Source organism: Lactuca virosa, chromosome 1 (assembly GCF_052849685.1).
Source record: "Lactuca virosa cultivar CGN04683 chromosome 1, Lactuca_virosa_CGN04683_v6, whole genome shotgun sequence".
NCBI lineage: Eukaryota > Viridiplantae > Streptophyta > Magnoliopsida > Asterales > Asteraceae > Lactuca > Lactuca virosa.
In genome coordinates, this window is record NC_136426.1 from 306117780 (window position 1) to 306694495 (window position 576716).

Here is a 576716-nt window from a genome sequence, read left to right on the forward strand (position 1 = left end):
GGTTTTGGGACCAAGTCCCTTGGAGTTTACGGTCGTAAACCCATGTGTTTACGGCCATAAACTCATGGTACTTCTACCATTTTGTGATTTGAAGCTTTATAAGTCATAAGGAAGCATTTTACTTCAAGTCTAAGCCTTTAGGAAGTGATTGTGGCATCATTTCACCCCTTTGTGGAGTTTACGACCCATGGACCATTTCTCCATGAGTTTACGGCCGTAAACTCATATGGTTCATGGTCTTTTTGATGTTTAAGGTCCTAAGCACATCAAGGATGGGATCTAGACTAACATCCAAGGCTTGGTAAGGGACTAGGGCACACAATGGCCCCTTCATTAGGGTTTACGGTCCAAGAACATGTTGGACCGTAAACACCTTTGATCTTGTGTTTCCTTGTGTTTTCTAGTTGATTAAGATGTGTAACAAGCCTTATAACACACTGGGGTAAGAGTACTTACAATAAGGAAGCTTGAAAGGGTGTTACAAGTCTAAGAACACTAGTGTGTGTTCTTGGTGAAACTAAGAACACTTGAAGATCTACACAAATGGAATGATTTCACGGATGGAATCATGTAAGATCACTAGATTAAGTAAGATATCAACTTATTAGGGCAAGAAACACTTACAAAGTTGAAGATCAAGAAGGAAAATCGGATGATACTTGAGAGGATTTGAGTTCTAGTTCTTGAAAATGTGAAAAAGTGGTAAATATGACTAAGTGTCATATTTATACCCCCCCCCCCCCCCTTAGGGTTTACGGCCGTAAACACCTTGTTTAGGCCGTAAACTCCAAAATCTTGGAGTTTTGGGACTTTATTGTTGCACACTAAACCCTAGGGCATCCTCTCTCCTGGTATCTCTTGAAGTACTTAACTGTAAAAACACTCAAACTGACTCCAAAATGCTTGAAAGTTAGGAGAAACAGTTCTGACTTCTATTGAAGTGAATGATTGTACATAATAGAAATTTAGGGTTGTCACAAGATTTCACATACTTAGAGAGATTTGAGAGAGATTTCACATACTTAAAGAGATTTGGGAGAGATTTCACATACTTAGAGAGATTTGGGAGAGATTTCACATACTTGGAGAGATTTGGGAGGGATTTCACATACTTAGAGAGATTTCTCATACTTAGAGAGATTTGGGAGAGATTTTACATACTTGGAGAGATTTCTCATACTTAGAGAGATTTGGGAGGGATTTCACATACTTGGAGAGATTTCTCATACTTAGAGAGATTTCAGAGAGACTTTGTTCGTGACCTTTGCGAGTGTTTTAACTTCGAAAAGCAAGGTTTGTAAACCCCTTTTTGCCTTGTTATGAGCGTTATATGCCCCCGAAGGGTATGTATTAATGTTTTATTGAGTTGATCCATCAGTTACACTGATTAGGGTTTAGATTTTCTGAACACAAGGAGACTTAAAGTGATACTTTGCATAAAGATAGTGTGTTGTACAATAGTAAGCACGATGTAAACCCTTTTATACAAAGATTAATTGAATTGACCGGTTTGACTTGTTGACTTTATTTGACTTTGACTTGACCGGAAATTGACGGTTGTCACATCATCCCCCCGTTAGAAGGAATTTCCTCCCGAAATTAGCACTTTGACCGGGACTTCGAGAGTTGTGGAAAGATGCGGGTATTTTTGTTTCATCTGGTCTTCGCGTTCCCAGGTGAACTTGGATCCTCGTTTTACGATCCAACGGACCATCACAATAGGGATGCGACTTTGTTTTTCGTTCTTTTGATCTTTCGATCCATGGTTTCTATCGGTTTTTCCACAAAGTGGAGACTCTCGTTGGTTTTGATTTCGCTAGGCGGTATCACTAGAGTCTCGTCAGACATACATTTCTTTAAATTTGACGCGTGGATGGTTGGATGTACATTATTAGGTTCTTGTGGCAGTTGGAGTTTGTACGCAACTGGGCCAACCCTGGCAAGGATTTCGAATGGCCCGCTGTACCTTGGATTTAGTTTCCCATGTTTACTGAAACATATCATTCTTTTCAACGGTGAGGCCTTTAGCAGAACTCGGTTACCATCCTCCAATTCTGAGGGTTTGTGCCGCTTATCTGTACAACTCTTTTGTCGGTTTCGAGATGCTTTCAGCCTTTCTCGAATTTGTACTAAGTCATAAGTAATGACTTCTCCTCGGAGTGCTGCATAGGGCCTGCTTTAGTGTTTCTCATTTGATTAGATCGGTAGGGAGCATATGGGTTTGGTTTATGTGACTAGACCTATTCGGATGGTAGAACGTTCACTCGTACTCCTGGGTAGCCTTGTCCCGCAGTTCTTGGTAGGACTCGTACCTGGTCCATCTATCTTTAACTTGCACATAAAGGTCGTTTGTAATTAAGGTTTGTAAGGCAGTTGGATGGGTGACTCTGCCCCAAGTCCACAACCAGATAAGGAACAGGAAATAAGGCGGAAACACACATCCAATGTCCGTAGAATCTTAATTATATATTGTCCTCGTGTATACAATTAGTAGTGATAGACTAACCGTATTCGTCCCAAGCTTCTGTTCTTGATCTTGACCTGCTATACGAGTGATATTCTCGAAGCGTCTTCTGGAAATACTTGTGGAAGGGTTTCGGAAGGTATCATACTCCTCTGGTGAGTGTTTTTGGGGTTTCTAAACTAGAGATGACCCGGAGGTCCGTGCCGGATTTGCGTTTATGAGAGGCAAGGGTTTCGATATTTAGTGGGTTAGGTGAAGGGTCTTTTCGTAGCCGTTTAATCGGGAAGGCGAGGGCTATACCAATCGAAATCGAATGACGACAACAGATCTTTTAGGTAAAACATGTGTTAAGTTGTATTCGTAAGAGATATTCGCTAGAGTAATAGTGCAGCCTGTGCTTCTTTTCAGTGTGTTCCGTTTTGATCGGTGTTATTGCTACTGCAAATGATTCATACCACAACAACTAGTACTAGTAGTAAGTGTGTTCTGATAGCTAGTAATGATAATTTATATCATGATCCCCGACAGGTCACTCTATGATCGATCAGTATATGCAAGTCGTATGTAAATTGGTATTGATGAAACCATCGAGTGAGTGGTTCTACCCTAATCCCACTACTAGACATGGAACATGAATTATTCGCTTTAAGTTTGTAGTATTTTATTTATAATTAACCCTGATGTATACACCAAGTCATTACAGCTCACCGGTAATGATCCTAAGGTCATATATGAGTGTCTTTGATTTGATTGAACAAGAGAGTATTTTACTACTTTTTGAAAGACGGTAATTTTAGCATACATACCAAATTCATTACAAACATATGGTACTTAAACGTTTTTGATGTTGGAACATTACAAAAGTCCGAATAAGGTTCCTTGTTGCTCCTGCTGGTTTGTTTGTCACATTCCTCCTGTTCCCCCCTCATTCCTCTCAGTTGGACAGTCTCTCTTGAAGTGTCCCATTTCCCCACATAGGTAGCATGCTGTGCTTACACCGGTATTGGTGATTGAGGCGATGTGCCGAGTCCGGCTTCTGCAGGAGCGGGAAGTGTGCCCATTCTTGTTGCAGTTGTCACAGTGCAACACCTGACAAAACCCATTGTGATGATAGCCACACTTGTCACACCTTGGGAGTGTTCCCATATATTGTCTGACAGGTGCTTGGGCGATAGACGTTGTGGTTAGTGTCGATGCATGAGTAGTAGCTACAGTTGTAATTGCAGGGGCAGCCACGGGTTGTTGTCTTCTAGCGAGTTCTTGAGATGGGTTGCGCTTGTTTTTTTCCCAAAACTTCCGTTTCTTGCTCTTAGGATTGTGGTATGAGGCATTTCCGTTGGTAGACGTCCGCTGGTGTTATTGATTGTTATTGCGGTTAACATTCCCGGCACCGCCTTCACCTCTGTTGGCATTGTTAGCATTGAGTTGGGCCATGACGGCTCTCACGGCTGCCGTGACCGGAACTTGAAAAGTAGCAGAGTCTATCTGCAGGATTGTTGCCTTGCTTGTTGGCTGGATACCTTCTTGTGAAGACATAAACCTGTTGCATGGGGAGAAATGATGTCGTGAGTGGGGATGATTATCTCTAGTTATATCGTTACCATTTTATTACACATATATAAATTTTACGCTTTACTAAACTATTCTCGATGTTTCTTTTAGCATTCCTAAAACGGAGTTATGGTAGTGGGTAGAAGTAGGTTTTGTACGGGCGTTAAGTTTTTCCCATCCTAGGATTATGTTTGTCCAAACACATTTAGCCGAGGAGTTCTGATGGGATCCGGTGCATTAGTGCCGGTATGGTCGCACCCTATAGGTCTACGAAAAAGGCACCTTTCAACTATGAGGTTTAAAAGGTGAGATGATAATGAGTCTTGAATAAGGGCTTGTACGTCGGGAGTTATCTCACTAAGTTTATCTTAGTCCTGAGTGTATCGTGCTCCAATTTTTTATGGTGTTTTGAAAACAATTCATAATGAGAGTCTATATGAAATAAACTTATGAATTTTTGGTAGTATTTGCTCCCAATGAAATAATACGCATGCCTATTTCATTTGTATGTTTCTAGTATATTTAGCTTTTAGAGAAAAGTTTTGAGCCTGATGCAGGTCTACACCACATCATTGCAAGGAAAAGTTTGGACCGCAACTAAATCTCTCGACTAGTGTAATTACTAACTCGTAGGGTCGGGTCTACACATGGAGGGGAGTAGCACCAACGCATACTCATAGACCTAATCTAAAAGGTATTGTGAGTAAAATGAACTCGGCTCACGACAATACGTCCCCAGTGGTGCTTGAAACGAAGCCGATGCCTCCTGTAGTTCTGCCAACCTATGCTCGACCACTCTCTATTCGAGTGTCGAGTGTCTATCCTGATATTCCTTTGCCTTCGCCTGAGCGGCGATTAGGTCCTTAATGAGTTGGTCTCTGAAATAACAGTCTCTTTCTAAGTGTGGAGTTTGTGAGATGGTAGTGTCTGTAGTAGTACGCAGTTCCCGAACTCGATTCGCAGTCTCCCTATTTTGGCCCTCGATGGTTGAGGTTACTGCACCTTGTTGGTCCCCGAATGGCGATTGCTATTGCTAATGGGGACTCCACCCCTCGATCAATGCTGCCCAACGGGGCTGAGGTTCGATGTAGTCGAAACAGTTCGCGTGAGCCCTGGCTATGTAAGGAGAGTTATCGACCTCTAGCTCCACTTCAGACTCTTTTCCTAATCACCCACTAACTCTCCCGGTTCAGAAAGTAGGGGTCTCCTGGTAAGTAAAATCTTCCCATGATGTCCGTGCGAGAATAGGGGTGAGGTAAGAGGCATATGATAATCATACTCCTAGGCATATTTATAGGGGTTTGATCCTGTTTAGTTATTTCTATAATGACATGATGCATACCCGTTACATATAACAAAAGATATGATACACCTTCGAATAAGTGATCATACTCCAAAAGCACAACGAAACAAGGAATAGGAAGTAAAGCAATGATCACAGATTCTAAGTCTATGATATCTAAGTTATATATAATCTTAGCGTATCCACTTAGTGATTGCAGACTTACTAGCAAGAATCTGTTTAGTTTTCACATAAGTTATAGCACCACAAAATACTCCTATAGTATTTTAAATGTTATGTTTGGTTCTTAACGATTTTCTTGTATGGGTGTTGGTAAGTTGACAGACTTGTTGTCCACTACGACTATCCCCCGGAACATAGTAGTCACTTCTCGGACGAATATAGTTGATCAGACTATATTCCTCCGAGACTTGATTGTATATCCCAAGGCATATTTACATTGCGCAACTCCTCTATTTTTAACTTTTGTATTGTCCTAGATATGATACTACACTAGTATGTATGCATACACTCATACTTTTAACAAGAAAGTATTTATTTCTAAAAGTATAGTTATTTGAAAATGTTTAATGAGAGACTTTAGTCCCAATGCATTTATAGTTTGTATATCTTATGTGGTTCGATATACTTAGTAAACTATAAACAATGCTCTGATATCAATCTGTCACACCCCCAAACCAAGGATGGCGGAAACGTCCGGCGGTGGAGGACTTCATGTATAGTATCACAACAATGAGTATAATAGTGCTCAAAGTAAATACAACCATCATAAATATAATTGAAAAAGTTACACCATAGTGTGTGTTTAAATGTTTCAAATCAATTACATTATGATGACAAAATGAACTGTTTGGCGATTTCACGTCCCATCCTCAAGATGTTGTTGATTTCCTGTTTCACTGATTTCCTGAGAATACAAGTAGTTTTGAAAAAGTGTCAACAATTAAGTTGGTGACTTCATAAGAGTTTTCTTTGAGAAAGAAGCCGTTTTCCTTGTAAAATCGATAAAGTATGATTCCAGAAAATCCAATATTTTCTTTATTAAGTGTGGAATGAAAGCTCCTATGTTATGCAATAATGTACCCTAGAAGGACCCGTAGATTCCTTCTATAATCACCCAGTGTATATAAGTTATATAAAATTTAAGTTAAATAAACCGTCGAATATAATGGGTATGCCCTAGGTACACAACCAAACAAGGAACAGGAAGTAAGGCGGGCCCACCAATTCTAAGTCGATTGTGACTAGATTCTTATATAACTCTAGAATATACACTTAGCAATTATAGTTGAAGTCTAACAATTCTAGATGAAACGTAGTTTTAATATCATGAAAGCCATTTAGTGTAAACCTGGTAATTTGTCATGTATACTTCAAGAAAATCCCTTATTTTCCATATAAAAAGTTATGTAGTCTTAAAAGTCAAGGCCGAGATGTACAAGTATTTTACCATACTTAAATAATTTATGCAAGTTTAAATCAACATAAACTCGTTTAATTGGAAGTAACACCCGTAAATCTTATGTTTTGTTAATACCCCATGTGAGTTATTATAACCATACTATGACTCAGACGGCCTTGTAATACGGCGTTCTTCAGGCGTCGCAAAGTTAAATGACACTTGTCACCCCAGACCTGCCGGTCTAGCTGTTGCATGCGGCTAAGGTGTGGGTTTGTCAGACCCAATATCGATCTATACACAACTATCACGCTCTCCCTACAAGAGACTCTGGTTACAATTACAGGACTTTTGATTTCATTACTTTGGAAGTAACGTGAAGCGAATATCTCACAAATTTATTCATTAACAGATTTACGTGAACTGAACTGAAAACCTTTGGTAAATGAATTTGAAATGTAAATGAAACATAAACTATCCCTATTATAGTTTAACATAATTGTTTATAATGTACATGAAACATAAACTATATCTATTATAGTTTATCCAAAACGTTTGTAATGTAAAAGAACCCTTTTCTATGTAAGTCGAATGTTTAGCAAAAATATAACTATGTTTATCATGCCTTGTCTTGTACTATTGGTAATGATGGAGGATTCTTACAAATCAGTGAGTGGTTCTACCCTAATCCCACTACTAGACATGGAAGATGAATTATTCGCTTTAAGTTTGTAGTATTTTATTTATAATTAACCCTGATGTATACACCAAGTCATCACAGCTCACCGGTAATGATCCTAAGGACATATATGAGTGTCTTTGATTTGATTGAACGAGAGAGCATTTTACTACTTTTTGAAAGATGGTAATTTTAGCATACATACCAAATTCATTACAAACATATGGTACTTAAACGTTTTTGATGTTGGAACATTACAAAAGTCCGAATAAGGTTCCTTGTTGCTCCTACTGGTTTGTTTGTCACACTCCTCCTGTTCCCCCCTCATTCCTCTCAGTTGGACAGTCTCTCTTGAAGTGTCCCATTTCCCCACATAGGTAGCATGCTGTGCTTACACCGGTATTGGTGATTGAGGCGATGTGTCGAGTCCGGTTTCTGCAGGAGCGGGAAGTGTGCCCGTTCTTCTTGCAGTTGTCACAGTGCAACACCTGACAAACCCCATTGTGATGATAACCATACTTGTCACACCTTGGGAGTGTTCCCATATATTGTCTGACCGGTGCTTGAGCGATAGACGTTGTGGTTAGTGTCGAGGCATGAGTAGTAGCTGCAGTTGTAATTGCAGGGGCAACCACGGATTGTTGTCTTTTAGCGAGTTCTTGAGATGGGTTGCGCTTCTTTTTGTCCCAAAACTTCCGTTTCTTGCTCTTAGGTTTGTTTTCTGAGGCATTTTCGTTGGTAGACGCCCGCTGGTGTTCTTGATTGTTATTGCGGCTAGCATTCCCGGCACCGCCTTCACTTCTGCTGGCGTTGTTAGCATTGAGTTGTGCCATGACGGATCTCACGGCTGCCGTGACCGCACCTTGAAAAGTAGCAGAGTCTATCTACAGGATTGCTGCCTCTCTTGTTGGCTGGTTACCTTCTTGTGTAGACATAACCCTGTTGCATGGAGAGAAACGATGTCGTGAGTGGGGATGATTATCTGTAGTTATATCGTTACCATTTATATACACATATATAAATTTCGCGCTTTACTGAACTATTCTTGATGTTTCTGTTAGCGTTCCTGAGACGGTGTTATGGTAGTGGGTAGAAGTAGGTTTTGTACGGGAGTTAAGTTTTTCCCATCGTAGGATTATGTTTGTCCAAACACACTTAGCCAAGGAGTTCTGATGGGATCCGGTGCATTAGTGCGGGTATGGTCGCACCCTATAGGTCTACGAAAAAGGCACCTTTCAACTATGAGGTTTAAAAAGGTGAGATGATAATGAGTCTTGAATAAGGGCTTATACATCAGGAGTTATCTCGCTAAGTTTGTCTTAGTCATGAGTGTATCGTGTTCGAATTTTCTATGGTGTTTTGAAAACAATTCATAATGAGAGTCTATATGAAATAAACTTATGAATTTTTGGTAGTATTTGCTCCCAACGAAAAAATACACATGCCCATTTCATTTGTATGTTTCTAGTATATTTAGTTTTTAGAGAAAGGTTTTGAGCCTGATGCAGGTCTACACCACATCATTGCAAGGAAAAGTTTGGACCGCAACTAAATCTCTCGACTAGTGTAATTACTAACTCGTAGGGTTGGGTCTACACATGGAGGGGAGTAGCACCAATGCATACTCATAGACCTAATCTACAAGGTCTTGTGAGTAAAATGAACTCTGCTCACGACAATATGTCCCCAGTGGTGCTTGAAACGAAGCCGATACGTCATGTATTTCTGCCAACCTATGCTCGACCACTCTCTATTGGAGTGTAGAGTGTCTATCCTGATATTCCTTTGCCTTCGCCTGAGCGACGATAAGGTCCTTAATGAGTTGGTCTCTGAAATAGCAGTCTCTTTCTAAGTCTGGAGTTTGTGAGATGGTAGTGTCTGTAGTAGTACGTAGTTCCGGAACTCGATTCGCAGTCTCCCTGTTTTTGTCCTCGATGGTTGAGGTTACTGCAACCTTGTTGGTCCCCAAATGGCGATTGCTATTGCTGATGAGGACTCCACCCCTCGATCAATGTTGCCCAACGGGGCACAGGTTCGATGTTGTCGAAACAGTTCGCGGGAGCCCTGGCTATGTAAGAAGGGTTGTTGACCTCTGGCTCCACTTCCGACTCTTTTCCTAATCACCCACTAACTCTCCGGGTTCGGAAAGTAGGGGTCTTCTGGTAAGTAAAATCTTGCCATGATGTCCGTGCGAGAATAGGGGTGAGGTTAGAGGCATATGATAATCATACTCCTAGGAATATTTATAGGGGTTTGATCCTCTTTAGTTATTTCTATAATGACATGATGCATACCCGTTACATATAACAAAAGATATGATACAGCTTCGAATAAGTGATCATACTCCAAAACCACAACCAAACAAGGAACAGGAAGTAAGGCAATGATCACAGATTCTAAGTCTATGATATCTAAGTTATATATAATCTTAGCGTATCCACTTAGTGATTGTAGACTTACTAGCAAGAATCTGTTTAGTTTTCACATAAGTTATAGCACCACAAAATACTCCTATAGTATTTTAAATGTTATGTTTGGTTCTTAACGATTTTCCTGTATGGGTGTTGGTAAGTTGATAGACTTGTTGTCCACTATGACTATCCCCCGACACATACTAGTCACTTCTCGGACGAATATAGTTGATCAGGCTATATTGCTCCCAGACTTGATTGCATATCCCAGGGCATATTCACATTGCGCAACTCCTCTATTTTTAACTTTTGTGTTGTCCTAGATATGATACTACACTAGTATGTATGCATACACTCATACTTTTAACAAGAAACTATTTATTTCTAAAAGTATAGTTATTTGAAAATGTTTAATCAGAGACTTTAGTCCCAATGCATTTATAGTTTGTATATCTTATGTGGTTCGATATACTTAGTTCACTATAAACAATGCTCTGATACCAATCTGTCACACCCCCAAACCAAGGATGGCGGAAACGTCCGGCGGTGGAGGACTTCATGTATAGTATCACAACAATGAGTATAATAGTGCTCAAAGTAAATACAACCATCATAAATATAATTGAAAAAGTTACACCATAGTATGTGTCTAAATGTTTCAAATCAATTACATTATGATGACAAAATGAACTGTTTGGCGATTTAACGTCCCATCCTCAAGATGTTGTTGATTTCCTGTTTCACTGATTTCCTGAGAATACAAGTAGTTTTGAAAAAGTGTCAACAATTAAGTTGGTGAGTTCATAAGAGTTTTCTTTGAGAAAGAAGCCGTTTTCCTTGTAAAAGCGATAAAGTATGATTCCAGAAAATCCAATATTTTCTTTATTAAGTGTGGAATGAAAGCTCCTATGTTATGCAATAATGTACCCTAGAAGGACCCGTAGATTCCTTCTATAATCACCCAGTATATATAAGCTATATAAAATTTACGTTAAATAAACCGTCGAATATAATGGGTCTGCCCTAGGTCCACAACCAAACATGGAACAGGAAGTAAGGCGAGCCCACCAATTGTAAGTCGATTGTGACTAGATTCTTATATAACTCTAGCATATACACTTCGCAATTATATCTGAAGTCTAACAATTCTAGATGAAACGTAGTTTTAATATCATGAAAGCCATTTAGTGTAAACCTGGTACTTTGTCATGTACACTTCAAGAAAATCCCTTATTTTCCTTATAAAAAGTTATGTAGTCTTAAAAGTCAAGGCCGAGATGTACACGTATTTTACTATACTTAAATAATTTATGCAAGTTTAAATCAACATAAACTCATTTAATTGGAAGTAAAACCCATAAATCTTATGTTTTGTTAATACCCCATTTGAGTTATTATAACCATACCATGACTTAGACGGCCTTGTAATACGACGTTCTTCAGGCGTCGCAAAGTTAAATGACACTTGTCACCCCAGACCTGCCGGTCTAGCTGTTGCATGCAGCTAAGATGTGGGTTTGTCAGACCCAATATAGATCTATACACAACTATCACGCTCTCCCTACAAGAGACTCTGGTTACAATTACAGGACTTTTGATTTCATTACTTTGGAAGTAACGTGAAGCGAATGTCTCACAAATTTATTCATTAACGGATTTACGTGAACTGAACTGAAAACCTTTGGTAAATGAATTTGAAATGTAAATGAAACATAAACTATACCTATTATAGTTTAACATAATTGTTTATAATGTACATGAAACATAAACTATATCTATTATAGTTTATCCAAAACGTTTGTAATGTAAAAGAACCCTTTTCTATGTAAGTCGAATGTTTAGCAAAAATATAACTATGTTTATCATGCCTTGTCTTGTACTATTGGTAATGATGTAGGATTCTTACAACTCTCAAGTCATCACTCCCACCAAGGGTAAGGACCCAGTCCTTAGTCCTCCGCAGGTACTTGAGAATGTTCTTTAACGTAGTCCAGTGAGCCTTGCCAGGGCTCCCCTGATATCTGCTGACCATGCTCAAGGAAAAGGCCAGATCAGGATGAGTAGAAGTCATAGCATACATGATAGATCCTATAGCGGTACTCGTACTCTGAGTCTTACTCAATATGGCGTTACACTAGATATGTAACTCTCCCTTTTTGGAATCCTGCATGCTGAACCTCTTCAGCACCTTATCGAAGTAGGTACTCTGACTAAGTCCAATTAGTCTTTTACTCCGGTCTCTCAGAATCCTTATCCCTAGAATATAGGCAGCTTCTCCTAGGTCTTTCATAGCGAAACACTTCCCAAGCCAGGACTTCACTTCCTGTAGGGTTTGAATGTCATTTCCTATGAGTAGTATGTCATCCATATACAGTACCAAAAAACTAACTATACTCCCACTAGCCTTGACATACACACAAGATTCATCTTCACTCCTCGAAAAGCCAAACTCTTTGACTTTATCATCGAAACAAAGATTTCATCTGCGAGGTTCTTGTTTCAATCCATAGATGGATTTCTGAAGCTTACACACTCTATTAAGGTACTCTGTACTGACAAAACCCTCTGGCTGACACATGTAAACATCCTCAGCCAACTTTCCATTAAGGAAAGCGGTTTTGACATCCATTTGCCAGATTTCATAGTCATGAAATGCAGCAATGGCTAACAATACCCTAATAGACTTAATATTGGCTACTAGTGAAAAGGTCTCATCATAATCAACTCCTGGAGTTTGAGAAAAGCCCTTTGCAACCAGTCGCGCCTTATAAGTGTGTACATTACCATCCATTTCGGTCTTCTTCTTGAAGATCCATTTGCACCCAACTGTCTTACGACCTGGTACATTGTCAACCAAGTTCCAAACTTGATTGTCATACATGGATTGTATCTCGCTGTCCATTGCCTCTTTCCATTTAGCATACTTGGGGCCTGTCATGGCTTTCGTATAGCTGTTAGGTTCATCCAGACTTACCAGTGTCTCGTCACTAATAAGTGTATCACCTTCCACAGTAATATGGAAACCATAGTAATGCTCAGGTGCATTCCTAACCCTTATGGAACGCCTCAGAGGTACAGACTCTTCTGTCGGATCAACAGGAGTTTCCTCCTCAGGTTGATTGCTAGGGTTTGAGGTTCCTTCACCACTTGACTCTTGAATTTCGTCAAGGTTAATTTGCCTCCCACTGTTTCCTTGGCTTAATAACTCTCTCTCTCTCGAAAGACACCCCTCCTTGCTACAAAGACTACATTCTCACTAGGTCTGTAGAAGAGGTAACCAAAGGATTTCAGTGAGTAGCCGATGAAAATACACCTTTCACTTTGAGGTTCGAGCTTATCATGAGTCTCGCGTCTCACGAAAGCTTCGCAACCCCAAATTTTGATGTGGGCTAGATTAGGAACCTTTCCAGTCCACATCTCGTGAGGTGTTTTGACAAGCTTCTTTGTAGGGACCAGATTAAGGATATGGGTGGCAGTATCTTCTTATTTATCTTGTTTTGAGATTTGTTTATGCTTATGTTGTGCTGTGTATAGGTACTTTTCTTGTGAGTTATGTTCCTGCTTTGGTGTTATTTGACTCGGGTGCGAGTCGATCTTTTGTGTCCTTATCCATTAGTCGTCACATTAGTGTCAGACGCGAGGCGTTGAATCGACCATTGATGGTTTCTATAGCCGACGAGCATGCGTTTTTTGCCACTGATGTATTCCGGGGATGTGTATTTGATATTTTCGGTGTTGAGTTCCCGATAGATCTGGTGCCGATAGCGATGGGTGATGTATGTGTCATAGCGGGCATGGATTGGTTGATCCGGTTTGGAGCTCTGATTGACTGTGAGCGCCAGATGGTAACCATACGAGACCCTAGTAGGGGAGTGCTTACTGTATATGGTGAGGGGACTAGATCTACATTAGCTTTCTGTTCTGCCGCCACAGCGAGGCAGAGTTTAGAGCAGGGATGTATGGGATATTTAGCATATGCGACGGATACGAGAGTTGCCACTTAGAGGCCAAGTTCTATCTCCGATGTTTCGATTGTGAGTGAGTTCCAGGATGTTTTCCCCGAGGAGTTACCGGGTGTGCCTCCCGAGAGGCAGGTGGAGTTCCGAATCGATTTGGTTCCGGGTACCACAACTATTGCTATGGCACCTTATCACCTTGCACCGCCCGAGATGCATGCGTTATCCTCCCAGCTCCAGGAGCTGCTGGGGAAAGGTTTCATTAGACCGAGAAGCTCACCGTGAGGAGCGTCGATCCTTTTCGTCAAGAAGAAGGTTGGTTCACACCAGATGTGTATCGACTACCGAGATTTGATCAAGGTGATGGTCAAGAACTGTTATCCACTACCGAGGATCGACGATTTATTCGATCGGTTGTAGCGGGCGTCTTGGTTTTCCTAGATTGATTTGAGATCTGGGTATCATCAGATAAGAGTTTGCGAGGAGGATATCCTGAAGACAGCCTTTAGGACTCGTTATGGGCACTACGAGTTTGTGGTGATGCCCTTCGAACTCACCAACACACCGGCAGTGTTCATGGATCTCATGAACCGGGTGTGTAGGCCCATGTTTGATTGGTCGGTGATCGTGTTCATCGACGATATTCTGGTATACTCGAGGTCCAGAGAGCAGCACGAGGAACATCTTCCGGAGATTCTTGGAGTATTGAGAACGAAGAGGCTTTACGCTAAATTCTCCAAGTGCGATTTCTGGTTACTAGAGGTCCAGTTCCTAGGGTACCTCGTTAATCAGAATGGGATTTTGATCGATCTGGCCAAGATTGAGGAATTTATGCGAGGGGAGGTGCCCGAGCAGCAGGCCTCATTCGAGACTCTTCGCTAGATTGTTGTTCCTCTTACTAGATTGACCAGGGATTTCTCCAAGATTGTTGTTCCTTTTACTAGATTGACCAAGAAGTGTGTTACTTTTGCCTGGGGCCCGAGCAGCAGGCCTCATTCGAGACTCTTCGCTAGAGATTGTACGAAGCTCCCGTGTTAGCCCTTCCCGAGGGAGTGGAGGACTTCGTAGTTTACTATGACGCATCTATATCAGGGATAGGTGCGATATTGATGCAGAGGGGGCACGTAATAGCATATGCATCGAGGCAGTTGAAGGCTCATGAGACGAGCTATCCCACCCATGATTTGGAGTTGGGGGTGGTGGTTTTCGCCCTCAATATCTGGCGCCAATATCTCTGTGGTGTCTGGTATACCATATATACAGACCATAAGAGCCTGAAGTACCTTATGGATCAGCCCAACCTGAATATGAGACAGAGGAGGTGGTTGGACGTAGTGAAAGACTACGACTGTGAGTTATTCTATCACCCTGGCAAGGCTAATGTCGTAGCCTATGCCCTGAGTCGTAGAGTAGTAAGAGCTCCGATCCGAGATGTATGCATGAGGATGACGGTGATGACTCCAGTCTTAGATACCATCCGAGAGGCCCAAGTGGTGGCAGCGAGACCGAAGAACTGTAAGAGAGAGCGGGTGATCGGGCAGATTTCCGAGTTTGGGACGAATAGTCGGGGGCTTATGACTTTCCGAGGGTGGATTTGTGTGCCTCATATAGGCGGAGCTCGACGTATTTTGATGGAGGACGCTCATCGGTCTAGATTCTCAATCCATTCGGGGGCCACCAATATGTATTTATATTTGAAGAGAGATTACTGGTGGCCCTGCATAAACAGAGATGTGGCATGGATAGTTGAGAGATGTTTGACCTGTCGTCAGGTCAAGGCGGAGCACCAGCGACCACATGGCCTGTTGCAGCCTCTAGAGATTCCCCAGTGGAAGTGGGAACAGATGTCCATGGATTTTATCACCAAATTACCAAGTACTGCACGAGGTGTCGATACAATATGGGTGATTGTAGACCGGTTGACGAAGAGTGCTCACTTCCTGGCTATCAGTGAGAGCTTTTCTGCGGAGAAATTGGCCGAGATCTATGTGTGAGATGTGGTGGCACGGCATGGAGTGCCGACATCGATAATGTTAGATCGAGATGTCCGCTTTACTTCTAGGTTCTAGAAGAAATTTCATGAGGAGTTGGGTACCCGATTGCACTTCAGTATCGTATATCACCCACAGACTGACAGGCAGAGCGATCGGATGATTCAGACACTCGAGGACATGCTATGAGCATGTGTTTTGGACTTCGGTGGAAGTTGGGACACTTATTTGCCCTTGGTTGAGTTTTCATACAACAACAGCCATCATTACAGTATTGGTATGCCTCCCTTTGAGCTCTTATATGGGAGGAGGTGTCAGACTCCCATCTGTTGGGGAGAGGTAGGGCAGAAAGTGATGGGGGGCACTGAGATAGTACTCAAGACGACATATCAGATCCAACAAGTTAGACAAAGGTTAGTGATGGCTCAGAGTCGTCAGAAAAGCTACGCCGACCAGCACCGTTTAGAGCTAGAGTTTCAGGTCATAGATTACATACTCCTGAAGGTATCCCCATGGAAAAGGGTGATCCGATTCAGGAAGCGGGGTAAGTTGGGCCCTAGATACATCGACCCTTTCAGAGTGATCGCTCGAGTGGGTAAGGTAGCTTATCGGTTGGAGCTGGCTAGAGAGTTGAGTCAGATTCATAACACCTTCCACGTGTCCCAGCTGAGGAAGTGTATAGCAGATGAGACGACAGTGGTTCCTTTAGAGGACATTCAGGTTGATGAAAGCATTAACTACATTGAGAAGCCGATATGGATCTTTGACAGGAAGGTGAAGGTCTTAAGGAATAAAGAGGTGCCCCTGTTTCAGGTCCAGTGGCAACATCAGAAGGGATTTGAGTGGACTTGGGAGCCAGAGTCTGAGATGCGGGAGCAGTACCCAGAGTGTTGGATTAGTGTCTAAGTCCATAACTATATTTGGTATGTACTTGACCCGACTGTCATGATCCATTTGGGTTGCATGGCATCATGCATTTGGATAGACTAAAATGAGAGAAATAACAGTTAATGTTTATTAATATATTATAAGTTCTAATATATTAATAATATTATATAATTAGTATTGATCAAGAATTAATTTGGAATTAATTAAGTGATAAAAAAGGAGACTAATTAAATATATGGGTTGATTGTGTAAGTCATCCATACTTCTATAGTGGGCTAATGCTCCATGGATTATCAAGTTGGGCTAAAACCCATAGGATGCTCCATGGATGCTCCATGGTGTTTTTGTACCCATGGATCATGGAAATGAAAGGCCATGACATTTAGGGTTTACATGGTGTAAACCTAATTGTGACACACTATATAAGCATCTTATTCTTCCCAAAAATTGGGACTATGAAGGAATGGTGAGGGCTAGCCGATTTCATGAAGTGTCTCATTTCTCTCAAGTTATTCTAAGTGTATTTGGTGTTGTGTGAACCATTTGAGGTGTTACACTTGGGGCACTAGGCTCTTAAGCTTCATCGAATCAAGCTACAACAAAGAGCTATGTTATTCTACTAGATTTTATAGTACATATGATTGTATGCTAGTTACGATAATACCTTGGAAAATTGATATTTGCATGTATAATAGAGAAAACATAGATCCAAGGTATTTAGGGTTGCATGTACACCTTAGGAGTGTTAGAATGCTCAAAACCCAATAGTGGTATCAGAGCCTAGGCTTGTTTTCAATTACACTTGATGCAAATTGCTGAAAAAAGCTGAAAAAATCGATTTTCTGGCTGTCTGGGCACTGCACTCGCCGAGTCCACTGATGAACTCACCGAGCCCATGAAGAAATTCATCCTACTCGTCGAGTAGGTTCATACACTCGACGAGTAGAAGCCCCTGACAGCATATTTTCGACTTTTAAGGCTGGAATTGGACTAGGAACATTACCCTGAGCTGTTTTTGAACTTATAAACCTGTTTTTGATGTGGTAATGTTCATGCTAATCCAATTTCAAAGATAATCGTCATAATTTCATGATTTGTATTAGTTTTATGTTCATGCTAATTTCTTGAAGATTGGTGATGTGAATTATCTTCTTCTTATGAGTTAGCTTAGATTAATAGGAAAGTTATGAGATAATGTGTTTTTAATCCATATTGATCTAAAAGTTATTCATAAAATGTGTTTTTGTAACTTGTCCTCAAGTTATATGAAAAGCCACATTTATGATTATTAAAACTCATAAGATTTCCATGAGTTATGAAAAATGGAGACTCTCATTTTTTAAATGTTTTAAAGTCTTCCATAACTTGTCCTCAAGTTATGGAACTTGAAGTGTTTTTTTCATTAATACTACTTTAAACATATAAGTTATGGAATTGAAAAGTTTTTGAATAGTTTCAATACTTGCCCTCAAGTTTTGGAATTTCTAAAGTTTTGCTTACGAATGCTTTAATTCCAAATCAAACCCTAGAATTTTAAAAAGTTTAAAATTCAACCCTTATACTATTATTATAATTTTAATTATATAGATATGTATAAGATAAAGTCAATCTTACTGTTAGTAGGCCTCATTCACGAAGCCGGTCTATTAGGGGGGTATAAGGTTACTGCCTATAAAATGGCAGTTTAATGGGTGTCCACTCTCACCCACTGCTTCCTTGATTGGTGGAGGGTACTTAGTCGAACGGGTAGGATAAGAACTATAATTCTCCCTTCATTAAAAGTATAATGATAAATACTAAGTAACTAAACACTTATAAATTCCCAATTTTAGTTACTTAGGAAAATGTGAATTTGGTGCTAACCCATGGAATTACACTTTTCACCTTTGTAAAGTCGTTAGTGAAGCGTGTGTGGTTAACTGGCACACTAACATGGGACTGACAATGTGTGGTGAAGGGTAACTTAAGTTTATCATAGATTGGTGGAGCGTGTGTGGTTAACCGGCACATCAATTAGGTGATAAAGTTGAGTTTACCAAGTCAATTTGCATGGTTATTCACACCTTGTTTGTGATCCTCGGCATCCCAATCACAAATTTTAGAGGGCAGAATTGAGATTCAAACATGCCATTGAAAGTTCAATGTATCTCAAAAGATCTAGGAGTTTCTAATCTAATTAAAACTTAATTATATTTCGTTTTCATGGTGCAAATTGGTAAATCGTCATTTACCTACCTTCAACTATTTTATAGCTTGGATTACGACATCTCTCTTCCGGTTATAAATAGGTTGTTGGATCCTAGCCTTAATATTTCATATTGGGTTATATATTAAGGACTTTAAATCAACTAAACTTGAATTTCTTCCATTATAGATGTCTAGTTAAGACAACTATGGTCTTCCCAAATCTTTAGGAACAAGCCTTCCCAATGAAAATGATATCCCACATGGCAATCAAGGTGAAAGATTAACCCTTTGTTGTGCATTTGTAACAATGTAAATTTTCAAAACAATTTTTCATTTTTTTAAACATAATTTCATTCATAAGATATCATAAGAATCCATTGTATCACATGTCATCATAATAAAAAAATCCCAGGATCTCTAATACATAATCCCATCAGTATGTACAAATCATGCCGACGCCTTCCCGCGATCCTCACTGGTACCTGAAACACATCACACAAATACTGTAAGCATAAATGCTTAGTGAGTTCCCCAAAATACCACATACGCACATACGCCACTCAAGGCTATAGCTCTACAAGACCTTCCGGTCCATGTGTCTCAGGGGACTTCCATCCCACAATCCTGGTAGACCTTCCGGTCCTACCCATAATGACCTTCCGGTCCATATCATAATGACATTCCGGTCCATATCATAATGACCTTCCGGTCCATACATACTACTCATATCATAACATAGCATATACATATTAAATAAAAACATACATCACATACTCCTCATAACACATAAGACCTTCCGGTCACACATATTACCATTCCAGGTAAAGTATAGTGAGAAGACTCACCTCGTACGATGTCGGATAATCTCTCTTGCTTGATAACTCGACCTAGCCTCCTCCTATTAACATAATAACATTTCTAATCAATACGTTCTCATGTCCTTACTTATAAAGGATGGGTAGAAGACCATTCTACCCCTCCCTGATCTCTCATGAACCAGCTTGACCAAAACCCTAATGGGCATGACCTTCCATATTCCTTAGGCTCCATGGGTTTAAACCTCCATGGATCATCCATGGGTTGTCATATGGGTTTAGCCAACCTAAGGAATCATGGATCATTGGCCCACACCATAAGAATGAATGATTTACCAAATCAACTCCTTATATTTAATTAGTCTCTTTTGATCACAAAATTAATTCCAAATTAATTCTTAATCAATATTAATTAAATAATATGATTTCATATTAATATATTAACACTTATAATATATTAATAAATCATGAATATCCTCTTCTCAAAAGTCCATCCTCACAAATTGTTTTGGTGTCATGCAACCCAAATAGACCATGCTACTCTTGGGTCAAGTACATACCAATTATAGTTATGGGCTTAGACACTAAATCCAACAGTCTCCCACTTGGATAAGTCTAATAACCATAACTGCAAGTACGACTTAAAACGCCAACTAGCAATCATAGCTTTTAAAAGCCTCTGTCAAACTGAGACGCTCCATTTTAGATAAGTGATCATATAATCCTCTGTTCTCAAGATATCAGCCGGAAAAATACATGGAACAACATCATACTTATTGTCCAATAGTTTGTTTCCCGATTGTCGATTTGTTTGATGTAGAACTTAATCAAACACATCAATTTAGTTCTGACCAGTCCCGACACATAAGTCAAAACAAAATCATCGAGGGGCCCAAGATATCGCTTTTAATCCTCGAAGGATAAAAAGGAACAGATAAACTTCGAATCATATGCTTGTACTAACTACTCATCAAATTGTACACAACAACACGTTTTATTGCATCAAGTTACTGAAACGGTTTCCTTCTATCAATGTACAACCAACTCATAGTCAACAACTCATATCTCTTTGTTTGAAGACTTATATGATATTATCGTGTCACGATCACTCGAGATTAATTCCATGAAGTGATACACGTGAGTGTGGGTTTAATCCAATACTCAGACCTTATTAGCACTCATGAATGTTGCAGCAAACTTTGCTATGTCTAATACAATTCAGAAAAATCTACAAGCCAAATTCATGACAGTCTTGCCTCAATACCTACTTCCAACATATGATCGACTGTGGATAGTTTGAATAATATAATTATTCTGTAAATCAAAACATGCAAAGCGAAACAATAGTAAATGATTGACACAAGATAGTAACACTACTTATAAATAAAAAGCACCTTTTATTTAAATCATCAAATGTCAATTACATTTCAACTGTTACAAGTTTCCAAAGCTATCAAATCATTAAAAATAATATCATCCTTCAGCCCGATGTGCCTCGCATGCTGTAAGTGCTTAACCCTACTCAGTCCCTTCGTGAGGGATCTATTGGGTTCTCCTCTGACGATACCCTCTTTGGTACGATGAGTCCTTCTTCTATCTGATGTCTTATGAAGTGATATTTTCTATCGATGTGTCTGGTTCTGCCATGATCCCTTGGTTTCTTGGCTAAGGGAACTACACTCTCGCTATCACACAAAATCCCCATAGGCTCCTTTATAGCTGGTACAACTCCAAGGTCTCCGATGAAGTTCTTCAACCATATAGCCTCCTTCGTTGCCTCGCTTGCTGCTACGTACTCTAACTCGCATGTTGAATCAGCTACTGTCTCCTGCTTGGAACTTTTCCAAGTTATTGCTCCTCCATTCAAGGTAAAGATCCACCCAAATGAGAGGGGAAATTATCTATGTCGGTCTGAAAGTTGGCGTCGCTATACCCCACCAGTCTCAAGTCATCACTCCCACCAAGGGTAAGGACCCAGTCCTTAGTCCTCTGCAGGTACCTGAGAATGTTCTTTACCATAGTCCAGTGAGCCTTACCATGAATCCCCAAATATCTGCTGACCATGCTCAAAGCAAAGGCCACATCAGAGCAAGTACAAGTCATAGCATACATGATCGATCCAACAGCGGATCCATATGGTATTCGACTCATCTCAGCTATTTCAGCCTCTGTACTCGGACTCTGAGCCTTGCTCAGTTTGGCATTGCTCTGGATCGGTAAGTCACCTTTCTTGGAATCCTACATGCTGAATCTTTTCAACACCTTATCCAAGTAGGTACTTTGACTAAGTCTAATTAGTCTTTTACTCCCTTCTCTCAATATCCTTATCCCAAGAATATAGGCAGCTTCTCCGAGGTCCTTCATATCGAAACACTTCCCAAGCCAGGACTTAACCTCCTGCAAGGTTGGGATGTCATTTCCTATGAGTATTATGTCATCCACATTCAACACCAGAAAGCTAACTATGCTCCTAGTAGCCTTGACATATACATAAAACTCATCCTCGCTTCTCGAAAAGCAAAACTCTTTGACTTTCTCATCGAAACAAAGACTCCATCAGCGAGATGCTTGTTTCAATCCATAAATGGATTTCTGAAGCTTACACAATCTATTAGGGTACTTTGCATCGACAAAACCCTTTGATCGCCTTATGTAAACATCCTCAGCCAACTTTCCATTAAGGAAAGCGGTTTTGACATCCATTTGCCATATTTCATAATCATGAAATGCAGCTATGGCAAGCATAACCCTAATAGACTTAATATTCGCTACTGGTCAGAAGGTCTCATTATAGTCAACTACCGGAGTTTGAGTAAAGCCCTTCACAACCAGTCGCGCCTTATAAGCGTGTACCTTTCCATCCATGTCGATCTTCTTCTTGAAGATCTATTTGCACCCGACTGTCTTATGACCTGGTACATTGTCAACCAAGTTCCAAACTTGATTGTCATACATGGACTGAATCTCGCTGTCCATCGCCTCTTTCCATTTAACAAACTCGGGCCTGCCATGGCTTCCTTTTAGTTGTTAGGTTTATCAAAATTTATTAGTGTGCTATCACTGATAAATGTATTACCCTCAGATGTTGTATGAAACCCATATAACACAGGTGAAACACTAACTCTATTGGAATGCCTCAAAGGTACAGACTCGTCAATTGGGTCAACAGAAATTTACTCCTCAGGTTGATCGCTATTGTTTGAGGTTCCTTCACCGCTTGACTCTTGAAGCTCTTCAAGTTCAATTTGCCTCCCACTGTCTCCTTGGCCTATGAGCTCTCTCTTGTGAAAGACTCCTCTCCTCGCAACGAAGACAACATTGTCACTCGGTCTGTAGAAGAGATAACCAAAGGATTTTTGTGGGTAGCCGATGAAAATACATCGCTCACTCCAAGGTTCAAGCTTTCCGTGAGTCTCACGTCTCACGAAAGCCTCACAACCCCAAACCTTAATGTCGACTAACAAGGGATCTTTCCCTATCCACATCTCGTGAGGTGTTTTGGCAACCTTCTTAGTTAGGACTGGATTAAGGATATGGGTGGCAGTCTCTAAGGCATACCCCCAGAATGAGATAGGTAACGAAGCTCGACTCATCATGGAACGAACCATAATTAACAAGTTTCGATTTCGCCTCTCAGCCACACCATTAAGCTGTGGTGTCCTAGGTGGCGTCAATTGTGAAACAATCCCACATTCCTTAAGATAGTCTAGGAACTCGATACTAAGATTCTCACCACCCCGATCGGATCGGAGGATCTTTATCTTCCTGCCCAGCTGATTCTCCACTTCTTGCTTAAACTCTTTGAATTTCTCAAACGTTTCTGAGTTATGCTTGATTAAGTAGACATAGCCATATCTACTGTAATCATCAGTAAAAGTCAGATAGAAGCGGTTAGCATCCCTTGTGGCGGTTCTGAATGGCCCACACACATCGGTGTGTATGAGATCCAACAAACCTTCACCCCTTTCACAAGAACAAGTGAAGGGTGACTTGGTCATCTTTCCAAGTAAGCAAGATTCACAAGTGTCATCCAAACTTAAGTCGAATGACTCCAAAACTCCATCCTTTTGGAGTTGGCCTATGCGCTTCTTGCTGACATGTCCAAGACGACAGTGCCACAAGCATGCCTTATCCAATTCATTGGAAGAATCAATGCACAGCACATTATTTCCTAAGTTGTCTACAACCATCACAGTTTCATATACACCATTACAAGGTAATGCTTTAAAATAAAAAACACCATTATAATAATAATTAATAGCACCAATTTCATTATCAAATGAAAAACTAAAACCTTGTTTGTACAAACCATGAAAGGAAATAATATTTCTCGCCATTTCAGACGAGTAGCAACAAGTATTCAAATATATTTCTAACCTACTAATAAGCAATACAGATTAAACTCCAATCTTGGCGACAGGTGAAACCTTCCTATTCCCCATGATCATGTTTATCTTCGCGTGCTCCACATCTTTACTCCCTTTTAGGCCCTGCACATCAAAACAAATGTGAAATCCACAACTTGTGTCAAGAACCCAAGAGTTAGAATGTGATGAGTTTTTAGATAGAATAGTATAAATACCTGCATGGGTGGGTTTAACCTTCCCATCTGTGACAACCCGAAATTTTTTTTGCTTTTAAAGCTCAGTCAGTCAACTCAACTGAGTGTTAGACTCATTGGTAATGAGTTCTAGCCTGGTTAAAGGGCATTCTAAGGAGTTTTAAGCCTAGTACACTTGAGGAATGAGTGTTAGAATGTACCTGCTACAGACACTGTACAATGAATCAAACCCTAACCTCTTCACTTAGAGTTCACGGCCACAACACTTGAGTTTACGGCCGTAAACTCAAGGTGGGCCGTAAACTCCACCTTATACCCTCATATTCTTCAACTTTCGATCATAATTTCATTTCCAACTCAAGAACACTTCCAAATCTTCTGAAGTATCATCGAGTTCATCATCTTAGATCATCAAAAGCGTAAGTGTTCTTTCCTTGATTTGTTGTTACACTTCATCTCCTAGTTACACTCTTCGTTTTCATCCATGAAAACATTGATTTCAACCAGATCTTCAAATCTTCAAGTTTCACCAAGAACACACAGTAGTGTTCTTGGCCAAAATCGACCATATCAAGCCTCCATATCGTAAGTACTCTTCCTTATACTTGATATCCAGTTAAGGTTCGTGTTTAGGACCTTGAAAACATCAAGAATGAAGGACCAAAAGGAGTTTACGGCCAAGCCATCTCCCATGGCCGTAAACCCCTATAAGTGTGCCATTTGAGCCTTAAACTCTTCCTAAGGCTTGGACATGAGGCTAGAACACTCCCAGGTGCTTTGTAAGACCTTGAACCATCACCAAAATCACCATTTAGAGAGTTTATGGCCCAAGAGTAAACACCCTTGGTCGTAAACTCCAAGTATGGTCAAGTTTTTGATCTTAAACACATCTAGACTCTTGCTAAACCTCAGGACACTAGAACCCTTGAGACTCCTTACCTTTAAGAACCTAAATGTGACCAATTGGAGAGTTTACGGCCAGGAGTAAACTCCCTTGTCCGTAAACACCTCAACACTCTCCAGTGAGTTGCTCTTTCTCATCCATGTGTAGAGCAAAATCCCCTCAAGCTTCCCAAGCCTTCAAACACCCTAATTTGCATCTTTGACCATGAGTTTGCGGCTGTAAACTCCCTTGGCCGTAAACACATGGTCGTAAACACCAAGCTATGGCCTTAAACACCCTTTAGATGAATCACATGTGATTCCAACACTTGGTCAAAGTGTTTCCTAGTCCCGTGAGGTGTTTCCTTGCATTTGGTTGCTTCCAAGCACTATATTTATGCCAATATATGTGATTATATGTCAGTTAGGACTTGTTGTGTCTCGGGACTTCATTCGTGGAACTTCTCATCCTTACGTGCGTATTCGTTGAATCACCCACATCAGGTGAGTTCATACCCCGTAATGACTCTTTTAACTGTTTTCAATGTTTTAAGGGGGGGGATACAAGTTGAACACAATGATAATTGTGTAGATGTTTGTTATAACATTTTCAAAAGATTACTTATGTCATTTATAAGTTGTCAAATCATTTCAAAAGCTCTTTTCAAGTTATGCTACTTTATAGTTTAACAAAACTCCGTTTTTAAAGTACAAGCGTAACTTAGTGGTAAACTGAGTATCTTCAACAAAAGTTCAAGTACATTACTATTAAACTATAATAGGTATAGTTAAGGGTTCAGTTCATACTTTAACAAGTATATAGAGGAATATACTATAGCACGTACATAGAAGAACGTACTATAACAAGTACATAGAGAAACATACTATAACAAGTACAAAAGGGGAAACATACTATAACTAATATAGAGAGAAACACACCATACTAAGTACCAGGGAAAAGCACACCATACTAAGTACCAGGGAAAAGCACACTAAGTACCAGGGAAAAGCACACCATACTAAGTACCAGGGAAAAGCACACTAAGTACCAGGGAAAAGCACGTAAAATATATCTTCTCAGTTACATACGAGTTCATGTTTAAACCTTTAATTAACCAACTTGGTATTAAAGACAAAAAGAATCCCCGAGGTGTATTATCCATTTAATACTACCTGGAGTCTGTATTTTATTACTTTAGACTCCCGGAGGTGTATTGTACATTTAATACTACCTGGAGTTTGTATTTTATTACTTATAGCTAGCAGTGTCACTGCTGAGGTAAAACATTATTTTCCCTATTACATTTACTTTGTGATATTCTCACATATTCATTAATGTATAAACTATATTTAGTTAAAAATAGTCTCACTTGGGAAAATACACACCAATACAAGAAACAAACTTACATAACATTTGATGCCTTGGTATAAGGCTACGTTTAGTAGAAAGGGCCATAATGCTAACCTTATGATTCCTTAATGTATACATCAAAGGACACATATATATATCAATAGGATCTGACAAGTAATAGGATATGTGCTCTCCGTTTCATTTCCTGTTCCTTGTTTGGTTGTGGGCTTGGAGCAGATTCACCCAGTCTATTATCTATTTGATTCTAGATATATATGTACAGTATACATTGAGTCATCATAAGGGTACCAGGTATGGGTCAAGTCATAGGACACAGAGTCAATGCATAGTTTTCTAGTACAGAACATTACCTTCCATATCAGAACTTTTGGTATTCAACACTAGAAACTCACTAGTTAAGGGTTTAATCCATTTTATTAAACCAGGATAAACTTAAAGGACCTTAGGTGATTAACTCTATAATACTTTAGTTTATACAGCATGGTTATATATCATTGATACCCAATAGTTAGTTGGATGTGTGCTTTCGGCCTTACTTCCTGTTCCTTGTTCGGTTGTGGGCTTAGGGCAGATTCCCCCAATTAACTATCTAATCGATATTAGATCATATATAGCCAGTATAAACTAAGTGATTATAGAAGTAATCATTGTGGTCACCATTTTATTATGAGAAATAAGGGTTTTCTTAAAGAATCTTTTCATTAAATATAAAGGAACCATTACAATTAACTCCACGAGTAACAAGTGAACACGCCAGAGTTATATATAACAATGATCTAACAAACAATGGGATGCATGCTATCCGCCTTACTTCCTGTTCCTTGTTTGGTTGTGAGTTAGGGCAGATGCGCACAGTCGATTGTTTGTTTACTCTGAGTTTTATATCACTTGTATCCATTTAGTACTCGTAGAAAGGATTGTAGAATCATTTTTACGTATGTTTCATCAAAGTAGAAAATATAGGATTTTCTAAGAGGAACAGGCGAACTTTTCTAAACAGAACTGACAACTTACTACATTTTTCAACTAAATTTTCAACAACAGTTTACCGCAACATTTTACAACTTACTTACATCACTAAAATCTTATGAACTCACCAGCTTAATTGCTGATCAACTCTTTCAAATAACTTGTATTCTCAGGAGCCTAGTAGACAGGTACTCGCACTGGGATTCAGAAGATGGAGCAGTATAGCTTGAAGTCTTGTTTGTTATTTGCTTATGTATTCTATGTTTCGTGAACAAACACTTTGTAAACACTTTCTTTCTAATGAAATGGTTGTTCATTACTTTGCTTACTATAATGTGTGACAACCCAAAATTTTCCATTGCTTTGAAAGCTCAGCCAGTCAACCCAAATTAGTGTCAGACTTATTCCTGCTATCATTTAGCACAATTTAGAGTCTGTTAGAGCGTTCCGAGCCTTGTACACTTAAGGGATAAGTGACGGGGTTTATCTGCCGAAGCTATAGTACAACGAACGAGCCTGAAACCCATTGACCTGGAGTTCACGGCCAGCACATGGGAGTTTGCGGCCATAAACTCCATGTGGGCCGTAAACTCCACTTTATATGGTTGAAAGTTGGCCATTTGTTCATTCCACCCTTTCCTTTGGCTCAAATCCTCTCAACTATCATCCCGTTCTTCGTCCTCGATCTCCAAAACTCGTAAGTTTCTTATCCTAACTAGTTGATATCCTACTTGAACTAGTGATCTTACATGTTTTCATCCATGAAATTCATGTTTTCATAGATCTTCAAGTTTCACCAACAACACCAAGAACACACACTAGTGTTCTTGGCCCAAACCGACCATTCAAGCCCCTAGATCGTAAGTACTCTTGTTCTAACTCGTTGTATACTATGTTTAACATGTTTAGGGCTTAGAAACATCAAGAATCAAAGGATGAATGAGAGTTTATGGCCAAGGCATGTTCTTGGGCCGTAAACTCCCTTTAAGGGTACAATGATGCCCTTTCTTCTTTCCTTATGCCCAGAACTGAGCCTAGAACCAACCACCATTGAACTAGGGACCTTAAACATCAAAGAAACCATGTCCACATAGAGTTTACGGCCGTAAACTCATCAGGAAATGGTCCTTTGGCCGTAAACTCTATAAAGGGGTGATATTGTGCCCCTAACACCTCCTATGGCTTGTATAAATGACTAGAACCTTGCATGCTTAACCTAGGAACACCAAAACACGAAATGGGTGGGCAAACATGAGTTTACGGCCGTAAACTCATGTGTTTATGACTGCAAACTCCACCAAGGGTCCATTTGGAGCCCTTGATTCGAGTCTAGCTTAATTCCTTGAGTGGTTTAAGACCTTAGAACACCCAATGGCACCACTTCCATGAGTTTGCGGCCGTAAACTCATGGGGGAAGTGGTCCAGAAACCGTAAACAACCCTAAGGGCCACCATTTGAGGAGTAAACTCCAATGTGAGGCCATAATCTCTTTATATGCAACCCTTGGTACTCCTAGCACTTGTATCAAAGTGTTTTCATGCATTAGGATGTCCTTACTTGCATAATTAGTTATTAAATGACTAATTAGATACCTAAATGTATCATTACATGTTAAATAGGATTCGCGTGTGTGGTCAAGTCCTCACTTGACACTTAGCATCCTATACCATCCGTTCATCCGAATCACCCACGTCAGGTGAGTTCATACCCCTGAATCAACCTTTTAAATGATTTTAAATACTTTTATGGGGGGGATACAAGTTGAAGTAGAAGGTTATTAGATCAATCACATATGATTAATAACTGCCTAGCAAATAGATTTCTACATGATAAACTGTTTTTATCCAGCTAAAGGTTTTCAAAGCTTGTTTTATAAACTGACATCAAGTCATAAAATCTTACTTATAAGTTTTCCAAAGGTTTTACCAAAACTTCTTTTTATACTTTTTATATTGTCAAATGCATGCCTGTATATGTATAGTTATATAAGTAATGTTTAAAGGACTTAGGAAGGCTAACTCGCTTTAACTCCTTTTCCTTGTTTGGATGTGGCTTTAGGGTATCGGTTATCCGTCCGAAGGTCGTTTAAATATTAGTTATATATCATGTATACATATATAGTCATAAAAGTTCTATCAGCCAGTTCAGTACCTTTGGGTAGCAAAGGCATCCTTCCATTATTCATATACCTAAAATACTAGTAACTATTATAGGAATAGTTAGGAGATTCTATTTACTCTTTCTAGTACGAAGAATAATACTATAAATAGAATGTGACGTACTACTTCCCGATACGACGCTTCCTAGCGCTATCACCTTCTAACCAGAGTCTCCTGGAGGGAGAGCGGACATCATGTGTATAGATCTATACGGGACAGACACTCCCACATCCCGACTGCTAGCTACAGTCCGAGCCGACTAGGCCCAGGGTGACATAATGTCACCATACTACGCGTGACCTGGAGGGTCATCAGGTATTCGATCGTCAATCAGCATGGTTACATACGAGTTCACATTCACCCTTTTATTTATTTTAGGCTTTGCTAGGCGTCCCGCCTGGAGTCTATGCTTTATTTATTTTAGGCTTTGCGAGGCGTCCCGCCTGGAGTCTATGCTTTATTTAATTTTAGGCTTTGCTAGGCGTCCCGCCTGGAGTCTATGTTTTATTTATTTTAGGCTTTGCTAGGCGTCCCGCCTGGATTCTATGTTTTATTTACCTTTAGGATTTGCGAGGCGTCCCGCCTGGAGTCTATGATTATTTACTTTTAGCCAGCAGTGTTACTGCTGAGGTAAAATATTATTTTTCCCTATTACTTTTACTTGTGATTTTCTCACAATTTCTTTAAAGTAAAAACTATAATTTGATAATGATAGTACCTTTAAGGGAAATTCCTCTTTAAACATAGAACAGTTGGGTCTTGGTAGAAGACTGCTTTTAATAGAGAAACTCACTTGCTTAAATATAAAACATTTATGTCTTGGTAGAAGACTACTTTTATTTAGAAAATATAGGATTTTCTGGAAAGAATTCTAATACTCTGTAAATTCTAAACCACCATCTTTTATGAGATTATTTTGAAGAAAAACACATATTTATATCAATGTCATTAAATACTTATGAACTCACCAGCATTAAAATGCTGATACTCGCTTTCAAAATAACTTGTATTCTCAGGTCATAAATAGACAGGTACACTCCGGGAGCTTTTGCGCAGTCAGCCTAGTACCAAGCTGCATCTCATGTTATTCTCTGTATTTACTTTTGATGTTGTTGCTAAATGTAACCTATGTAAAATTATTACTATTAATGCAATGGTTGTTGTACTTTGATTACTATACTACATATGTTGTGATACTTGACATGACGTCCTCCACCCCAGAACGTTTCCGCCGTTCCAGTTTTGGGGTGTGACAGATTGGTATCAGAGCATTGTTTATAGTGAGCTCAGTATATCTAATCATAAAAGATATACGACCTATAAATACATTGGGATAAAACACTCTGACCAAGAATTATACTTTAAAATATAACCATATTTTACAAAAGTATAAGAAAATCCAGAATATAAAACCCGAACAAAGTATCACAAGAGGAACAAGAATAAAACTCTTCGGATGTTGACCATTACCGTCAAACTTGGGCAGTTATGTAATCGTAAGCTGGAATAAATATAACCTGATCAACTATATTTATTCGAGATGCGAATAACGTGTGCTTGGGAGTGATAGTGGTGTTACAACAAATCTGAAACTTACCAAATAGGAATGCTAGAGCCGAACATGAAGTTTAAAATATTATGGGAGTATTTTAGGATACTAAAAGACTCACAATAAACTCAGAAGCATGTTCAAAAGTTAAGAATCAAGCATGTAATTAAAATACCATAGGGGTATTTTAGGAACCATAAATAACCTTGCGTGAGAACTAAAAAGATCCTTATTGATAGACCTATGATTACAAAGTGTATACTTCCAAGATTATATATAGTAAGGATCTCATAGGCTAAGAATGTGTGGTTTCGCTCTACTTCCTTTTCCTTGTTTGGATGTATATAGAGTAGTATCACATATTCGAAGGCCTATCAGATCTAAGTTATATATGATTTGTGTACGCTGTGTAATAGCAGTAGGACTCGATATGGATCACCCAGTGAAATGTTTTAATAATCTCTTAGGATTCTTTAGACATTTCCATTCTCGCACGAACCCCTTTAGAAAACCCTATCCTCTTCAGTAATCGGCAGAAGAGTCGATACAGACCCGAAAGAAATTCATTGAGAAGATTTCCAATTAGGAAATAAATGAACAGGGACGAGACTATTGAAACCACCATGTGCCTATACCTTTTAGGGACATCGGTGGGAAATTTGCCTGAACTTCCAAGATTCCAGTCATCCATTATGAGGTGACGACACTCAGAGTCAGAAGCAGAAGTAAGGCGGAGCAAAAATTCAATAGGTCTACTAGAGAAGAGAGCCCTAGGAAAATACCCGAAGAAAACCAATGCCCATTCCAGTCAAGGATAAGAGGTGGACAGAGGGAGCCAATACATGGAACCCGAGAAGTGTCTTTTCCTCGTTATCGTCACGCTAATAAATCCATAAAATAATACAATTTAGTGAGTTAGTGATTTCACTACTCACACTATGTGCTAGGTAAACCGTCTTTCCCGTCGCAAGTAATACGAATAGATCGGATCTAAAAACCTCGATTGAGAGTGTTTAGCCATAAGTTTTTCATGAGCCTTTTCTTCTGTGATCCTCGTTCCGAACTTCTCTCAAATCTTTTCAAAACCGGAGAGTGAACCCCTCCAGTATGAAGATAACTTAGTAGGAACGACTCCCATTTTATGGCCTTCCGATACACTTACTCCCACCCTGTTACCCAGACTACATCATAGGGATGTAGGTCGGCACTCAGATATCCATACATCAAGGCGCGGGAAAATTTGTGCCTATCATAGTAAAGAAGATACGTCTAGGGTTAACCACCGTCTCTCATCAGCTTGTGTTCCATTTCGTGTGGGAAAAAACCATGCCTCCGAAGAAACGTAACCAACCCGCAGGTAAGGCACCGATCCTTCAATTCGATGAAGCTACGTTCCGAGTTGCAGTCTCAGCAGCCGTAGCAGCTGTCATGGATCACCTGAATGCTAACAACGCCGATGTTAGCAAGAGCCCTATCGGGAATCCCGATCTTAGCAATGGACAGCAGCAACCAACACCTGTGTACCCAACCACCCAAGAACCCCAACCAAATCCACTGAAGAGAAGGTTTAAGAATGATGAGGGAAGTACCTCGACTCAAGGACCTTCCAAAGGGCAACGAGCTGAGGTAGTCAATACCCTAGGAAACCTCCCCCGTTGCAGCAAGTGTAGCTACCATCATCATGGTATCTGTCGAGAATTCCTTTGCGGCAGATGCAACAGGAAGGGGCATACCTCTCGTATCTGTAGAACCCCGATTGAGTTCATTACATCAACCACCAATGTTGGGACCAGTCCAGTATGCCACTTATGTGGTGAAATTGGGCACTTCAAGAGGGACTGCCCCAACTGAAAGAAATGACAAAGGCGCAGGAGGAGTTTAACCCTAATGCCTAGGAGAAGCACCAAGGAACCCGGTAGAATTTTGGTACGTCTCTCGACCTTAAGTAGCTAACCGAGAACTTTAAATAAATCAATTCTAGTTGTAATTACTCCCTCGTTAAGGCGAAAGTCGCAGCACTGTAGTAAGAATTCAAAAACCCATTAGGTAAAGCTATGATGGCTTGATATATACGTCAAGGCCATTTATAATTAAGATTGATAGACCTCGAGTGAGTGAGGCTTCCTATTCTCCTGTTCCTCGTTTGGTTGTGGATTTAGGGCGGAGTCGCTCAGTCAACAGTCCTTTTAATCTTAATTATACATGACCGGTTTATACTAGGCGATTATAGAGAGGCCTCGTGAGAAATCCATTCAAGAAAAGTACATTACTCCAAAACATAAGGACCCCCTAGAGTTCCGCGTCAATTCTATCGGTCCGAGTATCCACGATAGTGATACCATGGACGAAACCCGAGACGCTAAGAACTTGTGTGCCCTGTTCAACACATGGTCCTATCAATCTCGATTCCATATCATGTCGATGTTTGTTAAATTCGACACTGCCGTCAATCATGGTTCGACTTGGTGCGACCATGTGAAAATTCCTAGTGCTGTGTAAAGAGAACTTTCACCATAGTCTATGCGTCAAATAAAGGTTCTTCCGAACCGAATAAGAAAACCTAATGCGAACCGTCAGTCGTCTCTCTTATCCAAACCTTCAGAAGTACCCAGGAGAGGGGTACCGCGCGCTGTTAACCAACCCCTCTTTCGTCATCAAAACCTAAAACGAAAGGTACTGCAGATATTCCAGAAGACAATAACCGCTCGAAGCCTACTCAGTGAATCCTCCAGAAAGGCCATCCGCACCGCACAATCAGGTTCGTGAATCAAGAGAGAGAACTCATAGGATTAACTTACTACTACTAAGTATATGCATTAGAGTGGTATATAATTTAGATCAATAAGATTTAGGATGTGTGCTTCCTCCCTACTCCCTGTTTGTGGGTCTGGGGTGGGGCCACACATCTGAACATCCCATCAAATCTCAATTATATACGACTTGCATACACCGAGTATTAGTGATTAAGCCGAGTATGAGGTCTACCACGAACCTTATAATAAGACCCTTCATCCTATCCCATAGAAAAGGAGCTGGAGTCAAGAGAACCACTGCGGGTTGAGCTACTAAAATGACCACCAATTCGAAATTTTTTGTCATACCGGTTAAGCCAGCATAGTAGCTAACACCCTCGGTTGGGAAAAGTAACTCAAGTCGTAAGAGTCAAAACATTGACTACGACCATCCATTCACGCTTAAATCCCACAAACTAAGCATCTCAGCAGGAGACCCAGAAAACCTGAGAGATGCGACAGGTTAAACTCTGGGGAGAATGGATGAAGAAATTAGAGGTTCTGTGTAGCAGAATCCATTTCTGTCTAGATTAAATCTAAAATGTGAATCCCGGTAACACCGGAAGAGTAGTTGCAAGGGAAACTCGCACTACTCAGGCACTTCGTCCATCAAGTTACAGACGAATAGTGCCTAGGACCCACCGCCTCCTCATGCGAGAAAAGTCACCGTCGCCCTGTAGACGATAGACTGCATTCTCCAAAGTTAATACTAGGACGCTAAGAACCACATAACCACCTCCGCAACCAAGAATACTTGAATAAAGTAAAATGGTATGTTGCGTTAAGCCTTATAACGCGGATTATAAAGAAATTGTAGACTCGACACCAGTCTAGGTGATTAGTCGATGGGTGATACAGGAACACGCGCTTCCTACAAACTGGAGGGAGCTAACTCATTGAGAATAGGGCATGTCGTAGAGATTTGTTGGACTACTAGGTGTCCAAGGAATACTATCCCTAAGGAGATAGTAGAACCACCTCCTAAAATAGTCCAGCACTCTAGAAAATCTCTAAGGGCTAAGATAGCCCTGACCAGAGACTGTTATCCATGAAACAGCAAAGCGAGTAAGAGAATGATTCTTTCCAGTTAGGAATCATACTGTGAAAGCAACGTCTGGTAAAACCCCCCTATCACACCGACTTTGAGAGTTTCTGTTAGAAACACCTCAAGAGTCAGAAGTGCAGATCCATTTTGCACTAGGTCGAGATAGATGTCACATAACCAATAGGTACCAGTATATAGCCATTACCTCCGATGATCCAGAAAACCTCCGAAAGCCAATCAGTAGGAGATACGAATCCGAAGACGACCTGAGCCTTCTAAGAACCAACCCGGGAACTACACCCAGTAAGAGAGAACTTTTGGAACTTCAAAATGGCGATCACGCCAAGTGATGATCTAACCATGGAAGTACATTATGTTCTAAATACTGAAACATCCTATCTTCCCAAGAGCTTAGGACCACCGGAGATTCTTGACAAGAATCGGTCCCGCTTCCGTCAGACCTCGGCTACTTTAGGAATCCCATAAATTCCACCCTAGTCTATTCACGTCTCCAACATGGACAAAGTTCTTGTCCGACGTGACTCGTATAATCCCACTCATTTAGATAGAAATCATTGAGAACCGTAACTTCGTAGAAGAACCTGTAGAAATCATGGACCGAGAGGCCAAGCGAACGAAACGAATCCGCATCCCAATCGTGAAGGTTCACTGGAACGCCAAGTGTGGACCGGAGTCACTTGGGAGCGCGAGGACCGATCGAATAGGAAGTACCCTCATCTCTTTACTCGATTGTTCATACCTACTTCCTAGCCTAAACTCTAATTTCGGGACGAAATTCCCTCTAACAGGGGGATGATGTGACAACCCAAAATTTCCCATTGCTTTGAAAGCTCAGCCAGTCAACCCAAATTAGTGTCAGACTTATTCCTGCTATCATTTAGCACAATTTAGAGTCTTTTAGAGCGTTCCGAGCCTTGTACACTTAAGGGATAAGTGTCGGGGTTTATCTGCCGAAGCTATAGTACAACGAACGAGCCTGAAACCCATTGACCTGGAGTTCACGGCCACCACATGGGAGTTTACGGTCGTAAACTCCATGTGGGCCGTAAACTCCACTTTATATGGTGGAAAGTTGGCCATTTGTTCATTCCACCCTTTCCTTTGGCTCAAATCCTCTCAACTATCATCCCGTTTTTCGTCCCCGATCTCCAAAACTCATAAGTTTCTCGTCCTAACTAGTTGATATCCTACTTGAACTAGTGATCTTACATGTTTTCATCCATGAAATTCATGTTTTCATAGATCTTCAAGTTTCACCAAGAACACACACTAGTGTTCTTGGCCAAAACTGACCATTCAAGCCCCTAGATCGTAAGTACTCTTGTTCTAACTCGTTGTATACTAGGTTTAACATGTTTAGGGCTTAGAAACATCAAGAATCAAAGGATGAATGAGAGTCTACGGCCAAGGCATGTTCTTGGGCCGTAAACTCCCTTTAAGGGTACAATGATGCCCTTTCTTCTTTCCTTATGCCCAGAACTTAGCCTAGAACCAACCACCATTGAACTAGGGACCTTAAACATCAAAGAAACCATGTCCACATAGAGTTTAAGGCCGTAAAATCATAAGGAAATGGTCCTTTGGCCGTAAACTCTATAAAGGGGTGATATTGTACCCCTAACACCTCCTATGGCTTGTATAAATGACTAGAACCTTGCATGCTTAACCTAGGAACACCAAAACACGAAATGGGTGGGCAAACATGAGTTTACGGCCGTAAACTCATGTGTTTACGACCGCAAACTCCACCAAGGGTCCTACTTCCTAATAGGAGTTTACGGCCCCTAACACCTCCTATGGCTTGTATAAATGACTAGAACCTTGCATGCTTAACCTAGTCACTTCCTAAGCCCTTGATTCGAGTCTAGCTTAATTCCTTGAGTGGTTTAAGACCTTAGAACACCCAATGACACCACTTCCATGAGTTTACGGCCGTAAAATCATGGGGGAAGTGGTCCAGAAACCGTAAACACCCCTAAGGGCCACCATTTGAGGAGTAAACTCGAATGTGTGGCCATACTCTCTTTATATGCAACCTTTGGTACTCCTAGCACTTGTATCAAAGTGTTTTCATGCATTAGGATGTCCTTACTTGCATAATTAGTTATTAAATGAATAATTAGATACTTAAATGTATCATTACATGTTAAATAGGATTCGCGTGTGTGGTGAAGTCCTCACTTGACACTTAGCATCCTATACCATCCGTTCATCCGAATCACCCACGTCAGGTGAGTTCATACCCCTGAATCAACCTTTTAAATGATTTTAAATTCTTTTATGGGGGATACAAGTTGAAGTAGAAGGTTATTAGATCAATCACATATGATTAATAACTGCCTAGCAAATAGATTTCTACATGATAAATGGTTTTTATCCAGCTAAAGGTTTTCAAATCTTGTTTTATAAGCTGACATCAAGTCATAAAATCTTACTTATAAGTTTTCCAAAGGTTTTACCAAAACTTCTTTTTATACTTTTTATATTGTCAAATGCATGCCTGTATATGTATAGTTATATAAGTAATGTTTAAAGGACTTAGGAAGGCTAACTCGCTTTAACTCCTTTTCCTTGTTTGGATGTGGCTTTAGGGTATCAGTTATCCGTCCGAAGGTCGTTTAAATATTAGTTATATATCATGTATACATATATAGTCATAAAAGTTCTATCAGCCAGTTCAATACCTTTGGGTAGCAAAGGCATCCTTCCATTATTCATATACCTAAAATACTAGTAACTATTATAGGAATAGTTAGGAGATTCTATTTACTCTTTCTAGTATGAAGAATTACACAGGAGTCAGTTCATTCATCAGTCTATACCATTACTTTAATACTATAAATAGAATGTGACGTACTACTTCCCGATACGACGCTTCCTAGCGCTATCACCTTGTAACCAGAGTCTCCTGGAGGGAGAGCGGACATCATGTGTATAGATCTATACGGGACAAACACTCCCACATCCCGACTGCTAGCTACAGTCCGAGTCGACTAGGCCCAAGGTGAAATAATGTCACCATACTACGTGTGACCTGGAGGGTCATCAGGTATTCGATCGTCAATCAGCATGGTTACATACGAGTTCACATTCACCCTTTTATTTATTTTAGGCTTTGCTAGGCATCCCGCCTGGAGTCTATGTTTTATTTATTTTAGGCTTTGCTAGGCGTCCCGCCTGGAGTCTATGCTTTATTTAATTTTAGGCTTTGCTAGGCGTCCCGCCTGGAGTCTATGTTTTATTTATTTTAGGCTTTGCTAAGCGTCCCACCTGGAGTCTATGTTTTATTTACCTTTAGGCTTTGCGAGGCGTCCCACCTGGAGTCTATGTTTATTTACTTTTAGCCAGCAGTGTTACTGCTGAGGTAAAATATTATTTTTCCCTATTACTTTTACTTGTGATTTTCTCACAATTTCTTTAAAGTAAAAACTATATTTTGATAATGATAGTACCTTTAAGGGAAATTCCTCTTTAAACATAGAACAGTTGGGTCTTGGTAGAAGACTGCTTTTAATAGAGAAACTCACTTGCTTAAATATAAAACATTTATGTCCTGGTAGAAGACTACTTTTATTTAGAAAATATAGGATTTTCTAGAAAGAATTCTAATACTCTGTAAATTCTAAACCACCATCTTTTATGAGATTATTTTGAAGAAAAACACGTATTTATATCAATGCCATTAAATACTTATGAACTCACCAGCATTAAAATGCTGATACTCGCTTTCAAAATAACTTGTATTCTCAGGTCATAAATAGACAGGTACACTCCGGGAGCTTTTGCGCAGTCAGCCTAGTACCAAGCTGCATGTCATGTTATTCTCTGTATTTACTTTTGATGTTGTTGCTAAATGTAACCTATGTAAAATTATTACTATTAATGCAATGGTTGTTGTACTTTGATTGCTATACTACATATGTTGTGATACTTGACATGACGTCCTCCACCCCAGAACGTTTCCGCCGTTCCGGTTTTGGGGTGTGACATAATGCATGTCTTGTGATACTAAACATGACGTCCTCCACCCCAGAACGTTTCCGCCGTTCCGGTTTTGGGGTGTGACAGATTGGTATCAGAGCATTGTTTATAGTGAACTAAGTATATCAACCGATAAAAGATATATACAACTATAAATACAATGGGGCTTAAGTGCTCTGGATAATGATATATTTTAAGAGTATAACGATAAGTTATAAAAATATACCTACTTGATTATTCATATACATACTAGACCAAGTATCACAAAAAGAACAGAACTAAAGTATTTAAAGGTTGAACACTGTCGTCAAACCTGAACAGTTATGTAATCATAGCTCGGATCAATATAGCCTGATCAACTATATTCATTCGAGATGTTACCGACATTTGTTTGGGAGTGATGTGGTGTTGCAACAGTCTTAAAACTTACCTAACACCAGTCAAGAGAATACTAGATCAAGTACATTAGAGTTACAATACTATAGGAGTATTCTATGAGACCATGGTTGGGTTTTGGTACAATAGAACATCCTATGGTGCACATACAACCCTAAATACCTTGTGTGACAACCCGAAACTTTTATCTTGTGCAATCGATCTTTATATCAACTTTAAACTCGATTTCGTCACCTTTTAACGTAAATTATGGGTCTATATGAGTGTTCTAGGCTTAGTATAACATGGATATGAGTCTTAGGAAGGGTTAGAAAGTGTGTAGCATCACAAAATTGGGCCAAACACATCAAAGAAGGTGTGTGCGGCCGCACACCCGTGTGTGCGGCTAGCCAGCCGCACACCCAACCGCACACACCCTCCAGCCTCACAGCCGACCCTATATATTGGAGGACACCCCCCTTCATTCACTGTTTTCCTCTTTTGGCTGTACCCTACTCTCTCTCTCTCTCTACTTTCTCTCTTTAGAAACATCATCCAAGAACACTCTAAGGGCCTCAAAAACGTGAAGCACTCCATCATTCAGCTTGTTATAGTGGTAAGACACTTGAATCTAAGCTTAAAACTCATAGTGTTCTTCGTGTTCTTCATCCTTTGAAGGTGTACGGCCACACACCTTCATAAGGTGGCCGCACACACACTAAACTCTCCAAAGTGAAGAGTTTTGGCCTTCATTTACTAATAGGACTTGGTATTAGCACAAGAACACCTCGAAAACACCTCAAAATCGACATTTCGGACACAAACGAGGAGTGTACGGCCGCACACTCCTGTGTACGGCCGCACACACCCTCTGTCCGACCGCACACTCCCGTGTGCAACCGCAAACGCAGCCTGGCCGTACACCCTGGCCGCACACCCACTCAAATGGTCGTACACCTCCCTTATTTGATCATATAGGGTCCCGACAAGCCTTTCCAAGTCTTTAGGGTGGTTTCCCGTCATGTTTAGTCATGAAACACCCTAATTCTAACACACATAAGTGTTATCACATGGTAATAGGATCCACTCGCATACGAAACATCGGTTGACACTCAACACTCGTAACCTATTGTGCTTTCGGATCCTACGATAAACAGTGAGTTCATACCCCTATACTTTTCCAAGTTTTTCATGTTTTCAGGGGGGAATACAAGCAAAAGTACAAGGAAACTTGTGCTCAAATATATTATTTTGTTTAAAATAATTACATGTTCAGTATGCTTTCAAACACAGAAAACCGTTTTACCATTCGATTTAGAAATCAACTCGTAGAAACAGTTTTCAAAACTAAAGCACGGAACTTATGAATCTTGTCATAAATTGTGATGTTTTACAAAGGATTCATACCAACCATAAATAGGGTTTTCTGTATTATTACTTGTAAATTTGTTAGTATAAGGATTGGAGACACGTCCTTGGTAACACTCCACCGGATTCGTGAGTGTAGGACTACCCTTGTAGCCAGAATCTCTTGGAGGGAGAGCGTGACTATTGTGTATAGATCTATACGGGACTGACTATCCCGCACCTCGCTGCTAGCTATAGTGGGACCGTCAGATCTACGGGTGACAAAGTCATAAAATGATACTGGCCACCGTACGTGCCATATCCAGTTTAATGTATGGTTATGAAACTCGCAACCTAGATAACAGAGATTTACTTTGGTAATAATGAATCAAGTGAACTAACCTCAAAGTAATAACTGATTTGATTACTAGAGGGTATCGATAATACCCTTAGGATCTAGTTCACTACTTACTTTATTAGTTTTATTTATGTAATAAGGCTAATACGACTCTCAGCGATCACCCAAGGTTTTCAAGGAAACTACATCTATCGATACAAGTATGGTAGATACTTGTACATCTCTTTCAGAATCGATAACCAAACATCTTTCATAAGAAAATATGGGATTTTCTTGGGATAACTCAAACTTTCATAAACAGATGGTTTATCATATAACTAATAGGAAATCAAACATCTTTCATAAGAAAATATGGGATTTTCTTCGTAAACACTTTTCAAAGGATCAAAGAAACCTTTCTTTCACCAGAACTAAACGCATATGAACTCACCAACTTTATGCTGATATTCTTTAAAACTGCTTGTATTCTCAGGGCATCGATATACAGGTATTTCTGCCGACTTTTGAGAAGACGGAGCGTTTCGGATTCACGTCTTTTACTTTTTCTATACTGTTATGTATAAATCATGTTTTTGAACAATGTAAATATTCATATTATAATGTAATGGTTGTGTTTACTATGCTTGCTATGATACTGTTGGGTTTTGAGCATTCTAACACTCCTATGGTGTACATGCAACCCTATAAACCTTGGATCTATGTTTTCTCTTTTATACATGCAAATATTAACTCTTCCAAGGTTTCATCCTAACTAGCATATTATGAAGCACCTATACTACAAAGTTCTAGTTAGATGACATACCTTTTGATGTAGCTTGATGTCTTCAAGCTTTAAGAGCTTAGCCCCAATAGTGTGGAAGCCTCAAATGGAATCACAAATCACCAAAACACCTTGGAAGAACTTGAGAGAATATGTATGCACACTAAAATCGGCCCACTCTTATTTTCACACACTTGTGCCAATTTTGTGAGCCAAGGACCCCTTTATATATTATGGAGGATTAGGGTTACATCCATGTAAACCCTAATACCCATGACCTTTCATTTACATAGGATCCATGGGTTAAAAGCTCCATGGACCATCCATGAAAGCTTAGCCCAACCTAAATGAACTTGGCCCATTCCATATATATAAGAGTCCATATTTAATTAGTTCTTTTTGATCACTTAATTAATTCTAAATTAATTCTTGATCAATACTAATTAAATAATATGATTCCATATTAATATATTAGAACTTATAATATATTAATATAAATCATAAATATACTATTCTCAAAAGACTATCCATATAAATTGTGCCGGTGAAGTGCAACCCAAATGGACCATGCCGGGTCGGGTCAAGTACATACCAAATATAGTTATAGACTTAGACATTAATCCAACAGTCTCCCACTTGGATAAGTCTAAAACTATTATTGAGTATGACTTCAAAACCTAACTGGCAATCGTAACTCTTAAAGCCGCTGTCGAACTCTGACCTTGTCAATGACTTGTCCATTAGATAAGGGATCATATATTCCTCCATTCTAGATATCATATGGACTGAGACATGGATTATAATCATTCTCTCTGTCCATTTGTTGTTTACCGATTTTCGATTTATGATGACTGACTGATTGAACAAATCAAATCAGTCCTGGCTTGGCCAAGCACTCACATGTGTCATCGCAAAATCATCGAGGGGCCCATAGATATCGCTTTTATCCTGAAGGTAAAAGGAATGGATAAACTTCGACTCATATGGCTTGTTCTACTACTTGTTGAATCATATATAAAGGCACGTTTTATAACATCGAGTTACCAAATGCGTTTTCGTGCAATCAATGTATAACCAACTCATAGTAGCAACTCATATCTCTAGGTTTGAAGAATATAAGATATTATCATCTCATGATCACTCGTGATAAAATCCATGAAGTGATTCAAATGAGCGCGGGTTAAATCCAATACTCAGAACTTATGAGCACTCATGAGTGTTGTAGCACCACTTTGTCCACCAACTTGGACCTCTACAAACCAACCCATGACAGTCTTGATTCATATCTACTTCCAACATATGACCGACTGTGGATGGTTTGAATAACTTAATCATTCAGGAAGAGCGACTTAGTTATTCTGGAAGTCAAAACATGCAAAGTGAAACACAAGAATAAATGAATCAAATATGGTATCAAACCATATGAATATAAATAAACACTTTTATTTATCACCATACTGATTACTCATTATTCATTGTTTCGGTTTTATCAACTTTATACTTGAATTAAAAACAGTAGTTGTCGCATGCTCCAAGCATGTACACTATGTTTTTCTTAAACAATAGCTTTGCCATACACCAAGTATGCACTCTATGTTTGTCTATGATCCTTACTTTGTGAAATAAACCAATTGAACATAATTTCAATGATTCTAATTTCACACTCCCAAATCCTTATCAAAAAATGTGAGAATTTCAAATTCCTATCATTTATCGAAATCTGTTTAGATTTTAAACTTATATGCACTGACCCTCCTGTAATGAATATGTACAAAGTCACAAAGACTTGTCAACAGTCATTATAAGGTATTCCAATGGAGATCAACTCCATGGAAACTAAGTCTCATATTCAAAGTACATTGCTTTGGACATGCTTCTTGCATTAAGTTTTCTAATCTTACACATATAACTTCCACCTATGGAGACAACTCCATATTCTCATTTTGACTATCACTTCTAAATAAGAGATGCCTCTTTTCAGAATATGTCAATATGGTCCTTCCAAAATTAGCACTATACTTCCAACTGTCCCTGAGCAACCAATCTTTGGTAAACCTCAGATTGTCCTCGACAATTGCTTAATAATTTTAGTCATATCCAATTCTAGACCTTTTCCCTTCTTAATGCCTCTGGGCATTTGGAAAAATTTAGAAATGACAAATATTATAGCACATGCAATCGATCCTGTACCCAAAGCAAATGGTACACGATTCATGATGTCTCACATAAAGACATGATTCTAGACCAGTATTTTGCTACAATATTTTTATTTGCCATGTTCTCAAAATTTGACTATGAAGAGGGATGCCGTAATCATAATCGAATTTTGAGAACGCAATATATAGAATTTCCTTAAGTTGAACCAATCCAACATGAAATTCATATATATATTCTTGACTAAAGATGATTAAGGTCTCAATCTAAGCCTTTAGAACTGAAATGAAGTATATCCTCTCCCTTAATTATAGAAAAATAACTTTTTCAATCCCTGCAGCCTCACGAATTGAAACTTTTGTTTTCTATAATTAACATTGCTAACTTGCAACACTAGCAATAATTATCATGCTCCCACTAACATGATGATTATTAGCATAACACTTATGCTCCCACTAGCTTTGACATATACTCAGAAATCAGCTGGACTTCTAGAAATCAATACTCTATTGACTTTCTTACCAAAGTTCAGATTTCTGATACGAGATGCTTTGATAAAACTTTATCAAAATCATACACCTTTCCTTAGATAGCATGCATGTGTGTCTAAACAAATTTCAGAACTATGAAAAGGGATGCCGTAATCATAGTCTCAATTGTTTAGACCTTTTGCTATCTGCTTCAAATCTACTTGGTGGAAGTGTTTCCTCACCATCATTTTCATGAATCGGAGAGAAACCTTATGACCCTTAGATTTTATGGTGTATGTGTTTTTATCCATGTGAATCGTCAAAACCATAGTCACAAGACAAGGATAATGACAAATCCAAACTCATATGGACTGAACTTATGCAATTTTAACATCTTGCCACCTGGCAGTACAGGGCCTGCCATTGCTTCCAAGTTGTTATGCAACCAATTGAGAACTTTCATAACTCCTATGCAAAGCCAACTTTAACTGGAATGGGCACAGAATATGTCAACACGATAGGTTATAAACCTCAAGTCGTGTGCTAGTGAAGAACCTCAGGTTTTATTCTTGATTAGTTCTTGAAATTCTTTTTAGGATCTTTAAGACTCCCACTATCCTCTTGACATATAAGACTATCTTGCTTGCCATTATGTGACTTCATCTCTAAGATGTGATCACACATAGACCTTGCTTGCCATTAGGGCTTGAGTGACCTTGAATTTGTGGGTTAGGGAGAATAATTGGAGGAGGTGGAGGAAGAGAAGTATGACTTCCATGAGCCAAACTCGGGAAGTCGTATTCATTAGTAAAGCTTGGTTTGGGAAGATCATTGTTGTCTAAACCAGACATCAACAATGGGAGAAATTCACGTAAAGTTGATTTAAGTCCTTAATATAACACCCAATATGATATATTAAGGCTATGACCCAACAAACTATTTTATTACTTGGAAGAGGGATGCCGTAATCCAAGCTATAAAATATTTGAAGGTAGGTGAATGACGATTCACCAATTTCCACCAAGATTCATTGAACTTTTCAATGGCATGTTTCAATCTCGAGTGTGCCCTTCAGGTTTTGTGACTGGGATGCCGAGGATCGCAAAACAAGGTGTGAAGTAACCATGAAAATATACTTGGTACCCTTAATATTTACCCCTCAATCGATGTGCCGGTTAACCACACACGCTCCAACGATACTATGATAAATATTAAGTTACCCTTTGCCTACCTTGTTAAGTCCAGGTTAGTGTGCCGGTGAACCACACACGCTCCACTAACAGCTTAAACAAAGTGCAAAGTGTAATTTCATGGTTTAGTTACTTAGTATTTATCATTATACTTATAATGAAGGGAGAATTATAGTCCTTGTCCTACCTGTTCGGCTAACGACCCTCCACCGGTCAAGGAAGCGGTGAGTGAGAGTGGACATCCATTAAACTGCCATTTTATAGGCAGTAACCTTATACCCCCCTTATAGACCGGCTTCGTGAATGAGGCCTACTAATGGTAAGACGACTTGCTCTTATACATATAATATATTTAAACTTTTAATATTATAATAGTATAAGGGTGTATTTTAGACATTTAAAATACTTGGTGGTTTAATCTATTAATTAAACTATACTCTTAATTTAATTAAATTTAAACCATGTCATTATGGAATTATTATTTCTCTTTTAATTAAACACTTTAATTATCTATTAATAAAGCTCATAAGAGTTAATTGAATTATTCAATAAAAACATCATAATTCCAATTATAAAATTCAAAATTAAAACCATTTAATTAATTGTTTAAGTTATGAACCCAAGAGTTTTAGAATTCAATTCTTTTTTTTTATCATAAAAAACTTTTTCCAAATTCCAAAACTTGAGGGCAAGTTTTGTAACTCTTGAAAACTTTTGGATTCCATAACTTATGGAGTTAAATACTTGTTTTATGATGAAACTTTTCATGTTCCATAACTTAAGAACAAGTTATGGAATTCTTTAAAACATTAAGACCAAGTTTTGTAACTCCATAAAAAACTTTGAATCAATTTTTTTAAAAATCTTTTCATATCCATAACTTATGGAGGTTTCAAAAAACTCTTTAGATCAAACTTTTAAAACTAATAAAATAATCATATCATTTTATCTTTTACTAAATTTGACCTAATTCAACTCATATAGCAAATGATTCAAATTTTACAAATAATTAGTTTTTCACAAAAACAAGTAATTATCTTAAAATTTGACAAACGTCATGTTTTTTTTTCCTTTTTTTTTAACTTGAAAATAAAACATTTGCATCAATATAACATAAAACAACCCATGGCTCTGATACCACTGTTGGGTTTTGAGCATTCTAACACTCCTATGGTGTACATGAAACCCTATAAACTTTGGATCTATGTTTTCTCTTTTATACATGCAAATATTAACTATTCCAAGGTTTCATCCTAACTAGCATATTATGAAGCACCTATACTACAAAGTTCTAGTTGGATGACATACCTTTTGATGTAGCTTGATGTCTTCAAGCTTTAAGAGCTTATCCCCAATAGTGTGGAAGCCTCAAATGGAATAAAAAATCACCAAATCACCTTGGAAGAACTTGAGAGAATATGTATGCACACTAAAATCGGCCCACTCTTATTTTCACACACTTGTGCCAATTTTGTGAGCCAAGGACCCCTTTATATATTATGGATGATTAGGGTTACATCCATGTAAACCCTAATACCCATGACCTTTCATTTACATAGGATCCATGGGTTAAAAGCTCCATGGACCATCCATGAAAGCTTAGCCCAACCTAAATGAACTTGGCCCATTCCATATATATAAGAGTCCATATTTAATTAGTTCTTTTTGATCACTTAATTAATTCTAAATTAATTCTTGATCAATACTAATTAAAAAATATGATTCCATATTAATATATTAGAACTTATAATATATTAATATAAATCATAAATATATTATTCTCAAAAGAGTATCCATATAAATTATGCCGGTGAAGTGCAACCTAAATGGACCATGCCGGGTCGGGTCAAGTACATACCAAATATAGTTATGGACTTAGACATTAATCCAACAGATACAACTGTTGTGATACTACGCATGACGTCACTCCGCCCCGGAACGTTTCCGCCTTCGGTTTCAGTGTGTGACAGATTGGTATCAGAGCTATTGTTTATAGTGAACTAAGTATACCGAACCTTACATGGTATAGAACTATAAACACTAGGGGCCTAAGTGCTCTAAACTTAAAGTATACTTTCAAAATATAAGTATTTTTACAAAAGTATACAAGTATACCTACGTACCAGAAAACAGTATCCCGAGTAGAACAAAACAAAAGTATTTTGGATGTTGAACACTGCGGTTAAACCTGGGCACTTATGTAATCATGTCTAGGGTCAATATAGCTTGATCAACTATATTTAGTCGAGACATGACCAACATGTGCTTGGGAGTGACTTTGGTGTTGCAACAGGCCTAAAACTTACCCCGTATCCATATAACTTAAAATACTATAGGAGTATTTTAGTGAGAGCCGAATACTTCGTAGAAATTCATTCCAAGTGTTGCCACTCATTCCTCTTAGCGATAACTTACTTGCATCAATAATCTTTCTTTGCTTATCGCTTAGTAGAACACTCCAACCATCATAATGAGATATATATTCTTGCTTCATATCTCACGATTCGATTCCAAAGGACTTACCATCCTCTTCCTCCTGATTGGTTTTAGAACAAGATGCCTCCCCGAAGAAGAGCCATCAGAAGGAATGACGATGCTCCACCACCACCACCGCCCCCTCAGTTTGATCCTGTTATGTTCCAAGCAGCTGTTACTGCTGTTGTGGCAGCCGCGATGTCACAAATGAACCATGGCGGATCTGGTGGACAGGGAGGTGGTACGCATCCTCAAAATCATGAAGGTGGTCAGGGACACCAGAATGAGTGTTCCTATAAAGACTTCATGAACGCAAAACCCACATCCTTCGACGGCACTGGAGGTGTCATTGCCCTGACTCAATGGATCGAGAAAATTGAGTCCATCTTCGAGATATGTTCCTGTTCGGAGGTCAACAAGGTGAAATTTGCCGCTTGCACTTTCGCCAACAAAGCGTTGACCTGGTGGAATGCCCGGGTCAAGTCCCTAACCCCGCCAATAGAAAATGCTATGGGTTGGGAGAGCTATAAAGAGCTCATGCTTGCTGAGTACTGCCCACGGGGCGAAATCCAGAAACTGGAGCACGAACTCTGGAACCTAAAGATGAAGGGTTCCGACATTGCCGCCTACACATCTAGGTTTGAAGACCTAGCGCTTCTCTGCCCGGGAATGGTCACCCCGGAAAGCAAGAAGGTTGAAAGATACATTTGGGGGCTGACCTAACCGACCAAAGGAAATGTCCTGGCTGCTAGGCCAAACACCTTCGACAGCGCTAAGTGTTTGGCGCAGACCCTCATAGATCATGGAGTCGATCTCGATGAAGTGATAGCCACTCCTAAACCGGCTAAAGGGAAGGTGAGAAAAGAAAATTCTGGAAACAGAAGAAGGGCCAGTCTTCCCAGGAGCCCTCAAAGAAACAACAAACGGTAGCAGTCCAGGCTGCTACTACTCCTGCTGCTACTTGTGCCGTGCAAGCACCTACCAGTAAATATGCTGGTACCCTCCCTCGGTGCGACAAGTGTAACTACCACCATAACACCAGCCCATGTCGTGAAATGTCATGTTCTAACTGTGGCAAAAAGGGGCACACGGTTCGATTTTGCAAAGCACCAGCTCAACCAACCAACCAAACATCTGGAGCAGGCGTCGGTCAAGCCTGCTATAATTGTGGAGAAGTCGGGCACTACAAGAGAAACTGCCCCAAAGCAACAACAGTTGGTGGCACAAGAAGAGTACTAACGATGGGACGCGAAGAGGCAGTCGCTGATCCCACAGTTATTTCGGGTACGTTCCTCCTCGACAACTCTCATGCATGCATTCTTTTCGATTCTGGTGCTGAAAGAAGTTTTGTTAGTCATGCATTCAAACATTTTCTTAAACATAAACCTCAACCCTTAACCGAAATGTTTACCGTTGAGATGGCTAACGGAGACAAAGAGAGCGCGAATGACATATTCATAGGATGTACTCTTACCTTAGGCAACCATTCATTCCCCATCGACCTTATGCCAGTTTCCATAAAAAGCTTCGATGTCATTATCGGTATGGATTGGTTGAGCCCCAATCATGCTGATATCCTTTGTTACAAAAAAGCTATCCACCTCAATCTCTCCTCTGATGAAACTCTCATGATTTACGGCGACAAACCCAGTTCGAACCTCCGTATCATTTCATGCATCCAAGCCCAGAAACTCCTGAGAAAGGAGTGTTATGCGTTCCTAGCCCATGTCATTAACGAGAAGCAGGAAGTTAAAGACTTCGAGAGCATCCCCAAAGTCTGCAACTTTCCCGATGTCTTTCCCGAAGATCTTCCGGGAATCCCTCCTGAACGCCAAGTCGAGTTTCGCATCGACTTAGTCCCCGGAGCTACTCCCGTAGCTAAATCTCCATATCGCCTAGCACTAGTAGAAATGCAGGAGCTATCTAGTCAGCTCAATGAGCTGCTCAGCAAAGGATTCATCAGACCGAGTTCCTCACCCTGGGGAGCCCCGATCTTGTTCGTGAAAAGGAAGGATGGATCCTTTCAGATGTGTATCGATTATCGGGAGTTGAACAAGCTCACAGTCAAAAATCGTTACCCTCTTCCTCGAATCGACGATCTCTTCGACCAACTTCAAGGAGCCAGCTACTTCTTGAAAATAGATCTAAGATCAGGGTACCATCAGCTTAGAGTCCATGAGAATGATGTTCCTAAGACAGCATTTCGGACTCGATATGGTCACTACGAGTTCGTAGTTATGCCCTTCGGTCTAACCAACGCACCGACAGTGTTCATGGACCCGATGAACCGGGTGTGCCGTCCTTTCTTGGACAAGTTCGTCATCGGATTCATCGACGATATACTTGTCTATTCCAGAAGCGAGGAAGATCATCGACAGCACTTGAGAGCAGTGCTAGAAACTCTAAGGACGGAGAAGCTTTACGCAAAATTCTCCAAGTGCGAATTCTGGATTCGAAAAGTAACCTTCCTAGGTCACGTGGTAAGCGAGGAACGCATACACGTGGACCCCTCCAAAATTAAAGCCATAGAAAATTGGTCAGCACCGAAGACGCCCACAGAAATCCATCAATTCTTGGGCCTCGCTGGCTACTATCGCAGATTTATCCAGAATTTCTCCAGAATTGCCAAACCTTTAATCACTCTGACTCAGAAAGGAGTACCTTTCTGTTGGAATGAAAAGCAAGACTCCGCGTTCCAGACTTTGAAACAGGCCCTATGCAGCGCGCCTATCTGGTCTCTGCCCGAAGGGACGGAGGATTTCGTTGTTTACTACGATGCATCCAATCAGGGTTTGGGCTGTGTGCTCTTGCAACGGGGAAAAGTTATTGCTTATGCCTCGAGACAGCTGAAAGTACACGAAGTCAACTACACAACGCACGACCTGGAGTTGGGAGCAGTGGTCTTCGCATTGAAGATATGGAGACATTATCTCTACGGAACCAAGTGCACTATATTCATTGACCATAAAAGCCTACAACACATCTTCGACCAGAAGGAACTGAACATGCGACAACGGCGTTGGGTCGAGCTACTCAACGATTACGAGTGCGAAATCCGCTACCATCCCGGCAAGGCCAATGTGGTAGCAGACACCCTCAGCCGAAAAGAGTACTCAGGTCGCAGAGTGAAGGCACTAACTATGACTACCCATTCCCATTTATCCGCGCAAATCAAGGAGGCTCAGCTGGAAGCCTTAAAACCAGAGAACGTCACAGATGAAGCCTTAAGAGGAATGGAAAAGAACCTTGAAATCAAGGAAAACGGAGTCTATTATTTCATGGACCAGATCTGGACCCCAAAGTTTGGTGGTTACAGAGAGGTTGTAATGAATGAAGCTCACAAGACCAGATACTCCGTTCACCCAGGTTCGGACAAGATGTACCTCGATCTCAAGAAGTTATATTGGTGGCCAAACATGAAAGCGGAGATCGCTACATTCGTGGGCAAGTACCTGACTTGCGCCAAGGTGAAGGTCGAATATCAGAAGCCCTCAGGCGTACTCCACCAGCCGGAGATACCGGAGTGGAAGTGGGAGAGGATTTCTATGGATTTTATCACCAAATTACCCAAATCTCAGAGTGGGTACGACACCATTTGGGTAATAGTTGACCGGCTAACTAAATCCGCTCACTTCCTGTCGATCAGGGAAAACTTCAAAATCGAGAAACTCACGCGAATCTACATCCAAGAGATAGTCCGACTGCACGGTGTACCTGTGTCCGTTATCTCCGATCGAGATAGCAGGTTCACTTCGAGATTCTGGCAGTCCCTGCAGAAGGCTCTTGGAACTAAATTGGACATGAGTATAGCTTATCATCCTCAAACAGATGGACAGAGTGAGAGAACCATCCAAACCTTGGAAGACATGGTGAGAGCCTGCGTCATCGATTTCGGCGCGTCATGGGACATTCATCTTCCTTTAGTTGAATTTTCCTACAACAACAGTTACCATACCGGTATCAAGGTTGTGCCTTTGGAAGCTCTCTATGGCCGCAAGTGCAGATCCCCTCTGTGCTGGGCTGAGGTGGGCGACACACAGTTAGCCAAGGGGCAAGTCCCCGACAGCACTCTCACTGGTCCAGAAATCATTCGTGAAACCACAGAAAAGATCGTCCAAATTCGAGAACGATTGAAAGCCTCTCGAGATAGACAAAAGAGATACACCGACATTCGACGAAAACCCTTGGAATTCCAGGTTGGAGATCGCGTTCTGTTAAAAGTCTCGCCCTGGAAAGGCATAATACGCTTTGGAAAGCGTGGAAAGCTAAACCCGAGGTACATAGGACCGTTCGAGATCCTCGCCAGAATCGGTCCTGTAGCCTACCAACTCCGATTACCTCAAGAACTTAGTAACATTCATCCCGTCTTCCACGTCTCGAACCTTAAGAAGTGCTTATCCGACGAAGCTCTTACTATTCCTCTCGGTGAGATTGAAATCAATGAGAATCTGAACTTTCTGGAAGAACCAATCGAAATCATGGATCGAGAGATCAAACGAACAAAACAAAGTCGCATCCCGATAGTGAAGGTTCGCTGGAATGCCAAGCGAGGACTGGAATTCACTTGGGAGCGCGAAGATCAGATGAACCAAAAATATCCTCATCTCTTTCCTAATTCATGATTTGTATTCTATGTTCGAATTTCGGGACGAAATTCCCTCTAACGGGGGGATGATGTGACAACCCGAAATTTTTATCCTGTGCAATCGATCTTTATATCAACTTTAAACTCGATTTCGTCACCTTTTAACGTCAATTATGGGTCTATATGAGTGTTCTAGGCTTAGTATAACATGGATATGAGTCTTAGGAAGGGTTAGAAAGTGTGTAGCACACACCCTCCAGCCTCAAACCCGACCCTATATTTTGGAGGAGACCCCCCTTCATTCACTCTTTTCCTCTTTTAGCTGCACCCTGCTCTCTCTCTCTACTTTCTCTCTCTAGAAACATCATCCAAGAACACTCTAAGGGCCTCAAAAACGTGAAGCACTCCATCATTCAGCTTGTTATAGTGGTAGGACACTTGAATCTAAGCTTAAAACTCATAGTGTTCTTCGTGTTCTTCATCCTTTGAAGGTGTACGGCCGCACACCTTCATAAGGTGGCCGCACACACACTAAACTCTCCAAAGTGAAGAGTTTTGGCCTTCATTTACTAATAGGACTTGGTATTAGCACAAGAACACCTCGAAAACACCTCAAAATCGACATTTCGGACACAAACGAGGAGTGTACGGCCGCACACTCCTGTGTACGGCCGCACACACCCTCTGTACGGCCGCACACTCCCGTGTGTAACCGCACACGCAGCCTGGCCGCTCACCCTGGCCGCACACCCACTCAAATGGCCGTACACCTCCCTTATTAGATCATATAGGGTCCCGACAAGCCTTTCCAAGTCTTTAGGGTGGTTTCCCGTCATGTTTAGTCATGAAACACCCTAATTCTAACACACATATGTGTTATCACATGGTAATAGGATCCACTCGCATACGAAACATCGGTTGACACTCAACACTCGTAACCAATTGTGCTTTCGGATCCTACGATAAACAGTGAGTTCATACGCCTATACTTTTCAGAGTTTTTCATGTTTTCAGGGGGGGAATACAAGCAAAAGTACAAGGAAACTTGTGCTCAAATATATTATTTTGTTTAAAATAATTACATGTTCAGTATGCTTTCAAACACAGAAAACCGTTTTACCATTCGATTTAGAAATCAACTCGTAGAAACAGTTTTCAAAACTAAAGCACGAAACTTATGAATCTTGTCATAAATTGTGATGTTTTACAAAGGATTCATACCAACCATAAACAGGGTTTTCTGTATTATTACTTGTAAATTTGTTAGTCTAAGGATTGCAGACACGTCCTTGGTAACACTCCACCGGATTCGAGAGTGTAGGACTACCCTTGTAACCAGAATCTCTTGGAGGGAGAACGTGACTATTGTGTATAGAACTATACGGGACTGACTATCTCGCACCTCACTGCTAGCTACAGTGGGACCGTCAGGTCTACGGGTGACAAAGTCATAAAATGATACTGGCCACCGTACGTGCCATATCCAGTTTAATGTATGGTTATGAAACTCGCAACCTAGATAACAGAGATTTACTTTGGTAATAGTGAATCAAGTGAACTAACCTCAAAGTAATAACCGATTTGATTACTAGAGGGTATTGATAATACCCTTAGGATCTAGTTCACTACCTACTTTATTAGTTTTATTTATGTAATAAGGCTAATACGACTCTCAGCGATTACCCAAGGTTTTCAAGGAAACTACATCTATCGATACAAGTATGGTAGATACTTGTACACCTCTTTCAGAATTGATAACCAAACATCTTTCATAAGAAAATATGGGATTTTCTTGGGATAACTCAAACTTTCATAAACAAATGGTTTATCATATAACTAATGGGAAATCAAACATCTTTCATATGAAATTATTGGATTTTCTTGGTAAACACTTTTCAAAGGATCAAAGAAACCTTTCTTTCACCAGAACTAAACGCTTATGAACTCACCAGCTTTATGCTGATATTCTTTAAAACTGCTTGTATTCTCAGGGCATCGATATACAGGTATTCCTGCCGACTTTTGAGAAGACGGAGCGTTTCGGATTCACGTCTTTTACTTTTCTATACTGTTATGTATAAATCATGTTTTTGAACAATGTAAATATTCATATTATAATGTAATGGTTGTGTTTACTATGCTTACTATGATACAACTGTTGTGATACTATGTGACAACCGTCAAAATTCGAGTCAGTTCTAGATTTGACTAGACTTAGTTGCATATATAGGCACTACACATACTAGACTTAGTAACTAGAAGCTAAGTTATAACCTACTAGAAACTTGGAAACAATTAGAATCAATGGATAGTGTACTTAGATTTCACATTGATATGTGAATTCTACATCTACTGAGCTGTAGTGACTATCCATATTTGGGTCACTCTTTGACTCGAACAACATTTCATGAATCATATACACACATCATGCACTTGACCTAGAAGTAGAAGTTAGTTCAAAGTCTCATAGAAACTTAAGTCAAAGTTAAAAACTAGGACTAGTATACTTCATTCCTCCATTTCGTTTGAATCTCGGAGTCACTACATAGAATGCCAATAAATCAATAAAAATAAATTACAAACAATATTTTTAATTTGAATAAGAGTTATGAAACTCTAAAATAGTTTGAAGTCTCAAATATTCAATTTATTTTGATATTCAAAGTTTATTAAACTCCAAAACCCTAAAAGCCCTAAAACCTAAATTTTATAAAATTTAACATCAAGAATTTTATAAAATTAGTTATGAAACTTATAATATTATCTTAAAATAATTAAATTCAAGGAAATATAATCAAGGAAATAAAAGTTTAAGTCATTAACATTTACCCTTAATTTATAAGTCAAAAATCAATATTTTATGAGTAAAAACTATATTAAGGTGCATATTTTATAAAAATTTGGTGTTTTTATAAAATAATTAGAATTTTATAAAAATGGAAGAGTGAGGGAACCTCTCTCCTCATCAAAATTCGCCCCCCCCTCTTTCCTACGCACCCTCTTCCCAAAAATTTTAATCATTCACTTCACCCTCACACTCCATCTTCCCCTCTTCACTCTCTCTCACACTCCAACACCCACTCCACTCATTTCTCTCAAATCTCTCTCTAAACTCACGAAAATTATACAGCCAAGAACACTTCTCAAGCACAAAATCTTCATCATTTGATGTTATTCTTAAAGGTAGACACGAAAATCCTTTACTTTCCTTCACTTTTCTCTCTAGTTTTGAAGGTATTTCTTACACTTTCTCCTTCTTCTACTCCATTCTATGGTAAAATCATGAACACTTGCTCAAACTCACGGTTTTTGATGATGATGGTGGTAGGATTTCACCCAAAAACAACATTCATGTTGTAAATGGTGAAATCCAAGGACCAAAACCTAAGTCAAAATCAACATAATGCACCTTTTCTACAAGTTTTGGGTGAAAAACACCACATGCATCCAAAGTTTTCTATCAAAACCGATTTTTGAACATTTCAAACTCATGAATGGTCTTCAAACCAATATGCATGTGATGATCTTCAAGCTTAGATGCTTGATGATCAAAGTATGTTGTTAAAAGCTTTCAAATACGTTCGTGAAGGATTTATTTCCAAATAAATATCTAAAACTCCTTTTCTGACCAAATACGATTTTTCCTAGATTCCCATCAACAAAATAAGATGATCTGTAAATTTCCAGAAAATAATTCATTTTTCTAGAATTATTATAATTAATGCAAGAAAATAGGAAAATAAATCATATAAAATATTTTCTGGGGTCTATAAATCCTAGTTAAATTCTTGGACGACCCCTATGCTAAATAATGATCCCACATTAAATTTCATCGGTTTTTTGTTACTGTTTAATATGGTTTTGAATTTTCTTTTTGTTTAGCCCCAATAAATCATAAAACCGCTTTAGATAATTTGAAAAGGTTATATAATAATTTTCGCAGCTTATACTCTCCGTGCAAGAATTAGAAAAATATTTTCAGAATTTTTCATAATGTATTCCTATTTTTCCTTGATTTTTGTGTATATTATGGACAAAAAACAGAAAAAATAGTTCTGCTTATCCAAAATTCATAAAAATGTATCAGAACACCTTGTAGGACATTAGGATGCTACATAAAATTTTGGATGATTTTTCTCTTCTGTATACTATTTTTCTCGTATTTTCTAAGATTAAATACACTTAAATACACAAAATCGGATTTCAGTATATAAAAACCACATTTGGTATTTTTCCCAGATTATTTACTCTGTAAATGAAGTATACAAAAATTTTGGTAATTTACTTTAACTGTTTAATAATTATTCTCCAATTAATGATTATTTAAGAGGATAAAACAAAGAAAAATAGAAAGACTAATTGAAAAATATCTTTTATATTTTTCACAGCTTCTACATGTATAATAAAAGTGTTACAAAAATTTTGGGTAATTTTGGAAACTGTTTTCTATTTATCCCCATTTTTAATAGAATAAATGCATAAAAATCATAAAATTGGGTTAAACAGTTTAGAAATCAATTTGTATATTTTTCCCAACTTAAGAATGTTTAATAACAATATCACAAAAAGTTTGGGTAATTTTGGAAACTGTTTTCTATTTATCCCCATTTTTATTAGAATAAATGCATAAAAATTATAAAATTGGGTTAAACAGTTTAGAAATCAATTTGTATATTTTCCCCAACTTAAGAATGTTTAACAACAATATCACAAAAAGTTTGGGTAATTTTGGAAACTGTTTTCTATTTATCCCCATTTTTATTAGAATAAATGCATAAAAATCATAAAATTGGGTTAAACAGTTTAGAAACCCCTTTTTATATTTTTCCCAGCTTAAGTATGTGTAATTACACTATTATAAAAAGTTTGGGGTATTTTCGTAACTGATTTCTATTTTTCATGAATTTGTATCTATTTAGAGAATTAAATATGTGAAAAATGGTTATACATATTCATAATCCATGAAAATTTATCTAGAAGTCTTTTAGTACATTTAGAACCAAAATCTGAAGTTTGGTAATTTTTATTAACTGTTTAGTATTTTTCATGATTTTATGGTTATTCAAGAAACTAAAATCGTGAAAAATAGTCAGACAAATCAAAAATTCAAGAAAATTTATCTTAAGGTCTTTGACTTCAATTAAAACTTAAATGCAAAGTTTGGGAAAGTTTAGAACTAAATTGATTTAGTTTTGAATATTTAATCATTGGAACACCTCTAAAATGTTAAATATTAACATTTCAATAATGGAAATTTTCCACTTAAATTGTTATATAACAATTGATTCTTTAAACTTAATTTCCACAGAAAAATGTTTGTAACTTATCAATATTAAATTTTGACACATTATTGGCATAATTCTATTGTAGTAGTAAGTATACTAGTGTTAGATTTCGATTAGAGACTCACTAGCGAATACCATTATTGTAGGAATCGGTAGTGGTACACGTGGAACGTAGTTCAAGGCACCATTTGCATCAACTAAATGCATTGTGAGTATTCACGCACTCCCCTATTTTCAATTTTTTTTATGTTTTGGGGTGGAAAAGCATGTCCCGAAAAACTATTATTTGAATGTTGTATTTAAATTGATTTGTATCAAACATGATTGCTATTTTATTGCTATGTCTCTCTATGTATGTCTATGCAACACGGAACAAGAGAACTTATCGTATTAAGGCCCTTCCCTTATCTCTAACCATTAACTCTTTGAGCCAGTGGTCATTGTGGATAGCGCTATTAGGAATTGACAACTCCTCACTCGCCCTATTGCTGGAGTGCATGATACCATATTCATCTATGGAACGATAAGCATAGATCTTGATAGGGCTTCAGTCATAGGTTTGGTTGAGACTCATTGTTTGCTCATACACATACAAACTCGTTTCTCGTTATAGCAATAAACTTGTTATTAATTATAGCAATGAACTTTGTTTCTCATTACAACAACGAACTTTTATTACTAAAAACTTATATACATGTTTTAGCAATGAAATTGTTTGCTCCTTGTAGCAACGAAATTGATTGCTCATTTTAGCAATGAAACTTGTTTACTCGTTTGAGTAACGAACTTTATCTTCCATGAGAATATGAATGTTGCATCTTATTTGGGCAACATACCTTATCTCTCATGATGACAAAGAACTTTGTTTTTACAAACTTATTTACTCATTTTAACAATATACTTTTATTATTGGAAACTTTTATCAAAACTTTGATTTCAATTCATGGAACCAGTATTATTTAGTTTATCTGTGAGTACTCACCAACTATTTTTATACTTGACGCTCGTTTTACATGTTTTTTCAGGAATCATCGAGTAAGTGGCACTTAGGGACACTTCACTTTTAGGAGCATTCGTATGTGTTGTATTTCAATTTACATTGTAATTTCTTTTAAAAGTTCTTCAAACCCATTGTAAAATTGTAATCATTTTTAATACTATGGTTGGTGTTGTCTTTCAACTTTTGCTATGAAACCCTTTATACTGCCACGCCTCGTGTTTCCGCTTTAGCGGGGTGTGACAGAAAATGGTATCAAAGCCGAAGGTTATAGAGAATACCGGTTTTCCTTTGGAAAACCACAACTATAGCCAAAAAATTTCTAAACGTTTTTAAAATACTGAACATACTACTGGTATAACTAATTCGAGTACGCATTATCAGACTTTAATTAAGTATAGCCTGGCCAACTATGCTTAATTAAGGAAACTTAATGTGAGGCTTGAAACGGTTATAGTAGAATTATGTTCAAAACGATTTTCAACTTAAACTTTTGAAAAACAAAATTTTTCGGTGTGCGTACGGGCATTGCATATTATAGGCATTCATCTAGATACACTTAGAAACTAAGTGCACTTTTATAACAATGCCTTTATTTAGAAATATTCTTATCCCTTATCAAGTGCTAGGTTAACCACTTAGGTTATATCACTAGCCACTCTAGGAGCAATGCACTTAGTACTGAGAATGAGTATTCCTTGGTAGCTATTGACTTTAGATGTAAGGTTAGTAGCTAGATATACACTAGTAATAATCATAAGTCGAAACCTATACCAATTATTCCTGAATACCTCTTCATCGTCTTTGTACTAGAGTTACAACTATGAAAAAGTGTTTCGATATCGACACGAATGATAATTGGAGCATCACGTAAGGAGGTAGATGAGTCGCCACTAAGTAATCATTTGGATACCATTGGTGGGCATTCCAGATTCGACTCACGAGGAGACACGGAGGTTTAACCCATACGTGAGACCTTATTACTACGCTACGATTTAGCTCTAGGTTATTTCCACCTTGAGCTTAAAACTTAACATTGGATATCCCTTTGACCTCTATAAAAGATCATAAACTGCATAGACACCATAAAACGTTTTACTAACAAGTTTTCTTGTCTTTTATCTTGGGGAAAAGACATCAGTACTCGTCTTATACTCACCTTGTACTCGCCTTAGTATTTACGTACGATCAGCTACACTAACATACTTATTCCTTACTTCTTAACCTTCCATCGAAAAATTATTTCGCTTCATCGGTTTTATTTATCATCAATAGAATATTTCATAACCACTTCAATCAACTTAGTAGACATTTCTTAACAATGTAAGCCATATTCTCGCTAAAAATCTTCTGACAACTTGCTTTAACTTAACACTTTTCTTCAAAACTCAATTTAACCATTATTGGTTTTAACCTTGCTATTTCAATTTTATTTCAAATCCATTTCAAATCCATTCCAATGGATAGATGTGTTTTTAAGGGCATATAAACCATTTTAAACCTTGCTTACCATTTTGACACGTTTTCGAAAAAACTTAGAAACATTTTCTTTTATAAAAGTGTTTAAACTCTATGCTATAAAACTTAAACATATAACATTGAAGTCCTATTATATGTAAAAGCATCCTCGGATTTTCCAAACCACTTTTGCTTTGACACATTTAACCGCTTTCTCATTTAGACATTGTAATTTACTTTAATGTGTTTTCTCGAAAACACAACATGATATTTATGCAAATGTCTACTTCAAACATGTTTATAAGACATATCTAACACTTGTAATTCAAAACATACCTTATTTGTGTACTTTGCTTCAATATAGTTTTATAATCTATAAAGATTCTAAAATATAAAGCATTGCAAAACTTAGTGTTCACTTTTAAAGTTCCAGTGGCGCACTTTCGACAATGCACAATTATTCATCTAAATATGTTAAGTCTTTACCTTATCCGTTTTAAGCATTGTTGGACTCTGGTCAAAAAGGTCAAAACTGTCAGATTTTCAATTACAAGTTTTAGTGTTTCTTCTTTTTCACAAATGGAGTTTAACTTAATAGATAACTCGTGAATTTTTAGCAAACCTTAGAAAACACTTTAAAACTTCGTCATTTCTATCTAATCATCAATATACATCACATGTTGAAGTTTGAAATATATCTCAACCTGGTTTTAAATCTACCTATATGTATTGTTCTTATAATTTCAACAATAACAATCATTGCCGCCGCTACCTTCCTTTTTCTTTCCCCCGAACTTGATTTCTCGCTCTCTTTTTTATTTTAGATCTCGCACGCCCATAATAGTAACATAATACATTGTCTAACTTTGTTTCTGTCTATTTTGCTTCTCGTGGTATCATGTTCGTATACATAAAGACTAGGAGTCTACCCTTTTCGTTTTGAGCGATTTATACGTGTATAGTCGTGAGACATAATTTTGATTTAGTCAGCTCTGATATATTCAATTACACCTTTTATCATATACATCTTGTTTTTATTTTGAAATCTCTATAAACAAGTGATCCTTATTTACATTGCTCTTTCGTCCTAGATTCGGAAACTTGATTTAAAATGTAATTTTCATTGTATTTTTCTTACAATTAATACACAAGAAGAATACCATTGTTCTTATCATTTTTCTAAATCCATAAAATATATGTGAAGGATATGTTTCCTTATGTTTCTTTTTTTTTAAATACATCAAAAGTTTTGTATTTTACGATTATCTATTCTCTAAATGATTGTTTTTATAGAAACACTAGACTATGAATGCACTATTTTCAATGATCGATATTTTTACACCTTTCTTAAAATAGTATTTTACTTTGCAATTTTCAGTGAGTTCCTAAACTTTCAAACTTGTTTTCATAAGTATTCTGACTCCTCGTAAACTTGAATTTGTCCTGACTTTGACAATTGGACAATTTCTCAAAAGTTTAATACAAATATTTCTATACAAATTCTTTTAATGACGTCTTAAACCTTTAACCTTAATTAATCTTTATATTATTTCACTACTTTGTTGGATCGCCACACATGTATCTTCATTATCTTGGAATTATTACACATTTTGATAATAGTGAGATTAATTATCATTTCTAAACCCACATTTTGATAACAGTGAGATTTTTATCACTTCTAAGCACTTAAAATGCTATCTACACAATGTGATTTAATTTATCATAAACTTTCACCGCCTTCATTAGAAACAAGACTCTCTAATTATATATACTCTTCGAATATAGTTCTATTATTGTAAGAGTAACCGTAGTAGTAATTATAGCCTCGGAGATCCTCAATCATTTCGTAATTTATTTTGTGGACGACACTTAAATAGCCTTTACATTTGAGATGTACCAAAAATTCGTTGCCTACCCTTAGTACGTATTTTTAGGAACTTACCCTCGATCGCTTCCCTTGCATTCGTGCTACCCCTTCTTATTTCGAAATATATCTTTTCCAGAGGTAATAGCTAACCCGGAAGTGAACAAATTGTTCCTAATCTCTTCTTTACTAGGCGGCGAATTTACACTTAGTGCTAATTTAGAATGCGACTTAAGCATCAATGCGGATTTAACGCTCAGTGCAGTTAGTGCTTCAGCAAAACTTATACCGCTCTCTTAATTCAGATAATATCTAACTAGATGATCCTTTTCGACTAGGTCGCCATGGTTGGATCATGATTTCCATGATCCTAATTTCTCGCAATCTAGACTGTAGAACTCGAATTAGGGGAACATTAATTTGATTATAGCTAAAGAGTTGGGCTCTTCCCTTGAGGAATTAACCCAAAATAATCAAAGAGCTCTTCAAGTCACCACCTCTCTAACTATACAATAGTATTCGGCTGAGTTCTAATAGAATACGTCACGAATTGAATTTCGGGACGAAATTCTTTCAACCGGGGGAGACTGTGACAACCGTCAAAATTCGAGTCAGTCCTAGATTTGACTAGACTTAGTTGCATATATAGGCACTACACATACTAGACTTAGTAACTAGAAGCTAAGTTATAACCTACTAGAAACTTGGAAACAATTAGAATCAATGGATAGTGTACTTAGATTTCACATTGATATGTGAATTCTACATCTACTGAGCTGTAGTGACTATCCATATTTGGGTCACTCTTTGACTCGAACAACATTTCATGAATCATATACACACATCATGCACTTGACCTAGAAGTGGAAGTTAGTTCAAAGTCTCATAGAAACTTAAGTCAAAGTTAAAAACTAGGACTAGTATACTTGATTCCTCCATTTCGTTTGAATCTCGGAATCACTACATAGAATGCCAATAAATCAATAAAAATAAATTACAAACAATATTTCTAATTTGAATAAGAGTTATGAAACTCTAAAATAGTTTGAAGTCTCAAATATTCAATTTATTTTGATATTCAAAGTTTATTAAACTCCAAAACCCTAAAAGCCCTAAAACCTAAATTTTATAAAGTTTAACATCAAGAATTTTATAAAATTAGTTATGAAACTTATAATATTATCTTAAAATAATTAAATTCAAGGAAATATAATCAAGGAAATAAAAGTTTAAGTCATTAACATTTACCCTTAATTTATAAGTCAAAAATCAATATTTTATGAGTAAAAACTATATTAAGGTGCGTATTTTATAAAAATTTGGTGTTTTTATAAAATAATTAGAATTTTATAAAAATGGAAGAGTGAGGGAACCTCTCTCCTCATCAAAATTCGTCCCCCCTCTTTCCTAGGCACCCTCTTCCCAAAAATTTTAATCATTCACTTCACCCTCACACTCCATCTTCCCCTCTTCACTCTCTCTCACACTCCAACACCCACTCCACTCATTTCTCTCAAATCTCTGTCTAAACTCAGGAAAATTATACAGCCAAGAACACTTCTCAAGCACAAAATCTTCATCATTTGATGTTATTCTTAAAGGTAGACACGAAAATCCTTTACTTTCCTTCACTTTTCTCTATAGTTTTGAAGGTCTTTCTTACACTTTCTCCTTCTTCTACTCCATTCTATGGTAAAATCATGAACACTTGCTAAAACTCACGGTTTTGATGATTATGGTGGTAGGATTTCACCCAAAAACAACATGCATGTTGTAAGTGGTGAAATCCAAGGACCAAAACCTAAGTCAAAATCAACATAATGCACCTTTTCTACAAGTTTTGGGTGAAAAACACCACATGCATCCAAAGTTTTCTATCAAAAACGATTTTTGAACATTTCAAACTCATGAAAGGTATTCAAAGCAATATGCATGTGATGATCTTCAAGCTTAGATGCTTGATGATCAAAGTATGTTGTTAAAAGCTTTCAAATATGTTCATGAAGGATTTATTTCCAAATAAATATCTAAAACTTCTTTTCTGACCAAATCCGATTTTTCCTAGATTCCCATCAACAAAATAAGACGATCTGTAAATTTCCAGAAAATAATTCATTTTTCTAGAATTATTATAATTAATGCAAGAAAATGGGACAATAAATCATATAAAATACTTTCTGGGGTCTATAAATCCTAGTTAAATTCGTAGACGACTCCTATGCTAAATAATGATCCCACATTAAATTTCATCGGTTTTTGTTACTGTTTAATATAGTTTTGAATTTTCTTTTTGTTTAGCCCCAATAAATCATACAACCGCTTTAGATAATTTGAAAAGGTTATATAATAACTTTTGCAGCTTATACTCTCTGTGGAAGACTTAGAAAAATATTTTCAGAATTTTTCAAAATGTATTCCTATTTTTCCCTGGTTTTTGCGTATATTATGGACTAAAAACAGGAAAAATAGTTCTGCTTATCCAAAATTCATAAAAATGTACCTGGACACCTTGTAGGACATTAGGATGCTACATAAAATTTTTGATGATTTTTCTCTTCTGTATACTATTTTTCTCGTATTTTCTAAAATTAAATACACTTAAATACACAAAATCAGATTTCAGTATATAAAAACCACATTTGGTATTTTTCCCAGATTATTTACTCTGTAAATGAAGTGTACAAGAATTTTGGTAATTTACTTTAACTGTTTAATAATTATTCTCCAATTAATGATTATTTAAGAGGATAAAACAAAGAAAAATAGAAAGACTAATTGAAAAATATCTTTTATACTTTTCACAGCTTCTACATGTATAATAAAAGTGTTACAAAAATTTTGGGTAATTTTGCAAACTGTTTTCTATTTATCCCCATTTTTATTAGAATAAATGCATAAAAATCATAAAATTGGGTTAAACAGTTTAGAAATCAATTTGTATATTTTTCCCAACTTAAGAATGTTTAATAACAATATCACAAAAAGTTTGGGTAATTTTGGAAACTGTTTTCTATTTATCCCCATTTTTATTAGAATAAATGCATAAAAATTATAAAATTAGGTTAAACAGTTTAGAAATCAATTTGTATATTTTCCCCAACTTAAGAATGTTTAATAACAATATCACAAAAAGTTTGGGTAATTTTGGAAACTATTTTCTATTTATCCCCATTTTTATTAAAATAAATGCATAAAAATCATAAAATTGGGTTAAACAGTTTAGAAACCCCTTTTTATATTTTTCCCAGCTTAAGTATATGTAATTACACTGTTATAAAAAGTTTGGGGTATTTTCGTAACTGATTTCTATTTTTCATGAATTTGTATCTATTTAGAGAATTAAATATGTGAAAAATGGTTATACATATTCATAATCCATGAAAATTTATCTAGAAATCTTTTAGTACATTTAGAACCAAAATCTGAAGTTTGGTAATTTTTATTAACTGTTTAGTATTTTTCATGATTTTATGTTTATTCAAGAAACTCAAATCGTGAAAAATAGTCAGACAAATCAAAAATTCAAGAAAATTTATCTTAAGGTCTTTGACTTCAATTAAAACTTAAATGCAAAGTTTGGGAAAGATTAGAACTAAATTGATTTAGTTTTGAATATTTAATCATTGGAACACCTCTAAAATGTTAAATATTAACATTTCAATAATGGAAATTTTCCACTTAAATTGTTATATAACAATTGATTCTTTGAAACTTAATTTCCACAGAAAAATGTTTGTAACTTATCAATATTAAATTTTGACACATTATTGGCATAATTCTATTGTAGTAGTAAGTATACTAGTGTTAGATTTCGATTAGAGACTCACTAGCGAATACTATTATTGTAGGAATCGGTAGTGGTACACGTGGAACGTAGTTCAAGGCACCATTTGCATCATCTAAATGCATTGTGAGTATTCACGCACTCCCTATTTTCAGTTTTTTTATGTTTTGGGGTGGAAAAGCATGTCCCGAAAAACTATTATTTGAATGTTGTATTTAAATTGATTTGTATCAAACATGATTGCTATTTTATTGCTATGTCTCTCTATGTATGTCTATGCAACACGGAACATGAGAACTTATCGTATTAAGGCCCTTCCCTTATCTCTAACCATTAACTCTTTGAGCTAATGGTCATTGTGGATAGCGCTATTAGGAATTGACAACTCCTCACTCGCCCTATTGCTGGAGTGCATGATACCATATTCATCTATGGAACGATAAGCATAGATCTTGATAGGGCTTCAGTTATAGGGCTTCAGCCAATGGTAAAATCATGAACACTTGCTCAAACTCACGGTTTTGATGATTATGGTGGTAGGATTTCACCCAAAAACAACATGCATGTTGTAAATGGTGAAATCCAAGGACCAAAACCTAAGTCAAAATCAACATAATGCACCTTTTCTACAAGTTTTGGGTGAAAAACACCACATGCATCCAAAGCTTTCTATCAAAAACGATTTTTGAACATTTCAAACTCATGAATGGTATTCAAAGCAATATGCATGTGATGATCTTCAAGCTTAGATGCTTGATGATCAAAGTATGTTGTTAAAAGCTTTCAAATATGTTCATGAAGGATTTATTTCCAAATAAATATCTAAAACTTCTTTTCTGACCAAATCCGATTTTTCCTAGATTGCCATCAACAAAATAAGACGATCTGTAAATTTCCAGAAAATAATTCATTTTTCTAGAATTATTATAATTAATGCAAGAAAATGGGACAATAAATCATATAAAATACTTTCTGGGGTCTATAAATCCTAGTTAAATTCGTAGACGACCCCTATGCTAAATAATGATCCCACATTAAATTTCATCGGTTTTTGTTACTGTTTAATATAGTTTTAAATTTTATTTTTGTTTAGCCCCAATAAATCATACAACCGCTTTAGATAACTTGAAAATGTTATATAATAATTTTCGCAGCTTATACTCTCTGTGGAAGACTTAGAAAAATATTTTCAGAATTTTTCAAAATGTATTCCTATTTTTCCCCGATTTTTGTGTATATTATGGACTAAAAAAAGGAAAAATAGTTCTGATTATCCAAAATTCATAAAAATGTACCAGAACACCTTGTAGGAATTAGGATGCTACATAAAATTTTTGATGATTTTTCTCTTCTGTATACTATTTTTCTTCTATTTTCTAAGATTAAATACACTTAAATACACAAAATCGGATTTCAGTATATAAAAACCACATTTGGTATTTTTCCCAGATTACTTACTCTGTAAATGAAGTGTACAAAAATTTTGGTAATTTACTTTAACTGTTTAATAATTATTCTCCAATTAATGATTATTTAAGAGGATAAAACAAAGAAAAATAGAAAGAGTAATTGAAAAATATCTTTTATATTTTTCACAGCTTCTACATGTATAATAAAAGTGTTACAAAATCTTTGGGTAATTTTGGAAACTGTTTTCTATTTATCCCCATTTTTATTAGAATAAATGCATAAAAATCATAAAATTGGGTTAAACAGTTTAGAAATCAATTTGTATATTTTTCCCAACTTAAGAATGTTTAATAACAATATCACAAAAAGTTTGGGTAATTTTGGAAACTGTTTTCTATTTATCCCCATTTTTATTAGAATAAATGCATAAAAATTATAAAATTGGGTTAAACAGTTTAGAAATCAATTTGTATATTTTTCCCAACTTAAGAATGTTTAATAACAATATCACAAAAAGTTTGGGTAATTTTGGAAACTGTTTTCTATTTATCCCCATTTTTATTAGAATAAATGCACAAAAATCATAAAATTGGGTTAAACAGTTTAGAAACCCCTTTTTATATTTTTCCCAGCTTAAGTATGTGTAATGACACTGTTATAAAAAGTTTGGGGTATTTTCGTAACTGATTTCTATTTTTCATGAATTTGTATCTATATAGAGAATTAAATATGTGAAAAATGGTTATACATATTCATAATCCATGAAAATCTATCTAGAAGTCTTTTAGTACATTTAGAACCAAAATCTGAAGTTTGGTAATTTTTATTAACTGTTTAGTATTTTTCATGATTTTATGGTTATTCAAGAAACTAAAATCGTGAAAAATAGTCAGACAAATCAAAAATTCAAGAAAATTTATCTTAAGGTCTTTGACTTCAATTAAAACTTAAATGCAAAGTTTGGGAAAGTTTAGAACTAAATTGATTTAGTTTTGAATATTTAATCATTGGAACACCTCTAAAATGTTAAATATTAACATTTCAATAATGGAAATTTTCCACTTAAATTGTTATATAACAATTGATTCTTTGAAACTTAATTTCCACAGAAAAATGTTTGTAACTTATCAATATTAAATTTTGACACATTATTGGCATAATTCTATTGTAGTACTAAGTATACTAGTGTTAGATTTCGATTAGAGACTCACTAGCGAATACCATTATTGTAGGAATCGGTAGTGGTACACGTGGAACGTAGTTCAAGGCACCATTTGCATCATCTAAATGCATTGTGAGTATTCACGCACTCCCCTATTTTCAGTTTTTTTATGTTTTGGGGTGGAAAAGCATGTCCCGAAAAACTATTATTTGAATGTTGTATTTAAATTGATTTGTATCAAACATGATTGCTATTTTATTGCTATGTCTCTCTCTATGTATGTCTATGCAACACGGAACATGAGAACTTATCGTATTAAGGCCTTTCCCTTATCTCTAACCATTAACTCTTTGAGCCAATGGTCATTGTGGATAGCGCTATTAGGAATTGACAACTCCTCACTCGCCCTATTGCTGGAGTGCATGATACCATATTCATCTATGGAACGATAAGCATAGATCTTGATAGGGCTTCAGTCATAGGGCTTCAGTCAATGGTAAAATCATGAACACTTGCTCAAACTCACAGTTTTGATGATTATGGTGGTAGGATTTCACCCAAAAACAACATGCATGTTGTAAATGTTGAAATCTAAGGACCAAAACCTAAGTCAAAATCAACATAATGCACATTTTCTACAAGTTTTGGGTGAAAAACACCACATACATCCAAAGTTTTCTATCAAAAACGATTTTTGAACATTTCAAACTCATGAATGGTATTCAAAGCAATATGCATGTGATGATCTTCAAGCTTAGATGCTTGATGATCAAAGTATGTTGTTAAAAGCTTTCAAATATGTTCATGAAGGATTTATTTCCAAATAAATATCTAAAACTTCTTTTCTGACCAAATCCGATTTTTCGTAGATTCCCATCAACAAAATAAGACGATCTGTAAATTTTCAGAAAATAATTCATTTTTCTAGAATTATTATAATTAATGCAAGAAAATGGGACAATAAATCATATAAAATACTTTCTGGGGTCTATAAATCCTAGTTAAATTCGTAGACGACCCCTATGCTAAATAATGATCCCACATTAAATTTCATCGGTTTTTGTTACTGTTTAATATAGTTTTGAATTTTCTTTTTGTTTAGCCCCAATAAATCATACAACCGCTTTAGATAATTTGAAAAGGTTATATAATAATTTTCGCAGCTTATACTCTCTGTGGAAGACTTAGAAAAATATTTTCAGAATTTTTCAAAATGTATTCCTATTTTTCCCTGGTTTTTGCGTATATTATGGACTAAAAACAGGAAAAATAGTTCTGCTTATCCAAAATTCATAAAAATGTACCTGAACACCTTGTAGGACATTAGGATGCTACATAAAATTTTTGATGATTTTTCTCTTCTGTATACTATTTTTCTCGTATTTTCTAAAATTAAATACACTTAAATACACAAAATCGGATTTCAGTATATAAAAACCACATTTGGTATTTTTCCCAGATTATTTACTCTGTAAATGAAGTGTAGAAAAATTTTGGTAGTTTACTTTAACTGTTTAATAATTATTCTCCAATTAATGATTATTTAAGAGGATAAAACAAAGAAAAATAGAAAGACTAATTGAAAAATATCTTTTATATTTTTCACAGCTTCTACATGTATAATAAAAGTGTTACAAAAATTTTGGGTAATTTTGGAAACTGTTTTCTATTTATCCCCATTTTTAATAGAATAAATGCATAAAAATCATAAAATTAGGTTAAACAGTTTAGAAATCAATTTGTATATTTTTCCCAACTTAAGAATGTTTAATAACAATATCACAAAAAGTTTGGGTAATTTTGGAAACTGTTTTCTATTTATCCCCATTTTTATTAGAATAAATGCATAAAAATTATAAAATTGGGTTAAACAGTTTAGAAATCAATTTGTATATTTTCCCCAACTTAAGAATGTTTTATAACAATATCACAAAAAGTTTCGGTAATTTTGGAAACTGTTTTCTATTTATCCCCATTTTTATTAGATTAAATGCATAAAAATCATAAAATTGGGTTAAACAGTTTAGAAACCCCTTTTTATATTTTTCCCAGCTTAAGTATATGTAATTACACTGTTATTACAAGTTTGGGTAATTTTCGTAACTGATTTCTATTTTTCATGAATTTGTATCTATTTAGAGAATTAAATATGTGAAAAATGGTTATACATATTCATAATCCATGAAAATTTATCTAGAAGTCTTTTAGTACATTTAGAACCAAAATCTGAAGTTTGGTAATTTTTATTAACTGTTTAGTATTTTTCATGATTTTATGGTTATTCAAGAAACTAAAATCGTGAAAAATAGTCAGACAAATCAAAAATTCAAGAAAATTTATCTTAAGGTCTTTGACTTCAATTAAAACTTAAATGCAAAGTTTGGGAAAGTGTAGAACTAAATTGATTTAGTTTTGAATATTTAATCATTGGAACACCTCTAAAATGTTAAATATTAACATTTCAATAATGGAAATTTTCCACTTAAATTGTTATATAACAATTGATTCTTTGAAACTTAATTTCCACAGAAAAATGTTTGTAACTTATCAATATTAAATTTTGACACATTATTGGCATAATTCTATTGTAGTAGTAAGTATACTAGTATTAGATTTCGATTAGAGACTCACTAGCGAATACCATTATTGTAGGAATCGGTAGTGGTACACGTGGAACGTAGTTCAAGGCACCATTTGCATCATCTAAATGCATTGTGAGTATTCACGCACTCCCCTATTTTCAGTTTTTTTTATGTTTTGGGGTGGAAAAGCATGTCCCGAAAAACTATTATTTGAATGTTGTATTTAAATTGATTTGTATCAAACATGATTGCTATTTTATTGCTATGTCTCTCTATGTATGTCTATGCAACACGGAACATGATAACTTATCGTATTAAGGCCCTTCCCTTATCTCTAACCATTAACTCTTTGAGCCAATGGTCATTGTGGATAGCGCTATTAGGAATTGACAACTCCTCACTCGCCCTATTGCTGGAGTGCATGATACCATATTCATCTATGGAACGATAAGCATAGATCTTGATAGGGCTTCAGTCATAGGTTTGGTTGAGACTCATTGTTTGCTCATACACATACAAACTCGTTTCTCGTTATAGCAATAAACTTGTTATTAATTATAGCAATGAACTTTGTTTCTCATTACAACAACGAACTTTTATTACTGAAAACTTATATACATGTTTTAGCAATGAAATTGTTTGCTCCTTGTAGCAACGAAATTGATTGCTCATTTTAGCAATGAAACTTGTTTACTCGTTTGAGTAACGAACTTTATCTTCCATGAGAATATGAATGCTGCATCTTATTTGGGCAACATACCTTATCTCTCATGATGACAAAGAACTTTGTTTTTACAAACTTATTTACTCATTTTAACAATATACTTTTATTATTGGAAACTTTTATCAAAACTTTGATTTCAATTCATGGAACCAGTATTATTCTGTTTATCTGTGAGTACTCACAAACTATTTTTACAGTTGACGCTCGTTTTACATGCTTTTTCAGGAATCATCGAGTAAGTGGCACTTAGGGACACTTCACTTTTAGGAGCATTCGCATGTGTTGTATTTCAATTTACATTGTAATTTCTTTTAAAAGTTCTTCAAACCCATTGTAAAATTGTAATCATTTTTAATACTATGGTTGGTGTTGTCTTTCAACTTTTGCTATGAAACCCTTTATACTGCCACGCCTCGTGTTTCCGCTTTAGCAGGGTGTGACATACTACGCATGACGTCACTCCACCCCGGAACGTTTCCGCCTTCGGTTTCGGGGTGTGACACCTTGGATCTATGTTTTCACTAATTATACATGCAAATGGTTTCCAAGGTATTGAACCTATAGCTAGCATGCAATTGTCATACAAACTACATAAAATACTAGATATTGTAACATACCTTTTTGTGTGGCTGGAGGTCTTGATGTATTTGGCCTTAAGAACTTAGCCCCAATAGTGTGGAAGCCTCAAATGAAGTCACAACACATCAAGGACAAAGGTAGGACTTGAGATAGAATCTCCATGCACTCTAAAACCTTCATGAACTCCAAGAACATGCGCACACACTAAAGGGGTGACTAGGGGTGGCAGTTTTAGGTCATAACATATGTATTTATATGTGTTGAATTCTAAGAGTCATGGGTATAACCCAAACCCATATCCATGGATTTTATGATCCATGGTTCATGTGGCCCAACTCTTTATGTATCCATACATAAACTTGGTCCAACATGGATCATAAGCCCAACACATATAAATATAACTAATTACCATAATTAGTCCCCATAGTTTTAATTAGTCTCTTTTGATCACTAAATTAATTCCAAATTAATTCTTGATCAATACTAATTAAAACATATGACTTCATATTAATATATTAGAACTTATAATATATTAATAAATCATATATAACCTCTTCTCTCAAAAGTCCATCCTAACAAATTGTCCTGATGATATGCAACCCAAATGGACCATGCTACTCTCGGGTCGAATACATACCAATAATAGTTATGGGCTTAGACACCTAATCCAACAGTCTCCCACTTGGATAAGTCTAAAACTATTATTGCATATGACTCCAAAACCCGACTAGCAATTGTAGCTCTTAAAGCCGCTGTCGAACTCTGAACAAATCAATGACGCGTCCATTAGATAAGGGATCATATATTCCTCCATTCTAGATATCATATAGACTGAGACATGGATTATAATCATTCTCTCTGTCCATTTGTTGTTTCCCGATTTCCGATTTATGACGACTGACTAATTGAACAAATGAAATCAGTCCAGGCCCGGCCGAGCACTTACGTTTGTCATCACCAAATCATCGAGGGGCCCACAGATATCGCTTTTATCCCTCCAAGGGTAAAAGGAATGGATAAACTTTGACTCATATGCTTGTTCTTCTACTTGTTGAATCATACACAAAGGCACATTTTATAACATCGAGTTACCAAATGCGTTTATGTGCAATCAATGTATGACCAACTCATAGGCAACAAGTCATATCTCTAGGTTTGAAGAATATAAGATATTATCGTCTCATGATCACTCGTGATAAAATCCATGAAGTGAGTCAAATGAGCGTGGGTTTAATCCAATACTCGAATCCTTATTCCAGGAGTACTCATGAATGTTGTAGTAACTCTTACTATGTCCACTACCTTAGACATCTACAAACCCGATTCATGACAGTCTTGCCTTAATACTTACTTCCAATGTATTATCGACTGTGGATGGTTTGAATAACTTAGTCATTCGGAAAGAATAACCTAGCAATTCTGGAAGTCAAAACATGCAAAGTGAAACACAAGAATAATACTAATCACTCTATGGTCCCAAGCACCTTTGAGAGTAAATAAAACACCTTTTATTTAAACACCATATTGATTACTCATTATTCATTGTATAATGTTTCAAATAATCAACTTTATACTTGAATTAAAACAATAGTTGTCCCATGCTCCAAGCATGTAAACTATGTTTTCTAAACACTAGTCATGCCATACACCAAGTATGCACACTATGTTTAACTATGATCTTTACTTTGTGAAATAGATCAACTGAACATGATTCCAATGATGCTCATTTCACAATCCCAAATCTTTATCGCAAATGTAAGAATTCCAAATACCTACCATTTAACGAAATCTGTTAGATTCTAAACTTATATGCATTGATACTCTCGTAATGACTATGCACAAAGTCACAAAGACTTGTCAACAATCATTACAGGGTATTCCAATGGAGATCAATTCCACGTAACCGAAGTCTCACATTCAAAGTACATTCCTTCGAACATCCTTCTTGCATTAAGTTTTCTAATCTTACAAAGATTTGAAGAACAACTTCCACCTATGGAAACCTTTCCAGATTCCCATTTTGACTATCACTTCTGAACAAGAGTTACCTTTTTTCCGAATATGTCAATATGGTGCTTCCAAAATTAACACTTATACTTTCAACTGTCCATGAGCAACCAATCTTTGGTAAACCTCAGATTGTCCTCGACAATTGCTTAATCATTTTAGTCATATCCAATTCTAGACTTTTCCCTTCTTAATGCCCTGAGCATTTGGAAAATTTAGAAAGGATAAATATTATGGCACACGTAATCAATCCGATATCCGAAGCATATGGGACACGATTCATGATGTCTCACACAAAGACGTGATCATAGACCACTCTTTTGCTACAATATTTTTTTATTTGTCATGTTTTCAAAATTTGACTATGAAGATGGATGCCGTAATCATAATCGAATTTTGAAAACACAATATATATAGAATTTCCTTAAGTCGAACCATTCCAACATAAAATTCATATATATATTTGACTAGAGATGATTAAAATCTCAATCTAAGCTTTTAGAATTGAGATAAAGTATAATTTCCTCTCCCTTAATTATAGCAAAACAACTTTTCAACCCCTGCAACTTCACGAATTGAAACTTTTGTTTTTCTATAATTAACATTGCTAGCTTGCAATACTGAACATAATAATCATGCTCCCACTAACATGATAATTATCAGCACAACACTTATGCTCCCACTAGCTTTGACATGTACTCAGAAATCAGCTGGACTTCTAGAAATCAATACTTTAATGACTTCCTTAACAAAGTTCAGTTTTCTGATACGAGATGATTTGATAAGAATTTATCAAATTCATACACCTTTCCTTAGATAGCTCATATGTGTGTCTAAAAACTTTTAGAACTATGAAAAGGGATGTCGTAATCATAGTCTCAATTGTTTAGACCTTTGCCACTTCTCATAAGTCCATGTTAGTGTGTCGGTTAACCACACACGCTCCAGTAATGACTTAGAGAATGCAAATAACACAATTGCTATCTACTTAAAATCTACTTAGTGAAAGCATTTCCTCACCATCATTTTCATGAATCGGAGAGAAACCTTATGACACTTAGATTTTATGGTGAATGAGTCCCTATCCATGTGAATTTGTCAAACCACAATCACAAGACAAGGTTAGTGGCAAATCCAAACTCATATGGATTGAACTTGTGCAATCTTAACTTTTTGCCAACTGGCAGCACAAGGGCCTGCCATTGCTTCCAAGTTGTTATGCAACCAATTGAGAACTCTCAGAACTCCTATGCAAAGCCAACTTTAACTTGAATAGGCACAAAAATGTCAACACGATAGGTTATAAACCTCAAGTCGTGTGCTAGTGAAGAACTTCAGGTTTTTATTCTTGATTAGTTCTTGGAACTTTCAAGAGCTTTAAGACTCCCACTGTCCTATTGACATATAAGACTCTCTTGTCAAGAACCATTTCTTATCAAGGGTCAGTGCAGATTCTTATCAAGACTAACACTTCACATAATTGGCCTTAGTTGGTCTCTGTTTAACCCAAAACATCACAACTTACCAATTTCAAATGTAGAAGAATAGAGGCACATTTTACTCTTACACTTGACAAGTGTTACAAACCTTCCTTAAGATATGTCACTCGAGTTACAATCTTGGAGTATGACTCTAAGACTTGTTATGGAACGAAGTATGATTCATCTTTTTTATTTTAACCATTTCAACAATCCACGATTTTTCTTCTTAGCCAAACAAATGCACTAAGATGTCCTTAGAGAAACAATTGTGATATGGTTTCATAATCACTAAGATAATCATAAAATAAGATACTCAAGTACTCTCCCATCCTTTCAGATTGAGAAACTTTTATCTTTCTGCCTTATTTGATTCTTCTTATTCGTTCTGCAATACATTGAAACTTTTGCAATGTTTCAGCATTATACTTAACCTTGCAAGTATAATCATATTTACTAAACCTTAGTAATCATGACGAATAGTCTTATCGATCTTTGTGGTGGACTTGACCAATGCACAAGAATGTGTACTCGATCCCTTAGTCCTTCACTTGAATCACATATACATGTAAACAAGGAATTAGTCTTAATTTTCCAAAGTTGAAAATTCTCCTTCATCATACAACTTGCATGATTCCAAGTTTCTACCCAACTGAAACTTGGGTGATGAGGATCTTTCTTTATTTGGTAAATTATGACACTACCACAGTTGAAAGAATCAAATCCATTTTCCAATATTGCTATCAATGGAAACATATAGACAACAATTTCTCACAAATGTCACTGTAAGGATATTTTAAAATAAATACAATCAAAACTTTTCTTTTATTTTAAAACTTTGCGGAAAAACTTATCCTTACAATGCAAATGCATGTGAAAAACTATGTTGTTATGTATTCCTAAGCAATCTATCACAACTCCTTAAGTAACAACTCAAAATTCTTCCTTTAAGCTTCCTCTTCACTTTGATTCTTAAAACATCAAAATGTGATCTAGTCACACCATGTAATAAGAATCTCCAAATAGGAACTTAATAAAGTTAGATAATGGACTTTACCTGAAGTAGAGTCAAAACTTTTGACTTTACCATCCTTAGAGACTATCAAGTAAATTTGGCCAGCTTCGCAACCAATGCCCCTTCCTTTGGCAATAGAAGGTTTGGGATGTCGATCTTCTAATCAAATTTGCTTTTACCAGTGCTCAAAATCATTGCTAACTCAGCAGCACCAAGCAAATAGGTAAGATCATTAAGGGTCAAGTCATGGTCTATCATATAGTAGCTCTAAAGGAACTCACTATGTGACTTAGAAAGTGATTGAAGATCCAACTTTCTCAAGACTTTGACACCCAACTCTCCCGGCTTGTCAATATGTGACTTCATCTCCAAGATGTGAGCACACATAGACTTTGCTCGTCAATAGGGCCTGAGTGACCTTGAACTTGTGGGTTAGGGAGAATAATTGGAGGGGGTGGAGGATGTGAAATTCCAAGAGATTTGGGAAGATCATAGATGTCTAAACTAGACATCTACAATGGGAGATATTCAAGTTAGTTGATTTTTAAGTCCTTAATATAACACCCAATATGAAATATTAAGGCTAGGACCCAACACAATATTTTACAACTTGGAAGAGGGATGCCGTAATCCAAGCTATAAAATATTTGAAGGTAGGCGAATGACGATTCACCAATTTCCACCATGAAAAATGAAATAATTTATTAGGTTTTAATTGGTTTTGAAACTCCTAGATCTTTTGAGATTCATTGAACTTTTCAATGGCATGTTTTAATCTCGATTGTGCCCTCTCAAATTTTGTGACTGGGATGCCGAGGATCATAAAACAAGGTGTGAATAACCATGCAAATTCACTTGGTACCCTTAATATTATCACCTAATCGATGTACCGGTTAACCACACACGCTCCACCGATCTATAATAAACATTAAGTTACCCTTCGCCACTCTTACTAGTCCATGTTAGTATGCCAGTTAACCACACACGCTCCACTAACGACTTGGTAAGGTACAAAGTGTAAATTTCATGGGTTAACACCAAATTCACATTTTTCCTAAGTAACTAAGATTGAGAATTTATAAGTGTTTAGTTACTTAGTATTTATCATTAATACTTTTAATGAAGGGAGAATTATAGTCCTGTCAAACCCGTTCGGCTAACGACCCTCCACCAGTCAAGGAAGCGGTGGGTGAGAGTGGACACCCATTAAACTGCCATTTTATAGGCAGTAACCTTATACCCCCCTTATAGACCGGCTTCGTGAATGAGGCCTACTAACGGTAAGACTGACTTTTACTCTTATACATATATATAAATATTAAACCTATAATATTATAATAGTATAAGGGTTGAATTTTAAACTATTAAAATTCTAAGGGTTTAACATGGAACTAAAGTATTTATGGGGGAAAACTTTACAAATTCCAAAACTTGAGGGCAAGTTTTGAACAATTCAAAAACCTTTTCAATTCCATAATTTATGAATTTAAAGTAGTTTTAATGAAAACTCTTCAAGTTCCATAACTTAAGGACAAGTTATGGAAGACTTTAAAAAACATTTAAGGAAAAATAAACTATTCATTTTCATAACCTATGAGTTTAAAGTAGTTTAATGAATAAACTCTTCAAGTTCCATAACTTGAGAACAAGTTATGGAAGACTTTAAAATCATTCAAGAAAATAAGACTCTTCATTTTTCCTAACTTATGGAAATCTTATGAGTTTTAAAGAATCATAAATGTGACTTTTCATATAACTTGAGGACAAGTTACAAAAACACATTTCATGAGAAACTTTAAGATTAATATGGATTGAAAACAAATTATCACATAACTTTTCTCTTAACCTAAACTAACTCATAAGAACAAGATAATTCAAGTCAAACAATTTTCATGAAATTAGACTAACCATTAAACTAATACAAAACATGAATCTATTGACAATTATCTTTGAAATTGGTTTAGCATGAACATTACCACATCAAAAATAGGTTTAAAAGACCATAAACAACTTAGGGTAATGTTTCTAGTCCAATTCCAACCTTAAAAGTCGAAAATATGTTGTCAAGGGGTCCTACTCGTCGAGTGTACGAACCAACTCGACGAGTTGGATGAATTTCTTCATGGACTCGGCGAGTCCAGCACTCAGACAGCCAAAATTTTTGAATATTTAATCATTGGAACACCTCTAAAATGTTAAATATTAACATTTCAATAATGGAAATTTTCCACTTAAATTGTTTGATTCTTTGAAACTTAATTTCCACAGAAAAATGTTTGTAACTTATCAATATTAAATTTTGACACATTATTGGCATAATTCTATTGTAGTAGTAAGTATACTAGTGTTAGATTTCGATTAGAGACTCACTAGCGAATACCATTATTGTAGGAATCGGTAGTGGTACACGTGGAACGTAGTTCAAGGCACCATTTGCATCATCTAAATGCATTGTGAGTATTCACGCACTCCCCTATTTTCAGTTTTTTTATGTTTTGGGGTGGAAAAGCATGTCCCGAAAAACTATTATTTGAATGTTGTATTTAAATTGATTTGTATCAAACATGATTGCTATTTTATTGCTATGTCTCTCTCTATGTATGTCTATGCAACACGGAACATGAGAACTTATCGCATTAAGGCCCTTCCCTTATCTCTAACCATTAACTATTTGAGCCAATGGTCATTGTGGATAGCGCTATTAGGAATTGACAACTCCTCACTCGCCCTATTGCTGGAGTGCATGATACCATATTCATCTATGGAACGATAAGCATAGATCTTGATAGGGCTTCAGTCATAGGGCTTCAGTCTATGGTAAAATCATGAACACTTGCTCAAACTCACGGTTTTGATGATTATGGTGGTAGGATTTCACCCAAAAACAACATGCATGTTGTAAATGGTGAAATCCAAGGACCAAAACCTAAGTCAAAATCAACATAATGCACCTTTTCTACAAGTTTTGGGTGAAAAACACCACATGCATCCAAAGTTTTCTATCAAAAACGATTTTTGAACATTTCAAACTCATGAATGGTATTCAATGCAATATGCATGTGATGATCTTCAAGCTTAGATGCTTGATGATCAAAGTATGTTGTTAAAAGCTTCCAAATATGTTCATGAAGGAATTATTTCCAAATAAATATCTAAAACTTCTTTTCTGACCAAATCCGATTTTTCCTAGATTCCCATCAACAAAATAAGACGATCTGTAAATTTCCAGAAAATAATTCATTTTTCTAGAATTATTATAATTAATGCAAGAAAATGGGACAATAAATCATTTAAAATACTTTCTAGGGTCTATAAATCCTATTTAAATTCGTAGACGACCCCTATGCTAAATAATGATCTCACATTAAATTTCATCGGTTTTTGTTACTGTTTAATATAGTTTTGAATTTTCTTTTTGTTTAGCCCCAATAAATCATACAACCGCTTTAGATAATTTGAAAAGGTTATATAATAATTTTCGCAGCTTATACTCTATGTGGAAGACTTAGAAAAATATTTTCAGAATTTTTCATAATGTATTCCTATTTTTCCCCGATTTTTGTGTATATAATGGACTAAAAACAGGAAAATTAGTTCTGCTTATCCAAAATTCATAAAAATGTACCAGAACACCATGTAGGACATTATGATGCTACATAAAAGTTTTGATGATTTTTCTCTTCTGTATACTATTTTTCTCCTATTTTCTAAGATTAAATACACTTAAATACACAAAATCGGATTTCTGTATATAAAAACCACATTTGGTATTTTCCCAGATTATTTACTCTGTAAATGAAGTGTACAAAAATTTTGGTAATTTACTTTAACTGTTTAATAATTATTCTCCAATTAATGATTATTTAAGAGGATAAAACAAAGAAAAATAGAAAGACTAATTGAAAAATATCTTTTATATTTTTCACAGCTTCTACATGTATAATAAAAGTGTTACAAAAATTTTGGGTAATTTTGGAAACTGTTTTCTATTTATCCCCATTTTTAATAGAATAAATGCATAAAAATCATAAAATTGGGTTAAACAGTTTAGAAATCAATTTGTATATTTTTCCCAACTTAAGAATGTTTAATAACAGTATCACAAAAAGTTTGGGTAATTTTGGAAACTGTTTTCTATTTATCCCCATTTTTATTAGAATAAATGCATAAAAATTATAAAATTGGGTTAAACAGTTTAGAAATCAAATTGTAGATTTTCCCCAACTTAAGAATGTTTAATAACAATATCACAAAAAGTTTGGGTAATTTTGGAAACTGTTTTCTATTTATCCCCATTTTTATTAGAATAAATGCATAAAAATCATAAAATTGGGTTAAACAGTTTAGAAACCCCTTTATATATTTTTCCCAGCTTAAGTATGTGTAATTACACTGTTATAAAAGGTTTGGGGTATTTTCGTAACTGATTTCTATTTTTCATGAATTTGTATCTATTTAGAGAATTAAATATGTGAAAAATGGTTATACATATTCATAATCCATGAAAATTTATCTAGATGTCTTTTAGTACATTTAGAACCAAAATCTGAAGTTTGGTAATTTTTATTAACTGTTTAGTATTTTTCATGATTTTATGGTTATTCAAGAAACTAAAATCGTGAAAAATAGTCAGACAAATCAAGAATTCAAGAAAATTTATCTTAAGGTCTTTGACTTCAATTAAAACTTAAATGCAAAGTTTGGGTAAGTTTAGAACTAAATTGATTTAGTTTTGAATATTTAATCATTGGAACACCTCTAAAATGTTAAATATTAACATTTCAGTAATGGAAATTTTCCACTTAAATTGTTATATAACAATTGATTCTTTGATACTTAATTTCCACAGAAAAATGTTTGTAACTTATCAATATTAAATTTTGACACATTATTGGCATAATTCTATTGTAGTAGTAAGTATACTAGTGTTAGATTTCGATTAGAGACTCACTAGCGAATACCATTATTGTAGGAATCGGTAGTGGTACACGTGGAACGTAGTTCAAGGCACCATTTGCATCATCTAAATGCATTGTGAGTACTCACGCACTCCCCTATTTTCAGTTTTTTTATGTTTTGGGGTGGAAAAGCATGTCCCGAAAAACTATTATTTGAATGTTGTATTTAAATTGATTTGTATCAAACATGATTGCTATTTTATTGCTATGTCTCTCTCTATGTATGTCTATGCAACACGGAACATGAGAACTTATCGTATTAAGGCCCTTCCCTTATCTCTAACCATTAACTCTTTGAGCCAATGGTCATTGTGGATAGCGCTATTAGGAATTGACAACTCCTCACTCGCCCTATTGCTGGAGTGCATGATACCATATTCATCTATGGAACGATAAGCATAGATCTTGATAGGGCTTCAGTCATAGGGCTTCAGTCAATGGTAAAATCATGAACACTTGCTCAAACTCACGGTTTTGATGATTATGGTGGTAGGATTTCACCCAAAAACAACATGCATGTTGTAAATGGTGAAATCTAAGGACCAAAACCTAAGTCAAAATCAACATAATGCACATTTTCTACAAGTTTTGGGTGAAAAACACCACATGCATCCAAAGTTTTCTATCAAAAACGATTTTTGAACATTTCAAACTCATGAATGGTATTCAAAGCAATATGCATGTGATGATCTTCAAGCTTAGATGCTTGATGATCAAAGTATGTTGTTAAAAGCTTTCAAATATGTTCATGAAGGATTTATTTCCAAATAAATATCTAAAACTTCTTTTCTGACCAAATCCGATTTTTCGTAGATTCCCATCAACAAAATAAGACGATCTGTAAATTTCCAGAAAATAATTCATTTTTCTAGAATTATTATAATTAATGCAAGAAAATGGGACAATAAATCATATAAAATACTTTCTGGGGTCTATAAATCCTAGTTAAATTCGTAGACGACCCCTATGCTATATAATGATCCCACATTAAATTTCATCGGTTTTTGTTACTGTTTAATATAGTTTTGAATTTTCTTTTTGTTTAGACCCAATAAATCATACAACCGCTTTAGATAATTTGAAAAGGTTATATAATAATTTTCGCAGCTTATACTCTCTGTGGAAGACTTAGAAAAATATTTTCAGAATTTTTCAAAATGTATTCCTATTTTTCCCTGGTTTTTGCGTATATTATGGACTAAAAACAGGAAAAATAGTTCTGCTTATCCAAAATTCATAAAAATGTACCTGAACACCTTGTAGGATATTAGGATGCTACATAAAATTTTTGATGATTTTTCTCTTCTGTATACTATTTTTCTCCTATTTTCTAAAATTAAATACACTTAAATACACAAAATCGGATTTCAGTATATAAAAACCACATTTGGTATTTTTCCCAGATTATTTACTCTGTAAATGAAGTGTACAAAAATTTTGGTAGTTTAGTTTAACTGTTTAATAATTATTCTCCAATTAATGATTATTTAAGAGGATAAAACAAAGAAAAATAGAAAGACTAATTGACAAAAATCTTTTATATTTTTCACAGCTTCTACATGTATAATAAAAGTGTTACAAAAATTTTGGGTAATTTTGGAAACTGTTTTCTATTTATCCCCATTTTTAATAGAATAAATTCATAAAAATCATAAAATTGGGTTAAACAGTTTAGAAATCAATTTGTATATTTTTCCCAACTTAAGAATGTTTAATAACAATATCACAAAAAGTTTGGGTAATTTTGGAAACTGTTTTCTATTTATCCCCATTTTTATTAGAATAAATGCATAAAAATTATAAAATTAGGTTAAACAGTTTAGAAATCAATTTGTATATTTTTCCCAACTTAAGAATGTTTAATAACAATATCACAAAAAGTTTGGGTAATTTTGGAAACTGTTTTCTATTTATCCTCATTTTTATTAGAATAAATGCATAAAAATCATAAAATTGGGTTAAACAGTTTAGAAACCCCTTTTTATATTTTTCACAGCTTAAGTATGTGTAATTACACTGTTATAAAAATTTTGGGGTATTTTCGTAACTGATTTCTATTTTTCATGAATTTGTATCTATTTAGAGAATTAAATATGTGAAAAATGGTTATACATATTCATAATCCATGAAAATTTATCTAGAAGTCTTTTAGTACATTTAGAACCAAAATCTGAAGTTTGGTAATTTTTATTAACTGTTTAGTATTTTTCATGATTTTATGGTTATTCAAGAAACTAAAATCGTGAAAAATAGTCAGACAAATCAAGAATTCAAGAAAATTTATCTTAAGGTCTTTGACTTCAATTAAAACTTAAATGCAAAGTTTGGGTAAGTTTAGAACTAAATTGATTTAGTTTTGAATATTTAATCATTGGAACACCTCTAAAATGTTAAATATTAACATTTCAGTAATGGAAATTTTCCACTTAAATTGTTATATAACAATTGATTCTTTGAAACTTAATTTCCACAGAAAAATGTTTGTAACTTATCAATATTAAATTTTGACACATTATTGGCATAATTCTATTGTAGTAGTAAGTATACTAGTGTTAGATTTCGATTAGAGACTCACTAACGAATACCATTATTGTAGGAATCGGTAGTGGTACACGTGGAACGTAGTTCAAGGCACCATTTGCATCATCTAAATGCATTGTGAGTATTCACGCACTCCCCTATTTTCAGTTTTTTTATGTTTTGGGGTGGAAAAGCATGTCCCGAAAAACTATTATTTGAATGTTGTATTTAAATTGATTTGTATCAAACATGATTGCTATTTTATTGCTATGTCTCTTTCTATGTATGTCTATGCAACACGGAACATGAGAACTTATCGTATTAAGGCCTTTCCCTTACCTCTAACCATTAACTCTTTGAGCCAATGGTCATTGTGGATAGCGCTATTAGGAATTGACAACTCCTCACTCGCCCTATTGCTGGAGTGCATGATACCATATTCATCTATGGAACGATAAGCATAGATCTTGATAGGGCTTCAGTCATAGGGCTTCAGTCAATGGTAAAATCATGAACACTTGCTCAAACTCACGGTTTTGATGATTATGGTGGTAGGATTTCACCCAAAAACAACATGCATGTTGTAAATGGTGAAATCTAAGGACCAAAACCTAAGTCAAAATCAACATAATGCACATTTTCTACAAGTTTTGGGTGAAAAACACCACATGCATCCAAAGTTTTCTATCAAAAACGATTTTTGAACATTTCAAACTCATGAATGGTATTCAAAGCAATATGCATGTGATGATCTTCAAGCTTAGATGCTTGATGATCAAAGTATGTTGTTAAAAGCTTTCAAATATGTTCATGAAGGATTTATTTCCAAATAAATATCTAAAACTTCTTTTCTGACCAAATCCGATTTTTCGTAGATTCCCATCAACAAAATAAGACGATCTGTAAATTTCCAGAAAATAATTCATTTTTCTAGAATTATTATAATTAATGCAAGAAAATGGGACAATAAATCATATAAAATACTTTCTGGGGTCTATAAATCCTAGTTAAATTCGTAGACGACCCCTATGCTATATAATGATCCCACATTAAATTTCATCGGTTTTTGTTACTGTTTAATATAGTTTTGAATTTTCTTTTTGTTTAGACCCAATAAATCATACAACCGCTTTAGATAATTTGAAAAGGTTATATAATAATTTTCGCAGCTTATACTCTCTGTGGAAGACTTAGAAAAATATTTTCAGAATTTTTCAAAATGTATTCCTATTTTTCCCTGGTTTTTGCGTATATTATGGACTAAAAACAGGAAAAATAGTTCTGCTTATCCAAAATTCATAAAAATGTACCTGAACACCTTGTAGGATATTAGGATGCTACATAAAATTTTTGATGATTTTTCTCTTCTGTATACTATTTTTCTCCTATTTTCTAAAATTAAATACACTTAAATACACAAAATCGGATTTCAGTATATAAAAACCACATTTGGTATTTTTCCCAGATTATTTACTCTGTAAATGAAGTGTACAAAAATTTTGGTAGTTTAGTTTAACTGTTTAATAATTATTCTCCAATTAATGATTATTTAAGAGGATAAAACAAAGAAAAATAGAAAGACTAATTGACAAAAATCTTTTATATTTTTCACAGCTTCTACATGTATAATAAAAGTGTTACAAAAATTTTGGGTAATTTTGGAAACTGTTTTCTATTTATCCCCATTTTTAATAGAATAAATTCATAAAAATCATAAAATTGGGTTAAACAGTTTAGAAATCAATTTGTATATTTTTCCCAACTTAAGAATGTTTAATAACAATATCACAAAAAGTTTGGGTAATTTTGGAAACTGTTTTCTATTTATCCCCATTTTTATTAGAATAAATGCATAAAAATTATAAAATTAGGTTAAACAGTTTAGAAATCAATTTGTATATTTTTCCCAACTTAAGAATGTTTAATAACAATATCACAAAAAGTTTGGGTAATTTTGGAAACTGTTTTCTATTTATCCTCATTTTTATTAGAATAAATGCATAAAAATCATAAAATTGGGTTAAACAGTTTAGAAACCCCTTTTTATATTTTTCACAGCTTAAGTATGTGTAATTACACTGTTATAAAAATTTTGGGGTATTTTCGTAACTGATTTCTATTTTTCATGAATTTGTATCTATTTAGAGAATTAAATATGTGAAAAATGGTTATACATATTCATAATCCATGAAAATTTATCTAGAAGTCTTTTAGTACATTTAGAACCAAAATCTGAAGTTTGGTAATTTTTATTAACTGTTTAGTATTTTTCATGATTTTATGGTTATTCAAGAAACTAAAATCGTGAAAAATAGTCAGACAAATCAAGAATTCAAGAAAATTTATCTTAAGGTCTTTGACTTCAATTAAAACTTAAATGCAAAGTTTGGGTAAGTTTAGAACTAAATTGATTTAGTTTTGAATATTTAATCATTGGAACACCTCTAAAATGTTAAATATTAACATTTCAGTAATGGAAATTTTCCACTTAAATTGTTATATAACAATTGATTCTTTGAAACTTAATTTCCACAGAAAAATGTTTGTAACTTATCAATATTAAATTTTGACACATTATTGGCATAATTCTATTGTAGTAGTAAGTATACTAGTGTTAGATTTCGATTAGAGACTCACTAGCGAATACCATTATTGTAGGAATCGGTAGTGGTACACGTGGAACGTAGTTCAAGGCACCATTTGCATCATCTAAATGCATTGTGAGTATTCACGCACTCCCCTATTTTCAGTTTTTTTATGTTTTGGGGTGGAAAAGCATGTCCCGAAAAACTATTATTTGAATGTTGTATTTAAATTGATTTGTATCAAACATGATTGCTATTTTATTGCTATGTCTCTTTCTATGTATGTCTATGCAACACGGAACATGAGAACTTATCGTATTAAGGCCTTTCCCTTACCTCTAACCATTAACTCTTTGAGCCAATGGTCATTGTGGATAGCGCTATTAGGAATTGACAACTCCTCACTCGCCCTATTGCTGGAGTGCATGATACCATATTCATCTATGGAACGATAAGCATAGATCTTGATAGGGCTTCAGTCATAGGGCTTCAGTCAATGGTAAAATCATGAACACTTGCTCAAACTCACGGTTTTGATGATTATGGTGGTAGGATTTCACCCAAAAACAACATGCATGTTGTAAATGGTGAAATCTAAGGACCAAAACCTAAGTCAAAATCAACATAATGCACATTTTCTACAAGTTTTGGGTGAAAAACACCACATGCATCCAAAGTTTTCTATCAAAAACGATTTTTGAACATTTCAAACTCATGAATGGTATTCAAAGCAATATGCATGTGATGATCTTCAAGCTTAGATGCTTGATGATCAAAGTATGTTGTTAAAAGCTTTCAAATATGTTCATGAAGGATTTATTTCCAAATAAATATCTAAAACTTCTTTTCTGACCAAATCCGATTTTTCGTAGATTCCCATCAACAAAATAAGACGATCTGTAAATTTCCAGAAAATAATTCATTTTTCTAGAATTATTATAATTAATGCAAGAAAATGGGACAATAAATCATATAAAATACTTTCTGGGGTCTATAAATCCTAGTTAAATTCGTAGACGACCCCTATGCTAAATAATGATCCCACATTAAATTTCATCGGTTTTTGTTACTGTTTAATATAGTTTTGAATTTTCTTTTTGTTTAGCCCCAATAAATCATACAACCGCTTTAGATAATTTGAAAAGGTTATATAATAATTTTCGCAGCTTATACTCTCTGTGGAAGACTTAGAAAAATATTTTCAGAATTTTTCAAAATGTATTCCTATTTTTCCCTGGTTTTTGCGTATATTATGGACTAAAAACAGGAAAAATAGTTCTGCTTATCCAAAATTCATAAAAATGTACCTGAACACCTTGTAGGATATTAGGATGCTACATAAAATTTTTGATGATTTTTCTCTTCTGTATACTATTTTTCTCCTATTTTCTAAAATTAAATACACTTAAATACACAAAATCGGATTTCAGTATATAAAAACCACATTTGGTATTTTTCCCAGATTATTTACTCTGTAAATGAAGTGTTCAAAAATTTTGGTAGTTTAGTTTAACTGTTTAATAATTATTCTCCAATTAATGATTATTTAAGAGGATAAAACAAAGAAAAATAGAAAGACTAATTGACAAAAATCTTTTATATTTTTCACAGCTTCTACATGTATAATAAAAGTGTTACAAAAATTTTGGGTAATTTTGGAAACTGTTTTCTATTTATCCCCATTTTTAATAGAATAAATTCATAAAAATCTTAAAATTGGGTTAAACAGTTTAGAAATCAATTTGTATATTTTTCCCAACTTAAGAATGTTTAATAACAATATCACAAAAAGTTTGGGTAATTTTGGAAACTGTTTTCTATTTATCCCCATTTTTATTAGAATAAATGCATAAAAATTATAAAATTGGGTTAAACAGTTTAGAAATCAATTTGTATATTTTTCCCAACTTAAGAATGTTTAATAACAATATCACAAAAAGTTTGGGTAATTTTGGAAACTGTTTTCTATTTATCCCCATTTTTATTAGAATAAATGCATAAAAATCATAAAATTGGGTTAAACAGTTTAGAAACCCCTTTTATATTTTTCACAGCTTAAGTATGTGTAATTACACTGTTATAAAAATTTTGGGGTATTTTCGTAACTGATTTCTATTTTTCATGAATTTGTATCTATTTAGAGAATTAAATATGTGAAAAATGGTTATACATATTCATAATCCATGAAAATTTATCTAGAAGTCTTTTAGTACATTTAGAACCAAAATCTGAAGTTTGGTAATTTTTATTAACTGTTTAGTATTTTTCATGATTTTATGGTTATTCAAGAAACTAAAATCGTGAAAAATAGTCAGACAAATCAAGAATTCAAGAAAATTTATCTTAAGGTCTTTGACTTCAATTAAAACTTAAATGCAAAGTTTGGGTAAGTTTAGAACTAAATTGATTTAGTTTTGAATATTTAATCATTGGAACACCTCTAAAATGTTAAATATTAACATTTCAGTAATGGAAATTTTCCACTTAAATTGTTATATAACAATTGATTCTTTGAAACTTAATTTCCACAGAAAAATGTTTGTAACTTATCAATATTAAATTTTGACACATTATTGGCATAATTCTATTGTAGTAGTAAGTATACTAGTGTTAGATTTCGATTAGAGACTCACTAGCGAATACCATTATTGTAGGAATCGGTAGTGGTACACGTGGAACGTAGTTCAAGGCACCATTTGCATCATCTAAATGCATTGTGAGTATTCACGCACTCCCCTATTTTCAGTTTTTTTATGTTTTGGGGTGGAAAAGCATGTCCCGAAAAACTATTATTTGAATGTTGTATTTAAATTGATTTGTATCAAACATGATTGCTATTTTATTGCTATGTCTCTTTCTATGTATGTCTATGCAACACGGAACATGAGAACTTATCGTATTAAGGCCTTTCCCTTACCTCTAACCATTAACTCTTTGAGCCAATGGTCATTGTGGATAGCGCTATTAGGAATTGACAACTCCTCACTCGCCCTATTGCTGGAGTGCATGATACCATATTCATCTATGGAACGATAAGCATAGATCTTGATAGGGCTTCAGTCATAGGGCTTCAGTCAATGGTAAAATCATGAACACTTGCTCAAACTCACGGTTTTGATGATTATGGTGGTAGGATTTCACCCAAAAACAACATGCATGTTGTAAATGGTGAAATCTAAGGACCAAAACCTAAGTCAAAATCAACATAATGCACATTTTCTACAAGTTTTGGGTGAAAAACACCACATGCATCCAAAGTTTTCTATCAAAAACGATTTTTGAACATTTCAAACTCATGAATGGTATTCAAAGCAATATGCATGTGATGATCTTCAAGCTTAGATGCTTGATGATCAAAGTATGTTGTTAAAAGCTTTCAAATATGTTCATGAAGGATTTATTTCCAAATAAATATCTAAAACTTCTTTTCTGACCAAATCCGATTTTTCGTAGATTCCCATCAACAAAATAAGACGATCTGTAAATTTCCAGAAAATAATTCATTTTTCTAGAATTATTATAATTAATGCAAGAAAATGGGACAATAAATCATATAAAATACTTTCTGGGGTCTATAAATCCTAGTTAAATTCGTAGACGACCCCTATGCTAAATAATGATCCCACATTAAATTTCATCGGTTTTTGTTACTGTTTAATATAGTTTTGAATTTTCTTTTTGTTTAGACCCAATAAATCATACAACCGCTTTAGATAATTTGAAAAGGTTATATAATAATTTTCGCAGCTTATACTCTCTGTGGAAGACTTAGAAAAATATTTTCAGAATTTTTCAAAATGTATTCCTATTTTTCCCTGGTTTTTGCGTATATTATGGACTAAAAACAGGAAAAATAGTTCTGCTTATCCAAAATTCATAAAAATGTACCTGAACACCTTGTAGGATATTAGGATGCTACATAAAATTTTTGATGATTTTTCTCTTCTGTATACTATTTTTCTCCTATTTTCTAAAATTAAATACACTTAAATACACAAAATCGGATTTCAGTATATAAAAACCACATTTGGTATTTTTCCCAGATTATTTACTCTGTAAATGAAGTGTACAAAAATTTTGGTAGTTTAGTTTAACTGTTTAATAATTATTCTCCAATTAATGATTATTTAAGAGGATAAAACAAAGAAAAATAGAAAGACTAATTGACAAAAATCTTTTATATTTTTCACAGCTTCTACATGTATAATAAAAGTGTTACAAAAATTTTGGGTAATTTTGGAAACTGTTTTCTATTTATCCCCATTTTTAATAGAATAAATTCATAAAAATCATAAAATTGGGTTAAACAGTTTAGAAATCAATTTGTATATTTTTCCCAACTTAAGAATGTTTAATAACAATATCACAAAAAGTTTGGGTAATTTTGGAAACTGTTTTCTATTTATCCCCATTTTTATTAGAATAAATGCATAAAAATTATAAAATTGGGTTAAACAGTTTAGAAATCAATTTGTATATTTTTCCCAACTTAAGAATGTTTAATAACAATATCACAAAAAGTTTGGGTAATTTTGGAAACTGTTTTCTATTTATCCTCATTTTTATTAGAATAAATGCATAAAAATCATAAAATTGGGTTAAACAGTTTAGAAACCCCTTTTTATATTTTTCACAGCTTAAGTATGTGTAATTACACTGTTATAAAAATTTTGGGGTATTTTCGTAACTGATTTCTATTTTTCATGAATTTGTATCTATTTAGAGAATTAAATATGTGAAAAATGGTTATACATATTCATAATCCATGAAAATTTATCTAGAAGTCTTTTAGTACATTTAGAACCAAAATCTGAAGTTTGGTAATTTTTATTAACTGTTTAGTATTTTTCATGATTTTATGGTTATTCAAGAAACTAAAATCGTGAAAAATAGTCAGACAAATCAAGAATTCAAGAAAATTTATCTTAAGGTCTTTGACTTCAATTAAAACTTAAATGCAAAGTTTGGGTAAGTTTAGAACTAAATTGATTTAGTTTTGAATATTTAATCATTGGAACACCTCTAAAATGTTAAATATTAACATTTCAGTAATGGAAATTTTCCACTTAAATTGTTATATAACAATTGATTCTTTGAAACTTAATTTCCACAGAAAAATGTTTGTAACTTATCAATATTAAATTTTGACACATTATTGGCATAATTCTATTGTAGTAGTAAGTATACTAGTGTTAGATTTCGATTAGAGACTCACTAGCGAATACCATTATTGTAGGAATCGGTAGTGGTACACGTGGAACGTAGTTCAAGGCACCATTTGCATCATCTAAATGCATTGTGAGTATTCACGCACTCCCCTATTTTCAGTTTTTTTATGTTTTGGGGTGGAAAAGCATGTCCCGAAAAACTATTATTTGAATGTTGTATTTAAATTGATTTGTATCAAACATGATTGCTATTTTATTGCTATGTCTCTTTCTATGTATGTCTATGCAACACGGAACATGAGAACTTATCGTATTAAGGCCTTTCCCTTACCTCTAACCATTAACTCTTTGAGCCAATGGTCATTGTGGATAGCGCTATTAGGAATTGACAACTCCTCACTCGCCCTATTGCTGGAGTGCATGATACCATATTCATCTATGGAACGATAAGCATAGATCTTGATAGGGCTTCAGTCATAGGGCTTCAGTCAATGGTAAAATCATGAACACTTGCTCAAACTCACGGTTTTGATGATTATGGTGGTAGGATTTCACCCAAAAACAACATGCATGTTGTAAATGGTGAAATCTAAGGACCAAAACCTAAGTCAAAATCAACATAATGCACATTTTCTACAAGTTTTGGGTGAAAAACACCACATGCATCCAAAGTTTTCTATCAAAAACGATTTTTGAACATTTCAAACTCATGAATGGTATTCAAAGCAATATGCATGTGATGATCTTCAAGCTTAGATGCTTGATGATCAAAGTATGTTGTTAAAAGCTTTCAAATATGTTCATGAAGGATTTATTTCCAAATAAATATCTAAAACTTCTTTTCTGACCAAATCCGATTTTTCGTAGATTCCCATCAACAAAATAAGACGATCTGTAAATTTCCAGAAAATAATTCATTTTTCTAGAATTATTATAATTAATGCAAGAAAATGGGACAATAAATCATATAAAATACTTTCTGGGGTCTATAAATCCTAGTTAAATTCGTAGACGACCCCTATGCTAAATAATGATCCCACATTAAATTTCATCGGTTTTTGTTACTGTTTAATATAGTTTTGAATTTTCTTTTTGTTTAGACCCAATAAATCATACAACCGCTTTAGATAATTTGAAAAGGTTATATAATAATTTTCGCAGCTTATACTCTCTGTGGAAGACTTAGAAAAATATTTTCAGAATTTTTCAAAATGTATTCCTATTTTTCCCTGGTTTTTGCGTATATTATGGACTAAAAACAGGAAAAATAGTTCTGCTTATCCAAAATTCATAAAAATGTACCTGAACACCTTGTAGGATATTAGGATGCTACATAAAATTTTTGATGATTTTTCTCTTCTGTATACTATTTTTCTCCTATTTTCTAAAATTAAATACACTTAAATACACAAAATCGGATTTCAATATATAAAAACCACATTTGGTATTTTTCCCAGATTATTTACTCTGTAAATGAAGTGTACAAAAATTTTGGTAGTTTAGTTTAACTGTTTAATAATTATTCTCCAATTAATGATTATTTAAGAGGATAAAACAAAGAAAAATAGAAAGACTAATTGACAAAAATCTTTTATATTTTTCACAGCTTCTACATGTATAATAAAAGTGTTACAAAAATTTTGGGTAATTTTGGAAACTGTTTTCTATTTATCCCCATTTTTAATAGAATAAATTCATAAAAATCATAAAATTGGGTTAAACAGTTTAGAAATCAATTTGTATATTTTTCCCAACTTAAGAATGTTTAATAACAATATCACAAAAAGTTTGGGTAATTTTGGAAACTGTTTTCTATTTATCCCCATTTTTATTAGAATAAATGCATAAAAATTATAAAATTAGGTTAAACAGTTTAGAAATCAATTTGTATATTTTTCCCAACTTAAGAATGTTTAATAACAATATCACAAAAAGTTTGGGTAATTTTGGAAACTGTTTTCTATTTATCCTCATTTTTATTAGAATAAATGCATAAAAATCATAAAATTGGGTTAAACAGTTTAGAAACCCCTTTTTATATTTTTCACAGCTTAAGTATGTGTAATTACACTGTTATAAAAATTTTGGGGTATTTTCGTAACTGATTTCTATTTTTCATGAATTTGTATCTATTTAGAGAATTAAATATGTGAAAAATGGTTATACATATTCATAATCCATGAAAATTTATCTAGAAGTCTTTTAGTACATTTAGAACCAAAATCTGAAGTTTGGTAATTTTTATTAACTGTTTAGTATTTTTCATGATTTTATGGTTATTCAAGAAACTAAAATCGTGAAAAATAGTCAGACAAATCAAGAATTCAAGAAAATTTATCTTAAGGTCTTTGACTTCAATTAAAACTTAAATGCAAAGTTTGGGTAAGTTTAGAACTAAATTGATTTAGTTTTGAATATTTAATCATTGGAACACCTCTAAAATGTTAAATATTAACATTTCAGTAATGGAAATTTTCCACTTAAATTGTTATATAACAATTGATTCTTTGAAACTTAATTTCCACAGAAAAATGTTTGTAACTTATCAATATTAAATTTTGACACATTATTGGCATAATTCTATTGTAGTAGTAAGTATACTAGTGTTAGATTTCGATTAGAGACTCACTAGCGAATACCATTATTGTAGGAATCGGTAGTGGTACACGTGGAACGTAGTTCAAGGCACCATTTGCATCATCTAAATGCATTGTGAGTATTCACGCACTCCCCTATTTTCAGTTTTTTTATGTTTTGGGGTGGAAAAGCATGTCCCGAAAAACTATTATTTGAATGTTGTATTTAAATTGATTTGTATCAAACATGATTGCTATTTTATTGCTATGTCTCTTTCTATGTATGTCTATGCAACACGGAACATGAGAACTTATCGTATTAAGGCCTTTCCCTTACCTCTAACCATTAACTCTTTGAGCCAATGGTCATTGTGGATAGCGCTATTAGGAATTGACAACTCCTCACTCGCCCTATTGCTGGAGTGCATGATACCATATTCATCTATGGAACGATAAGCATAGATCTTGATAGGGCTTCAGTCATAGGGCTTCAGTCAATGGTAAAATCATGAACACTTGCTCAAACTCACGGTTTTGATGATTATGGTGGTAGGATTTCACCCAAAAACAACATGCATGTTGTAAATGGTGAAATCTAAGGACCAAAACCTAAGTCAAAATCAACATAATGCACATTTTCTACAAGTTTTGGGTGAAAAACACCACATGCATCCAAAGTTTTCTATCAAAAACGATTTTTGAACATTTCAAACTCATGAATGGTATTCAAAGCAATATGCATGTGATGATCTTCAAGCTTAGATGCTTGATGATCAAAGTATGTTGTTAAAAGCTTTCAAATATGTTCATGAAGGATTTATTTCCAAATAAATATCTAAAACTTCTTTTCTGACCAAATCCGATTTTTCGTAGATTCCCATCAACAAAATAAGATGATCTGTAAATTTCCAGAAAATAATTCATTTTTCTAGAATTATTATAATTAATGCAAGAAAATGGGACAATAAATCATATAAAATACTTTCTGGGGTCTATAAATCCTAGTTAAATTCGTAGACGACCCCTATGCTAAATAATGATCCGACATTAAATTTCATCGGTTTTTGTTACTGTTTAATATAGTTTTGAATTTTCTTTTTGTTTAGCCCCAATAAATCATACAACCGCTTTAGATAATTTGAAAAGGTTATATAATAATTTTCGCAGCTTATACTCTCTGTGGAAGACTTAGAAAAATATTTTCAGAATTTTTCAAAATGTATTCCTATTTTTCCCTGGTTTTTGCGTATATTATGGACTAAAAACAGGAAAAATAGTTCTGCTTATCCAAAATTCATAAAAATGTACCTGAACACCTTGTAGGATATTAGGATGCTACATAAAATTTTTGATGATTTTTCTCTTCTGTATACTATTTTTCTCCTATTTTCTAAAATTAAATACACTTAAATACACAAAATCGGATTTCAGTATATAAAAACCACATTTGGTATTTTTCCCAGATTATTTACTCTGTAAATGAAGTGTTCAAAAATTTTGGTAGTTTAGTTTAACTGTTTAATAATTATTCTCCAATTAATGATTATTTAAGAGGATAAAACAAAGAAAAATAGAAAGACTAATTGACAAAAATCTTTTATATTTTTCACAGCTTCTACATGTATAATAAAAGTGTTACAAAAATTTTGGGTAATTTTGGAAACTGTTTTCTATTTATCCCCATTTTTAATAGAATAAATTCATAAAAATCTTAAAATTGGGTTAAACAGTTTAGAAATCAATTTGTATATTTTTCCCAACTTAAGAATGTTTAATAACAATATCACAAAAAGTTTGGGTAATTTTGGAAACTGTTTTCTATTTATCCCCATTTTTATTAGAATAAATGCATAAAAATTATAAAATTGGGTTAAACAGTTTAGAAATCAATTTGTATATTTTTCCCAACTTAAGAATGTTTAATAACAATATCACAAAAAGTTTGGGTAATTTTGGAAACTGTTTTCTATTTATCCCCATTTTTATTAGAATAAATGCATAAAAATCATAAAATTGGGTTAAACAGTTTAGAAACCCCTTTTTATATTTTTCACAGCTTAAGTATGTGTAATTACACTGTTATAAAAATTTTGGGGTATTTTCGTAACTGATTTCTATTTTTCATGAATTTGTATCTATTTAGAGAATTAAATATGTGAAAAATGGTTATACATATTCATAATCCATGAAAATTTATCTAGAAGTCTTTTAGTACATTTAGAACCAAAATCTGAAGTTTGGTAATTTTTATTAACTGTTTAGTATTTTTCATGATTTTATGGTTATTCAAGAAACTAAAATCGTGAAAAATAGTCAGACAAATCAAGAATTCAAGAAAATTTATCTTAAGGTCTTTGACTTCAATTAAAACTTAAATGCAAAGTTTGGGTAAGTTTAGAACTAAATTGATTTAGTTTTGAATATTTAATCATTGTAACACGTCTAAAATGTTAAATATTAACATTTCAGTAATGGAAATTTTCCACTTAAATTGTTATATAACAATTGATTCTTTGAAACTTAATTTCCACAGAAAAATGTTTGTAACTTATCAATATTAAATTTTGACACATTATTGGCATAATTCTATTGTAGTAGTAAGTATACTAGTGTTAGATTTCGATTAGAGACTCACTAGCGAATACCATTATTGTAGGAATCGGTAGTGGTACACGTGGAACGTAGTTCAAGGCACCATTTGCATCATCTAAATGCATTGTGAGTATTCACGCACTCCCCTATTTTCAGTTTTTTTATGTTTTGGGGTGGAAAAGCATGTCCCGAAAAACTATTATTTGAATGTTGTATTTAAATTGATTTGTATCAAACATGATTGCTATTTTATTGCTATGTCTCTTTCTATGTATGTCTATGCAACACGGAACATGAGAACTTATCGTATTAAGGCCTTTCCCTTACCTCTAACCATTAACTCTTTGAGCCAATGGTCATTGTGGATAGCGCTATTAGGAATTGACAACTCCTCACTCGCCCTATTGCTGGAGTGCATGATACCATATTCATCTATGGAACGATAAGCATAGATCTTGATAGGGCTTCAGTCATAGGGCTTCAGTCAATGGTAAAATCATGAACACTTGCTCAAACTCACGGTTTTGATGATTATGGTGGTAGGATTTCACCCAAAAACAACATGCATGTTGTAAATGGTGAAATCTAAGGACCAAAACCTAAGTCAAAATCAACATAATGCACATTTTCTACAAGTTTTGGGTGAAAAACACCACATGCATCCAAAGTTTTCTATCAAAAACGATTTTTGAACATTTCAAACTCATGAATGGTATTCAAAGCAATATGCATGTGATGATCTTCAAGCTTAGATGCTTGATGATCAAAGTATGTTGTTAAAAGCTTTCAAATATGTTCATGAAGGATTTATTTCCAAATAAATATCTAAAACTTCTTTTCAGACCAAATCCGATTTTTCGTAGATTCCCATCAACAAAATAAGACGATCTGTAAATTTCCAGAAAATAATTCATTTTTCTAGAATTATTATAATTAATGCAAGAAAATGGGACAATAAATCATATAAAATACTTTCTGGGGTCTATAAATCCTAGTTAAATTCGTAGACGACCCCTATGCTAAATAATCATCCCACATTAAATTTCATCGGTTTTTGTTACTGTTTAATATAGTTTTGAATTTTCTTTTTGTTTAGACCCAATAAATCATACAACCGCTTTAGATAATTTGAAAAGGTTATATAATAATTTTCGCAGCTTATACTCTCTGTGGAAGACTTAGAAAAATATTTTCAGAATTTTTCAAAATGTATTCCTATTTTTCCCTGGTTTTTGCGTATATTATGGACTAAAAATAGGAAAAATAGTTCTGCTTATCCAAAATTCATAAAAATGTACCTGAACACCTTGTAGGATATTAGGATGCTACATAAAATTTTTGATGATTTTTCTCTTCTGTATACTATTTTTCTCCTATTTTCTAAAATTAAATACACTTAAATACACAAAATCGGATTTCAGTATATAAAAACCACATTTGGTATTTTTCCCAGATTATTTACTCTGTAAATGAAGTGTACAAAAATTTTGGTAGTTTAGTTTAACTGTTTAATAATTATTCTCCAATTAATGATTATTTAAGAGGATAAAACAAAGAAAAATAGAAAGACTAATTGACAAAAATCTTTTATATTTTTCACAGCTTCTACATGTATAATAAAAGTGTTACAAAAATTTTGGGTAATTTTGGAAACTGTTTTCTATTTATCCCCATTTTTAATAGAATAAATTCATAAAAATCATAAATTGGGTTAAACAGTTTAGAAATCAATTTGTATATTTTTCCCAACTTAAGAATGTTTAATAACAATATCACAAAAAGTTTGGGTAATTTTGGAAACTGTTTTCTATTTATCCCCATTTTTATTAGAATAAATGCATAAAAATTATAAAATTGGGTTAAACAGTTTAGAAATCAATTTGTATATTTTTCCCAACTTAAGAATGTTTAATAACAATATCACAAAAAGTTTGGGTAATTTTGGAAACTGTTTTCTATTTATCCCCATTTTTATTAGAATAAATGCATAAAAATCATAAAATTGGGTTAAACAGTTTAGAAACCCCTTTTTATATTTTTCACAGCTTAAGTATGTGTAATTACACTGTTATAAAAATTTTGGGGTATTTTCGTAACTGATTTCTATTTTTCATGAATTTGTATCTATTTAGAGAATTAAATATGTGAAAAATGGTTATACATATTCATAATCCATGAAAATTTATCTAGAAGTCTTTTAGTACATTTAGAACCAAAATCTGAAGTTTGGTAATTTTTATTAACTGTTTAGTATTTTTCATGATTTTATGGTTATTCAAGAAACTAAAATCGTGAAAAATAGTCAGACAAATCAAGAATTCAAGAAAATTTATCTTAAGGTCTTTGACTTCAATTAAAACTTAAATGCAAAGTTTGGGTAAGTTTAGAACTAAATTGATTTAGTTTTGAATATTTAATCATTGGAACACCTCTAAAATGTTAAATATTAACATTTCAGTAATGGAAATTTTCCACTTAAATTGTTATATAACAATTGATTCTTTGAAACTTAATTTCCACAGAAAAATGTTTGTAACTTATCAATATTAAATTTTGACACATTATTGGCATAATTCTATTGTAGTAGTAAGTATACTAGTGTTAGATTTCGATTAGAGACTCACTAGCGAATACCATTATTGTAGGAATCGGTAGTGGTACACGTGGAACGTAGTTCAAGGCACCATTTGCATCATCTAAATGCATTGTGAGTATTCACGCACTCCCCTATTTTCAGTTTTTTTATGTTTTGGGGTGGAAAAGCATGTCCCGAAAAACTATTATTTGAATGTTGTATTTAAATTGATTTGTATCAAACATGATTGCTATTTTATTGCTATGTCTCTTTCTATGTATGTCTATGCAACACGGAACATGAGAACTTATCGTATTAAGGCCTTTCCCTTACCTCTAACCATTAACTCTTTGAGCCAATGGTCATTGTGGATAGCGCTATTAGGAATTGACAACTCCTCACTCGCCCTATTGCTGGAGTGCATGATACCATATTCATCTATGGAACGATAAGCATAGATCTTGATAGGGCTTCAGTCATAGGGCTTCAGTCAATGGTAAAATCATGAACACTTGCTCAAACTCACGGTTTTGATGATTATGGTGGTAGGATTTCACCCAAAAACAACATGCATGTTGTAAATGGTGAAATCTAAGGACCAAAACCTAAGTCAAAATCAACATAATGCACATTTTCTACAAGTTTTGGGTGAAAAACACCACATGCATCCAAAGTTTTCTATCAAAAACGATTTTTGAACATTTCAAACTCATGAATGGTATTCAAAGCAATATGCATGTGATGATCTTCAAGCTTAGATGCTTGATGATCAAAGTATGTTGTTAAAAGCTTTCAAATATGTTCATGAAGGATTTATTTCCAAATAAATATCTAAAACTTCTTTTCTGACCAAATCCGATTTTTCGTAGATTCCCATCAACAAAATAAGACGATCTGTAAATTTCCAGAAAATAATTCATTTTTCTAGAATTATTATAATTAATGCAAGAAAATGGGACAATAAATCATATAAAATACTTTCTGGGGTCTATAAATCCTAGTTAAATTCGTAGACGACCCCTATGCTAAATAATGATCCCACATTAAATTTCATCGGTTTTTGTTACTGTTTAATATAGTTTTGAATTTTCTTTTTGTTTAGACCCAATAAATCATACAACCGCTTTAGATAATTTGAAAAGGTTATATAATAATTTTCGCAGCTTATACTCTCTGTGGAAGACTTAGAAAAATATTTTCAGAATTTTTCAAAATGTATTCCTATTTTTCCCTGGTTTTTGCGTATATTATGGACTAAAAACAGGAAAAATAGTTCTGCTTATCCAAAATTCATAAAAATGTACCTGAACACCTTGTAGGATATTAGGATGCTACATAAAATTTTTGATGATTTTTCTCTTCTGTATACTATTTTTCTCCTATTTTCTAAAATTAAATACACTTAAATACACAAAATCGGATTTCAGTATATAAAAACCACATTTGGTATTTTTCCCAGATTATTTACTCTGTAAATGAAGTGTACAAAAATTTTGGTAGTTTAGTTTAACTGTTTAATAATTATTCTCCAATTAATGATTATTTAAGAGGATAAAACAAAGAAAAATAGAAAGACTAATTGACAAAAATCTTTTATATTTTTCACAGCTTCTACATGTATAATAAAAGTGTTACAAAAATTTTGGGTAATTTTGGAAACTGTTTTCTATTTATCCCCATTTTTAATAGAATAAATTCATAAAAATCATAAAATTGGGTTAAACAGTTTAGAAATCAATTTGTATATTTTTCCCAACTTAAGAATGTTTAATAACAATATCACAAAAAGTTTGGGTAATTTTGGAAACTGTTTTCTATTTATCCCCATTTTTATTAGAATAAATGCATAAAAATTATAAAATTGGGTTAAACAGTTTAGAAATCAATTTGTATATTTTTCCCAACTTAAGAATGTTTAATAACAATATCACAAAAAGTTTGGGTAATTTTGGAAACTGTTTTCTATTTATCCCCATTTTTATTAGAATAAATGCATAAAAATCATAAAATTGGGTTAAACAGTTTAGAAACCCCTTTTTATATTTTTCACAGCTTAAGTATGTGTAATTACACTGTTATAAAAATTTTGGGGTATTTTCGTAACTGATTTCTATTTTTCATGAATTTGTATCTATTTAGAGAATTAAATATGTGAAAAATGGTTATACATATTCATAATCCATGAAAATTTATCTAGAAGTCTTTTAGTACATTTAGAACCAAAATCTGAAGTTTGGTAATTTTTATTAACTGTTTAGTATTTTTCATGATTTTATGGTTATTCAAGAAACTAAAATCGTGAAAAATAGTCAGACAAATCAAGAATTCAAGAAAATTTATCTTAAGGTCTTTGACTTCAATTAAAACTTAAATGCAAAGTTTGGGTAAGTTTAGAACTAAATTGATTTAGTTTTGAATATTTAATCATTGGAACACCTCTAAAATGTTAAATATTAACATTTCAGTAATGGAAATTTTCCACTTAAATTGTTATATAACAATTGATTCTTTGAAACTTAATTTCCACAGAAAAATGTTTGTAACTTATCAATATTAAATTTTGACACATTATTGGCATAATTCTATTGTAGTAGTAAGTATACTAGTGTTAGATTTCGATTAGAGACTCACTAGCGAATACCATTATTGTAGGAATCGGTAGTGGTACACGTGGAACGTAGTTCAAGGCACCATTTGCATCATCTAAATGCATTGTGAGTATTCACGCACTCCCCTATTTTCAGTTTTTTTATGTTTTGGGGTGGAAAAGCATGTCCCGAAAAACTATTATTTGAATGTTGTATTTAAATTGATTTGTATCAAACATGATTGCTATTTTATTGCTATGTCTCTTTCTATGTATGTCTATGCAACACGGAACATGAGAACTTATCGTATTAAGGCCTTTCCCTTACCTCTAACCATTAACTCTTTGAGCCAATGGTCATTGTGGATAGCGCTATTAGGAATTGACAACTCCTCACTCGCCCTATTGCTGGAGTGCATGATACCATATTCATCTATGGAACGATAAGCATAGATCTTGATAGGGCTTCAGTCATAGGGCTTCAGTCAATGGTAAAATCATGAACACTTGCTCAAACTCACGGTTTTGATGATTATGGTGGTAGGATTTCACACAAAAACAACATGCATGTTGTAAATGGTGAAATCTAAGGACCAAAACCTAAGTCAAAATCAACATAATGCACATTTTCTACAAGTTTTGGGTGAAAAACACCACATGCATCCAAAGTTTTCTATCAAAAACGATTTTTGAACATTTCAAACTCATGAATGGTATTCAAAGCAATATGCATGTGATGATCTTCAAGCTTAGATGCTTGATGATCAAAGTATGTTGTTAAAAGCTTTCAAATATGTTCATGAAGGATTTATTTCCAAATAAATATCTAAAACTTCTTTTCTGACCAAATCCGATTTTTCGTAGATTCCCATCAACAAAATAAGACGATCTGTAAATTTCCAGAAAATAATTCATTTTTCTAGAATTATTATAATTAATGCAAGAAAATGGGACAATAAATCATATAAAATACTTTCTGGGGTCTATAAATCCTAGTTAAATTCGTAGACGACCCCTATGCTAAATAATGATCCCACATTAAATTTCATCGGTTTTTGTTACTGTTTAATATAGTTTTGAATTTTCTTTTTGTTTAGACCCAATAAATCATACAACCGCTTTAGATAATTTGAAAAGGTTATATAATAATTTTCGCAGCTTATACTCTCTGTGGAAGACTTAGAAAAATATTTTCAGAATTTTTCAAAATGTATTCCTATTTTTCCCTGGTTTTTGCGTATATTATGGACTAAAAACAGGAAAAATAGTTCTGCTTATCCAAAATTCATAAAAATGTACCTGAACACCTTGTAGGATATTAGGATGCTACATAAAATTTTTGATGATTTTTCTCTTCTGTATACTATTTTTCTCCTATTTTCTAAAATTAAATACACTTAAATACACAAAATCGGATTTCAGTATATAAAAACCACATTTGGTATTTTTCCCAGATTATTTACTCTGTAAATGAAGTGTACAAAAATTTTGGTAGTTTAGTTTAACTGTTTAATAATTATTCTCCAATTAATGATTATTTAAGAGGATAAAACAAAGAAAAATAGAAAGACTAATTGAAAAATATCTTTTATATTTTTCACAGCTTCTACATGTATAATAAAAGTGTTACAAAATCTTTGGGTAATTTTGGAAACTGTTCTCTATTTATCCCCATTTTTATTAGAATAAATGCATAAAAATCATAAAATTGGGTTAAACAGTTTAGAAATCAATTTGTATATTTTTCCCAACTTAAGAATGTTTAATAACAATATCACAAAAAGTTTGGGTAATTTTGGAAACTGTTTTCTATTTATCCCCATTTTTATTAGAATAAATGCATAAAAATTATAAAATTGGGTTAAACAGTTTAGAAATCAATTTGTATATTTTTCCCAACTTAAGAATGTTTAATAACAATATCACAAAAAGTTTGGGTAATTTTGGAAACTGTTTTCTATTTATCCCCATTTTTATTAGAATAAATGCACATAAAATTGGTTTAAACAGTTTAGAAACCCCTTTTTATATTTTTCCCAGCTTATGTATGTGTAATGACACTGTTATAAAAAGTTTGGGGTATTTTCGTAACTGATTTCTATTTTTCATGAATTTGTATTTATTTAGAGAATTAAATATGTGAAAAATGGTTATACATATTCATAATCCATGAAAATTTATCTAGAAGTCTTTTAGTACATTTAGAACCAAAATCTGAAGTTTGGTAATTTTTATTAACTGTTTAGTATTTTTCATGATTTTATGGTTATTCAAGAAACTAAAATCGTGAAAAATAGTCAGACAAATCAAAAATTCAAGAAAATTTATCTTAAGGTCTTTGACTTCAATTAAAACTTAAATGCAAAGTTTGGGAAAGTTTAGAACTAAATTGATTTAGTTTTGAATATTTAATCATTGGAACACCTCTAAAATGTTAAATATTAACATTTCAATAATGGAAATTTTCCACTTAAATTGTTATATAACAATTGATTCTTTGAAACTTAATTTCCACAGAAAAATGTTTGTAACTTATCAATATTAAATTTTGACACATTATTGGCATAATTCTATTGTAGTAGTAAGTATACTAGTATTAGATTTCGATTAGAGACTCACTAGCGAATACCATTATTGTAGGAATCGGTAGTGGTACACGTGGAACGTAGTTCAAGGCACCATTTGCATCATCTAAATGCATTGTGAGTATTCACGCACTCCCCTATTTTCAGTTTTTTTTATGTTTTGGGGTGGAAAAGCATGTCCCGAAAAACTATTATTTGAATGTTGTATTTAAATTGATTTATATCAAACATGATTGCTATTTTATTGCTATGTCTCTCTATGTATGTATATGCAACACGGAACATGATAACTTATCGTATTAAGGCCCTTCCCTTATCTCTAACCATTAACTCTTTGAGCCAATGGTCATTGTGGATAGCGCTATTAGGAATTGACAACTCCTCACTCGCCCTATTGCTGGAGTGCATGATACCATATTCATCTATGGAACGATAAGCATAGATCTTGATAGGGCTTCAGTCATAGGTTTGGTTGAGACTCATTGTTTGCTCATACACATACAAACTCGTTTCTCGTTATAGCAATAAACTTGTTATTAATTATAGCAATGAACTTTGTTTCTCATTACAACAACGAACTTTTATTACTGAAAACTTATATACATGTTTTAGCAATGAAATTGTTTGCTCCTTGTAGCAACGAAATTGATTGCTCATTTTAGCAATGAAACTTGTTTACTCGTTTGAGTAACGAACTTTATCTTCCATGAGAATATGAATGCTGCATCTTATTTGGGCAACATACCTTATCTCTCATGATGACAAAGAACTTTGTTTTTACAAACTTATTTACTCATTTTAACAATATACTTTTATTATTGGAAACTTTTATCAAAACTTTGATTTCAATTCATGGAACCAGTATTATTCTGTTTATCTGTGAGTACTCACAAACTATTTTTACAGTTGACGCTCGTTTTACATGCTTTTTCAGGAATCATCGAGTAAGTGGCACTTAGGGACACTTCACTTTTAGGAGCATTCGCATGTGTTGTATTTCAATTTACATTGTAATTTCTTTTAAAAGTTCTTCAAACCCATTGTAAAATTGTAATCATTTTTAATACTATGGTTGGTGTTGTCTTTCAACTTTTGCTATGAAACCCTTTATACTGCCACGCCTCGTGTTTCCGCTTTAGCAGGGTGTGACATACTACGCATGACGTCACTCCACCCCGGAACGTTTCCACCTTCGGTTTCGGGGTGTGACACCTTGGATCTATGTTTTCACTAATTATACATGCAAATGGTTTCCAAGGTATTGAACCTATAGCTAGCATGCAATTGTCATACAAACTACATAAAATACTAGATATTGTAACATACCTTTTTGTGTGGCTGGAGGTCTTGATGTATTTGGCCTTAAGAACTTAGCCCCAATAGTGTGGAAGCCTCAAATGAAGTCACAACACATCAAGGACAAAGGTAGGACTTGAGATAGAATCTCCATGCACTCTAAAACCTTCATGAACTCCAAGAACATGCGCACACACTAAAGGGGTGACTAGGGGTGGCAGTTTTAGGTCATAACATATGTATTTATATGTGTTGAATTCTAAGAGTCATGGGTATAACCCAAACCCATATCCATGGATTTTATGATCCATGGTTCATGTGGCCCAACTCTTTATGTATCCATACATAAACTTGGTCCAACATGGATCATAAGCCCAACACATATAAATATAACTAATTACCATAATTAGTCCCCATAGTTTTAATTAGTCTCTTTTGATCACTAAATTAATTCCAAATTAATTCTTGATCAATACTAATTAAAACATATGACTTCATATTAATATATTAGAACTTATAATATATTAATAAATCATATATAACCTCTTCTCTCAAAAGTCCATCCTAACAAATTGTCCTGATGATATGCAACCCAAATGGACCATGCTACTCTCGGGTCGAATACATACCAATAATAGTTATGGGCTTAGACACCTAATCCAACAGTCTCCCACTTGGATAAGTCTAAAACTATTATTGCATATGACTCCAAAACCCGACTAGCAATCGTAGCTCTTAAAGCCGCTGTCGAACTCTGAACAAATCAATGACGCGTCCATTAGATAAGGGATCATATATTCCTCCATTCTAGATATCATATAGACTGAGACATGGATTATAATCATTCTCTCTGTCCATTTGTTGTTTCCCGATTTCCGATTTATGACGACTGACTAATTGAACAAATGAAATCAGTCCAGGCCCGGCCGAGCACTTACGTTTGTCATCACCAAATCATCGAGGGGCCCACAGATATCGCTTTTATCCCTCCAAGGGTAAAAGGAATGGATAAACTTTGACTCATATGCTTGTTCTTCTACTTGTTGAATCATACACAAAGGCACATTTTATAACATCGAGTTACCAAATGCGTTTATGTGCAATCAATGTATGACCAACTCATAGGCAACAAGTCATATCTCTAGGTTTGAAGAATATAAGATATTATCGTCTCATGATCACTCGTGATAAAATCCATGAAGTGAGTCAAATGAGCGTGGGTTTAATCCAATACTCGAATCCTTATTCCAGGAGTACTCATGAATGTTGTAGTAACTCTTACTATGTCCACTACCTTAGACATCTACAAACCCGATTCATGACAGTCTTGCCTTAATACTTACTTCCAATGTATTATCGACTGTGGATGGTTTGAATAACTTAGTCATTCGGAAAGAATAACCTAGCAATTCTGGAAGTCAAAACATGCAAAGTGAAACACAAGAATAATACTAATCACTCTATGGTCCCAAGCACCTTTGAGAGTAAATAAAACACCTTTTATTTAAACACCATATTGATTACTCATTATTCATTGTATAATGTTTCAAATAATCAACTTTATACTTGAATTAAAACAATAGTTGTCCCATGCTCCAAGCATGTAAACTATGTTTTCTAAACACTAGTCATGCCATACACCAAGTATGCACACTATGTTTAACTATGATCTTTACTTTGTGAAATAGATCAACTGAACATGATTCCAATGATGCTCATTTCACAATCCCAAATCTTTATCGCAAATGTAAGAATTCCAAATACCTACCATTTAACGAAATCTGTTAGATTCTAAACTTATATGCATTGATACTCTCGTAATGACTATGCACAAAGTCACAAAGACTTGTCAACAATCATTACAGGGTATTCCAATGGAGATCAATTCCACGTAACCGAAGTCTCACATTCAAAGTACATTCCTTCGAACATCCTTCTTGCATTAAGTTTTCTAATCTTACAAAGATTTGAAGAACAACTTCCACCTATGGAAACCTTTCCAGATTCCCATTTTGACTATCACTTCTGAACAAGAGTTACCTTTTTTCCGAATATGTCAATATGGTGCTTCCAAAATTAACACTTATACTTTCAACTGTCCATGAGCAACCAATCTTTGGTAAACCTCAGATTGTCCTCGACAATTGCTTAATCATTTTAGTCATATCCAATTCTAGACTTTTCCCTTCTTAATGCCCTGAGCATTTGGAAAATTTAGAAAGGATAAATATTATGGCACACGTAATCAATCCGATATCCGAAGCATATGGGACACGATTCATGATGTCTCACACAAAGACGTGATCATAGACCACTCTTTTGCTACAATATTTTTTTATTTGTCATGTTTTCAAAATTTGACTATGAAGATGGATGCCGTAATCATAATCGAATTTTGAAAACACAATATATATAGAATTTCCTTAAGTCGAACCATTCCAACATAAAATTCATATATATATTTGACTAGAGATGATTAAAATCTCAATCTAAGCTTTTAGAATTGAGATAAAGTATAATTTCCTCTCCCTTAATTATAGCAAAACAACTTTTCAACCCCTGCAACTTCACGAATTGAAACTTTTGTTTTTCTATAATTAACATTGCTAGCTTGCAATACTGAACATAATAATCATGCTCCCACTAACATGATAATTATCAGCACAACACTTATGCTCCCACTAGCTTTGACATGTACTCAGAAATCAGCTGGACTTCTAGAAATCAATACTTTAATGACTTCCTTAACAAAGTTCAGTTTTCTGATACGAGATGATTTGATAAGAATTTATCAAATTCATACACCTTTCCTTAGATAGCTCATATGTGTGTCTAAAAACTTTTAGAACTATGAAAAGGGATGTCGTAATCATAGTCTCAATTGTTTAGACCTTTGCCACTTCTCATAAGTCCATGTTAGTGTGTCGGTTAACCACACACGCTCTAGTAATGACTTAGAGAATGCAAATAACACAATTGCTATCTACTTAAAATCTACTTAGTGAAAGCATTTCCTCACCATCATTTTCATGAATCGGAGAGAAACCTTATGACACTTAGATTTTATGGTGAATGAGTCCCTATCCATGTGAATTTGTCAAACCACAATCACAAGACAAGGTTAGTGGCAAATCCAAACTCATATGGATTGAACTTGTGCAATCTTAACTTTTTGCCAACTGGCAGCACAAGGGCCTGCCATTGCTTCCAAGTTGTTATGCAACCAATTGAGAACTCTCAGAACTCCTATGCAAAGCCAACTTTAACTTGAATAGGCACAAAAATGTCAACACGATAGGTTATAAACCTCAAGTCGTGTGCTAGTGAAGAACTTCAGGTTTTTATTCTTGATTAGTTCTTGGAACTTTCAAGAGCTTTAAGACTCCCACTGTCCTGTTGACATATAAGACTCTCTTGTCAAGAACCATTTCTTATCAAGGGTCAGTGCAGATTCTTATCAAGACTAACACTTCACATAATTGGCCTTAGTTGGTCTCTGTTTAACCCAAAACATCACAACTTACCAATTTCAAATGTAGAAGAATAGATGCACATTTTACTCTTACACTTGACAAGTGTTACAAACCTTCCTTAAGATATGTCACTCGAGTTACAATCTTGGAGTATGACTCTAAGACTTGTTATGGAACGAAGTATGATTCATCTTTTTTATTTTAACCATTTCAACAATCCACGATTTTTCTTCTTAGCCAAACAAATGCACTAAGATGTCCTTAGAGAAACAATTGTGATATGGTTTCATAATCACTAAGATAATCATAAAATAAGATACTCAAGTACTCTCCCATCCTTTCAGATTGAGAAACTTTTATCTTTCTGCCTTATTTGATTCTTCTTATTCGTTCTGCAATACATTGAAACTTTTGCAATGTTTCAGCATTATACTTAACCTTGCAAGTATAATCATATTTACTAAACCTTAGTAATCATGACGAATAGTCTTATCGATCTTTGTGGTGGACTTGACCAATGCACAAGAATGTGTACTCGATCCCTTAGTCCTTCACTTGAATCACATATACATGTAAATAAGGAATTAGTCTTAATTTTCCAAAGTTGAAAATTCTCCTTCATCATACAACTTGCATGATTCCAAGTTTCTACCCAACTGAAACTTGGGTGATGAGGATCTTTCTTTATTTGGTAAATTATGACACTACCACAGTTGAAAGAATCAAATCCATTTTCCAATATTGCTATCAATGGAAACATATAGACAACAATTTCTCACAAATGTCACTGTAAGGATATTTTAAAATAAATACAATCAAAACTTTTCTTTTATTTTAAAACTTTGCGGAAAAACTTATCCTTACAATGCAAATGCATGTGAAAAACTATGTTGTTATGTATTCCTAAGCAATCTATCACAACTCCTTAAGTAACAACTCAAAATTCTTCCTTTAAGCTTCCTCTTCACTTTGATTCTTAAAACATCAAAATGTGATCTAGTCACACCATGTAATAAGAATCTCCAAATAGGAACTTAATAAAGTTAGATAATGGACTTTACCTGAAGTAGAGTCAAAACTTTTGACTTTACCATCCTTAGAGACTATCAAGTAAATTTGGCCAGCTTCGCAACCAATGCCCCTTCCTTTGGCAATAGAAGGTTTGGGATGTCGATCTTCTAATCAAATTTGCTTTTACCAGTGCTCAAAATCATTGCTAACTCAGCAGCACCAAGCAAATAGGTAAGATCATTAAGGGTCAAGTCATGGTCTATCATATAGTAGCTCTAAAGGAACTCACTATGTGACTTAGAAAGTGATTGAAGATCCAACTTTCTCAAGACTTTGACACCCAACTCTCCCGGCTTGTCAATATGTGACTTCATCTCCAAGATGTGAGCACACATAGACTTTGCTCGTCAATAGGGCCTGAGTGACCTTGAACTTGTGGGTTAGGGAGAATAATTGGAGGGGGTGGAGGATGTGAAATTCCAAGAGATTTGGGAAGATCATAGATGTCTAAACTAGACATCTACAATGGGAGATATTCAAGTTAGTTGATTTTTAAGTCCTTAATATAACACCCAATATGAAATATTAAGGCTAGGACCCAACACAATATTTTACAACTTGGAAGAGGGATGCCGTAATCCAAGCTATAAAATATTTGAAGGTAGGCGAATGACGATTCACCAATTTCCACCATGAAAAATGAAATAATTTATTAGGTTTTAATTGGTTTTGAAACTCCTAGATCTTTTGAGATTCATTGAACTTTTCAATGGCATGTTTTAATCTCGATTGTGCCCTCTCAAATTTTGTGACTGGGATGCCGAGGATCATAAAACAAGGTGTGAATAACCATGCAAATTCACTTGGTACCCTTAATATTATCACGTAATCGATGTACCGGTTAACCACACACGCTCCACCGATCTATAATAAACATTAAGTTACCCTTCGCCACTCTTACTAGTCCATGTTAGTATGCCAGTTAACCACACACGCTCCACTAACGACTTGGTAAGGTACAAAGTGTAAATTTCATGGGTTAGCACCAAATTCACATTTTTCCTAAGTAACTAAGATTGAGAATTTATAAGTGTTTAGTTACTTAGTATTTATCATTAATACTTTTAATGAAGGGAGAATTATAGTCCTGTCAAACCCGTTCGGCTAACGACCCTCCACCAGTCAAGGAAGCGGTGGGTGAGAGTGGACACCCATTAAACTGCCATTTTATAGGCAGTAACCTTATACCCCCCTTATAGACCGGCTTCGTGAATGAGGCCTACTAACGGTAAGACTGACTTTTACTCTTATACATATATATAAATATTAAACCTATAATATTATAATAGTATAAGGGTTGAATTTTAAACTATTAAAATTCTAAGGGTTTAACATGGAACTAAAGTATTCATGGGGGAAAACTTTACAAATTCCAAAACTTGAGGGCAAGTTTTGAACAATTCAAAAACCTTTTCAATTCCATAATTTATGAATTTAAAGTAGTTTTAATGAAAACTCTTCAAGTTCCATAACTTAAGGACAAGTTATGGAAGACTTTAAAAAACATTTAAGGAAAAATAAACTATTCATTTTCATAACCTATGAGTTTAAAGTAGTTTAATGAATAAACTCTTCAAGTTCCATAACTTGAGAACAAGTTATGGAAGACTTTAAAATCATTCAAGAAAATAAGACTCTTCATTTTTCCTAACTTATGGAAATCTTATGAGTTTTAAAGAATCATAAATGTGACTTTTCATATAACTTGAGGACAAGTTACAAAAACACATTTCATGAGAAACTTTAAGATTAATATGGATTGAAAACAAATTATCACATAACTTTTCTCTTAACCTAAACTAACTCATAAGAACAAGATAATTCAAGTCAAACAATTTTCATGAAATTAGACTAACCATTAAACTAATACAAAACATGAATCTATTGACAATTATCTTTGAAATTGGTTTAGCATGAACATTACCACATCAAAAATAGGTTTAAAAGACCATAAACAACTTAGGGTAATGTTTCTAGTCCAATTCCAACCTTAAAAGTCGAAAATATGTTGTCAAGGGGTCCTACTCGTCGAGTGTACGAACCAACTCGACGAGTTGGATGAATTTCTTCATGGACTCGGCGAGTCCAGCACTCAGACAGCCAAAATTTTCGATTTTTTCAGCCATTTCAGCAAGTATAACATGAAAACAAGCCTTGGCTCTCATACCACTGTTGGGTTTTGGTACAATACAACATCCTGTGGTGCACATACAACCCTAAATACCTTGGATCTATGTTTTCACTAATTATACATGCAAATGGTTTCCAAGGTATTGAACCTATAGCTAGCATGCAATTGTCATACAAACTACATAAAATACTAGATATTGTAACATACCTTTTTGTGTGGCTGGAGGTCTTGATGTATTTGGCCTTAAGAACTTAGCCCTAATAGTGTGGAAGCCTCAAATGAAGTCACAACACATCAAGGACAAAGGTAGGACTTGAGAGAGAATCTCCATGCACTCTAAAATCTTCATGAACTCCAAGAACATGCACACACACTAAAGGGGTAACTAGGGGTGGCGGTTTTAGGTCATAACATATGTATTTATATGTGTTGAATTCTAAGAGTCATGGGTATAACCCAAACCCATATCCATGGATTTTATGATCCATGGTTCATGTGGCCCAACTCTTTATGTATCCATACATAAACTTGGTCCAACATGGATCATAAGCCCAACACATATAAATATAACTAATTACCATAATTAGTCCCCATAGTTTTAATTAGTCTCTTTTGATCACTAAATTAATTCCAAATTAATTCTTGATCAATACTAATTAAAACATATGACTTCATATTAATATATTAGAACTTATAATATATTAATAAATCATATATAACCTCTTCTCTCAAAAGTCCATCCTAACAAATTGTCCTGATGATATGCAACCCAAATGGACCATGCTACTCTCGGGTCGAATACATACCAATAATAGTTATGGGCTTAGACACCTAATCCAACAACCATAACGTGATAACAAGTTTAAAACATACCAAGAAGATTACATTAAAATACTATAGGAGTATTTTACGCTCTATATAAACAACTTACATGATAACTTAAAGGACCCTTATGGATAGGTCTATAATCTTACAATGTATACTCCTAAGGTTTTATATAATTGAGATCATATAGACTTAGAATTTGTGATCTACGCTCCACTACCTGTTCCTTATTTGGTTGTGGTTTTGGAGTAGGATCACTTATTCGAAGGTCTATTTAATCTTAAGTTATATACAACTTGTATACATTGTGCAATTATAGGAGGACTCTGTAAGGATCACCCCATAAAGTTACCTTAAATCTCATAGATTCTTTTATTAACTTCCATTCTCACACGACAAGCCCAGATAGATGTAACCACTTCCTCATAGTAGACAACAGAAGAGTCCAGGAGGAACAAGAGCAAGTTCATGAGACGTTTTCAAAGAGGGATCAACCGGAGTAACCAAAACGTCTTACACGTCACACTAATAAATAATAATCTTCTTAACTCAATGAGCGAGTGGAAACACTGCTCACATTATGTGTTAGGATTATTTTTACATGCAGCTGGTAACAGTTATTCAGGCAACAGATATTCAGGCAACAGATATTCATTCGAGGATAGCCATTTCAAATTCTTAGAGTTTATTACGTATAGACTCTTTTATGAATTGTTTCTAGAACCCTGTGGAAGTCAAGACCCGATGCACTCAGAACTAGGATAACCTTGTCTTTCAGCTTTCAGCTTGTGTCCACTACTATAGACTTATTCCGTCTCATCTTTGTATTCTTTGAGCAAAGATGCCTCCTCGCAAATCGAACAGACGCACTATTCTGATAACTCCAACTCAACCGCCACTACCCCCGCCATAGTTCGACTTAGATGCTTTTCAGGCAGCGGTAACAGCAGCAACGATAGCCGCCCTAACCCAAATTCGCGCAAGTGGTATCAGTGGAATCGGTAGCGGTGCTCACCTAAACAACCACGGAGATACCCACGAACACCCAAGGGAATGTTCGTATAAAGACTTCATGAGCTACAAACCTAATTCCTTCGACGGAAATGGTGGAGTCATCGCTCTGATGCAATGGTTCGAGAAAATAGATTCAATCTTTGAAATCTGTTTATGCCCAGAAGGGAGCAAAGTCAAGTTTGTTGCCTACACCTTCTCCGGAAGAGCCCTAACATGGTGGAATGGCCATGTTAAATCACTGACTGTAACATTGGCAAACTCTTTGGGCTGGGAAAACTTAAAGGAAATGATGATGGGAGAGTACTGCCCAAGGGGCGAAGAACAATGGCTGGAACAAGAACTATGGAAACTCAAGATGGTTGGCTCAGACATAGTGGCCTACACTGACAGGTTTAGCGACCTGGCAGCACTGTGCCCCGGGATGGTTACCCCGGAGAGCAAGAAGATAGAAAGGTACGTATTGGGTCTGACTACCCCGACCCAAGGAAATGTGTTGTCTTTTAAAAAACTCAAGATCCAAATCCATTTCTCTCTCAAGTGTCATCCAAAAGTTTTTCAAAATCATCAACTTGTAAGTGTTTTTAGCCCTTTTAAGTTGGTATATTACTTAATCTAGTGTTTTAACACACTTCCATCCGTGAAAATGTTCCAAAAGGCTAGATCTTCAAGTTTCACCAAGAACACCAAGAACACACACTAGTGTTCTTGGACGTTTGGCTCATTTCAAGCCTTTGTCTTGTAAGTACTTCTATCCTAGAGTATCTTAAGGCTTGTTACACTTCCATATAACAAGAAATCATCAAAGAAACACCAAGATCAAGGTGTTTACGGTCCAAGATCTTCTTGGACCGTAAACCCTAATCCCTTGGTAACTAGCATGGATCCCTTCATTGATATGTTAAGAACTTGAAAACATCAAAATACCATAATCCATAAGGGTTTACGGCCGTAAACCCAAAGGGAAATGGTCTAAGGGCCGTAAACTCCATTTAGGAGTGAAATGGTGCCCTAATCCCTTCCATAGGCTTATACTTCAAGTGGAAACACTTCTAAGGACTTGTAAATCTTCAAAACAACTCATGGTCATGAAAGCTTGAGTTTACGGCCGTAAACTCATGGGTTTACGACCGTAAACTCAATGAGTTATGGTTAATAAAGCGTAAACTCATGTAAGGGTTTCCCTTGAACCCTAAGCTCAATAGCAATGTCCTACAACACTTAGATTCAATCCTTAGCACTTATAACACCTATATAAGGTGTTTAACTTGTCCTAGGATGTCTTGACTTTGTTAATTAGTTGTTTAAAGACTAATTGGATACATATATGTGTTATTATATGTTAACTAGGATCATTGTATGTGTACAAGTCTTCACTTGACACCTAGCAATCCTATTTCTTCAGTTCATCCAAACCACTCACTACAGGTGATTTCATACCCCTTAATTAACCTTTTAAATGTTTTTAAATGCTTTTATGGGGGGGGGATACAAGTTGAACAATTATAGTTATTATATCAATCACATGTGATTAATAACTACCAAACAAGTGGATTTCTTACTTTTCAAACTGTATTACCAAACTGTTTTACTTCAAACTGTCTTACAAACTCCTTTTCATGTCAAATACTTTTACTTAAAGTCTTTTATACTTTTATATTGTCAAATGCATGTCTATATATGTATAGTTATATAAGTAATGATTAAAAGACTTAGGAAGGCTAGCTCGCCTTAATCCCTTTTCCTTGTTTGGATGTGGCTCTAGGGCATCGGTTATCCGTCCGAAGGTCGTTTAACTATTAGTTGTATATCATGTATATATATAGTCATAAAAGTTCTTTCATTCAGTTCAATGCCTTTGGGTAGCAAGGGTATACAAACATGTTCATATATACAAACAACATTACTAGTAAGCTACCATAGGGGTAGTTTAGGAAGATACTAAAACTATTACTAGAACAATGAAACATACAAAGAGTCTGTTCATACATGAGTCAATACTATACAGAGTAGATAACAAACAATACCATGCAGAGAGAACATACAGGCTAGATAGAAGGAGAACATACAATACAGCTAGCACATTTATTACATATACATTATTACATTTATGTGAGCCACTAAACAGGGCATGGCACTACCTGCCATGACTGTTTTTGTATCCAGAATCTCCTTAATTAGAGAGCGTATGAGTTTGTGTATAGATCTATACTGGATTGACTATCCTACACCTTGCTGCTCGCTACAGTGGGACTTACAAGTCTACGGGTGCCAAACGTCATTTCTTACGACATCTTACATGGTCATTTTTCTATTGAGTCGGTAGCAGGATACAGGCCGATCACATGGTACTTTAAATAACAATTGATTTAAAGTAGTTAGTATAGCATTAGTTACTTAATACAACACCACAGTACTATAACATTTTCCCATTACATTTACTTTGTGATTTCACACAATAAACAATAATGTAAAAACTATATTTTTGGATAACGATAGTCGGATTTGGGAAAATACACACTCTTACAAGAGACATACACACAGACACTAGATGCCTTGGTAGAAGGCTACTTTTAGTAGAAAACATAGGGTTTTCTGGGAGAGTTCAAACACTTACAAACTTTTACAAGAACTTATACATTACAAGACTTACAAACACTTTCATATAAACACATACACTAATATACTAATGATCTCACCAGCTTTAAAGCTGATACTCGCTTTCAAAATAACTTGTATTATCAGGTCGCCAGTAGACAGGTACCGGAGCCAGGTTTTGAGAAGATGGAGTTCGTTCCAGACTCATCTCTTAATTTTGATGTATATATTTTTGGTGTCTATAGAACTTGACAAAACACACTTGTATGAAATTATATTATTAATGCAATGAATGATGTTGTTGCTTGTTTACTACTTTGCATTGTTGTGATACTGTACATGACGTCCTCCACCCCCGAACGATTCCGCCATTCCGGTTTTGGGGTGTGACAGATTGGTATCAGAGCCTTGTTTATAGTGAATTGAGTGTATCAACCCATAAAAGATATACGAACTATAAACACAAGCGGGATTAAAATACTCTGATAAAGAGTTTATACTTTTAAATAATAAAATATTTAACTAAGTATACATACCTGCATTCATACTAAAATCAATGTCACTAGGACAGAACAAAAGTATTACGATTGTTGGACAGCACAAGTAGACTTAGAGACATATGGTCAACCATGGGAAGATGTAGCCTGATCAACTACATTATTCGAGGAGTGACTAGCATGTGCCTAAGTGTGGTTGTGAGGTTGCAACAAGTCTAAAAACTTACCAACACTACTACAATGAGAACAGTAGAACAGAACATTAAACTTAAAAATACTATAGGAGTGTTTTGTGTTACTATAATTACTTATCTGAGAACTAAAGGCCTTTATTAGTATATCAATGGTTGTTTAGTGGATACACTAAGGATATATGCATCTGGGATGTCATAGACTTAGAATCTGTGAATCTTTGCTTTATTCCCTGCCCTCGTTGGGTTGTGGGATTAGAGTTAGAGTCACTTATTCGAAGGTCTATCCTGTCCCGAATACATATAACTGGTATGCACTAAACAAGTATTGAAGTAACTGATAAAGATCATCTTATAATTATCTAGTTAGTACGTCTATTTAGTTATTTCTTAGACCTCTTTTCTCGCGTAGAATTAATGGCTGGATTCCATCTTCCCGGAGACCCGTACTACCCCAACCACGACAACGTAGGATGGCTGGAAGAAGAACCAGAAGATGATCACCCAATCCCTTTGGATGATCATGAAGCTGAAGGCTTTTATGATGGTTCTGACTTAGAGCCTGAAGTCAACAACCTACCCCCAGCTACTCAAGACCCAAACCTGAATCCTCGTCCAGCATTTCAAGGACCCACTCCTATGTGGGCCACAAACTTGAATAGATGGAGTCAGGAACAGGGTTAACCCTTTCCCTACAATGGAGACAGAAGCTTCTACAACCTCACCGAGGGAGGTTCAGCTGACAGGGTCCTACCCATAATGGTCTGTAGGATTGCTCGGAACACTGAGCAAGGTCGAGCAGCTATTGACCTAGTAGTGGAGGTTGACGCCAACTCTGGCGTAAACACTGTCCGCATTCGCCAACTAGAGTCTTCTCATGAAAGGACCCAGGTCCGCAATGCAGTTCTACAGAGGGAACTTGCTGAAACCCAAACCGAAGTCAGGGAACTTCGAGCTCAGCAAGCAAGATCTGATAGGCGCATGAGGGACATAGAACGTCTTCTGTCGGATTCAAGAACTCACTCTAGTAGTTCTCGTCGCCGATAGAGTCTTATCGACTTCTCTTTTGGATATAACCTAGTTTGTGTAAAAACTCTAGTCTAAATTCCTATCTTTGAAAATCTTAGACCTGTTAGGTCGTGATTAGGTCGTAGTTCTGTCAAAATTTTCCCCATCTTGGTTGATGTAAGACCTACTTCTAGGTCATTTTTCCCAAACTTGTTACATCTGTAATCCCAGTATCTTTGACAGATATCTAATCTAATGGAAATCAATATCCAATTGATATCATCTGCTAGTACTAGATCATCCTTGAATCTTGCTATTTAATTTTACTATTGGGCTATGGAGAGTTAGTCCATGATTCATCCTCATCATTTCCTATTAAATTCTTATCATTGTCTTCATCTTTCTAAACTTATAGTTCAAAGATGCCTCCACGTAAATCAACAAGACACAATCCTCCCGCACCGACACCACCTGCTCCTCAGATCGATACGGCAGCACTAAATGCCGCTGTAGCTGCGGCTGTGGCTACAACCATGGCTCAATATCACTCTTCTGGTTCCACTGGAGGAGGAACCCCTATGCAGTCTATTCAGGGTGAAGCTCCCGTGCGCTCGAGAGAGTGCTCATATAAGGACTTCACGAACTGCAAGCCATTGTCCTTTAAGGGAACTGGCGGAGTCATTGTCCTCTCGCAATGGTTTGAGAAGACAGAGTCGGTCTTCGAGATTTGCTCATGCCCGGAGGGAAGCAAGGTCAAGTTTGCCACTTGTACCTTCGAATCAAAAGCCCTAACATGGTGGAATAGCCATGTCAAGTCACTATCTCTTGTGACGGCTAATGCTATGGGCTGGGATACTATGAAAGACCTCATGATTGAGGAGTACTGCCCGAGGGGCGAGATCCAAAAGCTAGAGGAGGAACTGTGGAGCCTAACCATGAAGGGCTCCGATATAGTCTTGTATACCGCCAGGTTCTGTGAACTGGTGACCCTCTGTCCCAACATGGTTCATACGGAGGGAAAGAAGATCGAGAGATACATATGGGGGCTGATGCCACTATACCAGGGAAATGTTTTGGCTTCACACCCCACTACATTTGATAGTGCCAAACGATTGGCACAACGGCTCATAGACCATGGGGTTCGTACCCCGGCCGCAACAACCACCCTGGCCATCTCAGAACCCGCCAGAACCGCTGAGTCCAAGCGGAAATTCTGGCGTGACAAGAAGAAGATGAAGGCTGCCAAAAAGCAGCAGGTCGTGGCAGTTCATGCTGCGATAACACCTGCCGCTGCTGCTCCGGTCAAGCAGTACTCTGGAAGTTTGCCTAAGTGCAACAAATGAAACTTCCACCACACAGGAGCCTGCTGGGAAATGCAGTGCTCAAACTGCAACAGGAAGGGGCACACTGCCCGTTTCTGCAAAGCTCCAGCGAGGCCAATCACCCAAGTCCCCGGCACAGGAGTGGGCCAGACTTGCTACGGATGTGGCGAGGTAGGCCACTTCAAAAGGAACTGCCCGAAGGCAGGGTTTGCCGGTGGAGTGACAAGAGTTCTGGCCATAGGCCACGAGGAAGCGGTTTCCGACCCCACAGTGGTCACTGGTACGTTTCTCCTCGATAACTTATATGCATGTATACTATTTGATAGTGGAGCGGAGAGGAGCTTCGTGAATCAAAAATTTTCTCATTTACTTAAGCAAAAATCACGAGCACTTAAAGAACCGTTCACTGTAGAAATGGATAATGGAAAGACAGAGCGCACTAGCATTATATACATAGGGTGTACCCTAACTTTAGATAGCCATTCATTTTCGATCGAACTCATGCCGGTCTCAATTAAAAGTTTTGGCGTCATCATCGGCATGGATTGGTTGAGTCTTCATCGTGCCGACATCATGGGTTTCGAAAAGGTTGTTCGCCTTAATCTATCATCTGGCGAAACTCTAGTAGTATATGGCGACAAACCTGGCACAAACCTTCGTATCATCTCGAGCATTCAAGATCAGAAATTCTTGCGAAAGGAATCTCGCACATTTCTTGCTCATGTGGTCGATGTGAGCCAAGAAACGAAAGACATTCCAAACATCCAAGTAGTACACGACTTTCCCGACATCTTTCCAGAAGAACTACCAGGATTACCTCCGCAACGACAAGTCGAGTTCAGAATCGACTTAGTTCCAGGGGCTACCCCCGTAGCCAAATCGCCCTATCGTCTAGCACCTGCACAGATACAAGAACTGTCCTGTCAACTTAACGAACTGCTCAGCAAGGGCTTTATAAGACCAAGCTTCTCACCTTGGGGAGCTCCAGTCTTGTTCGTCAAGAAGAAAGACGGATCGTTTCGTATGTGCATCGACTACAGGGAGCTCAACAAACTGACCGTCAAGAATCATTATCCTTTGCCTCGGATTGATGATTTATTTGACCAACTTCAAGGGGCGAATTTCTTTTCAAAAATCGACTTAAGATCCGGATATCACCAACTACGAGTGCTAGGGGAGGATGTTCCGAAGACAGCCTTCCGAACTCGTTATGGGCACTATGAATTCGTAGTAATGCCGTTCGGATTAACAAACGTGCCTGCAGTATTGATGGACTTAATGAATAGGGTGTGTCATCCTTACTTGGATCAGTTCGTCATCGTCTTCATCGATGACATACTAATCTACTCTCGTAGTAAGGAGGAGCATAGTCAGCATCTACAGCTAATCTTAGAAACACTACGTTCGGAGAAGCTTTATGCGAAGTTCTCGAAATGTGAATTTTGGATCCGACGAGTCGATTTCTTAGAGCACGTGGTTAGCGAGGAGGGAATACACGTGGACCCATCCAAAATCAAAGCCATTGAGAACTGGTCAGCACCGAAGACGCCTACAAATATTCTTCAATTTCTAGGCCTCGCTGGCTACTATCGCAGGTTCATTCAGAACTTCTCCCGCATTGCGAAACCTCTTACGACACTGACCCAGAAGGGCGTGGCCTTTGACTGGGAAGAGAAGCAGGAGAGAGCGTTCCAAACGCTCAAGCGAGCCTTGTGCACCACACCAATACTATCCCTCCCCGAAGGGATAGAAGACTTCGTTGTCTATTGCGATGCGTCAAATCAAGGACTCGGATGTGTTCTGATGCAGCAAGGTAAGGTCATCGCCTATGCCTCGAGACAGCTGAAGACACACGAGGTCAACTACACCACCCACGATCTTGAGTTAGGAGCAGTTGTGTTTGCTCTGAAGATCTGGAGACACTACCTGTACGGTACAAAAAGCATAATCTTTACAGATCACAAAAGCCTACAACATATATTCGACCAGAAGGAGCTCAACATGAGACAACGACGGTGGGTCGAGCTACTCAGTGATTACGAATGCGAAATTCGTTGTCATCCGGGTAAAGCCAATGTAGTAGCTGACGCCCTAAGTCGGAAAGAATACTCTGGTCGTAGAGTCAAATCAATGACTATGACTATCCATTCACACTTGTCCACGCAAATTAAGGAGGCTCAGCTCGACGCTTTGAAACCTGAAAATGTGGCAGGTGAATCCCTGAGAGGGATGGATAAAAACTTGGAAGTCAAGGGTGGCGGAGGCACACAACACTCGTTATTCCATCCACCCAGGTTCAGATAAGATGTATCTGGATCTTAAAAAGCTATACTGGTGGCCTAACATGAAAGCAGAGATTGCTACCTTCGTAAGTAAATGCCTTACTTGCGCCAAGGTTAAGGTCGAATACCAAAAACCATCAGGATTACTCCAGCAACCGGAGATACCTGAATGGAAGTGGGAGCGGATCACTATGGAATTCATAACCAAGTTGCCCAAGACAACGGGTGGACTTGATACCATATGGGTCATCGTCGACAGATTGACCAAGTCCGCACACTTCCTGCCTATCAAAGAAACAGACAAAATGGAGAAGCTTACAAGAACGTACATTCGGGAGATTGTACGACTGCACGGTGTTCCCATATCCATTATCTCGGACAGAGATAGTAGATTCACTTCGAGGTTCTGGCACTTGCTACAAAGTTCCCTAGGAACTAGGCTGGACATGAGTACAGCCTACCATCCACAGACGGACGGACAAAGTGAGAAGACTATCCAAACCTTGGAAGATATGTTGCGAGCCTGTGTGATCGACTTTGGGAAAGCATGGGATACTCATCTACCCTTGTCGAATTTTCCTACAACAACAATTATCACACAAGCATAAAGGCTGCTCCATTCGAGGCCCTCTATGGCCGAAAGTGCAGATCCCCTCTGTGCTGGGCTGAGGTGGGTGATACCCAGTTAGCTAAAGGGCGAGTTCCTGAAAGCACTCTCACAGGTCCGGAGATCATTCGGGAAATGACAGAGAAGATCGTTCAGATTCATGAACGATTGAAAGCCTCTAGAGACCGACAGAAAAGCTACGCTGATAAACGAAGGAAACCGTTGGAATTCCAAGTGGGCAACCGTGTTCTATTGAAGGTCTCACCCTGGAAGGGCTTGATACGCTTCAGAAAGCGTGGAAAGCTAAATCCAAGGTACATAGGACCTTTCGAGATTCTTGCCAGGATCGGCCCTGTAGCTTACAAACTTAACTTACCTCACGAGCTCAGTAACGTACATTCTACTTTCCACGTCTCGAACTTGAAAAAGTGTCTGTCCGACGAGACTCTTGTAATCCCACTCGACGAGATCGAGATCAACGAGAGCCGGAACTTCGTGGAAGAACCAGTATAGATCATGGATCGGGAGGTCAAGCAAACAAAACAGAGCCGTATCCCGATAGGGAAGGTTCGCTGGAACGCCAAGCGAGGACCTGAATTCACTTGGGAGCGAGAGGATCAGATGAAACTGAAATATCCTCTTCTTTTTACTTAGTTAATTGTAACTACTTATTTGCTTAAATTCTAATTTCGGGACGAAATTCCTTCTAAGGAGGGGATGATGTTACAACCCGAAATTTCTATTTTGTACAACATTTCAATTCATTAGAAGTCAAAACAGTTACTGCTAATTTTCAAGCTTTTTGGAATAAGTTTGAGTATTTTAGGACTAACACTTTAGGAGATATCAGGAGAGGGAATACTCTAGGGTTTATTGTGCAACAATAATACCCCAAAGCTTCAAGAGTTTGGAGTTTACAGCCTAAACAAGGGTGTTTACGGTCGTAAACCCTAAATGGGGGGTATATATATGACACTTACTCATTATTTACCCTTTTTCACAAAACTCAAGATCCAAATCCATTTCTCTCTCAAGTGTCATCCAAAACTTTTTCAAAATCATCAACTTGTAAGTGTTTCTAGCCCTTTTAAGTTGGTATATTACTTAATCTAGTGTTTTAACACACTTCCATCCGTGAAAATGTTCCAAAAGGCTAGATCTTCAAGTTTCACCAAGAACACCAAGAACACACACTAGTGTTCTTGGACTTTTGGCTCATTTCAAGCCTTTATCTTGTAAGTACTTCTATCCTAGAGTATCTTAAGGCTTGTTACACTTCCATATAACAAGAAATCATAAAAGAAACACCAAGATCAAGGTGTTTACGGTCCAAGATGTTCTTGGACCGTAAACCCTAAAAAGGGTACCAAAGTGTGCCCTAGTCCCTCCTAAGCCTTGGTAACTAGCATGGATCCCTTCATTGATATGTTAAGAACTTGAAAACATCAAAATACCATAATCCATAACGGTTTCCGACCGTAAACCCAAAGGGAAATGGTCTAAGGGCCGTAAACTCCATTTAGGAGTGAAATGGTGCCCTAATCCTTTCCATAGGCTTATACTTCAAGTGGAAACACTTCTAAGGACTTGTAAAGCTTCAAAACAACTCATGGTCATGAAAGCTTGAGTTTACGGCCGTAAACTCATGGGTTTACGACCATAAACTCAATGATTTATGGTCAATAAAGCGTAAACTCATGTAAGGGTTTCCCTTGAACCCTAAGCTCAATAGCAATGTCCTACAACACTTAGATGCAATCCTTAGCACTTATAACACCTATATAAGGTGTTTAACTTGTCCTAGGATGTCTTAACTTTGTTAATTAGTTGTTTAAATACTAACTGGATACATATATGTGTTATTATATGTTAACTAGGATCATTGTGTGTGTACAAGTCTTCACTTGACACCTAGCAATCCTATTTCTTCAGTTCATCCAAACCACTCACTACAGGTGAGTTCATACCCCTTAATTAACCTTTTAAATGTTTTTAAATGCTTTTATGGGGGGTATACAAGTTGAACAATTATAGTTATTATATCAATCACATGTGATTAATAACTACCAAACAAGTGGATTTCTTACTTTTCAAACTGTGTTACCAAACTGTTTTACTTCAAACTGGATTACAAACTCCTTTTCATGTCAAATACTTTTACTTAAACTCTTTTATACTTTTATATTGTCAAATGCATGTCTATATATGTATAGTTATATAAGTAATGATTAAAAGACTTAGGAAGGCTAGCTCGCCTTAATTCCTTTTCCTTGTTTGGATGTGGCTCTAGGGCATCGGTTATCCGTCCGAAGGTCGTTTAACTATTAGTTGTATATCATGTATATATATAGTCATAAAAGTTCTTTCATTCAGTTCAATGCCTTTGGGTAGCAAGGGTATACAAACATGTTCATATACACAAACACCATTAATAGTAAGCTACCATAGGGGTAGTTTAGGAAGATACTAAAACTATTACTAGAACAATGAAACATACAAAGAGTCAGTTCATACATGAGTCAATACTATACAGAGTAGATAACAAACAATACCATGCAGAGAGAACATACAGGCTAGTCAGAAGGAGAACATACAATACAGCTAGCACATTTATTACATATACATTATTACATTTATGTGAGCCACTAAACAGGGCATGGCACTACCTGCCATGACTGTTTTTGTATCTAGAATCTCCTTAATTGGAGAGCGTATGAGTTTGTGTATAGATCTATACTGGATTGACTATCCTACACCTTGCTGCTCGCTTCAGTGGGACTTGCAAGTCTACGGGTGCCAAACGTCATTTCTTACGACATCTTACATTGTCGTTTTTCTATTGAGTCGGTAGCAGGATACATGCCGATCACATGGTACCTTAAATAACAATTGATTTAAAGTAGTTAGTACAGCAGTAGTTACTTAATACAACACCACAGTACTATAACATTTTCCCATTACATTTACTTTGTGATTTCACACAATAAACAATAATGTAAAAACTATATTTTTGGATAATGATAGTCGGATTTGGGAAAATACACACTCTTACAAGAGACATACACACAGACACTAGATGCCTTGGTAGAAGGCTACTTTTAGTAGACAACATAGGGTTTTCTAGGAGAGTTCAAACACTTACAAACTTTTACAAAAACTTATACATTACAAGACTTACAAACACTTTCATATAAACACAGACACTAATATACTTATGATCTCACCAGCTTTAAAGCTGATACTCGCTTTCAAAATAACTTGTATTATCAGGTCGCCAGTAGACAGGTACCGGAGCCAGGTTTTGAGAAGATGGAGTTCGTTTCAGACTCATCTCTTAATTTTGATGTATATATTTTTGGTGTCTGTAGAACTTGACAGAACACACTTGTATGAAATTATATTATTAATGCAATGGATGATGTTGTTGCTTATTTACTACTTTGCATTGTTGTGATACTGTACATGACGTCCTCCACCCCCGAACGATTCCGCCGTTCCGGTTTTGGGGTGTGACATAAGATGTTGCAGACTTAGAGTGAGTAATTCCGCCTTAATTCCTGTTCCTTGTTTGGTTTAGGATTTGAGGCAGAGTTACTCAGTCGACCGTCTTATTCACCTTAAATATTCATAACTTGTATATGACAGGCGATCGTAGTGGTACCGAGGAGGATCATGATATAAAGTATCATCAATAGTTATCAAAACATATTCATTTGTATGTACTCGCTCGTCGCGGTATGATACGTAGAAGTATTAATATCAAAGGGAAAACCAAAAGCACTAGAACATTTACCAAGATTACACTATCGAACACACTAAGGGTACACTATCGAACACACTAGAAGTACATTGTCAAACGCACTAAGAGTACACTATCGAACGAACTAAGAGTACACTATCGAACGCACTAAGAGTACGCAGTCGAACGCACCAAGAGTACATTTTCGAGCACGCTAGGGATACATCATCGTATAAAATACATTCCTTTCCAATCGGCCAAACTTGGTTCAGTAAAGAGTCTGTTGCTATCATTCCTCATGAATTGGCATGATTCTCACCATACTAAGTTCATATGTTTCTATTGCCTCGATCGTCAAGCTCTCGAAACTTGCAGCATTCGTATCGACAGTCCGACCTAAACCTCAATTTTATCTTTCGTAGTCTAAACCCCGGAGTACTCATGCGAAGAGTACTTTGTCCTCTGAAACTTTATCATCAGATGTCCGCAGACCGTCACGAAATACCACTCATCCACCAGACTAAGTTCGAGCAGAGAGGCTATGGACGAATACAACCCACCTGTCACTATTCTGTATATACGCGAGGGTGGTATATGATTATCATTACGCGGATTTAGTATATGTGTTTCCGCCCTATCTCCTGTTCCTTGTTTGGTTGTGGACCTGGGGCAGAGTCGCACATCCGACCGTCTTACTAATCCTAATTATATACGACTTGTATACACAAGGTGATGATGGATGGACCAAGTACGAATCCTATCATGAACGCCAGGGCAAAGTTGCCAGGTCTACGAGTGGGTATTCTGCAAATCAGAGGAGCGCAACCCCAGTAGTACTGTAAGAAAGTTAATTTCGGGACGAAATTCCATCTAACGGGGGGATGATGTGACAACCCGAATTTTTTTTTTTGCTTTTAAAGTTCTGTCAGTCAACTCAACTGAGTGTCAGACTCATTGGTAATGAGTTCTAGCCTGGTTAAATGTCATTCTAAGGAGTTTTAAGCCTAGTACACTTGAGGAATGAGTGTTAGAATGTACCTGCTAGAGACACTGTACAACGAATCAAACCCTAACCTCTTCACTTAGAGTTCACGGCCACAACACTTGAGTTTACGGCCATAAACTCAAGGTGGGCCGTAAACTCCACCTTATAACCTCATATTCTTCAACTTTATATCATTATTTCATTTCCAACTCAAGAACACTTCCAAATTCTCTCAAGTGTCATCGAGTTCATCATCTTAGATCATCAAAAGCGTAAGTGTTATTTCCTTGATTTGTTGTTACACTTCATCTCCTAGTTACACTCTTTGATTTCATCCATGAAAACATTCATTTTAACTAGATCTTCAAATCTGCAAGTTTCACCAAGAACACCAAGAACACACACTAGTTTTCTGGGCCAAAATCGACCATATCAAGCCTCCATATCGTAAGTACTCTTCCCTATAATTGATATCCAGTTAAGGTTCGTGTTTAGGACCTTGAAAACATCAAGAATGAAGGACCAAAAGGATTTTACGGCCAAGCCATCACCCATGGCCGTAAACCCCTATAAGTGTGCCATTTGAGCCTTAAACTCTTCCTAAGGCTTGGACTTGAGGCTAGAACACTCCCAGCTGCTTTGTAAGACCTTCAACAATCACCAAACTCACCATTTAGAGAGTTTACGGCCCAAGAGTAAATACCCTTGGCCGTAAACTCCAAGTATGGTCAAGTTTTGGACCTTAAACACATCTAGACTCTTGCTAAACCTCAGGACACTAGAACCCTTGAGACTCCCTACCTTTAAGACCCTAAATGTGACCATTTAGAGAGTTTATGGATAGGAGTAAACTCCCTTGGCCGTAAACACCTCAACACTCTCCAGTGAGTTGGTCTTTCTCATCCATGTGTATAGCAAAATTCCCTCAAGCTTCCCTAGCCTTCAAACACCCTCATTTGCATATTTGACCATGATTTTACGGCCGTAAACTCCCTTGGCCATAAACACATGGCTGTAAACACCAAGCTATGGCCTTAAACACCCTTTAGATGAATCACATGTGATTTCAACACTTGGTCAAAGTCTTTCCTAGTCCCATGAGGTGTTTCCTTGCATTTGGTTGCTTCCAAGCACTATATTTATGCCAATATATGTTTTTATATGTCAGTTAGGACTTGTTGTGTCTCGGGACTTCATTCGTGGAACTTCTCATCCTTACGCGCGTATTCGTTGAATCACCGACATCAGGTGAGTTCATACCCCGTAATGAATCTTTTAACTGTTTTCAATGTTTTAAGGAGGGGGGGGGGGATACAAGTCGAACACAATGATAGTTGTGTAGATGTTTGTTATAACATTTTCAAAAGATTACTTATGTCATTTATAAGTTGTCAAATGATTTCAAAAGCTCTTTTCAAGCTATGTTACTTTATATTTTAACAAAACTCTGTTTTTAAAGTACAAGCGTAACTTAGTGGTAAACTGAGTATCTTCAATAACAGTTCAAGTACATTACTAGTAAACTATAATAGGTATACTTAAGGGTTCAGTTCATACTATAACAAGTACATATAGGAATATACTACAACACGTACATAGAAGAACATACTATAACAAGTAAATAGAGAAACATACTATAACAAGTACAAAAGGGGAAACATACTATAACTAGTATAGAGAGAAACACACCATACTAAGTACCAGGGAAAACCACACCATACTAAGTACCAGGGAAAAGCACACCATACTAAGTACTAGGGAAAAGCACACTAAGTACCAGGGAAAAGCACACCATACTAAGTACCAGGGAAAAGCACACTAAGTATCAGGGAAAAGCACGTAAAATATATATTCTCAATTACATACGAGTTCATATTCAAACCTTTAATTAACCAACTTGGGATTAAAGACAAAAAGACTCCCCGAGGTGTATTGTCCATTTAATACTACCTTGAGTATGTATTTTATTACTTTAGACTCCCCGAGGCGTATTGTACATTTAATACTACCTGGAGTCTGTATTTTATTACTTATAGCCAGCAGTGTCACTGCTGAGGTAAAACATTATTTTCCCTATTACATTTACTTTGTGATCTTCTCACATATTCATTAATGTATAAACTATATTTAGTTAAAGATAGTCTCACTTGGGAAAATACACACCAATACAAGAAACAAACTTACATAACATTTGATGCCTTGGTAGAAGGCTACGTTTAGTAGAAAGGGCCTAAATGCTAACCTTATGATTCCTTAATGTATACATCAAAGGGTACATATATATCAATAGGATCCGACAGGTAATAGGATGTGTGCTCTCCGTTTCATTTCCTGTTCCTTGTTTGGTTGTGGGCTTGGAATAGATTCACCCAGTCTATTATCTATTTGATTCTAGATATATATGTCCAGTATACATTGAGTCATCATAAGGGTACCATGTATGGGTCAAGTCATAGGACACAGAGTCAATGCACAGTTTTATAGTACAAAACATTACCTTCCATATCAGAACTTTTGGTATTCAACACTAGAAACTTACTAGTTAAGGGTTTAATCCATTTTATTAAACTAGGATAAACTTAAAGGACCTTAGGTGATTAACTCTATAATATTTTAGTTTATACAGCATGGTTATATATCATTGATACCCAATAGGTAGTTGGATGTGTGCTTTCCGCCTTACTTCCTGTTCCTTGTTTGGTTGTGGGCTTAGGGCATATTCGCCGAATTAACTATCTAATCAATATTAGATCATATATACCCAGTATAAACTAAGTGATTATAGAAGTAATCACTGTGTTCACCATTTTATTATGAGAAATAAGGGTTTTCTTAAAGAATCTTTTCATTAAATATAAAGGAACCATTACAATTAACTCCACGAGTAACAAGTGAACACGCCAGAGTTATATATAACAATGATCTAACAAACAATGGGATGCGTGCTATCCGCCTTACTTCCTGTTCCTTGTTTAGTTGTGAGGTAGGGCAGATGCGCACAGTCGATTGTCTGTTTACTCTGAGTTTTATATCACTTGTATCCATTTAGTACTCGTAGAAAGGATTGTAGAATCATTTTTACGTATCTTTCATCAAAGTAGAAAATATAGGATTTTCTAAGAGGAAGAGGCGAACTTTTCTAAGCAGAACTTACAACTTACTACATTTTTCAACTACATTTTCAACAACAGTTTACCACAACATTTTACAAATTACTTACATCACTAAAATCTTATGAACTCACCAGCTTAATTGTTGATCAACTCTTTCAAATAACTTGTATTCTCAGGAGCCTAGTAGACATGTACTCGCACTGGGATTCAGAAGATGGAGCAGTATAACTTCAAGTATTGTTTGTTATTTGCTTATGTATTCTATGTTTCATGAACACACACTTTGTAAACACTTTCTTTCTAATGAAATGGTTGTTCATTACTTTGCTTACTATAATGCATGTCTTGTGATACTAAACATGACGTCCTCCACCCTAGAACATTTCCGCCGTTTCGGTTTTGGGGTGTGACCAATCATCACTCATGATAGTGATCCATGAAGTGATCTTGATATGGGTCATGTCTAATACTTCTTTTCCAACAAGTGCCTATAAAATTGGTTTCACTTTTCTATTTTTATCTCCATGAAAATCAACCAATCTAATTCATATTGGTCTTAACTCACAGTTTCTCCCATAACTATGAACAACTACATACATTTAGAATAACCTGATTAATCAAGGATTAAACAAGCTAATATAGAAACACATCAAGTATTCAATGAAAGGATCATACACAATATATCAAATATTTACAATAGTTGTTTCTTATTGTTCTAATATCTAAATAATCAATTGTAATCAAATAGAAATCTAGAATGAAGAAGCACTATAACTTAATTGATGAATGTCTTGATGCGAATGAATTAGTTAATATAGTGAATGATACTTTGACTAAATCTGAACAAATCCAAATTTAGAAAAAGACTGAGAATTCAACATCTAATTCTCAATCTAATTTTGCTGATATTGAAGATAATTCTGACAATATTAGTGAAATTAGTGATCTTGAGGATGTTGATTGTTCCCAGTTGTCTATTGTTAATGTTGCATCAACATCTAAATGGAAAGAAAAAGTTAAGGACTTGATGGTTAAGATAGAAAATTTCGAAGAAAAAGAAATCTTCAAAGGAAGACGAAATTCCTCGAATTGTGGTTGATCAAGTGTATGGTGATACACAAAAGTTCGAAAAAGTGATGAAGGAACAAGGTGTTCACTTTCTTGAAACGGATACTGTGGTTTATCCAAATTTCAAGTGTACAGATGATGTCATTTTCCAAATCAAGTATTCGTAACTACTGGAAATGTTGAGAATATCAAACCAGAATTAAAGAAGTTAGTTGAAGAAGATAATTTGAAAACAACTGATGAAGGTTTCTTTGCAAATCAAAGCACAGTTGAAAACAACCTAACAAACAATTCGTACGTTTTTCAACGTAAAAAAACCACAAAGAAAATGGGTTGAAAAATCAAAAATTGAAAAAGAGATTTCAAAACCAATTGTACTGGAAAATGAAAATGTTGTCAAACTAAACTCCAAGAAATTCAAAGTTCAAATTGACAAATTTTCGAAAGAAAATAACATTTCAAAAAGACAAGCTAGGAAGAAAATATTTTGGCAGACTATTGAGTCTCAAAAGATGTCAGAAGAAACGACAAAAACTGATTCAACAACTTTTTCAGACAAAAAGAAAAAACCCGCTTAAACAAACAAATATGTGTCTGAATCACATTCACTCAAAAATGTTTTCAAAGCTAAAAATTCATCTTTTTCAACAAATAAACAACCTTCATCTCAATCAAATCATTCAAGGTCTGAAGTGAATAAACAACCAAAGTTTTCGAAAGTTTCAAAAACTACTATTCCAAGAACATTTTCAAATGAATCAAATCCACCACAAATATTCTCTCAACGTCAACATTTTATATCGACTGTTGATACATCTTATGCTCAACCTTTTCTAACAAAACCAAAAGTTGATTTCATTCCTCAAAAGCCAAATTTTCCTAATCACACGAAGAAACAAAATTTGAAAATTTCACATGAAAAAGAGATAACTTCAAGGAAGAATATTGATCATTGGCTTGATGGCAAAGGAAAAATGTATCAGTCGAGTACATTTTCAAAGGAGTAAATTCACGAAGCCTATGAGAAGTATGTGAATACTTCATCAAACGGAAGTTCATCTTCTAATGATTCGAACATATCAGTCAAAGCATGGAAACTAGTAGTGAAAGCAAAGAATGTACAATCACAAACTCAGAATACGAAGGGTAATGTCAGTGAACATCCGAAACCATCAAAATCTTATGTTTCGGTTCCTTTAAATGATGATTTGAACTTAATTGATAGTCTCAAAACCAAAGTTTGTGATTGGGTTAAAAGTTCTTCATTACATTCAACATTGAAATCTAATTTCCAAGGACCCAAAAAGTCTTGGGTACCTAAATTTTTTCACTGATTGCAGGTACTATGTGACGAGCCATATGATAACAAGTGGTATATTGATAGTGGTTGCTCTCGTCACATGACTGGGAAAAAGGAGAATTTACGATATTTTAGAAGCCTAATGAATGCTGGAGTTGTGAAATTTGGTAACAATCAAAAATGCCAAGTCAAAGGATATGGGAAAATCACGAACGGACAATTCACAGTGAATTGTGTTGCTTATGTTGAAGGTCTTCAACATAACTTGATAAGTGTTTCACAACTTGTTGTGGGCACTGGCAATCAAGTTCTTTTCAACGAAGAGGGAAGCATCATTTTGAAAGTCAACACAAAAGAAGTTTTGCTAAACTCAAAAAGGAAAGGTGACATGTTCACTTTGGACATCAATCCGATAATAGGCAAACCTGTTGTATGTCTTCTTTCGAAAGCTTCATCAGACATAAGTTGGCTTTGGCATCGAAGACTTTCACACCTCAACTTTCGAAACATCAACAAACTTGTTGTGCAAGATCTGGTAAGAGGTTTACATGTACTTAAATTTGATAATGATTCTTTATGTGCAACGTGTGAAGTTGGAAAACAACATAAACAAGGTCATCCGATTACGATAGATTCGAAATTTGTCAAACCACTGGAGCTCTTACATATTGATTTTTGTGGTCCATCGACAGTTTCAACACTCAACAAGAAACTGTACATTTTAGTAATTGTTGATGATTTTTTAAGATTCACGTGGGTTTATTTTCTCAGGATTAAATCTGAAGTAGCACAAATCATGATTGACTTTATCAAAAAGATGGAAACAACGTTGAAGAAGATTGTTCGAAAAATTAAGAGTGATCATGGAACTGAATTTAAGAGCAATGTTCTTGATTCATTTTTGGTGGACAAAGGAATTTCGCATAATTTTTCGTCTCCATACACACCACAACAAAATGGTGTGGTTGAACGAAGAAATAGATCTCTATGCGAAGCAGTAAGGACTATGTTGGCATATGCGAATCTTCCACAATACCTTTGGGCTGAAGTAGTATCTGTTGGGTTATGAGCATTCTAACACTCCTAAGTGTACATGCAACCCTAAATACCTTGGATCTATGTTTTCTCTATTATACATACAATTATGAACATCCAAGGTATTATCCTAATCTAGCATACAAAATAATAAATATAACAAGATAGAATACATACCTCTTTGATGTAGAATGTCTTCATGAAGCTTGAGTGCCTAGTGCCCCAAGTGTGACACCTCAAATGGTTCACACAACACCAAATACACTTGGAATAACTTGAGAGAAACTTGAACACTCCTTGAAATCGTCTAGCCCTCACACTCACACATTAGTGCACGATTTCTTGAGCCATGAGATTCTTTTATATGGTGGCTATTAGGGTTACACCATGTAACTCATAACTTTACCCATTCCTTATGCTCCATGGATTTTAACCTCCATGGAGTATCCATGGGTTACCCCATGGACTTAGTCTAACATAAGGAATCTTGGATCACAAACCCACATATATAAGAATGAATGATTTACACAATCAACCCATATATTTAATTAGTCTCCTTTTGATCACTTAATTAATTCCAAATTAATTCTTGATCAATACTAATTAAATAACCTTATTAATATATTAGAACTTATAATATATTAACCAACCTTAAGTGTTATTTCTCTCATTATAGTCTATCCAAATGCATGATGTCATGCAACCCAAATGGACCATGCCGGGTTGGGTCAAGTCTTACCAATTATAGTTATGGACTTAGACATTAATCCAACAGTCTCCCACTTGGATAAGTCTAAAACTATTATTGCGTATGACTTCAGGAACCGATCAGCAATCGTAGGTCTCAAAAGCTTCTGTCGAACTCTGACCTTGTCGATGAACTCTGACCTTTGTCAATGACTTGTCCATTAGATAAGGGATCATATATTCCTCCATTCTAGATATCAAATGGACTGAGACATGGATTATCAATCATTCTCTCTGTCCATTTGTTGTTTCCCGATTTCCGATTCATGATGACTGACTGATTGAACAAATCAAATCAGTCCTGGCTTGGCCAAGCACTCACATGTATCATCTTTAAATCATCGAGGGGCCCACATATATCGCTTTTATCCCGAAGGTAAAAGGAATGGATAAACTTCGACTCATATGGATTGTTCTACTACTTGTTGAATCATACACAAAGACACGTTTTATAACATCGAGTTACCAATGCGTTTTCGTGCAATCAATGTATAACCAACTCATAGTAACAACTCATATCTCTAGGTTTGAAGAATATAAGATATTATCGTCTCATGATCACTCGTGATAAAATCCATGAAGTGATTTAAATGAGCGCGGGTTGAATCCAATACTCAGAACTTATGAGCACTCATGAGTGTTGTAGCACCACTTTGTCCACCAACTTGAACCTCTACAAACCAACCCATGAGAGTCTTGATTCATATCTACTTCCAACATATGACCGACTGTGGATGGTTTGAATAACTTAATCATTCAGGAAGAGCGACTTAGTTATTCTAGAAGTCAAAACATGCTGTAACGCCCGGGTTTCAGGGCTAAGCATTTTTAGACGATGTAATAGTCTAGGTCAACTATTGTAACTCTTTTGATGTAATAAAAATGAAATATTTGAGTATTTTGTGAATTTATGTGCTTATTATTTAATTATAAATGTATAATTAATAAAGAATAAAAATAAGCGTCAAAATTAAAATATGAGATAAGCCCGATATCTTTACATAAAGTTGTAGTGGTCAAAACAAGGATTCCGGAGATATAAAGAACGCCGAAATCCGAGTTATAACGAAGAAGTTATGACCCGACGAAGTTTCACGACGGAACCAGCACGATACCGGGAAGCGTGAATAGTGAATTTATGATAAAGCGAGTTTTTAGCCGACACGACCTAAACGAGAATCGAAGAGCTGTTTAATTGTGGCGTAACAATAAAAAGACAGACGAAAACGGACGTCGGATGAAGAAGTTATGAATTTTTAACGGACCAATCCTGTCCCGGCCTGTTAAAAATATAACTTTTAAAATAAATTCAAAATTAGCCAACGGAGTCTAAACGAAAGTTGTAGATTACGTTCCCGCCTTCGCGTGGATATAAATAATGTCAAAAACGGAGCTCGTATGCGAGAGTTATGATTTTTCTAAGACGGGAGGCCGATACGCGATATTGGGTGACGTGGCACCACCAGAAATTGGACACATGGCACCACCAGAAATTGGACACATGGCACCACCAGAAATTGGACATGTGACACCACCAGAATTCGGACAAGTGGCACCACCAGAAGGCCACCACATGCCCCAACTCACTATAAATAGAAGTGCCGGGTTCTCTCATTTCTTACACCTTTCCTCTTCCACTTTCCCTCTCTAAACTCTCTCTCTAAGCTCCCTTGAGCCCCTAAAAGTCTAGGTAAACCCCCTAGCACCCGAAGGAAGTTCCGAGGCTCCCGGAGTCCCGAGAAAAGAACCTTTCGGCTCGGAAACGCTGCTCCAGCGAAGCCCGGTTTTGAGAAAAACCCGCTATAAGTAAGGTACGCCTACGAAATTTTTAATATAACTTTTAAATAATTATAGTAATGTTATTAGGTCCTTAAAATAATTATTTGGGCTATTATTATTTATATATTGAGTGTTATTTAACGCTTATATAATAATAATAATAGCTAGACTATTAATTAGTCACGGTTAACGTTAAAACTAAACTCTAGTGGTATTAATACTAGGTTTTGGTCAAGGAAAAATTGTTTTGAGATAACGAAGTGCTGTTCAAATACCGAGTCACCACCTAATCAGGTGAGTGCATAGTTACTTTCATCTTACACATAGATATGAAGTATTTTATATTAATTACGTGCTATGTGTGCATATTATCTGAATACTTGCTGCCTATGCTGATGAAAGATTTTTATACATGTTTTAAATAATTTAAACTGTATATGTATTTTATATCTACAAAAAAATGTTGGGGTAAAACATGGGTAGATGTAATAAGACGATGTGTGGTAAAATGATGAGAGGCCTCGATGTTGTTGTTATTGATTCTGTCATCTAGCGGAGTATGGATGACGACCACGGACTCTTCTAGACAGTCCAGTGGAACGCTAGCAGGCTCGCAACCTGTAGGTGTTTGTGAACGATGTGTTCACCGGTGTACTCCATCCCCCTCATGGTTGCCTTTAGGACATTTATTGCTAAAGAAACCCCTTGGCAGTAGTGTCCATCCCGATATTGATCCTTAGTCTAGGTCCCTTATGATAGGTGTTTTAGGGACGTAATGTGAGGATAACGGGAACGGGTAATCGGGTATTGTTGATTGATGAAATTAATAAACTTATTTATTGTGGGTTGAAAACCCTATGTGCTCACCAGGCTCCCAAGCCTGACCCACTCAGTTTCTTGTATTACAGGTAGTGGCGCACGAGCATAGATATGATGTTTGGGATGAGAGATTACGGATATAGGCCTGTAGATATGAATAAATGTAGTAAGGCTTATATTGTACTGTTTATGCTTTTGATCTGTATTGAACATGACATCCTGAGGTTTTTAATGAAATACATTTCTACGGAAATGCTTTGATAAATCTTTATCATATTTTATTTTGGGAACAAATTCCGCAACACTTTTATTTAAAATGTTACTCTGATTTTTAAACAAAGCATAAACAAAATCGGTCTTTTCTGGCCGTGAAAATGGGGATGTCACAGTTGGTATCAGAGGATTAGTTTAAGCGAACTAGGAATTTGTAGGATTTCTAGACTTAAACTTAGAATGCTAAGCAAGGATTGTGAGGTGTGAGCACTAGCTTATTTTAGGAATTGTGCCTAAAATGCTTTTATGTGCTAAATGATTTATGCCTTATATGCTGTTATTTGTTCGGATCTATGGTCTGTTGCCGACCGGATCTGGAAACCTTATGTGTTTAGGATTCTAAACGTACAACTACGATATTAGAACTAACATGTAAACGTTTCGGAGAGATAAGGATGATTTAAACGTCTATCCCGAATAAAGATCTAAATTCACCTTATTCGGTGTATAGATCAAAATGGCAAGAACCCGCAGTGGAGCTGGAAACGCAAACGAAAACAGGAATCGACCACCTGTAATTGAGCAAATACCTGTTGTAGCTGCAGCACCTGAGCCAGTAACGATGGCTGGTGTATAATTGATGATTCAGGCGATGTTGGATAATCAGATGGAAGAAACTAGACGTCTGCTTCGACAAAATCGTGAAGAACTTTCAATCCAAGTTGAAGAGCCCGAAGTGAATGGAGGGCCATCGGAAGGTGGAAACTTCAGTGGTACCGTTGGTCAAGACAACCCACAAATTGTTAGACAAGGCAATCGTAATGGAGGAAATGATGGAAGAGGATGTAAATACAAGGATTTTATGGCGTCTAAGCCACCGTGTCTATCCGGAAGCCCGACGCCGGTGCAAATTATGGATTGGATCTCCGAAATGGAGACAATGTTTGAAAGTTGCGAATGCAGCAACAGGCAGAAGACCGCTCTTGCGATCCCGTTGTTGAAATCTGGCGTGTTGAGTTGGTGGAAGCTGTTAGCTGACTCTATGCCCAAGGGAGACGCGAGTAAAATGTCTTGGGAAGATTTTGTGGAACAACTGAAACTGCAATACTGCTCAGAGCAGGACCTACTGGAAATCAATAACGAGTTTCAGAATTTGAAAAAGGGAAAGATGAGCGTTGCTGAATACGCTGCAAGTTTCACGGAGAAAATGAAGCTTATCCCATACCTAGTTCCAACAGAACTCTCAAAGGTCAATAAGTTTGCCCTTGGACTACCAGCGGACTATGGTCCAATGGTTAAGCAAGCAACCACGTTGAAAGCCGCCATCTGGGCTGCCAGAAATGTTGAGACCCAGATCAGGGAGAAAGGTCTGGAAAGGTCAGAGGTTGGTGAGAAGAGGAAGTTTGACGGACCCTCGGGGTCCAGCAAAAAGGGTAAATTCTCAAAGTCTAGTTCGAAAGGAGGTGGAGGAGGCGAAGTGAAGTGGTGTGACAAGTGCAAGAAGAAGCACTCTGGGAAGTGTGACGGAGGGGTCACTTGTTTCAAATGTGGGAAGCCTGGGCACTATGCCAATGAATGCACGTTCACTAAGAAGGTCTGTTATGAGTGCAACGAGGAGGGGCACATTTCGAGGGACTGCCCGAAGAAGAAGGAAGCAGGAAGACCCAACATTCCACCAAAGCCGAAGGCTAGAGCCTTCCAGATGACACTGGAAGCTGCTAAGGAAGAAGCTGATGTCGCTTCAGGTACCTTTCTCGTAAACAAATTGCCTGCCCAAATTTTATTTGATTCTGGAGCCAACTACTCCTTTATTTCGCATGAATTTGGTAGAAAGCTAGCTTTGCCTGTCGATAGACTAGATAATGCCTTATTAGTCGAAGTCGCTAGTGGCAAGTTTGTACCTGTTAACCATCGTATGAAAAACATCTTAATTGATTTGAACGGGAATAAGTTTCACGAGGAATTATTGCCTATCGAACTTAACGGTTTCGACATCGTGTTGGGAATGGATTGGCTTAGCACCAATGATGCGGAAATACTGTGCAAAAAGAAGATCGTAAAAGTAAACCCGCCTGGGAAAGAGTCGTTTATGGTGTATGGGGACAAACGCAGGGTAAATTCTGGAATCATTTCTCTAATGAAAGCCAGAAAATGTTTGACCAAGGGATGTACATCATATTTAGCATTCGTGATCGATGCTAAGAAGGAAAAGAAGGTGATACAGAGCATTCCTGTCGTGTGTGATTATCCGGAAGTATTTCCCGAAGATCTTCCCGGATTACCGCCTGATCGACAAGTAGAATTTCGTATTGACTTGTTACCAGGAACGACACCAATAGCAAAAGCACCTTACCGATTAGCACCGACGGAGATGAAGGAGCTGATGATGCAACTTCAGGAGTTATTGGACAAAGGTTTCATTAGACCTAGTTCATCACCCTGGGGAGCTCCGGTGTTATTCGTGAAAAAGAAAGATGGAAGTATGAGAATGTGTATTGATTACAGAGAGCTGAACAAGGCAACAATAAAGAATAGATATCCGTTGCCAAGGATTGATGACCTATTCGATCAACTGCAAGGTTCAAGTTATTTCTCAAAGATCGATCTTAGGTCAGGATATCATCAACTGAAGGTGAGAGATCAGGATATTGAGAAGACTGCGTTCAGAACGAGATATGGACACTACAAGTTCTTGGTTATGTCGTTTGGACTAACTAATGCTCCAGCAGCATTCATGGATCTGATGAACAGGGTTTGTAAATCATTCCTCGATAAATCCGTGATAGTGTTCATAGATGACATTCTCATCTACTCGAAAAGCCAAGAAGAGCATGGTAGACACTTGCGGGAAGTGTTAGAAGTCTTGAAGAAGGAGAAGCTGTATGCTAAATTCTCAGAATGTGATTTTTGGATTCGAGAAGTCCAATTCTTGGGTCACGTGGTCAACCAAGAAGGGATAATGGTCGATCCAGCAAAGATTGAAGCGGTAATGAAGTGGGAACAACCAAAAGGTCCCACGGAGATCCGAAGCTTTTTGGGATTAGCCGGATATTATCGAAGGTTTATCCAAGGATTTTCTTCAATCGCTAGTCCATTAACAGCGTTAACCCACAAATGAGCTACCTATGCTTGGAGTGATAAGCATAAAGAAGCATTCGAGAAGCTAAAGAAGAAACTATGCGAGGCACCGATACTTTCTCTACCCAATGGAGTTGAAGACTTCGCTGTTTATAGTGATGCGTCTGGTGTTGGGTTGGGTTGTGTTTTGACCCAAAGAGAAAAGGTGATCGCATATGCGTCTCGACAGTTGAAGGAACATGAAAAGAACTACCCGACTCATGACTTGGAGTTGGCGGCGGTAGTTTTCGCTCTAAAAATATGGAGGCATTACCTCTATGGCACGAAGTGCAAACTTTTCACCGATCATAAGAGTCTCCAATATCTCTTTAATCAGAAAGAATTGAACATGAGGCAACGACGCTGGCTAGAATTACTCAAGGACTATGACTGTGAGATACTTTACCACCCCGGTAAAGCAAACGTTGTCGCTGATGCTCTCAGTCGAAAATTCAACCTTGAAAGAAAAAGGCCAAGAGCGTTGAGAATAGAAATTGTCTCGACCATTGTGGAAAGTATCAGGGAAGCTCAAGAAGAAGCTTCAGAGAAGAGTGACCGAAAAGAAGAACGTTTGGGAAAAACATTAGTGTTCGGTACAAACAGTCAAGGACTAAAGGTATTCCAAGATCGGATTTGGGTACCTAAGACTGGAGGAATAAGAGATCTTCTGATGGAAGAAGCTCACAAGACCATGTACTCGATTCATCCCGGTAGCACTAAAATGTATAGGGACCTAAAACCCTACTACTGGTGGCCGACGATGAAGCTCGACGTTGCGAAATATGTGGCCGAGTGTGTAACTTGTGCAAGAGTTAAGGCCCAACATCAGAAACCATATGGGAGTTTAGAACCCTTACCTGTACCCATGGGTAAATGGGAAGACATCACCATGGATTTTGTGACTAAACTACCCAGGACGAAGAACGGTCACGACATGATTTGGGTGGTCGTGGATCGTTTCACAAAGAGTGCACACTTCATAGCTGCCAATGAAAGGTGGTCTATGGATAAGCTTGCAAATGCTTACGTGAAGGAAATTGTGAGACTTCACGGTGTTCCTCTAACAATTGTATCGGATCGTGATAGTCGTTTCACGTCAAGGTTTTGGAGAAGTCTACAAGAGGAATTGGGTACGAAGTTATGTCTGAGTACAGCTTACCATCCACAGACTGATGGTCAGAGTGAAAGAACGATTCAAACTCTTGAAGATATGTTGAGAGCATGTACCCTCGAGTTCCAAGGTAACTGGGATGAGCACTTACCTTTGGTAGAATTTTCCTACAACAACAGTTTCCACTCGAGCATCAAGATGGCACCTTATCAAGCTTTGTACGGACAAAAGTGTCGTACGCCTTCTTGTTGGCTTGAGGCTGGAGAAAAGCAGTTTATGGGCCCCGAGATAATCCATGAGACTGCTGAGAAACTGAAGGTGATAAAGGAAAGGATGTTAGCAGCTCATGATCGTCAGAAGAGCTATGCTGACAAGAAAAGACGACCGATGACCTTCGAAGTTGGGGATTCCGTTTTGCTTAAAGTCTCACCGTGGAAAGGACTTATACGATTCGGGAAACGAGGAAAGCTGAGTCCAAGGTTTATTGGACCGTTCAAAGTTCTTCAGAAGATTGGGAACCAAGCTTACAAGCTGGAATTGCCCGAAGAACTCGATGGTATTCATAACACCTTCCATGTATGTTATCTGAGGAAATTCACGGGAGAAGTTCCCGACATAATTCCGATCTCAGAGTTAAGAATGGATGAGAATAAGAGGCTAATCGAAGAGCCCGAGGCAATTGTTGACCGTAAGATTAAGAAGTTACGACGCAAGATGGTCGACTTAGTGCTAGTCCGATGGAAACATTCGAATGGGCCGAATCTCACTTGGGAAACAGAGGATGACATGATCAGTCGCTATCCGCATCTGTTTGCTGACGCATGATTCTGGGACGGAATCATCCTAAGGGGGAGAGAATTGTAACGCCCGGGTTTCAGGGCTAAGCATTTTTAGACGATGTAATAGTCTAGGTCAACTATTGTAACTCTTTTGATGTAATAAAAATGAAATATTTGAGTATTTTGTGAATTTATGTGCTTATTATTTAATTATAAATGTATAATTAATAAAGAATAAAAATAAGCGTCAAAATTAAAATATGAGATAAGCCCGATATCTTTACATAAAGTTGTAGTGGTCAAAACAAGGATTCCGGAGATATAAAGAACGCCGAAATCCGAGTTATAACGAAGAAGTTATGACCCGACGAAGTTTCACGACGGAACCGGCACGATACCGGGAAGCGTGAATAGTGAATTTATGATAAAGCGAGTTTTTAGCCGACACGACCTAAACGAGAATCGAAGAGCTCTTTAATTGTGGCGTAACAATAAAAAGACAGACGAAAACGGACGTCGGATGAAGAAGTTATGAATTTTTAACGGACCAATCCTGTCCCGGCCTGTTAAAAATATAACTTTTAAAATAAATTCAAAATTAGCCAACGGAGTCTAAACGAAAGTTGTAGATTACGTTCCCGCCTTCGTGTGGATATAAATAACGTCAAAAACGGAGCTCGTATGCGAGAGTTATGATTTTTCTAAGATGGGAGGCCGATACGCGATATTGGGTGACGTGGCACCACCAGAAATTGGACACATGGCACCACCAGAAATTGGACACATGGCACCACCAGAAATTGGACATGTGACACCACCAGAATTTGGACAAGTGGCACCACCAGAAGGCCACCACATGCCCCAACTCACTATAAATAGAAGTGCCGGGTTCTCTCATTTCTTACACCTTTCCTCTTCCACTTTCCCTCTCTAAACTCTCTCTCTAAGCTCCCTTGAGCCCCTAAAAGTCTAGGTAAACCCCCTAGCACCCGAAGGAAGTTCCGAGGCTCCCGGAGTCCCGGGAAAAGAACCTTTCGGCTCGGAAATGCTGCTCCAGCGAAGCCCGGTTTTGAGAAAAACCCGCTGTAAGTAAGGTACGCCTACGAAATTTTTAATATAACTTTTAAATAATTATAGTAATGTTATTAGGTCCTTAAAATAATTATTTGGGCTATTATTATTTATATATTGAGTGTTATTTAACGATTATATAATAATAATAATAGCTAGACTATTAATTAGTCACGGTTAACGTTAAAACTAAACTCTAGTGGTATTAATACTAGGTTTTGGTCAAGGAAAAATTGTTTTGAGATAACGAAGTGCTGTTCAAATACCGAGTCACCACCTAATCAGGTGAGTGCATAGTTACTTTCATCTTACACATAGATATGAAGTATTTTATATTAATTACGTGCTATGTGTGCATATTATCTGAATACTTGCTGCCTATGCTGATGAAAGATTTTTATACATGTTTTAAATAATTTAAACTGTATATGTATTTTATATCTACAAAAAAATGTTGGGGTAAAGCATGGGTAGATGTAATAAGACGATGTGTGGTAAAATGATGAGAGGCCTCGATGTTGTTGTTATTGATTCTGTCATCTAGCGGAGTATGGATGACGACCACGGACTCTTCTAGACAGTCCAGTGGAACGCTAGCAGGCTCGCAACCTGTAGGTGTTTGTGAACGATGTGTTCACCGGTGTACTCCATCCCCCTCATGGTTGCCTTTAGGACATTTATTGCTAAAGAAACCCCTTGGCAGTAGTGTCCATCCCGATATTGATCCTTAGTCTAGGTCCCTTATGATAGGTGTTTTAGGGACGTAATGTGAGGATAACGGGAACGGGTAATCGGGTTATTGTTGATTGATGAAATTAATAAACTTATTTATTGTGGGTTGAAAACCCTATGTGCTCACCAGGCTCCCAAGCCTGACCCACTCAGTTTCTTGTATTACAGGTAGTGGCGCACGAGCATAGATATGATGTTTGGGATGAGAGATTACGGATATAGGCCTGTAGATATGAATAAATGTAGTAAGGCTTATATTGTACTGTTTATGCTTTTGATCTGTATTAAACATGACATCCCGAGGTTTTTAATGAAATACATTTCTACGGAAATGCTTTGATAAATCTTTATCATATTTTATTTTGGGAACAAATTCCGCAACACTTTTATTTAAAATGTTACTCTGATTTTTAAACAAAGCATAAACAAAATCGGTCTTTTCTGGCCGTGAAAATGGGGATGTCACACATGCAAAGTGAAACACAAGAATAAATGAATCAAATATGGTATCAAATCCTATGAATATAAATAAACACTTTTATTTATCACCATACTGATTACTCATTATTCATTGTTTCGGTTTTATCAACTTTATACTTGAATTTAAAACAATAGTTGTCCCATGCTACAAGCATGTACACTATGTTTTCTAAACACTAGTCATGCCATACACCAAGTATGCATACTATGTTTGTCAATGATCTTTACTTTGTAAAATAGATCAATTGAACATCACTTTAATGATCCTCTTTTCACAGTCCCAAATCCTTACTGCAAATGCAAGAATTCCAAATTCATGCCATTTACTGAAATGTGTTAGATTCTAAACTTATATGCATTGATCCTCTTAATGATTATGCACAAAGTCAGAAAGACTTGACAACAATCATTACAGAGCATTCCAAAGGAGATCAGCTCCTTGGAAACATCCTTCTTTCATTAAGTTTCCTAATCTTACACAGATTGAATAATTTCTAACTTTGAAACATTTCCATATTCCATTTTGACTATCATTTCTGAACAAGAGTTGCCTCCTTACAGATTATGTCAATATGGTCCTTCCAGAATTAACATTATACTTCCAACTGTCCTTGAGCAACCAATCTTTGGTAAACCTTAGATTGTCCTCAACAATTGCTTAATCATTTTAGTCATATCCAATTCTAGACCTTTTCCCTTCATAATGCCCCAGGCATTTGGAAAATTTTAGAAAGGATGAATATAGCACATGTAATCGATCCTATATCCGAAGCATATGGGACACGATTCATGATGTCTCACATAAAGACTAAACCAGTCTTTTGCTATAATATTTCCATTTCAATTTGCCAAGTTCTCAAAATTCAGATTATGAAAAGGGATGCCGTACTCATAATCGAATTTTAGAACGCAAATAATGGACCCATATATAGAATTTCCTTATGTTGAGCCATTCCAACATGAAATTCATATATATATCCTTGATTAAATACGATTAAAATCTCAATCTAAGCTTTTATAATTGAAATGAAGTATAATTTCCTCTCCCTTAATTATATCAAAACAACTTTTTCAACCCCTGCAACCTCACGAATTGAAACTTTTGTTTTCTATAATTAACGTTGCTAACTTGCAACCTTTGTCATAATTATCATGCTCCCACTAACATGATGATTATTAGCATAACACTTATGCTCCCACTAGCTTTGACATGTACTCAGAAATCAGCTGACTTTCTTACCAAAGTTTAGATTTTTGATACTAGATTGTTTTGATAAAACTTTATCAAAATCATACACCTCTCTTAGATAGCTCACATGTGTGTCTAAACAATTTTAGAACTATGAAAAAGGGATTCCGTAATCATAGTCTCAATTGTTTAGACCTTTGCCACTTCTCACAAGTCCATGTTAGTGTGCCGGTAAACCACACACGCTCCACTAACGACTTTGAGAATGCAAATATCACAATTGCTATCTAGCTAAAATCTACTTAGTGAAAGTGTTTCCTCACCATCATTTTCATGAATCGAAGAGAAACCTTATGACACTTAGATTTAATAGTGTATGTGTTCTTATCCATGTGAATTTGTCAAAACCATAATCACAAGACAAGGTTAGTGACAAATCCAAACTCATATTGATTAAACTTGTGCAATCTTAAATTCTTGCCATTTGGCAGCTCAGGTGCCTGCCATTGCTTCCAAGTAGTTGTGCAACCAATTGAGAACTCTTAGAACTCCTATGCAAAGCCAACTTGAATAGGCACAAAAATTTCAACACGATAGGTTATAAACCTCAAGTCGTGTGCTAGTGAAGGACTTTAGGTTTTATTCTTGATTAAGTCTTGAAACTTTCAAGAGCTTTAAGACTCCCACTGTCCTCTTGACATATAAGACTCCCTTGTCAAATATTCAAGAGATAGTGCGGATTCTTTATCAAGACTAACACTTTACACAATTGGCCTAAGTTGGTCTCTGTTTTATCCAAAACATCACAACTTACCAATTTCAAATGTACAAGAGTAGATAACCTTGTACTCTTACATTTGACTAGTGTTAACAAACCCTCTTTAAGATATGTCACTCAAGTTACAATCTTGGAGTATGACTCTAAGAATTGTTTTGGAACGAAGTATGACTCATCATCCTGATCTAACCATTTCAACAATTCGTGACTCCTCTTCTTAGTTATAAGAATGCACTAAGATGACCTTTAGAGGACTAATTGTGATATGATTTCTAAATCATTAAGATGATCACAAACATGATACTAAAGTACTCTCCCATCTTTTCAGATTTGAGAAACGTTTATCTTTCCGCCTAATTTGATTCTTCCCATTCGTTCTGCCATACATTGAGACTTTTCCAATGTTTCAGAATTATACTTAAACTTGTAAGTATAGCCATATTTACTAAACTTTAGTAAATCAAATAGTCTTAACGAGCTTTGTGGTGGACATGACTAGTGCACAAGAATATGTACTCTATCCCTTTAGTCCTTCACTTGACTCACACATCCATGTGAACAAGTAATTAGTCTTGATTTTCTAATGCTTGAAAGTTCTCATTCATCATACTATTCAACTTGCATGATTCCAAGTTTCGGTCCAATTGAAACTTGGGTGATGAGGAACTTTCCTGATTTGGTAAATTTAGACACTACCACAAATGAAAGAATCAAATCCATTTTCCAATATTGCTTTCAGTGGAATCATATAAGCAACAATTTTCCACAAATGCCATTGTAAGGATACTTCAAATAAATAAAATTAAACAATTTTCTTTTATTTTAAGACTTTGCGGAAAAACTTATCCTTAAAATCCACATGGAAAATTGTTGTTATCTATTCCTTAGCAATATATCATAACTTCTTAAGCAACTGCTCAAAATTCTGATGCGATCGAAATCCACCTTCGCGATCAGAATCGGCATATACTTCCTTTAAGATTTCTCTCTATTCTTTGATTCTTAAAACATCAACATGTGACCCAGTCACATCATGTAATGAGGATCTCAGAATAGAAATTAACAGAGTTAGATAATGGGCTCTACCTGATGTAGAGTCAAACTTATTGACTTTAACATCCTTAGGTAAATTTGGCAGCTTTGCAATCAACGCCCCTTCCTTTGGCAAAATAAACATATGGACCCTTTGGTAATGGGACTATCTCAGACTTAGCCTTTCTCTTTACCATTTGGTCAACCGGGTTGACTATGGCCAATCCCTTTCCATTGGGAAGAGAATGCTTTTTTTGGATTTCCAGTGTCACCATTGTCACTGTCCATAAAGTTTTTGGGAAGTTGATCTTCTAATCAAATTTGCTTTACTATCGTTCCAAATCATTGCTGATTCAGCAGCACCAAGCAAATAGATATGATCATTAAGGTTCATGTCATAGTCTGTTTCATAGTAGTCCCAAAGGAACTCACTATGTGACTTAGAAAGTGATTGAACATCCAACTTTCTCAAGACTTTGACACCCAACTCTCTCGGCTTGTCAATATGTGACTTCATCTCTAAGATGTGATCACACATAGACCTTGCTTGCCATTAGGGCTTGAGTGACCTTGAACTTGAGGGTTAGGGAGAATAATTGGAGGAGGTGGAGGAAGAGAAGTATGACTTCCATGAGCCAAACTCGGGAAGTCATATTCATTAGGAAAGCTTGGTTTGGGAAGATCATTGTTGTCTAAACCAGACATCAAGAATGGGAGAAATTCACGTAAAGTTGATTTAAGTCCTTAATATAACACCCAATATGATATATTAAGGCTAGGACCCAACAAACTATTTTATAACTTGGAAGAGGGATGCCGTAATCCAAGCTATAAAATATTTGAAGGTAGGTGAATGACGATTCACCAATTTCCACCAAGATAAACGAAATGTATTATTAGGTTTTAATTGGTTTTCAAAACTCTTAGATTCTTTTGAGATTCATTGAACTTTTCAATGACATGTTTCAATCTCGAGTGTGCCCTTCAGGTTTTGTGACTGGGATGCCGAGGATCACAAAACAAGGTGTGAAGTAACCCTGCAAATATACTTGGTACCCTTAATATTTACCCCTCAATCGATGCGCCGGTTAACCACACACGCTCCAACGATACTATGATAAACATTAAGTTACCCTTTGCCTACCTTGTTAAGTCCAGGTTAGTGTGTCGGTTAACCACACACGCTCCACTAACAGCTTAAACAAAGTGCAAAGTGTAATTTCATGGATTAGCACCAAATTCATATTTTCCTAAGTAACTAAGATTGGGTATTAATAAGAGTTTAGTTACTTAGTATTTATCATTAATACTGTTAATGAAAGGAGAATTATAGTCCTTGTCCTACCCGTTCGGCTAACGACCCTCCACCAGTCAAGGAAGCGGTGGGTGAGAGTGGACACCCATTAAACTGCCATTTTATAGGCAGTAACCTTATACCCCCCTTATAGACCGGCTTCGTGAATGAGGCCTACTAACGGTAAGACTGACTTTACTCTTATACATACATATAAATATTATTAACTTATAATATTATAAAGTATAAGGGTTGAATTTTAACTTTTAAAATTCTAAGGGCTAACTTGGAATTAAATTATTCATAAGTGAAAACTTTTCAAATTCCAAAACTTGAGGGCAAGTTTTGAAACTATTCAAAACTAATTAATTCCATAACTTATGAGTTTAAAGTAGTTTTAATTAAAAAAAAAAACTCTTCAAGTTCCATAACTTGAGGACAAGTTATGGAAGACTTTAAACTAATTAATAAAAAAAATAACTTTTTTTTATTGTAACTTATGGAACTAATTAAGGTTACACTTTTTTTTAATTTAATGAAGAGACTCTTGAACCTCCATAACTTGAGGACAAGTTATGGAGTCATAAAACCATTTAACTAGAACTAGACTCTTCATTTTGTAACCTTTGCCAACTTTTATGAGTTTTATGATTCTTAAATGTGACTTTTCATATAACTTGAGGACAAGTTACAAAAACACACTTTGGAATCAACTCTTAGATTAAAATTGATTGAAAACAACTATTTCACACAACTTTTCTATTAATCTAAGAACCTCATAAGAACAAGATAATTCAAATCATCAATCTTCAAGAAATTAGCATGAACATACAAACTAATACAAATCTTGAAATTATGACAATTATCTTAGAAATTGGATTAGCATGAACATTACCACAGCAAAAACAAGTTTATAAGTCCAAAAACATGTTAGGGTAATGTTCCTAGTCCAATTCCAGCCAAAACAATCGAATATATGCATCCAACTCGATTTTTCAGCTACTTTTGCAAGTATAACAAGAAAACAAGCCTAGGCTCTGATACCACTGTTGGGTTATGAGCATTCTAACACTCCTAAGTGTACATGCAACCCTAAATACCTTGGATCTATGTTTTCTCTATTATACATACAATTATGAACATCCAAGGTATTATCCTAATCTAGCATACAAAATAATAAATATAACAAGATAGAATACATACCTCTTTGATGTAAAATGTCTTCATGAAGCTTGAGTGCCTAGTGCCCCAAGTATGACACCTCAAATGGTTCACACAACACCAAATACACTTGGAATAACTTGAGAGAAACTTGAACACACCTTGAAATCGTCTAGCCCTCACACTCATACATTAGTGCACGATTTCTTGAGCCATGGGATTCTTTTATATGGTGGCTATTAGGGTTACACCATGTAACTCATAACTTTACCCATTCCTTATGCTCCATGGATTTTAACCTCGATGGAGTATCCATGGGTCACCCCATGGACTTAGTCCAACATAAGGAATCTTGGATCACAAGCCCACATATATAAGAATGAATGATTTACACAATCAACCCATATATTTAATTAGTCTCCTTTTGATCACTTAATTAATTCCAAATTAATTCTTGATCAATACTAATTAAATAACCTTATTAATATATTAGAACTTATAATATATTAACCAACCTTAAGTGTTATTTCTCTCATTATAGTCTATCCAAATGCATGATGCCATGCAACCCAAATGGACCATGCCGGGTCGGGTCAAGTTTTACCAATTATAGTTATGGACTTAGACATTAATCCAACAGTATCGACCGCATGTTTTACTCAAAACAGATCTTTCATCCATCAACGTTTTAACATCACTCCATATGAAATTCTCAACAATCGAAAACCTAACGTGAAATTTTTCCATGTTTTCGGATGCAGGTGCTTCATTATGAATCTCAAGGATAATCTTACGAAATATCAAGCGAAAGCAGATGAAGGAATTTTCTTGGGATATTTGCATAATTCAGTCGCATATCGTGTGTTGAACAAAACAACACGAAAAGTGGAAGAAACTTACAATCTTACTTTTGATGATTACTATGTTAAACAAACTGAAACACATTTTGAAAATCATCCTATTCTAAAAGAAATACAAGATGAATCTGAACCTTCGCACTTGTTGGATATTGATTATGATTTAATTTTTGGTATTTCAGATCATGATGTTGATGCTGAAATTAATGCAAATGATAATTCATCTTCCTGAATTAACGAAGCTTACTGATGATTCAACTTCAACTTCTCAAGAGATAGGAGAAAGTATGCAAAATAATCCAGTGGATGGGGAGCACTTGGATTCGAACACTCTAGTTGAGGGGGAGCATTCTTTCGAGGGGGAGAATGAGAGATTGAATGCTGATGTTGAGGGGGATCATAATGTTGAGGGGGAGCATTTAGAAAACAATGAAAATAATAATGATTTTGATGATGTTTGTTCGATTGCAGGTTCAGAGAATGATGGTTTATATGAAGATGTACCTTTGGACTTTGATCCAGCTTATCCTCCAATAGAAAAGTGGACAAGAGATCATCCAAAGGATCAAGTAATTGGGAATCTGCAAGAGGGTGTTTTAACAAGAGCTCAAATTCGTGCAAAGAATGAGGTATTGAATACTCATCAAGAATTTTGCATGTTCAATGTTTTCTTCTCTAAAATTGAACCAAAGACAGTTAAGGTTGCAATGGAACACTCAGACTGGGTTGTTGCGATGCAATCTGAATTGTCTGAATTTGAATGAAACAAGGTTTGGAGATTAATTCCTAAACCTGAAAATGTTTCGATTGTCTGGTTAAAATGGATTTTCAAAAACAAAACCGACAAAGATGGAAATATCGTTCGAAGCAAAGCCAGACTTGTTGTTAAAGGATATTCAGAACAAAAAGGAATTGACTATGAAGAAACTTTTGCCCCTGTCGCAATACTCGAGGCTGTTCATATATTTCTGGCTTATGCAGCTCACAAAGACGTTGATGTTTATCAAATGGACGTGAAGTGTGCATTTTTAAATGGAGAGCTTGAAGAAACAGTTTACGTGGAACAACCCCCAGGTTTTATTAACAAAGAACATCCTGATCATGTTTATATTTTAGATAAGGCAGTTTATGGATTAAAAGAAGCACCACGAGCATGGTATGCAACTCTTACTTCATTTTTGAAGCAATCTAAATTTAAACAAGGATCTGTTGATCCCACATTATTTCGAAAGAAAGTTGGGAATCATCTAATGCTTGTTCAAATTTATGTTGATGATATTATTTTTGGCTCAACTGACCCTGCCTTGTCTAGAGAATTCGAAGATCTGATGAAAAGTAAGTTCGAAATGAGCATGATGGAAAAAATCAGTAATTTTCTTGGACTGAATATTCGTCAAAGCAGAGAAGGAATTTTCATTAATCAAGAAAAATATACGAAGAATCTGCTAGAGAAGTTTGGATTGACGAATAGCACAAAGTTACGAGTTCCTATGGCAACTGGCATAAAGTTGACACCTTCGTTAGATAAACCTGCAGTTGACCTAACTCTTTACAGACGCATGATTGGTTCATTACTTTTTCTTACAGCTAGTAGACCTGATATCATGTTCTCTGTGTGTAATTGTGCTAGGTATCAGTCAAATCCACGAGAACCACATCTCACTGATGTGAAGAATATCTTTCGTTATCTTAAGGGAACAATTTCGTTAGGATTGTGGTATCCTTCGAAAACTGGGTTCTTTGTACAAGCTTATTCGGATGCGGACTTGGGTGGTTGTAATCTTGATAGAAAAAGCACAAGTGGCGGATGTCAATTTCTCGATGGCAAATTGGTGAGCTGGCAGTCGAAAAAGCAAACATGTGTATCAATTTCAACGGTTGAAGCAGAATATGTGGCTGCTGCTGCTTGCACATCACAACTTATATGGATCCAAAGTCAATTGCGTGATTATGCAGTTAATATGAAAAAGATTCCATTATATTGTGATTCTCAAAGTGCAATAAGAATTTTTCATAATCCTATGCAACATTCGAAGACTAAACATATAGCTCTTCGTTATCATTTCATTAAGGATCACGTGGAGGATGGAAATATTGAAGTACATTTCGTGAAAACAACTGATCAGTTAGCTGATATTTTCACGAAACCTTTAGATGAAAAATCCTTTGTAAAAATTTTAGAAGGACTTGGAATGATCGATGGAAATTCTGTTCCATCTCAAAAAGGAGAATGATGGTTGACCAGGAATGATTCAGAGGCACTGAATAAAAGACAAAGCAAAGTCATTCAGCGTTCAGAGGTTACTGTTCATAGTCAACTCTTCGACCCCTTCGAAATCGTAGATTTATCACTTTTCAAGGGTTGATAAAATTTCGTGTATTTGCAATAAGTTCATTTCGTTTGTAATTTATTTTCGAAAAATCAAAAATACAAAAAGATTTTCGTTTGTTTTGTCATTTAATTTTCGAAAAATTAAAAATCCAAAAAGATTTTCCTTTGTTTTGTCATTTTATTTACGAAATTTCAAAATTCCAAAACTATTTTCGTTTGTTCTGTCTTTATTTTCGAAAAATCAAAAACATCAAAAAGATTTTCTCTTTATTTCGTTCTTTATTTTCGAAAAATCAAAACAACAAAAATATTTTGTTTTTTATTTCTTTTTTAGTACTTTGTTGCAGATATTCATGATGCTACACAGTGGATAATGCTTGCAGTTCTAGGGTCAGGTAAATCTATCAAACGAATCTTTAAATTTTTGAATATTTTGAACTAGTTAAGTTGTCCCTAGAAGCATGCTGCAACATGTTGTCCAAAGCCTCCATTGACTCAATGTGTGTGTACGAAAGCCTTCATGAAATATTTCATACGAAAATTTCTTCCCAATCAGGCTTGTATTCACATTAGTCTCCTGAGCCACCTGACTCTTTTCACAATGAGTTAAGATTTTACTGTTTTGTCCAAATATAACAGAGGTACATTTCGTGTCTTTCATCCATCTATTTCTAACAAAAAGTTCTTACACGATCACATACGAAGACATATATCCGAGAGGTCTCTGATCCCACCAATCGAGACTTAGAGATATCAAAAATCTGTGTTCATGATCTGACATCATGAGACCGTGATGAAAGTGAAACCCAAATTTCTAAACTTTTAGGGAATTGACGAGGAAGTATGTTCCAGATTTTCACGAAACCTTTGTTTCAGTACCCAAATTCGAAACTCCAAATCATATTCATTTCGTATGAGTGGTCTTGATCAAACATTCGAAACCCATGATGTTTGTTACCCAACAAGATCCAGCACAATTTTTTTTCGTGAATTTGCTTTCCGTGTGAGTTTCATTTGAAATCCAAAGTCACTTAATATTTTTCAAAGCAAACTTGTCACTGACTACACTGGTCAAACAAGTAATTTTTGTTACAATTTATCACCTTATGTTTAGGATGATATGTAACGAAATTTTTATAGCTACCCACAAAACCTTATAAAAGAAGCCCTTCGATATTTCTCTTCAAGTATTCGATTGTATTTCACGGGAACATACACAAGCTGTTGATCATCTCTCTTGGTGATTAACGAAGCAATCTTTGCCTGGGGTTTTATCTGCCTTCGTGTCAAATTGATATTTTGACATCACAGTATCCCAAATTTTTCTTATTATTGCTTCTAGTCTAAATTCTTTGGAACACTGACCTCACGAAATCCTTGAGGTTCTGAGTAATACCAACTCAGGCTGATGATTTCAAACATCTGGCATATGACTTCGCTTTTCATCCCAAAAGTGAAAGAGCCTTTCCTCCATCCGAAGGATGCTGAAGGTTACTATTCCTTGACGAGACACGAACAGACTGTGGGAGGAGACGTTTCCTTGTTTCAAGGAGATGTGACAGTTACTTTTTGACACCTGGAAATTTTTTGGCAGACTGATGCGACTTTTAAGGTGCCACGTCGGATATCATTAATTGCACATACCGCTTCAAATTCAAATTCTAGGGTTACATATAAAAGGGGATTCAAGGGTCTATTATCGATTTATGCGTTCAAAGGAAAAATTCCCAATTCTCTCTGATCTTCAAAGCTTTCAAACCCTAACAATGGCGACTTTTGTTCATGTCGATGCTGACCCTTCTCAAACCACTGAAGATGTGACTTCATTACCGATTATGAAGATTCAAGGAACTAACTATCAATTGGAGGCCGATGTTTCTCAATACCCTTAAGAATTGAAGGTGTTAGTTGTTGCTTTAAAGAGTTCTGTTCTGTCAAAGGCTATGTTCAGTTCGTTTTTAGTTCCGATGTCATGGCTTTCTCAAGCAGGATCAATGTCACACCCCCGAAACCAGACGGCGGAAACGTCCGAGGGCTCGCGTGACTTGAATTGAATATCATCCCAATGAATATACATGAATTACAACATAAACATCACCATGCATCAATACATTACAACTGATATTGTTCACATCCAGTACATTGTTTTAAATATTACACATCCATAACATCAATTGTTTGAGAGTTTTCAAAACATAACATCCTAATATACTTGATATTACCCTTCAGCTTACCTGTTACCTGAGAATACAAGTTATTTTGAAAAACGGTCAACATATGAAATGTTGGTGAGTTCATAAGTAGGGCTCTGATAAAAATGATTTGTGTAGTTTGTAAAACCCAGAAAATCCGATATTTTCTGAACAGACAATTGTTTACCAAAGTGTGAAGATCCATAAGTTGATGCATGAATGATTTCAAAACGTGTATAAAAGGAAGTTTTGTATTATAGTTATAGAAAAATACAAGCGAGTGGTGTTGATTTCCTCGAAAAACCCGATGTTTTCCGATAACATAAAATATAATTGTTTTTCAAATTGCTATACCGCCACAACGAATGATTTTGATTACTCTTCCTTGATTACTCGGATGGTATTGGATTTAATTAATTATGTGAGTCGTTATAACCATGCATAATAATGACTAGTTCGTCTATCTTGGCAACCTAACGTATGCCGGGATTGATCTTAAGATTTTGTCACCCTAGACTGGCCGAGGCTAACTGTAGCGAACAGCTGAGGTGTGGGGGAGTCACCCCCGTATAGATCTATACACAAACTCTCGCTCTCCTTCCAGGAGACTTTGATTATAACTACAGACTACGAACGACCCTTAGAGGTGTCGCCCGTTATTACTCAGTTAATCCAAACAAAATTGATTACTGTTGATTAACGACCTGGATTTGTTTACTTTGATTTCAAATAAGCCTAACAGAAACGGAGAAGAGGAATACAAGGTCCTGCTAATTACGCGTGTTATTTAAGGCTGTTGGTTATACAAAGGACACATTGGCCCATTTCATATTTGATTAAATTTGGACCTTACTAGCAATGCTAATGGGCCACCAAGGCCCAATTGCACATATAAGCCATTGAGGGTCCCTTAAACATGTAATTGGGTCACAAGAGGCCCAATAGACATGTGATATTATTGTCAAACCCAAAAGTCACATTAATGGGTCACGAAGGCCCATTAAGCATGATTAAGATCTTTCAAGTCCAAATATTTGAATATTTACTTGTTTTAGGTATAATATAATGGTCGGAAGTTTGATTGAAAAATTGTTAAAATCTCAACGGCACGAAACTTGTCGGTTGTTTATAATGATATTTGAAAATATATGTATATTTTTCATTCTATTTTCATAAGTTGTAAGGTGGTATTCTTTTTAACCCAAATATCTTAAAACCAAAATAATTGACTCAAAATATTGATTTGACCCATTCAACCCTTTCTTTAATAAAAATGACAATTTTAGTCCCTTACATAAAGAAAAGACATTTTAGGCCCTTAACTCATTTTCTTGACATTTTTGACCCATAGACTTGTTTAAATAAAGGTTTTTAGCCCAAAATTTACTCTTTGACAGTTTCAGCCCTTCCAGCAAAGAGTTTTTCGGTTAAAGTTCAACTTTTTCGCAACTTTTACAATTTTGGCCCAATTTCCAAAAACTTTAAATTTTTGATCCTTTTTGGAAAAGAAAAGTATTTTAACCCTTGAAATAGTTTTGTTTACACCTTTTTCCCCCTGTTTTGAGAATTGTACTATTTCAGTCCCTTGAAAATCATAATTTCGCAATTTTTGGGCCTATGGGCCGAAAAGCCCAAAAATTAGCCCATTAAGCTACAAATTACCTTTCTAGTCCTTTAAAGAGTATAATATTCATAAAAACATTTATTTTTATAGTATTGACTCTTTTGGTCCTTAAGAAAATCGTGAATGACAATTTTTAAACCCAACTTTTGTTTATTTGACAGTTATAGCCCAAAAATGGGTTTTATGTTGGAATATGTTTATTATAATCTTAGAGGGTAATTTTCTTGACTTGTTTAGTGTAGTATATCTTAGATCATGTTTGTTTTCCTTCTTGTGCCATAGATCTCGAGATTTCTTCCTTTTTTGTTACATATTTGCCACATAAACACATAAAATTACACATACATGCATGAAATCACACATAACATACACATACACATAGATCTACACATTTTACTTGTATTCTCCCCCATAAAACTTGTAAAAACCGAAAATAGAGGGGTATGAACTCACCTTTTCTTGTGGATCTCGGTTTTGAAGAAATGGAAGAAGTTTGATGCTATTCTCGGCCCTAGGAAGCTTTCTTGGGTTGCTTTCGAACTTATGGAGGTTTTCTAAGAGTATGATCACAAAAATGCTTCATTTGAATGATCTTAACACAAGGATGAAGTTATACAACTTAGATGTGTAAGGACTTACCAAGGAAGGAGTGAGTTATTGGTAGAAATTTCCTTAATCCTCCTTAGATCTTCGAAAATTTGTGAAGAAGAAAGAACTTTTCTACAGAGTGTTTTGTTTGCAAAAGATGGATGAAATGTGTGTGTGTTGGGTGTCTTTGGCCGAGGATAGAAAGGAGAGAGAGAAGAGAGTGAGTTGAGTGGACATGCATGGGAACATGAGAAGAGTGCATATATAACCCATGTACAATTGTGAGGTGGCATCAATAAGTTAACTCTTTTCCCTCTTTTTTGTAGTTGGGCCGAGAGAGGGAGAAGAAAGAAAAGAATTTGGCCCTTTTTGTGCTTAAATCCATATTATGAGCCCAATTTGATAATTTTCGGCCTAATTGGTCTTTGGAGATGGTTCACGGCCCAAAACAATCAAGGTATGAGTTTTATGGCCCTTTAGAGCTAATTAAGTTTGTTATGGTCCAATAAGAATGTTTTACTTCATTCTAGGTCCATTATGTCCCAAAATGTTAAAATAAATGAAAGTGGGTTCAATTAGAGCCCATATAAGAGTTCTAAGCCCAAAATAGTCAAATTGGAAGCTTATTGGTCCATTAGGCCCAATAAGAAAAATCCTAGTCCAAAATGGACTTGAACCGGGATTTTTAGGGTTTCCAAATTTTGTTGACTATTTGAAAGTTTGTATAGGGTATTTGATGGAATTTTGTTGTCATTGAATAACAACATACATGTTTTCTAGTTTTAGGTACAATGTCATTCTTTGTTAAGTGTCTACAACGTATCAGAATTCCTGGTTGTGACAATCAACGGCTACATACAACAAAGCTTTTGATGCCATTACTTTTAATTTGGTTAATGACAAAAAGGTCAGATTGTCCAATTTTGCCAAATTCTTGAAATTCCAAATTCACCACCATATGTTGATTTCTCATTCCCTCAAATTGTCCATATGTTCAATGAGATGTTTTATCAACCACAACTAACTAAGATCAGCGAGTTTAAGAAATCTGGTCTTCCTAGTATCTGGGATTTTCTATTTGGTATTTTTCTGAGGTGTTTAACTGGTACCCAATGATGAAGAAAAAGCTGTTTTATGACCTTCAAGTGGATTATTGTACACAGTTATGGAAGGAATTTCAAAAGAGTGTAGAACACACGGATGCTCTTCATGGTATTTCATGTGCAAGGTACTGGAGCTTGATTCTACAATATTTCTACAACAAGGAGGGGATTTTGGTACCCAATGATGAAGAAAAAGCTGTTTTTCAGACATACCACTGTCCGAAGGATGTGACAGATAATGTTGAAGATTTTCCCTTTGTGGCTCGTATTCCTGATGCTATGCTAAAACGAGTTGATCCTACGAATTCAGTCTTGGTGGCTTATTTGAAAAGCATTGATTCTATTGTAGAAACTGGGAAATTATTGCCAAGAGAAGATAAGAAATCCAAGCGTTCGAAAAAGAATGAACCTGGTTCTTCTGAAACGAAAGTCCAGGGATTGAAATTTACGAAATCTTCAAAGAAGAAGCCAATTACAGTTGAAGAGCCAGTGGTACACGAAGTGTCTGTTGCTGAGACTAAATTGATTGAGCCTGTTGTTGAAGATACTCAAGAGAAAGTGGTCATTCCTTCGAAGACTGGTATTTTTCGAAGAATCAAAATGAAGTCTAAGCATATACGCAAGTCTCCAACACCTAACGTGGTATGAAAACCTCAGGTTACTCACCAACACCTGTTTCTCCATCGTCAAAGAAACAAAGGGCTGAGGATATGGCCAAACATCTTTCACAGAAGAAGAAGAAGAAGAAGACACGAAATCTTATGCTCTCCACTGAATCTACAGAAGATGAAGATGAACAAATTCCTGAAACAGCAGAAGTAACTCTTCACAAAGAAAGTTCAACTCCTGAGCAGACAATAGTCATACCACCAGAAGATTCGGTTGCCAAATCAGTTTCTGAGGAGGTACGAACTTCAGGCATCACTGCAAACGTATCTGATACGGATGCAAATGTCAATATGGGTGAAGGAGATTCGAAGAAAGAAGATCAAGGTCATCCTACTTCTATTGCCTTCGAAAATATTGTTTCTTTACATCCACCAATCACTCCGATCACTTCAACAACTGATTCACCTACATTCGAAAATATCATCAATCAACCCTTTACTTCCATTTTTTCTTCTCAATCTACTGATTCACCCAAAATTAATTCGCCTATTCAAGAAACCATTCGTATGGAAACAAAAACTGACAACGAGGGTTTTGGAGGTATGTTTGATGAATTAGAATTTGATGACGAAGAAGAAGATTTTCCATATCATATGCTGATGACGATGAAGCAGTTTAAAATTTTGAATAAGAAATTGAATTCCATAATTCAATCTCAAGCTGATCTGGGGGGTGGTTCATCGATTTCGAGTTTGGAAGTTGATACGATGTTGCAAATGTTCGAAGCCAAGATAGTGCGTAAAGTATCTGGGATGGTTAGAGACTCGGAGTCGATCATATTGATCAAAACAATGAGCTACGCATAAATTCTCAAAATTCGAAGTTTGCAGGAGACTTGAAAGAATTGAAGACAGTTGCCAAGGAAAGACATGTTCTCTATGTTCAGGAAGTTAAGAAAGTCAGGGAGGATGTTAATTTGCATATTCGTGAACTTTGCGAAGACATGCAAAAAGAGATTGCTAGTGTCCAACAGGATTATGCGTCTCTGAATCAGAAGATTGACATAATTTGTGATGCTGTCACGAAATTTGTCAAGTTGTATGAAAGTTTGAGTCCTCAACTTACTCAACTTTCTACAATGAACAGTAAAAACTTTGTGGAAGTGATTATGTTACTGAAGGAGTTAAAAAATCTATCTGTCAAGCCAGTTTCGTCTTCTCTGATTACTCTAGAATTTCTATCCCAGAAGTTCACACAATTCGAAGCTATTCTCCACAAGCAACTGGCCCCTCTTTCTCGTATTTCAAGCCTTCTACCAACAACAGACGCCCCACCTGTTTTCACAGGGGTGCAAGGGGGAGAAAGAAAAACTAGAGATACGAAGGCTGGTGGTGAAGATGCGAAGGTTGTGGGAAAGGTGTTTTCTTCGAAGATCCCAACAACAAATCCAATCGTAGCATCTGCTAGGCCAGTTACATCAACAGTTGTAACAACTATGCCAATTACAAGACCAATTTCGAAAGGAATTGTGATTGGTAAATCTGTTGATACTAGTGGGAGTGGTTCAAAAACAAAAGAAGTAATAGATGATTCAGCTTTCAAAGATAAAGGGAAAACGATAGTTGTGGAAAAGTCGAAAGAAGAAAAGAAAGCTGAAGCAGAAGCTGAAATTGAAAGGCTAAGGTTGATTCAAAGCATAATGACTCAACGTGCGAGTGATCCTAAGGGTATGGACAAAGGAGATCCGTCCAAACACTACAATTACGAATCAATTGAAGCCAAGGTTGCATATAATCATATGTATTCGTTTGAGAAGAAACCAAAGCAGAGTTACATGGTTACGAATACTGATACAAGTCAACTTGAATTTCCAGTGAATGAGATGATGTTCATCATGCCACAATTTAAAGCAGAAGGAAATTTCAAAGAAAAGGATGATGGTACTCACATGAAAATTAGATTTCATGTTGTTCTTGCAAAAGCCCCTGAGGAAGTTTGGTCTTTAGTGAAGATCAAGAAAGTTATCAGTATGAAAAAGGATGTGGTGTTCGAAAACACAGTCCAAAATATCAAGTACGTGGTGGCCAGGGCAAATGGAAGTATTTGCGAATTTACAATTGCAGATTTTCCATTAATGAACTTGTATGATCTTATACAAGTTGCATTGATTATGAAAGACAAATCTTTTTCATATCTTCAAAACACTGAACCTGATGAATTTAAGCTTGGGGTTGCTCACATCCAGATTTTCATCGAAAATTATTATGAGTGCTTGGCTCTAACTGATGTGGAGTTAGCTACAGCTAAAGGTATGGAAATAAAAGCTCCAATGTAACCTACGAAGACTCAAGCAGAATTGAAGCCTTTTGGGTTAGTCTTCGCAGGAAAGGACAAGGCTGGAAAAGCAAAACGCTTCTTATTCCAAGCATGCGAAGTGGAGAGATACTCAACATCTCAATATACAAACTTAATTGTTCGTATGAATCATTGTAAGAAGAACAATGAAGGAGATAAGAAAGAGCTAAAGAAGATAATTTCCTGGTACACGGAAATTCGAAGAGTGATGATGTATTCCATCCAACTTCTTACAAATTAAGAAGTTCGACTATGATTACAAAGGGGGAGATTGTAAGGGTCAAAAATGTTGTAATTAGTCGAAGTATATTTTGCACTCTTCGAATGTTTTGTAATCTATTTTACTAAGGCGCTTTTATTCGAAGCTTAAGTGTCTATGCCTTAGTATACTTTTTGTATGCTTTCTGATTCCTATAAATAGGGATATTTACTAGAGTTAGAGAAGAGTTTTTGCAGACGTGTCTTTGTACTCTGTAAACATTCGAAAGCGTAATAGAGCTGAAACAAGATCATATTTACATCCATTGTTCATTCTCGCATTCTTACTTCAATTTTAACTCTGATTCATTTTATACTCGATTCGTTGGTTCATCAATTTCTAGAGAGAGAAAACATATATGAGATGATTTTTAGAGAGATAAAGTAGATCTGAACGCAAATATTCGAATAAACACGAATTTTTTTCTAATTCTCTTCAAGAACACGATTGAAGAACAAATCAAATGAAATAATGAGTAGAAGATAACAAATCTTAATAAGATTTTGCAATAAAACGAGGTATTAAACTTTTTCTTTTCAGAAAACTTACAAAACTTGTAGAACAATGTGAGATTAATGCTAAAATATCACCATAAACAACATCGATTCTTGCAATAATCGTTGAGATCTACAAGAACCCGCTCTGATACCACTTGTTGGGAATAAATCTGAGATGGCAAATGCGGAATATCTAGAACAATCAAGAATCATTTAGCATAATATGCAAGTAATATGATAAAGGGTTTTACGTATATTGATTATGATATGAACGTACAGAGAAAAATCAAATCTGGTAAAAAGCTTGCTATCAAAATCTAACCTAATGATTATTTATAGGTAACGTAAAATATCTACCATAAATTTAAAACTAATGCCTTAATATAAAACCAATGCCTTAGAAGAGCTCGATTAAGAACTTCTACTATAAAGGCATCGAAAGGAATCATAAAACGATTAACCCTGAAAAGTCTTCCCTAAATAACCAAACATGCCAAATCAGTTTCAATATCTCAAATACTCAACAGATAGAATTGTTGATACATTTTGTGAGGGCTGTAAAACTCAGTCTACAATGAATTAGACAATTCCCCAGGTAAATGGAGTCAGAGATCGATTATAGTTTCCAGAAAGTCTGATAACACCCCGTTTGGAGTTGTAGATTCTGTTTTATGCTCAAAATACTAAATAGGATAGGGCTTTGAAACTTCAATTAAGAAACATAGACTTTGTTGTCTGTTTTGATTTCTTGTTTCGAATTATGATTTTATGTAACCGTTTACTATGTTTAGAGGTATCTTGGAGAGTGTCTTCCATAATTTATTACTTCCCTTAACTTGGATATGAGGTGAGTTATTCTTGTGGTTGTTTAAGTACATGTATTGGGATTTTGCATGCTTTGGTACAAGTTCATGGTCTAGATTATTCTGTGTGATGTTGCAATATGATTTTTATGTGATGTTTGGGTTCTGAATTTTGTGATGAATTACATCAACTAATAAATTTATGGAGCTTTTGTATGCTAGACCCCTTAATATGGTTAGTTTGTGCGTGAAAAAAGTGGTAGGTTCGTGCTAGTGGTAAGGATTTTAATTGTTTTTAAAATGTATAGTTATGCGTGGCATTATTATGTTATACCATATATTATATGGAATTAGCAGACGAATGTTAGACAGTATATTGGTAAAATGTGTATCTCTTTACATTATTATGTGTGTTGATATGTGGTGAATACGAATATCTTCATTTGTAGTATGACATGTGATGTAATATGTATTGAATTAATAATTAGAATACAAGCATAAATACATAATACGAAATAACGAGGTGTCTGTATATCGCATGCGAGTGCATTAATTAATTATAAAATTAATTAAAAAGGGGAATACGTATAGTGGGTAAAAGGGTAGCAACCTAAACATAAGTGCGAGCCTTATTGGATGTCATGGTGGAAGGATATCAATGGAGAAAAGAGCTTAAGCCAAGTCAATGTCAAGTATTTTTCTAGGTAACCATTTTGAAACATGCTACCGGTGCACATCAATGTATGGGGTCTGAAGTGATGTTGACTACTCGGAGACACATCATCAATCTTCATGTTTGGGTGGGGGCATCGTGCTTATAGATGCAAATTCATAGTAGTGAACACGATGAACCAAGTACATTGTTACGGGTGCGATTCGCGCCCTATTTGGTTCACTGGGTCATTCTTTGGGGATATAGTGACGTTATAAACCCTAGTTAGCGAGGGACATTTAAGGTAATTATAGCGAAGTAAATTATATCATAATTACTATGATGGAAATGTACAAATTAATATATACATTATATATTGATAATAATATGTGATGTATGTTGGTTGGCATGAATCGATTGCATGACTAAACATATTGTATATATTATGTTTGTTTCCATACCTATGTGTTTAACATTGGCTCACTGTGCAGTTGCAGAAAATTGTTTCTTTGCTTGTTGATTTCGCCTTGTATTAGTACATGTAGTGTGATTTGATGGCCTGATGAGGTACAGACTCTTTTGGGTAGTTACTTATAGTATTACCTTAGTGATGATACCATTTGAGATTTGTTTATGAGATTTATTTCACACTTGTTTTGGTATTAGTTTTTCAAACTTTAAATTTGATGGGTTGATTTTGAAAGATTTAAGTTAAGCAAAGTTGGTGACGTTTTCTAATGAATAAATTAAGACTTCCATTGCTATAATATGTTAAATGATGATTTTAAATAAAAAATTTAAAGTGAAAAAAAAATCACGGCCTTACAAGTTAGTATCGATCCATCATGTGACAGAATAGAATACAGAGGCTACTATTTAGACTCATATTGTAGACTGGCTCACTTAGGTACTTTACACTCTTAAGGGGGAAGTGTATGTGCTGAGAGTTATATGTTAAATATAAATATGCCTTTAGGATTATCATTCTTCTCGATATCATAACTGAAGTGTTTTGAGCACTATCACAATCCTATGGTGCACATACAACCCTAGATGCTTTGGATCTAAGTTTTCTCAAGTTATACGTTCAATATCACTTCATCCAAAGCATACACCCTAGCTAGCATGCAATTTGATATATACAATATAAAAAATAGTTAGATGAATACCTCTTGTTGTGGCTTGTACTTCTTGGCATTTCAAAAGCTTAGTACCTCAAATGTGATACCTCTAATAAGTCACAAACACCAAATGCAATAGGAGGCTTATGAGAGAGAGGTTAGGAAGCACAAAAATCAGCTAGGGTTTCACCTTGGAATAGCTTGGCTGATTTTAAGGTGCTTAGGGGTTACTTTTATAGTGTGGAATTCCTAGGGTTTCATACATGTAAACCCTAATTCACCATGACTCTTCACATTTGATGGCCCTTTAGAATAACATTTCATGGACCCTCATATAGTTTTAGTCCATGCCTAATCATCATGGATCATTAGCCCAAACTATAAATATCACTGATTTACCAAATCAGTCCCTGTAAATTTAATTACTCTCTTTTGATCACTAAATTAATTCCAAATTAATTCTTGATCAGTACCAATTAAGTAATATGATTTCTCAATTAATATATTATTCACATAATATATTAATAAATCACAAATAACCTTTTTCTCAAATATCTATCCTATCAAATTACTCCGGTGAAGGCAACCCAAAAGGACCATGCTACTATCGGGTCAAGTAAATACCAATTATAGTTATGGGCTTAGACACATAAACCAACAGTCTCCCACTTGGATAAGTCTAATAACTATAACTGCCAATTCAACTTCAAAATCCGATTAGCAATCGTATCTCTCAAAAACCGCTTTCCAACTCTGATCAAGTCAATGCCTCGTCCTGTAGATAAGGGATCATATATTCCTCTATTCTTCAAGATATCGTGAGGACAAAGACATGGAATAAGGTCATACTCATTGTCCATCAATTTGTTTCCCGATTTTTGTTTTGTTTGACGTAGAACATAATTCAAAACATCAATTGAGTCTTGACCTGGCCCGACACATCAGTCAAAACAAAATCATCGAGGGGCCCAAGATATCGCTTTTAATCCTCTTAGGATAAAAGGAACATATAAACTTTGAGTTATATGCCTGTACCAATTACTTGTTAAATTATACACAACAATACGTTTTAAAACATCAAGTTACTGATGCGTTTTCGTACTATAATTGCACAACCAAATCGCAATCAACAACTCATATATCTTAGTTTGAAGACTATACGATATTATCGTCTCACAATCACTCATGATAAATTCCATGAAGTGATTCATGTGAGCGTGGGTTTAATCCAATACTCAAATTGTTATTTCAGGAGTACTCATGAACATTGCAGCAAACCATTGCTATGTCTAAACACCTTAGACAATCTACAAGTCAATTCATGACAGTCTAACTTCATAAATTACTTCCAAAGTATGATTGACTGTGAATGGTTTGAATAATCATATTATTCTGGAAGTCAAAACATGCAAAAGTAAAACACAAAATAACCAATTGACAAAAGATAGTAAACTTTACTTATAAATAAAACTCTTATTACTTAATTATCAAATGTCAATTACATTTATTTATTACAAGTTTCAAACTGAATCATCAAAACTAATATCGTCCCTCAGGCCAATGCTCCTAGCATGATGAAAAATGATTGACCCTACTCAGTCCCTTCGTAAGGGGATCTGTTGGGTTATCCTCTGACGATACCCTCTTCATTACGAGGAGTCCCTCTTCTACTCGATGTCTTATGAACTAATATTTTCTGTCCACGTGCTTGGATCTGTCAGGATCCCTCAGTTCCTTGGTTTAGGCGACCGCACCCTCTTTGTCATAGAAAATCTCCAGAAGCTCCTTTACAGCTGGAACAACTCCAAGGTCTCCGATGAAGTTCTTTAGCCATATTGCCTCCTTCGATGCTTCGCTTGCTGCTATGTACTCTGATTCGCATGTTGAATCAGCTACAATCTCCTGTTTGGAACTTTTCCATGTTACCGCTCCTCTATTAAGGGTAAATACCCAGCCCGACTGAGAGCGGAAATTATCTCTGTCGGTATGAAAGCTGGCATCACTATACCCTGTCACTCTCAACTCATCACTCCTACCGAGGGTAAGGACCCAGTCCTTAGTCCTGCACAAGTAATTAAGAATGTTCTTTACTGCTATCCAGTGAGTTCTACCAGGATTCCCTTGATATCGACAAACCATGCAGAAAGCAAAAGCCACATCATGGCGATTACATGTCATAGCATACATGATCGAGCCAGCGGCAGAAGCATATGGTACTCGACTCACTTCTGCTATTTCGGCATCGACACTCAGACTCTAAGTCTTAAACAGTTTGGTATTGCACTGGATAGGCAATTCTCCTTTGTTGGAATTCTCCATGTTGAAACGTTTCAACACCTTGTCCAAGTAGGTACTTTGACTAAGTCATATTAGTGTTTTACTCATATTTCTCATGAGAATACAAGTTATTTTGAAAGAGTTTATCAGCTTTAAAGCTGGTGAGTTCATAAGCATTTTAGTGTCATTGTTTGTATGAAAATGTTTGTAAGTGTTTGATGTATAAGTTTGTAAATGTTTGTAGTAAATGTTTGTATTTCCTAGAAAATCCTATATTTTCTACTAAACGTATCCTTCTACTAAGGCATCAAATGTTTTGTATGTTTGTTTATTGTAAGAGTGTATTTTCCCAAATGTGACTATCATTAATCAAAAAAATAGTTTCTACATTACCGTTTATGTGAGAAGATCACAATTTGAATGTAATGGGGAAATAATAATAGTATTGTAGTGTTGTATTATAGTAACTACTGATGTTCCATCTGATGGGTTTTGAGCATTCTAACACTTCCTAAGTGTACATACAACCCTAATAACCTTGGATCTATGTTTGTCAAATAATCATGCAAAGTTGAATTCCAAGGTTATATTCCTATCTAGCATACATGGGGAACATTTTTAACTTGAATGAAAGATAGAATAACTTATCTTGTTGTTGATTATGATCCTTGAAACCTTGTGAGCCTAGCACCCCAAGTGTGATGCCTCAAATGCTTCACACAACACCAAATGCAAAGGAGTAAACTTTGAGAGAATCTTACAGTTGCAAAATCGGCTCTAGCCCTCTTGTTTCTTATGTGTAGCCAATTTTGGTGGAGAATGGGTTTCTTATATATTGTTGACACATCTAGGGTTACACCATGTAAACCCTAATGTGTCATGACTCTTCATTTCCATGACCCATGGGTTTGTAACTCCCATGGAGCATCCATGGAGCATCCTATGGGTGGAACCCAACTTGATAATCCATGGAGCCTCTTAGCCCACTATATAAGATATGGAACATTTACATAATCTACCCATATATTTAATTAGTTATCTTTTGATCACTTAATTAATTCTAAATTAATTCTTGATCAAACTAATTAAATAATATTATTAATATATTAGAACTTATAATATATTAATAAACCATAAGTGTTATTTCTCTCATTTTAGTTTATCCAATTGCATGGTGCCATGCAACCCAAATGGACCATGCTGGGTCGGGTCAAGTACATACCAGAAATAGTTATGGACTTAGACACCTTATCCAACAGTCTCCCACTTGGATAAGTCTAATAACTATAACAACAATACTTCAGGAACCGATCGGCAATCATAGCTCTTTCAAGGTCTCTCGGAACTGAGAAGATAATGATACGCCATTTAAGATAAGTGATCATATAATCCACTGTTCTAGATATCAACCCGACAAATACATGGAACAATGTCTTACTTATTGTCCAGCAGTTTGTTTCCCGATTTCCGATTTGTTTGACAAAGAACTTAATTGAACACATCAACTTAGTTCTGACCGGGCGCAGTACATAGGTCAAAACAAAATCATCGAGGGGCCCAGATATTAGCTTCTAATCCAAGAAGGAACAGATAAACTTCGACTCATATGTTTGTTCTACCACTCATTGAATTATACACAAAAGCACGTTTTATAACATCGAGTTACCAATGCGTTAACGTACTCAATGCATAACCAACTCATAAGTAACAAATCATATCTCTAGGTTTGAAGACTTATATGATATTACCGTCTCACGATCACTCGAGATAAATTCCATGAAGTGATTCCAGTGAGCGTGGGTTGAGTCCAATGCTCAGAACTTATGAGCACTCATGAGTGTTGTAGCCATGTCCAACAACTTAGACCTCTGCAACCAATCATGACAGTCTTGATTCATACCTACTTCCGACATATGATCGACTGTGGAGGTTCGAATAATATGATATACCAAACATAATTATTCTGGAAGTCAAAACATGCAAAAGAAATATAGTAAACGATCGACAAGAGATAGCAACACTTTACTCATAAATAAAACACCTTTTATTCATCATCTAATGTCAATTACACTTTACAAATTTCAAGGTTATCTAACCACTAAATCTAATATCATCCTTCAGCCCTATGCTCCGAGCATGTTGGAGATGCTTAACCCGAGTCAGTCCCTTCGTGAGGGGATCTGCTGGATTCTCATCCGATGATACCCTCTTTCCCACGAGGAGTCCTTCTTCTATTCGATGTCTGATGAAATGGTATTTTCTATCGATGTGTCTGGATCTCCCGTGATCCCTTGGTTCCTTGGCTAAGGCAACTGCACTTTCACTATCATAGAAAATTTCCATTGGCTCTTTAATAGCTGGTACAACTCCAAGGTCTCCAATGAAGTTCTTCAGCCATATCACCTCCTTTGCTGCCTCGTTAGCTGCTATATACTCTGATTCGCAAGTTGAATCAGCCACCGTCTCTTGCTTGGAACTCTTCCAAGAAATTGCTCCTCCATTTAAGGTAAAGACCCAGCCTGACTGAGAGCGGAAAGTATCCCTATCAGTCTGAAAGCTAGCATCACTATACCCTATAACTCTCAAGTCTTCACTCCCACCGAGGGTAAGGACCCAGTCCTTAGTCCTCCGTAGGTACTTGAGGATATTCTTTACCGCAGTCCAGTGTGCCTTGCCAGGGTTCCCCTGATACCTGCTAACCATGCTCAAAGAAAAGGCTACATCAGGTCGAGTACACGTCATAGCATACATGATCGATCCTACAGCCGAAGCATAAGGTATTCGACTCATTTCTGCTATCTCAGCCTTAGTACTAGGGCTTTGTGTCTTACTCAATCCGGCGTTACTCTGGATGGGTATCTCTCCTTTTTAGGAGTCCTGCATGCCGAATCTCTTCAGCACCTTATCCAAGTAGGTACTCTGACTAAGTCCAATTAGTCTTTTACTCCGGTCTCTCAAGATCCTTATCCCTAGAATATAGGCAGCTTCTCCTAGGTCCTTCATAGAGAAACACTTCCCAAGCCAGGGCTTAACTTCCTGCAGAGTTGGGATGTCATTTCCTATGAGTAGTATGTCATCCACATACAATACCAAAAAGCTAACTATACTCCCACTAGCCTTGACATATACACAAGATTCATCTTCACTCCTAGAAAAGCCAAATTCTTTGACTTTCTCATCAAAGCAAAGATTCCATCTGCGAGGTGCTTGCTTTAACCCATAAATGGATTTCTCAAGCTTACACACTTTATTAGGGTACTCTGTATTGACAAAACCCTCTGGCTGACTCATGTAAACATCCTCAGCCAACTTTCCATTAAGGAAAGCGGTTTTGACATCCATTTGCCATATTTCATAGTCATGAAATGCAGCTATGGCTAATAGAACCCTAATAGACTTAATCTTGGCCACTGGAGAAAAGGTCTCATCATAATCAACTCCCGGAGTTTGTGAGAAACCCTTTGCAACCAGTCGTGCCTTATAAGTGTGTACATTACCATCCATGTCGGTCTTCTTCTTGAAGATCCATTTGCACCCTACAGTCTTACGACCTGGTACATTCTCAACCAAGTTCCAAACTTGATTGTCATACATGGACTGTATCTCGCTGTCCATTGCCTCTTTCCACTTGGCTGACTCAGGGCCTGCCATGGCTTCCGCGTAACTGTTAGGTTCATCCAGACCTATCAGTGTCTCATCACTGATAAGTGTATCACCTTCCGCAGTAATATGGAATCCATAGTAATGCTCAGGTGCATTCCTAACCCTTGTGGAACGCCTCAGAGGTACAGACTTGTCAATTGGCTCAACATGAGTTTCCTCCTCAAGTTGAGTGCTAGGGTTTGAAGTTCCTTCACCACTTGACTCTTGAATTTCTTCAAGGTCAACTTGCCTCCCACTGTCTCCTTGGCTTATGAACTCTCTCTCTCGAAAGAAAGCCCTCCTAGCTACAAAGACCACATTCTCACTAGGTCTGTAGAAGAGGTAACCAAAGGATTTCTGTGGGTAGCTGATGAAAATACACCTCTGACTTCGAGGTTCGAGCTTATCATGAGTCTCGCGTCTCACGAAAGCCTCGCAACCCCAACTATTAATGCGGTCTAGTTTGGGTACTTTACCAGTCCACATCTCATGAGGAGTTTTGGCAACTTTCTTTGTGGGAACTAGATTAAGGATATGGGCGGCAGTCTCTAAGGCATACCCCCAAAATGAGATTGGTAGCGAAGCTCGACTCATCATGGAACGAACCATATCCTACAAGGTTCGATTACGCCTCTCAGCTACACCATTCAACTGCGGTGTCCTGGGAGGTGTCAATTGTGAGACAATCCCACATTCCCTAAGATAGTCAAGGAACTCTGAACTAAGATACTCACCACCTCGATCGGATCGAAGCATCTTAATGTTCCTGCCCAATTGATTCTTGACTTCCTGTTTAAACTCTTTAAACCTCTCAAAAGTCTCTGACTTATGCTTGATTAAGTAGACATATCCATATCTACTGTAATCATCAGTAAAAGTCAAATAATAACGATTAGCATCCCTTGTGGCATGTTTGAAGGGCCCACACACATCCGTGTGTATAAGATCCAACAAACCTTCACCCCTCTCACAAGAGCCTGTGAAGGGTGACTTTGTCATTTTTCCAAGTAAGCATGATTCGCAACTATCATCTGACTTTAGGCCAAATGACTCCAATACTCCATCCTTTTGGAGTTGGCCTATGCGTTTCTTGCTTATATGTCCAAGACGATAATGCCATAATGATGCTTTATCCAAGTTATTATCATTAACAGAATCAATACACAATACATTATTTCCTAAGTTATCAACCACAGATACAGTTTCATACACACCATCACAAGGTAATGCTTTAAAATAAAGAACATTATTAAATAAAGCATTAATCGAACCAACTTCACTATCAAATGAAAAGGTGAAACCTTGTTTATACAATGCATGAAAGGAAATAATATTTCTTGCCATTTCTGGCGAATAACAACATTTATTCAAATCTAAACTAAACCCACTACTTAGCGATAAAGTATAAACTCCAATCTTGGTGACAGGTAAAGCTTTCCTATTCCCCATGATTAAGTTTATTCTTCCATGCTCCACATTCTCACTTCTTCTTAGTCCCTGCAAATCAGAACATATATGAATACCACAACCGGTATCAAGGACCCAAGAGTTAGAATGGGGTGAGTTATTAGATAAGATAGTGTAAATACCTGCATGGTTGGGTTTAACTTTCCCATCCTTCACATCTTTCTGGTACTTTGGGCAGTTCCGCTTCCAATGTGACTTTTCATGGCAATAGAAGCATTCAGCCTCTTTAGGGTCAGAAGAAGGAGTGACAAAACCTTTCTTGGTTCCACTTGAAGAAGAGTCATCAATGGTCCTAGCCTTGGTACCCTTCGAAGAGCTCTTCCTCTTCTTCCCTCTACCTTTCCCGATTGCCAAAACCGGGGCAGAGTTTGGAGTAGGAGTGTTAACAACCGACTTACCCATAAGACCTATTTCTGTGGTCTTGAGGAGTCCCTGAAGTTTGCTGAGTGTGACCTCTTCCTTATTCATGTGATATGTCATGCAGAATTGATCATAGCACGATGGTAAGGAGTGCAAAATGATATCTATTGCAAGCTCCTCAGGGAAGTTCACATTAAGCTTCAGCAACCGATCCACATACCTTTGCATTTTCTGCATGTGGCTCGTGACTGATTCCCCGTCCTTCATCATGGTTGTTATGATAGAGCATATGATTTCATACCTCTCTTGTCGTGCACTTTGATGGTATCTTTCCATCAGATCTTGGTGCATTTCAAAAGGGTAGAAGTCCTCATAGGACTTTTGGAGTTCCGCTGTCATGGTGGCCAACATGATGCATGCCACTTTTGTAGCATCCCTTTCATGTGCCCGGAAGTCAGCGATCTCCTGAGGAGTTGCAGTGGTCTCATCAATCTCCTTAAGCTCCTTGTCAAGGACATATTCTTTATCCTCGTAGCGGGTAATCATCCTGATGTCTCTGATCCATTCATTGAAGTTGGATCCATCAAAAGTGACTTTCCCACACAAGTTCATAAGGGTAAAGGAGTCATTAGGATTAGAGCCAGAAGCAGCATTGTTTGAAGACATCTGAAAGAAGAGAACAAGATTAGTTTAGAGATTAAGAGAGTCCTTAATAAAACACCCAAATGTAATATTAAGGCTAGGATCCAATCACAATATATTATAACTTAGAAGAGGTATGCCGTAATCCAAGCTATAACATATTTGAAAGGTAGGTGAATGATGATTCACCAATTTCCACCATGAAAAACGAAATATAAATATTAGGTTTTTAATTGGTTCTTAGAAATTCCTAGATTCTTTTGAGATTCAATGAACTTTTCAAAGGCATGTTTCAATCTCGAGTGTGCCCTCTAAGTTTTGTGACTGGGATACCGAGGATCACAAAACGAGGTGTGAAGTAACCATGCAAATCACTTGGTACACTCAATGTTTATTACTCAATCGATGTGTCGGTTAACCACACGAGCTCCGCCGACCTATAATAAACTTTAAGTCACCCTTTACCTACCTTGTTAAGTCCAAGTTAGTGTGCCGGTTAACCACACGAGCTCCACTAACGACTTAAACAAAGTGTAAAGTGTAATTTCATGGATTAGCACCTTATTCACATTTTCCTAAAGTAACTAAGATTGGGAATTTAATAAAAGCATTTAGTTACTTTATAATATTCATCATACTTTTAATGAGAATTTATAAGTCCTTGTCTTACCCGTTCGGTTAACGACCCTCCACCGATCAAGGAAGCGGTGGGTGAGAGTGTACACCCATTAAGTTGCCATTTTATAGGCAACAACCTTATACCCCCCTTATAGACCGGCTTCGTGAATGAGGCGTACTAGCGGTAAGACGAATTGACGTTATACATATATATATTAGTAACTTATAATATTATAAATTATAAGGGTTGAATTTAAATTTTAAAATTCTAAGGGTTGGAACTAAAGTTTTAATCAAGACTTTACATGTTCCAAAACTTGAGGGCAAGTTTTGTAAACTTCAAAAACTTTTCATTTCTTATAACTTATGAATTAATTGAGTAATAAAAATGAAGACTCTTCATTTTTATAACTCTTGTGTTCTTTTAATGGCTTTAATAAAAGTGAGACTTTTGGTTTTCCATAAGTTGAGGACAAGTTATGGACTCCATTAAAACACATTATGATCATGAATTAAACTACCATGAAGGTTACAAACAATTCCAATGATCATCTAATCTTCATAAGTTCAAGAACATGAATATGAACACTTTAAGAATCAAAAAATTACACTTAAAAAAACTTGTAGTTTTAATAATTGCCATTGTAAATGGATTAGCATAAACATTACACCATCTAAGACAAGCTTTAAAACATCAAAACAGTTTAGGGTAATGTTTCTAGTCCATTTCCAGTAACAAATGTGCAAACTTTCATACGAGCAGAAAACAGAAAAACAAATTTTTTTCAAGCTGTTTGCACACACTAAAAAAAAACAACAAACAAACCTAGGCTTTGATACCACTGATGGGTTTTGAGCATTCTAACACTTCCTAAGTGTACATACAACCCTAATAACCTAGGATCTATGTTTGTCTAATAATCATGCAAAGTTGAATTCCAAGGTTATATTCCTATCTAGCATACATGGGGAACATTTTTAACTTGAATGAAAGATAGAATAACTTACCTTGTTGTTGATTATGATCCTTGAAACCTTGTGAGCCTAGCACCCCAAGTGTGATGCCTCAAATGCTTCACACAACACCAAATGCAAAGGAGTAAACTTTGAGAGAATCTTACACTTGCAAAATCGGCTCTAGCCCTCTTGTTTCTTATGTGTAGCCAATTTTGGTGGAGAATGGGTTTCTTATATATTGTTGACACATCTAGGGTTACACCATGTAAACCCTAATGTGTCATGACTCTTCATTTCCATGACCCATGGGTTTGTAACTCCCATGGAGCATCCATGGAGCATCCTATGGGTGGAACCCAACTTGATAATCCATGGAGCCTCTTAGCCCACTATATAAGATATGGAACATTTACATAATCTACCCATATATTTAATTAGTTATCTTTTGATCACTTAATTAATTCTAAATTAATTCTTGATCAAACTAATTAAATAATATTATTAATATATTAGAACTTATAATATATTAATAAACCATAAGTGTTATTTCTCTCATTTTAGTTTATCTAATTGCATGGTGCCATGCAACCCAAATGGACCATGCCGGGTCGGGTCAAGTACATACCAGAAATAGTTATGGACTTAGACACCTTATCCAACACTATCTACCTTAAACCAATTGTTATTTAAGGTATAATGTGAAATGGTTGCACCATACTTTCGACTAATAACACGACGATGAAAGACGTCGGAAGAAATGACATTTGGCACCCGTAGACTTGCAAGTCCCACTGTAGCGAGCAGCAAGGTGTAGGATAGTCAATCCAGTATAGATCTATACACAAATTCAATGCTCTCCCTCAAGGAGATTCAGGATACAAATCGAGCCATGACAGGTGATGCCATGCCCCGAAGTCGTGGCTCACATTTATGTTATAGTATTCTTGTATATGTAATGTATGTACTAGTGTAATGTATGTTCTCTCTGTCTAGTATGTCGTATGTTCTCTTTGTTTCTCATCATAGTATGTTCTCTTGTATAATGTATAATATGTATTGTTTCTCATAATAGTATGTTCTCTTAGTTTCTCATAATAGTATGTATTGTTTCTCATAATTGTATGTTCTCTTAGTTTCTTATAATAGTATGTTCTCTTAGTTTCTCATAATAGTATGTTCTCTTACTTTCTCATAGTAGTACGTATTGACTCATGTATGAACTGACTCTTTGCATGTTTCATTGTTCTAGTAATAGTATTAGTAACTTCCTAAACAATACCTATTATAGTTTACTAGCAATGTTGTTTGTATATATGAATGTATTGAACTAAGATAAAAGCTTTTATGTCTTGTACATATATATACATAATATATAACCAAGGATCAAACGACACTCGGACAAACAACCGGGTACTCTAAGTCCACAACCAAACGAGGAACAGGAAATAAAGTGATCTATCAGTCGTAAGTCCTTCAAACCTTACTTATATAACTATATATACATTAGACATGATTTTGACAAATATATATGTATATATATATATATATATATATATATATATATATATATATATATATATATATATATATATATATATATATAAGTTTAGAAGGAAGTTTTGTAAAACCTTTTGAAGAGTTTATATAAATATTGATGACTTGATGTCATTTTATAAGACGATTTAAAATCAGTTTGGCATATAATAACAATTTTGATAAAGATTTTAACGTGCAAAAGAGTTTGATAAACATTTTGAAGTAGATTGTTTGATAAAACAGCTAAAAGTATAGTAAATCCATTTGTTTGATAGTTATTAATCACATGCGATTGATATAATAACTATAATGTTTCAACTTGTATTCCCCCCATAAAAGCATTTAAAATCATTTAAAAAATAGATTAAGGGGTATGAACTCACCTATAGTGAGTGGTTTGGATGAACGAGTGGTATATGATGCTAAGTATCAAGTGAAGACTTGAGCACACACACGGATCCTATTTAACATATAATGACACACACACACACACACACACACACACATATATATATATATATATATATATATATATATATATATATATATATATATATATATATATATATATATATATATCATTAGTTAATTAACAACTAATTAAGCAAGTAAAGACACCCTAGGACATAGAAAACACTTTAATTCAAGTGCTAGAAGTACCAAAGGGTTGCATCTAAGGGAAGTATGGCCTCACATTGGAGTTTACGGCCCAAGTGTAAGCCCCCATGAGTTTATAGCCCATGGGTTTACGACCCAATGATTTTACGGCCGTAAGCTCATGGTATCTTGTACCATTTTGTGTTTTAAAGTCCTATGCTCATCTTGGAAGTGTTCTAGACCTAGATCCAAGGCTTAGGAAGGTATTTGTGGCAACTTTGTACCAATAAGTAGAGTTTACGGCCAAGGGAGATTGCCTTGGCCGTAAACACCCTTTTGTCCATGATTTCTTGGTGTTTTCAAGGTGTAAACTAAGTGATTCAAGCATATAACAAGCTAAGGCAAGAGTACTTACAATATAGAAGCTTGTAAGGGTGATTAAACTCCAAAAACACTAGTGTGTGTTCTTGGTGTTCTTGGTGAAATGAAGAACACTTGAAGATCTATCAAAATGGAATGATTTCATGGATGAAATCAAAGGGTTGTACTAGTTAATGAAATGTAACAACAATTCAAAGGAAGAATTTCTTACATTTTTGGAAGATTAAGATGAAGGTATTGAAGATACTTGAGAGAGAATCGGAGTTCTTTGAATTGAAACAAAGGAAATGATGGAAAATGATGTAAACTCATGCATATAGCATGAGTTCACGGCCATGGATGAGTTTACGGCCCAAACTCATGAAGTTTGGCCGTAAACACCTCATAATGGGGTTTAAGGCTTGATTGTTGCACATTTACCCTAGAAGATACTTCCTAACATTTGATTCTTGAATGCCATATGATGAAAACACCCAAACAGACTCTAAACAGTGCTAAAAGTTAGCTGAAATAAGTCTGACTGATTGAAATGTAGGGTTTGTACAAGATATAAATTTTGGGTTGTCACATCATCCCCCCGTTAGAGAGAATTTCTTCCCGAAATTAGAGTTTAAGCAAATAAGTAGTTTCAATTTAACTAAGTAAAAAGATGAGGATATTTCAGTTTCAACTGATCCTCGCGCTCCCAAGTGAATTCAGGTCCTCGCTTGGCGTTCCAGCGAACCTTCACTATCGGGATACGGCTTTGCTTCGTTTGCTTGACTTCTCGGTCCATGATCTCTACAGGTTCTTCCACGAAGTTGAGGCTCTCGTTGATCTCGATCTCGTTGAGTGGGATTACAAGAGTCTCGTCGGACAGACACTTTTTCAAGTTCGAGACGTGGAAAGTAGAATGTACGTTACTGAGTTCGCGAGGTAAGTTGAGTTTGTAAGCTATAGGGCCGATTCTGACGAGAATCTTGAAAGGCCCTATGTATCTTGGATTTAGCTTTCCACGCTTTCCGAAGCGTATCAAGCCCTTCCAGGGTGAGACTTTTAAAAGAACTCGGTCTCCCACCTGGAATTCCAAAGGTTTCCTTCTTTTGTCTGCGTAGATTTTCTGTCGGTCTCTAGAGGTTTCAATCGTCCACGAATCTGAATGATCTTATTTGTCGTTTCCCAAATGATCTCCGGACCTTTGGAGCAATTACCAATGCCTCTACCTCCAGATTGTGTATTGTATAGCTGGCTTCGAGTGTCTTAAGCTGACGGGAGGCATAGGCAATGACCTTACCTCGTTGCATTAGAATACAACCGAGCCCTTGATTTGACGCATCGCAATAGACCACGAAGTCTTCTATCCCTTCTAGGAGGGATAGTATCGGTGCGGTGCATAAGGCTCGCTTCAGCGTTTGGAACGCTTTCTCTTGCTTCTTTTCCCAGTCAGAGGCCACGTCCTTCTGGGTCAAAGTCGTAAGAGGTTTCGCAATTTGGAGAGAAGTTCTGAATGAACCTACGATAGTAGCCAGGGAGACCTAGAAATTTACGAATTTCTGTAGTTGTCTTGGGAGCTGACCAGTTCCCAATGGCCTTGATTTTGGAAGTGTCCACATAAATTCCCTCTTCACTAACAACGTGACCCAGGAATTTGATTCTTCGAATCGAAAACTCGCATTTAGGGAACTTCGCGTAGAGCTTCTCTGATCATAATGTTTCCAAGATCTGACGTAGATGCTTACTATGCTCTTCCTTACTACGAGAGTAGATAAGTATGTCATTAATGAAGACAATGACGAACTGAACCAAGTAAAGACGGCATACCTTATTCATTAAGTTCATGAATACTTTAGGTGCATTGGTCAATCCGAATGGCATCACTACAAACTCGTAGTGACCATAATGAGTTCGGAAGGCTGTTTTTGGAACATCCTCCCCTAGCACTCGTAATTGGTGATCCCCGGATCTCAGATCTATCTTTGAAAAGTAATTCGCCCCTTGCAGTTGGTCGAACAAATCGTCTATGCGAGGTAGTGGGTAATGATTCTTAATGGTAAGCTTGTTGAGCTCCCTGTAGTCGATGCACAAACGAAACGATCCGTCTTTCTTCTTGACGAACAAGACCGGAGCTCCCCAGGGTGAGAAGCTTGGCCTTATAAAGCCCTTGCTGAGCAGTTCGTTAAGTTGACCGGAAAGTTCTTGCATCTCTACAGGTGTTAGACGATAGGGCGATTTGGCTAATGAGGTAGCCCCTGGAATTAAGTCGATTCTAAACTCGACTTTGATGTTGAGGAGGTAATCCTGGAAGTTCTTCTGGAAAGATGTCGGAAAGATCCAAAAGAAAGTACGATTACTCATGAAGTAACGAAAAAGGATAGGTACTTCTGTTCTATCTGTATCTCTTGTCTCGATCGGCGGGAAAGGCATTTGTTTGGCTCCTAAGTTTATTCGCATAGTAGCGCGATCTCTCGTATTCTTGAGCAGTCTCCGTCCTGAAGTTCATATTAGAAGTCACATTTGGTTCATCAATCACAGCTTCGCGTATACAAGTCGTATATAATTAAGATTGAAAAGGTCGTCGAATAAATGATTCTTCTCTAAGCTCACATCCAAACAAGGAAAAGAAGTTAAAGCGGGATCATCAATTCTAAGCCTGTAGAACCTTGATTATATACCATCCTTACGTATACATTCTCAGCGATAGATTAACCGTATGGGTCCTCGGATTGAACTTGACGTACTGCACGAGCGGTCTACCGGGGAGCTTTCTTTGGGAAGGATACGAAACATAAGATAGCCTACGCATGAGTATCTCGGAGCTCTAGAATGACGACTTTGCTAGAAAGGAGATTATAGGGAAAAGAATTTTCGCATGAGACTGGCATTGTAAGGATCGAATTGACTCATGTTACATGATAACGTCGGACTATTCAGAATAAAAGGCGTTAGACTAGATCATAAAGGTGTTACAAAAACATAATGATGCAACTTTGACAGAGTTTCAATACTTTAGTTTTATCTACAAGACTACTGCTGCGAACAAGGTATACTACAAAAGCAAGTATACGTAGCACGAGAGTCCCTTGACTAACGGGATCTCGCAAAAAGATATGACTCGAGTTGCACTAGTTTTTAACAGTTATAAGTCTACTATAACAAAACGCCCTAGAATTTCAACGTGGGTCCGAAGTATTCTCTCTTGCAGCAGTGATCCTTAGTATCTTCCCATCTGTGCCAGAGTTCTTTTTTTATTGGACAATCCTTCTTGAGATGTCCTATCTCACCGCATAAATGACATATCCGGCTTGCACCAGCATCAGTGGTGGAAGTGATGTGTCGGGTCGGAGTTATGTGGACACGAGCCCTTTCGTTGTTCCTCTCTTTTGGACAATTCCTTTTATAGTGTCTGGTTTCAGCACAACCATAGCAATCCGGGCTGACCCCGATGCTAGTGGCTTGGAAGACGGTTTTAGCCGGCGCCCTACAGACACGAGTAGTGTGCCCCATTCGATTGCAATTCATGCATTGCAAATCACGGCAAACTCGGTTATGATGAAAATTACACTTTTCACATTTCGGGAGTGTTCCCTCATATGGTTTGATCGGTGTTGAAGTGGCAGGAGTCGCCACTTGTTGCTGTTGCATGGTGTCACACCCCGAAACCGGAACGGCGGAAACGTTCTGGGGTGGAGGACGTCATGTACAGTATCACAACAATGCAAAGTAGTAAACAAGCAACAACATTATCCATTGCATTAATAATATAATTTAATACAAGTGTGTTCTTTCAAGTTATATAGACACCAAAAATATGAATCAAAATAAAAGATGAGTCTTGAACGAGCTCCATCTTCTCAAAACCTGACACCGGTACCTGTGTACTGGTGACCTGAGAATACAAGTTATTTTGAAAGAGTTTATCAGCTTTAAAGCTGGTGAGTTCATAAGTATTTTAGTGTATGTATTTGTATGAAAGTGTTTGTAAGTCTGTAATGTATAAGTTTGTAAAAGTTTGTAAAAGTTTGTAATTGTTTGAACTCCCCTAGAAAACCCTATGTTTTCTACTAAAAGTAGCCTTCTACCAAGGCATCTAGTGTATGTGTGTGTCTCTTGTAAGAGTTTGTATTTTCCCAAATCTGACTATCATTAACCAAAAATATAGTTTTTACATTGCTGTTTATTGTGTGAAGATCACAAAGTGAATGTAATGGGAAAATGAAATAGTACTGTAGTGTTGTATTAAGTAACTACTGCTGTACTAACTACCTTAAACCAATTATTATTTAAAGTACCATGTGATCGGCCTGTATCCTGCTACCGACTATAAACACGACGATGTAAGACGTCGGAAGAAATGACGTTTGGCACCCGTAGACTTGCAAGTCCCACTATAGCGAGCAGCAAGGTGTAGGATAGTCAATCCAGTATAGATCTATACACAAACTCAAACGCTCCCCACTTAAGGAGATTCTGGATACAAAACGGGCCATGACAGGTGATGCCATGCCCCGTTACGTGGCTCACATAACTGTAGTAATGTTCTAGTATATGTATGTGCTAGCTGTATTGTGTGTTCTCTCTCTGTCTAGCATGTATGTATGTTCTCTCTGTATGGTATTGTTTGTTTCTCATCATTGTATTCTCTATATGTATGTTATGTTCTCTCTGTATGGTATTGTTTGTTTCTCATTATAGTATTCTGTATCTGTATGTTATTGACTCATGTATGAACTGACTCTTTGTATGTTTCATTGTTCTAGTAATAGTATTAGTATCTCCCTAAACTATACCTATTATAGCTTACTAGTAATGTTGTTTGAATGTATCAACTTGTGTGTATACCTTTGCTACCCAAAGGTATTGAACTGAATGAAAGAAGGAACTTTTATATCTATATACATATACATAATATATAACCAGGATTCAAACGACCTTCCGATAAATAACCTGAATACCCTAAGTCCACAACCAAACAAGGAACAGGAAGTAAGGTGAGCTATCAGTCCTAAGTCCTTTCAATCCTACTTATATAACTATATCTATATAGATACACATTTAACAGAATATATGTTTAAAAGAGTTTAATAAATGTATTTGATATGTAAAAGAGTTTGTAAAACAGTTTGAATTAAAACAGTTTGATAACACAGTTTGAAAAGTAAGAAATCCACTTGTTTGGTAGTTATTAATCACATGTGATTGATATAATAACTATAATAGTTCAACTTGTATTCCCCCCTCCCATAAAAGCATTTAAAAACATTTAAAAGGTTAATTAAGGGGTATGAACTCACCTGTAGTGAGTGGTTTGGATGAACGGATTGTTATAGGATGCTAAGTGTCAAGTGAAGACTTGAACACACACAAGGATCCTAGTAATTGAGTTTGGGGTCCAAGGGTAAGCTCTTTATGTAAAACACTTGATTTAAGTGCTATAAGTGCTAAGGATTTCATCTAAGGGGTTGTAGGACCTTGTATTTGAGTTTGGGGTCCAAGGGTAAGCTCTTTATGAGTTTACGGTTTTGGGACCAACTCCATTGGAGTTTACGGTCGTAAACCCATGAGTTTACGTCCGTAAACTCATGGTACTTTTACCATTTTGTGTTTTGAAGCTTATAAGTCCTAAAGAAGCATTCCTACTTCAAGTCTAAGCCTTTGGAAGTGATTAGGGCACCATTTCACCCCTTTGTGGAGTTTACGGCCCATGGACCATTTCTCCATGGGTTTACGGCTGTAAACCCTAATGGTTTATGGTCTTTTTGATGTTTAAGGTCCTAAGCACTTTAAGGATATGATCTAGACTAGTATCCAAGGCTTGGTAAGGGACTAGGGCACACTTTTGCCCCTTTATTAGGGTTTACGGTCCAATAACATGTTGGACCGTAAACACCTTTGATCTTTTGTTACCTTGTGTTTTCTAGATGATTAAGAAGTGTAACAAGCCTTATAACAAGCCAAGGTAAGAGTACTTACTATGTAGAAGCTTGAAAGGGTGTTAAAAGTCCAAGAACACTAGTATGTGTTCTTGGTGTTCTTGGTGAAACTTGAAGATCTACACATATGGAATGATTTCACGGATGGAATCATGTAAGATCACTAGATTAAGTAATATATCAACTTATTAGGGCAAGAAACACTTACAAAGTTGAAGATCAAGAAGGAAAATCGGATGCTACTTGAGAGGATTTGAGTTCTAGACTTGAAATGGTGAAAAAGTGTTAAAAATGGCTAAATGCCATATTTATACCCCTTGGGGTTTACGGCCGTAAACTCCAAACTCTTGGAGTTTTGAGACTTTATTGGTGCACAATAAACCCTAGGGTATCCTCTCTCATGTTATCTCTTAAAGTACTAACTTTAAAACACTCAGACTGACTCCAAAATGCTTAACAGTTAGCAGAAACAATTTTGACTTCCATTGAAGTGAATGGTTGTACAGAGTAGAAATTTCGGGTTGTCACATCATCCCCCCGTTAGAAGGAATTTCGTCCCGAAATTAGAGTTTAAGAAAATAATTAGTTACAAATAACTAAGTAAAAAGACGAGGATATTTCAGTTTCATCTGATCCTCTCGCTCCCAAGTGAATTCAGGTCCTCGCTTGGCGTTCCAGCGAACCTTCACTATCGGGATACGGCTTTGTTTCGTTTGCTTGACCTCCCGGTCCATGATCTCTACAGGTTTTTACACGAAGTTGAGGCTCTCGTTGATCTCGATCTCGTCGAGTGGGATTACAAGAGTCTCGTCGGACAGACACTTTTTCAAGTTCGAGACGTGGAAAGTAGAATGTACGTTACTGAGCTCGTAAGGTAAGTTAAGTTTGTAAGCTACAGGGCCGATCCTGGCAAGAATCTCGAAAGGTCCTATGTACCTTGGATTTAGCTTTCCACGCTTTCTGAAGCGTATCAAGCCCTTCCAGGGTGAGACCTTCAATAGAACACGGTTGCCCACTTGGAATTCCAACGGTTTCCTTCGTTTATCAGCGTAGCTTTTCTGTCAGTCTCTAGAGGCTTTCAATCGTTCATGAATCTGAACGATCTTCTCTGTCGTTTCCCTAATGATCTCCGGACCCGTGAGAATGCTTTCAGGAACTCGTCCTTTAGCCAACTGGGTATCACCCACCTCAGCCCAACACTGAAGGGATCTGCACTTTAGGCCATAGAGGGCCTCGAATGGAGCAGCCTTTATGCTCCTGTGATAACTGTTGTTGTAGGAAAATTAGACAAGGGTAAATGAGTATCCCATGCTTTTCCAAAGTCGATCACACAGGCTCGCAACATATCTTCCAAGGTTTGGATAGTCCTCACACTTTGCCCGTCGGTCTGTGGATGGTAGGCTGTACTCATGTCCAGCCTAGTTCCTAGGGAACTTTGTAGCGACTGCCAGAACCTCGAAGTGAATCTACTATCTCTGTCCAAGATAATGGATATGGGAACACTGTGCAGTCGTACAATCTCCCGAATGTAAGTTCTTGTAAGCTTCTCCATCTTGTCAGTTTCGTTGATAGGCAGGAAGTGTGCGGACTTGGTCAATCTATCGACGATGACCCATATGGTATCAAGTCCACCCATTGTCTTGGGCAACTTGGTTATGAAGTCCATAGTGATCCGCTCTCACTTCCATTCCAGTATCTCCGGCTGTTGTAGTAGACCGGAGGGTTTCTGGTATTCGACCTTGACCTTGGCGCAAGTAAGGCATTTACTCACGAAGGTAGCAATCTCTATTTTCATGTTAGGCCACCAGTATAGCTTTTTAAGATCCAGATACATCTTATCTGAACCTGGGGGGGACGGAATAACGACTGTTGTGTGCCTCGTTCATGACCAGGTCTCTGAAACCTCCGTGTTTCAGGGTCCAGATCCGATCCATGAAATAATAAGCTCTGCCACCCTTGACTTCCAAGTTCTTATCCATTCCTCGCAGGGATTCACTCGCCACATTTTCAGGTTTCAAAACATCGAGCTGAGCCTCCTTAATTTGTGTGGACAAGTGTGAATGGATAGTCATAGTCAATGATTTGACTCTACGACCAGAGTATTCTTTCCGACTTAGGGCGTCAGCTACTACGTTGGCTTTACCCGGAGGATAACGAATTTCGCATTTGTAGTCACTGGGTAGCTCGACCCACCATCGTTGTCTCATGTTGAGCTCCTTCTGGTCGAATATATGTTGTAGGCTTTTGTGGTCTGTAAAGATAGTGCTTTTCGTACCATAGAGGTAGTGTCTCCAGATCTTCAGAGCAAACACAACTGCTCCTAACTCAAGATCGTGGGTAGTGTAGTTGACCTCATGTGTCTTCAGCTGTCTCGAGGCGTAGGCGATGACCTTACCTCGCTGCATCAGAACACATCCGAGCCCTTGATTAGACGCGTCACAATAGACAACAAAGTCTTTTATCCCTTCGGGGAGGGATAGTATAGGTGCGGTGCACAAGGCTCGCTTGAGCGTTTGGAATGCTCTCTCCTGCTTCTCTTCCCAGTCAAAGGCCATGCCATTCTGGGTCAGTGTTGTAAGAGGTTTCGCAATTCGGGAGAAGTTCTGAATGAACCTGCGATAGTAGCCAGCGAGGCCTAGAAATTGACGAATTTCTGTAGGCGTCTTCGGTGTTGACCAGCTCCCAATGGCTTTGATTTTGGAAGGGTCTACTTGTATTCCCTCTTCGCTAACCACGTGCCCTAAGAATTCGACTCGTCGGATCCAAAATTCGCATTTCGAGAAGTTCGCATAGAGCTTCTCCGAACGCAACGTTTCTAAGACTTGTCGAAGATGTTGACTATGTTCCTCCTTACTACGAGAGTATATGCGTATGTCATCGATGAAGACGATGACGAACTGATCCAAGTAAGGACGACATACCCTATTCATTAAATCCATGAATACAGCGGGCGCGTTTGTTAATCCGATCGGCATCACTACGAATTTGTAGTGCCCATAACGAGTTCGGAAGGCTGTCTTCGAAACATCCTCCCCTAGCACTCGTAGTTGTTGATATTCGGATCTTAAGTCGATTTTTGAAAAGAAGTTCGCCCCTTGAAGTTGGTCAAATAAATCGTCAATACGAGGCAAAGGATAATGATTTTTTGATGGGTTTTCAGCATTCTAACACTCCTATGGTGTACATGCAACCCTAGAAACCTTGGATCTATGTTTGACTAAGATACATGCAAATAATTATTTTTCCAAGGTTCTTATCCTAACTAGCATGGCATGGGGTACTTGAATCAAATAAAACTTGTAGAATTACTTACCTTGTAGTAGTAGTTGATTGCTTGGAGTTTGAGAGCCTAGCACCAATAATGTGGATGCCTCAAATGGAAGTCACAAAGTCACAAACTTCTTGAAATCGACCCTCTTAGTTTACACACATCAACTAGTGCAATTTCAAGAACCAAAGCCTCCTTTATATAGTGTGGTGGATTAGGGTTACATCCATGTAAACCCTAATACCCATGTCTTTTCATTTCCATGAGATCCATGGGTTAAAGCTCCATGGAGTATCCACGGACTTTCTATGGAAGCCTAGCCCATTCCAAATAAGCATTAGCCCACACTATATAAATACAAGAGCCCATATTTAATTAGTCATACTTTTGATCTCTAAATTAATTCTAAATTAATTATAGATCAACACTAATTAAATAATATGATTTTATATTAATATATTAGAACTTATAATATATTAATAAATCATAACTTATACTATTCTCAAAGATTATCCGTAAATTGTTCGGGTGAAGTGCAACCCAAATGGACCATGCCGGGTCGGGTCAAGTACATACCAAATATAGTTATGGACTTAGACACTATATCCAACATTTTTGACGGTCAGTTTGTTGAGCTCCCTGTAGTCGATGCACATACGAAACGTTCCATCTTTCTTCTTGACGAATAAGACTGGAGCTCCCCAGGGTGAGAAGCTTGGTCTTATAAAGCCCTTGTTGAGCAGTTCGTTAAGTTGACAGGACATTTCTTGCATCTCTGCAGGTGCAAGACGATAGGGCGATTTGGCTACGGGGGTAGCCCCTTGAACTAAGTCGATTCTGAACTCGACTTGACGTTGCGGAGGTAATCCTGGGAGTTCTTCGGGAAAGATGTCGGGAAAGTCGCGTACTACTGGAATGTTCTTAATGTCTTTCGTGTCCTGGCTCACATCGATCACATGTGCAAGGAATGCGCAACATTCCTTTCGAAAGAATTTTTGGGCTTGAATGCTCGAAATGATACGAAGGTTCGTGTCGGGTTTGTCGCCATAAACTACTAGAGTTTCGCCAGACGGCATATTAAGGCGAACTGCCTTTTCGTAACACATGATGTCGGCACGATGAAGACTCAACCAATCCATGCCAATTATGACGTGGAAACTTTTAATTGAGACCGGCATGAGGTCGATAGAAAATGTATGGCTATCTAGTGTTAGGGTACACCCTATGAATATACTGCTAGTGCTCTCCGTCTTTCCATTAGCCATATCTACAGTGAACGGTTATTTAAGTGCTCGTGATTTTTGGTTAAGTAAATGAGCAAATTTTTGGTTCACGAAACTCCTCTCCGCTCCACTATCAAATAGTATGCATGCATAAGAGTTATCGAGGAGAAACGTACCAGTGACCACTGTGGGGTCGGCAACCGCTTCCTCGTGGCCTATAGCCAAATCCCTTCCACTCTACCAGCATTCCCTGACTTTGGGCAGTCCCTCTTATAGTGGCCCACCTCGCCACAACTGTAGCAAGCTTGGCCCATTCCAGCGTCGGGGACTTGGTTGAGTGGCCTCGCCGGTGCCTTGCAGAAACGGGCAGTGTGCCCCTTCCTGTTGCAGTTTGAACACTGTATTTCCCGGCAGGCTCCTGTACGGTGGAAGTTGAATTTGTTGCACTTAGACAAACTTCCAGCATACTGCTTTACCGGAGCAGCAGCGGCGTGTGCTATCGCAGCATGAACTGCTACGACTTGCTGCTTTCTGGCAGCCCTTTTCTTCTTCTTGTCATCCCAGAACTTCCGCTTGGAATCAACGGTTTTCGAAGGTTCTGAGATGGCCAGGGTTGTTGTTGCGGCCGGGGTACGAAGCCCATGGTCTATAAGCCGCTGTGACAATCGCTTGGCACTATCGAATGTAGTGGGGTTTGTGTTGGGTTTTGAGCAAACTAGCACTCCTAAGGTGTTCATGCAACCCTAGAAACCTTGGATCTATGTTTGTCTAAAATACATGCAAAATGATTTTCCAAGGTTCATAACCTATCTAGCATTCATGGGGTACTTTTAAACATAAAAGATACTTGAAGATTACATACCTTTGTTAGTGAGTTGATTCCTTGGGAGTTTGACAGCCAAGCACCAATAATGTGAATGCCTCAAATGGAAATCACAAATCACCACAAACTTGGAAAACTTATGAGAGAGCACTCTAATACTCTAGAAATCGTCCACACCTTATGCACACACACATAGTCTGTTTTCAAGCACTATAAGCCTCTTTATATAGTGTAGATGATTAGGGTTATGAACCATGCAAACCCTAATAACCCATGTCTTTTCCTATTCCAAGGATCCATGGGTTAAAAGCTCCATGGATCATCCATGGACTCCCATTCAAGCTTAGCCCATTTCCTTATGAGTGATAGCCCACACTATATAAGTACAATAGCCCATTATTTAATTAGTCACCTTATGATCACTAAATTAATTCATAATTAATTTAAGATCAATACTAATTAAATAATACAATTTCATATTAATATATTATAACTTATAATATATTAGTAGGCCGCAAATATACTCTTCTCATAATGTTATCCATATAAATAGTTCGGGTGAAGTGCAACCCAAATGGACCATGCTGGGTCGGGTCAAGTATATACCAAATAAGTTATGGACTTAGACACCTTATCCAACAGTCTCCCACTTGGATAAGTCTGATAACTGTATTTTCCTATATAGCTTCAGGAACCAACCGACAATCGTAGCTCTTGAAAACTCTGTTGAACTATGAAGCACCATTTTAGATAAGTGATCACATAATCCTCTGCTCTCATGATATCAGCCGGACAAATACATGGAACAATGTCTTACTTATTGTCCAACAGTTTGTTTCCCGATTTCCGATTTGTTTGACAAAGAACTTAATCGAACACATCAATTTAGTTATGACCGGGCCCGGTACATAGGTCAAAACAACATCATCGAGGGGCCCAGATATCGCTTCTATTTCTAGAAGGAACAGATATACTTCGACTCATATGCTTGTTCTACTACTCATTGAATTGCACACAAAGGCACGTTTTATAACATCAAGTTACTGATGCGTTTACGTGCAATCAATGCACAACCAACTCATAGGTAACAACTCATATCTCTAGGTTTGAAGACTCATATGATATTACCGTCTCACGATCACTCGAGATAAATTCCATGAAGTGATACAAGTGAGCGTGGGTTTATTCCAATACTCATAACTTATAAGTACTCATGAATGTTGTAGCAACCATTGCTATGGCTAAACACCTTTAGTCATCTACAATCCCAATTCATGATAGTCTTGATTCATACCTACTTCCGACATATGACCGACTGTGGAGAGTTTGAATAAACTTATTATTCTGGAAGTCAAAACATGCAAAGCTGAAAAAATAGTAAATAATTGACAATGATAGCAACACCTTACTCATAAGTAAATCACAACTTTTATTCATCATCAAACGTCGATTACATTTTACAAGTTTCAGTAATAACTATCTAATCTGTAAAACTAATATCGTCCCTCAGCCCGATGCGTCTCGCATGCTGTAAATGCTTCACCCTCGTCAATCCCTTCGTAAGGGGATCCGCAGGGTTCTCATCTGACGATACCCTCTTTGCCACGAGGAGTCCCTCTTCTATCTTGTGTCTTATGAAGTGATATTTTCTGTCAATGTGTCGGGATCTGGCATGATCTCTTGGTTCCTTTGGCTAAGGCAACCGCACTATTGCTATCACATAAAATCTCCATAGGCTCCTTAATAGCTGGTACAACTCCAAGGTCTCCGATGAAGTTCCTCAGCCATATCGCCTCCTTTTTCGCTTCACTCGCTGCTATGTACTTTGATTCACAAGTCGAATCAGGTACAGTCGCCTGTTTGGAACTCTTACAAGTGATTGCCCCTCCATTTAAGGTAAAGACCCAGCCCGACTGAGAGCGGAAGGTATCCCTATCAGTCTGAAAGCTAGCATCGCTATACCCTACTACTCTCAAGTCATCACTCCCACCAAGGGTAAGGATCCAATCCTTAGTCCTCCGCAGGTACTTGAGAATATTCTTTACCGCAGTCCAATGAGCCTTTCCAGGGTTCCCCTGATATCTGCTGACCATGCTCAAAGCGAAGGCCACATCAGGATGGGTATAAGTCATAGCATACATGATCTAGCCAACAGCGGAAGCATAAGGTAATCGACTCATCTCAGCTATCTCATCTTCTGTACTCGGGCTCTGAGCCTTGCTCAGTTTGGCATTGCTTTGGATCGGTAATTCTCCTTTCTTGGAATTCTGCATGTTGAACCTTTTCAACACCTTATCCAAGTAGATACTCTAACTAAGTCCAATTAGTCTTTTACTCCTTTCTCTTAATATCCTTATCCCTAGGATATAGGCAGCTTCTCCAAGGTCCTTCATTGCAAAGCACTTCCCAAGCCAGGACTTAACCTCCTGCAAGGTTGGGATGTCATTTCCTATGAGTAGTATGTCATCCACATACAGTACCAAAAAGCTAACTATACTCCCACTAGCTCTGACATACACGCAGGACTCATCTTCACTTCTTGAGAAACCAAACTCTTTGAACTTCTCATCGAAACAAAGATTCCAACTTCGAGATGCTTGTTTCAATCCATAAATGGATTTCTCAAGCTTGCAGACTCTATTGGGGTACTCTGTACTGACAAAACCTTCTGGCTGATTCATGTAAACATCCTCAGCCAACTTTCCGTTAAGGAAAGCGGTTTTGACATCCATTTGCCATATTTCATAATCATGAAATGCAACAATGGCTAGCATAACCCTAATAGACTTAATCTTTGCTACTGGTGAAAAGGTTTCATCATAATCAATACCCTGAGTCTGAGTAAAACCCTTCGCAACCAGTCGAGCCTTATAAGTGTGCACCTTCCCATCCATGTCGGTCTTCTTCTTAAAGATCCATTTGCACCCGACTGTCTTACGGCCTGGTACATTGTCAACCAAGTTCCAAACTTGATTGTCATACATGGACTGTATCTCGCTGTCCATAGCCTCCTTCCATTTAGCAGACTCTGGGCCTGCCATGGCTTCCTTAACACTGTTAGGTTCATCCAGATTTACTAGTGTACAGTCACTGATAAATGTATCACCTTTCCCTAGTAATATGAAATCCATAATAAAACTCAGGTGTGTTCCTAGCCCTTGTGGAACGCCTTGGAAGTATAGACTCGTCAGCTGGATCAACAGGAATTTCCTCCTCAGGTTGATTGCTACTGTCTGAGGTTCCTTCACCAATTGAGTCTTGAATTTCTTCAAGGTCAATTTGCCTCCCACTGTCTCCTTGGTTTATAAATTCTCTCTCTCGAAAGACCCCTCTCCTAGCCACAAAGACCACATTCTCACTGGGTCTGTAGAAGAGGTAACCAAAGGATTTTTGTGGGTAGCCGATGAAAATACACCTTTCACTTCGAGGTTCGAGCTTGTCATGAGTCTCGCGCCTCACGAAAGCCTCACAACCCCAAATCTTTATATGGTCCAAATTGGGAACTTTCCCAGTCCACATTTCATGAGGTGTTTTGGCAACCTTCTTTGTAGGGACTAGATTAAGGATGTGGGCGGCAGTCTCTAAGGCATACCCCCAAAAAGAGATTGGTAGCGAAGCTCGACTCATCATAGAGTGAACCATATCCAACAAAGTTCGATTACGCCTCTCAGCTACACCATTCAGCTGTGGTGTCCTGGGAGTTGTCAATTGTGAGACAATCCCACACTCCTTAAGATAGTCGAGGAACTCAGTACTAAGATACTCACCACCTCGATCGGATCGAAGCATCTTAATGTTCCTGCCCAATTGATTTTCTACTTCTTGTTTAAACTCTTTAAACCTTTCAAAAGTTTCTGACTTATGTTTGATTAAGTAGACATAACCATATCTACTAAAATCATCAATAAAAGTCACATAATAGCGATTAGCATCCCTTGTGGCGGTTTTGAATGGTCCACATACATCAGTATGTATAAGGTCCAACAAACCCTCACCCCTTGCACAAGTACCAGTGAAGGGTGATTTTGTCATTTTTCCAAGTAGACAAGACTCCATCCTTTTGGAGCTGGCCTATGCGTTTCTTGCTTACATGTCCAAGACGACAATGCCACAAAGATGATTTATCCAAGCTAGTAGAAGAATCAATACATAATACTGTTGGATTAATGTCTAAGTCCATAACTATATTTGGTATGTACATGACCCGACCCGGCATGGTCCATTTGGGTTGTACTTCACCGGCACAATTTATATGGATAGTCTTTTGAGAATAGTATATTTATGATTTATATTAATATATTATAAGCTCTAATATATTAATATGGAATCATATTATTTAATTAGTATTGATCAAGAATTAATTTAGAATTAATTAAGTGATCAAAAAGAACTAATTAAATATGGACTCTTATATATATGGAATGGGCCAAGTTCATTTAGGTTGGGCTAAGCTTTCATGGATGGTCCATGGAGCTTTTAACCCATGGATCCTATGTAAATGAAAGGTCATGGGTATTAGGGTTTACATGGATGTAACCCTAATCCTCCATAATATATAAAGTGGTCCTTGGCTCACAAAATTGGCACAAGTGTGTGAAAATAAGAGTGGGCTGATTTTAGTGTGCATACATATTCTCTCAAGTTCTTCCAAGGTATTTTGGTGATTTGTGATTCCATTTGAGGCTTCCACACTATTGGGGCTAAGCTCTTAAAGCTTGAAGACATCAAGCTACATCAAAAGGTATGTCATCTAACTAGAACTTTGTAGTATAGGTGCTTCATAATATGCTACTTAGGATGAAACCTTGGAATAGTTAATATTTGCATGAGTAATAGAGAAAACATAGATCCAAGGTTTATAGGGTTGCATGTACACCATAGGAGTGTTAGAATGCTCGAAACCCAACAGTGGTATCAGAGCCATGGGTTGTTTTCTGTTATATTGATGCAAATGTTTTATTTTCAAGTTGAAAAAAAAGGAAAAAAAAACATGACGTTTGTCAAATTTTAAGATAATTATTTGTTTTTGTGAAAAACTAATTATTTGTAAAATTTGAATCATTTGCTATATGAGTTGAATTAGGTCAAATTTAGTAAAAGATAAAATGATATGATTATTTTATTAGTTTTAAAATTTTGATCTAAAGAGTTTTTTGAAACCTCCATAAGTTATGGATATGAAAAGGTTTTTAAAAAAAAATTGATTCAAAGTTTTTTATGGAGTTACAAAACTTGGTCTTAATGTTTTAAAGAATTCCATAACATGTTCTTAAGTTATGGAACATGAAAATTTTCATCATAAAACAAGTATTTAACTCCATAAGTTATGGAATCCAAAAGTTTTCAAGAGTTACAAAACTTGCCCTCATGTTTTGGAATTTGGAAAAAGTTTTTTTATGATAAAAAAAAAATTGAATTCTAAAACTTTTGGGTTCATAACTTAAACAATTAATTAAATGGTTTTAATTTTGAATTTAATAATTGGAATTATGATGTTTTTATTGAATAATTCAAATTAACTCTTATGGACTTTATTAATAGTTAATTAAAGCGTTTAATTAAAAGATTATTATTAATCCATAAATATATGGTTTGAGTTTAATTAAATTAAAAGTCTAGTTTAATTAATAAATTAAACCACCAAGTATTTTAAATGTCTAAAATACACCCTTATACTATTATAATATTAAAAGTTTAATATATTATATGTATAAGAGCAAGTCGTCTTACCATTAGTAGGCCTCATTCACGAAGCCGGTCTATAAGGGGGGTATAAGGTTACTGCCTATAAAATGGCAGTTTAATGGGTGTCCACTCTCTCACTCACCGCTTCCTTGACCGGTGGAGGGCCGTTAGCCGAACAGGTAGGACAAGGACTATAATTCTCCCTGCATTATAAGTATAATGATAAATACTAAGTAACTAAACACTTATAAATTCTCAATCTTAGTTACTTAGGAAAATGTGAATAAGGTGCTAATCCATGAAATCACACTTTCCACTTTGTTTAAGCTGTTAGTGGAGCGTGTGTGGTTAACCGGCACACTAACCTGGACTTAACAAGGTAGGCAAAGGGTAACTTAATGTTTATCATAGTATCGTTGGAGCGTGTGTGGTTAACCGGCACATCGATTGAGGGGTAAATATTAAGGGTACCAAGTATATTTGCATGGTTACTTCACACCTTGTTTTGTGATCCTCGGCATCCCAGTCACAAAACCTGAAGGGCACACTCGAGATTGAAACATGCCATTGAAAAGTTCAATGAATCTCAAAAGAATCTAGGAGTTTCAAAACCAATTAAAACCTAATAATACATTTCGTTTATCTTGGTGGGAATTGGTGAATCGTCATTCACCTACCTTCAAATATTTTATAGCTTGGATTACGGCATCCCTCTTCCAAGTTATAAAATAGTTTGTTGGGTCCTAGCCTTAATATATCATATTGGGTGTTATATTAAGGACTTAAATCAACTTTACGTGAATTTCTCCCATTGTTGATGTCTGGTTTAGAAAACAATGATCTTCCCAAACCAAGCTTTCCTAATGAATATGACTTCCCAAGTTTGGCTCATGGAAGTCATACTTCTCTTCCTCCACATCCTCCAATTATTCTCCCTAACCCACAAGTTCAAGGTCACTCAAGCCCTAATGGCAAGCAAGGTCTATGTGTGATCACATCTTAGAGATGAAGTCACATATTGACAAGCCGGGAGAGTTGGGTGTCAAAGTCTTGAGAAAGTTGGATGTTCAATCACTTTCTAAGTCACATAGTGAGTTCCTTTGGGACTACTATGAAACAGACTATGACATGAACCTTAATGATCATATCTATTTGCTTGGTGCTGCTGAATCAGCAATGATTTGGAACGATAGTAAAGCAAATCGAAGCTTGGAGCAAGGAGCACGTCTGGATAAGTCCCCAAAGGGGACTTACTCATTTTTGAGTCTAGAAATCGCTTTCTAAATGGAGTTATGAACAATTTTGTTATTTTTCCTTAATTTTTGGGTTTTGTTTTTGGGTTTGTATTTGGCCCATGGACTTTTAGGGTTTCATTTTAATTTCTGCTTCTTATTTAACTGTTTTTGATGTAATTTGGATGGTCGATCATCAATTTTATGAACTTTCGATTTTCTCCCAAATTTTGTGTGTTAACCCAGATTTTGAAGCCAATCCCACGGTATTCGTAGAATCAACGTGGTTTTGAAGAGATTGTCCTGGCTATTCTTTTAGAATCAACAGGTTCATTTTTGGTTATCTTTGTGTTGTTTTTTTGCGCTGCATCAGTTGGTATCAAAGCTGAATTCCTGGTTCAAAATGCCTCCGAGGAGAAACAGGACGCCCGTTAATGTTCATGAGCAAGAACTAGAAGAACGTATTAGGGCACGAATGGAGGAGAGGATGGATCAAATGGTTGACCAACTGACTGATAGGATGGTCGAACTGATGAATCGAGGAGGGCAAAGGTCTCGAACACATTCTCAAGTGGAAGATGGTGAATTTGGGAACCCGTTCGGCGGCAGTGACGGTTCATATTTTGAAGACGATCTGCATGGTGGCAACAACTGAAACTGACATGAGACAGGCTCGGAAAGTCAAAGGTCGCGACTTGGAGGAAGATGAAGAAGTGTTTACGATCCAACTTCCTACCCCATAACTTTCAAAGGTTGATGTACCAACGGTTGCAAAATCTGAAGCAGGGTGCCAAATCAGTTGACGATTACACAACTGAGTTCTACCAATTGATTGCCCGAAACGATATCCAAGAGACAGAGGAACAACTCGTTGCTCGATATATTGGGGGTCAACGGGTCCAAATCATGGACTCTGTAAATATGTTTGACCCGGTATCTATTTCCGAAGCGCACCAACGGCCGTTGGCCTTTGAGAAACAAAGTCGTCGGGTGGGCGGTTCGTCTTCAACTGCTAATATTGGAGGAAGTTCCGGGACGGGTGGTATGGTACCCCGTGTTGTGCCTAATCAACAAAGACCGACACCTAACAGTGTTGGACCAAATCCTAGGACAACTGTTAGTAGCAGCTTGAAGTGTTTTAGTTGTAGGGAGACAGGTCACCGACAATCAGAGTGCAAGAAGGTCAGAAAACGTCATTTGTTTGCTGAGCAAGATGATTGGCAAAATGATGATGCCGGTGAAAATTACGAAGAGCCCCCTCTGTATGACGAAGAGCATCAATGCGAAGAGGAAGTTGTAACTGGAGATGTGGGGGTAAATTTGGTGGTAAGGCGGTCTTGTTTTACACATAAAGTTATTGGTGATGATTGGCTCAAACACAACATCTTTCAGTCGACATGTACTATTTTGGGAAAGGTTTGTACTTTTGTTATTGATTCAGGAAGTTGTGATTACCTTATATCTGAAGAAGCAGTTCAAAAGTTGGCTTTGAAAACAGAAAATCGCCCTAAGCCTTACAAGCTATAGTGGCTTAAGAAGGGTGGCGAGGTCACTGTATCTAAACGAGCCCTTGTTCAATTTTCTGTTGGTACCACGTATAAAGATGATGTGTGGTGTGATGTGGTTGCTATGGATGCTTGTCATTTGTTGTTGGGCAGACCTTGGGAGTATGATCGTAACATAGATCATAACGGGCGGACTAATACTTACTGTTTCTTGTTTGGTGGTGTGAAGATAACATTGGTTCCCAGTAAGCCAAAGGAGCCAGTTCCGAGACCTTCGGATACTCTACTGACCCTTAATCAGTTTGAAGACGAGTTGGAGGCGGAAGGTGAAATTTTTGTATTGCTCGGGAAGGAAGTAGCTAAGGAGGTTGAAATTCCTGAGGCTATGGTTCCTCTGCTCAACGAATTCGCTGATGTTTTCCCTAATGAATTACCTGATGGTTTGCCACCTTTACGTGACATCCAGCATCATATTGATTTACAACCAGGAGCTCAGTTGCCTAATAGGCCACATTACAGAATGAGTCCCGGAGAGCATGAGGAGTTGAAACGACAGGTGGAGGACTTGATTTCAAAAGGTCATGTTCGGGAGAGCATGAGCCCGTGCGCTGTTCCTGCTTTGTTGACTCCTAAAAAGGATGGTACTTGGCGTATGTGTGTTGATAGTCGCGCCATCAATAAGATCACGGTAAGGTACAGATTTCCAATTCCTCGACTTGATGACCTACTTGACCAGATTAGCGGTGCCTCTATCTTTACGAAACTGAACTTGAAGAGCGGGTACTATCAGATATGACTTAGGCCTGGGGATGAGTGGAAGACTGCCTTTAAGACTCGTGAAGGATTGTATGAGTGGTTGGTGATGCCTTTCGGTTTATCAAACGCTCCTAGTACATTTATGCGTGTGGTGAACCAGTTGTTCAGGCCCTTTATTGGTAAATTTGTAGTCGTTTATTTTGATGACATACTTATTTACAGTGCTACTTTTGGTGAGCATGTCAACCATGTGAGGCAGGTTTTGACCGTACTTCGACGGGATAGTTTGTATGCAACTATGAAGAAATGTGTGTTTATGGTTCCTAAAGTCTTGTTCTTGGGGTACGTTGTTTCTGGGGAAGGAATACAGGTGGACGAGTCTAAAGTAGCAGCTGTCAGACAATGGCCAAGTCCAACTACCATCACTGAAGTTCGAAGCTTTCATGGCCTTGCTTCATTCTATAGGAGGTTTATTCCAAACTTTAGTTCTATTATGGCACCGGTGACTGATTGTATGAAAGGGAAGGCCTTTACTTGGACCGAAGCAGCAGAATCAACTTTCCAATTAGTAAAAGAGAAGCTTACTACATCACCGATCCTTGTATTGCCAGACTTTTCTCAAGTGTTTGAATTACACACGGACGCTTCCAAGGTTGGGATTGGAGCAGTTCTAAGTCAAGGAGGACAACCGGTTGCCTATTTTAGTGAGAAGTTGACGGGGCCAAAGCTGCATTATAGCACTTATGATGTTGAGTTCTATGCAGTGGTCCAAGCTGTAAAGCATTGGCACAATTATTTCTTTCATAAGGAATTTGTTTTGTTCACAGGTCATGATTCATTAAGACATATTCGCAGTCAAGATAAGGTGTCACACAAACATGGGAGGTGGATGTCGTTCTTGGAAAAATTCACTTTCGTGGTGAAACACAAGTCTGGGATGTCAAATCGGGTGGCTGATGCATTGAGTCTGAAGAGTAATTTGCTAGTTTCCATGAGGGTTGGTGTGCCGGGGATGGATGTCCTCATGGAGCAGCTAACAGTTGATCCTTATTTTTCTGTTGTTCTGCAGGGTATACAATCTGGACAGATGTCTGATTTTCTACTGCATGAAGGTTTTCTTTTCAAAGGCAATCAATTGTGCATCCCTGATTCTAGTCTCCGCCTTCAAATCATTAGGGACCTGCATGGTGAAGGGCATGTCGGCCGAGATCGCACTTTACAGTTGGTACAATCATCTTATTTTTGGCCTACAATGCGCAAGGAGGTGGATAGATATGTTAAACGGTGTCGAATCTGTCAGGTGTCAAAGGGCACATCTACCAATGCAGGACTCTATATGCCTTTACCTGTTCCATCACAACCTCGGGTAGACATCAGCATGGATTTTGTGTTGGGTTTACCACGTACTCAACGGGGAAATGATTCAATATTTGTGGTTGTTGATCGTTTTTCTAAGATGGTGCACTTTATTCCTTGCAAAAAGACGACGGATGCAGTTAATGTGGCCCAGTTATTCTTTCGAGACGTCTACCGTTTGCATGGATTGCCGTCTTTTATTGTTTCCGATCGAGACACTAGGTTTTTGAGTCATTTTTGGCGCAGCCTATGGAAAATGGTGAACACTCAGCTCAGTTTTAGTAGTGCATATCATCCTCAAACGGATGGTCAAACAGAGGTTGTCAATCGATCCCTTGGTAATATTTTGCGGTGTTTAGTGGGTGATCATGTGAAGACCTGGGATCAGAAGCTTTGTCAAGCTGAGTTTGCTCATAAGCATGCTATCAACCGAAGTACTGGATATAGTCCATTCCAGGTGGTCTATTCTGTTCAGCCACGGGGACCACTTGATTTGATGTCACTGCCTGTTTCTAGGGTTGTTCCAAAGAAAGTGCAGGATTTTGTTGGAGGACTGCATCATGTTCATAAGGCTGTTCATGACAACTTGGTCCGAGCTAACTCCAAGTACAAGAAAGATGCAGATAAAAAACGCGGACAAGTTGATTTTGAAGTAGGTGAGTTTGTTTGGGCTGTTTTGACTAAAGATCGTTTTTCGGTTGGTGAGTACAACAAGCTGTCAGCTAAGAAGATTGGACCGGTGGAGATTGTGGAGAAGATTAATTCCAATGCTTACCGTCTATAGTTGCCAAGCCACATTCGTTGTTCCGATGTTTTCAATGTAAAGCATTTGCTTCCTTCTTATGGGGATTCTTCTGATGATGACCATGGTGCACATTCGAGGTCGCATTTTCTCTACCCAGGAGGGGATGATGCGGGCCCTAGTGTGGAGGATCGGGCCCTTGCGTTCCTAGAGGCCCACGATCGTGTGACTAAAGGGGCTTCACAGAAATGGCCATAACTTTGGCTACGAATCTCCGTTTCGGGCCTACGACTAGTCAAATCGAAGCTTGGAGCAAGGAGCACGTCTAGATAAGTCCCCAAAGGGGACTTACCTATTTTTGAGTCTAAAAATCGCTTTCTAAATGGAGTTATGAACAATTTTGTTATTTTTCCTTAATTTTTGGGTTTTGTTTTTGGGTTTGTATTTGGCCCATGGACTTTTAGGGTTTCATTTTAATTTCTGCTTCTTATTTAACTGTTTTTGATGTAATTTGGATGGTCGATCATCAATTTTATGAACTTTCGATTTTCTCCCAAATTCTGTGTGTTAACCCAGATTTTGAAGCCAATCCCACGGTATTCGTAGAATCAACGTGGTTTTGAAGAGATTGTCCTGACTATTCTTTTAGAATCAACAGGTTCATTCTTGGTTATCTTTGTGTTGTTTTTTTGCGCTGCATCAGTTGGTATCAAAGCCGAATTCCTGGTTCAAAATGCCTCCGAGGAGAAACAGGACGCCCGCTAATGTTCATGAGCAAGAACTAGAAGAACGTATTATGGCACGAATGGAGGAGAGGATGGATCAAATGGTTGACCAACTGACTGATAGGATGGTCGAACGGATGAATCGAGGAGGGCAAAGGTCTCGAACACATTCTCAAGTGGAAGATGGTGAATTTGGGAACCCGTTCGGCGGTAGTGACGGTTCATATTCTGAAGATGATCTAGAAAGGCGGCCAAGGCGTGATCATGGAGGTGACAATAGGCGTTGGGAGGCCGGAATGAGAATTGATATCACAGAATTCGATGGGGTCAATTTGAATCCGGAGGGGTTCATCGACTGGTTGGCTACTGTTGAGGAAGTTTTTGAGTTCAAAGAAGTCCCTGAAAACAAAAGAGTGTCATTGATTGCTACCAGGCTACGTGGTAGGGCATCTGCATGGTGGCAACAACTAAAACTGACACGAGACAGGCTCGGAAAGTCAAAGGTCGTGACTTGGAGGAAGATGAAGAAGTGTTTACGATCCAACTTCCTACCTCATAACTTTCAAAGGTTGATGTACCAACGGTTGCAAAATCTGAAGCAGGGTGCCAAATCAGTTGACGATTACACAACTGAGTTCTACCAATTGATTGCCCGAAACGATATCCAGGAGACAGAGGAACAACTCGTTGCTCGATATATTGGGGGTCTACGGGTCCAAATCATGGACTCTGTAAATATGTTTGACCCGGTATCTATTTCTTAAGCGCACCAACGGGCGTTGGCTTTTGAGAAACAAAGTCGTCAGGTGGGCGGTTCGTCTTCAACTGCTAATATTGGAGGAAGTTCCGGGACGGGTGGTATGGTACCCCGTGTTGTGCCTAATCAACAAAGACCGACATCTAACAGTGTTGGACCAAATCCTAGGACAACTGTTAGTAGCAGCTTGAAGTGTTTTAGTTGTGGGGAGACAGGTCACCGACAATCAGAGTGCAAGAAGGTCGGAAAACGTCATTTGTTTGCTGAGCAAGATGATTGGCAAAATGATGATGCCGGTGAAAATTACGAAGATTCCCCTGTGTATGACGAAGAGCATCAATGCGAAGCGGAAGTTGTAACTGGAGATGTGGGGGTAAATTTGGTGGTAAGGCGGTCTTGTTTTACACCAAAAGTTATTGGTGATGATTGGCTCAAACACAACATATTTCAGTCGACATGTACTATTTGGGGAAAGGTTTGTACTTTTGTTATTGATTCAGGAAGTTGTGATAACCTTATATCTGAAGAAGCAGTTCAAAAGTTGGCTTTGAAAACAGAAAATCGCCCTAAGCCTTACAAGCTACAGTGGCTTAAGAAGGGTGGCGAGGTCACTGTATCTAAACGAGCCCTTGTTCAATTTTCTGTTGGTACCACATATAAAGATGATGTGTGGTGTGATGTGGTTGCTATGGATGCTTGTCATTTGTTGTTGGGCAGACCTTGGGAGTATGATCGTAACATAGATCATAACGGGCGGACTAATACTTACAGTTTCTTGTTTGGTGGTGTGAAGATAACATTGGTTCCCAGTAAGCCAAAGGAGCCAGTTCCGAGACCTTCGGGTACTCTATTGACCCTTAATCAGTTTGAAGATGAGTTGGAGGCGGAAGGTGAAATTTTTGTATTGCTCGGGAAGGAAGTCGCTAAGGAGGTTGAAATTCCTGAGGCTATGGTTCCTCTGCTCAAGGAATTCGCTGAAGTTTTCCCTAATGAATTACCTGATGGTTTGCCACCTTTACGTGACATCCAGCATCATATTGATTTACAACCAGGAGCTCAGTTGCCTAATAGGCCACATTACAGAATGAGTCCCGGAGAGCATGAGGAGTTGCGACGACAGGTGGAGGACTTGATTTCAAAAGGTCATGTTCGGGAGAGCATGAGCCCGTGTGCTGTTCCAGCTTTGTTGACTCCTAAAAAGGATGGTACTTGGCGAATGTGTGTTGATAGTCGCGCCATCAATAAGATCACGATGAGGTACAGATTTCCAATTCCTCGACTTGATGACCTACTTGACCAGATTAGCGGTGCCTCTATCTTTACGAAACTGGACTTGAAGAGCGGGTACTATCAGATATGACTTAGGCCTGGGGATGAGTGGAAGGCTGCCTTCGAGACTCGTGAAGGATTGTATGAGTGGTTGGTGATGCCTTTCGGTTTATCAAACGCTCCTAGTACATTTATGCGTGTGATGAACCAGTTGTTCAGGCCCTTTATTGGTAAATTTGTAGTCGTTTATTTTGATGACATACTTATTTACAATGCTACTTTTGGTGAGCATGTCAACCATGTCAGGCAGGTTTTGACCGTACTTCGACGGGATAGTTTGTATGCAACTATGAAGAAATGTGTGTTTATGGTTCCTAAAGTCTTGTTCTTGGGGTACGTTGTTTCTGGGGAAGGAATACAGGTGGACGAGTCTAAAGTAGAAGCTGTCAGACAATGGCCAAGTCGAACTACCATCACTGAAGTTCGAAGCTTTCATGGCCTTGCTTCATTCTATAGGAGGTTTATTCCAAACTTTAGTTCTATTATGGCACCGGTGACTGATTGTATGAAAGGGAAGGCCTTTACTTGGACCGAAGCAGCAGAATCAACTTTCCAATTAGTAAAAGAGAAGCTTACTACATCACCGATCCTTGTATTGCCAGACTTTTCTCAAGCGTTTGAATTACACACGGATGCTTCCAAGGTTGGGATTGGAGCAGTTCTAAGTCAAGGAGGACGACCGGTGGCCTATTTTAGTGAGAAGTTGAAGGGGCCAAAGCTGCATTATAGCACTTATGATGTTGAGTTCTATGCAGTGGTCCAAGCTGTAAAGCATTGGTGCCATTATTTATTTCATAAGGAATTTGTTTTGTTCACAGATCATGATTCATTAAGACATATTTGCAGTCAAGATAAGGTGTCACACAAACATGGGAGGTGGATGTCGTTCTTGGAAAAATTCACTTTCGTGGTGAAACACAAGTCTGGGATGTCAAATTGGGTGGCTGATGCATTGAGTCGGAGGAGTAATTTGCTAGTTTCCATGAGGGTTGGTGTGTCGGGGATGGATGTCCTCATGGAGCAGCTAACGGTTGATCCTTATTTTTCTGTTGTTCTGCAGGGTATACAATCTGGACAGATGTCTGATTTTCTATTGCATGAAGGTTTTCTTTTCAAAGGCAATCAATTGTGCATCCCTGATTCTAGTCTTCGCCTTCAAATCATTAGGGAGCTGCATGGTGAAGGGCATGTCGGCCTAGATCGCACTTTACAGTTGGTACAATCATCTTATTTTTGGCCTACAATGCGCAAGGAGGTGGATAGATATGTTAAACGGTGTCGAATCTGTCAGGTGTCAAAGGGCACATCTACCAATGCAGGACTCTATATGCCTTTACCTGTTCCATCACAACCTTGGGTAGACATCAGCATGGATTTTGTGTTGGGTTTACCACGTACTCAACGGGGAAATGATTCAATATTTGTGGTTGTTGATCGTTTTTCTAAGATGGTGCACTTTATTCCTTGCAAAAAGACAACGGATGCAGTTAATGTGGCCCAATTATTCTTTCGAGACGTCTACCGTTTGCATGGATTGCCGTCTTCTATTGTTTCACATCGAGACACTAGGTTTTTGAGTCATTTTTGGCGCAGCCTATGGAAAATGGTGAACACTCAGCTCAATTTTAGTAGTGCATATCATCCTCAAACGGATGGCCAAACAGAGGTTGTCAATCGATCCCTTGGTAATATTTTGCGGTGTTTAGTGGGTGATCATGTGAAGACCTGGGATCATAAGCTTTGTCAAGCTGAGTTTGCTCATAATCATGCTATCAACCGAAGTACTGGATATAGTCCATTCCAGGTGGTCTATTCTGTTCAGCCACGGGGACCACTTAATTTGATGTCACTGCCTGTTTCTAGGGTTGTTCCAAAGAAGGTGTAGGATTTTGTTGGAGGACTGCATGATGTTCATAAGGCTGTTCATGACAACTTGGTCCGAGCTAACTCCAAGTACAAGCAAGATGCAGATAAAAAACGCAGACAAGTTGATTTTGAAGTAGGTGAGTTTGTTTGGGCTGTTTTGACTAAAGATCGTTTTTCGGTTGGTGAGTACAACAAGCTGTCAGCTAAGAAGATTGGACGGGTGGAGATTGTGGAGAAGATTAATTCCAATGCTTACCGTCTACAGTTGCCAAGCCACATTCGTTGTTCCGATGTTTTCAATGTAAAGCATTTGCTTCCTTCTTATGGGGATTCTTCTGATGATGACCATGGTACACATTCGAGGTCGCATTTTGTCTACCCAGGAGGAGATGATGCGGGGCCTAGTGTGGAGGATCGGGCCCTTGCGTTCCTAGAGGCCCACGATCGTGTGACTAAAGGGGCTTCACGGAAATGGCCATAACTTTGGCTACGAATCTCCGTTTCGGGCCTACGACCAGTCAAATCGAAGCTTGGAGGAAGGAGCACGTCTAGGTAAGTCCCCAAAGGGTATAATGAATTTCGTCCAAAAGCGTCTAGCTTGGAGGAAGGAGCACGTCTAGCTTGGAGGAAGGAGCACGAATCTCAGTTAAATTGACACTTCTCAATTTAAATTGGACGAAATGTATAATGAATTTCGTCCAAAAGCGTCTATAAAAACCTTTTAGTTGGCTATATAGAATGAGAACGTAATAATGTTGATATAAAGTTGCTAACTTAATCAAATGAATTATATTTGGTGACACTTCTCAATACAAATTGGGCAAGTCGAACTTTATTGCATCTAAACTTATGTTATTTTCAAAGAGAAATATAGAATGAATTTCATCCAAAAGCGTCTAGAAAAACCTGTTAGTTAGTTATAACTAATGACAACGTAATGCAAATGGTAAAAAGTTTCTAATATAACCAAATGAATTATATTTGGTGCCACTTTTGAATTCACAATTGGGGAAGTCGAATTTATAGCCTCTAAACTTACGTTATCGAAATGTATAATGAATTTCGTCCAAAAGCGTCTATAAAAACCTTTTAATTGGCTATATAGAATGAGAACGTAATAATGTTGATATAAAGTTGCTAATTTAATCAAATGAATTATATTTGGTGACACTTCTCAATTCAAATTGGGCAAGTCGAACTTTATTGCATCTGAACTTATGTTATTTTTAAAGAGAAATATAGAATGAATTTGATCCAAAAGCATCTAGAAAAACCTGTTAGTTAGTTATAAATAATGACAACGTAATAAAGTTGATAAAAAGTTGCTAATATAATCAAATAAATTATATTTGGTGCCACTTTTGAATTCAAAATTGGGGAAGTCGAATTAATAGCCTCTAAACTTACGTTATCGAAATGTATAATGAATTTCGTCCAAAAGCGTCTATAAAAACCTTTTAATTGGCTATATAGAATGAGAACATAATAATGTTGATATAAAGTTGCTAATTTAATCAAATGAATTATATTTGGTGACACTTCTCAATTCAAATCGGGCAAGACGAACTTTATTACATCTAAACTTATGTTATTTTTAAAGAGAAATATAGAATGAATTTCATCCAAAAGCGTCTAGAAAAACCTGGTAGTTAGTCATAAATAATGACAACGTAATAAACTTAATAAAAAGTTTCTAATATATTCAAATAAATTATATTTGGTGCCACTTTGGAATTGAAAATTGGGAAAGTCGACTTTCTAGCCTCTAAACTTACGTTATCGAAATGTATAATGAATTTCGTCCCAAAGGGGACTTACCCATTTTTTAGTCCAGAAATCGCTTTCTGAATGGAGTTATGAACAATTTTGTTATTTTTCCTTAATTTTTGGGTTTTGTTTTTGGGTTTGTATTTGGCCCATGGACTTTTAGGGTTTCATTTTAATTTCTGCTTCTTATTTAACTGTTTTTGATGTAATTTGGATGGTCGATCATCAATTTTATGAACTTTCGATTTTCTCCCAAATTCTGTGTGTTAACCCAGATTTTGAAGCCAATCCCACGGTATTCGTAGAATCAACGTGGTTTTGAAGAGATTATCCTGGCTATTCTTTTAGAATCAACAGGTTCATTCTTGGTTATCTTTGTGTTGTTTTTTTGTGCTGCATCAGTTGGTATCAAAGCCGAATTCCTGGTTCAAAATGCCTCCGAGGAGAAACAGGACGCCCGCTAATGTTCATGAGCAAGAACTAGAAGAACGTATTATGGCACGAATGGAGGAGAGGATGGATCAAATGGTTGACCAACTGACTGATAGGATGGTCGAACTGATGAATCGAGGAGGGAAAAGGTCTCGAACACATTCTCAAGTGGAAGATGGTGAATTTGGGAACCCGTTCGATGGCAGTGACGGTTCATATTCTGAAGACGATCTAGAAAGGTGGCCAAGGCGTGATCATGGAGGTGACAATAGGTGTTGGGAGGCCGGAATGAGAATTGATATCCCAAAATTCGATGGGGTCAGTTTGAATCCGGAGGGGTTCATCGACTGGTTGGCTACTGTTGAGGAAGTTTTTGAGTTCAAAGAAGTCCCTGAAAACAAAAGAGTGTCATTGATTACTACCAGGCTACGTGGTAGGGCATCTGCATGGTGGCAACAACTAAAACTGACACGAGACAGGCTCGGAAAGTCAAAGGTCGTGACTTGGAGGAAGATGAAGAAGTGTTTACGATCCAACTTCCTACCCCATAACTTTCAAAGGTTGATGTACCAACGGTTGCAAAATCTGAATCAGGGTGCCAAATCAGTTGACAATTACACAACTGATTTCTACCAATTGATTGCCCGAAACGATATCCAGGAGACAGAGGAACAACTCGTTGCTCGATATATTGGGGGTCTACGGGTCCAAATCATGGACTCTGTAAATATGTTTGGCCCGGTATCTATTTCTGAAGCGCACCAACGGGCGTTGGCTTTTGAGAAACAAAGTCGTCGGGTGGGCGGTTCGTCTTCAACTGCTAATATTGGAGGAAGTTCCGGGACGGGTGGTATGGTACCCCGTGTTGTGCCTAATCAACAAAGACCGACATCTAACAGTGTTGGACCAAATCCTAGGACAACTGTTAGTAGCAGCTTGAAGTGTTTTAGTTGTGGGGAGACAGGTCACCGACAATCAGAGTGCAAGAAGGTCGGAAAACGTCATTTGTTTGCTGAGCAAGATGATTGGCAAAATGATGATGCCGGTGAAAATTACGAAGATCCCCCTGTGTATGACGAAGAGCATCAATGCGAAGAGGAAGCTGTAACTGGAGATGTGGGGGTAAATTTGGTTGTAAGGCGGTCTTGTTTTACACCAAAAGTTATTGGTGATGATTGGCTCAAACACAACATCTTTCAGTCGACATGTACTATTTTGGGAAAGGTTTGTACTTTTGTTATTGATTCAGGAAGTTGTGATAACCTTATATCTGAAGAAGCAGTTCAAAAGTTGGCTTTGAAAACAGAAAATCGCCCTAAGCCTTACAAGCTACAGTGGCTTAAGAAGGGTGGCGAGGTCACTGTATCTAAACGAGCCCTTGTTCAATTTTCTGTTGGTACCACGTATAAAGATGATGTGTGGTGTGATGTGGTTGCTATGGATGCTTGTCATTTGTTGTTGGGCAGACCTTGGGAGTATGATCGTAACATAGATCATAACGGGCGAACTAATACTTACAGTTTCTTGTTTGGTGGTGTGAAGACAACATTGGTTCCCAGTAAGCCAAAGGAGCCAGTTCCGAGACCTTCGGGTACTCTACTGACCCTTAATCAGTTTGAAGACGAGTTGGAGGCGGAAGGTGAAATTTTTGTATTGCTCGGGAAGGAAGTCGCTAAGGAGGTTGAAATTCCTGAGGCTATGGTTCCTCTGCTCAACGAATTCGCTGATGTTTTCCCTAATGAATTACCTGATGGTTTGCCACCTTTACGTGACATCCAACATCATATTGATTTACAACCAGGAGCTCAGTTGCCTAATAGGCCACATTACAGAATGAGTCCCGGAGAGCATGAGGAGTTGCGACGACAGGTGGAGGACTTGATTTCAAAAGGTCATGTTCGGGAGAGCATGAGCCCGTGTGCTGTTCCTGCTTTGTTGACTCCTAAAAAGGATGGTACTTGGCATATGTGTGTTGATAGTCGCGCCATCAATAAGATCACGGTGAGGTACACATTTCCAATTCCTCGACTTGATGACCTACTTGACCAGATTAGCGGTGCCTCTATCTTTACGAAACTGGACTTGAAGAGCGGCTACTATCAGATATGACTTAGGCCTGGGGATGAGTGGAAGACTGCCTTCAAGACTCGTGAAGGATTGTATGAGTGGTTGGTGATGCCTTTCGGTTTATCAAACGCTCCTAGTACATTTATGCGTGTGATGAACCAGTTGTTTAGGCCCTTTATTGGTAAATTTGTAGTCGTTTATTTTGATGACATACTTATTTCCAGTGCTACTTTTGGTGAGCATGTCAACCATGTGAGGCAGGTTTTGACCGTACTTCGACGGGATAGTTTGTATGCAACTATGAAGAAATGTGTGTTTATGGTTCCTAAAGTCTTGTTCTTGGGGTACGTTGTTTCTGGGGAAGGAATATAGGTGGACGAGTCTAAAGTAGCAGTTGTCAGACAATGGCCAAGTCCAACTACCATCACTGTAGTTCGAAGCTTTCATGGCCTTGCTTCATTCTATAGGAGGTTTATTCCAAACTTTAGTTCTATTATGGCACCGGTGACTGATTGTATGAAAGGGAAGGCCTTTACTTGGACCGAAGCAGCAGAATCAACTTTCCAATTAGTAAAAGAGAAGCTTACTACATCACCGAACCTTGTATTACCAGACTTTTCTCTAGTGTTTGAATTACACACGGATGCTTCCAAGGTTGGGATTGGAGCAGTTCTAAGTCAAGGAGGACGACCGGTTGCCTATTTTAGTGAGAAGTTGACGGGGCCAAAGCTGCATTATAGCACTTATGATGTTGAGTTCTATGCAGTGGTCCAAGCTGTAAAGCATTGGCGCCATTATTTATTTCATAAGGAATTTGTTTTGTTCACAGATCATGATTCATTAAGACATATTCGCAGTCAAGATAAGGTGTCACACAAACATGGGATGTGGATGTCGTTCTTGGAAAAATTCACTTTCGTGGTGAAACAAAAGTCTGGGATGTCAAATCGGGTGGCTGATGCATTGAGTCGGAGGAGTAATTTGCTAGTTTCCATGAGGGTTGGTGTGCCGGGGATGGATGTCCTCATGGAGCAGCTAACGGTTGATCCTTATTTTTCTGTTGTTCTGCAGGGTATACAATCTGGACAGATGTATGATTTTCTACTGCTTGAAGGTTTTCTTTTCAAAGGCAATCAATTGTGCATCCCTGATTCTAGTCTCCGCCTTCAAATCATTAGGGAGCTGCATGGTGAAGGGCATGTCGGCCGAGATCGCACTTTACAGTTGGTACAATCATCTTATTTTTAGCCTACAATGCGCAAGGAGGTGGATAGATATGTTAAACGGTGTCGAATCTGTCAGGTGTCAAAGGGCACATCTACCAATGCAGGACTCTATATGCCTTTACCTGTTCCATCACAACCTTGGGTAGACATCAGCATGGATTTTGTGTTGGGTTTACCACGTAGTCAACGGGGAAATGATTCAATATTTGTGGTTGTTGATCGTTTTTCTAAGATAGTGCACTTTATTCCTTGCAAAAAGACGACGGATGCAGTTAATGTGGCCCAGTTATTCTTTCGAGACGTCTACCGTTTGCATGGATTGCTGTCTTCTATTGTTTCAGATTGAGACACTAGGTTTTTGAGTCATTTTTGGCGCAGCCTATGGAAAATGGTGAACACTCAGCTCAATTTTAGTAGTGCATATCATCCTCAAACGGATGGCCAAACAGAGGTTGTCAATCGATCCCTTGGTAATATTTTGCGGTGTTTAGTGGGTGATCATGTGAAGACCTGGGATCAGAAGCTTTGTCAAGCTGAGTTTGCTCATAATCATGCTATCAACCGAAGTACTGGATATAGTCCATTCCAGGTGGTCTATTCTGTTCAGCCATGGGGACCACTTGATTTGATGTCACTGCCTGTTTCTAGGGTTGTTCCAAAGAAAGTGCATGATTTTGTTGGAGGACTGCATGATGTTCATAAGGCTGTTCATGACAACTTGGTCCGAGCTAACTCCAAGTACAAGCAAGATGCAGATAAAAAACGCAGACAAGTTGATTTTGAAGTAGGTGAGTTTGTTTGGGCTGTTTTGACTAAAGATCGTTTTTCGGTTGGTGAGTACAACAAGCTGTCAGCTAAGAAGATTGGACCGGTGGAGATTGTGGAGAAGATTAATTCCAATGCTTACCGTCTACAGTTGCCAAGCCACATTCGTTGTTCCGATGTTTTCAATGTAAAGCATTTGCTTCCTTCTTATGGGGATTCTTCTGATGATGACCATGGTGCACATTCGAGGTCGCATTTTGTCTACCCAGGAGGGGATGATGCGGCCCTAGTGTGGAGGATTGGGCCCTTGCGTTTCTAGAGGCCCACGATCGTGTGACTAAAGGGGCTTCACGGAAATGGCCATAACTTTGGCTACGAATCTCCGTTTCGGGCCTACGACCAGTCAAATCGAAGCTTGGAGCAAGGAGCACGTCTAGATAAGTCCCCAGAGGGGACTTCCCATTTTTGAGTCCAGAAATCGCTTTCTAAATGGAGTTATGAACAATTTTGTTATTTTTCCTTTATTTTTGGGTTTTGTTTTTGGATTTGTATTTAGCCCATGGACTTTTAGGGTTTCATTTTAATTTCTGCTTCTTATTTAACTGCTTTTGATGTAATTTGGATGGTCGATCATCAATTTTATGAACTTTCGATTTTCTCCCAAATTCAGTGTGTTAACCCAGATTTTGAAGCCAATCCCACGGTATTCGTAGAATCAACGTGGTTTTGAAGAGATTGTCCTGGCTATTCTTTTAGAATCAACATTTTCATTCTTGGTTATCTTTGTGTTGTTTTTTTGCGTTGCATCACTATGATTGCCAGTTAGGTTTTGAAGTCATACTCAATAACAGTTTTAGACTTATCCAAGTGGGAGACTGTTGGATTAATGTCTAAGTCCATAACTATATTTGGTATGTACTTGACCCGACCAGGCATGGTCCATTTGGGTTGCACTTCACCAGCACAATTTATATGGATAGTCTTTTGAGAATAGTATATTTATGATTTATATTAATATATTATAAGTTCTAATATATTAATATGGAATCATATTATTTAATTAGTATAGATCAAGAACTAATTTAGAATTAATTAAGTGATCAAAAAGAACTAATTAAATATGGACTCTTATATATATGGAATGGGCCAAGTTTATTTAGGTTGGGCTAAGCTTTCATGGATGGTCCATGGAGCTTTTAACCCATGGATCCTATGTAAATGAAAGGTCATGGGTATTAGGGTTTACATGGATGTAACCCTAATCCTCCATAATATATAAAGGGGTCCTTGGCTCACAAAATTGGCACAAGTGTGTGAAAATAAGAGTGGGCCGATTTTAGTGTGCATACATATTCTCTCAAGTTCTTCCAAGGTGTTTTGGTGATTTGTGATTCCATTTGAGGCTTCCACACTGTTGGGGCTAAGCTCTTAAAGCTTGAAGACATCAAGCTACATCAAAAGGTATGTCATCTAACTAGAACTTTGTAGTATAGGTGCTTCATAATATGCTAGTTAGGATGAAACCTTGGAATAGTTAATATTTGCATGTATAATAGAGAAAACATAGATCCAAGGTTTATAGGGTTGCATGTACACCATAGGAGTGTTAGAATGCTCAAAACCCAACAAATACATTATTTCCTAAATTATCTACAACCGATACAGCTTCATACACACCATCACAAGGTAATGCTTTAAAATAAAGAACATTATTAAAGAAAGCATTAATACTACCAACTTCATTATCAAAAGAAAAGGTAAAACCTTGTTTGTACAAAGCATGATAGGAAATAATATTCCTCGCCATTTCAGACGAGTACACACATTTATTCAAATCTAACTTTAACCCATTATCTAGCAACAAAGTATAAACTCCAATCTTGGCAACAGGTGCAACCTTCTTGTTCCCCATGATTAAGTTTATCTTTCCGTGCTCCACATCCTCATTTCTTCTTAGGCCCTTCAAGTCACAACAGATGTGAATACCACAACCTGTATCAAGAACCCAAGAATTAGAATATGGTGAGTTATTTGATAATATAGTGTAAATACCTGCATGGGATGCTTTCACTTTCCCATCCTTGACATCCTGCAAGTACTTTGGGCAGCTTCGCTTCCAGTGCCCCTTATTTTGACCGTAGAAGCATTCAGCATCCTTAGGGATGGCAGAAGGAGTGATAGAACCACCTTTGATTCCAGATGAGGAGCCTTCAAGGAACATTCCCTTGGTACCCTTCGAAGGGTGCTTCTGATGGGTTTTCAGCATTCTAACACTCCTATGGTGTACATGCAACCCTAGAAACCTTGGATCTATGTTTGACTAAGATACATGCAAATAATTATTTTTCCAAGGTTTTTATCCTAACTAGCATGGTATGGGGTACTTGAATCAAATAAAACTAGTAGAATTACTTACCTTGTAGTAGTAGTTGATTGCTTTGAGTTTGAGAGCCTAGCACCAATAATGTGGATGCCTCAAATGGAAGTCACAAATCACCACAAACTTGGAAACTTGAGAGAATAGTCACAAACTTCTTGAAATCGGCCCTCTTAGTTTACACACATCCACTAGTGCAATTTCAAGAACCAAAGCCTCCTTTATATAGTGTGGTGGATTAGGGTTACATCCATGTAAACCCTAATACCCATGTCTTTTCATTTCCATGAGATCCATGGGTTAAAGCTCCATGGAGTATCCATGGACTTTCCATGCAAGCCTAGCCCATCCCAAATAAGCATTAGCCCACACTATATAAATACAAGAGCCCATATTTAATTAGTCATACTTTTGATCTCTAAATTAATTCTAAATTAATTATAGATCAAAACTAATTAAATAATATCATTTTATATTAATATATTAGAAATTATAATATATTAATAAATCATAACTTATACTATTCTCAAAAGATTATCCGTAAATTGTTCGGGTGAAGTGCAACCCAAATGGACCATGCCGGGTCGGGTCAAGTACATACCAAATATAGTTATGGACTTAGACACTATCTCCAACAGCTTCCTCTTCTTCCCTTTGCCTTGCCCGATAGCTAAAACAGGGGTAGTAGTAGGAGTAGGAGTAGTAACCGACTTACTCTTAAGACCACTTTCGGCAGTCTTCAGAAGTCCTTGAAGCTTACTGAGTGTGAATTCCTCCTTGTTCATGTGGTATGTCATATGAAATTGATCATAACACGAGGGCAAGGAGTACAAAATGATATCAATTGCCAACTCCTCAGGGAAGTTCACATTCAGTTTCATTAGACGGTCCACATACCTATGCATTTTCTGCATGTGGCTCGTGATTGGTTCGCTATCCTTCATACGGGTAGTGATCATGGAGGAGATTATTTCATACCGCTCTTGACGAGCACTCTGATGGTACCTTTCCATCAGATCCTGATGCATCTTAAAAGGGTAATAGTCCTCATAGGACTTTTGGAGTTCAGCTGTCACGGTGGCCATCATGATGCATGCCACCTTGGTGGCATCTCTTTCATGTGCCTGATACTCAGCGACCTCCTCAGGAGTAGCAGTGGACTCATCAAGCTCCTTTAGCTCCTTATCGAGGACATATTCCTTGTCCTCGTAACGAGTGACCATCCTGATGTTCCGGACCCAATCCATGAAGTTGGAACCATCAAAGATGACCCTCCCACAAAGGTTCATGAGGGAAAAGGAGCCAGTAGGGTTAGAGCCCGAAGCATTGTTGTTGGAAGACATCTGAAAAGAAGAAAACAAGTTTAGATTAGATATATCGAATCCTTAATAATACACCCAAATGTAATATTAAGGCTAGGATCCAACACAATATATTATAACTTAGAAGAGGGATGTCGTAATCTAAGCTATAACATATTTGAAGGTAGGTGAATGTCGATTCACCAAAACGAAATGAATTATTAGGTTTAATTGGTTTTGAAATTCCTAGATTCTTTTGAGATTCATTGAACTTTTCAATGACATGTTTCAATCTCGATTGTGCCCTTCAAGTTTTGTGACTGGGATGCCGAGGATCACAAAACAAGGTGTGAATAACCATGCAAATTCACTTGGTACCCTTAATATTATCACCTAATCAATGTGCCGGTTAACCACACACGCTCCACCAATCTATGATAAACATTAAGTCACCCTTCGTGATCCTTACTAGTCCAAGTTAGTGTGCCGGTTAACCACACACGCTCCACCAACGACCTGGTAAGGTACAAAGTGTGAATTTCATGGGTTAGCACCATATTCACATTTTCCTATAGTAACTAAGATTGGGAATTTATTAAAGGTTTAGTTACTTTATAATATTCATTATACTTTTAATGAGAATTTAAAGTCATTGTCCTACCCGTTCGGCTAACGACCCTCCACCGATCAAGGAAGCGGTGGGTGAGAATGAACACCCATTAAGTTGCCATTTTATAGGCAACAACCTTATACCCCCCTCATAGACCGGCTTCGTGAATGAGGCCTACTAACGGTAAAACGACTTAATCTTATACATATATATAATAATTAACCATTAATGTTATAAATAGTATAAGGGTTGAATTTTAACTTTTAAAACTCTAAGGGTTTGGAATTAAAGTATATTAAAGTGTGTGTAACTTTACAAATTCCAAAACTTGAGGACAAGTTTTGAAACTATTCAAAACTTTTCATTTCATAACTTATGAATTAAAGGTTCATAAAATGAAGACTCTTCATTTTCGTGTAACTTATGTGTTTTAAGTGTGCATAAATGAAAGTGACCTTTGGAAATCCATAACTTGAGGAAAAATTATGGACTCCATTAAAACACATAAATGAACATCATATCAAAAATTCCAAGAACATATGAACACATATCATCATGTAATTTTGACATAAGCCATTGTAAATGGATTAGCATAAACATTACACCATCTAAAACAGGTTTTATAACACCAAAACAGTTTAGGTAATGTTTCTAGTCCATTTCCAGCAGCAAAACTCGAAAATCCGCATTCTGAGGCTTCTACTCGTCGAGTGCACGAACCTACTCTACGAGTAGGATGAATTTACTCATGGACTCGGCGAGTCCCCCCATGGACTTGGCGAGTTCATGCTGCATAATGCAGAAAACTTGAGTTTTTCAACAAGTTTGCATCAAGTATCAAACAAACAAGCCTAGGCTCTGATACCACTGTTGAGTTTTGAGCAAACTAACACTCCTAAGGTGGTCATGCAACCCTAGAAACCTTGGATCTATGTTTGTCTAAAATACATGCAAAATGATTTTCCAAGGTTCATAACCTATCTAGCATTCATGGGGTACTTTTAAACATAAAAGATACTAGAAGAATTACATACCTTTGTTAGTGAGTTGATTCCTTGGGAGTTTGAGAGCCAAGCACCAATAATGTGAATGCCTCAAATGGAAATCACAAATCACCACAAACTTGGAAAACTTATGAGAGAGCACTCTAATACTCTAGAAATCAGCCACACCTTATGCACACACACATAGTCTGTTTTCAAGCACTATAAGCCTCTTTATATAGTGTAGATGATTAGGGTTATGAACCATGCAAACCCTAATAACCCATGTATTTTCCTATTCCAAGGATCCATGGGTTAAAAGCTCCATGGATCATCCATGGACTCCCATTCAAGCTTAGCCCATTTCCTTATGAGTGTTAGCCCACACTATATAAGTACAATAGCCCATTATTTAATTAGTCACCTTATGATCACTAAATTAATTCATAATTAATTTAAGATCAATACTAATTAAATAATACAATTTCATATTAATATATTATAACTTGTAATATATTAGTAGGCCGCAAATATACTCTTCTCATAATGTTATCCATATAAATAGTTCGGTTGAAGTGCAACCCAAATGGATCATGCCGGGTCGGGTCAAGTATATACCAAATAAGTTATGGACTTAGACACCTTATCCAACAGTTTGAAGCCAAAACATTTCCCTGGAACGGAGGCACCAGCCCCCATTTGTATCTTTCTATCTTCTTTCCTTCTGTATGAACCATGTTGGGACAGAGGGCCACCAACTCACAGAACCTGGCGGTGTAGGAGACTATGTCGGAGCCCTTCATGGTTAGGCTCCTTAGTTCCTCCTCCAGTTTTTGGATCTCGCCCCTCGGGCAGTACTCTTCGATCATTAGCTCTCTTAGAGCTTCCCAGTCCATATCATTAGCCACCACAAGAGATAGTGACTTGACATGACTATTCCACCACGTCAGGGCTTTATCCTGAAAGGTGCAAGCAGCGAACTTGACCTTGCTCCCTTCTGGATAGGAGCAGATTTCGAAAACCGATTTGGTCTTCTCGAACCATTGCGAGAGGGCAATGACTCCGCCAGTCCCTCTAAAGGACTTGGTCTTGCAGTTAGTGAAATCCTTATAGGAGCAATCTCTCAAGCGCACAGGAGCTTCACCAAGAGTAGATTGAACATGGGTTCCTCCTCCAGTGGAACCAGAAGAATGATATTGTGCCATGGCTGTAGCCACAGCCGCAGCTACAACAGCATTTAGAGCTGCCGTATCGATTTGAGGAGCAGGTGGTGTTGCAGCTATCGGAGGATCGCGTCTTGTTGAACGACGTGGAGGCATCTTTTAACTATAAGTTTAGAAAGATGAAGATATTGATAAGAATTTAATAGAAAAATTGATGGGAATGACTCATGGACTAACTCTCCATAGCCCAACAGCACCATTGAATAGTATGATTGATTATAGATGAAAGCATTTGGATAATAATTTCCGTGAGATTAGATATCTGTCAATAATACTAGAATTACAAATTTAATAAGTTCGGGAAAAATGACCTAGAAGTAGGCCTTACATCAACCATGATGGGAAAATTTTGACAGAACTACGACCTAATCAAGACCTAACAGGTCTAAGATTTACAAAGATAGGAAATTAGACTATAGTTTTTACATAAACTATGTTATATCCAAAAGAGAAGACGATGAGACTCTATCGGCGACGAGAACTACTAGAGTGAGTTCTTGACTCCGACAGAAGACGTTCTATGTCCCTCATACGCCTTTCAGATCTTGCTTGCTGAGCTCGAAGTTCTCTGACTTCAGCTTGGGTTTCAGCAAGTTCCCTCTGCAGAGCTGCATTGCGGACCTGAGTCCTTTCATGAGCAGACTCTAGCTGGCGAATGCGGACGGTGTTAACGCCAGAGTTGGCGTCAATCTCCACGACTCGGTCGATAGTTGCACGACCTTGCTCGGTGTTCCGAGCAATCCTTCGCACCATGATGGGTAGGACCTTGTTAGTTGAACCTGCCTCGGTGAGGTTGTAGAAGCTTCTATCTCCATTATAGGGAATGGGTTGTCCCTGTTCCTGGCTCCATCTATTCAAGTTTGTGGCCCACATAGGTGTGAGTCCTTGAAATGCTGGACGAGGATTCAGGTTTGGGTCTTGAGTAGCTGGGGGTAGGTTCTTGAATTTAGGTTCTGAGTCAGAACCATCAGAAAAGCCTTCAGCTTCGTGATCATCCAAAGGGATTGGGTGATCATCTTCTGGCCCTTCTCCAAGCCATCCAGCATTGCCTTCGTTGGGATAGTACGGGTCTCCGGGAAGATGGAATACAACCATGAAATCTACGCGAGAAAAGGGGTAAGGAAATAATCAATAGACGAACTATCTAGATAATTATAAGATGATCTTTATCAGCTACTTCAACATTTACGTAGTGCATACCAGTCATATGTAACCAAGACAGGATAGACCTTCGAATAAGTGACCCTAACTCTAAGCCCACAACCAAACAAGGAACAGGAAGTAAAGCAAAGATCACAGATTCTAAGTCTATGACATCCTAGTTACATATAACCTTAGTGTATCCACTCTGCAACTACTGACATACTAATAAAGACCTTTTTAGTTATCAGATAAGTAATTATAGTAACACAAAATACTCCTATAGTATTTTAAGTTTATGTTCTGTCCTACTGTTCTCATTGTAGTAGTGTTGGTAAGTTTTTAGACTTGTTGCAACCTCACAACCACACTTAGGCAAATGCTAGTTACTCCTCGGATAATATAGATGATCATGCTATATCTTCCCAGGGTTGACCATATGTCTCTAAGTCTAATTGTGTTGCCCAACAATCGTAATGCTTTTGTTCTGTCCTAGTGACACTGATTTTTGTATGAATGTAGGCATGTATACTTAGTTAAATATTTTATCATTTAAAAGTATAAACTCTTTATCAGAGTATTTTAATCCCGCTGTGTTTATAGTTCGTATATCTACTGGCAAATGCTAGTCACTCCTCGGATAATATAAATGGCGGAAACGTTCGGGGGTGGAGGACGTCATGTACAGTATCACAACAATGCAAAGTAGTAAACAAGCAACAACATCATCCATTGCATTAATAATATAATTTAATACAAGTGTGTTCTGTCAAGTTATATAGACACCAAAAATATGAATCAAAATAAAAGATGAGTCTTGAACGAGCTCCATCTTCTCAAAACCTGGCACCGGTACCTGTCTATTGGTGACCTAAGAATACAAGTTATTTTGAAAGAGTTTATCAGCTTTAAAGCTGGTGAGTTCATAAGTATTTTAGTATCTGTATTTGTATGAAAGTGTTTGTAAGTCTGTAATGTATAAGTTTGTAAAAGTTTTTATTTGTTTGAACTCCCCTAGAAAACCCTATGTTTCCTACTAAATGTAGCCTTCTACCAAGGCATCTAGTGTCTGTGTGTGTCTCTTGTAAGAGTTTGTATTTTCGTAAATCTGACTATCATTAACCAAAAATATAATTTTTACATTGCTGTTTATTGTGTGAAGATCACAAAGTGAATGTAATGGTAAAATGAAATAGTATTGTAGTGTTGTATTAAGTAACTACTGATGTACTAACTACCTTAAACCAATTATTATTTAAAGTACCATGTGATCGGCCTGTATCCTGCTACCGACTATAAACACGACGATGTAAGACGTCGGAAGAAATGACGTTTGGCACCCGTAGACTTGCAAGTCCCACTGTAGCGAGCAGCAAGGTGTAGGATAGTCAATCCAGTATAGATCTATACAGAAACTCAAACGCTCCCCACTTAAGGAGATTCTGGATACAAAACGGGCCATGACAGGTGATGCCATGCCCCGTTACGTGGCTCACATAACTGTAGTAATGTTCTAGTATATGTATGTGCTAGCTGTATTGTGTGTTCTCTCTCTGTCTAGCATGTATGTATGTTCTCTCTGTATGGTATTGTTTGTTTCTCATCATAGTATTCTCTATCAGTATGTTATGTTCTCTCTGTATGGTATTGTTTGTTTCTCATCAGAGTATTCTCTATCTGTATGTTATTGACTCATGTATGAACTGACTCTTTGTATGTTTCATTGTTCTAGTAATAGTATTAGTATCTCCCTAAACTATACCTATTATAGCTTACTAGTAATGTTGTTTGAATGTATGAACTTGTGTGTATACCTTTGCTACCCAAAGGTATTGAACTGAATGAAAGAAGGAACTTTTATATCTATATACATATACATAATATATAACTAGGACTCAAACATCCTTCGGACAAATAACCTGAATAACCTAAGTCCACAACCAAACAAGGAACAGGAAGAGTTTAATTAAAGTATTTGATATGTAAAACAGTTTGTAAAACAGTTTGATAACACAGTTTCAAAAATAACAAATCCACTTGTTTGGTAGTTATTAATCACATGTGATTGATATAATAACTATAATAGTTCAACTTGTATTCCCCCCCCATAAAAGCATTTAAAAACATTCAAAAGGTTAATTAAGGGGTATGAACTCACCTGTAGTGAGTGGTTTGGATGAACGGATTGTTATAGGATGCTAAGTGTCAAGTGAAGACTTGAACACACACAACGATCCTAGTTAACATATAAATGTTGGATTTTGAGCATTCTAACACTCCTATGGTGTACATGCAACCCTATAAACCTTGGATCTATGTTTTCTCTATTATACATGCAAATATTAACTATTCCAAGGTTTCATCCTAACTAGCATATTATGAAGCACCTATACTACAAAGTTCTCGTTATATGACATACCAAATATAGTTATGGACTTAGACATTAATCCAACAGTCTCCCACTTGGATAAGTCTAAAACTATTATTGACTATGACTTCAAAACCTAACTGGCAATCATAGCTCTTAAAGTCGCTGTCGAACTCTGACCTTGTCAATGACTTGTCAATTAGATAAAGGATCATATATTCCTCCATTCTAGATATCATATGGACTGAGACATGGATTATAATCATTCTCTCTGTCCATTTGTTGTTTCCCGATTTTCGATTTATGATGACTGACTGATTGAACAAATCAAATCAGTCCTGGCTTGGCCAAGCACTCACATGTGTCATCGCAAAATCATCAAGGGGCCCACAGATATCGCTTTTATCCCGAAGGTAAAAGGAATGGATACACTTCGAGTTACCAAATGCGTTTTCGTGCAATCAATGTATAACCAACTCATAGTAACAACTCATATCTCTAGGTTTGAAGAATATAAGATATTATCGTCTCATGATCACTCGAGATAAAATCCATGAAGTGATTCAAATGAGCGCGGGTTGAATCCAATACTCCGAACTTATGAGCACTCATGAGTGTTGTAGCACCACTTTGTCCACCAACTTCGACCTCTACAAACCAACCCGTGACAGTCTTGATTCATATCTACTTCCAACATATGACCGACTATGGATGGTTTGAATAACTTAATCATTCAGGAAGAGCGACTTAGTTATTCTGGAAGTCAAAACATGCAAAGTGAAACACAAGAATAAATGAATCAAATATGGTATCAAACCCTATGAATATAAATAAACACTTTTATTTATCACCATACTGATTACTCATTATTCATTGTTTCGGTTTTATCAACTTTATACTTGAATTAAAAAAGTAGTTGTCCCATGCTCCAAGCATGTACACTATGTTTTTCTTAAACAATAGCTTTGCCATACACCAAGTATGCACTCTATGTTTGTCTATGATCCTTACTTTGTGAAATAAACCAATTGAACATAATTTCAATGATTATAATTTCACACTCCCAAATCCTTATTGAAAAATGTGAGAATTTCAAATTCCAATCATTTATCGAAATTTGTTTAGATTTTAAACTTATATGCACTGACCCTCCTGTAATGAATATGTACAAAGTCACAAAGACTTGTCAACAGTCATTATAAGGTATTCCAATGGAGATCAACTCCATGGAAACTAAGTCTCATATTCAAAGTACATTGCTTTGGACATGCTTCTTGCATTAAGTTTTCTAATCTTACACAGATAACTTCCACATATGGAGACAACTCCATATTCTCATTTTGACTATCACTTCTGAATAAGAGATGCCTCTTTTCAGAATATGTCAATATGGTCCTTCCAAAATTAGCACTATACTTCCAACTGTCCCTGAGCAACCAATCTTTGGTAAACCTCAGATTGTCCTCGACAATTGCTTAATCATTTTAGTCATATCCAATTCTAGACCTTTTCCCTTCTTAATGCCTCTGGGCATTTGGAAAAATTTAGAAATGACATATATTATAGCACATGCAATCGATCCTGTACCCAAAGCAAATGGTACACGATTCATGATGTCTCACACAAAGACATGATTCTAGACCAGTCTTTTGCTACAATATTTTTATTTGCCATGTTTTCAAAACTTGACTATGAAGAGGGATGCCGTAATCATAATCGAATTTTGAGAACGCAATATATAGAATTTCCTTAAGTTGAACCAATCCAACATGAAATTCATACATATATTCTTGACTAAAGATGATTAAGGTCTCAATCTAAGCCTTTAGAACTGAAATAAAGTATATCCTCTCCCTTAATTATAGCAAAACAACGTTTTCAATCCCTGCAGCCTCACGAATTGAAACTTTTGTTTTCTATAATTAACATTGCTAACTTGCAACACTAACAATAATTATCATGCTCCCACTAACATGATGATTATTAGCATAACACTTATGCTCCCACTAGCTTTGACATGTACTCAGAAATCAGCTGGACTTCTAGAAATCAATACTTTATTGACTTTCTTACCAAAGTTCAGATTTCTGATACGAGATGCTTTGATAAAACTTTATCAAAATCATACACCTTTCCTTAGATAGCATGCATGTGTGTCTAAACAATTTCAGAACTATGAAAATGGATGTTGTAATCATAGTCTCGGTTGTTTAGACCTTTTGCCATCAGCTTCAAATCTACTTGGTGGAAGTTTTTCCTCACCATTATTTTCATGAATCGGAGAGAAACCTTATGACCCTTAGATTTTATGGTGTATGTGTTCTTATCCATGTGAATCATCAAAACCATAGTCACAAGACAAGGATATGACAAATCCAAACTCATATGGATTGAACTTATGCAATCTTAATTTCTTGCCACCTGGCAGTACAGGGCCTGCCATTGCTTCCAAGTTGTTATGCAACCAATTGAGATCTTTCAGAACTCCTATGCAAAGCCAACTTTAACTGGAATGGGCACAGAATATGTCAACACGATAGGTTATAAACCTCAAGTCGTGTGCTAGTGAAGAACCTCAGGTTCTATTCTTGATTAGTTCTTGAAATTCTTTTTAGGATCTTTAAGACTCCCACTATCCTCTTGACATATAAGACTATCCTACCAAATATTCAAGAGATAGTGTGGATTCTTTATCAAGACAAACACTTCACACAATTGACCTTAGTTGGTCTTTGTTTTATCCAAAACATCACAACTTACCAATTTCAAATGTACAAGAGTAGGACACTTTTACTCTTACATTTGACAAGTGTTTTAAACCTTTCTTTAAGATATATCACTCATGTTACAATCTTGGAGTATGACTCTAAGAATTGTTTTGGAACGAAGTATGACTCATCTTCCTGATCTAACCATTTCAACAATTCATGACTCCTCTTCTTAGTCATAAGAATGCACTAAGATGACCTTTAGAGGACTAATTGTGATATGATTTCTAAATCATTAAGATGATCACAAACATGATACTAAAGTACTTTCCCATCTTTTCAGATTTGAGAAACTTTTATCTTTCTGCCTAATTTGATTCTTCCCATTCGTTCTCCCATACATTGAGACTTTTCCAATGTTTCATAATTATACTTAAACTTGTAAGTATAACCATATTTACTAAACTTTAGTAAATCAAATAGTCTTAACGAGCTTTGTGGTGGACATGACCAGTGCACAAGAATGTGTACTCGATCCCTTTAGTCCTTCACTTGACTCACACATCCATGTGAACAAGTAATTAGTCTTGATTTTCCAATGCTTGAAAGTTCTCATTCATCATACTATTCAACTTGCATGATTCCAAGTTTCGGTCCAATTGAAACTTGGGCGATGAGGAACTTTCCTGATTTGGTAAATTTAGACACTACCACAAATGAAAGAATCAAATGCATTTTCCAATATTGCTGTCAGTGGAATCATATAAGCAACAATTTTCCAGAAATGCCATTGTAAGGATACTTCAAATAAATAAAATTAAACAATTTTCTTTTATTTTAAAACTTTGCGGAAAAACTTATCCTTACAATCCACATGGAAAATTGTTGTTATCTATTCCTTAGCAATATATCATAACTTCTTAAGCAACTGCTCAAAATTTTGATGCGATCGAAATCCACCTTCGCGATCAGAATCAGCATATACTTCCTTTAAGATTTCTCTCTATTCTTTGATTCTACAAACATCAACATGTGACCCAGTCACATCATGTAATGAGGATCTCAGAATAGAACTTAACAGAGTTAGATAATGGGCTCTACCTGATGTAGACTCAAAGCTATTGACTTTAACATCCTTAGGTAAATTTGGCAGCTTTGCAATCAACGCCTCTTCCTTTGGCAAAATAAACATATGGACCCTTTGGTAATGGGACTATCTCAGACTTAGCCTTTCTCTTTACCATTTGGTTAAATGCCATATTTATACCCCTTGGGGTTTACGGTCGTAAACACCTTGTTTAGGCCGTAAACTCCAAACTCTTGGAGTTTTGGGACTTTATTGGTGCACAATAAACCCTAGGGTATCCTCTCTCCTGTTATCTCTTGAAGTACTAACTTTAAAACACTCATACTGACTCCAAAATGCTTAACAGTTAGCAGAAACAGTTTTGACTTCCATTGAAGTGAATGGTTGTACAGAATAGAAATTTTGGGTTGTCACACATGGCAAGTCTTTGAGATCGCTTGCGCTCCTTTTGGGCTTGACGCTTTCGTTTCTTATACTCAGATTTGTGGCTTTGGGTGTTCGTAACAGTTATCATTTGTTGATTTCCCAGATTGTTACAACAATTTCAACTGTCAACACCTTTTACAACCTCGATTGCTTTACCAGGGTTGAAGTGTGCAAGGACAGCTGCCACGACAGCTGTTACCGCGGCTTGGAAGGTGGCGGCGTCTATATGAAGGATCAGGGTTTCGTCGTTCGGCTGACTATTTCTGGATGACGTCATGATTCTTTTATATGACAAGAAAGAAGTTCGTGAGTGATTATGGTCGGTCCTAAATGTATTCTACTCATTCATGTAAATGTATATTTTTCGTTTTGTTAAACTGTTCTCGGCGGTTTGACCTACATCTCTTTGATGCAGTACTGGTAAAGAGTTGAAGTAAGTTCGTAGAATGGTCACCAGATGCTTGCTATTTCGAACTAGGCTATCATTGGTTGGTGGGTAACTTGATCCAACTTCCGAAAAGAATTTGAAGTGATCCATGAGCTAAATTACCGTAGCTTGATGAATTTGACGAGGGCGAGAGTTAGATAGAATTCTAATGCTAGTAGAATGAAAGTATTTGAACAATGGTTGCCACAGGGATTTGCCGACTATCAATATCAGTGATATTTAAGATGTAATAAATTAGGGAAATTTGACCTTGAAGTAGGTCTTACATCCTATCCTAAGTAGAAAAGTTTTGACAGAACAAAGGCCTACGAAAGGTACTTACCGTACAGGGGTAGTTACATAGAAAAGTGCTACTTGGAGCATAGATAGGAAGACTATTCCATAAACCAAGGAAAGAAAGGTAGGATACCCCCTACTGATGACGGTTATCCCTTGGGTGAGCCCTTAGTTCAGCCAGCTGAAGCTCCACGTCGAGCAGGTGCCTTTCGTACACCCATTGGCGTAGTCGGAGCTCTTTGACTTCAGCTCGAGTTTCAGCTAGCTCTTGCTGCAGGGCCTTGTGGTCTCTCCTAGACCTCTCACGAGCATCTTCCAGATGAATGGTGCAGATGGTATGCATTCTCGCACTGGCGTTAACTTTCGTGATTCGATGGAGAGCTGTTATGCCCTGAATTTCGTTTCGGGCAACTCTGCGGACCAGGATTGGCAAGACTCTGTCTGCTGAGCCTCCTTCGCTCAGGTCATAAAAGCTTCGGTTTCTATTGAATGGTGTGGGCTGATACTGCTCTTGGCTCCATGTTTCCAAGCTTTCCACCCAAGAAGGCGTCGGGCCTTGAAAAGCCGGACGAGGGTTAGGATTTGGGACATGAGCCACCAGGGGTAGGTTATTGACCTCAGACTCGGAGTCCGAACCATCACAAAAGCCTTCAGCCTGGTGATCATCCAAAGGGATTGGGTGATCCTCCTCTGGCTCTGCCTCAAACCCTCTTCCATCACCTTGGTTAGGGAAGTACGGGTCGCCGTGGGGATGGAATCCAGCCATGTTATCTACGCGAGAAATAGGGATAAAGAAATAATTAATAGACGTAATAATTGGATAATTATAAGATGATCTTTATCAGTTACTTCAATACTTGTATAGTGCATACCAGTTATATGAAATCAAAATAGGATAGACCTTCGAATAAGTGACCCTAACTCCAAATCCACAAGGGACAGGGAGTAAAGCAAAGGTCACAGATTCTAAGTCTATGACATCCTAGTTACATATAACCTTAGCGTATCCACTTAGCAACTATTGACCTACTACTGAAGACCTTTAGTTCTCAGATAAGTAATTATGGTATACAAAATACTCCAATAGTATTTTAGTTTTATGTTTTGTTCTAATATTTTGGTTGTAGTAGTATTGGTAAGTTTTTAGACTTGTTTCCACATCACAACCATTCTCGGGCATATTCTAATCACTTCTCGGATCAACATAGTTGATCAGGCTATGTCACTCCCAGAACTGATCATACATCCCCGAGTCTACTTGTGATGCTCAACAATTGTAATACTTTTGTTCTGTCCTAGTGACACTGATTTTAGTATGAATGCAGGTATGTATACTTAGTTAAATATTTTATTATTTAAAAGTATAAACTCTGGATCAGAGTATTTTAATTCCTCTGTGTTTATAGTTTGTATATCTTTTATGGGTGGATATACTCGATTCACTATAAACGATGCTTTGATACCAATCTGTCACACTCCAAAACCGGAACGGCGGAAACGTTCGGGTGTGGAGGACATCATGTACAGTATCACAACAAAGCATAGTAGTAAACAAGCAACAACATCATCCATTGAATTAATAATAATTTAATACAAGTGTGTTCTGTGAAGTTTATAAGACACCAAAAATGTAAATTAAAAATAAGAGATGAGTCTTGAACGAGCTCCATCTTCTCAAAACCTGGCATCGGTACCTATCTACTGATGACCTGAGAATACAAGTTATTTTGAAAGAGTTTATCAGCTTTAAAGCTAGTGAGTTCATAAGCATTTTAGTGTCATTGTTTGTATGAAAATGTTTGTAAGTGTTTGATGTATAAGTTTGTAAATGTTTGTATTTCCTAGAAAATCCTATATTTTCTACTAAACGTAGCCTTCTACTAAGGCATCAAATGTTCTCTATGTTTGTTTATTGTAAGAGTGTGTATTTTCCCAAATGTGACTATCATTAATAAAAAATATAGTTTCTACATTACCGTTTATGTGAGAAGATCACAATTTGAATGTAATGGGGAAATAATAATAGTACTGTAGTGTTGTATTATAGTAACTACTGCTGTACTATCTACCTTAAACCAATTAAGGTATAATGTGAAATGGTTGCACCATACTTTCGACTAATAACACGACGATGAAAGACGTCGGAAGAAATGACATTTGGTACCCGTAGACTTGCAAGTCCCACTGTAGCGAGTAGCAAGGTGTAGGATACTCAATCCAGTATAGATCTATACACAAATTCAACGCTCTCCCTCAAGGAGATTCTAGATACAAATCGAGCCATGACAGGTGATGCCATGCCCCGAAGCCGTGGCTCACATTTATGTTATAGTATTCTTGTATATGTATTGTATGTACTAGTGTAATGTATGTTCTCTCTGTCTAGTATGTAGTATGTTCTCTTTGTTTCTCATCGTAGTATGTTCTCTTGTATAATGTATAATATGTATTGTTTCTCATAATAGTATGTTCTCTTAGTTTCTCATAATAGTATGTATTGTTTCTCATAATTGTATGTTCTCTTAGTTTCTTATAATAGTATGTTCTCTTAGTTTCTCATAATAGTATGTTCTCTTAGTTTCTCATAATAGTATGTATTGACTCATGTATGAACTGACTCTTTGTATGTTTCATTGTTCTAGTAATAGTATTAGTAACTTCCTAAACTATACCTATTATAGTTTACTAGCAATGTTGTTTGTATATCTGAATGTATTGAAGTGAGATAAAATCTTTTATGTCTTGTACATATATATACATAATATATAACTAAGGATCAAACGACACTCGTACAAAAAACCGGGTACTCTAAGTCCACAACCAAACGAGGAACAGGAAATAAAGTGAGCTATCAGTCCTAAGTCCTTCAAACCTTACTTATATAACTATATATACATTAGACATGATTTTGACAATATATATATATATATATATATATATATATATATATATATATATATATATATAAGTTTAGAAAGAAGTTTGTAAAACCTTTTGAAGAGTTTATATAAATATTGATGACTTGATGTCATTTTATAAGACGATTTAAAAACAGTTTGGCATATAAGAACAAGTTTGATAAAGAATTTAACGTGCAAAAGAGTTTGATAAACATTTTGAAGTAGATTGTTTGATAAAACAGCTAAAAGTATAGTAAATCCATTTGTTTGATCGTTATTAATCACATGCGATTGATATAATAACTATACTGTTTCAACTTTTATTCCCCCCCCCATAAAAGCATTTAATTTAAAAGGTAGATTTAGGGGTATGAACTCACCTGTACTGAGTGGTTTGGATGAACGAGTGGTATAGGATGCTAGGTGTCAAGTGAAGACTTGAGCACACACACAAATCCTATTTAACATATAATGACACATATATGTATCGAATTAGTTAATTAACAACTAATTAAGCAAGTAAAGGCACCCTAGGACATGAAAAACACTTTAATTCATGTGCTAGAAGTACCAAAGGGTTGCGTCTAAGGGAAGTATGGCCTCACATTGGAGTTTACGACCCAAGTGTAAGCCCGCATGAGTTTACGGGCCATGGGTTTACGGCCCAATGAGTTTACGGTCGTAAACTCATGGTATCTTGTACCATTTTGATGTTGAAGGTCCTATACTCATCTTCGAAGTGTTCTAGACCTAGATCCAAGGCTTAGTGTAGCACCTGGTTCCTGGTATGTATTTTTTTTAAGTAATTTTTCATTTTTGGCCATGGACTCGGCGAGTTGAAGGACCAACTCGCAGAGTAGAAGAGGGATGAGACGCGGGATTTAAGTGATGGACTCGTCGAGTCGGGTCCCAGACTCGACGAGTAGGCTCTGACTGAAGAAAACCCTAATCTGAGGGTTTGCACCCTATTTAAACAACCTTATACAGCCTCCATCGCCCCTTTATGCTCCCAGAAACCCTCCATAACAAACCCTAAGTGTTTTGGTGCAAGATCTAAGGCTTTTGAGTGATTTTTGTGGGTTTTTGTTGGATTAATGTCTAAGTCCATAACTATAATTGGTAAGACTAGACCCGACCCGGCATGGTCCATTTGGGTTGCATGGCATCATGCATTTGGATAGACTATAATGAGACAAATAACACTTAAGGTTGGTTAATATATTATAAGTTCTAATATATTAATAAGGTTATTTAATTAGTATTGATCAAGAATTAATTTGGAATTAATTAAGTGATCAAAAGGAGACTAATTAAATATATGGGTTGATTGTGTAAATCATTCATTCTTATATATGTGGGCTTGTGATCCAAGATTCCTTATGTTGGACTAAGTCCATGGGGTGACCCATGGATACTCCATGGAGGTTAAAATCCATGGAGCATAAGGAATGGGTAAAGTTATGAGTTACATGGTGTAACCGTAATAGCCACCATATAAAAGAATCCCATGGCTCAAGAAATCGTGCACTAATGTGTGAGTGTGAGGGCTAGACGATTTCAAGGAGTGTTCAAGTTTCTCTCAAGTTATTCCAAGTGTATTTGGTGTTGTGTGAACCATTTGAGGTGTCACACTTGGGGCACTAGGCACTCAAGCTTCATGAAGACATTCTACATCAAAGAGGTATGTATTCTATCTTGTTATATTTATTATTTTGTATGCTAGATTAGGATAATACCTTGGATGTTCATAATTGTATGTATAATAGAGAAAACATAGATCCAAGGTATTTAGGGTTGCATGTACACTTAGGAGTGTTAGAGTCTCTTCATTAAATTAAAAAAAAGTGTAACCTTAATTAGTTCCATAAGTTACAATAAAAAAAGTTATATTTTTTTTAATTAGTTTAAAGTCTTCCATAACTTGTCCTCAAGTTATGGAACTTGAAGAGTTTTTTTTTTTTAATTAAAACTACTTTAAACTCATAAGTTATGGAATTAATTAGTTTTGAATAGTTTCAAAACTTGCCCTCAAGTTTTGGAATTTGAAAAGTTTTCACTTATGAATACTTTAATTCCAAGTTAGCCCTTAGAATTTTATAAGTTAAAATTCAACCCTTATACTTTATAATATTATAAGTTAATAATATTTATATATATGTATAAGAGTAAAGTCAGTCTTACCGTTAGTAGGCCTCATTCACGAAGCCGGTCTATAAGGGGGTATAAGGTTACTGCCTATAAAATGGCAGTTTAATGGGTGTGCACTCTCACCCACCGCTTCCTTGACAGTGTGGAGGGTCGTTAGTCAAACGGGTACGACAAGGACTATAATTCTCCTTTCATTAAAAGTATTAATGATAAATACTAAGTAACTAAACTCTTATTAATACCCAATCTTAGTTAATTAGGAAAATGTGAATTTGGTGCTAACCCATGAAATAACACTTTGCACTTTGCTTAAGTCGTGAGTGGAGCGTGTGTGGTTAACCGACACACTAACCTGGACTTAACAAGGTAGGAAAAGGGTAACTTAATATTTATCATTGTATCGGTGGAGCGTGTGTGGTTAACCGGCACACTTATTAAGGGGTAAATATTAAGGGTACCAAGTATATTTGCATGGTTATTCACACCTTGTTTTGTGATCCTCGGCATCCCAGTCACAAAACCTGAAGGGCACACTCGAGATTGAAACATGCCTTTGAACAGTTCAATGAATCTCAAAGATCTAGGACTTTCAAATCCAATTAAAACCTAATAAATTATTTCATTTTTCATGGTGGAAATTGGTGAATCGTCATTCACCTACCTTCAAATATTATATAGCTTGGATTATGACATCCCTCTTCTAAGTTATAAAATAGTTTGTTGGGTCCTAGCCTTAATATTTCATATTGGGTGTCATATTAAGGACTTTAAATCAACCATCTTGAATATCTCCCAAAAAGATGTCTGGTCTAGACATTTATGATCTTCCCAAATCTCTTGAAACAAGCTTTCCTAAATGAAGATGATGTCCCACGGATATCATACTTCTTTCACCTCCTCCAATTATTCTCCCTAACCCACAAGTTCCTAAAAAGTTTAAGGTCACTCAAGCCCTATTGGCAAGGCAAGGTCTAGGTGTGATCACATCGTAGAGATGTAGTCACATATTGACAAGCCGGGAGAGTTGGGTGTCAAAGTCTTGAGAAAGTTGGTGGCTCAACTACTTTCTAAGTCACATAGTGAGTTCTTTTGGGAATCCTATGAAACAGACTAAGACAAGACCCTTAATGATCTTATCTATTTGCTAATATCAACTTCGTAAAACACTATGGACATTGACAATGATGACATTGGATATCCAGTAAAGCTCTCTCTTCCCAATGGAAAGGGATCGGCCATAGTCAACTCGGTTGACCCAATGGTAAAGAGAGAGGCGAAGTCTGAGATAGTCCCATTATCAAGGGTCCATAGGTAACTATTGCCAAAGGAAGGGGCATTGGTTACAAAGCTGCCAAATTTACCTAAGGATGTTAAAGTCAATAAGTTTGGCTCTACTTCAGGTAAAGTCCATTGTCTAACTCTATTAAGTACATGCTGATTCTGATCACGAAGATGGATTTCAATCGCATGGTTCGGTGATCAGAATTTTGGGCTATTACTTAAGAGTTATGATATTTATATTGCTTAGGAATAGATAACAACAAGGTTTTCATATGGATTGTAAGGATAAGTTTTTCCGCAAAGTTTTAAAATAAAAGAAAAAGGTTTTGATTTTATTTATCCTTACAATGGCATTTGTGAAAAGTTGTTGCTTATAAGATTCCATTGATAGCAATATTGGAAAAATGGATTTGATTCTTTCGGTTGTGGTAGTGTCTAATATTACCAAATAAGGAAAGATTCTCATCACCCAAGGTTCGATTGGACCAAAACTTGGAATCATGCAAGTTGTATAGTATGATGAATGAGAACTTTTAGCTTGGAAAATTAAGGCTAATTCCTTATGTGAATAAGGAAAGGACTCAGGGATCGAGTACACATTCTTGTGCACTGGTCAAGTCCACCACAAAAGATCAAGAAGACTATTCGTCATGATTTACTTAAGTTCAGTAAACATGGTTATACTTATAAGTTTAAGTATAAGTCTGTACCATTGGAGAAGTTTCAATGTGAGACAGAACGAATAAGAAGAATCAAAGTATGGCAGAAAGATAAAAGTTTCTCAAATCTGAAAAGATGGGAGAGTACTTTAATATCATGTTTATGATCATCTTAATGATTAAGATACCATATCACAATTGGTCCTCCAAAGTCATCTTAGTGCATTCTTATGACTAAGAAGAGGAGTCATGAATTGTTGAAATTGTTAAATCAAAAAGATGAGTCATACTTCGTTCCAAAACAATTCTTAGAGTCATACTCCAAGATTGTAACTTGAGTGACATATCTTAAAGAGGGTTTGTTAACACTAGTCAAATGTAAGAGCAAAAGGTTATCTACTCTTGTACATTTGAAATTGGTAAGTTGTGATGTTTTGGATAAAACAGAGACCAACTTAGGCCAATTGTGTAAAGTGTTAGTCTTGATAAAGAATCCGCACTATCTCTTGAATATTTGACAAGGGAGTCTTATATGTCAAGAGGACAGTGGGAGTCTTAAAGCTCTTGAAAGTTTCAAGACTTAATCAAGAATAAAACCTAAAGTCCTTCACTAGCACACGACTTGAGGTTTATAACCTATCGTGTTGAAATTTTTGTCCCTATTGAAGTTGGCTTTGCATAGGAGTTCTGAGAGTTCTCAATTGGTTGCACAACTACTTGGAAGCAATGGCAGGCACCTGAGCTGCCAAATGGCAAGAATTTAAGATTGCACAAGTTTAATCAATATGAGTTTGGATTTGTCACTAACCTTGTCTTGTGATTATGGTTTTGACAAATTCACATGGATAAGAACACATACACTATTAAATCTAAGTGTCATAAGGTTTCTCTCCGATTCATGAAAATGATGGTGAGGAAACACTTTCACTAAGTAGATTTTAGCTAGATAGCAATTGTGATATTTGCATTCTCAAAGTCGTTAGTGGAGCGTGTGTGGTTTACCAGCACACTAACATGGACTTGTGAGAAGTGGCAAAGGTCTAAACAATTGAGACTATGATTACGACATCCCTTTTCATAGTTCTAAAATTGTTTAGACACACATGTAAGCTATCTAAGAGAGGTGTATGATTTTGATAAAGTTTTATCAAAACAATCTAGTATCAGAAATCTGAACTTTGGTAAGAAAGTGAGCTGATTTCTGAGTTCATGTCAAAGCTAGTGGGAGCATAAGTGTTATGCTAATAATCATCATGTTAGTGGGAGCATGATAATTATGACAAAGGTTGCAAGTTAGCAATGTTAATTATAGAAAACAAAAGTTTCAATTCGTGAGGTTGCAGGGGTTGAAAAAGTTGTTTTGCTATAATTAAGGGAGAGGAAATTATACTTCATTTCAATTCTAAAAGCTTAGATTGAGATTTTAATCGTATTTAATCAAGGATATATATATGAATTTCATGTTGGAATGGCTCAACATAAGGAAATTTTATATATGGGTCCATTATTTGCGTTCTAAAATTCGATTATGATTACGGCATCCCTTTTCATAATCTGAATTTTGAGAACTTGGCAAATTGAAATGGAAATATTATAGCAAAAGACTGGTTTAGTCTTTATGTGAGACATCATGAATCGTGTCCTATATGCTTCGGATATAGGATCGATTACATGTGCTATATTCATCCTTTCTAAAATTTTCCAAATGCCTGGGGCATTATGAAGGGAAAAGGTCTAGAATTGGATATGACTAAATCGATTAAGCAATTATCGAGGACAATCTAAGGTTTACCAAAGATTGGTTGCTCAAGGACAGTTGGAAGTATAATGTTAATTCTGGAAGGACCATATTGACATAATCTGTAAGGAGGCAACTCTTGTTCAGAAGTGATAGTCAAAATGGAATATGGAAATGTTTCAAAGTTAGAAATTATTCAATCTGTGTAAGATTAGGAAACTTAATGAAAGAAGGATGTTTCCAAGGAGCTGATCTCCTTTGGAATGCTGTGTAATGATTGTTGTCAAGTCTTTCTGACTTTGTGCATAATCATTAAGAGGATCAATGCATATAAGTTTAGAATCTAACAGATTTCAGTAAATAGCATGAATTTGGAATTCTTGCATTTGCAGTAAGGATTTGGGACTGTGAAAAGAGGATCATTGGAGTGATGTTCAATTGATCTATTTTACAAAGTAAAGATCATAGACAAACATAGTATGCATACTTGGTGTATGGCATGACTAGTGTTTAGAAAACATAGTGTACATGTTTGGAGCATGGGACAACTATTGTTTTAAATTCAAGTATAAAGTTGATAAAACCGAAACAATGAATAATGAGTAATCAGTATGGTGATAAATAAAAGTGTTTATTTATATTCATAGGGTTTGATACCATATTTGATTCATTTATTCTTGTGTTTCACTTTGCATGTTTTGACTTCCAGAATAACTAAGTCGCTCTTCCTGAATGATTAAGTTATTCAAACCATCCACAGTCGGTCATATGTTGGAAGTAGATATGAATCAAGACTGTCATGGGGTGGTTTGTAGAGGTCCAAGTTGGTGGACAAAGTGGTGCTACAACACTCATGAGTGCTCATAAGTTCTGGGTATTGGATTCAACCCGCGCTCATTTGAATCACTTCATGGATTTCATCACGAGTGATCATGAGACGATAATATCTTATATTCTTCAAACCTAGAGATATGAGTTGTTACTATGAGTTGGTTATACATCGATTGCACGAAAACGCATTGGTAACTCGATGTTATAAAACGTGCCTTTGTGTATGATTCAACAAGTAGTAGAAGAAGCCATATGAGTCAAAGTTTATCCATTCCTTTTACCTTCGGGATAAAAGAGATATATGTGGGCCCCTCGATGATTTAAAGATGATACATGTGAGTGCTTGGCCAAGCCAGGACTGATTTGATTTGTTCAATCAGTCAGTCATCATGAATCGGAAATCGGGAAACAACAAATAGACAGAGAGAATGATTGATAATCCATGTCTCGGTCCATATGATATCTAGAATGGAGGAATATATGATCCCTTATCAAATGGACAAGTCATTGACAAAGGTCAGAGTTCATCGACAAGGTTAGAGTTCGACAGAAGCTTTTGAGAGCTACGATTGCTGATCGGTTCCTGAAGTCATATGCAATAATAGTTTTAGACTTATCCAAGTGGGAGACTGTTGGATTAATGTCTAAGTCCATAACTATAATTGGTAAGACTTGACCCGACCCGGCATGGTCCATTTGGGTTGCATGGCATCATGCATTTGGATAGACTATAATGAGAGAAATAACACTTAAGGTTGGTTAATATATTATAAGTTCTAATATGTTAGTAAGGTTATTTAATTAGTATTCATCAAGAATTAATTTGGAATTAATTAAGTGATCAAAAGGAGACTAATTAAATATATGGGTTGATTGTGTAAATCATTCATTCTTATATATGTGGGCTTGTGATCCAAGATTCCTTATGTTGGACTAAGTCCATGGGGTGAGCCATGGATACTCCATGGAGGTTAAAATCCATGGAGCATAAGGAATGGGTAAAGTAATGAGTTACATGGTGTAACCCTAATAGCCACCATATAAAAGAATCCCATGGCTCAAGAAATCGTGCACTAATATCTGAGTGTGAGGGCTAGACGATTTCAAGGAGTGTTCAAGTTTCTCTCAAGTTATTCCAAGTGTATTTGGTGTTGTGTGAACCATTTGAGGTGTCACACTTGGGGCACTAGGCACTCAAGCTTCATGAAGACATTCTACATCAAAGAGGTATGTATTCTATCTTGTTATATTTATTATTTTGTATGCTAGATTAGGATAATACCTTGGATGTTCATAATTGTATGTATAATAGAGAAAACATAGATCCAAGGTATTTAGGGTTGCATGTACACTTAGGAGTGTTAGAATGCTCATAACCCAACAGTTTTGACCTCAAGGAAGGAGGAAGAGCATAGAAGGATCAAGAGGAGACTGAAGGATTCGAGTTTGTTTCATCATTTGCAGTCTTTGAAAGGTATAAAGTTTGTACCTTGCTTGCTTGTTTGTTAGATCCCTTTTTGGGGAAGATTTAGGGCTTTTTAAGCCATATAAGGTAGCCAACCATGATTGCAAACATGGTTGGGGGTCAAGACTTCGAATCTAAGTCTTGGGAGGGGTCACAAGGCATATTTGGGTTGCTTTTGCACTCAAGGAAGGTCCCATGCAACATAAGAGCCATTTTAAAGCCTTTTAGTCTCAAAAGTCCCATGCATGAACGTAAAGTTCGAAACTTTACATGCTAGATCGAGCTTACGGGCTTGGATCTATCTTTTGGTCAAAGGTTGTACATCAGAAATCGAGGATTTAGGGTGTGGACGTTATCGACTCAGCGAGTCCGTTCTTGGGAATCGACGAGTCGAAGGCATAAAGTCCCATGTCTGTTGAGGGTCAAAAGAACTCAGATGGGTGTTAGAAAGGTTGTAGAAGGACCGAAGGAGTGACCCAATGTATGATGAGACGCGGGATGAGACGTGAGATTTAAGTGAGATGATGAGACGCGAGATGAGACGCGGGATTCAACGCTCTCCCTCAAGGAAATTCTGGATACAAATCGAGCCATGACAGGTGATGCCATGCCCCGAAGCCGTGGCTCACATTTATGTTATAGTATTCTTCTATATGTATTGTATGTACTAGTGTAATGTATATTCTCTCTGTCTAGTATGTTCTCTATGTTTCTTATCATAGTATGTTCTCTTGTATAATGTATAGTATGTATTGTTTCTTATAATAGTATGTGCTTTTAGTTTCTCAGAATAGTATGTTCTCTTAGTTTCGCATAATAGTATGTATTGTTTCTCATAATTGTATGTTCTCTTAGCTTCTTATAATAGTATGTTCTCTTAGTTTCTCATAATAGTATGTTCTCTTAGTTTCGCATAATAGTATGTATTGACTCATGTATGAACTGACTCTTTGTATGTTTCATTGTTCTGGTAATAGTATTAGTAACTTCGTAAACTATACATATTATAGTTTACTAGCAATGTTGTTTGTGTTGGATTAATGTCTAAGTCCATAACTATATTTGGTATGTACTGTTGGGTTTTGAGCATTCTAACACTCATATGGTGTACATGCAACCCTATAAACCTTGGATCTATGTTTTCTCTATTATACATGCAAATATTAACTATTCCAAGGTTTCATCCTAACTAGCATATTATGAAGCACATATACTACAAAGTTCTAGTTAGATGACATACCTTTTGATGTAGCTTGATGTCTTCAAGCTTTAAGAGCTTAGCCCCAATAGTGTGGAAGCCTCAAATGGAATCACAAATCACCAAAACACCTTGGAAGAACTTGAGAGAATATGCATGCACATTAAAATCGGTTCACTCTTATTTTCACACACTTGTGCCAATTTTGTGAGCCAAGGACCCCTTTATATATTATGGAGGATTAGGGTTACATCCATGTAAACCCTAATACCCATGACCTTTCATTTACATAGGATCCATGGGTTAATAGCTCCATGGACCATCCATGAAAGCTTAGCCCAACCTAAATGAACTTAGCCCATTCCATATATACGAGAGTCCATATTTAATTAGTTCTTTTTGATCACTTAATTAATTCTAAATTAATTCTTGATCAATACTAATTAAATAATATGATTCCATATTAATATATTAGAACTTATAATATATTAATATAAATCATAAATATACTATTCTCAAAAGACTATCCGTATAAATTGTGCCGGTGAAGTGCAACCCAAATGGACCATGCCGGGTCGGGTCAAGTACATACCAAATATAGTTATGGACTTAAACATTAATCCAACAGTCTCCCACTTGGATAAGTCTAAAACTATTATTGAGTATGACTTCAAAACCTAACTGGCAATCGTAGCTCTTAAAGCCGCTGTCGAACTCTGACCTTGTCAATGACTTGTCCATTAGATAAGGGATCATATATTCCTCCATTCTAGATATCATATGGACTGAGACATGGATTATAATCATTCTCTCTGTCCATTTGCTGTTTCCCGATTTTCGATTTATGATGATTGACTGATTGAACAAATCTAATCAGTCCTGGCTTGGCCAAGCACTCACATGTGTCATCGCTAAATCATCGAGGGGCCCACAGATATCGCTTTTATCCCGAAGGTAAAAGGAATGGATAAACTTCGACTCATATGGCTTGTTCTACTACTTGTTGAATCATACACAAAGGCACGTTTTATAACATCGAGTTACCAAATGCATTTTCGTGCAATCAATGTATAACCAACTCATAGTAATAACTCATATCTCTAGGTTTGAAGAATATAAGATATTATCGTCTCATGATCACTCGTGATAAAATCCATGAAGTGATTCAAATTAGCGCGGGTTGAATCCAATACTCAGAACTTATGAGCACTCATGAGTGTTGTAGCACCACTAATTGAAACTTTTGTTTTCTATAATTAACATTGCTAACTTGCAACACTAACAATAATTATCATGCTCCCACTAACATGATGATTATTAACATAACACTTATGCTCCCACTATCTTTGACATGTACTCAGAAATCAGCTGGACGTCTAGAAATCAATACTTTATTGACTTTCTTACCAAAGTTCAGCCTTTTGATACGAGATGCTTTGATAAAACTTTTATCAAAATCATACACCTTTCCTTAGATAGCATGCATGTGTGTCTAAACAATTTCAGAACTATGAAAAAGGATGTCGTAATCATAGTCTCAATTGTTTAGACCTTTTGCCATCTGCTTCAAATCTACTTGGTGGAAGTGTTTCCTCACCATCATTTTCATGAATCGGAGAGAAACCTTATGACCCTTAGATTTTATGGTGTATGTGTTCTTATCCATGTGAATCGTCAAAACCATAGTCACAAGACAAGGATAATGACAAATCCAAACTCATATGGACTGAACTTATGCAATCTTAACTTCTTGCCACCTGGCAGTACAAGGCCTGCCATTGCTTCCAAGTTGTTATGCAACTTTCAGAACTCCTATGCAAATCCAACTTTAACTGGAATGGGCACAGAATATGTCAACACGGTAGGTTATTAACCTCAAGTCGTGTGTTAGTGAAGAACCTCAGGTTTTATTCTTGATTAGTTCTTGAAATTCCTTTTAGGATCTTTAAGACTCCCACTATCCTCTTGACATATAAGACTATCTTGCCAAATATTCAAGAGATAGTGCGGATTCTTTATCAAGACAAACACTTCACACAATTGGCCTTAGTTGGTCTTTGTTTTATCCAAAACATCACAACTTACCAATTTCAAATGTACAAGAGTAGGACACTTTTACTCTTACATTTGACAAGTGTTTTAAACCTTTCTTTAAGATATGTCACTCAAGTTACAATCTTGGAGTATGACTCTAAGAATTGTTTTTGAACGAAGTATGACTCATCTTCCTGATCTAACCATTTCAACAATTCATGACTCCTCTTCTTAGTCATAAGAATGAACTAAGATGACCTTTAGAGGACTAATTGTGATATGATTTCTAAATCATTAAGATGATCACAAACATGATACTAAAGTACTCTCCCATCTTTTCAGATTTGAGAAACTTTTATCTTTCTGCCTAATTTGATTCTTCCCATTCGTTCTGCCATACGTTGAGACTTTTCCAATGTTTTAGAATTATACTTAAACTTGTAAGTATAACCATATTTACTAAACTTTAGTAAATCAAATAGTCTTAACGAGCTTTGTGGTGGACATGACCAGTGCACAAGAATGTGTACTCGATCCCTTTAGTCCTTCACTTCACTCACACATCCATGTGAACAAGTAATTAGTCTTGATTTTCCAATGCTTGAAAGTTCTCATTCATCATACTATTCAACTTGCATGATTCTAAGTTTCGGTCCAATTGAAACTTGGGTGATGAGGAACTTTCCTGATTTGGTAAATTTAGACACTTCCACAAATGAAAGAATAAAATCCATTTTCCAATATTGCTGTCAGTGGACTTATATAAGCAACAATTTTCCACAAATTCCATTGTAAGGATACTTCAAATAAACAAAATTAAACAATTTTCTTTTATTTTAAAACTTTGCGGAAAAACTTATCCTTACAATCCACATGGAAAATTGTTGTTATCTATTCCTTAGCAATATATCATAACTTCTTAAGCAACTGCTCAAAATTCTGATGCGATCGAAATCCACCTTCGCGATCAGAATCAACATATACTTCCTTTAAGATTTCTCTCTATTCTTTGATTCTTAAAACATCAACATGTGACCCAGTCACATCATGTAATGAGGATCTCAGAATAGAACTTAACAGAGTTAGATAATGGGCTCTACCTGATGTAGAGTCAAACTTATTGACTTTAACTTCCTTAGGTAAATTTGGCAGCTTTGCAATCAACGCCCCTTCCTTTGGCAAAATAAACATATGGACCCTTTGGTAATGAGACTATCTCAGACTTAGCCTTTCTCCTTACCATTTGGTCAACCGGGTTGACTATGGCCAATCCCTTTCCATTGGGAAGAGAACGCTTTTTCTGGATTTCCAGTGTCACCATTGTCACTGTCCATAAAGTTTTTGGGAAGTTGATCTTCTAATCAAATTTGCTTCACTATCGTTCCAAATCATTGCTGATTCAGCAACACCAAGCAAATAGATATGATCATTAAGGTTCATGTCATAGTCTATATCATAGTAGTCCCAAAGGAACTTACTATGTGACTTAGAAAGTGATTGAACATCCAACTTTCTCAAGACTTTGAAACCCAACTCTCCCGGCTTGTCAATATGTGACTTCATCTCTAAGATGTGATCACACATAGACCTTGCTTGCCATTAGGGCTTGAGTGACCTTGAACTTTTGGGTTAGGGAGAATAATTGGAGGAGGTGGAGGAAGAGAAGTATGACTTCCATGAGCCAAACTCGGGAAGTCATATTCATTAAGAAAGCTTGGGTTGGGAAGATCATTGTTGTCTAAACCAGACATCAACAATGGGAGAAATTCACGTAAAGTTGATTTAAGTCCTTAATATAACACCCAATATGATATATTAAGGCTAGGACCCAACAAACTATTTTATAACTTGGAAGAGGGATGCCGTAATCCAAGCTATAAAATATTTGAAGGTAGGTGAATGACGATTCACCAATTTCCACCAAGATAAACGAAATGTATTATTAGGTTTTAATTGGTTTTGAAACTCCTAGATTCTTTTGCGATTCATTGAACTTTTCAATGGCATGTTTCAATCTCGAGTGTGCCCTTCAGGTTTTGTGACTGGGATGCCGAGGATCACAAAACTAGGTGTGAAGTAACCATGCAAATATACTTGGTACCCTTAATATTTACCCCTCAATCGACGTGCTGGTTAACCACACACGCTCCAACGATATTATGATAAACATTAAGTTACCCTTTGCCTACCTTGTTAAGTCCAACTTAGTGTGCCGGTTAACCACACACGCTCCACTAACAGCTTAAACAAAGTGCAAAGTCCATAACTATATTTGTCAAGTACATTAAGTTACCCATGAAATTACACTTTGCACTTTGCTTAAGTCAGTTAGTGGAGCGTGTGTGGTTAACCGGCACACTAGCTTGATTTAACAAGGTAGGCAAAGGGTAACTTAATGTTTATCATAGCATCGGTGGAGCGTGTGTGGTTAACCGGCACATCGATTGAGGGGTAAATATTAAGGGTACCAAGTATATTTGCATGGTTACTTCACACCTTGTTTTGTGATCCTCGGCATCCCAGTCACAAAACCTGAAGGGCACACTCGATATTGAAACATGCCATTGAAAAGTTCAATGAATCTCAAAAGAATCTAGGAGTTTCAAAACCAATTAAAACCTAATAATACATTTCGTTTATCTTGGTGGAAATTGGTGAATCGTCATTCACCTACCTTCAAATATTTTATAGCTTGGATTACGGCATCCCTCTTCCAAGTTATAAAATAGTTTGTTGGGTCCTAGCCTTAATATATCATATTGGGTGTTATATTAAGGACTTAAATCAACTTTACATGAATTTATCCCATTGTTGATGTCTGGTTTAGACAACAATGATCTTCCCAAACCAAGCTTTCCTAATGAATATGACTTCCCGAGTTTGGCTCATGGAAGTCATACTTCTCTTCCTCCACCTCCTCCAATTATTCTCCCTAACCCACAAGTTCAAGGTCACTCAAGCCCTAATGGCAAGCAAGGTCTATGTGTGATCACATCATAGAGATGAAGTCACATATTGACAAGCCGGGAGAGTTGGGTGTCAAAGTCTTGAGAAAGTTGGATGTTCAATCACTTTCTAAGTGACATAGTGAGTTCCTTTGGGACTACTATGAAACAGACTATGACATGAACCTTAATGATCATATCTATTTGCTTGGTGCTGCTGAATCAGCAATGATTTGGAACGATAGTAAAGCAAATTTGATTAGAAGATCAACTTCCCAAAAACTTTATGGACAGTGACAATGGTGTGACAACCGTCAAAATTCGAGTCGGTTCTAGATTTGACTAGACTTAGTTGCACATATAGGCACAACACATATTAGACTTAGTAATTAGAAGCTAAGTTATAACCTACTAGAAACTTGGAAACAATTAGAATCAATGGATAGTGTACTTAGATTTCACATTGATATGTGAATTCTACATCTACTGAGCTGTAGTGACTATCTATATTTGGGTCACTCTTTGACTCGAACAACATTTCATGAATCATATACACACATCATGCACTTGAACTAGAAGTAGAAGTTAGTTCAAAGTCTTATAGAAACTTAAGTCAAAGTTGAAGAGTAAGACTAGTATACTTGATTCCTCAATTTCGCTTGAATCTCGGAATCACTACATAGAATGCCAATAAACCGATAAAAATAAATTACAAACATTATTTATAACTATAAAAGAGTTATAATACCATAAGACAATTTGAAATATCAAAGATTCAATTTATTTTTATATTCAAAGTTTATTAAACTCCAAAACCCTAAAAGTCATAAAAACTCAAATTTATGAAGTTTTATATTAAAATCTTATAAATTTTTTTTATAAACACTATAATATCAAATTAATATATTTAAAATGTTGAAATATAATCAAGGAAATTAATTTAATTCATTAATATTGACATTACATTTATAAGTTAAACATCCAAGAGTTATGAACAAATTTTATATAAAATGCATATTTTATATAAATTGAAAGAAAATTTATAAAAATTTAGGAATTAATATAAAATAAATAAGCAAAACAAAATAAAATTTCATCTCTCCACTCAAAGGTCGGCCTCATCCCTCCCAAGACCACTCTTCCCCAAAACTCAATCAATTCACTCACTTATTCACTCTACCACTCCATCTTCTCTCTCACTCTACCCCTCATTCTCTCTCACACTCTTCATCACCACCACTCCATTTCTCTCTTCATTTCTCTATACCCACGAAATTTTCCAGAGAATAAGTCCAAGAACACACCTCAAACTCAAAATCTTCATCATCTAGTGGTGTTCATTAAGGTAGAACACGATTTCCTTTCATTTTCGTCCATGTTTTCAAGGTTTTTCTTGCATTTCCTTCTTCTTCTACACATTTCTCTTAGAAAATATGTGTGCATGTTCATTCACTTTAGTTTTGATGATGATGGTGGTAGGATTTCACCCAAAAACAACATGCATGTTGTAAATGGTGAAATCCAAGGACCTAAACCTAAGTCAAGATCATGAAGATGCACTTTTCTACAAGTTTTGGTGGAAAATCACCACATGCACTCTAAGTTTTCTTTCAAAAACGATTTTTGAACATTTAAAACTCATGAATGGTCTTCAAACAAACATGCATGTGATGATCTTCAAGCTTAGATGCTAGACCATCAAAGTATGTTGTTAAAAGCTTTCAAATATGTTCATGAAGGATTTATTTCCAAATAAATATCTAAAACTCCTTTTCTGACCAAATCCGATTTTTCCCAGATTCCCATAAACAAAATGAGATGTTCAACAAATTTTCAGAAAATAATTCATTTTTCTCGAATTATTATAATTATTGAAATAAAATAGGGCAATAAATCATATAAAATAGTTTCTGAGGTCTATAAATCCTAGGTAAATTCGTGGATGACCCCTATACTAAATAATGACCCCACATTAAGTTTCATCGGTTTTTGTTACTGTTTAATATGGTTTTGAATTTTCTTTTTGTTTAGCCCCAATAAATCATAAAACCGCTTTAGATCATTTGAAAAGGGTATATAATAATTTTCGCAGCTTATACTCTCTGTGGACGACTTAGAAAAATATTTTCCGAAGTTTTCATAATGTATTCCTATTTTTCTCCGATTTTTGTATTTATAATGGACTAAAAACAGGAAAAATAGTTTTACTCATCCAAAAATTATGAAAATTTACCAGAACACCGTGTAGTACATTAGGAGGCTACATAAAAATTTTGATGATTTTTCTCTTCTGTATACTGTTTTTCTCCTATTTTCTAAGATTAAATACACTTACATACACAAAATCGGATTCCAGTAGATAAAAACCACCTTTGGGATTTTTCCCAGATTATTTACACTGTAAATGAACTGTACAAAAATTTTGGTAATTTACTTTAACTGTTTAATAATTATTCTCCAATTAATGATTATTTAAGAGGATAAAACAAAGACAAATAGAAAGACTAATTGAAAAATATCTTTTATATTTTTCACATCTTCTACATGTATAATAAAAGTGTTACAAAAATTTTGGGCAATTTTGGAAACTATTTCCTATTTATTTCAATTTTTATTAGAATAAATGCTCAAAAATCATAAAATTTGGTTAAACAGTTTATAAATCAATTTTTATATTTTCCCAGCTTAATAATGTTTAATAACAGTAATACAAAAAGTTTGGGTAATTTTGGAAACTGATTTCTATTTTTCATGAATTTGTATCTATTTAGAGAATTAAATATATGAAAAATGGTTATACATATTCATAATCCATGAAAATTTATCTAGAAGTCTTTTAGTACATTTAGACCCAAAATCTGAAGTTTGGTAATTTTTATTAACTGTTTAGTATTTTTCATGCTTTTATGGTTATTCAAGAAACTAAAATAGTGAAAAATAGTCAGACAAATCAAAAATTCAAGAAAATCTATCTTGAGGTCTTTGACTTCAATTAAAACTTAAATGCAAACTATGGGAAATTTTAGAACTAAATTAATTTAGTTTTTGAATATTTAATGATTGGAACACCTCTTAAAATGTTAAATATTAGCATTTCAATGATGGGAAATTTCCACTTAAATTGTTACATAACAATTGATTCATTGAAATTAAATCTTCACAGAAAAATGTTTGTAATTTATCAATATTAAATTTTGACACACTATTGACATAATTCTATTGTAGTAGTAAGTATACTAGTGTTAGATTTCGATTAGAGACTCACTAGCGAATACCATTATTGTAGGAATCGATAGTGGTACGAGTGGAGCGTAGTCAAGGCACCATTTGCATCATCTCAATGCATATTGTGAGTATTCACGACTCCCCCTATTTTCGGTTTTTAAATGTTTTGGGGTGGAAAAGCATGTCCTAAACTATTTATGTTCGTTGTATTTAATTGACTCGTATAAACTTGACTACTATATTTTGCATATAGTGAGTATTCACGACTCCCCCTATTTTCGGTTTTTAAATGTTTTGGGGTGGAAAAGCATGTCCTAAACTATTTATGTTCGTTGTATTTAATTGACTCGTATAAACTTGACTACTATATTTTGCATATAGTGAGTATTCACGCACTCCCCTATTTTCAGTTTTTATGTTTTGGGGTGGAAAAGCATGTCCCGAAAAACTATTATTTGAATGTTGTATTTAAATTGATTTGTATCAAACATGATTGCTATTTTATTGCTATATCTCTCTATGTATGTCTATGCAACACGGAACATGAGCACTGATCGTACTAAGGCCCTTCCCTTATCTCTAACCATTAACTCTTTGAGCCAATGGTCATTGTGGATAGCGCTATTAGGAATTGACAACTCCTCAGTCGCCCTATTGCTGGAGTGCATGATACCATATTCATCTATGGAACGATAAGCATAGATCTTGATAGGGCTTCAGTCATAGGTTTGGTTGAGACTCATTGTTTGCTCATACACATACAAACTCGTTACTTATTATAGCAATAAACTTGTTTATTAATTATAGCAATGAACTTTGTTTCTCATTACAACAACGAACTGTTATTACTGAAAACTTATATACATGTTTTAGCAATGAAATTGTTTGCTCCTTGTAGCAACGAAATTGATTGCTCACTTTAGCAATGAAACTTGTTTACTCGTTTGAGTAACAAACTTTATCTTCCATGAGAATATGAATGTTGCATCTTATTTGGGCAACATACCTTATCTCTCATGATGACAAAGAACTTTGTTTTTACAAACTTATTTACTCATTTTAACAATATACTTTTATTATTGGAAACTTTTATCAAAACTTTGATTTCAATTCATGGAACCAGTATTATTTTGTTTATCTGTGAGTACTCACCAACTATTTTTATAGTTGACGCTCGTTTTACATGCTTTTTCAGGAATCATCGAGTAAGTGGCACTTAGGGACACTTCACTTTTAGGAGCATTCACATGTGTTGTATTTCAATTTACATTGTAATTTCTTTTAAAAGTTGTTCAAACCCATTGTGAATTTGTAATGATTTTTAATACTATGGTTGGTGTTGTCTTTTAACTTTTGCGATGAAACCCTTTGTACTGCCACGCCCTGTGTTTCCGCTTTAGCGGGGTGTGACAAATGGTGACACTAGAAATCCAGAAAAAGCATTCTCTTCCCAATGGAAAGGGATTGGCCATAGTCAACCCGATTGACCAAAGGGTCCATTTGTTAAAATTGCCAAAGGAAGCGGCACTGTTTGCGAAGCTGCCAAATTTACCTAAGGATGTTAAAGTCAATAAGTTTGACTCTACTTCACGTAAAGTCCACTGTCTAACTCTGTTAAGCTCCTATTTGGAGATTCTTATTACATAATCTGACTGAGTCACATGGTGATGTTATAAGAATCAAAGAAAAGAGAGAAAGCTTAAAGGAAGTATATGCTGCTTCTGATCGCAAAGATGGACTTCGATCGCATCAGAATTTTGAAGCTGTTACTTAGGAGTTATGACACATTGCTTAGGAAAATATAAGAACAAGGTTTTCATATGGATTGTAAGGATAAGTTTTTCCGCAAAGTTTTTAAAATAAAAGGAAATTTTTGATTTTATTTATTTCAAGTATCCTTAAAATGGCATTTGTGGAAAATTGTTGCTTATATGATTCCACTGACAACAATATTGGAAAATGGATTTGATTCTTTCATTTGTGGTAGTGTCTAAATTTACCAAATCAGGAAAGTTCCTCATCGCCCAAGTTTCAATTGGACCGAAACTTGGAATCATGCAAGTTGAATAGTATGATGAATGAGAACTTTCAAGCATTGGAAAATCAAGACTAATTACTTGTTCACATGGATGTGTGAGTCAAGTGAAGGACTAAAGGGATCGAGTACACATTCTTGTGCACTGGTCATGTACACCACAAAGCTCGTTAAGACTATTTGATTTACTAAAGTTTAGTAAATATGGTTATACTTACAAGTTTAAGTATAATTCTGAAACATTGGAAAAGTCTCAATGTATGGCAGAACGAATGGGAAGAATCAAATTAGGCAGAAAGATAAAAGTTTCTCAAATCTGAAAAGATGGGAGAGTACTTTAGTATCATGTTTGTGATCATCTTAATGATTTAGAAATCATATCACAATTAATCCTCTAAAGGTCATCTTAGTGCATTCTTATGACTAAGAAGAGGAGTCATGAATTGTTGAAATGGTTAGATCAGGAAGATGAGTCATACTTCGTTCCAAAACAATTCTTAGAGTCATACTCCAGGATTGTAACTTGAGTGACATATCTTAAAGAAAAGTTTAAAACACTTGTCAAATGTAAGAGTAAAAGTGTCCTACTCTTGTACATTTGAAATTGGTAAGTTGTGATGTTTTGCATAAAATAAAGACCAACTAAGGCCAATTGTGTGAAGTGTTTGTCTTGATAAAGAATCCGCACAATCTCTTGAATATTTGGCAAGATAGTCTTATATGTCAAGAGGATAGTGGGAGTCTTAAAGATCCTAAAAAGAATTTCAAGAACTAATCAAGAATAAAACCTGAGGTTCTTCACTAGCACACGACTTGAGGTTTATAACCTATCGTGTTGACATATTTTGTGCCCATTCCAGTTAAAGTTGGCTTTGCATAGGAGTTCTGAAAGTTCTCAATTGGTTGCATAACAACTTGGAAGCAATGGCAGGCCCTGTAGTGCCAGGTGGCAAGAAGTTAAGATTGCATAAGTTCAGTTCATATGAGTTTGGATTTGTCATTATCCTTGTCTTATGACTATGGTTTTGACGATTCACATGGACAAGAACACATACACCATAAAATCTAAGGGTCATACGGTTTCTCTCCGATTCATGAAAATGATGGTGAGGAAACACTTCCACCAAGTAGATTTGAAGCAGATGGCAAAAGGTCTAAACAATTGAGACTATGATTACGACATCCCTTTTCATAGTTCTGAAATTGTTTAGACACACATGCATGCTATCTAAGGAAAGGTGTATGATTTTCATAAAGTTTTATCAAAGCATCTCGTATTAGAAATCTGAACTTTGGTAAGAAAGTCAATAAAGTATTGATTTCTAGAAGTCCAGCTGATTTCTGAGTACATGTCAAAGCTAGTGGGAGCATAAGTGTTATGCTAATAATCATCATGTTAGTGGGAGGATGATAATTATTGTTAGTGTTGCAAGTTAGCAATGTTAATTATAGAAAACAAAAGTTTCAATTCGTGAGGCTGCAGGGATTGAAAAAGTTTCAATTCGTGAGGCTGCAGGGATTGAGACCTTAATCATCTTTAGTTAAGAATATATATATGAATTTCATGTTGGATTGGTTCAACTTAAGGAAATTCTATATATTGCGTTCTCAAAATTCGATTATGATTACGGCATCCCTCTTCATAGTCAAATTTTGAAAACATGGCAAATAAAAATATTGTAGCAAAAGACTGGTCTAGAATCATGTCTTTATGTGAGACATCATGAATCGTGTACCATTTGCTTTGGGTACAGGATAGATTGCATGTGCTATAATATTTGTCATTTCTAATTTTTTCCAAATGCCCAGAGGCATTAAGAAGGGAAAAGGTCTAGAATTGGATATGACTACAATGATCAAGCAATTGTCAAGGACAATCTGAGGTTTACCAAAGATTGGTTGCTCAGGGACAGTTGGAAGTATAGTGCTAATTTTGGAAGGACCATATTGACATATTCTGAAAAGAGGCATCTCTTATTCAGAAGTGATAGTCAAAATGAGAATATGGATTTGTCTCCATAGGTGGAAGTTATCTGTGTAAGATTAGAAAACTTAATGCAAGAAGCATGTCGAAAGCAATGTACTTTGAATATGAGACTTAGTTTCCATGGAGTTGATCTCCATTGGAATACCTTATAATGACTGTTGACAAGTCTTTGTGACTTTGTACATATTCATTACAGGAGGGTCAGTGCATATAAGTTTAAAATCTAAACAGATTTCGATAAATGATAGGAATTTGAAATTCTCACATTTTTCGATAAGGATTTGGGAGTGTGAAATTAGAATCATTGAAATTATGTTCAATTGTTTTATTTCACAAAGTAAGGATCATAGACAAACATACAGTGCATACTTGGTGTATGGCAAAGCTATTGTTTAAGAAAAACATAGTGTACATGCTTGGAGCATGGGACAACCAGTGTTTTTAATTCAAGTAGAAAGTTGATAAAACCGAAACAATGAATAATGAGTAATCAGTATGGTGATAAATAAAAGTGTTTATTTATCTTCATAGGCTTTGATACCATATTTGATTCATTTATTCTTGTGTTTCACTTTGCATGTTTTGACTTCCAGAATAACTAAGTCGCTCTTCCTGAATGATTAAGTTATTCAAACCATCCACAGTCGGTCATATGTTGGAAGTAGATATGAATCAAGACTGTCATGGGTTGGTTTGTAGAGGTCCAAGTTGGTGGACAAAGTGGTGCTACAACACTCATGAGTGCTCATAAGTTCTGAGTATTGGATTCAACCCGCGCTCATTTGAATCACTTCATGGATTTTATCACGAGTGATCATGAGACGATAATATCTTATATTCTTCAAACATAGAGATATGAGTTGTTACTATGAGTTGGTTATACATTGATTGCACGAAAACGCATTTGGTAACTCGATGTTATAAAACGTGCCTTTGTGTACAACAAGTAGTAGAACAAGCCATATGAGTCGAAGTTTATCCATTCCTTTTACCTTCGGGATAAAAGCGATATCTGTGGGCCCCTCGATGATTTAGCGATGACACATGTGAGTGCTTGGCCAAGCCAGGAATGATTTGATTTGTTCAATCAGTCAGTCATCATAAATCGAAAATCGGGAATCAACAAATGGACAGAGAGAATGATTATAATCCATGTCTCAGTCCATATGATATCTAGAATGGAGGAATATATGATCCCTTATCTAATGGACAAGTCATTGACAAGGTCAGAGTTCGACAGCGGCTTTAAGAGCTACGATTGCCAGTTAGGTTTTGAAGTTATACTCAATAATAGTTTTAGACTTATCCAAGTGGGAGACTGTTGGATTAATGTCTAAGTCCATAACTATATTTGGTATGTACTTGACCCGACCCGGCATGGTCCATTTGGGTTGCACTTCACCGGCACAATTATATGGATAGTGTTTTGAGAATAGTATATTTATGATTTATATTAATATATTATAAGTTCTAATATATTAATATGGAATCATATTATTTAATTAGTATTGATCAAGAATTAATTTAGAATTAATTAAGTGATCAAAAAGAACTAATTAAATATGGACTCTTATATATATGGAATGGGCCAAGTTCATTTAGGTTGGGCTAAGCTTTCATGGATGGTCCATGGAGCTTTTAACCCGTGGATCCTATGTAAATGAAAGGTCATGGGTATTAGGGTTTACATGGATGTAACCCTAATCCTCCATAATATATAAAGGGGTCCTTGGCTCACAAAATTGGCACAAGTGTGTGAAAATAAGAGTGGGCCGATTTTAGTGTGCATACATATTCTCTCAAGTTCTTCCAAGGTGTTTTGGTGATTTGTGATTCCATTTGAGGCTTCCACACTATTAGGGCTAAGCTCTTAAAGCTTGAATACATCAAGCTACATCAAAAGGTATGTCATCTAACTAGAACTTTGTAGTATAGGTGCTTCATAATATGCTAGTTAGGATGAAACCTTGGAATAGTTAATATTTGCATGTATAATAGAGAAAACATAGATCCAAGGTTTATAGGGTTGCATGTACACCATAGGAGTGTTAGAATGCTCAAAACCCAACAGTTTGTATATCTGAATGTATTGAACTGAGATAAAATCTTTTATGTGTTGTACATATATATACATAATATATAACTAAGGATCAAACGACACTCAGACAAACAACCGGGTACTCTAAGTCCACAACCAAACGAGGAACAGGAAATAAAGTGAGCTATCAGTCCTAAGTCCTTCAAACCTTACTTGATGTCATTTTATAAGACGATTTAAAAGAAGTTTGGCATATAAGAACAAGTTTGATAAAGAATTTAACGTGCAAAAGAGTTTGATAAACATTTTGAAGTGGATTGTTTGATAAAACAGCTAAAAGTATAGTAAATCCATTTGTTTGATAGTTATTAATCACATGCGATTGATATAATAACTATAATGTATTCCCCCCCCCATAAAAGCATTTGAAATCATTTAAAAGGTAGATTAAGGGGTATGAACTCACCTGTAGTGAGTGGTTCGGATGAACGAGTGGTATAGGATGCTAGGTGTCAAGTGAAGACTTGAGCACACACACGGATCCTATTTAACATATAATGACACATATATGTATCTAATTAGTTAATTAACAACTAATTAAGCAAGTAAAGGCACCCTAGGACATGAAAAACACTTTAATTCATGTGCTAGAAGTACCAAAGGGTTGCATCTAAGGGAAGTATGGCCTCACATTGGAGTTTACGGCCCAAGTGTAAGCCCCCATGAGTTTACGGGCCATGGGTTTACGGCCCAATGAGTTTACGACCGGAAACTCATGGTATCTTGTACCATTTTGATGTTTAAGGTCCTATACTCATCTTGGAAGTGTTCTAGACCTAGATCCAAGGCTTAGTGTAGCACCTGGTTCCTGGTAGGTGTTTTATTTAAGTAATTTTGCATTTTTCGCCTTGGACTCAGCGAGTTGAAGGACCAACTCGCCAAGTAGAAGCGGGATGAGACGCGGGATTTAAGTGATGGACTCGTCGAGTCGGGTCCCAGACTCGACGAGTAGGCTCTGACTGGATAAAACCCTAATCTGAGGGTTTGCACGCTATTTAAACAACCTTATACAACCTCCATCGCCCCTTTATGCTCCCACAAACCCTCCATAGCAAACCCTAAGTGTTTTGGTGCAAGATCTAAGGCTTTTGAGTGATTTTTGTGGGTTTTGACCTCAAGGAAGGAGGAAGAGCATAGAAGGATCAAGAGGAGACTGAAGGATTCGAGTTTGGTTCATCATTTGCAGTCTTTGAAAGGTATAAAGTCTGTACCTTGCTTGCTTGTTTGTTAGATCCCTTTTTGGGGAAGATTTTGGGCTTTTAAAGCCATATGAGGTAGCCAAGCATGGTTGCAAACATGGTTGGGGGTCAAGACTTCGGATCTAAGTCTCGGGAGGGGTCACAAGGCAGATTTGGGTTGCTTTTGCACTCAAGGAAGCCCCCCTGCAACATAAGAGCCATTTTAGAGCCTTTTAGGCTCAAAAGTCCCATGCATGCACGTAAAGTTCGAAACTTTACGTGCTAGATCGAGCTTAGGGGCTTTGATCTATCTTTTGGTCAAAGGCTGTACATCAGAAATCGAGGATTTAGGGTGTGGACGTTATCGACTCGGCGAGTCCGTTCTTGGGAGTCGACGAGTCCAAGGCATAAAGTCCCATGTCTGTTGAGGGTCAAAAGAACTCAGTTGGGTGTTAGAAAGGTTGTAGAAGGACCGAAGGAGTGACCCAATGTATTGGACTTAGCCTTAGACCTAGAGTTCATGGGACTCGACGAGTGCTAGAACAGACTCGGCGAGTCCAAGGCAATCTCCTTATGGTTGAAAATGAACTCGACGAGTTGTTCATACAACTCGGCGAGTCAAGGTCAGAACTTGTTCATCAGATGAAGGTGAAATCGACGAGTTGTTCATATAACTCGGCGAGTCGGATGAAGGTTCATTCGATGTTCATCTCGAAGAGGAACTCGTCGAGTCGTCACTAAACTCGACGAGTAGAGTCGTGGATGAGGACAGTTAAAGAGATAGGGACTCGACGAGTTCGCAGCCCAACTCGGCGAGTCGGGTCAACTGGAAGTTGACTTTGACTTTGACTTGGAATTGGTCAGGGGTAAAATAGTCATTTTATCCTAAGAATATATATCAGACTCTGATTAAGTGTTTTGTGGGGATTATAGCCGGAGGATTTCCGGAGCAGTAGCAGACAGAGATTTCCCGCAGAGATTATCAGCAGCTACTCGTTCGAGGTGAGTTACCTTCCAGTAGCGGTTGGTCTACGGCCACAATGCCGGCCTACCGGTAGGAGTTGTATGTTGGATGGTTGTCTTTGTGATATTCATCTAGGTTTGCTGCTACCTAATATGTTATATGCTAGCATGATTTGTATATGTGACAGTAGTAGAGTCCGATTATTATGACCGGAGGGTAGGTCAGACACCCCAGATATGTCTGACAGTATGTGATGATATGATTATATGCTGGCATGATATGTTATATGTGATGGTAGTAGGGAGGGAATAGTCCTCAAGTTCGGTTGTCAGGACCGAAGGAAAGGTCGGACACCCCAGAAACGTCTGACAGTATGTTTACGTTATGATATATGTGATAGTAGCAGTAGGGGGTGGAATAGTCCCCGAGGTTCGGTTGATAGGACCGAAGGGTAGGTCAGCACCCCAGAATGGCTTGACATGGGTAGGTCAGCACCCCAGAATGGCATGACACGGGTTGGTCGGCACCCCAGAATGGCCGTACTGGGTAGGTCGGCCACCCCAGAATTGTCCGGCAGTATGAATGTGATATGTCTGTATGGCATGTGGTATGATGGGGGAACTCACTAAGCTTTGTGCTTACAGTTTTAGTTTTGGGTTTCAGGTACCTCTTCGTCTAAGGGGAAGGAGCCGGCAGAGTAGCAACGCATCACACACACATATGATTTCCGCATGGAGTTTTCTAGGATTGTACTCTAATATGTTATTATTTTATGACTTGGGTTTTCAGACATGATACATTGTTTTATGAGATGATGTGTTTTCACAGTATTTTCTTATGAATGTTTTTATGAGTCCGTTAATTAAAAAGAAATTTTTGGACTTGAAAATTGGGATGTTACACTTAATAAGGTGTTTGTGGCAACTTTGCACCAATAAGTAGAGTTTACGGCCAAGGGAGATTGCCTTGGCCGTAAACACCCTTTTGTCCATGATTTCTTGGTGTTTTCAAGGTGTAAACTAAGTGATTCAAGCATATAACAAGCTAAGGCAAGAGTACTTACAATATAAAAGCTTGTAAGGGTGATTAAAGTCCGAAAACACTAGTGTGTGTTCTTGGTGTTCTTGGTGAAATGAAGAACACTTGAAGATCTATCAAAATGGGATGATTTCATGGATGAAATCAAAGGGTTGTACTAGTTATTTAAATGTAACAACAATTCAAAGGAAGAATTTCTTACATTTTTGGAAGATTAAGATGAAGATCTTGAAGATACTTGAGAGTGAATGCGAGTTCTTTGACTTGAAATGAAGGAATTGATGGAAAATGATGTAAACTCATGCATATAGCATGAGTTCACGGCCATGGATGAGTTTACGGCCCAAACTCATGAAGTTTGGCCGTAAACACCTCATAATGGGGTTTAAGGCTTGATTGTTGCACATTTACCCTAGAAGATACTTCCTAACATTTGATTCTTGAATGCCATATGATTAAAACACCTAACCAGACTCTAAACAGTGCTAAAAGTTAGCAGAAATAAGTCTGACTGATTGAAATGTAGGGTTTGTACAAGATAGAAATTTCGGGTTGTCACAACTTCTCAAGCCAGGACTTAACTTCCTGCAAGGTTGGAACGTCATTTCCTATGAGTAGTATGTCATCCACATATAATACCAGAAAACTAACTATACTCCCATTAGCCTTCACATATATGCATGACTCATCCTCACTTCTCGAAAAGCCAAACTCTTTGACTTTCTCATTGAAACAGAGATTCCATCTGCGAGATGCTTTCTTTAATCCATAAATGGATTTCTCAAGCTTACACACTCTATCAGGGTACTTGGCATGTACAAAACCCTCTGGCTCACTCATGTAAACATCTTTAGCCAACTTCCCATTAAGGAAAGCAGTTTTGACATCCATCTGCCATATGTCATAATCATGAAACACAATTATGGCTAGCATAACCCTTATAGATTTGATCTTCGCTACTGGTGAGAAGTTCTCATCATAGTTAACTCCAGGAGTTTGAGTAAATCCCTTCGTAACCAATCGCGCCTTATATGTGTGTGTACTTTCCCATCCATGTCGGTCTTCTTCTTGAAGATCCACTTGCACCCGACCGTCTTACGACCTGGTACATTGTCAACCAAGTTCCAAACTTGATTGTCATACATAGACTGAATCTCGCTGTCCATCGCTTCTTTCAACTTTGCAGACTCTTGTCCCGCCATGGCTTCTTTGTAGTTGTTAGGTTCATCCAAATTTACCAATGTGTTATCACTGATAAACGTATCACCTTTACTTGTTATATGAAAACCATATAACACAGGTGGAACACTCACTCTACTGGAACGTCTCAAAGGTAAGGACTGGTCAACTGGTTCAACAGGAGTCTCATCCTCACGTTGAGCGCTAGTGTTAGAGTTTCCTTCATCGCTTAACTCTTGAAGCTCTTCAAGGTAAATTAGCCTCCCACTATCCTCTTGGCATATGGGTTCCCTTTCACGAAAGACACCCCTTCGTGCTATGAAGACCACGTTCTCACTAGGTCTATAGAACAAATATCCAAAGGATTTCTGTCGGTAGCCGATGAAAATACAACGCTCACTACGAGGTTCGAGCTTGTCGTGAGTCTCTCGTCTTATTAAAGCCTCGCAACCCCAAACCTTGATATGTGCTAATGAGGGAACCTTCCCTGTGCATATTTCGTGAGGTGTTTTGGAAACCTTCTTAGTTGGGACTAGATTAAGGATATGGGCGGCAGTATCTAAGGCATACCCCCACAATGAGATAGGTAACGAAGCTCGAATCATCATGGAACAAAATATATCCAACAAGTTTCTATTGCGCCTCTTAGCCACACCATTAAGCCGCGGTGTCCTAGGTGGCGTCAATTGTGAAACAATTCCACATTCCTTAACATAGTCGTGTAACTCAATACTAAGATAGTCACCACCTCGCTCGGATCGGAGCATCTTTATTTTCCCGCCCAATTGGTTTTCCACTTCTTGCTTAAACTCTTTGAACTTTTCAAAGGTTTCCGACTTGTGCTTGATCAAGTAGATATATCCATATCTGTTATCATCGTCGGTAAAAGTTACATAGAAGTGGTTAGCATCCCTAGTGGCGGATTTGAAGGGCCCACACACATAAGTGTGTATGAGATCCAACAAACCCTCACCTTTTTCACAATTACCAGCGAAAGGTGACTTGGTCATCTTTCCAAGCGAAGAAGATTCATACGTGTCATCCGACTTTAAGTCAAATGACTCCAACGCTCCATCCTTTTGGAGTTCGGCTATGTGTTTTTTGTTGACATGTCCAAGACGAGAATCCCACAAGCATGCTTTGTCCAAATCATAGCTTAAATCTAGGCATAGTATTTATAGTTATACTGCCCTAAGGCATCTAGCTTATTCAAGGCTTTTGATGAAAAACCAAGTCACTGACGCATTAACCCTAGACTTTTATCTTTTATCTTTTAATATTTCATCTTCATCATAATTACCCCTATTCAAGGCTTTGGGCACCGTAACAACTAAGTAGAGTGCATATCCTAAATCTTGTCTAGCATAACTCCTAGGTACTTAAGGTTTCCTAGGGATTTGGCCATTATAACATCTAGGTAATATCTACTCCTAGATTATCTGGCATCGTATCCTTTAGACACATAACATAGCCTAAACCTAGGCATTATATCTACGGTTATACTGTTATAAGGCATCTGGCTTATTCAAGGTTTTTGGATGAATAACCAACTCACTAACGCATTAACCCTAGGCTTTTATCTTTTGTCTTTTAATCTTTTATCTTTATCGTAATTACCCTATACACACACATACACACACACACACACACATATATATATATATATATATATATATATATATATATATATATATATATATATATATGTGTGTGTGTGTGTGTGTGTGTGTGTATAGTTTTTATCGTATATATATAATTATCTGATATATATATATATATATATATATATATATATATATATATATATATATATATATATATATATATATATATAATTGTCATACATGTACCCTAATTATGGTTGTTTTAACAGGATATTTGGGTAGCGTAACAACTAAGTACAGTGCATATCCGAAATCTTGTCTAACATAACTCCTTGGTACTTAAGGTTTCATAGGGATTTGGCCATTATAATGTCTAGGTAATACCTACTCCTAGATTATCGGGCATCGTATCCTTTAGACACAGATAAGTGCTTAAATCTAGGCATAGTATCTATAGTTATAATGTCCTAAGGCATCTAGCTTACTCTAAAATGACTTAATATTTATAAAATATATTTTTATAAAATCATTTATTAAGCATGTATTCCCCCATAAAAACATTTTAAAACAGTTAAATAGGGGTCGTGAACTCACTCTAGGTTTTGAAACCGCTGATGTAAGGAAGAGACGAGCTCGAAACTCTAGGGACCGCTCCATGAGGTAACATACGAACCAAAGAGAAAGAGATGAGTGTTTTGAAGGTGTGTTGGACTTAATGTCACAACCCTCCATTTATATTCGAGTTTTGGGGGTGCACGTAGCGCCCTTCCTACGTGCGGTGTGCATTCGGACATCATGGCTCCACAAGAAGGTGCCACGTGTCCCCACCCTATTTAGACATGTCACATGCAATCTGTTCGAATCCAGTGTCAGGTGTGTGGCGTGAGGTGGTTTGCACTTCATGCGCAAGTAAATATTTTTCAAAAATCATTACTTCCTTGTGTGTGCTCTAATCTAGACCCTCTCTATATCTATGTGACGATCTCAACGGGTACTACAACTTTCCTTTTGGTTGTTTTGTCCGGTTTTGACTTTCAATTTCGAGTCTAACGAGGATAATAATTAATCATTTTATAAAAATCATAACTTACTCATATGGATCCTATTTTCGAGAAACTTTTTCCTAAGTACCGTATCGATGTAATTAATTTTAACTACGTGGTTGATTTTTCTTTTTATAAAATCCATAAATCTCTCCTTCGGAGTCGGATTTTTACGAATCTTATATCCTTGAGATCACGTTAACAGGTACTATCCAAGTATGTTAACCGAATCGGAAAATGTCACAACTTTTTGATCGCCAATTTTTAGAGCTTAATGGACAATTTTTAGCAAATAAATGTAACATCATATTTGATTCTTATTATCTCAGAAATCGAATATTATAATGCTTTCTATTACATTTATTTTCCTATTATTTTCTAAGGGTGACTAGTGACAGAATTTCACAGGGTTGTCACAGTCTCCCCCTATTTAGGAAATTTTGGCCCAAAATTTTTCCTTGTCGATGGATTTCTTTTAGAACGAGTGAGGGTACTTGTTCTCATTTGGTCTTCTCTTTCCCATGTATACTATGGTCCTCACTTAGAGTTCCATCGTACCTTTACTATGGGAATCCGACTCTGCTTGAGTCATTTGACCTCTCTATCGATTATTTCGATAGGTTCTTCGATAAAGTTCAGCGTAGGGTTAACTAGAATTTCAGCAAGTGGAATGACGAGCATATCTTCAAAAAGGAATTTCTAGATATTTAACATGTGAAAGATGTTGTGCATGTTATTAAACTATATATGTAATCTGAGTCGATACACAACTGGACCTATCCTTTTAAGGATCTCGAATGGTCCTATGTATGTCAGGTTTAGTTTACCTTGCCTTCTGAACCTTATAACTCCTTTCCAAGGAGATACTTTCAGCATTACCCTGTCTCTCACTTGCATTTCTAGGGGTTTACGCCTCACATCGACATTCCTCTTTTGTCGATGACGTGTTGCCGTCATGCGTTCTCTTATCTATACTGTTTTCTCTGTCGTCTCGTGGATGATTTATAGGCCTGTTCGTAATGTATACCCTATGAAATTATTGGCTATTTGGGTGTCGCCAACTTCCGTCCACCAAATAGGAGAACGTCATTTTCGAACATATAGTGCTTCGAACGTCGTTTCTTTGATGCTTATGTGATACTTATTATTGTATGAAAACTCAACCAGGGGTGGGTGAGTATCCCATGTATTCCCAACATCTATCACACATGCTCTGAGCATGTCTTGTAGCGTTTGAATGGTCCTTTCACTTTGACCATCGATTTACGGATGATAAGTTATACTAATATCTAGGCGTGTACCAAGGGATTTCTACAAGCACCACTAGAAATGAGAGGTAAACCTACTATCTCTGTCATAGATAATGGAGAAGGGTACCCCATGTAATCTAACAATTTCTTTAAGGTATGTTCTGTTCAGCTTCTCCATCCTGTCCATCTCTTTTATCGATATGAAGTGGGAAAACTTGGTTAATCTATCGACAACTACCCATGTAGTGTCATAACCTATAGTAGTCTTTGGCAACTTGGTGACAAAGTTCATTGCAATTTTCTCCAAATTCTACTCGGGAATATCTTATTGTTGTAATAATCTCGAGGGCCATTGTTGTTCTTCCTTAACCTTCAAACATGTTAGACACTTGCTGGCGTAGGTCGCAGTTTCAGCCTTCATGTCCGGCCACCAATAATGGGCCTTCAGGTATAGATATATCTTGTCCACTCCTGGATGAATGGAATACCTAGTCTTATGAGCTTTTTCCGAGACTAGTTCCTTGACTCCTCCATATTTCGGAACCATACTTAGTTCATGAAATATCTCGTTCCATCATCCTTTACTTCGAGCTGTCTTTCCATACTTCTGAGGCTTTCTTCTTTAACGTTTCCTTCCGCTAAAGCCTCGAGCTGAGCACCTCTAATCTGGGAGAATAGATTTGACTGAATAGTCATTGTAAGGGCTTTCACTCTATGAGGTTTCACTTGTTCCTTACGGCTTAAAGCGTCAGCTACGACATTAGCCTTTCCTGGGTGGTAGCGAATCTCATAATCATAGTCGTTCAGCAACTCTATCGATCTTCTTTTCCTCTTATTGACTTCTTTCGGATTTAAGATGTGCTGCAGACTCTTGTGATTCATGTATACCACACACTTTTTTCTGTAGAGGTAATAACGCCAGATCACCAGGAAAAAGCTATCACTCTCAACTCTAGGTCGTAGGTGGTGTAGTTGCTGTCATGTACCTTAAGTTATCTTAAGGCGTAGGCTATGAAATTATCCCTTTGCGTTAATATGCATCCCATTTTTTGGTGTGACGCGTCACAGTATACTGCGAAGTCATCATTGCTTGTCTTCCGAAATGAATTTTACTTCCTTTTAGGTTAACATTGTGAGGGGTTTGGCTATACGAGAGAAATTCTCTATAACTCTCCGTTAGTAGCCGACTAGTCCTTGAAATTCACGCACTTCCATTGGCGTCTTGGGTGCTTCCTAATTCTTGACCGCTTATATCTTGGAAGGGTCGACATGAATTCCTTTATTTCTCACCACATGCCTAAGAAAGTGTACTTCTCTTAACCAAAATTCGCACTTAGAGAATTTGGCATACAACTTTTCTTTCCTTAACAACTCTAGGATAACTCGAAGGTGTTGCCCATGCTCTTCCTTGGTTCATGAGTATATCATTATATCGTCGATGAATACAATCACAAATCTATCCAAGTAGGATTTACACACTTGATTCATAAGATCTATAAAGATCGTCGGGGCATTGGTCAATCCGAAAGGCATGACCCAGAACTCGTAATGACCGTAGTGTGTCCTGAACATAGTCCTTGGAATGTCCTATTCCATGACTCGAGGTTGATGATATCTTGATCTCAAGTTGATCTTAGAGAAGTAACTAGATCCTTGCAATTTATCGAACAGATCGTCTATTCGGGGTAGATGATATCTATTCTTAATGGTCAACTTATTTAGCTTTCTATAGTCTATGCACATTCGGAAGGATCTGTCCTTCTTCTTGACAAATAAAATGGCTGCTCCCCAAGGGGAAAACCTTGGTCTGATGAAACCCATGTCAAGAAGTTCTTGTAGTTGGCTGGAGACCTCTCGCATTTTTTAGGGTGCCAATATATAAGGATACTTTGCTACTTGGGTAGCTCCTGGGAGTAGATCAATCCTAAATTCTACCTGACGAACTGGCGGTAGACCGGGTAGATCTTCAGGGAATACATTAGGAAATTCACACACCTGAGGTACTTCCTCGACCTTTTTCTTCTTATTGTCTTTCCTATCGACAATATGAGCTAAGAAGGTGAAATACTTATTCTGCAAGTATTTCTATCACACCCTGCTAAAGCAAAAACAGGGGACGTGACAATACAAAGGGTCTCATAGAATAAGTTAAAAGATAACACCATCCGTAGTATTAAAAGCTTTACGGTTTACAATAAGTTTGAACAACTTTTGAAAGTAATTACAACATATTATAATAGAACAACACATGCAAATGCTCCTACAAGTGTTGTGTCCCTACATGCCTCTTACTAGGTGATTCCTAAAAAATCATGGAAAACGACTGTCAACTAGAAAAATAGTTGGTGAGTTAACAGTTGTTGTCGTCATGAGAAATAAAGTACGTTGCCAAAGTGAGATGCAAAGTTCATATTCTCATGGGAAATAAAGTTCGTTGCTAAAACGAGTAAGCAAGTTTCATTGCTAAAATTTGTAAACAAGTTTCATTGTTAAAATTAGTAAAAAATTATATTACTAAAATTTGTAAAGAAGTTTCATTGTTAAAATTAATAAACAAGTTTCATTAAAAAATAAGTATACAAGTTTCCAGTAATACAAGTTTGTTGCTATAATGAGCAAATAAGTTTACATGAATGTAATAGTCTTTGTATGCACGTAACAATCAGCAATGAGTTCACCACCAAGCCTATGACTAATGCCCTATCAAGATCTATGCTTATCATTTCATAGATTAACATGGTAAAATACCCTATCAAGTCTAGTATGTGTCATGCCTATATGTGCAACTAAGTTTATTCAAATCTAAAACTGTCTCAAATTTTGACGGTTGTCATAATTTCCTAGTCTTCCTGCACAATATTATCCTAAAGTTTCTACTAGGATTGTCGTCGAAGATGATCACTGATTTTACATTGGGTAAGGGTACACGTAGGGCCTTATCGAAGCAAAGCACCTCGATGTCGTTTGCAGATAACCGGTCCATGGCGATAATGACATCGAAACTTCAAATGACTATTGGCATAAGGTTGATGAGAAATGGATGAGAATTTCGAGTTAAGGTACACTTCATAAGTATTTCCCTAATCCCACCGACTTTTCCGTTAGCCATTTCTACTCTATAGGCTTCCCTAAGTTTACTAGAGGGGTGATCTAATAAATTCCTAAATTTAGGAGTAACATAGCTTCTATCGGCGCTGGTATCAAAAAGAATATTTTCATATAATTTATTGAATAGGAATGTACCCGTCACTACCGTTGGATCTTTGACGGTTTCCCTCACTCTGATAACAAATGTCATCCGTTTAACAGCACCTCCCTTACCTCTTAATTTTGGAAAATCCCTTCTGAGGTGTCCAATTTCCCTGCACTCATAGCACAATCAACTATCTCTATTGGATGGGGTTCTACACTTTTTTGCAAGATCACCTCTCCTATCGCAGTAGGTATAAACCCAACATGCTCCATGGTGATGATACTCATATTCCTTGCACCTAGGACTACCTCCTGTAGTAGTCCCTACCGAGGGTGCTGCAAATATAAATACTCGAATCACTTCTCGCTTCTTCTTTCATGACCGCCTTCAATTCCATTTGGCCTCCTTGCCAGATTTCCTTTTTCTACCCTCTACCTTGGGAAGGTCAGCCTTCTGAACCATCGTTCCTTGACGAACCTATTGATGGGTCAGACTAAAGGCTAATCTCTTAGTGCTATCAAAGGTAATAGGTTTGGAAGATGTGACTAAGCCTTGAATAGGATGAGGCAAACCCCAAATATACCTTTGTATGTTCTTCTCCTCTAGGGTAAGTATCCCGGGATACAAGGTGGCTAGGTTATTGATGCGATTTGTATAGGTGGCAATATCAACTTCATGCATCATCAGATTCCACAACTCCTTCTCTAGTTTCTGCATCTCCACGCGTGGACAGTAATCTCTAATCATGATTTGCTTTAACTCTTCCCAAGACATGGAGTTAGGTATGTTGATGCCCATGGTCTTGGTGTAACTGTTCCACTAGCTCAAGGTTGTATCTACCAGGGTGTAGATGACGATGTTGACTTTATCTTCCTGCGGGCATAAACTTATTTCAAAGACCGATTCCATCTTCTCAATCCATCTAGTTAGCCCAACAACTCCCTCATTTCCATAAAAGGGTTTTTCCTTACAGTTCATAAAATCCTTATATGAACAGACTCTAGTTGGACTCGATTGTCTCCTTACCAACTCTTGCCACCATTGCCTCCTGATCCTACATTCTTAGGGGTTTCTACACTTGCTATGACATCATGTATACGTTGGGTGACCATTACATTAATCGCGGCTGAGCTCATTAGCTCGGGATTTCTTTCAAGTGTTCCTGGGTTATATCTAGTGTGAGGCATGATTCAAAATTTAAGTACGAGTTACATGTTATTTTATCTTCCTACGTTAGCAAGGTTAACTTATTTAAAGAAATCAAAACAAACAAATAACACATACACATTTAGATCATACAAACATTTAAGGATTTTCATTAACTTTTTACATCAGTTTATCATAACCAAAAGAGTGTATATAAGTGTGGTTTGAACAGGAATAGGATCTATTCTACAGAAAAGAAGTAGCGGATTCCTATATCGGCTACACTGCTATTCCCTCCCTTAAACCCAAAAATATAATAGTTCCTAGCTAACAAAGACTAGTGTTGGATAAGGTGTCTAAGTCTAAAACTATTTCTGCTATGTACTTGACCCGGTTTGGCATGGTCCATTTGCGTTGCATGGCATCATGATAATTGGATAGACAAAATGAGAAGAAGGACACTTATGATTTGTTAATATATTATAAGTTATAATATATTAATATGAAATCATATTATTTAATTAGTATTGATCAAGAATTAGGTTGGAATTATTTTGTGATCAAATAGAGACTGATTAAATATATGGGGATTGATTGTGTAAATCATCCATTCTTAATATAGTGGGCTAATGATCCATTCTTTATTGAATTGGGCTAAAACCCATAGGGTCCTCCATGGATGCTCCATGGAGGTTAAAACCCATGGATCATGGAGGAAATGAAAAGTCATGTCAATTAGGGTTTACATGGTGTAACCCTACTTGTGACACACTATATAAACACCCCACATGGTAGCAAAATCGACAATAAGACTAGAACAAGGAGGGCTAGCCAATTTTGCGTGATAACGGTTGCAGGTCAGAGGATTTCCACTAAGATTCCCAATCTTAGTTGATGAATGAGGTAACTCATGTAGACTTTGTCGGCTTCCTATAACTCTAACAACAAAAGCATTTTCGTGTCTAAAACCCAAAGTTACTAGACTATGCTTTTAAACATTACTCCTAAGTTCATAATACTTTAGGCAGTACAACAGCTATAACTTGAGGTAAAACCAGGTTTTATCTTAACATAAAACCAACAATAACAATATATAACATACCAAGTTTTATCCTGACAGAAAACTAACAATAACAACATATAACATACCAGGTTTTATAAAACCAATTATAACAACATACTTATCAATTAACATATAGAACTTCAGAATACAACTTCGGAACTATATCGCACACAAGATATATATAGATTCCTAAGTATAACTCATGATCCACATTAGTATACTACTATAACAATAACCACCTACCAACTTTACGATAGTTGTATACTTTCAAATACGAAATAACTATATCCCGGTCATTATAACTATCTACGTTGATACTAATATACTATCATATAGACATAACAATAACGTATATCTAATATTTAGCATGCGTTTTCCCCCGAAATATTAGAAAGTGGGGCCGTGAAACTCACCTTAATAGTGTAACACCAGCAAAATTAGGTCAAAAATAAATTTGTTTAAAAACCATAATTGAGTAAACTAAGTGGTAGATATCGTAACTAGGTTTCCATAAATATAAAGAACACTAAAATCCGAGTTATAACGAAGAAGTTATGACTGATCGAAGATACGCGACAATACTGGTAAAACACTGTTAAGCATAAAATACGAAATTCTGATAAAATACTTTTTAGCCTTAAGTATCTAAATGAAAGTCGTAGATATCATTAAACCGTAAACATACATAAAAAGAACGCCCAAATCTGACTTCGTATGAGGAAGTTATGATTTTTCGAAGTTTCTGACCTAGCAGTAGACAGCTAAAAACTCAAAATAGAGATCGAGCGGTCTTTAGCCGACACAACCTAAACGAAAGTTGAAGACCCCGACATTAGGAGTACAACAGTAAAAACTCTGATGAAAATGGACATCAGATCAAGGAGTTATGGAATTTAAACGGACTTTTCCAGGCCCGGCCTGTTAAAAATAATATAATAAAAATAAATTCAAAATTATCCGACGGAGTCTAAACGAGAGTTGTAGAGCCTTTTCACACCTACGCGTGCATATAAAGAATGTCAAAATCGGAGCTCGTACGCGAAATTTACGGATTTTACAAGTTCGGGACACAAAACCCGAGGCTGACTCAGCCTCACGACGTGAGGGAACCATGCTCACGACGTGAGCTCGTGATTGATGGGTTCCAGAGCTGTCAGCAGACGTCGCGTGCTTGGAAGAGAATAAGATCAAAACTCACGACGTGAGCAAGCCCATGCTCACGACGTGAGACCCTAAAAGTTGGCCTATAAATAGATCTCAAGGGTTTTCCGAGTTTAGTTGCTCACTTCTTCCCTTTGTCGTGCTTATGCTCTGTGTTTAACCTCTCGAACCCATCTCGAAGCCCCGGTTATCATATTCAAAGTCCTGAAGGACGTTTTATGTTCCCGAGATTCCCACGGATCCCGAGAATTCAGCTTTCTCCAGTCGAACTTCTGCTCGACTTTTGTCTCACTTTCTTCAAACTACCAGGTGAGTTCATACCCCCATTTCTACGCTTTTAACTGATTTTAAATGCTTTTGAACACTTTACGGGGGAGAATACAAGTAAACACACGGTTAATCTTGTGTGAAAACATCTATCTTTCGTTATACATTTCAGATTGTTTTTAATAACTATCATATGGATCGTGTCTAACATACAAAACATCCCGCGCCCTGACTGCTAGCTACAGTCCCCGGGGTGACAAGTGTCATCTCATTTCGACGCCTGAAGAACGTCACTACAGGCAAATTATGATAGTACGGTTATGAAAACTCACTGGATAGACAATTATTATGGTATTACGTTTTCATGGGGAAAAGTAACAAATACAATTCTTTTCACATTCAAATACAATTCTTCTTGTAGTTTTGTTTTATAATAAGACTATACATCATCTTTTGAGCATGTCATATTTGCTTACAGGTTACGGTCTTGGACATTTAAGACTGCATCTCATTTAGGAAAATATAGGATTTTCCTGGTTCAAATACATACACTTTATACAACGATCTTTCATACTCATTACATACATTTGTTAGAAAATATCGGATTTTCTGGAAAACATACACGAACTTTCGAATGGCATACATTTTATCAAAACACTACTTATGAACTCACCAACTTTGTTGTTGACACTTTTTCTTTGAAATAACTTGTATTCTCAGGAAAACGCTATGTCAGGTAGCAACTACTTTTTGAAGACTAACGCGCTGGCGTTAGTAACATATTTTGGATCACCATATTGTATTTGATATTTAAACATGTAACACATACAATCATGTAAACTTTTCAAATATATTTATATTATGGTGGTGTGTACTTTCTTTACTATTCAATTGTTATGATACTGTACATGACGTCCTCCGCCCCCAAACGTTTCCGCCGTTCTGGTTTGGGGGTGTGGTAGATTGGTATCAGAGCATTGTTTATATTGAACTAAGTATATCAAAACCATTTATTTGTTATATACAACCATAAACACAACTGGGCAAAAACACTCTGACTGAGAGTTATACTTTTAAAATGAAATTTTTATAAAGTATATATGCATACATCATATAACAGGATCAGTATCATAATGAAAACAATATAGAAGTATTATAGATGAGTTGCGCAATATAGGTATGCCTTGGACTATGTAATCGGGACTGGAATGAATATAGCTTGATCAATTATATTTGTCCGAGAGCCGACCAGCATATGACAGGGGATAGCTACAGTGGACAACATGTCTAAAACTTACAAAACTTATAAACCATAGAATCAAACATAACATTTAGAATACTATAGGAGTATTTTATGCATACAATAGTTTAACTTTGATGTTCAACCGTATGTGCCTTAGTTCTAGACAATTCTTATATCCCTATTCTCGTACAGACACAATGGCCGGATTCCATCTACTAGGGGATCCCTACTACCCGAACCAAGACAGTGGGGGTTGGGTAGAGAATGATCCAGAAGAAGAAATGCAAGAAGACTCAGACCCAGATCCCGAGGATAATAACCTACCCTTAGCAGCTCAAATTCAAAATCCTAATCCTCGACCGGAATTTCATGGCTCGACACCTCTATGGGCAACCAACCTGAATAGGTGGAGTCACGAACAGGGTCAACCCCTTCCATACAATGGAGATAGAAGCTTCTACAATCTGAGTGACGGAGGCTCAGCAGACAGAGTCCTTCCTATATTAGTTCGCCGAATTTCTCGCATTGATGAACGAGGAAGGACAACCATCCATCGAACTGAGGAGAATGATGCGAACACTGGATTCAATATAGTTCGCATCCGACAGTTAGGATTAGCTCATGCTAGAATAGTAAATCAAAATGAAGCTTGGCAGAGAGAGCTAACTGAAACTCAAACCGAAGTCTAGGAACTTAGAGTACGCCAGGCAAGGTACGAAATGCGTTTGCTCGAGATGGAACGTCAGTTAGCAGGCCAAAAGGCTCAACAGAACAGTTCCCGCCACCAGTGATACTCAACTCGCTCTTTCTGTTGGTTTGTGGAATAACCTTAGTACGTACTCCAGGTAGTACTTGCCCGACTCCCAAAATTTTGTTAAAGAATAGGATCTCGGCTAAAAGTCTTACTTTTCTCTAACTTTTGTAATCGGAGACCTTTAGAAAGGTCAAAATTTTCCTGACTTCGAAATGTAACCAAATATATGTTTAATATATAAGGAAGTACTTCTTGTGTGTGTTAATTCTTTGCATACCACTCGAATTCATAAGTTTATCTATAAACTCTTATTATGAATCAAAATCGAGAACCTTGTTTAGGTCGAACCTAATTCATGAAATGTTGAAAATGGCTAACTCATTAACACATGACTCTCAATCAATCAAAGACTTGTTGTCTTCATTGTTGTTTCTTCGGCAGCTAGATGCCTCCTCGTAGGTCAGCACGCCGAAATACGACACCAACACCGCCACCACCACCTCCAACTTACGATCCGACTATGGTTCAGGCTGCCATCACCGCAGCAGTAGCAGCTGCGCTATCCCAAATAAACTCTAATGGAGCCGGAGGGAGCGGGAGTAGTACCAACCATCAGAACCATGGCACTGGTCATGGTCATGTTAGGGAATGCACCTACAAAGAATTCTCAAACGCCAAGCTAAAAATGTTCAACGACACTGGAGTAGTCATTGCTCTTAAGCAATGGTTTGAAAAGACCGAGACGGTCTTTGAAATCTATTCATGCCAAGAAACAAGCAAGGTCAAGTTTGCTGCTTGTACCTTCACAGACCGAGCCCTCATGTGGTGGAAGGGCCATGTGAAATCTGTGTCTCTTCCAGTCGCCAACGCCATGAGCAGGGAGGACTTGAAGGTCCTACTGTTGGAAGAATACTGCCCGAGGGGCGAAATTCAAAAACTAGAGCATGAGCTATGGAACCTAAGGATGACCGGATCGGACCTAGTCGCTTACACGGCCAGGTTCAATGATTTGTCAGCCTTGTGCCCAGGTTTGGTAAACCCGGAATCGAAGAAGGTGGAGAGGTACATTTGGGGATTATCACCTCAGATCCAGGGGCATGTCCTGGCCTCTAACCCAATCACGTTTGACAGCGCGAAGCACTTGGCTCAATGATTGATTGATCACGGTGTTAAACATGGTACTATTACCGCTGTTTCGGAGCCACCGAAGGATATAGAGGACCGGAGGAAACCCTGGAATAAGAGAAAGGGGGAAACCATACAGGAGAACCCCAAGAGGCAACAGTTAGTGACAGCTCACGCTGTTACTGTCCCTACCACCCCCACAAGGCCGTACAACGGCAACCAGCCTAAGTGCAACCGTTGCAACTTTCACCATCACGGACCCTGCCGTGAAATGCATTGCACTAGGTGCAATAGTAAGGGACACACCGTCCGCTACTGCAGGGAACCAACCCAACCAGCCACTCCAGCCGCAAATATGGGAGTAGACCGTACTTGTTATGAGTGCGGAGCAACAGGGCACCTCCGAAGGGACTGCCCGAAGGCAAACAACAAGAATGCTGGTGGAGGAGGCCGAGTATTCGCAATGGGCCAAGAGGAGGCTATTGCAGACCCCATGGCAGACCTCATGGTTATTCCGGGTACATTTCTCCTCGATAACTCATTTACATGCATTCCATTTGACAATAAGAGCGGAGTGGAGTTTCGTGAGTCACAAATTTAAAAATCTACTCAAACAAACACCCCAATCATTCAGCAAAACCTTCATAGTAGTAATAACAAAGATAGACTAAAAGCACTGAAAACACATATGTAGAATGCATTATCCCACTAACGAACACGTGTCCTGATCGACTTCACAATTATTACGATAAGAAGTTCCCAAATAGCTACTAGAAATGGATTGGCTTGGTCTTCACCATGCCAATTGCATGTGCTATGAAAAGACCCTTCACTTTCACCGTTGGCTAACGAAACTCTATCGATTTATAACGACAACCGACACAACTCCCAAACCGTTCCTAGTTTCAAAATCCCCTAGCACTCATGTGAGGAGTACTATATCCTTCGTGACCTTCCCGAAGTATTACCGACATACTATTTAGGAATAGCATACGTACGACGAGTCAAGTTAAAACCCGGAGGCTAGGAATGATTACGGTTAACTTATCACTACAAAGTGTGTATGCGAATGGTATACACAAAGCGATGATAGACGGACCAGGTATGAATTCAACTATGAAGTTCAAGACAAAGCCGACCTGTATTACGAGTAATCAATACTAACATTTAGATGAACATAGACAAATAAACCCAAATCCACACGACCTCTACCGATCAAAACAATAGACAGAATAATGAAGATCCGCTGGAACACCCACGCTAGGATCTGGATTCACTAGAGAACAAGAAGATCAAATGGAACAGAAGTACTCACATCTTTCCTCAACGATTGAAGTCCCAGTAAAAATGCGAATTTCGGGACGAAATTCTCTCTAACGGGGGGATAATGTAACACCAGCAAAATTAGGTCAAAAATAAATTTGTTTAGTAACCATAATTGAGTATACTAAGTGGTAGATATCGTAACTAGATTTCCAAAAATATAAAGAACACTAAAATCTGAATTATAACGAAGAAGTTATGACTGATCGAAGATACGCGACAATACCGGTAAAACACAATTAAGCATAAAATACGAAATTCTGATAAAATACTTTTTAGCCTTAAGTATCTAAATGAAAGTCGTAGATATCATTAAACCGTAAACATACATAAAAAGAATGCCCAAATCTGACTTCGTATGAGGATGTTATGATTTTTCGCAGTTTCTGACCTAGCAGTAGACAGCTAAAAACTCGAAATAGAGATCGAGCGGTCTTTAGCCGACACAACCTAAAAGAAAGTTGAAGACCCCGACATTAGGAGTACAACAGTAAAAAGTCTGACAAAAATCGACATCAGATGAAGGAGTTATGGAATTTAAACGGACTTTTCCAGGCCCGGCCTGTTAAAAATAATATAATAAAAATAAAATCAAAATTAACCGACAGAGTCTAAACGAGAGTTGTAGAGCCTTCTCACACCTACGCGTGCATATAAAGAACGTCGAAATCGGAGCTCGTACGCGAAAGTTATGGATTTTACAAATTCGGGACACAAAACCCGAGGCTGACTCAGCCTCACGACGTGAGGGAACCATGCTCACGACGTGAGCTCGTGATTGATGGGTTCCAGAGCTGTCAGCAGACGTCGCGTGCTTGGAAGAGGATAAGATCAAAACTCACGACGTGAGCAAGCCCATGCTCACGACGTGAGACCCCAAAAGTTGGCCTATAAATAGATCTCAAGGGTTTTCCGAGTTTAGTTGCTCACTTCTTCCCTTTGTCGCGCTTATGCTCTGAGTTTAACCTCTCGAACCCATCTCGAAGCCCCGGTTATCATATTCAAAGTCCTGAAGGACGTTTTACGTTCCCGAGATTCCCAAGGATCCCGAGAATTCAGCTTTCTCCAGTCAAAGTACTGCTCGACTTTTGTCTCACTTTCTTCAAACTACCAGGTGAGTTCATACCCCTATTTCTACGCTTTTAACTGATTTTAAATGCTTTTGAACACTTTACGGGGGAGAATACAAGTAAACACACGGTTAATCTTGTGTGAAAACATCTATCTTTCGTTATACATTTCAGATTGTTTTTAATAACTATCATATGGATCATGTCTAACATACAAAACATCTTACTTTACTTTACCCTCACGGAATGGAATATGAGTATAAATATCATAAGCTCTATTTATACGTTTACATCATATTTAGGGTAACCACTTTCGTTATGACATCTTTATACATACAAGAACATACAAATCATTTTATGCCTTTATTATCATTATGAAAAAGGATAATCGTTACAGAAACAAACATATACATTTTAATACGTGACTTAATTGAGAATTCGTGAGGCATTCATCTTCAATATACCTTTTAAAGGTACCACTAGAAGTCCTGTTTATAACCAGAATCTCCCGTCCGGAGACGTGACAAGTGTGTATAGATCTATACGGGACTAATGATCCCGCGCCCTGACTGCTAGCTACAGTCCCTGGGGTGACAAGTGTCATCTCATTTCGACACCTGAAGAACGTCGCTACAGGCAAATTATGATAGTACGGTTATGAAAACTCACTGGATAGACAATTATCATGGTATTACGTTTTAATGGGGAAAAGTAACAAATACAGTTCTTTTCACATTCAAATACAAATCTTCTTGTAGTTTTCTTTTATAATAAGACTATACATCATCTTTTGAGCATGTCATATTTGCTTACAGGTTACGGTCTTGGACATTTAAGACTGCATATCATTTAGGAAAATATAGGATTTTCCTGGTTCAAATACATACAGTTTATACAACAATCTTTCATACTCATTACATACATTTGTTAGAAAATATCGGATTTTCTGGAAAACATACACGAACTTTCGAATGGCATACATTTTATCAAAACACTACTTATGAACTCACCAACTTTGTTGTTGACACTTTTTCTTCGAAATAACTTGTATTCCCAGGAAAACGCTAAGTCAGGTAGCAACTACTTTTTGAAGACTAACGCGCTGGCGTTAGTAACATATTCTGGATCACCATATTGTATTTGATATTTAAACATGTAACACATACAATCATGTAAACTTTTCAAATATATTTATATTATGGTGGTGTGTACTTTCTTTACTATTCAATTGTTCTGATACTGTACATGACGTCCTCCGCCCCCGAACATTTCCGCCGTTCTGGTTTGGGGGTGTGACAAATAGCATGATTTTATGTAATCTAAGTAGAAACGGTCAGCGGTACGAGGTCGTCGGGCTCGGGATGCAAGAGGGCTTCAGCAAAGGACAGAGGAGAGAAAAGAAATGGTGTAATGAGAGAGGAGGTCGGACTTGCTATTTATAGTAAGGATTTTGGACCCCCACGTCGTGGGTTTTATAAGGCCCGCGTCGTGAGTTTGGATCTTATCCCCGTAGACTTGCCATCCGTCTTCTAGCTTCGGAATATGTCACAATTCCAGTTTCACGTCGTGAATTTTATGTCCACGTCGTGAGGATTGAACTTATCCCCTTCGTAGCCCGTCACGCACCTTCTAGATCCGAAAATGTGTCCTGGACTACTTTCACGTCGTGAATTTAAGCTTCACGTCGTGAATCCAGACAGTTAGGGTTTCCTGCCACGTGTCATGCTCTCAGATAGCTGCATCGTCGGAAGGTCATAACTTTTGCATACGAACACCGTTTTTGACGTTCTTTATATGCACACATAGCTAATTCCGAGTACTAAGACTTTATTTTAGACTCCAATAACTAATTCTAAGTTTATTTTAAATTCCTCTTATTATAGAGATTTTATAGTGTTCGGTTTATCATAACTTCTTCACGCGAAGTCAGATTTAGATGTTCTCTACATTTTTGGAATCGTATGGACGTATACTTTGATTTATACTATAAAGTATGTATGAAAGTTCATATTTATATTACAATTATCATGAAATACATAGTAAGTTTACTACATTACCTGTTTTGAAAAAAATCACATTACATGATTGGTATAATCACATGTGATTGTTATTGACCTATTTTGACCAGTGTTACATTTTCCCCCCGTTGATAAAATTTCGTCCCGAAATTTATTGTGTGCCAGATTCCACTGCAGGGTCGTGGATAGCTTCCCTGCTTCCTATTACGAATGCCCTACCACGGCCTAACTTCCTTGACTCCTTAACTTTGGACATTCCCTCCAGAAGTGTCCAATCTCGCCACACTCATAACACATTCTTCCTCCACCATAGCCGGTTCCAATATTTGTTCCTTGGTTTATTGTTGCAGGTGTTGTGTTACTGCAGTAGTTGACGGTATGTCCCTGTTTGTTACACTAAGTACACCATAAGCAGTTACCTAGGTGATGACGATTACACTGAGTGCACAATGGGAGTTTTCCAGCATACTTCCTTGGTTGTATGGGTATTAATGTTGTGGCTACATAATTAGTTTCCACATCTTCTCTCTCCTCAGATGATTGTATGGGATTCTTCCCATTAGATTTACGTTTGTTCGTTCCAGATTCGGGAGACTCAGCTATAAATCCCACTTGGATTTCTATGCTAGTTAGCTGATGAGCTATACGCTTTGGACTGTCGCATGTTGTAGGCTTTGATGCGATCACCATTCCTTTGATTTGTGATGCTAGACCCTAAATATATCGCTCGATCTTCTTGTATTCAGGGGTTACTAGTGCTGGACACATCACCGCAAGATCAATGAATCTAGCGGTATATGCTTTTATCTCTGAACCCTTCATGGTCAGGGTCGACAATTCCTGTTCCAGCTTTTGTATTTCCTCCCTAGGCCAATACTCCTCTACCAGCATCATCTTTAGCTCTTCCCATTTCATGGAATTTGCAGCATCAATTCCCATTGTATTTACATGGCTGTTCCACCATGTAAGTGTTGCATCAGTAAAAGTACATGCTGCAAATCGTACTTTACAATCATCAGGACAAAAGCTTATTTGAAAGACGGACTCTGTCTTTTCAATCCATCTGGTCAAGTTAACAACCCCTTCCGTTCCATGGAAGCTCTTAGGTTTGCAATTCATAAAATCCTTGTAGGTACACATTCTGGCGGTCCCTACATTGCCTTCATTTCTAGCTCCTCCTCTTGTGACATTAGCAAGTGTTGCAGCGATTCTCTGAGCTATGATTTCTTCAAGTTCTGCTGAACTCATTGGAGGGTTTGTTTCTCGTCGTGGTGGCTGCGGTTGTTGTTGTTGTGGTTCTGGTCGTTGGTTCAGGTTTAGCCAAGCGCTACTTCTTCTAGGCATTTTGTTTAGTTCCTATACATTTTAGATCACCAAGTGTTTAGTCCATCAAATATTACTCCCAATTTAAATAGTTCATATGATCTGATCATAATAAAATATAGTTGTACACCTACACCTAGTTGTGATAAGATCTATGCACAGATGAACTTTAGTTGGAAAATCTGATCTAAATCCTTGAGATCAAAAACATTTCGGGTATATAGGTGTATTATCATCGCGGGTCTGAGTCTTCATATATGACTCTATATTTAGTATTTGTTATATTCATGCTCTATTAATTATTGTTTGTTACTTCAGTTCTAGCTGATAAGGCACCGGCCAGTCAGGACAGTCGAAGGGCAGGATCATTTTAGCATATAGCCGTTCTGAAATCCAGCAACCCAAATCGACATGTCTATCCTTGTCACCGCTCCCATAAGTAGTCATTTAGTAGTATAATTAATAATACTTTATATTTCTAGGCTAAGGGATATACCTAAACCTAACAGAGTAAGCCCTAAACTATAGTCGTGCTTTCCTAAGAAAGTACTAATTCACTATAGTTAATAGCTCTTATACCAAGGAAGTTAGGCCGTGGTAGGGCATTCGTAATAGGAAGCAGGGAAGCTATCCAGGACCCTGCAGTGGAATCTGGCACAAGATAAATTTCGGGACGAAATTTTATCAACGGGGGGAGAATATAATACTAGTCAAAATAGGTCAATAACAATCACATGTGATTATACCAATCATGTAATGTGATTTTGTCAAAACAGGTAATGTAGTAAACTCACTATGTATTTCATGATAAGTCTAATATAAATATGAACTTTCATACATACTTTATAGTATAAATCAAAGTATACGTCCATACGATTCCAAAAATATAGAGAACATCTAAATCTGACTTCGCGTGAAGAAGTTATGATAAACCGAACACTATAAAATCTCTATAATAATAGGAATTTAAAATAAAATTATAATTAGCTATTGGAGTCTAAAAGAAAGTCTTGGTACTCAGAATTAGCTACGCGTGCATATAAAGAACGTCAAAAATGGAGTTCGTATGCAAAAGTTATGACCTTCCGACGATGCAGCTGTCTGAGAGCATGACACGTGGCAGGAAACCCTAACTGTCTGGATTCACGACGTGAAGCTTAAATTCACGACGTGAAAGTAGTCCAGGACACATTTTCGGATCTAGAAGGTGTGTGACGACGCTACGAAGGGGATAAGTTCAATCCTCACGACGTGGACATAAAAGTCACGACGTGAAACTGGAATTGTGACATGTTCCGAAGCTAGAAGACGGATGGCAAGTCTACGGGGATAAGATCCAAACTCACGACGTGGGCCTTATATAACCCAGGACGTAGGGGTCCAAAATCCTTACTATAAATAGCAAGTCCGGCCTCCTCTCTCCTTACACCATTTCTTTTCTCTCCTCTGTCCTTTGCTGAAGCCCTCTTGCATCCCGAGCCCCGACGACCTCGTACCACTGACCGTTTCTGCTTAGATTACATAAAATCACGCTATTAAGGTGAGTTTCAAGGCCCCACTTTCTAATATTTCGGGGGAAAACGCATGCTAAATATTATATATACGTTATTATTAGTTCTATATGATAGTATATTAGTATCAACGTAGACAGTTATAATAACCGGGATATAGTTATTTTGTATTTGAAAGTATACAACTATTGTAAAGTTGTTAACTTGTTATTGTTATTGTAGTATACTAATGTAGATCATGAGTAATACTTAGGATTCTATATGTATCTTGTGTGCGATATAGTTTCGAAGTTGTATTCGGAAGTTCTATATGTTAATTGATAAGTATGTTGTTATTGTTGGTTTTATAAAACCTGGTATGTTATATGTTGTTGTTGTTAGTTTTATGTCAAGATAAAACTTGGTATGTTATATATTGTTATTGTTGGTTTTATGTTAAGATAAAACCTGGTTTTACCTCAAGTTATAGTTATTGTACTGCCTAAAGTATTATGAACTTATGAGTAATGTTTAAAAGCATAGTCTTGTAACTTAGGGTTTTAGACACGAAAATGCTTTTGTTGTTAGAGTTATAGGAAGCCGACAAAGTCTACATGAGCTACCTCATTCATCAACTAAGATTGGGAATCTTAGTGGAATTCCTCTGACCTGTAACCGTTAATCCCGTGTGAGCGAGGAAGTTGTGTATGGATCTATGTGGGTTAACGCCCCATCCGTGGTTGTTGGCTACAATCCAATCGGTTTTACGGTGGACTATAGATCTATGTGGGTTGACAACCCCACCCGTGGTTGCTAGCTACAACCCAACGGTATGCGGGTGACGAACTTTCCTATTGATTGTTATGGACCCGGCATCGATGAAGCGTACGGGGGAAGTATTTACCTTGGTGGAATCCTTTATGGCACCAATGGCGGTTTTATTGTAGCACCAATGGAGGAACCATTGGTGGGATATCTTTTAATCAGAGGTTTGTATGTCTAGCAGCGGTTACAGACTGTCACACCCCCAAACTAGACGGCGGAAACGTCCGGGGGTGGAGGACTTCAAGTGTAGTATCACAACACATGCATCATAGTAATCAAAGTACAAACCATTGTATTAAAAAAATAAGTATTTACATGTGTTCAATCATTGTATATTGAACCAAAATAGATATACAAAAGAAGATACGACTCAACATAGCTCCATCTTCTCAAAAAGCTCGGGGAGTACCTGTGTATTATTTCCCTAAGAATACAAGTAATTTGAAAAGAGAGTATCAACATAAAGTTGAGTAAGTGCATAAGTGTTTATGTTTGAAAGAGTATCTCTGTATTTTGTATATGTAAACTGTTCCAGAAAATCGTATATTTTCTGTTGTATATGAAAAGTAGTTTTATTCCCATAAAACCTTTCTCTTTGTATCAATGTTTTGTATTTGTATTCCTTTATGAAAACTTGTAACTGAGAGTGTGTCTGGCTCCACCAGCTGTTATTGAAAACTGTATTGTACCGTTATAGTTTGTATTCTGTAAACTGGTACTTTGAAAGTGTACTTTCGTTTAGTTGTTTATACGTTAACGTATTGTTAATATCTTTTTAATGAGTTATTATAACCATACTATGACGGATGACCTGAAACAAATGCTTTGTGGGCGTTTAAACTGTTCATAACAATTGCCACTCATTGGCGTGTATGCCTGACTGTAGCTAGCAGCCTGAGTGCGGGGTTGTCAATCCCGATATAGATCTACACACAACTTGTTTCGATTCCCGGGCTGGAGATTCTGGTTATAATGTCAGGGCTTTACCTTGGTTGTCTAAAATGAATTAAACAGTCTGAATTGAATGTCTCATAAAAAGCATATAAACGTTACATGTATATTAGTTATGAAAACCCAATCATTCTGAAATAAATGATTGACAGTATGTTCTTGAATTAGTATTTCGAACATGTATTTAATAAGTGTAAACCCTTGATTTGTTCTGGATCAAAACCCTTGTTTCTTGTAAAACAGTGTGTTTTAGTATACTTGAATCATGAATTATTGTTCTATGTATAGATTATACCTATTATAATTTATATGTACATTCTGAATCGGTATTTAACTATGTTTGCATGTAATCCCTTGCTCAACATGTTACAAAGGTAGTTAAACTGATGAAATAACTTTTATATTTATATACATATACAATTCTATATATAAGTAAAATTTAAACGACACTCGGACAAATAACCGGTACTACAAGCCCACATCCAAAGAAGGAAAAGGACCCAGAATGAGTTATCAGTCCTAAGCCTTTTAAATCTTATTTATATCCATATATATACAAATATGAATTTTGGGGAAAAATATAATATTATAAAAGAATTTAATGTTTTGAGTATTTTTGATGATTTAATGTCGTTTTATCATGATTTGTAATCATGATTTTATAACACAAAGTTCTTGTGTTAAGCTTGTATTCCCCCCCCCCCCTTAAAACAATAGAAATTATGAAAATACGGGGGTACGAACTCACTTGTTAGATGGTGATTTGGGCAACGTTTCGTTTCCCGGAAAGAAGTTTATTTCACGATAAATCGGCTCAAATCGGGCAGAGTTTCGACTGGAGAGAGTTTAACTTCTCGGGAATCTCGGGATTTCGAGGCTTGTTTATGGTTTGAAATAAGATATCGGGGCTTTAGCGGTTGTATGTGAGCTTATGGGAGTGAAAAATATGAAAGAGGGTGAAATTTAGGGTGAAAAGTGAATATTTCGGAAGCCCTCGCATGCCTTATATAGGCCGAAGCCTCGGATCCGAGGCTATGCGAGGCTGACACGTGTCAGACAGGCGAGGGGCACACTAGGCGAGACTTCGGACGTGGCTCACAGGTGGCTGCTTCGGACTGTGTGACAACCCGAAATTTATATTCTGTACAACCATTCACTTCAATAGGAGTCAAAACTGTTTCTGCTAATTTTCAAGCTTTTTGGAATAAGTTTGCGTATTTTAAGATTGGTACTTCAGGAGATAACAGGAGAGAGGATGCCCTAGGGTTTATTGTGCAACAATATTATTCCAAAACTCCAAGATTTTGGAGTTTACGGCCTAAACAAAGGTGTTTACGGCCGTAAACCCTAGAAGGGGGTATAAATATGACACTTAGTCATATTTTACCATTTTTCACATTTTCAAGATCCAAATCTCAATTCTCTCTCAAGTATCATCGACTTTTCTTCTTGATCTTCAACATTCTAAGTGGTTCTAGCCCTAAAAAGTTGATATCTTACTTAATCTAGTGATCTAACATGATTCCATATGTGAAATCATTCCAAAAGTGTAGATCTTCAAGTTTCACCAAGAACACACACTAGTGTTCTTGGACTTTTAGCACCTTTTCAAGCTTCTACCTAGTAAGTAATTCTATCCTAGAGTATTATAGAGCTTGTTACACTTCTAAACATCAAGAAAACACCCAAGAAACCAAGGATCAAAGGTGTTTACGGTCCAAGATGTTCTTGGACCGTAAACCCCAAAAGGGTGCCAAAGTGTGCCCTAGTCCCTTCTAAGCCTTGGAAACTAGCCTAGGTCCCTTCCTTGATGTGCTTAGTACTTGAAAACATCAAAAGACCATAAACCATTTGGGTTTACGGCCGTAAACCCAAAGGGAAATGGTCCAAGGACCGTAAACTCCTAAAAGGAGTGAAATGGTGCCCTAATCTCTTCGTAAGGCTTAAACATGAAGTAGGAATGCTTCTTGTGATCTTTAAGGCTTCAAAACACAAAATGGTCAAAGAAACATGAGTTTACGGCCGTAAACTCATGGGTTTACGACCGTAAACTCAATGAGTTATGCAGACAAAACCGTAAACTCCAATAAAGGGTCCCCTTGAACCCTAAACTCAATAGCAATGTCCTACAACATTTAGATGCAATCCTTAGGACTTATATGTTGGGTTTTGAGCATTCTAACACTTCCTAAGTGTACATGCAACCCTATTAAACCTTGGATCTATGTTTGTCTAAGATACATGCAAAATATTATTTTCCAAGGTTTATAACCTATCTAGCATGGCATGGGGTACTTTTAACCATAAAAGAACTAGATGAATTACATACCTTTTGTTGATTGTTGATTCCTTGGAGTTTGAGAGCCAAGCACCAATAATGTGAATGCCTCAAATGGAAATCACAAATCACCACAAACTTGGAAAATGTATGAGAGAGTATACTAACTCTTGATTTTGGCCACCACACTTACACACACCTTAGTGTTTTTTCATGCAACATAAGCTTGTTTATATAGTGTACATGGTTAGGGTGAAACCCTAATGACCCATGTCTTTTCCTCTTCCAAGGATCCATGGGTAAAAGCTCCATAGATCATCCATGGACTTCCATATAAGCTTAGCCCATTCCCAAATGAGTGTTAGCCCACACTATATAAATATAATAGCCCATGATTTAATTAGTCTTCCTTTTAATCACTAATTTAATTCATAATTAATTCAAGATTAAAACTAATTAAGTAACATGACTTTATATTAATATATTATAATTTATAATATATTAATAAATCGTAAGTATACAACTCTCATAAAATTATCCATAACTAGTTTGGGTGAAGTGCAACCCAAATGGACCATGCCGGGTCGCGTCAAGTATATACCAAATAAGTTATGGACTTAGACATCTTACCCAACAGACTCCCACTTGGATAAGTCTAATAACTGTATTTCCCTATATTACTTCAGGAACCAACCGGCAATCGTAGCTCTCAAAAACTCTTGTGAACTATGAAGCGCCATTTTAGATAAGTGATCATATAATCCTCTGCTCTCATGATATCAGCCGGACAAATACATGGAACAATGTCTTACTTATTGTCTAGCAGTTGTTTCTCGATTTCCGATTTGTTTGACAAAGAACTTAACTGAACACATCAATTTAGTTCTGACCGGGCCCGGTACATGGGTCAACACAAAATCATCGAGGGGCCCAGATATCGCTTCTATTTCTAGAAGGAACAGATAAACTTCGACTCATATGCTTGTTCTACTACTTGTTGAATTGTACACAAAGGCACATTTTATAACATCAAGTTACTGATGCGTTTACGTGCAATCAATGCACAACCAACTCATAGGTAACAACTCATATCTCTAGGTTTGAACACTTATATGATATTACCGTCTCACGATCACTCGAGATAAATTCCATGAAGTGATACAAGTGAGCGTGGGTTTATTCCAATACTCATAACTTATGAGTACTCATGAATGTTGTAGCAACCATTGCTATGGCTAAACACCTTTAGTCATCTACAATCCCAATTCATGACAATCTTGATTCATACCTACTTACGACGTATGACCGATTGTGGAGGTTTGAATAAATTAATTATTCTGGAAGTCAAAACATGCAAAACTGAAACAATAGTAAATAATTGACAATGATAGTAACACTTTACTCATAAATAAATCACACATTTTATTCATCATCAAACGTCGATTACATTTTACAAGTTTCAGAAAAGTTATCTAATCTGTAAAACTAATATCGTCCCTCAGCCCGATGCGCCTCGCATGCTGCAAATGCTTAACCCTCGTCAGTCCCTTCGTAAGGGGATTTGCAGGGTTCTCATCTGACGATACCCTCTTTTCCACGAGGAGTTCTTCTTCTATCTTGTGTCTTATGAAGTGATATTTTCTGTCAATGTGTCGGGATCTGCCATGATCTCTCGGTTCCTTGGCTAAGGCAACCGCACTATTGCTGTCACAGAAAATCTCCATAGGCTCCTTAATAGCTGGTACAACTCCAAGGTCTCCGATGAAGTTCCTCAGCCATATCGCCTCCTTTGCCGCTTCACTCGCTGCTATGTACTCTGATTCACAAGTCGAATCAGCTACAGTCTCCTGTTTGGAACTCTTCCAAGTGATTGCCCCTCCATTCAAGGCAAAGACCCAGCCCGACTGAGAGCGGAAGTTATCCCTATCAGCCTGCAAGCTAGCATCACTATACCCTACTACTCTCAAGTCATCACTCCCACCAAGGGTAAGGATCCAATCCTTAGTCCACCGTAGGTACTTGAGAATATTCTTTACCGCAGTCCAATGAGCCTTGCCAGGGTTCCCCTGATATCTGCTGACCATGCTCAAAGCGAAGGCCACATCAGGACGGGTACAAGTCATAGCATACATGATCGAACCAACAGCTGAAGCATAAGGTAATCGACTCATCTCAACTATCTCATCTTCTGTACTCGGGCTCTGAGCCTTGCTCAGTTTGGCATTGCTTTGGATCGGTAATTCTCCTTTCTTGGAATTCTGCATGTTGAACCTTTTCAACACCTTATCCAAGTTGATACTCTGACTAAGTCCAATTAGTCTTTTACTCCTTTCTCTTAATATCCTTATCCCTAGGATATAGGTAGCTTCTCCAAGGTCCTTCATAGCAAAGCACTTCCCAAGCCAGGACTTAACCTCCTGCAAGGTTGGGATGTCATTTCCTATGAGTAGTATGTCATCCACATACAGTACCAAAAAACTAACTATACTCCCACTAGCTCTGACATACACGCAGGACTCATCTTCACTTCTTGAGAAACCAAACTCTTTGACCTTCTCATCGAAACAAAGATTCCAACTTCAAGATGCTTGTTTCAATCCATAAATGGATTTCTCAAGCATGCACACTCTATTGGGGTACTCTGCACTGACAAAACCTTCTGGCTTATTCATGTAAACATCCTCAGCCAACTTTCCGTTAAGGAAAGCGGTTTTGACATCCATTTGCCATATTTCATAATCATGAAACGCAGCAATGGCTAGCATAACCCTAATAGACTTAATCTTTGCTACTGGTGAAAAGGTTTCATCATAATCAATACCCTGAGTCTGAGTAAACCCCTTCACAACCAGTCGAGCCTTATAAGTGTGCACCTTCCCATCCATGTTGGTCTTCTTCTTGAAGATCCATTTGCACCCGACTGTCTTACGGCCTGGTACATTGTCAACCAAGTTCCAAACTTGATTGTCATACATGGACTGTATCTCGCTGTCCATAGCCTCCTTCCATTTAGCAGACTCTGGGCCTGCCATGGCTTCCTTAACACTGTTATGTTCATCCAGATTTACCAGTGTACTGTCACTGATAAATGTATCACCTTCCGTAGTAATATGAAATCCATAATAAAACTCAGGTGTGTTCCTAACCCTTGTGGAACGCCTCGGAAGTATAGACTCGTCAGCTGGATCAACAGGAATTTCCTCCTCAAGTTGATTGCTAGTGTCTGAGGTTCCTTCACCAATCGAGTCTTGAATTTCTTCAAGGTCAATTTGCCTCCCACTGTCTCCTTGGCTTATAAATTATCTCTCTCGAAAGACCCCTCTCCTAGCCACAAAGACCACATTCTCACTGGGTCTGTAGAAGAGGTAACCAAAGTATTTTTGTGGGTAGCCGATGAAAATACACCTTTCACTTCGAGGTTCGAGCTTGTCATGAGTCTCGCGCCTCACGAAAGCATCGCAACCCCAAATCTTGATGTGGTCCAAATTGGGAACTTTCCCAGTCCACATCTCATGAGGTGTTTTGGCAACCTTCTTTGTAGGGACTAGATTAAGGATGTGGGCGGCAGTCTCTAAGGCATACCCCCAAAAAGAGATTGGTAGCGAAGCTCGACTCATCATAGAGCGAACCATGTCCAACAAAGTTCGATTGTGCCTCTCAGCTACACCATTCAGTTGTGGTGTCCTGGGAGGTGTCAATTGTGAGACAATCCCACACTCCTTAAGATAGTTGAGGAACTCAGTACTAAGATACTCACCACCTCGATCGGATCGAAGCATCTTAATGTTCCTGCCCAATTGATTTTCTACTTCCTGTTTAAACTCTTTAAACCTTTCAAAAGTTTCTGACTTATGTTTGATTAAGTAGACATAACCATATCTATTAAAATCATCAATAAAAGTCACATAATAGCGATTAGCATCCCTTGTGGCGGTTTTGAATGGTCCACATATATCAGTATGTATAAGGTCCAACAAACCCTCACCCCTTGCACAAGTACCAGTGAAGGGTGATTTTGTCATTTTTCCAAGTAGACAAGACTCACAACTATCATCCGACTTGAGGTCGAACGACTCCAAGACTCCATCCTTTTGGAGCTGGCCTATGCGTTTCTTGCTTACATGTCCAAGACGACAATGCCACAAAGATGCTTTATCCAAGCTAGTAGAAGAATCAATACATAATACATTATTTCCTAAATTATCTACAACCGATACAGCTTCATACACACCATCACAAGGTAATGCTTTAAAATAAAGAACATTATTAAAGAAAGCATTAATACTACCAACTTCATTATCAAAAGAAAAGGTAAAACCTTGTTTGTACAGAGCATGAAAGGAAATAATATTCCTCGCCATTTCAGACGAGTACACACATTTATTCAAATCTAACTTTAACCCACTATCTAGCAACAAAGTATAAACTCCAATCTTGGTAACAGGTGCAACCTTCTTGTTCCCCATGATTAAGTTTATCTTTCCGTGCTCCACATCCTCACTTCTTCTTAGGCCCAGCAAGTCACAACAAATGTGAATACCACAACCTGTATCAAGAACCCAAGAATTAGAATATGGTGAGTTATTAGACAATATAGTGTAAATACCTACATGGGATGGTTTCACTTTCCCATCCTTGACATCCTGCAAGTACTTTGGGCAGTTTCGCTTCCAGTGCCCCTTATTTTGACAGTAGAAGCATTCAGCATCCTTAGGGATGGCAGAAGGAGTGATAGAACCACCTTTGGTTCCAGATGAGGAGCCTTCAAGGGACTTTCCCTTGGTACCCTTCGAAGGGTGCTTCCTCTTTTTCCCTTTGCCTTGCCCGATAGCCAAAACAGGGGTAGTAGTAGGAGTAGGAGTAGCAACCAACTTACTCTTAAGACCACTTTCTGCAGTCTTCAGAAGTCCTTGAAGCTTACTGAGTGTGGCTTCCTCCTTGTTCATGTGGTATGTCATACGAAATTGATCATAACACGATGGCAAGGAGTGCAAAATGATATCAATTGCCAACTCCTCAGGGAAGTTCACATTCAGTTTCATTAGACGGTCCACATACCTTTGCATTTTCTACATGTGGCTCGTGATTGGTTCGCTATCCTTCATACGGGTAGTGATCATGGAGGAGATTATTTCATACCGCTCTTGACGAGCACTCTGATGGTACCTTTCCATCAGATCCTGATGCATCTCAAAAGGGTAATAGTGCTCATAGGACTTTTGGAGTTCAGCTGTCATGGTGGCCATCATGATGCATGCCACCTTGGTGGCATCTCTTTCATGTGCCTGATACTCAGCGACCTCCTCAGGAGTAGCAGTGGACTCATCAAGCTCCTTTAGCTGCTTATCGAGGACATATTCCTTGTCCTCGTAACGAGTAACCATCCTGATGTTCCGGATCCAATCCATGAAGTTGGAACCATCAAAGATGACCCTCCCACAAAGGTTCATGAGGGAAAAGGAGCCAGTAGGGTTAGAGCCCGAAGCTTTGTTGTTGGAAGACATCTGAAAAGAAGAAAAGAAGTTTAGATTAGATATATCGAATCCTTAATAATACACCCAAATGTAATATTAAGGCTAGGATCCAACACAATATATTATAACTTAGAAGAGGGATGTCGTAATCTAAGCTATAATATATTTGAAGGTAGGTGAATGACGATTCACCAATTTCCACCATGAAAACGAAATGAATTATTAGGTTTAATTGGTTTTGAAATTCCTAGATTCCTTTGAGATTAATTGAACTTTTCAATGGCATGTTTCAATCTCGATTGTGCCCTTCAAGTTTTGTGAATGGGATGCTGAGGATCACAAAACAAGGTGTGAATAACCATGCAAATTCACTTGGTACCCTTAATATTATCACCTAATCAATTTGCCGGTTAACCACACACGCTCCACCGATCTATGATAAACATTAAGTCACCCTTCGTGATCCTTACAAGTCCAAGTTAGTGTGTCGGTTAACCACACATGCTCCACCAACGACTTGGTAAGGTACAAAGTGTGAATTTCATGGGTTAGCACCATATTCACATTTTCCTAAAGTAACTAAGATTGGGAATTTATAAAAGGTTTAGTTACTTTATAATATTCATCATACTTTTTAATGAGAATTTATAAGTCCTTGTCCTACCCGTTCGGCTAACGACCCTCCACCAGTCAAGCAAGCGGTGGGTGGGAGTGGATACCCATTAATTTGCCATTTTATAGGCAACAACCTTATACCCACCTTATAGACTGGCTTCGTGAATGAGGCGTACTAGCGGTAAGACGACTTTGATCTTATACATATATATAATAATTAACCATTAATGTTATAAATAGTTTAAGGGTTGAATTTTAACTTTTAAAACTCTAAGCGTTTGGAATTAAAGTATATTAAAGTGTGTGTAACTTTACAAATTCCAAAACTTGAGGACAAGTTTTGAAACTATTCAAAACTTTTCATTTCATAACTTATGAATTAAAGGTTCATAAAAACGAAGACTCTTCATTTCCATGTAACTTATGTGTTTTAAGTGTGTGTTTAAAAGAAGTGACCTTTGAATATCCATAACTTGAGGACAAATTATGGACTCCATTAAAACACATAAATGATCAAGAATTAATCCTAAACAATTCAGCAAATAATTCCTATCATCTTCTAAATTCATAAGAACATGAACATGATCATCAAAATTTCAAGAATTATATGAACACATACAAAGCATGAAATTTTGATATATGCTATTGTAAATGGATTAGAACAACCATTACACCAACTAAAACAAGTTTTAAAACACCAAAACAGTTTAGGGTAATGTTTCTAGTCCGTTTCCAGCAGCAAAAGTCGAAAATCTGCATTCTGAGGCTCCTACTCGCCGAGTGCACGAACCTACTCGGCGAGTAGGATGAGTTTACACATGAACTCGGCGAGTCCCCCCATGGACTCGGCGAGTTCATAAGTCAGACAGCAAAAAATCGACTTTTTATCACTATTTTGCATCAAGTATCAAACAAACAAGCCTAGTCTCTGATACCACTGTTTGGTTTTGAGCATTCTAACACTTCCTAAGTGTACATGCAACCCTATTAAACCTTGGATCTATGTTTGTCTAAGATACATGCAAAATATTATTTTCCAAGGTTTATAACCTATCTAGCATGGCATAGGGTACTTTTAACCATAAAAGAACTAGATGAATTACATACCTTTTGTTGATTGTTGATTCCTTGGAGTTTGAGAGCCAACCACCAATAATGTGAATGCCTCAAATGGAAATCACAAATCACCACAAACTTGGAAAATGTATGAGAGAGTATACTAACTCTTGATTTTGGCCACCACACTTACACACACCTTAGTGTTTTTTCATGCAACATAAGCTTGTTTATATAGTGTACATGGTTAGGGTGAAACCCTAATGACCCATGTCTTTTCCTCTTCCAAGGATCCATGGGTAAAAGCTCCATGGATCATCCATGGACTTCCATATAAGCTTAGCCCATTCCCAAATGATTGTTAGCCCACACTATATAAATATAATAGCCCATGATTTAATTAGTCTTCCTTTTAATCACTAAATTAATTCATAATTAATTCAAGATTAAAACTAATTAAGTAACATGACTTTATATTAATATATTATAACTTATAATATATTAATAAATCGTAAGTATACAACTCTCATAAAATTATCCATAACTAGTTTGGATGAAGTGCAACCCAAATGGACCATGCCGGGTCGGGTCAAGTATATACCAAATAAGTTATGGACTTAGACATCTTATCCAACATTATAGCACTTAAATAAGGTGTTTTACATGTCCTAGGATGTCTTAACTTTGTTAATTAGTTGTTTAAAGACTAATTGGATACATATATGTGTTATTATATGTTACTTAGGATCATTGTGTGTGTACAAGTCTTCACTTCACACCTAGCAATCCTATATCATCAGTTCATCCAAACCACTCACTACATGTTAGTTCATACCCCTTAATTAACGTTTTAAATGTTTTTAAATGCTTTTATGGGGGGGGGGGGGAATACAAGTTGAACTATTATAGTTATTATATCAATCACATGTGATTAATAACTACCAAACAAGTGGATTTCTTACTTTTCAAACTGTGTTATCAAACTGTTTTACTTCAAACTGTTTTACAAACTCTTTTACATATCAAATACTTTTATTAAACTCTTTTAACTTATATTCTGTGTATCTATATGGATATAATTATATAAGTAGGATTGAAAGGACTTAGGACTGATAGCTCACCTTACTTCCTGTTCCTTGTTTGGTTGTGGACTTAGGGTATTCGGGTTATTTGTCCGAAGGTCGTTTGAATCCTAGTTATATATCATGTATATGTGTATAGATATAAAAGGTTACTTCTTTCATTCAGTTCAATGCCTTTGGGTAGCAAAGGTATACAAACATGTTCATATACACAAACAACATTACTAGTAAACTATAATAGGTATAATTTAGGAAGATACTATTACTAGAACAATGAAACATACAATGAGTCAGTTCATTCATGAGTAATACATAGTGATGAGAAACAAACATAATACATAGTGATGAGAAACAAACATAATATATAGTGATGAGAAACAAACATAATGATAGTGATGAGAAACAAACATAATACATAGTGATGAGAAACAAACATAATACACAGTGATGAGAAACAAAACATACAGGCTAGACAGAGAAAGAACACACAATACAGCTAGCACACACATATACATATACATATACATTACTTACAGTTATGTGAGCCACTTAACGGGGGCATGGCACTACCTGTCATGACCCGTTTTGTATCCAGAATCTCCTTAAATGGGGAGCGTATGAGTTTGTGTATAGATCTATACTGGATTGACTATCCTACACCTTGCTGTTTGCTACAGTGGGACTTGCAAGTCTACGGGTGCCAAACGTCATTTCTTACGACATCTTACATCATCGTTTTTCTATAGAGTCGGTAGCAGGATACAGGCCGATCACATGGTACTTTAAATAACAATTGGTTTAAAGTAATTAGTACAGCAGTAGTTACTTAATACAACACTACAGTACTATTTCATTTCCCTTTACATTTACTTTGTGATATTCACACAATAAACAATAATGTAAAAACTATATTTTTGGTTAATGATAGTCAGATTTGGGAAAATACACACTCTTACAAGAGACACGAACACAGATACTAGATGCCTTGGTAGAAGGCTACTTTTAGTAGGAAACATAGGGTTTTCTAGGAGAGTTCAAACAATTACAAACTTTTACAACACTTATACATTACAAGACTTACAAACACTTTCATAACAAATACAGACACTAATATACTTATGAACTCACCAGCTTTAACGCTGATAAACTCTTCCAAAATAATTTGTATTCTCAGGTCGCCAGTAGACAGGTATCGGAGCCAGGTTTTTGAGAAGACGGAGCTCGTTCCAGAGTCATCTTTTATTTTGATGTATATTTTTGGTGTCTATAAAACTTGACAGAACACACCTGTATTAAATTATATTATTAATGAAATGGATGATGTTGTTGCTTGTTTACTACTTTGCATTGTTGTGATATTGTACATGACGTCCTCCACCCCTGAACGTTTCTGCCGTTCCGGTTTTGGGGTGTGACAGATTGGTATCAGAGCCTTGTTTATAGTGAATCGAGTGTATCAACCCATAAAAAATATACTAAATATAAACACAGCGAGATTAAAATACTCTGATAAAGAGTTGATACTTTTAAATAATAAAATATTTAACTAAGTATACATACCTACATTCATACTAAAATCAGTGTCACTGGGACAGAACAAAAGTATTACGATTGTTGGACAACACAAGTAGACTTAGAGACATATGGTCAACCCTGGGAAGATGTAGTTTGATCAACTACTTTATCCGAGGAGTGATTTGCATGTGCCTAAGTATGGTTGTGAGGTTGCAACAAGTCTAAAAACCGACCAACACTACTACAACGAGAACAGTAGAACAAAACATAAACTAAAAATACTATTGGAGTATTTTGTGTGACTATTAATTACTTATCTGTGAACTAAAAAGGTCATTATTAGTATGTCAATAGTTGCGGGGTGGATACATTAAGGTTATAGGTAACTAGGATGGCATAGACTTAGAATCTGTGATCTTTGCTTTACTTCATGTTCCTTGTTTGCTTGTGGGCTTAGAGTTAGGGTCGCTTATTCGAAGGTCTATCGTGTCTTGGTTACATATGACTGGTATGCACTACACGAATATTGAAGTAATTGATAAAGATCATCTTATAATTATCTAATTAGTTCGTCTATTTAGTTATTTTTTTATCCCTTTTCTCGCGTAGATTTCATGGCTGGATTCCATATCCCCGGAGACCTGTATTATCCCAACCACGACAATGCAGGATGGCTGGGAGAAGAGCCAGAAGATGATCACCCAATCCCTTTGGATGATCACGAAGCTGAAGGCTTTTCTGATGGTTCTGACTCAGAGCCTGAAGTCAACAACCTACCCCCGGCTGCTCAAGACCCAAACTTGAACCCTCGTCCAGCATTTCAAGGACCCACTCCTCTGTGGGCCGCAAACTTGAATAGATGGAGTCAGGAACAGGGTCAACCCATTCCCTACAATGGAGACAGAAGCTTCTACAACCTCACCGAGGGAGGTTCAGCTGACAGGGTCCTACCCATCATGGTTCGTAGGATTGCTCGGAACACCGAGCAAGGTCGAGCAGCTATTGACCGAGTAGTGGAGATTGACGCCAACTCTGGCGTTAACACAGTCCGCATTCGCCAAATAGAGTTTGCTCATGAAAGGACTCAGGTCCGCAATGCAGTTCTACAGAGGGAACTTGCTGAAACCCAAGCTGAAGTCAGGGAGCTTCGAGCTCAGCAAGCAAGATCTGATAGGCGCGTGAGAGACATAGAACGCCTTCTGTCGGATTCAGGAACTCACTCTAGTAGTTCTCGTCACCGATAGAGTCTCATCGACTTCTCTTTTGGATATAACCTAGTTTGTGTAAAAACTCTAGTCTAATTTCCTATCCTTGTAAATCTTAGACCCGTTAGGTCTTGATTAGGTAGTAGTCTGTCAAAATTTTCCATCTTGGTTGATGTAAGACCTACTTCTAGGTCATTTTTCCCGAACTCATTACATCTGTAATTCCAGTATTATTGACAGATATCTAATCTTATGGAAATCAATATCCAATTGCTATCATCTGTTAGTTCTAGATCTATATTCAATCGTGCTATTCAATTGTGCTGTTGGGCTATGGAGAGTTAGTCTATGAGTCATTTTCATCAATTTACCTATCAAATTCTTATCAATATCTTCGTCTTTGTAAACTTATAGTTGAAATATGCCTCCACGTCGATCAGCAAGACGCGATCCTCCCGCACCAACACCACCTGCTCCTCAATTCGATACGGCAGCTCTAAATGCTGTTGTAGCTGTGGTTGTGGCTACAGCCATGGCACAATATCATTCTTCTGGTTCCACTGGAGGAGGAACCCCTGTCTTATCTACTCATGGTCAAATCCCTGTGCGGTTGAAAGAGTGCTCCTACAAGGACTTCACTAACTGCAAGCCATTGTCCTTCAAAGGGACAGGCGAAGTCATTGCCCTCTCGCAATGGTTCGAGAAGACCAAATCGGTTTTCGAAATCTGCTCCTATCCAGAAGGGAGCAAGGTCAAGTTTGCTGCTTGCACCTTTGATTCAAAAGCCCTAACATGGTGGAATAGCCATGTCAAGTCACTATCCCTAATAGTGGCAAATGCTATGGGCTGGGAAGCCCTGAGAGAGCTAATGGTTGAAGAGTACTGCCCGAGGGGCGAAATCCAAAAACTGGAGGAAGAACTGTGGAGCCTAACCATGAAGGGCTCCAACATAGTCTCCTACACCACCAGGTTCTGTGAACTGGTGGCCCTCTGTCCCAACATGGTTCATACAGAGGGGAAGAAGATTGAAAGATACATATGGGGGCTGGTGCCTCCATTCCAGGGAAAGTTTTTCGCTTCAAACCCCACTACATTCGATAGTGCCAAGCGATTGGCACAGCGGCTTATAGACCATGGGGTTCGTACCCCGACCGCAACAACAACCCTGGCCGTCTCGGAACCCGCTAGAACCGCTGATTCCAAGCGGAAGTTTTGGGATGACAAGAGAAAGACGAAGGCTGCCAAAAAGCAGAATGTCGTGGCAGTTCATGCTGCGATAGCACCTACCGCCGCTGCTCCGGTAAAGCAGTACGCCGGAAGTTTGCCTAAGTTCAACAAATGCAACTTCCACCACGTCGGTGCCTGCCGGGAAATGCAGTGTTTGAACTGCAACAGGAAGGGGCACACTGGCCGTTTCTGCAAAGCTCTGGCTAGGCCAATCAACCAAGTCCCCGGCACAGGAGTGGGCCAAGCTTGCTACGGTTGTGGCGAGGTAGGCCACTACAAAAGGAACTACCCGAAGGCAGGGAATGTCGGTGGAGTGGGAAGAGTTCTGGCCATAGGCCACGAGGAAGCAGTTGCCGACCCCACAGTGGTCACTAGTACGTTTCTCCTCGATAACTCTTATGCATGCATACAGTTTGATAGTGGAGCGGAGAGGAGCTTCGTGAACCAAAAATTTACTCATTTACTTAAGCAAAAATCACGAGCACTTAAGGAACCGTTCACAATAGAAATGGCTAATGGAAAGACAGAGAGCACTAGCAGTATATACATAGGGTGTACCCTAACTTTAGATGGCCATTCTTTTTCAATCGATCTCATGCCGGTCTCAATTAAAAGTTTCGACGTCATCATCGGCATGGATTGGTTGAGTCTTCATCGTGCCGACATCATGTGTTACGAAAAGGCTGTACGCCTTAGTTTGTCGTCTAGCGAAACTCTAGTAGTATATGGCGACAACCCGGCACGAACCTTCGTATCATCTCGAGCATTCAAGCTCAGAAATTCTTGCGAAAGGAATGCCGCACATTCCTTGCTCATGTGGTCGATGTGAGCCAAGAAACGAAAGACATTCAGAACATTCCAGTAGTACGCGACTTTCCCGACATCGTCCCAGAAGAACTCCCAGGATTACCTCTGCAACATCAAGTCGAGTTCAGAATCGACTTAGTTCCAGGGGCTACCCCCATAGCCAAATCGCCCTATCGTCTAGCACCTGCAGCGATGCAAGAACTGTCATGTCAACTTAACGAACTGCTCAGCAAGGGCTTTATAAGACCAAGCTTCTCACCCTGGGGAGCTCCAATCTTGTTCGTCAAGAAGAAAGACGGATCGTTTCGTATGTGCATCGACTACAGGGAGCTCAACAAACTGACCATCAAAACTCGTTATCCTTTGCCTCGGAATGACGATTTATTCGATCAACTTCAAGGGGCGAACTTCTTTTCAAAAATCGACTTAAGATCCGGATATCACCAACTACGAGTGCTAGGGGAGGATGTTCCGAAGACAGCCTTCCGAAGTCGTTATGGGCACTATGAATTCGAAGTGATGCCGTTCGGATTAACAAACGCGCCCGCAGTATTCATGGATTTAATAAATAGGTTGTGTCGTCCTTACTTGGATCAGTTCGTCATCATCTTCATCGATGACATACTTATCTACTCTCATACTAAGGAGGAACATGGTCAACATCTTCGTCAAGTCGTAGAAACGCTGCGCGCGGAGAAGCTTTATGCGAAGTTCTCGAAATGCGAATTTTGGATCCGAAGTGTCGAATTCTTAGGGCACGTGGTTAGCAAAGAGGGAATACACATGGACCCTTCCAAAATCAAAGCCATTAAGAGCTGGTCAGCACCGAAGACGCCTACAAAAATTCGTCAATTTTTAGGCCTCGCTGGCTACTATCGCAGGTTCATTCAGAACTTCTCCCACATTTCGAAGCCTCTTACGACACTGAACCAGAAGGGTGTGGCCTTTGACTGGGAAGAGAAGCAGGAGAGAGCGTTCCAAACGCTCAAGCGAGGCTTGTGCACCGCACCAATACTATCCCTCCCCGAAGGGATAGAAGACTTCGTTGTCTATTGCGATGCGTCGAATCAAGGACTTGGATGTGTTCTGATGCAGCGAGGTAAGGTTATCGCCTATGCCTCGAGACAGCTGAAGACACATGAGGTCAACTACACCACACACGATCTTAAACTAGGAGCAGTTTTGTTTGCTCTGAAGATCTGGAGACACTACCTGTACGGTACAAAAAGCACTATCTTTACAAACCACAAAAGCCGACAACACATATTCGACTAGAAGGAGCTCAACATGAGACAACGACGGTGGGTCAAGCTACTCAGTGATTACGAATACGAAATTCGTTATCATCTGGGTAAAGCCAACGTAGTATCTGACGCCCTAAGTCGGAAAGAATATTCTGGTCGTAGAGTCAAATCATTGACTATGACTATCCATTCGCACTTGTCCACACAAATTAAGGAGGCTTAGCTCAACGCTTTGAAACCTGAAAATATGGTGGGTGAATCCTTGAGAGGGATGGATAAGAACTTGGAGGTTAAGGGTGGCGGAGCTTATTATTTCATGGATCGTATCTGGACCCCAAAACTTGGTGGTTTCAGAGAGTCGGTCATTAACGAGGCGCACAACACTCGTTATTTCGTCCACCCAGGTTCAGATAAGATGTATCTGGATCTTAAAAAGCTATACTGGTGGCCTAACATGAAAGCAGAGATTGCTACCTTCGTGAGTAAATGCCTTACTTTCGCCAAGGTCAAGGTCGAATACCAGAAAGCCTCTGGTCTACTACAACAGCCAGAGATACCGGAATGGAAGTAGGAGCAGATCACTATGGATTTCATAACCAAGTTGCCCAAGACAACGGGTGGACTTGATACCATATGGGTCATCGTCGACAGATTGACCAAGTCCGCACACTTCCTGCCTATCAAGGAAACAGACAAGATGGAGAAGCTTAGAAGAACTTACATTAGGGAGATTGTACGACCGCACGGTGTTCCCATATCTATTATCTCAGACAGAGATAGTAAATTCACTTCGAGGTTCTGGCAGTCGTTGCAAAGTTCCCTAGGAACTAGGCTGGACATGAGTACAGCCTACCATCCACAGACAGACGGGAAAAGTGAGAGGACTATCCAAACCTTGGAAGATATGTTGCGAGCCTGTGTGATCGACTTTGGAAAGCATGGGATACTCATTTACCCCTTGTAGAATTTTCCTACAACAACAGTTATCATACGAGCACAAAGGCTGCTCCATTCGAGGCCCTCTATGGCCGAAAGTGCAGATCCCCTCTGTGCTGGGCTGAGGTGGGTGATACCCAGTTAGCTAAAGGACGAGTTCCTGAAAGCACTCTCACGGGCCCGGAGATCATACAGGAAACGACAGAAAAGATCGTTCAGATTCGTGAACGATTGAAAGCCTCTAGAGACCGACAGAAAAGCTACGCTGATAAACGAAGGAAACCGTTGGAATTCCAGGTGGGCGACGGCGTTCTATTGAAGGTCTCACCCTGGAAGGGCTTGATACGCTTCGGAAAGCGTGGAAAGCTAAATCCAACGTACATAGGGCCTTTCGAGATTCTCGCAAGAATCGGCCCTGTAGCTTACAAACTTAACTTACCGCGGGAACTCAGTAACATACATTCTATTTTCCACGTCTCGAACTTGAAAAAGTGTCTATCCGACGAGACTCTTGTAATCCCACTCGACGAGATCGAGATCAACGATAGCCTCAACTTCGTGGAAGAACTAGTAGAGATCATGGACCGGGAGGTCAAGCAAACGAAACAAAGCCGTATCTCGATAGTGAAGGTTCGCTGGAACGCCAAGCGAGGACCTGAATTCACTTGGGAACGAGAGGATCAGATGAAACTGAAATATCCTCGTCTTTTTACTTAGTTATTTGTAACTACTTTTTTGCTTAAATTCTAATTTCGGGACGAAATTCCTTCTAACGGGGGGATGATGTGACAACGTGAAATTTCTATTTTGTACAAACATTCACTTCAATAGGAGTCAAAACTGTTTCTGCTAATTTTCAAGCTTTTTGGAATAAGTTTGAGTATTTTAAGTTTGGTACTTTAGGAGATAACAGGAGAGAGGATGCCCTAGGGTTTATTGTGCAACAATATTATTCCAAAACTCCAATAGTTTGGAGTTTACGGCCTAAACAAAGGTGTTTACGGCCGTAAACCCTAAAAGGGGGTATCAATATGACACTTAGTCATATTTTACCATTTTTCACATTTTCAAGATCCAAATCTCAATTCGCTCTCAAGTATCATCGACTTTTCTTCTTGATGTTCAACATTGTACGTGTTTCTATCCCTAAAAAGTTGCTAGCTTACTTAATCTAGTGATCTAACATTATTCCATCCGTGAAATCATTCCAAAAGTGTAGATCTTCAAGTTTCACCAAGAACACCAAGAACACACACTAGTGTTCTTGGACTTTTAGCACCTTTTCAAGCTTCTACCTAGTAAGTAATTCTATCCTAGAGTATTATAGAGCTTGTTACACTTCTAAACATCAAGAAAACACCCAAGAAACCAAGGATCAAAGGTGTTTACGGTCCAAGATGTTCTTGGACCGTAAACCCCAAAAAGGGTGCCAAAGTGTGCCCTAGTCCCTTCTAAGCCTTGGAAACTAGCCTAGTTCCCTTCCTTGATGTGCTTAGTACTTGAAAACATCAAAAGACCATAAACCATTTGGGTTTACGGCCGTAAACCCAAAGGGAAATGGTCCAAGGACCGTAAACTCCTAAAAGGAGTTAAATGGTGCCCTAATCTCTTCCTAAGGCTTAAACATGAAGTAGGAATGTTTCTTGTGATCTTTAAGGCTTCAAAACACAAAATGGTCAAAAAAACATGAGTTTACGGCCGTAAACTCATGGGTTTACGACCGTAAACTCAATGAGTTATGGTCACAAAACCGTAAACTCCAATAAAGGGTCCCCTTGAACCCTAAACTCAATAGCAATGTCCTACAGCACTTAGATGCAATCCTTAGGACTTATAGCACTTAAATAAGGTGTTTTACATGTCCTAGGATGTCTTAAGTTTGTTAATTAGTTGTTTAAAGACTAATTGGATACATATATGTGTTATTATATGTTAATTAGGATCATTGTGTGTGTACAAGTCTTCACTTGGCACCTAGCAATCCTATATCATCAGTTCATCCAAACCACTCACTACAGGTGAGTTCATACCTCTTAATTAACCTTTTAAATGTTTTTAAATGCTTTTATGGGGGGGAATACAAGTTGAACTATTTGTTGGTTTAATGTCTAAGTCCATAACTATAATTGGTAAGACTTGACCCGACCCGGCATGGTCCATTTGGGTTGCATGGCATCATGCATTTGGATAGACTATAATGAGAGAAATAACACTTAAGGTTGGTTAATATATTATAAGTTCTAATATATTAATAAGGTTATTTAATTAGTATTGATCAAGAATTAATTTGGAATTAATTAAGTGATCAAAAGGAGACTAATTAAATATATGGGTTGATTGTGTAAATCATTCATTCTTTTATATGTGGGCTTGTGATCCAAGATTCCTTATGTTAGACTAAGTCCATGGGGTGACCCATGGATACTCCATGGAGGTTAAAATCCATGGAGCATAAGGAATGGGTAAAGTTATGAGTTACATGGTGTAACCCTAATAGCCACCATATAAAAGAATCCCATGGCTCAAGAAATCGTGCACTAATGTGTGAGTGTGAGGGCTAGACGATTTCAAGGAGTGTTCAAGTTTCTCTCAAGTTATTCCAAGTGTATTTGGTGTTGTGTGAACCATTTGAGGTGTCACACTTGGGGTACTAGGCACTCAAGCTTCATGAAGACATCCTACATCAAAGAGGTATGTATTCTATCTTGTTATATTTATTATTTTGTATGCTAGATTAGGATGATACCTTGGATGTTCATAATTGTATGTATAATAGAGAAAACATAGATCCAAGGTATTTAGGGTTGCATGTACACTTAGGAGTGTTAGAATGCTCATAACCCAACAGTGGTATCAGAGCCTAGGCTTGTTTTCTTGTTATACTTGCAAAAGTAGCTGAAAAAATCGACTTGGATGCATATATTCGATTGTTTTGGCTGGAATTGGACTAGGAACATTACCCTAAGATGTTTTTGGACTTATAAACTTGTTTTTGATGTGGTAATGTTCATGCTAATCCAATTTCTAAGATAATTGTCATAATTTCAAGATTTGTATTAGTTTGTATGTTCATGCTAATTTCTTGAAGATTGATGATTTGAATTATCTTGTTCTTATGAGGTTCTTAGATTAATAGAAAAGTTGTGTGAAATTGTTGTTTTCTATCCATTTTAATCTAAGAGTTGATTCCAAAGTGTGTTTTTGTAACTTGTCCTCAAGTTATATGAAGAGTCACATTTAAGAATCATAAAACTCATAAAAGTTGGCAAAGGTTACAAAATGAAGAGTCTAGTTCAAATTAAATGGTTTTATGACTCCATAACTTGTCCTCAAGTTATGGAGGTTCAAGAGTCTCTTCATTAAATTAAAAAAAAAGTGTAACCTTAATTACTTCCATAAGTTACAATAAAAAAAGTTATTTTTTTTATTAATTAGTTTAAAGTCTTCCATAACTTGTCCTCAAGTTATGGAACTTGAAGAGTTTTTTTATTTATTTATTTTTTTTTTTTAATTAGAACTACTTTAAACTCATAAGTTATGGAATTAATTAGGTTTGAATAGTTTCAAAACTTGCCCTCAAGTTTTGGAATTTGAAAAGTTTTCACTTATGAATACTTTAATTCCAAGTTAGCCCTTAGAATTTTAAAAGTTAAAATTCAACCCTTATACTTTATAATATTATAAGTTAATAATATTTATATATATGTATAAGAGTAAAGTCAGTCTTACCGTTAGTAGGCCTCATTCACGAAGCCAGTCTATAAGGGGGGTAGAAGGTTACTGCCTATAAAATGGCAGTTTAATGGGTGTCCACTCTCACCCACCGCTTCCTTGACTGGTGGAGGGTCGTTAGCCGAACGGGTAGGACAAGGACTATAATTCTCCTTTCATTAAAAGTATTAATGATAAATACTAAGTAACTAAACTCTTATTAATACCCAATCTTAGTTACTTAGGAAAATGTGAATTTGGTGCTAACCCATGAAATTACACTTTGCACTTTGCTTAAGTCGTTAGTGGAGCGTGTGTGGTTAACCGACACACTAACCTGGACTTAACAAGGTAGGCAAAGGGTAACTTAATATTTATCATAGTATCGGTGGAGCGTGTGTGGTTAACCGGTACACTGATTAAGGGGTAAATATTAAGGGTACCAAGTATATTTGCATGGTTATTCACACCTTGTTTTGTGATCCTCGGCATCCCAGTCACAAAACCTGAAGGGCACACTCGAGATTGAAACATGCCTTTGAACAGTTCAATGAATCTCAAAGATCTAGGACTTTCAAATCCAATTAAAACCTAATAAATTATTTCGTTTTTCATGGTGGAAATTGGTGAATCGTCATTCACCTACCTTCAAATATTTTATAGCTTGGATTAAGGCATCCCTCTTCTAAGTTATAAAATAGTTTGTTGGGTCCTAGCCTTAATATTTCATATTGGGTGTCATATTAAGGACTTTAAATCAACTATCTTGAATATCTCCCAAAAAGATGTCTGGTCTAGACATTTATGATTTTCCCAAATCTCTTGAAACAAGCTTTCCTAAATGAAGATGATGTCCCATGGATATCATACTTCTTTCACCTCCTCCAATTATTCTCCCTAACCCACAAGTTCCTAAAAAGTTTAAGGTCACTCTAGCCCTATTGGCAAGGCAAGGTCTAGGTGTGATCACATCTTGGAGATGTAGTCACATATTGACAAGCCGGGAGAGTTGGGTGTCAAAGTCTTGAGAAAGTTGGTGGCTCAACTACTTTCTAAGTCACATAGTGAGTTCTTTTGGGAATCCTATGAAACAGACTAAGACAAGACCCTTAATGATCTTATCTATTTGCTAAGATCAACTTCCTAAAACGCTATGGATATTGACAATGATGACATTGGATATCCAGTAAAGCTCTCTCTTCCCAATGGAAAGGGATCGGCCATAGTCAACTCGGTTGACCCAATGGTAAAGAGAGAGGCGAAGTCTGAGATAGTCCCATTATCAAGGGTCCATAGGTAACTATTGCCAAAGGAAGGGGCATTGGTTACGAAGCTGCCAAATTTACCTAAGGATGTTAAAGTCAATAACTTTGGCTCTACTTCAGGTAAAGTCCATTGTCTAACTCTATTAAGTACATGCTGATTCTGATCGCGAAGATGTATTTCAATCGCATGGTTCGGTGATCAGAATTTTGGGCTATTACTTAAGAGTTATGATATTTATATTGCTTAGGAATAGATAACAACAAGGTTTTCATATGGATTGTAAGGATAAGTTTTTCCGCAAAGTTTTAAAATAAAAGAAAAAGGTTTTGATTTTATTTATTTTAAGTATCCTTACAATGGCATTTGTGAAAAGTTGTTGCTTATAAGATTCCATTGATAGCAATATTGGAAAAATGGATTTGATTCTTTCGGTTGTGGTAGTGTCTAATATTACCAAATAAGGAAAGATTCTCATCACCCAAGGTTCAATTGGACCGAAACTTGGAATCATGCAAGTTGTATAGTATGATGAATGAGAACTTTCAGCTTGGAAAATTAAGACTAATTCCTTATGTGAATAAGGAAAGGACTAAGGGATCGAGTACACATTCTTGTGCACTGGTCAAGTCCACCACAAAAGATCAAGAAGACTATTCGTCATGATTTACTTAAGTTCAGTAAATATGGTTATACTTATAAGTTTAAGTATAAGTATGTAGCATTGGAGAAGTTTCAATGTGAGACAGAACGAATAAGAAAAATCAAAGTATGGCAGAAAGATAAAAGTTTCTCAAATCTGAAAAGATGGGAGAGTACTTTAGTATCATGTTTATGATCATCTTAATGATTAAGATACCATATCACAGTTGGTCCTCTAAAGTCATCTTAGTGCATTCTTATGACTAAGAAGAGGAGTCATGAATTGTTGAAATGGTTAAATCAAAAAGATGAGTCATACTTCGTTCCAAAACAATTCTTAGAGTCATACTCCAAGATTGTAACTTGAGTGACATATCTTAAAGAGGGTTTGTTAACACTAGTCAAATGTAAGAGTAAAAGGTTATCTACTATTGTACATTTGAAATTGGTAAGTTGTGATGTTTTTGATAAAATAGAGACCAACTTAGGCCAATTGTGTAAAGTGTTAGTCTTGATAAAGAATCCGCACTATCTCTTGAATATTTGACAAGGGAGTCTTATATGTCAAGAGGACAGTGGGAGTCTTAAAGCTCTTGAAAGTTTCAAGACTTAATCAAGAATAAAACCCAAAGTCCTTCACTAGCACACGACTTGAGGTTTATAACCTATCATGTTGAAATTTTTGCGCCTATTCAAGTTGGCTTTGCATAGGAGTTCTGAGAGTTCTCAATTGGTTGCACAACTACTTGGAAGCAATGGAAAGCACCTGAGCTGCCAAATGGCAAGAATTTAAGATTGCACAAGTTTAATCAATATGAGTTTGGATTTCTCACTAACCTTGTCTTGTGATTATGGTTTTGACAAATTCACATGGATAAGAACACATACACTATTAAGATGTAAGTGTCATAAGGTTTCTCTCCGATTCATGAAAATGATGGTGAGGAAACACTTTCACTAAGTAGATTTTAGCTAGATAGCAATTGTGATATTTGCATTCTCAAAGTCGTTAGTGGAGCGTGTGTGGTTTACCGGCACACTAACATGGACTTGTGAGAAGTGGCAAAGGTCTAAACAATTGAGAGTATGATTACGGCATCCCTTTTCGTAGTTCTAAAATTGTTTAGACACACATGTGAGCTATCTAAGAGAGGTGTATGATTTTGATAAAGTTTTATCAAAACAATCTAGTATCAGAAATCTGAACTTTGGTAAGAAAGTCAGCTGATTTCTGAGTACATGTCAAAGCTAGTGGGAGCATAAGTGTTATGCTAATAATCATCATGTTAGTGGGAGCATGATAATTATGACAAAGGTTGCAAGTTAGCAATGTTAATTATAGAAAACAAAAGTTTCAATTCGTGAGGTTGCAGGGGTTGAAAAAGTTGTTTTGCTATAATTAAGGGAGAGGAAATTATACTTCATTTCAATTCTTAAAGCTTAGATTGAGATTTTAATCGTATTTAATCAAGGATATATATATGAATTTCATGTTGGAATGGCTCAACATAAGGAAATTCTATATATGGGTCCATTATTTACGTTCTAAAATTCGATTATGATTACGGCATCCCTTTTCATAATCTGAATTTTGAGAACTTGGCAAATTGAAATGGAAATATTATAGCAAAAGACTGGTTTAGTCTTTATGTGAGACATCATGAATCGTGTCCCATACGCTTCGGATATAGGATCGATTATATGTGTTATATTCATCCTTTCTAAAATTTTCCAAATGTCTGGGGCATTATGAAGGGAAAAGGTGTAGAATTGGATATGACTAAAATGATTAAGCAATTGTCAAGGACAATCTAAGGTTTACCAAAGATTGGTTGCTCAAGGACAGTTGGAACTATAATGTTAATTCTGGAAGGACCATATTGACATAATCTGTAAGGAGGCAACTCTTGTTCAGAAGTGATAGTCAAAATGGAATATGGAAATGTTTCAAAGTTAGAAATTATTCAATCTGTGTAAGATTAGGAAACTTAATGAAAGAAGGATGTTTCCAAGGAGCTGATCTCCTTTGGAATGCTGTGTAATGATTGTTGTCAAGTCTTTCTGACTTTGTGCATAATCATTAAGAGGATCAATTCATATAAGTTTAGAATCTAACAGATTTCAGTAAATGGCATGAATTTGGAATTCTTGCATTTGCAGTAAGGATTTGGGACTGTGAAAAGATGATCATTGGAGTGATGTTCAATTGATCTATTTTACAAAGTAAAGATCATAGACAAACATAGTATGCATACTTGGTGTATGGCACGACTAGTGTTTAGAAAACATAGTGTACATGCTTGGAGCATGGGACAACTATTGTTTTAAATTCAAGTATAAAGTTGATAAAACCGAAACAATGAATAATGAGTAATCAGTATGGTGATAAATAAAAGTGTTTATTTATATTCATAGGGTTTGATACCATATTTGATTCATTTATTCTTTTGTTTCACTTTGCATGTTTTGCCTTCCAGAATAACTAAGTCGCTCTTCCTGAATGATTAAGTTATTCAAACCATCCACAGTCGGTCATATGTTGGAAGCAGATATGAATCAAGACTGTCATGGGTTGGTTTGTAGAGGTCCAAGTTGGTGGACAAAGTGGTGCTACAACACTCATGAGTGCTCATAAGTTCTGAGTATTGGATTCAACCCGCGCTTATTTGAATCACTTCATGGATTTTATGACGAGTGATCATGAGACGATAATATCTTATATTCTTCAAACCTAAAGATATGAGTTGTTACTATGAGTTGGTTATACATTGATTGCACGAAAACGCATTGGTAACTCGATGTTATAAAACGTGCCTTTGTGTATGATTCAACAAGTAGTAGAACAATCCATATGAGTCGAAGTTTATCCATTCCTTTTACCTTCGGGATAAAAGCGATATTTGTGGGCCCCTCGATGATTTAAAGATGATACATGTGAGTGCTTGGCCAAGCCAGGACTGATTTGATTTGTTCAATCAGTCAGTCATCATGAATCGGAAATCGGGAAACAACAAATGGACAGAGAAAGATTGATAATCCATGTCTCAGTACATATGATATCTAGAATGGAGGAATATATGATCCCTTATCTAATGGACACGTCATTCACAAAGGTCATTGTTCATCGACAAGGTCAGAGTTCGACAGAAGCTTTTGAGAGCTACGATTGCTGATCGGTTCCTAAAGTCATACGCAATAATAGTTTTAGAGTTATCCAAGTGGGAGACTGTTGGATTAATGTCTAAGTCCATAACTATAATTGGTAAGACTTGACCCGACCCGGCATGGTCCATTTGGGTTGCATGGCATCATGCATTTGGATAGACTATAATGAGAGAAATAACACTTAAGGTTGGTTAATATATTATAAGTTCTAATATATTAATAAGGTTATTTAATTAGTATTGATCAAGATTTAATTTGGAATTAATTAAGTGATCAAAAGGAGACTAATTAAATATATGGGTTGATTGTGTAAATCATTCGTTCTTATATATGTGGGCTTGTGATCCAAGATTCCTTATATTGGACTAAGTGCATGGGGTGACCCATGGATACTCCATGGAGGTTAAAATCCATGGAGCATAAGGAATGGGTAAAGTTATGAGTTACATGGTGTAACCCTAATAGCCACCATATAAAAGAATCCCATGGCTCAAGAAATCGTGCACTAATGTGTGAGTGTGAGGGCTAGACGATTTCAAGGAGTGTTCAAGTTTCTCTCAAGTTATTCCAAGTGTATTTGGTGTTGTGTGAACCATTTGAGGTGTCACACTTGGGGCACTAGGCACTCAAGCTTCATGAAGACATTCTACATCAAAGAGGTATGTATTTTATCTTGTTATATTTATTATTTTGTATGCTAGATTAGGATAATACCTTGGATGTTCATAATTGTATGTATAATAGAGCAAACATAGATCCAAGGTATTTAGGGTTGCATGTACACTTAGGAGTGTTAGAATGCTCATAACCCAACACTATGATAGTTATTATATCAATCACATGTCATTAATAACTACCAAACAAGTGGATTTCTTACTTTTCAAACTGTGTTATCAAACTGTTTTACTTCAAACTGTTTTACAAACTCTTTTACATATTAAATACTTTTATTAAACTCTTTTAATTTATATTCTGTGTATCTATATGGATATAATTATATAAGTAGGATTGAAAGACTTAGGAATGATAGCTCACCTTACTTCCTGTTCCTTGTTTGGTTGTGGACTTAGGGTATTCGGGTTATTTGTCCGAAGGTCGTTTGAATCCTAGTTATATATCATGTATATGTGTATAGATATAAAAGCTTACTTCTTTCATTCAGTTCAATGCCTTTGGGTAGCAAAGGTATACAAACATGTTCATATACACAAACAACATTACTAGTAAACTATAATAGGTATAGTTTAGGAAGATACTATTACTAGAACGATGAAACATACAATGAGTCAGTTCATTCATGAGTAATACATAATGATGAGAAACAAACATAATACATAGTGATGAGAAACAAACATAATACATAGTGATGAGAAACAAACATAATACATAGTGATGAGAAACAAACATAATACACAGTGATGAGAAACAAAACATACAGGCTAGACAGAGAAAGAACACACAATACAGCTAGCACATACATATACATATACATATACATTACTTACAGTTATGTGAGCCACTTAACGGGGGCATGGCAATACCTGTTATGACCCGTTTTTTATCCAGAATCTCCTTAAATGGGGAGCTTATGAGTTTGTGTATAGATCTATAATGGATTGACTATCCTACACCTTGCTGCTCGCTACAGTGGGACTTGCAAGTCTACGGGTGCCAAACGTCATTTCTTACGACGTCTTACATCGTCGTTTTTCTATAGAGTTGGTAGCAAGATACAGGTCGATCACATGGTACTTTAAATAACAATTGGTTTAAAGTAATTAGTACAACAGTAGTTACTTAATACAACACTACAGTACTATCTCATTTTCCCTTTACATTTACTTTGTGATATTCACAAAATAAACAATGATGTAAAAACTATATTTTTGGTTAATGATAGTCAGATTTGGGAAAATACACACTCTTACAAGAGACACACACACAGATACTAGATGCCTTGGTAGAAGGCTACTTTTAGTAGGAAACATAGGGTTTTTTAGGAGAGTTCAAACAATTACAAACTTTTACAAAACTTATACGTTACAAGACTTACAGACACTTTCATAACAAATACGGACACTAATATACTTATGAACTCACCAGCTTTAAAGCTGATAAACTCTTTCAAAATAACTTGTATTCTCAGGTCGCCAGTAGACAGGTACCGGAGCCAGGTTTTTGAGAAGATGGAGCTCGTTCAAGACTCATCTTTTATTTTGATGTATATTTTTGGTGTCTATAAAACTTGAAAGAACACACCTGTATTAAATTATATTCTTAATGCAATGGATGATGTTGTTGCTTGTTTACTACTTTGCATTGTTGTGATACTGTACATGACGTCCTCCACCCCTGAACGTTTCCGCAGTTCCGGTTTTGGGGTGTGACAGACTGGACCGGACTTCGGTCCAATGGGAAGAGTGCACGATGCGATGGGGTGTCCCAGGAGTGTCCGAGGGAGGTGTCTGGGGTGTCTCATGCGAAGGTGTCCGAAGGTGAGTGGACTGCGGACTTGGTCGAATCAGAAGGTGCCACGAGAACTTCGGTCCTATCAGGTGACACGTGTAAGCTCGCATGCGAGGATGACGTGTCCGAGGGTCATGCATCCGAAATTGCCTGGTTTTCCATTTTTCTTGATTTTTGTGCCAAAAATTTTCGAAAATCATAACTTTCGCATACGAGCTCCGTTTTTGGCGTTCTTTATATGCACGCGTAGGTAAAATTATACTCTACGACTTTTGTTTAGACTTTGTCGGCTGATTTTGAATTTATTTTTAATATTTTTATTTTTAACAGACCGGGACAGGAAATCCGTTAAAAATTCATAACTTCTTCATCCGACGTCCGTTTTTGTCTGTCTTTTTACCGTTGTACTACTGTTGACGAGACCTTCAATTCTCGTTTAGGTCGTGTCGGCTAAAAATCACTCGATCTTTATTTCGAGTTTTTAGTTGTACACTACTATACTGAAACTTAGAAAAATCATAACTCCCCATAGGAAGTCAGATTTTGCCGTTCCTTTTATGAAATTTCTTGGTTTAACAAAAAATACAACTTTCATTTAGATTGTTAAGGCTAGAAAGCCTTTTATTGAAAATTCAGTTTTTACACTGAATAGTGTTTTGCCGGTTTTGTCGTGGATTTTCGATTGGTCATAACTTCTTCGTTATAACTCGGATTTTAGTGTTCTTTATGTTTTTGGAAACCTTGTTACAATCTCTATCACTTGGTTCATCCCAATCGAGATTGTTTTATAATTTATTTTTGAGGGTCAATTATGTAAATATACACAATATGCTAAAATTTCTCTTTATTATTTAAAAAGAAATACAAATTGACCTACATTATTACATATGTTTGAAGTAACGATTTGTTACACAGACTCATGGTAGCACAACTTTAGAAGCATTATACTTTGTCGATACACAAGTATGAATGTTAAGTATAAGTTTCCCAAAGACTTATACTCAAAGTACAAGGAACTTGTAGGTATACTACTTGCTCATTAAGTAGACAATTATACCTAGCACACTTACTCGTATAGAATTGAAATAGATTTATACGTAGCGGTTTTACTCGTATAGAATTGAAATAGATTTATACGTAGCGGTTTACTCGTATAGAATTGAAATAAGATTTATATGTAGCAACCTTAGTTTGTATGGGATTACAATCATTTATTCATAATATGTGAAACTCATAGGTATATCACTTATTTGATAAGTAAACCATTATACCTAATATATATACTAAATGTTGGAGAGTCAAAATGATACTTTCAAAACTATACTTTTGAACTTGAGAAAAAGTGTTATTTTATATGGAGTCAAAACCTGTGAACTCACCAACTTTATGTTGACATATTTTTAAATTGCATGTGTTTTCAGGAAGTTGATAACTATGATACGAGAAATGACGTTACACTGCCCGGTGTTTCTGCTGACGGCCGGGGTGTGACATTTTCTCCTAAGGGGTTGTCAGGTAAGCTCTATCAAGATCATCATCATTGAGCTATGAAAGGAACTCTATGAGTAGTACGTCGGATTCGATCCTAAGAACTATGCGACGTCAATCCTTAACTTCTCTCGGCGTATCACTCTATATGACTCTAGTCTTCTAGGGTGTCGATTAGTGCTACTGATCCCATCATCTTCTAGTTGTAGACTTCATCCTAATTTCCCAACTAGGCGTACTAACTATCAATCCATAAATCCTTAAGCCTTTATATTTTCTACTACGACATCAAGGTTTGAGCGTGCATTGGTCAGACAATAATATAACTTAGTGGTGCATTCTAGGTATAGTTGTGGGTCGGCCACAGTAGTAACTAAACCTAGAATTCGTTTTTGACCTAAAATTTTAATTTGTGATTTGAATGGATAATCTTTTCGGATACGAGGGTGTATTAATAAGAGTTTAAACAAGTCTTTATTTGATTAATGTTTGATTGGGGTATTTTATTTAATCCTATCTTTGTGTACCTTTAAACTTCAAGGATCGGCCAGTTAGGAAAAGTTGAAGGGCAGGACCATTTTGGCATATAGCTGTTCTGAAGTCCAGCAACCCTATCGACAAGTTTTTCCGGTCTAGACACCTCACCAAGAGTAGTTTATCCGTATAGTTATTATTATTAATACTTTTATTAGGTTTTACTAACTCAGAGTTTTTACGTACTAGGCTATAGTCGTATTTCCTAATTACTAGTTCGCTATAACCTGAGGCTCTAATACCAATCTGTCATGTCCTGCCCATCCGTTCACGGAAACACTGGACTGTGTGACATAGGGATAATTGGATCTCGGAAACAGTTACAATCAAGCACAATGATATATTTTAAACATTTATTTATTATTAATTTTTGAAGGATTATATTGTTTTAGGGACAGACACAAACTCCTAAAATCACTATACTAAACTTCAACAACTTCCTTGCAAACATCCTTTATACTTGGGGGACATTCTTCCACACTCATCTTCCTGAGAACACATGTATTTTGAAAGTCAACATAATGTCAGTGAGTGTACGGGTTTTTATTTTTTGAATTCCTTTAAGAATACTTTTCTTTTGTGAAAAAGTTATTATTTATTTACCTAGCCTTCTATCTTTTAGGGTATCTTTTATAAATCTTAAATTACTATCTTTTCTTGATATCTAATGATCCTAACGTAATTTAATTAGGATTATCTTTTTTTGACCCTAATTTATTATCTTCTAATGACTACTAACGATCCTAACGTATTTTAATTACCATATCAGGCGTCCCCAATGGAAATCTAAGCTCCAAGGCAATTTTTAATGTATTAACGTGAGCCCCTATCGGGATTGTAGCTAGAAATAGAAGGTGGGGTTGTCATGGTCCTGTATATATCTATACATAACTTCCTAGCTCTCGCAAGATCAACGATTATAGGTATTGGGGATATGTCGAATTTAACTAAGGATTTTGGATGAATAACCAAGTCACTAACGCATTAACTATAGGCTTTTATCTTTTATCTTTATCATGATTACCCCAATACATACATATACATATATATATACATATACATATATATATATATATATATATATATATATATATATATACATCACATTATCTTTGTATATACCTCTCTCGGGTATATATATCATCAAATGATTTTGTATATATATATATATATATATATATATATATATATATATATATATGGCTAGGTTATAATATGGATGGACAACTATTGTGCGGATGTGTGGATAATGCTATTCTATGAGAATTACGAAGAGAATAAGTTGTTTTGTAATGTGAATACATTCAACCTCAAACAACTATTGTCATTTCCATGCATTCTAACTAATTCTTATTCATTTTTGTTCTAACACATCGTTTTTCACTCATTTTCATTGTTACAGAATACGACTCAATAAACATTCTGACAGAATGAAAAGAATAAAAAAAAAGTCTATAATAACCTTATAGACGTTTTAATTAGTAAGAATACGTGATAATGACAATAGTTATGTAAGATTTAACATATTCACATTATCGAACAACATATTTTCTGTGTCATCCTCACAGAATATCACTGTCCACACGTCCACACAATATATGTCAATCCACATTTGAACCTAACTCTCTCTGTCTCTCTGTCTCTCTTTGTGTGTGTATATATATATATATATATATATATATATATATATATATACCATAATATGGTTATTTTAACAGGATATTTGGGCAGTGTAACAACTAAGTACAATGCATATCCTAATTCATGTCTATCATAACTCCTGCGTATTTAAGGTTTCCAAGGGATTTGGCCATTATAAGATCTAGGTAATAGCTACTCCTAGATTATCGGGCATCATATCCTTTCGACATAGATCATAGCTTAAATTTAGGCATAGTATCTACAATTATACTAGCCTAAGGAATCTAGGTTATTCTAAAATGACTTAATATTTATAAAATAAATATTTTATAAAATCATTTCTTAAGCATGTATTCCTCTTGAAAACATTTTAAACAGTGAAATAGGGGTTGTGAACTCACTCTAGGGTTTGAAACCACTGATATAGGGTAGATATGAGCTCGAAACTCTGGTGACCGCTCCACGAGCTAACACACGAACCAGAGATAAAGAGAGGAGTGTTTTGAAGGTGTGTTGGACTGAATCGCACAAACCTCTATTTATAGTCGACTTTTGGCGGTGTGCGTCGTGCCTTTCCTATGCGCAGTGTGCATTCGAACATTGTGGCTCCACGAGAAGTTACCACGTGATGCCACCCTAATCGGTCACGTCACTCTCAATCTGTTCGAATCCGGTGTCAGGTGCGTGGTGGCATGCAATTGACATGCAAATAAATATTTTTCAAAAATCATTACTTCCTCATGTGTGCTCTAATCTAGACCCTCTCTATATCTATGTGATGATCTCAACGGGTACTAAAACTCTCCTTTTGGTTGTTTTGGTTTGTTTTCACTTTCATTTCGAGCGCAACGAGAGTAAGAATTAATGATTTTATAAAACTCATAAATTACTCATATTGATCCCATTTTCGACAAACTTTTTCCTAAAGTTTATATATCGAGGAGTACTACGAAACTCCTTTTTGCACTTTTAGTCGAAACTCAACCAATCTCTAAGTACCGTTTCGACGTAATTAATTTTAACTATGCGGTTATTTCTATTTTTATAAAATCCATAATTCTCTCCTTCATAGTCGGATTTTTACGAATCTTATACCCTTGAGATCACCTTAACAAGTACTATCGAAGTATGTTAACCGCATCGGAAAACATCAAAACTTTTTGATCGCTAATTTTTAGAGCCTAATGGACGATTTTTAGCAAATAAATGTAACAACATATCTGATTCTTATTATCTTAAAAATCGAATATTACAAGGCTTTCTATTACATTTATTTTCCTATTATTTCCTAACAGTGACTAGTGACGGAATTTCTCAGGGTTGTCATAGTGACCTTTGCAACTCAGCCAGTAAACCCCTCGGGATATTTTATATATGTCCACCTGTTGTACATTAACGCGGATCAGACCGGGAAGAATGCCGCTACATGGGTTTCATCAAAAGTCATGGGCTCTGTTAGTGGCCTAAGGGATTCCAAGTACTCAAATGAAGTCCTTAGAAAATCACGAACTATAGTATTTGTAAAAAAATAGAAAAAGTGAAAAATCATCCACAAAATTATAACGTTGCAACAATAAAAAAAAATAGTTATACTTTTAAGATAATAATTTTATATAGTATTGTTCTCTTAAAATTGAGTCACTTGGAATTACCAATAACTTTTGAGACGAAAGAGAGTAAATAAAAATGTATAGGAGGTAAGAATGCCAAAAATGAATGTTGTTCAAATTGAGTGAGATGTGTTTATGAGGATTGTGAGTATTTAGGATTGGGGAAGTTCTTAGGAATGTTTGACAAAAATATATACATTGCAGTCTCGATGTAATGGATAATCTCAAAATGGATTGTCTTATGCGATCTTATTAGCTAGGGTTTTGTTGTAATGGAATGATAATGAAAATTAGTTTTTTCTTGGGGGTAAGTAAAAGTGAAGTTTGGGGTATTTTGATATGTGCAAATTTATTCATATATTTTGTGCAATATCTTAATATTCTTAGCTACATTTTTTCTTATTTTAGGACAAAAGATACTTAATATGTTTAAATTTTGTTTTGTAGCGCCAAAGACAATCTCATGATTAAAAGGGTGCAAATACAGAGCTGGAAGAAAGAAAATCAGACTAAGTCAACCGAATTCAAATAACTTAAGAATTATGAAGTCCATGGTGTGGGAAATTCCAGCCACGCCATGGTGAGTTGGCTTTTCGCGATCAGGTTAATGCCTTCAAGAATACGCATTTTAAGTGATCGCCACGCCGTGAAGCCTATCTGCCACGACGTGAGAGCTGAATTTCTGAAACTATATATAGATCGTTTTGGATCTCAAACGTAACCTATGCTAGAATCTATTGTCACACCCCAAACCGGAACGTCGGAAACGTTCGGGGGTGGATGACGTCATATGTAGTATCACAACAATTGCATCATAGTAATCAAAGTAAACACAACCATTACATTGCATATATATAAAAAAGTATTTACATCTGTTTGATTCATGTCTTTATACATCAAAATCATAAACAAAAGTAAAAGTCGTGACTCTATTCGTGTCGTCTTCTCAAAAATCTATGCGAGTTACCTGTCTACTGATTTCCTGAGAATACAAGAAATTTTGAAAGAGTGTCAGTATAAAGCTGGTGAGTTCATTAGCATGTTTTTGTAATGAAAATCCCGTAAACAATAAGGTTAGTTGTGACAACCCTAAAATCTTTGCCTTTTAAAAGCCCAGTCAGCCAACTCAACTCAGTGACAGACTCACTCCTGCTATCGGTCAGCAGAATTTAGAGTCTGTTTGAGTGTTCGGAGCCTAGTACACTTGTGGTATGAGTATTAGGAAGTACCTGCTAGAACCACGGAACATCAAATCGGGTTAAACACCATCAAAAAGAAGTTCACGGCCAGAACACTTGAGTTTACGGCCGTAAACTCAAGGTGGGCCGTAAACTCCCCTAAAAGACCCAATCTCTTCAACTTTCTTTCATTATTTCATTCCCACCTCAAGAACACTTGAGTTTGCTCTCAAGTATCATCCCGATTTTCATCCCGATCTTCCAAAATGTAAGTGTTTCTTCCGTTGTTCTATTGTTACACCCATAAATCTAGCTTCATCCACTGATTTCATCCATGTAAATCATGTTTGCTTAGATCCTCAAGAAACACCAAGAACACCAAGAACACACACTAGTGTTCTTGGCCAAAACCGACCATTCAAGCTCCTAGATCGTAAGTACTCTTGTTCTAACTCATTGTACACTAGGTTTAACATGTTTAGGCCTTAGTAACATCAAGAAACAAGGGTTGGAAGAAAGTTTACGGCCAAGGCATGTTCTTGGGCCGTAAACTCCCTTTAAGGGTGCAATGATGCCCTTTCTTCCTTCCTTATGCCCAGAACTTAGCCTAGAACCAACCACCATTGAACTAGGGACCTTAAACATCAAAGAAACCATGTCCACATAGAGTTTACGGCCGTAAACTCATAAGGAAATGGTCCTTTGGCCGTAAACTCTATAAAGGGGTAATATTGTGCCCCTAACACCTCCTATGGCTTGTATAAGAGACTAGAACCTTGCATGCATAAGATAGATACACCAAAACACAAAATAGGTGGGCAAACATGAGTTTACGGCCGTAAACTCATGTGTTTACGACCGTAAACCCCACCAAGGGTCCATTTGGAGCCCTAGTCACTTCCTAAGCTCTTGATTCGAGTCTAGCTTACTTCCTTGAGTAGTATAAGACCTTAGAACACCCAATGGAACCATTCCCAAGAGTTTACGGCCGTAAACTCATGGGGGAAGTGGTCTAGAAACCGTAAACACTCATAAAGGCCACCATTTGAGGAGTAAACTCCAATGTGAGGCCATACTCTCTTTCATGTATTAGGATGTCTTTACTTGCATAATTAGTTATTAAATGACTAATTAGATACTTAAATGTATCATTACATGTTAAATAGGATCCGAGTGTGTGTTCAAGTCCTCACTTGACACATAGCATTCTATAACATCTGTTCATCCGAATCACCCACGTAAGGTGAGTTCATACCCCTAAATCAACCTTTTAAATGATTTTAAATGCTTTTATGGGGGGGAATACAAGTTGAACTATAAGGTTATTATATAAATCACATGTGATTAATAACCGTATAGCAAATAGATTTTTGCATGTTAAACTGTTTTATCCAGCTAAAGGTTTTCAAGTCTTGTATCCAAATCTCTTTTAAAGTAGGAAAACCACTTGTTAGATTATTAAAGCTTTTTCAAAGGTTTTACCAAAACTTCTTTTATGCTTTTATATTGTAAAATGCATGCCTATATATGTATAGTTATATAAGAAAGGTTTAAAGGACTTAGGAAGTCTAGCTCGCTTTAATTCCTTTTCCTTGTTTGGATGTGGCTTTAGGGTATCGGTTATCCGTCCGAAGGTCGTTTAAATATTAGTTATATATCATGTATACCTATATGGTCATAAAACTTCTATCAGTCAGTTCAGTACCTTTGGGTAGCAAAGGCATCCTTCCATTATTCATATACATAAAAGACTAGTAACTATTATGGGTATAGTTAGGAGATACTATTTACTATTTCTAGTACGAAGAATTACACAAGAGTCAGTTCATTCATGAGTCTATACGAATACCTTATATGCTATATAAAGATAAACTTCATTCATTTAGGCTTTTCGAGGCGTATTTTTCATTCGATACCACCTGGAGTCTACACTTCATTCATTTAGGCTTTTCTAGGCGTATTGTTCATTCGATACCACCTGGAGTCTACACTTCATTCATTTAGGCTTTTCGAGGCGTATTGTTCATTCGATACCACCTGTAGTCTACACTTCATTCATTTAGGCTTTTCGAGGCGTATTGTTCATTCGATACCACCTGGAGTCTACACTTCATTCATTTAGGCTTTTCGAGGCGTATTGTTCATTAGATACCACCTGGGGTCTACACTTCATTCATTTAGGCTTTTCGAGGCGTGTTGTTCATTCAATACCACCTGGAGTCTGTACTTCATTCTTTAGACTCTCCGAGGCGTGTTGTTCATTCAATACCACCTGGAGTCTATATTTTATTTCTTTATAAAACAGCAACGTCATTGCTGAAGAAAAGTATTATTTTCCCTATTTACTTTTATTTGGCATATTCTCACATATTCCTTAAAGTATAAACTATTTTTGATAATGATAGTACTTTTAGGGGAAAATACTCCTTAGACAATAAACAGTTGGGTCTTGGTAGAAGACTGCTTTCAGTAGAGAAACTCATGCACTTAAACTTAGAGCAGTCGAGTTTTGGTAGAAAACTACTTTTATTAGAAAATATAGGATTTTTTGGGAGAAATTCTAATACTCTGTAAATTCTAAATCACCATCTTTTATAAGATTATTTTGAAGAAAATCATGTATTTATATCAATGCCATTAAATACTTATGAACTCACAAGCATTAAAATGCTGATACTCGCTTTCAAAATAACTTGTATTCTCAGGTCATCGATAGACAGGTACACTCCGGGAACTTTTGCGAAGCCAGCCTAGTACCAAGCTGCAGTTTATGTTATTCTCTGTATTTACTTATGATGTTGTTGCTAAATGTAACCTATGTAAAATTATTACTATTAATGCAATGGTTGTTGTACTTTGATTACTATACTGCATATGTTGTGATACTTGACATGACGTCCTCCACCCCAGACCGTTTCCGCCGTTCCGGTTTTGGGGTGTGACAGATTGGTATCAGAGAATTGTTTATAGTGAGCTCAATATATCAAATCATAAATGATATACGATCTATAAATACAATGGGATAAAATACTCTGACCAAGAATTATACTTTAAAATATAACCATATTTTACAAAAGTATAAGAACATCCAGAATCTAAGCACCCGAACAAAGTATCACAAGAAGAATAAGAATAAAGTCTTTGGATGTTGACCATTACCGTCAAACCTGGGCAGTTATGTAATCGTGAGCTGTAATAAATATAACCTGATCAACTATATTTATTCAAGATGCGACTAACTTCTGCTTGGGAGTGATGGTGGTGTTGCAACAAATCTGAAACTTACCAAATAGCAATGCTAGAGCCAAACATAAAGTTTAAAATACTATAGGAGTATTTTAGGATACTAAAAGACTCACGATAAACCCAAAAGCATGTTCAGAAGATAAGAATCAAGCATGTAATTAAAATACCATAGGGGTATTTTAGGAACCATAAATAACCTTGCGTGAGAACTAAAAAGATCCTTATTGATAGACCTATGATTACAAAGTGTATACTTCCAAGATTATATATAGTAAGGATCTCATAGGCTAAGAATGTGTGGTTTCACTCTACTTCCTTTTCCTTGTTTAGATGTGGATATAGAGTAGTATCACATATTTAAAGGTCTATCAGATCTAAGTTATATATGATTTGTGTACGCTATGTAATTGCAGCAGGACTCGATATGGATCACCCAGTGAAATGTTTTAATAATCTCTTAGGATTCTTTAGACATTTCCATTCTCGCACGAACCCCTTTAGAAAACCCTATCCTCTTCAGTAATCGGCAGAAGAGTCGATACAGACCCAAGAGAGGTTCATTGAGAAGATTTCCAATTAGGAAATAAATGAACAGGGACAAGACTATTGAAACCACCATGTGCCTATACCTTTTAGGTACACCGGTGGGAGATTCGCCTGAACTTCCGAGATTCCAGTCATCCATTAGGAGGTGATGACACTCATAGTCAGAATCAGAAGTAAGGAGGAGCAGAAATTCAATATGTCTGCAAGAGAAGAAAACCCTAGGAAAATACTCGAAGAAAACCAACGCCTGTTCCAATCAAGGATAAGAGGTGGACAGAGGGAGCCAATACATGGAACCCGAGAAGTGTCTTTTCCTCGTTATCGTCATGCTAATAAATCCATAAAATAATACAATTTAGTGAGATAGTGATCACACTGCTCACAATATGTGTTAGGCAAATCGTCTTTCCCGTCGCAATTAATACGAATAGATCGGATCTCAAAACCTCGATTAAAAGTGTTTAACCATAAGTTTTCATGAGCCTTTTCTTCTATGATCTTCGTTCCGAACTTCTCTCAAATCTTTTCAAGGCCGGAGAGTGAACCTCTCCAATGTAAAGATAATTAGTAGGAACGACACCCATTTTATGGCTTTCCGATACACTTACTCCTACCTTGCTACCCAGACTGCATTATAGGGATGTAGGTCGACGCTCAGATAACCATAATTCGAGGCGCGGGGAAACTTTATGCCTGTCATAGTAAAAAAAGATACGTCTAGGGTTAACCATCGTCTCTCATCAACTGGTGTTCCTTTTCGTGTAGGAAAAACCATGCCTCCGAAGAGACGTAACCAACCCGTTAGTAAGACACAGGTCCTTCAATTCGATGAAGCTACGTTCCGAGCTGCAGTATCAGCAGCCGTAGCAGCTATCATGGCTCACCTGAATGCTAACAACGCCAATGTTAGCAGGAGCCCTATCGGGAATCCCGATCAAAGAAATGGACCGCAGCAACCAGCACCGTTGTGTAAAGCCACCCAATAACCCCAACCAAATCCACTGAAAAGAAAGCTTAAGAACGAGGAGGGAAGTACCTCAACTCAAGGACCTTCCAAAGGGCAACGAGCTGAGGTAGTCAATACCCCTGTCAACCCTTCTGCCTCGACACCTAGAAGACCATACCTAGGAAACCTCCCCCGCTGCAGCAAGTGTAACTACCATCATCATGGTATCTGTCGAGAACTCTTTTGCGTTAGGTGCAACATGAAGGGGCATACCGCTCGCTTCTGTAGAACCCCGGTTGAGTTCATTACATCAACCACCAATGTGGGGACCAGTCCAGTATGCCACTTATGCGGTGAAATTGGGCACTTCCAGAGGGACTGCCCAACTGAAAGAAATGACAAAGACGCAGGAGGAGTTTAACCCTAATGCCTAGGAGAAGCATCAAAGAACCCAGTAGAATTTTGGTACGTCTCTCAATCCTAAGTAGCTAACCGAGAACTTTAATAAATCAATTCTAATTGTAATTACTCCCTCGTTAAGGCGAAAGTCGCATCACTGTTGTAAAATTTAAAAACCCATCAGGTAAAGCTATGATGGCTTAGTATATGCATTAAGGCCATTTATAATTAAGATTGATGGACCTCGAGTGAGTGGTGCTGCCTTATCTCCTGTTCCTCGTTTGGTTGTGGATTTAGGGTGGAATTGCTCAGTCAACAGTCCTTTTAATCTTAATTCTACATGACTAGTGTATACTAGGCGGTTATAGAGAGGACTCGTGAGAAATCCATTCATGAAAAGTACATTGTTCCCAAAACATCAGGACCCCTAGAGTTCCGCGTCAATTCTATCGGTCCAAGTATCTGCGATAGTGATACCATGGACGAAACTCGAGATGTTAAGAACTTGTGTGCCCTGCTCAACACATGGTCCTATCGATCTTCATTCCATATCGTGTCAATGTTTGCCAATTTCGACACTGCCGTCCGTCATGGCTTAACTTGGTTCAACCATGCGAGAATTCCTAGTGCTGCGTAAAGAGAATTTTCACCATAGCCTATGCGTCAAATAAAGGTTCTTCCGAACCTAATAAGAAAACCTAATGTGAACCGTCAGTCGTCTCTCTTATCCAAACCTTCCGAAGTACCCAGGAGAAAGGTACCACGTGCTGTTAACCAACCCCTCCTTAGACAGTTAGAACCAGAAGCGAAAGGCACTGCAGGTATCTCAGAAGACAGTAACTGCCAGAGGCCTACCCCATAGGTCCCCCAAAAAGGTCATCCGCACCGCACAATCAGCTTCGTGAATCAAGAGAAAGAATTCATGGGATTAACTTACTACTACGGAGTATATGCATTGGAGTGGTATATAATTTAGATCAATAAGATTTAAGATGTGTGCTTCCTCCCTACTCGCTGTTCCTCGTTTGGTTATGGGTCTGGGGTGGGGCCACACATCTGAACATCCCGGCGATCTCAATTATATACGACTTGCATACGCCGAGTATTAGTGATTAAGCCGAGTATGAGGTCTACTACGAACCTTATAATAAGACCCTTCATCCTTTTTCCCGTAGAAAAGGAGCTGGAGTTAAGAGAACCACTGTGGGTTGAGCTACTCAAATGACCACAAATTCGAAATTTGTTGTCATCCCGTTTAAGCCAATGTAGCAGCCAACACCCTCAGTTAGAAAAGTAACTCAAGTCGTAAGATTCAAAAACATTGACTACGACCATCCATTCACGCTTGATCCCACAAATTAAGCATCTCAACAGTAGGCCTAGAAACCTGAAAGCTGTGACAGGTTAAACTCTGAGAAGAATGGATGAGGGAATCAGAGGTTCTGAGTAGTAGAATCTTACGCTATCTAGATTTGATCCAGATAGAGAAAACTCAGTAACACGGGAAGAGTAGCTGTAAGGGATACTCGCACTACTCAGGCACTTCGTCCATCCCGTTACAGACGAGTAGTGCCTAGGACACAACGCCTTCTCATGCGAGAGAAAGTCACCGTCACCCTATAGACGATCGACCGCCTTCATCGAAGTTAATACTAGAATGCCAAGAACCACAGGATAACCTTCGCGACCAAGAATACTTGAATAAAGTAAATGGTAAGTTGTGTTAAACCTTAAAACCCAGATCATAAAGAGATTGTAGACTCGACACCAGTCTAGGTGCTAGTCGATGGGTTATACAGGAACACGCGTTTCCTACAAACTAGAGGGAGCAGACATAATGGAGAATGTAGCATATATTAGAGATTTGCTAGACTACTAGGTGTTCCAAGAAATACTATCTCGAAAGAGATAGTAGAACCACCTCCTGAGATAGTCAATCCTTTCGAAAATCTTTGAGGACTAAGTTAGCCCTGATCAGAGGCTGCTATCCATGAAACAGCGAAGCGAGTAAGAGAACGATTCCCGCTAGTTAGGAATCATACTGCGAAAGCATACATTAGACGATGATGAAAATTGAAATTTTCTAAGCATCGTCTGGTAAAATCCCCTATCACACCGACTTTGAGAGTTCCCGTTAGAAACACCTCAAGAGTTAGAAGTGCAGGTCCATTTTGCACTAGGTCGAGATAGATGTCACGTAACCAATAGATGCCAGTATATAGCTAATACACCCGATGATCCAGAAAACCTCCGAAAGCTAACCAGTAGGAAATACGAATCCGAAGACGGCCTGAGCCTTCTAAGAACCAATTCGGAGAACTACACCCTCAGTAAGAAGGAACTTTTGGAACTTCAAAATGGCGATCACGCCAAGTGATGATCTAACCATAGAAGTACATTATGTTCTAAGTACTGAAAAGCTCTATCTTCCCAAGAGCTTAGGACAATCCATGATTCTTGATAAGAATTGGTCCAACCCCCGTCAGACCCCAACTACTTTAGGGTTTCCATAATTCCTGCCCAAATCTATCCACGTCTCAAACTTGAAAAAGTGATTGTCCGACGAGGCTCTTGTAATCCCACTCGAAGAAATTGAAATGAATGAGAGCCTCGACTTCGTGGAAGAACCTGTAGAAATCATGGACCGAGAGGTCAAGCGAACGAAACGAATCCGCATCCCAATCGGGAAGGTTCGCTGGAATGCCAAGTGTGGACCAGAGTTCACTTGGTAGCACGAGGATCAATCGAATAGGAAGTATCCTCATATCTTTACTCGATTATTCATACCTACTTCCTTGCCTAAACTCAAATTTCGGGACGAAATTCCTTCTAACGGGGGGATGATGTGACAACCCTAAAATCTTTGCCTTTTAAAAGCCCAGTCAGCCAACTCAACTCAGTGTCAGACTCACTCCTACTATCGGTTAGCACAATTTAGAGTCTGTTTGAGTGTTCGGGGCCTAGTACACTTGTGGTAAGAGTATTAGGAAGTACCTGCTAGAACCACGGAACATCAAATCGGGTTAAACACCATCAAAAAGGAGTTCACGGCCACAACACTTGAGTTTACGGCCGTAAACTCAAGGTGGGCCGTAAACTCCCCTATAAAACCCAATCTCTTCAACTTTCTTTCATTATTTCATTCCCACCTCAAGAACACTTGAGTTTTCTCTCAAGTATCATCCCGATTTTCATCCCGATCTTCCAAAATGTAAGTGTTTCTTCGGTTGTTTTGTTGTTACATCCATAAATCTAGCTTCATGCACTGATTTCATCCATGGAAATCATGTTTGCTTAGATCCTCAAGAAACACCAAGAACACCAAGAACACACACTAGTGTTCTTGGCCAAAACCGACCATTCAAGCTCCTAGATCGTAAGTACTCTTGTTCTAACTCGTTGTACACTAGGTTTAACATGTTTAGGCCTTAGTAACATCAAGAAACAAGGGTTGGAAGAGAGTTTTCGGCAAAGGCATGTTCTTGGGACGTAAACTCCCTTTAAGGGGTGCAATGATGCCCTTTATTCCTTCCTTATGCCCAGAACTTAGCCTAGAACCAACCACCATTGAACTAGGGACCTTAAACATCAAAGAAGCCATGTCGACATAGAGTTTACGGCCGTAAACTCATAAGGAAATGGTCCTTTGGCCGTAAACTCTATAAAGGGGTGATATTGTGCCCCTAACACCTCCTATGGCTTGTATAAGAGACTAGAACCTTGCATGCATAAGATAGATACACCAAAACAGAAAATGGATGGGCAAACATCAGTTTACGGCCGTAAACTCATGTGTTTACGACCGTAAACCCCACCAAGGGTCCATTCTGAGCCCTAGTCACTTCCTAAGCTCTTGATTCGAGTCTAGCTTACTTCCTTGAGTAGTATAAGACCTTATAACTCCCAATGGCACCATTCCCATGAGTTTACGACCGTAAACTCATGGGGGAAGTGGTCCAGAAACCGTAAACACTCATAAAGGCCACCATTTGAGGAGTAAACTCCAATGTGAGGCCATACTCTCTTTATATGCAACCCTTAGTACTCCGAGCACTTGTAGTAAAGTGTTTTTATATATTAGGATGTCTTTACTTGCATAATTAGTTATTAAATGACTAATTAGATACTTAAATGTATCATTACATGTGAAATAGGATCTGAATGTGTGTTCAAGTCCTCACTTGACACATAGCATTCTATACCATCCGTTCATCCGAATCACCCATGTCAGGTGAGTTCATACCCCTAAATCAACCTTTTAAATGATTTTAAATGATTTTATGGGGGGGGGGAATACAAGTTGAACTATAAGGTTATTATATCAATCACATGTGATTAATAACCGTATAGCAAATAGATTTTTGCATGTTAAACTATTTTATCCAGCTAAAGGTTTTCAAGTCTTGTTTCCAAATCTCTTTTAACGTATGAAAACCACTTGTTAGATTATTTAAGCTTTTTCAAAGGTTTTACCAAAACTTCTTTTATGCTTTTATATTGTAAAATGCATGCCTATATATGTATAGTTATATAAGAAATATTTAAAGGACTTAGGAAGGCTAGCTCGCTTTAATTCCTTTTCCTTATTTGGATGTGGCTTTAGGGTATCGGTTATCTGTCCGAAGGTACTTTAAATATTAGTTATATATCATGTATACCTATATGGTCATAAAACTTCTATCAGTCAGTTCAGTACCTTTGGGTAGCAAAGGCATCCTTCCATTATTCATATACATAAAATACTAGTAACTATTATGGGTATAGTTAGGAGATACTATTTACTATTTCTAGTATGAAGAATTACACAAGAGTCAATTCATTCATTAGTCTATACGAATACATTATATGCTATATAAAGAAACACTTCATTCATTTAGGATTTTCGAGGCGTATTGTTCATTCGATACCACCTGGAGTCTACACTTCATTCATTTAGGCTTTTCGAGGCGTATTGTTCATTCGATACCACCTGGAGTCTACACTTCATTCATTTAGGCTTTTCGAGGCGTATTGTTCATTCGATACCACCTGGAGTCTACACTTCATTCATTTAGGCTTTTCGAGGCGTATTGTTCATTCGAGACCACCTGGGGTCTACACTTCATTCATTTAGGCTTTTCGAGGCGTGTTGTTCATTCAATACCACCTGGATTCTGTACTTCATTCTTTAGACTCTCCGAGGCGTGTTTTTCATTCAATACCACCTGAAGTCTCTATTTTATTTTTTATAAAACAACTACGTCATTGCTGAAGAAAAGTAATATTTTCCCTATTTACTTTTATTTGGTATATTCTCACATATTCCTTAAAGTATAAACTATTTTTGATAATGATAGTACTTTTAGGGGAAAATACTCCTTAGACAATAAACAGTTGGGTCTTGGTAGAAGACTGCTTTCAGTAGAGAAACTCATGCACTTAAACTTAGAGCAGTCGAGTTTTGGTAGAAAACTACTTTTATTAGAAAATATAGGATTTTCTGGGAGAAATTCTAATACTCTGTAAATTCTAAATCACCATCTTTTATAAGATTATTTTGAAGAAAATCATGCATTTATATCAATGGCATTAAATACTTATGAACTCACCAGCATTAAAATGCTGATATTTGCTTTCAAAATAACTTGTATTCTCAGGTCATCGATAGACAGGTACACTCCGGAAACTTTTGCGAAGTCAGCCTAGTACCAAGCTGCAGTTTATGTTATTCTCTGTATTTACTTATGATGTTGTTGCTAAATGTAACCTATGTAAAATTATTACTATTAATGCAATGGTTGTTGTACTTTGATTACTATACTGCATATGTTGTGATACTTGACATGACGTCCTCCACCCCAGAACGTTTCCGCCGTTCCGGTTTTGGGGTGTGACATTAGTTTATACTATTGTGAGTCGTATAACCATGCTTGATATGATCTAGTGACCTTTTCGACGTTCTTCAAGTGTCGGTTAAATGACATTTGTCACCCCAGGCATGCCTGGCGAACTGTAGCTAGTAGTTCAGATGTGGGTATAACCATGCTTTATATGATCTAGTGACGTTTTCGACGTTCTTCAAGTGTCGGTTAAATGACATTTGTCACCCCAGGCATGCCTGGCTAACTGTAGCTAGCAGTTCAGGTGTGGGATTGTCTGTCCCGAATAGATCTATTCACAAATCTCACGCTCTCCCTCCAGGAAACTCTGGTTATACTATGATAGGATTTAACATGTACCCCGAAGAGTACAATTGAAGTGTTGTCTCACAATCCTGTATTAACTAGTTTCCGTGTAGTTCTGTATTGATCAACTGTATTTTTACCCGTATGTATACTTTGTAGGGAAATAATTATACTTAAATAATTATTTAATGTTGTATTCTTGAAATCCAAATGTATTAATGTATATCGTAAACTAAATCTGTCCTAGTTTACATGTTTTTCCATGTAAAACTCTGACTTTGTAAAACTGTGTATTGAGAACCCAAACTATACCTATTATAGTTTGCCTATTTGTTATGTAGTTGGTTTATGTATCGATCTGAAAACTATGTAATTTTGACTGTAGTTTGAAAAAGTCCCTTACGCTCAGCATGTTACAAAAGGGATAAAAATCTAAATATTTTATAAACATGTAGAAACCATATGATTGTATTAATTACATCAGTTTTAAAGGTATTCAAATCCTTTTTCACAAAATCATTTGTGTTTGGCTTGCATTCCCCCCCCCCCCCCCTGAAAATGTGAAAATAGTAAAAGCGTAGGGTTATGAACTCACCATTAGTCATGTGATTAGTCAGAGCGCGAAAACTGAGAGTGATGACCCTAGACTTGATGTACGCGGCACTCAACGGGATCCTAATACAATTAATACATATATGTATTTTATTAGTGAAGCCGTTATTTATAGTGTTGGGAATACACTTGTTTTCAGTTTAGGAACGTTACCGGAACTCGATTGAATCGAAAAAACGAGTTTGCAGCTAAAGGTTCAGGGTATAAAGGAGTTTGCGGCCGTGAAGGGTTTACGGCCGTGAACTGTTCTCGGCTGTGAACAGTCCCTTGAAGGGTTTACGGCCTTTGAAGATTCGATAAGTGTACGGCCGTAAAAAAGTTTACGTCCTTTGAATATTTAATGATATGAAGTGTGTACGGCCATAAACTCAAGAACAGTGATGTTGGATTCGCTGCAAAAACGTGTTTTAGCTGCTCCAAAACATCTTCCAAATGAGCTTCTTTTTGATTTTCGGAAGAAAAAAGGAGTTTTGGTGTTTACGGTCGAGGGGTATAGAGAGAGAAGGAGAGAGTTTCCGGCCAAGAAAGTTCAAATGGGGTGGGGGTCCCGTATATATAGGCTGGGGGTATGGTCGGCGGTGGTGGCCACCTGGCACTGGCCGTAAACGGGTGTACGGCCGTAACGAGTTTACGGACGTGAACATCAACCCGACCGAAAACCAGAAGAAAACTCGGGTTTTTTTGCGTGATTTTGGTTCCGACTCTTATATAGCATTTAATTTCATAACTAAATGATTTTCCAAACCAAAGAAATTTGACGGAACTCAATAAAATGTAAATTTTATTAACAGAAATCGGGTTCACATTAACGGAAAAAGATTTGGGTTGTCACATCCATTGACAACTTTTGAATACAAGAGACATCCCTTCGAGGATTTGGAGTGCAAAATTCATTTGAGAGCTTGATTTTGAGGAGATCTAAAGGCAAAATTACATCTAATTATTCTATTGCTTTGGTTTGATCATGTCTATCAAAGTGGTTTTCGGTTTTACTTGTTTGTTTCCAATAGTTATGGGCTAAAAACCCTAGCTTTCATTTTGTGTAGATGATATTGCATACTATATTTCATTGAGTGGATTTGGATTATATCTAGTTGTTTATTTATTATGGTTGTTTGTTAAAAGAACATTTTATGTTAGTGCCAACTTTGTTAACATCTTGATATTGAGGTATTTTCATTTTAAACCCTATCTATGAGAATTTATTTATTTTAGACCGTGGATGTGAATTAATTGTAAATTGGACCCAAATGATATTCGTAATTTTTTGGAGATGAGCACAAACGCTGGGCGTTTCGACGGAATGCTGGGCGTAAGTGGCCTGAGCACAAACCCGAATTTTTAGGGTTTGGACCCTATGTAAGCATCCTTAAGTCCCAAATCGATCTTCTATCATCAGCCTCCAACCCACCTTCGCCCCAAGCAAACCCAAATCCATTTCTAGAGAATTATTGAGCATTTGTGTGTGTTTTGGTAACCTTGAAGGAGAGAGGAAGAAGAGAAGATCATCTTGGAGGAGTGGAACTCTTTGGATCCAAAATAGCAACATCATTTGGCATCATTTGGAGGTAAAAAACTTTAAACTTGATTAAGAGTTGCTTAGATCTTATTTAGTTATGAAATGGTCTTCTTTTGGTCCCAAAAGATTCGTATTATGAGTAAGGATTACTCTAATCCATATAAGCTTTCCTTTCAGACGTTTTGGAGCATCTAGAAGCATAAAAATGTAATCTTGGTTGTTAGATTCCTTCCATGCATGAGTTACAAGGCATTAATGGGTTAAGTAGTTATGGTTTTTGTGTTTGGCAGTTAATCGCCACGGAAGACCATAAAGTTGGAAACTTTATGGTTAAGGACATAATTTTAGGGCTGGATCTGGATTATGGACAAAATAGCTTAAGGATTAAGCTCTTAACAAGAAAGGAATGAAGCCCCTCGCAGACATTGGTCGTAGCCCTGGAACGCTTAGCGTTTGATGTCAACCAGCTCGTTTTGTGGTTAAGCTGCGTAGGCTAAGTGTAAAAGCTGAGTACGTTGGTCGTACTCAGCACTATTGACCAAGTTTGAATTTTGACTTTTTGGACTCTAGCCAAGATTTGACCAAGTTTGAACTGAGGGTATTTTGGGTATCTTGAGTTGTATTTGAGATTGGTCATTATTTGATGAGGTGACGGGTAGAGCTGAGATTCAGAGCAGAAACCTATTCAACTATTTTTTTCAGAATGAGAGGTGAGTTTTGCTCACTTTACTTGTGGGTCAAAGGCACCAATTCTGGCCCACTAGATTGTGTATCCTAGTAGATAGGATGTTAATATGTTATAGTGATCTATTAGATCGTTATCCTGGTAAATAAGATATAGTATGCAGTTGTGGTCTGTAGATCTGTCTGTTTGTCTGATGATCAGTTATATTTTTTATCTGTTGCAAGATATATGTTATATGTTATGTATATATCGACATAATATAGTTGGTTTGAGGTAGTACGGCTTTGTGCGGTAGCCAACAAACCCGTTAGCAAGCCAGACGTAAGCTATGGGCTCGAAGGGCAAGATACACTTATGTTGTGGGCTCACGAGTAAGCCAGATATGAACTGTAGGCCTGATAGGCAAGCTAGACTCGTACTGTGTGCTCAGATGTAATCCAGTCTGTTAGCTATAGACCCAGTATATGCTGTTATTTGTTGTGTGTGTTGGTACTTTGGGGGAACTCACTAAAATTTGGCTTATAGTTTCTGTTTGTTGTTTCAAGTACTTCAGAGGATCATGAGAAAGTGAAGGCGTGATCTTTCACATCCCCCTGTTTTTATGACATTGGATCTTGGGATACTTTGATTTTGAATAATACTTTTGAAACAATGGTTTTGTAAACACATTACGGATGAAATGGGTTATTTTTGAAAAGTTACAATTTATGTTGATTTTTGGGATGTTACAAGTTGGTTTCAGAGCCTTGGTTTGAGGGAAATGGATGAACATTCGTGTAAATCGAGACTTAATCTAAGGAACTGCAAAAATTTAAAATGGTTTTCAAATTGAATTTCAAAAATAACCAAGGAAGGATCTGATGTGTACGATCAGCCGGAGCAAGAAAGTGAACCCCAAGTTACCCACACTATTAATTGATGTAATGTTTATGGTACAACAACATGCTTGTGATAGGCTATAGATCTTGAAGAATTGTATGATAGAATTTCCTAATATATGATTCCTGACAGCCTTGGGTTACTTCTTGTATGAAATTGATATCGTTACTATAGTTGCTTAGTGTATGCATTATAGTTATACATAACTAAGATTTTATAGCCTAAATATGTTTGATTTAGCCTTATTTCGTGTTCCTTGTTTGGTTGTGGGCTTAGGGTAAAATCAAGTGTTCGACTGCCTATAGAATCCAGCATTATGTATGATTAGCATACATGAGTGTTCCATGGTTCAGGAGGTTGATTTAGCCTTATTTCGTGTTTCTTGTTTGGTTGTGGGCGTTATGTATGATTAGCTATGTGTATTGTGGAATCTTTGGTATATTCTGGTTTATTTTCAGTATGGTGCTCATGAGGGGGTCAGGTTCAAGAGCCAGAGCAGGTGGCCATGATAGGCCAGGATTGACCGATGATCAGATTCAAGAGATGATTGTTGCTGAGGTGGCTACTAGTATCTGCGGATCGATTTAGGAGTTATTTGGGTCTATCAAGACCACCATGATTGAGCTTTACGATGACCAATATGCTGCACTTTCTGAGGTTGTTGTTGCCGCAGCAACCGTGGCTGTTGATGCCGGATGGGTTCTTCACATGCTCTTGCCCTGCTGAATAGAAGGTTAAGTGTGCCCTGAACTTTCTCTGCTCATGGGCGAATGATTGGTGGAGATTGGTGACTATCTCTTACACTCCTAAGTAAAGAGATGCTGCTACTTGGGATCAGTTCTCTGAGATGTTCCGGATGAGGTATGTTCCATTGGTAAAGAGGGAAAGGCTGGATTAGGATCATCTGGATCTAAGAGATGGGACTGAGACATTGATGGAGATCACCAAGCTGTTTACTTATAGGAATACTTTCCTCCCTGATTTTGATGATTCTGAGCAAGCTAAGATGACCCGGTACTTGAGCATGCTCAAGACAGATATCTACAAGTTTGTGTCCACCCAGCGTTATGGTACCCTCTTTTAGCTACAAGAGGCTGAGAAGAGGCGAGATATTAAGATAGTGCTCCAGATGTGGCTGTTGTTAGGGAGTTCGCAGATGTGTTCCTGGAGGAGTTACCCAACGTGCCTCCCTAGATGTAGGTTGAGTTTAGGATTGATTTTGTCCCAGGTGGGGCTCCGATTACCAAGGTGTCATTCTGTTTGGCACTACGTGATATGAAAGTGTTGTGCTCTCAACTTCAGGAGCTGTTGGGCAAGAAATTTATTAGACTGAGAAATTCATTGTGGGGAACACTGATTTTGTTCGTCAAGAAGAAGGATGGTTCACACCGGATGTGTATTGATTACCAGGAGTTGAACAAGTTGAAGGTGAAGAACCGTTATCCCCTTCCGCAGATTTATGACCTCTTCAATCAGTTGCAGAGTGAATCTTGGTTCTCCAAGATGGATTTGAGGTCAAGTTATCCTCAGATGAGGGTTAGAGAGGAGGACATCGGGAAGACTAGGTTTTGGCCTCGTTATGGTCATGACGAGTTTGTGGTGATGCCATTTGGGCTCACCAATGTGCCTGCGATATTTATGGATTTGATGAATCGGGTATGCAGGCGATTGCTCGATCGATTAGTCATTGTTTTCATGGATGATACCTTGGTGTATTCCATGACTAGGGAGCAGCGTGAGGCACGCCTTAAAGAGCTCTTGGGAGTCTTAAGGCGAGAATAGTTGTATGTCAAGTTCTCAAAGTGTGAGTTTTGGTTACGAGAGGTCCATTTATTGGGGCATCTCGTTAACAAGGATGGGATTTTGGTCGATTCGGCCAAGATCGAGGCCATGATGCAGTGGGAGGTTCCGAAGTCTCTTTCAGAGATCAGTATTTTCTTGGGTTTGGCAGGATATTATCAGAGATTTATTCAGGGCGTGGATTTCCACTGGGGCCCTAAGAAGCATGCGATATTCGATACTTTGAGGAGGAAGTTATATGACACCCCATTGATTACACTCCTTGTCCTTGAGGGTGTTGAGGATTTTGTGGTATTTTGCGATGCATCCATCACTGGTTTGGGAGCAGTGCTTATGCAGTGTGGGAGATTTATTGCTTATGATTCTCTATAGATGAAGCTGCATGAGGTCTGTTAACCGACTCATGATTTGGAGTTGCGAGGAGTGGTCTTTGCTCTCAAGATCTGGAGGCATTACTTGTCTGGGGTTCGGTGTACTATTTACACATATCACAAGAGTTTGAGACATCTCATTGATTAGTCGGGTCTGATTATGAGACAACGTAGGTGGCTTGACGTGGTCAACGATTATGACTGCGAGATTCTATATCACCCCACGAAGGTGAATGTGGTGGCTGATGATTTGAGCTGCAAGATGACTAGTTTTGCTATTATGAGTCTACATATGAGAATATTGATTTATTATCCACTTCTTCATCTGAGTAGGGAGGCTCAGGTCGAGGGACTCAAGAAGGAGAATTAAAAATACGAGAGACTCAGGGGTGAGATTGACAGGTTTGCTACTAACAGTCGTGTATTATTGACCCGGTATGGATGGGTTTAGGTGCCAGATTTTGGTTGGCTCAGGCAGACTGCGCTAGAGGAGGCACACAACTCCCGGTTTTCGATACACCCCTGAGCCACCAAAATGTATTTGGATTTAAGGCTTAGTTAGTGGTTGTCGTGCATGGAGAGAGAGATTGCCTGGAATGTAGAGATGTGCTTGACCTGTAGGATGGTCAATGCAGAGCACCAGAGGCTGCATGGCAAGTTGCAGCCATTGGAGGTTCCCATGTGGAAATGGGAACATATTGCTATGGATTTCATCACCAAGTTACCTTTGATGGCTAAGGGATTTGACGCGATATGGGTTATCATGGACCGTCTGACAAAGAGCACCCATTTTCTAGCCATTCGGGAGTATTCTTCGGCCAATAAATTGGCAGATTTATATATGCATAAGATTTTTGATCGACATAGTATTCCAGCCTCCATTTATCTGATCAATATGTTCAATTTAGATCTCATTTTTCGGTGGAGGTTGCAATAGGAAATGGGCACAAGGTTGCATCTTATCACTACTTATCATTTGTAGACTAACAGTTAGAGTGAGCAGACCATTCAGACACTTGAGTACATGTTGAGAGCATGTGTCATAGAATTCGGTGAGAGTTGAGACTCCTAACTTCCCTTATCTTAGTTTTCTTACAACAATAGTTATCACTCCAGTATTCGCGCGCCGCCATCCGAGCTTCTCTATGGGAGGAAGTGTCGTAACCCAGTTTGTATGGGGGAGGTTGGTTATAGAGTCATAGGAAGGACAGAGGTAGTCCTTCAGACGGAAAAGCTTATTTAACAGACTAGACAGAGATTGCAGATGGGCAGAAGAGTTATGATGACAAACGTCGATCTGAGTTGGAGTTTCAGGTCGATGACATGGTTTTTTACTGAAGGTATCCCCTAGAAGGGTGTAATATGCTTCATGAAGAGGGGTAAGTTGGGGACCTAGTATACTGGGCCATTTCGGGTGACCCCAAGGTTGGCAAGGTAACTTATAGATTAGACTTTCATGAGGATCTCAGTCACACTCACAACACCTTCCATGTATCTCAGCTTCGAAAGTGTGTGGCTGATGATTCAGAGATTGTTCCTATGGATGATATTTAGGTTCATGATCGTCTGAACTATATTGAGAGACAAGTGGAGACTTCAGATCAAAAGATGAAGACCTTGCACAACAAGGTGGTGCGCTTGGTCAAGGTTTAGTGGAAGCATCGGGAGAGTTCCGAATTGATGTGGGAACCTGAGTCAGAGATGCAGAAGAATTACCCTGATTTGTTCACAGCAACAGACTTTGAGGACGAAGTCTAGTTCTAGTGGGGGAGAATTGTAATATCTCGATATTGAGGTATTTTCATTTTAAACCCTATGTATGAGAATTTATATCATTTTAGACCTTGGATATGAATTAATTGCTAAATTGGACCCAAATGCCATTTTCGTAATTTTTGGGAGCTAGGCATGAACACTAGGCGTTCCCTAGTAGTGTTGGGCGTAAGTGGCCAGAGTGCAAACCATAATTTTTGGGGTTTCGACTCTATTTAAGCATCATTAAGTCCCAAACCTACCGTCTTTCATCAACCTCCCACCCACCTTTGTCTCGAAGAAACCCTAATCCATTTTTAGAGCATTCTTGAGCATTTCTATGTGTTTTGGTAACCTTAAAGGAGAGAGGAAGAAGAGAAGATCATGTTGGAGTAGTGGGACTCTTTCGATACTGAATATCAACATCATTTGGCATCATCTGGAGGTAAATAGCCCTAAACTCGATTAAGAGTTGTTTAGATCTTGTTAATTATGAAATGGTGTTATTTTTGTACTATAATCTTGGTATTATGAGTATGGATTACTCTAATCGATATAAGATATCCTATCAGACATTTTGGAGCATCTAGAAGCATAAAAATGACTAGTATCAGAGTAATTGGTTTGACCCTGTTGCGCAGCTCTCGTCTGAGTCTAACCGTTACATGGATGAATCTTCTACTCGAAGGATTATCTGAGTTTTATGTAAAGTATAATTCTTTTACAGATAGTTATGTGTGGGCAGTCTGTCAGGGAGATTGACCAGTATGTACTTAGACTCTGGGGAGGCAGAAGTGATTTGCGGAAGCTTAAAGTTAAATTTCTTCATGATGGAGGTTCGGCTTGGATTTTGGTTGTCTTGAGAATATCGTTTTATGCAAGGAGTCATAGATTGCATTCCTCATATCATTTGTTGGGATATGGGTGTTAGTAAGTAGTGATTTCGAGGACGAAATCTAATTTAAGTAAGGGAGAGTTCTAATGCCCTATTCCGAATCGCTTTCCTAATTTAGGACTGTGGCCTGAAGATGGGTTATCATAAGGCTTAGGGCCTTTGGAAGAGATAGATCTAGACCCATTTAGGTACGAGCGATGTAATTGAGGTGATCTGGGGGTTTGGGTTGTGCCTTGGAGCCAAGGGGTATATCGGTACAATGGTAGTTCGATCTCTTTATGAGTTTTGGATTTTCGTTCGGAAGCTTTTGAGGTGAAGATAAGTTTATAGATGTTATTGCCGTTTGAAGTTGGAGTAGTTCGGAGTTGAAACGGAGTTGAAACGAAGAAGTTATTGTCGTTTGAAGTTGGAGTAGTTCGGGTGAGTGATCGTTGACTAGTTCACCATATTCATTTAAGGCTCACCACATGAGCATTAAGGGCTCACGACGTGATGAATGCTTGATGTTCCAAAACCCTAATTTTCGGGTATTTAAAGGTATAAGATGATTAGGGTTGCTTCTCCTCAGCCTCTTTCACTCCCAAGTCCTCTTGAAACCCTAATCTCAAACCCCATTGAAGTTCTTGGTCATTTTGGTGTTATTCAAGAGATTTTAGAGACTTTAAAGCTCAATAAGGGGAAGAAGATCATTGGTGGTGCATTGGTTAGCTTCTGGGGTTCATCATCAGCTAGTTGTGGAGTTTTTGGACCTTTCGTAAGTCTTCAAGTTCATGCCTTTCCTTTCCTTGCTTTCTAGATATAAGTTTCCATGCATTTTATGGCTTTTAATGTTGGTTAGCATGGATTGAATCCATAAAGTTGGCAACTTTATGGATCATGGTGGTACCTTAAGCCTTAGAAGTATCATATCTGGATTTTGGTCATGGTTTTGGACTCCAACTTTGAGTCTTGGACCTTTTTACTTCATTTTGACCCATGTTGGTGTTTAAGTCATGTATTGGACATATATGAATGAAAAGCTTCGATTTTTATGGTCCTTGGGGTCAAGGAAGACCCTATAAACTGTCACATGTTAAGGCTGGACTAAAACCATGACCTCACAACGTAAGGATGAAGGGCTCACGGTGAGCATGTAGGGCTCATGGTGAGCATGAAGGGCTCACGGTGAGCATGCCCTGTGCAAGTTTTGGACACTTTGATTGTGGGCTAACTTGGTATAGGACTTCTCTTTTGGTTTGGGCTCATAATGGACTAAGGATTTTAGAGTAATGGACTACTGGTTGGGCTTGCCTTGCTAGGCTTTCCCTAATGGGCCTTGGTTGATGAATTGGGCTTTAATGGGCCCAATGTAGTAGGCCTTGATTGGACTTTGGGCCATTGGAAAATCATTGGTTCAGAAAAGTAATTGGCCTTTGGGGAAATGCCCATGTAAGGATTTGGGCTGAATTTGGAAAATTGGGCCATTGATTGATATTTATGGATTAATAGTATTGGGCCTTGGTTGTGAATCTTGTTGGGCCAGGGGTGAAACGGTCATTTCACCCCAAGTAAGGACTATTGGGTTTTGACTAAGTGTTATTTCAGTACTGATAGCTTGGGGAACCGAAGGATCAACAGTTCTAGGAATTGCCGGTTAGCAGCCAGAGGATTATCCGCAGGACTTCAGCAGCGCGAAGTGAGTTTCCTCTTGTTTGTATGGGTCTAAGGCCACAATGCCGACCCATTTAGTTTATGCATGATAGGAAGACCCGGGGGTTATCCCTTGGTCTAAGCTATGTTATAAGTTCCGGATTGCGATCTGATGTCGGGGTAAGCCCGAGGAACGTTTATATGCTTCCGGACTTCGGTCTGATGCTGGTCGGGGCCCGAGGAAGGTTTATCTATATGTTATTATGGACTAAGGTCTGATGTCGGGGCATGCCCGATGATTGTTTGCATGATAGATTATACTTTTTGTCTGCATGATACTTGTATGTACCTGGTAGGGAGGTGAGTGTGGGCGAGGTCCTGTATCTCATCATTAGCTGAGTATGGATGGGGTTCCATGACTCATCAGTAGCAGGACAGGGGCGGGGCCCAAGTTAGGCGAGGCCTTAGGACAGGAAATACATATAGAGTATCTTTTCTTTATCTACTAGTATGAATATATATATAGTATTGTTGCATGTGTATAGCGAGCAGGGCCCAGAGACAGGCGGGGCCTAAGAGAAACATATCTGTATACTGAGAGGGGCTCGATGCCAGGCGAGGCCTGATGCCGGGCGGGGCCCGATTTCGGATTCGTCTGATGCCGGGCAGGGCCCGATGTAGCGTGCGGGGGCCAGTATATGTGCTTATGTCTATTGTATGTGGTAAGTTGGGGAACTCACTAAGCTTCATGCTTATAGTTTTCAGTTTTGGTTTCAGTTACTTCCATTGCAAAGAAAAGAGCTCGGGATGACTGCATTGCACACACCAAGATGTTTTAGTCTGGGATGTTTACTTTGACCCTTTTGAAACTCTAGTAGGTTGGGGAACTCACTAAGCTTCATGCTTATGTTTTGATGAAATGGTTTGATAACTGTGGTTTTATTAATGATTTAAAACGAAATTTTTGGACCGTATTTTTGGGATGTTTTATTTGAAGTTGATCTTCAAGGTAAAAATCGATTTTCTTATATTTTGTTCACTTTTCTTTAAAAAATATCAAGTTTTCTTGCATATTTTCTACCTTATCTACACCATTCTTTATGAACATTCATATGCATCATGCATGTCGAATTTGATGATGATGGTGATAGGATGTCACCCAAAACAGCATGCATTTTGTTAGAAGGTGAAATACAATGATCAAAACCTAAATCAAAACCATCAACTTGAGTTTTACAAGTTTTAAAGATCAAAAACCACATGAATTCAAGTTTTTCATTTAGAAACATCATTTTGAACAAAATAAGTTCATTCATGGACCTCAAATCATAATGCATGTGATGAGCATCAAGCTTAAAGGCTTGATGATCAAAGTACATTGTTAAGAATGTTTATAAAGGATTTATTCACAAATAAATATCTAAAACTTATTTTCGGATGAAATCAGATTTTTCCCAGAATCCAAACAACAACATAAGTTGATCTGGAAATTTTCAGAAAATAACTCATTTTTCTCGATTTATTGTAATGTTTTCAAGAAAATAGAATAATAATTCACATAAAATAGTTTTTATGGTCAATAAATTCTGGTAAATTTGTGATATGACCTATTCACTGAGTAAATATGTTTTCATGAAGTTGCATGCATTTTTATGATCGTTTTCTGTTGATTTCGAAATTATTTTTGTTGAAAAAAAATAAAAAGTAAAATATACTTATGAATGTCCAAAACCATATTTGATCATTTTTGCATCTTCTGGAAATCATAATTACTCTTTGGAAATTTTTTTTGATTTTTCCAAGACAAATTCTAATTTTTCATGATTTAATGAATGTTTAAATTATTAAATTGATGAAAAATATCAAAACTTGTCCAAAAATTATAAACCTTTTTTAGAATATCTTAAAATATATATTAACCGTAAATAAAAATTGTAATGAATTTTCCTTACTGTTTAGTAATTGTTCATGAATTAATGCTTATTTATGAGAATAAATCATGGAAAAATAGTTAAACTATTCTAAAAATTACAAGAAATCATTATAATATCGTCTATTACATTTTAAACACAAAAAAATTTATGGGTAATTTTATAAATTGTTTGATATTTATTTGCATTTTTAATAGAATAAATACACAAAAATCATAAAAATAGGTTAAGTTGTTTTAAATCTTGTTTTGATATTTATTTCAGTTTGTACACATAAAATACAAATTGTACAAAAATTTTAAAGAATTATAAAATTAGTTTACTATTTATGCTATATTTCTCTCATTTAATACACATAAATCATGAAAACTAGACTCTACTATATGAAAACCACTTTAGATATCTTTCCCAACTTATATATATATATATATATATATATATATATATATATATATATATATATATATATATATATATATATATATATATATATATATATATATATATATTGTACAACAGCTGTATGAAAAGATTGATAATTTTTATTAACTGTTTACTATTATTCCATGAATTTATGAGAATCCAATTGGTCTTTTAGTGCAACTACAACAAAAAATAAAAGGTTGTGTGATTTTTAGTTACTATTTTCTATTTAATTAGAATTTCTCGATGTAAAACACAATTAAATTACAAACACTAGGTTTATTGATCAAAAGTGGCATTTATTAATTTTTCCAGTTTAGGGAAATTGTGAAGCAGTAACACAACAATTTTAAGAATTTTCCACAATCATTTACTTTTTTCTGCAATTTTATGATATTTTCAAGAAATTAAATTGGTGAAAAATAGTTACACAAATCAAAAATTCAATAAAATTTATTTTAATGTCTTTGACTTCAGTTAAAACTGAAATACAATGTTTGGGAAATTTTATAACTTATTTGATTTAGTTTTGAATATTTAACCATTTGAAACACCTTCCAAAATGTTATAGTTACACTTCAATTGACAATGCCATGGAAATCTGAATTTATTATATAAGAAATTGGTCCATGGAAATCTGAATTTACAAAAAAATGTTTGTAACTTGTACAAAACCTAATTTTGACACAATATTGACATAATTCTATTGTAGAAATTAAGTAAAAAAGTGTTAGATTTTTTACTAGAGACTTACTAGTGTGTAACCTTATCATAGGGAATCATTTGACACAACTCATTAACTCTTTTGAGCTCATAGTCATTATGGATAGCACTATTAGGAGGTAGAAAACTCCTCACACGCACGATTCGTGGAGTGCATTTTACCAATTTATAAACTATGTTTGCAATATACATAGTAGTCAATAGGGCACAATTTGGTCATTAGGCTTGGGTTGTGAACTCATGAATGGAAAATTGATGCACATATGAATCTTACATCGCATTTTAGCAACGAAACTTGTATACTCATTTTAGCAACGAAACTTGTATACTCGTTTTAGAAATGAAACTTGTATACTCGTTTTAGCAACGAAACTTGTATACTCATTTTAGCAACAAAACTTGTATACTCATTTTAGCAATGAAAATTGTTTACTCGTTTTAGCAATGAACTTTATTTCCCATGAGAATATGACCTTTGCATCTCATTTTGGCAACATAATTTATTTCTCATGATGGCAACGAACTTTGTTTATGCACACTTATTTACTCATTTTAGCAATGTACTTTTATTTATGGAAACTTCTATTAAAACTTTGATTACGATTCATGAAACCAATATTTTTGTAAACCTATGAACTCACCAACTACTTTTATAGTTGACGCTTGTATTATGCTTTTTCAAGAATCATCGAGTAAGTAGCACATAGAGACATATCACTTGTAGGAGCATTCACATGTGTGATTCTTTTTATATGTTCTAATTACTTTTACAAGTTGTTCAAACTTATTGTAAATTGTAAAGCTTTTAATATTATGGTTGGTGTTGTCTTTTAACTTTTTCTATGAGACCCGTTGTACTGTCGCGTCCCGTGTTTCCACTTTAGTGGGGTGTGACAGGAAACTTAGCACTAGCTGCTGAATCTCTCAAATAAATCTCGATCTGCTGGTCCAGAAAATCTCCATGCTAACATCATCAAATGACATCCAATTAATAATTGGATCTCGACCAGTAATCAAGAAGCTAAGCTACTTGCACACTATCCAGGGTAAAAGACTAATTTAACTTTTTTCTTTCTTGACCCAAAAGTAAGGCCCAACCCATTTGCTGAAAAGGCCCAAATTCCTAAATGACATCCCAAGGCCCAATAAGGCCCAACTTCCAAATTGGGCCAAAAATTATCGTGGACCTAATCCCAACAAATTACATAGTCTATGCATGGTCAAAATCAGAAGTCTAATGGCCCAACAAGGCCCAAGCCCTAAAAAGCCTAAGATATGGCACAAAACGAAAGGAAGTCAACCTAAAAGTCAAACTGCTAAGTATGTGGGGCATACTCAGATCTTACGCTTAGCGTACTCCTTCCGGGGCGAGTACGCGTAGCGTACTAGCTGGGTACGCCCTAAATGCTCCCTAGATTAACCCCCAACTTGTTAAGCACTTAATCGATTAAGACAATAAGCCAAACTTCCAGATCTGATCTTAAATGGTGACTTAACACGTAATGTTGGAAACTTTACTCTCATGCATGAGTTAATGGGACCCTACACTCAAAAAGAAGCTTAATAAGAACCTTAACACTTGCATGGACCCATATATCTCATAAATATTACATTTTTATGGACAAGGGACCTCAATGGAGCTAAGATCTAACATCTATGGCTTCTGAAATAGATCATATGCTCAAGTTTAAATGAAAAGAACCAAAAATGCATAAATAACACCCTATGTTGGATCTAACATAAAGAATCATGAAGACGAGAGCTTTTTACCTCAAATTACTTGCTAAGATGAAGATGAACTTGGATCTACAAGCTCAAGCCACTCCCAAGCAACCTCTAAGTGTTCTTCTTCTTCTTCTTCTTCTTTCACTAAAACACCATTAAATCTCACATTCAAGCTCAAAACTCAAAAAGGTAGTTATGGTTTTGTTCTTAGGATATAGGGTGATTGAGGCTTAAATAGGGTGCAAACCCTAATTTTAAGAGTTTTCTCATGCACCATGTACGCCATGCGTACTCCACGTACGCCCTACCTACATGGGTGAATCCCGCATCCAGAAAACAGCTAGTACACTAAGCGTACTCATTGAGTACGCTCCGCATACTAGCTAGGGACCAAAAAGCTAAGGATTTTGGATTAAGGGGCTAAACGGGAAACATACCAAATTAGGAAGGTTACAATTCTCCCCGAATTGAACCAGACTTCGTCCTTGAATTATGCTGCCCAAAACAATTGTGGGTAGTGCTCCCTCATCTCGTCCTCCGGCTCCCACGTCCATTTTTAACCCTTGCGATGCTGTCAGTGACATTCACCAACTCAACAACCTTATTCCTCAATGTTTTTTTCTTACGGTCAAGAATCGCCACCGGTCTCTCGATATAATTCAGGCGATCATCCACATGAATAGCCTCCAATGGAAATATCGTGGAATCATCCACTAAATATTTCCTCAACTGATGAAGTGGAACGTTCTATGGATGTGACTAAGCTCTTCAGGAAGATCCAAGCGATAAGCAACCCGGCCCACCTGGGACAAAACCCTGAAAGGACCGATGTACCTGGGGCACAACTTGCCTCTCTTACTAAATCAAATGACACCTTTCCAAGGTGATACCTTCAGGAGAACCATATCCCCAACCTAGAACTCTAGATCTGAGCAGCACTTGTCGGCATAGCTCATTTTCTGACTTTGAGCTCTCTGGAGTCTACTCCGAACCTGTTGAATCAACTCAGCAGTCTTGAGTACCACTTCTGGTTCCGAATTATGTGGCAGAAGAGGAGATGAATACTGTTCGGTATCACGAGATGCTGAGGAGTGACATTCGGCAGTTTGTTAGCCGATCCAGCTGCAAGAGGCTGGAACACATGATAGCAAGGGCTAAAGAGAGGGAGATTGACTTGGAGATGGAGAAGAAGAGGAAGCCATATTTTGTGTCCAGTTTTGAAGATTCGGGCAAGAGGCCCAAGGTGGTTGATACAAGAGGGAGGGCCAGTAGGTCGCACGAGGCCATTGTGGCAAGTGCGGCAGGTCGCACGAGGGGATGTACAGGGTGGATGGTTCTGGCTGCTTCAAGTTAATAACAGTCATTTTTCACATATATATACACGTGTGTAGAAATAGATGTAGTCAACATGTATACCTAGTCTTACGCATGTATTTAGGATTCCGTTATAGTTCCTTCTATAAATATTTCCGTATGTAATTATTACAAACATAGAGAAATACGCACATCTTTCTCAGATTTCATTTATCTATATGGTATCAGGAACAATCTAACCTTTTTTTTTCCTCCAATCGCTGCATCAATGGCCAACAATCAGCTAATTCTAGCTCTCGCCTCAAATTCTACATTCCAAATTCCCTCTCTCAACATCAAACTCGATCATAACAACCACTGTCTCTGGCGCTTCACAATCCTCTCTGTCCTAGAAGCCTTCGACCTGGAATCATTCGTCCTCTCCCCAAATCCCCCTGCTGCAACTCGACCTGTTGTTCCAGCCACTGATCCCCCCACCACTAAACCCAATCCCGATTACGTCTTGTGGAAGAGACGAGACCGCATTGTCTTTCTTTGGCTGAAATCCACCTCATCTGAGAGATCTTTGGCGGTTGTTGCTAAGGAAACCTCATCTCACATGGCTTGGACGACTATTGACAAAACCGTTCAAGCTCAGACCCGTGCTCGTCGGATGTCTATGAAGTATCAACTCCAAACCCTCACCAAAGGGTCTCTCACGATGCTTGACTACGTTGAACGCAAGAGGGCAATCGCCGACTCCCTTGCTGACAGCCCAAATCCAATTTCTACTGAAGATCTAATTGCCCGTATCCTACATGGGCTTGATTTTGTTGGATAAGGTGTCTAAGTCCATAACTATTTCTGGTATGTACTTGACCCGACCCGACATGGTCCATTTGGGTTGCATGGCACCATGCAATTGGATAAACTAAAATGAAAGAAATAACACTTATGGTTTATTAATATATTATAATTTCTAATATATTAATAATATTATTTAATTAGTTTGATCAAGAATTAATTTAGAATTAATTAAGTGATCAAAAGATAACTAATTAAATATATGGGTAGATTATGTAAATCTTCCATATCTTAAATAGTGGGCTAAGAGGCTCCATGGATTATCAAGTTGGGTTCCACCCATAGGATGCTCCATGGATGCTCCATGGAGTTAACCCATGGATCGTGAAATGAAGAGTCATGTTACATTAGGGTTTACCTAATGCAACACACTATATAAACCAAGGTGTTCTCCCCAAAATCGGCGACACATAAGAAACAAGAGGGCTAGAGTCGATTTTGTAAGTGTAAGATTCTCTCAAAGTTTACTCCTTTGCATTTGGTGTTGTGTGAAGCATTTGAGGCATCACACTTGGGGTGCTAGGCTCACAAGGTTTCAAGGATCATAATCAACAACAAGGTAAGTTATTCTATCTTTCATTCAAGTTAAAAATGTTCCCCATGTATGCTAGATAGGAATATAACCATGGAATTCAACTTTGCATGATAATTAAACAAACATAGATCCAAGGTTATTAGGGTTGCATGTACACTTAGGAAGTGTTAGAATGCGCAAAACCCATCAGTGGAATCAGAGCCTAGGTTTGTTTGTTGTTTTTTTTGTGTGCAAACAGCTTGAAAATAATCGTTTTTCTGTTTTCTGCTCGTATGAAAGTTTGCACATTTGTTGCTGGAAATGGACTAGAAACATTACCCTAAACTGTTTTGATGTTTTAAAGCTTGTTTTAGATGGTGTAATGTTTATGCTAATCCATTTACAATGGCAATTATTAAAATTACAAGTTTTTTTTTAAGTGTAATTTTTTTGATTCTTGAAAGTGTTCATATTCATGTTCTTGAACTTATGAAGATTAGATGATCATAGGAATGGTTTGTAACCTTCATGGTAGTTTAATTCATGATCATAATGTGTTTTAATGGAGTCCATAACTTGTCCTCAAGTTATGGAAAACCAAAAGTCTCACTTTTATTAAAGCCATTAAAAGAACACAAGAGTTATAAAAATGAAGAGTCTTCATTTTTATTACTCAATTAATTCATAAGTTATAAGAAATGAAAGTTTTGGAAGTTTAAAAAACTTGCCCTCAAGTTTTGGAACAAGTAAAGTCTTGATTAAAACTTTAGTTCCAACCCTTAGAATTTTAAAAGTTAAAATTCAACCCTTATACTTTATAATATTATAAGTTACTAATATATATATGTATAACGTCAAGTCGTCTTACCGCTAGTACGCCTCATTCACGAAGCCGGTTTATAAGGGGGGTATAAGGTTGTTGCCTATAAAATGGCAACTTAATGGGTGTCCACTCTCACCCACCGCTTCCTTGATCGGTGGAGGGTCGTTAGCCGAACGGGTAGGACAAGGACTTATAAATTATCATTAAAAGTATGATGAATATTATAAAGTAACTAAATGCTTTTATTAAATTTCCAATCTTAGTTACTTTAGGAAAATGTGAATAAGGTGCTAATCCATGAAATTACACTTTACACTTTGTTTAAGTCGTTAGTGGAGCTCGTGTGGTTAACCGACACACTAACTTGGACTTAACAAGGTAGGTAAAGGGTGACTTAAAGTTTATTATAGGTCGGTGGAGCTCGTGTGGTTAACCGGCACATCGATTGAGTAATAAACATTGAGTGTACCAAGTGATTTGCATGGTTACTTCACACCTCGTTTTGTGATCCTCGGTATCCCAGTCACAAAACTTGGAGGGCACACTCGAGATTGAAACATGCCTTTGAAAAGTTCATTGAATCTCAAAAGAATCTAGGAATTTCTAAGAACCAATTAAAAACCTAATACCTATATTTCATTTTTCATGGTGGAAATTGGTGAATCGTCATTCACCTACCTTTCAAATATGTTATAGCTTGGATTACGGCATACCTCTTCTAAGTTATAATATATTGTGATTGGATCCTAGCCTTAATATTACATTTGGGTGTTTTATTAACGACTCTCTTAATATCTAAACTAATCTTGTTTTCTTATTTCAGATGTCTTCAAACAATGCTGCTTCTGGCTCTAATCCTAATGGCTCCTTTACCCTTATGAATTTGTGTGGGAAAGTCATTTTTGATGGATCCAACTTCAATGAATGGATCAGAAACATCAGGATGATTACCCGCTACGAGGACAAAGAATATGTCCTTGACAAGGAGCTTAAGGAGATTGATGAGACCACTGCAACTCCCCAGGAGATCGCTGACTTCTGGGCACATGAAAGGGATGCTACAAAAGTGGCATGCATCATGTTGGCTACCATGACAACGGAACTCCAAAAGTCCTATGAGGACTTCTACCCTTTTGAAATGCACCAAGATCTGATGGAAAGATACCATCAAAGTGCACGACAAGAGAGGTATGAAATCATATGCTCTATCATAAAAACCATGATGAAGGACGGGGAATCCGTCACGAGCCACATGCAGAAAATGCAAAGGTATGTGGATCGGTTGCTGAAGCTTAATGTGAACTTCCCTGAGGAACTTGCAATAGATATCATTTTGCACTCCTTACCATCGTGCTATGATCAATTCCGCATGACATATCACATGAATAAGGAAGAGGTCACACTCAGCAAACTTCAGGGACTCCTCAAGACCGCAGAAACAGGTCTTAAGGGTAAGTCGGTTGTTAACACTCCTACTCCAAACTCCGCCCCGGTTTTGGCAATCGGGAAAGGTAGAGGGAAGAAGAGGAAGAGCTCTTCGAAGGGTACCAAGGCTAGGACCCTTGATGGCTCTTCTTCAAGTGGAACCAAGAAAGGTTTTGTCACTCCTTCTTCTGACCCTAAAGAGGTTGAATGCTTCTATTGCCATGAAAAGTCACAACTCACCCCATTCTAACTCTTGGGTCCTTGATATCGGTTGTGGTATTCATCTCTGTTCTAATTTGCAGGGACTAAGAAGAAGAGAGAATGTGGAGCATGGAAGAATAAACTTAATCATGGGGAATAGGAAAGCTTTACCTGTCACCAAGATTGGAGTTTATACTTTATCGCTAAGTAGTGGGTTTAGTTTAGATTCTAATAAATGTTGTTATTTGCCATAAATGGCAAGAAATATTATTTCCTTTCATGCATTGTATAAACAAGGTTTCACCTTTTCATTTGATAATGAAGTTGGTTCGATTAATGCTTTCTTTAATAATGTTCTTTATTTTAAAGCATTACCTTGTGATGGTGTGTATGAAACTGTATCTGTGGTTGATAACTTAGGAAATAATGTATTGTGTATTGATTCTGTTAATGACAATAACTTGGATAAAGCATCATTATGGCATTGTCGTCTTGGACATATAAGCAAGAAACGCATAGGCCAACTCCAAAAGGATGGAGTATTGGAGTCATTTGACCTAAAGTCAGATGATAGTTGCGAATCATGCTTACTTGGAAAAATGACAAAGTCACCCTTCACAGGTTCTTGTGAGAGGGGTGAAGGTTTGTTGGATCTTATACACACGGATGTGTATGGGCCCTTCAAACATGCCACAAGGGATGCTAATCGTTATTATTTGACTTTTACTGATGATTATAGTAGATATGGATATGTCTACTTAATCAAGCATAAGTTAGAGACTTTTGAGAGGTTTAAAGAGTTTAAACAGGAAGTCGAGAATCAATTGGGCAGGAACATTAAGATGCTTCGATCCGATCGAGGTGGTGAGTATCTTAGTTCAGAGTTCCTCGACTATCTTAGGGAATGTGGGATTGTCTCACAATTGACACCTCCCAGGACACCGCAGTTGAATGGTGTAGCTGAGAGGCGTAATCGAACCTTGTTGGATATGGTTCGTTCCATGATGAGTCGAGCTTCGCTACCAATCTCATTTTGGGGGTATGCCTTAGAGACTGCCGCCCATATCCTTAATCTAGTTCCCACAAAGAAAGTTGCCAAAACTCCTCATGAGATGTGGACTGGTAAAGTACCCAAACTAGACCACATTAAGATTTGGGGTTGCGAGGCTTTCGTGAGACGCGATACTCATGATAAGCTCGAACCTCGAAGTGAGAGGTGTATTTTCATCGGCTACCCACATATATCCTTTGGTTACCTCTTCTACAGACCTAGTGAGAATGTGGTCTTTGTAGGTAGGAGGGCTTTCTTTCGAGAGAGAGTGTTCATAAGCCAAGGAGACAGTGGGAGGCAAGTTGACCTTGAAGAAATTCAAGAGTCATGTGGTGAAGGAACTTCAAACCCTAGCACTCAACTTGAGGAGGAAACTCCTGTTGAGCCAATTGACAAGTATGTACCTCTGAGGCGTTCCACAAGGGTTAGGAATGCACCTGAGCATTACTATGGATTCCATATTACTGCGGAAGGTGATACACTTATCAGTGATGAGACACTGATAGGTCTGGATGAACCTAACAGTTACGCGGAAGCCATGGCAGGCCCTGAGTCAGCCAAGTGGAAAGAGGCAATGGACAGCGAGATACAGTCCATGTATGACAATCAAGTTTGGAACTTGGTTGAGAATGTACCAGGTCGTAAGACTGTAGGGTGCAAATGGATCTTCAAGAAGAAGACCGACATGGATGGTAATGTACACACTTATAAGGCACGACTGGTTGCAAAGGGTTTCTCACAAACTCCGGGAGTTGATTATGATGACACCTTTTCTCCAGTGGCCAAGATTAAGTCTATTAGGGTTCTGTTAGCCATAGCTGCATTTCATGACTATGAAATATGGCAAATGGATGTCAAAACCGCTTTCCTTAATGGAAAGTTGGCTGAGGATGTTTACATGAGTCAGCCAGAGGGTTTTGTCAATACAGAGTACCCTAATAGAGTGTGTAAGCTTGAGAAATCCATTTATGGGTTAAAGCAAGCACCTCGCAGATGGAATCTTTGCTTTGATGAGAAAGTCAAAGAATTTGGCTTTTCTAGGAGTGAAGATGAATCTTGTGTATATGTCAAGGATAGTGGGAGTATAGTTAGTTTTTTGGTATTGTATGTGGATGACATACTACTCATAGGAAATGACATCCCAGCTCTGCAGGAAGTTAAGTCCTGGCTTGGGAAGTGTTTCTCTATGAAGGACCTAAGAGAAGCTGCCTATATTCTAGGGATAAGGATCTTCAGAGACCGGAGTAAAAGACTAACTGGACTTAGTTAGAGTACCTACTTGGATAAGGTGCTGAAGAGATTCGGCATGCAGGACTCCAAGAAAGGAGAGTTACACATCCAGAGTAACGCCAGATTGAGTAAGACACAAAGCCCTACTACTGAGGCTGAGATAGCAGAAATGAGTCGAATACCTTATGCTTCGGCTGTAGGATCGATCATGTATGCTATGACGTGTACTCGACCTGATGTAGCCTTTGCTTTGAGCATGGTTAGCAGGTATCAGGGGAACCCTGGCAAGGCACACTGGACTGCGGTAAAGAATATCCTCAAGTACCTACGGAGGACTAAGGACAGGGTCCTTACCCTCGGTGGGAGTGAAGACTTGAGAGTTGAAGGGTATAGTGATGCTAGCTTTCAGACTGATAGGGATAATTTCCGCTCTCAGTCAGGCTGGGTCTTTACCTTAAACGGAGGAGCAATTTCTTGGAAGAGTTCCAAGCAAGAGACAGTGGCTGATTCAACTTGCGAATCAGAGTATATAGCAGCTAGCGAGGCAGCAAAGGAGGCGATATGCCTTAAGAGCTTCATTGGAGACCTTGGAGTTGTACCAACCATTAAAGAGCCAATGGAAATTTTTTGTGATAGTGAAAGTGCAGTTGCCTTAGCCAAGGAACCAAGGGATCACGGGAGATCCAGACACATCGATAGAAAATACCATTTCATCAAACATCGAATAGAAGAAGGACTCCTCGTGGCAAAGAGGGTATCATCGGATGAGAATCCAGCAGATCCCCTCACGAAGGGGCTGACTCGGGTTAAGCATCTCCAGCATGCTCGGAGCATAGGGCTGAAGGATGATATTAGATTTAGTAGTTAGATAACCTTGAAATTTGTAAAGTGTAATTGACATTAGATGATGAATAAAAGGTGTTTTATTTATGAGTAAATTGTTGCTATCTCTTGTCGATCGTTTACTATATTTCTTTTGCATGTTTTGACTTCCAGAATAATTATGTTTGGTATATCATATTATTCGAACCTCCACAGTCGGTCATATATCAGAAGTAGGTATGAATCAAGACTGTCATGATTAGTTGCTGAGGTCTAAGTTGTTGGACATGGCTACAACATTCATGAGTGCTCATAAGTTCTGAGCATTGGACTCAACCCACGCTCACTGGAATCACTTCATGGAATTTATCTCGAGTGATCGTGAGACGGTAATATCATATAAGTCTTCAAACCTAGATATATGATTTGTTACTTATGAGTTGGTTATGCATTGATTGTACGAAAACGCATTGGTAACTCGATGTTATAAAACGTGCTCTTGTGTATAATCCAATGAGTAGTAGAGCAAACATATGAGTCGAAGTTTATCTGTTCCTTCTTGGATTAGAAGCTAATATCTGGGCCCCTCGATGATTTTGTTTTGACCTATGTACCGGGCCCGGTCAGAACTATGTTGATGTGTTCAATTAAGTTCTTTGTCAAACAAATCGGAAATCGGGAAAAAAACTGCTGGACAATAAGTAAGACATTGTTCCATGTATTTGTCCGGCTGATATCTAGAACAGAGGATTATATGATCACTTATCTTAAATGGCGTATCATCATCTTCTCAGTTCCGAGAGACCTTAAAAGAGGTACGATTGCCGATCGGTTCCTGAAGTATTGCAGTTATAGTTATTAGACTTATCCAAGTGGGAGACCGTTGGATAAGGTGTCTAAGTCCATAACTATTTCTGGTATGTACTTGACCCGACCTGACATGGTCCATTTGGGTTGCATGGCACCATTCAATTGGATAAACTAAAATGAGAGAAATAACATTTATGGTTTATTAATATATTATAAGTTCTAATATATTAATAATATTATTTAATTAGTTTGATCAAGAATTAATTTAGAATTAATTAAGTGATCAAAAGATAACTAATTAAATATATGGGTAGATTATGTAAATCTTCCATATCTTATATAGTGGGCTAAGAGGCTCCATGGATTATCAAGTTGGGTTCCACCCATAGGATGCTCCATGGAGTTAACCCATGGATCATGAAATGAAGAGTCATGTTACATTAGGGTTTACCTAATGCAACACACTACTTGACCCGACCCGACATGGTCCATTTGGGTTGCATGGCACCATGCAATTGGATAAACTAAAATGAGAGAAATAACACTTATGGTTTATTAATATATTATAAGTTCTAATATATTAATAATATTATTTAATTAGTTTGATCAAGAATTAATTTAGAATTAATTAAGTGATCAAAAGATAACTAATTAAATATATGGGTAGATTATGTAAATCTTCCATATCTTATATAGTGGGCTAAGAGGCTCCATGGATTATCAAGTTGGGTTCCACCCATAGGATGCTCCATGGAGTTAACCCATGGATCATGAAATGAAGAGTCATGTTACATTAGGGTTTACCTAATGCAACACACTATATAAACCAAGGTGTTCTCCCCAAAATCGGCGACACATAAGAAACAAGAGGGCTAGAGCCGATTTTGCAAGTGTAAGATTCTCTCAAAGTTTACTCCTTTGCATTTGGTGTTGTGTGAAGCATTTGAGGCATCACACTTGGGGTGCTAGGCTCACAAGGTTTCAAGGATCATAATCAACAACAAGGTAAGTTATTCTATCTTTCATTCAAGTTAAAAATGTTCCCCATGTATGCTAGATAGGAATATAACCTTGGAATTCAACTTTGTATGATAATTAGACAAACATAGATCCAAGGTTATTAGGGTTGCATGTACACTTAGGAAGTGTTAGAATGCTTAAAACCCATCAGATTCATCCTATGGTCTATTCACGTCAGCCAACATGATTCGAGATGAGGCTTCTACTGTGGACGATCTTATTGGGCTCCTTCTTCACGAAGAATCTCGCCTCGAGCAAGAACATCTCCGTCAACAGGCTATTCTCACACCACCACCTTATTGGGTTTTGAGCATTCTAACACTCCTATGGTGTACATGCAACCCTATAAACCTTGGATCTATGTTTTCTCTATTATACATGCAAATATTAACTATTCCAAGGTTTCATCCTAACTAGCATATTATGAAGCACCTATACTACAAAGTTCTAGTTAGATGACATACGTTTTGATGTAGCTTGATGTCTTCAAGCTTTAAGAGCTTAGCCCCAATAATGTGGATGCCTCAAATGGAATCACAAATCACCAAAACATCTTGGAAGAACTTGAGAGAGTATGTATGCACACTAAAATCGGCCCACTCTTATTTTCACACACATGTTCCCATTTTGTGAGCCAAGGATCCCTTTATATATTATGGACGATTAGAGTTACATCCATGTAAACCCTAATACCCATGACCTTTCATTTACATAGGATCCATGGGTTAAAAGCTCCATGGACCGTCCATGAAAGCTTAGCCCAACCTAAATGAACATGGCCCATTCCATATATATAAGAGTCCATATTTAATTAGTTCCTTTTGATCACTTAATTAATTATAAATTAATTCTTGATCAATACTAATTAAATAATATGATTCCATATTAATATATTAGAACTTATAATATATTAATATAAATCATAAATATACTATTCTCAAAAGACTATCCATATAAATTGTGCCGGTGAAGTGCAACCGAAATGGACCATGCCAGGTCGGGTCAAGTACATACAAAATATAGTTATGGACTTAGACATTAATCCAACACACCTAATGCCACGGTGCCCTTAACTCTCACCGCCAATCGTGCCTCCGACCGCTCCAACTGCTCTCGCAACCAAGGATCCTCCTCTGACACTTCTACTACCTCTCGTTCATATGATACCCGTCGTCGACGTCCTTACTGTCAATTGTGCAATAAGCTTGGCCATGAGGCAGTGGACAGCTGGCAACGATCAAATCACATTGACTACCCCTCCCACCGGCCAAATCCTCGACAGACGCAACCTCGTCAAGCCCACATCGCTCAACACAGCCCCTCAGAAGTTGTCGACCCCAACTGGTACTTTGATACAGGGGCTACCGATCATATTACCCCGGACCTACAAAAACTTCACATTGTCGAGGAGTATATTGGTCATGATAAACTCCAAGTTGGTGATGGTAATAATCCTCCTATCACCCACATTAGCTCTTCCTCCTTCAATTCTCTTAAATTACCATCTGTTCTTGTCGTCCCTCACATCACTAAACACCTTTTAAGTGTCTCCAAAATCACTTCAGATAATGATGTGTATACGGAATTCTGGCGTGATCATTGCTCTGTTAAGTCTTTGCAGGGAAAAACCCTCCTCCAAGGGCAAGATAGGGATGGTCTCTACTGTGTTCCGTCCTCACCAACTAAATCGTTGAATAAGTCATCTCTACACATAGCTCTCACAGGTGTTAGAACCACTCTCCATGGATGGCACAAGCGTTTGGCGCACCCTCATGATTCTCTCCTCAAAAGACTTTTGCATTCATTCAAGCTTCCGGTTTCCTTCAGTAATCTTCCTGCAGTCTGTGACTCTTGTCAGCTAGGAAAAAGCCATAGGCTTCCATTTACCAAATCACATGTTCCCTCTACTAAACCTTTTGATCTTGTTTACTCCGATGTATGGGGTCCCTCCCCTGTTTTTTCTATCAATGGAAACCGTTATTTTTTTTTATTTATTGATGACTGCACAAAGTTTGTATGGATTTATTTCTTGTCTCAAAAATCACAAGTTCTCTCTTGATTCATTCAATTTCACCAAATGATCCAAACACAATTCAACACCACTGTTAAAAGTCTACAATCAGACTGGGGAGGAGAATATCGAAATGTCTCTTCCTATCTCACCAGATATGGTATTTCTCATCGCGTTACTTTTCCCCACACTCATGAGCAAAACGGGGCTATTGAGAGACGCAACAGGGTCATTGTAGTGATAGGACTCACACTCCTTGCTCACTCCTCTCTCCCACAAACCTTCTCGGAACATGCCTTCAGAACAGCCACATACCTCCATACTCGAACCAGCACCCCGACTCTCGATTATGCTTCACCCTATCAGAAACTCTATTCCAGAATTCCATATTATGAGTTTCTTTAGACATTTGGATGTCTATGCTACCCGTTCCTCCGACCCTATAATCAACATAAACTGGACTTTCATTCCCTGCCCTGTATCTTTATTTGGTACAGTGCCTCACACAAAGGCCACTTGTGTTATCACCAGCCCTCGTCCCGCATTTATATAGCACGACATCTAGTCTTCAATGAAGATATCTTCCCTTCCATTCCTGACTCATCCATCTCTTCTTCTAATCCGTCAGTTTCCTCTGCCACATCTACTATTCTTCAACATGTGGCTGACCTACAACCATCACCTCCACCCTCACCACCGCCCACTCCTCCTAACCCTATTCCTAGTCCCACCACCTCCACCCCTCCTTCATCTCCCATTCCTCCCTATCAACACTCTACCATCAGTTCCCAAGATAAACAACCACTCCCAACTCCCTCTTACTATCGTTCGGCATCCAACAGTACCCATTTCATGCAAACCAGAGCACGCACCAACACTCTTAAAACCAAAGTCTTCTCTGTCTCCACCACTTCCCTTTCTTTTGATGAGCCATCCTCCTTCAAACAAGCCATTCAATTGCCTTGCTGGCAATAGGCTATGCAACTTGAGTATCAAGCTCTTGTGAAAAACAATACATGGTCCCTAGTTCCTTGTCCCTCTAATGTCAACCTGGTCGGGTGCAAATGGATTTACCGGATAAAACGTGATTCAAATGGAATCATTGAGAGACATAAGGCGCGTCTCGTGGCTCAGGGTTATAGTCAAGAGGAAGGCGTCGATTATTTCGACACCTTCAGTCCAGTTATAAAACCCACCACCATTCGCCTAGTCCTGTCCCTAGCTATTTCAAATAGATGGAGCATTCGCCAACTCGATATTAATAACGCTTTTCTGGATGGAGATCTACAAGAAGCTGTCTACACGAAACAACCGCAAGGGTTTATTGATCCCACCAAACCATCTCATGTTTGCCTCCTCAACAAAGCATTATATGGTCTTAAGCAGGCCCCACGAGCTTGGTTCACCAAACTCAAAACATATCTCATCACTCAAGAATTCAAATCGTGTCAATCTGACACGTCACTATTTGTTCATCACTCCTCCTCGGTCACTATTTATGTCCTAGTCTATGTGGATGATCTTATTGTCACAGGTACAAATGCAAGTCTCATTCAGCGCTTTATTGCACAAATACATCAGAACTTTACCCTCAAAGATTTGGGTGATCTACACTTCTTTCTTGGCATTCAAATCACGCGTCATGCTCAAGGCCTCAATATGAGTCAAGCTGGGTACATCACCAATTTTTTCACACGCACTCACATAACGGATGCATCTCACATCTCCACACCTACTGGTAGTCAGTCTCATCTAACCCTACATGGTGATCCCTTTTCTGACCCTAAGCTACATCAACAAGTAGTTGGTTCTCTCCAATACGCCACAATTACATGACTGGACATCGCCTTTGCAGTCAATCGAGTGTGTCAATATATGCATTCTCCTAAGGTTCCTCACTGGGAGGCTGTCAAAAGAATACTCAGATATCTCAAAGGTACCATCAACCACTGCCTTCATTTTAAGCCAACACACACGCCTTCTCTTTTTTCCTACTCAGATGCAGGTTGGATATCAGACACAGATGATAGCATATCACAGTATGGTTTTGCAATCTTTCATGGACCCAATATCTGATCTGATTTGATTTAAGTGCAATCAGATTGCATTAAGCAGCTAAACGGGAAACATACCAAATTACGAAGATTACAATTCTCCCCCACTTGAATCAGACTTTGTCCTTGAATTCTGCTGCACAAAACAACTCTAGGTAGTTCTCCCTCATCTCGTCCTCCGGCTCCAACGTCCATTTCTAACCCTTGTGATGCTGCCACTGACATTCACCAGCTCAACAACCTTATTCCTCAAGGTTTTTGTCTTACGGTCAAGAATCACCACCGGTCTCTCAATATAATTCTGGCGATCATCCACCTGAATATCCTCCAATGGAACTACCGCAAAATCATCCGCTAAACATTTCCATAACTGAGAGACGTGGAACGTGCTATGGATCTGACTAAGCTCTTCAGGAAGATCCAAGCAATAAGCAACCCGGACCACCCGGGCCAAAACGCTGAAAGGACCGATGTACCTGGGGCACAACTGAAGGGTTTTGAGCATTCTAACACTCCTATGGTGTACATGCAACCCTAGATTCTTTGGATCTATGTTTTCTCTATTATACATGCATACATTGAATATTCCAAAGCATCATCCTAACTAGCATACAAAGGAGTATAAACAACATGAAATACAAGTTAGATGACATACATTTTAGTGTAGTTGAAACCTTGGACCTTTTAGAACTTAGTGCCCAAAGTGTTGCACCACAAATGGAGGAACTTGAGAAGATGTCACTTGCACTCATAAAATCGGCTTGCCCTCTTGTGTTTCCACTCTCTAGGTCTACGTGTTGATTTCATAGCCTTGGGGTTTCTTATATAGTGTGGAAAACTAGGGTTACACCATGTAAACCCTAATGACTTTCCATATCCCTCATGCTCCATGGGTTAAAACCTCCATGGAGTAACCATGGGTCACCACATGGGTTTAGTCCAACATGAATGATTTACATAATCAATCCCTATATATTTAATTAGTCTCTTTTGATCACAAAATTAATTCCAAATTAATTCTTGATTGATACTAATTAAATAATATGATTTCATATTAATATATAAGAAATTACAATATATTAATAAACCATAAATAAACTCTTCTCAATTAACCATCCTTCAGATTGTTCAGGTGCTATACACCCTAAATGGACCATGCTACTCTCGGGTCAAGTACATACCAATTGTAGTTATGGAATTAGACACTGATCCAACAGTCTCCCACTTGGATAAGACTAATAACTATTATTTCAAGTACGAATCCACAACCCGACTAGCAATCGTAGCTCTTAAAAGACGTTGTCGAACTCTGACCTAGTCAATGACGCGTCCATTAGATAAGAATCATATATTCCACCATTCTAGATATCATATAGACTAAGACATAGATTATTATCATTCTCTCTGTCCATCTGTTGTTTCCCGATTTCCGATTTATGATGACCGACTAATTGAACAAATCAAATCAGTCCAGGCCTGATGTCATCACTTAATGTTGCGGAATTTGTTCCCAGTAAAACATGATAAATACGTTATCAAAGCATTTCCGAACAAATGTATTTTTATTCATTTTAAAACATTTGGGATGTCCTTGTTAATACAGAAACATAAGCATAAACAGAACTTACATTCATTTACACGAATGATCTACACCTCTTTAATCTCTCAGTGTAATGTAACTTCGTATCGGCACCTGTGATTAAAATAAGCTTGAGTGGGTTAGGTTGGGAAACCTGGTGAGCACATAGGGTTTTCAACCCACAATAATATAATTATTATATTTAATCATCAAACAATCAACCTAATTACCCATCCCCATTATCTTCTTTTACTCTTAAGGATCTACCCTTAGAATTATCTACCACTCATTCCTAAGAAATTTTCCTAAGGAATAGGTACGAAGTACATCGTCGCCAGGGTTTATACAACAGGCACTAAGTCTATAGCTGCCAAGGTTTATACAATAGTCACTAAGTCCATAGTCGCCAGGGTTTAGGCACCAAGTCTGCATGGTCGCCAGGGTTTAGGCACCAAGTCTGCATGGTCGCCAGGGTTCATCCAATGGGTGCTAAGTCCATAGCTCATTTATCGACAATATTATTTTCGGCAATCCACCCGAAATACATGTCAATGGGTTTTTAGATTACACCGGGTGAACACGTCATTCACAACACCTACAGGTTGCGAGCCTGCTAATGTTCCACAGACCGTCTAGAATAGTCCATGGTTGTCATCCATACTCTGGTAGATGACGGGCCCAACGTTTGGGTAGAGGCTTTTCTCACTTCTCACCTCTCACCCTCATCTCATGATCTATATCGCCTTTTATCTCATCTTCCAACTAATTTTTAATCACACACCAACTATTCTATCTACCCGTGTTTTACCCCAACTTATTTGTAGATATAAAATACATATATAGTTTAAATCATTTAAAACGTATATAAAATCGATCATCCAGCATAGACAACAAGTATTTACATAATATGCACACATAGCTCATAAATTTATATAAAATACATCATATATGTGTGTAAGATGAAAATAATATGCACTCACCTTAGTAGCATGAGTTGATAGAATCTAACTAGAAATGGTCAGCGGTTTGTGATCGTCGGGCTCGGGAAGCGGAAACGGCTTCAGCAAACGAGAGAAAGGAAAGAAGTTTAGGTGTGAGATTGGCTGAGGTCGAACCTGCTATTTATAGAAAGTTTTTGGACTCTCACATTGTGAGTTTATAAAACTGACGTCGTGAGCCAAGCCTGCTCACCCCGTAGACTTGCCATTTGCGAGCCTAGCTTCGGAAGGTGCCAATATAACTCCTCACGTCGTGAGATATCATTGCTCACGTCGTGAGCTTATAACTTATCCCTTCGTAGCCTCGTCACGCACCTTCTACGTCCGAAATGTGGCAATTTGACTCCTCACGTCGTGAGTTCAGTCAGATTAGGGTTTATGACACGTGTCATGCTCTCAGACAACTGTAATTTCGGAAGGTCATAACTTTTGAATACGAGCTCCGTTTTTTACGTTCTTTATATCCACGCGTAGGTGGATACGTACTCTATAACTTTTATTTAGACCCCTAAGGCTAAAAAGTAATTTATCATAAACTCATTTTTTACGATTCCCGGTGTGGTGCCGGTTTTGTCGCGAAACTTCGACAGGTGATAACTTGTTCGTTATAACTCGGATTTTAGCGTTCTTTATATGTACGTAAACCTTGTGACATATACTGCAACTTAGTGAAGATTATTTATTCTAAATAATCATTTATAAAAAAGTCATTTTGGAGGCTTATCGTCTCTAAATTAAATAGCCCGAATCTGCGGGCGCTACAATTATCTCCCCCTTAGGATGATTACGTCCCGTAATCATCAACAAAACAGGGCATGTATAATGACTCCATGCATTATATCTTCATCCTAGGTAATAACTGTAACTTGTATGTTCCTTCGAATTAGTATCTAACTCTTGGACTTCTTGAATGCAGGCGGTGCTCAATCTTGCACCCGCTCTCTATCTCGCGTTGGACTTTTAATCGTAACCTTCAAGTTACATAATCCTTATTGAAGACTCCTTCTTCTTTTAAATACTTAAGATAAGTTATTTCCTTCATTTATCGTAACAGACCAATGGGTCATGTTCTAATGACCTCTCATCGTATGATGCAACGCTTAGACTCAGGTCTCTTAGAGTCAAATTCCATAATGGAATATACTTTCCTTCATGTCCTAATGTGATATAATCAGAATCTAGCATGTAGCACTTCTTAGCTACAAGCTTCTTACTTTAACAATGATCACGATAATTCTATTGATCGCTTCGATTATCTTTCACTTCAATCATCTGGCTTAAGTCAGATGCTACATCGATCTTGTTTCTCCTAACCACGTAACATACTCATCTTAGTTGGACTCGATTCGATATGACCTCTAGGGTCGGAATAACAATAATCTTATTAGTCATTACCGAAGCAATGGTAACGACAAAACAGAATCAATTACTAGCTTCTTGGTAACCTTGTGACTTTCTCTGATCCAAGTGTGAGTCATGTGCTTCCGGTAGTATAGGCCTCTACTACCTTTCACACTTACTCATACTCGTCCCAAGTATTGTCTCGCGGTCCCGAAGTTCTTATTTCCTAAAATCACAAAATAGTTTAACACATATGAATGTGTCCAAATAATCTTAAAATTTTCCGTAGACACTATTAGGACTTCTTCCATTCGTATCTTCAACATAATTGTGCTTCAACTCGGTTGGTGATGGAAACGCCAGACGATAAGACAAGTTCAGGAATTACAACAACCGTTCTATCATCCTGCCAATCCAATGTGTACATTCGGATGTACCGTACTCCTCTATACGTACTGTTATTTTATTAAACATATTCTAAAGTTAAGATACCATTCTTACGATATCTTCCAATAGGTATCGTTCACTATCGTAAGGCTTCTCATTTCCTCCATTTACTCAGTTCACTATGAGTCTTCACTATGACGTTCTATACACCAAAGCAGACGTTCATGTAGTGGTGTTGATTATGATGGCATGTGCGGAATTAGAAAAGATCTAGTGAATCATCCTGTAAAGTCAAGAACAGAAGGAGTAAATAAATCTGTGTAAGCTCATATTAGATCTAGAAAGGATATACAAATGGGTTTGTACAAATTTCTCTCTCTATTCTAACACTCCAAAATGATTATCTCTAAATATGAGTGTCACTCACTTCCTATTTATATGAAAGACAACTCATTTACACATATAAAGGAGTAAAGCACAAATACATCCAAGAGTGACTTTCCACCCTAACATTCTCCCCCTCAAAGTTACGATTGGATGTCCGACTTCAATATCCAACGAGCTCGCACGATTAAGACCAAACTCCCCCTCTAAGTAACACCGGTCTTCAAATGTGCAAATGAATATCCGACAAAGCCGCTTCGAATACCCATCATTCTCCCCCTTTTTATAATCATAAAATGATTATAAAACCCATTAAGGGTGAGAAGCGCCCGAGGAATAAACTTCACAATACACCCCTTGATGTGTACAAAAATGAATCACCAAAAATCTTGCACAGAAAAACAATCACAAAAAAGCCTCAAAGAAATTTCCAATTTATGAAATTTTTTTTGACTTTTTGGGTGAAAGTTGCAAGATTTTCCAAAATCCGGGTAAAAACCATCAATAACAGAATATTGCAGGGACCCGTTGCGCCAAAAACAGCTTAATATGCTAAACTCTACCCCATTTGCGAAACTGGGCATAAAGTGTAAATTCACACAAACTGCAGGGACTGAACATGTAAATTCTTCAATTTCTCTACTTTATTAGCCTAATTTCGAAATTGGTATTTTCTTCCAAAATTTCGAAACTGTAGGGGCTAAATGGGCAACTTCATCCCAATTCACAAAAGTAACAAAATCAACCCTTAATGTTAAAACTAGGTAGATATTATAAAGTCGTTAAAACCGCAAGGACCCAAATCGAAAATCTGAACATCTTCTTCCCAAATAATCCAGATGCAAACATATTCACTGTTCGTCAATTAAATCTTCATAACGAAAATTGAAATCTCAAAAACTTCGTAATCCAATTCTTCGCTATTATCAAAATTCTTCTTCATTCATCCCAAATGAAATTCGAAATACACAATCTCCATTAAAAAAAATCAGATAGAAAATCCATGCTTTCTCAATCAATTTTCGTTTTGATTTCCCAACAACACCAATTTTGACCTCCATCTTTGACGTTTCGAATTGACTTTCGATAATCTTTGACACGAAAATCAAAATCCTTGACTTTCATTTCGATTCGAACAAACTTCCAAAAAAATTGAAGTCGTCTAATCAACAATCCTTCCAGCCAATCGATTGGAAAAACATCAACGATTTCTTCATCCTCTTGGCATCAATTATTCGCAATACAAGCTTTCGATTTCCAGTTCCATCAATATACCTCCGACAATCAAAACCCATATCGAAATCAGAACTTGAAAAACTTAATTCAAAATCGCAGTTTGTCTTCTTCCCATTCTCCATTAGCGAAAGTCCAATCAAACACGAATTTAACAATTCTCTGTACAATTTCATATCAAATCCATGATTGAACGATAATCATCCCTGTCTTCATCCGTTGAATATGGCCTGTTCTTCAACAATCAATCATAAGAACACAAGTTTTATACTCAGACTTTCTTCTAAATCGATCTAAGTGAAGGAATCAATTGACAAATCGAAACTTCAGATGCTAAAAATGGACACTAAACCAATTTATCCATTTATATATCAAAGATAATCAGATGCTATACGCAAGATACAAGATACGATATGCGGGAATTGTGATGTGAGAAAACAATCGACTTCAATGGTTGAACAATCAAATTCAATGGTTGAAGACTAAAACTTGAATAAGCGGAATGAATCTAACTGATCTTGGGCTCACATTTTATTTGTGACAACCGATGAATACAAATTGGGCTAAAAATTGGAACGGAATGAATTGGGATCAAGATGAACAGTATTCGAATGTTTATAAAAAGACGAACAGTAAAGATTTGGTTCAGATTGATCTAAACAAAAATAATTAGATCAATCAACGAGGTTGAAACAGATATGATCCAATGACGCAAGTCGATCAAAAATGAAAAACGTAAATCATGAATCGAAATCATGGACATTTTGGAATCCATTTGAGATACCTTTTTGACGAATCGATTTCCGTTTGCAATGAACGAATAAAATTTATAAGATCTTGGTTCTTTTGTTGGAACAAGAAAATCTCCAATTTGAACATTGTACCACCCACGATGCGTGATTTACAACTCGTTCTTCGTGTTCTTGGTGTTCTTCAACGATCCAAGAACATCTTCAAAAGAACCACCAACACTTTTGGGTTTTAACTTCAAATTCAATGCAACATTTGGAGATTGTTTCTTTGGAACCCAAATTTGCTTCACGGATTTCGGCTTCATAATAACATTTGAATAAACCCGTTTGTTTTTGTGTTTGATCTTCTTCTTCTTTTTCTTTCTCATCTTTTTGCATCTTGAAGACTTGATTTCATGAACAAACCCACTTTCCACAACTTCTTGAGTTTGAATGAATTCTTTTGGAGTTTGATACTTGTGAATTTCTTGGATCACCGACTTCCGATAAGGAATCATTCCTTGAAACGAATCACAAGAACACAAAATATCATCAGTTTGAACTCCAATCGAGCAAAAAACTTTTCCATCTTGAGAATCAACTTGAATCTTCTTATCATGAACTTCAAGAACATCAAGATCAACACATTGAACTCCATTGTCTTGAACTTCAGCAAAATTAAGAGCACGAAGATCATTTGGGTCTTCAATAAGAGAAACATATTTCTTATTGAACAAATATTTTTCTTCTCCATTATTTTTATCAGAACTACGTTTTGATATGGACCAGGTAATTTCAGCCAACCATTTAATCTCACAAAGTGGGTGAAATATCAAGCTTCCATGATCATCCTTCAATCCTCCATAAGAAACCATTGTTCCCCATGTAATCAACTTATTTAACACCAACCCATAATATTGATTTTTATTGACTTTGTATTTGACATCTTCAACGATCACAATCCAAGAATTATACGACAAATTCACCATGATCACAAAAACTTGAAGATTTCTAGAGAGAGAAAGTGAATTTGAATGGGTTTTCTAGAAAGAGAAAGCAAAAATCACTTGAATTCTAGTGAAGAAAATCGAATTACGAATAGAAACAATGATGAATTCGATTCTAGAATCCAAAAAATCTTTGAATCACAAAGATCAAAACACAATGAAGAATCACCAAATCAAGATTGCCACCATGGATCAATTCTTGATCAAATCAAGAACACCCCCTCTGATACCAATTATAGTAGCGTTGATTCTGATCGCACGTGCGGAATTAGAAAAGATCTAGTGAATCATCATGTAAACTCAAGAACACAAGGAGTAAATAAATATGTGTAAGCTCATATTAGATCTAGAAAGGATATAAAAATGGGTTTGTACAAATTTCTCTCTCTATTTTAACACTCCAAAATGATCATCTCTAAATATGAGTGTCACGCACTTCCTATTTATAGGAAAGACAACTCATTTACACATACAAAGGAGTAAAGCACAAATACATCCAAGAGTGACTTTCCACCCAAACATTCTCCCCTTCAAAGTTAGGATTGGATGTCCGGCTTCAATATCCAACAAGATCATGCGATTAAGACCAAACTCCCCCTCGAAGTAACATCGGTCTTCAAATCCGCAAATGACTATCCGACAAACCCGATTTGAATACCCATCCATTCGGTGTATCGAGACGAGAATATAGATAGAGGAAGGTGTAGACATGTAATCCTCCTTATTACTCTGAAAAATTACATGCCAGTTCTAATAGCGTAATTAAACATTTAGAAATCTGAAGACATAAAATTTTCAGATCCGGTCGGCAACAGGCCATAGATCCGAATAAATAATAGCATCATAAATCATATAAGGCTATAACATAAATCATTTAGCACATAGAATAAATGTAGGCATCCAATCCTAAAGTAAGCTAGTGCTCGTGTCTAAAGTGTAGTAGACAATCATCTCACAATCATCGCTTAGCATTCTAAGTTTAAGTGTAGAAATCCTACAAATTCATAGTTCGCTTAAACTAATGCTCTGATACCAACTGTGACATCCCCATTTTCACGGTCAGAAAAGAACGATTTTTGTTTATGCTTTATAAAAATCAGAGTACTTCTGTTAATAAAAATGTTGCGGAATTTGTTCCCAGTAAAACATGATAAATACGTTATCAAAGCATTACCGAAGGAATGTATTTTTATTCATTTTAAAACATTTGGCATGTCACTGTTAATGCAGAAACATAAGCATAAAAAGAATTGAGATTCATTTACACTAGTGATCTACACCTCTTTAATCTCTCAGTGTAATGTAACTTCGTATCGGCACCTGTGATTCAAATAAGCTTGAGTGGGTCAGGTTGGGAAACCTGGTGAGCACATAGGGTTTTCAACCCACAATAATATAATTATTATATTTAATCATCACACAATCAACCCAATTACCCATCCCCATTATCTTCTTTTACTTGTAAGGATCTACCCTTAGAATTATCTACCACTCATTCCTAAGAAATTTTCCTAAGGAATAGGCACGAAGTACATCGTCGCCAGGGTTTATACAACAGGAACTAAGTCCATAGCTGCCAAGGTTTATACAATAGGCACTAAGTCCATAGTCGCCATGGTTTAGGCACCAAGTCTGCATGGTCGCCAGGGCTTAGGCACTAAGTCTGCATAGTCGCTAGGGTTTATCCAATGGGTGCTAAGTCCATAGCTCATTTATCGACAGTATTATTTTCGGCAATCCACCCGAAATCATGTCAATGGGTTTTTAGAGTAGACCTGGTGAGCACGTCGTTCACAACACCTACAGGTTGCGAGCCTGCTAGTGTTCCACAGACCGTCTAGAATAGTCCATGGTTGTCATGCATACTCTGCGAGATGACGGGGCCAACGTTTGGGTAAAGGCTTTTCTCACTTCTCACCTTTCACCCTCATCTCATGATCTATATCGCCTTTTATCTCATCTTCCAACTAATTTTTCATCACACACCAACTATTTTATCTACCCATGTTTTACCCGAACATATCTGTAGATATAAAATACATATACAGTTTAAATCATTTAAAACATATATAAAATCGATCATCCAGTATTTTATATAAAATACTTCATATCTATGTGTAAGATGAAAATAATATGAACTCACCTTAGTAGCATGAGTTGATAGAATCTAACTAGAAACGGTCAGCGGTTCGTGATCACCGAGCTGGGAAGCAGAAACGGCTTCAGCAAACGAGAGAAAGGAAAGAAGTTTAGGTGTGAGATTGGCTGAGGTCAAACCTGCTATTTATAGCAAGTTTTTGTACTATCACGTCATGAGTTTATAAAACTCATTTCGTGAGCCAAGCATGCTCACCTCGTAGACTTGCCATTTGCGTCCCTAGCTTAGGAAGGTGGCCATATGACTCCTCACGTCGTGAGATATCATTGCTCACGTAGTGAGCTTAGAACTTATCCCTTCGTAGCCTCATCACACACCTTCTAGGTCCGAAATGTGGCAATTTGACTCCTCACGTCGTGATTTTTTATGCTGACATCATGAGTTCAGTCAGATTATGGTTTCTGACACGTGTCATGCTCTCAGAAAGCTGTAACTTCGGAAGGTCATAACATTTGCATACGAGCTCCGTTTTTTATGTTCTTTATATCCACGCGTAGGTGGACACGTACTCTATAACTTTAATTTAGACCCCTAAGGCTAAAAAGTAATTTTTCATAAACTCACATTTTACGTTTCCCGGTGTGCTGTCGGTTTTGTCGCGAAACTTCGACACGTCATAACTTCTTCGTTATTACTCGGATTTTTGATTTCTTTATATGTACGGAAATCTTGTGACGTATACTAAAACTTAGTTAAGATTATTTATTCTAAATAATCATTTATAAAAAAGTCATTTTGGATGCTTATCGTCTCTAAATTGACTAGCCGGAATCTGCGGGCGCTACAATCTTGCCTCAATAATTACTTCAAAAGTATGATCGACTGTGGATGGTTTGAATAACCTAGTTATTCGGGAAGTCAAAAAATGAAAAGTGAAACACAAGAATAATACTAATCCTAAATAGCCCAAAAACTTTTGAGTCTTATTGATTACTCATTATTTATTGTATAATGTTCGAATAATCACTTAGTACTTGAATTAAAACAATAGTCATGCCATGCTCCAAGCATGCACACTATGTTTGTCTATGGTCCTTACTTTGTGAAATAGATCAATTGAAAAATATTTCAGTGATGCTCATTTCAAAATTCCAAATCCTTATTGCAAGTGTAAGAATTCCAAATTCTTTGTTACTGCTAGAAAGTGTTAGATTCTAAAATATCATGCAAAGATTCTTTTGTAATGTCTAGGTGCCAAAAGTGACAGAGACTTGACCACTGATATTACATAATATTCCTTTGGAGATTGTTACAAGACAATTCCATGGAAATGAAGTCTCAAATTCAAAGTACATTCCTTTGAACATCCTTCTTGTATAAAAGTTTCTAACTTCCTCATCTATTATTCAACTCCCAATATGGAAACATTCCGTATTTGTCATACGACAATTCCTTATTAATAAACTCTTGTCTATTCATAATAATGTCAATATGGTCCTTCCATTACTGTACTTCCAACTGTCCTTAAGCGACCAATCTTTGGCGAACCTTAGATTGTCCTTAACAGTTGTTTAACTACTTTAGTCATATCCGGTTCTATTCCTTTGGCGAACCTTAGATTGTCCTTAAGCATATGGGACACGATTCATAATGTCTAACATAAAGACATGATGCTTAATCAGTATTTTGCTATAATATGTAGCATTCCGTTATTTTCTTTTTGTAAAGTCAACTCTAGTCAACCAAAGTCAAACAAAGGTCAACTAAAGTCCTTTTTATTATTTGGATTTTTATTAAGGTTATAAGAATAACCTTTATTTGCTAAAATCCTTAAAACATCTATAGTTGAATTTAGAAGGAAAGGGCTTAAAAACCAAGAAATTTTGCATCCTTTTCTTTGCTTCGGACCGCAAACACTTCGGGCCGTAAAGAGTTTACGGTCGTACACTCCTCAGACACATGTAAAGATTTTACTTTTTAAATACATTGGTTGTTTGTACTCTGATTACTATAATGCATGTGTTGTGATACTACAAATGAAGTCCTCCACCCCCAAACGTTTCCGCCGTCTGGTTTGGGGGTGTGACATAATATTTCTATTTTCCATGTTCTCATAATTTTAATTATGAATAGGGGTGCTGTAATCTAATCATAATCAAATTTTGAGAACGCAACTAACATTTCCATATATAGAATTTCCTTATGTTGAACCATTCCAACATAACATTCATATATATTTGACTAAATTGGATTAAAATCTCAATCTAAGCTTTTAGAATTGAAATGAAGTATAAATTCCTCTCCCTTAATTGTTGCAAAACAACTTTTCAAACTCTGCAACTATGCAAATTGAAACTTTTGTTTTCTCTAATTAGCATTGCTAACTTGCAACACTTAGCGTAATACTTGTGTTCCCACTAGCATAACAATTTCATTCTTGTTAGCATAACACTTATGCTCCCACTAGCTTTGACATGTACCCAGAAATCAGATGGACTTCTAGAAATCAATACTTATTAACTTTCATTACCAAAGTTTAGATTTTTGATACGAGATGCTTCCATAAGACATTATCTAGGCTTCTCAAAACAATACACCTTTCCTTAGATAGCTAACATGTGTGTCTTAACAATTTTAGAACTTATATCCATAAGTCTGAAATGTTTAGACCTTTTCCATTTCTCACAATTCGAATTATAAAGAGGGATGTCGTAATCATAATCAAATTTGAGATTGAAAATATCACAACTGCTATCTCCTTAAAATCTACTTAGTGAAAGCATTTCCTCACCATCATTTTCATGAATCGGAGAGAAACCTTATGACACTTAGATTTAATGGTGAATGTGTTCCTATCCATGTGGATTTGTCATAACCATAATCACAAGACAAGGTTAGCGACAAATCCAAACTCATATGGACTGAACTTGATCAATCTTAATTTCTTGCCACTTGGTAGCACAAGGGCCAACCATTGCTTCCAGGTTGTTTATGTAACCAATTGAGAACTCTCATAAGTCACATGCATAGTCAACTTTAACTATAATGGGCACAGAAACAAGAATATGTCAACACGATAGGTTATAAATCTCAAGTCGTGTGCTAGTGATGAACAATATTTTTTATTCTTGATTAGTTCTTGAAGCTTTTCCAAGATCTTTAAGACTCCCACTTCCCTCTGAATCATTCCTTGACAAAACAAATAATCAAGATATAGCGCGGATTCTTATCAAGACAAACACTTCACACAATTAGCCTTAGTTGGTCTTTGTTTTATCCAAAACATCACAACTTACCAATTTCAAATGTACAAGAGTAGAAAACTTTTACTCTGCATTTGATAAGTTTTTTAAACCCTTTTTAAGATTATGGCACTCAAGGTTACAATCTTGGAGTATGACTCTAAGACTTGTTTTGGGAACAAAGTATGACTCATCTTCTTGATATAAACTATTTCAACTATTCAATATTCCTCTTCTTAGCCATACAAATGCACTAAGATGTCTTTAGAGGATCAATTGTGATATGGTTTTTCCATTAATATTAAGATGATCATAAAACACGATACTAAAGTACTATCCCATCTTTTCAGATTGGAGAAACTTTTATCTTTCTGCCTAACTTGATTCTTCTCATTCGTTCTGCCATACATTGAACCTTTTTCCAATGTTTTAGAATTATACTTAAACTTGTAAGCATATTCATGTTTACTAAACTTTAGTAAATCATGACGAACAGTCTTATTGATTTTTGTGGTGGATCTTGACCAGTGCACACCCAGTGTACCCGATCCCCTAGTCTTTCACTTGACTCACATATACATGTGAACAAGGAATTAGTCTTAATTTACCAAAGTTGAAAATTCTCATTCATCATATAATACAACTTGCATGATTCCAAGTTTCTGTCCAATTGAAAGTTGGGTGATGAGAACCTTTCCTTATTTGGAAAATACTCGACACTACCACAAACAAAAGAATCAAATTCATATTGCTAACATAGAAACATACAAGCATTAATTTTCATAAATGTCATTGCAAGGAGATATAATAAAACTAAAACAAAATTTTATTTATTTATAAAAAAGCGGAAAACTTTTCCTTACAATCCAATTACAAATTAAAACTATGTTATTACATATTTCCTAGCAATCTATCATAACTCCTAAGCAGCAGGTTAAAAATCTAATCTTCAAACCATGCGATTGAAAACCATCTCCGCGATCAGATTCAACATACTCTTCCTTTAAGCTTCCTTCCCTTTGCATGATCCTACAAAACATCAAAATGCAACCTAGTCACATCATGTATTAAGAATAAACAATTAGGAACTTAATAGAGTTAGACAAGAGACTTACCTGAAGCAGAGTCAAACTTTTCGATTCTACCTTTTCTCAGATCTTTCAGGTAGTCAGGGCAGTTTCGCAACCAATTCCCCTTCTCTTGGCAATAGAAACATATAAACTCTTTGGGAATGGTACAAAGGACAATATTAGACTTAGCCTTTCTCTTTCCCTTGGAAAGAGAAATCTTTTCTGGGCTTCCAATGTTTCCATTGCTAATGTCCATGGAAATTTGGGGAGTAGATCTTCCAATCAATTTCTCTTTTCCAGTACGCCAAATCATTGCGGATTCAGCAGCAACAAGCAAATTAGTAAGATCAATAATGGCCACATCGTGGTCTATCACATAGTAGTCCGTAATAAACTCACTATATGACTCGGGAAGTGATTCAAGAACCTAGTCAACTGCCAACTTCCTCGAGACAATGAGATCCAATACTATCAGCCTGTCAAGATGTGACTTCATCTCCAAGATGTGAGTACACAAAGGCCTTCCATCATCATGTTTCATTGCAAGTAGGGCTTGAATGACCTTGAATTTTTCAAGTCTTTGAACTTGTGGGTTAGGGAGAATTATTGGAGGAGGTGGAGGACGTGAAGTATGACTTCCACGATCCAACTGTGGGACATCATCTTCAATAGGAAAGCTTGTTCCAAAAGATTTGGGAAGACCATAGTTGTCTGAACTAGACATCTACAATGGGAGATTTTCGAAAGACCAAGCACAAAACAGGCTAACTCGCCAAGTTTGTTCATACACTCGACGGGGTTGGAGCCCCTGAGTGCAGATTTTCGTTAGTTGATTTAAGTCCTTAATATAACACCCAAATGAAATATTAAGGCTAGGACCCAACACAATATTTTACAATTTGGAAGAGGGATGCTGTAATCCAATTGCAAAATATTTGAACGTAGGTAAATGATTACCAATTTCCATCACGAACAACGAAAAATGAATTTTAGGTTTTAAGTGAATTGAAATTCCTAGATCCTTTGAGATTCATTGAAACTCTCAGTGGCATGTTTAAATCTCGATTTTGCCCTTCAAGTTTGTGATTGGGATGTCGAGGATCACAAACAAGGTGTGAAGAACCATGCAAATTAGCTTGGTACACCCAATGTTACAACCACCTAATCAATGTGCCGGTTAACCACACACGCTCCATTGATCTATGATTAACATCAACCTACCCTTTGCCACACACTGTTCGTCCTAGATTAGTGTGTCGGTTAACGACACACGCTCCACTAACGACTTAACAAGGTGCAGAGTGCCATTTCATAGGTTAACACCATATTCACATTTTTCCTAAAGTAACTAAGATTAGGAATTTAATAAAAGTTTAGTTACTTTATATTTATCATTATACTTTTAATGAAGGGAGAATTAGTGTCCTGTCCTACCCGTTCGACTAACGACCCTCCACCAGTCAAGGAAGCGGTGGGTGAGAATGGACACCCATTAAACTGCCATTTTATAGGCAGTAACCATACACCCCCTTATAGATCAGCTTCGTGAATGAGCCCTACTAACAGTAAGACTGACTTTACTCTTATACATATATATAAATATTAAACCTATAATATTATAATAGTATAAGGGTTGAATTTTAAACTTTTAAAATTCTAGGGTTTGGAACTAAATGTGTCAAAACAAGACTCTACATTTACAAATTCCAAAACTTGAGGGCAAGTTTTGAACTATTAAAAAACCTTTGGAATCCATAATATAGGCTTTAATGAAAAGACTCTTGGAAATCCATAACTTGAGGACAAGTTATGGAGTTTATAAAAAAATTTATGGAAAAACTCTTCAAGAGCTTAACCTATGAGTTTAATGAAGTCTTTTAAAAAAAACTTTTCATTTTCCATAACTTGAGGACAAGTTATGGAGTACATTAAAGGCCATAAAGATCATCAAATAAACTAACAAGCATGTCAAATAATGTCCATGATCTAGATTAAACTCATATGAACAAGATAATTCATATCAAACAAATTTCATGTAATTAGCATAATCATATACACTAATACAAAACATGAAACTTTGACAATTATCTTATAAATTGGATAAGCATGATCATTAGCACATCAAAAATAGGTTTATAAGTTCAAAAATAGCTTAGGGTAATGATCCTAGTCCAATTCTAACCAAAAACATCGAAAATATGCATTCTAGAGTACCAACTCGTCGCATGCAACAACAAACTCGGCTAGTCGGTCAGAATTGTGATGGGACTCGGCGAGACCCCAGTGGACTCGGCGAGTCCACTATCCAGAACAGCAGAAAATCGATTTTTCAAGCTTAATTAGCAAGTAGCATCAAGTATAATTGAAAGCAACCCTAGTCTCTGATACCACTGAAGGGTTTTGAGCATTCTAACACTCCTATGGTGTACATGAAACCCTAGATGCTTTGGATCTATGTTTTCTCTATTATACACGCATACATTCGATATTCCAAAGCATCATCCTAACTAGCATATAATGGAATCAAACAACACCACCAACAAATGGAGGAACTTAAGAAGATGTCACTTGCACTCATAAAATCGGCTTGCCCTCTTGTATTTCCACTTTCTAGGTCTAGGTGCCGATTTCATAGCCTTGGGGTTTCTTATATAGTGTGGAAAACTAGGGTTACACCATGTAAACCCTAATAACTTTCCATATCCCTCATGCTCCTTGGGTTAAAACCTCCATGGAGTATCAATGGGTCACCACATGGGTTTAGTCCAACATGAAGAACTACGGATCATAAGCCCACATTATAAGAATGAATGATTTACATAATCAATCCCCATATATTTAATTAGTCTCTTTTGATCACAAAATTAATTCCAAATTAATTATTGATCAATACCAATTAAATAATATGATTTCATATTAATATATTAGAACGTATAATATATTAATAAACCATAAATAACCTCTTCTCCATTATCCATCCTTCAGATTGTTCTGGTGACATGCAACCCAAATGGACCATGCTACTCTCGGGTCAAGTACATACCAATTATAGTTACGGACTTAGACACTAATCCAACAACATCATGCCTCTCTTACTAAATCAGATGACACCTTTCCAAGGTGATACCTTCAGGAGAACCATATCCCCAACATGGAACTCTATATCTGAGCGGCACTTTTCGGCATAGCTCTTTTTCTGCCTCTGAGATGTCTGGAGTCTACTCCGAACTTGCTGAATCAACTAAGTAGCCTTGAGTAACACTTTTGGTTCCGAATTATGTGGCAGACGAGCAGATGAAGAAGGCTCGGTATCATGAGATGCTGAGGAGTCACATTCGGCAGTTTGTTAGCCGATCCAGCTACAAGACACTGGAAGACATGTTAGCAAGGGCTAGAGAGAGGGAGATTGACTTGGAGATGGAGAAGAAGAGGAAGCAAAAATTTTTGTCCAGTGTTCAGGGTTCGGGAAAGAGGCCCAATGTGGTTGATACGAGAGGGAGGGCCAGTAGGACCGAGGCCGTTGTAGCAAGTGTGGCAGGTCGCACGAGGGGACATACATGGTGGATGGTTCTGGCTGCTTCAAGTGCGGTTAGACTGGTAATATCAGCACAGATTGTACTGCTACCACGACCATCACCCTGGTATCTGATCTGATTTGTTTTCAGTGCAATCAGAGGGGCCACAAGAAGGCCCAATGTCCGATTTTGGCTGCAACAATACTGGTGTCAGCACCCACTCCTGCGACATTAAGGATTACTGATGGCAGTCAGGGTTGGGCTGGTGCACCTGCGCCGAAGAGCAGAGATTTCCAGCTGACGACATAGGAGGCACGTGCAGCTCCCGATGTGGTGTTGGGTATGTATATTCTCATTATCTCTTTATTTATATTGAATTTTTTCTTATGTTTATGTGTTCTATTTTAGGATCGTTCCCGGTGAACGGTATCTTTGCTTTAGTATTATTTGATTCGGAGGCTACCCGGTCATTTGTATCTCTTGCGCCTAGCAAGAAATTTGCTCGAGTTCCGGGGGAGTTGGATTGTCCTCTAGATGCTGAGATTGCTGATGATAGGTCTATTCGGGTTGTGAGGGGTTGATCGAGGGTGTACGCTTCAGTTATTCAGCGAGAAGTATCCGGTGGATCTGGTTCCCATTCCTTTGTGTGAGAACAAGGTTATCGTAGGCATGGATTGGTTGAGCCCTATTGGGGTAGTGATCGACTTTGAGACGCAGTTGTTTCGATTTCGGACCCCAAGTCGGGGAGAGTTGGTGATTCAGGGTGAGAGAACGCAGTGTGGGCCGATAATATGTTCTGCAGCAAGGGCGATACGATATCTTCATCAGGGTTGTTCGGGTTTTGTTGCTTATATCTTGGATACCTGGGATGTAGGTAAGGTGACCGTGGATGATGTACCGATTGTGCGAGAGTATCCAGATGTGTTCCCGCAGGATTTTCTTGGGGTACCTCCGGAGAGGCAGGTGGAGTTCAGGATTGATTTGGTTCTAGGTACGGCTCCGATAGCCAAAGCACCGTATGGGTTGGCTCCTCCCGAGATGCATGAGATTTCTACACAGCTGTAGGAGCTGGTAAACAAGGGATTTATCAGGCTGAGTAGTTCGCCTTGGGGACCCCCGATTCTGTTCGTGAAGAAGAAGGACGGGTCTCATCGGATGTGTATCGACTACCGGGAGTTAAATAAGGTAACGGTGAAGAACCGTTATCCCCTCCCTAGGATTGATGATCTTTTCGACCAGCTTCAGGATGCATCTTGGTTCTCCAAGATTAATTTGTGATCGGGTTATCATCAGATGCGGGTCCGGGATGAGGAGTTGTAGAAGACGGATTTCCGGACTCGATATGGTCATTATGAGTTTGTGGTGATGCCATTTGGGCTCACCAATGCTCCAGTCGCGTTCATGGATCTCATGAATCGCGTGTGCAGACCGATGTTGGATCAGTCTGTGATAGTCTTTATTGATGATATATTGGTTTATTCCAAGACTCTAGAGTAGCATGAGGTACATTTGAGAGAGGTGTTGGAGACTTTAAGGAGGGAGAGACTCTTTGCAAAGTTCTCTAAGTGTGAGTTCTGGTTCTATAGGTGTAGTTTCTAGGGCACCTTGTCAACCAGAAGGGTATTCTAGTCAATCCGGCCAAGGTCGAGGCTGTGATGCAGTGGGAGGTTCCGAGGTCTCGATTTGAGATTCGAAGTTTTCTTGGTTTGGGTGGTTATTATCGGAGATTCATTCAGGATTTCTCCAAGATCTCTTTTCCCTTGACCCGACTGACCAAGAAGTCGGTGACCTTTCGCTGGGGGCCTGAGCAGCAGGCAACTTTTGAGACTCTTAGGCAGAGGTTGTGTGAGGTGCCGATTCTGATCCTGCTGGAGGGTGTGATGACTTCATGGTTTATTGTGATGCATCGATCATAGGTTTGGGGGCAGTCTTGACGCGGCGGGGTCGCGTAATCGCTTACGCTTCGAGGCAGCGGAAGCCTCATGAGGTGAATTATCCGACGCATGATTTGGAGCTGGGGGCTGTGGTTTTCGCCCTCAAGATTTGGCGGCATTACCACTATGGGGTCCGGTGTATCATTACACGAATCACAAGAGCCTGAGGCACTTGATGGATTATCTGAATCTAAATATGAGTCAGCGTCGATGGTTGGATGTGTTGGATTAATGTCTAAGTCCATAACTATATTTAGTATGTACTTGACTCGACCCGGCATGGTCCATTTGGGTTGCACTTCACCGTCATAATTTATATGGATAGTCTTTTGAGAATAGTATGTTTATGATTTATATTCATATATTATAAGTTCTAATATATTAATATATAATCATATTATTTAATTAGTATTGATCAAGAATTAATTTATAATTAATTAAGTGATCAAAAGGAACTAATTAAATATGGACACTTAGATATATATGTGTAGTGGGCCAAGTTCATTTAGGTTGGCTAAGTCTTCATGGATAGTTCATGGAGCTTTAACCCATGGATCCTAGGAAATGAAAGGTCATAGGTATTAGGGTTTAACCCTAATCCTCCACACTATATAAAGGGTCTTATGGTTCATGAAATTAGGCTAGTGGCTAGTGTGGATACACTAAAGAGGGCAATAACTGATTTCATAAGTGTGAGCTAAGTATCCATATTCTCTAAAGGTTTTCCAAGGTGTTTTGGTGATTTGTGATTCCACTTGAGGCTTCCACACTATTGGGGCTAAGCTCTTAAAGTTCAAGACTTCAAGCTTCATTAAAAGGTATGTATTCTAACTTGTTATATTACCCAAGCATCAAGGATTGTATGCTAAATAGGGTAATACCTTGGAATATTCATATTTGCATGTATAATAGAGAAAACATAGATCCAAGGTATTTAGGGTTGCATGTACACTTAGGAGTGTTAGAATGCGCAAAAACCCAACAGTGGTATCAGAGCCTGATTGTTTTCTGTTATATTGATGCAAATGTTTTATTTTCAAGTTGGAAAAAAAAGGAAAAAAAAAAACATGACGTTTGTCAAATTTTAAAATAATTACTTGTTTTGTGAAAAAAGGAATTATTTGTAAAATTTGAATCATTTGTTATATGAGTTGAATTATGTCAAATTTAGTAAAAGATAAAATGATATGATTATTTTATTAGTTTTAAAAGTTTGATCTAAATGTTTTAAGGAGTTACATATTTTGTCATAAAATTTTGGAGCTCAAAAGTTTTTTTTAAAGTTGTGATCTTAAGGGTTTTTGAAACTTCCATAACTTATGGATATGAAAGTTTTTTTAAAAAAAAATTGATTCAAAGTTTTTATGGAGTGACAAAATTTGGTGTTAATGTTTTAAAGAATTCCATAACTTGTTCTTAAGTTATGGAACATGGAAAGTTTCATCATAAAACACCATTAATTCCATAAGTTATGGAATCCAAAGGTTTTAAAGAATTACAAAACTTGGCCTCAAGTTTTGGAATTTGAGAAAAGTTTTTTTTGAAAAAAAGAATTGAATTCTAAAACTCTTGGGTTCATAACTTAAACAATTAATTAAATGGTTTTAATTTTGAGTTTAATAATTGGAATTATGATGTTTTGTTGAATAGTTTAAATTAACTATTATGGACTTTATTAATAGTTAATTAAAGCGTTTAATTAAAAGAGTATTATTAATCCATAAATATATGGTTTGAGTTTAATTAAATTAAAAGTCTAGTTTAATTAATAGATTAAACCACCAAGTATTTTAAATGTCTAAAATACACCCTTATACTATTATAATATTAAAAGTTTAATATATTATATGTATAAGAGCAAGTCGTCTTACCATTAGTAGGCCTCATTCACGAAGCCGGTCTATAAGGGGGGTATAAGGTTATTGCCTATAAAATGGCAGTTTAATGGGTGTCCACTCTCACTCACCGCTTCCTTGACCGGTGGAGGGTCGTTAGCCGAACAGGTCGGACAAGGACTATAATTCTCCCTTCATTATAAGTATAATGATAAATACTAAGTAACTAAACACTTATAAATTCCCAATCGTAGTTACTTAGGAAAATGTGAATAAGGTGCTAATCCATGAAATTACACTTTGCACTTTGTTTAAGCTGTTAGTGGAGCGTGTGTGGTTAACCGGCACACTAGCCTCGACTTAACAAGGTAGGCAAAGGGAAACTTAATGTTTATCATAGTATCGTTGGAGCGTGTGTGGTTAACCGGCACATCGATTGAGGGGTAAATATTAAGGGTACCAAGTATATTTGCATGGTTACTTCACACCTTGTTTTGTGATCCTCGGCATCCCAGTCACAAAACCTGAAGGGCACACTCGAGATTGAAACATGCCATTGAAAAGTTCAATGAATCTCAAAAGAATCTAGGAGTTTCAAAACCAATTAAAACCTAATAATACATTTCGTTTATCTTGGTGCAAATTGGTGAATCGTCATTCACCTACCTTCAAATAGTTTATAGCTTGGAATACGGCATCCCTCTTCCAAGTTATAAAATAGTTTGTTGGGTCCTAGCCTTAGTATATCATATTGGGTGTTATATTAAGGACTTAAATCAACTTTACGTGAATTTCTCCCATTGTTGATGTCTGGTTTAGACAACAATGATCTTCCCAAACCAAGCTTTCCTAATGAATATGACTTCCCGAGTTTGGCTCATGGAAGTCATACTTCTCTTCCTCCACCTCCTCCAATTATTCTCCCTAACCCACAAGTTCAAGGTCACTCAAGCCCTAATGGCAAGCAAGGTCTATGTGTGATCACATCTTAGAGATGAAGTCACATATTGACAAGCCGAGAGAGTTGGGTGTCAAAGTCTTGAGAAAGTTGGATGTTCAATCACTTTCTAAGTCACATAGTGAGTTCCTTTGGGACTACTATGAAACAAACTATGACATGAGCCTTAATGATTATATCTATTTGCTTGGTGCTGCAGAATCAGCAATGATTTGGAACGATAGTAAAGCAAATTTGATTAGAAGATCAACTTCCCAAAAACTTTATGGACAGTGACAAGGGTGACACTGGAAATCTAGAAAAAACATTCTCTTCCTAATGGAAAGGGATTGGCCATAGTCAACCCGATTGAACAAATGGTAAAGAGAAAGGCTAAGTCTGAGATAGTCCCATTACCAAAGGGTCCATATGTTTATTTTGCCAAAGGAAGGGGCGTTGATTGCAAAGCTGCCAAATTTACCTAAGGATGTTAAAGTCAATAAGTTTAACTCTACATCAGGTAGAGCCCATTATCTATCTCTGTTAAGTTCTCTTCTGAGATCCTCATTACATGATGTGACTGGGTCACATGTTGATGTTTTAAGAATCAAAGAATAGAGAGAAATCTTAAAGGAAGTATATGTTGATTCTGATCGCGAAGGTGGATTTCGATTGCATCAGAATTTTGAGCAGTTTCTTAAGAAGTTATGATATATTGCTAAGGAATAGATAACAACAATTTTCCATGTGGATTGTAAGGATAAGTTTTTCCGCAAAGTTTTAAAATAAAAGAAAATTTTTTAATTTTATTTATTTGAAGTATCCTTACAATGGCATTTGTGGAAAATTGTTGCTTATATGATTCCACTGACAGCAATATTGGAAAATGGATTTGATTCTTTCATTTGTGGTAGTGTCTAAATTTACCAAATCAGGAAAGTTCCTCATCACCCAAGTTTCAATTGGACCGAAACTTGGAATCATGCAAGTTGAATAGTATGATGAATGAGAACTTTCAAGCATTGGAAAATCAAGACTAATTACTTGTTCACATGGATATGTGAGTCAAGTGAAGGACTAAAGGGATCGAGTACACATTCTTGTGCACTGGTCATGTCCACCACAAAGCTCGTTAAGACTATTTGATTTACTAAAGTTTAGTAAATATGGTTATACTTACAAGTTTAAGTATAATTCTGAAACATTGGAAAAGTCTCAATGTATGGCAGAACGAATGGGAAGAATCAAATTAGGCAGAAAGATAAAAGTTTCTCAAATCTGAAAAGATGGGAGAGCACTTTAGTATCATGTTTGTGATCATCTTAATGATTTAGAAATCATATCACAATTAGTCCTCTAGAGGTCATCTTAGTGCATTCTTATGACTAAGAAGAGGAGTCATGAATTGTTGAAATGGTTAAATCAGGAAGATGAGTCATACTTCGTTCCAAAACAATTCTTAGAGTCATACTCCAAGATTGTAACTTGAGTGACATATCTTAAAGAAAGGTTTAAAACACTTGTCAAATGTAAGAGTAAAAGTGTCCTACTCTTGTACATTTGAAATTGGTAAGTTGTGATGTTTTGGATAAAACAAAGACCAACTAAGGCCAATTATGTGAAGTGTTTGTCTTGATAAAGAATCCGCACTATCTCTTGAATATTTGGCAAGATAGTCTTATATGTCAAGAGGATAGTGGGAGTCTTAAAGATCCTAAAAAGAATTTCAAGAACTAATCAAGAATAAAACCTGAGGTTCTTCACTAGCACACGACTTGAGGTTTATAACCAATCGTGTTGACATATTCTGCGCCCATTCCAGTTAAAGTTGGCTTTGCATAGGAGTTCTGAAAGTTCTCAATTGGTTGCATAACAACTTGGAAGCAATGGCAGGCCCTGTACTGCCAGGTGGCAAGAAGTTAAGATTGCATAAGTTCAGTCCATATGAGTTTGGATTTGTCATTATCCTTGTCTTGTGACTATGGTTTTGACGATTCACATGGATAAGAACACATACACCATAAAATCTAAGGGTCATAAGGTTTCTCTCCGATTCATGAAAATGATGGTGAGGAAACACTTCCACCAAGTAGATTTGAAGCAGATGGCAAAAGGTCTAAACAATTGAGACTATGATTACAACATTCTTTTTCATAGTTCTGAAATTGTTTAGACACACATGCATGCTATCTAAGGAAAGGTGTATGATTTTGATAAAGTTTTATCAAAGCATCTCGTATCAGAAATCTGAACTTTGGTAAGAAAGTCAATAAAGTATTGATTTCTAGAAGTCCAGCTGATTTCTGAGTACATGTCAAAGCTAGTGGGAGCATAAGTGTTATGCTAATAATCATCATGTTAGTGGGAGCATGATAATTATTGTTAGTGTTGCAAGTTAGCAATGTTAATTATAGAAAACAAAAGTTTCAATTCGTGAGGCTGCAGGGATTGAAAAAAGTTGATTTGCTATAATTAAGGGAGAGGATATACTTCATTTCAGTTCTAAAGGCGTAGATTGAGACCTTAATCATCTTTAGTCAAGAATATATATATGAATTTCATGTTGGATTGGTTCAACTTAAGGAAATTCTATATATTGCGTTCTCAAAATTCGATTATGATTACGGCATCCCTCTTCATAGTCAAATTTTGAAAACATGGCAAATAAAAATATTGTAGCAAAAGACTGGTCTAGAATCATGTCTTTATGTGAGACATCATGAATCGTGTACCATTTGCTTTGGGTACAGGATCGATTGCATGTGATATAATATTTGTCATTTCTAAATTTTTCCAAATGCCCAGAGGCATTAAGAAGGGAAAAGGTCTAGAATTGGATATGACTAAAATGATTAAGCAATTGTCGAGGACAATCTAAGGTTTACTAAAGATTGGTTGCTCAGGGACAGTTGGAAGTATAGTGCTAATTTTGGAAGGACCATATTGACATATTCTGAAAAGAGGCATCTCTTATTCAGAAGTGATAGTCAAAATGAGAATATGGAGTTGTCTCCATAGGTGGAAGTTATCTGTGTAAGATTAGAAAACTTAATGCAAGAAGCATGTCCAAAGCAATGTACTTTGAATATGAGACTTAGCTTCCATGCAGTTGATCTCCATTGGAATACCTTATAATGACTGTTGACAAGTCTTTGTGACTTTGTACATATTCATTACAGGAGGGTCAGTGCATATAAGTTTAAAATCTAAACAGATTTGGATAAATGATAGGAATTTGAAATTATCACATTTTTCGATAAGGATTTGGGAGTGTGAAATTAGAATCATTGAAATTATGTTCAATTGGTTTATTTCACAAAGTAAGGATCATACACAAACATAGAGTGCATACTTGGTGTATGGCAAAACTATTGTTTAAGAAAAACATAGTGTACATGCTTGGAGCATGGGACAACTAGTGTTTTTAATTCAAGTATAAAGTTGATAAAACCGAAACAATGAATAATGAGTAATCAGTATGGTGATAAATAAAAGTGCTTATTTATATTCATAGGGTTTGATACCATATTTGATTCATTTATTCTTGTGTTTCACTTTGCATGTTTTGACTTCCAGAATAACTAAGTCGCTCTTCCTGAATGATTAAGTTATTCAAACCATCCACAGTCGGTCATATGTTGGAAGTAGATATGAATCAAGACTGTCATGGGTTGGTTTATAGAGGTCCAAGTTGGTGGACAAAGTGGTGCTACAACACTCATGAGTGCTCATAAGTTCTGAGTATTGGATTCAACCCACGCTCATTTGAATCACTTCATCGATTTTATCACGAGTGATCATGAGACGATAATATCTTATATTCTTCAAACCTAGAGATATGAGTTGTTACTATGAGTTGGTTGTACATTGATTGCACGAAAACGCATTCGGTAACTCGATGTTATAAAACATGCCTTTGTGTATGATTCAACAAGTAGTAGAACAAGCCATATGAGTCGAAGTTTATCCATTCCTTTTACCTTTGGGATAAAAGCGATATTTGTGGGCCCCTTGATGATTTAGTGATGACACATGTGAGTGCTCAGCCAAGCCATGACTGATTTGATTTGTTCAATCAGTCAGTCATCAGAAATCGGAAATCGGGAAACAACAAATGGACAGAGAGAATGATTGATAATCCATGTCTCAGTCCATATGATATCTAGAATGGAGGAATATATGATCCCTTATCTAATGGACAAGTCATTGACAAAGGTCAAAGTTCGTTGACAAGATCAGAGTTCGACAGCGGCTTTAAGAGCTACGATTGCCAGTTGGTTTTTGAATTCATACTCAATAATAGTTTTAGACTTATCCAAGTGGGAGACTGTTGGATTAATGTCTAAGTCTATAACTATATTTTGTATGTACTTGACCCAACCCGGCATGGTCCATTTGGGTTGCACTTCACCGGCATAATTTATATGGATAGTCTTTTGAGAATAGTATATTTATGATTTATATTAATATATTATAAGTTCTAATATATTAATATATAATCATATTATTTAATTAGTATTGATCAAGAATTAATTTATAATTAATTAAGTGATCAAAAGGAACTAATTAAATATGGACTCTTAGATATATATGTGTAGTGGGCCAAGTTCATTTAGGTTGGGCTAAGTCTTCATGGATAGTCCATGGAGCTTTAACCCATGGATCCTAGGAAATGAAAGGTCATGGGTATTAGGGTTGAACCCTAATCCTCCACACTATATAAAGGGTCTTATGGTTCATGAAATTAGGCTAGTGGCTAGTGTGGATACAGTAAAGAGGGCAATAACTGATTTCATAGTTCTGAGCCAAGTATCCATATTCTCTAAAGGTTTTCCAAGGTGTTTTGGTGATTTGTGATTCCACTTGAGGCTTCCACACTATTGGGGCTAAGCTCTTAAAGTTCAAGACTTCAAGCTTCATTAAAAGGTATGTATTCTAACTTGTTATATTACCCAAGTATCAAGTATTGTATGCTAGATAGGGTAATACCTTGGAATATTCATATTTGCATGTATAATAGAGAAAACATAGATCCAAGGTATTTAGGGTTGCATGTACACTTAGGAGTGTTAGAATGCTCAAAAACCCAACAGGATGTAGTGAAGGATTACGTTTGTGAGATCCTGTACCACCCGGGGAAGGCCAATGTGGTGGCCGATGCCTTCAACCGCAAGGTGGTCGCGGCTCCAATCTGAGGTTTATGCTTGAGGATGACAGTGATTACTCCGTTGTTGGAGCGGATTTGTGAGTCACAAGTTGAGGCTATAAAGGAAGAGCACCGGAAAAGCGAGCGTGTTGTGGGTCAGGTGGCTTCCTTCGATTTTGATAGCCGTGGATTTTTGACTCTGCATTAGGGGGTTTGGGTTTCGTATTGGGGCGTTGGGCGCCAAGTTCTGATGGAGGCGGCTCACAAGTTGAGATTCTCCATTCATCCCGGAGTGACGAAGATGTATAGGGATCTTTGTCCTGAGTATTGGTGGCCCTTCATGAAGCGGGATGTAGCATGGTTTGTGGAGTGGTGCTTGACTTGCAGGAAAGTCAAGGCCGAGCATCAGCGACCTCACGACAAGATGCAGCCGTTGGAGATTTTTGTATGGAAATGGGAAGAAATCACCATGGATTTTAACACGAAGATTCCCAGGACCGCGCGCGGAGTTGATTCTATTTGGATTGACCAAGAGCGTGCATTTCATCCCAATCCAGGAGAGTATTTCTACAGAGAAGTTAGCCGAGATTTATGTTCGGGAGGTGGTTGCACGCTATGGGCTGGTGTCTTTAGTTTTAGACCAACATGTTTGTTTTACTTCCAGATTTTGGAAATGGTTTCATGACGAGATGGGCACTCGTCTCCATTTTAGTACGACATTTCATCTGCAGACCGATGGTCAAAGTGAGCGGACTATTTAGACTCTTGAGGACATGCTGCGAGCGTACGTGTTGGATTTTGCTGGGATTTGGTATATATATTTTCCGTTGGCGGAATTTTTGTATAACAACAGTTATCACACCAGCATCGATCGACCTCCTTTTGAGATGCTCTACGGAAGAAAGTGCAGGACCCTGATTTGTTGGGACGACGTCGGTCAGTGAGTTATGGGGAGTACCGAGGTGGTACTCAAGACCACTGAGCTGATTCAGCAGGTTCAGAGTATGCTCCAGACAGCTCAGAGTCAGCAGAAGAGTTATGCTGACAGGCAACGGTCAGACATGGAGTTTCAGGTGGGAGATATGGTTCTCCTGAAGGTGTCACCTTGGAAAGGTGTCATCCGGTTGAATAATTGGTGCAACTTGGGCCCCAGGTATATTGGTCCCTTCAGGGTTTTGGCTCGGGTGGGTTGGGTAGCTTATCGTCTTGATCTTGCAGCCGAGCTCAGTCTAATTCATAGCACTTTTCATGTCTCTCAGCTGCAGAACTGTTTGGTGGACGATTCTGCAGTTGTACCTTCAGAGGATATTCAAGTGGATGACCGCCTGAATTACATTGAGAGACCGGTGGCAATTTTATATCGAAAGATGAAAACCTTGAGGAACAACGTTGTGGAGATGGTTAAGGTGCAGTGGCTGCACCGCAAGGAGTCTGAGTGGATGTGGGAGCCGGATGAAGAGATGAGGGAGCATTATCCCGAGTTGTTCGAGACGGCGGACTTCGAGGTAGAAGTCTAATTCAGGTCGGGGACAATTGTAACGGTCAATACAGGAATTATTCATTTTTGGTCCCTTATATATTCAGTTATTGTTTTTTTTTCGTGGTTTGCAAGTTTGAAGGGAGGAGGGACCATTTCTGCCAAGTTTGGACCTTTGGAGGCGTAGCTCGAACGCGGGGCGTTCCCCTGGGGAACGCATGGCTTTTATGCATGAAGCTTAAACCCTAAATTTTAGGGTTTAAAACCTATTTAAACACCTTAAGTCCCAGGTGTTGGCCTCATTTCCAGCCTCCATAGCCCCTAGCCCTAATCTCAAAACCCTAGAGCCTCCTTGAGTGATGTGAGCTCATTGTGTGTTTTGGTGTGTGTTTGAAGCTCGTGCAAGGAAGAGAAGCTTGGTGCAAGGTGGTGGTTCAAGTAGGAGCTTATAGATCTTGGTTCTCTTCTCCACATCCAACACATTTGAGGTATAAAGCTCTAACCTTGCTCATTAAAAGCTTATATCTAAGTTTTTTAGGATTTTACTTCCATTTTGGTCCCATAGTCGAGATCTTGTAGGTATGATCACTCCAGAAGCTTTGAGTTGCTTCTCTTGGTGTTTATGATGTTCTAGATTCCTAAAGTTTGCATCTTTAGAGTTGTATAAGTACCATGCATGAGATCAAGCCCTTTTTATGGAATTTGGATGCTATATCTTTAAGTTGGGACCTTTTGGGGCATGCAAAGCCACCAACTCAGTAACTTTATGGATCTAGATGTTCTTTAAGACTTGGATCTATGTTTTGGTCGTGTGGCTTTAAGTTTTAAGTGGTAAACGATCACTTTTGGGAATTAGTGTGCAAACGCTCAGCGTTGGGTCGAGGAACGCCCAATGTTCCGGCTGAGGCTCGCGATCTGCTGGCTGGTGACGAACGGCCAACATTCGATCCATCAGTGGGCTTCTCTTGGGCCATTTTCTTGGACCTTGTTGCTTTGGGATTTAGTGGACCATCTGAAATCAAGTTTTTGGACAATGTATATGTTTGGGATTTAGCGTAAAGCTCATTAGAGGAGTTTGGGCCCAATTTGGAAAATTGGGCCATAAGTGGGCACTAGTGGGATTTAGAAGACTATGTAGTGATAGACCTTTTATGTTGTGGTTTTGGGCCTTAGTCATGAACGAAATTAGGCTAGGGTAAAATGGTCATTATACCCTAAGATGGATTATTGGATTTTGATTAGGTGTTATTTTGTTCTGATAGATCGGGGAGTCCTCAGGGCAGCATCTAGGGATTTCATTTTGTGAGATTCAGCATTTGAGGTGAGTTTTCCTCACTGGGTTTAGTGGGTCTAAGGTACCGAGGCCGACCCTTGTTGATTGTGTTGATATACTCGCTGTCTGTGTGATACTTGTATGTGCTTGTATATGTATTCTTATTGGGCGGGGACCGTATAGCGAGTGTGGGCGGCGCCCGTATCTCTTTGGGTGGGGCCCGTATTATGAGTGTGGGCGCGCGGAGCCCGTTATGCTAGTGTGGGCGGGGCGCGTATCTCTTTGGGCGAGACCCGTTATATAATATGTTGGTATGTGGTATCTTCGGGAACTCACTAAGCTTTGTGCTTATAGTTTTCAGTTTACGTTTCAGGTACTTTCGGTTCCAAGGGGAAGAGTTCGGGTTGACTGTATCACACACACCATGGAGATTCCGCATTTGATATTTACTCTGATTTTGATACACTTGATACATTGATTTTTCGAGATGTATGAATGATGTTTGAAAATGTTGGATTAGTGTCTAACGCTGTAACTATATTTGGTAAGTACTTGACCCAGTTATACATGGTCCTTTTGGGTTGCCTTCACCATAGCAACTTGACAGGATGATTTGTTAAGAGAGAAGAGATATTATTAATATATTATGAGAATAATATATATTTAAGGAATAATAATATTATTTGATTAATATAAGTCATATATTAATTGAGAATTAATTTGGTGACTTAAAGAGGTTAATTGAATAAAGGGCATAAACTGTCAAATGTGTGATAGTTGTATTTTGGGCTATGTATCCTTATGGATATTAGGGTGGACGGAATTTAGGGTTTGGGAACCTTAAGTTCGTCCAAGCCTTGTATCTAGAAGGATCTTGGATTGCTTAGGGTCTAAGTCATTCAATTAGGGTTAAAGGAGAAACCCTAATAGCTCATAGTATAAATAGGACCCTTGGGGTGGAGAAATCGACACTCTTGCAAGCCAAGGAACCCTAGGGCCGATTTCTATCCCTCCTCCCTCTCTCTCAAGATCATCTTCTTGCTAGTTGGTGTTTGTAAGCCATTAGAGGAGTGACAATTGTGACTCTAAGCTCCAAGAAGAATAGGTATCAAGCAAGTAATTCAAGGTATTCTTTCAGATCTGATTTCATATGATTAGATTCAATATATTACATTAGATCTAGTATTGCAAGTCTTGGATTCAATGCATGTTCAATTAGAGAAACCTAGATCCAAGCAATTAGGGTTTGCATGTGCACATAGGAAAGTTCTTATGGCTCAAACCCATCAGTGGTATCAGAGCTTTGATTGATTTCTATTGAATTGATGCATTGGTTGATTGCTTGTTTCTTGAAAAATTCGATTTTGTGATTCTGACTGCTCTACTCGACGAGTTCCACTGTGGACTCGGCGAGTAGCTCCAACTCGGCGAGTCCATACAGGTACTCGGCGAGTTCGAGCGTCAAAAGGAGGAAGTTTCGGGATTTCTTGCTGTTTTACTTGAGGATACTTGCCTTAACTGTTTTGGGTCATTAAAATCCGATTTTAATCATATATATGAGTATATTCTTGACCTAACAAAAGATAATTACCAATTAGTTGAATAATAATTTCCTTATATGATAATTGTTGATTATTTGAATTGAATTGGTAAATTGTTTTGCAAGTAACATTAAATAAGATCAAATTGAGATAATCTAATTAGATGATTTATATCATTTGCTATTTGATCCTTATGCTTTGAAAAAGTTCAAGACTTGTCCTCAAGCTTTGAAATTTTAAATTTTGTGATTAAAAGTTTAATTTGGATAATTTTAAATTTCAATCCCTAGAATTTTACAAGTTTAAAATTCAACCCTATACTATTATATTATTAGAAGCTTAATATATATATATATATATATATATATATATATATATATATATATATATATGTATGATTTAAAATGCTAGTCTTACCGTTAGTAGGCCTCATTCACGAAGCCGGTCTATAAGGTGGGTATAAGGTTGCTGCCTATAAAATGGCGCTTAATGGGTGTACATTCACACCCACCGCTTGCTTGACTGGTGGAGGGTCGTTAGCCGAACGGGTAGGATAGGGCAAACCTCCTCTCATTAATAAGTATAATGAATCAATATAAAGTAACTAAACATGTTTTATAAAATTCCCAATCTTAGTTACTTTAGGAAAAGTGAATTGATGCAATCCCATGAAATTACACTTTGTACCCTCGCTAAGACATTAATGGAGCGCGTGTGGTTAACCGGCACATTAATTGGGTTCTAAGCAAAGGTGGCAAAGGATGACTCATCGTTCGTTATAGTTCAGTGGAGCGTGTGTGGTTAACCAGCACATTGAATAGGTAACTGTAACAGTGAGGGCATATCGAGATTTAAACATGCCATTGAAAGGTTCAATGAATCTCAAAGAAATCTAGGAATTCTCAATACATTTAAAAAAACTTAAAGCTTATGTTTTTATGGTGAAGAATTAGTGAATCGTCATTCACTTACCTCCAAATTATTTGCATATTGGATTACGGCATCCCTTTTCTAATGTGTAAATAACGTTGTTGGGTCGTAGCCCTAATTTTTCATTTTGGGTGTTAATTAGGGACTTAATCTAATCAACCTTTGTTCTTTCTATTTGTAGATGTCTAATGCAAACAACGCAGCTGCTAGCTCATTTCCTCTAATGAGCCTTTGTCAAAAAGTGACATTCGATGGAACGAACTTTAGCGAATGGATAAGATACATTCGCACAATCGAGCGTTACGAGGACAAAGAGTATGTTCTCGATGAGAAGCTCGAAAAGATCAATCCAGAAACTGCTACTCCTGAAGAAATGGCTGTCTTTGAGAACCATGAGCGTGATGCAACGAAGGTCCATTGCATCATGATAGCCACAATGAACTCAGAATTCCAAAAGTCCTATGAGGACATGTATCCTTATGAGATGCATCTAGACTTGATGGAGAGGTATCACCAAAGCGCGAGGCAAGAGCGCTATGAAATCGTAATGAATATGATTACTGCTAAAATGGGAAGTGGAGAGTCTCTTACTGTACACTTGCAAAAGATGCAAAGGTATGTTGATCGTCTTCGCAAGTTGAATGTCAACTTTGGGGAAGATTTGGCTATCGACATTGTTCTTCACTCCTTGCCCTCATGCTACAACCAATTTAGGATGACCTACCACATGAACAAGGAAGAGGTCACCCTAAGCAAACTCCAAGGGCTCCTGAGGACTGCTGAGAGCAACCTCAAGGACAAGTCTGTTGCACCAACTCCCAATCCACCCGTTGCTCCTGTTTTGGCTATTGGACAGGGAAGGGGCAAGAAGAGGAAGGTTTTTTCAAAGAACCACCAGAAAGGAAAGTCCCAAAATGGTTCCTCCTCTAGTGGGACCAAGGTTGATCCTACTAAGCCCAACCCAAACCCAAAGGAGGCAGAGTGCCACCATTGCCACAAAATAGGGCATTGGAAAAGAAGCTGCCCGGAATATCTGCAAGCCATCAAGGATGGGAAGATCAAGCCATCTTTCGCAGGTATTTACACAATTAAATCTAATGATTCATCTCATGCTATTTCTTGGGTTCTTGATACAGGGTGTGGTTACCACATTTGTTCTGAATTGCAGGGACTAGGAAGAAATAGGGATGTGGAGCTTGGAAGAATAAATCTGATCATGGGAAACAGAAGAACGTCGCATGTCACCAAGATTGGAGTGTATTCTTTAGAGCTTAGGAATGGTTTGAATTTAGAATTAAATAATTGTTGCTACTCGCCAGATATGGCAAGAAACATCATTTCTTTTCATGGTTTATTTAGACAAGGATTTAGATATTCGTTTAATAATAAGAATGGTTCGCTTTATGCTTATCTAAATAGTGTTTTATATTTTGAAGCAATGCCTTGTAATGGAATTTATGAAACTGTTATGGTTGTAGATAACCTAGGAAATGATGTGTTGTGTATGGATTCTTCCAATGGTATGGATAAAGCATCCTTGTGGCATTGTCGTCTTGGACATGTCAACAAGAAGCGCATAGCCCAACTCCAAAAGGATGGAGTGTTGGAGTCGTTCGACCTTAGGGAAGATAACACGTGCGAATCTTGTTTACTTGGAAAGATGACCAAGTCACCCTTCACTGGCACTTGTGCGAGGGGTGAGGGTTTATTGGATCTCATACATACAGATGTATGTGGACCCTTTAGATCCACCACAAGGGATGCAAATCGCTTCTATGTGACTTTCACATATGATTATAGCAGATATGGGTATATCTACTTAATCAAGCACAAGTCAGAAACTTTTGAAAAGTTCAAAGAGTTTAAACAAGAAGTAGAGAATCAATTGGGCAGGAAAATCAAGATGCTTCGATCTGATCGAGGTGGAGAATACCTAAGTCTTGAATTCCACGACTACCTCAAGGAATGTGGAATAGTTTCACAATTTATGCCACCTAGGACACCATAATTGAATGGTGTAGCTGAGAGGCGTAATCGAACCTTGCTAGACATGGGTCGTTCCATGATGAGTCGTGCTTCACTACCTATCTCATTCTGGGGGTATGCCTTAGAGACTGCCGCCCATATCCTTAATTTAGTACCCACAAAGAAGGTTGCCAAAACACCTCACGAGATGTGGACAAGGAAAGCTCCCTTGTTGGCACATATCAAGGTTTGGGGCTGTGAAGTTTTCGTAAGACGAGAAACTCACGACAAGCTCGAACCACGTAGTGAGCGATGTATATTCATCGGCTACCCACAGAGATCCTTTGGATAACTCTTCTATAGACCGAGTGACAATGTTGTCTTCGTTGCGAGGAGAGGGGTTTTCCGAGAGCGAGAACTCATAAGCCAAGGAGACAGTGGGAGGCAAGTCGATCTTGAAGAGATTCAAGAATCTAGTGATGAAGGAACCTCTAACACTGGCGCTCAACCCGAGGAGGAAACTCCAGTTGAACCAATTGACGAGTCCTTACCTCTTAGACGTTCCGAAAGAGTTAAAGTTCAACCCCAGTTTTATGGTTTTCATATTACTACCGAAGGGGACACGTATATTAGTGATGGTACACTAATAAATCTAGATGAACCTAATAGCTATGAGGAAGCCATGGCAGGCCCAGAGTCTGTGAAATGGAAAGAGGCGATGGACAGCGAGATCCACTCCATGTATGACAACCAAGTTTGGAATTTGGTTGACAATGTACCAGGTCGTAAGACGGTCGGGTGCAAGTGGATCTTCAAGAAGAAGACCGACGTGGATGGAAACGTGCACACTTATAAGGCGCGATTGGTTGCAAAGGGTTTCACTCAGACTCCTGGAGTTGACTACGACGAAACCTTCTCTCCAGTTGTGAAGATAAAAGTCTATTAGGGTGATGCTAGCCATTGCTGCATTTCATGACTATGAAATATGGCAAATGGATGTAAAAACTGCTTTCCTTAATGGGAAGTTGGCTGAGGATGTTTACATGGCTCAGCCAGAGGGTTTTGTCGATCCAAAGCATCCCAATAGAGTGTGTAAGCTTGAGAAGTCCATTTATGGGCTTAAGCAAGCGTCTCGCAGATGGAATCTTTGCTTCGATGAGAAAGTCAAAGAGTTTGGATTTGTACGAAGTGAAGATGAATCATGTGTATATGTCAAGGCCAGTGGGAGTATAGTTAGCTTTCTCGTTTTGTATGTCGATGACATACTGCTCATAGGAAACAACGTCTCGACTCTGCAGGAGGTTAAGTCCTGGCTCGGAAAGTGTTTCGCTATGAAGGACCTCAGAGGCTTCCTATATTTTAGGAATAAGGATAGTGAGAGAACGAAGTAAGAGACTAATAGGACTTAGTCAAAATACTTACTTGGATAAGGTACTAAAACGTTTTAGTATGGAAAACTCGAAAAAGGGAGAACTACCGATACAGAGTAATGCCAAATTGAGTAAGACTCAAAGCCCGAGTACAGAAGCCGAGATAGCTGAGATGAGCCGAATACCCTATGCTTCCGCAGTTGGCTCAATCATGTACGCTATGACTTGTACTCGCCCTGATGTGGCCTTTGCTTTGAGCATGGTCAGTAGATATCAGGGGAACCCAGGTAGAGCTCATTGGATTGTAGTCAAGAATATACTTAAGTACCTTCGGAGGACCAAGGAATGGTTTTTAGTCCTCGTAGGGAGTGATGACTTAAAGGTACGAGGGTATAGTGACGCCAGCTTTCAGACCGACAGGGACAACTACCGTTCGCAGTCAGGCTGGGTCTTTACCCTTAATGGGGGAGCGGTGACTTGGAAAAGTTCCAAGCAAGAAACAGTAGCTGATTCAACGTGCGAATCAGAGTACATTGCAGCGAGCGAAGCGTCAAAAGAGGCTATGTGGTTGAAGAACTTCATTGGTGATCTTGGAGTTGTGCCTACCATAAAGGAGCCTATGGAAATTTTCTGTGATAATGAAGGAGCGGTTGCCTTGACCAAGGAACCGAGGGATCATGGTAGATCTCGACATATCGACAGAAAATATCATTTTATTAGACATCGAGTAGAAGAAGGACACCTCGTGGTAAAGAGGGTATCGTCAGAAGATAACCCAGCAGATCCGCTTACGAAGGGACTTAGCAGGGTTAAGCATTTGCAACACGCTAGGAGCATTGGGCTAAAGGACGATATTAGTTTAGATTAGATAGTTTGGAAACGTGTAATAGATAAATGTAATTGACATTTGATGATTAAATAAAGGAGTATTATTTATAAGTAAAGCTACTGTCTTATGTTAATTGTTTAACTATTGTTTCATTTTGCATGTTTTGACTTCCTGACTAATTAATTATTTGATAATAATCGAATTATTCGAATAGTCCACAGTCGTTCATATGTTGGAAGTAGGTATGAATGAAGACTGTCATGAATTGGTGTGTAGATTGTCTAAAGTGTATTAGACATTGCAAAGGTTTGCTGCAACGTTCATGAGTGCTTATGAACTTGATTTGAGCATTGGAATAAACCCGCACTTGTTGGAATCACTTCATGGAATTTATCACGAGTGATCACAAGATGGTAATATCATATAGTCTTAAAACCTAGATATATGGTTTATTGTTTGTTAATTGGTTGTGCATTGATAATGCGCAAACGCATCAGTAACTTGATGTTATAAAACGTATTGTTGTGTGTAATTTGATTAGTGGATAATAAATGCATATAAGTCGAAGTTTATCTGTTCCTTTTATCCTAAGAGGGTAAAAGCGATATCAGGGCCCCTCGATGATTTGATTTGACATATGTGTCGGGCCCGGTCAGAACTAAATAGATGTGTTCGATTAAGTTCTATGTCAAATGAATCTGAGATCGAGAAACAAATTGCAGGACAATAAGTATGCCCATGTTTCATGTAATTGTCCGCACGATATCTAGAACAGAGGATTATACGATCCCTTATCTAAAGGACAGGATACTGATAAGATCAGAGTTGACAGCGTCTTTGAGAGCTACGATTGCTAATCGGATTGTGTTTGCATATATAGTTACTAGACTTATCCAAGTGGGAGACTGTTGGATTAGTGTCTAAGGCTGTAACTATATTCGGTAAGTACTTGACCCGGTTATGCATGGTCCTTTTGGGTTGCCTTCACCATAGCAACTTGACAGGATGATTTGTTAAGAGAGAAGAGATATTATTAATATATTATGAGAATAATATATATATTTAAGGAATAATAATATTATTTGATTAATATAAGTCATATATTAATTGAGAATTAATTTGGTGACTTAAAGAGGTTAATTGAATAAAGGGCATAAACTGTCAAATGTGTGATAGTTGTATTTTGGGCTATGTATCCTTATGGATATTGGGGTGGACGAAATTTAGGGTTTGGGAACCTTAAGTTCGTCCAAGCCTTGTATCTAGAAGGATCTTGGATTGCTTAGGGTCTAAGTCATTCAATTAGGGTTAAAGGAGAAACCCTAATAGCTCATAGTATAAATAGGACCCTTGGGGTGGAGAAATCGGCACTCTTGCAAGCCAAGGAACCCTAGGGCCGATTTCTATCCCTCCTCCCTCTCTCTCAAGATCATCTTCTTGCTAGTTGGTGTTTGTAAGCCATTAGAGGAGTGACAATTGTGACTCTAAGCTCCAAGAAGAAGAAGTATCAAGCAAGTAATTCAAGGTTTTCTTTCAGATCTGATTTCATATGATTAGATTCAATATATTACATTAGATCTAGTATTGCAAGTCTTGGATTCAATGCATGTTCAATTAGAGAAACCTAGATCCAAGCAATTAGGGTTTGCATGTGCACATAGGAAAGTTCTTATGGCTCAAACCCATCAGAAAATACTATTTTATCTATTATAAAAACAAAATTTTTGGGACCATATTTTTGGGTGTTACGATATGAATAATTTTTTTAATAAATTACTTATATTCTTACAAAATAAGTAAATAACATAAAAAATGTTATATTTATTAATTTAGTTAGTAGATAGATCAAACTTATTTTTTTTAAAAAAAACTTCATACAATTAAAAATATTAGCCTAGACGCTGATTAGTTGTTTAACCTAAAGCGACCACCTAAACCAATTAAGGGTCTCCAACTAAGCATCAATTTATCAGTTACCCATCTATTGTAACAAAAAACAATACAAATAATAATTATACTGGAAATACGAAGACTTAATCGGGGTTTTAATCCAGAATAATACTTTTCTTTTGAACAAAAAACATCAACATACTTCTATTTTTAACAAAAACATCCAATAAAATGAAACATTTTCGAATGACAACAAACACCGAAATGAAGCGATTCGTTGAAAAGTAAATTGTGTTCTTGGAAATATAAGATGTTTCTGAATGACAGTGAAGTCTTACGAATTATTCAATGGAAGTGAAGTCTATACATCAAATGTGATGTATAAAAAAAGTGTTGCACGATTAATAATCTACAATCAATCATGTGTTTATGTACATTTTTAAACAAACCCAAAATTTCATTTTTTTTATTGATATCATTTATGTTAGCATTATTCTTATTGATAATTGTTTAGATGTCGTAACATTTTGCGCAAAATAACTAATAGCCTTTAGAAACTGATTTTTGAAAAAAAAAATTATTCGCACCCGTAGTTGCATTGGCTAATTTCGACTTTAGTTTTAGCCGTTGTTTTTATAATTTTAAATGATTATGCAAAAAATCATATCTCTCTCATACGGACTCCATTTTTGGCATTCTTTGTCTAAATTTTTTTATTTCGAGAAGTACTACGATTCTCCTTTTGTTGATTTTATCCAAAGGTCAACCGTTCTCTTGGTAGGTTTTTAGTGTTGTAACTTCTTACATGTTGCTCATTTTTATATTTTACAATAATCATATCTAATTCTTGCGAAGTTGGATTTTTACAAAACTTATATTTTTGGAAACATGTTGACGTGTAGTTTTGGAATATAGTATTCTTTATAATAATGGACGTAATTTTTTGCACACCTATTTTTAAACTTTTCATTTATTCGAACTATTTTCCTTACGCGTTATAGCTCAAAATCTTGTGTTTTGTGAATTATTTTTTTCTAGGTCTTTTATACTTGATGTGATTAGCGACTTGACGTCTAGTGTCCGCGATGAGACCAAGAGTTGGGTCGTTGCGTGTTGACCGTTGACCATTGACCATTATCCGTTAACTTTTTGAACAGCTTGACATTTGGTCAAACGTTGATTGATTTGAGCTATAGACTGAGGGTTGGCCTCTAATTGACATATAGGTGGTTCATATAGTTCTTTCCTACTACGAAACGTGCTTGTAAGTTAATATCTTCATATATCATGTGAGTTTTCTCACTATACTATGTGTGATGGTATGTATCCTTTGCATGATTACAAAAAAGGCTATAAAAACCGGTTAAAATGTCTAATAGAACTCTGTTTTGCAACCAGGTTATATGAAGACGAGTCCTATTTGAAAATTTAAAAGAGCCCGGTTTTGCAATCGGGTCCTATTAGGAAAATGGAGCTTGGTTTTACTAATACAAACTAGGTCTAATGAATTCATTAATGGAGCCATTTTTGTTCACGAAATCAGGTATGATGAGGCCAGTTAAGACTTTACACATAGCACCAATGCTACAACCCCATCAACATTAAATCATTAATCCTGAAAATTACAAGCGTCTTATAATTTAACAATCCAAAATAAGCATTATGAATCTAGTAATATTGAATTAACACAATTTTCCATTGTAATGTAAATTCAATCATACCAACATTATAACCTCTATTATAATATTAGAGAATACACTAAAGCTTTGTTATAGAGTTTTCACATTATACTGCAAAAGTCCATGCATCCAAGTGATTTGGTGTTGGCGTATTTCCTTACAGTAATGATCTTCTACTTCCAAACTTTTACACCTTCTACTGCAGAGCTTTATTTTCTTCACCTGAAAGGGAAACCATTTACAGTAAGTGGAAGTAGCCTGAAAAACTGACAAGACAATAAAAAGAGATGGAAGAAGAAAATACGTCTACACCTTCCACAAAAAACTTGAATTTCTCAAACATAAGATAATTTTGATAAGTAGATTATATAAACATGATACCTGCTAGTTAACATTATTTTAATGAATCATAGTTTACATGTTCTGTTAGAGGTATAGTCCGAGTACCACGTATGCTCCATCTCCAATGTTCACTAGATACAACATTATTACATATAACATTAATGGATGATACAACAAGAAAAGTTATCCCAATAGGAAACAACATTATTACATATAACATCTAATGAAATGGTTTGAATAATGGAAAACTTTTGGCTTCCAAAGATACATGTGTAACAAGGAAAACTAAGTGTAACATCCTCTGTTATGGATGGATGTTTTTTTGTCAATAATGGGCGAGAAAAGTAAGCTAATCCAAAATATGCATCACAAAAGTTTCAAACAAACAGTAAAACAATTATAAGGAACAAAAAATTTTGAATAAGGAAAAAAAGATATAAACTTTCAGATTTTGGAGAAATTAAATTTGTACTTACAAGGTACCTCTTTATTAAACAAATAAGGAACTTGAGCCTACTAATAAAACATATAGGGCGAGTGAGAAGTGGCAGGCGAGAGGGAGTGATGAGATCACTGATCTGGCAGTAGAGATGTGACATCCCCAAATTCAAGTTCGTTTTAAAACTTTTATTTATGCTTATTTGTGAATCAGAGTATCCAGTCTAAGGAATAATATTGCGGAATATGTACCGAGAAAAACATGATAAATATATTATCAAATCATTTTATAAAAATGTGTTTTGTTCATATTAAAACTTTGAGATGTCATCGTTAATACAGAAACATAAGCATAAACATACCTTATTTGCACTAATAATCTACATCTCCGTTAATCTCTCAGTGTAATGTAGCTTCGTGTTGACACCTGTGATACAAATAAACTGAGTGGGTCAGGTTCGGAAACCTGATGAGTACATAGGGTTTTCAACCCACAATAATATAATTATTATTTTTAATCATCAAACAATTAACCCAATTACCCATCCCCATTACCTTCATTAAATCTTCCCTAAAGATTTATCATAAGGGTCATCTCCTGTATCATATTTACCTCTCATCTCCTTACATCGCATTTCCTTATATGTTTGTTCCTAAGGACTTTTCCTAAGGATCATCGCCTACATCGCATAGACAATACTGATTCGGGAACTACTCCCTCAATACGTTTCCAGTAAGGGTTAGGGTATCATCGCATGAATACGTAGTTACAACATTGCCTGAACTCGTACTTCATAGTAGGGGTTAGAGTATCATCGCATGAATACGTAGTTACAACATCGCCCGAACACGTAATTCATCACCAACCGTTATGAGCCTGCTAGTGTTTCTACATGACTGTCTAGAATAGTTTGTGGTCGCCATCTATACTCTCGTAGATAACTACATTCCCATATTTCCGGTCAAGGTTATGGTATCTCCTCTCATCTCAAATCACCTATTTATCATCACATATCTATAATCACCTAATTATCATCCCATTTCTATCATCACCTATCTATCATCACCTAATTATCATCCCCTTTATATCATCACCTATCTCTCAGTACCCGTCGCTACCTAATATATATTTATAAGTATAAAAATACGTATACAGTGTAAATCACGTAAACATGTATAAATCATTCATCTAGCATAGATATCAGGAACATAGATAATACGCACACATAACACTTAATTTATATTAAATACTTCATATCTATGTGTAAGATGAAAGTAACTATGCTCTGACCTTAGTAGTGTGAGTTGATAGAATCTAACTAGAAACGGTCAGCGGTTCATGATCACCGGGCTCGGAACGCGGAACGTCTTCAACAAAAGAGAGAGAGAGAGAGAGAGAGAGAGAGAGAGAGAAAAGAATTTGGTGTAACAATGTTCTGGCAAGTCCATGTCATGGAAGTGTTAGGGTCAGGTCGTGGCGGTCCATGAGTCATTCTGTAGCCTTAGCACATGTTTTCTAGCCTTGATTAGTGTCCTTGACTAATTTCATATCGTGGACTTAATGTTCACGTTAGGGACTTAAGGCGGCTAGGGTTTCTGCCATGTGTCATGCCCTCAGACAGCTACATCTTCGTAAGCTCATAACTTTTGCATACGAGCTCTATTTTTGACGTTCTTTATAGGCACGCGTAGGTGGAGACGTACACTAAAACTTTCATTTAGATGACTAAGGCTAAAAAGTAATTTATCATAAACTCACTTTTTCGATTCCTGGAGTCGTGTCGGTTTTGTCGCGAAACTTCGACAGGTCATAACTTCTTCGTTATAAGTCGGATTACAGTGTTCTTTATATGTATGGAATCCTTGTGACTTATACTATAACTTTGTTAAGATTATTTATTATAAATAATGTTCCATCAAAAAGTCATTTTTGACGCTTATTGTCTTTAAATTGACTAGCCCGAATCTGAGGGCGCCACAATTATCTCCCCTTAGGATGATTACATCCCAGAATCATCAACAAAACAGGGCTTGTATAATGACTCCATACGTTATCTCTTCATCCTTGGTAATAACCATAACTTCTATGTTCCTTCGAATGAGTATCTAACTCTTGGACTTTTTTACTGTAGGCAGTGCTCAATCTTGCACCCGTTCTCTATCTTGCGTTGGACTTTCAATTGTAACCTTCAAGTTACAAAATCCCTCTTTATCTGTGATTCCTACTTGTTCTTAAACAGACTTAACCTAAGAGAAGTTCTTTACTTGATCATCGTGCTTGTTCTTAAAATCCCTCTTTATCTAATGACCTCTCATCGTATGATGCAACGCTTAGACTCAGGTCTTTCAGAGTCAAATTCTAGAATTGTAGACAACTTCCTTCATGTTCTAATGTGATATAATCACATCCTAGCATGTATCACTTCTAGCTACAAGCCCTGACAATGATCACGATACTTCTATTGATCGTTTCGATTATCTTTCACTTCAATCTTTCGGCTTAAGTTGGATGTTACATTGATATTGGTTCTCTGAACCATGTAACATACTCATCTTAGTTGGACTCGATTTGATATGACCACTCTGGTCGGAAAAACAATCATCTTCTTAGTCATTATGGAAACGATGATAATGACATACTTGAATAAAATGTAATTAATTACTAGCGCCTTGGTAACCTTGTGACTTTCCCTGATCCAAGTGTGAGTCCTGTTCTCTCGGTAGTATAGGCCTCTACTACCATTCACACTTATGATGGGTTTAAGTAAAACAAATAAACTAGAAAAACAATTCCTAGGTTCACATGCAACCTACTTTGGATCTATGTTTTAACTATTGAACATATAACTTTGAATTGCAAACAAGAACCCTAGAGGAGAGAGGCTAATTTCGAAATTAACAAACTAGGGTTTTAGAATTACATACCTTTCAATTGTTATAGAAAACAATTGTTAATCCTCTTGAACTTGATCTTCTTGGAAGCCTAGCACCACAAATGTAATGCCTCTAATGGAATCACACCCAAGAACTAGCAAGAAGGAAACTTAAAGGAGAGAGGGTATGGTATGCAAAAATCAGCCTAGGGTTTCTTCCAAGGTAGGAGTAGCCGAATTTAGGAGCTGGGACGCTCCTTATATAGCTGAGGGATCTAGGGTTTAGGGAAAACCCTAATACTCCTTTGCTTGGGGCCTAAGCTAATCCAAAGGCCTTATCCAAAGCCCCTTGGATGAAATCCTTAGGGTTTCCCCTATAGATTTCGTCCACATCCTTCCAAGGAGGTTCTGGAGCCTTCCACTCAACTAATAGATAATTGCAAACTAGTCCCTACACTTTATAAATAATACTTTTAACCCCAAAATTAATTCCGATTAATTTCTGGCTAACTATTAATTAAACATAATGACTTCTAATTAATATATTAATCTTTTAACATATTAATAATCATTTATATTAATTTATTAATCTTATAAATTAATATCTCTCCTTTCATAATTTCCTTGTCCAGTTGCTAGGTTGAGGGCAACCCAAAAGGACTGTGCTGCTATCAATTCAAGTACATACCAATTATAGTTATGGGCTTAGACACCTAATCCAACAGTCTCCCACTTGGATAAGTCTGTAACTATAATTGCTAGTTTGCCTTCTAAATTTGACCAGCAAATTGTAGCTTCCAAAAGCTGCTGCTGAACTCTGACCCAGTCAGTTACATTTCCTGAGATAAGTGATCATATAATCCTTCGTTCTGCAAGATATCCCCAGACATAAGACATGGAATGTAATCAATCTCTTTGTCCAGAATCTATGTTTCCCGATTTCTTATTTGTGATGATGTAGGACTTCTAATTGAACACATCAATTTAGTCCTGGCTGGGCCCAGCACATAAGTCAACACCAAATCATCGAGGGGCCCACAGATATCACTTTTCCGGTTAGGGCAAACAGAACGAATAAACGTTGACTCATATGCTTGTATCTTTTACTCATCAAATTATACATGACAATACGTTTTATAACACCAAGTTACTGATGCGTGTTCGTATCACCAATGTATAACCGACTTTGTAAATTACAACTCATATATCTTCGTTTCAAGATTATAAGATATTATCATCTCAGTATTACTCGTGATGAATTCCATGAAGTGATACTCTGAGCGAGGGTTTATCCAATACTCAAATCTCAATTTCTGAGTACTCATGAACATTGCAGCAATTCTATTTCGATGTCTATCCTCAGACAATCTGCAATCCAATTTACGACAGTCTTAATTCACTACTTACTTCCAAAAGTACAAGCGACTGTGGAGTTTGAATAATCTTATTATTCGGGAAGTAAAACATGCAAAAATGAAACACAATAAACAATTGACAAAAGACAACAAACAAACTCATAAATAACACTTTATTATTTAATCACCAAAAGTCAATTACATTTACTTTGTTACAAGTTTCAGAACTAATCAAACTACTAAAACTAATATCATCTTTCAGTCCTATGCTCCGAGCATGCTGAATATGCTTAGCCCTACTCAGACCCTTTCTGAGGGGGTCTGCTGGGTTATGTTCAGATGACACCCTCTTTACTACAAGATGGCCTTCTTCTACTCTATGTCTGATAAAATGGTACTTTCTGTCGATATGTCTGGTTTTACCATGATCTCTCGGTTCCTTTGTTAAGGCAACCGCTCCCTCATTATCGCAGAACAGTTCCATAGGCTCCTGGATGGTTTGAACAACTCCGAGATCTCCGATGAAGTTCCTTAACCAAGCTGCTTCCTTAGACGCTTCACTTGCTGCTATGTACTCTGATTCACAAGTAGAATCAGCCACTGTATCTTGCTTGGAACTTTTCCAAGTAACCGCTCCTCCATTCAGTAAAAATACCTAGCCAGATTGAGAACGGATGTTATCTCTATCCGTTTGAAAAATGGCATCATTGTAACCATCTACTCTCAAAGTACCATTGCCACCAAGCACAAGGACCCAGTCCTTTGTCCTTCGCAAATACTTGAGTATATTCTTAACCGCTATCCAATGAGCTCTACCCGGTTTTCCCTGATAGCGACTGACCATGCTCAAAGCAAATGTCATATCAGGGCGAGTACATGTCATAGCGTACATGATCGATCCGACAACGGAAGCATAAGGTACACGACTCATGTCTTCTTGGAATTTTCCATACTAAACATTTTTAGTACCTTATCCAAGTATGTGCTCTAACTAAGTCCAATTAGTCTCTTCTTTCTATCTCTCAATATTCTAATCCCAAGAATATAGGCAGCTTCTCCAAGGTCTTTCATGGCAAAACACTTTCCAAGCCAAGACTTAACTGTTGGATTAATGTCTAAGTCCATAACTATATTTGGTATGTACTTGACCCGACCCGGCATGGTCCATTTGGGTTGCACTTCACCGGCACAATTTATATGGATAGTCTTTTGAGAATAGTATATTTATGATTTATATTAATGTATTATAAGTTCTAATATATTAATATGGAATCATATTATTTAATTAGTATTGATCAAGAATTAATTTAGAACTAATTAAGTGATCAAAAAGAACTAATTAAATATGGACTCTTATATATATGGAATGGGCCAAGTTCATTTAGGTTGGGCTAAGCTTTCATGGATGGTCCATGGAGCTTTTAACCCATGGATCCTATGTAAATGAAAGGTCATCAGTATTAGGGTTTACATGGATGTAATCCTTATCCTCCATAATATATAAAGGGGTCCTTGTCTCACAAAATTGGCACAAGTGTGTGAAAATAAGAGTGGGCCGATTTTAGTGTGCATAGATATTCTCTCAAGTTCTTCCAAGGTGTTTTGGTGATTTGTGATTCCATTTGAGGCTTCCACACTATTGGGGCTAAGCTCTTAAAGCTTGAAGACATCAAGCTACATCAAAATGTATGTCATCTAACTAGAACTTTGTAGTATAGGTGCTTCATAATATGCTAGTTAGGATGAAACCTTGGAATAGTTAATATTTGCATGTATAATAGAGAAAACATAGATCCAAGGTTTATAGGGTTGCATGTACACCATAGGAGTGTTAGAATGCTCAAAACCTAACAGTGGTATCAGAGCCATGTGTTGTTTTCTGTTATATTGATGCAAATGTTTTATTTTCAAGTTGAAAAAAAAGGAATAAAAGAACATGACGTTTGTCAAATTTTAAGATAATTACTTGTTTTTGTGAAAAACTAATTATTTGTAAAAATTTGAATCATTTGCTATATCAGTTGAATTAGGTCAAATTTAGTAAAAGATAAAATGATATGATTATTTTATTTGTTTTAAAAATTTGATCTAAAGAGTTTTTTGAAACCTCCATAAGTTATGGATATGAGAAGGTTTTTTAAAAAAATTGATTTAAAGTTTTTTATGGAGTTACAAAACTTAGTCTTAATGTTTTAAAGAATTCCATAACTTGTTCTTAAGTTATGCAACATGAAAAGTTTCATCATAAAACAAGTATTTAACTCCATAAGTTATGGAATCCAAAAGTTTTCAAGAGTTACAAAACTTGCCCTCAAGTTTTGGAATTTGGAAAAAGTTTTTTATGATAAAAAAAAGAATTGAATTCTAAAACTCTTGGGTTCATAACTTAAACAATTAATTAAATGGTTTTAATTTTGAATTTAATAATTGGAATTATGATGTTTTTATTGAATAATTCAATTAACTCTTATGGACTTTATTAATAGATAATTAAAGTGTTTAATTAAAAGAGAACTAATAATTCCATAATGACATGGTTTAAATTTAATTAAATTAAGAGTATAGTTTAATTAATAGATTAAACCACCAAGTATTTTAAATGTCTAAACTACACCCTTATACTATTATAATATTAAAAGTTTAATATATTCTATGTATAAGAGCAAGTCGTCTTACCATTAGTAGGCCTCATTCACGAAGCCGGTCTATAAGGGGGGTATAAGGTTACTGCATATAAAATGGCAGTTTAATGGGTGTCCACTCTCACCCACCGCTTCCTTGACTGGTGGAGGGTCGTTAGCCGAACAGGTAGGACAAGGACTATAATTCTCCCTTCATTATAAGTATAATGATAAATACTAAGTAACTAAACACTTATAAATTCCCAATCTTAGTTACTTAGGAAAATGTGAATAAGGTGGTAATCCATGAAATTACACTTTGCACTTTGTTTAAGCTGTTAGTGGAGCGTGTGTGGTTAACCGGCACACTAACCTGGACTTAACAAGGTAGGCAAAGGGTAACTTAATGTTTATCATAGTATCGTTGGAGCGTGTGTGGTTAACCGGCACATCGATTGAAGGGTAAATATTAAGGGTACCAAGTATATTTGCATGGTTACTTCACACCTTGTTTTGTGATCCTCGGCATCCCAGTCACAAAACCTGAAGGGCACACTCGAGATTGAAACATTCCATTGAAAAGTTCAATGAATCTCAAAAGAATCTAGGAGTTTCAAAACCAATTAAAACCTAATAATACATTTCATTTATCTTGGTGGAAATTGGTGAATCGTCATTCACCTACCTTCAAATATTTTATAGCTTGGATTATGGCATCCCTCTTCCAAGTTATAAAATAGTTTGTTGGGTCCTAGCCTTAATATATCATATTGGGTGTTATATTAAGGACTTAAATCAACTTTACGTGAATTTCTCCCATTGTTGATGTCTGGTTTAGACAACAATGATCTTTCCAAACCAAGCTTTCCTAATGAATATGATTTCCCGAGTTTGGCTCATGGAAGTCATACATCTCTTCCTCCACCTCCTCCAATTATTCTCCTAACCCACAAGTTCAAGGTCACTCAAGCCCTAATGGCAAGCAAGGTCTATGTGTGATCACATCTTAGAGATGAAGTCACATATTGACAAGCCCGGAGAGTTGGGTGTCAAAGTCTTGAGAAAGTTGGATGTTCAATCACTTTCTAAGTCACATAGTGAGTTCCTTTGGGACTACTATGAAACAGACTATGACATGAACCTTAATGATCATATCTATTTGCTTGGTGATGCTGAATCAGCAATGATTTGGAACGATAGTAAAGCAAATTTGATTAGAAGATCAACTTCCCAAAAACTTTATGGACAGTGACAATGGTGACACTGGAAATCCAGAAAAAGCATTCTCTTCCCAATGGAAAGGGATTGGCCATAGTCAACCCGGTTGACCAAATGGTAAAGAGAAAGGCTAATTCTGAGATAGTCTCGTTACCAAAGGGTCCATATGTTTATTTTGCCAAAGGAAGGGGCGTTGATTGCAAAGCTGCCAAATTTACCTAAGGATGTTAAAGTCAATAAGTTTGACTCTACATCAGGTAGAGCCCATTATCTAACTCTGTTAAGTTCTATTCTGAGATCCTCATTACATGATGTGACTGGGTCACATGTTGATGTTTTAAGAATGAAAGAATAGAGAGAAATCTTAAAGGAAGTATATGCTGATTATGATCGCGAAGGTGGATTTCGATCGCATCAGAATTTTGAGCTGTTGCTTAAGAAGTTATGATATATTGCTAAGGAATAGATAACAACAATTTTCCATGTGGATTGTAAGGATAAGTTTTTCCGCAAAGTTTTAAAATAAAAGAAAATTGTTTAATTTTATTTATTTGAAGTATCCTTACACTGGCATTTGTGGAAAATTGTTGATTATATGCTTCCACTGACAGCAATATTGGAAAATGGATTTGATTCTTTCATTTGTCGTAGTGTCTAAATTTACCAAATCAGGAAACTTCCTCATCACCCAAGTTTCAATTGGACCGAAACTTGGAATCATGCAAGTTGAATAGTATGATGAATGAGAACTTTCAAGCATTGGAAAATCAAGACTAATTACTTGTTCACATGGATGTGTGAGTCAAGTGAAGGACTAAAGGGATCGAGTACACATTCTTGTGCACTGGTCATGTCCACCACAAAGCTCGTTAAGACTATTTGATTTACTAAAGTTTAGTAAACATGGTTATACTTACAAGTTTAAGTATAATTCTGAAACATTGGAAAAGTCTCAATGTATGGCAGAATGAATGGGACGAATCAAATTAGGCAGAAAGATAAAAGTTTCTCAAATCTGAAAAGATGGGAGAGTACTTTAGTATCATGTTTGTGATCATCTTAATGATTTAGAAATCATATCACAATTAGTCCTCTAAAGGTCATCTTAGTGCATTCTTATGACTAAGAAGAGGAGTCATGAATTGTTGAAATGGTTAGATCAGGAAGATGAGTCATACTTCGTTCCAAAACAATTCTTAGAGTCATACTCGAAGATTGTAACTTGAGTGACATATCTTAAATAATGGTTTAAAACACTTGTCAAATGTAAGAGTAAAAGTGTCCTACTCTTGTACATTTGAAATTGGTAAGTTGTGATGTTTTGGATAAAACAAAGACAAACTAAGGCCAATTGTGTGAAGTGTTTTTCTTGATAAAGAATCCGCACTATCTCTTGAATATTTGGCAAGATAGTCTTATATGTCAAGAGGATAGTGGGAGTCTTAAAGATCCTAAAAAGAATTTCAAGAACTAATCAATAATAAAACCTGAGGTTCTTCACTAGCACACGACTTGAGGTTTATAACCTATCATGTCGACATATTCTGTGCCCATTCCAGTTAAAGTTAGCTTTGCATAGGAGTTTTGAAAGTTCTCAATTGGTTGCATAACAACTTGGAAGCAATGGCAGGCCCTGTACTGCCAGGTGGCAAGAAGTTAAGATTGCATAAGTTCAGTCCATATGAGTTTGGATTTGTCATTATCCTTGTCTTGTGACTATGGTTTTGAAGATTCACATGGATAAGAACACATACACCATAAAATATAAGGGTCATAAGGTTTCTCTCTGATTCATGAAAATGATGGTGAGGAAACACTTCCACCAAGTAGATTTGAAGCAGATGTCAAAAGGTCTAAATAATTGAGACTATGATTACAACATCGCTTTTCATAGTTCTGAAATTGTTTAGACACACATGCATGCTATCTAAGGAAAGGTGTATGATTTTGATAAAGTTTTATCAAAGCATCTCGTATCAGAAATCTGAACTTTGGTAAGAAAGTCAATAAATTATTGATTTCTAGAAATCCAGCTGATTTCTGAGTACATGTCAAAGCTAGTGGGAGCATAAGTGTTATGCTAATAATCATCATGTTAGTGGGAGCATGATAATTATTGTTGGTGTTGCAAGTTAGCAATGTTAATTATAGAAAACAAAAGTTTCAATTCGTGAGGCTGCAGGGATTGAAAAAGTTGTTTTGCTATAATTAAGGGAGAGGATATACTTCATTTCAGTTCTAAAGGCTTAGATTGAGACCTTAATCATCTTTAGTCAAGAATATATATATGAATTTCATGTTAGATTGGTTCAACTTAAGGAAATTCTATATATTGCGTTCTCAAAATTCGATTATGATTACGGCATCCCTCTTCATAGTCAAATTTTGAAAACATGGCAAATAAAAATACTGTAGCAAAAGACTGGTCTAGAATCATGTCTTTATGTGAGACATCATGAATCGTGTACCATTTGCTTTGGGTACAGGATTGATTGCATGTGCTATAATATTTGTCATATCTAAATTTTTCCAAATGCTCAGAGGCATTAAGAAGGGAAAAGGTCTAGACTTGGATATGACTAAAATGATTAAGCAATTGTCGAGGACAATCTGAGGTTTACCAAAGATTGGTTGCTCAGGGACAGTTGGAAGTATAGTGCTAATTTTGGAAGGACCATATTGACATATTCTGAAAAGAGGCATCTCTTATTCAGAAGTGATAGTCAAAATGAGAATATGGAGTTGTCTCCATAGGTGGAAGTTATCTGTGTAAGATTAGAAAACTTAATGCAAGAAGCATGTTCAAAGCAATGTACTTTGAATATGAGACTTAGTTTCCATGGAGTTGATCTCCATTGGAATACCTTATAATGACTGTTGACAAGTCTTTGTGACTTTGTACATAGTCATTACAGGAGGGTCAGTGCATATAAGTTTAAAATCTAAACAGATTTCGATAAATGATAGGAATTTGAAATTCTCACATTTTTCAATAAGGATTTGGGAGTGTGAAATTAGAATAATTGAAATTATGTTCAATTGGTTTATTTCACAAAGTAAGGATCATAGACAAACATAGAGTGCATACTTGGTGTATGGCAAAGCTATTGTTTAAGAAAAACATAGTGTACATGCTTGGATCATGGGACAACTAGTGTTTTTAATTCAAGTATAAAGTTGATAAAACCGAAAAAATGAATAATGAGTAATCAGTATGGTGATAAATAAAAGTGTTTATTTATATTCATAGGGTTTGATACCATATTTGATTCATTTATTCTTGTGTTTCACTTTGCATGTTTTGACTTCCAGAATAACTAAGTCGCTCTTCCTGAATGATTAAGTTATTCAAACCATCCACAGTCGGTCATATGTTGGAAGTAGATATGAATCAAGATTGTCATGGGTTGGTTTGTAGAGGTCCAAGCTGGTGGACAAAGTGGTGCTACAACACTCATGAGTGCTCATAAGTTCTGAGTATTGGATTCAACCCGCGCTCATTTGAATCACTTCATGGATTTTATCACGAGTGATCATGAGACGATAATATCTTATATTCTTCAAACCTAGAGATATGAGTTGTTACTATGAATTGGTTATACATTGATTGCACGAAAACACATTTGGTAACTCGATGTTATAAAACATGCCTTTGTGTATGATTCAACAAGTAGTAGAACAAGCCATATGAGTCGAAGTTTATCCATTCCTTTTACCTTCGGGATAAAAGCGATATCTTTGGGCCCCTCGATGATTTAGCGATGACACATGTGAGTGCTTGGCCAAGCCAGGACTGATTTGATTTGTTCAATCAGTCAGTCATCATAAATCGAAAATCGGGAAACAACAAATGGACAGAGAAAATGATTATAATCCATGTCTCAGTCCATATGATATCTAGAATGGAGGAATATATGATCCCTTATCTAATGGACAAGTCATTGACAAGGTCAGAGTTCGACAGCGGCTTTAAGAGCTACGATTGCCAATTAGGTTTTGAAGTCATACTCAATAGTAGTTTTAGACTTATCCAAGTGGGAGACAGTTGGATTAATGTCTAAGTCCATAACTATATTTGGTATGTACTTGACCCGACCCGGCATGGTCCATTTGGGTTGCACTTCACCGGCATAATTTATATGGATAGTCTTTTGAGAATAGTATATTTATGATTTATATTAATATATTATAAGTTCTAATATATTAATATGGAATCATATTATTTAATTAGTATTGATCAAGAATTAATTTAGAATTAATTAAGTGATCAAAAAGAACTAATTAAATATGGACTCTTATATATATGGAATGGGCCAAGTTCATTTAGGTTGGGCTAAGCTTTCATGGATGGTCCATGGAGCTTTTAACCCATGGATCCTATGTAAATGAAAGGTCATGGGTATTAGGGTTTACATGGATGTAACCCTAATCCTCCATAATATATAAAGGGGTCATTGGCTCACAAAATTGACACAAGTGTGTGAAAATAAGAGTGGGCCGATTTTAGTGTGCATACATATTCTCTCAAGTTCTGCCAAGGTGTTTTGGTGATTTGTGATTCCATTTGAGGCTTCCACACTATTGGGGCTAAGCTCTTAAAGCTTGAATACATCAAGCTACATCAAAAGGTATGTCATCTAACTAGAACTTTGTAGTATAGGTGCTTCATAATATGCTAGTTAGGATGAAACCTTGGAATAGTTAATATTTGCATGTATAATAGAGAAAACATAGATCCAAGGTTTATAGGGTTGCATGTACACCATAGGAGTGTTAGAATGCTCAAAACCCAACATTAACATCTTTGAAGGTTGGAACGTCGTTACCAATGAGTAATATGTCGTCGACATATAACACCAGAAAAGTTACTATACTCCTACTAGCCTTGATATACACACAAAACTCATCTTCACTTCTGGAGAAACCAAACTCTTTGACTTTCTCATGGAAGCAAAGATTCCAGCTGCGAGATGCTTGTTTCAATCCATAAATGGATTTCTCAAGCTTGGACACTCTATTGGGAAACTTTGCATCAACAAAACCCTCTGGCCGATTCATGTAAACATCCTCAGCCAACTTCCCGTTAAGGAAAGCAATCTTGACATCCATCTGCCAGATTTCATAGTCATGAAAGGCAGCTATGGCGAGCAATATCCTAATAGATTTAATCTTAGCTACTGGCGAGAAGGTCTCATCATAGTCAACCCCTGGGGTTTGAGTGAAACCTTTTGCAACCAGTCGAGCCTTGAATGTGTGCACATTTCCATCCATGTTTGTCTTCTTCTTGAAGATCCATTTGCACCCAACTGTCTTACGACCTGGTGCACTATCAACCAAATTCCAAACTTGGTTGTCATACATGGACTTAATCTCGCTGTCCATTGCCTCTTTCCACTTGGAAGCCTCTGGGCCTGCCATTGCTTCCTTATAAGTGACTGGTTCATCTAAATTTACCAGTGTCCTATCACTGATGAATGTGTCACCGTCTGAAGTAATATGAAAACCATACAACTCAGGTGGCACACTTACCCTAGTGGATCTTCGAATACGTAATGAGTTATCAACTGGTTCAATAGGAACTGTTTCCTCTGGTTGAGTGCTAGTGTCATCTAAGGTTCCTTCATTGGCTTACTCTTGAATTTCTTCAAGGTCAATAGTGCTCCCACTATCCTCTTTGAATATGATCTCTCTTTCTAGAAAGACTCATCTTTGTGCTACAAAGACCACGTTTTCACTAGGTCTGTAGAACAAATATCCAAAAGACTGCTTTGGGTAACCAATGAAAACACATTTCTCACTTCTAGCTGCTAGCTTGTCGTGAGTCTCCCGTCTTATGAAAGCTTAACAACCCCATACTTTAATATGTGCTAACGAGGGAACTTTTACCATCCACATTTTGTGAGGTGTTTTTTCAACCTTCTTTGTAGGGACAAGATTGAGGATGTGGGCGGCTGTCTCTAAGGCATACCCCCAAAAGTGAATAGGAAGCGAAGCACGACTCATCATAGAACGAACCATGTCTAACAAGGTTCGATTACGCCTCTCAGCTACACCATTTAACTGTGGTGTCCTAGGAGGAGTTAATTGTGAGACTATCCCACATTCTTTCAGATAGTCATTGAACTCGATACTAAGATACTTCCCGCCTCTATCGGATCTAAGTACCTTTATCTTCCTACCCAATTGATTTTCGACCTCATGCTTAAACTCTTCGAACTTTTCAAAGGTTTCTGACTTATGTTTGATTAAGTAGATATAGACATATCTGCTATAATCATCAGTGAAAGTCACATAGAATCGATTAGCATCCCTTGTAGTTGATCTAAAGGGCCCACATACATCTGTGTGTATGAGATCCAACAGACCTTCACCTCTTTCACAAGACCCTGTGAATGGTGATTTTGTCATCTTTCCCAAAAGACAAGATTCACACATGTCATCTGATTTTAGGTCAAATGATTCCAACACTCCATCGTTTTGGAGTTGGGCTATGCGTTCCTTGTTAATGTTTCCAAGACGATAATGCCACAAGCATGCCTTGTCTACACTATTAGACAAGTCAATATTAAATACACTATTTCCTAAGCTATCAACACAAGTTACTGTTTCATACACACCATCAGAAGGCAAAGCTTCAAATACAAAAACACCATTCTTATAAACAGAAATTGAACCATTCAAATCATTAAAAGAATATTTAAAACCTTGTCTGAACAATGCATGAAATGAAATAATGTTTCTCCTCATCTCAGACGAATAGCAACAATTTAATAAATCTAATCTAACATCATTACTAAGCAAAAGTTGATAAACTCCGATCTTGGTCACTGGTGAAGACTTCTTGTTTCCCATGATCAAGTTTATCCTTCCTCGCTCTATCTCCTCACTTTCTTTCAGCCCCTGTAAACCAGAACAGATGTGAAAACCACATCCTGTATCAAGGACCTATGAACGAGAAGATAATAAGTTATTAGAAGAAATAGTGTAAATACCTGCTGAAGATGGATTCACTTTGCCATCTTTGATATCCTGCAGATATTTTGGGCAGGTTCTCTTCCAGTGCCCTTTGTCATTGCAATAAAAGCAATCTGCATCTTTTGGATCAGAAACATGGGGAATGGTAGCATTGGGCTTAGCCTTTGGTCCATTACTAGATGACCCAGCTTGAGCCTTGTTCTTCCAGTTTTGCTTAGGAGGACCTTTCCTCTTTTTCCCCTTTCCCTGTCAAATAGCCAAGACAGGGGCACTTGCAAGAGTGGAGGCTATACTTTTACCCTTCATCCCTACATCAGCTGTCTGCAACAAGTTGTGCAATAGGGCCAGTGTCTGCTCAGTGTTGTTCAAATGGTAAGTTAGAATAAACTGACCATAACAGTCAGGTAATGAGTTCAAGACCATGTCAATGGCCAATTCCTCATCAAAGTGAATGTTGAGCTTGACCAAACGCTCTATATAGCGTTGCATTCTTTGCACATGAGACACAACCGACTCCCCTTCTTTCATCTTGCAAGCCATGAGTGAATTGACTACTTCAAACTTTTCTTGACGAGCTCGCTTATGGTACTTCTCCATAAGGTCCTTGTTCATCTCAAAGGGCCAGTAGTCCTCATAGTACCTCTGCAGTTCTGGGGACATGGTTGCGACCATGATGCATGCCACTTTGGTAGCATCATCATAATGTTTCTTGTAGGCAGCATATTCTTCAGGAGTAGCTTTAGACTCATCAAGCTCTTTGAGCTCCTTTTGAAGGACATATTCTTTGTCCTCAAATCGAAGCGCCATCTTGATGTTACGCATCCAATCGTTATAGTTAGAGCCATCCATAACGACTTTGGAGCAAATGTTGAGCAAAGAGAAGTTGTGGTTGGAGGATGATGAAGCAGAAGTGTTTCCAGGAGTAGACATCTGAAAGGAAAGAAAGTTTTAGTTAGATTTCAAGATACCTCAATATTACAACCCAAATATATAATATTAAGGTTAGGATCCAACTATGAAGATTCACAACTTAGAAATGGGATGCCGAGATCCAAGTGTAAATTTCATAAAGGTAGGTGAATGACGATTCACCAATTCCACCATTAGACGAAATAAACGAAGTGAAATTCCTAATTCTTTTGAGATACATTGAAACTATTCAATGGCATGTTTTAATCTCATATTATGCTCTTCTATTTGTGACTGGGATGCCAAGGATCACAAACAAGATGTGAATAACCATGCAAATGTGTTTGGTAACCTCATTGTCTTTATCATTAACTATTGATGTGTTGGTAAACCACACACGCTCCATCAAAATGACAATTATGAGATACACATTACTACTCTTTATTAGTGCCTTTTAGTGTGCTGGTTAACCACACACGCTCCACTAACGACCAATAAAGCATAATGTGCAATTTCATGGATTAGCATACTTTTCACATTTTTCCTAAAGTAACTAGAGTTGGGATTTTGTAAAATAATGTTCTAGTACTTTCTTTAATAACATTATACTTTTAATGAGATGTAGTTGTCCTATCAAATCCGTTCTGCTAACGACCCTCCACTAATCAAGGAAGCGGTGGGTGAGAGTGGACACCCATTCAACTACCATTTTATAGGCAGTTTCCTTATACCCCCCTTATAGACCAGCTTCTTGAATGAGGCATACTAGCGATTTGACTGACCATATTCTTATACATATATAATATTAAACGTTTAATTATAATACATATATAAGGTGTTTTTTAAACTTTTTAAAACTTTAAGGTTTATATATAAATTTCGAAAAATTAAACTATTAATTTAAATTTAAAATAAACCAAATAACTAGATTTAATAATTATCTATTAATTAACTTTTAATTAATCTATTAAATCTTGTAAGGATTATCTAATCAAATTAAACAACTAATTTAATCCTAATCCTTATCCCTCTAGATTTCGAAAATTAGGGTAAAGGATAATTTCCTTATTTTTCTCAATTATCCAATTAGGCAATAATTATCCAATCAAGTAATAATTATCCAAAATAAGATAAAACCCTAAAACAACAAGCAAATTTCGAAATTCAAGGGAGGAGGCTAGGGTTTTCCAAAACCCTAACCCTAATTTCGATTAGGGTTCATGGAGGCTAGGGTTTTTCGAAAAACCCTTTGAACCAAAAACACTAAAAAAAGAAAATTTTGGCCTTTAGGGTTTAATGGCTATAAACCCTAATTTGCAATTCAACTAGTATAGCAATTCAATTTAAAACAAACAATGGCTCTGATACCACTGATGGGTTTTAGGTAAAAACAAATAAACTAGAAAAACAATTCCTAAGTTCACATGCAACCTACTTTGGATCTATGTTTTAACTATTGAACATATAACCTTGAATTGCAAACAAGAACCCTAGAGGAGAGAGGCTAATTTCGAAATTAACAAACTAGGGTTTTAGAATTACATACCTTTCAATTGTTATAGAAAACAATTGTTAATCCTCTTGAACTTGATCTTCTTGGAAGCCTAGCACCACAAATGTAATGCCTCTAATGGAATCACACCCAAGAACTAGCAAGAAGGAAACTTAAAGGAGAGAGGGTAGGGTATGTAAAAATCGGCCTAGGGTTTCTTCCAAGGTAGGAGTAGCCGAATTTAGGAGCTGGGAGGCTCCTTATATAGCTGGGGGATCTAGGGTTTAGGGAAAACCCTAATACTCCTTTGCTTGGGGCCTAAGCTAATCCAAAGGCCTTATCCAAAGCCCCTTGGATGAAATCCTTAGGGTTTCCCCTATAGATTTCGTCCACCTCCTTCCAAGGAGGTTCTGGAGCCTTCCACTCAACTATTAGATAATTGCAAACTAGTCCCTGCAATTTATAATTAATACTTTTAACCCCAAAATTAATTCTGATTAATTTCTGGCTAACTATTAATTAAACATAATGATTTCTAATTAATATATTAATCTTTTAACATATTAATAAATCATTTATATTAATTTATTAATCTTATAAATTAATATCTCTCCTTTCATAATTTGCTTGTCCAGTTGCTAGGTTGAGGGCAACCCAAAAGGACTGTGCTGCTATCAATTCAAGTACATACCAATTATAGTTATGGGCTTAGACACCTAATCCAACAACTTACTCATACTCGTCCCAAGTATTGTCTCGCAGTTTTCCAACATACCATATTGTTGTGTTTTGAGCATTCTAACACTCCTATGGTGTCACACCCCCAAACCAACGATGGCGGAAACGTCCGGGGATGGAGGACTTCGTGTATAGTATCATAACAACATTTTGCAATAGTGATCAAAGTAAACACAACCAACATATATATAATTGAAAGAGTTACATCATTGTATGAATTACATGTTTCCAAACCAATTACAATATGTTGACAAAACGTGAAATGTTTGACGCCTTAACGTCCCATCCTCAAAAGCACTTGGTTACCTGTTTAGTGATTTCCTGAGAATACAAGTTGGTTTGAAAAAGTGTCAACACAAAGGTTGGTGAGTTCATAAGTTTTTGTATGCAATTATGAAAACCTTTTTCTTGTAAAAGTAGTGTCCGTTCCAGAAAATCCAATATTTTCCTTAATGTGTAAATGTAGTCTTAAAACCCAAAGACCAGAATGTACAATTAATTTGTCATATTTATAGTAAGACAATGCAACTTTAAATCGACATAAACTTGTTTGATTTCAATGAAATCCCCGTAAATTCTATGTTTGTTAATACTTTCTGTGAGTTATTTTAACCATGCTATGACCTAGTTGGCCTGAAACGACGTTCTTCAGGCGTCGGAAATGTTATGACATTTGTCACCTCAGACCTGCCGGTCTAGCTGTTGCATGTAGATCAGGTGTGGGTTTGTCAAACCCAATATAGATCTATATACAACTATCACGCTCTCCCTCCAGGAGACTCTGGTTACAATACATGACTTATTGGTAAATATGAAGCGAATGTCTCACAAAGTCATTAACGAATTTACGTGTAACGAAATGAAAATCCCTTTTGTATAAATGTACCCTTTTGTATGAGTGTGTTATGTAAAGTATCATAAACTATACCTATTATAGTTTATCAAAACAAAGGTAGTAGTGGTAATGTACGCAAATTATACTTAACATAGTTTATTCAAATGTTTGAATGTAATAGATGTACTTTGATTATAACAATTTGTTATCTTTTATATTCTATATATATATATATATATATATATATATATATATATATATATATATATCAAAATCCATTTATTAACTGTTGCATGTCTACATACTAAGACAAAATGTCATTTATTTGCATTAACATATATATATATATATATATATATATATATATATATATATATATATATATATATATATATATATATATATCAAAATCCATTTATTAACTGATGCATGTCTACATACTAAGACAATTTGTTATCTTTTATATTCTGTTGTTAACATTTTCTATTACTGTTCTTAGAAAATTCATAGAAAATTCATAACAGGTCCAAATCAGAATCCGTAAATTCTGGGAGTTTGGAAAACGTGTATAGTTTTCTCATGAATTTTCTCATGATTTTTAGTGGTCTCCGACATGTGTGAAAACGACCATAATCACAGACTGGTCCGGATTGGTTCTTGAAATGATAGACAGTTTTGTAAAAATCACCATAAATTGTAGAAAAATCGTATGGAGATGTGTAAGTATCCATTTTAAATCCAAGAACTGGAACTACTTTCACCTAAAGCACTTTTGAAAACTAAAATGTTCGAGTTGACGAAAACCGTCCGTGAATGGAGCCCAACTTTTCTGATGAAAGCTGTTAGAAGCGTTTTAATTGTGTTCTTGGTGTCTGAACTTGTATTCTCCCCCTTAAAACTTAAGAAAACATGAAAATGTAGGGGTATGAACTCACCTTGTGTGATTTCAGTGGATGAGTGTTGGAGAAGGGAAGTGTTCAACTCAAGAACACTTGAAGAAGCCTTGAAGATTTCGAGAATCTAACACCAAAGGGATGGAATTTGTGTGAGCAACCCATGATTTGAGTAGAATGAAGTGTAATAATCACAAGGAGGATGAGTTATACTTACCAAGAGTGGAAGAAAACTTGATGATCAGCCTTGAAATCCCGAAATTGAGAGAGAAAGTTGGAGAGAAAAGTTGTGTTTGATCTTTGGTGGAAATGAGTGAAGCGGGTGAAATGAAGAGAGAGAGTGGGAGTCTTTTAGCTCTTTGGACAAGATAATGGCTGAAAAATTATGAGAAAGTACCTTGACATGACCAAGGTAGGGTGGGAGGAGTGGCTGGCCATAGAGTGGGTGAGGGGGGGGGGGGGTTTGCTTGTGTCATAAAGTAAAGCAAGGTCAACACTCCACCTTAATTACTCCAACCACTAAATCTTGGATAAGATTTGCATTAAAAACATGATTAATTAAGACATATGGGTCTTAATATGTTAAAATAAAGTTTTGGGTGGAAATCCCCCGTTAAAATAATTAAAGACGGGCTTAAAACTGAGTCGGGGTCGAAAACCGGGTAGAAAAGAGGAGAATCCGAAGTCTGGCGAGGGTTGGGTCATCAGCAGCCTAAATCCGGAGTGGCATTGGTCGCATGACTGCGATCCTAGGAGAAGAGAGGTTGCGGATCCAAGCTGCTACCGCAGGAGGCTTTGTCCAAAGGAAGACCGAAGGCGAGGTGGCTGCGGGCTTGACGGCTGCGGCTCCCGGCTCCGGCTCGGTGACTGTGGCTGCTGGCTGTGGTCGGTGGCTGCGGCTGCTGGCTGCGGTCTGTGGCTACGGCTGCTAGCTGCGGCTCGCTGGCTGCGGCTACTCAAGGAGACTCCGGTCCAAGGAGGGTTTGGCCCCTATAGGGGGACTTCGGCCTTAAAAGGGGTTTCGGGTCTTTTGGGGTATTTTTCCCGTTCTAACCCCGTTTTAAGCGATTTTTGACCCGGTTAGGGGTCGGGATGACCCGAATGGTTTCAAAAAGTTACGGGAACTTTTGAGAGAGATTTGGGAGATATTTGGGAGAGATTTGGGAGAGATTTCAAATAGAAGGAGATAGAGTGAAAACGATTGAGGGAGGTTTCGTTTGTGACCTTTTTGAGTGTCCGGCTTCGCAATGCAAGGTCTGTAAACCCCGTTAAGTCATGTTTTAGTGTCCTACACACTTCCGATGAGTGTGCAATAGTGTTTTATCTATTTGGTTCATTGTTTAGCATTATCAAGGCTAAGAAAAATTAAACACACGAATTTTCCAAATGATGTTTTCTCATTAAAATAGCGAGTTGTTTAGTAATTACATAGAGTAAACCCTAACATACAAGGGTCAACTGAGTTGACCGGTTTGACTTGTTGACTTTGTTTGACTTTGACTTGACCGAAAATTGACGATTGTCACATCATCCCCCCGTTAGAGGGAATTTCGTCCCGAAATTTACATTTTGGCTGGGACTTCAAGAGTTTGGGAAGAGATGCGGGTATTTTTGTTTCATTTGATCTTCACGTTCCCAGGTGAACTCAGGTCCTCGTTTAGCGTTCCAACGGACCTTAACGATGGGAATACGACTTTGTTTCGTTCTTTTGATCTCTCGATCCATGATTTCGACTGGTTCCTCCACGAAGTGGAGATTTTCGTTAACTTCGATTTCGTCGAGTGGTATTACGAGTGTCTCATCAGACAGACACTTCTTTAAGTTCGATATGTGAAATATGGGATGTACGTTATTAAGTTCTTGTGGTAATCGGAGTTTGTACGCCACAGGACCAATCCTGGCAAGGATTTCGAACGGTCCGATGTACCTCGGGTTCAGTTTCCCACGTTTACCGAAACGTATCATTCCTTTCCAAGGGGAAACCTTCAGTAGTACCTGATCTCCAACCTGGAACTCCAAGGGTTTGCGTCGTTTATCCGCGTAACTCTTTTGCCGATCTCGGGATGCTTTCATTCTTTCCCGAATTTGAACAATATTTTCTGTGGTCTCCCTTATGATTTCAGGACCAGTGAGGGTGCTATTAGAGACTTGCCCGCTAGCTAGCTGTGTATCCCCCATTTCAGCCCAACAAAGTGGGGATCTGCACTTGCGGCCGTAGAGAGCTTCGAATGGGGCGACCTTAATACTAGTGTGATAGTTGTTATTGTAGGAGAACTCTATAAGCGGTAAATGGGTATCCCATGCCTTACCAAAGTCTATCACACAGGCTCTCAACATGTCTTCCAATGTCTGTATGGTTCGCTCGCTCTGCCCGTCGGTTTGTGGATGGTAGGCCGTACCCATGTCAAACCTAGTTCCAAGAGATTTCTGTAAGGACTGCCAAAATCGCGAGGTGAATCTACTATCTCGGTCGGAGATAATGGATATTGGTACACCATGCAGTCGCACAATCTCCTTGATGTACGTCCTGGTTAACTTCTCCATCTTGTTGGTTTCCTTTATCGGCAGGAAGTGCGCAAACTTGGTCAATCTGTCTACGATTACCCATATGGTGTCAAGCCCACCCAATGTCTTAGGCAGCTTGGTTATGAAGTCCATGGTTATCCGTTCCCACTTCTACTCGGGTATATCCGGCTGTTGTAGTAGTCCTGATGGCTTCTGGTATTCTACTTTGACCTTGGCGCAAGTCAGGCACTTGCTCACATAAGTAGCAATCTCGGCCTTCATGTTTGGCCACCAGTATAGCTTTTTGAGGTCTAGATACATCTTATCTGATCCGGGATGGATGTAGTATCGAGTCTTGTGTGCTTCATTCATGACAACGTCACGGAATCCACCAAACTTCGGTGTCCAGATTCGGTTCATGAGATAACGAGCTCCATCATCCTTGACTTCTAAGTTCTTATCCATTCCCCTTAATGCCTCACCTGCCACATTTTCTGGTTTCAAGGCTTCTAGTTGTGCTCCCTTGATCTGTGCGGTTAGGTGTGAATGGATTGTCATGGTTAAGGATTTTACTCGGCTGCCCGAATATTCTTTTCTGCTTAGGGCATCGGCCACTACATTGGCCTTGCCCGGATGGTAGCGGATTTCACACTCATAGTCGCTCAGCAGCTCTACCCATCTTCTTTGTCGCATGTTGAGCTCTTTTTGATTGAGGATATGCTGAAGACTTTTGTGATCGGTGAAGATGGTGCACTTTGTGCCGTAGAGGTAGTGCCTCCAGATCTTTACGGCGAACACTACTGCTCCCAGCTCGAGGTCGTGGGTAGTATAATTAACTTCGTGTGTCTTAAGTTGCCTTGACGCGTAAGCGATGACCTTCCCTCTCTGCATGAGCACGCATCCGAGGCCTTGACTTGAAGCATCGCAATATACCACGAAGTCATCAGTTCCTTCTGGAAGAGACAAGACCAGTGCGCTGCACAGGGCTTGTTTAAACGTTTGGAAGGCGGCTTCCTATTTATCTCCCCACTTAAACATCACACATTTCTGAGTCAAGGTGGTGAGTGGTTTGGCAATCTTGGAGAAATTTTGTATGAATCTTCGGTTGTAGCCGGCGAGCCCTAAAAATTGTCGGATTTCTGTCGGCGTTGTAGGTGCTGACCAGTTTTCGATTGCTTTGATTTTTGAGGGATCCACGTGTATTCCTTTCTTGCTAACCACGTGGCCAAGAAATCCCACTTCTCGGAGCCAAAATTCGCACTTCGAAAATTTAGCATAAAGCTTCTCCGTTCTTAGAGTCTCCAATACTAGTCGCAGATGTTGGCTGTGTTCTTCTTTGCTTCGTGAGTAGACCAGGATATTGTCGATGAATACGATCAAGAATTTGTCTAGGAAGGGTCGACACACTCGGTTCATCAGATCCATGAACACCGCAGGCGCGTTTGTTAATCCGAATGACATCACTACAAACTCGTAGTGTCCATAGCGAGTCCTGAATACCGTCTTGGGGATATCTTCTTCTTGAACTCGCAGCTGATGATAACCCGACCTCAGGTCGATTTTTAAAAAGTAGCTTGCTCCCTGAAGTTGGTCGAAGAGGTCGTCGATTCGGGGTAGGGGATATCGATTCTTGATGGTAAGTTTGTTTAACTCCTGATAGTCGATGCACATGCGAAAGGATCTGTCCTTCTTCTTTACAAAAAGGACTGGTGCTCCCCAAGGTGAGAAGCTCGGTCTAATGAACCATTTGTTCAACAGTTCATTCAACTGGCTGGACAGCTCTTGCATTTCTGCTGGTGTTAGGCGGTATGGAGCTTTGGCAACGGGGGTAGCTCCGGGAATTAAGTCGATTCAGAATTCAACTTGTCGCGCGAGCGGTACGCCTGGGAGATCTTCTGGGAATACATTGGGGAAGTTGCACACCTCGGGAATGTCTTTGATGTCCTTCACCTCCTGTTTCTTATCTACTATGTGGGCCAAGAAGGCGCGGTATTCCTTTCGGAGATATTTTTCGGCTTTGACGTAAGAGATGACTTGTAAAATTGCACTGGGTTTATCACCATAAATGAGAAGGGTTTCGCCATTTGGCAGATTTAGGCGAACGGCCCTTTCGTAACATAGAATGTCGGCACGATGAGAACTTAACCCATCCATACCCACAATTATGTCGAAACTTTTTATTGTGACTGGCATTAGGTCAATTTTGAATGAATGATTGTCTAAAGTGAGGGTACACCCTGAGTATATATCATCAGTGCGCTCTACTTTTCCATTTGCCATTTCTACGATGTATGAATCTTTTAATGACTGGGGATTTTGTTTAAGTAATTGTTTGTATTGGTGGCTCACAAAACTCCTCTCCGCTCCACTATCAAATATTACGCATGCATAAGAGTTATTGAGGAGAAACGTACCAGTAACCACCGTAGGATCCTTGACTGCTTCCCCATGTCCTATCGCCAGGACTCTCCCCACACCACCATCATTAGGGGCTTGTGCTTTGGGGTAGTTTCTCCTGAAGTGTCCTGCTTCACCACATCCATAGCAGGTTTGGCTTGCCCCTGCATTGGCAACTTGGTTGATCGGTCGTGCTGGCGCTTTACAGAAACGAGCGGTATGCCCCTTCCTGTCGCAGTTTTTGCAGTGCATTTCCCGACAAGCACCAGTGTGGTGGAAGTTGCACTTGTTGCACTTAGGGAGATTTCCAGTATATTGCTTCAGTGGTGCTGGGGTGGTAGCAGTAGTGGCAGCACGGACAGCCACAATTTGTTGCTTCTTGGCGGGGTCCTGTGTCGGTTGCTTCTTTTTATTGTTCCAGAACTTCCTCTTGTTGTTCCCTCCTTTTGCTTGGTCAGTGGTGGTGATCACAATACCACGGCTGGCCCTGTGATCGATAAGTTGTTGTGCCAATTCCTTGGCACTTTCAAAGGTAGCGGGTTTCGAGGCCAATACACTATCTTGAATCTGGGATGATAGCCCCCAGAGGTATCGTTCCACCTTTTTCTCCTCTGGACTGACCATTGTTGGACAGAGGAGTGCTAGGTCATTGAATCGGGCAGTGTAAGTTTCAAGATCTGTGCGTGACATTTTGAGGTTCCAGAGTTCTTCTTCGAGTTTTTGTATTTCACCCCTCGGGCAATACTCCTTTAGCATCAACGCTTTTAGGTCTTCCCAACTTATGGATTTAGCCACTGTCGGAGTAAGTGATTTAACTCGGCCATTCCACCAAGTGAGAGCCCTACCGGTGAAAGTGAATGTCGCGTACTTGACCTTGCTCGCTTCTGGACAAGCACAGATTTCGAAGACTGCTTCAGTGCTTTCGAACCATTGCATCAATGTAATGACGCCCCCGCTCCCATTAAAGGTATCGGGTTTGCCATTGGTGAAGTCCTTGTAGGTGCATTCCTTTGTGCGCCCCGAACTGTCACCCTAGTTAGAGGGTGTAGCACCAGATCCAGATCCACCATTGACATTAGTGCCGATTTACGACATAGTTGCCGCCACAATTGCTGCTACTGCCGCCTGGAACATTGTCGGATCAAATTGCGGAGGCGGCGGCGGAGGAGGTGGTGCTGCGCTGCTGGAAGGTCTTGGTCTTCTCCTTGGTGGCATAGTTCTGTCACAAGTTTTTAAAATGACAAGTCGGTAAGGACTTCAATGTTAATACGAGTCGAGTGTCACTTGTTTTCTCTTATTTGTATTATATTCCGACTTTATTGCATTAGCAAGTAATTCATGGAAAAAGTTTATGCAATCGAACTTATGAATTGAATAGTGGTGACTCAAACAGAGTCATGTGTTCGGTTCCGTGTCTGACCCACTCCTAAGATTCGCTCAATGTGCCCCAGTTATGTGTAAATAAAGTTTTAATAAGCTGTTGATACTAATGAGTCTGCCCTAAGTCCACAACCAAACAAGGAACAGGTCCTAAGGCGGACTCACCATTTCTAGGTCGATTACTTCTTTAATTACACATAACGACGAGGTACACTTAAAAATCTTAGAGTTATCAGTTGTAAATTGTTTGTAATACCACATAGTAAAATCTCATGTCAACATCCAATGAAGTAAAATGCATGCCGAATTCATTGATAAACTTTTAGTGCATATTGTTTTGGAGAAAATTTGACCTCATAAGGGTCTACATTACATCAATGTAAAAGATAGTTTCGACAGCACAAAAGCCCCTTGAATAGTGTAATCACTTAATCGCAGGGTCAAGCTACATACAAACGAGTAGCACCAACGCATGCTCATAAACCTATACTACGAAGTTGTGTGAGTAGTAATGAATCCTACTCACGACGATCCTTCCCTGATGGAGCTTGGGGTGATGTCGATGCGCCTTGCAGTTGTGCTAATCTCCGTTCGGTTGCAACCATTCTCTCCTCAAGCGCCAAGTATCTTTCCCGATAGTCCCTTGCTTCTGCTCGAGCAGCGAGAAGGTCCTGAATGAGTTGATCTCTGTAGTGGGAGTCTCGTTCTAGGTCTCTGGTGCGAGCAGTGGTAGACTCTATGATGGCACTTAGTTCCCGGACCTGATCGGTCGTCATCCTACCGCGATCATCCATAATCGCTATCTGTTGAGTCATGACTGGGAGGGCTCTGTCGGCTGGTCCTCCGTGGCTGAGGTCATAGAAACCTCGTTGACCTCCGTAAGGTGATCGTTGTCGTTGACGGCGACCCCATCCCTCAATTGTGGTCGCCCATCGAGGTACGGGTCCGAAGAAGTCGTATCGGTTGGCGCGAACTCTGGCTATATAGGGAGTATTGATGACCTCTGGTTCTTCTTCACTTTCGTCTTCATCCATGTTTGCCTCGATGTCTTCCTCTTCTTCTTCCTCTTCCGGTTCCTCCTCGGGGTCCTCTTCGGGGTCCTCTTCGGGCTCCTCTTCGGGTTCCTCTTCGGGGTCCTCTTCGGGGTCCTCTTCGGGATCCTCTTCGATCAGTTCTTCGGGCTCTTCTTCGATCCAGCCGGCGTTTCCCTGATTGGGAAAGTATGGGTCTCCTGGTAAGTGGAATGCTGCCATGTCGTCTGTGCGAGAATGGGGGCGTAAGAAGCATGTAACGGTTAATAATATTAATATTGCGCTATAGCAACATACAGATACTCCTATAGTATTTTAAATGTTTATATTTGGTTCTTAGAGCATGCTTTGTAGAGTGAAGTTAGGTTATTAGATTTGTTGCCCATTACGACTATCCCCCGGTATGTGTAAGTCACTTCTCGGACAGATATAGTTGATCAGGCTATATCCCTCCCAGACTTGATTCACATATACTAAGGCATACTCGTAGGGTACAACTCCTCTTCTTTTACTTTATGTTCTCCTAGTTATGACACTACGTGAGTATGTAATGCATGTATGTATACTTTAAACGAGAAAACTATTTATTTTCTAAAAGTATATCCCATTAAAATGTTTTAAAATCAGAGACTTTTAGTCGCGAATGTGTTCATAGTTTGTATATCTTATGTGGTTTGATATACTTAATTCACTATAAACCGTGCTCTGATACCAATCTGTCACACCCCCAAACCAAGGATGGCGGAAACGTCCGGGGGTGGAGGACTTCATGTATAGTATCATAACAACATTTTGCAATAGTGATCAAAGTAAACACAACCAACATATATATAATTGAAAGAGTTACATCATTGTATGAATTACATGTTTCCAAACCAATTACAATATGTTGACAAAACGTGAAATGTTTGACGCCTTAACGTCCCATCCTCAAAAGCACTTGCTTACCTGTTTAATGATTTCCTGAGAATACAAGTTGGTTTGAAAAAGTGTCAACACAAAGGTTGGTGAGTTCATAAGTTTTTGTATGCAATTATGAAAACCTTTTTCTTGTAAAATTAGTGTCCGTTCCAGAAAATCCAATATTTTTCTTAATGTGTAAATGTAGTCTTAAAACCCAAAGACCAGAATGTACAATTAATTTGTCATATTTATAGTAAAACAATGCAAGTTTAAATCGACATAAACTCATTTGATTTCAATGAAATCCCGGTAAATTCTATGTTTGTTAATACTTTCTGTGAGTTATTATAACCATGCTATGACCTAGTTGGCCTGAAACGACGTTGTTCAGGCGTCGGAAATGTTATGACATTTGTCACCTCAGACATGCCGGTCTAGCTGTTGCATGCAGCTCAGGTGTGGGTTTGTCAAACCCAATATAGATCTATATACAACTATCACGCTCTCCCTCCAGGAAACTCTGGTTACAATACAGGACTTATTGGTAAATGTGAAGCGAATTTCTCACAAAGTCATTAACGAATTTACATGTAACGAAATGAAAATCTCTTTTGTATAAATGTACCCTTTTTGTATGAGTGTGTTATGTAAAGTATCATAAACTATACCTATTATAGTTTATCAAAACAAGGGTAGTAGTGGTAATGTACGCAAACTATACTTAACATAGTTTATTCAAATGTTTGTATGTAATGGATGTACTTTGATTATATCAATTTGTTATCTTTTATATTCTATATATATATATACATATATATATATATATATATATATATATATATATATATATATATATATATATCAAAATCCATTTATTAACTGATGCATGTCTACATACTAAGACAAAATGTCATTTATTTGCATTAACATATATTCACATAAAGATATACACCTTGCTCGACATGTTACAAGGTGAAATGAAATAGATAGCATTTTTCTGTTGTTAACATTTTCTATTACTGTTCTTAGAAAATTCATAGAAAATTCATAACAAGTCCAAATCAGAATCCATAAATTCTGGAAGTTTGGAAAACGTGTCTAGTTTACTCATAAATTTTCTCATGATTTTTAGTCTTCTCCGACATGTGTGAAAACGTCCATAATCACAGACTGGTCCGGATTGGTTCTTGAAATGATAGACAGTTTTGTAAAAATCACCATAAATTGTAGAAAAATCGTATGGAGATGTGTAAGTAACCATTTTAAATCTAAGAACTGGAACTACTTTCACCTAAAACAGTTTTGAAAACTAAAATGCTTACGTTGACCAAAACAGTCTGTGAATGGAGCCCAACTTTTCTGATGAAAGCTGTTAGAAGCGTTTTAATTGTGTTCTTGGTGTTTAACTTGTATTCCCCCCCTTAAAACTTAAGAAAACATGAAAATGTAGGGGTATGAACTCATCTTGTGTGATTTCAGTGGATGAGTGTTGGAGAAGGGAAGTGTTCAACTCAAGAACACTTGAAGAAGCCTTGAAGATTTCGAGAATCTAACACCAAAGGGATGGAATTTGTGTGAGCAACCCATGATTTGAGTAGAATGAAGTGTAATAATCACAAGGAGGATGAGTTATACTTACCAAGAGTGGAAGAAAACTTGATGATTAGCCTTGAAATCCCAAAATTGAGAGAGAAAGTTGTGTTTGATCTTTGGTGGAAATGAGTGAAGTGGGTGAAATGAAGAGAGAGAGTGGGAGTCTTTCAGCTCTTTGGACGAGATAATGGCTGAAAAATTATGAGAAAGTACCTTGACATGACCAAGGTAGGGTGGGAGGAGTGGCTGGCCATAGAGTGGGTGAGGGGGGGGGGTTGCTTGTGTCATAAAGTAAAGCAAGGTCAACACTCCACCTTAATTACTCCAACCACTAAATATTGGATAAGATTTGCATTAAAAACGTGATTAATTAAGACATATGGGTGTTAATATGTTAAAATAATGTTTTGGGTGGAAATCCCCCGTTAAAATAATTAAAGACGAGCTTAGACTGATTCGGGGTCGAAAACCGGGTAGAAAAGAGGAGAATCTGAAGTCTGGCGAGGGTTGGGTCATCAGCAGCCTAAATCCGGAGTGGCATTGGTCGCATGACTGCGGTCCGAGGAGAAGAGAGGTTGCGGATCCGAGCTGCTACCGCAGGCGGCTTTGTCCAATGGAAGACCGAAGGCGAGGTGGCTGCGGGCTTGACGGCTGCGGCTCCCGGCTCCGGCTCGGTGACTGCGGCTGCTGGCTGTGGTCGGTGGCTGCGGCTGCTGGCTGCGGTCGGTGACTGCGGCTGCTGGCTGCGGTCGGTGGCTGCGGCTGCTGGCTGCGGTCGGTGGCTGCGGCTGCTGGCTGCGGCTGCTCAAGGAGACTCCGGTCCAAGGAGGGTTTGGCCCCTATAGGGGGACTTCGGCCTTAAAAGGGGTTTCAGGTCTTTTGGGGTATTTTTCCCGTTCTAACCCCGTTTTAAGCAATTTTTGACCCCGTTAAGGGTCGGGATGACCCGAATGGTTTCAAAAAGTTACGGGAACTTTTGAGAGAGATTTGGGAGAGATTTCAAATAGAAGGAGATAGAGTGAAAACGATTGAGGGAGGTTTCGTTTGTGACCTTTTTGAGTGTCCGGCTTCGCAATGCAAGGTCCGTAAACCCCGTTAAGTCATGTTTTAGTGTCCTACACACTCCCGATGAGTGTGCAATAGTGTTTTATCTCTTTGGTTCATTGTTTAGCATTATCAAGGCTAAGAAAAATTAAACACACGAATTTTCCAAATGATGTTTTCTCATTAAAATATCGAGTTGTTTAGTAATTACATAGAGTAAACCCTAACATACAAGGGTCAACTGAGTTGACCGGTTTGACTTGTTGACTTTGTTTGACTTTGACTTGACCGGAAATTGACGATTATCACATATGGTGTACATGCAACCCTAGATGCTTTGGATCTATGTTTTCTCTAATATGCATGCAAACTTTGTTTTTCCAAATCATCATCCTAACTAGCATACAATGGAGTATCTTTACTAGAAATTTCTAGTTAGATGACATACCTTTTGTTGTAGTTGTAAACCTTGGACCTTTAAGAACTTAATGCCCCAAGTGTTGCACCTCAAATGGAATCACACAACACCACCAACAATGGAGGAACTTGAGAAGAGATTCCTTGCACTCATAAAATTCGGCTAGCCCTCTTGCAACTCACTTAGGTGCCAATTTTGGTAGGTATGAGGCTTCTTATATAGTGTCACACAGCTAGGGTTACACCATGTAAACCCCAATGTGCATGACTTTCGACATTCCTTAGGCTCCATGGGTTTTAACCTCCATGGAGTATCCATGGGTCACCTCATGGGTTTAGCCCAACATAAAGAACTATGGATCATAAGCCCACTTTATAAGAATGAATGATTTACACAATCAATCCCCATATATTTAATTAGTCTCTTTTGATCACAAAATTAATTCCAAATTAATTCTTGATCAATACTAATTAATAATGTGATTTCATATTAATATATTAGAACTTATAATATATTAATAAATCATAAGTATCCTCTTCTCAAAATTCCATCCTTACAAATTGTTCCGGTGCCATGCAAACCAAATGGACCATGCTACTCTCGAGTCAAGCACATACCAATTCTAGTTATGGGATTAGACACCTAATCTAACAGTCTCCCACTTTGATAAGTCTAATAATTACTATTACAAGTACGAATCCACAACCCGACTAGCAATCGTAGCTCTTAAAAGCCGCTGTCGAACTCTGACCTCGTCAATGACGTGTCCATTAGATAAGGGATCATATATTCCTCCATTCTAGATATCATATGGACTGAGACATGGATTATAATCATTCTCTCTGTCCATCTGTTGTTTCCCCATTTCCGATTTATGACGACCGACCAATTGAACAAATCAAATCAGTCCAGGCTTGGCCAAACACTTAGGGGTGTGATCACTAAATCATCGAGGGGCCCACAAATATCGCTTTTATCCACATGGGGTAAAAGGAACGGATAAACTTCGACCCAAATGCTTGATTGTACTTACTCATCAAATTACACACAACGATATGGTTTATAACACCAAGTTACTGATGTGTTTACATATGTCAATGTGCAACCGACTTGTAACTATAACTCACATGTGAAGGTTTCAAGAATATAAGATATTATCGTCTCACAATCACTAGTGATAAAATCCATGAAGTGATTCAGATGAGCGTGGGTTCAATCCAGCACTCGAATCTTATTCCAGGATTACTCATGAATACTGTAGCAAACTTGTGCTATGACTAAAACACCTCTACAGACCCATTCATGACAGTCTTGCCTCAATACCTACTTCCAAAGTATGATCGATTGTGGATGGTTTGAATAACCTAGTTATTCGGGAAGTCAAAACATGCAAAGTGAAACACAAGAATAATCGAATCCAATATGGTCTCAAAACTTATGAATATAAATAAAACACCTTTCATTTAGTCACCATATTGATTACACATTATTCATTGTATTATGTTTCGATTTATCAACTAAATACTTGAATTAAAACAATAGTTTTCCCATGCTTCAAGCATGCACACTATGTTTTCTATGTTCCTTACTTTTTTGAAATAGATCAATTGATAACATTTTCAATGAAACTCATTTCACAGTTCCAAATCCTTACCGTAAATGTAAGGATGCCAAATTTTTTCCATTTACTATAATATGTTAGATTCTAAACTTATATGCAATGATCCTCTTGTAATGACTATGCACAAACTCACAGAGACTTGGCAACAGACATTACAAAGTATTCCAATGGAGAGAAATTCCATGGAACTTAAGTCTCAAATTCAAAGTACATTCCTTTTAACATCCTTCTTTCATAAAAGTTTCCTAATCTTACACAGATTTAAAAAATAACTTCCTCTTAAGGAAACCTTTCCATATTCCCATGTTGACTATCACTTCTGAACAAGATTTAGCTCTTCTAATAGTATGTAAATATGGTATTTTCCAAAATTTTAAATATACTTCCAATTTTCCATGAGCAACCAATTTTTCGTAAACCTCAGATTGTGCTTGATAATTGCTTAACCATTTTAGTCATATCCGGTTCTATTCTTTTTTCCCTCTTAATTCCATAGGCATTTGGAAAATTATAACACGAGAATATTATAGCATATGCAATTGATCCTATACCTAAAGCATATGGGATGCGATTCATAATGTCTAACATAAAGATATGATACTTGATCAGTCTTTTGCTATAATATTTCTATTTCCCATGTTCTCATAATTCGAATTATGAAGAGGGATGTCGTAATCATAAGTAAATTTTGAGAACGCAATTAACATTTCCATATATATAGAATTTCCTTATGTTGAATTCTATTTTCCATGTTCTCGCAATTCGAACTATGAAGAGGGATGTGTTAATCATAATTGAATTTGAGAACGCAATTAACAACTATGCAAATTGAGATTTTAGATTTGAAATGATGTATAAATTCCTCTCCCTTATTTATAGCAAAACAACTATGCAAATTGAAACTTTTGTTTTCTATAATTAACATTGCTAACTTGCAACACTTAGCGTAATAATGGTGCTCCCACTAGCATAACAATTTCATTCTTATTAGCATAACACTTATGCTCCCACTAGCTTTGACATGTACCCATAAATCAGTTGGACTTCTAGAAATCAATACTTATTGACTTTCATTACCAAAGTTCAGATTTCTGATACGAGATGCTTTGATAAGACTTTATCTAGGCTTCTCAAACTCATACATCTTTCCTTAGATTGCTCACATGTGTGTCTAAACAATTTTAGAACTTACAACAATAAGTCTCAAATGTTTAGACCTTTGCCATTTCTCATAAATCGAACTATGAAGAGGGATGCCGTAATCATAACTGAATTTGAGAATGCAAATATCACAATTGCTAACTATTTAAACTCTATTTAGTGAAAGCGTTTCCTCACAACCATTTTCATGAATTGGAGATAAACCTTATGACACTTAGATTTTATGGTATATGTGTTCCTATCCATGTGAATTAGTCATAACCATAATCACAAGACAAGGTTTGTGACAAATCCAAACTCATATGGACTGAACTTGTTCAATCTTAATTTCTTGCCACCTGGCAGCATAAGGGCCTACCATTGCTTCCTAGGTTGTTATGCAAACAACTGAGAACTCATAGAACTCACATGCATAGTCAACTTAACTGGAATGGAAACAGAAATAAAAATATGTCAACACGATAGGTTACAAACCTCAGGTCGTGTGCTAGTGATTAACAATAGGTTTACTCTTGATTAGTTCTTCAAACTTTCAAGATCTTTAAGACTCCCACTGACTTCTTGACAAATAAGATTCACTTTCTCAAGGAACATTACTTGACATACAAATATTCTATATTTAGTGCGGATTCTAATCAAGACTAACACTTCAAACAATTGGTCTTAGTTGGTCTTTGTTTTATCTAAAACATCACAGCTTACCAATTTCAAATGTACAAGAGTAGAAAACATTTTACTCTACATTTGACAAGTGTTATAAAGCTTCTTAATTTAATATCACTCATGGCATAAGCTTCGAGTATGAATCTAAGACTTGTTTTTGAACGAAGTATGACTCATCTTCTAGATTTAACCCTCTCAACAATTCACGATTCCTCTTCTTAGCCATAAAAATGCACTAAGATGACCTTAGAGGATCAATTGTGATACGGTTTTCATAATCATTAAGATGATCATAAAACACGATACTAAAGTACTCTCCCATCTTTTCAGATTGGAGAAACTTTTAGCTTCCTACCTAATTTGATTCCTCTCATTCGTTCTACCATACATTGAAACTTTTCCAATGTTTCAGAATTATACTTAAACTTGTAAGCATAACCATATTTACTAAACTTAAGTAAATCATGAAGAAAAGTCTTATCGTTCTTTGTGGTGGACCTGACCAGTGTACACCCAGTATACCTGATCCCCTTGTCCTTCACTTGACTCACATATTTATGTGAACAAGGAATTAGTCTTTGTGACAACCCGAAATTTTCATTCGCGTAAAGTCTACAGTCAAACACTTCAAATAAAAGTCAAATACTTTTCTGCTAAATTTTAGCCGGTATAAAGTTCGTTTGGGTGTTTTATTTTATTTTCGTCAAACGAATAAATAAAAGGAAGTATCGTTATAAGTGAAGTGTAGCAATTTAACATTTTAACACCTTAGCTAGGTGTTTACGGCCAAACTTGGAGAGTTTGGGCCGTAAACTCCCTCTTGACCATGAACTCATGCTTAAGGCATGAGTTTACCCTTATTCCCTCACTTCCTCACTTTACACCTTCAAGTTCAAGAACACCCACCACTTTTCTCTCAAGTACTATCACACACTTCTTCAAATCCGCCAAAATGTAAGTGGTTTCCTTCCTAGATTCGTTCATACAACACTTAATCTAGTGGTTTTACATCATTTCATCCATGGATTCTTGATTTTTACTAAGATCTTCAAGTGCTCTTCAAAACACCAAGAACACCAAGAACACACACTAGTGTTCTTGGGTCCTAAACACTCTTACAAGCCTCCTATAAGTAAGTACACTCTTCCTAACTAGTTACTTGCTTAGTGTGCTTGTTAATCCATGAAAAGAACATCAAAATCCCCAAGAACATATGTGTTTACGGTTCAAGTAGATCTCCCAGAACCGTAAACACCTTCAAATGGTGTTTTGGTGCCCCTAACACCTTCTAATGCTTGTAAAAAGGACTTGAACCTCGCATGCATGAGCTGGAAACACCAAAACACGAAATGTTGAGGAATACATGAGTTTACGGCCGTAAACTCATGGGTTTACAACCGTAAACCCTAGTGTTTACGACCGTAAACTCTCAAGGATGGTCCAAGGACCGTTAACTCCAATGAGGGGTCCTTTTGTGCCCTAACCACTTCCTAAGCCTTTGATTTGAACTTAGAACCCTTCCTTGTGAGATATAGGATCTTGAAACACACAAATGCACCATTTCCATGAGTTTACGGCCGTAAAATCATGGGGGAAATGGTCCAGCAACCGTGAACACATATAGGGTTCCCATTTGAGGAGTAAACTCCAAGGTGAGGCCATACTCTCCTTAGATGCAACCCTTAGCACTCCTAGCACTTGAAACAAAGTGTTTTCATTGATTTAGTGTGTCTTTACTTACTTAATTAGTGACTAAATAACTAATTAGATACATTTATGTATCACTACATGTTACATAGGATCCGTGTGTGTGTTCAAGTCCTCACTTGACACCTAGCATCCTACCCGACACTTCCATCCACTCCACTCACTGTAGGTGAGTTCATACCCCTTAATTAACCTTTTAAATGTTTTTAAATGCTTTTATGGGGGGGATACAAGTTGAATCATGATAGTTATCATATCAATCGCATGTGATTAATAACTATCAAGCTATGAATTTACTACACTTTTAGCTGTTTTATCAAGTAAACTACTTCAAAATGATTTCCTCGAATGTATTTACACGTTAAACTCTTTATCAAACTTGTTTTCTAAACTACACTTTTCCTTTCAAATCCTGTTATATCGATGTTTCAAACAAAGGTTTTCATGAACTTCAAACTATGTTCCCAATAAGGGATTTCTTATACTTAAAACTGTTTATATCAAACAACTGCTTTTAAATCGTTTTATAAATTGACATCAAGTCATAAATCCTTGTTATTAAACTTTTCTAATGTTTTACAAAACTTCGTTTAAACTTTTATATTATCAAATACATGCCCCTATATGTATAGTTATATAAGTAATGTTTAAAGGACTTATGACTACTAGCTCGCTTTAATTCCTTTTCCTTGTTTGGATGTGGCCTTAGGGTATCGGCTATTTGTCCGAAGGTCGTCTAAATATTAGTTATATATTATGTATACATATATAGACATAAAAGTTCTATCAGTCAGTTCAGTACCTTTGGGTAGCAAAAGTATACTTCCATTATTCATATACATATATTATTAGTAACTATTATGGGTATAGTTAGGAGATACTATTTACTATTTCTAGTACAGGGAATCACACCAGAGTCAGTTCATTCATGAGTCTATACAATTATTTTAAATACTTTAAATAGAATGTGACATACTACTTCTCGATACGACACTTCTTAGTGGTATCATCTTGTAACCAGAGTCTCCTTGAGGGAGAGCGGGCATTATGTGTATAGATCTATACGGGACAGACACTCCCACATCCCGACTGCTAGCTACAGTCCGAGCCGACTAGGCCCAGGGGTGACAAAATGTCACCATACTACGTGTGACCTGGAGGGTCATCATATATTCGATCGTCAATCAGCATGGTTACCTACGAGTTCACATTCAACCCTTTATTTATCCAATTAATAATTAAAGATCAAAATAGAATTTTTGAGGCGTATTGTTCAATCGATACCACCTAGATCTACCCTACTTTCATTCGGACTTTTCGAGGCGTATTGTCCATTCAATATCACCTGGAGTCTATGTTTGTTTATTCACTTTATAGCCAGCAGTGTCATTGCTGAGGCAAAATAGTATTTTCCCTATTTACAGCTACTTTGTGATTTTATTCACATACACGTTTTAATATAGCTACTTTTGAATGGTAATAGTTATATTAGGGGGAAAAACCTACTTTTTATAGAAGTGCAAATATTCAAAACAGTCGGGTCTTGGTAGAAGACTGCTTTTTATACTAGTAGGAAATATGGGATTTTCTAGGGTTTATCATACTTATACCAAGTTTTCATAAACAATTATAAATCTTCTCTTTACACTTTTACAAAGCAATGACACTAAAATACTTATGTTCTCACCAGCTTTAAAGCTGATACTCGCTTTCAAAATAACTTGTATTCTCAGGTCACCAGTAGACAGGTACGATGATCAGGTTTTGAGAAGACGGAGCGGTCAAGACTTGTCTTTTATTTCAATGTCTTATTATCATGCCATAGATTATGAAAGAACACACGTGTATTAAAATTCTAATATTAATGCAATGGATGATGTTGTTGCTTGATTACTACTTTGCATTGTTGTGATACTTTACATGACGTCCTCCGCTCCAGAACGTTTCCGCCGTTCTTGGTTTTGGGGTGTGACAGATTGGTATCAGAGCATTGTTTATGGTGAATTGAGTATATCAACCCATAAAAGATATACAATCTATAAATACATTGGGATTAAAATACTCTGACCAAGAGTTAATACTTTTAAATAATAAAATATTTAATTAAGTATACATGCCTGCATTCATACTAAAATCCATGTCACTAGGACAGAACAAAAGTATTACGATTGTTGGGCAGCACAAGTAGACTTAGAGACATATAGTCAAAACTAGGAAGATATAGCCTGATCAACTATATTATACGAGGGTTGACTAGCATGTGCCTAAGTATGGTTGTGAGATTGCAACAAGTCTAAAAACTTACCCACAATACCACAATGAGAACAATAAAACATAAACCTAAAATAGTATAGGAGTATTTTGTGTTACTATAAATTACTTATGTGCTTATTTATTATATCCCTTCCTTAACCAAGGTAATGAAGGAGGGTTTGAAGCAGAGCCAGAAAATGATCACCCAATCCCTGTGGGTGATCACCAGGCTGAAGGCTTTGCAGATGGTTCTGACTCCGAGCTTGAAGTTGAGAACCTACCCCCGGTGGCTCCCAATCCAAATCCTAACCCTCGTCCGGCTTTTCAAGGCCCGACGCCTCCGTGGGTGGAAAGTTTGGAAACATGGAGCCAAGGGCAAGATCAGCCCATGCCATTCAACGGAGACCGAAGTTTTTATGACCTGAGCGAAGGGGGCTCAGCAGACAGAGTCTTGCCAATCCTGGTCCACAGAGTGGCCCGAAATGAGATTCAAGGCAGGACAGCTCTCCATCAAATCACGGAAGTTGTCACCAATGCGAGAATGCATACCCTCCGCACCATTCGTCTGGAAGATGCTCGTGACAGATCCAGAGTAGACCATGAGACCCTACTTCAAGAGCTAGCTGAAACTCGAGCTGAAGTCATAGAGCTCCGAGTACGCCAAAGGGTGTACGAAAGGTACCTGCTGGATATGGAGCGTCAGCTGGCTGAACTAAGGGTCCAGCCAAGGGATAACCGTCCCCAGTAGGATATACTCTACCTTTCTTTCATTAGTTGAAAGAATAGTCTTCCTACCTAGGCTACGAGTAGCACTTTTCTATGTAACTACCCCAGTACCGTGAGTACTTTTAGTTAGGCTTTTATGTTGTCGAAACTTTTCTACTTCGGATATGATGTAAGACCTACTCCAAGGTCATTTTTCCCAAATGTATTACATCTTAAATGTCAATGATATTGACAGTCGGCTAAATTCTATGCCGATCGTTGTTCAAATACTTTCGTTTTGCTATCATTAGAATCCTATCTAAACCCTCACTTCGTCGGATTAGTGAGCTACGGTGAATTACCTCAAGGATTCCTTCCAATCCTTGTCAAAGGCTTGGATACCAATTGTCTTATAACCATTCTAAGAACTTACTTCTACTCTTTACTAGGATTGCATCATAGGGATGTAGCTCAGAGCCTCGAGAACTTACTCCTATTCTTTCATGATTGGTCGAAATACATCTACGTTCAAACATCATCACTCACGAACTCGTTTTCTTTTGTAATAACAGAATCATGTCGTCACCCAGAGATAACCAGCCGAGCAACGAAACCCCTATCCTTTATATCGACGCCGTTACATTCCAAGCCACGGTAACAACTGCAGTGACAGCTGTCCTTGCAAACCTCAGCGCTAACAACGCAAGTAAGGCTAGCAAGGGGGTTGACCATTCCGATCGTTGTATCACCCCGGGAAACCAACCAATGACAACAGTCACGGACTTGCAAAGTCGTAAAACCGAGAAGAAGAAACGAAAGCGCCAAGCCCAAAAGGAGCGCAAGCGATCCCAAAGACTTGCCTTCCCACAACAACAAGTGGCAACCCCTGCCATTTCAGCGCCGAGCAGACCGTACGAGGGCAAACTCCCGAAGTGTGACAAGTGTAGATTTCATCATAATGGGGATTGCCATGAAATGCAATGCTGCAATTGCCACAAAATAGGGCACCATGCTCGTAGCTGTGGAGCACCGGCACGACCCACCACTCAAGCCCCTGACATCGGAGTCAACCAGGCTTACTATGGTGGTGGTGGAACCGGACATTATAAAAGGAAATGTTCAAAGTGGATGAACAAAGAACGCACCCGTGTCCACATAACTCAGACTCGACACATCACTTCCACCACCGATGCTAGTACTAGCCAGATATGCCACCAATGCGGTGAGATAGGGCACCTCAAGAAGGATTGTCCAATAACAAAGAACTCCGGTGCAGACGGGAAGATACTAAGGATCACCGCCGCGGGAGAGGCTACTTCGGACCCACGTTAAAGTAGTTAAGGCATTTCGTTATAACAGACTCTTAAAAGTTGCACTGTTGTGTATACTTGTCTTTTGTAGTATACCTTGTTCACAACACTAGTCCCGTATTTAATCCGAAGTACTGTAACTCTGTTAAAAGTTGCACTGTTGTCTTTTGTCTGTAACACCTTTATGATCTAATCTAATGCCTTTATTTACCAAGTGAGTCTGATACTATCAGATCACTTGAGTCAATTCGACCCTCACAATACCAGTTCGTGCGTGCATCTCTTTCTCCGTAATCGCCTTTCTAGCAAGGCCGTCATTTCGGAATTCCGAGGTACTCATGCATAGGGTACCTTATGCTCTGTATCCTTCCCGAAGAAACCTCAGCAAACCTCCCCGGAATACCACTCGTACAGTACGTCAAGTTCAATCCAAAGACCCTTACGGTTGATCTATCGCTGAAGAATGTATACACAGGGGTGGTATATAACCAAGGTTCTAAAGGTTTAGAATAGATGATTCCGCTTTAACTTCTTTTCCTTGTTTGGATGTGAGCTTAAGGAAGAATCATTTATTCGACTGCCTTTTCAGTCTTAATTATATACGACTCGTATACACGAAGCAGTGATTGATGAACCAAATATGACTTCCGATAGGAACTTTAGGACGGAGACTGCCCAAGCTTACGAGTGACCGTACTGCCAAGCGGATAAACATAAAATCCAATCAAATGCCTCCTCACCGATCGAGGCAATAGATTCAGATAGAACAGAAAACTCCCGGGAATTATCTTCGTAACGTCAAATCAAACTTAGGATCGACTTAGTTCCAGGGACTACCCCAGTAACCAAACCGCCCTATTGCCTAGCACCTGCATCGATTATGGATCAATTACAGGAAGCTCAACAAGCTAACCATCAAGAATCATTACCCTTTTGCCTATCATAAACGAATTATTTAATCGACTGAAAAAGGGCGATCTTCCTTTCAAAAGTCGATCCAAGATCCGGTTACCACCGATTACGAGTACTAGGGGAGGATGTTCAGAAGACAGCCTTCCGAACTCGTTGTGGGCGCTACGAATTCGTAGTGATGCCGTTCGGATTAACAAAACGCACCCGCAATATTCATGGAACTAATGGATAAGGTGTGTCGTCCTTACTAGGATCAGTTCGTCACCATCTCCATCGATGACCTACTTATCTACTCTCGTAGTAAGGAGGAGCATAGTCGACAGCATTAACAGTCCTTGGAAACATTTCTATTAGAGGGGCTCTACGCTAATTTCTCTAAATGCGAGTTTGGATTCGAAGGGTCAAATTCCTGTGTCACATTGATAGTGAAGAGGGAATTCAAGTAGACACTCCCAAACCCAGGGCTCAGTTGCATTTTGATGTAACGAGGTAAGGTCATTACCTAAGCCTCCAATGAAGTTAGAAACCCTGAAAGCTACCTATGAAATTCACGATCTAGAGTTAGAGGGCATCATTAGAGAAGATCGTTCAGATTAATGGACGATTGAATGCCTCTAGCGAGCGACAGAAAAGTTACGCAAGACTTTTCGAGATTCTCGCAAGAATCGGCCCTGTAACTTACAAACTTAGCTTACCCACAAACTCAGTAACGTACATCTTGCCTCCCACGTCTCGAACTTGAAAATGTGCCTATCCGACGAGACTCTTGTAATTCCCACTCGACGAAATAGAGATCAACGAGAGCCTGAACTTCGTGGAAGAACCTGTAGAGGTCATGGACCGAGAAGTCAAACGAACGAAACAAAGCCGTGTTCCGATACCGAAGGTTCGCTGCGACGCCAAGCGAGGACCGAAATTCACTTGGGAGCGCGAGGATCAGTTTAAGTTGGAATATCCCCATCTTCTTACTTAGTTATTTGGTAATAACTTAGCCGCTTGAACTCTAATTTCGGGACGAAATTCCCTCTAACGGGGGGATGACGTGACAACCCGAAATTTTCATTCGCGTAAAGTCTACGGTCAAACACTTCAAATAAAAGTCAAATACTTTTCTGCTAAATTTTAGCCGGTATAAAGTCCGTTTGGGTGTTTTATTTTATTTTCGTCAAACGAATAAATAAAAGGAAGTATCGTTATAAGTGAAGTGTAGCAATTTAACATTTTAACACCTTAGCTAGGTGTTTACGGCCAAACTTGGGGAGTTTGGGCCGTAAACTCCCTCTTGACCATGAACTCATGCTTAAGGCATGAGTTTACCCTTATTCCCTCACTTCCTCACTTTACACCTTCAAGTTCAAGAACACCCACCACTTTTCTCTCAAGTATCATGACACACTTCTTCAAATCCGCCAAAATGTAAGTGTTTTCCTTCCTAGATTCGTTCATACAACACTTAATCTAGTGTTTTTACATCATTTCATCAATGGATTCTTGATTTTTACTTAGATCTTCAAGTGTTCTTCAAAACACCAAGAACACACACTAGTGTTCTTGGGTCCTAAACACTCTTACAAGCCTCCTATAAGTAAGTACACTCTTCCTAACTAGTTACTTGCTTAGTGTGCTTGTTAATCCATGGAAAGAACATCAAAATCCCCAAGAACATATGTGTTTACGGTTCAAGGAGATCTCCCAGAACCGTAAACACCTTCAAATGGTGTTTTGGTGCCCCTAACACCTTCTAATGCTTGTAAAAAGGACTTGAACCTCGCATGCATGAGCTAGAAACACCAAAACACGAAATGTTGAGGAATACATGAGTTTACGGCCGTAAACTCATAGGCTTACGACCGTAAACCCTAGTGTTTACGACCGTAAACTCTCAAGGATGGTCCAAGGACCGTAAACTCCGATGAGTGGTCCTTTTGTGCCCTAACCACTTCCTAAGCCTTTGATTCGAACTTAGAACCCTTCCTTGTGAGATATAGGATCTTGAAACACACAAATGCACCATTTCCATGAGTTTACGGCCGTAAACTCATGGGGGAAATGGTCCAGCAACCGTAAACACAAATAGGGTTCCCATTTGAGGAGTAAACTCCAAGGTGAGGCCATACTCTCCTTAGATGCAACCCTTAGCACTCCTAGCACTTGAAACAAAGTGTTTTCATTGATTTAGTGTGTCTTTACTTACTTAATTAGTGATTAAATAACTAATTAGATACATTTATGTATCACTACATGTTACATAGGATCCGTGTGTGTGTTCAAGTCCTCACTTGACACCTAGCATCCTACCCGGCACTTCCATCCACTCCATTCACTGCAGGTGAGTTCATACCCCTTAATTAACCTTTTAAATGTTTTATAGGCAGTAACCTCATACCCTCCACCAGTCAAGGAAGCGGTGGGTGAGAGTGAACACCCATTAAACTGCTATTTTATAGGCAGTAACCTTATACCTCCTTATAGATCGGCTTTGTGAATAAGGCCTACTAACGGTAAGACAGACATTACTCTTATACATATATATATATATATATATATATATATATATATATATATATATATATATATATATATAAATATTAAACCTATTATATTATAATAGTAAAAGGGTTGAATTTTAAACTTTTAAAATTCTAGGGTTTGGAACTAATTGTTTCAAAGTAAGACTTTGCATTTAAAAATTCCAAAACTTGAGGGCAAGTTTTGAACTATTCAAAAACTTTTGGAATCCATAACTTATGAGTTTAATATAGGTTTTAATGAAAATACTCTTGAAAATCCATAATTGAGGACAAGTTATGGAGTTCATAAAACATTTATGAAAAGGACTCTTCATGTTCCATAACTTGAGGACAAGTTATGGATGACATAAAACCATTTAAGATGACATTTAAAAATGAGACTCTTCACTTTCCATAACTTGAGGACAAGTTATGGAATTCATCAAAAACATTAAGTTCAACTATTGTAACTTACAAAATGAAACAATTTTGTCTATGATCTAAATTAAACTCATAAGAACAACACAATTCATATCAAACAAATTTCATGTAATTAGCCTAACCATATAAACTAATACAAAAATGAAACTTTGACAATTATCTTTTAAATTGGATAAGCACGATCATTACCACATCAAAAACAGGTTTATAAGTTTAAAAACAGTTTAGCGTAATGATCCTAGTCCAATTCCAGCCTTAAAACTCGAAAATCTGCACTCAGGAGCACCAACTCGTCGAGTACATGAACTGACTCGACGAGTTGGTCAGTTTATTGGGCAGACTCGGTGAGTTCCCCATTTGACTCAGCGAGTTCACTGTCCAGGAAGCAGAAAATCGATTTTTTCAAGCTTTAAAAACGAGTAGTATCAAGTATAATAGAAAACAACCATAGCCTCTGATACCACTATTGTGTTTTGAGCATTCTAACACTCATATGGTGTACATGCAACCCTAGATGCTTTCGATCTCTGTTTTCTCTAATATACATCCAAAATTTGTTTTTCCAAAGCATCATCCTAACTAGCATACAATGGAGTATCTTTACTACAAATTTCTAATTAGATGACATACCTTTTGTAGTAGTTGGAAACCTTGGACCTTTAAGAACTTAGTGCCCTAAGTGTTTCACCTCAAATAGAATCACACAACATCACCAACAATGGAGGAACTTGAGAAGAGATTCCTTGCACATACAAAATTTGGCTAGCCCTCTTGCAACTCACTTATGTGCCGATTTTGGTAGTTGTGAGGCTTCTTATATAGTGTGTCACAACTAGGGTTACACCATGTAAACCCTAATGTGCATGACTTTCCACATTCCTTAGGCTCCATGGGTTTTAACCTCTATGGAGTATCCATGGGTCACCTCATGGGTTTAGCCCAACATAAAGAACTATGGATCATAAGCAAACTTTATAAGAATGAATGATTTATACAATCAATCCCATATATTTAATTAGTCTCTTTTGATCACAAAATTAATTCCAAATTAATTTTTGATCAATACTAATTAAATAATGTGATTTCATATTAATATATTAGAACTTATAATATATTAATAAATCATAAATATCCTCTTCTCAAAAGTCCATCCTTACAAATTGTTCCGGTGCCATGCAACCCAAATGGACCATGCTACTCTCGGGTCAAGTACATACCAATTATAGTTATGGGCTTAGACACCTAATCCAACACATATAAGAATTTCACATAATCATTTAACACATTGGATAATATAACGAAGCTTTATATTATTTCTTGAAACGATTACATAAACGTTAAAGTTTAACCTATACTATGCCTCTAATAGGCTACACCACATGTCACTATGGCTACTTCATATCTTGTTCTTCGGATATGAAGTATTTATCCTTGATTCCTTGCATTGTCATCTGCTTCGTCAAGGATCATCTGGAATTCTCTCGCCTTTCGCTTTGGCGGTACATTTTTACTTGCAGCTTCGTTCTTCTTTGGGTAGTTCTTCGAAATATGCCCACCATCTCCACATTTGTAACACTTCCTGTTGTCGAATGTACAATCTCTGGAAAAGTGACCGGTCCTCCCACACTTATAGCAAGTTACTTCTCCATCACATCTTCCGAAGTGCTTCTTCTTGCACTTCTCACACCACTTGGTTCCACCACTACCTCTATATTTTTGTTCGTCCAAGTTAGACTTCATGAATCTTACTTTCGTATCAGATCTTGAGGATACCTCAATCTTCCTCTTTTCTCCCGCTTTTCCTTTTTCTAGACCCTTTTCTCTTATTTGGGTCTCTACATTCTTAGCTGCTCTAACAGCTGTTTTCAAAGTTGTTTCCATTTTGATTGTTGGGCCAAAGTCCGTTGGCAATATGTTAGCAAATCTATCTATCTTGGAAAGTTCAGTAGGCACCAAGTAGGGAAATAGCTTCATCCTCTCGGTGAATGCGGTGGCATACTCATCAACATTCATCTTCCCTTTCTTCAGGTTCTGAAAGTCGTTGTTTAGGTCTATCAGATCTATCTCTGAGTAGTACTTCATTTTCAATTCCTCCATCAATGCTTCCTAAGACAAATGCATGGCTTCTCCCTGTGGCATTGTATCTGCCAACAACTTCCACCAACTTAAAACTCCGGTCTTTAGTTGTCTGACTGAAAAGACAGTCTTTTGCTTATCGCTGCAGTTGCAGCTTTCAAATACCATCTCCATCTTGGAGATCCAATCCATAATTTTCATTGGATTTGGGCTTCCAGAAATACTTGGTGGTTTGGCACCCAAGAAGTTCTTATACATACGTCTATCTCTATCGATTCCCCTCTACGGGTCATTCCTTCTTGCTACTGTTCGATTAGGTGTCTAAGCCCATAACTATAATTAGTATGTACTTGACCCGAGAGTAGCATGGTCCATTTGGGTTGCCTTCACCAGGACAATTTTGTAGGATGGACTTTTGAGAAAAGGTTATTTATGATTTATTAATATATTATAAGTTCTAATATATTAATATGAAATCATATGATTTAATTAGTATTGATCAAGAATTAATTTAGTGATCAAAAGAGACTAATTAATGTGGACTAATTATGTAAATTAGTTATATATATATATATATATATATATATATATATATATATATATATATATATATATATATATATGTTTTGGGCTTATCACACATGATGGACTAAGTTTATGGAAGAATCCATTAAGAATTAGTGTCACAACTGGCATTTTAGCCAGGAAATTCTGTGATCATGTAAACGTCATCTATGATAATATTTGTAACTCTAACTTGTTATCATACGCTATGTTCATTCTATGACAACAAACTTAGTTAGGATCCACAATTGTAGTTCAAAACTCTATGCAAAACATTTCAGAAAGCCAATTGGGAGTTAAAAATCCTAAAAATCTCGGTTCAAGTTCTTTATGGACTAGGAATTTCTTATTGGGCCTGATGGACCAATAAGCATTCAATTCGACTATATTGGGCTTGGAAACCCTATTTGGATTCTAAATGGACCCAATTCATAAATCTATAACATTTTGGACCATATGGGCCTATAATGATTCATTCTAACCCTAATGGGCCTTAATGGGCCATAAACTCCAGTTCTTTCATTCAAATGGGTCGTGAACCATCTAATGAGCCCAATGGCCGAAACATAATATTGGGCCTATGAAATTCGAGCAAAGCCAAGGATTTGAGCCCGAATCCATTTCATCTTCATTCATTGAGCCCATTCTCGGCCCAATGAGTATAAAAAAATGAAATTAAGAGGTTTAATGAGCATTAGACACATGCTTATTGCATGGTGGATTTCCATGCAACATCACTTCACTCTCTCTCTCCTTCTTCTCCTTTCTTCTTCTCGGCCGAAACACCCCCACACCACCTCAATTCTTTCAAAAATCTTTCAAGGAACTCTCTCTAGAAAACCTCATTTCTTCTCCAAATTTTCGCAGATCTAGAGTTGCTTCAAGGAGATTTCCACCAAAAATCATCTTTCCTTGGTAAGTCCCTACATATCCAAGTTATATAACTTCATTCTTATGTTAGATCACTCCTTCTAAACATTGTTTGTGATCACACTCTTAGAAAACCCCATAAGCTCAAGATCTACTCAAGGAAAGCATGGTAGAGCCGAAACCTCTTTCTTTTCTTCACCAAACCGAGATCAAACAAACAAGGTGAGTTCATACCCCTTGTTTTCGGTGTTCACATGTTTTTGCGGGAGAATACAAGTGTTTATGTGTAGATCTATTTATTTATGCATGTTATGTGTCATTCTCTTGGTTTATGTTGTGATTATATGATAAATTGATGAATCTCGAATACTCTAACAAAAATGGGTGAGATTCATAAACCAAAACACTCTAAACATCATACTACAAGGATAAAAGTGTTATACATGCCTAAGATGTGAAAAACAAAACAAAAATCTTGTATAAGGATCATTTTTGACAAGTAAAAAAAAGATTGGGATAATTTTACTACTTACGGTTTTGTAAGGATCAAAAGGGTCACATTTGTAAAAAAAATGAGTTTTTATAACAAATATACCTTCCAAAGGACCAAAAGTGTAATATTTTGCATTATGGGCCTTAATTTGGGCCTTACGACTTTTTGGGCCCAAATTGCAAAAATATAAATTTTCATGGACTAAAATGTTATTTGATCAAAACTTGAGTAAAAAATGAAAACATACAAATTTAGGGGCTGAAAATGACACTTATTTCAAATTTGGGCCAATAATGTAAATTTTATAAAGTTTGGGCCGATAATCTCATTTTATTCAAATAAGGGCTGAAAATGTAATTTTATGCTAAAATGGGCTGAAAATTTCAATATATGTATTTTTGAGCCAAACCCGTCAATTACTAAACATTTGGGGCGAAAATATAAATTTTTAAAAATTTATGTGCTAAAATGTTATTTTTAATTAAAATAGACCAAAATGAAATTTTATGTAAAAATAAGCCTTTAAATGTTCACATTAGTTCTTAAGGGACCTAAAGTGTAATTTTTAATAAATACGGGTTCAAATCATAGAATTTTGATGCATCAAACTAAAAATATCATTATAACAAAACACTGGACTTTTTATAACATTATGGATAAATGTTTCGACTAAATGAACTATACTATAGCAAACAAACGAAATACAACAACGGTACGATTATTGGGCCTGGTACTCGCTATACATGCTTATTGGGCCTTCGTGATCCATATGCATGTTTATTCGGCCCAGTATAATCATTTCATGTCGATTGGGCCTTCACAATCCAATTACATGCTTAATGGGCCTAAATTAGCCTTTACATGTTATTGGGCCTTAGTGGCCCATTTACATGCTAAATTAGTCTGGAATAATTCATCGTATGCTTAATGGGCATTAATGTGTCCATTACATACTTAACAAGCCTGGAAATAACTTACATGTCTAATAGGCCATAGTTGTCTTTTCTTCATGTTTGTTGGGCCTTATCCTTTCACGTTCACGTATCATCTGGTGTTCGTAATTCTAAATACATATAACGTTATACATATTCATATGGCAATAATTTGGATCTAGTGAGACTTGTCGGTTGACACCACTGAGTGTATAGTCGTAGGCTGTAGTTATAGTCAGAGTCTCCTAGAGGGAAAGCGAGAATTTGTGTATAGATCTATACGGGGGTGACTCCCCCACACCTGAGTTGTTCGCTACAGTTAGACTAGGCCAGTCTAGGGTGACAAAACCTTGATCAAAATCTAGCGTTTGGAAAAATGCCAAGACAGGCAATTCAGTCACTATCATGCATGGTTATAACGACTCATATAGAGATCCATTACCATCACGACATTACGGAAATCAAAACTCGTAAATCATATTGATGCCAAACAAATCATACGATAATGCAAGGACTGCAACATTTTATAAATAAGAAAATATCGGATTTTATGGGGAAACACTATTATTCAAATACCTTCTACTTACAACAGAAAGAATACAAATAAATTTGGACTTCATACTTATACATGGTTTTACTATGAAATTCACACATGCAACTATACTCGGTTTTCATATCATTTTTCAGACTTTTTACAGAAAATATCGAATTTTCCGGGTTTTATAAACAATACAAAAATCTTTCATTCAAACATGCTTATGAACTCACCAACATTATATACATTGACTTTTTTTCAAAATAACTTGTATTCTCAGGTAACCGTTAAGCAGAAGAACCTTCAAGTGTGTGGATTTATTTTTGTGTAATATCAATCATCGTACAATTAATATTTTGGAATATTTAACCCAAGACAATGTACTTGATGTGAACAATACTAGTTGTAATATTTAATGTTTGGTGATGATTGCGTTATGTTTCATGTATATTCATTGTGATGATAATTCAATTGATAGTCACACGAGCGCCCAGACGATTCCGCCGTCTGGTTCGAGGGTGTGACAATTAGTCCACTTGAATCATGGATCATGGATAATAAGCCCAAGAGTATGGATTAGTGTTTAACCATTACTCTTGGATTCCTAAGATATATATAGAGCACCCCTTTAGCCAAAACCGGACATAAGAGTGAGATTGCATGAGCATGGACGATTTGTGGTGTCTAACCTCTCTCTCAAAAGTCTTCCAATTATTCATGGTGTTTGTGAACCATTTGAGGTGCAACACTTGAGGCACTAAGCTCTTAAAAGGCCAATGTCTACAAGGTACAAAAAAGAGGTAATCTTCTAACTTACTTTTATGATTTATATTTCAATTGTATGCTAGTTGTAGGCTTAATGCTTTGGAAACAATATTGCATGTATAATTAGAGAAAACATAGATCCAAGGAATTTAGGATTGTGTGTGCACCATAGGATGTTGTAGTATACCAAAAACCCAGCAGTGGTATCAGAGCCATGGGTTGTTTTCTGTTATATTTGATGCTTGCTTAATTTTCAAAGCTGGAAAAGTCGATTTTCTACAGTCTGACAGCTGAACTTGCCGAGTCCATGAACAGACTCGATGAGTCCACTCAGTAAACCATCAACTCGGTGACTCCAGTTCATGTACTCAACGAGTTGATGCCCCTCTTTGCAGAATTTCGAGTTTTTGGGAAGAAATGGATAGGATCATTACCACTAACTGTTTTGTAAACATAAAAATTATATTTTCTGAGTTGGTAATGATAATCCTCATCCATTTAAAAGTCAATTGTCAAATATTTAGATAATAAGATGACTATTTGTAATATTTGATATGAATTGCCTTTCTATGAGTTAGATTAGATCAATAGAAAGTTATATGATAATTGTTGTTTGATGGTGGAAATTGGTAAATCATCATTTGCCTACCTTCAAATATTCTACAATTGGATTACGGGATCCCTTTTCGCAATTGTAGAATATTGTGTTGGGTCCTAGCCTTAATATTTCGTTTTGGGTGTTATATTAAGGACTTAAATCAACTATCTTGAATTTCTCCCTCACAGATGTGTAGCTCTGACAACCATGGTCTTCCTTATCCTTTTGGAAAAAGCTTTCTAATGAAGATAATATCCCAAATGGCAATTAAGGTGAAAGATTAAACCCTTTGTCGTGCGTTGATGGGACTGGAAATCATACTTCACTTCCTCCACCTCCTCCAATTATTCTCCCTAACCCACAAGTTCAAAGACTTGAAAAGTTTAAGTTCTCTCAAGCCCTATTGGCAAGCAAACACAAAGATGGAAGTATGTATGTGCCAACATCTTGGAGATGAAGTTACATATTGATAGGTTTGGAGAGTTGGGTGTCGAAGTCTCAAGGAAGTTGGCTGTTGACTGGATTATTCAATCACTTCCTGAGTCATATAGTGGGTTCATTAAGGACCATTGTATGACAGACCACGACATGACCCTTATTGATCTTACCTATTTGCTTGTTCCTACTGAATCAGCAATGATTTGGTGCACTGGTAAAGCAAATTTGATTGGAAGGACTACTCCCAAACTTCCATTGACATTGACAATGGTAACGTTGGAAGTCCAGAAAAGCTTTCTCTTCCCAGTTAAAAGGGATCGGCCATGGTTAAGTCAATTGACCAAATGGTAAAGGGAAAGGCCAAGTCTGAGATAGTCCAGTATACGATTCCCAAAAGGTCCATATGTTCCTATTGCCAAGAGAAGGGGCATTGGTTGTGAAGTTGCTCTATTTACCTGAAAGATTATAAGGATGGTAAAGTCAAAAAGTTTGAATCTACTTCAGGTAAGACCAATATCTAACACTATTAAGTTCCTATTTGGAGATTCTTAATAGATGATGTAATGTAATTACATTTTGATGTTTTGTAGAATCAAAGAAAAGAAATGAAGCTTAAAGGAAGAGTAAGCTGATTCTGATTGTGAAGAGATGGATTTCGATCGCATGGTTCGGTGATTAGAATTTTGAGCTGTTGCTTAAGAGTTGTGATAGATTGCTTAGGAATATATAACAACATAGTTTTCATTTTCAATTTCATTGTAAGGAAAAAAATTTCCGCAGTTTTATAAATAAAGAAAAGTTTTTTTAAGTTTCCTTACAATGGCATTGGTGAAAATTGTTGTGTATATGTTTCCATTGATAGCAATGTTGGAAAATAAAATTGATTCTTTCACTTGTGGTAGTGTCAAAATTTACCAAATAAGGAAAGATTCTCATCACCCAAGTTTCAGTTGGATAGAAACTTGGAATCATGCAAGTGTTGGGTTTTGAGCATTCTAACACTCCTGTGGTGTACATGCAACCCTAGAAACCTTGGATCTATATTTTCTCTAAATACATGCAAATTTGATTTTCCAAGGTTTACTTCCTATCTAGCATGTTAAGGGGAACTTTTAATACAAAACTCAAGTAGAATAACATACCTTTTAGTAGCTTGGATTCCTTGATGACTTTGTGAGCCTAGCACCCCAAATATGATGCCTCAAATGCTTCACACAACACCACAATTCTTGGAATAACCTTGAGAGAAGTTCACTATACTCAAAAATCGGCTTTCCCTCTTACTTGCTTGTAGTAGTCCGATTTTGCTAGACAAGGAGTCTTTATATAGTTGTGACACATGTAGGGTTACACTATGTAAACCCTAATTGTGATGGCTTTCCATATTCCATGATCCATGGGTTTGTAACCTCCATGGACTATCCATGGAGCACCTTATGGGTTTTAACCCAATCCATACAAACCATGGATCATTAGCCCACTATACAAGAATAGATTATTTACACAATCATCCCCATATATTTAATTAGTCTCTTTTTGATCACTTAATTAATTCAAGATTAATTCTTTGATCAATACTAATTAAATAATATTATTAATATATTAGTACTTATAATATATTAATAAACCTTAAGTGTCCTTTCTCTCATTTTGGTCTATCCAAGTATTGCAATGCCATGCAACCCAAATGGACCATGTCGGGTCGGCTCAAGTACATACCAATTATAGTTATGGACTTAGACACTATATCCAACAGTCTCCCACTTGGATAAGTTTAATAACTATAGTTGCATATATGACTTCAGAATCCGACTAGCAATCGTAGCTCTTTCAAAGTCTCTTGGAACTAAGATGATGATGATACGCCATTTAAGATAAGTGATCATATAATCCTCTGCTCTCAAGATATCAGCCGGACGAATACATGGAACATGGTCTTGCTTATTGTCCAGCATTTGTTTCTCGATCTCTGATCTGTTTGACATAGAACTAAATTGAACGCATCAATTATGTTCTGACCGGGCCCGGTACATAGGTCAAAACAAAATCATCGAGGGGCCCAGATATCGCTTCTAATCCTAGAAGGAACAGATAAACTTCGACTCATATGTTTGTACTGACTACTTATTGAATTATGCACAAAAGCACGTTTTATAACATCGAGTTACCAATGCATTTTCGTACAATCAATGTATAACCAACTCATAGTCAAGAACTCATATCTCTTGGTTTGAAGATTTATATGATATTACCGTCTCACGATCACTCGAGATAAATTCCATGAAGTGATACAAGCGAGCGTGGGTTGAGTCCAATACTCAGGACTTATGAGCACTCATGAATGTTGCAGCAACCATTGCTATGTCTAATACACCTTAGACAATCTACCAACCCAATTCATGACAGTCTTAATTCAATACTTACTTCCAAAGTATGACTGACTGTGGAGAGTTTGAATAATATAATTATCCTGGAAATCAAAACATGCAAAATTGAAACAATAGTAAACGATTAACATAAGATAGTAACACCTTACTCATAAATAAACAACAACTTTTATTTAGTCAACAAATGTCAATTACATTTTACAAGTTTCAAAGCTATCTAATTATTGGAACTAATATCATCATTCAGCCCAATGCGCCTCGCATGCTGTAAATGCTTAACCCTACTCAGTCCCTTCGTGAGGGGATCTGCTGGGTTCTCATTTGATGATTGCCTCTTTGCCACGAGGAGTCCTTCTTCTATCCGACGTCTAATGAAATGGTATTTTCTTTCAATCTGTTTGGATCTCCCGTGATCCCTTGGTTCCTTAGCTAAGGTAACCGCACTTTCGTTGTCACAGAAAATTTCCATTGGCTCTTTTATAGTTGGTACAACTCCAAGGTCTCCAATGAAGTTCTTTAGCCATACCGCCTCCTTTGCTGCCTCGCTTGCTGCTATATACTCTGATTCGCTAGTTGAATCAGCTACTGTCTCCTGCTTGGGACTTTTCCAAGTAATTGCTCCTCCATTTAGGATAAAGACACTGCCTGACTGAGAGCGGAAATTATCTATCACACCCCGCTAAAGCGGAAACACGAGGCGTGGCAGTATAAAGGGTTTCATAGCAAAAGTTAAAAGACAACACCAACCATAGTATTAAAAATCATTACAAATTTATGATGGGTTTGAACAACTTTTAAAAAAAATTACAATGTAAATTGAAATACAACACATGCGAATGCTCCTAAAAGTGAAGTGTCCCTAAGTGCCACTTACTCGATGATTCCTGAAAAAGAATGTAAAACGAGCATCAACTATAAAAATAGTTGGTGAGTACTCACAGATAATCAAAATAATATTGGGTTCATGAATTGAAATCAAAGTTTTGATAAAAGTTTCCAATAATAAAAGTATATTGTTAAAATGAGTAAATAAGTTTGTAAAATAAACAAAGTTCTTTATCATCATGAGAGATAAAGTATGTTGCCCAAATAAGATGCAACATTCATATCCTCATGGAAGATAAAGTTCGTTACTCAAACGAGTAAACAAGTTTCATTGCTAAAATGAGCAATCAATTTCGTTGCTACAAGGAGCAAACAATTTCATTTCTAAAACATGTATATAAGTTTTCAGTAATAAAAGTTTGTTGTTGTAATGAGAAACAAAGTTGATTGCTATAATTGATAAATGAGTTTATTGCCATAATAAGTAACAAGTTTGTATGTGTATGAGAAAACAATGAGTTCTCAAACAAGCCTATGACTGAAGCCCTATCAAGATCTATGCTTATCGTTCTATAGATTATATGGTATCATGCACTCCAGCAATCGGGCGAGTGAGGAGTTGTCAATTCCTAATAGCGCTATCCACCATGACCATTGGCTCAAAGAGTTAATGGTTAGAGAAAAGTGTAAGGGAAGGGCCTTAAGACGATAAGTTATCATGGTCCGTGTTGCATAGACATATATAGAGAGATATAGCAATAAAATAACAATCATGTTTGATACAAATCAATTTAAATACAATGAACAAATAATAGTTTTCCGGGACATGCTTTTCCACCCCAAAACATAAAAACTGAAAATAGGGGAGTGCGTGAATACTCACAATATGCAAAATATAGTAATCAAGTTTATACGAGTCAACTAAATATAACGAATATAAATAGTTTAGGACATATTTTTCCACCCCAAAACATAAAAACCGAAAATAGGGGAGTGCGTGAATACTCACAATGCATTGAGATGATGCAAATGGTGCCTTGAACTACGCTCCACTCGTACCACTATCGTTTTCCTACAACGATGTTACACACTAATGAGTCTCTAATCGAAATCTAACACTAGTATACATACTACTACAATAGAATTATGCCAATATGTGTCAAAATTTAATATTGATAAGTTACAAACATTTTTATGTGAAAATTAAATTTCAAAGAATCAATTGTTATATAACAGTTTAAGTGGAAAATTCACATTATTGAAATGTTAATATTTAACATTTTAAGAGGTATTCCAATGATTAAATATTCAAAAAATAAATCAATTTAGTTCTAAACTTTCCCAAACTTTCCATTTCAGTTTTAATTGAAGTGAAAGACCTTAAGATAAATTTTCTTGACTTTTTGATTTGTCTAATTATTTTTCACCATTTAATTCCTTGAATAATCATAAAATCATGGAAAAATAGTAAAAAGTTAATAAAAATTACCAAACTTCAGATTTTGGTTCTAACTACATTAGACGACTTCCAGATAAATTTTCATGGTTTATAGATATGTATAACCAATTTTCTTACATTTAATTCTCTAAATAGATAAAAATTCATGAAAAATGGCAATCAGTTAAGAAAATTCTCCAAACTTCTTATATTACTGCCATTACATATACGTAAGCTGGGAAAAATATAAAAATGAATTTATAAATTGTTTAACCCAATTTTATGATTTTTGTGCATTTATTCTTATAAAAATGGAGATAAATAGAAAACAGTTTCCAAAATTGCCCAAAATTTTTGTAACACTGTTATTACATATATAGAAGCTGTGAAAAATATAAAAGATATTTTTCAAGTAGTGTTGCTATTTTTCCTTGTTTAATCCTCTTAAATAATCATTAATTGAATAATAATTATTAAACAGTTAAAGTAAATTACCAAAAATTTTGTACACTTCATTTACAGAGTAAATAATCTGGAAAAAATACCAAATGTGGTTTTTATATACTGAAATCCGATTTTGTGTATTTAAGTGTATTTAATCGTAGAAAATAGAAGAAAAATAGTATACATAAGAGAAAAATCATCACATTTTTTATGTATCCTCCTAATGTAGTACGAGGTGTTCTGGTAATTTGTTATGAATTTTGGATGAGCAGAACTATTGTTTCTATTTTTAGGCCATTATAAATACAAAAATCAGGGACAAATAGGAATGCATTATGAAAAATTCTGAAAATATTTTTCTGAGTCTTATACCTCTGGTAGAAACTTCGAAAATTGCTATATATCATTTTCAGATTCTCTAAAGTGCTTTTATGATTTATTGGATCCAAACAAAAAGAAAACTCAAAACCATATTAAACAGTAACAAAAATCGATGAAACTTAATGAGGGGTCATTATTTAACATAGGGGTCATCCGCGAATTTAACTAGGATTGCCCTATTTAACATAGGGGTCATCCGCGAATTTAACTAGGATTGCCATATTAAAAGTATTTTATATGATTTATTGCCCCATTTTCTTGCATTAATTATAATAATTCGAGCAAAATGAACTATTCTCTGGAAATTTACAGATCATCTTATCTTGTTGGTGGGAATCTGGGAAAAATCGGATTTGGTCAGAAAAGGAGTCTTAGATATTTATTTGGAAATAAATCCTTCATGAACATATTTGAAAGCTTTTAACAACAAACATTGATCATCAAGCATCTACGCTTGAAGATCATCACATGCATGTTGTTTTGAAGACCATTCATGAGTTTTAAATGTTCAAAAATCGTTTTTGAAAGAAAACTTAGAGTGCATGTGGTAATTTTCCACCAAAACTTGTAGAAAAGTGCATTTTCATGTTCTTGACTTAGGTTTAGGTCATTGGATTTCACCATTTACAACATGCATGTTGTTTTTGGGTGAAATCCTACCACCATCATCGTCAAAACTGAAGTGAATGAACATGCACACATATTTTCTAAGAGAAAGGTGTAGAAGAAGAAGGAAATGCAAGAAAAACCTTGAAAACATGGAGGAAAATGAAAGGAAATCGTGTTCTACCTTAATGAACACCACTAGATGATGAAGATTTTGTGTTTAAGGTGTGTTCTTGGGCTTGTTTTCTGGAAATTTTCATGGTTCCTAGAGAGAGGAAGAGAGAATAGAGAGAAAATAAAGTGAGGGAGTGTGAGAGAGAAAGTGAAGTATGGAGAAATGGAGTGTGGAGGGGAATTGATTGAGTGTTTTAAGAAGAGGAGAGAGAGGAGAGAGAGAGGAATCCGACTTTTGAATGGAGAGAGGGTCTCCATCTTTTAAATTTTATAAAATATAACTTTATTTTATAAAAATATCAAGTTTTTATAAAATATGTGCCTTATCCTAATTTTCCTTCACAAAACCTTGATTTTTGGCTTAGAAAATAAGGTTAAATACTAATGACTTAAATTTTATTTCTCCTTGGTTATATTTTACTAAATTGAGTTATTTTAAATTGATATTATATAGTCCATACCAAATTTTATGGATTTTTAGGTGTTAAAGTTTATAAATTTGAGTTTTTAGGGTTTTTAGGGTCTTGAGATTTAATAAATATTTGGATATCAAAATAAATTGAATTATCTGAGATTTAAAATTATAATAGAGTTTCAAACTCTTTTCTAGTAAAAAATAATGTTTGTAATTTATTTTCATCGATTTATTGGCATTCTATGTAGTGGTTCCGAGATCCAAACCGAAATTGAGGAATCAAGTATACTAGTCCTATTCTTCAACTTTGACTTAAGTTTCTATGAGACTTTGACCTAAATTCTACTTCTAGGTCAAGTGCATGATGTGTGTATATGATTCATGAAATGTTGTTCGAGTCAAAGAGTGACCCAAATATGGATAGTCACTACAGCTCAGTAGTTGTAGAATTCACATATCAATGTGAAATCTAAGTACACCATCCATTGCTTCTATCTGTTTCCAAGTTTCTACTAGGTTATAACTTAGCTTCTAGTTACTAAGTCTAATATGTTTTGTGCCTATATGTGCAACTAAGTCTAGTCAAATCTAGAACCGACTTGAATTTTGACGGTTGTCACATTCTCCCCCGGTTGAAAGAATTTCGCCCCGAAATTCAATTCGTGACGTATTCTATTAGAACTTAGTCGAGTACAATTATATAGCTGGAGAGGTGGTGACTTTCAGTGTTCTTTGATTATTTCGGGTTTATTTCCTCAAAGGAAGAACCCAATTCTTTAGCTATAATCAAAGTAATGTTTCCTTAATTCGAGTTCTACAGTCTAGATTGCGAGAAATTAGGATCATGGAAATCATGATCCGACCATGGCGACCTAGTTGAAAAGATTATCTAGTTAGATATTATCTAACTTAAAAGAACGTTATAAGTTTTGCTGAAGCACCCACTGCATTGAGCGTTAAATCCGCATTGATCCTCAAGTCGCATTCTAAATTAACACTAAGTGTAAATTCGCCGCCTAATAAAGAAGAGATTAGGAACAAGTTGTTCACTTTCGGGTTGGCTACTATATCTGGAAAATATATGTTCCGAAATAAGAAGGGGTAACATGAATGAAAGGGAAGCGATCGAGGGTAAGTTCCTAAAAAAACGTACTAAGGGTAGGCAACGAAGTTTTGGTACATCTCCAATGTAAAGGCTATTTAAGTGTCGGCTACAAAATAAATTACGAAATGATTGAGGATCTCCGAGGCTATAATTACTACTACGGTTACTCTTACAATAATAGATCTATATTCGAAGAATATATATATTTAGAGAGTCAATGTTGCAAATGGAGGCGATTAAATCACATTGTGTAGATATCATTTTAGGTGTTTAGAAGTGATAAAAATCTCACTGTTACCAAAATGTGTGTTTAGAAATGATAATTAATCTCACTATTATCAAAATATGTAATAATTCCAAGATAACGAAAATACATGTGTGGCGATCAAACGAAGTAGTAAAATAATATAAAGATTAATTAAGGTTACAGGTTTAAGTCATCAATAAGGGAATTTATACAAAAATATTTTGATTGCTCTTTTGAAAAATTGTCTAATTCTCTAAGTCAGGACAAATTCAAGCTTACGAGTCAGAATATTTATAAAAACAAAGTTGAGAGTTTAGGAACTCAATGAAAATTACAAAGTAGAATGCTATTTTAAGAAAGGTGTAAAAATATCGATCATTGAAAATAGTGGATTCTTAATTTAGTGTTTCTACAAAAACAATCATTTAGAGAATATATATAATCGTAAAATTCAAGACTTTTGATGTATTTAAAGAAAATAAGAAGCATAAGAAAATGTATTCTTTCACATATATTTTATGGATTTAGAAAAATGATAAGAACAATGGTATTCTTCTTGTGTATTAATTGTATGAAAAATACAATGAAAATTACATTTTAAATCAAGTTTCCGAATCTAAAACGAAAGAGCAATGTAAATAAGGATCACTTGTTTATAGAGATTTCAAAATAAAAACAAGATGTATATAATAAAAGGTGTAATTGAATATATCAAAGTTGACTAAATAAAAAGTATGTCTCACGACTATACACGTATTAATCGCTCAAAACGGAAGGGTAGACTTCTAGTCTTTATGTGTACGAACATGATACCAGGAGGGGCAAAATAGACAGAAATAAAGTTAGACAATGTATTATGTTAATATTATGGCGTGCGAGATCTAAAATCGGAAGGAGAGCGAGAAATAAAGTTCGGGGGAAAGAAAAAGGAAGATAGCGGCGGCAATGATTGATATTGTTAAAATTATAAGAACAATACCTATAGGTAGATTTAAAACCAGGTTGAGATATATTTCAAACTTCAATATTTGATGTATAATGATGATTAAATAGACATGTGGGAGTTCTAAAGTGTTTGCTAAGGATTGCTAAAAATTCATCAGTTACATATTAAGTTAAACTCCATTTGTGAAAAAGAAGAAGCCCTATAAATGACAATTGAAAATCTGACAATTTTGACTTTTTAAACGGAAGTCCAACAATGATTAAAATGGATAAGGTAAAAACTCAATATATTTAGAAGAATAACTATTCATTGTTGAGAGTGTATCACTGGAAATTTAAAAGAGAACACTAAGTTTTCAAATGCTATAATTTTTAAAAACTTTATAGATTATAAAACTATATTGAAGCAAAGTACACAAATAATGTATGTTTTGAAATACAAGCATTAGAGATGTCTTATAAACATGTTTGAAGTAGAAATTTGCATAAATATCATGTTGGGTTTCGAGAAAACACATTAAAGTAAATTACAATGTCTAAATGAGAAAGCTGTTAAAAATGTCAAACAAAAGTGTTTTGAAGATTCAATGAAGCTTTTACACATAAAATGAACTTCAATGTCATAGGTCTATGTTTTGTAGCAAAGAGTTTAAACACGATTATAAAAGAAAATGTTTCTAGTTTTTCGAAGACGTGTCAAAATGGTAAGCAAGGTTGAATATGGTTTATATGCCCTTAAAAGCACATCTATCCATTGAAATGTATTTGAAATGAAATTAAAATAGCAAGGTTAAAACCAATATTGGTTAAATTGAGTTTTGAAGAAAAGTGTTAAGTTAAAGCAAGTTGTCAAAAGATTTTAGTGAGTTAAATAAAACCGATGAAGTGAAATATCTTTTTTTGATGTAAGATTAAGAAGTAAGGAATAAGTATGTTAGTGTAGCTGATCGTACCTAAATACAAAGGCGAGTACAAGGCGAGTACAAGCCGAGTACCGATGTCTTTTTCCCTAAGATAAAGGGCAAGAAAAATTGTTTGAAAAACATTTTATGGTGTCAATGCAGTTTATGACCTTTTATAGAGGTCAAAGGGATATCATATGTTAAGTTTTAAGCTCAAGGTGGAAACAACCTAAAGCTAAATTCGTAGCGTAGTAGAGAAGTCTCACGTATGGGTTAAACCTCCGTGTCTCCTCGTGAGTCGAATTCGGAATGCCTGCCAATGATATCCAAGTGATTACTTAGTGGCGACTCATCTACCTCCTTACGCAATGCTCCAATTATCATTCGTGTCGATACCGAAACGCTTTTTCCTAGTTGTAACTCTAATACGACGACGATGAAGAGGTATTAAGGAATAATTGGTATAGGTTTCGACTTAAGATTATTACTAGTGTATATCTAGCTACTAACCTTACATCTAAAGTCAACAGCTACCGACGAATACTCATTCTCAGTACTAAGTGCATTGCTCCTAGAGTGGCTAGTGATATAACCTATCACTTGATAAGGGATACGAATATTTCTAAAGAAGACATTGTGGTAAAAGTGCACTTAGTTTCTAAGTGTACCTAGATGAATGCCTATAATATGCAATACCCGTACGCACACCGAAAAAATTTGTTTTTCAAAATTTTAAGTTGAAAATTGTTTTGAACATAATTCCACTATAACCGTTCCCGGCCTCGCATTAACTTTCCTTAATTAAGCATAGTTGGCCAGGCTATACTTAATTAAAGTCTAATAATGTGTACTCGAATTAGTTATACTAGTAGTATGTTCAGTATTTTAAAAACATTTTGAAATTTTTTGGCTATAGTTGTGGTTCTCCAAAGGAAAACCGGTATTCTCTATAACCTTCGGCTCTGATACCATTTCTGTTACACCCCGCTAAAGCGGAAACACGAGGCGTGGCAGTATAAAGGGTTTCATAGCAAAAGTTAAAAGACAACACCAACCATAGTATTAAAAATCATTACAAATTTACGATGGGTTTGAACAACTTTTAAAAGAAATTACAATGTAAATTGAAATACAACACATGCGAATGCTCCTAAAAGTAAAGTGTCCCTAAGCGCCACTTACTCGATGATTCCTGAAAAAGCATGTAAAACGAGCGTCAACTATAAAAATAGTTGGTGAGTACTCACAGATAAACAAAATAATATTGGTTTCATGAATTGAAATCAAAGTTTTGATAAAAGTTTCCAATAATAAAAGTATATTGTTAAAATGAGTAAATAAGTTTGTAAAAAAAACAAAGTTCTTTATCATCATGAGAGATAAAGTATGTTGCCCAAATAAGATGCAACATTCATATCCTCATGCAAGATAAAGTTCGTTACTCAAACGAGTAAACAAGTTTCATTGCTAAAATGAGCAATCAATTTCGTTGCTACAAGGAGCAAACAATTTCATTGCTAAAACATGTATATAAGTTTTCAGTAATAAAAGTTCGTTGTTGTAATGAGAAACAAAGTTGATTGCTATAATTGATAAACGAGTTTATTGCCATAATAAGTAACAAGTTTGTATGTGTATGAGCAAACAATGAGTTCTCAACCAAGCCTATGACTGAAGCCCTATCAAGATCTATGCTTATCGTTCCATAGATTATATGGTATCATGCACTCCAGCAATCGGGCGAGTGAGGAGTTGTCAATTCGTAATAGCGCTATCCACAATGACCATTGGCTCAAAGAGTTAATGGTTAGAGAAAAGTGTAAGGGAAGGGCCTTAAGACGATAAGTTCTCATGTTTCATGTTGCATAGACATACATAGAGAGATATAGCAATAAAATAACAATCCTGTTTGATACAAATCAATTTAAATACAACGAACAAATAATAGTTTTCCGGGACATGCTTTTCCACCCCAAAACATAAAAACTGAAAATAGGGGAGTGCGTGAATACTCACAATATAAAAAATATAGTAATCAAGTTTATACGACTCAACTAAATATAACGAACATAAATAGTTTAGGACATGCTTTTCCACCCCAAAACATAAAAACCGAAACTAGGGGAGTGCGTGAATACTCACAATGCATTGAGATGATGCAAATGGTGCCTTGAACTACGCTCCACTCGTACCACTATCGTTTTCCTACAACGATAGTACACACTAATGAGTCTCTAATCGAAATCTAACACTAGTATACATACTACTACAATAGAATTATGCCAATATGTGTCAAAATTTAATATTGATAAGTTACAAACATTTTTCTGTGAAAATTAAATTTCAAATAATCAATTGTTATATAAAAATTTAAGTGGAAAATTCCCATTATTGAAATGTTAATATTTAACATTTTAAGAGGTATTCCAATGATTAAATATTCAAAAAATAAATTAATTTAGTTCTAAACTTTCCCAAACTTTGCATTTCAGTTTTAATTGAAGTCAAAGACCTTAAGATAAATTTTCTTTACTTTTTGATTTGTCTAATTATTTTTCACCATTTAATTCCTTGAATAATCATAAAATCATGGAAAAATAGTAAAAAGTTAATAAAAATTACCAAACTTTAGATTTTGGTTCTAACTACATTAAACGACTTCCAGATAAATTTTCATGGTTTATAGATATGTATAACCAATTTTCTTATATTTAATTATCTAAATAGATAAAAATTCATGAAAAATGGCAATCAGTTAAGAACATTCTCCAAACTTCTTATATTACTGCCATTACACATACTTAAGCTGGGAAAAATAAAAAAATGAATTTATAAACTGTTTAACCCAATTTTATGATTTTTGTGCATTTATTCTTATAAAAATGGAGATAAATAGAAAACAGTTTCCAAAATTGCCCAAAATTTTTGTAACATTGTTATTACATATACAGAAGCTGTGAAAAATATAAAAGATATTTTTCAATTAGTGTTGCTATTTTTTCTTGTTTAATCCTCTTAAATAATCATTAATTGAATATAATTTTAAACAGTTAAAGTAAATTACCAAAAATTTTGTACACTTCATTTACAGAGTAAATAATCTGGGAAAAATACCAAATGTGGTTTTTATATACTGAAATCCGATTTTGTGTATTTAAGTGTATTTAATCTTAGAAAATAGAAGAAAAATAGTATACAGAAAAGAAAAATCATCACAATTTTTATGTAGCCTCCTAATGTACTACAAGGTGTTCTGGTAATTTTTTATGAATTTTGAATGAGCAGAACTATTGTTTCTATTTTTAGGCCATTATAAATACAAAAATCGGAGAAAAATAGGAATGCATTATGAAAAATTCTGAAAATATTTTTCTGAGTCTTATACCTCTGGTAGAAACTTTGAAAATTGTTATATATCATTTTCAGATTCTCTAAAGTGCTTTTATGATTTATTGGAGCCAAACAAAAAGAAAATTCAAAACCATATTAAACAGTAACAAAAATCGATGAAACTTAATGAGGGATCATTATTTAGCATAGGGGTCAGAAAAGGAGTTTTAGATATTTATTTGGAAATAAATCCTTCATGAACATATTTGAAAGCTTTTAACAACAAACATTGATCATCAAGCATCTAACCTTGAAGATCATCACATGCATGTTGTTTTGAAGACCATTCATGAGTTTTAAATGTTAAAAAATCGTTTTTGAAAGAAAACTTAGAGTACATGTGGTGATTTTCCACCAAAACTTATAGAAAAGTGCATTTTCATGTTCTTGACTTAGGTTTAGGTCCTTGGATTTCACCATTTACAACATGCATGTTGTTTTTGGGTGAAATCCTACCACCATCATCATCAAAACTGAAGTGAATGAACATGCACACATATTTTCTAAGAGAAAGGTGTAGAAGAAGAAGGAAATGCAAGAAAAACCTTGAAAACATGGAGGAAAATGAAAGGAAATCGTGTTCTACCTTAATGAACACAACTAGATGATGAAGATTTTGTGTTTGAGGTGTGTTCTCGAACTTGTTTTCTAGAAATTTTTGTGGTTCCTAGAGAGAGGAAGAGAGAATAGAGAGAAAATAAAGTGAGGGAGTGTGAGAGAGAAAGTCAAGTATGGAGAAATGGAGTGTGGAGGGGAATTGATTGAGTGTTTTGGGAAGAGGAGAGAGAGAGGAATCCGACTTTTGAATGGAGAGAGGGTCTCCCTCTTTTAAATTTTATAAAATATAACTTTATTTTATAAAAATATCAAGTTTTTATAAAATATGTGCCTTATCCTAATTTTCCTTCACAAAACCTTGATTTTTGGCTTAGAAAATAAGGTTAAATACTAATGACTTAAATTTTATTTCTCCTTGGTTATATTTTACTAAATTGAGTTATTTTAAATTGATATTATATAGTCCATACCAAATTTTATGGATTTTTAGGTGTTAAAGTTTATAAATTTGAGTTTTTAGGGTTTTTAGGGTCTTGAGATTTAATAAATATTTGGATATCAAAATAAATTGAATTATCTGAGATTTCAAATTATAATAGAGTTTCAAACTCTTTTCTAGTTAAAAATAATGTTTGTAATTTATTTTTATCGATTTATTGCCATTCTATGTAGTGGTTCCGATGTCCAAATCAAAATTGAGGAATCAAGTATACTAGTCCTACTCTTCAACTTTGACTTAAGTTTCTATGAGACTTTGACCTAACTTCTACTTCTAGGTCAAGTGCATGATGTGTGTATATGATTCATGAAATGTTGTTCGAGTCAAAGAGTGACCCAAATATGGATAGTCACTACAGCTCAGTAGATGTAGAATTCACATATCAATGTGAAATCTAAGTACACCATCCATTGTTTCTATCTGTTTCCAAGTTTCTACTAGGTTATAACTTAGCTTCTAGTTACTAAGTCTAATATGTTTTGTGCCTATATGTGCAACTAAGTCTAGTCAAATCTAGAACCGACTTGAATTTTGACGGTTTTCACATTATCCCTATCAATCTGAAAGCTAGCATCGTTATATCCTACCACTCTCAAGTCATCACTACCACCAAGGGTAAGGACCTAGTCCTTAGTCCTTCGCAGATACTTGAGAATGTTCTTTACCGCAGTCCAGTGAGCCTTACCAGGGTTCCCTTGATATCTACTGACCATGCTCAAGCCAAAGGCCACATCAGGGCGAGTACAAGTCATAGCATACATGATTGAGCCCACAGCGAAAGCATATGGTACATGACTCATCTCAGCTATCTCAGCCTCTGTACTCGGACTCTGAGTCTTACTCAGTTTGGCGTTACTCTAGATTGGTAATTCCCCTTTCTTGGAATCTTGCATACTGAACCTCTTCAGTACCTTATCCAAGTAAGTACTCTGACTAAGTCCAATTAGTCTCTTACTCCTGTCTCTCAATATCCTTATCCCAAGGATATAGGCAGCTTCCCCAAGGTCCTTCATAGCGAAACGCTTCCTAAGCCAAGACTTAACCTCCTGCAAGGTTGGGATGTCATTTCCTATGAGTAGTATGTCATCCACATACAACACTAAAAAGCTAACTATACTCCCACTAGCCCTAACATATACATAGGACTCATCCTCACTCCTCGAAAAACCAAACTCTTTGACTTTGTCATCGAAGCAAAGATTCCATCTGCGAGGTGCTTGTTTCAACCCATAGATGGATTTCTCAAGCTTACACACCTTATTAGGGTTCTCTGTACTGACAAAACCCTCTGGCTGACTCATGTAAACATCCTCAGCCAACTTTCCAATAAGGAAAGCGGTTTTGACATCCATTTTCCACATGTCATAGTCATGAAATGCAGCACTGGCTAACATAACCCTAATAGACTTAATCTTTGCTACTGGTGAAAAGGTCTCATCATAATCAACTCCCGAAGTTTGAGAATAGTCCTTTGTAACCAGTCGTGCCTTATAAGTGTGTACATTACCATCCATGTCGGTCTTCTTCTTGAAGATCCATTTGCACCTGACTGTCTTACGACCTGGTACATTGTCAACCAAGTTCCAAACTTGATTGCCATACATGGATTGTATCTCGTTGTCCATAGCCTCTTTCCATTTAGCGGCCTCAGGGCCTGCCATGGATTCTATGTAGCTGTTAGGTTCATCCAGACTTACCAATGTACTATCACTGATAAGTGTATCACCTTCTGCAGTAATATGGAAACCATAGTAATGCTCGGGTGCATTCCTAACTCTCGTCGAGCGCCTCAGAGGTATGGGCTCGTCAGTCGGATCAACAGGAGTTTCCTCCTCAGGTTGATTACTAGGGTTTCAAGTTCCTTTACCACTTGACTCTTCAATTTCTTCAAGGTCAATTTGCATCCCACTGTTTCCTTGGCTTATTAACTCTCTCTCACGAAAGACTCCACTTCTAGCTACGAAGACCACATTCTCACTAGGTCTGTAGAAGAGGTAACCAAAGGATCTTTGTGGGTAGCCGATGAAAATACACCTCTCACTTCGAGATTCGAGCTTATCATGAGACTCACGCCTCACGAATGCCTCGCAACCCCAAATCTTGATGTGGTCCAAATTGGGAACTTTCCCAGTCCACATCTTATGAGGTGTTTTGGCAACCTTTTTAGTAGGGACTAGATTCAGGATATGGGCGGCAGTCTCTAAGGCATACCCCCAGAATGAGATTGGTAACAAAGCTCGACTCATCATGGAACGAACCATGTCCAATAAGGTTCGATTACGCCTCTCAGTTACACCATTCACCTGTGGTGTTCTAGGAGGTGTCAATTGTGAGACAATCCCACATTCTTTAAGATAGTCGAGGAACTCGATACTAAGATACTCTCCTTCCCGAACGGATCGGAGCATCTTGATGTTCCTGCCCAGTTGATTCTCCACTTCCTACTTAAACTCTTTGAATTTCTCAAAGGTTTCTAACTTATGCTTTATTAAATAGATATATCCATATCTACTATAATCATTAGTAAAAGTCACATAATACCGATTAGCATCCCTTGTGGCAGTTTTGAAGGGTCCACACACATCAGTGTGTATGAGGTCCAACAAAACATCACCCCTTTCACAAGAACCAGTGAAGGGTGACTTCTTCATTTTACCAAGTAAACAAGACTCGCAACTATCATCCGACTTTAGGTCAAATGATTACAAAACTCCAGCCTTTTGGAGTTGGCCCATGCGCTTCTTGTTAACATGTCCTAGACGACAATGCCACAAGTATGCTTTGTCTAAGCTATTTGAAGAATCAATACACAACACATTATTTCCTAGATTATCTACAACATTCACACCTTCATATACACCATCACAAGGTAATGCTTTAAAGTAAAATACATCATTGTAATAAACATTAATAGCACCATTATCATTATCAAATGAAAAGGAAAACTCTTATTTGTACAAGCCATAAAAGGAAATAATATTTCTCGCCATTTCAGACGAGTAACAACATTTATTCAAATCTAACATTAACCCATTATTAAGAAATAAAGAATAAACTCCTATCTTGGTAACAGGCGATGCTTTCCTATTGCCCATTATTAAGTTTATCTTCTCGTGCTCCACTTTTTCACTTATTCTTAGGCCCTCAAATCAGTACAAATGTGAATACCACAACCTGTATCAAGCACCCAAGAGTTAGTATGTAATATGTTTTTAGACAATATAATGTAAATACCTGCATGGGTGGGTTTAAGTTTCCCATCCTTTACATCTTGAAAGTATTTTGGGCAGCTTCGCTTCCAGTGCCCCTTTTCCTGGCAGTAGAAGCATTGTGCTTCCTTTGGGTTTGAAGAAGGAGGAATGGAACCTTTCTTGGTTCCACTTGAAGAGGATCCATCAAGAGACTTTCCCTTGGTACCTTTCAAAGGGGTCTTTCTCTTCTTCCCCTTTCCCTGTCCAATTTCCAAGACAGGAGCAGTAGTAGGAGTAGGAGTAACATCTGATTTACTTTTAAGGCCACTTTCAGCGGTCCTTAAAATTCTTTGAAGCTTACTTAGTGTGACTTCCTCCTTGGTATATGATAAGTCATGCGAAACTAATCATAACTTGGAGGTAAGGAATGGAGAATGATGTCAATCGCCATGTCCTCAGGAAAGTCGACATTAAGCTTCAGTAACCGGTCCACGAACCTTTGCATTTTCTGCAAGTGACCGATGAGGGGTTCTCCCTCTTTCATCCTAGCTGTTATCATGGAGGAAATGATTTCGTACCTCTCCTGACGAGCACTCCGATGGTACCTATCCATCAGATCCTGGTGCATCTCAAAGGGTAGAAATCTTCATAGGATTTCTGGAGTTCTGCTGTCATTGTGGCCAACATGATGCAAGACACCTTAGTGGCATCTTTCTCATGGGTAGTGTACTCAGCAATCTCCTCAAGAGTAGCAGTTGACTCATCGATAACCTTTAGCTCCTTATCAAGGACATACTTTTTGCCCTCATAGCGAGTAATCATTATGATGTTCCTAATCCATTCATTGAAATTTGAACCATCAAAAATGATTTTCCCTCACAAGTTTATTAGGGAAAAGGAGCCTGTAGGGTTTGAGCCAGTAGCAGTGTTGGAAGACATCCGAAAAGAAAGAAAGACAAGTTTTATTAGACAAAGAGTCCTTAATAAGTCACCCAAATGAAGTATTAAGGCTAGGACCCAACAAACTATTTATAGTTGGAAGAGGGATGCCGTAATCCAAGCTATAAAATATTTGAAGGTAGGTAAATGACGATTTACCAATTTCCACCACGAAAACAAAATAGATTATTAAGTTTTATTGGATTTGAAATTCCTAGACCTTTTGAGATACATTGAACTTTCAATGGCATGTTTGAATCTCGATTGTGCCCTCTCAAGTTTATGACTGGGATGCCGAGGATCACAAACAAGGTGTGAATAACCATGCAAATTGACTTGGTACCCTTAACTTTTATCACCTAATTGATGTACCCGTTAACCACACGCGCTCCACCGATCTATGGTAAAATTAAGTTACCCTTTGTCACTCTTACTAGTCCTTTTAGTGTGTCGGTTAACCACACGTGCTCCATGAACGGATTGGTAAGGTACAAAGTGTCATTTCATGGGTTAACACCTATTTCACATTTTCCTAAAGTAACTAAGATTGGGAATTATTAAAGTGTAGTTACTTTATAATTTCATTATACTTTTAATGAGGGTTTAAAGTCCTTGTCCTACCTGTTAGGCTAACGACCCTCCACCAGTCAAGGAAGCGGTGGGTGAGAGTGGACACCCATTAAGCTTCCATTTTATAGGCAACAACCTTATACCCCCTTATAGACCGGCTTCGTGAATGAGGCCTACTAACGGTAAGACTGACTTATTCTCATACATATCTATATATTTAAACTTTTAATATAATAATAGTATAAGGGTTCAATTTTAAACTTTTAAAATTCTATGGTTCAATTTAGAAATTAAAGTATTACGGTGTAAGACTTTACAAATTCCAAAACTTGAGGTCAAGTATTGAAACTATTCAAGACCTTTCATTTAATAACTTATGAGCTTAATGGTCCATTAAAATGAAGACTCTTCATTTTATGTAACCTCTTATTATTTAATGACACTTTTAAAGAAGTGACTTTTGGTTATCCATAACTTGAGGACAAGTTATGGACTCCATGATTAGCCATTCAGATCAAGAATCATACTTACAAGCAAGTTACACATAATTCCTATGATCTTCTAAAACTCATAAGAACATGAACATTCATATCAAAATTTCAAGAATCATATTAACACATATAAAACATGGAATTTAGATATTAGCCATTGTAAATGGATTAGCATAAGCATTACACCATTTAAAACAAGTTTTAAAACACCAACACAGTTTAGGGTAATGTTTCTATTCCATTTCCAGCAGCAAAACTCGAAAATCTGCATTCAGGGGCTCCTACTCGTCGAGTGCAAGAACCTACTCGACGAGTAGGATGAATTTCCACATGGACTCGTCGAGTCCCCCCATGGACTCGGCGAGTTCATCCTGCAGAGTATCAAGAAGTTTGCATCAAGTATCAAGAAAACAAGCCTAGTCTCTGATACCACTATTGGGTTTTGAGCATTCTAACACTCCTATGGTGTACATGCAACCCTAGAAACCGTGGATCTATGTTTTCTCTAAATACATGCAAATTTGATTTTCCAAGGTTTACTTCCTATCTAGCATGTTATGGGGAACTTGTAATACAAAATCAAGTAGAATAACATACCTTTTAGTAGTTCGATTCCTTGATGACTGTGTGAGCCTAGCACCCCAAATGTGATGCCTCAAATGCTTCACACAACACCACAATTCTTGGAATAACCTTGAGAGAAGTTCACTATACTCAAAAATGGGCTAGCCCTCTTACTTGCTTGTAGTAGTCCGATTTTGCTAGACAAGGAGTCTTTATATAGTTGTGACACAAGTAGGGTTACACCATGTAAACCCTAATTGTCATGGCTTTCCATATTCCATGATCCATGGGTTTGTAACCTCCATGGACTATCCATGGAGCACCTTATGGGTTCTAACCCAATCCATACAAATCATGGATCATTAGCCCACTATACAAGAATAGATTATTTACACAATCATCCCCATATATTTATTTAGTCTCTTTTTGATCACTTAATTAATTTAAGATTAATTCTTTGATCAATACTAATTAAATAATATTTTTAATATATTAGTACTTATAATATATTAATAAACCTTAAATGTCATTTCTCTTATTTTGGTTTATCCAAGTATTGCAATGCCATTCAACCCAAATGGACCATGTCGGGTCGGGTCAAGTACATACCAATTACAGTTATGGACTTAGACACTATATCTAACAGCAAGTTGTATTGTGTGATGAATGAGAACTTTCATCTTTGGGAAATAAGACTAATTCCTTGTTCACATGTATATGTGAGTCAAGTGAAGGACTAGGGGATCGGGTACACTTGGTTGTGCGCTGATCAGGTCCACCACAAAGAACGATAAGTCTATTCGTTATGATTTACTAAAGTTTAGTAAATATGGTTATACTTACAAGATTAAGTATAATTCTGAACAACTGGAAAAGTTTCAATGTTTGGCAGAACGAATGAGAAAAATCAAATTAGGCAGAAAGATAAAATTTCTCCAATCTGAAAAGATGGGAAAGTACTTTAGTACCGTGGTTTATGATCATCTTAATGATTATGGAAAACCGATATCAGAATTGATCCCCTAAGGATATCTTAGTGCATTTGTATGGCTAAGAAGAGGAATCGTGAATTATTGAAATGGTTAAGTCAAGAAGATGAATCATACTTCGTTCCAAAATCAGGTCTTAGAGTCATACTCCAAGATTGTAACTTGAATGTCATGGTCTTATGAAAGGTTTATAACATTGATCAAATGTAGAGTAAAATGTTTCTTACTCTTCTACATTTGAAATTGGTAGGTTGTGATGTCTTGGATAAGACAAAGACCAACTAAGACCAATTGTGTGAAGTGTTTTTCTTGATAAGTAATCGCACTAACTCTTGAATATTTGTTTGTCAAGTAATGTTTCTTGACAAACAGAAACTTATATGTCAAAAGGTCAGTATGAGTCTTAAAGATCTTGAAAGTTTCAAGAACTAATCAAGAATAAAACCTATTGTTTATCGCTAGCACACGACTTGAGGTTTGTAACCTATCGTGTTGACATATTCTTGTTTTCTGTGCCCATTCCAGTTAAAGTTGACTATGCATGTGAGTTATATAAGTTCTCAGTTGTTTTCATAACAACTTGGAATCAATGGTAGGCCCTGGTTCTGCCAAGTGGCAAGAAATTAAGATTTAACAAGTTCAGTCCATATGAGTTTGGATTTGTGACTAACCTTTTCTTGTGATTATGGTTATGACAAATTCATATGGATAGGAAGACATACACCATAAAATCTAAGTGTCATAAGGTTTCTCTCCAATTCATGAAAATGATTGTGAGGAAACACTTTCACTAAGTAGATTTTAAAAAGTTAGTAATTGTGATATTTGCATTCTCACATTCGATTATGATTACGGCATCCCTCTTCATAGTTCGAATTGTGAGAAATGGCAAAAGGTCTAAACATTTCAGACTTATGGCTGTAAGTTCTAAAATTGCTAAGACACATATGTGAGCTATCTAAGGAAAGTTGTATGACTTTGAGAAGCCTAGATAAAATCTTATCGAAGCATCTCGTATCAGAAATCTAAAATTTGGTAAGAAAGTCAATAAGTATTGACTTCTAGAAGTCCGACTGATTTCTGGGTTCATGTCAAAGCTAGTGGGAGCATAAGTGTTATGCTAATAAGAATGTAATTATTATGCTAGTGGGAGCACAATTATTACGTTAAGAGTTGCAAGTTAGTAATGTTAATTATAGAAAACAAAGGTTTAATTCGCGAAGTTGCAGGGTTTGAAAAGTTCTTTTGCTATAATTAAGGGAGAGAAATTTATACTTCATTTCAATTCTAAAAGCTTAGATTGAGATTTTTTAATCAAATTTAGTCAAGGATATATATGAATGCTATGTTGGAATGGTTCAACATAAGGAAATGCTATATATATGGAAATGTTAATTGCGTTCTCAAATTCGATTATGATTACGGCATCCCTCTTCATAGTTCGATATGTGAGAACATGGTAAACTCACTTTTTACTATTCCCGGTGTCGTGCCGGTTTTGTCGCGAAACTTCGACAGGTCATAACTTCTTCATTATCACTCGGATTTCAGTGTTCTTTATATGTACATAATCCTTATGACAGATACTATAACTTAGTTAAGATTATTTATTATAAATAATCTTCCATCAAAAAGTCATTTTTGACGCTTATTGTCTCTAAATTGACTAGCCCAAATCTGCGGGCGCTACAAGAGAAGTGACAAAAGATTCAAAATGGGTATTTACGGAAAAACCCTGCTTCTAATTGAGCGGCGGCAAAACGAATAACACAAATTAGAATAAATGTCATGCAAAAAAGTCCAATAATTAACAAATTACACCATAAATCTGAAAACCTTGAGAGCGTGTGTTTAATACCTTTTTGGGTAACCAGACGTCCTAGCGATGAATAATGTAAAGGGGGTGCAACAATGCATGAGACGGCTACGAAGACTGAAGATCTGACGAGAAGTAGTGGGTTGTGTTTTGGGTTGAGGAGATGCATTAGAGTATGGGTTGTGTTTTCAAATGAGACATGTTTTGAGGTATATGGTGGGAACATGAATTTGACACAACGGGAATGAAAAGTACACGAAGCAGGAATGAAAAATTGGGTGAACTTGGAATGAAAATTTAGGAGAGCGTGAATTACATTTAAATAAAGCCTCATTCATCTATTAGGAACCGAGTTAAATGTTGTTAAAAACAGATTGCATCAAATAAAACCATTTTTTTTAAGAAATCGGGTTATATATTGAGGGTTCTATTACTCGTTTTGTAGTAGTGATAGGATGTATGTATTGTTAGTATATGATTATACAAGTAGACTATAATTAGGCCTGGCAATGGAGCGGGTTTTGACCCTGATCCGATCCAAACCCTTCATAATTATTTGGGTTTGGATCATAGTTTTTGATCCGTTTACCCGTTAACGACCCATACCCGCTAACCCTTTTATTAAAAGGGTCGGGTATGGATCATCACTGATCCGCTCCAATATGACCCGCCCCATATAAATTTTAGAATTATAAATTTATATTTTATATAACCTAAAGTTTACTTTTAATTCTAATCGGGCCCAGTCCCGCATCAGGCCCCGCCTGGAATCGAGCCCCGCTCGGTATACAAATATGTTTCTCTTAGGCCCCGCCTGTCTATGGGCCTCGCCCGCTAAACACATACAAACATATAACATAACACATAACAAACAGCTAAACGCACTCTACTATACTCCTGATCTAAGGCCTTGCCTAACTTGGGCCTCGCCCCTGTCCAGGTACTGATGAATCATGGAACCCCGTCCACAGCCATGTTGATAGTGAGATACGGTCCCCCGCCCACACTCACCTCCCTCCTTCCTCGGGCCTCGCCCCTGCTCTGCTAATAATGAGATACGGAACCCCGTCCATACTAAGCTAGTGATGAGATGCGGGACCTCGCCCACACTCACCTCCCTACCAGGCACATACAAGTTTCACATAGACAACAAGTATAACTAGCATGCTAACATACCTCGGGCCTCGCCCGACTTCGGATCGTAATCCCGAACAAATATCATAATAATGCCTAGGGCTAACCCCCCGGGTCTTCGTACTATACATAAACATAATGGGCCGACATTGTGGACGTAGACCCATGCACACCGTGATGAGACTCACCTCGCACTGCTGAACCCTGCTGATACCCCTCTGGCTGCTGACCGACAATTCCTGAGTTGCTGACCCTTCGGCTTCCCAAACTACCAATACCAAACATCACTTAGTCTAATACAATAATCCTTCTTAGGGTAAAATGATCATTCTACCCCTAGGCCAACTTGGTCCATAACTAAGGCCCAAACCATAATGAAAAGGCCCAACACTAGGTGAGCTTCCCAAGCCCACTAGTGGCCCACTAATGGCCCGATTTACTAAATTGGTCCAATCCCTTTAATGGGCCTTACCCTAAGCCCAAACATTTCCTTGGCCCATATTATCTGACTTCTGATGGCCCACTAAGGCCTAAGAATCCAAAGCATGGCCCAAACCGAGGCCCAAAAATGCAAAGCCCAAACTGATAGAGTACGCAGGGCGTACATTCACGTACGCTAAGCATATTAGCCAATGGTGTGTACATTGGGTTTACCTGCATGTATGCTCAGCGTACTCCCCCTATTAAGCCCTTTTTTCATTAAGTGATTAATACTCCACTTCAGAAGCAACAATTACAGATCCTGGTCCTTTTCCACGTTTTAAACTATAAAGTCACTGACTTGGTGACTTCTCTTGACCCAAACAAGCCCAAACTCACAAAAATGATATTCCACTTTCATAAAGAGGGCTAGATCTCATGCATGAACCAAATAAGACATTCAAGATGGAGACTTTACTGCTTATGGGACCCTTTTAGCTGTGAGGGTGGCAACCCTAAGCTCACAGACGAGATTTCATCATAAAGGTCCATTCTTGGGAACAAAATGACTCCAAAACCACACTACACTATATCTAAGCATTCTTAAGTAAATTCATGAACTTTATACCTCAAAGGAGTTCCAAATGATGATGTTATTCCAGATCTATGAGCTCCAACTTGTGACAACCGTCAAATTCAAGTCAAAGTCAACAACTCAAACCGGTCAAACTTAATTAGTACTTGTATACTAAAAGTTATTCTATGTATAAAAATGTGCATTTGTATGTCAAGATTTCAAGTGTCTCGAAGAATCTATGTATTTAGCCATGTAAAAACCCTAAAAAGGGAGTTAAACGCATCAAAAGACAGCTAAGGACCCTTTCGGGGACTTAAAACAATCATAAACGAAGCATAACGGGGTTCACGAACCTTGCATTACGAGATTATACGATAATAATGGCTAAGCTGAAATCTCTCCCGAATCTCTCCAAGTATGTGAAATCTCTCCCAAATCTCTCCAAGTATGTGAAATCTCTCCCAAATCTCTCCAAGTATGTGAAATCTCGTGCAAATCTCTCCAAGTATGTGAAATCTCTCCAAGTATGTGAAATTTCTCCCAAATCTCTCCAAGTATGTGAAATCTCTCCCAAATCTCTCCAAGTATGTGAAATCTCTCGCAAATCTCTGCAAGTATGTGAAATCTCTCCAAGTATGTGAAATCTCTCCAAGTATGTGAAATCTCTCCAAAATCTCTCCAAGTATGTAAAATCTCTCCAAGTATGTGAAATCTCTCCGAAATCTGTCTCAAAATCTCTCTCAACTTTTTATAGTCATCCCGACCTTTAACTTGGCCAAAAACCGTTTGAAACAGAGAGTTATATCGAAAAACAACTAATTAGGCCCGAAACCGAACCTCTTAGGAACCGAGCCCTTCTATTAGGGCCGAAGATGTCAGAACCGAAGTTGTCATAAGCGAAACAGCCTCCTCGGACCGAACCTCAGTAGAGCGAACCTCAGCAGGACCGAACCTCCATGCAACCGAAATAGGTCGATGGCTCGGTCTATTTCGCTTCCCTCACCACTTTGGACCGAGACCCCCACCTTCGGTCCCTTCTCCCTTCTCTCGGTTCCTTCCCTGACGTAGTTTTGTTTATAGTGAACTAAGTATATCGAACCACGTAAGATATACAAACTATAAATACAACGGGACAAATAAATTCTCTGACGTAGTTTTTCAAAAATACTTTAAAATAAAAATTGATATTTTTATAAAAGTATTCGCATAATCGCACATACTAATTCTGTATCATAATGGCAATAACGTGAAAGTATCAAGACAAGTTGAACACCATGATTCAGCTTCGGGGTATGTAGTTAGATCTTGTATGAATATAGTCTGATCAACTATATTTAGCCAAGGTAGGACCAATGTATGCCGAAGAAGGATCATGATGAGCAACAAGTCTTCAACTTACCAAAAACTTCGAAAATCAAACATAAAAATACTATAGGAGTATTTGAACTCAAAAACCATAATAAGCACATTATAAATTGCGATAACTAACTTTTTTCCCAAAAGTTCTCGCGATATCCTTCTTATCCCTATTCTCGTACAGGCGCAATGGCAGGATTCCACTTACCAGGTGATCCCTACTTTCCCAACCAAGGGAATGCCGGTTGGATTGTGGAAGACCCAGAGGAAGAACCCAAAGAAGAGCCAATGGAGGATGAGGAACCCATGGAAGAAGAAGAATCGGTAGACGATGAAGAAGAAGAAGACTCAGATGGAACCGACTCCGAACCCGAAGTTTACAATCCACACCCTGCCCCTATTCCTCCGCAACACTTCCAGGGCCCGACGCCCCAATGGGCCGAAAATATACATCGATGGAGCCGAGAGCAAGGTCAAGGACCTCCCTATGGCATGCAACGAGGTTTCTACGATCTCAGCAGAGGAGGGTCAGCCGACCGAGTCCTCCCTGTCATAGTTCACCGTGTCACACGCCACGAAGAACAAACAAGAGTTAACACCCGACATCTCATGGAAGTTGGTGCCACCAGCCAAGTCAACTCCGTTCGCATTCGCCGGTTGGATGACGACCACGATCGGACTCGAGACCGCACCCAGATTCTTCGACGAAAAATTGCTGCAACCCGAGCTGAAGTGCAAGAACTCCGAGAACACCGAGCCACTCTGGAAGGACGTCTGGTAGAAGCAGAGCGCCAAGCGGCAAATCCAGAACCGAAATGAGGAACTTCGTGTCTACACTTCGTGATCCTCAGAGCTTCAACCACCGCAAGTAGTGTTGCACTGCTCGCTCCAGTTTAATCTAGTTTTGTGGATAAATATTACTATTATTTTCTAGTATTTTATGTCCGATCTCGCGATTTAAGGTATTACACTTCCGGGATCAGTTAGGCGGTCAAAATTTTCCCATGCATTGATGTAGCATAGACCCCTAGTCGGGTCAAATTTTCCCCAATGTTGTATACTAAGTTATAACAACGAAATTGACACGCTATTTGCTTTACTACATCAGATTCATAACATGAGCTATTTTCAGATTAAATTTACTGGTGTCCGATTTATGATAGTTTGGTGTATAAATCAAAGTTATATATATGATTAAGACTATGTCGACCTAGAAATGGTGGTTCCGCCTTGGATCCTGTTCCTTGTTTGGTTGTGGGCCCAGGGCAGACCCATTAGATTCGAAAGTTTATTTAATCTTAATTATATAAATATTATACCTCAAACGATCATTGGATGGGCCCGGTATGGATTCTATTAACATATATTTCATGTGAATCAAAGCTATCAGCATTCATAAAGTCTATATTTCATTATCTATAGACCTCTAGTATGAATGGATTTATACAAAATCTTTACAAGTCGGAATCATGATGCATATGAAGAACTAAAAATGTTTAGTTTTAACTCTCGACTTGTGAGTGTTATCAAGGACTTATTGTCTTTTCATTTTTGATGTGGCAGAAAATGTCACCTCGTAGAAACCCTAGACGCGGCGGCGCCGCAGGAGCTCGACCACCTCCACCACCCCCTCAGTTCAACCCAGTTATATTCCAGGCGGCCGTAACAGCCGCAGTAGCATCCGCAATGTCCCAAATCAGCACCAACAATGCGGGTGGTGTGGGTAATGGCGCCACAAATTCTAACCACGGGGACAGCCAGGGACACTCGAGAGAGTGTACCTACAAAGACTTTACAAATGCCAAACCCAAAACCTTCAATGGAAGCGGAGGATTGATAGCATTGCTACAATGGTTCGAGAATACCGAATTCATTTTCGAAATATATGCATGCCCAGAAGCAACTAAGGTCAAATTCGCCGCATGTACCTTCTCTAAAAGGGCCTTAACCTGGTGGAATGGCCACGTTAAGGCATTGACACTTTCGGTGGCTAATTCGATACCATGGGAAGACCTGAAAACGATGTTGATGAAGGAGTACTGCCCAAGGGGCGAGATACAGAAGCTAGAAGAGGAACTTTGGGGTCTCAAAATGACGGGCTCTGACATCCTGTCATATACCTCGAGGTTCAGCGATCTAGCCATGCTGTGTCCCGGAATTGTTCCGTCGGAAAGCAAAAAGGTGGAAAGATACATATGGGGACTATCTTCCCAACTTCAAGGAAATGTATTGGCCTCAAAGCCAACTACCTTTGACAGTGCCAAAGAACTGGCACAGTAACTCATCGATCACAAAGCCATCCATGGCACTGTGGCAACCACCACCGAGCAAGCAAAAGGGGGAGCAACAAAAGAAAGTTCTGGAATAAGAAGAAGGGTCAACCTGCTCAAGACCCTGCCAAGAAACAACAAGTGGTTGTTGTGCACGCTGCCACAACCACTACCAACCCAACTCCGATAAGGCAATAGGCCGGGAACCTACCCAAGTGCAACAAGTGCAGCTTTCACCACAACGCCGCCTGCCATGAAATGCATTGCACCAACTGTAACAAAAAGGGGCACACCGCCCGGTTTTGTAGAACTCCGGCCCAACCGAACGCACAAGCTACCAACGCGGGAGCCAGCCGAACCTGCTATGGATGTGGAGAAGGAGGACACTTCAAGCGTAACTGCCCAAAGGCAAGAAACCCCAACCCCGGTGAAATGGGCAGAGTTCTGGCGATAGGTCATGAGGAAGCCGTCGCAGATCCAACTGTGGTTACCGGTACGTTCCTCCTCAACAATACATACGCATGCATTCTTTTCGATAGTGGCGCGGAGAAAAGCTTCGTGAGCCACCAATTTAAACGCTTGCTTAATCAAACACCACAAACACTAAAAGACACATTCACCGTAGAAATGGATAACAGAAAAACATAGAACACTAACGACATTTACACCGGGTGTACCCTCACCTTAAACAATCACTCTTTCCAAATCGACCATATGCCGATCACCATAAAAAGTTTTGATGTTATCATTGGCATGGATTGGTTATGCCCTCACCATGCTGAAATCCTATGTCACGAAAAGGCCGTTCGCCTTAATCTGCCGAGTGGCGAAACTCTAGTTGTCTATGGCGACAAACCTGGTTCAAACTTTCAGATCATCTATTGTATCAAGGCTCAAAAGTATCTCTGCAAGGAGTACCACGCCTTCCTAGCCCACGTCGTAGACAAGGAACAAGGAGTGAAAGACATTAAGGACATTCCGGAGGTCTGTAATTTCCCTGATGTATTCCTGGAAGACCTTCCAGGAGTGCCCCCTCCTCGACAAGTCGAATTCCGAATTGACTTAATTCCTGGAGCTACCCCCGTAGCCAAGTCGCCATATCGCCTAGCCCCAGCCGAAATGCAGGAACTGTCCACTCTACTGAACGAACTGCTGAGCAAAGGTTTCATTAGACCAAGCTTCTCGCCTTGGGGAGCACCGGTTTTGTTCGTCAAGAAGAAGGACGGATCGTTCCGCATGTGCATTGACTACCGTGAATTAAACAAACTCACCATTAAAAACCGATACCCTTTGCCTCGAATCGATGACCTCTTCGACCAGCTTCAAGGGGCAAGTTTCTTCTCGAAGATTGACCTTAGATCTGGGTACTATCAACTACAAGTTCAAGAGGAAGATATTCCCAAGACAGCTTTCAGAACGCACTATGGTCACTACTAATTTGTAGTGATGTCTTTCGGCTTAACAAATGCACCCGTAGCGTTTATGGACCTGATGAATCGGGTGTGTCGACCTTACTTAGACAAGTTCGTGATTGTTTTCATCGATGATATACTAGTCTACTCCCGAAGTAAGAAAGAGCACAGCCAGCATTTACGTCGAGTCCTGGAGACGTGAGTTCTGGATTCGAGAGGTGAAGTTCCTCGGACATGTAGTCAGCAAGGAAGGAATCCATGTGGACTCTTCAAAGATCAAGGCGATTGAAAGTTGGGCAGCAGCAAGAATACCCACGGAGATCCGACAATTTTTAGGACTCGCCGGTTACTATCGAAGATTCATTCAGAACTTCTCCAAAATCGCAAAATCACTCACCACCTTGACTCAAAAAGGAGTGACTTTCGTCTGGAGGGATAAGCAAGAGGCTGCGTTCCAAACACTGAAACGAACTTTGTGCAGTGCTCCGATCTTGTCCTTACCAGATGGAACCGAAGACTTTGTGGTTTATTGCGATGCGTCAAACCAAGCTCTAGGATGTGTGTTAATGCAACGAGGAAAGGTCATTGCCTACGCCTCAAGACAACTGAAGACACACGAGTTAAACTACACGACGTACGATCACGAATTAGGAGCAGTAGTTTTCGCCCTAAAAATCTGGAGACATTACCTCTACGGCACTAAGTGCACCATCTTCATCGACCACAAAAGCCTTCAGCATATTCTTAATCAAAAAGAACTCAAGGTGAGACAAAGACGATGGGTGAAATTACTAAGCGATTATGAATGTGAGATTCGTTATCACCCCGGAAAAGCCAACGTGGTTGCAGACGCCTTAAGCAGAAAAGAATACTCGGGCCACCGAGTAAAGGCGTTAAGCATGACCATCCATCCCCACCTGTCCGCACAAATCAAAGAGGCACAGTAAGAAGCCTTAAAACCAGAGAACGTGGCAGTTGAAGCATTGAGAGGAATGGACAAAAATCTTGAAGTCAGGGATGACGGAGTTCGTTGTCTCATGAAACAGATCTGGACACCAAAATTTGGTGGATTCAGGGACGTTGTCATGAACAAAGCTCATAAAACCCGCTACTCTGTGCATCCCGACTCAGACAAGATGTACTTAGACCTCAAGAAGCTATATTGGTGGCCGAACATGAAAGCCGAAATAGTTACCTTTGTGGGCAAGTGCCTGACTGTCGCCAAGGTTAAGGTAGAGTATAAAAAGCCCTCGAGACTACTCTAACAGCCAGAGATACCCGAGTGGAAGTGGGAGCGGATTACGATGGATTTCATTACCAAGTTACCTAAGACCACGGGTAGACTTGACACCATTTGGGTAATCGTCGACATATTAACCAAATTCGCACACTTCCTACCAATAAAAGAGACAGAAAAAATGGAGAAACTGGCAAGGATCTACATTAAAGAAATAGTACGCCTTCACGGAGTACCGATATCTATCTCCGATCGAGATAGTAGGTTCACGTCACGATTCTGGCAGTCGCTACAGAAGTCTGTGGGAACTAGGCTGGACATGAGTACAACCTACCACCCACAGACTGGCGGGCAGAGTGAAAGAACCATTCAGACGTTAGAGGACATGCTAAGAGCTTGTGTGATAGACTTTGGTAAAGCTTGGGATACTCATTTACCTCTTATTGAGTTTTCCTACAATAATAGTTATCACACTAGCCTCAAAGTTGCTCTATTTGAATCCCTCTATGGCCGTAAGTGCAGATCACCCCTGTGCTAGGCTGAGGTGGGCGATACGCAACTAGCAAAAGGGCAAGTCCCTAACAGCGCACTCCCTGGCCCGGAGATCATAAGGGAAACGACTGAAAAGATCGTCCAAATTCGAGAACGAATTAAGGCTTCGCAAGACCGACAAAAGAGCTATGTGGATAAGAGACGAAAACCTTTGGAGTTCCAAGTTGGGGATCTAGTACTTTTGAAAGTATCACCTTGGAAGGGACTAATACGTTTTGGAAAACGTGGAAAATTAAATCCAAGGTATTCGGGCCATTCGAAATCCTCGCCAGGATTGGCCCGGTGGCATACAAGCTACGATTACCACAGGAACTCAACCACGTTCATCCTACCTTTCATGTGTCAGACCTGAAGAAATGTTTGTCTGATGAGACCCTCGTCATTCCCTTGGAAGAAATTGAGATTAACGAGAACCTCCACTTTGTAGAGGAACCTGTTGAAATCATGGACCGAGAGGTCAAATCGACGAAACAAAACCGCGTTCCCATCATAAAGGTCAGTGGAACGCCAAGCGAGCACCCAAATTTACTTGGGAACGTGAGGACCAAATGAAACAAAAGTACCCACATCTATTCCCCAACCCTTGAAGTCCCACTCAAAATGCAAATTTCGGGACGAAATTCCTTCTAACGGGGGGATAATGTGACAACCGTCAAATTCAAGTCAAAATCAACAAGTCAAACCGGTCAAATTTAATTAGTACTTGTATACTAAAAGTTATTCTATGTATAAAAATGGGCATTTGTATGTCAAGAATTCAAGTGTCTCGAAGAATCTATGTATTTAGCCATGTAAAAACCCTAAAAAGAGACTTAAACGCATCAAAACACAACTAAGGACCCTTTCGGGGACTTAAAACAATCATAAACGAAGCATAACGGGGTTCACGAACCTTGCATTACGAGATTATACGATAAGAATGACTAAGATGAAATCTCTCCCAAATCTCTCCAAGTATGTGAAATCTCTCCCAAATCTCTCCAAGTATGTGAAATCTCTCCAAGTATGTGAAATCTCTGCAAGTATGTGAAATCTCTCCCAAATCTCTCCAAGTATGTGAAATCTCTCCCAAATCTCTCCAAGTATGTGAAATCTCTCCCAAATCTCTCCAAGTATGTGAAATCTCTCCAAGTATGTGAAATCTCTCCCAAATCTCTCCAAGTATGTGAAACCTCTCCAAGTATATGAAATCTCTCCCGAATCTCTCCAAGTATGTGAAATCTCTCCCAAATCTCTCAAAGTATGTGAAATTTCTCCCAAATCTCTCCAAGTATGTGAAATCTCTCCCAAATCTCTCTCAAAATCTCTCTCAACTTTTTATAGTCATCCCGACCCTTAACTTGGCCAAAAACCGCTTGAAACGGAGAGTTATATCGAAAAACAGCTAATTAGGGTCGAAACCCTTCTTAGGAACCGAACCCTTCTATTAGGGCCGAAGATGTCATAACCGAAGTTGTCAGAAGCGAAACAGCGTCCTCGGACCGACCCTCAGTAGACCGAACCTCAGCAGGACCAAACCTCCATGCAACCGAAATAGGCCGAGGGCTCGGTCTATTTCGCTTCCCTCACCACTTCGGACCGAGACCCCCGCCTTCGGTCCCTTCTCCCTTCTCTCGGTTCCTTCCCTGCCTCGGTCCTCAGCACCTCCAAGAGCCGAACCTCGGAGGTTCGGTCCATAATGCCCGATTTTCGACTACTTTCGCTTCCTAAACCCGTTTTTTACGGGGATTTTTCACCAATTTCATATTTTTACCATTTTTAACCCCCAAAACTCAAATTTTATTTATTTTTCAAGAATTATTAATTAAAAATCATTATTTTATAATAAGAGGAGTATTCTACCCCACAAGTGGGTCAAGTGTGCCCACTTGCCTCCATGTGTCATCCTCTCATTAGCCAACCTTATCCACATCACACAAACCAAGGCAAACATCACTTCAAACTTACAAATTGCTCCAACAACCTTCAATATATATATAGAAATCCCTGGATGATTTATTGGCTTACTTGATCATTTCAAACACTTACACTTCTCAAAACACCAAAAGAGCCTCATTTTCTCTCTACTTCCCACCACTTTGTGAAAGTGTTCTTGAGCTACTACTGCACTTTTTGGTAAGTATTTAATCTAAACTCAAGTGTTATTCCATAATTTCATAACACTCTTGGATCATCGACTCATATCTTAACACCGAAAATCGTTCTTAGGATCATCCAAGCTTTCACGTGTTCATCAAGTGTTCTTGACTTGATACTCCTTGTCTTCAACCTTCCATTCTTCAAGAAATCACTCAAGGTGAGTTCATACCCCTACATTTTCAAGTTTTTTTTAGTTTTCAAGGGGGGAATACTGTTGGGTTTTGAGCATTCTAACACTCCTATGGTGTACATGCAACCCTATAAACCTTGGATCTATGTTTTCTCTATTATACACGCAAATATTAACTATTCCAAGGTTTCATCCTAACTAGCATTTTATGAAGCACCTATACTACAAAGTTCTAGTTAGATGACATACCTTTTGATGTAGCTTGATGTCTTCAAGCTTTAAGAGCTTAGCCCCAATAGTGTGGAAGCCTCAAATGGAATCACAAATCACCAAAACACCTTGGAAGAACTTGAGAGAATATGTATGCACACTAAAATTGGCCCACTCTTATTTTCACACACTTGTGCCAATTTTGTGAGCCAATGACCCCTTTATATATTATGGAGGATTAGGGTTACATCCATGTAAACCCTAATACCCATGACCTTTCATTTACATAGGATCCATGGGTTAAAAGCTCCATGGACCTTCCATGAAAGCTTAGCCCAACCTAAATGAACTTGGCCCATTCCATATATATAAGAGTCCATATTTAATTAGTTCATTTTGATCACTTAATTAATTATAAATTAATTCTTGATCAATACTAATTAAATAATATGATTCCATATTAATATATTAGAACTTATAATATATTTATATAAATCATAAATATACTATTCTCAAAAGACTATCCATATAAATTGTGCCGGTGAAGTGCAACCCAAATGGACCATGCCGGGTCGGTCAAGTACATACCAAATATAGTTATGGACTTAGACATTAATCCAACAGTATCCCACTTGGATAAGTCTAAAACTATTATTGAGTATGACTTCAAAACCTAACTGGCAATCGTAGCTCTTAAAGCCGCTGTCGAACTCTGACCTTGTCAATGACTTGTCCATTAGATAAGGGATCATATATTCCTCCATTCTAGATATCATATGGACTGAGACATGGATTATAATCATTCTCTCTGTCCATTTGTTGTTTCCCGATTTTCGATTTATGATGACTGACTGATTGAACAAATCAAATCAGTCCTGACTTGGCCAAGCACTCACATGTGTCATCGCTAAATCATCGAGGGGCCCACATATATCGCTTTTATCCCGAAGGTAAAAGGAATGGATAAACTTCGACTCATATGGCTTGTTCTACTACTTGTTGAATCATACACAAAGGAACGTTTTATAACATCGAGTTACCAAATGCGTTTTCGTGCAATCAATGTATAACCAACTCATAGTAACAACTGATATCTCTAGGTTTTAAGAATATAAGATATTATCGTCTCATGATCACTCGTGATAAAATCCATGAAGTGATTCAAATGAGCGCGGGTTGAATCCAATACTCAGAACTTATGAGCACTCATGAGTGTTGTAGCACCACTTTGTCCACCAACTTGGACCTCTACAAACCAACCCATGACAGTCTTGATTCATATCTACTTCCAACATATGACCGACTGTGGATGGTTTGAATAACTTAATCATTCAGGAAGAGCGACTTAGTTATTCTGGAAGTCAAAACATCCAAAGTGAAACACAAGAATAAATGAATCAAATATGGTATCAAACCCTATGAATATAAATAAACACTTTTATTTATCACCATACTCATTACTCATTATTCATTGTTTCGGTTTTATCAAATTTATACTTGAATTAAAAACACTAGTTGTCCCATGCTCCAAGCATGTACACTATGGTTTTCTTAAACAATAGCTTTGCCATACACCAAGTATGCACTGTATGTTTGTCTATGATCCTTACTTTGTGAAATAACCAATTGAACATAATTTCAATGATTCTAATTTCACACTCCCAAATCCTTATCGAAAAATGTGAGAATTTCAAATTCCTATCATTTATCGAAATCTGTTTAGATTTTAAACTTATATGCACTGACCCTCCTGTAATGAATATGTACAAAGTCACAAAGACTTGTCAACAGTCATTATAAGGTATTCCAATGGAGATCAACTCCATGGAAACTAAGTCTCATATTCAAAGTACATCGCTTTGGACATGCTTCTTGCATTAAGTTTTCTAATCTTACACAGATAACTTCCACCTATGGAGACAACTCCATATTCTCATTTTGACTATCACTTCTGAATAAGAGATGCCTCTTTTCAGAATATGTCAATATGGTCCTTCCAAAATTAGCACTATACTTCCAACTGTCCCTGAGCAACCAATCTTTGGTAAACCTCAGATTGTCCTCGACAATTGCTTAATCATTTTAGTCATATGCAATTCTAGACCTTTTCCCTTCTTAATGCCTCTGGGCATTTGGAAAAATTTAGAAATGACAAATATTATAGCACATGCAATCGATCCTGTACCCAAAGAAAATGGTACACGATTCATGATGTCTCACATAAAGACATGATTCTAGACCAGTCTTTTGCTACAATATTTTTATTTGCCATGTTTTCAAATGAAAAATAATATAGCACATGCAATCGATCCTGTACCCAAAGCAAATGGTACACGATTCATGATGTCTCACATAAAGATATGATTCTAGACCAGTCTTTTGCTACAATATTTTATTTGCCATGTTTTCAAATTTTGACTATGAAGAGGGATGCCGTAATCATAATCGAATTTTGAGAACGCAATATATAGAATTTCCTTAAGTTGAACCAATCCAACATGAAATTCATATATATATTCTTGACTAAAGATGATTAAGGTCTCAATCTAAGCCTTTAGAACTGAAATGAAGTATATCCTCTCCCTTAATTATAGCAAAACAACTTTTTCAATCCCTGTAGCCTCACGAATTGAAACTTTTGTTTTCTATAATTAACATTGCTAACTTGCAACACTAACAATAATTATCATGCTCCCACTAACATGATGATTATTAGCATAACACTTATGCTCCCACTAGCTTTGACATGTACTCAGAAAACAGTTGGACTTCTAGAAATCAATACTTTATTGACTTTTTTACCAAAGTTCAGATTTCTGATACGAGATGCTTTGATAAAACTTTATCAAAATCATACACCTTTCCTTAGATAGCATGCATGTGTGTCTAAACAATTTCAGAACTATGAAAAGGGATGCCGTAATCATAGTCTCAATTGTTTAGACCTTTTGCCATCTGCTTCAAATCTACTTGGTGGAAGTGTTTCCTCACCATCATTTTCATGAATCGGAGAGAAACCTTATGACCCTTAGATTTTATGGTGTATGTGTTCTTATCCATGTGAATCGTCAAAACCATAGTCACAAGACAAGGATAATGACAAATCCAAACTCATATGGACTGAACTTATGCAATCTTAACTTCTTGCCACCTGGCAGTACAGGGCCTGCCATTGCTTCCAAGTTGTTATGCAACCAATTGAGAACTTTCAGAACTCCTATGCAAAGCCAACTTTAACTGGAATGGGCACAGAATATGTCAACACGATAGGTTATAAACCTCAAGTCGTGTGCTAGTGAAGAACCTCAGGTTTTATTCTTGATTAGTTATTGAAATTCTTTTTAGGATCTTTAAGACTCCCACTATCCTCTTGACATATAAGACTATCTTGCCAAATATTCAAGAGATAGTGTGGATTCTTTATCAAGACAAACACTTCACACAATTGGCCTTAGTTGGTCTTTGTTTTATCTAAAACATCACAACTTACCAATTTCAAATGTACTAGAGTAGGACACTTTTACTCTTACATTTGACAAGTGTTATAAACCTTTCTTTAAGATATGTCACTCAAGTTACAATATTGGAGTATGACTCTAAGAACTGTTTTGGAACGAAGTATGACTCATCTTCCTGATCTAACAATTTCAACAATTCATGACTCCTCTTCTTAGTCATAAGAATGCACTAAGATGACCTTTAAAGGACTAATTGTGATATGATTTCTAAATCATTAAGATGATCACAAACATAATACTAAAGTACTCTCCCATCTTTTCAGATTTGAGAAACTTTTATCTTTCTGCCTAATTTGATTCTTCCCATTCGTTCTGCCATACATTGAGACTTTTCCAATGTTTCAGAATTATACTTAAACTTGTAAGTATAACCATATTTACTAAACTTTAGTAAATCAAATAGTCTTAACGAGCTTTGTGGTGGACATGACCAGTGCACAAGAATGTGTACTCAATCCCTTTAGTCCTTCACTTGACTCACACATCCATGTGAACAAGTAATTAGTCTTGATTTTCCAATGCTTGAAAGTTCTTATTCATCATACTATTCAACTTGCATGATTCCAAGTTTCGGTCCAATAGAAACTTGGGTGATGAGGAACTTTCCTTATTTGGTAAATTTAGACACTACCACAAATGAAAGAATCAAATCCATTTTTCAATATTGCTGTCAGTGGAATCATATAAGCAACAATTTTCAACAAATGCCATTGTAAGGATACTTCAAATAAATAAAATTAAACAATTTTCTTTTATTTTAAAACTTTGCGGAAAAACTTATCCTTACAATCCACATGGAAAATTGTTGTTATCTATTCCTTAGCAATATATCATAACTTCTTAAGCAACTGCTCAAAATTCTGATGCGATCGAAATCCACCTTCGCGATCAGAATCAGCATATACTTCCTTTAAGATTTCTCTCTATTCTTTGATTCTTAAAACATCAACATGTGACCCAGTCACATCATGTAATGAGGATCTCAGAATAGAACTTAACAGAGTTAGATAATGGGCTCTACCTAATGTAGAGTCAAACTTATTGACTTTAACATCCTTAGGTAAATTTGGCAGCTTTGCAATCAACGCCCCTTCCTTTGGCAAAATAAACATATGGACCCTTTGGTAATGGGAATATCTCAGACTTAGCCTTTCTCTTTACCATTTGGTCAACCGGGTTGACTATGGCCAATCCCTTTCCATTGGGAAGAGAATGCGTTTTCTGGATTTCCAGTGTCACCATTGTCACTGTCCATAAAGTTTTTGGGAATTTGATCTTCTAATCAAATTTGCTTTACTATCGTTCCAAATCATTGCTGATTCAGCAGCACCAAGCAAATAGATATGATCATTAAGGTTCATGTCATAGTCTGTTTCATAGTAGTCCCAAAGGAACTCACTATGTGACTTAGAAAGTGATTGAACATCCAACTTTCTCAAGACTTTGACACCCAACTCTCCCGGCTTGTCAATATGTGACTTCATCTCTAAGATGTGATCACACATAGACCTTGATTTCCATTAGGGCTTGAGTGACCTTGAACTTGTGGGTTAGGGAGAATAATTGGAGGAGGTGGAGGAAGAGAAGTATGACTTCCATGAGCCAAACTCGGGAAGTCATATTCATTAGGAAAGCTTGGTTTGGGAAGATCATTGTTGTCTAAACCAGACATCAACAATGGGAGAAATTCACGTAAAGTTGATTTAAGTCCTTAATATAACACCCAATATGATATATTAAGGCTAGGACCCAACAAACTATTTTATAACTTGGAAGAGGGATGCCGTAATCCAAGCTATAAAATATTTGAAGGTAGGTGAATGACGATTCACCAATTTCCACCAAGATAAACGAAATGTATTATTAGGTTTTAATTGGTTTTGAAACTCCTAGATTCTTTTGAGATTCATTGAACTTTTCAATGGCATGTTTCAATCTCGAGTGTGCCCTTCAACTTTTGTGACTGGGATGTCGAGGATCACAAAACAAGGTGTGAAGTAACCATGCAAATATACTTGGTACCCTTAATATTTACCCCTCAATCGATGTGCCGGTTAACCACACACGCTCCAACGATATTATGATAAACATTAAGTTACCCTTTGCCTACCTTGTTAAGTCCAGGTTAGTGTGCCGGCTAACCACACACGCTCCACTAACAGCTTAAACAAAGTGCAAAGTGTAATTTCATGGATTAGCACCTTATTCACATTTTCCTAAGTAACTAATATTGGGAATTTATAAGTGTTTAGTTACTTAGTATTTATCATTATACTTATAATGAAGGGAGAATTATAGTCCTTGTCCTACCTGTTCGGCTAACGACCCTCCACCAGTCAAGGAAGCGGTGGGTGAGAGTGGACACCCATTAAACTGCCATTTTATAGGCAGTAACCTTATACCCCCTTATAGACCGGCTTCGTGAATGAGGCCTACTAATGGTAAGACGACTTGCTCTTATACATATAATATATTAAACTTTTAATATTATAATAGTATAAGGGTGTATTTTAGACATTTAAAATACTTGGTGGTTTAATCTATTAATTAAACTATACTCTTAATTTAATTAAATTTAAACCATGTCATTATGGAATTATTAATTCTCTTTTAATTAAACACTTTAATTATCTATTAATAAAGTCCATAAGAGTTAATTGAATTATTCAATAAAAACATCATAATTCCAATTATTAAATTCAAAATTAAAACCATTTAATTAATTGTTTAAGTTATGAACCCAAGAGTTTTAGAATTCAATTCTTTTTTTTTATCATAAAAAACTTTGGATTCCATAACTTATGGAGTTAAATACTTGTTTTATAATGAAACTTTTCATGTTGCATAACTTAAAAACAAGTTATGGAATTCTTTAAAACATTAAGACCATGTTTTGTAACTCCATAAAAAACTTTGAATCAATTTTTTTAAAAAACCTTTTCATATCCATAACTTATGGAGGTTTCAAAAAACTCTTTAGATCAAACTTTTAAAACTAATAAAATAATCATATCATTTTATCTTTTACTAAATTTGACCTAATTCAACTGATATAGCAAATGATTCAAATTTTACAAATAATTAGTTTTTCACAAAAACAAGTAATTATCTTAAAATTTGACAAACGTCATGTTTTTTTTTCCTTTTTTTTCAACTTGAAAATAAAACATTTGCATCAATATAACAGAAAACAACCCATGGCTCTGATACCACTGTTGGGTTTTGAGCATTCTAACACTCCTATGATGTACATGCAACCCTATAAACCTTGGATCTATGTTTTCTCTATTATACATGCAAATATTAACTATTCCAAGGTTTCATCCTAACTAGCATATTATGAAGCACCTATACTACAAAGTTCTAGTTAGATGACATACCTTTTGATGTAGTTTGATGTCTTCAAGCTTTAAGAGCTTAGCCCCAATAGTATGGAAGCCTCAAATGGAATCACAAATCACCAAAACACCTTGGAAGAACTTGAGAGAATATGTATGCACACTAAAATAGGCCCACTCTTATTTTCACACACTTGTGCCAATTTTGTGAGCCAATGACCCCTTTATATATTATGGAGGATTAGGGTTACATCCATGTAAACCCTAATACCCATGACCTTTCATTTACATAGGATCCATGGGTTAAAAGCTCCATGGACCATCCATGAAAGCTTAGCCCAACCTAAATGAACTTGGCTCATTCCATATATATAAGAGTCCATATTTAATTAGTTCTTTTTGATCACTTAATTAATTCTAAATTAATTCTTGATCAATACTAATTAAATAATATGATTCCATATTAATATATTAGAACTTATAATATATTAATATAAATCATAAATATACTATTCTCAAAAGACTATCCATATAAATTGTGCCGGTGAAGTGCAACCCAAATGGAACATGCCGGGACGGGTCAAGTACATACCAAATGTAGTTATGGACTTAGACATTAATCCAACAAATATAAGTTAAAACACCAAAACATACTTAAAACTTAACTTAACAGCTTACAACAGAAACGTTGTGACCTGTTCACGAACTGTTTTACCCAACTTAAACTTAATATTTTTCAAACTGTTTAATCTGAAAATAGTTCAGGTTTATACCTTTAAAATGACTACTTACACATCTCCATATGCTTTTTCTACAATTTATGGTGATTTTTACAAAACTACCTATCACTTCAGCATCAAAGTTGGACCAGGTTGTGAAGATGAACATCTTCACCCTGGTTTGAGACCACCAAAAATTATAGGAAAATTTATGGATACAGTAGACTCGTTTTCCAAATACTCAGAGTTTACGGATTCAGTTTTTGACTTACGATGATTTTTGTATAAATATTCTAAAACAGTGACAGTTAAGGGTAAAACTGTCAAATACATGTTTAAGAGGTATTCACACCTTGTAACATGCTGAGCAAGGTGTGTATGATATACACTTAGTATTTTAAATGTCATTTTATGGAAATACAAAGGCATGCATAACAAGGTTTCATTCAAACACACAACACTTTTGATAAACTATAAAAGGTATAGTTTGAGCACTTCGTTTGACAAGGAAAACAATAACTCAACCGACTTACAAAACAAGTATTTCATTACACACTACGTGAACTTGTTAATAAATAAATTTGTGAGACATTCTCCTTCGGGGTACTCTTAAGTACCACAGTTAAGTCCTGTAGCTATAATCGGAATCTCCCGGAGGGAGAGCGTGATAGTTGTGTATAGATCTATATTGGCTCTGACAAACCCACACCTAAGCTGCTTGCAACAGCTAGACCGGCAGGTCTATGGTGACAAGTGTCATAACATTCTGACGCCTGAAGAACGTCGAATACGAGGTCTTCGAGTTTTAGCATGGTTATAACAACTCACATGAGAAATTAACAAAACACTCAGTTCACGGGAATTTAAGGAGTTTTATTTAAATATAAAACCACACACACATAAGTATGACGATTTACTTACATGTACTAAGTCTTGGTTCCGATAAGACTAGAACAAACCTTTTAGAAAATATTGGATTTTCTGGAAACAAACTTGTAACAAACAGAAAGGAACATCATTCATTTTTTATTCATAAATTTGCTTATGAACTCACCAGCTTTCTGCTGATACTCTTTCAAAACAACTTGTATTCTCAGGTAGTCAGTAAAAAGGGTAATCTCAAGATTTCTGAAGTCAAGACGCTAAGGCGTAGATTCTTTTGCTATATTTTGACATTATATGTAATTTATTTGGAAACATGTACTTTTGAAACGATGTAACCTTTTGAATTATATTTATGATGGTTGTGTTTACTTTCTTCACTATGGTTATGATACCGAGCATGACGTCCTCCGCCCCCGAACGTTTCCGCCGTTCTGGTTTGGGGGTGTGACACAACTTCCCAAGTTCTTCCTTGCCAACCCCCTCTTTTCTTCTTCCAAGCTTACACCACCAATGAGCTTCTTGAAATAAAAATCACCCATGGATGAATAGATGTGGCATTCTAGGGTTCTCTGAGGTTGGAGGACAGATAAGGAGGCTAGGGTTTGAGCCATTATGTTCTTTATATAGTGGCTCACCCTAAAAGTTAGGGTTTCTGGACACTGGGGGTATGTTGGGCGTACGCCAAAAACACCCGCGACCTTATGACCTTATACGCTGGGCGTAACCCAGCCTTACGCTGGGCGTACTCGCACGCTTACCACCTTGCACGCATGGTCCTTCTTTGTCATCTATTTCCATTAAGGGCCAATAATGTCAATAACTTCAAAGTGTCATAACTCCTTCATTCCAAGTCCGTTTCCGACGAACTTTATATCCACGAAAAGGTGGCGAGAAGTCCAACGCTTCTAGCGACACACCCCGGCCCAAACCCTCTCAAATAAAACTCAAAACCCATAAAAGACCAAAACGCCCCTAGCCTTGGCCTCTGAAATCCATAAACGGATAATTTCAAAACAAGGTGTTACATGCTCTCCATTGGAATACTTTGTAATGTATGTTGCCAAGTCTCTATGACTTGTGTGCATAGTCATTACAATAGGATCATTGCATACAAGTTTAGAATCTAACACATTTTAGTAAATGGCAAGAATTTGGTATTCTTACATTTGTCATAAGGATTTAGAATTGTGAAATAAGCATCATTGAAATGTTGTCAATTGATCTATTTCACAAAGAAATGACCATTGGCAAACATAGTGTGCATGCTTGGAGAATGGGATAACTATTGTTATAATTCAAGTATTAAGTTCATTATTCGAAAAATTATACAATGAATAATGAGTAATCAATATGGTGACTAGATAAAAGGTGTTTTATTTACACTCAAAAATTTTGGGACCATATATGATTAGTATTATTCTTTTGTTTAACTTTGCATTTTTGACTTCCAGAATAACTAGGTTATTCAAACCATCCACAGTCGATAAATACTTTGGAAGTAGGTATTGAAGCTAGACTGTCATGAATGGGTCCGTAGAATTGTCTAAGGAGTTGGACATAACACAAGTTTGTTGTAGTATTAATGAGTACTCCTGTAATAAGATTTGAGTATTGGATTCATCCCACGCTCATTTGTACCACTTCATGGTTTTTATCACGAGTGATCATAAGACGATAATAGCTTATATTCTTGAAACGGAGACATATGAGTTGCAGTTTACAAGTTGGTTGCACATTGATAATATGAAAATGCACAGGTAACTCAATATTTTAAAACATATTGTTGTGTATGATTTGATGAGTAAATAGAGCAAGCATTTGAGTCGAAGTTTATCCGTTCCTTTTACCCTAAAGGGGATAAAAGCGATATCTGTGGGCCCATCGATGATTTAGTGATGAGAAACCTAAGTGATTGGCCAAGCCTGGACTGATTTGATTTGTTCAATTAGTTAGTCGTCAAAAATCAGAAATCGCGAAACAACACATGAACAGAGAGACTGATTATAATCCATGTCTCAGTTCATACGATATCTAGAATGGAAGAATATATGATCCCTTATCTAATGAATGCGTCATTTGATTTGTTCAGAGTTCGACAGTGGCTTCTAAGAGCTATGATTGCTAGTCGAGTTTTGGAGTCGTACTTGCAATAATAGTTATTAGACTTATCCAAGTGGAAGACTGTTGGATTAGGTGTCTAATGTGACAACCCGAAACTTTTTCTAGTTACCGTTAGCTAAATTCCGTTAATAAAATTGTATTTTATTGGGTTCCGTCAATTTCCTTCGGTTTGGAAAATCATTTGATTATATATTTGAGTTTTATATACAAGTCGGAACCAAAATCGCGCGAAACACCCGAGTTTTCCTTCGAAAAAATCAAAAAGTTTTTGGCTGAGTGATGTTCACGGCCGTAAACTCGTTTACGGCCGTACACTCGTTTGCGGCCAACGACAGGTGGACCCCACCACCGACCATGAAAACCCCCTATAAATACGAGTCCCTACCCCTCATTTACACTTTTCTGACCGAAAACTCTCTCCTTCTCTCTCTAAACTCTTGACCGTAAACACCAAAAACACCTTTATTCTTCCGAAAATCATCAATAAACACCTTGGGAGGCTGTTTTGGAGCATCTAAAACGCGTTTTTCATCGAATCCAATGTAACATCCTGAGTTCGGGTATGTTAATTTAATTATTTATTTATTGTTTTATTGAGGAACTCGACGAGTTGATGCCTCAACTCGTCGAGTAGAGTCTGATCTATTGGCACATTTTCGCGAACGGGCTCGACGAGTCGGGACCTGACTCGCCGAGTCGGTGCTGATTAGGAAAACCCTAATCCCCAGGTAGGCGTCGCTCAGAGCTCGAGTTCCAGGTTGGTGATTTCGTTCTCCTGAAGGTGTCACCTTGGAAAGGTGTGATCCGGTTCAGGAAGAGAGGCAAGTTGGGGCCTCGGTATATTGGTCCATTCAGGGTGATCGCGAGAGTAGGCAGGGTAGCGTATCGTTTGGAGTTACCTGTGGAGTTGAGTCAGATTCATGATACCTTCCACGTGTCTCAGTTGAGGAAGTGTATTGCCGATGAATCGACGGTGGTACCGTTTGAGGATATTCAGGTGGATGCGAGCCTGAATTATGTTGAAAGGCCAATTGCGATTCGGGATCGGAGAATCAAGGTTTTGAGAAACAAGGAGGTGTCCTTGGTGTAGGTTCAGTGGCAGCATCGGAAGGGGTCCGAGCTGACATGGGAACCAGAGATTCAGATGCGTGAGTAGTATCCAGAGTTATTTGCAGAGCGAGACTTCGAGGGCGAAGTCTGATTCTAGTGGGGGAGAATTGTAACATCCTGAGTTCGGGTATGTTAATTTAATTATTTATTTATTGTTTTATTGAGGAACTTGGCGAGTTGATGCCTCAACTCGTCGAGTAGAGTCTGATCTATTGGCGTATTTTCACGAACGGACTCGACGAGTCGGGACCTGACTCGCCGAGTCGGTGCTGATTAGGAAAACCTGAATCCTCGGGTTTGGGAGCCTATTTAAAGACCTTTATGGCCTTCATTTGCGGCCACCTTGTTCCTGAGAAACCCTAGAGAGCTGAGATAGTGAGTTTGAGGGCAAGAGGAGGCTATTTCTTCATCTTTTTGTGTGGTTTTGCTTGAAGGAAGATAGGAGCACAAATCTAGAGTGTGAAGGGCACTGGATCTGAGCTAATCATCTTGTGATATCATCTTTGGAGGTATAAACCTTTCCATTTCATGTTATATTGATGGACTTCTTGATTTTAGGGTTTTTACCCTCATTTTATGAAAGATCTAGTGAGTATGAGGTCCTCTTTGGGGTTATGACATCAGACCTGGACCATGAGAGGTCCCTAGAGTCATTACCTTCTAGCTTTTTGCAAGAAAATAAGCAATTGGAGACTAGGTTGCCATTTCTAGTGTTATTTCTCCATTTGAGGCTTGAATTGGGTTGCATGCACGTAAAGGTTGCACCTTTACGTTACTTTTGAGTGTTTAAGGGTTAGATCTATGATTTGGCTAAGCAGATCTGACCTCAGGAGGTTGTATGAGCAAGTCCATGGAGGAAACTCGCCGAGTCCATATGTAGACTCGACGAGTCGGACCGGGTTGCCCCGGGGTCTGACTCCAGTGGTAATCCGGTGAGTTGAGGGGTGACTCGGTGAGTCGAGTGAGGCTTAGAAAGGGAATAGTCTGTGGGGACGATGGGACTCACCGAGTCGTCGTATGCACTCGGCGAGTCTGGTCAAAATGGACAGTTGACTTTTGGGTTGACTTTTGGGTTGACTTTTAGGGTTCGTCAACAAATGGGCCTTGGGCCTGTAGAGGGGTAGAATGGTCTTTTACCCTTCTAGGGATTTGCATGAGAGAATATCCAAATTGTGAAGAGACATTTATTTAGTGAAATTTATTATTGTAACTAGGTGGAGGCTAGGGCAGTATTCTGATATCGAGATTTTACCGAGATTCCCGAGGTGAGTCTTCTCACTATACTTTACCTAGAGTGGTAATCAGAGCTATGTGACAGTGTATCCTGTATGCTATTTATGTGTTGTGATTCTATGTGATACGTGATATGCATGATTCAGTTTACAGAGTTAGGACCAGTGGGTCCACAGAGTTATGGGACCAAGAGGGTCCCTAAGAGATATTCGACCAGAGGGTCATCAGAGTTACAACCTTCAGTGGCTGATATGTGTTTATGTGGTATTTTGGGGAACTCACTAAGCATTTATGCTTACAGAGTTTTGCGTATGTGTTTTAGGTACCAGTGATGATCGCGGGAAGGCGTCGGCATGATCTGTACACACTCATGGAGCTTTTCATTATATGATTCTGGGATATGTTTTTCTATGATGACAGTGGATACATTGTGTTTATTATTATTTTATGAATGAAAGTATGTTTTAAAATTGTGAAAAATTATTCGAAAATTTGGGTGTTACAAGTTGGTATCAGATCCTTGGTTTGAGGGATTCGGGTGCACCTTCGGGCGTATCTGAACTCAAACTGAGGATTTGAGGTATTTTCAAAATAAAATTCACAAAATATTTCTCAAGAGTAAAAAGTTTTTGGAAGAGCAGAGCAGAGTAGTGTGTATGATCAGCCAGCGCCTGAACGGTGATTTCCCAAAATACCCTTACATTATATGTTATGAGATATGTTATGATATGATATGCACGCTAGAGTTGGCTAGGTATTCATATTAGGACTAGAGTGGCCTGATTTTGTGATGCCTTAGCCTAGGAAGGATTTTGCTGCTATGTGATGCTTGAGAGCGAGTAGGTAGCAGTGAGGAGCTGATGAGAGGTCTACCGAAGGGTAGCCTATGCCAGCAAGATATAGAGTACTCGTGATCTGGGATCCAAGGAGGAGGACTTAGGGTGAATACTGATGCGGTGTGGACGGTAGTATAGGGCCCGTACTACTGAAGACACCAGAGCAGTGCGCACTCTAAGTAAGAATGCTTTGGGTACTAGAGAACAAGAAGGGTTGAGTTATCGAGTGCGAGTATGCTCGAGCGAGTCTCTGGTATTTTTATGTTGTATTTTAGAGACATCATGGTTGTGACACGTCACAGACCTGAGCCGAGTGGCATGAGTGACGAGGAGCTTCGTCAGATGATCCACGATGAGGTGGCAGCGGCGATTCGAGCCGAGATTCCGGAGATGTTTGGGTCTATCAAGACCACATTGATTGAGACTTTTGATGAGCGGTGCGCAGCGGTGACTGAGGCTGCTGCTGCTGCAGCAACTGGAGCTGTAGCTGTTGCCAGACCTCAGGGAGCTGACTCGTTGTTGCTTCGAGAGTTCAGCAACACGAAGCCACCAGAGTTTGACGGGACGTAGGATCCGATCGCTGCGATAAGATGGATTTCTGCTATCGAGGGATGCTTCTATACGTGTTCATGTCCGGAGCATCTGAGGGTACGGTTCGCGTTGAACCAGCTCCGCTTGGGAGCGAAGGATTGGTGGAAGTTCGTGACGGCGAGCTTCACTCTTGCAGAGATTTCAGCGGTGACCTGGGAGAGGTTCACCACCATGTTTAGAGATGAGTATGTTCCTCCTCGGGAGAGGGAATGGTTGGTTCAGGAGTTCTTGACCCTCAAGCAGGGTACTGATTCGGTTACTGTGGTTACCAGGAAGTTTCACGATAGGTTGATGTTCTGCCCTGAGCAGGTGTCTACTGAGCAGGCACGCATGAGCCGGTATTTGGGCGTTTTGAGGAGGGATATACGGGAGTTCGTGTCGAACTCGACTTACTGGACATTTGCTGAGCTTCAGGAAAATGCACGGAAGAGGGAGATTGAGTTGGAGACTCAGGCCAGGGAGGAGGCCGAGTCTAATAGGATGGATCAGCGCCCGGGACAGTCTCAGCCGGCAGCCAAGCGGGCAAAGTCCGTTGATACGAGATCTGGAGGCCAGAAGGGCCGCACTTGTGTGAAGTGTGGCAAGGGACATGATGGGGTCTGTCGATCGGGTGCTTGCTACAAATGTGGAAAGGAGGGGCATATCGCCAAGGATTGCCCCAATGGATTCATGGTTTGCTTTCATTGCAACCAGACTGGCCATCGGAAGGCCGAGTGCCTGCAGCTACATCAGGGATCAGCACAGGGATCTGCACCTGCTGCTAGGGCTACCGAGATTCGGCCAGCGAAGGCCGAGGCACCGAAGGCCTGTGGGAGAGCTTTCCAGTTGACAGCGGAGGAGGTCCGCGCAGCGCCCGATGTTGTGGCTGGTACGTATTCTTTATTTATTTATGCTGAGATGAGATATTGTGCTTATATTATGATATGCGTAGGTACTTTTCTTGTGAGTTCTGTACCTGCCTTAGTGTTATTTGACTCGGGTGCGAGTCGATCATTTGTGTTGATAGCGTTTAGTCGACACATCAGTAGCCGACGAGAGGCGTTGAGACGACCTTTACGAATTTCCATAGCGGACGAGCGAGCGGTGTATGCTACGGATGTGATTCGAGGATGTGTACTCGAGATCTTCGGTGTTGAGGTCCCGATAGATCTGGTCCCGATAGCGATGGGGGACGTATGTGTCATAGTGGGCATGGATTGGTTGAGCCGATTTGGGGCTGTCATAGACTACGAGCGACAGTTGGTGACGATACGAGACCCTAGTGGGGGAGTACTTACGGTGTACGGCGAGGGTACCCGATGTGGGTCGACGTTTTGTTCAGCCGCCAGAGCGAGACCGAGTTTACAGCAGGGCTGCAGCGGGTTTGTAGCCTATGTGATAGACGCACGAGAGGCCGCTGGGAGGCCAAGTTCGATGGATGACGTTCCGATAGTGCACGAGTTCCCGGATGTTTTTCCCGAGGAGTTGCCGGGTGTGCCTCCCGAGAGGCAGGTAGAGTTCCGCATTGATTTGGTTCCGGGGGCAGCGCCTATCGCCAAGGCGCCTTATCGCCTTGCACCGCCAGAGATGCAGGAGTTATCCTCGCAGCTTCAGGAGCTGCGGGGGAAGGGGCTTGTTAGACCGAGTTGTTCCCCTTGGGGAGCACCGATCCTTTTTGTCAAGAAAAAGGATGGTTCACACCGGATGTGTATTGATTACCGGGAGTTGAACAAGTTGACGGTCAAGAACCGTTATCCATTACCGAGGATCGACGATTTGTTCGATCAGTTGCAGGGAGCGTCTTGGTTCTCCAACATTAATCTGAGGTCTGGATATCATCAGATGAGAGTGCGTGATGAGGAGATCCAGAAGACGGCGTTCAGGACTCGTTATGGGCATTACGAGTTCGTGGTGATGGCTTTCGGGCTCACCAATGCACCGGCAGCGTTCATGTATCTCATGAACAGGGTGTGTAGACCGATGTTGGATCGTTCGGTGATCGTGTTCATCGACGATATACTGGTGTATTCGAGATCTAGAGAGCAGCACGAGGAGCATCTGAGAGAGATCCTCGGGGTATTGAGGACGGAAAGGCTTTATGCCAAACTCTCCAAATACGAGTTGTGGTTACGGGAGGTCCAGTTCTTAGGGCATCTCGTCAACCAGGATGAGATTTTGGTCGATCCGGCCAGGATTGAGGCAGTGATGAGTTGGGAGGTGCCGAGATCTCCCACCGAGATCAGGAGTTTTCTAGGATTGGCCGGCTACTATCGGAGATTTATCAGAGATTTCTCCAAGATCGTCGTGCCTCTCACCAGGTTGACCCAGAAGGGTGTTGCTTTTTCATGGGGTCCGGAGCAGCAGACCTCGTTTGAGACACTTCGCCAGAGATTATGCGAAGCCCCGGTGTTAGCCCTCCCGGAAGGGATGGAGGATTTTGTGGTGTATTGTGACGCATCGATATCAGGGTTGGGTGCGGTGCTTATGCAGAGAGGGCATGTGATAGCGTATGCATCGAGGCTGCTGAAGCCTCATGAGACGAGGTATCCCACCCACGATCTGGAGTTGGGGGCAGTGGTGTTTGCCCTCAAGATATGGCGTCATTATTTATATGGGGTTCGGTGTACCATATACACGGACCACAAGAGCTTGAAGTATTTGATGGATCAGCCCAATCTGAATATGCGCCAGAGGAGATGGTTGGACGTGGTAAAGGATTATGATTGTGAGATCCTGTACCACCCGAGAAAAGCTAATGTCGTAGCTGATGCCCTGAGCCGTAGGGCGGAGAGTGCCCCGATTCGATACATTTGTATGCGACTGACAGTGATGACTGCGGTGTTGGACACCATTCAGGAGGCCCAGGCAGAGGCCGTGATACCGGAGAACCGCAAGAGGGAGCGGGCGATAGGGCAGATGTCCGAGTTCGTTACCGATAGTCGAGGGCTGATGACCTTTCAAGGTCGGATTTGGGTGCCGTATGCAGGCGGGGCACGTACCATTCTGATGGAGGAGGCGCATAGATCGAGGTTCTCGATCCATCCCGGGGCCACGAAGATGTTTTTGGACCTGAAGAAAGATTATTGGTGGCCCTGTATGAAGAGGGATGTAGCATGGTTTGTTGAGAGGTGCTTGACCTGTCGCAGAGTTAAGGCCGAGCACCAGCGTCCGCACGACAAGTTGCAGCCACTTGAGGTTCCCCAATGGAAGTGAGAACAGATTTCTATGGATTTCATCACCAAATTGTCGAGGACCGCACGGGGTGTCGACGTAATTTGGGTGATCGTCGACCAGCTGACGAAGAGCACGCATTTTCTTGCTATCAGTGAGAGCTCTTCTGCTGAGATGCTGGCAGAGTTGTATGTGAGGGAGGTGGTATCGCGGCATGGGGTGCCGATCTCGATTGTGTCAGATCGAGATGTACGTTTCACTTCCAGGTTCTGGAAGAAGTTCCATGAGGAGTTGGGTACGAGGTTGCATTTCAGTACCGCCTACCACCCCCAGACGGACGGACAGAGTGAGCGGACGATTCAAACGCTCGAGGACATGCTTCGAGCATGTGTGTTGGACTTCGGAGGAAGTTGGGACACGTACTTGCCGTTGGCTGAGTTTTCCTACAACAACAGCCACCATTCTAGTATTGGTATGCCACCCTTCGAGTTGTTGTATGGCAGGAAGTGTCGGACTCCCATTTGCTGGGGAGAGGTAGGACAGCGTGTGATGGGTAGCACGGAGATAGTGCTTCAGACGACTGAGCAGATACAGCAGGTCAGGCAGAGGTTGCTGACGGCTCAGAGTCGTCAGAAAAGCTACGCGGATAGGCGTCGCTCAGAGCACGAGTTTCAGGTTGGTGATTTCGTTCTCCTGAAAGTGTCACCTTGGAAAGGTGTGATCCGGTTCAGGAAGAGAGGCAAGTTGGGGCCTCGGTATATTGGTCCATTCAGGGTGATCGCGAGAGTAGGCAGGGTAGCGTATCGTTTGGAGTTACCTGTGGAGTTGAGTCAGATTCATGATACCTTCCACGTGTCTCAGTTGAGGAAGTGTATTGCCGATGAATCGGCGGTGGTACCGTTAGAGGATATTCAGGTGGATGCGAGCCTGAATTATGTTGAAAGGCCAATTGCGATTCGGGATCGGAGAATCAAGGTTTTGAGAAACAAGGAAGTGTCCTTGGTGTAGGTTCAGTGGCAGCATCGGAAGGGGTCCGAGCTGACATGGGAACCAGAGATTGAGATGCGTGAGCAGTATCCAGAGTTATTTGCAGAGCGAGACTTCGAGGGTGAAGTCTGATTCTAGTGGGGGAGAATTGTAACATCCTGAGTTCGGGTATGTTAATTTAATTATTTATTTATTGTTTTATTGAGGAACTCGACGAGTTGATGCCTCAACTCGTCGAGGAGAGTCTGATCTATTGGCGCATTTTCGCGAACGGACTCGACGAGTCGGGACCTGACTCGCCGAGTCGGTGCTGATTAGGAAAACCCGAATCCCCAGGTTTGGGAGCCTATTTAAAGACCTTTATGGCCTTCATTTGCGGCCACCTTGTTCCTGAGAAACCCTAGAGAGCTGAGATAGTGAGTTTGAGGGCAAGAGGAGGATGTTTCTTCATCTTTTTGTGTGGTTTTGCTTGAAGGAAGATTGGAGCACAAATCTAGAGTGTGAAGGGGACTGGATCTGAGCTAATCATCTCATGATATCATCTTTGGAGGTATAAACCTTTCCATTTCGTGTTATATTGATGGACTTCTTGATTTTAGGGTTTTTACCCTCATTTTATGAAAGATCTAGTGAGTATGAGGTCCTCTTTGGGGTTATGACATCAGATCTGGACCATGAGAGGTCCCTAGAGTCATTACCTTCTATCTTTTTGCAAGCAAATAAGCAATTGGAGACTAGGTTGCCATTTCTAGTGTTATTTCTCCATTTGAGGCTTGAATTGGGTTGCATGCACGTAAAGGTTGCACCTTTACGTGACTTTTGAGTGTTTAAGGGTTAGATCTATGATTTGGCTAAGCAGATCTGACCTCAGGAGGTTGTATGAGCAAGTCCATGGAGGAAACTCGCCGAGTCCATATGTAGACTCGACGAGTCGGACCGGGTTGCCCCGGGGTCTGACTCCAGTGGTAATCCGGTGAGTTGAGGGGTGACTCAGTGAGTCGAGTGAGGCTTAGAAAAGGGAAGAGTCTGTGGGGACGATGGGACTCGCCGAGTCGTCGTATGCACTCGGCGAGTCTGGTCAAAATGGACAGTTGACTTTTGGGTTGACTTTTAGGGTTTGTCAACAAATTGGCCTTGGGCCTGTAGAGGGGTAGAATGGTCTTTTACCCTTCTAGGGATTTGCATGAGAGAATATCCAAATTGTGAAGAGACATTTATTTAGTGAAATTTATTATTGTGACTAGGTGGAGGCTAGGGCAGTATTCTGATATCGAGATTTTACCGAGATTCCCGAGGTGAGTCTTCTCACTATACTTTACCTAGAGTGGTAATCAGAGCTATGTGACAGTGTATCTTGTATGCTATTTATGTGTTGTGATTCTATGTGATACGTGATATGCATGATTCAGTTTACAGAGTTAGGACCAGTGGGTCCACAGAGTTATGGGACCAAGAGGGTCCCTCAGAGATATTCGACCAGAGGGTCATCAGAGTTACAGCCTTGAGTGGCTGATATGTGTTTATGTGGTATTTTTGGGAACTCACTAAGCATTTATGCTTACAGAGTTTTGCGTATGTGTTTCAGGTACCAGTGATGATCGCGGGAAGGCGCCGGCATGATCTGTACACACTGATGGAGCTTTTGATTATATGATTCATGGATATGTTTTTCTATGATGACAGTGGATACATTATGTTTATTATTATTTTATGAATGAAAGTATGTTTTAAAGTTGTGAAAAATTATTCGAAAATTTGGGTTTTACATCCAACATCTCTGTTCTTGACTTTACGGCCGTACACGCTTCAAATCTTCAAAGACCGCAAACTGTTTACGGCCGTACACCCTTCAAACCTTCAAAGTCCCTTCAAGAACACTGTTTACGGCTGTACACCTGTTTACGGCCGATAATAGTTCACGGCCGCAAATTTCTTCACACCGTGAACCTTGGCTACAAACCCGTTTATCCGATTCGATTGAGTTCCGGTAACATTCCTAAACTGAAAACAAGTGTTTTCCCAACACTATAAATAACGATTAGGGTCCCGTTAAGTGTCGCGTACATCAACTCGAGGGTCTTCACTCTCAGTTTTCGCTGTCCGACTATTCACACAACTAACAATGAGTTCATACCCCTACGCTTTTACTATTTTTAATGTTTTCAGGGGTCCAACTAATAGATTTCCATGTTTTATAAAATATTTAGATATTTTAATCCCTTTTGTAACATGCTGAGCATAAGAGAAGTTTTCCACATATGGCCATTATTGTATAGTTTTCATATCAATACGTAAACCAAGTACACATCATACACGCAAACTATAATAGGTATAGTTTGGGTTTTCAATACATAGTTTTACAAATTCAGAATGTTACATAGCAGAACACATAAACTATGACATATTTAGTTTATGATATACATTACTGTAAGAGTACAATGTTTAATAATTATTTAAATATAATTATTACCTTATACAGTATACGCACGGGTTTAAATACAGTAGATCAATACAAAACTACACGTAAACTAGTTAATACATGATTGTGAGACAACACTTCAATCGACCCTTCGGGGTACATGTTAAATCCTATCATAGTATAACCAGAGTCTCCTGGAGGGAGAGCGTGAGATTTGTGAATAGATCTATTCGGGACTGACAATCGCACACCTGAAATACTAGCTACAGTTAGGTAGGCATGCCTGGGGTGACAAATGTAATTTATCCGACACTTGAAGAACGTCGTAAAGGTCACTAGGTCATATTAAGAATGGTTATACGAACTCACAATAGTATAAACTAACCATTTGTTTACGGGATTCATTCCTTCATTTAATTTTATTTTCAATTAATAGAACTAACATACATTACAACTGGAGGATTCCAGGGAATTCAAATACATGGTTTTATTCTAAGTAACACAACTACTATACAGAGTTGTGATAGCCAGGTTTTTCATACAGAACGTTCTACACAAAAGTATTCGTACAGAACACACTATACGATACATCTGGTAGTAAACAAGCATACAAACTAACATTTTTCCTACACTACAACAGGATACAGTACAAATACTCATAGTTAATTCTATAATTCCTTAGTTTATGCATCAAGGTTATATATGGAAAATACTCGATAGACTGTGGAATGTGTGGTTTCCGCCTCATTTCATGTTCCTTGTTTGGTTGTGGGCTGAGGAAAATCCACATAATCAACTGTTTGTTCGATATTGGTTTATACATGGCCAGTATGAACTAAGTGGTCATAGAAGGAACTGGTATTATCATGCTTTTACTAAAGAAAATATTGGATTTTCTTGGAAACATACGAACATTTTCACAGATTCATCAACAGGTTTTCATTACAAAAACATTGCTTATGAACTCACCAGCTTTATGCTGGTACTCTTTCAAAACTGCTTGTATTCTCAAGAAATCAGTAGACAGGTACCTCCTGAAGTTTTTAGAAGACGGAGCGTATGGAGTCACGTCTTTTACTGATGTTATACCTTTGATGTATAAAAACATGAATCAAACCGATGGAAATGTTTTATTAATCAATGTAATGGTTGTGTTTACTTTGATTACTATGATGTAATTGTTGTGATACTATACATGACGTCATCCACCCCCGAACGTTTCCGTCGTTCCGGTTTGGGGGTGTGACATCTAATCCCATAACTATAATTGGTATGTAGTTGACCCGAGAGTAGCATGGTCCTTTTGGGTTGCCTTCACCAAGACGATTTGTTAGGATGGACTTTTGAGAAAAGGTTATTTATGATTTATTAATATATTATAAGTTCTAATATATTAATATGAAATCATATGATTTAATTAGTATTGATCAATAATTAATTTTGAATTAATTTAGTGATCAAAAGAGACTAATTAATGGGGACTAATTGTGTAAATTAGTTTTATATATATATATATATATATATATATATATATATATATATATATATATATATATGTTTTGGGCTTATGATACATGATGGACTAAGTTTATGGAAGAATCCATAAAGAATTAGCCCACTTGAATCATCGATCATGGATAATAAGCCCAAGAGTATGGATTAGGGTTTACCCATGACTCTTGGATTCCTAACATATATATAGAGCACCCCTTTAGCCAAAATCGGACATAAGAGTGAGATTGCATGAGCATGGACGATTTGTGGTGTCTAACCTCTCTCTCAAAAGTCTTCCAATTGTTCATTGTGCTTGTGAACCATTTGAGGTGCAACACTTGAGGCACTAAGCTCTTAAAAGGCCAATGTCTACAAGCTACAACAAATAGGCAATCTTCTTACTTACTTTTATGATTTATATGTCAATTATATGCTAGTTATAGGCTTATTGCTTTGGAAACAATATTACATGTATAATTAGAGAAAACATATATCCAAGGCATTTAGGGTTGTATGTGCACCATAAGATGTTGTAGTGTACCAAAAACCCAACAACCACTGGGTTCAACTTGGCTCATAGTGCGACTGTAATTTCCTTCCTCTGGCTGTTCGACGATCAGCTCAGGTTGCACAAGCCGCACAATAGGTTCACCCCTATTTTCGTGCAACACCTGCCTCATTTGTTCCCTCTGTTCGGCCATCATAACCTGAATCATGGCTTGTACTCCAACCATTGTGATTCGCTCAGGTGCAGCAGCTACTACAGGCACTTGCTCAATCAGTTGGGGTTGAGCCTGCTGATTGCCATTTGCATTGGCATTTCCGACTCCACTTCGGGTTCTTGCCATTTCAATCTATACACCAAATCCAGATGTTCGGTGTGAAGTAACGAGAATTTAGATAGGGGAATCAAACGTAAAAATATCCTTATCACTCTAAAAAGTTACATGCCATTTCTAATACCATAATTAAGCGTTTAGAAATCTGAGCACATAAAGTTTCAAGATCCACTCGGCAATAGATGATACATCTGATCATATAATAGCATATATAAGGCATCTTATAGCATAAATCATTTATCACATAAAAGCAATTTAGATATCTTCCCTAAATGGGCTAGTGCTCGTGTGTATTCATGTGTACTTCCTAAAATATAATAGACACATTCCTCATGATCATCACTTAGCATTCTAAGTTTAAGTCTAGAAATTTCCTACAAATTACAAGTTCGCTTAAACTAATCCTCTGATACCAATTCTGACATCCCCAAATTCAAGGTCATTTTAAAAATTTTGTTTACGCTTATTTGAAAATCATAGTACCCAGGAATAATATTGCATAATTTGTTCCTAGAAAAACATGATAAATATATTATAAAAGCATTTCCGAAGAAATGTGTTTTGTTCATGTTAAAACTTTGGGATGTCATCGTTAATACAGAAACATAAGCATAAACAAACCTTATTACAGTAATGATCTACATCTCTATTAATCTCTCAGTGAAATGTAGCTTCGTATCGACACCTGTGATACAAATAAACTGAGTGGGTCAGGTTGGGAAACCTGGTGAGTACATAGGGTTTTCAACCCACAATAATATAATTATTATGTTTAATCATCAAGCAATTAACCCAATTACCCATCCCCATTATTTTCATTAAATCTTCCTTAAAGATTTATCCTAAGGGTCATCTCCTATATTGTCACACCCCGCTAAAGCAGAAACACGAGACGTGGCAGTATAAAGGGTTTCATAGCAAAAGTTAAAAGACAACACCAACCATAGTATTAAAAATCATTACAGTTTTACAATGGGTTTGAACAACTTTTAAAAGAAATTACAATGTAAATTGAAATACAACACATGCGAATGCTCCTAAAAGTGAAGTGTCCCTAAGTGCCACTTACTCGATGATTCCTGAAAAAGCATGTAAAACGAGCGTCAACTATAAAAATAGTTGGTGAGTACTCACAGATAAACAAAATAATATTGGTTCCATGAATTGAAATCAAAGTTTTGATAAAAGTTTCCAATAATAAAAGTATATTGTTAAAATGAGTAAATAAGTTTGTAAAAACAAAGTTCTTTGTCATCATGAGAGATAAAGTATGTTGCCCAAATAAGATGCAACATTCATATTCTCATGGAAGATAAAGTTCATTACTCAAACGCGTAAACAAGTTTCATTGCTAAAATGAGCAATCAATTTCGTTGCTACAAGGAGCAAACAATTTCATTGCTAAAACATGTATATAAGTTTCCAGTAATAAAAGTTCGTTGTTGTAATGAGAAACAAAGTTCATTGCTATAATTAATAACAAGTTTATTGCTATAACGAGAAACGAGTTTGTATGTGTATGAGCAAACAATGAGTCTCAACCAAACCTATGACTGAAGCCCTATCAAGATCTATGCTTATCGTTCCATAGATGAATATGGTATCATGCACTCCAGCAATAGGGCGAGTGAGGAGTTGTCAATTCCTCATAGCGCTATCCATAATGACCATTGGCTCAAAGAGTTAATGGTTAGAGATAAGGGAAGGGCCTTAGTACGATAAGTTCTCATGTTCCGTGTTGCATAGACATACATAGAGAGACATAGCAATAAAATAGCAATCATGTTTGATACAAATCAATTTAAATACAACATTCAAATAATAGTTTTTCGGGACATGCTTTTCCACCCCAAAACATAAAAACTGAAAATAGGGGAGTGTGTGAATACTCACTATATACAAAAATATAGTAGTCAAGTTTATACGAGTCAATTAAATACAACGAACATAAATAGTTTAGGACATGCTTTTCCACCCCAAAACATTTAAAAACTGAAAATAGGGGAGTGGTGAATAGTCACAATATGCATTGAGATAATGCAAATGGTGCCTTGACTACGCTCCACACGTACCACTATCGATTCCTACAATAATGGTATTCGCTAGTGAGTCTCTAATCGAAATCTAACACTAGTATACGTACTACTACAATAGAATTATGCCAATAATGTGTTAAAATTTAATATTGATAAGTTATAAACATTTTTCTGTGAAAATTTAATTTCAATGAATCAATTGTTATATAACAATTTAAGTGAAAATTTCTCATTATTGAAATGCTAATATTTAACATTTTAGAGGTGTTCCAATGATTAAATATTCAAAACTAAATCAATTTAGTTCTAAACTTTCCCAAACTTTGCATTTAAGTTTTAATTGAAGTCAAAGACCTTAAGATAAATTTTCTTGCATTTTTTATTTGTTTGACTATTTTTCACGATTTTAGTTTCTTGAATAACCATAAAATCATGAAAAATACTAAACAGTTAATAAAAATTACCAAACTTCAGATTTTGGTTCTAAATGTACTAAAAGACTTCTAGATAAATTTTCATGGATTATGAATATGTATAACCATTTTTCACATATTTAATTCTCTAAATAGATACAAATTCATGAAAAATTGAAATCAGTTATGAAAATACCCCAAACATTTTATAACAACGTCATTACACATACTTAAGCTGGGAAAAATATAAAAAGGGGTTTCTAAATTGTTTAACCCAATTTTATGATTTTTGAGCATTTATTCTAATAAGAATTGAAATAAATAGAAAACAGTTTCCAAAATTGCCCAAACTTTTTGTAACATTTTTATTATACATGTAGAAGCTGTGAAAAATATAAAATATATTTTTCAATATATTTTTCAATTAGTCTTTCTATTTTTCTTTGTTTTATCCTCTTAAATAATCATTAATTGGAGAATAATTATTAAACAGTTAAAGTAAATTACCAAAATTTTTGTACACTTCATTTACAGAGTAAATAATCTGGGAAAAATACCAAATGTGATTTTTATATATTGAAATCCGATTTTGTGTATTTAAGTGTATTTAATCTTAGAAAATAGGAGAAAAATAGTATACAGAAGAGAAAAATCATCAAAAATTTTATGTAGCATCCTAATGTACTACAAGGTGTTCTGGTAAATTTTTATGAATTTTGGACATGCAGAACTATTTTTCCTGTTTTTAGTCCATAATATACACAAAAATCAGGGAAAAATAGGAATACATTATGAAAAATTCTGAAAATATTTTTCTAAGTCTTCCACAGAGAGTATAAGCTGCGAAAATTATTATATAACCTTTTCAAATTATCTAAAGCGGTTTTATGATTTATTGGGGCTAAACAAAAAGAAAATTCAAAACCATATTAACCAGTAACAAAAATCGATGAAACTTAATGAGAAGTCTTTATTTCGCATAGGAGTCATCCACGAATTTACCTAGGATTTATAGATCTCATAAAGTAATTTATATGATTTATTGCCATATATTATTGAAATAATTATAATAATTCGAGAAAAATGAATTATTTTCTAAAACTTTGTAGAACATCTCATTTTGTTGGTGGGAATCTGGGAAAAATCGGATTTGGTCAGAAAAGGAGTTTTAGATATTTATTTGGAAATAAATCATTCATTAACATATTTGAAAGCTTTTAACAACAAACTTTGATCATCAAGCATCTAAGCTTGAAGATCATCACATGCATGTTGTGTTGAAGACCATTCATGAGTTTGAAATGTTCAAAAATTGTTTTTGATAGAAAACTTAGGGTGCATGTGGTGATTTTTACCCAAAACTTGTAGAAAAGTGCATTATGTTGATTTTGACTTAGGTTTTGGTCCTTGGATTTCACCATTAACAACATGCATGTTGTTTTTGGGTGAAATCCTACCACCATCATCATCAAAACCGTGAGTTTGTGTATGTGTATGTTTATGTGTTCATTATCTTTCATTAGAATGGAGTAGAAGATGGATAAAGTCCATGAAAAACAAGTAAAACTTGAAGGAAAAGAGAAGGAAAATGAATGATTTTCGGGTTTACCTTTAAGAACACCTCAAGATGATTAAGATTTAGAGTTCATGGTGTGTTCTATGACCCAATTTCTGGAGAATTTCGTGGTTGAGGGAGAGAGGAAGAGAGAATAGAGAGAAAATGAAGTGAGGGAGTGTGAGAGAGAAAGAGATGGAGTGGGTGAGTGAAATTGATTAATGACTTGGGAAAATGGTGTATTGGGGGGGATGAGTCCGATTTTTGGGAGGAGGAGAGAGGATTTCTCTCTCATAAATCCCATTCAAATCATTTCTCCCAATTTTTATAAATTTCTAAAGTTTTTATAAAATATGCTTAAGCTTTACATTGTTTTATAAAATCCTTGATTTTCCACTTATAAAATAAGGATAAATGTTGGTACATTAAACTATAATTTCCTTGATTATATTTCCCAATTTGATTATTTTAAGATAATTTTATAAGTTTCATAAAAAAATTTATATAATTTTTGATGTTAAACTTTATAAAATTTAGGTTTTAGGGTTTTTAGGGTTTTTGGAATTTAATAAATCTTTGGACATCAAAGTGAATTGTATCTTTGAGACTTCAAATTATTTTATGGTATTATAACTCTTTTATAGTTATAAATAATGTTTGTAACTTATTTTATCGGTTTATTGGCATTCTATGTAGTGGTTTCGAGATTCAAGCGAAATTGAGGAATCAAGTATACTAGTCCTACTCTTCAACTTTGACTTAAGTTTCTATGAGACTTTGACCTAACTTCTACTTCTAGGTCAAGTGCATGATGTGTGTATATGATTCATGAAATGTTGTTCGAGTCAAAGAGTGACCCAAATATGGATAGTCACTACAGCTCAGTAGATGTAGAATTCACATATCAATGTGAAATCTAAGTACACCATCCATTGTTTCTATCTGTTTCCAAGTTTCTACTAGGTTATAACTTAGCTTCTAGTTACTAAGTCTAATATGTTTTGTGCCTATATGTGCAACTAAGTCTAGTCAAATCTAGAACCGACTTGAATTTTGACGGTTGTCACATTCTCCCCCCAGTTGAAAGAATTTCGCCCCGAAATTCAATTCGTGACGTATTCTATTAGAACTCAGTCGAATACAATTATATAGCTGGAGAGGTGGTGCCTTTCAGTGTTCTTTGATTATTTCGGGTTTATTTCCTCAAAGGAAGAACCCAATTCTTTAGCTATAATCAAAGTAATGTTTCCTTAATTCGAGTTCTACAGTCTAGATTGCGAGAAATTAGGATCATGGAAATCATGATCCGACCATGGCGACCTAGTTGAAAAGATTATCTAGTTATATACTATCTGAATTAAGAGAGCTATAAGTTTTGCTGAAGCACTAACTGTACTGAGCATTAAATCTGCATTGATCCTTAAGTCGCGTTCTAAATTAGCACTAAGTGTAAATTCGCCGCCTAATAAAGAAGAGATTAGGAACAATTTGGTCACTTCCGGGTTGGCTACTACATCTGGAAAAGATATATTCCAAAATAAGACGGGGTAGCACAAATAAAAGAGAAGCGATCGAGGGTAAGTTCCTAAATATACGTACTAAGGGTAGGCAATGAAGTTTTGGTACATCTCAAATGTGAAGGCTATTTAAGTGTCGTCTACAAAATAAATTACGAAATTATTGAGGATCTCCGAGGCTATAATTACTACTACAGTTACTCTTACAATAATAAAACCTTATTCGAAGAATAAATATGTTTAGAGAGTCATTGTTGCAAATGGAAGCGATGAAAGTTTATGATATTTTAAATTACATTGTGTAGATAGCATTTTAAGTGTTTAGAAGTGAATAAAAAAATCTCACTGTTATTAAAATGTGTGTTTAAAAATGATAATTAATCTCACTATTATCAAAATATGTAATAATTCCAAGATAACGAAAATACATGTGTGGCGATCAAACGAAGTAGTAAAATAATATAAAGATTAATTAAGGTTACAGGTTTAAGTCATCAATAAGGGAATTTATACGAAAATATTTTGATTACTCTTTTGAAAAATTGTCTAATTCTCTAAGTCAGGACAAATTCAAGCTTATGAGTCAGAATATTTATAAAAACAAAGTTGAGAGTTTAGGAACTCAATGAAAATTACAAAGTAGAATGCTATTTTAAGAAACGTGTAAAAATATCGATCATTGAAAATAGTGGATTCTTAATTTAGTGTTTCTACAAAAACAATCATTTAGAGAATAGATAATCATAAAATTCAAAACTTTTTGATGTATTTAAAAAAAAAACATAAGGAAACATATCCTTCACATATATTTTATGGATTTAGAAAAATGATAAGCATAAGAGTATTCATCTTGTGTATTAATTATAAGGAAAAATACAATGAAAATTGCATTTTATATCAAGTTTCTGAATTTAGAACGAAAGAGCAAATGTAAATAATGATCACTTGTTTATAGAGATTTCAAAATAAAAACAAGATGTATATGATAAAAAGGCGTAATTGAATATATCAAAGTTGACTAAATAAAAATTATTCCTCACGGCTATATATGTATTAATCGCTCAAAACGAAAGGATAGACTTCTAGTATGTATGTGTACAAACATGATACCAGGAGAAGCAAAATAGACAAAAACAAAGTTAGACAATGTATTATGTTACTATTATGGGTGTGCGAGATCTAAAGTCATAAGGAGAGCAAGAAATCAAGTGCGGGGGAAAGAAAAAGGAAGGTAGCGGCGGCAATGATTTTTATTGTTAAAATTATAAGAACAATACCTATAGGTAGATTAAAACCAGGTTGAGATATATTTCAAACTTCAATATTTAATGTATATTGATGATTAAATAGACATGTGGGAGTTTTAAAGTGTTTGCTAAGGATTGCTAAAAATTCATAAGTTATCTATTAAGTTAAACTCCATTTGTGGGGAAAAAAAAAGAAGCCCTACAAATGGCAATTGAAAATCTGACAATTTTGACTTTTTAGACTGAAGTCCAACAATGATTAAAATGGATAAGGTAAAGACTCAATATATTTAGAAGAATAATTATTCATTATTGAGAGTGTATCATTGGAAATTTAAAAGTGAACACTAAGTTTTCAAATGCTATAAATTTTAAAAACTTCATAGATTATAAAACCATATTGAAGGAAAGTACACAAATAAGGTATGTTTTGAAATACAAGTATTAGAGATGTCTTATAAACATGTTTGAAGTAGAAATTTACATAAATATCATGTTGGGTTTCGAGAAAATACATTAAAGTAAATTACAATGTCTAAATGAGAAAGCTGTTAAAAATGTCAAACAAAAGTGTTTTGAAGATTCAATGAAGCTTTTACACATAAAATGAACTTCAATGTCATAGGTCTATGTTTTGTAGCAAAGAGTTTAAACACGATTATAAAAGAAAATGTGTCTACTTTTTCGAAGACCTGTCAAAATGGTAAGCAATGTTTAAAATGGTTTATGTGCCCTCAAAAGCACATCTATCCATTGAAATGGATTTGAAATGAGATTGTAATAGCAAGATTAAAAACAATATTGGTTAAATTGAGTTTTGAAGAAAAGTGTTAAGTTAAAACAAGTTGTCAAAAGATTTTTAGCGAGAATATGGCGTAAATTGTTAGGAAAGGTCTAGTAAGTTGTATGAAGTGGTTATAAAGTATTTTATCGATGATAAATAAAACCGATGAAACGAAATAACTTTTTGATGGAAGATTAAGAAATAAGGAATAAGTATGTTAGTGTAGCTGATCGTACCTAAATACTAAGGCGAGTACAAGGCGAGTATAAGACGAGTACCGATGTCTTTTTCCCAAAGATAAAGGACAAGAAAAATTGTTTGAAAAACGTTTTATGGTGTCAATGTAGTTTACGACCTTTTATAGAGGTCAAAGGGACATCCTATGTTAAGTTTTAAGCTCAAGGTGGAAACAACGTAGAGCTAAATCGTAGCGTAGTAATAAGGTCTCACGTATGGGTTAAACTTTCGTGTCTCCTCGTGAGTCGAATCCGGAATGCCCACCAATGGTATACAAGTGATTACTTAGTGGCGACTCATCTACCTCCTTACGCGATGCTCCAATTATCATTCGTGTCGATATCGAAACACTTTTTCATTGTTGTAACTCTTGAAGACGATGAAGAGGTATTGAGGAATAATTGGTATATGTTTCGACTTAAGATAATTACTAGTGTATATCTAGCTACTAATCTTACATCTAAATTCAATAGCTACCGAGGAATACCCATTCTTAGTACTAAGTGCATTGCTCCTAGAGTGGCTAGTGATATAACCTAAGTGCTTAACCTAGCACTTGATAAGGGACAAAAATATTTCTAAATAAAGGCATTGTTATAAAAGTGCACTTAGTTTCTAAGTGTATCTAGATGAATGCCTATAATATGCAATGCCCGTACGCACACCGAAAAATTTTGTTTTTCAAAAGTTTAAGTTGAAAATCGTTTTGAACATAATTCTACTATAACCGTTTCAAGCCTCACATTAAGTTTCCTTAATTAAGCATAGTTGGCCAGGCTATACTTAATTAAAGTCTGATAATGCGTACTCGAATTAGTTATACCAGTAGTATGTTCAGTATTTTAAAAACGTTTAGAAATTTTTTGGCTATAGTTGTGGTTTTCCAAAGGAAAACCGGTATTCTCTATAACCTTCGGCTCTGATACCATTTCCTGTCACACCCCGCTAAAGCGGAAACACGAGGCGTGGCAGTATAAAGGGTTTCATAGCAAAAGTTAAAAGACAACACCAACCATAGTATTAAAAATCATTACAATTTTATAATGGGTTTGAACAACTTTTAAAAGAAATTACAATGTAAATTGAAATACAACACATGTGAATGCTCCAACAAGTGAAGTGTCCCTAAGTGCCACTTACTCGATGATTCCTGAAAAAGCATGTAAAACGAGCGTCAACTATAAAAATAGTTGGTGAGTACTCACAGATAAACAAAATAATATTGGTTCCATGAAATGAAATCAAAGTTTTGATAAAAGTTTCCAATAATAAAAGTATATTGTTAAAATGAGTAAATAAGTTTGTAAAAACAAAGTTCTTTGTCATCATGAGAGATAAAGTATGTTGCCCAAATAAGATGCAACATTCATATTCTCATGGAAGATAAAGTTCATTACTCAAACGCGTAAACAAGTTTCATTGCTAAAATGAGCAATCAATTTCGTTGCTACAAGGAGCAAACAATTTCATTGCTAAAACATGTATATAAGTTTCCAGTAATAAAAGTTCGTTGTTGTAATGAGAAATAAAGTTCATTGCTATAATTAATAAGAAGTTTATTGCTATAACGAGAAACGAGTTTGTATGTGTATGAGCAAACAATGAGTCTCAACCAAACCTATGACTGAAGCCCTATCAAGATCTATGCTTATCGTTCCATAGATGAATATGGTATCATGCACTCCAGCAATAGGGCGAGTGAGGAGTTGTCAATTCCTCATAGCGCTATCCATAATGACCATTGGCTCAAAGAGTTAATGGTTAGAGATAAGGGAAGGGCCTTAGTACGATAAGTTCTCATGTTCCGTGTTGCATAGACATACATAGAGAGACATAGCAATAAAATAGCAATCATGTTTGATACAAATCAATTTAAATACAACATTCAAATAATAGTTTTTCGGGACATGCTTTTCCACCCCAAAACATAAAAACTGAAAATAGGGGAGTGCGTGAATACTCACTATATGAAAAAATATAGTAGTCAAGTTTATACGAGTCAATTAAATACAACGAACATAAATAGTTTAGGACATGCTTTTCCACCCCAAAACATTTAAAAACCGAAAATAGGGGAGTGGTGAATAGTCACAATATGCATTGAGATGATGCAAATGGTGCCTTGACTACGCTCCACACGTACCACTATCGATTCCTACAATAATGGTATTCGCTAGTGAGTCTCTAATCGAAATCTAACACTAGTATACTTACTACTACAATAGAATTATGCCAATAATGTGTTAAAATTTAATATTGATAAGTTATAAACATTTTTCTGTGAAAATTTAATTTCAATGAATCAATTGTTATATAACAATTTAAGTGGAAATTTCCCATTATTGAAATGCTAATATTTAACATTTTAGAGGTGTTCCAATGATTAAATATTCAAAACTAAATCAATTTAGTTCTAAACTTTCCCAAACTTTGCATTTAAGTTTTAATTGAAGTCAAAGACGTTAAGATAAATTTTCTTGAATTTTTGATTTGTCTGACTATTTTTCACGATTTTAGTTTCTTGAATAACCATAAAATCATGAAAAATACTAAACAGTTAATAAAAATTACCAAACTTCAGATTTTGGTTCTAAATGTACTAAAAGACTTCTAGATAAATTTTCATGGATTATGAATATGTATAACCATTTTTCACATATTTAATTCTCTAAATAGATACAAATTCATGAAAAATTGAAATCAGTTATGAAAATACCCCAAACTTTTTATAACAATGTCATTACACATACTTAAGCTGGGAAAAATATAAAAAGGGGTTTCTAAACTGTTTAACCCAATTTTATGATTTTTGAGCATTTATTCTAATAAGAATTGAAATAAATAGAAAACAGTTTCCAAAATTGCCCAAAATTTTTGTAACATTTTTATTGTACATGTAGAAGCTGTGAAAAATATAAAATATATTTTTCAATTAGTCTTTCTATTTTTCTTTGTTTTATCCTCTTAAATAATCATTAATTGGAGAATAATTATTAAACAGTTAAAGTAAATTACCAAAATTTTTGTACACTTCATTTACAGAGTAAATAATCTGGGAAAAATACCAAATGTGATTTTTATATACTGAAATCCGATTTTGTGTATTTAAGTGTATTTAATCTTAGAAAATAGGAGAAAAATAGTATACAGAAGAGAAAAATCATCAAAAATTTTATGTAGCATCCTAATGTACTACAAGGTGTTCTGGTAAATTTTTAGGAATTTTGGATAAGCAGAACTATTTTTCCTGTTTTTAGTCCATAATATACACAAAAATCAGGGAAAAATAGGAATACATTATGAAAAATTCTGAAAATATTTTTCTAAGTCTTCCACAGAGAGTATAAGCTGCGAAAATTATTATATAACCTTTTCAAATTATCTAAAGCGGTTTTATGATTTATTGGGGCTAAACAAAAAGAAAATTCAAAACCATATTAACCAGTAACAAAAATCGATGAAACTTAATGAGAAGTCTTTATTTCGCATAGGAGTCATCCACGAATTTACCTAGGATTTATAGATCTCATAAAGTAATTTATATGATTTATTGCCATATATTATTGAAATAATTATAATAATTCGAGAAAAATGAATTATTTTCTAAAAATTTGTAGAACATCTCATTTTGTTGGTGGGAATATGGGAAAAATCGGATTTGGTCAGAAAAGGAGTTTTAGATATTTATTTGGAAATAAATCCTTCATTAACATATTTGAAAGCTTTTAACAACAAACTTTGATCATCAAGCATCTAAGCTTGAAGATCATCACATGCATGTTGTGTTGAAGACCATTCATGAGTTTGAAATGTTCAAAAATTGTTTTTGATAGAAAACTTAGGGTGCATGTGGTGATTTTTACCCAAAACTTGTAGAAAAGTGCATTATGTTGATTTTGACTTAGGTTTTGGTCCTTGGATTTCACCATTAACAACATGCATGTTGTTTTTGGGTGAAATCCTACCACCATCATCATCAAAACCGTGAGTTTGTGTATGTGTATGTTTATGTGTTCATGATCTTTCATTAGAATGGAGTAGAAGATGGAGAAAGTCCATGAAAAACAAGTAAAACTTGAAGGAAAAGAGAAGGAAAATGAATGATTTTCGGGTTTACCTTTAAGAACACCTCAAGATTATTAAGATTTAGAGTTCATGGTGTGTTCTATGACCCATTTTCTGGAGAATTTCATGGTTGAGGGAGAGAGGAAGAGAGAATAGAGAGAAAATGAAGTGAGGGAGTGTGAGAGAGAAAGAGATCGAGTAGGTGAGTGAAATTCATTAATGACTTGGGAAAATGGTGTATTGGGGGGGGGGGGGGGTGAGTCCGATTTTTGGGAGGAGGAGAGAGGATTTCTCTCTCATAAATCCCATTCAAATCATTTCTCCCAATTTTTATAAATTTCTAAAGTTTTTATAAAATATGCTTAACCTTTACATTGTTTTATAAAATCCTTGATTTTCCACTTATAAAATAAGGATAAATGTTGGTACATTAAACTATAATTTCCTTGATTATATTTCCCAACTTGATTATTTTAAGATAATTTTATAAGTTTCATAAAAAAATTTATATAATTCTTGATGTTAAACTCTATAAAATTTAGGTTTTAGGGTTTTTAGGGTTTTTGGAGTTTAATAAATCTTTGGACATCAAAGTGAATTGTATCTTTGAGACTTCAAATTATTTTATGGTATTATAACTCTTTTATAGTTATAAATAATGTTTGTAACTTATTTTATCGGTTTATTGGCATTCTATGTAGTGGTTTCGAGATTCAAGCGAAATTGAGGAATCAAGTATACTAGTCCTACTCTTCAACTTTGACTTAAGTTTCTATGAGACTTGGACCTAACTTCTACTTCTAGGTCAAGTGCATGATGTGTGTATATGATTCATGAAATGTTGTTCGAGTCAAAGAGTGACCCAAATATGGATAGTCACTACAGCTCAGTAGACGTAGAATTCACATATCAATGTGAAATCTAAGTACACCATCCATTGTTTCTATCTGTTTCCAAGTTTCTACTAGGTTATAACTTAGCTTCTAGTTACTAAGTCTAATATGTTTTGTGCCTATATGTGCAACTAAGTCTAGTCAAATCTAGAACCAACTTGAATTTTGACGGTTGTCACATATATCGTATTTACCTCTCATCTCCTTACATCGCATTTCCTTATATGTTTGTTCCTAAGGACTTTTCCTAAGGATCATCACCTACATCGCATAGACATACTAATTCAGGGATTACTCCCTCAATACGTGTCCAATAAGGGTTAGGGTATCATTGCGTGAATACGTAGTTACAACATCGCCTGAACTCGTAATTCATAGTAGGGGTTAGAGTATCATCACATGAATACATAGTTACAACATCTCTGAACTCGTAATTCATCACCTACAGGTTATGAGCCTGTTGGTGTTTCCACATGACTGTCTAGAATAGTCCGTGGTTGCCATCTATACTGTGGTAAATGACTACATCGCCACATCCCCGGTCAAGGTTATGGTATCTCCTCTCATCTCACATCACCTATTTATCATCACATATCTACAATCACCTAATTATCATCCCCTTTCTATCATCACCTATCTATCATCAACAAATTATCATCCCCTTTATATCATCACCAATCTCTCATTACCCATCGCTACCCAATATATATTTTTAAGTATAAAAATACATATACTGTTTAAATCACGTAAACATGTATAAATCGTTCATCTAGCATCGATATTAGGAACACAGATAATATGCACACATAACACGTAGTTTATATTAAATACTTCATATGTGTGCGTAAGATGAAAATAATTATGCACTCACGTTAGTAGCGTGAGTTGATAGAATCTAACTAGAAACGGTCAGCAGTTCGTGATCTTCGGGCTCGAGACGCGGAACGCCTTCAGCAAACGAGAGAGAGAGAGAGAGAGAGAGAGAGAGAGAGAGAGAAAAGAATTTGGTGTAAGAATGGTTAGGGTTGAACTTGCTATTTATAGGGTGTTGTGGGCAAGTCCACATCGTGGAAGTGTTAGGTTCACGTCGTGGAGTTCCATGAGTCATCCTATAGCCTTAGCACGTGTTCTCTAGCCTCGATTAGTGTCCTTGACTAGTTTCACGTCGTGGACTTAATGTTCACGTCGTGGACTTAAGGTGGCTTGGGTTTATGCCATGTGTCATGCACTTACACAGCTACATCTTCGGAAGCTCATAACTTTTGCATACGAGCTCTGTTTTTGACCTTCTTTATATCCACATGTAGGTGGAAACTGAAGGGTTTCGAGCAATACATCATTCCTATGGTGTACATGCAGACCCTAATAGCTTTTGGATCTAGTTTGTCTAATGAACATGCAATTGAATATCCAAAGCTATACACCCTAGATCTAATAAACTATAACTGAAATTAGGGTTTACATCTTACCTTTGATTGTTATATAGCAATAACAATCAATCCTTGGCTTCAGAAAGCTTATGCCTCAAGTGTTGCACCTCTAATGGAGTCACAAACACCACTAAGCAACTTGAATGAAGAGGGAGGAGAGAGGAGGCACCAAAAACGGCTGGAAACCCTAAAGGAAGACTTAGCCACGTTTTTCGGTCTCAAGGGCTCTTTAAATAGGTAGGCAATTAGGGTTATCTAACAAGGAAATCCTAATTTGACTGCTTAAGCCCTAAGCAGCCCATGGACCCCTTCTGGAACATGCCTTGGACGATTTCTAATGGGCTTCCCCATAGAATTCGTCCAACCTATTATTCCAAGGTGATCCATAGCCCAATTGCAATTATCTTATAATTACAATTCCAGTCCCCTAAGTTTAATTAATCTCTTTTAGCCACAAAATTAACTCTTTATTAATTCTTGACTAATATTAATTAAACAATATGATTTCTCCTTTAATATATTATTCTCATAATATATTAATAAATCATAATTAAACCTTTCTCTCCTTAATTCATCCTACATATTGCTATGGTGAAGGCAACCCAAAAGGACCATGCTCATAATCAGGTCAAGTACTTACCAAAATAGTTATGGACTTAGACACTAATCCAACAGTCTCCCACTTGGATAAGTCTAATAACTATTTTGCATAACTTCAGAACCTGATCAACAATCGTAGCTTTCAAAAACCGCTGTCAACTCTGATCTTATCAGATACGTGTGTCCTTTAGATAAGGGATTATATATTCCTCCATTCTCAAGATATCGTATAGACACATGACATGAATTTCAATCATTCTCTCTATACTGGGTCTCGACTTCCGATTTATGACGACTGACAACAGACTACAATTGAACACATCAACTTAGTCCCGGCTTGGCCAAGCGCTTAGGTGTCATCACTAAATCATCGAGGGGCCCACAGATATTGCTTTTATCTTACTTTGGGTAAAAGGAATGGATAAACTTCGACTCAAATGCTCGCTTGCATTTACTGATCGAATCACACACAATAATAAGTTTTATAACACCAAGTTACTAGTGCGTTTTCTTACTATCAATGCGCAACCGACCAACAAATAACAACTCACACGTCTCGGTTTCAAGAATATACAATGTTATCGTCTCAAAATTACTCATGATAAAAACCATGAAGTGATTCAAGTGAGCGTGGGTTTAATCCAATACTTTAATCTTATCAAAGCACTCATGAACTCTGCAGCAAACTTGTGCTATGTCTAAACACTTAGACAATCTACAGACATATTCATGACAGTCCTCCTTCATACCTACTTCCAACGTATGACCGACTGTGGAGGTTCGAATAACCCAGTTATTCTAGAAGTCAAAACATGCAAAATGAAACACAAAGATAATACTTATTCCTATATGGCCTCAAAACTTTTGAGCGTAAATAAAACACTTTTATTTAAACACCATATTGATTACTCATTATTTATTGCTTACTGTTTCAGAAAATCAACTTATCACTCGAGTTATAACCACAATTGTCCCATGCTCCAAGCATGCACACTTTGGTTTCCTATGATCCATACTTTGTGAAATAGATCAATTGAAAAACTTTTCCAATGAAACTCATTTCACAATCCCCAATCCTTATCATTAGTGTATGAATACCAAATTCTTGCCACTTTTAGAATATGTCAGATTCTAACATTTTATGCAATGATCCTTTCGTAAACTCATAGCACAAAAGTCACCAAGACTTGGCCAATGAAATCACAAAGTATTCTATCAGAAATTGTCATAAAACAGTTATATAGATGTGATGTCTCTCACTCAAAGTACATTCCTTTGAACATCCTTCTCGCATAAAAGTTTCTAATCTAGACATATTTCTTAATATCCAACTCCCATTAATGAAACATTTCCATATTTGCCATACGACAACTCATTCTTAATAGAATGTTATCTATTCATAATAATGTCAATATAGTCCATCCAGTACTATACTTCCAACTACTCACAAGCAACAATTCCTTGGCGAACCTTAGATCGTCCTTTGATAGTTCTTTAATTATTTTAGTCAAATCCAGTTCTAGTCCCTTTTGCCTCTTAATGCCCTAGGCATTTGGAAAATTTTAGAATGGTTAAATATTATAGCATTTGCAATCGATCCTATACCCTAAGCATATGGGACACGATGCATAATGTCTTACATAAAGATACGATACTTTATCAATCTTCTGCCATAATATTTTATGTGTCACGTTCTCATAATTCGAACTATGAAGTATAATATTCTATGTATCCTTTGACTAAATTTATTAAAATTTCTCAATCTAAGCTTTAGATATTGAAACGAAGTATAATATTCTCTCCCTTAATTATAGCAAAACAACTTTTCAACCCCTACAACTTTGCAAAGTTAATCTTTGTTTTCTATAATTAATATTGCTAACTTGCAATACTTGAAATAATAATCATGCTCCAACTAACACGATGATTATTACAATACAAGCATAACACTTATGCTCCCACTAGCTTTGACATATATCTAGAAAACATCTGAACTTCCAGAAAACAATGCTTATTGAATTCCTTAAGTTCATATTTCTAAATACTTGATGCTTTGATAAGCCTTTATCTAAGCTTCTTAAACTCATACACCTTTGCCTTAGAAAGCTTATATGTGTGTCTAGACAAATTCAGAACTAAGTCCCAAATGTTCAGACTAATTGCCAAATCTCACAATTCGAACTATGAAGAGGGATGTCGTAATCATAATCGAATTTGAGAATACAATTTTCACAATTGCTATCTTCTTAAAATCTCTCTTAGTGAAAGCATTTCCTCACAATCATTTTCATGAAGGACGGAAACCTTATGTCACTTAGATTTTATGGTGTATGTGTTCCTATCCATGTGAATTTGCCAAGACGAAGGTTTGTGACAAATCCAAAAACATATGGACTGAACTTTTTCACTCTTGATTTCTTGCCTGATGGTAACACGAGTGCCCACCATGTCTTCCAAGTAGTTTAGCAACTCACCCTTACATATCAATGTACCTTCCATTGATCAAGGTGCTTGCCTTTATGCATACAAATGAGAACTAATAGAACTCAGAAGCATAACTAACTTAACTTGAATGGCGCAGAAAATAAAATTGTCATCCACGATAGGTTACAAACCTCAAGTCGTGCGCTAGTGATGATCAATTAGGTTTATTCTTGATTTATTCTTGAACCTTTTCAAGACCATTAAGACTCCCACTGACTCCTTGACATATAAGGTTCTCTTGTCAAGAAACATTTCTTGACAAACAAATATTCAAGATTTAGTGTAGCTTCTTATCAAGCTTAACACTTCACACAATTGGTCTTAGTTGGTCTTTGACTTATCCAAGACATCACAACTTACCAATTTCAAATGTGCAAGAATATGAAAACTTTTCCAAACTCCACATTTGATGAGTGCCATAATCCTTCTTAAGACTTGTCACTCAAGTCACAATCTTAGACTCTAAGACTTTATATTGGAACGAAGTATGATTGACTTCTTGATTTAACCATTTCTACAATTCTCGATTCCTCTTATTACACATGCAATTGCACTAATACTCACTTAGAGAATCAATTTAGACATGGTTCTTAATCATTAAGACCTATCATAAAACACAATAAAAGTTACTCTCCCTTCTTCTTAGAATAGAGAAACTTTTATCTTTCTGCCTACTAGATTCTTCTTATTCGTTCTGCTATTGGTTGAAACTCTTTCCATCAACTCAAAATTATACTCAATTTTTATAAGTATAACCATATTTACTAAACTTTAGTAAATCATGACGAATATATTTATTACTCTTGTGGTGGACTTGATCGACGCACAACCTAGTGTACTCGATCTCTTAGTCCTTCACTTGACACTTTGTCAAGGAATTAGTCTAATTTTCAAATATGAAGTTTCTCATTCATCACACAATGCAGGTTGCATGATTCCAAGTTTCTGTCCAATTGAAACTTGGGTGATGAGAAACTCTCCCTATTTGGTAAATTCTCGACAATTCCACAAATAACACAATTAAGAATCAAATCCATTATTGCTAATAGAAGAAACAATTAAACATCAAATTTTTGATACATGTCATTGCAAGGATAAATAAATAAGACAAAAACAAATTTTATTTTATTGCGGAAAAACTTTGTCCTTACAATGCAATTCAACTGAAAAACTATGCTATTACATATTTCTTAGAAATCTACCCTAACTCTAAAGTAGCAGCTCAAAAATCCGATCTTTGAGTCCATGCGATTGAAATCCATTTCTTCGTGATCATATTCAACACGCTTCTTCCTTATGTTTCCTTTCTTTTCTTCGATCCTGCAAAACATCAAAATGTAATCTTATCACATCATGTATTAAGAACCAAAAATAGGAACTTATAGAGTTAGTTAATGGATTTTACCTGAAGTAGAGTCATACGTCTTGACTCTCCCATCTCTTAGATCTCTCAGGTAAACAGGGCAGCTTCATCTCTAATGCCCCTTGTCTTGGCAGTAAAAGCAAATGGACTCCTTTGGTACACAGCAAGGGACAATCTCAGCCTTTTCTGGACTACCAATGTAGCTAGTGTCCAATGAAGCATGGAAGTTTGATTGACCAATCAAGTTTGCTTGACCATTGCGCTAAATCAACACTGATTCAGCAGCAATAAGCAAATAGGTCAAATCAATGAGGGTCACATCGTGAACCATCGCATAGTACTCTCTTACGAACTCACTATACAAATCAGGAAGTGACTGAAGAACCCAGTCAACAGCCAACATCTCTGAGATATCGACACCCAACATCCTTAACCTATCAATGTATGACTTCATCTCTAAGACGTGTGCGCACACAGGTTTCCAATCTACGTGCTTACTTGCCAATAGGGATTGAGTGAGCTTGAACTTTTCAAGCCTTTGAACTTGTGGGTCAGGGAGAACAATTGGAGGAGGTGGAGGAAGTGAAGCATGACTCTCATTTCCTTGATTGTATCTTGGAACGTCATATTCATTTTGAAAGCTTGTTCCAATGGATTTGGGAAGACCATTGTAAGATTTAGACATCTACAAAACGGGAGAAAATTCAAGTTAGTTGATAAGGATCCTTGATGCAACACCCAAATGAAACATCAAGGCTAGAATCCAACACAATACTCTACAACCTGGAAGAGGGATGCCATAATCTAGTTGTAGAATATTTGAAGGTAGGTAAATGACGATTTACCAATTTCCACCATGAAAAACGAAAAAGAAATTTAAGTTTTAAATGAATTGAAACTCCTAGGTCTTTTGAGATTCATTGAACTTTTCAATGGCATGTTTAATCTCGATTATGCCCTTCAAGTTTGCGACTGGAATGCCGAGGATCACAAACAAGGTGTGAATAACCATACGAATCACGTGATGCACTCAATGATACTATCACCTAATCAATGTGCCGGTTAGCCACACACGCTCCATTGATCTATGATAAACATCGAGCCACCCTTCGCCACCAATGTCAATCCCAAATTAGTGTGTTGGTTAACCACACACGCTCCACTAACGTTTGACAAGGGTACGAAGTGTAATTCCATGGATTAGCATACAATTTCGCATTTTGCCTAAAGTAACTAGAGTTTGGGAATTTGTAAAAGCATGTAGTTACTTTGTACTTCATTATACTTATAATGGAAGGTTTCGTCCTATCCTACCCGTTCGGCTAACAACCCTCCACTAGTCAAGAGTGTGGTGGGTAAGAGTGGATACCCATTCAATCGCCATTTTATAGGCAATTTCCTTAAACACCCCTTATAGACCAGCTTCGTGAATGAGGCCTACTAACGGTAAGACTGACTGTTTACTTATACATATATAATATTAGACTTTTAATGTCATATATACATAGTATAGGGTGTACTTTAAACATTTAAAATACTAGGTGGTCTAATTTAATTAATTATACTTTTAATTTAATTAAGTGTAAACCAAAACTTTATGGATTTATTAACTCTCTTTTAATTATACACTTTAATTAATTAATAAAACCATAAGGGTGTAATTTGAACTTTTCAAAAAATACTAGGGTTTTAGAATTTAACATTTCAAAATTAAACTTTTAATCAACTTTTAAATTCCAAAACTTGAGGCCAAGTTCTGAAACATTTCAAAACATTGGGATTTAACTATTCAAATTTCAAAAACAAAACTTTTAAGTTCAAATTTAAATTATAAAACCTAAAGGGGAAAATTTGAAACTTTTTCACAAGATAATTCAAATCTAAATTACAAATAATCAATCTTTATCTAATAAAACAAAAGATTATCTAAATTTTGACAATTATCTTCTATTTTGGTAAGGATAATCACCCAATATCAATAAAAATCGGATTTTATGAATTAAAAAACGTGTATGGTGAGTATCCCAAGCCAAAACAGCAACAAAATCGCCAAAAAACGCTGCCAGATCCATGGACTCATCGAGTCAGGGACTGGACTCGCCGAGTCGGCCTGACTCGTCGAGTTCATCCATTGACTCGCCGAGTCGGAGATTCAGAAGGCAAAAAACTTCGTTTTTCATGCAAAAAACGATCAAACAAGATCAAATTCACTAACAAACAACCCTAGGCTCTGATACCACTGATGGGTTTCGAGAAATACATCATTCCTATGGTGTACATGCAGACCCTAATAGCTTTTGGATCTAGTTTGTCTAATGAACATGCAATTGAATATCCAAAGCTATAAACCCTAGATCTAATAAACTATAAGTGAAATTAGGGTTTAGATCTTACCTTTGATTGTTATACAGCAATAACAATCAATCCTTGGCTTCAGAAAGCTTAGTGCCTCAAGTGTTGCACCTCTAATGGAGTCACAAACACCACTAAGCAACTTGGATGAAGAGGGAGGAGAGAGGAGGCACCAAAAATGGCTGGAAACCCGAAAGGAAGACTTAGCCACGTTTTTGGGTCTCAAGGGCTCTTTAAATAGGTAGGCAATTAGGGTTATCTAACAAGGAAACCCTAATTTGACTGCTTAAGCCCAAAGCAGCCCATGGACCCCTTCTGGAACATGCCTTGGACGATTTCTATTGGGCTTCCCCATAGAATTCGTCCAACCTATTATTCCAAGGTGATCCATAGCCCAATTGCAATTATCTTATAATTACAATTCCAGTCCCCCTAAGTTTAATTAATCTCTTTTAGCCACAAAATTAACTCTTTATTAATTCTTGACTAATATTAATTAAACAATATGATTTCTCCTTTAATATATTATTCTCATAATATATTAATAAATCATAATTAAACCTTTCTCTCCTTAATTCATCCTACATATTGCTATGGTGAAGGTATCCCAAAAGGACCATGCTCATAATCAGGTCAGTACGTACCAAAATAGTTATGGACTTAGACACTAATCCAACAGAGACATACTCTACAACTTTCATTTAGATCACTAAAGCTAAAATGTACTTTATCGTAAACTCACTTTTTACTATTCCCGGTGTCGTGCCGGTTTTGTCGCAAAACTTCGACAGGTCATAACTTCTTCGTTATAACTCGGATTTCAACGTTCTTTATATGTACGGAATCCTTATAACAGATACTATAACTTAGTTAAGATTATTTATTATAAATAATCTTCCATCAAAAATTATTTTTGACGCTTATTGTCTCTAAATTGACTAGCCCAAATCAGCGGGCGCTACAAGAGAAGTGACAAAAGATTCAAAAATAGGTATTTACGGAAAAACCCTGCTTCCAATTGAGCGGAGGCAAAAAGAATAACACAAATTAGAATAAATGTCATGCAAAAAAGTCCAATAGGTAACAAATTAGACCATAAATCTGAAAACCTTAAGAGCGTGTGTTTAATACCTTTTGGGGTAACCAGACGTCCTAACGATGAAAAATGTAAAGGGGGTGCAACAATGCACGAGACGGCTACGAAGACTGAAGATCTGACGAGAAGTAGTGGGTTGTGTTTTGGGTTGAGGAGATGCATTTGAGTGTGGGTTGTGTTTTCAAATGAGACATGTTTTGAGGTATATGGTGGGACATGAATTCGACACAACGGGAATGAAAAGTACACGAAGCGGGAATGAAAAATTGGGTGAACTTGGAATGAAAATTTAGGAGAGCGTGAATTACTTTTAAATAAAGCCTCATTCATCTATTAGGAACCGAGTTAAATGTTGTTAAAAAACAGATTGCATCAAATAAAATCGTTTTTTTTATAAGAAATCGGGTTATATATTGAGGGTTCTATTACTCGTTTTGTAGTAGTGATAGGATGTATGTATTGTTAGTATATATGATTATACAAGTAGACTGTAATTAGGCCTGACAATGGAGCGGGTTTTGACCCTGATCCGATCCAAACCCTTAATAATTATTTGGGTTTGGATCATAGTTTTTGATCCGTTTACCCATTAACGACCCATACCCGCTAACCCTTTTATTAAAAGGGTCGGGTATGGATCACCACTGATCCGCTCCATTTATGACCCGCCCCATATAAATTTTAGAATTATAAATTTATATTTTATACAACCTAAAGTTTACTTTAAATTCTAATCGGGCCCAGTCCGGCATCAGGCCCCGCCTGGAATCGAGCCCCGCTCGGTATACAGATCTATTTCTCTTAGGCCCCGCATGTCTCTGGGCCTCGCCCGCTAAACACATACAAACATATAACATAACACATACCAAATAGCTAAACGTACTCTAATATACTCCTGATCTAAGGCCTTGCCTAACTTGGGCCTCGCCCCTGTCCAGCTACTGATGAGTCATGGAACCCCGTCCACAGCCATGCTGATAGTGAGATACGGTCCCCCGCCCACACTCACCTCCCTCCTACCTCGGGCCTCGCCCCTGCTCTGCTGATAATGAGATACGGAACCCCGTCCATACTAAGCTAGTGATGAGATGTGGGACCTCGCCCACACTCACCTCCCTACCAGGCACATACAAGTATCACACATACAACAAGTATAACTAGCATACTAACATACCTCAGGCCTTGCCCGGCTTCAGATCGTAATCCAGAACAAATATCATAATAATGCATAGGGCTAACCCCCCGAGTCTTCGTACTATACACAAACATAATGGGCCGACATTGTGGTCGTAGACCCATGCACACAGTGATGAGACTCACCTCGCACTACTGAACCCTGTTGATACCCCTCTGGCTGCTGACCGGCAATTCCCGAGCTGCTAACCCTTCGGCTTCCCGAACTACCAATACCATACATCACTTAGTCCAATACAATAATCCTTCTTAGGGTAAAATGACCCTTCTACCCCTAGGCCAACTTGGTCCATAACTAAGGCCCAAACCATAATGAAAAGGCCCAACACTAGGTGAGCTTCCCAAGCCCACTAGTGGCCCACTAATGGCCCGATTTGCTAAATTGGTCCAATCCCTTTAATGGGCCTTACCCTAAGCCCAAACATTTCCTTGGCCCATATTTTCTGACTTCTGATGGCCCACTAAGGCCCAAGAACCCAAAGCATGGCCTAAACCGAGGCCCAAAAATGCGAAGCCCAAACTGATAGAGTACGTGGGGCGTACATTCACGTATGCTAAGCATATTAGCCAATGGTGTGTACGCTGGGCGTACCTGCATGTATGCTCAGCATACTCCCCCTATTAAGCCGTTTTCTCATTAAGTGATTAATACTCCACTTCAGAAGCTACAATTACAGATCATGGTCCTTTTCCACGTTTTAAACTATAAAGTCACTGACTTAGTGACTTCTCTTGACACAAACAAGCCCAAACTCCCAAAAATGATATTCCACTTCCATAAAGAGGGCTAGATCTCATGCATGAACCAAATAAGACATTCAAGATGGAGACTTTACTGCTTATGGGACCCTTTTAGCTCTGAGGGTGGCAACCCTAAGCTCACAAACGAGATTTCATCATAACGGTCCATTCTTGGGACCAAAATGACTCCAAAACCACACTACACTAGATCTAAGCATTCTTAAGTACAGTCATGAAATTTATACCTCAAAGGAGTTCCAAATGATGATGTTATTCCAGATCTATGAGCTCCAACTTCCCAAGTTCTTCCTTGCCAACCTCCTCTTTTCTTATTCCAAGCTTACACCACCAATGAGCTTCTTGAAATAAAAATCACCCAAGGATGAATAGATGAGGCATTCTAGGGTTCTCTGAGGTTGGGGGACAGATAAGGAGGCTAGGGTTTAAGCTATTATGTTCTTAATATAGTGGCTCACCCTAAAAGTTAGGGTTTCTGGACACTGGGGGTATGTTGGGCGTACGCCAAAAACACCCGCGACCTTATGACCTTATACGCTAGGCGTAACCCAGCCTTACGCTGGGCGTACTCGCACGCTTACCACCTTGCATGCATGGTCCTTCTTTGTCATCTATTTCCATTAAGGGCCAATAATGTCAACAACTTCAAAGTGTCATAACTCCTTCATTCCAAGTCCGTTTCCGACGAACTTTATATCCACGAAAAGGTGGCGAGAAGCCCAACGCTTCTAGCGACACACCCCGGCCCAAAACCTCTCAAATAAAACTCAAAAACCATAAAAGACCAAAACGCCCCTAGCCTTGGCCTCTGAAATCCATAAACGGATACTTTCAGAACAAGGTGTTACATGCTCTCCATTGGAATACTTTGTAATGTCTGTTGCCAAGTCTCTGTGACTTGTGTGAATAGTCATTACAATAGGATCATTGCATACAAGTTTAGAATCTAACAGATTTTAGTAAATGGCAAGAATTTGGTACTCTTACATTTATCATAACGATTTGGAATTGTGAAATAAGCATCATTGAAATGTTGTCAATTGATCTATTTCACAAAGAAAGGACCATAGGCAAACATAGTGTGCATGCTTGGAGAATGGGATAACTATTGTTATAATTCAAGTATTAAGTTGATTATTCGAAACATTATACAATAAATAATGAGTAATCAATATGGTGATTAGATAAATGGTGTTTTATTTACACTAAAATTTTTTAGGACCATATAGGATTAATATTATTCTTTTGTTTAACTTTGCATTTTTGACTTCTCGAATAACTAGGTTATTCAAACCATCCACAGTCGATAAATACTTTGGAAGTAGGTATTGAAGCTAGACTGTCATGAATGGGTCCGTAGGATTGTCTAAGGAGTTAGACATAACACAAGTTTGTTGTAGTATTCATGAGTACTCCTGTAATAAGATTTGAGTATTTGATTCATCCCACGCTCATTTGTATCACTTCATGGATTTTATCACGAGTGATCATAAGACGATAATATCTTATATTCTTGAAACGGAGACATATGAGTTGCAGTTTACAAGTTGGTTGCACATTGATAATATGAAAATGCACCGGTAACTCGGTCTTACAAAATGTATTGTTGTGTATGATTTGATGATTAAATAGAGCAAGCGTATGAGTCGAAGTTTATCTGTTCCTTTTACCCTAAAGGCGATAAAAGTGATATATGTGGGCCCCTCGATGATTTAGTGATGACAAACCTAAGTGATTGGCCAAGCCTAGACTGATTTGATTTGTTCAATTAGTCAGTCGTCAAAAATCGGAAATTGGGAAACAACACATGAATAGATAGAATGATTATAATCCATGTCTCATTTCATACGATATCCAGAATGGAAGAATATATGATCCCTTATCTAATGAATGCGTCATTTGATTTGTTCAGAATTCGACAGTGGCTTCTAAGAGCTACGATTGTTAGTCGAGTTTTGGAGTCGTACTTGCAATAATAGTTATTAGACTTATCCAAGTGGGAGACTGTTGGATTAGGTGTCTAATGTGACAACCCGAAACTTTTTCTAGTTACCGTTAGCTAAATTCCGTTAATAAAATTGTATTTTATTGGGTTCCGTCAATTTCCTTTGGTTTGGAAAATCATTTGATTATATATTTGCGTTTTATATACAAGTCGGAACCAAAATCGCGCGAAACACCCAAGTTTTCCTTCGAAAAAATCAAAAAGTTTTCGGCTGAGTGATGTTCACGGCCGTAAACTCGTTTGCGGCCAACGACAGGTGGACCCCACCACCGACCATGAAAACCCCTATAAATACGAGTCCCTACCCCTCATTTACACTTTTCTGGCCGAAAACTCTTTCCTTCTCTCTCTAAACTCTTGACCGTAAACACCAAAAACACCCTTATTCTTCCGAAAATCATCAAGAAACACCTTGGGAGGTTGTTTTGGAGCATCTAAAAAGCGTTTTTCATCGAATCCAACATCTTTGTTCTTGACTATACGGCCGTACACGCTTCAAATCTTCAAAGACCGCAAACTGTTTATGGTCGTACACCCTTCAAACCTTCAAAGTCCCTTCAAGAACACTGTTGACGGCCGTACACCTGTTCACAGCCGAGAATAGTTCACGGCCGCAAACTTCTTCACACCGTGAACCTTGGCTGCAAACCCGTTTATCCGATTCGATCGAGTCCCGGTAACATTCCTAAAATGAAAACAAGTGTTTTCCCAACACTATAAATAACGATTAGGATCCCGTTAAGTGCCGCGTACATCAACTCGAGGGTCTTCACTCTCAGTTTTCGCTGTCTGACTATTCACACGACTAACAGCGAGTTCATACCCCTACGCTTTTACTATTTTAATGTTTTCAGGGGGGAATACAACCCAAACACAAATAATTTTGTGAACTTATACAAATAATTTCAACAAGTTGAAAACTTATGCAATGGGTCCAACTAATAGATTTCCATGTTTTATAAAATATTTAGATATTTTAACCCCTTTTGTAACATGCTGAGCATAAGAGAAGTTTTCCACATACGACCATTATTGCATAGTTTTCAGATCAATACGTAAACCAAGTACATATCATACACGCAAACTATAATAGGTATAGTTTGGGTTTTCAATACACAGTTTTACAAATTCAGAATGTTACATAGCAGAACACATAAACTATGACAGATTTAGTTTATGATATACATTACTGTAAGAGTACAACGTTTAATAATTATTTAAATATAATTATTACCTTATACAGTATACGCACGGGTTTAAATACAGTAGATCAATACAAAACTACACGTAAACTAGTTAATACATGATTGTGAGACAACACTTCAATTGTACCCTTCGGGGTACATGTTAAATCCTATCATAGTATAACCAGAGTCTCTTGGAGGGAGAGCGTGAGATTTGTGAATAGATCTATTCGGGACTGACAATCCCACACCTGAACTGCTAGCTACAGTTAGGCAGGCATGCCTGGGGTGACAAATGTCATTTATCCGACACTTGAAGAACGCCGTAAAGGTCACTAGGTCATATCAAGAATGGTTATACAAACTCACAATAATATAAACTAACCATTTGTTTACGAGATTCATTCCTTCATTTAATTTTATTTTCAATTAATAGAACTAACATATATTACAACTGGAGGATTCCAGGGAATTCAAATACATTGTTTTATTCTAAGTAACATAACTACTATACAGACTTGTGATAGCCAGGTTTTTCATACAAAACGTTCTACACAAAAGTTTTCATACAGAACACACTATACGATACATCTGGTAGTAACCAAGCATACAAACTAACATTTTTCCTACACTAGAACATGATACAGTACAAATATTCATAGTTAATTCTATAATTCCTTAGTTTATGCATCAGGGTTATGTATGGAGAATATTCGATAGACTGTGGAATGTGTGGTTTCCACCTCATTTCATGTTCCGTGTTTGGTTGTGGGCTTAGGGCAGATCCACATAATCAACTGTTTATTCGATATTGGTTTATACATGGCCAGTATGAACTAAGTGGTCATAGAAGAAACTGGTATTATCATGCTTTTACTAAATAAAATATTGGATTTTCTTGGAAACATACGAACATTTTCACAGATTCATCAACAGGTTTTCATTACAAAAACATTGCTTATGAACTCACCAGCTTTATGCTGATACTCTTTCAAAACTGTGTGTATTCTCAGGAAATCAGTAGACAGGTACCTCCTGAAGTTTTTAGAAGGCGGAGCGTATGGAGTCACGTCTTTTACTTTTGTTATACTTTTGATGCATAAAAACATGAATCAAACCGATGTAAATGTTTTACTTAATCAATGTAATGGTTGTGTTTACTTAGATTACTATGATGCAATTGTTGTGATACTATACATGACGTCATCTACCCCCGAACATCTAATCCCATAACTCTACTTGGTATGTACTTGACCCGAGAGTAGCATGGTCCTTTTGGGTTGCCTTCACCAGGACCATTTGATAGGTTGGACTTTTGAGAAAAGGTTATTTATGATTTATTAATATATTATAAGTTCTAATATATTAATATGAAATCATATGATTTAATTAGTATTGATCAAGAATTAATTTTGAATTCATTTAGTGATCAAAAAAGACTAATTAATGGGGACTAATTGTGTAAATTAGTATATATATATATATATATATATATATATATATATATATATATATATATATATATATATATATATGTTTTGGGCTTATGATACATGATGGACTAAGTTTATGGAAGAATCCATAAAGAATTAGCCCACTTGAATCATGGATCATGGATAATAAGCCCAAGAGTATGGATTAGGGTTTACCTATGACTCTTGGATTCCTAACATATATATACAGCACCCCTTTAGCCAAAATCGGACATAAGAGTGAGATTGCATGAGCATGGACGATTTGTGGTGTCTAACCTCTCTCTCAAAAGTCTTCCAATTGTTCATGGTGCTTGTAAACCATTTGACGTGCGACACTTGAGGCACTAAGCTCTTAAAAGGCCAATGTCTACAAGCTACAACAAATAGGTAATCTTCTAACTTACTTTTATGATTTATATGTTAATTATATGCTAGTTGTAGGCTTACTGCTTTGGAAACAATATTACATGTATAATTAGAGAAAAAATAGATCCAAGGCATTTAGGGTTGTATGTGCACCATAAGATGTTCTAGTGTACCAAAAACCCAACAACCACTGGGGGTTCAACTTGGCTCATAGTGCGACTGTAATTTCCTTCCTCTGGCTGTTCGACGATCAGCTCAGGTTGCACAACGGGCACAGTAGGTTCACCCCTATTTTCGTGCAACATCTGCCTCATCTGTTCCCTCTGTTCGGCCATCATAACCTGAATCATGGCTTGTACTCCAACCATTGTGATTCGCTCAGGTGCAGCTGCTACTCAGGCACTTGCTCAATCAGTTCGGTGTGAAGTGACGAGAATTTAGATAGGGGAATCAGACGTATAAATATCCTTATCACTATGAAAAATTACATGCCAGTTCTAATACCATAATTAAGCGTTTAGAAATCTGAGCACATAAAGTTTTAAGATCCAGTCGGCAATGGATGATACATCTGATCATATAATAGCATATATAAGGCATCTTATAGCATAAATCATTTATCAAATAAAAGCAATTTAGATATCTTCCCTAAATGGGCTAGTGCTCGTGTCTATTCATGCGTACTTCCTAAAATATAATAGACACATTCCTCACGATCATCACTTAGCATTCTTAGTTTAAGTCTAGAAATTTCCTACAAATTACAAGTTCGCTTAAACTAATGCTCTGATACCAATTGTGACATCCCCAAATTCAAGGTCATTTTAAAAATTTTGTTTATGCTTATTTGAAAATCAGAGTACCCAGGAATAATATGGCGGATTTTTTGTTCCCAGAAAAACATGATAAATATATTATAAAAGCATTTCCGAAGAAATGTGTTTTGTTCATGTTAAAACTTTGGGATGCCATCGTTAATACAGAAACATAAGCATAAACAGACCTTATTTACAGTAATGATCTACATCTCCGTTAATCTCTCAGTGAAATGTAGCTTCGTATCGACACCTGTGATACAAATAAACTGAGTGGGTCAGGTTGGGAAACATGGTGAGTACATAGGGTTTTTAACCCACAATAATATAATTATTATGTTTAATCATCAAGCAATTAACCCAATTACCCATCCCCATTATCTTCATTAAATCTTCCCTAAAGATTTATCCTAAGGGTCATCTCCTATATCGTATTTACCTCTCATCTCCTTACATCGCATTTCCTTATATGTTTGTTCCTAAGGACTTTTCCTAAGGATCATCGCCTACATCGCATAGACATACTGATTCAAGGATTACTCCCTCAATACGTGTCCAATAAGGGTAAGGGTATCATCGCACGAATACGTAGTTACAACATCGCCTGAACTCGTAATTCATAGTAGGGGTTAGAGTATCATCACATGAGTACATAGTTACAACATCGCCTGAACTCGTAATTCATCACCTACAGGTTATGAGCCTGCTAGTGTTTCCACATCACTGTCTAGAATAGTCTGTGGTCGCCATCTATAATGTGGTAGATGAGTACATCGCCACATCGCCGGTCAAGGTTATGGTATCTCCTCTCATCTCACATCACCTATTTATCATCACATATCTATAATCACCTAATTATCATCCCCTTTCTATCATCACCTATCTATCATCAGCTAATTATCATACCCTTTATATCATCACCTATCTCTCATTACTCGTCGCTACCCAATATATATTTATAAGTATAAAAAATACATATACAGTTTAAATCACGTAAACATGTATAAATCTTTCATCTAGCATCGATATCAGGAACACAGATAATATGCACACATAACACGTAGTTTATATTAAATACTTCATATATGTGCGTAAGATGAAAGTAATTATGCACTCACCTTAGTAGCGTGAGTTGATAGAATCTAACTAGAAACGGTCAGCGGTTCGTGATCTTCGGGCTCGGGACGCGGAACGCCTTCAACAAACGAAAGAGAGAGAGAGAGAGAGAGAGAGAGAGAGAGATAGAGAGAGAGAGAGAGAGAGAGAGAAAAGAATTTGGTGTAAGAATGCTTAGGGTTGAACATGCAATTTATAGGGTGTTCTGGGCAAGTCCACGTCGTGGAAATGTTAGGTTCACGTCGTGGAGTTCCATAAGTCATCATGTAGCCTTAGCACGTGTTCTCTAGCCTCGAGTAGTGTCCTTGACTAATTTCACGTCGTGGACTTAATGTTCACGTCGCGGACTTAAGGCGGCTAGGGTTTCTGCCATGTGTCATGCACTTACACAGCTACATCTTCGGAAGCTCATAACTTTTGCATACGAGCTCTGTTTTTTACCTTCTTTATATCCACACGTAGGTGGAGACGTACTCTACAACTTTCATTTAGATCACTAAGGCTAAAATGTACTTTATCGTAAACTCACTTTTTACTATTCCCGGTGTCGTGCTGGTTTTGTCACGAAATTTCGACAGGTCATAACTTCTTCGTTATAACTCAGATTTCAGCGTTCTTTATATGTATGGAATCCTTATGACAGATCCTATAACTTAGTTAAGATTATTTATTATAAATAATCTTTTATCAAAAAGTCATTTTTGATGCTTATTGTCTCTAAATTGACTAACCCGAATCTGCAGGCGCTACAAGAGAAGTGGCAAAAGATTCAACAAGGTATTTACGGAAAAACCCTGCTTCCAATTGAGCGGCGGCAAAACGAATAACACAAATCAGAATAATGTCATGCAAAAAAGTCCAATAATTAACAAATTACACCATAAATCTGAAAACCTTAAGAGCGTGAGTTTAATACCTTTTTGGGAACCAGACGTCCTAGCGATGAATAATGTAAAGGGGGTGCAACAATGCACGAGACGGTTATGAAGACGGAAGATCTGACGAGAAGTAGTGGGTTGTGTTTTGGTTTGAGGACATCAATTAGAGTATGGGTTGTGTTTTCAAATGAGTCATGTTTTGAGGTATATGGTGGGAACATGAATTCGACACAACGGGAATGAAAAGTACACGAAGTGGGAATGAAAAATTGGGTGAACTTGGAATGAAAATTTAGGAGAGCGTGAATTACTTTTAAATAAAGCCTCATTCATCTATTAGGAACCAAGTTAAATGTTGTTAAAAAACAGATTGCATCAAATAAAACCTTTTTTTTAAGAAACCGGGTTATATATTGAGGGTTCTATTACTCGTTTTGTAGTAGTGATAGGATGTATGTATTGTTAGTATATGATTATACAAGTAAACTGTAAATCTGTAATAGTCTTTTGTATGTATGTTGATCTTTTGATTGTATGGAGAATTTGTGTATCATCTTTAAGGGGTTGATGGAGGAACGACTCTAGGCTGCGAGCCTCAAAACCCAGAGTCCTCAACACAACGATGATTAGCTGTAAGTTAACCGTTGATGATGGAACTATGCTAACCTGTGAGTCAGACGGAATGACACGAGGTCACGAGCCATTGTTTGTATGTTCTATGTTGGGGAACTCATTAAGATTTATACTTGTTGAATAAATATTTTTCAGATACTGATCATGGAAAAGGTGTGGTGTGATCGTACCACATTACATCTATATTGATATTTTTGACACTTCGGTTTGAGTTGATTTCTGATATGCTTTACACCTTGGTTTTATGATTGTTGAACAAATAGATACTTTTTATCTTTTATGGAAAAATTGTTTTTGATGCTTCACTTATATTATAAAAGAAAAGTTTTGGTTGAAAATGGGGGATGTAACACTTTCCACAAATGCAAGTAACCAATGTTTCTTGCATCTATAATATGGTGAGAGTAGATAGTAAACAACCAATCTAAGCTTTCATATCAATTAAGAAACCATGATATATGTAAATGACAAGAATTAAGTGTGGTTTAAGTAACTAAACAACTGATATATACCGAAAATAGAGGACCTGATAAGATAGTAAATTAGCACGAAATAAAGAAAGAACAGTTTAATACTCCCTCCGTCCCAATATTATTGTTCACAGACAAAAAACACACATATTAAGAAAAACGTTAATTACCACTAACTTTATTTAATAAAATGACAGTTTTGTCCTTACTTTGCATTTAATGTTCCATTAAATGCTTAGTTGGTTAAGAAATAATGAGGGGGTATTTTGGTAAAAATGTTATTTATTTTTAGAAGTGGACTATTATTTTGGGACAAACCAGAAAGGAAAGATGGACTATAATTTTGGGACGGAGGGATTATATCATAAATAATTGTCTAAGAAAAACACAAACCAGTTTATCGTTATATATACAAACAAAATGTCAATTTCGTAAATAGCATTTAACACAAGATTGACTAAGATGTTCTAAAACTATTCAAGACTGAGCATCTCAATTAACTAACAGTTAGTATATCGACATGATAAATCACTACTAGAAAACTAGGGCAATACCTACAGAACAATCTTGTTATATCATCGTCTTCACCTGTTATATCATCAGAAAAATAGAGATTAGCATCAGAAAAAGAGAGATGAGGCAGAGCGGTGAGGGTTTCCGGTGAACTTCGTCTTCCTCAGTCGGTGGTGGTGGTCGCAGTGTCGAGGTGGACCGATAAGGGTTTCCAGCGAGGCAAAGTTGTGGTGGAGCGTTGACAGCGAGGTGCACCGATGTTGGAAGGTGAATCGATGATGGCGACAGCAGAGGGCGGAGAGCGACGTCTGAGATGGGTAAGAGGAGTTGGAAAGGAGATGTGAGAGACCGATAACATTTGAGTGAATCCGAGGGAAAATTCTAAGCCTATGCCTAATTTGGGGGAGGCGGGATTAAACATTTTGGTTTTAGAATTTTTCGACAAAATTCCTAGAAAAATTTGGGAGGAGGCACACTCGTTTTTTTCCCAGTTCGGAGCTAAAAAACACAAAAAGCAAAAAACACAAAAAGGAAAATAAAACTAGGGGGGCCATAGGATTCGAACTCGAATCATGTACGAACAATGTCAAAGAATTTACCAAGAGGCCATGTATACCACATCCTTACTAGACTAGACTCCAATTAGTTTTATCTTGTTTCCAGAAAATAAAGAAAAACGGGTTTGGGGCAGGAATCGAACTCGCATCTCAGGCCTATATAACTAACAATGTTACCAAACGGCGGGGTATGCCTCATCCTTCCTTAAATAGACTCCAATTTGTTTTATTTTGTTTCTAGAAAATAAAGAAAATCGATGATGATTATTATTATTATTATTATTATTATTATTATTTCAATATTCGAGTCTTAAAACTTTTTTTGGATCGTTTTGTTTTTACATACTTAAAACACAAAAAATTAAAAATCATACTAATAGTCTTAATAATAATAATATTTATAAACATAATACTAATATATAATAATGGTAACAAATGTGTTTAACACATAACGAAACGAACAATCGAAGAAAAAAAACTAGATTTATAACATCAACAAGGTGAAATAATATACGTTTAATGTATAAATTAGATAATGAAAAAATATGATAATTAGGTGAAATGTGTATATTTGTAAAGGTATGTATGTGTGTATGTGTGTGCTTATATATAGGTATGTGTGTATGTGTGTATATATGTGTGTACGTGTGTATTTGAATGTGTATATGTATGTGTGTGTATATGTATGTGTATGTGTGCATTTGAATGTGTATGTCTATGTGTGTATATGTATGTGTATGTGTGCATTTGAATGTGTATGTGTATGTGTGTGTACATGTATGTGTATGTGTAAGCATTACAACGTTAAACAATGAAATACGTAATAGACCCCGAAGGTGCACATGCCTTTACAAACGATATTAATAGTTATAAATTAGTGAAAATATAGATAATAATGTATAATAAATGTGTGAAAAAAACGAAGCGGAAAAACGACGTTTGGTGCCCGAAAATACGAAAATAAGAAAAATCTGTAGGTAATTACCTACAGATTTGTGACGGAATTCTGACGGAATGTCTTTTCCGTAACTATTATGTAGGTAATTACCTACGGAATAGCTACGGAAAAGGCATTCCGTCACAAATCCGTAGGTAATTACCTACATATTAGCTACGGATGTTTCTTATTTTCGTATTTTCGGGCACCAAACATCGTTTTTTCCGCTTAGTTTTTTTCACACATCTATTATACATTATTATATATATATTCACTAATTTATAGCTATTAATATCATTCATAAAGGTCTGTGCACCTTTGGGGTCCATTACTCGTTTCATTGTTTAAAGTCGTGTGCATCTTCAGGATCCATTACTCATTTCATTGTTTAACATTGTAATGGTTACACTTTCACTAACAAACTATTTTGTTTGTTTTAAATACATGTAGATGCACACACACGAATACATACATATACACATACACATAAACATATAAATATACATACACATATAAATACACACATACACACATATATATACATTCGCACATACATACACATATATACATACATACATACATTCATACATACATACAAACATGCATACATACATACATACATACATACATACATACATACATATGCATTACAATGTTAAACCATGAAATGAGTAATAGATCCCGAATGTGTTGTGACAACCCGAAACTTCTATCTTGTACAACTATTCAATTCAATCAATGTTAAACACGTTTTTGTTGTCTTTTAGCATTGTTTAAGGGTTCGTTTAAGTGTTCTAAGCTTAAGTACAACCAAGGTTGAGTTTAGGGATGAGTTAGCAAGTCCTGAAGTAGCATTTTCGGGCCATACACTCCATTAGGAGGAGTGTACGGCCGTACACATGGGTGTACGGCCGTACACCCCCTCATGGCCGCACACTCAAGGTGGTGGGTCACCCACCCCTATATATATGAGTAGACCCCCATTCTTCATTCCTTTCTTCCCTTGGCTTCACACTACTCCCTTTTCTCTCAAGTTTCTTCAACCGTGAACCCTCCAAGGCTTCAAAAACATAACTATTCCATCCTTTGGCTTGTTATACTTGAAAGACCTCTTGATCTAAGCCTTGTTTCATCAAGTTTCGTCATGTTCTTCATCCTTTGAAGGAGTACGGCCGCACACCTTCATAAGGTTGGTCGTACACTCCTTAAAGGCCCTCCAAAGTGGGAGTTTGGCCCCTACTCCAGTTGGACATGACCCTAGCCTTGATTCACCTTAAAGTCGACAAATATGGCATAAACATGAAGGGTGTATGGCTGCACATACCTCCTAGGGCCGTAAACCCACTTTGATGATAATTTTAGGCTTCAAACTTGCATTGCAACTAAGCATGGGACCTAGAACACTTCTTGGATGCTAATTAGGACCTTGGAAACACCTCAAAAGCACACCTCTTCATGAGTGTACGGCCGTACACTCATGGGCCGCACACTCATGGCCGTACACACCCTTAGGGTGGCCGTACACCTCCCTCACTCAATCCCTTATGGTTTTAACACTTAGTCCAAGTGTTTCCAAGTCCCTAGAGTGGTTTCATATCGTGTCTAGTAGTTAACTACACTAATTTAACTCCTATATGAGTTATTACAGGATGAATAGGATCCAATTATGTTCGAGGCTTCACTTGACACTCGACATCTCATATCGATCTTTCGTACAGACCACTCACTCAAGGTGAGTTCATACCCCTACGCTTTTACGGTTTTTAAACGTTTTTAGTGAGGGGGGGAAACAAGCCTAACACAAATGACTTTTGCGAAATAAAAACGAAAGCATTTTCAACAAGTTAAAACTTATGGAATTGATAAAGATAAATGATTTCCCACGTTTTATGAAACATTTAGACATTTTATCCCTTTTGTACTATGTTGAGCATAAGGGACACTTTCGACTCGGAAATATAATTGCATAGTTTTTAGAATATGTTACCAACCAAGTACATAACTTTTCAGTCAGACTATAATAGGTATAGTTTGGGGAATTCAATACATAGTTTTGTTTACCAATTCAGATTACATGCATGGGTAACCATATAAACTATGACATATTTAGTTTATGACATACAATACTACCAGAGAACAACATATAATAATTATTTAAGTATAATTATTATCTTATACATTATACATACAGAGTTCAATACAGTAGATCACTATAGAACTACACGTAAACTAGTTAATACAGGATTGTGAGACACTCTTCATTTGTACCCTTCTGGGTACTGGTTAAATCCTCAACGTATAGTGTAACTAGAGTCTCCTGGAGGGAGAGCGTGAGATTTGTGAATAGATCTATTCGCAACTGACAATCCCACACCTGAACTGCTAGCTACAGTTAGGCAGGCATGCCTAGCGTGACAAATATCATACCATACGACGCCTGAAGAACGTCGTTGAGGTCAACAGTCATATCAAGCATGGTTATACGAACTCACAATAGTATAAACCAACCTTTTGTTTATGGGATATCATTCTTCAATAGTTTTATTTTCATTAATAGAACTACTACATACTTGACAGAACACACTTGTACTACATTATATTATTAATGCAATGGATGATGTTGTTGCTTGTTTACTACTATACATTGTTGTGATACTGTACATGACGTCCTCCACCCCCGAACGATTCCGCCGTTCCGGTTTTGGGGTGTTACAGATTGGTATCAGAGCATTGTTTATAGTGAATCGAGTATATCAACCCATAAAAGATATACGAACTATAAACACAGCTGGATTAAAATACTCTGATAAAGAGTTTATACTTTTAAATAATAAAAGTACCTTAAAACATAAGAACAGAATTCAGTAACGAACTTACAAATGGTCTTAGGGTTTAAGACTACTTTTCATTACTTAAGAAAATATGGGATTTACTTGGAACCATACAAACATTTTCACGGATTCATCAAAAGATTCTCATTACAAAAACATGCTTTTGAACTCACCAGGTTTATGCTGATACTCTTTCAAAACTGCTTGTATTCTCAGGAACTCAGTAGACAGGTATCTCCTGGAGTTTTGAGAAGATGGAGCAATTAAAGTCACACGTTTATATTTTACTTATACTTTTGATGTGTATAAACAAAGACTTAAACTGATGTAAACCTTTTTCATATATGTATTCACTGTAATGGTTGTGTTACTATGATTGCTATGATACAATGGTTGTGATACTAAACATGATGTCCTCCACCCCCGAACGTTTCCGCCGTTCCGGTTTGGGGGTGTGACAGATTGTTATCAGAGCTCTTGTTTATAGTGAACTAAGTATACCGAACCTTACATTGTATACAACTATAAACACTAAGGGGCTGAAGCGCTCTGAACTAAAAGTATACTTTTTAAAATATAAGTATTTTATAAGAAGTATACGAGTATACATACGCACCAGAAACAGTAACATACGTAGACAAAACAAAAGTATTTGGATGTTGGACACCGCGGTTAAACCTGGGCAGTTATGTAATCATGTCTAGGGTCAATATAGCCTGATCAACTATATTTATTCGAGACATGACCAACATGTGCTTGGGAGTGACTGAGGTGTTGCAGCAGGCCTAAAACTTACCGAATATATACACATCAGATATCTATAGAACAAAAGCATACAACTTAAAATACTATATGAGTATTTTAGCTAGAGCCGAATACAGTATAGAGATTCATTCCAAGTGTTGCTACATATTTCTTCTTAGCGATAGTTACTTGCATTAGTAACCCTTCCTTATTTATCGCTTCGTAGAACCCTTTTATCTATCAGGATGAGATATATCTTGTTTCATATATCTTGATTTTGAAATCTAGGGGACTTACCATCCTTTTCTTCCTGGTTGTTCTAGAACAAGATGCCTCCCCGAAGAACACCCAACAGAAGGAACAACAATCTTGTTCCACCACCCCCTCCTCAGTTCGACCCAACTATGTTCCAGGCAGCAGTCACGGCTGCTGTGGCTGCGGAAATGTCACAAATCAACCAGGGCAGCTCTGGTGGATCTGGAGGTGGACCCGATACTCAAAGTCAGAATGGAGGTCAGGGACATCAATGGGAATGTTACTATAAAGACTTCATGAATGCCAAACCCAAGTCCTTCGATGGCAATGGTGGAGTCATTTCCTTAACTCGATTGTTCGAGAAGATCGAATCCATCTTCGAAATTTGTTCCGGTTCCGAGGCCAACAAGGTGAAATTCGCCGCTTGCACTTTCACCAACAGAGCATTGACATGGTGGAATGGTCGTGTCAAATACCTGATGTCACAACTGACATTTTAGCTAGGAAATTCTATTCCTGTGTAACCATTCATCAATTGTAAAACATATACTTTAAGTAAATCTCACTCAATGCTCAGTTAGATTCATCAATTATATTCATCAAAGGGTCTGAAGCCCTAAGATCCATGGTTTAAGTCCATTTTGGACTAGGAGTTCCTTATTGGGCCTAATGGACCAATAAGCACCCAATTCAACTTTATTGGACTTAGAGGCCCTAATTGGATCCTAATTGGACCCAATCCATAAATCTAAAACATTTTGGACCATTTCAGCCTAAAATGATTCATTCTAACCCTAATGGGCCTTGTTGGGCCATAACTAATCCAATTAACCTTAGTGAGCCATAAGCCCATTATTTTACTCTAATTGGGTCGTGAATGCTTCCAAGAGCCCAATGGGCCGAAAAACCTTATGTTTAGGATCCAAATGTCTTAGCTAAAGTTAATGGGCCCAAACTACTCCATCATTTCTCCTTGGCCCAAAATATCGGCCCATGTATAAACAAAAAAAAAGACAAAAAGAAAAAGAGAAGAATTAGAGGGAGGTTTGACTTTGGAGTGCCACCTCCATAAAATCAAACATACATCTAGGCTTTAAACCACCATACATCCATGCTAGTTACTTCATCACCTCTCTTCCCTTCTCTTCTTCTATCTTCGGCCGAGAGCCAAAACACACACACACACACTTGAAAATTCTCTCCAAACATCTCTAAAAATCATCCTCTTCCTTCCTTCAAAGAATCTCGAAAATTTAGCTTGGGTTCAAGGATCTTCATCAAGTGCTTTCAATCTTTGGTAAGTGCTATCAAACATAAACATCTTCTTTCACTTCAACATCAAGAACTCTTTCTTACAAAGCTTTACTCCATGATCACCTTAGAAACTCCTTAAGTTCGAAATCTACTCAAGGAAGCTTGCTAGGACCAAAAATCTTCTTCATTTCTCTTCAAAACCGAAACATCAAAGCAAAGGTGAGTTCATACCCCCTTTATTTTCGGTTTTCATATGATTTTTGGGGGAGAATGCAAGTAAAATGTGTAGATCTATGTGTTATATGCATGTTGTGTGTGAATCCTTAGTTTATTTGGTAAAAATGTGTTTGATCTTAGTGAATCTCGAAATTTTAAGTGTGATGTAGTAAATATCTAATAACTACAACACTATATACATCATATTATCAAGCCAAAAGTGAACACATGTTTAAGATGCAAAAGAATTCAACAAAAACCTTGTTAAAGGTCAAAATTGTCAAGAAAACAAAAGATAAGGGTAAAAAGTGAAAATTCTGTTTTTAAAAGGGCGAAACAGGTCCTACATGTATAAAAAGGTATTTTTGATGCTAAACATGCTTTTAAAGGGGTCAAAAATGCAAATTTAAGCTTATTGGGCCAAACTTTTGGGCCTCACGACCTTTGGGCCCAATTTACGAAAAAAATGAGGTTTTGAGGTTTAAAAATGTTATTTGGCCAAAGTTTGAGTCATAAATGTAAATAAACCAAGTTTAGAGGTGAAAATGTCATTTATTTTCAAATTGGACCAAAAATGTAAAGTTTTCCAAAATTGGGCCGAAAGTGTAAACTTTTACAAACAAGGGGCTGAAAATGTATTTTTCTGCAAAACAGGGTTCTAAATGTGAAAACATAACATTTTGGGTTAAAACCGTAAGTTTCTAGACTTTTAGGACAAAATTACAAATTTTTATAAATTACGGACTAAAGTGTCATTTTTACAAAACTTTGGGCCTTAATTAAAGATTGGAGTATTATTGGCCAAAAATGTCATTTTTAAAGTATGAAAGCTTTTTATCATCAATCTATTAAGCCTCGAACTAAAACAAACAACTGAATCAAACGAACGAACGAAATACGTCAAAAACTATTTATTGGACCCAATATTCACATTTCTTGGCCATTGGGCCCTAAGGGCCCAATTAAATGTGAAATGAGTCCAATGTTTTCCATGACATGCTTATTGGGTCTTGTGGCCCACTTACATGTTAATTTAGGCCTAAGTTATGGATTACATGTTTATTGGGCTTTTGTGGCCCATTTACATGCCTATTGGGCCTAAATTACCCTTTTACATGTGATTGGGCCTTTGTGGCCTAGTTACATACTAATAGGACTTGGAATGGAAATTTCATGTGTTAGTAAGCCATAACGATACCCTTATGTAATCATTAAACTTTGTAAATTTAATCATGTAGCTTTCTGTGACAACCCGGAATTTCTATTATGTACAACCATTCACTTCAATAGAAGTCAGAACTGTTTCTGCTAACTTTTGAGCTGTGTAGAGTCACTTTGAGTGTTTTAAAGCTTAGTACTTCAGGAGATAACTGGAGAGAGGATGCTCTAGGGTTTATTGTGCATCAGTAAGGTCTCAAAACTCCAAGAGTTTGGAGTTTACGGCCTAAACATGGAGTTTACAGCCGTAAACTCCAAAGAGTATAAATATGACACTTAGTCATTTTACTCATTTTTTTCACACTTTCAAAAGCTAGAACTCGAAATCCTCTCAAGTATCATCCGATTTTCCTTCTTTATCTTCAACTTTGTAAGTGTTTCTTGCCCTAATTAGTTGATATCTTACTTAATCTAGTGATCTTATATGATTTCATCCGTGAAATCATTCCATTTGTGTAGATCTTCAAGTGTTCTTAGTTTCACCAAGAACACCAAGAACACACACTAGTGTTCTTGGACTTTTAACACCCTTCAAGCTCCTTTATTGCAAGTACTCTTACCCTAGTGTGTTATAAGGCTTTTTACACTTATTAATCAACTAGAAAACACAATGAAACACAAGATCAAAGGTCTTTACGGTCCAAGCATGTTCTTGAACCGTAAACCCTAATGAAAGGGCCATTGTGTGCCCTAGTTCCTTACCAAGCCTTGGATACTAGTCTAGATCACATCCTTGAAGTGTTTAGGACCTTAAACATCGAAAACATCAAGGACCATTAGAGTTTACGGCCGTAAACTCTACAAAGGGGTGAAATGTTGCCCTAATCACTTCCTAAGGCTTAGACTTCAAGTTAGGATGCTTCCTTATGACCATAAAGACTTCAAAACACAACATGGTAGAAGTACCATGAGTTTACGGCCGAAAACTCATGGGTTTACGACCGTAAACTCCAAGGGAGTTGGTCCCAAAACCGTAAACTCATAAAGAGTTTACCCTTGGACCCTAAACTCAAAAGCCAAGCCCTACAACCCTTAGATGCAATCCTTAGTACTTATAGCACTTAAATCAAGTGTTTTTCATGTCCTGGGATGTCTTAACTTGGTTAATTAGTTGTTAAATGACTAATTGGATACAATATGTGTTATTATATGTTAACTAGGATCCTTGTGTGTGTTCAAGTCTTCACTTGACACTTAGCATCCTATACCATCCGTTCATCCAAACCACTCACTACGGGTGAGTTCATACCCCTTAATCAACCTTTTAAATGATTTTAAATGCTTTTATGGGGGGGATACAAGTTGAACTATTATAGTTATTATATCAATCACATGTGATTAATAACTACCAAACAAGTGGATTTCTTACTTTTCAAACTGTGTTATGAAACAAACTACTTTAAACTGTTTTACAAACTCTTTTACATGTCAAGTACTTTTATTAAACTCTTTTAAACTTATATTATGTTAAATGTGTATCTATATAGATATACTTATATAAGTAGGATTGAAAGGACTTAGGACTGATAGCTCACCTTGCCTCCTGTTCCTTGTTTGGTTGTGGACTTAGGGTATCGGTTATTTGTCCGAAGGTCGTTTGAATCCTAGTCATATATTATGTATATGTATATAGATATAAAAGTTCCTTCATTCTATTCAATACCTTTGGGTAGCAAAGGTATACAAACATGTTCATACATTCAAACAACATTACTAGTAAACTATAATAGGAGTAGTTTAGGAAGATACTAATACTATTACTAGAACAGTGAGACATACAATGAGTTAGTTCATACATGAGTCAATACCATACAGAGAGAACATAACATACAGATAGAGAATACTATGAGGAGAAACAAACAATACCATAGAGAGAGAACATACATACATACTAGACAGAGAGAGAATATACAATACAGCTAGTACATACAATACATTCACAAGTGCACTAATACAATTATGTGAGCCACGTAACGGGGCATGGCATCACCTGTCATGGCTCGTTTTGTATCCAGAATCTCCTTAAATGGAGAGCATTGAGTTTGTGTATAGATCTATACTAGATTGACTATCCTACACCTTGCTGCTCGCTACAGTGGGACTTGCAAGTCTACGGGTGCCAAACGTCATTTCTTCTGACGTCTTACATCGTCGTGTTTATAGTCAGTAGTATGGTACAGGCCGATCACATGGTACTTTAAATAACAATTGGTTTAATTTAGTTAGTATGGCAGTAGTTACTTAATATAACACTACAGTACTATTTCATTTTCCCATTACATTCACTTTGTGATCGTCACACAATAAACAGTAATGTAAAAACTATATTTTGTTAATGATAGTCAAATTTGGGAAAATACACACTCTTACAAGAGACACACACAAACACTTGTGCCTTGGTAGAAGGCTACTTTTAGTAGGAAACATAGGGTTTTCTAGGAGAGTTCAAACAATTACAAACTTTTACAAACTTATACATCACATACTTACAAACACTTTCATACAAACAATGACACTAAAATACTTATGATCTCACCAGCTTTAAAGCTGATACTCCCTTTCAAAATAACTTGTATTCTCAGGTCACCGGTAGACAGGTACCAGTGCCAGGTTTTGAGAAGATGGAGCTCGTTCAAGACTCATCTTTTATTTTGATTTACTTTTTGGTGTCTATTTAACTTGACAGAACACACTTGTATTAAATTATATTATTAATGCAATGGATGATGTTGTTGCTTGTTTACTACTATGCATTGTTGTGATACTGTACATGACGTCCTCCACCCCGAACGATTCCTCCGTTCCGGTTTTGGGGTGTGACAGATTGGTATCAGAGCATTGTTTATAGTGAATCGAGTATATCAACCCATAAAAGATATACAAACTATAAACACAGCGGGATTAAAATACTCTGATAAAGAGTTTATACTTTTAAATAATAAAAGTACCTTAAAACATAAGAACAGAATTCAGTAACGAACTTACAAATGGTCTTAGGGTTTAAGACTACTTTTCATTACTTAAGAAAATATGGGATTTAATTGGAACCATACAAACATTTTCACGGATTCATCAAAAGATTTTCATTACAAAAACATGCTTATGAACTCACCAGGTTTATGCTGATACTCTTTCAAAACTGCTTGTATTCTTAGGAACTCAGTAGACAGGTATCTCCTGGAGTTTTGAGAATATGGAGCAATTAAAGTCACACGTTTATATTTTACTTATACTTTTGATGTGTATAAACAAATACTTAAACTGATGTAAACCTTTTTCATATATGTATTCACTGTAATGGTTGTGTTACTATGATTGCTATGATACAATGGTTGTGATACTAAACATGATGTCCTCCACCCCCGAACGTTTCCGCCGTTCCGGTTTGGGGGTGTGACAGATTGGTATCAGAGCTCTTGTTTATAGTGAACTAACTATACCGAACCTTACATTGTATACAACTATAAACAATAAGGGGCTGAAGCGCTCTGAACTAAAAGTATACTTTTTAAAATATAAGTATTTTATAAGAAGTATACGAGTATACATACGCACCAGAAACAGTAACATACGTAGAACAAAACAAAAGTATTTGGATGTTGGACACTGCGGTTAAACCTGGGTAGTTATGTAATCATGTCTAGGGTCAATATAGCCTGATCAACTATATTTATTCGAGACATGACCAACATGTGCTTGGGAGTGACTGAGGTGTTGCAGCAGGCCTAAAACTTACCGAATATATACACATCGGATATCTATAGAACAAAAGCATACAACTTAAAATACTATATGAGTATTTTAGCTAGAGCCGAATACAGTATAGAGATTCATTCCAAGTGTTGCTACATATTTCTTCTTAGCGATAGTTACTTGCATTAGTAAACCTTCTTTATTTATCGCTTCGTAGAACCCTTTTATCTATCAGGATGAGATATATCTTGTTTCATATATCTTGATTTTGAAATCTAGGGGACTTACCATCCTCTTCTTCCTAGTTGTTCTAGAACAAGATGCCTCCCCGAAGAAGACCCAACAGAAGGAACAACAATCCTCTTCCACCACCCCCTCCTCAGTTCGACCCAACTATGTTCCAGGCAGCAGTCACGGCTGTTGTGGCTACGGCAATGTCACAAATCAACCAGGGCAGCTCTGGTGGATCTGGAGGTGGACCTGATACTCAAATTCAGAATGGAGGTCAGGGACATCAATGGTAGTGTTCCTATAAAGACTTCATGAATGCCAAACCCAAGTCCTTCGATGGCAATGGTGGAGTCATTTCCTTAACTCGATTGTTCGAGAAGATCGAATCCATCTTCGAAATTTGTTCCGGTTTCGAGGCCAACAAGGTGAAATTCGCCGCTTGCACTTTCACCAACAGAGCATTGACCTGGTGGAATGGTCGTGTCAAATACCTGATGTCACAACTAGCATTTTAGCTAGGAAATTCTATTCCTGTGTAACCATTCATCAATTGTAAAACATATACTTTAAGTAAATCTCACTCAATGCTCAGTTAGATTCATCAATTATATTCATCAAAGAGTCTGAAGCCCTAAGATCCATGGTTTAAGTCCATTTTGGACTAGGAGTTCCTTATTGGGCCTAATGGACCAATAAGCACCCAATTCAACTTTATTGGACTTAGAGGCCCTAATTGGATCCTAATTGGACCCAAAACATAAATCTAAAACATTTTGGACCATTTGAGCCTAGAATGATTCATTCTAACCCTAATGGGCCTTGTTGGGCCATAACTAATCCAATTAACCTTAGTGAGCCATAAGCCCATTATTTTACTCTAATTGGGCCGTGAATGCTTCCAAGAGCCCAATTATGTTTAGGATCCAAATGTCTTAGCTAAAGTTAATGGGCCCAAACTACTCCATCATTTCTCCTTGGCCCAAAATATCGGCCCATGTATAAACAAAAAAAAAGAAAAAAAGAAAAAGAGAAGAATTAGAGGGAGGTTTGACTTTGGAGTGCCACCTCCATAAAATCAAACATACATCTAGGCTTTAAACCACCATACATCCATGCTAGTTACTTCTTCACCTCTCTTCCCCTCTCTTCTTCTATCTTCGGCCGAGAGCCAAAACACACACACACACACTTGAAAATTCTCTCCAAACATCTCTAAAAATCATCCTCTTCCTTCCTTCAAAGAATCTCAAAAATTTAGCTTGGGTTCAAGGATCTTCATCAAGTGCTTTCAATCTTTGGTAAGTGCTATCAAACACAAACATCTTCTTTCACTTCAACATCAAGAACTCTTTCTTACAAAGCTTTACTCCATGATCACCTTAGAAACTCCTTAAGTTCGAAATCTACTCAAGGAAGCTTGCTAGGACCAAAAATCTTCTTCATTTCTCTTCAAAACCGAAACATCAAAGCAAAGGTGAGTTCATACCCCCTTTATTTTCGGTTTTCATATGATTTTTGGGGGAGAATGCAAGTAAAATGTGTAGATCTATGTGTTATATGCATGTTGTGTGTGAATCCTTAGTTTATTTGGTAAAAATGTGTTAGATCTTAATGAATCTCGAAATTTTAAGTGTGATGTAGTAAATATCTAAGAACTACAACACTATATACATCATATTATCAAGCCAAAAGTGAACACATGTTTAAGATGCAAAAGAATTCAACAAAAACCTTGTTAAAGGTCAAAATTGTCAAGAAAACAAAAGATAAGGGTAAAAAGTGAAAATTCTGTTTTTAAAAGGGCCAAACAGGTCCTACATGTATAAAAAGGTATTTTTGATGCTAAACATGCTTTTAAAGGGGTCAAAAATGCAAATTTAAGCTTATTGGGCCAAACTTTTGGGCCTCACGACCTTTGGGCCCAATTTACGAAAAAAATGAGGTTTTGAGGTTTAAAAATGTTATTTGGCCAAAGTTTGAGTCATAAATGTAAATAAACCAAGTTTAGAGGTGAAAATGTCATTTATTTTCAAATTGGACCAAAAATGTAAAGTTTTCCAAAACTGGGCCGAAAGTGTAAATTTTTACAAACAAGGGGCTGAAAATGTATTTTTCTGCAAAACAGGGTTCTAAATGTGAAAACATAACATTTTGGGTTAAAACCGTAAGTTTCTAGACATTCGGGACAAAATTACAAATTTTTATAAATTACGGACTAAAGTGTCATTTTTACAAAACTTTGGGCCTTAATTAAAGATTGGAGTATTATTGGCCAAAAATGTCATTTTTACAATATGACAGCTTTTTATCATCAATCTATTAAGCCTCGAACTAAAACAAACAACTGAATCAAACGAACGAACGAAATACGTCAAAACTATTTATTGGACCCAATATTCACATTTCTTGGCCATTGGGGCCTAAGGGCCCAATTAAATGTGAAATGAGTCCAATGTTTTCCATGACTTGTTTATTGGGTCTTGTGGCCCACTTACATGTTAATTTGGGCCTAAGTTATGGATTACATGTTTATTGGGCTTTTGTGGCCCATTTACATGCCTATTGGGCCTAAATTACCCTTTTACATGTGATTGGGCCTTTGTGGCCTAGTTACATACTAATAGGACTTGGAATGGAAATTTCATGTGTTAGTAAGCCATAACGATACCCTTATGTAATCATTAAACTTTGTAAATTTAATCATGTACCTTTCTGTGACAACTCGAAATTTCTATTCTGTACAACCATTCACTTCAATAGAAGTCAGAATTGTTTCTGCTAACTTTTGAGCTGTGTAGAGTCAGTTTGAGTGTTTTAAAGCTTAGTACTTCAGGAGATAACTGGAGAGAGGATGCTGTAGGGTTTATTGTGCATCAGTAAGGTCTCAAAACTCCAAGAGTTTGGAGTTTACGGCCTAAACGTGGAGTTTACGACCGTAAACTCCAAAGAGTATAAATATGACACTTAGTATTAATGAAAATGCTTAATGTTTGCATCAGTAACGTCTCATGTACTGCATCCCTTTTGACAAATTTTCATGTATCGAAACTATTAGTATTAATGAAAATGCTTTATGTTTTATCATGACTTGTCGCCTGCTATGTGTTTTATTTTCCTTGTTTTAATGTTAATGCATGAAAGTACTTAAATACACACACTATGCCCCTAGTCTATAGGATCACAGACACGCAAAACGATAGGCACTCAACATCTTTTCATTCCATGACAGAAAGATGACTCAAAGACCCACCCGTGGAAACAACGCAACACCGACCCCACCTAAGATAAACTCGGTTGCATTCCAGGCAGCAGTGTCTGCGGTGGTCACTACAACACTTGCGCAGATACGCAATGGAAACAACGGAGAAGGCAACAGGCAGGGAGCCGGAAGCACCAATCAAGGGACAAACCTCGGAGCCGCACGAGCATGCACCTATAAAGATTTCACTAACGCCAAACCTCGGACCTTTAATGGGACAGGAGGTGTAATAGCTCTGAAGAGATGGATTGAGAAGGTATAATCCATCTTCGAAATCTGTGGATGTCCGGATGAGTGTAAGGTCAAGTTCGCAGCCTGCACGTTCATTGACCAAGCCATTTCCTGGTGGAATGGCCATATGGAGGCCATGACACTCCCGGTGGCAAACGCGATGCCCTGGGAAGAGCTGAAGGAAATGTTGTTAGCAGAATACTATCCTAGAGGTGAGATTCAGAAGATGGAACAAGAGTTGTGGAACCTCACAGTTCAAAACTCCAACATCGACACATACATATCCCGGTTTAGTGAGCTATCTCTTCTGTGTCTCGGAATGATCACCTCAGAAGGGAAAAAGATTGAGAGGTTTATCTGGGGATTGATTGCCCCTATCCAAGGGAATGTCATTGCGGCAAACCCTGAGACGTTTGATAGCGCCAAGAGACTGGCCAAGAAACTGTACGATCATGGCAATAAGAAGGGTGCCAAGACAGTGGAAACGGAGGTTAAGAAGGAAGAAGAGAACAAGAAGGGGAGAAACAACAAGATAAAGGGAAAGCAAAACTCGAAATCATCTATGAAGCAACAAACGGTGTCTGTCCATGCTACAACACAAGCTACCACCACACCACATGTTCCAGCCTCATCCACGCCAAATGCTTCAAAGCAGTATTCAGGAATTCTTGCCAAGTGTAACAAATGCAACTTCCACCATCATGGAGAGTGCATAGAAATGAGTTGCACAAGGTGCAACCGGAAGGGTGATACAGCAAAGTATTGTAGGACCCAGCTCCCACATAACCAGATGACAAACAACAACAACAACAACAACAACAATAACAACAACACCAATGCTGGAGCCAGCTATACCTATTACGGATGTAGGAAGACCGGGCATTTCAGGCGAAACTACCCCAACGCGAACAATCAAGGGACAGGAGCAGCAGGGAGAGTGCTGACAATGGGTCAGGGTGAAACAGTGCAGGACCCAGCCGTTGTCACCGGTACGTTGCTACTTAACAACTCGTATGCAGGCATCCAATTTGATAGTGGGGCGGAACGAAGTTTTGTTAGTAATAAATTCAAACACTTGCTAAATCAACAACCCCGGAAGCTCAACAAAGCCTTTACGGTGGAAATGGCTAGTGGGAAATCAGAAACAACAGAAGATATCTATATAGGATGTACATTAGGACTAAACAATTACACATTCCAAATAAACTTAATGCCTGTAAATATTAGGAGTTTTGATGTGATCATCGGCATGGATTGGTGAAGCCCCCATCATGTCGATATTATGTGTTACGAGAAGTCCGTTCGCCTTCATCTTCCTAATCACGAAACCCTAATAATCTACGGAGATAAACCCGGCGCAAACCTTCGCCTTATCTCATGTATCAAGGCGCAAAAGAGTCTACAAAAGAAGAACTACGCATTCCTTGCTCACGTGGTGGACAAAACCAAAGAGGAAGCGAGCATTCGCAACATCCCAGTGGCATGTGACTTCCCGGACGTGTTTCCAGAAGATCTTCCGGGAATACCCCTAGAGTGACAAATCGAAATCCGAGTCGACCTAGTGCCTGGAGCCACTCCAATAGCCAAATCACCCTATAGGTTGGCCCCTGCTGAAATGCAAGAATTATCAAGCCAACTGGGCGAACTCCTGGAGAAAGGATTCATCAGACCCAGCTTCTCGCCGTGGGGAGCTCCAGTTCTTTTCGTTAAAAAGAAAGACGGATCCTTCAGGATGTGCATCGACTATAGGGAATTAAACAAACTCACCATCAAAAACCGGTATCCACTTCCACGAATTGATGATCTATTTGACCAGCTTCAAGGAGCTAGTTACTTTTCAAAAATAGATCTGAGATCCGTTTATCATCAACTCAAAGTTCGAGATGAGGACATTCCTAAGACTGCTTTCCGAACTCGATACAGTCATTACGAATTCATCGTAATGCCATTCGGTCTAACAAATGCCCCCGCTGCATTTATGGACCTCATGAATCAAATCTGTCGCTCATTCCTTGATAAATTCGTCATCGTTTTCATCGACGATATTCTTGTGTACTCTCGAAGTGAAGAAGATCATAGTCGACACCTTCGACAGATTTTAGAAACCCTACGGGCTGAAAACTTGTATGCGAAACTCTTCAAGTGTGAGTTCTGGCTCCGCAGTGTGAACTTCTTGGGCCATGTAGTCAGTCAGGAAGGAATACATGTGGACCCCTCCAAGATCAAAGCAATCGAAAATTGGGCAATTCCGTCAATGCCAACAGAAATTCGTCAATTCTTGGGTCTTGTCGGCTACTACCGAAGATTCATTCAGAACTTTTCCAAGATAGCCAAACCCCTCACCACGTTAACCCAAAAAGGCGTAACCTTCAAATGGACCGAAAAGCAAGAGTTTGCCTTCCAAACCTTGAAGCAAGCCCTCTGTAGTGCTCCAGTGATATCCTTACCGGAGGGAACCTAAGACTTCATAGTTTACTGTGATGCTTCGAATCAGGGTTTAGGTTGTGTCCTCATGCAATGAGAGAAAGTAATTGCTTATGCATCCAGACAACTAAAAACGCATGAAGTAAATTACACTACGCATGATCTTGAACTGGGGGCAGTGGTCTTCGCCTTAAAAATTTGGTGGCACTACCTCTATGGCACCAATTGCACCATCTTTACAGACCACAAGAGCCTCCAACACATTCTAAATCAAAAGGAGCTAAACATGAGGCAGTGAAGATGGGTTGAGCTGTTAAACGATTATGAATGTGAGATCAAATATCATCCCGACAAGGCTAACGTGGTAGTCGATGCCCTGAGCAGAAAGGAATATTCAAATCGTCGTGTGAAGACTCTGTCGATCACCATCAAATCTCATCTGGCTTCACAAATCAAGGAAGCACAATTGGATGCATTGAAGCTAGAGAATGTCGCTAGTGAATCGCTACGTGGAATGGAGAAGGAGCTCGAAGTTAAAGACGATGGAACCCACTACTTCATGAATAGAATCTGGGTTCCCAAAATTAGGGGATTCAGAGAGATAGTCATGCATGAAGCCCATAAGACGCGATATATTCTATTCATCCGGGGTCAGATACAATGTATTTGGATATCAAGCAGCAATATTGGTGGCCTAATATGAAGGCAGAGATAGCTACTTTCGTGGGTAAGTGTCTTACTTGCGCCAAGGTGAAAGTGGAATACCAAAAGCCTTCGGGACTATTGCAACAACCAGTGATACCCGAGTGGAAATGGGAAAGGATTACTATGGACTTCGTGACCAAATTGCCAAAGACAACAGACGGATTGGATGCTATCTCGGTAATTGTCGATAAATTGACAAAATCCGCTCATTTCCTGCCAATAAAAGAATCCTACAAGATGGAAAAGCTGACCCGAATCCACACCAAGGAGGTCGTGAAACTCCATGGAGTACCAGTATCTATTATCTCGGATCGAGATAACAGATTTACTTTAAGATTCTGGCAATCTGTTCAGAAGGAAATGGGAACACAACTAGATATGAGCACCGCCTACCACCCTCATACGGATGGTCAGAGTGAGCGTACCATCCAGACACTCGAGGATATGCTCCGTGCTTGCGTGATTGACTTCGGCAAATCATGTGATGCCCACTTGCCTCTGATCGAATTCTCTTATAACAACAGTTACCATACGAGCATCAAGGTTGCTCCCTTCGAGGCTCTCTGTGGTCGTAAATGTAGATCGCCCCTATGTTGGGCCGAGGTGGGTGACACTCAACTAGCAAAAGGGCAAGTGCGATCCAGTGCTCTTACAGGACCCGAAATCATTCGTGAAACAACCGAGAAGATAGTCCAAATCAAATCTCGACATCAAGCATCGCGAGACCGACAAAAGAGCTATCCTGACAAGCGGCGGAAGACGCTAGAATTTCAAGTCGGGGATCGCATGTTGTTAAAAGTCTCTCCTTGGAAAGGAATTATTCGATTTGGGAAAAGAGGAAAATTGAACCCGGAGTACATTGGACTTTTCGAGATCCTTGCCCGGATTGGTCCAGTGGCTTACAAGCTGCCGCTACCTGTCAAGCTCAGCAACGTACACCCAGTGTTCCACGTCTCAAATCTGAAAAAGTGTCTATCAGATGAAACCCTGGTCGTCCCTTTGGAAGATTTCGAGTTAAAAGAGAACCTCCTGTTCATCGAAGAACCATTTGAGATTATGGACAAGGAGGTGAAGCGTACAAAGCAAAGTCGCATCCCGATCGTGAAGGTTCGTTGGAGCGCAAAACACGGACCGGAATTCACGTGGGAATGTGAAGACCAGATGAAGTAAAAGTACCCTCACTTATTCCTTCCTTCACGATCCTAGTTTTCAAAAGAATTTCGGACGAAATTCCCTCTAACGGGGGGATGATGTCACAACTGGCATTTTAGCTAGGAAATTCTATTCCTGTGTAACCATTCATCAATTGTAAAACATATACTTTAAGTAAATCTCATTCAATGCTCAGTTAGATTCATCAAAAGTCTGAAGCCCTAAGATCCATAGTTTAAGTCCATTTTGGACTAGGAGTTCCTTATTGGGCCTAATGGACCAATTAGCACCCAATTCAACTTTATTGGACTTGGAGGCCCTAATTGGATCCTAATTGGACCCAATCCATAAATCTAAAACATTTTGGACCATTTGCACATAGAATGATTCATTCTAAACCTAATGGGCCTTGTTGGCCCATAACTAATCCAATTAACCTTATTGAGCCACAATCCCATTCTTTTACTCTAATTGGGTCGTGAATGCTTCCAAGAGCCCAATGGGCCAAAAAACCTTATGTTTAGGTTCCAAATGTCTTAGCTAAAGTTAATGGGCTGAAACTACTCCATCATTTCTCCTTGGACCAAAATACCGGCCCATGTATAAAAAAAAAGAGAAGAATTAGAGGGAGGTTTGACTTTAGAGTGCCACCTCCATAAAATCCAACATACATCTAGGCTTTAAACCACCAGACATCCATGCTAGTCACTTCACCACCTCTCTTCCCCTCTATTCTTCTATCTTCGGCCGAGAGCCAAAACACACACACACACACTCTTTCTTACAAAGCTTTACTCCATGATCACCTTAGAAACTCCTTAAGTTCGAAATCTACTCAAGGAAGCTTGCTAGGACCAAAAATCTTCTTCATTTCTCTTCAAAACCGAAACATCAAAGCAAAGGTGAGTTCATCCTCCTTTATTGTCGGTTTTCATATGATTTTTGGGGGAGAATACAAGTAAAATGTGTAGATCTATGTGTTATATGCACGTTTTGTGTGAATCCTTAGTTTATTTGGTAAAAATGTGTGAGATCTTAGTGAATCTCGAAATTTTAAGTGTGATTTAGCAAAGATCTAAGAACTACAACACTATATACATCATATTATAAAGCCAAAAGTGAACACATGTTTAAGATGCAAAAGAATTCAACAAAAACCCTGTTAAAGGTCAAAATTGTCAAGAAAACAAAAGATAAGGTAAAAAGTGAAAATTTTGTTTTTAAAATGCCCAAACAAGTCCTACATGTATAAAAAGGTATTTTTGATGCTAAACATGCTTTTAAAGTGGTCAAAAATGCAAATTTAAGCTTATTGGGCCAAACGTTTGGGCCTCACGGCCTTTGGGCCCAATTTGTGAAAAAATGAGATTTTGAGGTTTAAAAATGTTATTTGGCCAAAGTTTGAGTCATAATGTAAATAAACCAAGTTTAGAGGAGAAAATGTCATTTATTTTCAAATTGGACCAAAAATATAAAGTTTTCCAAAATTGGGCCGAAAGTGTAAATTTTTACAAACAAAGGGCTGAAAATGTATTTTCTGCAAAACAGGGTTCTAAATGTGAAAGCATAACATTTTGGGTTAAAACCGTAAGTTTCTAGATATTCGGGACAAAATTACAAATTTTTATAAATTACGGACTAAAGTGTCATTTTTAAAAAATTTTGGGCCTTAATTAAAGATTGGAGTATTAGTGGCCAAAAATGTCATTTTGACAATATGAAAGCTTTTTATCATCAATCTATTAAGCCTCAAACTAAAAAAAACAACTGAATCAAACGAACGAACGAAATACGTAAAAAACTATTTATTGGGCCCAATATTCACATTTGTTGGCCATTGGGCCCTAAGGGCCCAATTAAATGTGAAATGAGTCCAATGTTTTCCATAGCATGTTTATTGGGTCTTGTGACCCACTTACATGTTAATTTGGGTCTAAGTTATGGATTACATGTTTATTGGGCTTTTGTGGCCCATTTACATGCCTATTGGGCCTAAATTACCCTTTTACATGTGATTGGGCCTTTATGGCCTAGTTACATACTAACAGGACTTGGAATGGAAATTTCATGTGTTAGTAAGCCATAACGATACCCTTATGTAATCATTAAACTTTGTAAATTTAATCATGTACCTTTCGAATACAAAAACATATTACATATACTAAACATTAAACAGTATAAAAAGAGGTCGTGAATCTAGTGAGACTTGTCTGTTGGCAGCACTGAGTGTACAATCGTAGCATGTAGTTATAATAAGAGTTTCCTGGTAGGAAAGCGGGAGTTTGTGTATAGATCTATATGGGGTGACCCCCCACGCCTTAGCTGCTCGCTACAGCTAGAGTAGGCCAGTCTAGGGCGACAACATCCTTAAGAAGACCAGCATTTGGAAAAAGACAAAGACGGGCGACCTAGTCATTATCATGCATGGTTATAACGGCTCATATACGGATTCAATACCAAAAGTAAACTTTTGAAGATAAACTCTTCGATTGTGTCAATACAAAACAACTTATTTAACGATATTAGAATTTAGACATTGTTATAAAACGGAAAATATCGGATTTTCCGGGGGAAGTTATTCATATACATTTATCATTTATTCACAATACAATGAAACTAAACTACTCTTTTATAAACTATAACTATGTAATTCACACATGCATTTATACTTGATTTTCACAACATTTCCAAACATTTTACAGAAAATATCGGATTTTCTGGGTTTTTATGAAAGATACAAAGACTTTTACTCAAACATACTTATGAACTCACCAACATTATATATGTTGACCGTTTTCAAAATAACTTGTATTCTCAGGTAATCATTAAGTTGGAAGATATGCAAGTGTGTATGGTTTCGTTTTATGTAATAGCACTTATCGTACTTTTAACACTTTAGAACTTATGTATTTTAACAATGTACTTGATGTAAACAATGTCAGTTGTATTATGTAATGTTGGTGATGATCATGTTATGATTCATGTATATTCATTGTGATGATTATTCAATTGTTAGTCACACGAGCCCCCGGACGTTTCCGCCGTCTGGTTCGAGGGTGTGACACCTAACCCTGCCGGTAGCAAATGCCATAGGCTGGGAGAGCCTGAAAGAACTCATGTTGGCTGAGTACTGGCCGAGGGGCGAGATGCAGAAGTTAGAGCACAAGCTCTGGAACCTGAAGATGAAGGGTTCCAACAGTGCTGCTTATACAGCTAGATTCTGCGATCTGGCTCTCCTCTGTCCGGGAATGGTCACCCCGAAAAGCAAGAAGATTGAAAGGTACATCTGGGGACTGATGCCCCCAACTCAAGGGAACGTGTTGGCTGCTAAGCCCACTACTTTTGACAGCGCCAAGTGCCTGGCGCACACTCTTATAGATCACGGGGTTGATCTTGATGCAGTAACAGCCGCTCCCGAACCACCGAAGGCTAGTGGTGGAAAGAAAAAGTCCTGGAACAAACGAAAGGGCCAGTCTTCGCAGGAGCCCTCCAAGAAACAGCAAAAAGTGGCGGTTCGTGCTGCTACTACTCCAGCTACTATTCCAACTACCCAAGAACCTACCAGTGGATATGATGGTACTCTCCCAAAGTGCTGCAAGTGTAACTATCATCATCACGGACCCTGCCGTGATATGCAATGCAACAACTGTGGAAAGAAGGGACATATTGCTCGATTCTGCAAGGCAAATGTCCAACCAACCAATCAGGCTCCTGAGGCGGGCGCTGGTCAAGTCTGCTATGGCTGTGGAGAGGTTGGGCACTGCAAAAGAAATTGCCCCAAGGCAACAACAACTAGCAACACAGGGAGGGTGCTAGCTATGGGCCAGGAGGAAGCAGTCGATGATCCTACCGTTGTTACGGGTACGTTCCTCCTTGAGAACTCTTATGCATGCATTCTTTTCGATTCTGGTGCTGAGAGGAGTTTTTTTAGTCATGCATTCAAACATCTAATAAAATGTAAATCTTAACCTTTAACTGAAACATTCACCGTCGAGATGGCTAACGTAAAGAAAGAGAGCACTAGCGACATATTCATAGGCTGTACTCTTACCCTTAACAATCACTCCTTTCTCATCGATCTCATGCATGTATCTATAAAGAGCTTCAATGTCATAATCGGCATGGATTGGTTGAGCCCCAATCGTGCTGATATCCTTTGCAACAAGAAAGCTATCCGTCTCAATCTTCCCTCTGGCGAAGCCCTCACTATTTACGGTGATAAACTCAGTTCGAACCTTCATATCATTTCGTGCATCAAAGCCCAGAAGTATCTGTGGAAGGAATGCCATGCATTCCTAGCTCACGTTGCCGACGAAACGCAAAAAGTTAAAGACCTCGAGAGCATCCCCGAAGTCTGCAACTTTCTTGATGTCTTCCCCGAAGATCTTCCAGGAATTCCTCCCGAGCGTCAAGTCGAGTTTCATATTGACTTAATCCCCGGAGCTACTCCTGTAGCTAGATCTCCATATCGCCTGGCGCCGGCAAAAATGCAAGAGTTATCCAGCCAGCTCAATGAGCAAATCAGCACAGGGTTCATAAGACCGAGTTCCTCACCCTGGGGAGCCCCTATCTTATTTGTGAAAAAGAAATATGGATCCTTTCGGATGTGCATTGATTACCGAGAACTGAACAAGCTGACTGTCAAGAACCGTTATCCCTTGCCTAGAATCGACGACCTCTTCAACTTCAGGGAGCCAGTTACTTTTCGAAGATAGATCTAAGATCAGGGTACCATCAGTTGCGAGTTCACGAGAACGATGTTCCTAAGACAATATTCCAAACTCATTACGGACACTACGAGTTTGTGGTGATGCCCTTCGGTCTAACCAACACACCGGCGATATTCATGGATCTGATGAATCGGGTGTGCCGCCCTTTCCTAGACAAGTTTGTGATCGTGTTCATTGACGATATATTTGTTTATTCTCGGAACGAGAATGATCATAAACAGCACTTGAGGCAGGTGCTGGAAACATTAAGGGCGGAGAAACTATATGCAAAGTTCTCAAAGTGTGAGTTCTGGATCACGAAGGTAACTTTCCTTGGTCACGTGATTAGCGAGGAAGGCATACACGTGGACCCTTCCAAAATCAAAGCGATTGATAATTGGTCAGCACCGAAGACGCCCACAAAAATCCGTCAAATCTTGGGTCTCGCGGGCTATTATCGCAGGTTTATCCATAACTTCTCCAAAATCGCAAAGCCTTTAACCACCCTGACACAGAAAGGTGTAACCTTTAGTTAGGGAGAAAATCAAGACACTACGTTTCAAACATTGAAGCAGGCCCTATGCAGCGCACCTATCTTGTCCCTGCCCGAAGGGACAGAAGACTTCGTTGTCTACTGCGATGCATCCAATCAGGGCCTAGGCTGAGTTCTCATGCAACGAGGAAAGGTTATCGCCTATGCCTCGAGGCAGTTGAAAACACACGAAGTCAATTACACAACTCATGATCTAGAGTTGGGAGCAGTGGTCTTCGCATTAAAGATCTGGAGACATTATCTCTACGGAACCAAGTGCACTGTCTTCACCGAGGCAGCAGCGGTGGGTAGAGCTACTCAGTGACTACGAGTGTGAAATACGCTACCATCCCGGCAAGGCCAATGTGGTAGCGGATGCCCTCAGCTGAAAAGAGTATTCAGGTCGTAAAGTGAAGCACTAACGATGACTATCCATTCCCATTTAGAGATGCACACAAAATCCGGATCCTCGAAATGAAACCGATCCGATCCGAAATCCGGTTTCGGTCAAAACCGGTTTTGACCAAACCGGATCGGATTAAACCAGTGACCGGATTCAAACCGGTTTGGCTTTTCGGACTCGAAATCGGATTGACCCCCGGATCACAAACCGGATTCTACAAAAACCGGTTCTTAAACCGTCGGAAAATTTGGTAAAAGCTAACAAAATTCGGATCAAACCGGTTTCAAATCGGATTCGGATTGTTGACCAGATTCGGATCGGATTTTGACCGGATTCGGATCGGATTGGACGAGATCGGATTGTTGACCGGATCGGATTTGACCGGATCGGATTGTTGACCGGATCGGATCCTGGGTTTGTGCATCTCTATTCCCACTTATCCGCACAAATTAGAGAGGCTCACCTGGAAGCCCTAAAGCCAGAAAATATGTCGGATGAACCGGATCTGGACCCCAAAGTATGGCGGGTACAGGGAGGTTGTCATGAATGAAGCTCACAAGACTAGCTACTCCGTTCACCCAGGTTCAGATAAGATGTATCTGGATCTCAAGCAACTCTATTGGTGGCCGAACATGAAAGCAGAGATCGCTACCTTCGTGGGCAAGTGCTTGACTTGCGCCAAGGTGAAGGTGGAATATCAAAAGCCCTTAGGTCTACTTCAGCAGCCAGAAATACCTGAGTGGAAGTGGGAGGGGATTACCATGGATTTCATCACTAAGTTACCCAGATCTCCGAGTGGGCACGACGCCATCTGGGTAATTGTTGATCGATTGACCAAATCCGCCCATTTCCTGCCAATCAAAGAAAACTTCAAGATGGAGAGACTGACACGTATCTACATTCGAGAGATAGTCCGCCTCTATGGGGTGCATGTATCCATTATCTCCGATCGAGATAGCAAGTTTACCTCGAGATTCTGGTAGTCACTACAGACGGCTCTTGGAACTAAGCTTAATATGAGCACAACTTACCATCCACTGACAGACGGGCAGAGTGAGAGAACCATTCTGACATTGGAAGATATGTTGAGAGCCTGCGTCATCAACTTTGGCACGTCGTGGGACAATCATCTACCCTTGGTCGAATTTTCCTACAACAACAGCTACCATACCAGCATAAAGGTTGCGCCGTTTGAAGCACTCTATGGCCGTAAGTGCAGATCCCCTCTGTGCTGGGCTAAGGTGGGTGACACGCAGGTAGTCAAGGGTAAAGTCCCCGACAGCACTCTCACGGGTCCTAAAATCATCCGAGAGACGACTGAAAAGATCGTACAAATCCGAGAACGACTAAAAGCATCAAGAGATAGACAAAGGAGCTACGCCGATAAGAGACGAAAACCCTTGGAGTTCCAGGTTGGTGACCGTGTTCTTTTGAAGGTCTCACCCTGGAAGGGCATGATACGCTTCGGAAAGCGTGGAAAGCTAAATCCAAGATACATTGGATCATTCGAGATTCTCGCTCGAATCGGTCCCGTAGCATACAAACTCCAGTTACCCCGAGAACTTAGCAACGTACATCCCGTCTTCCACGTATCGAACCTAAAGAAGTGTCTGAATGATGAGACACTTGTGATTCCTCTCGATGAGATCGAACTAGACAAGAGCTTACATTTCGTAGAGGAACCAGTTGAAATCATGGACCAGGAAATCAAACGAATGAAACAAAGTCGTATCCCGATAGTGAAGGTTCGTTGGAATGCCAAGCGGGGACCTGAATTCACTTAGGAGCGTGAGGATTCAATGAAACAGAAGTACCCTCATCTATTTCCGAGTCCATGATTTGTATTCCGTGTCTGAATTTCGGGACAAAATTCCCTCTAACGGGGGAATGATGTAATAACCCGAAACTTCTATCTTGTACAACTATTCAATTCAATCAATGTTAAACACGTTTCTATTGTCTTTTAGCAATGTTTAAGGGTTCGTTTAAGTGTTCTAAGCTTAAGTACAACCAAGGTTGAGTTTAGGGATGAGTTAGCAAGTCGTGAAGTAGCATTTTCGGGCCATACACTCCATTAGGAGGAGTGTACGACCGTACACATGGGTGTACGACCGTACACACCCTCATGGCCGCACACTTAAGGTGGTGGGTCACCCACCCCTATATATATGAGTAGACCCCCTTCCTTCATCCCTTTCTTCCCTTGGCTTGACACTACTCCCTTTTCTCTCAAGTTTCTTCAACCGTGAACCCTCCAAGGCTTCAAAAACGTAAGTATTCCTTCCTTTGCCTTGTTATACTTGAAAGACCTCTTGATCTAAGCCTTGTTTCATCAAGTTTCATCATGTTCTTCATCCTTTGAAGGAGTACGGCCGCACACCTTGATAAGGTTGGCCGTACACTCCTTAAAGGCCCTCCAAAGTGGGAGTTTGGCCCCTATCTTCTAGTTGGACATGACCCTACCCTTGATTCACCTTAAAGTCGACAAATATGGCATAAACATGAAGGGTGTACGGCCGCACACACCTCCAACGGCCGTAAACCCACTTTGATGATAATTTTAGGCCTCAAACTTGCATTGCAACTAAGCATGGGACCTAGAAGACTTCTTGGATGCTAGTTAGGACCTTGGAAACACCTCAAAAGCACACCTCTTCATGAGTGTACGGCCGTACACTCATGGGCCGCACACTCATCGCCGTATACACCCTAAGGGTGGTCGTACACTTCCCTCACTTAATCCCTTATGGTTTTAACACTTAGTCCAAGTGTTTCCAAGTGCCTAGAGTGGTTTCCTATCGTGTCTAGTAGCGAAATACACTAATTTAACTCCTATATGTGTTATTACATGCTAAATAGGATCCATTTGTGTTCGAGGCTTCACTTGACACTCGACATCTCATATCGATCTTTCGTACAAACCACTAACTCAAGGTGAGTTCATACCCCTACGCTTTTATGGTTTTTAAACGTTTTTAGGGGGGGAATACAAGCCTAACACAAATGACTTTTGCGAAATAAAAACGAAAGCATTTTCAACAAGTTAAAACTTATGCAATTCATACAGATAAATGATTTCCCATGTTTTATGAAACATTTAGACATTTTATCCCTTTTCTACTATGCTGAGCATAAGGGACACTTTCAACTCGGAAATATAATTGCATAGTTTTCAAAACATCTTACCAACCAAGTACATAACTTTTCAATCAGACTATAATAGGTATAGTTTGGGGAATTTAATACATAGTTTCATTTACCAATTCGGATTACATGCATGGGTAACCATATAAACTATGACAGATTTAGTTTATGACATACAATACTACCAGAGAACAACATATAATAATTATTTAAGTATAATTATTATCTTATACATTATACATACAGAGTTCAATACAGTAGATCACTACAGAACTACACGTAAACTAGTTAATACAGGATTGTGAGACACTCTTCATTTGTACCCTTCTAGGTTCTGGTTAAATCCTCAACGTATAGTGTAACCAGAGTCTCCTGGAGGGAGAGCGTGAGATTTGTGAATATATCTATTCGGGACTGACAATCCTACACCTGAACTGCTAGCTATAGTTAGGCAGGCATGCCTAAGGCGACAAATATCATACCATACGACACCTGAAGAACGTCGCTGAGGTCATCAGTCATATCAAGCATGGTTATACAAACTCACAATAGTATAAACTAACCTTTTCTTTACGGGATATCATTCTTCAATAGTTTTATTTTCATTAATAGAACTACTACATACTACAACTGGAGGATTCCAGGGATTTCATTTCATGGTTTTATTTTAAGTAATAAAGCTACTATACATACTGGTGTTAGCCATGGTTTTCATACTATACATACTGGTGTTAGCCAGGGTTTTCCAGCTATACATTACTTACATTACTGGTGGTAACCAGGGATTTGCTACAAGAACTTTTATACAAAACAATACAATACAGCTGGTGGTACCAGACATACATACAAGTACCTTAAAACATAAGAACAGAATTCAGTAACGAACTTACAAATGGTCTTAGGGTTTAAGACTACTTTTCATTACTTAAGAAAATATGGGATTTTCTTGGAACCATACAAACATTTTCACGGATTCATCAACAGATTTTCATTACAAAAACATGCTTATGAACTCACCAGCTTTATGCTGATACTCTTTCAAAACTGCTTGTATTCTCAGGAACTCAGTAGACAGGTATCTCCTGGAGTTTTGAGAAGATGGAGCAACTAAAGTCACATGTTTATATTTTACTTTTACTTTTGATGTGTATAAACAAAGACTTAAACTGATGTAAACCTTTTTCATATATATATATTCACTCTAATGGTTGTGTTACTATAATTGCTATGATACAATGGTTGTGATACTAAACATGACGTCCTCCACCCCCGAACGTTTCCACCGTTCCAGTTTGGGGGTGTGACATGTGTATACGACTTTATGAACGATATTAATAGATATAAGTTGGTGAAAGTTTATATAATCATCTATGCGTGTATGTGACTATATGTATGTATGTGTGTATGTGTCTATAGCTATGGATGTATGTATGCGTATCAAAATCCATAAGTACTAATAAGCATTACAATGTGAAACCATGAAACGAGTAATGGATCCTGAAGGTGCACACGACCTTATGAATGATATTAATAGCTATACATTCATATGTGATCATGCAACCCTAATTGCTTTATATCTAAGTTTTTCTTTATTGAACATGCAAATTGAATACCAAAGCAATGGACCTTAGACTTGCATATACAATTCGAAATTCATATATAAAACTAGGTTTGGAACATTACCTCACTTGTTATGTAGTAATAAGAAGAACTCCTTGACTCTTGAAAGCTTAGTGCCCCAAATGTTGCACCTCTAATGGAGTCACAAACACCCAATGCATATTTCAAGTATTAAACATGAATACGTTGTAATAAACGTATAACCCTTTCACCCTAAATTCCATTCAAAATAAGTTTCTAAAATGTATTAAAGGACCCTCTTATTTCATTCTTCTTCGTTAAGTTCATTGTAGATATATTATTATTATTATTATTATTATTATTATTATTATTATTATTATTATTATTAGTATTAGTATTCAATTACCTGAATATTAGATGAAAACTATCTAATATATACATTTATAAATTAAAAGTCTAGTAATTCTCCAATTATATAAATATAATTATTCTAAAATTTTCCTTCATAGAAATAAAGAAACGAAAATCTGATGTTACAAGACAGCTAATGGAGGTGGTGAGGATGGGGTTGTTGTTGGGGCAACGGTGACCGTGAATGGTGGCGGTGAGGGTGTAAGGATAATCGAGATTTAAGTGTAAAAATATTATACAAAAGATTACTTGCTTTAGGATCTGATTATTGCGTGATAATAAGGTCGCCAATTCGGGGTTAGATCATCAGTAACGAAGATGAGAAGGGTTAGTTTAGAGAGTGATTCATGCCAAAATAGTCGTTGCTGCAGCAGATTGGAACTAACCTGAGTGGGAAAATCTAATATAATAGTTGTGAGATGGTCCGATCTTAGTAGTGGGAAAATCTAATGACAGGGTTTTAGTTGAAGGGGTAGGTGGTTGAAGGCGGCATTTAGGATTTCTCTTAGAGGGAGGCGGAGAGATGGAGGAAGTCTGTGAAATATTATGGATATGGAGGAAGGAAATGGAGATGGGGGTCGATATATGAGGGAAGATGGGCCAAAATCCACATATATTTGCCAGGATTTCAGGATTCAAGTGGCTGAGTCAAATGCATTGAAGGGATCAGTCAATCGATTGAATGACTAGTTCCTTCTTATCTTATAGTTTAGTACTATGTTATTTGACTTTCCAACCGGTTAAAACATATGCATAAAGTTATTGTATATGATGCTTTAAGATTTATACTTCTTAAAATTCAGCATTTGAGGCTAAATGCTTATTAAGATACTAGATGTGTGCTCGCGCAAAGCGGCAGCGATAAATAGATCTATTGGCGAATAGTTTCTTACGGAGAAATAATTATTAGATTTTATTATTAGTTATTAGGTAATAAAAGAATTATCATTTTTAAATAAAATATTTACGTGTATAACTTATATTTATAGTCTGTTTATACTATTGATGTAAATTAATTAATATTGGTATCTAGTTAAAAAAATGTAAATTAATTTATATAAATGAATTTAATATTTTAAAATTGATATTTTGCCCAAAATTAAATTTGTTAATAAGCTTCCTTAATTCAAGTCTTCAAACTTTTGACAAGTATTAATGATTTATTTATGCATAACTGATTAGTACAAAAAACTTTGTAAGTTATACCTATTAATTTTCAAGATATGACTAATATGCTTATATATATATATATATATATATATATATATATATATATATATATATATATATATATACACACACACGCATACACATACACACATACCCTTCCCTAATGATATGTTAAACGTAGTTTTTTTCGTTTAACCGTTTATGTGTTAAACACATTCGTTATCATTATTATATATTATCATTATGTTTATAAATATTATCATTAGTATGATTTTTAATTGTTCGATCTTAAATATGTAAAAAAAGCGATCCAGAAAAAAAAAGTTTGAAGTCGAATATTAATGAAAAATAATAATATTGGGAATAATAATAATAATAACAATAATAATAATAATAATAATAATAATAATAATGGAAATTAACAAATTCATTGGTATTCCGTAGCTATTCTGTAGCTACCTTCCTCCGTAGGTAATCTGTAGTTATTCTGTAGCTAATTACCTACGGAATCCGTAGCTATTTCGTAGTTAATTACCTACGGAATAGCTACAGATTTACTTTCGTCGCTATTCCGTAGCTATCACTTACAAAATTAGGGCATCCTATTCCGTAGGTAATCCATTTCATCCTTTTCCGCAACTATTTTCTGTAGCAAAACAAATTATTTCCTAGTAGTGAATACAAAACACAAAGTCAACTTGATCATGTTCATGTTACACTTCTTCGGGTATGGTATGCTTCAGACTTGTTAGAAAAAAAAAGAAATTTTCATATGTTTTTAGAAAATGAATTTGTACATCTTCTTTTATATTTTGTTTACTACTCCATTTTAAAAAAAGGTTTACTAATTTTTTTTTTGTTTTTTGAGATTTATTAGCTTTTAGATATTGGTTTTTCTATAAGATTTTTTTTTATTTTTATTTATTTATTTATTTTTTACATATTTGTTTACATGAATGTGGCGGTTTAATTTTAAAAACATGTATTTATTTCTACAAACAAATGGTTGACATCTAGTTTATCTATATAATATTACAAATTTTAGATACGTGTCAAATGCACGATGCATTGCTTTTATTCCCTTGGTGTTTTAATTTTAATTTTTTTTAGGTACTAAATCCATTATTAACAACATAAATAGCTGGTAAGATTCTTATTAAGTTGATAATGCAGGTTAAAGAGCTTGTGCTGCCCATGATCTTATGTGATCTAATTTTTTTTATTCAAGAGCATGTTCTAAACTTGTGAAGGCACCGAAATAAAGTCAACGATAAGATTTAGTACTTCACTAAACCATTTGAGGGGTAAAAGCTAATTTTACCCATTTCTCCTAAACATAATTTGCTAATTGATTGGAAATTATGTAACTTAAAGAAAAAAAAATCGATCATCTAAACAACCCACAAATAGACAAAATCCTAAGATAATTTGAAATTATATTTACAAAAATCTGGTCTATCATCGAAACTGTCACTATGAATGCAAGAACATATGATAAAGGTTTCATTTCAGTTTAGATGAACCTATCTGATGAGTTGAAACTTGTAGATAGTAACATAAAATTTTAAGTTAAACTAAACCGTTCGTTGTGTATTGTCCAATGAATGCTTACTGCTACAATGCAAGAACAGATGATAAATGATAGTACGTTAAATTAGGATCACTGTTGTTTACTGTTTAGTTCCGAAAGCTGAAATGCTGAATGTCTTAAATCTTAATGTTTTGTAATTCTAACTTCTCCTTAGCTTTATCCTTGGACAGTAGGATAGCCAGTAATTTATTTTAGGGTAGGCCGAATAATTACAAAATATGAACAGTAGCAAAACGCTTAAAATGATAACAAAATGTAACAATGCATGCAGCAAAATGTATTTTCTTCGTATAGATCACGTTCCTAATCTTTTGTAGTTAATAAAATTATATATATATATATATATATATATATATATATATATATATATATATATATATATATATATATATATATATATATATATATATATAGACACACACACATACAGGAAGAGAGGTAACCTCAAATTTATCTATATGCTTTTATTATATGTGTATGTTTATCCTTGTCTTTTGTAGCAAAAGGCAACCTCAAATTTATATAAGTAGGCTAAGGCCCACTCTTGTACTAATGTGGCTACGCCATTCTCCTTGGAATGAAAACTTTACTGATGTTCATAAAAAATGATAAATGATAGTGCAATGAGAGCATCCATAATGGTGAGTTTAATGAGAAAGTTGAATGAGATGACAAGTATATGTGTTATTCAATAGATGATATTGTATTATTGTGAGATGTCACCTTGAAATTTAATAGATTTGGAGTTCAATGACCATTGAATTTTTTAATGGGAAAAATGAAAGTTTTAATTCTTAATTACTTACTATAAATTACATTTTCTAACATTCTATTAAACTTTGTAGAGTTCAATGCATTCACTACAAGAAAAGTCCTTATTAGTGACTAATTTTTAGTGACGATCTAAAATTTGGTCACTGAAAGCATCTATTAGTCACTAGAAATTAAGTGGTCACTGAATTTTGGTAATCCTACAAATTTAATGACGAATTATATGTGGTGGTCACTAACTCGGTCACTAAAATGCAAAAAAAATAAAATGCTTTTGTTTCATATCATAACAACTATTTAGTGACTAAAAATAATGGTCACTATGTTAACTATATAGTGATTAAGAATAATGGTCAATATGTTAGAAATTTAGTGACAAAAAAGTGGTCACTGTATTGAAGGTTTAGTGACCAAAAATAACGGTCACTACTACTTTTGTTCAAAACTATACGCTACTCTTTAAATTAAATGTAATGTGGAAAAACAATCAGTGACCACTCAATAGTGGTCACTGATGAATTACAAGAAAAAACAATTAGTGACCACTAAGTAGTGGTCACTGACTATATATATTTGAAAAAAGTTGAAAAAATAAAAAGAGAAACACATTAGAAAAAGTACTAGTTGTATTTATATTTTGACTAAATAAGGAGACTTTCTTAGGTACAATTAAGGAGACTTATTAACCCCACTACCAAAACGTCAATAACATATACTGTACGTCACAATCTAAATAAAGAACAAAATTGGTATTCTTGCAATAAATGGTTTCTAGATTAATTGGTAAATGAAGTTGCAATTAAAATGAAAATAAAAAGAACACTATTGTAAATTGATGATAAAATTGTTAAGGCTTCTCATTGGACAAATCATTTTGAACTCTACCATCAAAGCCATGATATGGAACCTCAACCATTGGTGTTGGGATAGAGCGTTGACCAAAGTCTTGTGGAAAGGGTTCAAAATCAGGTCTAAAGTTGAATCCTCAAAATATATATAATAAAAAATTGTATGCTGCCAATTGTCGGAAGCTTACCTCAAGATGAAGAAAAAATAATACCTTCACAAATTGGACTTGACTAATTTTGACCGACTAATTTGACCAAATTAATTATACATATAAAGAGGATAAACAAAGTTGACTAATTTTGACTACCGATAAAGAGTACTGCGCCGTAAATCAACTTAACACATCTCTTTTGCCCTGAATCGATACACATCTCCAGTCCATCGCCGCCGACCCATCGTCGCTGGACCATCGTCGTTGGTCCATCGCCGCCGGTCCATTGTCGCTCCACACCCTCCCATTGACGCACCTCTGTTCTCCACTCGAAGTTATACTCGAAGCCAAACATGTACTCCATACTCTCATGATCAGATATGTCAATCGATTGAGTGACAATCAACTTCTTTTTCTTGGTCGGCGGTCCGTCGTCGTCGGTCCATCGTCCTCCACACCCTCCTATTGACACACCTCTGTTCTCCACTCGGAGTCAAACTCGAAGCCAAACAGGTAGTCCATACTCGCATGATCAGATAAGCCAATCAATTGAGTGACTATCAACTTCTTTTTCTAGGTTTAACTGAGTTTTACAATCGCATTGAATCAAATTGAATCACCTTCTCATATATACACCTGTATGCCATGATATGTGCTATTTGACTAACCTTCTTTTCCCATAAATTTTCCACCAGCCCTACAATATGGTGTGATGCCATATTTTTCCTAGTATTTCTTGTTCTTGTGTTACATTTTTGGATAATATAATAATATGGAATCAATTAGGTTTTCTTGATAAATTTAGATTTTCTGCTTTTGGACCATATCAGTGAAGGATTTGGCTTTTGTTTCTCCCTTTCTGTTAGAGCTTCCCTCTTGTTAAGCTCTTTACTCATATATACACCTGTATGCCATGATTTGTGCTATTTGACTAACCTTCCTTTCCCATGAATTTTCCACCAGCCCTACAATATGATATGATGCCATATTTTTCCTACTATTTCTTGTTCTTGTGTTACATTTTTGGATAATATAATAATATGGAATCAATTAGGTTTTCTTGATAAATTGAGATTTTCTGCTTTTGGACCATATCAGTGAAGGCTTTGGCTTTTGTTTCTCCCTTTCTGTTAGAGCTTCCCTCTTGTTAAGCTCTTTACTCAGTGAATCAAGCTTTTTCCTCCTTTTCTCCAAGTCAACATTCAACATTTCTTGCTTATCTAACACTCTTTTGACATGCTCCCGTGCAAGGCGCTGCATCTTTCTTGTATCTGGGTAGGGACAAGATTGTCATGTTAGCATAAAACTTAATATAACCTTAGAAAATAGAAAAAAGGAGTAAAGAACCTTCATAGAAAGCTGAATGAAGGTTTTAAGGGGCATTTACGGACCCACGAGATCGGTACACGAGACGTGGTATATTTCTTCACACGAATCACAAACTAAATAGTTTTGGGGGTCTGCTGCTCCTCCACATCCATGGCAGTTTGAATTTGGTTTCCTTGCAAACTGCTGTTGATGTACAAACAAAGACATGACATCAAAATACAAGGTTAAGGCTATGGCTATTTTCGAGTCTTTTACACTTGCATACATGCAAAATCCTTAATTTTTTTTGTGTTAG